This window comes from Gambusia affinis, linkage group LG09 (assembly GCF_019740435.1).
Source record: "Gambusia affinis linkage group LG09, SWU_Gaff_1.0, whole genome shotgun sequence".
Taxonomy (NCBI): domain Eukaryota; kingdom Metazoa; phylum Chordata; class Actinopteri; order Cyprinodontiformes; family Poeciliidae; genus Gambusia; species Gambusia affinis.
Window position 1 is genome coordinate 11275217 of NC_057876.1, and position 576716 is coordinate 11851932.

Consider the following 576716-nt stretch of genomic DNA (forward strand, 5'->3'; position numbering starts at 1 on the left):
CCTCCAGCAGCCCAGTGTGGACACTGTAATGACATTCTGATTATCAGTCTGTAAATGAGAAATGAAATGAGTGTGTGATGCCATGCCAGGGGAAGAATGGAAAGCCTTTTAAATAAAAAAAAAGAAAACGAAGGCGACGGTGGGGGGAGGGGTGGGGAGGAATGGCAGAGGGAGGACAGAGGGATGAGTGCAGCACGCCGGTGATCATTGACAAGATGATAAAAAAAAGGGGGGGGGGGAAACATTTTTTAACACACAAAATGTATGAAATTACACTTTTGAATTTAATTGCTCTCCATTCAAAGCTTTAGCGGTGCCAAGAGAACCTTTATGTTTTCAAACAATCATTCTGGGAGAAAGAAGCCGTGTCGTAATTTAAAGCACGCTCAGACACTTGGAGGAGCTTAAATAGCAGATATCCTATTCTAAGGCTGGCTTAGTGGGCCGAAGCTTAGAAATTCTCATCTTCACAGCTTACAATGTCGACATCGGACTATGGCGTGGAAACTCTTGAAAAATTACTCTTAATCAACAATCGCATGTAGCTGAAAAGAAACTCGAACACAGAAGGTCAAAGTTATGTAAATTTCTAAGGAAGAAATATTAAAGCTTGCTCTACATAAACTATGAATACAATTAAAGGTATTGGGGAAATCAATATTGATTAAAGACAAGTGAAAGAAAGAAACGTTTGAGATGATGACTATGCAACTCGCTTTCTAATAACTTCTGGGATGTCTCTCCTAAAGGCTGGGTTCATGTTGTTGGGAAAGAGGTAGTGCAATTTTAATTATAGTTTGTTGGGTCCCACAGTGGAGATTTTTAAAAAAAAAACCAGTTGCTTCAGGTCAGTGTAAAGTTTCCAAAGTTAGCGATAATTTATAGGGTCATGGCATCTGCTGGTGTCAATGAGGTCAGCAGTCTATTTGGAAACTTTAAGAGCCCCTAAAGCTTCCCTCTCCAGACAGGCTTAATGTCGATGTTGTGACTTAAAAAGATCCTCTATCTGCTCATACTTCAAAAATGACTGACTTGTGGTTTAATGGCCACATTATGACTTTAACCCAAATGCTACTTGTTTAGTTATTCAGATTACGGTATTCCTCTTTTCACCCCACTGCATGGCAGTCTTCCCATGAGAAAGACAATGAGTCACATTATCTAATTTCCGATGGAAAATCTAACATATTCTCAGCCAAACATGACTCAACCCTGTTATGGTAAATCGAGCCCAGAATGGCTTTCACAAAACAACCCATATTGGGTCGTTTTTTAGCTCAGCAGATTTCAGAGTGTTCTCGTTTTGGATTAACATCTTGTAAATGTGTCTGTGAGACTCTTGCTCAGCTGACCAGAAAGTTCTCCATCCATTCTGCTTTTTATGGCTCCATGAAACGCCTTTTGAGTACCAATTACCTAAAGTTGTTCTTGTCCACGTTTACCTGGCAATAAAATGCATCCGCAAGCCATTTTCTGCGTTCATTAGATCAGCAATCTAACTGGCCCACTAAACTACAGTCACTTCGTCCCAGAGAGTCTTACTCATTTCATCCTAATCAACAGAAATGCTCTACTGCCCCAGACTGCTGTTTAATAGGATATTAACATCCTGATCAATCACCTTAATTGATATTTTTTAGGCATTAATGCTCTCAAACTCTAACAGATGTAATTGTCAGATAGGGAGTGGGATCCCCATCGGCAGTAATTGGGCCATTATAGATGCAGGCATGACTGAGAGATTTAGAATGCCAATGACACTGAAGATGGATGGGGCCGGGGCCTCTGTGGGTGGATCCGTATATCACTCATGCTTGGGTACCAGAGGATTTCTCGTTGAAGAGATAACGCTTGATGCAATTTTAACAACTCTGCCTACGCGTGCACAAATACACCTGAGAGCAGATGTGTAATGCAACTTCTCTTGAGTGTTTCAGCATTTCGGCTCAAAACGCTCCCTGTTTGTTACCTGCAATTATGCCATATGGTGTCTTTGTGTTGGCCGCATCCTGAGTTTTGTGTCACGCTATTAGAGTCGGGAGCCAAGGAACGACTGCCGTGTCTTCATTTATCCTGGCTAACTTCTGCAGCTCCCAGGAAAACTGGTTTCACAAAAGCCTGCTGATGCTTGCACAATTGTCACAGCTCACTTAGTCGCCATACTTTCTTACTCCGGTGCGCAGTAGGAGGAGAGGGGCCAATTGTTTGCAAAATACCTTTCATTCTTTCACAGCCGAGTGAATTTGAACGGAGCCTGTGTGAATTATTGCCCTAAGTTTATAAAGAAACATTTCCTTAAGGACAAGCTGTATATGCTTTTTATTAGAGTCGAGAGCTGGGAGAGAACAGAGGAAGCAGGGCAGAAAAATCAGCTTATGTGACAATTTAATTCCATTTGTCTATTAATTCTACTTGTCTTCAGAAATAAAAGCTACTAATTGCAAACATATAGAGGTTTATGTCTTGTGATCTCTAGAAAACATTGTTGAGGATAAGGCACTTTAACTGTTTCAGTGCATTATATACCTAAATTAAGATAGTAAAAAAAAAAAAGCATTCAGAAACATTTTGTTAGCATAGCACATAGCTGTAAATTTGCACTGGTAATTTTTCTACAAATGTGCTTGATTATAACCATCCACTTATCTTCTAAACCCACTGATACTTACAGGGAGATCTCCAGTAATCACTGAGTGAGAGTCGAGGTACACGATGGTTGTCAATCCATCACAGGGTGACAGGCACAAGACAAACAACTATACACACACACTAAGATCTAAGTGCAATTTAAACTAATCATTTAGCCTAGCAGTCATGTTTTTTGGTCTATGGGAGACCTGTAGAGAACCCTTGCACACACAGGAAGAAAATAAAAATTATAAATATACCAGGCTGGGATTTGGGAAGGCATTGGCAACATTGCAAGTCAATGTCTTCCAAGGTAAGTTGACCATAGGGTCAACTTACCTTGGAAGACAGACGCTGGAATTGACTTAATGATTCAGTGAGTCAAAAACAGAACAAAACTCAAACAATTATTTGCTTTCTTTGGCTATATCACTTTCACATACAAGGCAACCATTTTGAATGCCGAAGCTGAAACATTCGACATTTCCAATCTAAACTATTGAGGACCTTCAAGAAAGTTTTTCAAACAAAAAAAGAAAAACAAACATGAAAACTAAAGGTTCTTAGTAAAATTAGAAAACCTACTGTAATTTTGCCACCTTTTTTATGTTTCTATAATGACACAAAACCTGAGAAAAATCTATGTCCCGTTTAAAATGCAAATGGGATCCACAATGCTACTTGGGAAACTATTTACTGTATTTACTGTGTTGGAACATGCAATAGAAAGTTTGAGAACCACAGCCCCAGATTTTTCAGAAAACGTTTGGACAATAGTTCTGCAAGATCATAATTAAACTCTTTGGTGCATAACAGAATTAATTTCAAAGTCTTTAAGTTGTCCTATAAATGCCTAAGTTGCCTTTCTCCTCCATACCTTGGCTTGGGATTTACTTCAGCCTCATCTTTCTTTGTAGGCCTTAAGGTAAGTTGACCTGCTGCTTTTAGTTGCTCTCCCTTCAGGCGGAAACCGACAGGAGACCAAGGTTTTCTGTAGTGGCTCCCAAAACTTTGGAATCTGTTGCGTTTGATTATTAGATACGCATCTTTGCTCCCTGTTTTTAAGTCTCTTTAAAAAATAAAAACGCATCTTTTTTTAATCGCATTTTGCCCAGTGTGTGTTGATATATTCTTTTTATTTTTTGTTTGCTTTTATGTGCGCGTTTTAAATGTGAGCAATTCTAATGCCGATTTATGTCTTGACTTTTATTCTTTGATTGTTCTTGTTTTCATAAAGAACTTTGGGCAAACCTCTGTTTTTAAACATGCACATGGCGTGTACAGGTCTAAATTCAAAATGCAGACAGTAGTCAGATGACGGTGGGTTTAAGGAGAAGATGACGAAGAACAGACCAAAGGAGAGCATGAGGTAGACAACAGCAGAAGCCAATGACTTTGCTTAAATACTGACTAATAATGGGCTCCAGCTGTGAGAGGAGACCAAACAAATAGACTGACTGGAGAGAGACTGGCAGAAACTGGAGAAAGGAAGAACAGAGGAACGAGGAAATGAAACTGAAACTAACACCAGAAATAAATAATAAACATGAACTAAACAAACTAAGAGCGGACAAAGAAGAATAAAACATGACGAGGTTGATCAGGTGAAAATAAGAATGACTGAGGAAAATAAACATGGACAAAGGAAAATAAATACAATTCAGGGAAATAACAGAAACAACGTAGGACATGACAAAATGTGCTTCATGAATAAATTGGATTTGGATTAGGACTTGAGCAAAAATACTAATTATGACATGAAGAAAGACTTCTGTTTATTATGGTGCCAGTGAATGATAATCTTCTCCCCTCAGGGCAACACATGGGTCTCGAAGCACGACAGATCCGAAAACAACACCAAGGCCAAAACCAGATGACTAAAATCAAAACTTAATATAAACCTGGTTTGTCCTAACCAGTCTTCAGACCTCAATCCTATGGAACATGGCAGTGGCCGAGCCACAGCCAAGAAACTCAAAATTAAACTTGTGTACACTAAATTTTGCCAGAATCCCTCCTTAAAAGTGAGCAAAACAAAACCACTGAAACATCTTATGGTTCTGTTTGCTCTCACAGGCACTAAATCTCGATTTAAATGAGACTGTACTCTCACTTCCACACTTTTGTCTTAGTTTCTCCTGAAACAGACAAGCCATTTTGATTTCATCAGTTGTAAGCTGTAACCCTTAGTTAATTTTTCCATTTTTTTTATACCTTCAACCCTGCCGCTGGTTTGCTTTATGGTCTGTTCTCTTGACAGCTTTTGACATGACATTTCCACCAAGCAGGAAAGTATCATTACACCAAGGTCACTTGTGGGAACCCATCACAGTCTCTCAGTGTTTCTGCTTTAAGGCGATTGCATATATTCAAGTAACAAAGGAGCAGAGAAAAGAAGACAGTGCTGAAAATTTCCATATCACTGCATTCAGGTCAGAGTGTCTGGTAGCTTGATAGGCAGATCAAACCGCTTCACTGCAGCAGAATCTTGCTATCTGTCATCGTGTTTCTAGAATCCACTTACTCTACTTAAACGAAAGCATAGTTAATCTCTCAATTTTTTTTTTCTATGAAAACAGTTTCAATTCCAGTTGTATTGCGATCATTTTAGTCTTTGAAAGCACAAGAGCGTTTGCTGCTGAGGGAGAGTAACCGCTGCTGCTGCCGACTGAGTTCTTAGAGCTCTGTTTTCAAGAAAAATTATTTAGTATCTTTTTTTTGTTAGATAGTCTTGCATTATTGCATTTTCCCTCGGCTAAGATGGGAAATCACAAAAATAAAAGTAAAATCTTTACAAAAAATTGTTTGTAACACCTACCGCTAGGCTGAAACATTGTAAATATCAGAATTCCCATGATAGAGCGCTCTAAATAACTAACAAATTGACAGAAAGGAAGCATTTCTCAATTCTTTTTAGTCAGAAAATGTGGTTCCTCCATATCTTATTTTTACAGTCACTCAGACGCAAAGGCTTCAGCAATGGGACGCCTGGAATCAAAATTAAACCACCTCGTAGTTATTTATAAGTGGCTGTTAAGAAAAAAAAAGTTTGTTGTGTGTATAATGTCAGTACCATTATAATCACAAGTACACTGGTTTAGAAATATCTCTAGTAATGCACTTTTGTACTGAGATGCGGCTCAACAAGAGATCAGGAGTTGATGTTCCCCTTTTCTTTTTGATTGATCACATCCACAAGATAGGTCAATCAAAAGCAGCCTGGATCAATAGCCTGAAAGGAGGCTGAGGATCAATACTGAGGATGTCTCACTCTGACCAGGTCATTCCCAATAAATATCGAAATCAGGGTTTAAGGTCCTTACTTTACCCAGCTGACCGAGAGGTTAAACTTTTAGCAACATTTTCTTTAATTTGGTGTATTTTATATATATATATATATATATATATATATATATATATATATATATATATATAAAAATTCCCTTCTCACCCACCGCGGGTGGTGATTCTTCTTCCTCTTAGCTCGGGTCCTCTACCAGAGGCCTGGGAGCTTGAGGGTTCTGCGCAGTATCTTGGCTGTGCCTAGGACTGCACATTTCTGGACTGAGATGTCTGATGTTGTTCCTGGGATCTGTTGTAGCCACTGTTCCAGTTTGGGGTGACTGCCCTGAGGGTCCCGATGACCACAGGCACCACTGTGGTCTTCACCTTCCAGGCCCTCTCCAGTTCCTCCCTTAGGCCCTGGTATTTCTCTAGTTTTTCATGCTCCTTTTTCCTGATGTTGCAGTCACTTGGTATTGCCACATCCACCACAACGGCTTTCCTCTGTTGTTTATCCACCACGACTATGTCTGGTTGGTTCGCCCTCACCATTTTGTCTGTCTGGATCTGGAAGTCCCACAGGATCTTAGCTCGGTCATTCTCCACTACCTTCGGGGGTGTTTCCCACTTTGATCTTGGGGGTTCTAGTCCATATTCTGCACAGATGTTTCTGTACACTATGCCTGCCACTTGGTTGTGTCGCTCCATGTATTCTTTCCCTGCCAGTATCTTGCACCCTGCTGTTATGTGTTGGACTGTCTCAGGGGCCTCCTTGCACAACCTACACCTTGGGTCTTGTCTGGTGTGGTAGATCTGGGCCTCAATTGCTCTGGTGTTTAGGGCCTGTTCCTGGGCGGCCATGATGAGGGCCTCTGTGCTGTCCTTCAGTCCAGCTTTTTCCAGCCATTGGTAGGACTTTCTGATGTCAGCCACTTGGTTATTTGCGGTGGTACATCCCATGCAGGGGCTTGTCCTCCCATGATGGTTCCTCCGCACCTCAGGTTCTGTTCCCCATTGTTTGAGACATTCACTGAGCACATTGTCTGTTGAGGCTTTGTCCCTGATGTATCTATGGATCTTGGATGTCTGCCTTGGATAGTGGTTCTCACACTCACTAGTCCTCTGCCTCCTTCTTTGCGGTTCGTGTATAGTCTCAGTGTGCTGGATTTGGGGTGGAACCCTCCATGCATTGTTAGTAGTTTCCGGTCTTAACATCTGTGGCCTGTATCTCCTCCTTTGGCCAGCTAATTATTCCTGCAGGGTACCTGATTACTGGTAGGGCATAGCTGTTTATTGCACGGATCTTGTTCTTGCCATTGAGCTGGCTTCTCAGGACTTGTCTTACTCGTTGGAGGTATTTGGTTGTGGCTCTTTTCTTGTGATCTCATCAAGGTTGCCATTTGCTTGTGATATTCCCAGGTATTTGTAACCTTCCTCTATGTCTGCTATTGTTCCTTCTGGGAGTGAGATCCTTCTGTGCGGATGACCTTCCTCTCTTTGTAACCATCCACCACACTTCTCTAGTCCGAATGACATCCCGATGTCCGTGCTGTATATCCTGGTGGTGTGGATCAGTGAGTCTATGTCTCGCTTCGCTCTTGGCGTACAGCTTGATGTCATCCATGTAGAGGAGGTGGCTGATGTTGGCTCCATTCTTGAGTCGGTATCCGAGCCAGTCTTGTTGATGATTTGGCTGAGGGGTTCAGGCCTATGCAGAACAGTAGCGGGACAGCGATCTCCTTGGTATATGCCACATTTGATGGATACTTGTGCAAGTGGCTTGCAGTTGGCTTCAAGGGTGGTCTTCCACATCCGCATTGAGTTTGCAATGAAGGCTCTCAAGGTCCTGTTGATGTTGTACATCTCTAAGCATTCGATGATCCAAGTGTGTGGCATTGAGTCATAGGCTTTCGTGTAATCAATCCAAGCCGTGCACAGGTTGGTGTGTCGGGTTTTGCAGTCTCTGGCAACTGTGTGGTCTACAAGGAGTTGGTGTTTGGCTCCTCTGCTATTTACCCCGATGCCCTTCTGTGTCGTGCTCATGTATTGATCCATGTGTTTGCTTATCTTAGCCGCTATGATGCCTGACATGAGCTTCCAGGTTGTGGAGAGACAGGTTATTGGTCGGTAGTTAGATGGGACCGGGCCCTTTGTTGGATCCTTCTGGATCAGGATTGTGCGCCCTTCAGTTAACCATTCAGGGTGGTTCCCGTTCTGTAGCAGCTGGTTCATTTGGTCTGCCAGTCGCTCATGTAGGGCAGTCAGTTTCTTTAGCCAGTAGGACATCTTGGGGACATCTTGGACATCTGCCACAGTGATGGTTACCGGATTTTGCTCAGGGAGTCTGCTGTGGTCATCTCGTAGAGAGATCAGCCACTTTGCATTGCTGTTGTGGGACGCCTCCCTTTCCCATATGCTTTTCCAGTATTGTTCTGTCTGTCTGTCTGTTCTGTTGTTCTCTCCAGCCTTGTTATTCCCCTGCCACTGAGAGTACACTTTAGCTGGTTGGGTGGAGAAGAGCCTGTTAATCCTTCTGGATTCCTTCTCCCTTGTGTATCTCTTTAGGCGGCTGGCCAAGGCTTGGAGCCTCTGTTTGGCAGTTTCGAGTGCTTCAGGTATGTGCATCTGGCTGTACTTCTTGGGTATTGGTCTTTTCATTGTTCCCTTATGGAGCTCTGATAGTTGATTTTACTCTCTAACCGTCTTTTCCATGGTGGGTATTTGTTATTGTCATTGTTATAGCCAAGCAGCTCAAGGATCAATGATGCTGCGTTGTAAATCAGCTCGTTGGTTTCTGTTATGGTATTGGTAGGGATTGTTCTCACTGCTGCATTCACATTCTCAATGAGACTTTCTGATGGTATTTCACTCAGCCGTTGTAATTGGCGCCGAGGAGGTCTGTCTGTCATTCCTGCCATGATTCTATTTCTCAGGTCCGTTGCAGCCTCGTTCAGCTCTGTTTCCGTCATTGTGGCTGCATACTCCCTCTCTGGGCGGGGGCTTGTAGTTAAGCCCCGCCCTCTCTGACATCCAGGTTCCTCCTCTTCGCCGTAGCGTTTGTGTTGTACTTCGTCAATCTCAAGCTGTGATAGCAGTTGCCGTTTGCGGATGTTGGAACACTGAGCTACTAGCTGTTTAGCACTTAGTGTGGACTGGGGATGTCGAAGTAACCATTCCTCCCTCAGTCTTTGCATATAGCCCCTCCGATCGGGGCTACTTGAGTAGTAGCATTCCAACAGATCCAAGTTTTCACCTCTTGCCCATTTCCGCTTCGTTGTCCGCCTCGTTGTTCCAGTAGCCCATTTATCGTCAAGGTGCTCTGGTTCCCCAGCACCTGACGCAGACCTTGTTTGGCCGGGCGACGTCTGAGCCGGCATGTTTCCTTGCTTCTTTGTGTCTCTCATGTTATGAGGTAGGCTGTAGCTTGAAGGATCTTGCCTAAGGACCCAGACAGGATAGCGCCCTTTTTCCGGTTTCGACCTGGATTCGTACCCGGGTCGACCGGGTGAAAAACCGCTGACTTATCTATTGAGCTATCCTGCCAGCATATTGAGCTATCCTGCCAGCATATATATATATATATATATATATATATATATATATATATATATATATATATATATATATATATATATATATATATATATTTATATATATATATATATATATATATAAAACAGAAAGTGGAGCATTGTGGCAAAAGCTGCAATGCTCCACTTGTGAAAGTAATTCAACTGGATAAATGCATCATGTGTGGTCTTGTCTCATGAGGTATATCTATTTATAGTGGTGGATACAGATCAGACACGTCTTCAACGTTTACTACCAAATAAAGTTTTTGAGTGTAATGCATGGAATCCAATAAAAATCTAACCATTTTAAAAATTTTGCCGTGGCTTAACCAGTTGTTAATCAAGCCTGGAAAGTCATGTTGCCACGACAACAATTTGTTGGTATGAGCGTATTCTTGGAATAGGATGAGCTACAGTATTTATCACTGTGATCACATTTGAAAAGGCTCAAAAGGTCCCTAAATAAATTTCAAATCTTTAGATTTTACTTTACGGATCCATTGCGAGAACTTGCATTGCATTTTTTTATTTTATTTTTTGCTAGAGGCATAAATTACCCAAACGTTAATTTTTGCCTTTGCAAGGTATCATAGAATGAACGTCGGACGTGCAATCATGGGCACATTTATCATCACGACACTAACATAGTGAAAATCAAATAAAAACAAAACAGCGAATAAAAAAGGAGAAGGACTCTGCATGCAAAGTATGACGGTGAAAAATAATTTGATCGACTATTAAGGAATGAATTCCCTTGATTGTGTTGCAAGACAGGCAAACACTCTTTTATTCTGTGTCATGGAAAAAGCCATAATGAAGATAAAGCTGGCACTAATTGCCAGCTGATTGCATGAAGAATGTTTCAGATTTCACCCACTTGGGGTTAAAAGAAGGGAAGATTTGGCACCTTTCTAAAGTATCCATGGTGTTTAAACTTTTTTTATATTTTGTCGCATTACCAACTTGAACTTCAAGGAATTTATTTTGATTTCATGTGATAGACTAGTACAGCGTGCGTCTATGCCTTGCAAGCAACAAGAGGAAGTCGACAGAAGGTTTTCCAAATTTTTTATATAAAAATGTGGAAAATGTGCTGTTCATCCTCCAGTCAGTTACAATCAGCTTTCCTGTCTGTGATGAAAAATAGTATCCGCACAGCATGATGCTCTCACTGTGATGGTGAGGGCATCTTGCTCTCCCCCCAAATGTTGGTCACTAATTTAAAGTTTAGACTAATGTGATCAAATTATTTTGACTCCAGAAGCCTTATTCAAACATCTTAGGAAAGATTTCCTTTGAAGCTACTTGTTCAAACCTCTGAGGACATAGAAGTGACTAAGCTCCTAGTCAGTTTGTGCCAAACTCCACAATTACAAGAAACTTTTTTTCTTTTTTTTGCTGTAGTTAAGAAGAGTGTCCTACATTCAGTCCTCTTAGATAATCTCCAGTCTCCGGTTGAAAGGTGATTTGTGATGGGTCTAGAGACAACAGTCCCAATCAAAGTGGGATAAAATGACATGACTCAGGATGTTTCTTACTCGACGATTAAGGGTCTCTACAAAAGAGAGAATGCCAACAGTGCGTCTGGTCTCTGAAATATTTTCAGTGTCAAGCAGAAAGGAAAACTTTAGACTAAGCCCGCATGCCTTTGTCAGCACTGAAAACTTTGGGAGAATACAACTAAGATAAAAGCGTTTATCTGACTTAGGGCATTCTTCTGAAGACATTCAGATCTCTGTCTGACTTCGCACATTTGTCTCCGGCATTGAGGCACATCAGCAGTTCATCTTGATAATAGAAAGGGCTATGTGAGCGGATTTAGTGAAATAACCTTTTGCGAATACAATCTGAAGTGCGGTGTGAAGGTGAGGTTGTAAATGAAAAGGAGAAGGAGTGATCATATCGTCTAACATTTTATGAGCGAAAGAGTTGCATTCGTGGCATTGACCTTTGCCTTGTGAAATGTGTTGATTGACCTTTGCGGGCAATGGGTTGCGAAAGTATTCTTACTCCTTGAAAGCTTTTACATCTTGTCATGTTACAACCACAAATTTTACTATATTGTGAGAAGTGGGGTATGCATTTATATAACATGTGTTTTAATTCAAAACTGTAACACAACATTACGCTGCAGTTATAGTTGCATATACTTTGGGTTATGTCCCTACCAACTGTATACAACCAAAGGTATATTTGCTAAACACCTCACTGGATGGAGCTGGATGGAGAGTGTGTTTAAAGAGACATTTCACCCTCCTGCTAAAATAAAAATAAATAAATTCATTAATGTTTATTTATTTTAATAAGTAAATTAATACAAATAACTGTTTCTTCAAATGAGAACTTAATCGTCAATAACTTCCTAATATCTTAGTAAGCTACTATTCAATTGGTCAAACCAAAAGAGAACAACTGAACGGCTGAAGCTTTCATGGAAAATTTTGCAAGTTGATTGTTGGAATTTGGATATTTCTGTTTTCTTGTTGCTCCCCCCAAAAATGGAAATGTAAAATAATTCAAATTCACCCCACAAATGAACATAATTTGAGTAGCATTAACATGAATCTTTTGTCAAACTCTTGTTGAACATTTGGAACATTTCCTTGGGAGAAATGTTCAGGTTGTTTGCAGGTTTTGGACTTTGATTGCTGATCTTCTAATTCTGTTATTATTTCTTTTTTAAAACAAAAAAGAAAAATTGGCAAGTTTGGGTTGAATTGTGCTAGTAAACATCAAGGAGTCCAATGTTTGTCCTGGTTGTTATTTCTAAATAAAATATTTCCTAATTTCTTAAAATTATGCCCCATTAAATTGTTTGACTTATTTCAATAAATCTCTCCATTATTTACTGCATGTTTTTTTTTATTATTATTATTATTATTTGTTTTGTTTTTTTTAACACTGTATGGTTATAATTTTTATTATGCCCACAGCTGTTATGGGGTTTATGTTTAAAATCTTGCATACTTGAAATGTTTTCAAGTTAAATGAAAAAAAAATAAATCTTATAACTATATCAACTGATATGTGTTATAACCCAAAATCAAAATAAAATATAGCAAACCTTCTTGCAATGAGACAAAATGTAGAAAAGTTGATTTGCAAATAACAATCAAAAAAGGTTTATCAAATCTCAAGATGGCAAGGTGTTCTTACACACGCCGAGGCACAGTAGCATGTATGAGCTTAAAGAAAACATGAAGAAGTTGTACTTCAAGTGAATTATCAGTGCATCCAAGAACACTATTTTTCATGTGAATAGGACAGTGAAGTGGTTAGATGGGCCATCCGAATGGAAAGAAACTGTGAGTGGGATTCTAAGAGGCCAAATGGAACCCTCTTCAGCCAATTAGAGTCCTGGAGGGTGCAGCGCAGTTAATCCCCATGGTAACACACATGAAGAGCAGTGTGCTCTGTATGCTCTCCTGCTTTATTTCTATCCCAATCTTTTCATGGGGAAATGTACTTCATTGTCTCCAGCTCCTTTTTCAAAAATGGTGTTCCACAAAAAAATCTAAAATAAAAAAAAATAAAAAAATAGCACATGCTCACTCGTGAATGAAGATGCTTTCAAGGGTGGACGTATGAGTGGGGAACAGCGCTACTCGAAAACAACCGGAAATAACATTTTAAGATGAAACAACAGAGAGATTCACCGGTGCAGCACAGACATTATTTACCTCTTTACTAGCTTAACATGTTTTCACCAAGTTGTAAAATGTGTCTTGTCTGTGGAGTGGAAGAAAGCAACGATTCAGAAATGCATTAGCACATGCATTAAAATGAGTCGGCTCCATTAGCATGACTGTTCCAACGTCCTACTACACAAGACATGGCATGAAAACAAAACAAAAACCCCAAAACATGAACATTTTACAATGTTTTATATGTATTTGCATAGTAATATGTGGGACAGGTGATCCAAAAAAGTGGAACGTCACTGCATTCATATTGTTTGACTAGATTTTAAAACCACAATTAAAACCGGGCATTAGTAATACAATTCCTAGTAATAAGAATGAACTTTCATAAAATGTCTTTACTATTTTACTTGCTTTTGTAAAAGATTAACTTCTTAGTGTTTTCTCCTCATAAGAACTGAGTAGGGGTAAGAGCAGACTCCAAACTAAAGATTAAAAAATTTGTTCAGTGAGTTACAGAGTCTCAATAACACCAAATTAGCCTTTTTTCTTTATTTTCTTTATTTTTTTTATTATTTTTTTAATGACCCACAGATTTTATAGAAATCTGCTTTAATGCCCTGTTTTCTTCCTTCCAGGGTTTAGCTTCCACAGCATCTTCTCCTACTCTACAGGCTGTAAACTTTACAGCCGTTGATCCCATCCAAGATGTGCATGGAGGACCCAGAAGGAAAGAGTCACTATTACGTTTCACTTCCTTCTTTTATAGGCTCTCTCAAATACCAAGTCAGCGACCTCCTTTTTCTTCATTTTTCTGACTCTTCTGCATTTATTAGGTTGACCTTTGCATTGTTCCTCCTCTTCAGGCCCAGACAACCAAAGTCTCGAACGCGGTGACATATGCTTGTGTCGGCACATGAGGCTGACGTCATTCGCAGAAAGCATGACAACAAAGACATTTTTTTAGTGTGTTAAAAGAGAAAATGGAAAGAGACATTGTCAAATGTGACCTTCTGCACAGTAATAGAATAGTTAAAACGAGGTATAACCTTCACACTAAACAACTAAACAGGAGATTTTAACTTAACATTGCATCACCAAGTCAAAGTTGGTCGTAACAAAACCTAATATAACACCAGTGACAAGGGTTTTTTATTATTATTATTATTATTATTGTTTTTAGGGTTTGCATCCCGGGTTTCTCATAAAATAGCTCATTTATATTTAGAAAAACATTCAGAGGCAATGTTGTGACAAAGAGGGTTTCATAAATCATTCATTGTAAACAATACCCCACACTTTGCTGACATGGCACAGCTCATGTCAGCGAGGGAATGAAGAGCTTTGTTATGGAAAGGATTCTCGTAAGGTGTCCTACGAGACACAATGTAAACTTTCTTTCAACTCTTGTCTCTTGTTGAAATCTTGTAACTCATACCCAAGCAGAAGCATCCTCCTCTCAGGCTTGAACAAGTGAAAATGTGATGTAGATTCGAAGTAAATTATGCATAAAGGCACATGTAAAAAACATTGAACATTGTGAGGAAGTTTATTTGTTTTGTGTTTTTTTTTGTCAATCATTTCGGAATGGAAAACTCACATATTGTATAGATTTATTATACACAGAGTGAACAATTTCAAGGCTTTTTATTTTTCTAAAATTTTGATGATTATGAAAACCCAAAATTTTGTTTATTATTCTAAAACGTAAGTTTATGTCTAGACACTCAAAAGTCGGCTGGGCCTCCTTTGGCTTTAATGTGTATCAATATGGTTTTTTTGTTTTTTCAGTTGTAAAGCTGGTCTGGCATATTATAAAAAAAAAAGCTACTCAAATAAAAGGTTAAATGAACAATTAGCTGTAAACACCGCACACCAATTACAGAGTCCCTAAGCATTTTGTGGTTTCCACTAGAGTTGTGTTTTCATCTTAACATACCATATACTGTCCCCTGGCAAATTGCAATGTAAACCCGTATTTCCACCAACCATGTAATGGGAATAAACCTGACGTGTATGTAATGCCGAGGGACATTTCGCAGGTTTGCTTTGGAAGAACGAAACAGTCAGACTCGTTCAGAATGATGGCTTTATTAACCTACCAGCTCCTATTTTCCAACCTTTGGGCTGCAAATGATTCTATTATCAAGGCCAGTTAAGGTGAATGCATATTTCAAAAATCTACAAGGGATTAAAAACTGTGGTAAATGTCATATCCATCACGTCCTAATAGCATAGCAACTCCATTTTTGCTTCTGCGTGGCACAGTGGGATAGCAGATGTTAAAACCCTTATCAAAATAATGACAAGCTTTCCCCTATAATAGTGTCCGTGTGTACACCTGTGTTCATGCTTGTCCATGTGCACACGTGTACTAATCAGTGCTGATAAATGGCAACACTGTGGTACAAAAGGCAATTACACCCACTGCTTCCCCATAGCTGAATTTAACGCCGGCGAATGTGGACTTTTAGGATAGCCTTGGGCGATGTGGCCATTGGAGCAGGAGACAGAAATTGTGTGAGACAGATGGAAAACAGGACAGAAAAGAGACAGGTGTGTGACTGGAAATGTTGTATTTGAAACCCAGAAGGAGCTGGGGGGAAGGCCATTGGCTCTTGAAGACTTTTCACCTTTCATCCAAAAGGGCATCGCTGTTCTAACAGACACGGGGGTAATTTCAGATTTATAGCATGTGATGGGGAGATTTACTGACCCCAGTCGTCATCCGTCGGAATGGACAGCGTGCACACTGTTTTGGGAGACACTTTTCAAAGGGGCGAATGTTTGCAAAGCCACCCGGGGAGAAATGTAACGAGTCCATTGTGAGGGAATAAGAAAGATCCAAGGCCTTCTCCTCTGGTTAATGTTGGTTTTTCACGGCCCCCTCAAACTGTCCGTCTTCTCTGTCCAGGGTGTGTACACTGTTCTCTGACTGGCCTTTATCTTTCGGATGTAGGTGGACAGCTGAGTCTTGAATAAATCGGGAAGAGTGCCGAAGAGCTATAATAGACGCAAAGCAATCTCGTGGAGTAGGATGGTGTTGAAAGTGCCAAGACTGAAAGGCGAGAGCGGACCTTGATTTAAAATGAAAACATCTATAACGTTCAGGTCGCAGGAGTGAAAGGAAGATGTGCCTTATGCGGTTAGAGTGCCTGCGTTTGCCCTCTTTCTTAAAAGCAACGGGTGAGCTTTTTTTTCATTCATCAGTTCACTTTGTGCTCCTCAGGTGTGTGGACCACGTTGACCATAAAGTAGCGCGCTAAAATTACACCAAACAAATGCAGTCGCTTTCCAAGATTTGGGTGCGCGAGAACACGACGACGGGAGGACTGGAGGTGTGCCATTCATATGTCAGATCAAAGCTTCTTCAGAGGCGGGCACCGGATGAAAAGATTGCGGCCTTGATCTTGGATCCAGACGAGGATCCACATATGCACGCTGCAGATAAGGGAAGAAACTCTGCAACATCGAGGCTTTAATAGATGGGCTGAAAAAGTAATTATTTTAAAAAAAAATGCAACAGATAATGTGGAAGCTTACAGTTTTGACAATACAAACAATCGATGATATGCCTGATTAAACTGGTCCATCTCAAAGTATAAATTCAAAAATGTGTGTTAGAAGCTCACACAGGTTGCAAACTAAGGAAGGATTTTGTTCGTGAAACTTATTTACTTAGTTTGTTTATTAAACTCTCCAACGCGAAGCACCATGTCGTGTTCCACAGCTGCGGTTTTCCAAAAGCAACAATCGGATATTGAATAGTTTACACGGTTTATTATAATTAGAGATATAGTTTGCAAAGGATATGCATACTTTATGTGAAAAGGACATTAATTGAGACAGACATTTTTGTAAAGCCAGAATTTTTAAGAAGGCTACATTTAAAAAAATAAATAAATTCTGATTTGCTTGACGCAAACAACCATAGTCTTTGTGAATTAAGACACTTTCTCTGATTTTTGTTTAAGTAAGTACACATAAGTATGAACATATTTTTCCTCTGAATGTGTACATATTGCCCTTTAAATATATATATTGCAAATTGCATCAACACAGGGAGATGTCGGGTTGCTCATTAGAGCGATTTTAGAAGCAGATTGCATTCACCTCACACTCTTGCCACACTCAAATGTACTGGGGTTTTAATGTGCTGCAATAAACATGGCTGTCAACCTTACTGTCTTGCTTCTTTTTATACTTTATTGATAAGTAATAAATACTGTTGAGTTCTTCCTTTGTAATTCGACATGTTAAAGCTGACGGTATTGTCACCTATTATGATTTGGGGAGCTTTGTCCTCCCATCTGGATAGATACACATTTACACATTTTCTGTTTTATATATATATATATATATATATATATATATATATATCCCTGCTGGAGAAAAAAATCACAAGCATATTCAACGCTGCATATAAAGTACTAAATGCAGCAGCTACTTTGCAGCTGCATAGTATTTAATCCCTGACATATTTCCCAATTATATGACAGAACCCCCCGCCACCCCGCCACCCCCCAAAAAAAGGAAAGGATAAAAAAGGATAAAACTGACACGTAATAATCTAGAACATCCAAAACAGATATCCACTCCTCCTTCAGTGTCGAAACGGATCCCATGAGACAGACAAATGCCGCACCAGTTGCTCCTCGGAGATAATGAGCCACTGAGTGCTGAGTGAGATGTTTGCGGGGCCAGAGGGCTGGGATTGGACTTGCTTCACTGGCTCTGTATGGAGAGGGCCCGGGCTCGGCTCTAAATTAGTGCGCCCTCTGGATCAATGTGGGCTGTAATTAGCTGCTATTGATCCCAGACAGATCAGCCACTACAGTAGGCCACAGCCAAGCAACCCTCGACGTCCATCAAGCTCCTTCCCCACGGCGCAGCAGTGTAGCCTGAGATCACTCCGAGAGCAAACAAATAATATCAGCCAGCGCACTCGGCTCCTGGTAAGTGCACTAAACATGCGCTTCCACATTTCAGGATTCACTTACATATTCCATTAGCACACAATGCAGTCTTTTGTTTTGTTTTTTTCTTTAGTTTTATTTTTTTTAATGTGCTGTTTTATCTCGCAATCCATTGAAACGTATAGATCCGACACAGGGCTCTGAAAAACAAAAATGGGGAAAAAAAATTGTGCCAAATCACTTGTTCTGAAGGATCCTTCGTGTATCCGCTGTCATCAGCTGCCACAACCACGGACAACAACCGAGAGATGATTTTAATGCAATCTGGCATTTGGAAAAAGAGAGATTCAATCGTCTCCAAAATTATGACAATCAGGACTTTTGTAAATATCTCATCAAAGCGAAGGAAGCGATTTTGCTCTTTTCACTATGCTAATCATCCTGGCACTCATTAGAAATTTGATAGGTGTTTTTTTTTTTTTTTCTCTCCATTCGCTGGGTGGCGTGACGTGATTGTCAACAACAAGCCTCCATGTTCAACGGCAACTCTGTCTCTTCAGATTAGCCATTTCACTCATCTTAGAAATTGTAACAGACATCCTCCCCCCAATCCCTCATTTCCATCTTGACAAAACTTGTAATCACAATAAAACATATAGTTGAGCATTAGCATAGGCCTGCCTGACGGAGATATGAGTCTGAATTATTAAAGCCCATTAAACAAATGCTATTCAAGCAAAGGCGGAAGATCAAAATTACACTCTTCACATTGTGATTTCTCCTCAAGAGCAGCCGTCTGAAGGCCGTATCCTTTCGCACCTAATGGACTCAAAATTTCTCCTGCTGTAGGTTAGAATTAATCACACTTGGGCGGTTTTCCCAGAGCGTGATTTCAGGGAGCAGCGGTAGCAGGCATTAAAGATTCAAACTTCTCGGTTTTGTTGGAGAGAGTTTATGAACAACATCTTCGGTTTTGCAGAGACACGCCGTCTCGCAGAGCATATAATTAACAATGTTGACCTTTTCTTCGCAACATTATCTTTATTCAGAAATGCTACCCAGGAAAGATGATCCTTCCTGGTAGGTGGTGGAAGGGAGGGGGAGAGCAAAGTCAGGCCCCAGAAGAAAATCAGTGGGAGGGAAATAATGACTGTGAATGTTCTCAATTATCCAGGTCATAAGATATGTAAGAAGGTAACGTTAAAACAGTCTGTCCAATAGGTTTCATCAGCTCTCGTTTGCAATAATTGCACCATTCCGGTGTGATGTTTTATTTAAAAGCAATCTCGGGGTTTGACCAACTTCAGTGTTGACCAGGTATAATTGCCTTTGCCTCTGTCCAGTCCTGGCCTCAAACTTATTGAACTACTAGAATATCCAATTCTGCTCACTCCAAGTGTCCTTTTTTGCTGCGGTCTGGCTTGGTTAGATTCAATATTGTGGCGATGTTTGCAATTCCAGGCCCAAATGAATCTCCCAGCACAAGCCGATGTCTGAAAAGATGTTTCCAGAGATTGAAGGGAACCCAGGTGGAGGAGTAGTGCAGCAAAGTGAGTGGGAGCAATTTGCACTCTGCCAGTTAAACCAAACCTTTTCTAAAATAAAAAAAAAATAAAATAAAAAAGAAAGAAAAAGGATATTTAAATCAGCAAAGAAAAGGAGGCGATAAAAGTAATTTTCTCAAACAAAAACATACTAGAGATGTCTAGACAAGCAAAGCTGTTAGGTGAGGATCGGTTTTCCTTTTTGATGTATTATTTTCTGTTATCAGTCTCGTAGTTAAGCTGATTTTAAAAGTCTTACTTGTTCGAAAGTATATAGGCAAATGATACATAGTAATTTTACTTGGATATGCAAGATAGTCCAAGCTACTGAGCTCAATGCACAAAATAGCTGCCATGCATGTATAGCATAATGAAAGCTGTATGTATAAATCTTTTGCTATTTCACATCTCTTGTATGCACTGTACCGCCAGTATGTTTCATTTATATGTTTTGTCTCTGCTCCATATTGGCATATTTTGCCCAGCAGAGCCATCATAGACAGATCTTGACCCTTCCTGTTTTTCTCTCTCGATGTATTTTTCATTTTTAGTAAGCATTCGTTTTATTTGGATGATCTAATTATTTAATTCTATGTGTATTAACGATTTACAAATCACATAATACCGTCGAGGGTGCATTTTTGAGATTGAGAGCAATAGCAACGATTATAATATGCATGCTTATTTAAATATTTTTCTCTTAAATTAATAATAATTCTTGCAACAAATTCCCAAACTATCCCGCTGCAACAACAGAACTACATTCAAGCCGTCTACGATGACACCAAGTGGGTTACCTACTGCATTTGATATTTAACCTGCTGATAGACGTTTACCAGACCTTCAATGCAGGAATTCGGCCGGCAGCATGACACACTTCCATCCATCCATCCATCCATTTTCTGTTCACCCTTTGTCCCTAATGGGGTAGGAGGGTTGCTGGTGTCTTTCTCCAGCTACATTCCGGGCGAGAGGCGGGATTCACCCTGGACAGGTCGCCAGTCTGTTGCAGGGGCGCATGACACACTTATAATCATCTAATTTGAAAGCATCATATGTTCCCTGTGGCTCCATATGAACTGATCCCCGGTTTTCCCACTGCATTTTACGAAATAGTGCGCCACATAACGTGTAATTACACAATATCATAATAAAGCATCGCAGCGTACAGCACTGTAAGGTTAACAGACGCAAAACCTAAAACAGAGGCCGGTGAGCAGATACTTCACGGGCTTTCTTCAGCGACGGCAGGAGGAAACGGGCCATAGCTCTGATTGTGACAGCAGCCTTGGGATGACACAGCTGTCACTGCGGCTATAGAAATGGCTGCGCTCCGCTTGCTATGATTATAACTGTGACACATTTGTTTCAACTGTTTTAACACTATACGTGCAGTGGCAGTTTATGCCCGGGAATGGTTTTGCTGACTGAGTTTTAATGTCAGTAATCTCCTATAGAGCGCATGATAACACATCTGTAGTGGAAACACCGCAGGTTTAAATTGTAGCAGTGGTAGCTGCACAGAGTGAGAGGTGTGACACTATAATCTAGGCATAGCCTGTCAGAAATAAACAGGCTGTGGTAGAGGTCCTTTAAGTTATCTACAAATGTTACAAATATAAACAGGGGGAGAGATTAAACTCTTGAGCAGAAGCAGTACAGAGTTATCTATACGTTTACCAACAAAACCAGAAATATTACCGGCCTATGGAGTCACAGTTTGAAAAATAAAGTGCTGGACATTTTAGTTTTTTTTTATAGGTTTTTGTAAAATACATGTTTTTTTAAAGGTTTATTTAATTCCATAAAGGACAGACATAGAATACAAAACAAATATTCTTTTATATAAATTAGTGGGAAGATGAAGCACCCAGAGAGATGGTAAAAGCTTGTTTTATAGGAGAACAAAAGTAGACTGTCACAAGGTAATGCAAAATTTATTTGGAGGGACCTTTCTCTCACTCCAGAGAAACCTCACTTGTAGGTTTCTCTGGAGTGAAAGAGACAACTTTTTTTTTGTTTTTGTGTGTCAGTAAAATTACTTTTTGAAGCCAAGAAATTATTTGTGATTCCAACATTTTCTACAGTTTCTCCGCTGGATGAATCGTAAGAACTGTAGTGTATGTTTAGACACCCGCAGACACATTTTTAAAATTAGAACACAATTATGGCTGCAAACATTTTGGGGTGTGCCTCTATCAACACTTCACATCTAGAGAAAATTCTCCATTCATCTTTACAAAATATGTCTAACTTAGTCACCTTGGATGGAAAGGTGCCACCTACCCTCAATAGCATTTAGTCCTACCTTTGACTGGGTCATTCTGGTAAATGAATATCCTTTAAACTGCTTCATTGTACCTCTGGTTTCTCTGATGATTGGTTTGTATTTAGCTCCCTACATCTTTCCATCAGTGCTGACAAGCTTCCTGTTCCCTAATAATGAAATAGACTTTTACTGCCTAGTGCTAACACTGCCATGTTTTAACAAGAGGATAGTGTGTGTCCATGGTGATGTGCAATGTTAGTTTATTGATGCAGACAGTGTTTTAGATTTAGGCCAAAGTCTTATTTAAATTTAAGTTTAAGTTTAAGTCTTAAAATTATTTTCTAGTCTTGACTAGAAAATAATTTTCTCAATATGACTTGAGAAGGACTGAAAACAGAAATCTTGTCTTTTTACAAAAATGGTTTCGTTCTTGCAACTGTTCCATAAAAATCACATTTGTAGAGTGCTAGACTTATAGTTGTTTAAAAAAAAAAAAAATCCAGTCTTTCCAGTTTCAGATAATAGATACAAAAATTCTCTGTCAGACGTTTTATAACTTGCCCTGTTGTAAACCTCCCTGCAGCTTTACCTGGGTCCTGCATTTCTTGGTCTTTAATATGCTGCTTGTCCTTCAATGTTATCCAACAAACTTTCAAGGCCTTCACAGAACTGCTGTATTCATCCTGAGATCAAATGACACACATGTAAACTGCTTGTTACGTGACCTCTGAGGGCATTCGGCTGCACAGGATTGTGTTTAGTGGCATCATAGCTAAGGGAGTTAAACACAAATGCACACCATACTGAATTTCTGATTAATTAATTCATTAATTGTCTTGGTCTTTTGCAACAAGTCCCCCCCAAAAATACACTAAGGTTTGTGATCGGAATGTCACAAAGTGTGAAAACATTCAAGAGCTACAGATACTTTTGCAAAACACTATATAAGGAATTTGCTCCTTTCCTATTTGGATTTAAAAAAAAAAACATATTACTGTCATTCAAATAGCTCTGCCTGGATGACTGTGTTGAGCGTATTTGAGATTCTGACTGTGTTGCATCCTGCAGTGTCCGCTTGAGTCAGTGCTCAGACTCAGAGATGTGTCAGTGGCTCCGATGCGGCTTGTCAGGCAAGCTGCAGCTTCCGGCCAGCCTGGTCCAGCCAGCCACAACTCTCCCCGCACTCCTGGGACCGTCCACAGACAGCCATCACCATCCTGGTCTCTCTCTGTCTCTCATCCTCTCATCACCCATCTCCTTGTCCCTCAATCCATACCACTGGAGTGTGAACATCAGGATTAGGTAAATGACAGGAGGAATCCAAAGTTGACTAGGCAAGTATCCTTTGGGTCTGTCTTCAATTTTGATATGTGGACTTTAGGAAGACAGCCCCCCTCCCAACATCCCCCTATCCTTCTCCATCATTCTATTCTAGTCCTTCATTCTGAAGAAGAAGTTTGTTAGTGCTTAGAATTTGCATTAGTTGAATCAATTTCAATCAATTTCACCGTCAACTGCATCAGCAAACTAAAGGTTTTTCTTGCAGCATGAGGCCAATCAGGGCGATTCCCCACATGGAGAGACCAGGAAATGGAAACAGGCTAGATTGACTCGTCTCAAAATGTCATTACCACCTAAGGACAGACTGTAAAAACGAAGAGAAACTTCAGTGCATTACCTTGATTCTCTGGCATATACAATGTGCTTCCAAAAGACAAAAAGAGGTCGCTTCCCTTCAAATTTAGAACATTTTATTTTCTCCAGGTGCCAATCACTGAAACCTGAAAGATGAAGCTGAAAACTGTTTAGGCTTTTTTCCATTAACGTTCAACATTGGCTACTTATAGTTTCAATTATAAAAATATACAATGTGGAAAAACTTAGGCTCTACCATTATTATTTTTTATGAAGTAATAGTCACATATTCATATCTAATTTCTTTTTTTAACAAAAACTACCTTATTTTACTGATTATAAAAGATCTTAATAGTAAAATGTGGCTAATGTTACTCCCTTTGGCTGAAACAACTTTGCAGCTTTCTCCACTTTCAGCAGTTAGACATTTCATTTGTGCCTTGCAGACAAAGCCTACATTGTCAAAAAAGGATAAAGATCCAGGCTTTGACCCAGGATTTTCTATTTCATAATTGCCAGCCAGTCTTTGGTAAATTCCTAGTTATAATGATATTAGAGTAAAAGGACTCAGGATCTGCTGCAGCAACTCACCTTCGTTCTGGAGCAGATCATCTCTAAACCATTAACTTTTAGCTGTGTCCTAAATTCAGTTTAAGACGCATGTGTCTAAAGATCAGCTTTCCAATAGTCCTGCTCTCTATCTACATTGAGTTAGGTAAATTCCACTTTTGCCTTTATGCGTTTAAAAGAGAGCAAAGGTTTTGTTCTGACACACATCTCCCAGCAAATCTAAACATTTGCATTCCTCTTCTCACTTATACCTGCAGCTACTCTCATCAGCAGTAGGAAGAGCTTGCTGGTGGTCCTGTTGTGACATTTGAGGGTTTTTGAAAACTTTTCTTATCTTTTTGTGGTTTTCGTTGTTCTCAATGATATTGCTGCATTCTACTGTCACATTATGCTCTGCAAATCTCCCTGCTATTTTCCTTTTAGTTGCACCTTTAGTGTTTTAAAGCCATTTTTAAGAGGATTGTGTTTATCTGGAAAATCTTTGCAGATTTCTGAAGCAGTCTTCAAATTCACAAAGGTTTGTGTTCTCCCCATATTCCAATCTACTGAACTCTTTCTGCTAATTTTGTGCAGGACACAAAATTATGCAGGCAACTTGTTTAGATGGCTCAGTGGCAGCACTGAGCCATCCAATTCCCATTTCAAATATATTAAAATGTAATTTTCACATGTCATAATCACATTTGAGAAATCTTGTGTTGTAATTACAGACCCTTCAAATGATGAATCCGGTGAAAACCTTATCAGAAATTTAGACTCATCAAAACGATTTTTTTTTCTTCTTCTGTCTAGTCAAAACGTGAATGCACATATTTTAAATTGTCAAAATGTAATTGTGTCTAGTCAAAATGCAACACCGATTTCATGTTAAAACGGCTTGCCATACCGTCTCTGGAAACACCTGGTGGAACGTGCGCGTGCTAATTGCTGCTTCAGCTAGTCCGGTGGAGTTGAGTGGGGAAGGCGCGAGGGCGCTCTGAGAGGCGGGAGCGACTCCATATAGATAGAGGAACCATTTCTGAGAATATACGGCGCTTTGCACGAGCTGTTGTTTAGACAACTCTGAATGGTTGCCATGGGATATTGAAGAATTTCTCAAACATGCATGAAAGAATCATAGCAACACTCCAGGTATGTTTTTGATGAGGGAATGACGAAGCTAACAAGAAAAAAAAGAGGCAATTTTACACAATGCCTCCGGTTATTCTTGTATTTAAAATAAATAAATAAATAAATATTTAGCGTATATTTAGCATAAAACTGATATTGTATATCGACATGCCCAGATATAGTAAGAGAAGCCACACTTTTTTAGAGAGCTTCCTGATTTCTTGATGGCTGTGTTTGTAAAAATAAGTAAATGAAAATGTCTCTAAATTATCATATTATGTCATTTCAAATGTAGTTCTTACTTTATTTACTGCATTAAATGACTCCTGTTGACAGTCATATTTGTCATATGTAGAAGTCTCACTTAGATGAATCCCAGGTATTCTTTAAAATTACATTTAATTTTGCATCATCAACCTTTTATTTATTTATTTTTTTCACAGTTTAAGGTTACAATGAGAAAGAGGGAGAAAGACAAAAGGGTTACAAAAATCTACACAAAAAAGTAATTATTCCAATGCAAAACATTCTTGCAAACAGTAACTGAAATGATTGCAGTCATGGCAGTTCTATTAAAAAACAAACTACTTTTCTGTTGTTTTCTGTATTTTGTTTCAAGAATATAGCAATTGAATCTTCCTCACTATGCAATTTAGACTGACTGAGATACCAATAATGTAAAGTAAGACAGATCTGTGTTTATCTTTTTTTTTTTATTTTATGAATCATCACAATAGGCAACACTGTGAAACACCTAACATTGTGCTGCATCCGCCCTCTACTGAGTCTAAGCGTTTCATTCGTGAAGCATGTAGGAAGTGCTGATGTACTGGTGAAAACACGTTCAGAAGGTGTGAACAATTTGCACTGGCAATCCAGAAGTGACCTCTGCCACAAACACTTCTGTCATAACGGTGACAGGGAGAGGAAAAAAACTGTTTCCTCACAACCTGTTGCACAGTTTAAAGGAAGGAACATTGAGGAAGTCTCATTCTTACCTGGGAGTATTTGGGATATTTTTTTTTACACTAATTAGTAGTAGGTCTGTTGATTTCCTGGATTTAATATGGATGTCTAGATGGTGTGTAGATTGTTCACATGCACCCACTAAATAGCAGTCAAACTCCAATTTGACACCTGTAAGGGCCACTGTCCGGATGTGCACATTTTTAAGGTAAAAATGTTTCATTCATTGCAGAATAAGAAACGAGGGCGTTTTATATTCCTGGACCTGAAATGTGGGTCATTGCGTTCTGTGTATTAGCCGGGTAACCAGATCTGAATCAAGGAGAACAACTATGGGATTTGTCTGGATGGAGTATTTGAGCATGAATGTGCAGCTGATAAATCTCCTGACTGCATGTGATGCAATAATGATGACATTTCAATAGAATATTTCCTTGTGGAGTTTCAAAGCAAAGAGCAGTGCCTCCGGAGCAAAAGAAAGGCCTCATCCGTCAACTACGTTGGTGGTACCGTTAAACCACATGGCGACATGCATGTGGAGTATATTGTTACAAGATGGTGTCATTGAATAGTGACTAAGTTATTGTGGCATGTGGATTTAAAAAAAATCTTAATTCAAAGCCTTTTCATTTCAGCTCCTGGATCCAACTGTACTTGGCTTCATCCGTCTTCACATCAACTCTGACCAGCTGCTGTGTTGAAGATACAGCATTCTCACAGTGTAAGGCTGCCGTTGACTGTGGATGCGGTGGACCAAAAGAAAGCAACATGGTGAGTTCAATGAATCTGACAGCTAGACAAAAATAAAAAGAAAGCCTAAACCCAGCCCTCATAGATCAAGACAAATGCTGGCGCCACCAGTTTTAATCTTAGAGGTTAATATGTTCAGGGTGTTGTGCGATATTAGTTTTCTGCCACATGTTAACGTTTTGAGGTTGGCCAAAGACTCGGAAATTGTCTACAGCTGCAATATTAAACTTAATCTAAATCGCCGTCTAGAGTTCTCGATTAACCAGATATAAATATATGACGTGTTTTCAATGCAGCACTTTAGCGCGAGTGTGCAGCTGTCATATTTGCTGACGTTATGCGGTGCAACAGTGCTGAAATCTCAACGGAATATTTTGTTCATCTTGAGAAATAAAGAGTTGTGGCTCAAGAGAAAAGAGAGTAATAAGTTGATACTTCTGATAATGCACATGATGATATTCATATGAATGCATATGATTTTTTTTTTTGTGAATACCTCCCCCATCCCCAAAAAAAAAAAACAAAAAAAAAACTATCTCGTATGTTAAACATCTGTCTCTTTATCACAAGATGGCATCACTACTGATGTGTAATGTAATTAAGATCTAAAGAATACTCTGGCAATTACCTGTCTAATGGGCCGTTTATCAGCTCTCGTTCTCCAAGCTGTCTGTTTTCTTTTTTTTTTGCTGGCTGGCTCATCGAGAGGCAAGCAGATGTATATGAAATTGCTCCCAGTGTACAACAGAGAAAAGATCACTCAGTGAGACAGTTCCTGATGGCTGTGGGTCCCTTCACCGTCCCCGTCGCTTGGACTTTCTATCAAAGTTGGAAGAAGGGAAAGATCAGACATTTCTGAAGTAGAAATTGATTAGTTTGCGGAGCAAAAAAAAAAAAAGGCCAGGCCACTGCCTATTTCTGTCACTCTGACATCAATGGTAAATCGAGGGCACCCTAAGCAGCAGGAGCATTGCATGGAACATGAAACAATCCATATTCAGTTATGCAGTGGTGTGGGCGGTAGGTTACCTTTTTCCATCACCGGTGACACCTGAAAGACACCCCGCAGTGTTGCACTGACAACACTTATGAACCCGCTTGCCTCCCTGTGTGGCAAAGTCAGGGTTGAGCGACATCATGTCTTGTTGTCTTTTTGCTCCAGTGGGTGGTGTGGACTGATTGTGCCACAGCGGGGCGTATCTATATATGCGCAATGTGCATTTGTGTGTGAAGATGGGGAGGTTCGCCACATTGAACTGTAGAGCCGTGGAGTTTGAGGGAAACAAAGTTTGACAGTGATATTAGAAACAGCAAAGGACTGGAGGAGTAAAGCGTTTATGCTGCCTCCTGTTGATTTGGTCTTCTGTATGCACTGGAATCTCCAGTAGGTGCTTAGCGTCTCTGAAATAATGCCTGTTTAAAGGGTAAACAGGCATTATAGAGTAACAGTTCTGTCAACAGATTTTCACATTTTGTCTGACAATGAAATAATGGTCAGGTTTTATTAGTCTGAAGATTTATTTTGTTTGTTTTCATCCAAAGCCAGTAACTGTTTTTCTTCTTCTTTTTTTCAGAAACGTACTTACACACAGTCATTAAATTTGTCCAAACCACACAAGGGCTTTCAAAGGAAGAATGATTCGGATTCTGTTCTTGATGGAAATCGGCTAAAAAAAAAATAATGACTAAACGAAAAGATAGAAAACATTGTACCCAAAGAAAATGGGAAACTGGATTCTTTTTTATAATAAGGAAAACATGAGAGACTCATTTTATGTTTTGCATCTATGATGGGTTTTCTATTTTATTAAAATGTTGCATATCTAGTTTGCTAAAACCCAAATTTTCCCATCAAATTGGCCATCAAATTAAGTTTTCAAGTGACCTTAATTTGAACTTTAAGTTCAAATTGAGTTTTCTTTTCCCTTCACTGTAATGCAATGCTTGTTTTTTGGCATAACACAAAATATCCCAGTGAGATAAACTAAAGTTTATCTTGTTCAAGGACTAGGAGTACTTTTGGGGCGGCCTGTAGTTGACTCTAGCCTTTAAGCTGTAGTCTTGAGTCAAAAAACTAAATCCAGCTTATGCTAGACAGGAATTTTTATTCACAGAGTTCCCTAGTGTGCCGTACAAACTCTGCAGCAAATCCACAAGAAGTGCAGCACTGATGCATATCACAAACAGAAAAGTGATTTCCTAATGGAGACAGTAAAGTTGTGGAATGATTATATTTTAACTTGAAAAGCACCAAAAAGGGAACAATTGAAAGTGTCATCCACAAATAATAGTGAAACAAGAACAGAAAAGCAGACTGGTCGATGCTAAAAAGAGCAGCTTGAAATTGTTTTTTTCCCCCCACTCTTGGCTTAACTTGTATCTTTTTGCTGGAAATCCCGCAATATTGTTGCTGTAGCAAACAGAACATCTGTTTTATATTTCACTTGAGGGGAGATTATGGCCCAAAATCACTTAAACCTCCAGGAAATTATGTTTGTACATGAAGTGGATCTGTTTCTCACCGTCTACACAGAGCAAGAGAGATTCTTTCATAACTAATAATTGTATTGCTCTAAATAAAAGGACCATTGGTGAGATTTAATAACAACCGGTGTTCGAAGTAGGCCTTTAATTCACAGCCCTCATTACCTCAGAAGGGGAAAGAAAACATGAACACATTTCCACTTTAAACGCATTTTGACACGTTTGGTTAGGTAACTTTTTGAATAAAACATAGCTTTATGTCAAAGATAATTTAAGTGAAAAGCTAATGTTTATTCAAATGGTTACACAACCATAAGAATGAGTCTATATTTTACAGTGATAAATAATGCATCATTTAAAAATTGCATCAGAGATGCAGCTACAAAGCTTTTGACGGAAACCTGCCGCAGATGCAGCTTACAGATCCTCAGTGGGACTTTTTATTTTCTTTTTCTTTCTTTTTTGCATGTTTTTTTCATGTGTTGAATTACTGACCAAGCAGATCAAAGGTTTAAAATGTTTCACCTAACAGCTTCTGGTTGTGAACAATTACATTTTTAGGTCACACCTTAAACAGAAGATTACTCTAATCAGTCCTGTCTACGCGTAGGAGAAGTTGTTTAATAATTTATAGTCTGTCAACAATTACTGAATTAAAAAGTTAAACAAGTCCTCCCATCACACTGTCGAGATCATCATGTTAACAGGGTAAAGGACGTTATTTGTTCTCATTCATTAGCGCTTTATGAATTGCTAATATACAACAAATGTAAAAAAAATAATAAAATGCAGAAGACAGCTGCCATCGAACACACATAAACACCTAAACATCAGAGATGATTTCTGTTTTGACTAACATAACATAACAACATAATCTAACACGGTGGATATGAAACTTTTTATGTAAAGTAACACTATTTAAAAAAAATACTGAGTTGTCCAAGTTTGATATCCAACATCTAAAACACAACAAAAAGAAACATTTATATCCTCTGGCACTGTTGGATAAAGGATGCAGTTTGATTATGCTCTCAATTTCTTTTGTTGCTGATTGTTTTATTTTTATTTTTTTAAGCTGCATAGAGCTGCAACAGTTTTTTGAATTAATTTTAAAGATTTATCTAATTAAATTTTTTGACAAAATATATAAACTATTATTTAGCAGGGGAACCGCTGCAGTAAATACATCGCACAAATGTTATTAGCTCCTATTGCTAACAGTGATTAGCTTGGTCACTGAGTACAATCATATTTAGTCAGTTACAATATGTGTACCTATGAGGCTTGTTTGTCAGAAAATAACTATTAAGCAATTTATTAAACATAATTTCCATAAAACCCACAATTCTGTGTTAAAATTGCTGGTTTTATCTATCTGGTGTAATTTTCTAATCTTAAATATCTTGTTTCCAGCCAGAGGAAAATCAGCTTTTTATTTTACCTCAATGTCTTCCTGGCACAAGTAGATATATTCCAGGTTAATTGAGCAACACTTTTTTTTTTTTTTTCCTGAAGTACGACTGCCAGATGCAATGTGATGATCTGAAGGACCTTTTAATGTGTTTAGCTACTTTAAGATTTGATACTTAAATTTTGATTGAGCTAAAAAGATAGTTTCTTCATCAAGATGCAAATCCTCCTAGTGGTTCAGAGAGAGGGCTCCTACTGTTTTCCATCAGAGCCCGGCCTTTCGACTACAACTCAGCTGAAAGTCCCTCGGCTCTCTCTGCCTCATCATGGCGATGATGATGCTCATTATAGTAAACCTCCGCCCTCATGTCCTGCTGGGCGAATGTAAGTGATCAGCTGTAGTTTTCAACTTTAGCTGCCAAGTCAGCATTTAGATTTTATTGCTAACTTCCACCTGTTCATATGCGCGCGCACACACACGCACGCACACGCACACACACACACGCACCAGGCTCGTCTCCACAACTACTCTTATGAGCCGGGTCTTAACTTTTTAAGTAAGGCCCAGGATGGAACAGCCGCTTTGGAAAAATTACCAGTCAACAGCTGCTTGAACACCAATTGTGCAATTGTGGTGCCACATATGTGTAAATAACAATTTTTGTGTTCTTTTTCTTTTGACTCATTCTTAAGGAGATAAAACGGTTTCATAATTCACAAACGCACAGAATGAGGTTGACAGAGCTAGCCAAAACACGTGCACTGGCGTTCACAGTGTCTGCACAAGCGTGCAAGAACCATAGAGTCATTAAGTCGTCAGCAGAATATTTTTCAGATGAATTGGAGGTGAGACTGCGAGCCAACATCAGCGTCTGACCTCACAAATGTGCTTCTGGAAGAATGGTCAAAACGTCTATGAACACAACTTGTGGAAAACAATCCCAAAAGGGTTGAAGCTTTTATTGCTGCAAAGGGTGGACTTATGTTATATGAAACCTTCTGGATTAAGATGTCACTCAATTTTAACTTTCTGAGGCAGGAAAGGGGAATATTTTTGGCAATATAGTGCATATGTGCGATTGTAGGATTGTGATTGGTGGAGCAATGTTGCATTGCCTTAACCTTAACCTTAATTATGATTAACCTTATGATTGTTAAGGTTATGGTTAACCTTGTTAACCATAACATTGTTGAGGTTCACAAGTGTTTCTGAGGCAGCTGTACATTTGCTTCAGTGGGTGTGTGTGCGTGCGCGTGCGTGCGTGTGTGTGTGTGTGTGTGTGTAGGCTAGAGCCCAGAAAACCCCACTTTGTTCGTATAGATTCATCAGTGGGTGGTGGTTCATTAATTCAATTGCCCTCTGTGGTGCATCATATTAGTGGTTGTCAGATTATAGCTCTTAATTGATTGATTCATTTTTATTAGTCGTGTAATGAAATTACCTATTGACAAGCCATACAGACGGGTTCTGATCAATACATACTGGTAGTGGGTAGGATTTCAGCAAACAGCTGGCTTTTTTTTGGCTGCAGCCAACCCCCACCCCCCTTGTTTTCAAATTAGGCTGTAGACATACACAAAGTAATTCGAGAAGATAATTTTTCACAGCAATAATAATGTGTTCATCAAGAAACGCATCGTTATTTGTCCAGTAACAAATAACAAATTTTACTTGTTAAAAAGTCTGATTGTCATCTATTGAACAAGTTGTCTGTAGAACGTATGCTAATTTATTTTGTCACAATTTTGGGTGATCAATAAAACACCGGTTGATGTACATAAATTAGACAGTGGTATATCACTCCATAAACTTTTTTTCTAAATAACATTGAACATGTTTATTATTTTAGAATTTTACATTTTCAATAAGCTGCATTCATTCTGCTTCTGGTCCACAATTAAAGCTAACACTTCATTAAAACACCTTCAGATTTTATTTCTGCTTTCAGTCTTTTTTGTGTTAACACCTGCCATCAGTTGTTGTGCATCTGATGAACCAGAAGTCAAACACAGCTGTTGATTTTCTTGACTATCCTTATTTACACCTCTAACTGGAGCTATAGTTTGAAGAGGGGTTACGAAGAATCAAACTGATCTAATTTCACAAGCCTATTACAACATATAGACAATATATTTGGAAAATAGCACGGTAAACACAGTCATCGTTAAATGTGGGACAACAAGGATGTTACAAAAAATTGCACATTTCTCCAGAAATATAAAAAAAAAAGCAAGAGTTGTCAGGGAGGGTGTCGAGAGAAACTGCAACGTACAGCCTTTGGTTCTAATGTGGCCACAGTTTCTTATTTCCAGCACAACTTCAGACTAAAGATTGGAATTGTTCAGATAAAACATCCTGGGCTGACTAAAATTTCCCCCAAACCTAAAAGCCAAAAGGAGACCATGCCTACAAGGAAAGATGCTGATGAGGGTTACACGTTAGGTTACTTTCTTAAGGTGGAATTGAAGTTTTATTTTGTCAGGGTAGATTAAATTATGGGCTGTTCCAAATGCAAGCCGGTCCTGACCAAAAACCTTCAGGTCTATGTCCAACGCTAAAGTGGAGAGACCTTTAATTTTTTTAACAACAATATAATCACTCTGAGGAAAAGCCGGCATTTCTAATTGGGCGTGTCATATTTCAGAACTCAGTTTGCAGAATGTAGAATTTTGACCTTTTTAATTATAAAGAAATCCTACTTTATGCAGCATTTCATCAGGAGTGTCTCCTCCGAATTGTGCTAGAAATGATTTTGACATCCTACCGAGTGATATACCCATCAGTTGTATGTATTAAATATCACTACAAAATACAGATTTATTACTAATCAATTTTTTTCCCCATATTTGGAAAGTAAAATGTCACCTACCTCAGGGTAGGCATCTCATATAGACTAAACATCATATTTTCATTTCCCACCTTTAAAGTCAGAGGATGCAGTTTTATTCCATGACCATCTAACCTCCATGCTGTTTTCCTAATTAAGACCAGCATGTAGCTGCTTGCACAAACACTTGTGCATGTTGTATTTTAAGCAGCCTCTATGCTAATTCAAGTAGAATCTCCCCTCTTGTCGCTCTCTGGTTTATTTCTGCACTGTCTTACTTTGCTGCGGGCGTCTGCTAATAGGAACCTTGCCCGAGGCTCTTCACCTCACACACAGAATATCACCGGGGCATGATATGCACAACAAAACTGACCTTTTCCATTAGCTTTGCTCTCCTCTTTACAAGAACGCGCAAGAAGAATAGTGGTGGATATTTCTTGTATCTTGTCATGATGAAAACAAATTGGTTAATAATAATAAGGAATGGGGTGATGCTGTGTTCTCTCCTGTAGGCCATGAACAGGACATTATCAGCACCAGCATGCAAGTTTTTTTTATTTTTTATTTATTTTCGTATATCCTGCAGTCTGACCTGGTTGGAAAAGACACAACGTATGAGCACTGCTTGAGAAAGCATTTGGCTTTCTAGTATATGTTGCAGGGGATTGCTTGTGTCAGTTCCTCAGCAGTGTCGTGTAGTTTGGGTTTAAAATGGTGACAGCACATGAGGGGAAACAGCCCAGCAAGAAACATTGGCTATGAGGACCTTGTTTAATGTGCTTGACACTTTCCGTGCGGGGGAACTTGCTTTTCTCTTTGTGGCAAAACTGATCTCCACCGCCCATTGCTCAGTGTTCCTTCTCGTTCAGGCTCCACTCCATCAGCTGGCATTTGTGAGCAGTTCCCCCTCTGCCCACACACCTCTGTTTTTCTTCTCAACTTGAACCCTTTACACTTCTCTGCTAGTGTTTTGTGTCCTTATTTTAATGTTTCAAAATTTTTTCTTTGTATTTTAAATGCTATTTAATGAGTTTATTAATTTATTCTGTGTATTGACTTTATGAAAGTGTCAAACAAAAGTATTAATACCATATTTCCATTTTGTGGGGGAAATGTTAGGTCTGCAACTAAGCTACCAACATGTGTTGGTAGCTTAGTTGCTTATTTTTATTTTTATTTATTTATTTATTTTTTTATTTTAATTTATTTGACCTTTATTTATACAAATAGTCTCATTAAGAGCCAAGTTGAAATTACAATAGAAAAAAAAAATACAAACGGTAACAAAATTCAACTCATAAAATACGAGATAAAAACAAGAGCAAGCTTCATATGAAGAGTTCTGTTCTTGTCTAAAAATAAATAAATAATTGTGCCAAATGAATCAAAGTGGAAAACCCTTTGATTCTGTGTCAATGTATCACTGTGAAAAGTGGTGGTGGTATCTGTCCAACATGGGCAGGGAAACTGTTCAAAGTTAGAGATGCTACTAAATACTTGAAACTGCAGTGGACCAAACTTGAAACTAATTGAGAATCTTAATCGACAGACATTCTCCATCCAATCTTTGGATTGCTATTTTGCAAAGAATTGAAAGTAATTCAGTCAGAAAAGCTGATAGAACCATTCACATCTGTAACTATAGGAGAAGGTGATACTGCTCAGAATATAAGTGCATGCCACAACCTAGAGATTATTTTTGAAGATTTTGAAAACCATGTATCATTTCCATTCCACTTCCTAATCATATAACATTAAAATAAGACAAATTATTATCTCTAGTTGTAATATGACAAGCCTGAGAGTTATGAATACTTTTGCAATGCGATATTTAAAAAAAAAAACATGCAACACATACTTTATGCTGAGAAAAAATGCAACGATTCAATATATATTTGCCCCACAGGAAGTGAGTTAAAGCTGGAAGTTGATGTTGGAGTAATCTACCCGCATGGTTACAGAATACATAAGCGTGTAGTTTGTCATGGGAATAACTGGCCTGTTTATGCGTTTGCTGGTATGCATATAGACTGGATTTGCACACGATTGGCTGTACAGTCCACCTTACACACCGACAGCCAGTGTCTAGAGGAAAGAGAAGAGAAGTTTGATAGCAGACTTGGAGCTGAAAGCAAGTGCATCCAGCATCATTTATTTTTCAGTGTTTTTTTTATTCATCCCTGTTTAGCATTGCATCACTCCTGTTTGTTTCCATGTCCTCCAGAATGAGAGAGAGAGACACGACTACCTTGGAGCCCGGAGCCATGATGCGGAGCTTTGCATGCCTGCTTACATCTCTCACTATCCCCTCAACCAGCCATGGCAGCTGTGTCTGTAAAGAAAAGGCCATGTGAGCCTGCATTCTGAGATCTAAAGACTTTTAGCTATGTCAAAGCCTAGACCTAATTGTTTCAGTCAGGCTTCTGAGAAGATCACCTACTTTGGGATTTTTTTTGTTTTTTTTTTGAGAGAGAGTTCATTATTTTATTTCGTTGAGTGTACTCAAATCACATTGTTCCAAATGAAAGCAGCGTGAGGATCCATGCCATTTTGCTATTCGAAACCAATTTCTTCAAGTGTTGGACAAGGAAGTACATTTCACAAAAGGCATTTTATCCATCTAACAAGTAATCTGAGAAATACTTGAATCACTCTTTTTTTTTTTTACTTTCTTTTTTTTACAGCAAAGCACATAAAAGCAGGAGTGCACTCTTGCTTTTATGTCTTCAGCCATGCCCTCTTATCAACAGCTTAATTTCAAAGGGGGGAAGCAATTAAAATTGTAATAACTCATTTTATTAAAAGGTGATTGAATCTCGTTAATACTTGTGCTTCGTTTAGATTGTACACCTCCTCCTTACATGTAACTCACAATGCACAGTGGAGCATTTGACGGTTGTGTGGGAAATCTTTGAAACCACATTACTCGCGATATTGTTTTTTAAACGAGATGTTTGCATACAAATCTTATCACTCTAATATTGACTCAGATTTAACCTTTCTGGTTTTAGATCCGTTAGAATGACTAAAGTTTTCTTCTATGCTTGAACAGTCTATATTCACCTGATCATACACATGATTGTAATAAACTGATAGCTGAAGCAGATTTTGGGAACACGATTGATGAGTTTCATCTTTGCCTCATCTGAACATTGAATGTTCATCTGGAACTCTTTTAGTTTGTTCTTACAGAAATCTGCAGATTAGAATATTACTATTTAACTAGAAAATTTCTGAAGAAATTTAAACGGGGCGGACCCGGCGTTCCGACGCTGAAAGTTAGAGTCGACGCCATAGAAACCTGCAGCGCGATCGACGACATAAGGAGAATCACGAGAACGTAAATATCGCTGGAACTCTTAATTCATTGTCATTCTTTTTTTCTTTTCTTTTTAATACACAAGGTGCAGAATTTCAGAACACTGTCAAAGGTCACCATGGACAATCCTATGATGTCACAAGACATGTTGTGATGTCACTACAGAACTTCGCTTGAAGTTCAGTCGATTAGTTCTCTTGGTAGTCAGAAAGCAGAAGGTCAAGTGGAGACAGCTTCTAGAGATATCATTTGCAGCATATTTTCAAAACGTTTTTTGAGAGAAATGGAGACTCAGATGAAGGAATTCTTCGAAGAAGAGGCTCAATGCCAGGAAGATGGACGGAAGAACAGTCAAAATCAGGATGCCGGTAATTCTTCTGAGGAGGAAGTTAACAGACTAAAGACTCTCTTGGATGCAGAAAGAGCCAAATTCATTGAGGAACACCAGAGAGCAAATGATTTGGAAGAGGAACTGCAAAGAGTAAAACTGAAGCTAGAAAAATGCGAGTTTAATGGAAACGACGTTGACTTAGGTAGTGAGGCAAACAAAGGAACGAATGAACTTCTTATGGAAAATAAAGCCCTCCAAGAAGTTCTTGCCAAGCTTGAAACCGACATTATTAATCTAGCAGAACAGGTGGAAACGTTACAGGAACAGCTGGAGATAGAAAAATCTGCCAACGCTCAAACAAAGACAAACAACAGTTTTTTTAAGATCCTGAAAGGTGAAAATCCAGCTCAGACTACAGAAATAAAGAAGGCCATGACACTGCTGAAGAAGACGTCTGCAGAGAAGGAGAGGCATCTGAAAGAAGAACTGAAAAAGATGACAGATTCTTACCAAGACTTACAATCCAACTATGATACTTCTGTTAAAACCCTTGGACAACAAGTGCAGTCATTACAGATGAAGCTTAGAGACAATGAAGAAGCTCATGCTGAAGTTTTGAAAATGAACCAGATGCTTTATTCAGATTTAGAATCAGAAAATGAGGCTCTTCGTGGACAATTGTCATCTCTGCAAATCGCCACCACAGAGAAAGAGACGCGTCTCCAGAGAGAACTGGACCAAATGAAAGAGGAAAACCTGGAAATGACCAAAAAATTTGAGACAGATGTTTTAACCCTTAAAAATCGGGTATGTTCACTGGAGCGGGAGCTGAAGGATGACAAAGAAGCTCATGATGAGATGGCGAAAATTAACAAACTGCTTTATGCAGAGTTACAGGCAGAGAATGAAACGCTTCATCAAAAATTGGCTTCAACGCAAGATGCTTCCAAAGAGGCGGAGAGATGCATCCAGAAAGAGCTGGACCAAGTCAAAGATGCAACTCTAGAAATGGTCCGAAAATATGAAATTGATATTTTAGCCCTTAGGGAGGAAATACAATCAATGGAGCAAGAACATAGAGACGAGAGATATCGTCATGCGGAGGTTGAGATACGGAACGGGAAGAGAGCAAAATTCCTCCACGCTGAGAAGAACCTGCTGCAAAAGGAACTGGACGAATTGAAATGAAAGCTCTTCTTAAACGAGGTAAAGCATAAAGAAGAACTGGATGCATCGACTGCTGAGATTGAACGGCAACTTGCACGCAATCATCAGATCTCAGAGGAGCTAAAACAGAAGGATCAGGAGATTGCAGAAGCAAAGGCTCCCCTCCCAGTGAAGAAGTCCTTAATGAAAAAGTTTCGCCATGCTCTGGGTTTGAGAAAACCAGAAAAATGGAAGAGAAAGAAGGCATCTGAAGAAAACGTCTAACACTTGTTCATGTTACAGGTAAAAACCATCAGGCTTCTCACAATAATGGATGGATGAAGATTTGGAATCATTACAAATTACCAAGTGCGACCTACTTCCGAGGTTAGAATCAATTGACTTAATTTCAAGATAGACCACAACACAAAGATATAAGCTTAAAGATTTAGAAAAGAAGGCATGATGCACAGTGGCGCAGTTGGTAGAACTTTGGCCTTGCAGAAAGAAGTTTCTGAGTTCAATTCCAGGCCTTTTTTCTGCATGGAGTTTGCATGTTCTCCCTGTGCAGGTGTGGGTTCTCTCCGGGTACTCCGGCTTCCCCCCACAGTCCAAAAACATGAGTGTCAGGTTAATTGGTTTCTCTAAATTGTCTTTAGGTCTCTGTTCGTGTGGATATGATTTTTTGTCTCTGTGATGAACTGGCGACCTGTCCAGGGTATACACAGCCTCTCGCCCATTGACCACTGGAGATGGGCACCAGCACAGATCTCAATGGGATAAGTGTGTAGGAAAATGGATGGATGGGACGAAGGGATGAAATTGGATAAATCCATATAATTAGTGGTGTGGTCTGGATTTGACCCTCCTCCTGAACTTAAGTTAACATATTGACTTCAATTCACCAGCACAGACCACAACACAAAGATATAAGTTTAAATATTTAGAAAAGAAGGCATGATGCTCAGTGGCGCAGTTGGTAGAACTGTTGCCTTGCAGAAAGAAGGTTCTGGGTTCAATTCCAGGCCTTTTTTCTGCATGGAGTTTGCATGTTCTCCCTGTGCAGGTGTGGGTTCTCTCCGGGTACTCCGGCTTCCCCCCACAGTCCAAAAACATGAGTGTCAGGTTAATTGGTTTCTTTAAATTCTCCTTAGGTCGGTGTGTGAGTGTGTGTGCATGATTGTTTGTCATGTTAGAAGGGGATGAAAGGATGAAGGGATGGAAGGATGAAGGGACGATTTAAACCCTAGTGGTGTTCTGGACTTCTGTGCTCGTCATTAATTATCCGTGACATCATGTTCAATCATAAGGGTTGAACATGATGTCATATTTGCTCTTGACAACAGGACCCCAGGCTGCAGTTGGATGACTGACTTTTTTGTGGTCTCATCTGATCCGTGGCTGCAGGTCTTGGACAATCGGAGCATTGCCAAACAGACATTATGCCAACACCCTTAACAGACCACATAGCAATTGTATTAACTTTAAATTGACCACAAAAACAAAAAAAGAGAGGTGAATATAATTTCATAGCTAAACTTCCTCTTCCTCCATTTTGCAGAGTGCTTGATGGTGTTTTTCAAAAAACAACATGATTTTGCGGTTGGAAGCCATATAATTGATAGTATAACACTTGTCTTACTACTCAGATTTAATATCAGGAAATAGTTTTATTCTCTTTCTTGACTTCCATGAGCGATATTGTCATGCAAAGGTTGGGATACGTCCCGGTAAGAGAGCCAAATTCCTCCAGAATGAGAAGAACCTGCCACAGAAGAAACTGGAGGAAGTGAAACATAAGTTCTTTTTAAAAGAGGTAAAATTGAATAGAAAGTAGAACATTTCTTAAGAAATTTAAACAGGGCCTGCCAAAGTCCCCGTTGGTCTGGACCCGGCGTTCCAACGCTGAAAGTTAGTGTCAACGCCATAGAAAGCTACAGCATTTTGGCTTACGTTAGCCAAAATGCTAACGTAAGCCAAAATGCTGTCAGTATAATTCCCTCTACGTTTCTCTGTTTGAGCCCGCCAGTTTGACTAAAAAAAGCATTGCAAATAACTCTTTTCCGTTCGGGAACCGTAATACATATTTGAAAACCGTTTGAAGCGTATGAGAGGGCTATTTGTCATCTCCGATAGTCCCGCGATTCATATCTCTAACTCACTCACAGTATTAACAGCGATGATATAAAAAAGGTGTGTGCCAAGGTCTGAAATTTTTCAGAAATACATGGAAGTGAATCAGTGAGATCTGTCTGCTACCCTGGCGCATGACTTTGCTCTGAAGCACCTGGAGAGAAAACCGTAAGCCCTAGATAATTTTTGAAAACATTTGACCGGAGCAGGCATGCGTATCAATGTTATGATACGCATAACCCCCCACAGTGACTGACTTGCTTTGCATTGCTATGGGCAGGCCCCAATAACTATATTATTAACTATATTATCAGATAATAATATGCTATTAACTGATAATTTATCAGTTAATGGTCATAATAGCAATTAATATTAATACCAGACAAAAACTATTCAAATGGAGGATTAAAAGTATAAACTTCCTTTGCAACCCTTCTAACAAGTAAACCTTTAAGTAGAACTATATATTTCGTGTTTGCTTTCATTTTTGACTGATCATCAAATGTTTGTCATGTCTGAGTTTATCCCTCATTTCATGGCTGTCTCTTCCTGTATCATCAGCTGAACAGTCCAAAATTGGCATTAAATCTTAGTAAAATGTAGTTTGAACCAACACAGTGTAAAGTATTTATTTTCATCCACAATATACTGGGATATTTTTAATTTTAGATTTAGCTATAAATTTATAGAAACTAGATAAGATCATTTTGGTATTTTAGCTACTGATCATGACTTGGCTACTATATTGTCACTGTAAATGCTTTACTTTTAGAACCTTTTACCTAGAAAACTCTCCTCAGTACTTATAAGTACAACAGACCTTTTGCTTTGGGTGTCCTGAATTTAAGAATGACCCCAGACACTTACCCCAGAGTACCCACTTATCTTGTGTCTTAGCCCCTTAGTTTTTCTGCCTCAGGCTGTGTAACCACCCCCCGCTTTGTCCCAGATCCCTCTTAGCAGGATGCTTCATTCCTTCCAACTGGAGGGTCCATTAGCAGATGTTCCAGTTACCAGAAATATATTGTCCATACAGTATATTGCAACACTTACAATTATTTTGTGACATGGCAACATAAAGGCAGTGTGAAACCAAAACGTACCCCTAGCTTTCTTTTCTCTTTTATTTTTTCTACCAAATGAAATCTAAAAAGTAAAAAGCAAAAAAAAATACCTGTCTTCTGACTCCTGTCCTGACTCCATCAACCGACTTTCAAAAGACCAGGGTTACACCGAATTATACTCTGGGTTTGTTTTATTTTTAAAAACTTCAATTCGCAGCTTTTAGCCACTCTTTGACTGTTTGACAGTTCTTAACTACTAATCCAGGTAGACCACCCTCAAAACAATGTGTTTCCTACACCCAAGTAGCAATGAAACAGAGCGGCGCTGTTTATGTTTTTATACTGAAATATCTGTCTGCTTTTCGTTCACCGCTTCAGGGCACAGAAACGCTGCTTAAAGAAATAAAGAAATGCCCCTGTGTCTCAATGCAACAAATAGATTTACAGTTAACTTGCAAAAATCATCCTGTAATGGCTTCCCTCCTCCTTTGTTTTTTATGCATTCTGGTTTATGCACAGACCTTGACACTAAATGGAATAAATAGCAATAGTAAATAGTTGAGCCCACCACATTTGCACACATTTTCAGTCAGCTAAGAGGCATTGCAGCCTTCAGAGACGCATTACTGTGTGTGCCACTTCTTGTTCATGAACTCACACAAATAAATGCATTGAAAACTGGCCTGGAGGCAAAAGCGTTCACCCAAACCCTAGCGTAAGTGGGGAGAAAAAAAAAAAAAAGGTTTAAAGTCTTCCTCCATTCATGTGTCCTTTTCCTGCAGTCTCTGTATTTGGCATCTGTTGAACGCCTCTCTTGATCTTGTTTCTATCGATTTACGATCTAAGGTGAAAGCGTCAGGAGTTTAAAGTTGCAAGAGTACAAAAGCGGTCCAGACACACACGCCACACACAAGACATTAAACTTTCAGAGTCAAAGCGATAAACATGCTTTTGTAGTAAGAATGTCACACCGGGTTCAGCCTCTGGTTTGCAAGTGAGCACGCGCACACTCACGCCCACGCGGTTTTCTGCAGTCACTTTCAAAGATTCCTCTGCCTTATTGTGGGAACTTTGTCCAGGTCCTGACCAGCTGATGTAGCTCAGGAGCTGTCTGTGGTGCTGAAATCAGTGCCACAAACAGGGGAATAAATTGAAGTATTGTCCTTTGCTAAGTGCTATTAGAAACTTCTTAAATCTTCTTTTTAAGTTCCTTTGCAGTCATATTACAGGGCTGCTATAAATACCACCCAGTTGAGCCAGGGCCAGAGTTTGCGAGGTACAGTCTGAGTCATAGTGCTGGTGGCAGAGCCGGTATTTAATGTGATTTATCCAACTTCTCCGCATTTGGCAATATGGGACACAGTTCAAACGAAGAGCTCAGACAGAATATATCGAGACGGCTGTATGTGTGCGTGTATGTGTGGAAAATTGTGCAGGCCCACTGATGAAGTTTGTGGATTGCACAGGGGTGTGTGTATCTCTGTGCGCACATATGCACAGACTCTTACACTATGTTGGGCATAACGCGGGATTCAAAGGGAGCCTTTGAAGTATTTTGATGTTCCCTGGCTGCTCTCTTGCCAGTTTCCTAAATAGGTCAGAGACTCTGCACTCTGCCTTCTGCGCTGTGCTAGCTGCGCGGCAGCCTGCTAGAAAGAGTCAGAGAGGGCAAGGAAAAATGATATATTTAACTCCATCTGAAATGAACTAACAGGCAAACTGCCCTGCTCACTTTTGCTTCACGGCATTTCAGTTTCGTGGCAGTGTTTTTTTTTTTTTTTTGTTTACACGGTGCTCAGCAGGTGTTCCTTCACACCCTGCAGGCTGTGTACATTTCTTTGGAGGTAGAACGAGGAATGATGGACACGAAAATTGATGGGTAGAAGGCGAAAGTGAACTAAAATCTCCGACTGTGATAGCGAGAGAGAGTCAAAATGATACATGCAGCGTCTATCAAAAGACTTCATAAACCCTTTCCACATGTTGTCAATTTAGGACCTTAAACTAGAATGTATTTCTTGCAGATTTTATTTACCAGGCATTCTCAAAGTAGCACATTAGCATGAAGTGGAATCAAAATCCATGCATTCGTTCACCTTTACATTATACCAGCACAGTATGGGTGGCATCATGATGTAATGAATATATTACTGTTCACAGGAAAGGCAATTAGCACTGATACAAATAAGAATAGCGCAATAATACAAGGCAATTCTAGAAGTGGAAAACCTCATGGAGGCTCCAAAATACTAGGATGCAGTTCACCTTCCAGTAGGACAAAGTCTAAAACTGCCCCCAAAGCTGTTTCAGAAAGGCCCAGTAAAAATCCAGACCAATATGCAAATGAAAATCAACACTATGGCTTTGAATTGCTTTTTAAACATGCCAATTGTTCAGAATAACTAAGCTTGAGATCCTTTAAAGATTGGAGAAAAACACAGATGTCCTGGCAATGAACTTGCAATGAAAGATATTTCTACAAAGTACTGTCTCATGGTTCCCTTTACAAATTCTAATCTGAAAATACTTTTCAGATTTGTATTTGTAAAACAAATGAAAACTTAACAATGTCATTCACCTTCAAATTATGCACTACTTATTCTGGTTTCAAATAATACCCCAATAAAACACCAAAGTCCAAGTTGTATATTTAGTTTTGCAACACAGTATAGATAAAGAGACAAATAGTTCAACACAGGATGTGCCAGTATGAGGCAAGGCACAGATTTATTATGTACACGTCTGTTAATTTGGAATATTTAAAAACCTACAGTATTTTCTCTCATTGAGACCCATTTCACATTGTCTGTTTCTAGAGTATATGTGAACATATGTATACTCATGACTGTGTGTGGTGCTTCAGTCTGAGTTTGTAGGAGTTTTTTTTCCAGCCCCCAATGGTTTGGGGTTGAATTTCATCACAGCACAGAATAACAAATCTGCAGCAGTCTCGGAAAGGCTTGCAGGGCAGCAAAACGATACCAACCTGGACTAAACTTAGAATAACAGAGACGTCCTTTGTCCTACTTTTGTCTTTGTCTCTTTGCATATCTACACCATTTAAGAAGGTTTGCCTACTCAAGGGGCGATACTTTGGGCAAACTTAAAAGTGTGTTTTAAATGAGAAGATGTGTTCTCAAATCTGAATTGTGCTGCCATTGAACACACACACACAGGCACAAATTCATGCAAGCAAGACTCGTATTCACCATTCCCATGGACCCTGTTAGCACCTCCATTCATTCTCTTTGCCAAAGCAAGAATAAATCAGAGTAAGTCAAGCACTTGTTTTAGTTGCCAAAGGTGGCATGTCCAAAACCGCCGGGGGAGGAGGGGTTGCGGTGTGATTTATTGTCGAGTGGCACAAAGCGAGAGAGTTCTTCCGTGGGAACAGGACACATTGCTCTCTGTGGAATGTGATTTGTTTTCTGCTTGACTGGACCAAGCTAGCAAATGTGGCAAAAACCATCCTGTCCTCCCTTTAGCTCGAGCAAACACCCACTTTTTTCTTTCTCGGCTGAAATACCGAGGGGAGAAACCAGAGGGAATCAGAGTGTGTAGGCTGGTGTTTGAGGACGGAAACAAATCCCCCCATCTCTATATATCCCCCTTTGCTTCACCCTGCTCAATGGGGGCCAGCAGTCCTAAAAGAGTGTCTCCAGCTCATCTCTGATCTCCCTGCTCCTTCAGTAGTGTACGCAGCAGGATGCCTGGACTCAACCAGAAGCCCTCAGTCTCCCTCTGGGGCTTCGCAAACTCCTTCATGTCCTCGCCATGGAAAAAGGTTTCCTTACATCGTCACAGATATTTTGCCAATTTTCCAACACCCACGGCCCCCAAACAGATGCACAGGTGGGCCACTGCTATCACTCTCTCAGTCACTCAGCATAAACAGATCAGTGCTCTTATAACGAATGTGTCACGACTGTATTCCCAAAGACTTCCAGCATCATTACAAAGACCCCCATACCCTAATCCAATTCCACCCCCCCACACATACACTCATCCTCTCTTTGTGACAGATGCACTTTTTTAGGCTCTCTTTTTTTCATGTAGCAAGTTTCTGCAGAATAGGCACAAGATTAAATGGGACCAGCTGAAAACCAGACAGATGCCCTATCACATTTGAAGCATTGCCACCTGCTGTGTTTTGAGAAATGAGTGTCTTTATTTGAAGCATGAACGTCGGGTCTGCTGCTCTCAACTGTTTGTCTTAGTTGACTTCCCATTGGGGATTGTAATGTCTGTGTCAGTGGGCACACTAATAGAGATGTGTGAGGTTAGCGCTATTGTATACATCAATGCCGGGGATCTGTGTTTCACTATTATAGGCCTGTCGCTTTCCGTCGGGGATTATACAGGTTTTAAATGGGGAGGAAGGCTTTACACAAAGCCATATTGAGGGGCTTTAATCTACACAAACACTTTCATATGAGGTATTATAAGAGACTATCATCCTGCAGATGTCACTTTTAGTGGAACAGTGTGTGAGGATGGTGGTGGAGGGCCTGCACTTTAACAAATAAAAGATTAAAGGGTACTACACCTAATGTCAGGGCATGTCTGATCAAGGATGGAGGCGGCATTTTAAAAATATAACCTATCTACATATATTTTATGCAACATTGTCTTGCACAAATATTCATACTAGTATTACATAATGTTGTCACAGCAAAACCCTAAAATTCAATGCATTTGAGGGGCTTTACGTGATAGACCAACACAAAGTGGTGCATATTTTTGATGTGGAAGGAAAATAATACATCATAAATAAATATCTGGAAAGTGTGGTTTCTCTCATTCTCGCTGAGTCAAATTATTTATTTATTTATTTTAGATTCACTTTTCCTGCAATTACAAATGCAAGTCTTTTTGGGGTATGTGTCTGTCAGCTTTGCTCATCTAAAGGCTGTAATATTTGTCCATTAATCCCTGGTAAGCAGCTCAGGCTCAGTCCAGCTGGATGGAGGGCGTCAGTACGCAATTCTAACAAACAAATATGCTTTGATCTAAAACGTTCCAATTTACCTCAAAATGGCTGTTTTGTATAATTGTGATATTTTCTTTCTTCTAGGATTGTAATTATTTATCTCAGATCATCTTCCTGTCTACTCCGATCAGTTTCTCTGTCCCTAAAAACAGAGATCGTTCCCCCCAGTATGAAGCTTTTGCTCCTGTTTCACTTTGGGGTTGCTGTGTTCAGAGTGTGCAGTTAGTTAGAAAACGAATTAAACATGCACAGCTTTTTGTATGTCAAACTAAATATTCAGCTTTGTTCTTATTGGACCAGACCACTTTCTAGCACATGTTTGTACTTGGTTTGTGGGTAAATGGGACTTATTTTAGCTTTTGTTTATCAACAGCTTTCTTTTCTATGAAGGCTAAACATGCCTCATAGTAGTTTTAACAGCTGACCTACGACCAGATTCTTCCACTTGAATTGTGGATATTTGCATCTCCACCTGAGTTTCTGTGTCAGAAAGGAGGTTAAATGCATTATGCAGGTCATACCTTTTTATTGTGGAAAAAATAAATAAATAAAACCATGTGAATTATTATTTTTTGGATCCAGTCACTTTGTGCCGATCTGTCACCTAAAATCCCCCAAAATGCGATTGCATTTTGACAAAACAACAAAAGTTCAAAACATATAAATATTTTTATACAGCACTGTGGCAGTGAAATCTCCAGCTGGATCTGACATGGCGTTTTGATGTTGTTTATGTGTCTTGAATTGCAGGCCCAATTCAACTCGGCTAGGAAATTCTTTCAGTCTTGCTCAAAGTAGATGTTTTTAAAATAATCCATAATCTGCTGGAGTCCTCGTCAGATTCGCGCAGCAAGCTTTTAAAAATAGATTCATTAATGAATCTGCTTACGAGCAGTGGTGTACGCCTTGGCACTGTTGCCTCACACCAAGAAAGTCCAAGATTTGAATCCCAGCCAGGATCCTTCTGCTTGGAGTTTGTATGTTTTGTTTCTTCATCTCTAAATGTCCTTCAGAGTCCACCCTACAGTGCCAAATCATGCATGCTCTACAAGAAAAGGCCCCGACAGAAATTAAAACCTGGGTCATAGTTTTTGCAGAGCAACTATGTATCTAGCTAAAGGTTGATTGTGTACATTAACAGCTTTTTGTGTCAGACGTAAGCATTGTGAAGATAGGCAAGCAGACTAGTATGCATCCAACTCCTCACCCACTGACTGTTTCTGATTTTAACCGAGCCCCACTGCACCATTCCCACTCCCCAGTCCTCCCTTTGACTGGGGAGTGGGAAAAGGCATAGATTGGTGGAAAATGCTTAAAGAGAGTAGATCTTAACAGAGTAGACAAGACACAGACAACTACTCTGTTATATCATAAAAATCTTCAAATAAAAATGAACAGATACCAATAAAAAGCGTACAAATTAGCTGTGAGTTGTATGGCTGACCAAATAACTGATCATACTCCATCATGTCACTGTGACCAAGATCAGATCATGTTCAAGATGTGCAACTTGGTCATTTCGGTCATTAAGAAGGCAAAAAAGATAAACAGAGGAATAAATGCAGACTCAGTCACTTTGACTAGAAATTTTGAGAGGCAGACATCAGAACGAGACGATTGTTGCTGGACCTTATGGCGATAGACGTTAGCTCTGAAATGAGGCGCAGAAAATGTTCAATGATGTTATAAAATCTTTCTTTTTTTTTTTTTCTCCACGACAGAAGTATGCAGAAAATTTTGCCTAAAACATAGTCCTAATATATTTTTGTAATAAGGTGTCAACCTTTCAGAACATCTGAGTCAAAATGAATGAATAGCAGAATTTTATGCCAATATTTGGACTTTAATTTTCACATTTAAAAAAAATGTCGCTTCCTTTATCCAACAAAGTCATTCATGTCGGCCTAAGTTTTATAAAAAATAAAGAAAAACCTCACTAACATATAACTCTGATTCAGTTCATTTTATTTGATGCTTCTTAACAACAAATATACAGTATCTGTAGAGTGGCTTGCTGAACGTTTGCTGCAGAAAAAACTAGTTTGATTCAAAAACCGAAGCAAATAACGTGAACAATATTGACATCTCAAGAAATTGGCCAGAAGGTTGTAGCTTAAATATAAATGGATCTTTCAAATGGAAAATGAATGTAACCATGCAGCTAAAGCAGGTACAAAAGCGGCTTACGAACAACAAAATCAATGGCTTGAGCAGCGATCACAAGTCCATCATTTCACCAAAACCTGTGAGCGAAGCTAAAAGGTTGTGTGTGTGAGTAAGATGGCCTACAAACATGTCTCAGTTTGTAGACCAGGGGGCCTCAGGAGGAGGATGTAAATATCTGTCAGCTCTACATACTGTACGGTTTCATTTAATCACAGCTCTGGTACAATTTAGCCAAATTGTACACATAGTGTTGGATAAAGAGTTATTGCAGGAAGCCCAGTGAAGCTAGCTGTCATGTATGTTCTTTGTCTTATGTTCAGGTGTGTACATGTTTGTATGTATTTAGAGCCATAATCCAGAATGTTTTGTTTTTAGTTTAAATATTTGTTTCTGTACTTTCAAAGATAAAAATTCTCCCTTTTTCGCTGTCAGACTTGTTTCTCCTCCTAAATCATTGCCTGTGACTTCAGCTCCAAATACAGCACCTGGCTATTTTACATAAACTCTTCTTAGTAAAGACCAACTCAGTTTAAAGAGTCTAATCTCTACCTCTTTGCTGCTACATGTCTGTGTTTTTACTTCTTTGTCTACTCTTTTTTTTTTTTTTCTCTCTCTCTCCCCTGAGAAACATTGACCAAACTTAAAAGCCCTCTGAGTTGGGTAACAGACTGAGGGAGAGAAAAACACACCAAACACTGCAGTCTTCATTTACATTTTCATTTAATTTTCCTTGGCCGGTAGCGCTGTGTACAGAATCAATCTTTCTAACTCCATTTCCAATATATTACCAGGAGAAAGCAGGAAGAGAGGGGAGGTATTGATTGACTGAGTGTTCATTGTGTCTTCACACAAAGTGCACACTTCATAAGAACGGCAATGAAATTGCTGTTTGTTTCCTCTGCCTGTGTCTTTATTTTAAGTGAAAGATTAATAATGACGGCGTGATATGGCTTAGGTGTGACAGTCAATACGAATCTATGTCTTTGTCTGGGCAACGCATCTTGTTTTGTTGTGACTTACCTTGCGCCGTTACAAAATAAATGCTGCTGTTGAATTGCAGACAAGTCAAATAACGATTTAGACTTTTATAATTACATGTTTCCACTCAAGTGCATCATCTGTTTATTGGACTCTTAACTGCTTTGTTGCAAACAGGAGAGGATAAGCACTTCACTTTTTTTTTTTTTTTTTGCACGTCAACCTTTTGATGCAAAGAAGATTTGAAGTCAACATGGCACTGCTCTTTAATTGGCCGCGCTCTGACCTAAACAGAGATTACCCAGTCATAGCTTGGCAACTGTAACTAGGCACCAAAGGTCTGTACAGCTTTGGTATTGGCTGGTTGAGGAAATTGTGGGCAAAAGACTCTGCCTGTGTTTTCAGCTTTTGGGATGACTCATTTCCCTGGCATCTTGACATGTTACAGCAGTTTCTCATTGGAGGAAGCCAAACAGTTAATTAATGTTCTGGGATAATTAACAATTTAATAATCATTACCATTGCCTATACGGCAACTGTTGTCGTTCGTTTAAAAGAAGTGCCAATGTGCTGCTTCTACTCAGACTGCAACGTTTCAGTAACTGCCCAAAATGTAGGTTTGTCTTTTAATTTGCACTTCACCATTTTTTTATGCCCTATATGTCAGCATGACTACACACCACTGTCATACTATTATATTAGGCACAGTCAAATGCGATGGATTCTATTTATTGGTTTGGGGAAGTCTAATGAAATCTCCTCCCCCACAAACGTCAGTAGGCGTAGAGAAAATGTCAGCCCTGAGATGTAAACTGAGTGTAATGAGGTGACAGCTCTGTCTAATCTCAGCCAACTTGGTGTGAGAATAATTTTCTGTGTCGGAAAATGTTTTGAATATATCAGCCCTTTTAGTTCTCATATAAAAAAAAAAAAGAAACACAAGATATAGACATGCTAAAGTTATTCAGTTGTTCTTCATCCTGCTCACCAAAATCACATAGAATTGTTAAATATTCTCATTTTTTGTTTTATGATAACAAGAGTTGGTTAAAAGTTAAATGCACAATTTTACCAAATCTATTACATGTGAAAGACGATATAAATCCATACCTGGTCTAAACCTCTTCATCTAAATAAAGTCCCTTTCAAATAAACATAAATTATCATTACCATGACCACAGACAAATAGGTAAAAACAGTACAAATGAAAAAAAAAAAAAAGCCTTTTACAAGTTTATCAAAATGTACAATTTGTCTGACGTCTGAGAAAATGTAAGTGTGTAGATTACTTTAATTTAAACTAATTATGTCATACGTCTGTAATACCACACTTCCATGATGTTGGTGCCTAAGTTTAAGGGGGAAGTTTAAGTAAACTCTTTTCATTCCGGTGGGCTAATCTGCAACTTAAATAAGCCCTCTATAAACCTTTATAGTTCGTTCTGAGATTCCAGTGATTTTTCAGTGAGGAGCATATATTCCTGATAGAGGTGTATATTAGGCAGCCAGCTGTCTGTTGGTATAGCTTTGTGATTGATAGGAGGAGACATGCACCATTTACTAGCCAAACTGGAACCAGAGGGAATCTCCATCTTCTCTTTCAAAGCGGTCAAGAGATGCCTCGCAAAGAAAATTGGCCTATTTCCATGGGGTTACAATCTGGTAAATTCAGCGCTAGGAACAAAGAAATACAAACAAGCAAATGGTGTTTTATTCTGCACACAATGCACCCCGCATGCACGCTTGGACAGTAAACGAGAATGGGTTCAGACATCAAGGTACATAAATTGGAATCTACATGCACTTTACTTACCAATATATTTTTTCTCTGCCAAGCAGATTCAGTCATAAAAAGTATTCATATTTGCCTGACCGACACTTAAAGTAAAATAAATGTCGGTCCAAGGGATTCTGTAGGGTTTACAAACAAGCAAAGACTCTTAATAACTTTGCAAGGTATATTTTGGGTATTCTGGAGTCTATTTTTCATAAGTTATTGGATAAAGGCAACATTTTACCTGTACTACTCGGATGTAAAGAAGAAAAACTAACTTGTGGAAGCGGGACACCTAAATTTTAATATGAAATGACTTTTGCTTTGTGATTTTGACTAGGTGGTCATAATATTCTACATTTTGCAAGGAGTACCTTCCGCTACAAATACATTTGTTATTTTCTGTTTTCAAGATATGTTTAAAAAAAATCTTTACACCAAGGTTTGCCCACAGTTTTGAACATCTTTAAAATTTCCACAGCCTATGGATGACAAATATGTTGTATATGTTGCACAAATGATGCAAAGTGCCACTTCATACCAAAATTATATATTGTCATGCTTCTTTATGCAGGTGCTCTACCAGCACTAATGAAGGTTCATCCCAAGTCTCGCAGATGAACTTTTCTTAAAGATCAAGTTAATATTATATTTTGTTTGGTTGAAGCAGGGCTGAAATGGACACGCCCGTTAGAAAAAGGCGTAATTGATGCTTATTAAAAATAGAAATACTTATAGAGTGGCAGCCAATGAAATGGAGAGATCCAGCACTGAACAGATGTAGTTTAGGTCTACAATTAAAATACATCATGTTATCATGCTACTTTTAATTAAGTTCTTAAGAATTGCAGTTTGGTGTTCAGCCTTGTTGTCCTTGCCAGTCCGATGGGACACAGGTGCCAAAGAGGGATTTTGCCTCCTCTCTGCTAATTTGATTTCTGTTGAAATGGAAATTAATTGAGATCATGTGAATAAGTTGTTGCCTTCATTTACCTCATTATATATGTATATTTTTCTACACCGGCCTATGAATAATCCCTCTGTCACTTTCTTGGATTAAATAAATGGATGTTTTCTCCTAGGAATCCATTATCCTGCATCCTGTTACAATTTATTTGTAGTTGTTGAAGACAGTGTTTCATTGCATTCGGTTTATTAATTTCATTGCCACATTGACTTTATTGCAACTGTCAATTATAGCCGTATGAAATAGAAGAGGTGCCAGAACTGTTTTTTTCACTCAGTTGCAGTGGCTATTTGAAATTAGTGTAAAGAAATTCAGACTTATGTTCTTAAGAAACAAAGATAAGAGGAAATTGTTCACACTGAGAGCTAAACTAATTTATTTTTTAGCAGAAATATATTTTTTTTTTTTCTTGCGTAGACATTTATTTCTGACAGAAATTGCCAAGTCGAAACAATGTTTCCCCACATTTATAAGAGGCAGAAACACTATCATACCTGAAACTCGGTTCATTAGATGTGGCTGGTTGCGGCCCTAATAATTTTTAGGCTTTAGGTATTAATAACCTTTTTTCACTTTTTATTTTCTACAATACACCCACAAACTTACTCTATTTTATTTGGATTTATACAATTGGGTTGAGTGACCAAAACAAAATACTGCATAATTGTAACTTTTGAAAACTACGCACTCAAAGTGCCAACATTCAAATGACCGTAACAGTAATAATAATAAAAAAAAAATTATCTTTTTTTTTTTTTTGCCGGGAGGAAAGACTCGAGGGTAAAGAACACATTTGTAAGACACTGTAGAGTATGACTAATCACCCTACAGCAACAGATTTTATCCTTGCTCATGGTGAATTGGCTCTTATTAAAGACTTCAGCAGAAGGAGCTGAATGCCTTAGATATCAGTGTGTCATGTCATAAAGCGTTTCTGTCCACTGTGCATACATTCAGCACTGGCTCTTCAGTTTTCAAGTGGGGCCTTGCTGATGGCTTTGCCCCTTAACATCTGGACAACGGCTGCAAAGCATCTTGGGAGAAAACCAGAGTGTGCAGTAAGGTTAAGTCCCACACTTTTTGCTGGCTTGAAAATGCACACACGCACACGCACACACACCCACTCACAAAATGGATCGCTCTCATCGATGGCACCTCACAGGCGGGTTGCTCAAAAGGTTATTTCAATTATGCACTGTTAACAGTGCTCAGTGTGCTTATTTTACAACTTAATGGAATAGATGTTTGCTCTGTTCAGAAGCTGGATGTTCTGGGGCTTTATTTTCATACTTGCGGTTGCACGAGATCTCACATGTACAGACTGGTTCCGAGTCTGAACCACACAAATTAACTGCTAGACTTATGGAGCTCTGAGTTGAACTAGCTCATTAAATACTGTAAAGACAATTGCTCTGTGGGCCTTTGTGAGAATTAGATGTTTAAATTACACTTTCATAAAGCCCTGTTTACATCAGGTGCCTCCCAGTTTGCTAAAGTACCACCTAGGTTCTCGTCTGCATTCGCATCCTTCAGCCATGCATTAATCAGCTCAGAAATGTTTAGAGACATTTTTTCCCAACAATACGGACAATGTTGGCAGCATATGCTGCTGAAGTTACTGCTGTTGTTTAGAAATCTCACCTCAGCAGAGTGAGAACGGTGTTTTACCCAGCTTGTTATAGTATTCGCCAGGAAATGCTAAGACAGCGAGCAAAAAAAAAAAAAGTGTCAAAATGAATTATACATTTCTTTTTTTCCAAGACTCACATATCATATCTGAATACATTATCACAGTCAGACTATGATTCAGTGTATATTTTTGTGCTTGTACGGATTTAGAAGCCACACAATATCTGTGCCAGGGAGGCACCTGTGGATAACCGCTATCTTTTTCCAAACACAATAACAAGAAATAGCAGCGGCTGAACTCTGATCTGGGGGAAAGTTAAGGAGTATCAAAAGCAATATCTCACAGATGGCCACGGCTTCCGCTCACATCTGTTTCTCGACCGCTGTCGCCTGCACAGCCACTTTATTGTAGCACTCAAAGACCACATCTTCTTGGGCAAACATTAGCCCTTCTCATTGAGACGAAGAGATCCTTTTTGTATGCCTAATACAGTGTCTTCTACTTTATTGGCAGACGACCGCAGTGGCTCACAATAATATTGGTGACAACAGCTGTATTGTTGACTTTTAATGATTCTTACTCAAAAGCCGCCCATTATGCAGCCTGTCATCTGATTAAGTACATGTTTGTCCAATAAACACATCATTTGCCACCTATAGAGCCAGTATGTCACAGCTTGCCACCACCACCCCCCGCCCCTCTCTGTGTCTTTTACCACTTTGCTTCCCCGGAGTGAATCTGAAAAGATTAATTGAAAGAAAAGCGAGTATAGCATCCGTAGGCAGTGTTACGGTTATTATTATAATTAGCAATCGTGGCATGGCCCACTGTTTCTGTGGCCTGTTAGCTCATGGGCTAAAGCCTCTAATGAGACGGCTGTCGCCTGGTGTCGGCTTTGCTGTGAAAGAGCAGCGGAGACAAAGCAGAATTTGCTCATCATATCTTAGTGGGTCTGTTTGCGTATCATTTATGTGCCTATGCAAATTGCCGTATAATGCATAAAGCAGAAAAGGGCCCCCCATGACAGCCTTCTCATGCGGTCAGGAATAAACAAGTGGGAAACCAAGGACCAAGAATTTTCTGACTCTTTCAATTAAAGCGGCAGCTGCGTTTTCTTTACTCATCCTACAATATTCTACCCACACAGTACACCTCTGCAGAATGGTCATAAATTACAGTGACACTTATAAAAACACACAGTCTGATTTATTTTACCAAGAAGACGTAATTACTGCCGGAGCAAACGTGACAAATGGATCCCGTAAGTGAGGATAATTGTGTGGATGATCACATAGTTACATACAATCTATAAAAGCACTAACACAAGTGAGCTTTAACTAGAAGCAAGAAAACATATTGCCAAGACAAAGCAAAGATCTAGTTAGTGCGTGCATCCAAATGTGTTTTCTACATCACACGTTTTCTTGCAGCTCGTCAACCTGATCAGATATTCTCTGTTGTTTGCAAGTTCACAGCTATTATAGCTTTTTTATTTTATCTGTTCACACCTAGAGTAGAAAAGTCTTGTTTTGTGGGACAACATTTTTAGCCATTTCTGTATTTTCCTAATGTAAACCGAAGACCTTGATATTCCTTGGCAACACGTTTGCAGTATCTGCTGCTTTTCACGGGATGCGGTCTGATAACATACATTTTTTTCTTTTGCTTTCGATTGTTTTTACTGTCGTTAATTAAGTGTCAAATGATTACCTAATTACCAAAACATTATAGTGTTATCTTAAAATTACTTCCAAGGCTTAAAAAAAAAAAAAAGGTTACTAATTTTCAGAGTGTAATAATTAGGGTTGGCTACGAAACCTTAACCCAATGACTTGAAGTAAGTGCAAAGTTTGTTTAGTCCTTGCTTATTCTGTAAATAATCTGTCACAGAATTGATTAAAAAATGGCCAATGACCAAAAAGCAAATTGAACTGCCTGAAAATCTGTGCAACTGTTTGGTCTTTTCTCTGGCCAATCTTCACTTTCTATGCCTTCAAAAGCTACTGGATGAGGGTTTGTGATTAGAATTATCAATACTTCAGTTACTTAAATAATTTTAAGTTAGATACACCACAACATCAGGGACATGGTTTTCAAGCAGTAGATTAACTGTTTTGACATTTGTATTGAAGGATGTTGGGTTCAACAAGTACGTGTGGCTCAGTTTAGACTCATTGGCGTGGTGCTGGTCAAAAGCTAGTTAAATGTACATACTTGTTGCTGTTAATGATTAATTTTTTAATCTAGAAGATGGGACATTTGCAGGATAAGTTGGTGTTGTTGTTTCCTGCAGGTCAGCTGAGCCAAAAAATGGCTAAATGGTTAAAATATCATCTTTTCCCAAATGTGCTGAGGTAATATTCATACAATTTGACTTGTCTGGTATAACAAACAAAAAACAAAGCACAGTTTTACATTTTTCAGTGTCTTTGCTCTACTGACACTCCCATTAGCCTAAAGATACTTAAAAAATGTGTGGGTATATTTTCAGAGTGTATATAATATACTTTCTAAATACAAATGTGTTATCAATTGAACATTATCAAACAAGGAAATTATCTTTTTTTGGTAAACTGGGTATAGCACAGCTGTAGGAAGTGTGAAGGAGGAATAGCTGGTGCATAATTGGGTGTACTGAAGGAAGCCAGCCAAGCAGAAACAAACTGCAGTTTTAAATTATATTTAAAAGAAAAGTGACTTGATGAGGTTCATAAAAAAAAAGAATCTGGCAAATGCAATTATAATAGTGTTTATACGTCCCTACTTACCACTGTAAAGCTGGGTTCGTAAATGGCATATGCATTTCTTTATTCACAAAGAGACTTGCTTTTAAATCATTTTTATCGTACATATGGCAAATTCCTCTTGCTGTATAATATCACATTTTTATCACTGGAATAAACATTGAAAAAGAATTGCTACTTTTTCATCTTTAAGTGGGTAATTTCAAAGCTGCTACACAAAGGCACAAATTGCACCAGTGACAAAGGCTGACATGGCAGCTGCTCTGCTAAAGTATTCATTTCACAAAACTTTAGCTGGTGTATTTATCCTCATTGCTACTCATTTAGACTAATTCTTATTTTAGTTTGCAGAACAAAAACATTAACAAGGTTTCGTTTCAGGAACGGGCACGTTTTTCTACAAATAAAAGAAAACATTTCACAGACCGAAGGTACGTTAATGCACGTAGGGCTGGAACTTGGTGCTTTAATTTGAATCAGAGATTTAGTAAGTTGCTTGATTAGTGGTTCTTTTCTTTTGTTGTGCAGCACAATTACTGTGAAACTGCACAGACTGTAATGATACTGCCGATATTTAAAGATAAACTCCTGTTTTAACTTTTAATTTTTTCTTGAGCAAAAAAATAGGTAGATATTATACTTCTTTTGTAAAAATGCTGAGATGGTTGTCCAATCTTTGACGTCTCACCCCAAATGCATTATACATGATAACAGTGGTGAAGTTTGTGGTGGCAGTTCAGCTGCTTCAGAACCTCATTCTGTAAAAAGTTCTATCTCACCGTTCTTGCTTTCTTACTTTGTTTACTGCTAACCTCGTGTGTAGGCCGTCTGATGGTCGGAGTTATGTATTCACAGTTAGGCCTAGCTTTGCCAATTTGCATAGTAATTACCTACATTTATATTGGCTATATGTTCTACATATTTACATAAACTATGTCTTCTTGATTTTGTTTATGCTTGATAAGAAACACCTACATATGTATATTTTTTAGATTTAGGCAGCACCAAACAGAAGGATCACACTTGATGCTAACTTTACCATTACTAACAACAATCGTCATCATTGTGGTACTGTCCATCACAAATAAAATATATTATTTATTTATCACTTTGTCGGTGAGTCTTTTTCATAAAAATCCTGAGTGCTGCCTCTCAGACTGTTATAGCAAAGAGTCGCTTTTCAACACAACAGGGCATCTCAAAATCTATTTTCTTTCTTACTTCAAAAAAGACCATCACAAATACTAAAGAGAGCCACACTTAAAGCACACACGTTGTGCTTATTTTCTTCTTTTCTTTTTTTCCCGATCTGTGCTTCCGTCACTCTGTGACCTTTAGCATTTTGAGCAATGTCGTTTGTGTCCGATGTGAACATCTGCAGCCAGCAGACTGTCCAACAAGCAAAGATTGCATTAACAAGTTCAGAACACTGAATTAATTGTCCCACAATTATTGCGCCGAAAACAGTCCTTCACAATATGAATATTCCTCACATATTATATCGCAGCGACGACATATTTGTGATATATTGTGCAGCCCTGCTATTCAGTCATCTTCTTCCTGCCCTTTACCAGTTCATTAACATCTCCTTTATTCTTCACTACTTTGCTCACATTAAGTATTTGTCATCAGAAAGCAAAACGAGTGTGTAACTTTGACTCAAAAGTGGTTCATTAGAGCTCAGTTTGTAATTGCTTTCGCTTTTAAAGCCCAGCGAGATTGGTGTTTCTTCTAATTAAAATCCTACTTTCAGTTGAGAAAAAATTTTGGTCGAAAAAGATTAATCTCTAATGCAAATCAAGGACATCTGAGCTGTCATATGAGATACTGTTTTGGCTACTTGCCCATGCAATGTTCAAGTGACCGGATGCAGTAAGCTGCATCTTCATTCTTTGGCCCATTTCTGTCAGAGCTGCAAACTCACCCGCACCCAGAAACGACAAAATCGCCAAAATGCTATTTATTTCATGAAATAACTGATTGATCCAACTTGTGGACAAAAACACAGATTCTCCTAATTTTTCTACAAAGGTATAAAGAGAGAGTCTGCCTTTGCTTGACAAAATGATGCCAAGATGCCTACATTGGTGGAGAGATTTATAAGTCACATAACCAAAACCAAGCACATGAGAATGTCTTTTTCTCTCTCTCTCTGAAAGCTGTTACCACGCAGAAGTCTGAAGTCTTTCTTTTTTTTAGCCATCAGCTGGGAAATTGCTGAGTAAAAATAAGTGGGTGTGTGTTTCTGCGCTCTCACACACACTCACTGAAGTAGAGAAGGAGACTCAATTAAAAACCAGCTGTGCCCTATTCCTCTGTTAGCCCTCCAGCGTCCCTCCCCCTCTTCCTTTCTCTCATGTCTTCGCCTCCCCCCGACCCCCATCCTGTCCTCCTCTGCTACCCCCTGCCTCAAACCCCCTGCTGCTCTGTAAGCCGCCAGTAAGCTGCTAGACTCCCGCTGATCTAATGCTTCCCTCCAAAACACACACATTCACACACGTACCGAGGTGCAGACACGGACGCAGTGAGTCGCACGGGCATAAAACGCGTACCCTTCCCCTCAAATGTTCTTTAAGTGCTCATTTAACCCTCCTCCCCCCTCCTCACACTTGTTAATTGATGTAATTTCTGTCGACTTTTGTGCCAGCTCAAGCCAACCTCCCTCGTTTTCCTCTGCCACTCTCTTCTCTTCTCCCTGATCTACCTGTTACCCCCCAACATGCAACAGCGGCACAGCGCTGGGTGAGGGATTTCAGGGGTGGAAATATCAATTCTGGGCTTTTTAATGAGGAGCCAAACAAGCTGATGGACTTGGAAAAATACAACGGGAAAGAATGAGCAGATGCTTGCTAATATGGTTTCAAATCACTTCTCTTTTTGTTTTTTTTGAGCAATAAAGGTTAGCACAGAGACTATTCGCCCAAAGATATTGTCCCCATAAACACTTGAATAGTACATTTGGTTTTTTGCTCATTTTTGTAGACTGGAACCCTACTGTGCATTAGGTTTTCTTTTAATATATATATATATATTTTTTACTATTTTGAATAGCTGTAATTTATGTTTTGTGCCATTGCCATGCTGAGAAAGACACAGTTAATGTAGCTTAATAAGGGTGTATCCAGAGGGCACCAGGAGTGCTTAGCCAGCTAATCAGTGGTAATTCTATAAGTCCAGGTCCTTTAATTAGCTAATTTACATTTTCAGAATTAATCAAATTGATTATGTAATTAACAGTACAATGCATCTTCTTCTCGGTTCCAGAAAAGGCGCGCATGCACAATAACAAACACTGGCTGCTCCGAGAGTTTCCCATGGAGACGGGAACCGTGACTGGTAGTGAGTAGTTCATGTGTGCAAGAGAAGATATTGCACAAGGTTAAACACGTCTTCTTTGAGTTCCTGCAGTCTGTGATATTAAGAGATAGCACCGTGGTTCAAAGAACCCTTAGCTGGGGCTTTAAGCAATATGCTTTGATAGGTTAGAACGACTCACGCTAATATTGGCTCATAATGGAGAAAGGTCAGCTCACACATCTTCATGTAAAAAAAAAATAATAATTTTTACAACTTTCCCCAGGAATATGTTTTCCTCATAAGTGCTCTTGAGAGGAGATTAATCCAAGGATCAAATTTGATGATTCATTGATTATTACAACAACAACAACAAAAAATGGGGAGTGACAGCTGGGATGAAACTAGGTCAGGCTTTTCTTTTTTCTCTGCATAATTTACCCAAATTAGCAATTCTGCTTGTCAACAGGAGTTTGATGAATAGCTTACCTGCAAGACCAGCACAGAGAAAGAAAAGCATAGATGTGCACTCTTTCGATTTATAGGTCAGTTTTAATCTGCAGTAAAAAGCAGACCATCTTTGGATTTTGAGAGTACGCTGCAAGAGAACTGGTGCATCCAAGCTCCTCAAAGAAAAGTAAAAAATATCAAGTCTGCACAGATTTATTCCCATCTGCTCCACTGTTTACAGATGTTGTACAGAGTTTTCCATTAACCCAATGCTCAAACCATACACATTTGCAAGCTAAAGGAACACAACATGTGGTTCAAGCACCAGCTGTACTGTGGTGTAGTAGTTAACATCGACCAGGGTGAGTTTGTGAGGAGTTTCATCAGTAGGGAGCAGAGAGTTGATTTTTGGTTCTCCAGTAATGCAAATGAGACCGACTGAACAAGAAAAAGCAGGTGTGTGTGTGTGTGTGTAGTTTTTTTTCTTTTCTTTTTTTTTAAAGAGAATAAGATGTGGTCTTTTGCCACACCATGGAAATCAGATTTGGATCTCAGACTTCAGATGTTTTTCCTACTTAATGCGCATGTGTTTTGCTGAGAACTGCAGTGATAAACAATTGTGATAAATCTTTTACTCATTATCCCTCTGGCAGGCGCTACCCACCATCAGACTGCTGGGAATAACTCACCTCATAAATTTTTGGCTTGATATTAAAACACACAAATTAACCAAGTCGGCTTTTCGCATCTCAACTCTGTCACCGCGTAGATATATATCCAATAATGTCTGTCTTTGGTTATTTTTGTTTATATAAAGCATTTTTATATATCACAGAATTGTCAGCGAGAACTTTTATTTTTGTCAGCTAAAATAACACTTCAAACAGGAAAAAAAAAAACAATAAATCTCCAGGTATCACTGACATCACGATGTTGTTTGTTAAGTAACGTTCTCCACAAAATCTCTAAGGCTTTTACGAAAACTGTATTTAATAGTGAATGCTAAAGGCATTTGACTGTGCTGGATTTTCTTTACTAATTCTGAAGTTAAGTGAGGTAATCACAAACACAACACCACAGGAGCCACGTATCATTTTCCTTTCTCGTGACATTTTGACGTCGATCTGTCACATAAAGTTCACGTTGTGGTCCGGCGAAATGTGACGAGGTTAAATGTGCATTAATATTTTCACAACTCCCGCAGAATCCGTCTTCGGCGAATCTAAGCTATCCATTTCAGGCCAATGATCAGGTGCCTCTCCGTTTTGCCTTATTATTGATTCTCTTCTCGATAATATGGCTTGTAGCCCAGAGGACACTTTGGTGAAACTGCACATCCCTCGACAACCTACATGATCACGATGAAGGATGAGCACCAGGAGCCCAAGTCGGTAGTGCCTCTTTTTCTTCTGTCGCTTAGGAACTTTAGAGCAGTTCAGCAACGCCTCCCCTGATCTGCATTTTTCATCTCATCCTGCACCTGCGTTGCCCTCTGGAGATCCCATGATTTCCTTCCTTCTCTCCTTTCACCCTGCTCTCAGGATTTAGCCGTGCCATCTGCAGGTCTTTCAGATTATACTTAAATATTACAACCCAATATCCTTTTTTTCTTTTGGTCTCAATCAATGAATCAGCGGCGTGCGGCGTGATGGATTGCCAAAGAGAGGGAGAAAATAAAAGAGTAAAAATAAATAAATAAATAAAGCCAAATGGTGTGTGGGGGGGGGACTTTAAGTCCCCTGCCAATCCCCAGTTATGCATAAAAATGCTTCTGAAATGAAATCTTTATCAAAAGAGCCACAAGGTTCTCCTTACAAGGTGTTTTCAAATAACCAGGCGTTATTATCATACCTCCACTGGGAAATATGCATTTACAGCTTGGAGAGTGTGAGGCAATGGGGTAACTGCTAACAATGTTTCCCCTAGTTATTGTGCATAATTGCATGCCTCCGTTATTGCACCTTTCTATTGCTGCTAATACAGAGAAAGCCCATTAGGCACTGTGCTAATGTGAGCAGTAGCCTGCAGTGCAGTGGGTGCACTGTTTAAAAAGCGACCACCGTAATGGGAGGTAAGCCATATAAGGAGGGCAATAACACCCAAAGCAGGCATGTTCAAGCTCTATTAAAGTAAGATTAAACTTTTCTATTAGGCAATGCCAAGGCAGCTGCAGCATCTTACAACAAATGTGAAAGATTGGAACTTATTTGAAGTGCCCAAGGCTGGACGTTAGCAGCGGCTCAATGGACCAGTGGAAAGGTCCCTGAGGATTTTCCAGATCCTGAAATTCTTTGCTTTGCTTTTTTTGTTTTGTTTTTAAAGTAAAATTTATTATTTCTTATAAAACCTTTATAATTGCAATTTACAAAAAAAAAAGAAATAAATAAATTAAAGTTATTTTTTTGTATTTTTCGCTCAAATCTTGGGATCTGTGCCACTGCCAGATTTGGGCTGTAATTTTTATATATATAGATATATTTATATATATATATCTATATATAATTGTATTATGAAGACCGAACGCAAATTAAAGAGGCTCTCTAAAAGTCAGAATTTTAAAAAAGACTATTTGATTCTCATCATCTTTGTCTTCAGAATCCAACATGGCTGCTTTGTATGAAACATATAGCCAAAGCAAAAATAAATAGATACATTTAAAAAAAACAACACATCTCTTTTTGCACACAGACACTAACACAAGCAATGTGTCAGTGCCCACCTGATTATTGTCATTTTTGTTATGCATCTGGTCATACTCAAGAATAAAATTTGGCATTTATATAAGAAATAAACTTATAGTTTAATTGTTTTTTTAAGAAATGAACAAACAACTTGTTATGAGTTGGAATTTTCCGTGTTGTTTGTAACCAGCCAGATTTCGCCCTTCCAGAACTCGCTCTACTCTGTTCTGTTGCTGGGAAGACAAATGGAGTCTTATTAGCTCTGTAATTGATATGATCTTTGCAGAAATATTTCGTCTGCTACAGGGACCCTCAACCAGGACTCACAATTTCATTGTAAAATTGGCAAACTTTACTGAGGACAAAGGTCTCAAACTCGAGTCCTAGAGCACCAATGTCCTGCAGCTTTCAGATGTGTCCCTGATTGTACACACCTGATGTAAATGGGAAAACTCCCTCCTCACCAAGCGGCCAAGTTCCCCAGAGCGCTGCTAACGAGCTAGCTATTTGAGTCAGATGTTTTGAAGTGGAGATGCTTCCTAAAGTTGCGGGAACCTGAATTTGAGATGGGGAATGTGATTAGATTACCTTTATTAATATTATGTTTAATGAAAGGTTTGAATACATGGCTGAAACAAGACTTGGAACAAAAGAGACTTTGAGCCAAAAAAAAAAAAAAAAAGCTAATGTTTGTAAAGAACACATCAAATGGTTCCAGAGTCGCATATATGAGCTATGGCTCTCTGCAGCTCCTCCGGAGACTCTTTACAGTTTCTACTATCAATACTTTTTTCTTTCTTTTTTTTTTGGAGGCTCTTATAGTTTTCCTGTCCTGGTTGATGTACAAATAGATTCATTCGTATGGTATTCTAACCGTAAGCATAATTTGGGTTAGATGTTATAAACGAATCCCGTTTAAAGTAAATGAAACACATTTTTTTTCGCTATTGGCCCTTTTTTACATCAGCATTTCCCCTGACGCCAATTACACCAGAGCCACTACTCCAGTCTGCCAATTCAGACCTACATTCCAGATTTTGTATGATTAAACAAACCCCATTTTTGTTGTCGTCAAAACGTTTCTTTTAGGCAATCTGCTTGAAGCAAAGATCGGTGTGATTTATCCAACTCTTTATTTTTTTATGTTGCTGGTGCTTAGCAGTAAAGGTTGATTTTCTCTCATTTTTCTTGCAAATAATTAATGTCCACAGTCCTTCTAAGTGCCAAGAGAGGCAGCTCAAGTACTTTGGGATCTACTGCAATTTGTACAAGGAAAAAAAAAACAACCAAAAACAACGTGTGGGTTTAGCACCAAAACTGAGTTTGGAGACAACTTCCTGTATGTGTGATTGATGTTAATGTATGACAAAACTGTAAAACATTTAATGAACAGTCAAGTAGATGCTTTTATCATGTCATCGTATCCTATTTGTACAGCAAGCCGATTCATTGGAAGCGACCTCTGAAAGATTGATTGCAGCACAATTTGAGACTCTTTAGGTGTTTAATCACTGTTGATCCCCTTCGTGCCATGTTGCAGGGATGCAGCTGCAGCCAGACAGCCTACAGTGGATTACTCGGCCGTTAATGACCACTGACTTGTCTCGGCCGTGAACGCGCGCTCCGCGAGCCCCGGTCAATGCTCTCCGCGCTGCATGCGAATCCATGGTCGCTCCCTGCCATCCGCTGCGCGCAGAAATCCCCCCCCCCCCCCCCCCCCCCGCACACCGCCGCCGATCAGTCGTCTTGCAGAGCATGCAAGTCTGCACCCCCACCGCTGTATACTCCACTCAAGAAAAGAGCCGACGGAAAGACGTGTCTCTTTTATTACTATTAAATATTATTCATCTGATTTCATTGCGCGCAGCTGTTTTTCCCCCCTCTCTCTTTTGGCTACATCGGGCACTGTCTCCGACACGGAATGGATTGCTCCGTCTGATTCCAGCAATCCGGTGACATGTTGAACCGGAGGCTTCCAGCCTGCCACCTCCGTCAGTTCCCAGACAGCGCAAAGAAAAGTATTCAGTGAAGAAGTGCGTGCGGCAAGCGCCCGGCGGCACAAATCGAGGAATCGAAGGAGGGGTTTGGGAGGTAGGAAAAGAAAAGTTGGAAGTTGAAGAAAAGGAAGATTATGCGGTGAGTGCCGCACATTGCCGCGAACAGGTACGTCACTTTTTTTTTAAAACTATATTTCTATGGAAACGATGCTTACGCACCGCTTGTTTGTATGCCGCTCTGTGGTCTCACATGAGTGCAGCGGGGGGCGTTATCTGAGACGCAGCGCAGAGCCGTGACATTGAGGTGCCTTTCATCGGAAGAGCAGCTGTGGTCCTCCTGCGGGTATCCGCTGCGCTCGCAAGCGGACGCAGAGGATTTCCTCGGCCGGCGTCTGCGGCGGAATAATGTGTCAAAAGTGGCAAGAGAGTGGCGCAGCAGAGTTTTCGTTTGCGTCTGTTTTGGAGCATCCGCGCAACATTTCATCACACGGAATATGTGAGGAGGCGCATGATGAGTAATTTCAGAGCGCAGCATTCTCTAAAAGGGTCAAGGTGTTCCGTGAGGCATGCCTTGCGTCCGACGGTCTACTATTGCATCGCGTGCATCCTTCAGTCGTTCAATCCCTGTCCAGCTAAATGTGCTCAAAAAGAATGTTTTGTTTAATAATTTATCGTGTGTATCATAGGTTTGAATCGGCAGATTGCAGTGGTGGTTCTTGTGTAATTGGCGCCCTGGGCAATACTCCCTCCCCCCCATAGCCCACCCAATACAAAACTAAACACATGAGGGAGCTTCTTCAACAGCAAATATAAAAACATCATGAAACATTAGGAGATAAAACATATCGATGTGCTATTTTCTAAACTAGATAATTAGATATTTATTTTAGATAAATAACTTGAGCCAAGCAATACTCCTAAGGATATATTTTGAGGGATTTTTTTACTTGCTTGTTCTGTGGGTTTTCAGTCAAGAACTGAAATATGTATGCTGCTGATGAAAGTTTTGACATCAAAATGCTTACTAAAAGTAATAATAATAGAAAAAAAACTGGTGTTGAGGCTAATAATCCTCTTAAAAGTCAAAGTTTATGCTTTACTTTAGCATTTTCATTCCCGTCATTAGCTTCTTGAAAGATGTTTATGAGTAAAAGGGAGATCAATGTGAATTTATATATTTTTTTATTCTGCTTTAGCTGATATGGACACAGAAGAACAGGTGCAGAGCAGAACCTGGATGTCATACACCTCAACGCCTGTGTGTTGGATCTCTGGGCAGAAATTGCTTGGATAACTCATCCAACATCGGCGTGAACGCGGGATCCGCTGCGCATTCTTGACTCGTCCTTCTCGCCCTCACAAAGCCGTCGTTCACCTCTTTGCAATATGTTGCATGCGTCATTTAGTTTTTCTTTGCCCTGCCTGGTACTCACTGGGAAACGTTATAGAGTTATTATGTAGAGTTAAATCACACATGAAGGCTGTGCAGATGCGCCTGTTTTGCTCTGCTTTTGATTTATTTCCTCCAGTGCGTGATCTAAGTTTTCTCTCTCTCTCTCTCTCTCTTTCTCTCTCTCTTTCTGGTGACACTGAGAAGCAGAAAGCCACAGCCCAGCTGGCATCCCCCTCTCCTCTACCCTTTCTTTCCCCATAAGCTGCAGTAGAAAATAACACTGCGGGACGCCGTTAAATCTGGGATGAATATTCATTGATCATATGTATGTGCATCTTCCTTCTTCCAGGATTTATTGCCACACGCAAGCATAAAGTTTTAGGAATCACAAGGGAGGAAAAGGGAGAAAAAAAATAAAAAAACGGAACAACTTTTGCCGGGATGCATGGTGTCAGAGGCTGAGGCCCACACACCAGCTGTAGACGCTAGAGCCTGGCAGCCATTGGCACCTTGTGACACGCAGACACAGATGCCACGAAGATCTTGATGATGAGACGCCCAACTGAAATTCACACTTCAATCTTGCTGGAACACTCTTTCCTCTCTCTCTCTCTTTCTTTCTCTCTGCGGCCCCTTTATCTCTTCCTCCACCTTGAGCTCTCTTCAAGCCAGTCTGCGCTTGTGTGATCTCTAACTCCCTTTGATGGCACCCCCTCCCACCCCCTTTCTTTCCATACCTTCATGTTGAACTTTTGAAAGAGCTATAGGAATCAAAATGGAAGTGAAAAGCTCTTAAGATTTGCATGCGGTCACTGCTGGGAGATTTTTAAACACACGCACATGGATATAAATGTTGCTCTCTAGCCATATGTCCTGTCCAAACCTGGCCGCGTCCCGCCTTGTGTTTTATTTTTATTTTTTTCCCCCCTAATCAGCAAGGTGTGCTAATCGTGGCGGGCGGTGTGCTGTGTGTGCATATGTAGTCTTAAGTGCTAATAGGAGCTCACACTAGAGAGCAGCAGGCCGTGTCAACCGCAATCTCCAGACAAGCCCTCAGGGTGTCCTATTTGGCACTCGCACAGGGACGCAGACACACTCACACACATATATGCGCTAATGGGGCCGCTATGTTTAGACTTGACTTAAAAACCCCGAGCGCTACGGGTTCATGTCTGAGCTGGACATTCACAGTTGATAAACAGGATTACCTTAAACGCTGCAGATCTTGTATGTCCTCAGAAGTGTGTTTGTTCTAAAGATGTTCCTGTCAGGTTTTTTTTTCTTTGCTGTCTTCTTAAGCAATTTCTGATTTTCGGTTTTCATTCATGCCTGAGCCAGAAAGTTTGACCAGTTTTTTTGTTTGTTTGTTTTTTTTTAAAGATTATATCGTATAGAAAAGAGAAAGTGCCACAGATCAGATCGTTGATTGAGGCAGTTTTGGATTCTACAAGAAATGAAGGAATTACAAGATTTATGCTTGCACTTATAAGAGAGGTGGTTGAAACATATATTAAGCCAAAAACGGTGGGGGATTTTATTTTTAATGTCTTTTGATGATTAGAATAATTCTCATTTTTCACGCCATTTGCCCTGCCAATTACTGATCAGAGCGGCTGTTGCCAAAACCAGCTGATTCCGACCACTGGCCGATTGATTGGTGCGTCTCAGCTTTGCTTATTCACACATGAGTATTATTAGGCAGTGAATAGCTTTTAGTTTCAGTGTTTTGTCTTTGTCTCTCTTCCTCTATGTGGGTTACATATTTATACATGCATTTTGCTGCAACACCTGTGAGGCCTGGAAAGAGGTGCATCAATCTTCATTAGGCTGAAATGAGGTTGGCCTTGCTGAATAAATGACTAGCATCCAGAAGCGCGTGTGTGTTTGCGCGCGTGTGCTCTGAGCTCTGTGGTCCACTCCGACCTGGCTGACAGATGACTGCAGTGATTTCCAGGGTTCAGCAGATTAGGGGATTAAAGACTGACGGCTTCACACAATAACACAAATGGCGCGCATGGGCATCAGCAAGCGTACACACGTCCACACCGGTTAAACAAAGCGCACGCTCTCGCATCCAGGTCTGCCGGGGCTGCGGTCATTGATATCCGGCGTGACCCCTGTGATGTCTGTTGTCCCAAGGTGTGCGTGTGTATAATCACGGATGGAAAACAGCATTATATAAAACCTCAAGGGTCCAATTTCACTAATGCCACTTTCACAATACAGCCATGACCTGCATTGGTGCTGAGAGTCCAGTTAATACATTTTGTCCTTCCCCATCAATTCAAAATCCACTTAGTGTTTGAAAATGAACTAACATCGTGGGTTGAATGTTTTTGTTTTTTTTCTTGTTTTCTATGCAGCTTTGTTGATGGAGTGCAGTCAAAAGTCCTTCTTAAATACAAATTCAACCCCACTCTGATTTTTTAAAAATTTTATTTTACTTTATTTTTCTTAATTCTGCCAACTGGAACTGTGTTGCTCTAAGTTAATGGATGTTTTAACAAAAAACCTACTTAATTGCCGCTGAGGTGTAATTATTCAAGTGCAGAAAAGTGCCCTACATTTGAAGGCTTTGTGGGTTTTTATGTTTTGACAGGTTTGCTGCTTTTTTGTGCGTGTGTGTGGAAAAAATAAACTTGCTGCATGGTGCTAACATTCGTTTTCATTTCACTTTACCTGGGCATTCCTGCAGGGTGTGAAACACAAAAAACGCTGTTGCTACTGGTGGTGCAACCATAGCAGCATAACTGAGTTTTACAATGCTTTAAAGCCATCCAATTTTATCTTGGCAGCAGAATTTTTAGACAGTTTTCCTTTTCTTTTTTTTTTTTCCGTGGAGATGTTATATAGATAAAAGAAAGTAAGACTTTCCAGGAGAGCTGCACACCTGCGACTCAGAGAATTTCTTCTGTCTGCCAAGTTTAAAATCTAAATATGACTGGATTATTTTTTATTTTTTTATTTATTTTAATTTACCATTGCCGACAAACTTGTTGGCATCCCTGTAAAGATACGTTGAAAATAATAAAAAAATAATTCCATCTGTTGTAGCAGCAGCATGGAAATTTCAGGCTTCTCTTATGCTACCTCCTGCTGAGAGCAACCCTGCAGGTTTTCTGTTCAAATCGGGTTTTGGGACTGAGATGGGCCAGGCTGGATTTAGGATGTGAGCCCCTGAGCTAGAGAGCGACCGTTTGGGAACGCTAGCCAAAGAGTTTCTCTTACACATAAAATCGACTATACAGCGATAGTTAAGAATACAATAAAAAGTTTGTCCCAAATTTGTCATTTAACATAAAAAGTTCTCCCTAAAACGTCCGTCATACAAGAAAATTAATCGACACATCTTGGTAACCGTGCGAGACTTGCATGTGGTGATGTAAGTCATACAAATGCACCAAAAGCAAACTACTGGGTATGCTTCAACATTTAATAAATTTTGCTGCTGTTACGTTTGATGTGATTTGTGGAGAGAGTTAGGTTAAGAAGAGCCTTGACCTCATTTTTAAATATTTGACTGATCAGTTATCTGCCAAATATACAATTAAAACACCTAGGTGATACGTTAGAGTGCTGCTACTTCATATCACCAAGGATACAACTAATGTTTTTTTTTCATTATTATTGAGCATAATTTCCTTTAAACACATTAATTATTTATGTATTTTTTAATGTGAATTTTATTTTGTGTGCCTGCTATTTTGAACATCATATTAAAGCTGCAGCTTGAACAAAAATGTTTCAAAATTTTACAAAGTAACATTTTTTTCAATGCATAAATTCAGAAGAAAAAAAAAACTTAAGCCCTCTACCTCCTGAAAAAACCTGGAGCCCCCGTTCCTATGCTGCTTTGCCCACATCATCACAGTTTCTCTGTGAAGACTTGTTAAACCCCAAGCTTTTAGGCAGTTGCACAAATGCGGGCTTTAGAAATTGGTGCTGCTATGTTTAGTGGCATTGTAAACATAAGTCATGGGTTGATTTTGTTAAAAAATGAATATTTCTAATCATGCAATTTGTTCTCCAGTAGATTGAATTGACTCAAACTACCATTTTTAATAAGAGGTTATGTCTGTTTTAAGGCTTTCACTTGGAGCCAAACATTTCTCTACACATCCAGCACACTGCAGGCGCTCAGTAGATTAGCATTTCATCATTTCAAGCAAAAGGTTAGATAGTGAAACATGTAGAAAAAAAAACTCATTTTCACTGCTAATTAACAAAGAACACTGACCTTTTAAAAACAAATAAAAAGGGAAAGAGTTGAGCGAAAGCGAAAGCGTCTAATACTGTTTATACAGCTGCTATTATTGTCAGGATACGATGTTAAATAAAAAGTATTAAACTGAGCGGCACAGCTCTATTAAAGGCCGCTCAGTCTGCCCACCACCTACACAGCTTTTCACAAGCTCAGGGTTTTCTTGAGCCAGATATACAATCAAACCAGTGTCATAAATCCACATCCAGATATAAAAAAAAAGAAGAAGAGAGAAAATCCTGCAGTAATATTGCTTCAGGGTAGTAAAATGATATACAGTCTGAACTCCTTGAGAGCAGATTTTGGATAGCATGACACGCAACAGTGTCAAGAAAAGGTTTTTATTGGGATGGCCTGTATGCAGATCAGGTAACCACTTGTGCCTCGGTGTATCACTCCCTCAACCCCCTTTCATTTCCGTGTCCCATCTGTCTACTTCTCTGTTTTATCCCAGACTCCCTCTGTGTCAGATTTCAACGTTTCAATCATAATTTTTCTCCTTTAAGACGGCTTTCCGGGGCATTTTCAGGAATAGCATCCTGTGGGGATTAAGACACCTAAAATTACAAGAACCTATTGATCAGAGGGCAAATAATTTATATCATAGACATTGGTTCATTGTTACGCAGGATCCCATTCGATTAAAACGGCACAATAATCCTTGTGAAAGTTAAGTTTGTCGTGTAGTTCTGTCGTTTGTGGTCAGCGTCTGAGTCCATCCAGCAAAAGTATTTTTAAGCTGTTATCATGGATCCTAAAGGTGAAGGCGAGGCCTTTCGAGCCTCAACTTTATATTAATGAGACTGTTGTTTAAGCAAGTAATATAAAAGTTTGTTTCAATAACAAACATTTGTTCCAAAGCGCATCGCCAAAAAAAAAAAACCTTAACTCAAAAGAACATGAAACAGTTAAATGTCAATCATCAAAAGCCAAGTCTTTAGCTGAGTTGGTTTGAAGCGTACAAAATAAGCAGTTCCTAAGGTTGTGTTGATCAGCCAGTAAGTGTATCAGGTTACCTAACAACACTGTTTGGAAAAGCATTAAGAAGCTTCCAGCTCTTTTAAACTGTGTGATAAAATGATAGCACTGGGACAACATGTCAGCAGGCTGACTGTTAGCAGCTGGTGATAAAGATGCCACCTGCTTCAAAGCTAGCTATACAGTCAAACTCTCATTTATTTTAATAAATAGAAGGGCAGAATTAATACGTTTTCTTTAAGGATATATGGGGAGCTTTAGGAAATCTATAGAGTTAGATGAGCAATACCACAATATATGGCCTGAAATATTTTAAGCTAATGATTTGTTGCCGCATGTACAGCTGAGCCCTCAACAGCTCATAGTCCTGCCAGATTTTGAATATGAAGCCATTTTCATTCAGAGATGCTATTGATTTTGGGGGAAAAAAAAACCAAAACAATTATCTGCTTTCATGGAGATTTAAAATATATATGTATAGTTATACATGTGTCAATAATTAGTATGAAAAAAATTGATTAGCATTACAAGAATACGATTAATTGTATCTGTAAGTGTATTTCCTCTGGTATTTTTGAACATCCGCCCACTGAAATAAGCTCAAAGTCTTCGAGGTTGGACGGCCTCCATTTGCTCACTTCACAAGTCAGGGATTGGGTTGGGCCACTGTAACACATGTTCGTCAAATCAAAAGATGTATTTAAATCTAAATCTGTCAGGGCGGTGAGTACTCTGGGGCTTCATTGTAATTACCTAAAAAAAAAAAAGCATTAAATGACTTTTTATGTAAAAATGATGATCACTTTAAATTAAAAATGTAACAAAACATATGGTTACATATTTTCCTTTTTATTGCTTGAAACAGTGTTGCTCAGAAAGCCTTCCAGGACACATAGTGGTAGGAAGGAAACTAGACACAATAACCAACGTTGGATCTGATGCTCAGAGAAGAACGATTTCACATTTTCCTGCATTGTTCTAAATAAGTCACTTCCTGGTATTTTCCTAAACAGTTTCTGAAGTCTGAAAGCAACAAATTGTCTCCAGTCTGTCCTCCTTCCCTCCTCCCACACACACGTACACACACGCACACACGCCCACACACACAGACATGTTTGCGCATCTATCTTTGCGGGGACTTTCCACTGACTTCCATTCATTTCTACAGCCTAAACCTTACCCTTACCCTTAGGGTTATCCTAACCCTAACCTTAACCCTATCCCAAAACTCAATTCACACCTTAGTCCTAAATCTGACCCCTGACCCAAAAACAGTGTTTCCCCTTGAGTGGACCAGGCTTCAGTCCCCACAACGTCGTATATGTCAGCAAAATTGTCCCCACAAGGTATTAGAAACAAACGCGCACACACACACATACACACACACACACGCACACACACACACACACTCTTTTGTGACCTTTCATGGCTGTATATTTTTCTTTGAAGGGGGGCTTTTGTTACTCAAACAGCCACTGTGGTTTAACGTTCGGATATGAGTGTGTATTAGCTTTGCTTTAGAGAAAGTGACGCTCGTAGAGCGCACCCTTCATCTTGGATTACTATACCCATGGATCCTGTGGGTATTTGTGTTGGAAGTGATGGTAGAGCAGGATGATATTTACTTCTTCTGTCTGACAGCTGACCGACTGGTTTTAACTCAGCCTCCTCATGGGCTCATGGCGCTTTGAAATGAGCTTCTTGACAAAACCTAAGCTGAGAAAAGGGGAGTTTTTAATTCATATGCCTTTTATAAGTAGAAAATATGCTTCTGAATAGAGGGTTAGAACCTCTCTGTAGGCCATATGTTAAAATTCAGTAAATACTATTGTGATGTTCAAAGTTTAAATCCTGTCTAATTTTCTTAAATATCTTTAAAGGAGACAGACTTTCTTGTAATCATTTAAAGTCCTCTCAAGCTATTAGTATCCCCTTTCTGCTAAGTTCTTTCAAAGGTCTTATTGCTTCTTTGTGCTAATTCTCTGTCAAGTACTTGTATCTGGCCATTACATCATGTAAAATAATTACAAAAGTGAACAATTGAAGGACAAAAGAAGTGTCACACTTCAAAGAAACTACAGGAGATTGCATTATCCAAGAGTTTTATGTGCAGAAAACACAAACATTTCAGCCAAAAAGGTGATATGGGATATGAGTTAGCTCCTGGCCATTGCCTTCCTGCACAAATCTACTAGTTTCAAATCTCTCTTCACAGCTCAGTTTGTCCTTTCTCCCATTGAAGTGGATTCCTACAGTTTCACCAGGGCCAATGAGCAAACAGGAGAGGTTGTCGTCTGTGGCGTTGTATTTTGTTAATGCATTGAGACAATTTTACTTCAGCGCAGTTATTCATCTATCAGCTAATTTTATTATTTTGAAAATAGTTGCATCAAAAAAATGACTGGAGTTGGCCTATTGTGATCAGATTTGACTGATGAATGTTTAGCAAGAAACTACAAAGTTTGATCTTTTTCCCGTCAGTGATAAATGTGTTACCAAGTAGCTCTAACCAGAACCTTCCATGTTGTAGACGCTCTTTTTTAAAAAAGATTTAAAAAAATAAACTGAATGTCTTGAACAGGTCAAAAGATGCCTTGACCTGTTTTATCTAGACTTTGAGAGAGCAAGTAGATGACAGGAAGGCTGAACCAAACATAGCCAAGTTTCAAATGACCAGATTTGGGATGACAGTGACTGGACTTGCTTTTTAATGTCCAATGCTTGCAGTGCTAAAAATGTTAATTGCCTATATAAGATGTAAATATTAAACCGTATTGTACGGGTCTTGCATATGCATTACACTCTGATATAAATGACACAGCAGGGTAGCTGCAAGGGGAAAAAATGGGTAGATCAAAGCTTTATAGATCATAAATTCATGAGCTCTGTTTTTGCCACAGTTGAAGCGTCACTCTTCCTGTCAGTACGACGAGGGAAGCAACGTCTCTTTTTTTAAAGACATTCTTTTGCATCCCTTTCTCGAGGGAGGCAATGAGACGTGTGGGCATTTTCTCATCTACAGTCAAGAGGAAGATGCGGCTTGTTGAGGCTTCCTGGTCGTTGGACAGATTTTTAGAACCAAGTCCTGAACCGTTAGCTCTTCAGCAACAGACGTGGGGTCAGAACAGCTGCTAATGACAATCAAGCATCCTTTGTAGCAGTTACGTTTGTTTGTTGTTACGGGTGCTCTCAGGCTTTTTTCCGTAAACATTTGCCGCAAAACTGAATCGTGGCGGATGCATAGGCATCCAGACTTTGGTATATTCACACACACAGAGAGACTTCTCTTTGCTGGTGTGGAACTACTGTGACGTTCACCATTTACAGTATTCATCTAACTTTTATTTGTGGTACCGTTTGATTCCATGCATTTCCTAACCAACAGAATAACTCAAACTCGTAGTGGCAGCCGATGTAATCAGCATATAGAAAGTGGCTTCTCTTCCTCAGTGGCTTATCTGCTCTCTCTTTCCCTTTCTGCCTCTCTTTCTAAGTAGACATGTCTAGTTACAGCCTAAAATGGCCTTGTGAAAGAGGACGCGAGTTAAGATGGCATCCCCAGAGACTTTTCAGTGGAGTAATTTAATAAACTGTGATATTTTCCCACTCCACCAGGGAAAGGGAATAGGTTCAGAAAGTAATGAAACTCAGCTGTTGAATTTTTAATATTAAAGAATCAATTTCCTGTTCTTGAACATAACCAAGTAAAGGTTCCCCCTCCTCTCTCTCTCCCTCTTATGTCTCCTTTGTTACATGCACAGTGTAGCATTGATGTCCAATGAGCCTCCTGTTCTTTTGCAGAGGAAGGATGTAAAGGTCTAATGCAAACGTTTGTTCACATGCCTGTTTTGGCTGAAGTCCAGACTGAAGCGTTTGAGGAGCAGCTGTAAACCTAGATTTCCCAAACAACTGTTCCTGCCAAGAGGCTGTGAGTTAGATAGTACTACCTAGCAAGAGCGGGCATATGTTACTGTTAATAATAAAGTCCTTCAATAAAAAACCGTGGGATTTCTACCGAACGCGGTGCAATTAGGGAAAGGCAATGTTTTACTTCTTAGTACTGTGCAAAGAAGAACCAGAATTTAGGTCAGTGTCTCTGTGTGGCTTAAATAAAACATGCAATGCTTTGCAAAAGTATGAAAAACTTGAAAGAGTAACAAAGAGTCCAGTTGAACTGTGAAGCGGAAGATTAATAATGATTTTTTTTTAAATCTTATTTATTTATTTTTTATAAAGAAAAACCTGGAAAAGTATGACATGTTTTCCATATTCAACTCCAGTGACGTCCGGAGATGAACAATAGCCCACCTACCTCTTGACCCGGCAACTATAAGCAGGAATGGACGATGACTGGAAGGATCTTTTCTTGTGTAAACGTCGGACAGAGAACCAAGCACTTTTTTTTTTCCTGTTGCACTTTCCTAATATCAAAATATTTACAAGCGAATATGAACTGAAATGAAAGCAGTGGAAACTAGATATTTATTGTTTTATTTATTTATTTTTATCTCAATAGTTTTTTAAATTGCTTTTGCAGTAATTGCTTCTTTTATCCTGAGCGGCCTTTCAGTCTGTGTCAGTCCACAACTTTTTTTTTTTCTTCACTGCTGTCATCGCCAGCATCCTCACAAAGCCTTTACATTTTATTCTGGGGTCAGTGGGCACATTTTGCACTTAGACAACTTTAGACATCTCTCTTTCCTGAAAGATATGACTTGGCATTCTGTGCTGTTAATACTTGCCTGCAATTGTCTTGAACATACACGCATTCAGGCGTCTGGAAATTTTACCTAAAATTGAACAAAGTTTGTGGAAGTCCAGAATTCTCTTCTCAATATCTTGATTGATTTCTTTAGATTTTTTAAAAAAAATTTTTTTGCCATGTTATAGAGGGAAGCAGTGTGTTGGAGGTTTTACCCTGAAATGCATCCACATGTGTTCCTTCATTTAGCTCATTAATTATTAATTGTTATTCACAGGGATTTTGCAGGGCATTAAAAGGCTTTAAAAAATTATTGTTAAATTTAAGGCCATGAATGGCATTAAAAAGCATTAAATCTGATTCTCAGTGACATTCAAAAATTGTTGTTAGTTTTCAAAAGAAAATATGATGAGTTCAGCTTTTCTGAATTGTTCAGCCAGACTCCCTCACTGGGGAATTGATAAATTATTGCCAGGAATGTAAATTTGCATAATACACTGAATCATTTTTGGTAGAGCACGTTGGCGGGAAACCGCAAAAACACGAGCAGCACAGAAAATGGGTAAATGCAAATTTCAGCCAAAGTGAAAGGGAGATGAGTTATTTAGGGAATGGCTGCAGCCTGTTGATGGCAAAGTGGTTATAAAGAAAATGAAGCTTCTGACAAGGGGGGTCAACACTCGGAGATCACACATGCAGTCTGACGACCGCAAATGGGCTGTAACAAGGAAAAACAGCCGAGTCTGTCCAGTTGCTTTTCCGTATCCAAGGGAGCGTCTTTAAATACAACTGAGACGCCATGAGCAGCGCCGCTGCAGCCACAATCATGTCCATCGGATCCATCAATGAGCAAATCAGGCGATCTTCGCTCTTCTTATGCACAGAATGAGATGTATAGCCCGAGCGCTGGCTTCAACTGTAATTTTAGATAAACGAAATGAAGTCACCATGCAACACAGAGATTTTAAAATAATCTATATGGCTTTTTAGGACCTTATATTTGAATGTATATATAACCTATTCATAAAAGCAGTTTCTGAAGAACAACATAGCTGGCATTTATTTCATATCATAACACAGATGTTTGTGTGTGTTTCCAGCTTAGATTAGACTATCTTTGTCCTCAAGTTTTTGATCTGTACCTTAGATGTAAAGAATGTTTTTACTTAATGCCTGAGAACGTCCTGCATGTCTGTTTGGGTTTTAACCATCCTTCATTTAGAAGGATCTTCAGGTTCTTCATCATTTAGAGCTCTAATACTAATTAAATAGCTGAAGTTCACACAAAAAAAGTATATCCAAAGTGCAGATAATTTGAAGATATAATTTAGCCAGTGACCTTGTCTCTTAAATGAAATTGGCTGCGACTGTTAGAGCCAATCCAATCAAACATGAAGTAGTCATTGAAATGAAGCATTGCTTTGGTTGGTAGGAGTTGGCATCTGGAAGCATCAAACTTTAGAAACTGTTGATTCTGTTGAAAGCTAAAGTCATCTGTTTTTGTCCAAGTACCTTTTTTTTGCTAAACTAAATCAGAGATCATTATTTTTGAAACATTTTTAATTAGTTTTTTTTTTTTTTCTTTTACCCTTCAGTCAGTTTTTACAACATTTTTATCCGGAGAGGAAACTAACGTGATAATTTCCTTCCGTTTGTGCTGTTTGTCAAGGCTGTTTGTTTGCTGCAGATCCTCAATGACACTCCTTTTACCCCGACGCTCACCCCAACCCCCGTCCCCTCACATACACACACACGCGCGCACACACACCCCTCCCTCTCTCCGTGTGGCAGAGAGAAGAGAGAGAGAGACAGAGAGGGAGAGGTCAGGTGATGATTTATGACCGAGATGCAGCATTCCAGCACGGGATGATTAATCTCTTCTGGGAACACTTCACGAGTACAAGTTTAACCTACCTCGGCCTTGCACACGCGTCCACGCTCACACGGCGCCGGGCGCGCAGCGACGCAAACACACAAAGGTGTGAGCGCGCGGGCAATCTGCATGCAGGACGTAAATACAGGGGCAGAGTGCATGTAAGTGCTTTTGTATGCCATCCATGTGCATCTGTAACCCTGTATCCCATTCCTGACATCCCTCTCTTAGTGTTTGCCTCTTTCATTCTGTGTCTGCCCCTTTTTACCTCATTCCCCACCACCCTCCTCACTTAAACCCCCTCCTCATTGGCTTCGGTGGTGCAGTGTCTCACATTTACTCCTCTTTCGGCTTGTCCATTCATCACAAACAGACACAGATGCTCCCACTCGCATAGAGAGAGACGGAGCAGAAAAGAGAGAGAGAGGAAGGGGGATACAGAGATTGAGAGAACCTCTGTGAAAGGCCATTTGGCTCTGGTATCAGTGAGCATAAGGCTATAGGATTAGTGCTGCTAGGTGCTAAAAGCTTCAATGTCTTAATAAGCACGGAGGAAGGAAGGGACAGGCCCTATCTGTATACTACAGCTGGGTTTGTGCACAGACGTGTGCACATGCAGGTGCTCTGCAAAAGGTACAAAATGCTTCTTTTGTCAGTCCCGGGCCAGCGCCGCGAGATGATGTAGAGTCCAAATACCACAAGCTGCATTTGAAGCTGTGTTACTTGAAAACACTTCAACAAATTGTTCCATAGTTAAACGCATCGAAGCACAGAGGGTGGCTGAACACGTCTTTGTTAAATGAATTCATTTATTGTGATAGGGAGCATTCACAGCCGCCTGTAATTTGGGGTCCTGTTTTCTCTCCTCCTGCATTTACACAGAATTCAGCGTAATGAATCGGGGTTCGGCACCGTTCTTCATAAAATGGCTCAGTCAGTTCGGATGTCCGTGAACGTTGATTTTCAAGAAGTCTCGCCACAATTCAATTGGAATTAAATCTGGACTTTGACTAGGCCATTCTATCACATGAAGATATTCATTAAAAACAATTTCATTGTGGCACTGGGTGTAAGTTTAGGGTTGTTCACCCACTGGTTGTGGGTTCTCTGTCACAGTCTTTAGTGCTTTGCAGTCTCTGACCTGTATTTAGCTCCACCCACCAACTTTTACCTCCTTCCTACAGAAAGGTGCAGCCATTTTATTTATAGTTTCTCCGGTCATTTCAATGTGATTGATAACGGGGAATTAAGACTACTAACGTTCTATTTAAAGTGACAGGGTGAGGGTAGTTACTAAACGTGTAACTCTATGATTCAGTCATCTTAATATTAAAGGCTTACAGTAAAAGCAACCACATCACTGGAATGTGTGACGAGCCAATTGAAAAAAAAAAACATACACACAAAAACGCTAATTTTACTGTCATGGAATATTATCCACCAGCTGTTTTGATTTTATGAGCATAAATTATGAAGAACTGCTGTGATTTGTCATTATCACAGCCGAAAGCATTTAGCTCAAGTTTTTAGCCGCCTTGACAAGACCAGTTGTTACAGATGGCAAAACTGATTTCCCTTTTTTTTTTTTTTCTGATTACAGGCCGTAACATGATTGTGTATCACCTTACATCAACTGGACCATTGCATTAAAATCACTTGCCTAAACAAAATGGGTACAATGTTGTTGCCACCAAAGCACCATGGATAATTTAGTGCATGCTCTGGTGCAGTCAGTTTGTAAATTTACTGTGTAAGATGATTGGATTCCTCTTTTTAAGTGTGGTAAAGGTCAAACTAAAACCCATATGGACATCATGACAATAATTTCCTCCATGTGTTACAGTCTGACCAACAATGCATTCATTGGCTATTTGTTCTCATGCTTAAGCAGGATTTTATTTAAGCCAGATAAGCAAACTTTGTCACACTTTGTCTATTTTTACAGCTTTAACATTGTCAAAAAGTTCAAGAATGACCTCCTGTTTTATCAGTTAAATTCCTAACAATGAAAACATTTTTGAATAATATAATTACTACAAAGTTTAGCTAATGTTCTTGAGTCAAAAAAAAGAATTATGAGCAAAAACAAGAACTTTATCTCCTGTAAAGTTCAGTAGAATCCGTCATGAAACTGCAAGCTACTCAACCAGATTGTGATCATATTATTTGTTGCTTCTATAAATAAAACTATTGAACAGCAGAATCTTTTCTGCTTTATTTTTCAAAGCCTTTCCCTAAGATGGCTGGGAAAATTTATGCTTTCACACTTAGAGACGAGCTTTTCCTCGCCATTAATTGTCTTATTTATTAAGACAACTACTGCAGTTTTTGCCAAAAATGAAAAAAACAAAGCGAATACATTTCAAAGTGGTATGCCGTGCAGAATTATGTCTGCCCAAACATTGTTTGACATGCTCGGCTACTTGTAGAAATCCCTCCCTTCAGAACTTCGCCCTTTATCCTGCTCAGTTGTTCACAAAAGCAGAGTCGATTATCTAATGCAAACATTTGCGAGAGCAGAAGAGTTCCCCTTTAGAGGGATGAATGATGGCGATGTCATTTATTGTGAAGTCCCATCCGATTACCCATCTCAGGTGAATCTCCACGTCTGCAACGCAACAGTTCAGCTGAGCAATGGTTCAATGCTCTGTGTGCATTTCTGATCTGTAACACCGACCTTAAGCCAACACATGCATGGAGAGATGACCTGTCTGCACTGTTTATGCATGACGGCCTCCATACTCACATGTGAACCATTATGAAACATGTTGATGTAAGGATAATATTGTGCTTCTGCTTGAATGAGCCCTCTGAGATGTGTTTTTGTGCAGATTTATTTTTAGTTGTGTGAGATGTGTGTACGTGCGTGTGTGTGAGAAATGCACGTGCCATGATTTCTATCTAAAGCGTTCCCCTCTGTCCTGCTCTGAACTGTTGCAAAGTCTTGATTTTTCATCTGTATTATATCGTAAAAATGATATCAGCTTGCATGTTGAGCATAAAGATGTTTATTAGAATTCATGTTTTCTTATTATTTCTCTCATTTGTTACTGTATGAAAAGACAGGAAATTCAGGTCCTAAATGATCAGCTTTACTATCAGCCATTTATGGGTAGCGCTTTTCATATACAGCGCCCTATATATATATATTCTATTATTTATTATCCACTTTTTTTGCTTTGTCATGTTCTGGAAGCAAAATAGAAAAAAATAACAGGCGGTAAGAGAAACATGTAAATGTGTTGCTATTGTTGAATATTGTGATGACGATATTGATTATGACTCAGCGGCTGGTTTCTGATGCATTTCTATTTTCTTTCTCCACCAGTTTCCCACCCCTCTTATTTGAGCTTTCGCGTCACGATCACAGAAGGTTTATATTTATTATAGGCACCAAGGGCAATGAAACTCTTACAGGATTCCATCAGATTTTGCTACTAAGATTTTCTCTGCTTTTGCAACGTTGCAAATATTGATGTAACGATAAGGACTGCAATTTCATATATTGTGCATCTCTATAATAATTTTTACCATGAAACTTGAGAGAATAGTCAGGAGACGATGTCTTTGTGGAGATAACTAAAACTTTACTGCAAAAATCTCAAGGAATGTTATGTTGTGAAAACGTTGAATGTTTTTTATCATTAATTTCAGAAAGTGAAAGTTGTGTAATGCGTAGATTTATTGAAACAGTGAAATATGTCAAACCTTTTTTTTTCTTGTAGTTTTCATAACTATGACTTACAAGCAACAAAAACCCAATTTTCAGTGTCTCAGAAAATTTTTATATTGCGGAAAAAGTTTGTAAACCCGTGGCATCAGCTGATCAACTGGAAACACCTGAGAGACTAACCTAAATGGTATTTCAGTCTGGGTCACATTCGTGGGGATGACTCCTGACTCGACAGGAAGACAATCGAGAAACCTTCCACAAGTAGGAGAAACTACATTTAACAAAAGGTCATTGCTAAATGAGCTAGTTGTCCACTGAGGCTGTATCCAAGTATATTCAAGGAAAGTTGAGTGGAAGTACAAAGTGTGGGTAGTGAAAGGTCCATCATTAACGAGGATAGCCACAAACTTGAGCAACGTTCAACAAAATTCATTCAAGGTGTTGGGAAAGCTTCACTCAGCCAACGATCGAGTGTATAGAAATGAACATACTTCAAAATTTCTTTCTTAAAAATATTCCTTCTTTTTAAAATCGTGCTAAATTTGGTGCATTTATTTTGTGTTAATCCACAATTTCAAGAAATAAAGGCTTGAAATATTTCACTCTGGATTTGGTAACAAAAATACTTAGCTTTTTCATGATATTTTCCTTTTTAATATTATTAAGTCAGACCTGTGATGGCTGTACAACATTATCTTTCTAAACAAAAATCGTCACCAAGTTACACAAGCACTGATGTTTGTGTCCCAGCTTGTGGTCTACGGTACATTTTTAAATCTGTTTGAAATTTTTGATCATGCGTAGGTTTATGTCAGGCTGCTGAAAAGAAGTTGCACGAATAATGACTAACAAACGAAAGCCTTAAGAAAATCCTGTCAACTTGACAACTGTTGATGTTTTGTTTAATGCAACATAGTGGCATTGACAAACAATGCACTAGCTACTTTTAGCATTTTGATGTCGGATTGTTTGAGTTATTCTGTCTGGAGAGTTTCCATTTCCTCTGCTTAATTAACCCGTCCACACAGTCTTGCTTGGGCTTCAGGAAAATGCTGACCGATTCTGTTTGGATTTAAGTCGACTAAGCTGAACAAGAATTGAATTTGCAAGCCCATCCGCACAGTTTACAAGATGAAATAAAGTGATCCGCTGCAGTACCTGTTGCAAACCCTCAGCCACCAGTTAAGGCAGGCTGCAGTTTAGCTGATTGTGCAGGTCGGTGAAATCTGGGTTTCCCCTGTATAAAGATACAAGTAATAGTAAGTGACTAATTAGGCAATCTGTCGCGGCATTTGAAATAATTGTGCGGCTAACTCATTACTGTGCTAATTTATGTTATTTGTTTAGAAAGGCAGTGATGCTATGTCCAGATTATGTGCTTAATAAACAATTAATTACCCTGCTGCTTCCTGCAAAAGCAGGAGTTTAATGCATTTTTGTTGTTTTTCTAGTGCAGGACCTTGAAAAACGAACTGCCTTTCTCACCTCTTGGCCTTCAGCTTTTATTAGACATTTAAACTCTTACTGATGACGGGACAAATATGTCCACATAGCAGAATATATTTCCCGCAATCAATAAATTCCTGCTAAAAAAAATAAGATTTAGCTTCTAATGTTATCAGCAGCTGAATGCTTGAGGGTTTAGAAAATTAAATACATCATTGGCTGAGTGAGATTAAAGCTGGGACATGTTGTCAAACCAAAGTTGATCTTGTCAAAACAGCCTGCATGAGAAGCAGACAGTACTCTGACTCTTCCCCTTAAAATGCTGACAGCTCCGTGATTAGACACTAAATTGGAAATGTGTCTGGAGAAAAGAAAAAGAAAAAACAAACAAACAAACAAAAAAAAACAGAACTCACTTCAAATATTTGCTGTGAGGACAGTGTCGGATATGTGAGAGCGAGCTTCAACCCAATTTTGACCAAAAGGAAAAGAAACGGCTTTGAGCTCCTACTCAGAACGCGTCTTTGAGCAAACATGCGCATACTGGGCTATTTTCATGGATTTAGCAGCATGGATTTTCGTGGATTTGGGCTGTGGAGGCGCACCGACGTAATCACTTAAACTCCCTCATGTTTAATATGACTGCTTGCATTTTATTCTTCCTTAACACGGATTCTTTTTATACCCCCCCAAAAAAGGAGCTCAGTCAACTGAGTTGAAAACAGGATATGAATGAAGTAATGAAATTAAAGATTATGAACCGTGAAGAGCGAAACATGAAATTTACAGAGAAAACAAGATGTCGTTTTCTTTCTCAGATAATCTCGTAGTGTGTAACTGCAAAGTGAAAGAAAAGGTTTTCAGTTTGAAAAGAAATCTGAAAAGTGTGGTGTATTTTTTTTACTCAGCCACCCTGGCTCAATCACATGTACATACTTGGATCTAAACCATTCTTTTGCAGCTGTAATTGTTCATTCGATGTTGATTCTCTGCTGGAAAGTGATTTTCTGCCCAAGAGCCAAATCTTGTGCGGCCTCTAAGTTTTCTTTGTCTATGGCGTTCCCCTGCTCAAAGACCGCAAAGACGTCCATTTTCGTGTCTTGCACCCCAGTCATCTCTGCAGTCATTTGTGAGATGTCCACGGTTTTGTGGCCGCGTGCGCACCGGCTGAAACAATAACACAGAGGGCCAAAGGACAGTGCCAACCACAAAGCAGATTTCTAAAATGAGAGGTCAGATCAGGAGCAGGAAGTAATAAAAGTGTTTCCACTGCAGCCTTGCGAAACGCACTAATTTTTGTTATGGCCGACAAATTTTCATCAAAAAGCGTTTCTTTTTGGTTTGTTTTTATTAATTTAATTTTTTTTTCAAAAATTGCATGTTTCCATTAAGCACATTTATTTTTATAATTCCAATTTGCTTAATTATACAGTCAATGAAAATGCAACTAATAGCTTGGCTTAAAAAATTACTGACAATAGATGTGCTGTGCTTACAGTATGGACAATTTATCTCCAAAAGAACAAAACAGTTAATCTTCTTCATCGTGGATAGTGTGTATAGCAGCCCATTATGAGTCCCTGCATTGAAACTGTGTTTCTCTGAGTGGTATGTAAATCATGTATTATGCTCTAATTTTTTTATATCTTTTGTAGAATCCCTAATTGCACTTTCTGAACCATTTGAAAGGAGGTTTCTTGCAATTTATTTTAACGTATTTGACCAAGCTAATCAACCTATTTTTTCTGTCGGTTTTAGTTTCCTTATTATTTATTGCACGCTGGCTGTTTTACTCTTGATTTTACAGACTGAAAAATTTAAAGCTGTGCTGTTTTAAGATATTTGACCAAGCTATTAACGCTATTAGTAACGCTAAGTGTACCATACTGGTGTAGGATTATCAAATTAATGTGTAAATTCAGTGCAGTTATGTCTGAAATAAAAAAAAAAATAATAATAAAAAAAAAAATAAATAATAATAATAATAAACAACTTTTAAGTCAAGTCAGCCATTTTTCTTTATCGGATCGGTATTGGCCGATATTAAACCTCAGATATTTACTATTGAAAGTGAAAAAAGTCACAGTTATGCACTGCTTTGTTTCAGTCTGTTTGGTAAAACACATCGATGAATGCGGTTGTCATTTAAAGATGTTTAAAAAAATCTAATGCTTTTGAAGGCTTTTGAAGGGAAGTGTCATATTTATACCTATGTAAGAGTCGTACAAGTTCTGCGCTCCCGTCAGTCAAATGACTCACAAACCGATATCAGCTCTTCCACTCGCACTGGCAGTGTTTTATTCCCCGCCAAACACAAATCTCTGTCTGGGATTTGTAAGGCACAGCTTTGAAAACAATCCCTGCTATATAGCTGTGCATTTGCACTCTTATGAACAACATTACATTTCTCTCCGGAGTTTTTATTATTGCACCGGCTTCTGCACTGCTGCTGTCTAAGCCAAGAATTTCATATTACTGGCTCAGCAGGGTTAAAATATTGCCCTTGATTACTTTGAGTCATGTTTGCCTAGAAAAGGGGGGGGAAATGACCTATTTTTGTCATATCTCCTCTTTTTTCTTAATCCTCCTTAATTCTCATCTCAAATGCAGACAAAAAAAACCCTCCAGACTTTAACCAAAACTTAACAATGGCCTTTAAAATGAAAGGGATTGACTAATTTCACTTCATTCATATATTGTTTTTTGTTTTTTGTTTTTTTTTATTTCCGTAGCGGCGAGGATTACAACGAGCTTTTTAAACTGTTAGATTCCTGCTGCTTTTTAATATCTTCTGTGATCTATTTGTGTCCTAAGCTGCTAATAGCTGAAGGGAATCGGCACAGCGGGGGTGGTGCTCGGATAATGGATTGGTTCTTTTATGTTTCTACCCCCCAAAAGATAGAGGTTGAATTGGGAATTTTTTTTTTTTTTCTTTATCCCCCTCCTGTATTTATCACTTGTCTAACCTCTGTTTTTACCCAACATTAAGCGCATCTTTGGTGTATTAGTGGCAAAGGAAATTCAGCCTGGCATCAGCGCTGTTTAGAGGAGGAATGTGCTTGTTCTTGTTTTTGCCTGAGCAAAGTGAGATTACGGTAAACCAGTTTGGGATTTGAGAAGAAAGTTTGTTGGGAAACTGAATGAGCTTAACTTTGGAAGCTCTGACCCTCGGGGGGTGGAGGGATACTTTGAAAGTAATAAAAACTAATTCTGTATTTTTATTTTTTTTCGCTGCCATTTAAGTCGTATATGATAATAACATGCACTGAGCCAGTCTTGCAGCTCCAGTGAAACGTTCACATTTGGCATTATTGGCAAATTAATGGCAAATTTCAAGGGAAAATCTGTAATTCCATTATTTTTCTCTGAATGGAAAAATCACAGAACAAGCAACTTTAAATGAAAGACTTGCGGTGTTTTCTTTCAGCCCACTTATGGTCAAAATTATACATCCATATATGCTGTAGCCAAGATAAGCCTGAATATTTGAGAATATTAGTTAAGAGAATATTTAAGTTCAATTAATTTAGTTGCATCAAAGAGACTTCTTAATTTGCAAATCTGGGTGTTTTGGGAAGGCCATTCCAAAACCATCCATCTATCGTCCATCACTAGGCCTTTTTCCTGTAGTTACTGTGCAAGAAGTAAGGTTCACCACGGACAGAGACACACACAGGACAATGAACCATGCACTCACGCTAACACTTAAATATTTATATGTAATTTTTTTCAAACTCTCAGATTGGCTCATAATAAATTCGATCTTATAATTTTTAAATGTAGACACACTGCAGCAAGTATGTGATCCAGCTGCGTATTATATACCCAGACATTCTGAACTAAAAACAAACGTGTGAATCCACTTTTTGCTTTTGAGGTACATTGAAGTTGCATGAAAATTTGACCCTTCAGAGTACATGACAGAAGTAAAACGTAAATATCTGAAGGTTGAGCTCATCTGTCTGTGCACCTTTCAGTTTGCTGACTATTATTACATGCCTGTTTCGTCTTCCTTTTTCTCCTCGAGGCAAGAGTTTCACTCGATGCATTCAGTCGCTCGCTGGATCTGGAACTATTTTCAAAATCTCTTCCTGACAATGAGACGTTATCGGGGACAATCAGCGCGCTAATTCTGCATTAATTAGTGATAAACTCTAAAAAGCACAAACAAGTTAATGGATGCTTCTTCGGGGTGGGGATGGGGTTTAAATTGTATTCTTTCATTAGGTTCCGCACGGCTGGAGATGGAAAGAAGTAACTGACAGGAAACGACTTTGGCGCGTTCTCAGCGTCCTCGATCGTCTCCGGGGACCAAACAACTCTCTGTGGCAAATGCTAAAAGCTGTAATGTTGGGCGATGTTGCATAAATGTTTCAGAACCACGGTGCTTGTTACACGGGCTAGACCGAGCCTCGGCGGGCCAATTTGAGCTGCCTTATAATGGCATCTCTAATGCTCCAGTCCACATGAAAATAAACAAGTCTGTAAGGCAGAATATTAAGTGCACTCTATTACTGCTCTTTTTCTCAAAGAAATTGATATTTGTTTTTATGACATTCAGTCTATAAAGCTTGGCAATTGCTATTTTACTACTGCTACAATGCAGTGAACTGTTTTTTGGGAGTTGTTTTTTTTTACTTTCGCATCAGTGCCGTGGATGGAATGCTTAAAGTGATATGATTGGCTACACCTGGTGTGACTGTGAGATGGATCTCCGAAGCGTGCGAGTGTTTGTGTCCGTGAGAGATGGGGTGTGTGTGTGTGTGTGATCTTTGCTTCAGCTGTGAAGTATGGCTGATTCCATGATCCAGCAGGTTAAGGAGGGCTTTGGCTCTGTGGTGCTGACCCATTTGGACCGTGCGCCAGGGTTTCAGCCCTCATCCCCGCAGTAAAGCGCATGGAGCTAATCTCTGCTCCTTTTCTGCTCTGTTCAGACCTCTAGCGTTACAGCTGCGACAAAATTTTAATGGTCGATGACCCGACATACCTCTGGCGATTTTTATTTATTTATTCTTTTTCGACTCTGAATACTTGTGTATAATCTGGCACCAGATGTGGCTTTTTACCCTGGCGACAGCAACACGAAACCCAAACATGCATAGATATGATGAAAACAGCTGAGTTGTTTTCCCATTTTTTTATTTGGCTTACTCTGCCTTCGAGCTGATCCTTTCCAATCTTTAGCTCTTGATGAAACGTCATATTTACCCTGATTGTATCCCTTAAACACACACACACACACGCACACACGCACACACACACACCAACTAAAAGAGGATCAGAGCTTAGATCCACTCACATTACAACACTCTCTGTGTCTCCATGTTTCCTTCTCCCTTCCTCTCTTGTCTACCTGCAGACACAATGCCGTCGCTTAGCTGCACTTGGACAAGGACATGCAACACACACGCAAAACACACGCCTACACACACTGCTGCGGGGATGGATAACATTTGAGAGGCAGGATAATGTCAGCTGACCAAGGCCTCAGTGGCTCCCAGTCATCCATGGCTGCCAGCTTCACTAACATCAGCTCTGCTGCGCAGTAATGGGACAAAGGCGGCCTCCTTTTTCCTGTAGCTTTTAATAGGGCAGCTCTCTTTGCACAAGCAATTCAGACACTGACACGGGAAGACAAGGAGCTGCGCAGCACGCATCAACGGATCCTTGTGCGGTCTCGATGCTTAAAGGGAGAAATCAGGACGCGGCTTCGCATTACGTGGACAGAGTGTCGTGCGTTAAGGAAATCTGGTCCAGCAGGGAATATTGTGACAATTTTTCTTCATTAAGTCAATACTTTGTGATGAATAGTGTCTGAGGGCTGGACCAGCTGCCACTGGGCATAAAACACCCGGGTCGTGCCACTAAAATGTCAGCGGTTGAGATTGGATTGTGGGCAAGGCAAGCAGGAAATGGAATATATGGAACAAAAGACACGGGGACATTTAGTTCGCTTTGTCAGCTTTGATTCCTGGACTCTCTCTAATGAGTCGTGTGAGTGAAATGCCAATGCTAAATCTTTGCAACGCCGTGCAATACTGTTTAATGCGGCGCCTAAAGCATTAAAACCCCTTTGAATAGCGAGTTGTATTACGGCACACACACTAAGGCTTTTAAAGCTCAATCAGCTGGTGAGATTGTAAACCTCGACTTTCAAGTCTTGACTTTGACTGGGCCGGGGGGTTTTTTCTGCAGAGTTTTCTAACGTAAATATTCTTTGATTTAGCGTCATTATGTTGGTGGAAGATGAACATTCATGCCTCTTTTGCAACCTCTAACTGGTGTTCATGCTGATGTTGCCACCACTGTTGCATAGTAGCGATGTGCATTGTCACACACTTTGCATGCAGCATAAAAAGTTGAATTTAGGTCTTATTTTACTGTGCTCCATGTAGGCATTTTTTTTATCATATAGGTCTGCTTTAAAGTTCCCCACAACTTTATTCTTGCTGTGTTACTTGATCTTGATGATGCAATTTCATCACTTTTTGTCCTTTAACAAACTTTTGATGATTTTTGCAGAACAGCTGCATTAATAATGAGATTGATCAATTGGTTGCACTGGATTATATTTTGGGCTAACAGAGTAAGGGAGGGTTAGATACAAACCCACCATTCTTAAAATGATAAGTTAAAAATGATCAATTTCCTTCTATAATTAAGCTCTGGTTCGTGTTGCTTCGTGACCTAAAATCCCAGTAAAATACATCAAAGTTTCTGGTTGCTACCTGATATAATTTGAAAAAGTTGAAGCTGCATTATTACCAAGGCACTGTAACTATGCCTCATGACTGCTGCGAAATTCTTTGTTTCCACACCAAGAGAGGATTGCGTTTTCCGGCAATGAAACGTACCGATGACATACGAATGTCTCTTTTCTCATTTCTTCTCCGTCTTTAATCTCCATTCATTTAGCATGCTTGTTATCCTCCTCCTCTGCGCCATGCTCTTCTTTTTTTTTTTTCCCTCCCAGTGTCTCAGCCTAAATACGGAAATTATGCACCTCACTGTTTTATCCTTCTCCTACCCTCCAGGTACTGCAGCTGTCACGGCAAACATCTCTCCTTTAACATCACAACGCTGTCATCCCACTCGCACGCGTACACACAACTTCACTCTTACAAGAGCCTCGCTTTCTCTGGACCAGGAATAAATCTATCACCAGCGTTAGACTGAGGTTGAGCCAATGTTTGAGAGTTGTAATGAGAAAAAAAGAGAAGGGGGGGAGGAGGGAACTGTTATGGCCACATGTATTAATTCACAAGTAATCCGAAATAAAGCAGAAAAAAAAATAAAAATAAGGAGAGACGCACTGCTTTCTCTTGGCTGTTATTTAACTCCCAGTCATCCTCCCACACAGCAGGGCAGCCAGACTCTTGACACCATTCCATTTAGCCCACACTCCTGCCAGAGGATCCAACTAATAACTCACATAGCCATAGCGCAAAACAATTACTTTCAAGAAGAAACAGAGGAATTGGGGGAAATGAGGGGAAGCGTAACCTTGACAGAGGATAATGCTTTTTACATCAGCCAAAAAAACCCCTGTGCTGAGAGTGATGCGGCCAATAAAGAGAAAAAGAAAGAAGAAAAAAACACACACACACATCAGAGTTTGTTAATGAGTCTCTCAGCTGAACTTAGGTTGCATTACGGCACACATTCATCACTATTCAAGGCCTTTCTCCTCTGCTCTCTGCAGACTGGTTAAAAAAAAGGTGATGAAAAAGTCTGAGAAAGAAATGAAAGGAGAGGGGAAAGAAAAAAAACCCTTCCTTGTATTGAATGTTTCTTCGAATGGGGAGTGAATTACCTGAAGCCACTGGGGACATTTAAAAAGCACGCACAGATCTTCATATGTTATCTACCAAACACATGATTTTTGCATTCACTAGCGGATTTCAAATGTAACATAACACCGGGTATATGTTAGCCTTCAGCAAAGAGCAGAGCACCTCTCTGATCTATGCCTATTTAACTCGTATCAGGGATGTTTCGGTAATGAATAGCAAGAGAACAAATTAGACTTTAAATACAGATCCATCTTCTTTTTTTTTGGTGTGTTTTGAAATTTTCAGGAACATGTCGATCATATTAAGTGCACGTTCCTCTTGGATCTGAATTAAATTGCCCATAATCTTCGTTAGACAGCGTAAAAACATACAGCAGTCTGTAGCATTACGCTTGATCATTAACATGCTTGTAAGTGGAAACCGTAAGTGAAGCCATATGCATCACATTAAATAAAGAGCTACTTCAAAGGAAGTGCTGTTTTTTTTTCTTTCAAATTCAGATATTTGTTATTAAAAGTGCAAGGATTTACCTTTTTTTAAAAAAATGTAACAGATTCAGTATTACAAAACTCGGCTGTGAAATGTAGGAAGTATTTTTCTGAAGCTTGAGATTGAAGGATTGTGTTGTGAGTATGTTTAAAAAGTGAGGGAAAAGGGAATAAGTTATGGAGGTGAGCTTAGAGATGTGCTGTTCAGGTTTTTTACTGATTAATTTCAGGCACTTTTTATATATTGTTATTCAAGTGTTTGTTTCCGCAAAGTCGTTCAGGATGCTTGCAAAAGTAGAGACCCATTCCTTACACAAACTGCATTTGCATCAACTGGCCTGATGGGACATTTACTACGTCACATCATAAGATAGAAGATGTCCTGCATTTAATCGGATCTGAATCTAAATCTGTGGTTGTAGTGTTGCAAAATAAATCAGACCAATTACACTTTATCTTGGACCAAGACGGATTCTAGATGCTCTTGGACTAGCCTTGTGCTGTCATTTGTTTTGAATTGCTGCGTTAAAAATGATTTGAACTGAATTGGAAATTTGGTCTTCCGACCGTAAAAGAAGAAAATGTGATTCAGGGTGCAGGGATGTAATCATTTTGCTGAAGAGTTTGTCATTTAGGATCCAACTGAAGAAATTACAATAAATGGCCTTTTGTTTTTTACATCAAGCCTTTTTCTCCGTTAGCAGATGTTTGCTAAACTCGCAACAACAAAGCACAAGGTCTCCGTTTTCATACATTCAGAGAAGCGGAGAAAAAACCTTCAGATCTTACACTCTCAGGTCAGAGTAAGAGTCAGACCCAAGCAATAGAAAACTGACTCCCGATTCACTTGTTCTGCGATAAAATAATCGGTGGACTGCTAGCCATGGACAGAAACTGTAAATACAATTAGGATTTCTCTGTAAAACTGATCCCTGTCCAGTGATCCGTTTGGATTTGTCATCATGACTCGTTGTTCACCTGTCGCTTATTTGGTTTGTTGAATTAAAAATGACTTCAATTTTCTTAACCTGCTATATTAAGCCAGTTGCTTTTTTCTTCTCTCTGTGGCAACACTGCATGATAATAGGAACATATACATTTATGTACAAATAATATGAATACTGAGGTTTCCAGTAAGTTTCTGCTGTAGTCGTGCTGCGTGGTGTAGATGTACCTTGAGACATTTGCTGCATGCTTGCTTCTCTCTCTGTCCATTTCCTGTCTGGTGTCAAAAGGTGATGTTAGTGGACTTATTCTGTTGCTAGATGAGACTATTTTAGTTGGTAAATGATTAGAAAAGTTTAAGTTGTTGCAAAGCAGAGAGATCATTGTATGATCTCAATGATACATTCTGAATTTTGACATTTCTGTACAAGAGCTTCGGTTTTGTCTTTCCTTTTGTTCCCCACCTAATTATTTTTGGAAAAAAGTCTATTTATGATGGTTGCCCGAGTGTAGAATGATCTTTACTTGGTAAAGATCTTTCAGATTTCACTTTGAGTGCAAAGTGACACTGAAAGTATAAATAAGTCAATTGCCTTTGGCACAAGATTACAAAATTCTTCTATTTTTCTTGCGTAAAGAAGTTGTGATGTAATTGAAAATGCAATTTTACAACGAACACAAAATAGTTGTGATGTTTTTTCCCCTCCCCTTGAATAGAACACATTTCAGCAAGAAATGTTTTAATTGAGCAGAACAATGAGCAGAATTTAAAGTCCCAGTATTAAAAATATGCAATGCCACTCTTTAAAGAAACCTTATGTAACTATGTAAACTATAACACTCAGACAAACCTCAATGTTCTACTATGTAATCATTTGGATATCTAATTATATAATAGTGCTTTTAAGAGATAAAAGCTTTTTTATCGGTCAGATTTTGGTTATCTGCATGTGGACGAGAGTCAAACTTCACGCTCTGTGTTTGAGAGAGCAGTTACTATTACACAGATCTGCAGCTCGGCAAAATCTCAGCTATTAATTCAAAACCAAGACAAAATGAATACATAATTGACATTTTAGTCTGCCTTCATCATTTCATCTTAGTGATGACCAAAATCACTGTGGTTAGCCGTATTAAAAGCAGTGTGTGTGTGTGTGTGTGTGTCTCCTCTGGATATTGTAGAGTTTCACTGAGATTCTCTATTCCGGTGGGTCCCAAAAGGATAAAACGCGTTCAGCCTCCTGTTATCTGCTCACGTCCAACTCCTTCTGGGAGCCTGACTGAACAGCTGATATGTCCCCAAAGGAAATATGTTTTTTTTTTTTCTTTTCTTCTTTCCAGCGGCTGCTTACAACTTTTGTGCTTCATCTGATTTCATTTTGTATTAACAAATTAGTGAAAATAGAGGATTTCGATGAGTCTTCTCTTCAACAATAACGTGTTGGTGTCAGTGTGACCTGGTAGCTCTTTTGTATGATGTCTTCACTCATCGAAAAAAAGAGGATTTTTTTTTTTTTGACATTTCAAAACAGATGATCGATGGAAACGGCCGTTGTCCAGGGTAGAGTTGATTTCCCCGTGCATCTCCGTTTTTTTAAAACAATAATGTGATCTTATGAGGTTCCTAAATGCCATGTCGGTTGCCTCGAAGTCTCAGCTTGGACTCGACATTCGTGCCAATCAGCTGAGACGCCGGATGCGAACACCTGAGCTACACTTTTGCTTTCGTGAGCGACGCAAATTCACAGTGCATGCATGATGTAATGTACGTGTCGCGTGCGAGCGAGCGTCTTCAGGGGTGCGGGGGGCTGACTGGAGAAAACGCATTAGAGAAAATGTGATTTGAGAGGATATCAGGGAATTCCTCCAACAGGATGCTCCTATAAATCATCTCTTTAATCAGCCAGAAACTCACTCGTAGAGCCTAGATGACAAATGCATACACGCACAACATCATAATGCAAAACAGAGAGATGGGGGGAAAAAAAAAAACAAAAAAAAACACCCCGCTGTAGGCTGATGGAGCATGACAGCATCACATACTGGGATAAACGAGAAGCAAGCCAAAGATAAAGGTGGACTGACTGGAGAGAAAGGAAAAAAAAAGAAGAGAACTGCATAGGAGACATATAAAGATATGGTTGACACAGGCTGGCAGAGTCAGTGCTGAGCCAAGCAGTGCCAGGCTGGTAATTGGATCGAGTCTTTGGGGAGGAGGACAGACACAAGGGAGAGGGGAGGACAGGGGGGGCGGGAGCTAAAATCTCTTGTCTCCTGAGCCCATCAGCTAAAAATGGCTACAGACCATATTACACACTCATTTGGTTAATAAAATCCAAAACCGGGCCCCAAACGAGACGCAAAACCTAATCATAAACTAAGCTAGGTTTTCTTTTATTATTATTATTATTATTATTATTATTATTACTTTTAAACATATACAATTTTTGCTGGAAGACATTTTAGTCCATTACACATAGAAATTAAACATCTATGTGCTGTGGCGGAATCTATATTAATAGCATCACTCCCACTGATGTTCAGCCTGAATGGCAGAGGGAGATGACAGGAGATGGAGTTGTCTCACAGTTGTATTACAGTAATACCTCTGTTTAATGGATGTCTGCTTTTGGAATAAGGCCGCACTCGGTCCGATTGAGATTTTGTTGCGTTGAAGGGGGCGACATTCGCCCACCCCCCAGCCCCTCACAAATCCTCTTCTAGATGAGATTGGGGTTCAGAATGAAGGGAATGAACGGACTCTAAGAAAGACGGAATGATGCTCACAAATCCAGTGGAGGATTTTTGCCTGCTCTGTATGTCTGCGTGTGTGCGCATGTGTGCGTGTGTGTGTGTGTGTTGGCGGTTGTGGTGGTGGGGTGGCTGAATCCCACATATGAGCCTTGTTAATCCCCCAGACACGCCTGATGTTGTGTACGTGTCACACACACCTACAGAGAGGAAAAGCTAATGTTTCTCAGACACTGCTCTTTGGAGGACCATGCTGTTTGTTCTCTCTTGCCTGCCCCTCTAGCTCTATTACTCACCATCTATATTTATTTTTTTATTTATTTTTATTTTTTTCAAAGACTCACACACTAGTTTCCAGACACATCATTCCCTGCCCTATTTTCCGGATGCAGATGGGCATAAAGAAAATCAGACGGAGGATGAAAGAAGACAGACGAAAGAGGGCGAAACAGCTGGTCGTGTTAGAGGTCAGCCCACCAGTGGTTATGCTCTAAATTGCACAGATACTATTGAGTGGATAGAAACACTAGAAAGTGAAATAAGGAAGTTGTAGGAGGGGGTGGAATAACTGCTCAGCCCTTTGGCTTTCTAATGTTTTGTCATGTTAAAACCACAAACTTCAATGTGCTTTTTGTTGGCATGTTATGTGATGGACCTTCTCAACAGCATCTCGTTTCAAGTGTCATTATGAAATATGATGAAATGTAACTCAGCCCCATTTATTTTGACACCCCTAAATAGCTTGTTTGGTAGCTACTTTGAGGCCTCTGATGTGTTAGACAGAAAATGCCTGATAAAGAAACAGGCCTGGGATAAAATCTGACGCAGAAGTTTGCCGTAACACCTCACCTGACAAGAGATTCAGAGAAGCTACTATTTGTGTTCTCCGCAAATTTGGACTTTTCAAGAGAGTGACAAGTAAAAGCCAACTTTAGAGAGAAGGGGATTCTTTCGGATGAAAACAACATGAAACATAACAAGAAAAGAAAGCTGAGTGATGGAAGGTTATTAGTGCAGAACACTCTGGAAAAAACCCTTCCCTCTGTGAAACATGAAGAGGGGATCATACTGTAGTAATGCTTTTTCTTCAGCAGGAACAGAGAAGCTGACCAGAGTTCTTGGCAATCCTGGAATAAAACTATAGAAATAAAATTAAAGCTGCAACAGAATGATTTAGATCATCTCATATTTGTGTTTGATTGCTACAGTCAATTTCCAGCCTCAAATTCAAGTGAGAGTCTCTGGCACAACTTGAAAATTCCTGTTTGCGGATGCTCTGTATCCACTCCAGGCTTGAACTTCTTTGCTATTTTTACTATTTTAATTCTTTCTACAAAATAACGAGAGAACAGAAGTCTTCAGTCTGACGTATTGGTCTCAACTAGACCTTTTTGAGAAGGATAATTTTGTTTGCAGACACTTGGTAATTCACTTTATTTGACGTTCCTGTTGTTTTTTTTTATTTTGGATACTTAAAATATCTTCCATAACCAGTGTTAAATGCTCACCAGTATTTACAGTTTATTGATCTTTGAGAATGTGTCCTTGCATTATGATTATCTCATTACAATTACACGACTTGAAAATGGTCACCAAGCAACAAAATTATTGTTTATCTCAATAACTTCTGAGACCATTTATCATCCACTAAAAATAGTTATCTTGACAGGGATACGTGCATGCAACAGTTAAGATTTTCATTTCATATAAATTTGTAAACCATATTTAATTTCTCTTATAGTTCACAGTTATGTACTACTTTGTAATAGTCCTTCGCATGAGTCACCAAGCATAATGTCTTGCTGGGCCATTAGGGATTTGGAAACGGATGCGGAGAAGACGGGAGCCCTGGACAAAGACGGGAGCCCTGGACAAAATTACGCCGCTGCAAAACATACAACTTCATCAGATACTCTGCTGCAAGCAGACTGATGATGTTGTCGGCTTCTCCAAAGGCCTGCGGGAGAGGGTCAGGGTTAGGTCGCCCGCGTGTAAACGGCAGATGTCAAAAGCCGCCTGCGTGCGCCACCACCCCGGGCTCCAGTGAGCTGCACAGTCAAAGGGACTCGTCACGTCCCCGCCGCCCATCTGCTGCTGCCTTGGCCCCGTAAGCTTAACGCCTGTAGAGACATTGGCAGTGACAGCTACCTTGCGCCTCAAGGATTCAGGTGAGATTAAAACAAGTACAGCCTCCATTAGGGCGTACACAGCAATTGGCAGCGCGAAGACGAGCAGGTCCGGGCACGCTCGAGCTCATTAGTTGTGCGGACTTTGTACCGGCAGGGTCTTAATTGTTTTTCTCTTTAACTGAGCAACTTCATCAATAATCATTAAAAGGTGCTCAAGCAGGTGGGGTGCTTCTTTCCTTTGTCACACGCAGCACAAAAACACAGATTCAGGCGTCTATACGTGAACTTGGAGAGGAAATGCCTGTGTCATCATTTTCTCTTAGGTTTATTAAAGTCAAGTGTCGTGATAATTATTCTGTTTGATCATTTTAGAAGCACTGGGCTTAATGTGTTAAATAAGACCGAATCTGTCCTCGTTAGCTGTACTTAAAGAAATTTAATCGATTACTGAAAGCTTGAAAGAAAAAGATTAGCTGGATATAATGAAGTCTTCTTTTTTTAAAAAACAGAACTATCTCTGAATTATATTTTAGTTGAGATATTGATTTAGTCGAACCATGTTTTCTTTTCTATTGGCGCGTGCTTTGGATTGCCTGTGCAGTACAGATGTGTCTCTCTTTGCATGAGCCAGTCTCGAACTTCCTGTTGCTGACATTTCAGCTGCGCGTTTAAGAGCTTGCTGAGTTCTGAAAAAAAGGTTGTCATAGCAAAGTCTCAGGCACCATCTCTTCCTCTCCTTTAGTCAGTCAAAGCCAGCCCCGCTTCGCTTCTCCCCGCTGCATCTTTTCCTGCTCTGTAACTTCCCGTCAGTCACGGAGTTAATTCGTTTACGTTCATGTACGTGCAGGGAAATAAAGACATTCTGCCTTTATTTCCCTGCCTGTCTTAATTGGTCTCTCTCGCCTCTTTGTTATTCATAACATATTATTATTATATGCATCCACTCTGCTCTTTTTATCACCCAGTAATACATGCTCACCTGACCTGCATGATAAACAAGCGTTGCTGCCTTACGGGTCTTCATCAGTGTGGCATTTACCTTCCTAGCTGCCTTTAATTAGAGCCCATTTCCGAGTTTGTAATTCTATGTGGAGTTTATTGACAGGATTGCAGTTCAGTAAAACACTTACTTTAAGAGTTATCAAATTTTTGAGGGCCAGAATTGGACCAATAGTGCTAATAATTGATGCCTTTATGTTAAAACAAATGCATTATTTACAAAAACTATTATTTGCCACGGATTATTGCTACAGCATTTCAGCACAAATAAACAAATCACTGGCTGTGGAGGAGCAAAGTGTTGGTCATTTCACCATCACGGGTCAGATTTTTTTTTTCTTCCACTTTTGGTCTTATCCCGAAAATCTTCTGCCAAACGAAATGGACAGTTGTGTCTTGTTTATGTGACCCATTGAGATAAAGGGGTTTATTATTTTCCAAAAGAGCTGCAACCATCTAAGTACAAAGTTTACACAATTAATAGATAAATTGCAGAGAAACGTTAATAAACACATGCACATATTTAGCCTTTACTCCAGGGTTTCCACCGGGCTTTCAAATTAATTCAGGGATAATACATTTTGAAGATGCAATTCAAATTGAAAATTGCTCCTGGTATCATGCGCCAGTACTAAAAGCTCTCTTTCCCAGTTCAGTTGTTATTCTTTATTGACCAAACATTATGATTTTCTTGTTTTTATATCAATAGTAAATTTTTTTTTATTGTTTTATTGCTTTATTTTGATTTTTGCTGAGAGTGGTTTACACATAAAAACATAGCAGTGGGACAGGCAGCAAACATGTAGGGATGTCCAATTTATGTTAGTGTAATGCAAACATGAACAAGTGGGGAAACTTTGGTCAGAAATAAACATTTGTAGCCTGCAACATGAAAGGAAAAAAATTCATTTCTGAAGAAAATTCCTAATAAGAGCTTCATCTTTTTGTAAGATGGTGACATGTTACATGATTTCTCATCAATCAAAGATTTTAAAGACACCAGCTCCATTTGTTGAACTTTTCTCATTAAAACTTTCCCAGACAGTTGTAACCTTGCTTTTTCAAAAATAAATGTGAAAAATATATAATATAATTTTCACATTAAAATTAAGTTGTAAGTGAAAGAGCCCTCTTTCAAAGGCAGGTAGGGTACACTCAAAAGTCAGCATGAGTGTGAAGCAGTGAATTGCAGTGCTACCAGAACAGAAGTGAAAGCTAAGTGTAGAATATTCTGTCCCAGGTTATGTAGAAATAAAAGAAAATAACCGGCTTACAACACAACCTTGTAGACCTCCTGTGGAATTTTAATAAATCCGTTGTGAAGTTATGAAGTTGTATTGTCAGAGTTGTGCCAGCTAAATTGAATGCATCAAAAGCTTAGGGAAATTCAAACACTATCACTTGAAACCTTAATAGATATATAAATAAATAGATAAATAAGTTGAATTGCATTGTTTCACTAGATGGAAAAAAAATAAGTTTGTTCACAGATATAAAGTGGAAGTAGACTGGAATAAAACCACTATATTTTTTACATGTGGTTTAGTGTATGATAGTTGTAGTTGTGTGCTACTCAGAAGGTTTGCAAGCAAGTGACGTTTTGTAATAATTCAGGAGATTATCACATTGTCATTAACATGGATGTATGGAAAAGGTATGCGTCACCTCAAGGACTTATGGGTAATGTGGATGATTATCATAACTGTCAGTTTGTGTTTATTCAGAAATCTTCCCCATTTTGTTGAGGTGTTCACTCGAAATTTTCAAGAACAGATTCAGCTTTTTCTGCTGCTATGTTCATGCACGCTTTGAAAATTGTAAAACCGTGAGAGAGAAAGGCGTCGAATAATAAATTATTGGTGCCATTGAAGTGTTTTAATTGTAAAGCTGGCAAAATAGTAGAAGGATTTATCCTAAAATATATAACAAAAGTTTAGTTAAAGTGGAAAAGAGTCTGAGAATAAAGTTTGTCACATTGAATGTAGTGTGAATAATATGTAAAGGCTGATTATGGGCAAAATAAGTCATCTGACATTAAGTGGGGACATAATCATGGTAGATATTTTGTAAGAATGTGCACTGCTTAATAAATAAGATTTTTCAACAACAAAAACTGGTTGAAATTAATTTTTATATATATATTAGCCAAATATGTTGGTGTTTTATAAGAAACTAACATTTACTAGAAGTCCCATGCGAATATGTCCCACATTTTATCAAAACGGCATATTTACTTGTTGATGTGAGATTAACTTTTATGCAACATATTCAGACCTTCATTCAGCATATTCAAACTCAAAGTTATGACAATATACATATTTCCACAGTGTGCATGCCGCTCCGTTTTGCCTGTTTCTAATTTTTCACCCTTGGTTGTATTTTGTCCCGCTGTTCCTAAGGTGACCTACCTTTTGTTTCCGTTTGCATTTCTCTCCTCCTAGCTCTGTCATCTGTTGCTGATAGCTGCAACATATTAGAGGAAGGCAGCCCTGGGGCTGCCTATTTGTATGGGTCATGTGTTCTCACAGCCTGCAGAGCTGACAAAAAAAAAAAAAAAAAAAAAAAGAAGCTTTACAGGAAAACACACTGTGTGTTTGCCTCTGCACTTACGCACAAATCACTCTCGTTCATTTACTTTTCCTGTCCTGAGGAGATGTCGCTGCGCTTGGGGAAAGTTTTCCTGCCCTCCCCCGGTGCGGCCTGAGTGAATATGTCTGTGTGTGTGTATTTGTGTACTAAAGCCAACAAGTGAGCATGTTAAGAATAGCTGAGGGGTATGAAAATGCTTTTAGTCCCCGTTGGCATGCATGAGTTCTAAATAGACACGGGAGGTAAGCGATTTCAGTCACTAAACTGATTGAGGGCTGCAGTTGTGAACAAAGAAGCGCATGTCTGCCGGCACGTATGGATCACGACAAATAAGAACCGGTGAAAACTAAGCCTGATTTATTGTCGATCATTTTGCAACATTTTATTGATTGACATTTTATTGAATTGAAGAACATGGAGTTACTTTGACATTGAAGCATCTTTATTAACAGTGGGGAAATGCAGGCATGAGAAAAAAATGGACGCTGTATATGTAATACAACAAGAAACAAAAGTTCAAAACCTGCCTTAAACTATAAGTAAAGTCAACTTTCAGGAGTTGAACAGTGGATATGCGTGAGACTAAAAATAATCTGGATGATTTACAATTATTAGAGTTAAACATTGGAGAACTAATATGGGGTATCCAGGGATGACGATGTGAAACAAAGAAAAACGAAATGTCAACTGTTTTTGCAGTGAATATATTTTATTAGAATTTATGTTAAAAGACCAACAAAACATGGCATATAATGGACTGAAATGAGTCAAGCACCATGAGCTGCAAGACAAGAAGAGAAAATGGAACCGTATTCAATGAGAATCTCCATATCTGCCGTGCAGTTTTGTTTTTGCTCTCGTTTGGTTATGCACAGTTAAATGCTCTCTACCACTTATATGTAATACTTTATAGACACAAAAGTTCAAAACCTGCCTTAAACTATAAGTAAAGTCAACTTTCAGGAGTTGAACAAATGCTTACAAGCTTAAAAATAATCTGGATGATTTACAATTATTAGAGTTAAACATTGGAGAACTAACATCGAACTAGCATCGTCTTGTCTTTTGCTGCATCCGTCAACAGTGACTTAACACAAATGTCACTATGACATGTCTCATTGTGGTAATGGTGTGTTCAGGTGTTTCAGGTCTTCCGAAACATTCAGTTTTGGCTCATCTTACCAAAACATCATCTAGCATGTGTCGACTGTGGCTCCTACATCAGTTTTTGCAAATAAAGACCTTCTTGAAGGTTTTATTTGACATTTCTTACAAATCCTCCCAAAAGTACTTGCCTGCGCAGCTCGCGACTAGTTGTACTGTTGAATGGTTTCCCCACATGTCATGTGGTTCTTTGTAGCTCCTCCAGAGTGACCGAGGGCTAATTTCATTTTGGATAATTAATTGAAAAGCGCCAAATGAGACACTGACAACATGCTGTTCTGCTGATTGTTAGTAACACAAATAAAATGCCACTGCAAACTTTCAGGATTTTGAAGGAGTTCAAATCAAATTTTCAATAGTGAAGCAATCCACGATGTAGATGTGGCGACTGTGAGGCAGCACATGATAAAGACTGTAGCAAAAGGGGGGAAAAAAATAGTAATTTTTGCTGATCAAAGCAGAGTGCAAAAACAACACTCGGTGGGAAAAGTTGCCCCTGTGAAGCTTTCTGAGAGGTCATGGGGAGTTGTGTAGGCTTTAAAGTCCCTGAAACACAACATCACACAAAAACACAAGGCATGTTGGTATATTTACTTCCAGTGGAAACTTCTATGCACATTCACACAAGACATCAAATACGTAGCATATAAGCAAACCCCTGCAGCTATATTAACATAAGACTCGCATAAACTACATTGCAGCTTCTCTGTGGAGTGAGAAATTAACATTTAATTTGGTATGAAATCAGCTTTTAACATCAATCAATAGGCAAATAGTGCATCAGTGGTGCAGGGGCTACACCTGTGTTTATTTCATAACCTATTGAGATTAATTGAGCGGAATGAAGCACAAAGGCAAAGTGGCCTGAAACACAAAAAACAGAGAAGAGAGCCCTTATTGGTGTGTTTCTTATGAGCTGGTCTTAATTAGCATAATGAGAAAAAACTAATAAAATTGAAAAAGTACATTGTGCTTGTTGCCATGGAATTGAAAGTAGGTTAAATGGACAGAAGTCAACGTTTTTGTGATCACCGATATTTCAAGTATAATAAAAAAAAAAAAAGAAAAGAAAGGTTAAGAAAACTCAATCTGAGACATGTCATTGTCGGTGAATCAAACTTGCAAGAATGAAATCTAAGAACAACAGTAACAACAAAAGTCATGGTCAGGACTCCAAAAAAAACAAAAGTACAAGATGAGGAATGTAGCTTTAGAAAGCATTGCTGTTGAGTTTACGGCACACAACATACAGGAACAAATAAAAAAAGACAAGACAGCCTCTTACATCACACACAAAACACACAAAAACGAGGGCTTTAATAAAAGCAAACTGTTTGTTGCAAAGAACATTCGCACCACAAAGAGTGTCCTTGGAAGAATGAGGCACATATCGTTTTTTCTTTTTTCTTTTTAAGTGTTTTTGTTGTTTTAGAACTCTTCAAGAGCACGGATAATTGAGACGCACAAAGAATGAAAGCTATCTTATTTCTTCTTTCCAGTGGTTTCCAAACTGGGGGTTCAGCATGGGTGCAAAATCCATTGGGTTTGTCCTTCCCTTCAGATGAGAGATGGATGAAGATTTCAGAAGTAGACACAGTTCTTCATTACATACCAAAAAGTTTTTGTGGGCCTAAATGTCACATAGATTTTTCGGCTTTTAGTGATGTATTTGCACCTCTCTTTTTCCAGCCTTGTTCACAGGCCGCTCTACATAAGCCTCCACCCCAAACTCCCGATGTTTTCAGGAAGCAGCCGCAAAAGCAGGCAGAGACCCACACGCTGCTGTGGCCACTCATTTGCATGACAAAGTCCTTGTTAATTATTTAAGGAGACTTATTTGATCAATACAGGAGAGCTGTATCCGACTGCAGGGACAATCTGATCCACTGGATTCTATAGGTCTTCATTATTCATGAGAAACGCAGTGAGAGAGAGAGAGGGAGGAAAAAGAGGGAGCAGAGTGATGGAGAGCAACGCTACATGGGTAGCGGTAGCCGGGTCTTGTTTCATGTGTATTAAAAGTTTTCCTTTTTGGTGGCGATTAATATTTTAGAGGATTTGAAACTTAGATGTGGAACCTTGCTGCGGAGGTGAGAGCAGGCAGGGAAGGGTTGGTTGCCGACGCTGCTCGTGCGACTGTTCTGTGGTTTGTCTCGACGGGGCTGCCGTTGTTAAAGAACAGACATGCGTTTGTCGTCGTCGTTTGGTAAAAGACTTCAGTGACGTATTCAGAAGTATGTTTTGAGTGTTGTCCCTTTCATTGGAATGCATGGGACGACGCTTTCAGGAACTGTTGTGTGTGTGTGTGTGTGTGTGTGTGTGTGTGTGTGTGTTTTTCTTGCAGGTTATGGATTAGTCATGGGTATATGTCAGCGCACAGGCACAGCCAGGGGGCGCTTATCTAAAAATAGTGATAATCCCAAAGGAGCGGTAGCGTGTGAGTGAGTTCAGATGTCCCTACTCTGTCCCCTGTAGCAAATGTCCTGGAAGGCTTGGAGGTTGGAGGGATTTTGGACGAAGGCTCAGAATTTTTCCTGTACAAACTTACAGGCACACGGATGCAGCATTTGTACACCTCTGGTGCTATCCAGTGAGAGGAAAAATCTGAATAGTAATACCCACATATATATATATATACATACAAAAATTAGAGGTGATATAGAAACATATATTTATATATATTCGCAAGAGCAAATTACTGAAGTAAACATCGTCCTACGACAAAAACTCATAATTGTTCCCTGGTTGAAAATCCATCAACTTTTATTGACTTCTTGGCAGCAACACGCAGCTCATTTAGTTCTTGCTTCATCAGGGAAAATTTTTTATGCGGCCCTGATGCGGCTCAGCCTTTTGCAGGGAAGACGAGAGTTGGGTTTCTGCACAGTGATAAGTTAAGCAAGGAGTGACCGGTTATCTAGGACAGATACAAGTGAAACTGAGAAGTAGCATTGAGAGTAATTGTACACAACTATTTATTTTCCTATCAAAACCTATTCAGCGTTTTTTTTTTTCTTTCTAACCAGAAAATCTTGTTTCAGTGAGCACCCTTTTTTTCTTTTTTTTTGCTCTTGTTAGAAGAAGAAACAAAGAGCACTTTGCCAGAAACATTTTAGCAGGTCATAACTAGGGAAAGGTCCTTTGAGGGGTAATTTTTCTTCTACAACAGCACATAGCGGCGAGGTGTGAGGCATTATGGGACTGTGGAGGGTGCTGAGGGAGTGGCAGGGTGGGAATGAAAACACAGAGCTATCTTTGGAGAGACCTCTTAAGCTCACCTTTATGACATCGGTGGGGATATTGTCCATTCTGTGTGTGTGCGTGTGGGGGTGTGTGTGTGTCTAAGGGTGTGTGTGCGTGCGTGCGTGCGCGTGTGTGTGTGTGTGTGTGAGCGTGCACAATCATGGGTGTGTACATGCATGCACATCTGACCAAACATTCATAATTGGGACCTGTAGCTCGTTAGACTTTGAGCCGGTGCTGTCGTCATGCCAACCAACCACTCTCCTTTTGTGTCTTTTCTTATTTTGTGTAGGGATGGCAACTGCATGGAGATGCCTCACATACAAAAAAGCAAAATCCTCCCGTCATTAGACCTCAGTGTGCAGCCTTGCATTCGGAGGCCGAGCTGTTTGCATCCTTTTCTACGTCCTGTTGTCCAGAACCTCGCTACCCGTCTAGACTTAGATTACCGACCGCGGGTTAATGTGTCAGCGCCATGTGGTGTGTCTCGCCTAATCGCATGTGTGCGCGGATGTTTGTGTTGTTTTTCGTTAAATGTGTGTGCCGCACGGTCCAAGTATGTCACTGTGCTAGTCTCATTAAGAGCTTACTGTCTTTCTTCGACACCTCTTGGAACACCTGATTGGACTGAGACCAATCAGTGGCGCTGATCCTCACCAATCACAGCACCTGGTGTGTTGACATCGGGGAGTAGAAATCACAGCAGATTAGTTGCCAAGAGAGGACAGAGAAGTAAAAGAGGGAGAATGAGATGATGGGAAGAGAAAAAGGGAAAAACGACACATGACCATAGTTGTCTTTTTCTTTTTGTCACGTTACAACCACAAATGTCACATTTCTTTGCAGGGCGGGATTTTCACGTGGACAAAACTAATAAGTGTGTGTGGAACACAGAGCTAATAGTTACCCTGTCAACAGGTTTTATATCATTTGAGCCATGAGGCTGTGCAGCTTCTCCAAGGTTAGGTGTTCTTTTCCTCATGACGCTCAACTCAAAAAGCCATGCTCTAGTGTTTCTAGTGGATTTTTATCTGATAAATGCTCACAGACCACTGAAGTGGACACCACTGACCCATACAATACACTATCAACTACTGGCCATCCACTGTAAGTGCAAAGAAAAATCCAATATGGCAGAAGAAAAAAACAACTCAAGAATATCCAGTCAACTTCTTCCACTTAATTCTTGCAGGTAAAAAAATTTAAAAAATATTTTGACATCAAGTAACCTCTGAAGACTAATGCTACTGATGTATTTTTCAAATAATAACTTTGTATTTGGAGAAAAATACAATAGATCACACAGAAAAAAAAATTCTATATTTTCTTTTTTTTTTACAAAATTTGTTTTACCAACTTTTTTATGCCTTAAAGAAATAGAAAAAAATGGCTAAAGATCCTGACATAAAAGATCACAATTCATACATGAGAAGTTTTAATTTTCCTATTAAATGTACTCTATTTATTTTATACCATTTCCCAACAAAGTATCACCCGTCTCTCAATTAGATGAAGACATCCGCACTCCCAATAATAATATATGATAGAGTCAAATTCCTTTTATATTGGCAATTACCAAAAGCTGTTAGTCTATTCCAATCTAAAGAAGTCCAGCTGCATTGAGTCACTCAACTTTCCTCCGTTGTTCATCGTAAAGAAGCACGTGGTGAAGGAAGTAACCTCCAGCAGGAGCCAGACCAATGTGGTCGCCTTTTCTTTATGAAAATAATTGAAAACATTTTCTCATTCTCCCCCTGCACTTCACAGCTCTGCCACTACATTGTGTGGGTCTGTCGCATCCTAATGAGGCACTTTGAACCCTGTGTTCGCAACATCACAAACCTTTAAACATTTAACAATTACGAATACTTCCGCAATGCACCACCACTGTATATTTGAAACTAATTAGTCATGTAGCAAACGAGGAAGCAAAAAGGCCTGCATGATTAGACTTCCTCGGTCACACTCACTTTGGTCAAACCAACTGTTGCGCTGCTCTTTGATAATCTTTCTAGTTTATCTCTGTCTGTCTCCATTTCTCGCTCTAATTGTCTGCCCTGCTAATTAAAGTCAGACCACCATATATTTATCTAAAAGGAGCTGCTGTACATCTAAGAGTTTGTATAATTACATTCTGGTTCTTTAAGTCTGTTCTGCTTATGAATTCAATTGGATTAAGATAGTTTTGATCATACCTGTTTGTCGTTCCTAATGAAAGGATTATACCTTTAGCTGAAACACCTGCGCATTTATATGGTTTTAGCAAATAAGTCTTTGGTTTGAATTTGAATGTCAACCTTAATCTTTCGCTTAGGAAGACAGGAATACAATTGACTTTCCGCGAAACTAACGCTCTCTTTTTAGAAGAGTCTGAGCCACCTAGTGCAATGCACAGTTTAACTGGAAGCCACTTCAGCAAAATTCGTCCGATGGACAGATTTTCAGTCGGCCGCGGTGACCAATCGTCCACCCCAATCAACGTCTGATCTCATCTTGAATTTCATCACGTTTCCCCCAGCTGAAGCGCTGCGTTTTGGAGTGCGGCTCAATCAGCCTCATTAATGGATGAGTGGGCAGAATTGTGAATGTTGCCTTGCGTGGCCCGGCCTCTCTCGTGCTCGCCTAATTGTTAACCACGCCGTTTACATCAAAACCATTGGCCGGTCCGATGCCGTTAACCTCTTGTTTCTGTTGCCCCCGGCAACCAGTGAGAGTTTTTCTCTCTCTCTCTCTCTCCCTCTCCCCCTTTGCCGCCGCCGCCGCGCAGTCGAACAGAGACACAGACTCTGCGAATAAAAGACGGAGAGGAGATATTGTGGATTCTGATCATTCAGGAAGAAGAAAAGAACACATGCTGGGTCCTGACAGATGTAAATGTCAGCTGTATTGTTTGATTTGAATGGCTATGAGTGGAGAATACCTATGCCTGTGATTCGATGTTTTTTGAAAATGTTTTTTTGTGTATGTGCCTAACAGAGGCTGCGGGGGCTGAGGCACACAAGCGGGAGCTCTAACAGACATGAACAGCCCGAAGGAAACTCTCATCCTCGACTGCACATTGGCTTTTTTTCACTCTAAACTGTGTGTCAGCTTCCTCTGTGTCTTTTTTTCCCTCTTTCTCTCTCTCTCTCTCTTTCTCTTTCTCTTACCTGCACTCGTTTGCTCGTTTCTGCTTGTTCAAAAGCTTTTTGGGAAGGTGAAGTAAAGGAGCGGAGGCACTTCACGCAACTCATCACCGAGCTCGCTGCTACTGCTCAAAGAGTTCTGGCCCCCCGCTGGGAAAGATGAGAGGCTTGATTACAGTCAAATTAGCAAATGAGCAGGTTAATTACAGAGGCAAATTCCTGTGTAAGGACTGTCAATTTTCTAAGAGAAGCTCCTGCTTGAAGAGCCTAAAGTAAAGGGAAGGGGGGGTGTAAGGTAGAAGAGCTGAAAAGGCAGAGGACAGATTTTCTTCTTTATTTTTTTTTCCTCCATTCTTTTTCAAGAAAACTCCCCAGTTTCTACCTGTCTTAACTCTGAAGTTTGCCGTTTGAGGTTAAGGGGAAATGGTTGCATCAATGAGCTATTATTTATTTTATTCTCTTTTAGAGGACACTTTTCCCCTGCATTTTCTTTTCTTCGCCTCACTCCGGAGACTGCATAAAACCCCTCACTCTGGCTTTCTACCCGCTCTCCCACTGGCTTTCATCCTTCACTTCACAGGAATCTTTCTTTTTTTTTTTTTCTTTTTAAAGGCTCCAGAAATTTTTTTTTATTTGCTACTTCCACGTAGAAGACAAGGAACGTCTGAGACGTCACCTGAAGTTTGCAAGGACATTCCATTACCCAAAGATAAAATGTCTAATGAGCTTAATGAGAGGGAAAAAGGCAAAAAGCAATTAAGGAGATAAGGTGGATTTTCTCCTTTCTCTCCCCAATTGGCTGACCTTGCTTACCAAGGTGATACTTGTGATATGTTTGTTCATGTAACAAAATCCTAAACATGATTAGAAACTTCTCTTAAAGCTTCCATCTAGACTTTTGTTTGCCAAATCAATCGATTTTAGCTACAGTTTGTCAGGTTTTCCATTTGAAAACTGAGTTTTTCCCATTTCCATTTAGGGACAGGCGAGAGCATTTAAGGCAATTGATCATACAAGTTGCAAATAAACATAATCGTAGCGGCAAGGTAGTTTTGACTGTAATCGCTTCTGCTGTTGAACCCACAACACCATCCCAAGTTGCTTGTTTCGGTCATCAGCGTCAACAAGCAACTTCCATCTGAAACGTCACTAATCGTGAATCAGAATCCATGTCAAAATTTGCTACTCATTGCATGTCTTCCATGTTTACTAAAACCAGCTGCATTCTTGGCAATCGACCCAAATACACACAAAGCAGACGTTTGGGGGGCGGGGTGGTGTTTTCCTGCCAAATTTTTTGAATACATTGTGTTTTGTGAAATTCAGCTGTGAAAATCTGTTCTTCAGTATCCAGTTTGTGCTTTTGCAAACAACACGTATATTGTTGCTACAGACAGATGCAGAGAGTAACACTGAATATACCGCTTTGTTTTAACATTTTATTGGGTGAACATCCATCTATCCATCGTCTGTCTACACCTACCTCAGCCTGGACGCAGAGGTGAGTGGAAATGTTGTCCTCATGTTGACCTTTGAAGCAGGAAACGTGACAAATGTGAGAATGTGACTGAGTTTGACACAAGCCAAGTTGCGATGACACGATATATGGATGAGAGCATCTTGGAGAGAGAACCCTCATGTGGCAGGTTCTCTCTCTGAAGTGGTCAACGTTAATTAGAAATTCTTCAATAAAAGAAAAGAGTTAAACCAGTGACAAAGTAATGGGAATTCAAGGTTTGTTGCTGCTTATGGTGAGTGAACGTAGGTGCAAAAAGCTGTAGAACAGTTTAAATCTTGGTGGTAGGTACGGCTCCACACCCCCAGGAGTGTAGGAGAGTCCATGTCTGGACAGGTCAGGACTATTTCGAGCAGTAAAACTGGGACCAACACAGTAAAAGGGAGGTGGTCATAATTCTACGCCAGATCTGGGTGCATGTTTTTGTGAAAAAAAACAAAAAAAAAACATCACTGGATAGTGCCTTTGCTGCTCCGCCTCACTTTGACCAACGGTCAGCGGGTGTTTTATGACTGCAGATAGTGTTTTCCTGCATCTGTGATGAATTTACTGGGCAGATGTGTGCAAAGTCTGGAGCAAATGGAGTGAGAAGCTGAGCAGCTGGCAGAGGACAAGAAGGAGGCTAGTGAAGAAGATTTCACACACAACGCACGCCCACGCCCATGCACCCGAGCAGTGATGGATCTAGGCGACGGCGGCGGCGCGCGGGAGAAGTGACGTGACTCACACCAGTTCACTTCCAGATGTCATTTGTGTGTCACATTGAGGACTAGCTGCTGCAGCACAGCTAACTTCATTTCTCCTGCCTTGTCACCTCCGTGTCATCGTCTGTCATCAGTTCAGTAAATTAGAGTTTCATTGCTGCAAGTGTTTCCTGGGAATTTGTCTTGGATGTTGTCATATCTCTTAATGGACCTGAAGTTGTGAAAGTTGGCAGTTGGCTTTTCATAGATTTATGAGTGTCGCTGCAGCCAGCGGGAAACGCATCAGAGAACTGCTGCGACTTGGAGAGGGCAGTTTAGTAAGAGCAAAGAGATGGTATCTATATTTTATCTGTCAATGATATTCTACAGGGGGCGAAAAGAAGGGTGTTTTTTTGTTTCTGTGCATGACTTTTCAGAAGTATATCAGCGGCAGTTTTCACTTCTTCATCATCGCATAAGCACGATAACCTTTCCCCTCTTCGCTTTGTTCTTTATTTTCCAATTTTCCTGCAGCCACAGTTCTCCCTTCCTCTCCCTTTTCCTCTTCCAAATGAGGAGACTCTATTGGATTCTCAGTCCATTCCAAATGAATTGAGCCGCGGCGCTCGTGTCAAAACGAGCTCAGTCGATTGCCCAAATGTAACTATGCACAGTTATTGCGACTGCAGTGCAAGCCATTTGCGGGAAGCCCTAAACATTATAAACAAATAAAGCTGCCGTATTGCCTCCAGGCCTTTTGGTTAGGAATGCACTGCAGTGTCTGGTGAATGAGCAGCCAGCGTGAAATCCAATATAGGCTTTTGTGCGGGGGAGGCGGGAGAACACTCCAGTCCAATCTTCATCAATAAGGCACTGTACAAGGCCGGTGTGGCTATTGCCACCAGAATCCGACCGCTGTTGTTTTACCCACTCCATGCCACGTCTCGTACAAAAAACACCAACACTAACTGAAGAAGAAAAGCATTCCGGATTAAGAAAAAAAACAACAAAGAAAACAAACAACAAGAAGAGGAAAAAACAACCCTGACTCTTCCACATACCTCTGCTGGCTAATCAGACTAATCAGAGTGAGAAATTCAGGTGGTCTCAGAAATGTCTTCTGATCTCATGTGGCTCTAATAAATGTCCCTACATGCCGCTGATTTTGAATATCCGTGCAGTCTTGCAGAGTTGGGCTTTACAGCAGAGCTTCAACCTTGTTTTTAGAGGCAGCCCCACAGAGCTTTTCCCATAAACACTGGATTCTAAAGTGCTGATGCAGGCGTGGGATAAAAAGGGCAAGTTCTCCCACTGATTTTGCTTATCATACGGCCTAATGCCACGGTTCACAAGCTGTGGTATTAGCACCGCTTGTGGTACTTGGGCTGCCTTTGGTGCTGCTTGCAAGGAATCTTTATCAGATGCTCAAAAGGCAGGTGCAACGAAATTAACTGAGATATTCTATAAACAAGAGCAAACAGGGAAAAAAATTATGACACTTCGCTTTACTTAAAAAAATAAAAAAAAAACATGAAAGAGACGTTTGACTTCAGAAAAGTCAAGAATAACCTGAAGGAAGGAAGAGTGAACTTAAGTCGAGCAGTAGTGGCTCCTGAACCTCTCCAGCTACTTTACTAGATATTCCTGTTCAATTGCTTTTTTCAATACAATGCTGCAACTCAAGACATGTAGACATCTAGACATGGTGAAGATGACGTGCAGAAGTTTAAACTGAGCATTAGAATATATAGAAAATGGGAGTTAAGTGACTTTGAATGTCGCATGTTGTGTTATATGTCAGAAACCACTGATCTACTGGGAACGTTATGCAATATCAACTGAGATGTTTTGCTGACATCAGAGGGCAGTGGGCCGACTGGTGGCTTTTCATAGATGTTAGAAAGGGAACAGTCGCTCAAACAGCCGCTCGCTGCTGCCAAGTATTGCAGAACACCATCTCTGAATCCACAAAAAATGAACCCTGTGAAGAAGATGGGCTCCTACAGTGCAAGACTAGACCGGGTGTCAAGCCTGTTAACTAAGAAAGGGAAACGTGTGTTATGGTTTGCACATTATCACCAGACTGAATGATACTTGGTCTCAATCCGATGTTTGTAAGGTGGCCTTATAAAAGTGGTCGGTAAGTGAATGCCATGTTTCCTTCGCTACTGAAAGTCACAAATTTTTGAGTCAATTTCATGACCAACTCTAGTACGGCGCTGTTGAAAGGCAGTAAAAAACAGTAGGACTTAGTTGATGTTCATGGATTTGTATGTATTTGTTTGCAGTGTGTGCTTTCATATATTCCAGTAATTGTCTAACGAAATGAGGCATTTCCATAGTATTTGTGAAAAATTTAATGAAATATAAAATTGTTGGAAGTGCAAATATGGTTTCCTTTTTTTATTGGACTGCAGCCATTTTGAATACTATTGTTCAGTTTAAGAAACATTTGACTTTTTCTTAAATCAGACCTTAAGAGAGATTTTTGTTAATCTAATCAATTTAAAATGTTTAACATCTACAATTCTGATGTAAACCAACAGAGAAAAACTTTTGTTTTTCATTGTTTTTTTTAACAAAACGTTTAAAATAGTTTTGTAACGTCATAGTACTTGGAAAGCTTACTTACTGAGGTGGCACTTGAACCGGTGGTTGCCTTTTTTCCCTCTCAATGGTTGCTGAAGTTGTTATTAAAGACTTAAATTAGTGTAATGTGTAGGTTACTATGTTAGACAAAAAAATAAAAAATAAATTACCTTGATCATTATAGATGGGACTGTGTGAGACATTGAAGAGGCTGTGTTCCCTCCTATTCCGACCTCTTTTTGCTCTGTCCTAATGGTTTAGTGTTGTTCTGCTGTAGAAAGAGGATAAATCACCAGGGGTCTAGTTGCTGCAAGACATGCACACCCAGAGGACTCTTTTCTCCTCTCTGATTTGCTGGAAAAACTCCCAGCGGTTGCCATGGTAACCCCTTTATCACCAACAGTTATAGGGACATTGACCCAGAGCAAGGGCCAGGGCTGAGTGTGATGACCTCACACCATTTGTTGCAGGGTGCCTTTCACCGGCTGCGCCTCTGTTTCTGGGGAGATGTGCTCCAAGAGACCGCACACACAGACTTGATAACACACACAAGCGCTCACGCCGACACATGCATCCTCTTTTTGTGTGTGTGTGTGTGTTTATTTGGCCCCGAGCACCCTGCTGGGACTTTTTATTTCCTCATTTTTAAAAGCAGCAGCATACATATTAAGGTTCAAGCACAAGAGATCAGAGAGAAAGTACACAGGAAAGCATAAAATTCTTCTTATGCGCAACTTTGAAGGAAGGATCCTGGCCATAACCAACCATTCGTTTCTGTTTCAGCTTCCCTGGATGACACTTTTGTTTTTGTTTTTTTGTTTTTTTGCAGCCACAGCCCCCCAGCGGTTTCCGCCAATCCTACGTGACCTCTCCAGCAGCCGCACATTAATTACCACGGCCTCTCCCTGGCTCGTCACCGTAAACGGCATCCATCTTGACAAGTCATTTATTCTTATTTTCAATCGTGCAGACTTATTCGCCATAATAGAAGAGAAACAAATTTTCCAATTGAATGTGATAGCTCATTTGTTTCTGTCATGCCAACGTGGGGTGCATTTCATGAATTAAGATTTTAAAGGATCAGGAGTTGGGCGGTTGCATAAGACTTTGCGCCACACGTCCACAGTTATGGATGTCTTTATAGTGCCGTGAAAAAGTATTCATACCCCTTAGGTTTTCAACTTTTTCTCAGAAGATTTTATCAGGATTTTGTGCGACAGTCTGACCATCCATAGTGGCACAATCGATATACAGTTTTCAAGTTTATACTCATAAATAATATCCAACCAATTGCCTTCAGAGGTTCCCTAATTAGTATTAGGCTGCTACTGTGTGTCATTTAATCTTAGTATAAATATATAACCTTTTTTCCTGAAGGCTTTGTCAGAGAGCACCAGGCATTTCAGGGGATGCAATATTTTAGGAGATTAAAGCATGCTTAGTTAGAGAGGGTACATGCGACTCTACCAGGGCACGTCTATAATGAGGGGCTGATGAAAGAGACCATTAATCAGAAAGCAGCCAAGAAGCCAATGGTAACGCTGGAGAAACTGCTGAGGTACACAACTCAGGTGACAAAGTTTATTGACAAGACATCTATTAGTTGTGTGCCAGTCTGTCTCTTCAAATAGAAGCGACAAGAAGCAAGCTACTGTTGAAGATGCCATCCAGGAGACACAATAACCATGTGCAATATGATAATGAGGTCGGATAAAACCAAAGTTGAGTTGTTTGACCTAAATGCTAATCATCACCCTGAATCCTGGGAATTTACTTTCTAGCAGGACAATGAGCCTAAACATACAGCCGGAGCTGGTTTAGGTAAGCCTGTTGAGGTCTTAGACTGGCCCAGTCAAAGTGCGAACCTAAATCAATGTAGGATCTACGGCAGGACTTAAAGAAAGGTACTGCTCAGTCATTCTCTGTTTAATCCAACAGAAGTTAAACTGTTTTGTAAAAGAAGAATTTGCAGCTGTTTCAGTCTTGCAACGTTCATTGCTGTGATATTTTCCTTTCCTTCCCTTTTTATGTCCGTCTTCGGGATAAATTCCCAGTTCGTTACTATAAAACATTTGGGTTTGTATATAGAAAACCATCAGAAAATACAACTTTCTGGGGTATTTCTTATTTTTAAGTCCTCTTTTTTGCTACAAATGTTTTCTCATTGATTCTAGATAAATATTATTTGTTGTACTTTCTGTATTTTTTTTATTTTTTTATTTGACAGATTTTACGTTTTACCATATAATAATAATAATAATAATAGTGATAATTCCACTTATTGTGATTCAGATTTAGTGCGACTCCAGCTGTTGGATTAATCGCAGACATTTGTCTGTTTTTCTCTGCTGGGCAGCCATTGTGGATACGCCTGTTTTATGAACTATCTTCACGAGACAGCTCTGACTTTTTTTTTTTTTTTTTTTTTTTTTTTGTCCTGCTCTAATGCAAAGTGGCCTTTGCAAATGCCTAGTAGTCTCCGCCTCTTACCCCTCATTTCACTTCTTCTGTGTGCCTTTCCAGCCACATCCTCTCTAATGAAGCTAAATCTAGCATGTTAAATGGGACCAGTCAGCTATGTCATTGGTGCTGAAGCAGGCCAAAGCTGTCTTCTATTGGCCCCCAAGGGCACAAACACTCCAAGACGATGAGTTGGTACACATTAGAAGTATTCACCGTACACAAGCGCTGGTAATGCAGAGCCACGCGGGCACGAGCTTACTGGTAGGCCCAAGAGACAGTGGCGTGACGCACGCGCCCGTGTGTATGTAGGCTGGCGAGAGCGGATCAAGTAACAGAGTCAAAATGGGCATGTGAAAGTGAGTGTTGCTGTAGCTCCAGCTGAGAACGATGCCGTACCAAAGATCGAGAGCTGAAAGACGAGCTTGGTGGGAGACCAGCCTGTCGATTGCAGCGCTCCCAGCTTTAAAGTTCTCAGCTTCAGGATTTTTGTATAGAATCCTAATGGCTTTGGAGTGTGAGTGTGTGCAGCAACACAAGTGGAAAAGCACCATAACGTTGGACCTTACATGACAATCCGAAAGGCTCACACACACACACACACCCGCCCGCGCGCACACACACCTGCATACACAGCATGTCAAATCTCATACTGAAGTCCAATATATTCCTGACAAACCCATTAAAGGTGCTTCATACAATAGCCTCTCACAGAATACCGAGAGAGGGGAAGTGAGAAAAGAGCGCACGGAGAGGGAAACTGGGGAAGAAGAGCTGCGTGTTTAAGTGTTAGGAAGCTAAAGCAAATTCTGTTGATGGGATGGCATACCAAAGCACACAGCCATTAAAGCAATTAGCTCATTATGCGGTTTAAATTTCAACAAAGCACAAAATATGGTGTAAAGTATCATCAGAAAAATGGCCTACACAGAGACCCCCATCCTTCATGTTGCATGTGTGACAAGCGGTTTTTAATGGTGAGTAGCGTATAATCGTAGAACTCTGCAATTCTTTCTGTGAGTGACATATTGGTGCTGACTCACCAGCTTCTGCTGCCACAGGAACCTTCATCAACACTGCAACCCTCTTTACTCACGGTGCCAGACTTATAGTAATCGCAGGATGATCACTGTAATTCAACTTTTTTTTTTTTTCTTTCCTGACATTCAATAATTGCTGATGTTGAGTTCAGCGCAAGTACTTTACAGGAGCCCAAGAATCTGGTTTTGATGCACTACCTGGTGTAAGTTAAAAGATGGGCCAGAGTGTCGACCTGTAACGTATGGCACTGAGGAAAGTGTTATGTTATGTGGTGTTGTGTTATTATTTTAAGAAGGAATTTAATTTTATGGTTAAGTTTCATTGTATCTCCATTTTAATTTTTGCTTCATTCACTGACTGATTAATATGAATAGTTCATGTAACAACCAAAAGAAATCATGAATGAAAAGGAGCAGAAAAAAGCACAAACTGCCCCTATTAAAATCAGAAGTCATATTTGGTGAACTCTGGTTAAAACATACCCTTAAATATAACAATTTTACATTCATCTTGTCCCACAATTGTTGCCCAAGACACTCAAATTGATCAACTAAATCAACAATCGACTCGTTCGCTTTTTGTAGGCTATCAGAGTTGATTAGCAGACCAGGTTGAAGGCTGATAATCTGGTTTTCCTCTGTCATCACCCCCCCGTTTGACATTTCAGCCTGAGGAAATGAATCTTCTCTGGCATTTATTCACCGCTCCAGGGTTGCACAGCCCTATAGCTGCTGTCATTTACACTTTTTAAAAATGTGTCTCACCGCTACACTTTTCTGTTTACTTAAACAATCACCGACTTTCCTCTAAAGAGACGGGATGACAGGAAAAAAAAGAAAACAAAAAAAAGCTACTGTGAGCTTCAAGATTTCACCTCTGTGTGGAGTTCTGGCGTGCGCGCGTGCACACGCACACAACGGCGATGCGAGTTGTACAGTAAAAGCCAGTCATTGCCTCCAGTGTGTCACCTCTGTCATAGTGTTAATTAGACACTGTCACCGTCTGTCCCCAGTGACATTTATTGCACATTTGAATATTTTACCCAGACAGATGGTAAGAATGTCAAGGCGTGACACTGAGTTATTAAGCCCTAGCCCTCTCCGTCTGCGACACAATGCAGGGCTTGTCAGCTCTCGATTGTTTTAATAACTCACTGACAGAACCGCAGCAAAGTTTGCCCTGACTCCTCGTGCTGCACAAGTTTCTGGGGCTTAGGTGAACGCCCTGGCACATGCATCCGCGCGGACAGACCTTTGCAGCGTTTGTGACGTTACGCAGAATGAAGATGAGGAGGAATTCCCCCAATGAATAAAAGAACAGGCAGCGTTGGCTGTGTGACCCCCTCCTCTGATAATATCCATCTTCGAGCCACCGGGCATTTCTCGAATTTCGCACGACCGTCCTTTGCAATAATTCTTTTGTCGGATGTGGAGCCTAGCCTGTACGAGTGCCCACAACTGTGACTTCATCAATCCCTTTGGTTTAAGATAATCTAGAGCATGTTTTCTATTTACTTTACTTGAGATAGGAGTTTAATGCTAAACATCTGTGTATAGTTGTATCTGTGTCAAAAGAAAGAAAAAAGTATTTTAGGATGTCAAAAAACCCTGAAACTACAATCCCAATACATTGCACTTGATTGTCCAATAAATGAGGTGCTGCTGCTTGTGCAGGTGTTTTATACTCCCTTGGAGATGCGTTCGAGTGTCTAGAAGACTGGATTCTTTTTTGACTGTTTTCAGATGTTTTTCCTCTCATTTCAAAATGGACAGAACGTGGAAGTTTGCATTTGCAGAATCCCTTTAAAAGTTGTTTCAAGTAGGCCTATCTGTGGGGTGTGTAGGGGTTTTATATAAATCTTAAACTGTAGTCGCTGTCACAAAATAACCTGTTTGAGTTGCATGGCAGAAAATCGAGGCTTTTAATTTCTCAACAGGATGTTCTCTCTCACTTGCATTGGCCACTGAGTGAGGCCTCAGTTGACATCACCGCAGTGTGAGAGTATAATCGCTTGTCGTCTGCTGACATAATAACTCTGTTTCATACAGTGCAGTGGAAATACTCACAAGCAGCCAGGATAAATGAAGGTTTTAGAATAACAAGTGATGGGGATTCTTTGTCTCATAACTAAAACTGTCCTAAAAAAAAAAAAAAAAAAATAGTTTACCAATATGGAGAAATTATGACATTCTGATGGCTTAACAGCTTTCAGCTTCAAAAATACATTTGTAATGATAACATTACAATCAGTACAATGAGATAATGTGGAAGAATAAGGCCAAACAGCCGAATCTTATTTTTAAAAACGTCTCAATGTGCTCTATGCGTTTTGATGAAGTTCTCATTAAAGGCAACTTTACAAAAACTGCTGCAGAAATCCAAGCCTATATGTAATTACATGGGCGGGCAAGAATAAAAATAAGAAAAAAAGTAGCTTAAAATCTTACCATTTTCCCCCTTATTGATTCAAATGGCACACAGGTAATCAACAATTACAAAAAGCTCGAAATCCTCCGATTGCATAATATCTTATTGAAGGGTAGCTTGACAAGCTCTCCGATATAAAATATATGTTAAATAAATATTCCCCCTTCTTGAAAAAGAACCTAACACATGTAGGAGGTTGAATTAATATAAAAATGTACCTGTAAGGTTCTCCACAGGGTCACATGCCAGGTGAGAGTCGAGAGAATATCAACATAATTAGAGCAAATACACTGTTGCTAGAAATAAAATGAGAGTATCACACACATTTATATTATAACTAAAGTTAAAACACGCTTGCTACTTTGGTATTGAATATTCTCCAATGAGCCTTAACAAAAATTTATTTATTTATTTATTTATCATTCATTTATTTTTTTTCTGTCACTGAGATTTATCCTTTTCTAGTAGTTTGAACCATACATAAAAAATTTTGCTTTCCGTTGTTTTCCTGCCATGGTGTAAGTTTCAGGGTGGCAGATGGCTCAAAAACATTTTTTATTTTTTGTTTTTTACTTCAGCTGAAACTGCTGCGCTCTACACAATCACACAGAGAATTGGACAAAAAATAACGTTATAATGGGGGACTGTAAAACACAGCCAAGACTGTCACAGTCAGCGGAAAATTAACAAGTGCTTATGAATTATAGAATTACAGAGAAGGATTTCCGTCTCTCTCTCTCTTTTTTTTCTTTTTTGTTTTTTACAGCATGCTGAAGCTCTAAAATGCAGATGATGACGAGGCTTTGATCTTGACTAAATGGAGATTTATCTCCGCTGATTACATTTTTAAAAGGATTTTTGGCCGTTTTGGACCTAGCAGGTGTTTTTTCTTGGCTTCGTGGCATGCTGGATGTGCTAGCCAGCAGCAACTCGTTCTTTAAAAAAAAAAAAAAAAAAGCCTAAAATATGTTCAGATTTGCATCAAAAGACAGAATCCACTTGAGGACGAGTAATATAACTTGGAAAGATAACCATTTACACATATCTGATTTAGAAACTACAAGAGTGAGACAGAAGGGGGCATTAACATTTACTAATGGACCTGCTGTGTGTACATCACACTGACACTGCTTCAGGGGTTTAACGGTCTAATCCATTTGTCCTTAAATTGGAATTTTGGCATTCCAGGTTGGAAAAAAAAAAATCCACCAGCAGCTGGACCTCCAGCTTAAAAAGTTTGTAATTTCATGCTAGCACCTCTGTGAAGATCAATAATGGCTTCCATGTCAGTGACGTCTGGATTAATAGATGTCTCAGTCACACTTTGGATTAATACGCATAGCTCTAGCATAACGTCATAATCAGGCAGATGTGGAGTTAAAATGTATAAATTGTTGAGGGAAACTTTGCTCTTAGCTTGTTTGGCTTGTGACTGTTGGCCTGTTTTTCAAAGTCATTTCAGATCTCATGTAAAGAACCTCTTTTCTGATTTATATGTCGAGGTTTGATTTCTGGCTGAAAAATGGATGGTCATGGTTAGCATGGAATACTGTATAATCTTTGAACACCAGATTGTTTGATTTTAAAATCCATAAGCTGTTTAAAAGCTAAATGTTTACCTCACTGAAAGGATGTTCTTGGGTGCTTAGCATCTAAACTGTCAGAAGACAGACCGAGTCAGCACAACGTTTGCAACCTCGCACCCGGCTGGTATTCTGTCTTGCTCCATATTTAGTGTCTGACGGAGAAAAACAAAAAGTAATTCTAAACTTTTCTCATCACAAGCCAAACCATCGTGTGAAAGTAGCCAGAAAATAAACTGAGCTCCTGTCTCGACATTATTACATGCTACATTTGCAAAATGGAGCCAGTGTTACTAAAGATTAGAGTAAAATGGGGATTAAGAACTGAGTGAACTCAATTTCATTGTGTTTTCTGTACATTATTGCTTCGACGTATTGCGTGAAAAAAACAAAATGGAAGTGTAACAGAAACTGTGCCAGGAACTGTGCCGAGTCGATGGCGAGCGGTTTCTTGTAAACCTGTCGCCAACTTTGACATCAGACTGAAATGGGCTTTTATGGGTTTTGGGAAAAGCCTGAGCTAAGGTGTAAATTTGGAAAAATATTTAGCTGCTCCGCGCTGCTTGTGTGTAGGTCCTTTAATATAGATAAGTACTCGACAAATATTGATTTGTTGGCACTTTATTCTGTGTAAAAACTGTAACAGCCAGTTGCCCCTTAGGTGGACCTCTGGCATTTCTCGCTGGTGAGTAAAATAATTCCACACCTCAGCTGCTTTTTGCAACAGGCCGACTTCATAATGGAAGCCTGTTTGTTTAGTTATTCCAACTATATCCTCCCTGCTGCAGCCGTGTCCCATTCCCACAGCTCATTCTCATCTTGTCCGTCATTTCTCCCATGAGTTTTTGAGCTATGTGTAATTACCCAGTTTGTTTGCACTTTGGCTCTAACTGCCTGTCTTGTTACAGCCAGCTTGTGTTAACAGTAAGTTGGCATGTGTGTGTGTGTGGGGGGGGTGCATGCATGTGCCAATCAGTCTTTAGCAAATGTGGGTATGAGAGAGAGAGAGAGGATGGCAGAAGTAACGCAACAGTGCAAGTGTGTTTCCTCGAACATGTGTGCGTCACCCTGAGCGCTCTCTGGCAGACGCAGGGAGACAGAGAGAGGGACCTTGTCGTCTCTAATCCCTTTGTTTTGAGTCAGATTAGAGCTCTGCGAGGCGTTTGCGAGGCCTGCAGAATGTGGATTTAAGGATTAGTCTAATAAACAGAGGCTCTGTGGCACTCCGCAGCCCAGTCTGGAGATTACACAGGCACCGAGAGCAAGGAGGAGAAAGGGATGGATTTCTCCCATCTCCACAACCTCCCATTCTTGCCTTCATTCATTTCCATCTCGGCAAATGAGGGGATGAGATGGGAGGCATAAGGGGGAGGGAAATGAAGGTGGATAAGATCCGCGCGGCAGCTTTCATCCCCTCGGCTCCCTGCAGAGACCGTAACCATGAGTCATATAAGCAAACCTTGGGATGCCTGACTCGTAACCTGCACTCTTGGTTGACCTCAGCGGTGCTTCATAACTACCGCATTCAGACTTGAGGATCTCGGGGGAGGTGGCCTCATTCACGTACAATACTCAGCACATCCAAGACAGATGCATAAAGGATATAGTTAATGTAGTGTCTTGCAAAAGTTTTGGAACCCTTCTGACCTTTTCATATTTTGAAATGTTACAAGCATTAATGTAATGCATTTTATGTGTCGAAACGACAGAATGTGATAATTGTACTGTATTTTATTTTTATGTATTTTCTTCATGCAAATGCATTTCTGAAAGGTGTGACATCCAGTTGCATTCAGCTCTCCCAATAAACCTAAACTGAAAAATTTTTTAATTCAGATTAAATTTATTCTTTCTTTCAACAATTTTTTTCTTCATTTTTTTTCTGTTAAAGGAGATACTTTCTTGTGTTTTCCCTTGTTTGTACAGTCATTGCGCGTAGAGAGACACGTGACGGTAGGTTGGTAGTTGGGCCAGGCCGCTTACATTTTCAGATGATAGACTGGACAGTGCTCTTTGACTGACAATATTCAAATTTCAAAGCTTTGAATATTGTTTTATACTTGAACCTTTCAAGAACCAGCTGCCTTCAGTCGGATATTATAGCAGAGATTATAGTAGAGCAGGTAGCCCTTACTTACTTATTAGGTTGGTTTTGGATTTTCTTTAGGGACATCCCAATATAAGGGACTGAATACATACAGACTAAACTTCAGAATGATGCGCTACTTTTGCTATTACAAACTCTGGGAAAATCCAGGCCTAACATTAATAGTCTTCCAAAATGCTACAATTAGAAAAAGAAAAAAGAACGATGGGAGCACGAAAAAAATCATGTCCCATTGACTTTTCAGTTGTGAATTGGAAATAAGCCATTGTTCCTCCATTCTTTGGAAGTGTAACAACTCTCGGGGACGCAAAACTTATTAGTACTGGTTCCATTACATAGCGTTGCATCTTGTTTTATATTTAGAGTGACCTTATTGCAGTGCCAGTGCAGATGAAAGAAACCCTAATTTGTAAAAGGGAAAAAAAAAAAAAAAAAGTGTCCACACAGTTATTATGTACTCACTTGCTAACAAGAAGCTAAAAATAGGATGGGAAGTTTGGCATGGTTTTCTGCACATTATGGCACTCTTTGACATTTAAACCCAGACTGCATGAAATAATTGCACTCTGCCAAAGCAGGAATTATGAGAACAAATCGACAGCTCTTGATGTGTTAGAGAGTAGCATGAAGTGATAGATTACACGTCTTTATGAGTTCATTTTTATTTATTTATTTATTTCATCTATAAGGTATTTGGTTAGATGTGTGGAAAAGAGACAGATGAAGTGTTTCCTGCCCTTTGCTCTCCTCGGGCTTTGGCTCACAGAAGCTCTTGGGTCCAGAATGGAACTCGGTTTCCAGCTGAATTCAAGCCATTCACACTTTTCCCTTTTGCCTTGCCTTGCGTGTGTAAAGATTCATGTATGCACTTTCAGAGGTGCCTGAGATCGCGTGATGTACGACTCTTGTGGAAAAAGGAACACTTTTATTCAGAGTCAAGTGAAGGAAAAAAAAACAAAAAACCTCACATGGGGCGGGGTGGACCGTGTGCTATGCAGGAAATAACTGGGTTCAGAGAGCAGTTCTACATTTAGCTAGAAATAGGACAAATTTATTCTCTTTAAACAAGCCAGTACGTAAATATCTTTACAGAATTGCTTTTTCTATGCATCTAATACTATACCGTTTTCAAAGAGATCTACCTGGAATCCACACACAACCCTTGCTTTCGAGTATAAATGACACTTTTGGTAACTAAAATTAAACTATTCCTTCTAGATTTTACATTAGGGGTAAGGATTTATATGTTAAGAGGGGAAGTAAAGTGAAGTGGATGCTGCCTTTGTTTGCAAATCTAAATTTGTAACTGGATTCCAGCTTGAACCGTTTGACAAATATTTTAATCTCGACTATATTTGTACTCTCAGTTGGATGGGTTTTTTTTTCTTTTCATTTTTTCCTCAAGTCAAGATGCGCACCACTGTTTTGATGATCTGTAATTGAGCACAAGTCTGATTCAAGGATTTGTGTTTGTTTTTTTTTTCCCTCTATTCTCATGCGACCTCTCCATGCACAGCTCTCTCTGTCTACTCTTTTGTTTCTCCCAGTCATTCAGACTCTTCCAGGCTTTGTCTTTATGAACAAACTGTGTAAACAATTTAATTTGAGCGACTGTGTGCGCACGCCCACACACACACACACACACACACACACACACCACGCGCTCGCACACGTAGCAGCAAAAAATTGAAGCCAAATACTTCAGAGCTCCAATTTTGTCATTTCTGATAACAGGGCCTGGTTTTTCAAAAGGCCACTTTTTTATTTTCTGCTATACAAATACAAATTTCATTCATATTATAATAGAAGACACATGGATGAGTATAAAAAAAAAGGTTTTCAAATGAACAATTTCATCTCTTGTTGACAGAGTTTTGGAAGAATGGGTGAATTTTCTGATGGAAAGGCACCACGCTGCGTTTTAGCAGGCTTGCAGCCTGTAGTCTTTTTAGCTGGTTGCTGTTTTTTGCTGTTGTTACAATTAAATTAAATGAGCTAGGTAAGGGCTTTAAGGGCTACATTACAGTCTCTTGTGTTTGAACCTTCAGATTGCCTGAGACAATTTTAAAATTCTCATCTAGTTCACAGAGAAGTCACTTAAAACACTTCAAACAAGGAGACAAGTTAAAATTGTCCAAATAATGGATTAACTTCATGCATGCTGTTAAGGAAAAAAAGGACAAATTGTTATGCATCTTTCTTGTGCGACAATGTAATACAAAGATACAAGCCAGAAAGTAAATATCTTTACAAAATAGCTTTTTCTATGCATCTAATACTACAACTTTTACTAATTGATCAGTTATGTTAATACAAATTTGGCCAATGAACAATGCAGCTTTGAATGCCAGATATGACACATTGTAAAATGTGCATAAAGCTTCATAAATATGGTACACCTGACTGGAGGATACTATTCATAATCTCATGCTGTGATATGCAAAAACTCTGTCTGTGCTGATGAAGATTTCCTTTTTAAGCTGGATGTTTGAAGTGACTAATATGTTTGCAGATTTGATCTTTTTTCTTATTAATTCAGCTTAGGATTTACGACCACATGGGGCCAATATTGCGTATGTGAACTTGAAATCCATCCCAAGGTTTTCAGACAATCTTTAAGTATGAAAAAGAAGAAAGCTGAGATCCTGAGGCTATAAACCCCTTCACAGTGTGCTCCCTGCAACCAGAGAAACATTCACTATATGTCACATCAGCACATCATAAACAACACACATACTTCGTAGACATTGAAGGACTTTATGTTTCACACATTTCTTTTAAATCGTGTATGATTAGCCCCACTAAGACTCATTTTTAGATACACCAACAAACATGGTGGGTTAAAAAACTGTGATAGAGGTATAGCCTGTGTTGGATCTGTATGTTCCTACACAGACAGACCACTTTTACTTGTCTTTCTTACCACTTTGTAGTGTTACCTTTTTAAATGTCTGTTTTTATTTTTATGAAAAGCCTGAGACTGTTTGTACTTCAACCATCAGTTAGACTCGAATACACAAAAGTTGTCAAGACGCCACAAACAAATAAAAATCTGTCCAGAAATGTCCTTCATTTATTTATTTTTAAGTCATAACAGAGTTGCTTCGTCTTCTTGTTCATAGTCTATGAAAATTCATGGTAGGTGGTTCTGTACTACCGTATGTTGAGAGTGACTAAATGCTGTTTGAGCATCTTCCAAGTTGGCTGCAATTGGGAGTCATCTGGACAGGAAGTGTCCCACAGTGTGACGGCCCCTAAGCTTCATCGATGCCCATGCTCCCATGTCTTCTTCATGCTTATGTATTTGACAAAAATAAACTAAAATAAAATGAGAACAATGGCTGGGTGTGAGATCTTTCACAGTTAATTGTATTTGGGTATAATGCCAATGTACATGTAACCATTACAAATGCAGTGCAATAATATGCAGAGCCAGGCCCGATTGATTAAGATCAGCATCCTCCCCAGAGCTGGGTGCCTCTGCAGTGTCTTCAGGAAGATTGGAGGCATGATGCAATAAAACACAAAGTACCTGAGGCAATGTTGAGCCATAAATGCACCAATGCACGTATTTGAGATGCTCCTTTCCTTGTGTGAAGCCTTCCTTTGACATTATTTTAGTGAGCATGAAATATGCAGTTGAATTTTTCTCTCCCCTCCACCCCCTGATTTTTAATGCAATCTAATTTATATCAAATAGTTATTAATTAAATGGTGTACATATATTTAAACCACAGAAAAACATACATCTACTGTATGCGTCTTATAAAACCTTCAAGAATCAGTTTTATGAAATCCTGTCTTCTTTTATTTCACAGTCCAGCTCGAGTTGAAAGGGAAAAAAACCCATCTTGTTTGAAGCGCCATAATCCTGTTATGTCATTAACTTCCTATTAACCGAATACGAGTTGTAGTTACAGTGAACCGACACCATGTTTTCAACACATATCGTTTATTTGAAGAGAAAGAAAAAGGTCATTATCTTTTCCAAACCTCACCTGTGTAATTTTGAAAATGAATTCTCTGTTCTCACCTTCACCGTACAATTACATTTCTCACTCTGCCTGGGTTTCACGTCACTTTATGGTCTCTTTTCTCCTTCGTGCAACTCTTTTCTCTGCTGTCAAGGAAACTACCTGTGAGCTCAGCTTAATGTTTGTGCGCTGTTTCAGTGGCAGATCTGCTTGTCCATCTGTCAGCCGTTACTGTCCGGATCATTAGATGAGTATGCGTGTAGCCAACAGGTAGCATGGCAACAAAGTATGCTGTGTAATTTGTGCAAATGAGAGCGAGTGATACGTGATAAACGCCCAGTGTGATGATCAGGAGAGATATCATCAGCATTATGGGCAATGGAAGCTGGCCGTGGGCTCCGGTGGACCTTCAGACGAACGAGAGCATGAGTCGAGTCAGGCATCAAAAATGGTTGAGAAAAGGTTATTAGAATCCTGTTTCACCCAGGATCAAGACTTGAAAATGTAAAATAAAACCTTGACGAAGGTAAGAAAAACGTGACACTGGAAAGAATGGAGAAAAAAACAGTAAAACATGCACAACAAGCAGCATTGCATGATTGTCAAACATTGGTACCGCTAAGTCGTGATCGTGGGTTTTAAAAGTGTGTGTGTTCATCACTACCCGCTGAGTCTTGAACAATCTTATCAAAGGTGCATCTTTAACGTATTTCATTTGGCTCTGTTTGTTTCGTTCTTCATAATGTGTGTAAAACTTTCTAAACCGAACAACGAAGAAAAATACACGTATTTACATGTATTTACCACCACGTATGCATTATTAACAGAGTGAAAATAATCAACTTTAGGCGTCGGTCTTCTCTTTATAAAGTCACAACTGGTCAGGGAGTAAAACGAACAATAAAGACGAGCGCCGTTACACTTCTGGTGATTTTGTACTGACCATTTTTGACAACCAATTATTGTGATCTCTTAAGTTTTCGTCTTGTTTTCCAATCATGCTGAGGAGCAAATCTACAATTAAATGGATTACCTGGATGTTTATGTGTACAGTATATGTGCTTTAGGGTAAATCCTGAAATGTAATCCTGTGCTTTTTCTTTGCTGCTTGTTTTAGAAAAGTTTATTTTTGAGGGTTTCTTTGCTACTGTTTCATGGAAGTGCCAGTTTTTGCTTTGGTTTGTGCTTCCTGCACACAAGGCTCCAGGTTCCTTGTTATCACACCAGTCCGGCTTTGTGTCAGTCCTTTACAGTCCTCTATATAAATAGTACTATGTTTCATTTTTCCCATGTCAGAGCAGTCAGTTTCACCATTATCCACCTGCCTTGGGAGCCTTACTTGCATTAGGGTCCTTCCTATCAATCCCTCACAGCTACAACAAACAAAGGCTTTCTAGAAGAGTCTTCTGCCTTAAAACAGCAGCAATGCTAGTAACTGGGTTGTTTTGCTGCTGCTTTAGTGGAAAAAACAATAAATCAATTAATATTTATGGAATAGTCATTGCGAAAACAACATTAAAATGAAATATGTTTGCATTGTAAAGGATATACAATATCTAGCCTATTTTACAGTCCCTTTGGGGGAATTAGCTTTGGACTAAAGTGCTGTCACTTTAGCCGCCCACACAGAAGATCAATAAAAAGAAAATAGAAATAGACAATAATCCACCAGCAACCAGGCTCATATTCAAATCAGTCAGAGTAGCACGCACCAGGCTGTAGCCATATTATAAATGTTTTAATAAGTATTGTTGATGTTGCGGTTGAAAGAAAAATTAGTGTGCTATTTAGGATGATTTTTTTGCTTAAATTTTTTTTATTATTGAATAAATTGCTTCATCAAACCACATTACTTGGCTTGCCAGCTTACACTACTCTCCACTTTTTAATAAGTTTATGTATTCAAAGAAATTTGGTAAGTTTCTTTCTCATGTTTAGCTGCAGTATATCTGACAAAACCAGGGTAAACTGTCACAGCTAGCTAACACAAGTTGACGTGTTTGTCATGCTCTCGTTCGGGCCAGGTTAAGCAATTGCTGGTCTTTTGGAAATATCTAAAATCAATTTCGCCTCAGAATAGTGTTGGGACCTGGTCATTCCCCATAGGCTCCGGAAACCAATTCAGTGATTTTCAGTGTAATCAGGACAAACAGGATTCCCAGAGGGAATATAGTATAGCTTCAGCTCTTGTAAAATATGGCTGGTGGTATAAATGTTTCAACAGTTTCCCTGTTGTTAATAAATAACAAGTCATTTATTATCAGTTTATACATTTAAAAATATGCAAAGAAACGAACCTGAGCAGCAGCTTTCCAATACTTTTGATTCCCAGTGAAGCAGAGGATTCGCCTAAGTAATTCTGACTTTTTGGACAGCGCAGGAGACCAACCTCTTTGCTGTCCAAATAGAACATTAACTTCCTTGTTTACATGCTGCATTTATAGTTGGAGCCATATGTAAGCCATCTTGTTGTCCAAGTGGGAGAACTCAATGGTATTGTTTCTTTAGGTCAACGTTAATAGGAGGAACACACATCAGGAGCGGCCCTTTCTCCACAACAAACCCACTTCTACCACCATCTTCTACTCATCATTGAAGTCCATCCTTATTTCCATAAAACCAAAAAAAACTCCAATGTGGTTTTGGATTCTATAAATAATTAGTGTTCCTGGAGAAGGAGATGCTGCTGAGGGCATCTGTATGCGTGTGTGTATGCGCGCGACTGCGTGGGTGTGCAGCCCGTTCTCATTGTCCTCCGCTATCAAGTATTACACCGAGGTTGCCACTGTGCCTCTACTATTGATGGGTCTGGAAAAAATTAAAATGCTGTCATAAATCAGTTATAACACTATTGAGAATAATTGTCATTTTGTAGTCCAATCAATCCAATTGCCATCAAGCTGAGTAATGCAACCAGTCGATTTCTTGCACTTTTGGGAAACGAGCTCAGCCTGCGAGCTTAATTTACTGTTAAATATTAGCTCATATTGTTTCACCAAAGTTTAAACCAATACTTTAAGACAACCAAAGCAAATTATTCCCTCAACAACTGCTGACTGTTGCGGCGGCTCTTCTATGTGCACTCGTCCATTGTTTGGATATTAGAAAAGTGTCTCCACATTTCCTGAGCCCGTATCCCACTCTATTTCCTCGTCCTCCATACAAGGTACAAACACATTAAGGCTGAACTCCTAATAGCCTGTGTGATGGATGCCCGAGAATAATGAGCTCTTTATGAGACTTAATACCTACTGTTAATCAATGGACATAGCAGGGCACTTTTCAATACTACCTTCCAAGCATTTTAGAATGAGCCCTCATAGAATAGATTGACTCACATTCTAAAACCTTGCTTTTTTTTCTTCTTCTTGTCGCCGCTCTTGTTCTTCTTCTATTGGAGCGTGCAATTAGCAACGTAACATATTCAAAATCAGCTGATGACTGCTCTTCAGAAATGCCCTCACCCGCTCTGACATCGCTGAGTGCTGTCCAGACTGAGAAGCTTTGAGAGATTGAAAACACAACGCTCGGCTCTAATGCAGTGGGTGGACCAGACTTTCCTCAGCCTCAAGTAATAGAACCGTGAATGACCTATTTATTGCCATGAATATCAAATCCCGGCAGCCGCTGGAAGTGTTCCTGTCAATTTCAGCTGGTTCTCTCGCTGTTGTTCTTTGAACTTCAGCTCCCGCGCGTATTGCACTGCTCAAGGCTTCTCGACAAAGTATCATGGTTTATTAGCATCATGTTCATTTATAGCCTGCATTCATAAATAATATGGTTTTAGAAATTAAATGGTTGCTGGCGTTGCTAGAACGAACAGATCAAACTGTAAATGCTGCGGTAATTGCAAAAGCAGGCATGTCTTTGCAAGTCGGGAGGTAGGCCGCGGCGAGTTCAGGTGACACCATTTTCTGTGCAGATCTTTAAATACACGTCACTGTGTGTTTGTTGTGAGCTGTTTGTGTGAGTGCGTGCATTTGGGTGTGTTTGATTATCCCTTACAGGCTCTAAGGGAGCCAGATCCATTCTCACTCTGATAATGAGGGAGAGACTTCCAATGCCCTTAAGTCATTTCTCCTCCCCTTCCGTCCTGCGTGTTGCATCCGGCAGCATTTCTCTTTCTTTGGCCTTTACCTTCTTCTGATGCAGATTATCTGTCTGCGTTGCCGTTACACTGCCTGCTATTTTTCAGCTGCTTTCGTGGAAATTCGTGCATGGCTTCCTTCGGTTCAGGCTGACTGGACCGTGTTTGAGTCACTCACTGGTTTTATGGAATAGATTTGTATGCCAGATGACTATTTTTCATCAGCTCGGTCGATGGCTGAGGATCTCTGTGGACCACAGGGCTGGCAGCTCTGTTTCTCCCCACAATAGCCTTACTTATCCTGCGTCAATACTCCAATGTGTTGTATATTTGCCCGGTTGCTCAAATGTCCATTCGTAGTGCTCCCTCTTACCTAACTCTCCCTGTGGGTTCCACTGGGAGTGGAAGGCGAGAGTGAGTCACGTTGGAACCTCTGTTAATTTTACTCTAACTTTTCACTCCTCTGCTCTTCCCACTTCCCCCTCCTCCTTTGTTTTTTCAGGTGACCGAAATATCAGTGGACATTGTGGAGGGGGGGGCACTTTAGGAGGCCTCTCCACCCCCTCCCTGACTGTGACGCTTCCCTCCTTTGCTGCAACGTTTACCCCAGAGGATCGCCGTACTTAACCCAACATCAGCATGGATCTAAAAGACCGGAGGAACCGCTCGCTCACCAGGAGTCGTTGCTCCAAAGACTCCCAGTACAACACCTCCTCACTCGATGCAGACGAGCGCCGCGTGCCCACCCAGAAGTCGTACAGCTCCAGCGAGACGCTGAAGGCCTTCGATCATGAGCAGAGGCTCCACTATGGTGGCTGCGTGACCGATTTGGTACACCACGAGTCTGATGAGTATTCCAGGCAAGGTGGGTCTGCGGAGCAAATAATCCTTCTGAAAAGCATAATTGCCCAGTCAGATAAGAAGCTTAAACCTAACTGTGCTAGACTGAAGGTATTACATGGTAAAAGAGCTTGTTTTCTGCTATTTAAAAGCCAGTTCGATATGCATTGCTGAAAACTTAATTGGGACTCTGTTTATTCTAATGAAATGTCTATAAGTTTGCCATCTCCAGCAACTTTCACAGCCTATTAAGTACTGCCCATACGCTTTGTGAATCCGGGATACAATATGGTGCCAATGTGTAATATACATTATGTTTACACATTGAAAACATCTACAAAATATGATGCTTTTTTTGTAAAGCAAGAGAGAACATTTGTAAATATTACCCAGTGCACTCAGATTTGAAGTTTCTGCTTCTTACCTTGGCATGTAGATAGGTGTAAGTAAAATAATATTCTACCTGTGTCTTAATGTAAACAGTGAAGAACATTTTGTTAAACTCAAAGTTCCTTTTAAGTCAGATGCTTTCAATCTGTGTATATCGGGATGCAGGGCTGAAAGTCTTTGCAGTATTACCGCAAAGACTAAGAAAGGCAAGGTTTCCGATGCTATTTTTTTTTCTTCTTACTTTTCGTACTTTCTGGATGTATGACATCTGAGCATTATCAAGAGGTCAAATAATTATGGTTGCCACATCAAGTATTTGGCATACCTAGCTGAAGGAAGCTCCTGCATATCTTGGTTCATTGCTGCAATGTTTGGGTAGCACTCCCTTAAATTTTGCCCCAGTGCTACCTGTGGATGCGTGTGATGTCCATGGCATCTCTGAGTTGCAATATTGGCACCAGAGAGTCTTTCTGCATCTCCAAAAGATCTCTGGTAGCCAGGCTGGCAATCAGTTTACGTGCGCCACATTACCAGATTTGTATAAATGCTGGAGCATAATTTACATAGAGCAATGCAGTTGCTATGGAAACAAAGTAGATGTGCCTCAGCGTGACAGGGGTATAAATGATGGAAAATTCATGCTAAACTAACCTAGCGGTGCTCTGATTGGTGACACATTTGAAGCAACACTAAAAAGTTCATTACAAAAAAATGTCCAAAAGAGTAAAAGAGAGGCTTTCAAGCAAAACATATGAGCATAAGCACAAAGAAGTTTGCTAAATAGAAAGCAAACTAATGGATTGAAGCAGCTTCCATTAAAAAATTTAATTTCTTATACCGTCAATGCTGGAATATATATTTTTTACTCCAGCGTGTGTAGATAACAAGTTGTAGTAATTTTGTTCTGTGAAATATTTAGTGCATCTTGACTCACACAATAAGGTGGTTGAACCTCTATTTTCTTTTAAGTCAGCACATCTTAGCTGGCCGCAAAAACAATCAGATTTCCTACTGCATTTTAGCACGAGGCCTAAAGCAGATATTTAGCACTAGCAAAGCTGTCATAATGAACTTTTGTATCCCCCGGTGAGCAAGTTAGCCGATAGGCCAACAGGTCATCTCTGAAGGGTTGGGTCGGCTCCGTTAGCCACGTCTTTAGACTGTCCCCGTGTGTTTCTCTGTGTAGGTGCGTTCTTGTGTGTACTCTGTAAAGGAGGGGGGACATGAAACAGAAACTATCGATCCTTGGCTGGTGAAAAGAGTCAGACTCAATGGGATTGATCCCTGCTAAGCTCTGTTTTCTCTGCATGGAAACAGACTGGAGAGGAAGCCAGCTCACAGCAACACAACAATGTGGAGCATAGTAGAAAAACAGTGAAACACAGCTCACAAATAATAAGAATAATAATATTAATTAAAAAAAATGTCAATTTTCCTTATGGACTACTGTTGTTGTAGCCTGAAAGGACAAAACTTACCAGTGATGTCTCACTTGGTGTGGCTGCAAGGAATTAGGAGAAATGGATCAATCTCGTGGTAGTTCAGGGAACAAAATACCGCAAAGGGAGAAATGTGCTGCGGAGAACAGAATACGACACGAGGACATACTTCTATAGAGGCAAAGGTAAGAGCAGAAAATTGAGGATTGATTGGCAGAGTCCATGATAGACTGAAAGTCAGTGGTGTGTGCCGCTCGGACACACTCCAGCGCTGCACTGAGCTGACCTCACACCGGGCGATAGCTGGTCGATACCTCAGTACTCTCAGCCTATCGGCTCCATCGAAAGCCCAGAGCCACAGATGCATCGTGGGAAGTGTGGCCACAGGAGACCAACAGTGTTGCAGCACCATATGGACTGTGACACTATGGGAGGAGGAGTAGTGCTGGAAGGACAGAGAAAGAGAAGGAGTTGGAGTGTGAAAGAGTGATAGGAGAGAAGCAGCAGACAAGAGTTTTCTTGTTATTTCAAGATATTTTTGCAACCAGAACATGAGAAAGTGAGGGAGTTATGCAGACACGGCCTTCTTGTTCCTACTACTGCAGCTTGAAGCTTCTAGGTAAAGTGGTAAAAAGGAAAATAATATTCCTAGCTTCTTGGTAGAAACGACCCCCAACTGTTCATCTTGAGGATAATTTTTCTTTTTGTTCATTTAAAAGCTAAGCGATATCCCTCAGGTGACTTTTAGTGGCTAAACTAGTGGGCAATATTACGTTTTCATGGCTGACGGGAGCTGAACTAACAAATGACATTAAGTTTTAATTCAATTAGAATTTCCTTGCAGTTGGGTGTTTCTGAACTTTTTGGGAAGTTAAGCCCTTTTTATTTTTCACGCTGATAGTAGACCACTCCACTTCACAGTATTTCTTTGTCTCTTGTTACATCTGCTGTAAAATAGGGCATCCACGTATTTTCTTCTACCTTTATTTCACCAGGAAAATCCCATTTGAGATTAAAAACGTCTTTTGCAAGAAAAGAGTGATAACAGAAAATTGTTTTTAAGCTATACAGTCTCAAACAGAAGGCACTTCAATGTCTCCACGCCGTCACATGAAATGTTTACTAGCCAAATTTGGCTTTTCTTCCCAACTTCTTTTTGTACCTACAGCTGGTTATTAGAATGACTGAACTGTTCATGGACTCGTTTTCTGCTGTTTGCCTTTGCATTTCAAACAAATGTCCGAAACAAATCAAGCATCTGTGTCTGTAAGTTCAATCAAAACAGATCCTCATCTGGAGTTTGTCCTTGGAGAGTCCTTTTTGAGAGATTTGGGACCGTAGTTATGCTTATTTTGCTATACAATCTTTCTTTGTGTTTTTGGTGTAGTAATTTTTGAAAGCTGTTCTAATATAAAATGTTACATTTTGAATGAGAAAAACAAACGTGGCGCCTAATCTTTATTTCCCTTCAAAGAGTAGCGGTTTATAATTGGTCTACGGCAACACACTCAAATCATCTTCTGCATATGTGATTAATTGCCAGATTGAACATAAATCACTTAACAGCTGTGTCCAGCAATGGAGAAAAAGCTCATTAATTAAAAATACCAAAAAATCATGTTCCCCTCCCCGTCCTCCCTCCCCTTCAAGCAACATCGTCATACATTTTTCCTGATTGCAGCTTAAGTTTACGTTTTTCAGAAGAGTGAACTGCAAAAAAAAAATAATTTAAAAATAACAGACTTAATGAGGAGATTTTAAACCTCTTCAAAACTTCATCAACCTTGTAAATTGCAAATCTGGGCAATCAAAAGGATGGTTGTCGTGTAAAACGAGGTTTTGTGATGTTTCTAAGTACAGCTGATGTACAAAATGAAACCGGTCAAAAAAAAAAAAAAAAAGAGAAGACGTAACAGATGATCCATTGACGCATTTATTATCTAAAACCAGTGAGTGCTGTTTAGGTGAGAACCTGGACAGATCAGCTGTCAGTCACATGTATAACATGTAACACCTACCTACTCGTGAATTTGAAAATTAACCTGTGCTACAGGAAAATGTGATTAAAACGTGGGTAAAACTCTCGCATAAAGATGTTTATATTTCAGTGAAGTTTAAAAGTGGGGCTCAGAAACACTTAAAAAAAAATTTGAACAGAATTTTCGAGAACAAATAAGAGACATGGTCCACCTAGAAAAAAAGCAATATGACTGATTTCTAAAGTTGTCCAGTGTTGTTATTGCAAAAGCTAATAATCTGAGCTTTACGTTTTTATTTGATTTCTGTTGACTTTAAGAATATTTTCCCCTCATTTCTCTCACTTTTCTATTATAATAATAACAAACTTCATATATAATACTCTGCCAAATGCGGCATCCAAGATGTTATTTACAAATCCAATGTTACACGTATCACTCTGCTCTCGATCCAGGAAACTCAAAATCCACAAACTAAGCATTAATATTCATTAAAAAAAATGTACATAGGTACATTTCCTAGGTAACACATTTTTATGAGTTCCAAATCCTTCACACATGTTGTGACAGAAACGCTCGTGACTTGTGTTATGTAGACGAGATGCATTTTGTCAAGGTTGGCGGTCTTGTTGAAAAATGCACGTAGCGATCTTGAGGGAATGTTTCTCTTTGACTCTACAGTGGTGACAAATGTAGATCAACACAACTCTACAAGATCGAACTGCTAAATGGTCATATTTTACAAACTCCTGCATTACACCAGCAGCAGCTGCTGAAATGAGAAAACTGGTTTTAAACATTTATGTGGGTGCCTAACTGCCTGTATGACATTACCGCGTGTGCAGTGGTTAAAATCCCAATCCAGCATAAGCTCCCACATTAAGCTTCAGCTCTAAATGTTCACATTTCGAAACGAGGCCTTTTTCCGTCGTTGTGTACATGTTTAAAAAAACGTGGCGTCATCTCAGAGATCCCAGTGAAACAAAGTTCAGCGGTGTTTCCCGACGAACCAGCCGGCGTCCTTCTCCTCCTCTTTTTATCGTATCTCAACTCCACCGTTTCCCCATTACCATCTTATTACCTGCTCTGCTTGGATAAGCACAGCCAAATAACACATTCTTCCCTCAAACATAACACGCAGCCGCCTGGAAAGCTCATTAGAGGCACTCACAATTTAACACCACAAAACAAAAATTATCTGAGCCATCAGTGAGGCCAATAAGGCATGGGGGCTCATTCTCAGAACACCCAAGCACATTTTTATTGGACTTTGCTTTAAAATGGAGATGAGTCTTCTATACTTGACATGTTTTCAGTCAGAGTTATCAGTTATTTGTAAGGCAATCTGGTAAAAAATTTTAAAAAATCCATAAAAAAACAATTTGAAAAGCAGTCCCTCTACTGTGTATACTTCCCTTCTCTATCTGTTGTCTTTGACCTGTTTATACATCTGATTCTTTAGCCACATTTCGGTCCCCAGCGCGCTGCGTGATTCCCATTTAGCTCATTTTTGGGGTGTGCCATGCTTCTGAGTCCATCCCCACGCAGCAGGCTCTATGACAGCCGCCGCAGTCCCTGGTAGCTTTGGCCTTTCCTTTCAGAAGGACCCAAATGAGATCCTCTTCATTCTCCTCTGCTGTTCCCCCCATGCTTCCCCAGGGGTCGAAACCACACAGAGAACTCCACCAGCAAGTTGCCCGTCTCCCTGCCTGGACGACTCTCAGCATCATCTACCGCCCTTCACTCCCTTTCGCGCTCTTCGTTTTTCTCACTTTCTTTTATGCCCTTTTCTGCTCTTCTGTCACACATTTCACGTCTCTGCTTCCTCTGTCAACATTTTCCCATCTATTTTTCTCAATCTTGCTCTTCCTGTATTGTTGCTTTGGTGTTCATATCACATATTTCTTGTTCTGAGGGCTCTCTGTGGACCTGGCAACAAGCGCAAGGGGTGAGAGATTCAGTGCCTCGCAAATGTATTTGCGCCCCTTGAAGTTTTCTCTTGTTACAACAGCAGACTTTCAAATATTTTAAAAACTATTAATGTGCGACACAAACACAAATTACTGAATATTTGTGAGGCGTTTTGGGGTTTTTTTCTTTACTAATCTGAATCTGTGATGTGCTTTTGCATCCAGCCCATTTTATTGGGATTCCCCTAAATAAAATATGCATGTACGTGAATGATGTCTAAGCAATGACATAAATCAAGAAAGTCACAATTTTATTCTGTTTTACATTGACTCCAATCCGAGAGAAAATAATGATGGTTTGCTTCGCCCAATCCAAATGCTCATTATCTACCAGAGTAAATTTTTTTGTTTACACTGAGCTAAAGGGCAATTGACTGTGAGTGGAGGAAGCTTAATTAACGGAAAAAAAATAAATCTATTTCTTGGATCTTTTCCATTCATGACAAATATGTGCAAACGTATGTAATGTTACTAACAGCCGTATCTTTCCACAATGTGTCTTCCTCCTAAGGAAGAGTTAGCCACGTAAAATTGGGAAAAAGATAGAAAAAATAAAACTCACCAATCAAAAACCACTTTAATGGATAGTTCTACATTTTTGTAATAAGGTTGTATTCAAATGGTTATGGGGAGTTTATGTCTTCTGTAGTGGGTAACGTCACTTGGTAGTAAACTCACACTAGTGAACAGCAGAGTTCGGCTGTCGAAATACAATGCCAGACGCAATACAATCATACCAGTTTGTGCAAATGTTACTTTAAAATCTCTTAAGCCATCATTAGATTTGTAGTTGGTTACATTGAAGTTGGTGACTAGATATGAAGGTAGGATGTGATTCGACACACTGATCGGACTTTGTAAGACGTTAACTTTCAATTTTCTGGTCCCCGACTGAAGTAGGACAAAAAAGGCAGTAAAATAAATAAATAAATAAATAAATAAATAAATAAATAAAACAATAAACACCTATTATATTTTGACTTTCTACTCTGATTTTATTTTTTATAAATATGTTAGTCTGTCTAAATGATTTGTTCTCATTGTTTTTTCCCCAAGACAATCGTATCCTTTTTCATTTTCCTGTGTAAATGATTATTTCATGTTTGCATTGATAAGTTATTTCTAATTGAGAGCTAGTTAAAGCTTCCCAAGTTTGGGCTTAAATGAGCCGCTTTGACATCGCTGCAGGTTTAGGAAAGAATACCTTTATTTTGGTGTTGGACTCTCTTAAACTAGCCATTGTAGTCGGGCTCTGAGATGAGCTGATTTATATTTATACTAGATGAAATCATAAAGAGTTATGTACTGGTTAGGAAAAGAGGCAGACCCACAGCACATGGTCCAGAGCTGGGAATCGAACCGGCGACAACTGCATTGAATACTGCAGCCTCTGTATATAGTGTGCCTGGCATACACTGAGAAAGTAGAAGAAACGCCTGAGCAGGACGCTTATATTTCGCACGACAAAAACGTGCCATTTCAGCTCCTTCCTCCACAATCATGAAACCAGGACATTTTGGGAACTCATTAAAAAACGCCTTTAAAAAATCCCAGCGGTTCACAGAAATACTTTGAATCCATCTGTTAATTAAGATCGATCCTTTTCTTCCAGACCTCCAATAGATCCAACAAAAGTTAAAACAGTCTTTTTTTTTTTACTTTGCTTTAATGCTGACACTTTTTACTTACACTTTCTGGCATTAGGGATTGCAGGCAGCGAACTGTTTCAGGTGTTATTTCTGTCGTCTCGTCCTTCCCTCAAACACATCCCGAGGTGTGCAATTTTACAGAGTCTCTGGTACTTTTTGTTTCAAGACACCTTAATCATTTTTCCATTTGCTGTGTGTCATGTCTGGCTTTTCTTCAAGCTCGTTTTTTTTTGTTTTTGTTTTGTACAGCTGCTCAAATATAATCCACGTTTGCCGTTTCAAACTGTCAGTGTTTGTGAACGCATCATCCTGATGAGTGTTTTTTTAAGCAGCGCTGCAATCTGGAGTTGGAAACACTGTTTAAAACTAGATCTGATTACAGTACCCAGCAATATTAAAAGAGGCTGAGGATAGTGATGCAAGTCTTAATGGTTCACAACCTGATGAGTGATATTAAAAGCAAATACCAGTTAAAGAAGTGACAATAACATATTTTTTCAGGTGCTAAAGTGATTATTTTGTTAATGTTCAAAATTTTGGATTGTGTCATGCAAATTAAAATCAAAACTGACATTTTAAGCAAGACACCTGCAATATTTCATAAATTTGTTTCTCAAAAAAAATAAATAAATAAATAAACAAAATCATCTGTTGCTATGCAAAAACTAGCATATCACGTAGGACTGTGACATGCACCCTTGTTCCTAATGGGGTCAGCAGGGATGCTGGTTCCAATCTCCAGCTATGTTCCGGGTGAGAGGCGGGGTCACCCTGGACAGGTCGCCAGTCTGTTGCAGGGCAGCACAGAGACATACAGGACACACAACCATTCACACACACACTCACACCTAGGGAGAATTTAGAGAAACCAATTAACCTGACAGTCATGTTTTTGGACTGTGGGAGGAAGCCAGAGAACCCGGAGAGAACCCACCATGCACAGGGAGAACATGCAAACTCCATGCAGAAAGACTCCTGGCCGGGAATCGAACCCAGGACTTTCTTACTGCAAGGCAACAGCTCTACCAACTGCACCACTGTGCAATCAGATAACAAAATTTGAAATTATTTTTCTTGAGGTATCATTTTTGTCGATTTCCACTCTGCAAGTATTTTCTTTTCTTATCTTCTTATTTTTTTTCCCCTTGTGCCGCAGCTGATTTAGGCTTCCATCAGTTTTGAAGGCTGAAGACATGTGCCTGGTTGCTTTGAAAAGTCTGCACTAGTAAAGAATGGCAGAAAGAACCCAGGATAAACAGTGAAACTTTCCCCCCCGCTGTATGAATTGACAGATGATCGGTACGAAAGGTCTTGCGGCAGTCAGCACTTTTTTTTTTAATCTACGAAAAGTTGAGCTTCAAACAGACAAAAATGCAAAGGTGTGATGGGGCAAAGGGGCAAAAGGACCAGCCTGCGGGGACAGCAGCAGCATTTAGCAAACAAAAATGATTGAGTCAGTTCATTTGTGCGTGGAAATGTTTGATAAACCCACGGTTCAAAAACTCATATGCAGTTTGCAAGTCGGTATTGTTGGAACCAAATTAGCAACACAGCAAATTTCAGTAGCTACCAGAGAAAGTTGTTTGAATTGATTTAATATTTGTACAAGATCTTTTATTCGCTTAAAGCACTTATAATTCTTTTATCTGTGGTCTTGTAGATATGTTGCGATGTACTTTTAATTATTTCCTGAGATTCTTGGAGTACATGATGTTATTTTTATTTATTCAAATAGTATCCTGTGTGTGACTGCCATTTTAAGGGAAACTTCGACAAGAAAGTGGCAAAGGAAATGTTATGTTCAAGGAAATTCAGTTTTCCAAACTCCTTATGCATAATCGAGCGACTTAAATTTAACGTTCTGTTGGTCAGCAGGAGTCCAAAACCGGCAGGAGGCAGGCAAGATTATTTCCAAGTGGATATTTAGACTGAACGAACCCAGGAATTATTTTCAGTACCCACAGGGAGAGAGAGTGATTACCGGCTGAAGGAACAATTGAAGCTGATGATATGAGGTTGTGGCAGCTGACAGATGAGGAAAGGTTAGAAATGACGGAACGAATACCCGGGAAAACAGGAAAAAACAAACGGAGCATGAAAGGATTCAGTAACATACTCAATGAAAAGAGTAACTCAATAGAGACACTTGGATAACAACAGCAAAACACAGAAGCGGTCAGAATACAAAGACATAACAAATGACCAGCAAGCTTAAAGTACAAAGGATCATGACAGAGCACTAGCTTAGAGCAGGATCCAGATTAAAATAAGTAATACATTTTTTTTTTTTTTTTAAACCTCTCCCAGTAATGAGGTGAATTGGTGGCTTGGCTTGAACCTGGCCCTTGGGCCACAGAACTAGATGACGAGTTTGAAGGAGCATATGTTCATTTGAAGCGCAACAAGAAGCTGCATGACAGCAGACGGTAATAAGAGGGGACCGGCACACCGGATTGTGAAAAGACAAAAGCCCAAAATGACTGGAAGAATAGATCATGTGATTAGTGTCCTTCTTTGCCCGTATTCATGCACACATGCTCTTTTGTGTCCGTGCATTCCGCGGAGTTACCGTCAACCTGGTCTGCCGATGATCAAAGAAAGAACAAAGCAGCTGCACGCTATTAAATATAAATGGCGTTGAGATTAAATAAAGTCCCTCCCAACCGATCCCTCTTTATCTTTGTCCTCTCCCTGGCATTCTGTGCCTCTGCCAGCTGCTGACACTCAAAAGCATCCTGTTGCAGCAGAAGTAGCTCAGCCGAGTTGCCGGAGAATATCCTGGTACGATGCGCTTCCGTTCTGCCGACCTTCAGCACACCGCCGTCACATCCGAACGTCCCGTTTTATGCCAAAATCTGGTTCCGTAAGTTCATACAGAAGATATTCTAGAAAGCGTTGTCTGCTTTAAACGGTTTGTTTTTGGATTCCAATCAAGTCGTGGCAATCTTGTTTGAATAATCACCCCAACCCTTTCCCTGCAATAACACATTTGTCTTCAGAAGTGGTGGTTGTGAGAGGGGGTTGTGATTTAACTCCACATTATTTATGCCCGCCAGAAACACCTAGGACCAAATATGTCGAACTACCGTATGTGTTTGCCAGTGTGAATAAAAAGATCAAGCGAATGTTAGTATTTTGACCGCAGATGCCTGCAAATGGAGGAGAACACCGGTTAAAAAAATAAGACCTATGAGAGCCATCGACCGAGGAGATCCATTTTAAAGGTGGCAGCTTTTTAGCGCTCTCCACTCTGCAAACAAATAGTAGGCAAAAAAACAAACAAGCAAAAAAAAAAAAAAAACAAGAAAATTAATTGTCAGACTCCAGGGAGACGCATGCTGACATCTGCAATTTTCTCCGAATAAAAATCATTTTTCAAACCACTTTCTGTGAGTTTTGTGAGAGTTGAGTTAATCTATGTTTACTATGTAATGACCCTCTTTGACTCTGCCTTGGCAGCTTTTGATAAATGAGGCAGATTTTAAATGTCACAGTTATCAAGTGTTTTTCTCTCTCTCTCTCTCTCTCTCTCTCTCTCTCTCTCTCTCTCTCACCTCCTCTCAGTGGAGTCCCTCTCATTCTAGGCTGTAATTAAACAGGTTCCCAAGCTGCAGCATTTTAATACGTGTGTGTGTGTGTGGGTGTGCGTGTGTGTGTCAGTGCAAATAGCAGTGATCACAGATGTTTGTCACTTTACCTTTGGAAGTCTAAGTCTCTTCATTCATTCACTCATTTTATGACCAAAGACAGCCTTCAGAGCGAGTATTGAAGTTTTGATTATTATGTTTTATTATCGTTATTAGTTGGCCACAGTCCTGACCACCTCTATGAGTGTATGTCACGATTCTGGAGATGACGATCCGATCTCAGATCCAAGAAGAACACTTCGGTCTTCTTCCAGACTCTACAACTCTGCATGGGGTCTTTAGAAAGGAAAAAGAAATATAAGCAACTGCCAAATGCACACATACCAAGGTTGTTTTGACTTCAGTGGATTTTCGATTTCAGTGCTTCCTTTTGCGTATGTTGTGAACTTCCTGGACCCCCTGTAAGCTTGAAGGTTTGCAGGTGGGTGTGAAGAGGTCACGATGAAGATTAGCGCCTGTTAGGGTGCTTGAGCTTAACAGGGGATGAATCACAACCTTGAATGAAAATGAATTTCATTGTGGTGCGCTCACACCAAATGAGTTTTGAGCGTCAGGCACGTCCGGGATACACTCAAAGACTGTCGAGGGCCGTTGCGGCGCGTTTTGTGACCGTTTTTTGGCGTTTTGACACTTCGATCACGTTCAGCGTATCCTTTACTCCGCAAAGAGTTCAAACGTAAACCAGAAGTTGCTGACGCTCAAAACGCGTCTGGTGTGAACGCACCATTGCTCCCCATTGACGAGGTTGAGAGCAGATAGCATATGTAATAGTTGAGGTGATGTACCAGTCTGTTATGGTAAAGAGGTAGCCAGAAGAAAAAGGACAAAGCTTTCTACACTTTTACCAGTTAGTCTACATTTAAATCCTGAAGAATAATCATGAGCTGTGGTCAGTGACTGAAAGAAGAAGCAACTCAGAACGACCTCATTTGACCTATAGCTGAGAGCTTCACTCTCCAAGAAAAGAGTCACTGCTCATCCACATAGAAATGAGTAAGTAGAGCTGGATTGGCCTCCTACTAAACATGTCCTCTGCACACCTTCTAAGACGAGGGTTTCAGACGTGTCTGACAGAGAGAAGACCTTGGGGCAGAGTTGGGGCTCAGTGGGGAGATTACATCTTACAGCTGTGCTGAAAGAAAAAAACAAAAAAACTTTGCAATACTCCCTTATCCAAGGCCCCAACCCACTGATAAGCTGAGGGAGGTTGCTAAGGAGAGGGAGATATAGGAATGTCATGTCATTCAAAATGTTTGCATTTGTGACCCGGTCTGAGATAAGCTGGTAAACATGGGTTACCGGATAGAAAGATCCACCTTCTGTTTCTTTTTTTTTTTTTCATTGGCCTGTTTTCACCAGAACATTAGAAAGTTGAGTGTAATGAACACAATTAACATCTAAAGGCGGGTAAACTGCATGTAGTGTTTCTTTTTAGGAGTTCCTCTAAATCTTTAAAGCAAACGACATCAAATATACAAAACAATCTATTGATGCAGATGGGAAAACTCAATTGTTAATAACTGAGATGATGCCCAGTCGGTACATCTATACCGTACTGTTCAGGGATGAAAGGGGATTCACTGCCTGGAGCTTCGTTTCTCCGGTGACAACTCCTCCAGAGTGCACGGTGTTATGTCATGTCCTGTCATGTCCTGTCTTGTTCAAGCCACACCAATGGCCTCTGGGCAGGAGTGGAACTTGTCCAGGATTGCAAGACATTTGTCACAACTGTTTTAGCATCCTGAGTAGGAGGTGCAAGAGCTGCCCGTGGCAGCGCAAGGAACCCAAAGTGTGGAAATCGCATGCTGGGTGCGAGAAGTGTTTGACCATAGTACTCCTGTTTTGGACGTCATTTTGCTAGGTCATTACTGGCCTGCTAATGAGTGTGTTGATATCATGCCACATGCTATGGGATATGTACTGTGTTTCTGCGAATACTACAAGACGAGTGAGAGTTACTCAGTCCAGACATAAAAGAAGCATGTAAAGGCTGAACTTTACAGCCTTGTAGAGCAAAAACGTCTGAGTTGTTCACTATTGCTCAAATTTTGCCTCTCTGTTGGCTCCTTTTCACTCTGCAGTTTGCAATTTAGTGCATCCTAATGTTTTGTTACCTGACCTTAGTTATAATTTCCAGGCCTCTGTGTGAAACTTAATGCCTTGCCTTCACACTAAATTCCCTTTTTCAAACACAATAAACGCAAAGTTCAACTTTTGCTGTTAGATTCAGTCAAAAAATAAATTATAAAGAAATGAAAGTGCTGCTTTCTAATTAATTTAGCAAATTATGTTCTGTTCACTTGTGTACTTTTTCAGAAAACAAAAATCCATTAGATCAACAAACAATTATGCAACACTACATCTTTGCAAGCTTTATGGTCTTGTAAAACATTGCCACACAGGGTTTTCATCTATGTATGAATTTGCTCACATGTCCCGTCTCCCTACCACAAAAAGGCATGTTGCTGTTGTAATTGCTCGGATGATTCTGCTTTAACAGTGGGTCGCCATCAATCTGTGGCAAGTTACATTCAGCAGCCTCCGTATGGCCACTTGTGTGTAGCAACAAGTTTGCAGATTGGTTAAGAAATCACTGACAATACAGCTTTTTTTTCTAATAAATATCCAGAATGTTTGAACGTGCAGATTTGCTCTTCTGTGAGACGTGCTCCAAGTAGTTTGCAGGTTTGAAGAACCGCCTTCTGATTCTCCAAACTCAGATTGCTCTGGCAGCTGTCCCCTGCAGTTAAGTTGTGCACTGCTCATAAACACTCTGCACAACACTACTTCAAGACAGGAACTATCTCTTCAACCTTGACCTTTACGTAACTTCTACTGAACGCAAGATTAGAATGTTACTCTTTTTTTTCCACTTTTTATCTTGAAGCTTTCATAAAATCCAACGTATTGTCTTCTGCTTTTCACAGCCCTCTGCGGTTGGGATTCTGTCTACGTTTGTTCACCTTTCTGAATATCTCCCTGAAAAAGAAAGAGAAAGGCGCTTTCCACTAAGAAGGCGTTTGTTCATCTTTCCTTTGCTGTCTTATGTGCCCTCTTTTTGTCATCAGCTTGAATCACTCTATTTCACTCCTTCCTTTTTCTTTTTGTCCTTATCACCAAAAGGAAAAGTACATCTTTATCCTTACCTGACGGTGTAGCACAGCGGCAGACTGTCTAAACTGAGCTGTAAAACATTTGTCATTGCTTTCATGTGCAATAAAGTCAAAATCTAGATCTTCTGAGATGTGTGAATTCGGCAGCTGGCAGCAATTGTTCCTGAACAGTAGCTTCGTCGTGTTTGATTTGTTTACGCCGTGTCTAATTGCATCCGTCGTAAATAATGTTGATGAAGAGAAAATGATCTTTGCTGTATTCTGGTGTGATTCAGAATTCTAACCACAATATTACTATAATAAAATGTAATATATCATAATATGTAGCTTGTACCTTTCTAATGAAGGAAATGTTTTTATGTTTAAAGGTTTGAGAGGAAAAAGAGAAAGATCTACTGTCAGAATCGGATAGAATTTTATATCTGACAAGATATACATTTTATCCCATCTAAAATAAACATTGTGGTGGATTGTGAGATGGGCACTCGCACACTTAGGAGTTATATATATCATCTGCTCCGATCATTATTCAGTTTATACCAAATTGTGGTAACAACAAGCTATTATAGCCAACAGCAGTGCTGTAACCCTAGTGTCGCAGCACTGCTGCCAGTCTTCCTCTATGTCCTCTACAGAATCATGTTGTTGTTATTTGGCCTCAATACTCACCTATTTCACGTCTAGTTGTTCCATCTATAATGTGTAACCTACTTTTGCAATAATATAGCCTATAAAATTTTAGGTGTTTGAGTAAACTTTGTTTTAAAAGTCCTTATTATCTTTTATTAAGGCACATTAAGAATTTAAAACTTACTCTTAATATCAGTCCAACCTGTATATACTGTAGGACGGCTTCTCTTATTTTGAAGATGTTTTTTATTTCAATAGTCTACATTGATCTCCTTTTTCAGCTTTTTACGCCTACCAGAACCGCATAAGACTAACACTCTTAGTTTAAAGAGCAGTGGAGGTTTCTGTGGGCGATATGGGCAACCGCACAGGGTGGCATCTAGTCGGGGGCGGAGTACAACAAGATCCTTTCTAAGTATCTGCATTATGCATAAATAATTAGCATAAAATTGTCCTCGTAAAACAAAAAAAAGGGTTCATATTAGAAAAATTTTTGACTCAAGACATCTAAAACAAGCAACAAGATTTTAATTCGAATTAATTTAAATCTTTTTTTTTTTTTTTTTTTTTGCAGTACATATAACGATGTGCCACATGTTTCAAATCCAAACTTTTGCCACTTTACCAAATCGGCCGTGAGGTTCGGTTTTAAATTAAGAGCCAATAACTACACTGTGCTTATCATATTGAAATCTGATGCTGCTTTTAAACACATAAGTTAATGAGGCTAGATGTGACCAACTGAATCTTCCTCAATATTATAACACTGCTCCCACAGGCGCATGTGATGCCCACTAAGCAGGAAATGTGTAACTTTTCTCACGCTAATGCTCTCATCTCAGTAGAACAGGGTAAACAAACCCTGATTCTCCAGCACTCAAGTCTTACATTGTTACAGTCCCTGGCAAATCAAAGCCTTGTTTTTCAATTAACCCAATTTTTTTAACAGCAAATGGGGGAAGCTCTTATTTTACCAACTAAGCATTGCTACTATTTAATTTTCTCTGATTGGACTCTCTTGTTTAAGATTTTTAATTTTCTTGATATCTTCTTCGGCAAATATTAGTATTCACACCTTTATTCAAAATTTCTTTAATGTGTTTTAGTAGTTTTAACAGACTCCATAGATTTTTTTTTCTTTTTTTTCCTATTTTGTTTGCCCGATGCAGATCAATAATTTGACCTTTCTGAAACAGAGGAGCATGTTTTCCCCGACCAAAGAACGTGTATTCTAACAAGGAATAAAAAGCTACCTATTGCTTTACTTTTGAGTTAAACAACATCTTGGCATCTGAAACATAATAATCACTGCTGTTCTTTTCCAATGGGAGGCTCTTGTCTATTTGCTTAGTTAAATATAGGTTGTGACCTTTCTCTGGGCCAGCAGTGTAAACATGCATTCTTTTGGATGTTGTGTGATAAAATTAAATTCATGTAATGTTGCCTGATTATATCACAGCAAGACTTTGCAATGGTCAAAATTTACATAAGGGTGTTGAGGTTGTTCTTAAGAAGAAAGGATGTGGCATAAGGTTACATCAGTTTTTTATGCTGTTATGTCTTTGATAGGTTCGTAAAAACATTTAACGTGAATAATATCTACGAAACAGTTGGCCTTCCTAGGCTACCAGTTGCTGTTGTTTTCTCCTTAAGCATAGTGAATTTTTTTAAATCTTTTTTTAAAAAAATGGGAAGTTACTCATTCATTCATTCATTACAAGTGTAAATTTCAACATATTCTTCTGGGATTTTAGGTGACAGACCAACAAGGCAGTCCCTATTTGTAAAGAGGAAGAATAAGAAAAGGTTTTCAAAATATTTTCCTAACAAAAATTTGAAAAACATGCCTTAAACATATATTCAGCCACCTTAGCTGTTGCACTCATAACTAAAATTCATTGCAAAGTCACCTAATTAGAGCAGGGAACAGGTCAGACTGAATGTGGTGCAGCAGCCATATTCCATGTTATAGTTGAGCCAAAAACTATTCAGAGACAAGGCAAATGTAGGAATAAAAAACCTTTAGTCAATTCCTTTTATCACTCAACTTACAATTCTTGATGCAACGAAACTTAATGATCAGCAAACATCACACTTATAACTCCCTTTTTATAATACAGTTGCTAAACTATTGAACTGCTGCAAAATACTACTACAAAAAAAAAAAAAAAAAAAAAAAAAAACGTTCTGCCACACTCTAGAAAGGTCCAACACATTAAGGCTCTGATAGGTTGTCGTCGACCATGATTGACAGGCATTGTTGCTTTTCGACAGCCAATCACAGTCCAGCGAACTTGTGGTGTTTTCCACATGTCCGCTCCGAAGAGTCTCTTTCAGACTCAAGTCAGAACGTCAAAGTGCTACAGTTTGTCTGTGTCAGAATGTTAGTGATATTAAAAGATTAAGGTACTCCAAATCTAAATTTGCAGCACCACGTGAGAATTAATTGCTACTTTTCCTTTGTCTTGTCACAAAAGACCCACGAGTTCAGACAGTTCAAGGGGCGTGAATACTTTAAACACTTAAACGAAAAGAAGTTAATTTTTAAAACTTTGGTTGCTCCCCAAATTGCCGGCACTGTTTTTTCTGATTCCTGGTTGCTTCCTTTCTCTCATGTGAGTGAAAACACTTCTTCATTTATTCTCCCTATTATGGAAAGGAATATATATGTCTATTTTCATAACTTTCCTGGCACCTAAAAGACAACACAAATGAAAAGTTCCTGTATATTGGGAATACTAAAGTGCAGTGCAGATTAATTTTGAATTGGAAGCAAATGAAAATGGAAAATATTAAGGAAAAAAAAAAAGACGCATTTTGACAGCTATTACGAATGAATTTCAGCATTGCCTTTTGCTGGGACGGAGAAAATAAGGCTTTTACTGTTATTAGCGGTAATTTTTGTTATTTCAGGGCTTTGCTGGAAAACCCACTGTGCACAGTAGCATTTGCTTCCTGATTGTGATGCATGCTCCACCAAGGTGCAAATCAGTTCACTAGCTTCGGCACTTAAGTTCAAATCAGAACTTGTTCTGAGCAAGCACTCCCATGAATGCTCAAAATGACATGTCCGAGGGTGGCCTTGACTATGAGCTACTGGATCTGGAAAAAGCAACATAATTGCAGGCAATGAAATCCACAAATTCTGCTCGCTTTACATCCTCTACAGAATTACTCAGTGGGGTGAGACAAAGTCAACCAGCAAAATGCAGAGTCCTGCTGCCTATACTTTTCCTGTCAAACTGCTAACAAGCACAAATGATTTTTTAATGATAGGCCCCTCTATCCCTCAAAGCTGTCTACTCGCGAGCGGTTGTACTCGTACACACATGCCACAACGTTGCGCACGTTCACTCCCACACATGTACATAATGAATTTTTATCCAGGGAAGGACATTTGGTTTAATGGCTATCAGCCATGGCTATACCCACACATGCTGCTGCATAGGTGTACGGTTCCAACAAGATGCTTCTTTCTTTTTTTTTCTCCCCTCCGTCGCGTCGCTTATTTCTCTGAGATAAGCATGGGGATGCATGAATACTCCAAATGATGATGCGTCTCAGGTGCAGAAGACAGAAACATTAGTACTGGGGAGATAAGCAAAAAAAAAAATAATAATGTGTCTGTATGCATGTCCTCCAGAGGTAAATAAACAGAAATACAAGACTCATTCTAGTGTCTCCTCCACGTACAGAAACATTAAAGATTGAGATCTCTGCATATTAAACATTTCTTCAAAGTTCTCTGGAACATGAGCTATTTTTCTGAGGGGCTATCAGATTACAAACACTTGTACAATGACTTACAATGTAGCTTAAACATTGCTGTTGCTTATTCCTTTTCATTATGATGAAGGAAAGCAGAATGTTTATATTATATAATGCAAAGAAGAGTCATATTTTTTCAGCAGAAACTATGCTGTTATTGCAAAGGTTTTTTCTGAACTGTTTTTTCTGAGGGTTCTGTGTTTGTGTTACTGTGCAACAATGACAAATGAAACTATTTTCTGTTTTTATTGTTCTATATATTTTATCCCAAAGTTTCGAAGCTTATTTGCCCCGATCATAACCGAGTGTTTAGAAAAACCTGGGAAAGTATTAGCCCTCTTATGGATCTCTTCTGTTTTTATCATTTTATAACATGTGAATGCTGCTGACCATTTATAAAAATTTTATTCAAAGAACACCTGTTTAAAAATGTGCCTTTTAAAGGATTTCTTTTATTAAGTAAAATGGAGATTTTCTTTTCTTTAACAGTTTTGATTAAACCTTTAAGTCCTAAACGGAGTGCTGGCGATAAAGCCAAACGTGCAGTACTGTAACTCCGCTACTTGGAAAATTCCAACAGTTTCTGAAAAGGGGAGACTTTGCGCTTTCCAGCCGATATCGGGATTTTACTGTAATTTCAGCCCCACTGTAGCAGGAAGTGAAATAAATCTGAGGGGCATTCTTTTAATAGATGGTAAAAACAACTTGCTAGACATTAAAAGTTTGAGTTGTTGTAAGCAAAAATATAATTTAAATTTAGGACATAATTAAACAACAATTAGCCTTTCCGAAGCCACAGTGCCTTTTTGATTCAAGCCACACCCATGCTTCTGTTGTTCCCGGGATTCTTTGGCCGCTGTCCAGAAAATGGTCGCCAAATACAGGCTTATACATAGCAGCCCCAGATGTGCTGCTGAGTGGCTCTCTCTCTTTGAGTGTTTGTCTTTTTCATTCCGCAATTGTCTTCTGTCTAGCAATAATAAGTCAGCTATGACATATCCCCATGTTACCATTCTTAGAGTTGCTACGATACGCTAATTCGTGCTAGCTAATTGTTAGAAATATACTGCTGCCGTTTTAGCATCCACTTGCTACTAAACTAACAAAAAATAATAATAATTTCTTGTGTGGGAAAATTTGGGTTTGCTAACAAGAATGGAGAATACCAAGGGTGTGCTGTATTCTCCCTGGAGACTTTACACAAGAATTTGATTGATACATATTTTTGAACCAGCCTCGAAACCGCTACAGGCATATCATTTTCACAAGAAAGACTGAATCACGCAAGTCGCATAGTAAACCAAAGACACCTGTTGATTACTTTATTCATTTATACACAAGTCTTAAGAGTTTTTAAAAAAGTAGTAGTAGTATTACCCGTGGCTCCACAGAGCACCTTTAGTGCCTAATTGCTTGAAGAGCCCTCACAACTGGCCACCATTTTTAAAAAATAATCGCAAGCAAATTAGGAACTCTGCTAACAGCAGAACCGACTCTTTGCAATCAGGCACAAGCTGAACTCCTGCTGTTTTCAAACTAACACGGCTTTTCTTTACTATAAATTGTACCTCACCTGCAAACCAAGAGTGTATTCTTAGCACAATCAAGGCTACCTATTTTAATTCGCACCAAATCATTTGTCGAGGCTGGCTGTTCCCTTCGTTCTGCTCTGTTTTTCTTTTATTTGCTTTGTTAGTTTGTATTCAAGTTGGAATTCCTCATGGTTAAGTTGCACAGATGACAATAGACATCTAACGTAACATAACAAAGCTGTTAAATAACGTTTCTGCTGGAGTTGCACGTCTTTTTCACGACACTGTTTTTGTCTTTCATTATTGTGATTAGTCTGTCCTCGTGCACAAATACAGATGCATATTTTGGATATTTACAAAAAAATTCATCCTACCACACATTATGTCATGTAGTATGTAAATATCTTTAATCTTGTTTTATATATATGTATATATTATCCTAACTTTGCCATTTTGGGACAGTTTTCTGTTTCATTCCAAGCTACAACCCACTTCCTGCTTCTATTACTCAGCGCTGAACATTTTCATACTTTTATTTTATTTCATAAAACCTTTTCTCAATTTAAATTGAATGATTGTACTAATTACTATCCTGGCACATCTCTGTTCTCATTTCAGCGCACATTGATAATTAGTCCTTGACTCAATAAATTTCTGTCAGATTGCTATTTTTTTTTGTTTTCCAGTGTTTAAACTAATATTCCTTGACGTTACCACATTTCTTTTTAAATTGGTTCTGTTTTGTACATTTCTCTTTTTTTCTTTTCAATGTGGCAGATATCTGGCGAGATGTTTTAGATAGATTTTTGGCACTAATGGCTTTTATTGAACATTAGAGAGACAGGAAAAAGGGTGGATGGAGAAAGGGACGACATGCAGCAAATGGACCAAGATCGGGAATTGAACCCAGGACGACTGAGTCGTGGACTTCAGCCTCGGCACACATCTATCTCCAGATGGATTTCCAAAATATTTTTAAGTCTGCTACCTTAAATCTGCCCGCCGTCCTAATTGTTTCTCAAAGATTAAGAAATATTTAGGGAGGTTCTAGCAGAACAAATGGGAAAGATATTCCTTTATCTTAGAGAATCAGCAATTACTAAATTAAAAAAATTGACACTAATTATGATAACTTACCTTCTGTGAAAGGTCAGACTTTTTTTTATCTTTTCCGCCGACGTACTTGCACATATGACCTGAGGATTTTAATTTACTCATCAGGGGTGTGTTCAAGTTAATCATTATTAAGCACTTTGACTCCTATTAGATTGTGAGATAGCCTGACATTTTATTGAGAAGGTGACGAGGGAAACCGATGTATCAAGACTAAACTAAAACAAACTAAGCCTCTATAAGTGGGCGGGGCCTTGCACATCTAAACTGTCTGGACACTGTGAATCTTTTGTGGCCATGCAGCAGATGTTTCTTGACTTCGCAATTTGACACCTTGAAATTGCTGTTTGTCTCTTTAAGAACCTGCTATTCTGTTTTGATTACATCATCACAACAATCCTCCTCCATTATGCTGTTTTAAGGAGCGTTGGACTGAGATGTAGTCCCAGTGTCATTTTCGTCTCGAGGTAGATTTCCTCTCATGTGGTGTCCCGTCTCCTTCACCATGCAGAGGTCCAGCCTTTTGAAACTTGGCGGTAAAAAAGCTGTGATAAAAGCTTCAAGGCTTATGTTACGGAAATAACAGCAATTCTAGCACAATGTAGATGCAATGTGTTGCTTAAATGGCAACTAAAGAGCTCCCAGCGTTCAAAAGACACACATTTAGGCACATGTGTGACTTTAGCCGTCATGATCTGATTAGAATGCAAAGCCATACTTTCCTCTCTCCACATCTGTCATAATATCGTGTAACAAACATGCAATTGGTTTTCTATTTGTAGGATGACTAAGACAGATTTTTGTGCCTACTCCAAACCCCTCACACAAATCCATCTTTCTTTGAGTACATGCGATGTTGGGCTACATCCACTGCAGACGCTGATGAGGAGGGATGGGATTTTACATGCACAATCACTAAGATGTTAATTCTACAGAGTAAATTCCTGTGGGATGTAATGTTAGAATCATGTGGCAAACTGTACCAGCATACGCAAACAGTATGAAAATGTCTTCATGGGACAAGTTAACATTTGTCTGAACTGTCTGTGGTTGTGGTTTAGTCGTAGATGGGACCGTCTTTATAAAACCAAGGGGAACACCAATCAAAGGACTGGTGTCGGTTGTTCTGATTTCAAGTTTGTGTAAAGTTTTAACCTGCTTATAGAATAGGAATATTCTATTGTCTCAAAATAAACATAATTATCATTTTGTTTTTACGTGGAGGTCAGGATGTCTGTTTATCTTCATGTGAGCAGTTGAGTAGTTTTCTAGTTGATTAGGTTACATGTTGATTAGGCTACGTTTACAACCTCTGTTCTTTTTACCTCTGCCCCTTTGACTGTTTTTATATTATTTTTCTTTGACAATAAAACAGGAGCTCGTAAAGGAAATCAGAACTCTTTGTAAGCAGCTTGGAGAAGCTGTTTCGAGACTTCTCCTTTAAAAGCTTTTTCATAAAATGCATTATTTTCGTGTCTGTAGTTCTTGATTATTTGCATGTATACTTAATAAACATTTTACATGGGCAACCAGCCTGGTTAGCTTAGCTTAGTCACTGTGAGGATGTGACTGTCATCATACAGTTAAGACAAGCGTCTAACATTTCAACGTTCTGCATTTTCCATTATGGAAAGAAGTTGATTGTTCAAAAGGATAAAACAGAGCAGCTTTGATGCAACAGGCATTCCTTGTATCTTGTGAAGTTAACAAATCACCCTGAAGGGCACACATATGGATGCCTTGTGGTACCTCAAAAAATAATTTCAAAGCAATCCAAAGGCCCAGAAAGTACAACATGGTAAAGAAAAGAAACGTCTGCTGCGGAGGCTACCTGTTACAGCAGAGAACCTCGCTGAACAATCTTTGTAGAAAATCAGAATTTCCTTGTATTAAAGCTTCTTACAGCTATTCCTTTGACTTCCTTTTTTAAACACCTTACTGACAGTGAAATGCTAACTTCAAGTCCTATTACCTTCGGAACGACTTCCACACTAAAGAGTGTTGGCGTCAGCATAACCCCAGTCTGCCTAGGTTTGACACATTCACTGAAAGGGAGAAAAAGAAAAAAAACTTTTTTTTCCTTTCAGACCATCTAATAATCTCTCCATTCCAGTCAACAAATGCTTCCTAGCTGTGAAGGTGGGATGGTTTGGTTGAAGATACGTTGTCAACTGATTTTAAACAACCCATGTTTTCTACTCTCTCAGGCATCCTGGAGTTCTCCCCTGTTCTTCTTCGATATCTTATGTCAGGTATGGGCTGTAGTTAGACACCGTAGTGTAGTCTCCTTATGTAGTGTAAAGAAGTCTCCTTTTGTTATCACTGGTGATAAGTGGGAGGAACAGACAACAAAGAAGCAGAGAAAAAGAGAATATTGTAATATTCCCTCACGTCTTGCGATGCTCGGACGCCTTTGCACTGTAGCTATTTGGAAGCTTGGCAAGCTGCGCCGCATTAACTGTTTCCACCTGTGGAGCTATTCAATCGTCTCGGCTCTCTAGTCTAGTCCATCTGTTTGCCTGAGTAGAAGTAAAGGGCCTTTCACCAGTTCCCTGGTAAGTTTCATTTTCAGCGCAACGCGGGAGTTTCAGTATAAAGAGGAAGCAATGAGGATCCAGGAGACGATATTCATCCCTCTGATGCGTCTCGTTCGGTGATTGCGTCCGTACGCCTGACGAGTCGCAGTCAAACCGAGCCGCACAGCTGTGCTGATCCCCGGTGCTCGGAATCGCACGGTGCACCTCCACGATGGCAACCTCTCTTCATTCGCCTCTTCCTTTGCTTTCCCTCACAAACTGCTAATGAAGTCAATCACAACTGCTTTTCCCCTGGTCCTTTTACCCCGACAGCTGATGGCGTGCGATTGCATCCACAATACTCTTTTAATTAGTATGGAGAATAAATTGGTTGAGCATGCCTTTTTTCTTAATTGCTTTTTCCTCAGCTTGGATTTAATTGGGCTCCAGTGCTGTTTATTGATCTACTTTGATGTGCTTTAATTTGGATAATTTTATATATTTATTTTGGATGTGACAAGCCAGTTTGTCTTGAGGGGGAGAGCGATGGGCTCCAGGGGACTCGCGCTGCAGCCAGTCCCCTGGAGCCGCAGCGAGGACTGTGAGCCCCGGGGTCCTTTGCTTGTGATGGCAACTAGGTGGGGAGATGATCAAACCCAGAAGGCAACTAAAGCTGCTCCACTACAGTCCAAGAGGACTCAAGTGAGCAGCTCTTTGATCTCGCATCAACAGCTCATAAAAGCCAGTGTGGATCAGGAAAGCGAGGGAAGCAGGTTTTCAAAGCCAGCCCTAACAGGCCTGCAGGCCAGTACACATTTCTTCCAGCAGCTAGCTTGAATTTTGTGCCTGATTCATGCTGCGTCATCTCTCCCCCTCCTGCCTGCCACAACAAAGCCCAATTTTCATCCTCCGCCTCCGTAGTTTCATAATTAGTGTGCTTCTCTGCGTGTGATTGTGGGGTTTGTTTTGTAGATCTGGCCTGCGTGCGTTCCCTTTTCACGAATACTTGCTTGTGCAGTAGTTGTTTTTTTTTTTTTTACGACATTTACCTTGTGTCATTCTTTGCATTAAAGTCTCTTTTATTTTATTTTCTTCTTCACACCATTTTCTCCTCTCACTCGCAGGGGGTAACTTCACCCTCGCTGAGTTGGGAGTTTGTGAGCAGACTCCCCCGCCGCATCCCGCTGCCGTTCCCTACTGTCCTGACCTGGGCCTCCTCCAGAGGGGTTACTCCCTCAGCGCCGGCTCAGACGCAGACTCGGACCCAGAGGGGCCTCTGTCTCCAGAGCGAGCCATTCAGCTGTGGGCCGGGCGCGCAGGTGTGAAATCTCGCCGCAGCTCGGGCGTGTCCAGCCGTGAGAACTCGGCCCTCACCCTCACTGACTCCGAGAATGACAACAAGTCTGATGACGAGTCAGGTAGGAAAAAAGTAAATAAACAAACAAAACAGAAAAAAGTAGAAGCTGAAGCATTGTTGAGATGTTATATGTGAAAGAAAAGAAGCAGACTGTGTCAAATGAAGGAGTTTTTGTTGAGAGGACAACAGAAAACCATTAAATTGATTGTTTTAATCTGTTCATGATTACTTGGAATACCCCAAGAAAGACATCTTTTATTTATATATATATATATATATATATATATATATATATATATATATATATATATATATATATATATTTTGTTTTTGGTTCAATAGCACTCACTCAGAATACTCAAAGAGCACCATTTCTTAAATCTCCTCTTCTCTGACTTCCCAACATAAATGTTTCACTCTTTTCGGATATTGAAATAATGGAGCATAACAGACCTCGATGTCTTTTGGTGATTTCACAAAAGGTTTGCACTGCCTTGCAAAAGTGTTCATCTTCATAGTCGTTTTTCATATTTTCTCGTGTCACAACCACAAATCTCTATGTATTTAGTTGGTATTTTATGCAACACAAGATAAAGCAGAATTGTGAAGGTAAAGAACAAGAAAATTGGTTTTCAAAATGATTTCTATCATACATCAGATCATAATTTGGTTTGGTGTGGACACCTTCATCTAAAACGATACATCATAGCCCTGTTTATGTTTCATCCATCGTTCCGATGCAAATTGAACCTCCATTCCATTCTCAAGCCTCATGCTGCACATCCATCATGGACCTTTTGCTCCTACGTTTGTTTTTTCTTTGGAGCTTTGGTGGAATATCTGGTAGGATTGCAGTTGTGCAAAACTCCATTTTGAGATGGATTGAACAGTATCTTTAGCTCTGCTTTTAAATTTCCCTCAACTTTACACCAAGAACAGCACTTCCTGGTGGTGCTCCTCTGCTCTGCTGGGGACCCAGACTCAAGCGCCACTATTGCCACTGTTGTTTGAATCCACATCCTATTCCGGACGTGTCTGATCTGTCCTTTTGTATTCCTGTCACCGTCTGTTCACAAATGTTCGCTCGCAGATCTGCTGTATAAATGAAGAGACTGAATTGTCCGTAGGTGGACACTGTTTCACTATTTCATGTGATTGCACGAGGTATTATCGAGAAATATCAGCGCATTCCAAACTTTTCATGTTTCTGTCTCTAAATAGAAATCCATTTTATAAACATACACTTTATGTCGGCCGCATTTAATCTCAGTAATAATACGGAACAGTTCAGGGCATATATTTATATATATATACACACACACACGTGGCAAGGCATTGTACATCAATAGTCATGTTTTACCGGCTGACATAGTGCTGAAAGTTTAGTTTTTCTCTTAACATGGATATGAGTTACAGCAGATGTAGCCTGAAAGTGTGAGGTATCCAGGGAAATCTCCTTCCTCTGGCAACTTTGTTTATTGCCGGCTTCCCACTTCCTCGTTAATCCCGACGCAGTCGTAAACCTGTGCACCAGCTCCGCCGACGTGTCAGTGGAGGTTAATGAAAAGTGGATGAAAGGAAGAGCAACAGTCTAATTAATTGACTTCTCGGCTGGCGCCGGCATCAGCTTTGGATCAACCGCCGTTGGACGGCTGATCTCAGAAACAACTTCTGTTGACTGATCAAACTACTCAACACCTATTAAACACGTCAAGAAACACCTTCCGAGAGACGCGCTTCTCATCCAACCAACCGATAATTGCTTTGTGGTTAATTACCAGACTAATCTCGTTGCTGCAGATATCAGCTGCAGACGCCGCGCCGCATTTCTTTGTCTCAGGGCCACGAGAACGCCACTCTGTCGGCGACATTTGCAGACCTTGTAAAATTAGCAGCTTAATCCAGCTCCGCATTGTGATAATCGCTCGCCTGCAGTATGGTGTCACAGCGTGGAGATCAAAAGTGTTCTTTTCATCTTCTGGTTTCCATAAATAAACTTTGTCAAATGCGGTTATTTATGGAGAACTCGTACTCCTGCCAAAGCCAGACCTTTTTATTTGTCGGTTGGATGCATCTATACTGATGACTCAGTCATCAGTATAGATGTTGGGAGCTTTCTGTGAGGCGTTTGCTTGTTTAACTGGGAATGGACTCATTTCCCCCAAAAAAACCTAACTGACGCGTCGGAGTGCGGCGTTCCTGGCTGTCTTGCGTCCTTCTGTGTTGGCTCTGTGACGTATTGACAAAGTTTTCAGGGTCTACTCTTCTTATTTACTGGAAAGATAAAACTCCCCACAACCATCCAGTCACTCCCGTCCATCAATCTAATCAGGATTACCATCATATTGGTTATAGGCCAAGTATTTGTATGAAGGTTGTACAATTTTCTCAAAACAGCAAACATTTTCTGCCAGACCATTCATGTGGCTTAAAGTCAATTCAAGCCTAAAGAAAGTGGCTGGAGTTTTCTCTGGCTTGGGGCCCTTGCATGTTGCTGCACAATGCTGGTCAGGTGAGGGGAAAACCAGAACAAACACTTGCCAGAAACAGTCATCTGTGAGGTTGACAATAATTCTAATCACTTAAACCTAAGGCAGCCATTTTGTTTAAAAAATATAGTAGAGCAACTCATCTCTTAATAATTATTCTGTTTTAAAACTGCAACTCCAAGAGAGACACAGAAGCACCTCTGTGTGTCTCTCCATCCTGTTTCTCCACACTATTCGTTAGATAGCTGAAAAACAGACTCCGACACCACAACCTCACCAGATTTGTGGATCAGATGCTGTCAGATTTTTCTACCCGAGCCGCTTTTCTCTGCAGCTCCTCCCGAGTTACCATGGAGCTCTGTGCTGCTTCTCTTCTTGCCCGGCCTGTCAGTTGGGGTGAATAATTTACAGCTTGTCCGTTTTGCCGCACTCTTTTCATTTTCAGATGAGAGATTTGTCATCGCTTCATAAAATGGTCAAACTTGGAGTATTTTTGGTTTTTCAGCTAAATTAGCTTTAATCTTCTCCAATGGTGTCATGATGCTGTTTGTTCAGTAAATATAACAAAAAAAAAAAAACTACAGTTCCAGTGAGGCAACTAATATCAGCTCTTTAACTCAATTTATCTGTAGAGCAGAACCTGCTAAAGACATATATTACATTCATATTACATTTTAATATTAAAATCTTGGTTTCACTGTATTAAAATTATAATAAATGTTACTCTACATGTTTTCTACAGCAAATAGTAGCAATATTATTATTATAAATAAAAGCATTTCGATCATATTTTACACTTTAGATTGAAAGTTTAATCTAAAATAATGGTTTTACCCAAGGTTTTCATCCCCTGACATTCTCATACGGGCCATGCTTAGTGAGCACAAATGTGGGATAGATGGACAATTATGAGAGCATGTGTCAAAACCAATGAAACGCATCTCTGGACTTCAAAGGTTTCTATAGAACTTTTAAGAGAAACCAACAACTCACATGCTAAAGCTCATTTCAAGGCTTCAAAGACGACACATTTACATCAGACCCCTCCGTTCGCGTGTCTGGCAGCATGAGGAGATCAGAGGAAGGTGCAACAGCTTGATAAAAAAAAAAAGAAAAAAAGAAAAAGAAGAGCCCGCGTGTTCTGTCTGATCAACTTAATTCATAAACAGTTGTCTCTCGGAATAAGGAAATCTCATATTTTCGCCCTTGAATCTTCCTCTGAATAAAATCTCTGAAAAAAAAAAAACAAGGATGCCACACACAGAGGAAGGTTTCTCTCCCGTCCGAGGGATGATCATTTAACTTAGATAGAGGCGGAGCGTGTGACCGGAGCGCGCGTTGTGGTCCCGAGTGTTTGTGTGTCAAAAACAACAAAAAAAAAGTAAAAAATCGTACAGAGCTTGTCACTCTCCGCCTGCCTGTCTGTCTTTTGTCTGTCTTGAGAAGGGAAACGGTGTGTGAGCCCCGAACTCTTCACATGTGAGGGAGTGCGAAACAGGTGCAACTCGAGCCCCGATGTCAAAATATCAACACAATGATCTGAGGGTCTAATAATAGCAGCAGACAGAGGAACACATCATAAGCGCATGGTGGCAAATCAAAAAGACGATGACGGGCCTAAACACCGAACGTCATGTTGCACCTCTCTCATCTCGTGGCGTCTGCAGCAATCTTCAGAAGTCTCACCTTCCCGTGCTTCTCCTCCTCCCTGCCATCTCACCCTTCTTTCATCTGCCTTCTTCGTAATTTCAAGCTTCCTCTTCTTTCTTGTCTTCGTTCACGCTGCGCCTCTCACAATCTCTTGTTAATGCTCTTGTCATTGAGGACTGACAGGTGTTAGTTTAAGAGTATGGGGCTCCCCTTAAGGGCACAAGCATACATGTGGATGAACACACACCTGTGCCGAGTTCACGACCGAAACGTAAAAAAAAAACAAAAACAAAAAAAACACAGCGCCCTAATTAGAAGCGTGTTCGCTAAGAAGTGTGGGCTGGCTGGAGAAAATGTTTGTGCCAACATTTCCTCTGACTCATTCATTATTTATTTATTTATTTTATTTTTTTGATTGGATGCTAAAACCGTTTAGGTCACGATGCTAACAAATGAAGAGCAGATCAGAAGGAGAAATATCATTCAAGTTTCCCAAACACGTTTGCTATTTTTAGCTGTTTGAAAGACATAAAAAGCCTGGGAAACAAACAGAACACAACCTGGGTCAATAACAGATTTAAAAAGTGTGATCCCTGCAATACATGGCCGGCATCTTTGCTAGTCTCAACACATTTAGCACCACATAAACACCTTTTTTAACTTGGAAGTCACATTATTGATGTAGAGCGCCGTCAACAGAGACGAATGTATATCTTTCTGTGGGTTTTTGAATTCAGCTGAGCGTGTGTTGCGTGCTTTCATCAGTGACTAAGCCCGGGGTTTTTTTTGTTCAGAGTGCTACTGAAAAGTATTCAGTGATGAAGCATTTTGCAAGAACATCATGTGGTGGATCCACACAGAGCACTGGATAATTGTGAGTTTGAATGGTAATTTTAGACAACTTTCAATAAAAAACAGCATTAAAGTATTTTTAGATGTCTATAAGTCATTTAAAATGTGCGCCTTTCACACTCTCTGCAACCAATTGTCTTCAGAAGATACTTAATTCAGAGGAAAAATAGTCCAGAATTAAAACCAATAATGGATTTAACGATGGGCTTCCCCTTTCTCACTATACTTAGGATAGAATACAGTAAATCTTTGTCTTCAATAGATACAATTTGGAGTGATTTCACGACACGTGCAACTTACAGACTTATAAACAAGCCAACAAAAGAAAAACTAATATTTTTCAAAAAAAGACCCACAGTTTCAAAATACACTTAACCGTAGACAATTATTTAGACAGACTCAACAAGTCGTGGTTTATCTGCATACAGCTGAAACATTCGCTGTGATAATCCAACGTATGTAAAATACAATCCATACATAATTAATTAAAACTAATTCAAATTAAAGTGTCATAAGAGGAACATAAAAATCCTACCAGTTCACACCAGCTGGCCATGAAAGACAACAAACAAATCAACGTCTTGAATGAAACTAATTGCTTTTGGTACAAAGGACTGTTTTTTTTTCTTTCTGTTTGATGGTAGCAGTTAAAAAGTTGTGACAACTAGTGATGCCTCTGATCAGCAAGAATACGTTTCACCTTGTTAAGAGGTTTCTGATTAGAAATGTGTGCTGAGTTTTCCATACGGACGGCCAGCACTTTGCTGGCAACAGTCTCCACTTTTCCTCAACATTTTCTTTGGTTTTACGTATCTAGATTGGGCAAATGTCAAATTCCAGCAACAGTGTGTCAAAATTCCCAAAACAGAGTGATATCCATCATGTGTACTTTCATAACTAACCATCAATATGTGTGAGTACCTCAATGAAAAGAGAAGTTCAGGCACTTGGATAACTCTAAGGTCTACATCAGCCCAGAGTAAAGGAGGAAAGACATCTGGAGTAATCTTAGATAAGTGATTGTATTAGCTCACCAGTCTGTTAAAGATTATGGGAGGATGTCCTGACAAGATGGAGTCCATTATTTTCCAATCGAGAGAGATTATTTACAAGTGGAACATGTTATAAACGGTTAACAGCGTTCTCAGGAGTGGATGCTCCAACAAGGTTAACCCCAATGTCAGGCTGGTGTGCAACGCTCAGAGAAATTGTAAAACTCCTAAGAGCTTCGTCTCGGAGTCTACAAGCTTTAGTTAGTATATTAAATACTTAAGTGTATAGAGGAACAAATAAAAACAAAGAAAAAGACAGAACAAGCATGGTTTGTCTGAAAGGATTGAAAAAAAGGAAGCTGCTTGTCTGCAGTGAGGGGAAATGGCAGCACGGCTTAAGTTGCATCTGAACAAACAACACAAATAAAAACAGTAATTTGGACAGATGAGACCAGAGCAGGACAGCTTGGATGTGATGCAAACTATCATACTGAGCAAAATAAAACCCCAAAAACAAACAAACAATCAATCGAATTAAGCATACAAAGTACAGCACACACAGAGTACATGGTTTGTAATTCTTTATGACTTTGATTGGTGCAGATGCAGAACCAATCCACCTATCAATAACCCTGCTCCATTTTTTCCCCTCATTCATGAGCAAAACCATGAGAAACTTAAACCGCGCCATAGTTTCATATTTATTAGCTGCAGTTTAGCCCCCAGCTTATCTCAATTTCATATTTGTTTTAAAAACTCATTGTGCAACCTTGGGCTTTATTACTGTACATCAGTTTATTTATCTCGCCAGGTCATTTAACAGTTTTATTTTTTATTTTTATGAAGGTTGAATTAAATGTTAAACGACTACAAGAGGACTGTTGATAAATATAAAAAAAATATCGAAGTAGTGATGCAGACTTGAGGATAAAAACTACATGTTTAGATTCCTATCCTGAAGCGATGCACGATTAGAGGTAACTTAGCCACCATTGATTTGACAGAAGATGTTTTTTTTTTTTTTTTTTCAATCATTAGTGTTGAAATTTGACTTAGAGTGATGGAAAAACATCTGAGGCTTCAAGCCCACTTTGCCCTCAATGGTTCAAAACCTTACCTGGACTTGGACCACTACGACCCTGGATGAAACAAAATACCCTCAAGCAAAACTTTGGAGTCATAACCAAAATTTACAAAATGGGAAAAGGGACAAAATGAACATCGCCCATTTGGAGCACACAAGAAATCTAGAACAGAATGACCTGTGGATGGAAATAATTTAAACTTGTTCCAATGGCCAAGTCCAACTTTGAGCTTGATTCAGTATGAATAAAAAACACGTGTCTCGTTGAGAGTCTCGCATTACTGATTGCATAAGAACTTCAAAAGCTTCAACGTTGTTGTGAAAGAAAACTGGTCCAAAAATTCTTCCAAATTAATGAAAGTCATTGGTCAAATGGTTCCAACTACACTCGACTCTGTTATGTGCACAATGTGCTCACACATCTACTCCTGGTCCTAGGTTTTATTGAAGTAATAATGACAGTGAAATGTGTTTGCTGACTGGGAGTGAAATTCAGGTTGTTTTCAGCTGATGATTTTCCTTTCTGTGCATAAAACTTCCTACTTAAAAGTCTTTGCTTTTTATATTTCACACTTTATATTCTACATGTCTCTATATGCTTCATTTGTGCAATTATATTGCTGTAATTTAAGCACATTTCATACCAGTCAGTCAGAATGAGCAGAAACACTGAGTAAATTTACTTTTTCACTCCCTTTATTCTCTTAAAATGCAAATCCGAACATAGCAAAACCCCAGTATTTGTGTTCAGGGTCCATTCATTATACTTTCCCTTTTTCTTTTCCCAAGCACAATATTTTCAACCTCAGCCCTAGTTCGGTAATGAGCTGCTTTGCATCAATAATTTAAAAACTACAATCTATAAATATTTGATTGTGGAGCATTTGTTATTTTTATTGAATAATCTCCCTGTGAGAACGGTCACAGATATCATCACGCGCAACAAGTTTCGAAGGATGCAAAACATGCAGAAATCATGTCAGTTAATATGAACATGTACTTCACTGAGGCATATATTCTGCAGGTTTATATACATTACATCAGTCTCCGAACTTCAACTTCTTGATTATATTTCTCTTTCTTGTTATTTTCATTTTCTTCTTTTTTCACTCACTGCTAAATTCCAATTATGGGGTAGTATGTTAAGGCCATCAAATTAGTTTTGAAAGTGCGGCGCAGGGATTTCAGAGTTTCCTTACATCCGGCTTTATTGTTGAATATTGAACAAAATCTTTTACAGCCCCTTCCAGACACTATTAAAATAAAGAGTCTTGAGCGTTGACTTGGCAGCGGCAAGCACGCAATATCCTCACACACGCACACGAGCTCGCTGAGGCCTACAAATACGGGCCACGGAGAGCGGCATCGGGTGATTTCATTTTGGCACGGAGGAAGAAGAGATTTACCGTCACAACTGTGTGCTGCCTCGTAAAATGCCCGTCTGGAAACACAGGCAGGAATATTGGAGGGCTTGTAAATTTCCCACAGCCAGAGCCCGGTGGCCACTTCCAATCTGTGCTGACCTGGAGGGAGAATGATTAGTCCACGCATGGATGAAGTGAGATCAAGTTTTAATGCTGATACGTATATATTTTTTTAAACCCAAAGTCAAGGCCTCGATCAACATAGCTATATTGAATATACCAATATTTACATGTGTTTGGGAGGCATCCGTATGCCTCAGCGTTTTTCTGCTAATTAAACAGCCGCCTGTTGAGGGAAACGGAACGAATTCGACTCAACTTCAGTGTTGTGTTTTGCTCCGCACAGACTCGCTGCGTCGCTAAGACCCAGCCTAATTACACATGCATGCTGATTAGGTGCTTTCAGACCATTTCCCTCTCGTATTTCCTTCACTTGGCTCAATCTCTCCATCTGGTCGGCCTGATAATAAATCACGAGGTAGTATGTGACGTTACGTGGCAGGATGCATTAATCTTATAATTAGAGAATGAAAAGGTGGCGCTAAATTTAGTGTGGCCTTTCGGGCTTTCTCCTGCCCCCCTATCTGGGCATGCTCAATTGTGCCCGTTTTCCCGCCCTCACACGATGCCCGCTTCACAATCCAAGTTTTTAGTTGGTTTTTTTTTGGTGCCTTTCCTTTAAGATTTTTGTGGTGTTGAAGTTAATGTCAAAGAAAGGAGGGGGATGTGGGAAAAAAAAGAGAAGTTTCTTAATTTCCATACAGCTGCAGTGAGATATTTCTTCGGCTGTCATTTTTCTTTTTTCCTTTTTTGAAGTTGGCACTGTAATTACGCTTTATAAAAGCAGAGTTCAGCAAAGCAAATCCTCTGATTAACTAATCAAATCTGCTGCCACAGGTGGCAAAGTCCCTGTGCCCGCGCTGTCCTATTTCTTCTTTAGCATATCACAAAAGAAGCAAGTACAAATTAAAACTCGTTCAGTTTGTCTGACAGGTTTTTTTTTGTTGCCCCCCAAAAATGAGACACAGAATCAATTGTTGTGTGATCAAGGAGGTTAAGATGGTACTTAATTATGACTTTGTTAAGAATTTGAACACAACATGCTGTGTTCCCTGGTATACTCGGTTGTGGACATGAACACCTCATGTTTGACCTTTCACCTACAAGAACTGATTTTCTCCTACTCTTCCCAAAATGCCTTTGCCAGATCATAGGTCTAGTCCAAGTAACATAGGTTATTTCCTAAGTCTTTAAAATATGAGTGGATAACCTGGTCAGTTGTATTGCTTGAATCTTTTATTATCTCAGTATGTTATCTATTTTTTTTCTATTAACGGTTTCACTTTCCAGAATTTTCAATAACAATTCATGAATATTTGTAAATTTAAATTTAAATATTTCAATATTAAACAGTTTTTATTCAGTGGAATCATTACATGTCTCAAAAAAAGAAAAACATTTAAAAAAAACGCCTTGGTGGTAGAGATAGAATTATGATGAGAGTGTTGACATTTTTTGGTTTCGGAGTCAAAAAAATGTGTTAAAAAAAACAACCTCCCTTTATTATTTTTACTGACTGACTGTGACATGCCACTCCTCTCAAGTTACGCCAAATACAAGCAAACGTTACTTCTAAGATCTCGGGATCTCAGAAACAAAAGAATCTAAGATCATTTGCTTGTGCAAACTTTTAGTGCAAATTTACATTAAAAGTGTCTTTGAATGTTTACAACCACAGTTGTAAACATTCATAAAGAGTCTTTCGGGTTCACAACAGGCGTTATGTCATGTTTATGACGGTGTAATGTCAGTGTTATGCACACCCCCTCAAGTAAAGTGTTACCAATTTTATAATGTTTCTTTGCTCAATTGTGAGAAATCTCACTGGCAATGTAAACACAAGCTAGAAAATCTGAATGGAATAAAAATCTAACAGCAAAATTGTATCCTAAAATTTTGTGTAATTTTTTTTTTTTGCATAGATAGCAAATAATTGTTATTTGAACTATTTTTTTTTCTTTATATTTGATAAAGATTACTCTTTTTAAAAAGATAATGAAACTGACCGATTGATTTTTTTAAAAATCTTAATCATTTTTGCCTCAACTTAATAAGGCTACGTACTGTACAATTTGTAAGTGGTAAATGACTTTGTTTTCTTTTAGACTTTTACCGGTTAGATCTGAGCTGCAGCACCTCACAGCAGCAGTAACTAAGGTCAGGCTTCTCCTGTCCATCAAAACACAAGCAACACTTACGGAGCCGAGCTGGTGTGGCCTTCCAAGACCGCTGCCGTCCCCCCGGGGCGGCCGTGAGCATGCGCGCGAGGCGGAAGCCGAGAGTGAGAGCTCGTGCGTGTGTGCCAGAAAGGGGTTGGGGGCATTAGCCTCTGATTGAGTTTTCAGAGAGCAACGTGGGGTGCAAAAGGCTCCACAATGGTCTAACAGAATTAGTAGCTTGTGATGAATGGTGTGTGAGAGCAGCACTGACAGCTCGCTTTCACAAATACACACCAGCGAGGAGGCGTGCATGAATGTGTGTGTGCGCGGTCCGAACACCTTCAACTCTTCGCCCACCGGTTCAAGGACTTTTCGTCCACTAAGAGCTGCTGGAACGAGGAAAGAGAAGTGACAAAACGCGCGCAGTGGGAATCTCTACGTGTCCGTGTCTCTGATTGATGTCAAGAGTCTGAAACATGTCCGGCGCTCGGGGATCGATAGCGGCTGGCCTATTCGACATGCTAAAACGCGCCGCTTGTACACGCTCTCGCATTTTACGCAAACAAAAGACGAGGCTGGAGAGACCGCGTTGTCCCTCTTTAGCGTCTCCGGCTGAGTAAAAGCAACATCAAATAGAGCCTGATGTCGAAACACAAAGTCTGATAATGCACGCCGGACACGAAACAACAGACACTCTCGGGCGGACGCACGCGCTGAGTCTCGGATGCATAAGAGCAGCATTTAACAAAAGCCTTGGGATATTGATCACTGTAGATGGATGCTAACTCACATTAAAGGATGGGAGCCAGGGGTGATGGGGAGCAGAAAAGAAAAAGAAAACTTAAATGATTAACAAATGGAGAGGGGAAAGATTATTGATGGGAACGTGATGGTCCAGTCGGAGTGATGGCATTATCATCAGCGAAGAGAGAGGCCAGAATGGGGTAAAAAAAATAATAATAAAAAATTCCCCATTGCATTTGGCTTGTAACTTGTTGACACCTATGCATCTGCCTTAATGGAAAATTTAGTGAGCTCTAATGGCTTCTCATACCATCCTTAGTCCTGCTGGAGAGGGTGAGGATGAAAGAGCTCTCAGAGAAAATTGCGAATTTGCCAGTCAGTGATCAAAATTTTTTCTCTTCCATGAAAGCTGGGTACATTATTAGGAGCAAAAGAGTAGACAATGGAAGGATTGGACTTCATTTGATTTCTTCAAACCTACATGTATTCTTTTTTTGGTTTGTTTTGTTTGTTTGTTTTCCGTGTCTGATTTTTCTTTTATTTCACTTTTGCTTTGGTTGCCTAAGCCAGGCTTTTTCTTTGTTTTTGTTTTCTATCCTTTTTCTTATTTTTTTTTCTTTTTTTCTGCCATCTCTTCTCTCTCAGTTTACCTTGATGATGAAGAGAATGAGGATCCATTTGGAGACTATGTGATCAGTAAGTTGCATCTGACTGTAGATTCCCCTTTTGATTCCTCAAACCTTTTTTCATCTGTATCTGTATGGGATTGTACTTTGTGTTGTGTGTCCCTTTCATGTACTTCCCTGTGAGTATTTCTCTATCTTGTCTGTTCCTGTCAGTAAAAGTAGAAAAACTTTCTGCAACCCTTGTAAAGGTTAGTGACTAGGCGCCTGCTGACTGTTTTTAAAACTCCAAAACCATTTTGGACATTGTCAGCTTTCCGTTAATCTGAGGTCTCAGTGTGTTATGACTGACATACCTTTATGACAGTCCGTTTTGATCAGCCCCAAAGTTTATATAAAAAAAATATATACATTTCCTCATATGGGTATGAATGTCGTTAGGTTTTGACCTTCAAGTACACATTGGAGGCATAACTTCCTTAGAGATATTTATTTAAATGTCGACAACAAATTCTTGATAAAAAGAAAACTGCTTTTTTTTTTCTACCCTGATAAAATAAGAACAGTTCACACACATTATTAAAAGCCAAAAATGTATTCATTGTTATTATGTGTGAGTGTAAAAAGTTTTCCAATGAGACATCTTTGCTTCTCTTAAAATACCGTTTAACTGTGTAGAAATGACGATTGCCGAACGCGCACAGAGCCTCTTTATGTCTCTCTAACAGGCGTGTGTTGAAATGTCAGAAACATTAACAGAAAAGTGACCTTTGTACTAATGACTATCTTTAACAGATTGATTCAGACATTATCTCGTGTGTGATTGCACAAGGCGCAATTGTTGTGATGTGCTCGCAAAAAAATCCCAAGCCAACGAGTTTTCTGGTTGCTGTTTGTCTCGGTGTCTGCTGGGGAACGGTAAAACAAAATGTTTCCTGTGCGTTAGTCCGTGTGTTTCATCGGGTTCCTGGCAGGAAAAGCTTCATTTCATGTTCACATGCCTCTGCTACATTTACAAGCTCCTTTCATTATGATCTCCTGTTCATTAGTACACGTCCACCTGGTTAATCTCTTTGCGCTTGATGAGAGAAAATTTCCCAGAGGGTACTTCTGTGGTTATTCCCCTCCCCGTCCCCCTTTTTTTTCCCCCCATTGGAAAGTCGGCTTTATTTACTCGAAATCGTTTGTCTCTGGAAGCCTGGATTTGTGTTGATGTTTGGATGTGAAGTTTTTCTCTAGGCTTTTATCAGCAGGACATTGTACAAGTAAGTGAGAGCAGAAGAGAAGTGACATGAAACTTGAAAGACACACACACAAAAAACAACAACATTCCGATGTACTTTTGCATTAAAGGCTGCATTAAAGGCTTGAGGTGGCTGGTTTCAATTTCTTGTTTACATTTTAATGCAAATTGTTTAGGTCATGACCTTACGGTGAATGCAAGAATCTGTGCATTGATGAAGGTATTAGCAAAGAGATGAGGCACGGTTGGGCAGAGATAGCCCACGCAGAGAGATTTAATTTACTTTCTTGAAGCACATTGACCATAAAACAAATTGTGAGTTTATGTAAGCATAGAGATACAAGAACAGCAATGCACTGTAGTTTGTCTCAAATATGCACACACATATGGATGATGGCAAAGAAAAACATTATTAAGTGCAAGGAATGCCTATTCTATGTACAATCGTATGGTGACAAGGAATGTGCTTGCTGTAGAAAGAAAATCCTTGATTTGGCACCTATGGGTTTAAATAGGTATAAAAGGACATTTTCTGACACTGACATTTACTGATATTAATTTGCCTTATAACATTGCATCTGTGGAACCAAAAAAAAGAAAAACATTCAGGTATCTACCATGAGCAAATAACATACAGACAGACAGATAACTTAATAAGTAGGTCTTACAGTACAGAACTTTAAAAGACACCATCTATATCATTTTGTAACAGGACGAGATGCAATAAACACCTTGTTAGAGGATCAAAAGTTGTGCAAAACCACATTAGTTTGCTTGCGTAATGTCGAACAATTAGTCTTTTTTCATCCCGAATCCACTGACACAAGTCCTCTCTTCTTTTCTAAAACTAAGCAGAACATACAGTCCTGTCAACGGCCAACCGCACAAATCGAAAACTCATTTCTCTGTAACCCCAGTGCAATTATTAAAGTAGTATTTCACTTTGGTGTATTTGAATTTTTCAGGTTTTCAGCAACAAGCCGTTTCTAAAGATGAAGGACGGCATATGCCATCACAAACACAGCGACGACAATAAGTATTACACGTCAATTATTTATGGAACATAAAATGGTTTCTAATTCCCAAAATGTTACACAATAAGCATGCCAGGACGAGTTAAAGCCAAATGATCTCAAAGACCTTCGCAGCCCTATGCGTTGTTGCCAAACGTACTAGTAGCAGTCGTTACAGATGTGTCACTGAACGTCTGAATGGTCCAGTGAGCATGGCTGCAGGAGCAGTTGCTCCATTTGCTCCATCATTCAGGCACCAATGGTTGAGGCTGTAATTGAGAGGCGGAAAGTACGTAATTTCTACATGAACTGACCATGATCATGTTCTGCTTACAAGATTTTCCTCCAATAGTCAAGGATCACTCCTAGAGTGCCAAAGATAGACAACGAATTCGCAAATTAAATGTGTCCTCTACGCCCACTCACCTGCAGAAGGAAAGCGTGTTGAATCCTGTTTAAAATTTGCGAAACCTTTGGTAAAGTCAGTAAAGTGTGTCCATGTGAGACCAAAGTTGAGTTTTTTTAATTCTATAGCATACGCCATTTTAGGAGAATCAGTAAAGTAAATCGTAATTAAAAAAATTTTTAAAAAAGCATGAAAGTGTCTGGCTTATTTCCACCTGTGGTCAAGAAGACAGTAAAATAACAATGGAGTAATTTAGACACACATACTTGATCAGAATCACCTGCAGATGGAACAAATTTTGTGGGGAAAAAATGATCTCAAAGCAAACGGCCAAAAAATCTTGACTAGTTCCAGAGAAGGAAGACAAAGTCAGTCACCTGACTTGGAACAGAACCAGAAATCTCTGAAAGAACTGAATTTCAGGATGAGTCCCCAAAATCCTTCAAAGCCAGAGAAAGAATAACATATTCATGGAAGATTAGACCTGATGAATTGTGCAAGTTGTTTCCACACAAAGGTAAATTTCTCAGGCTATTATCACTGGGAAAAACACAGAAACATTCCTACAACTAATTATTAAATACATTTCGGTAAGCACTTTCAGCACTTATCCTTAAGGTCAACCCACTTTATCATAAGATTTAGCTTGTGACCTGGAATGACTCTCATGTCAATAGCCTGATTTAGAAATGCCTCCACAAAAGGTCCTTAATTATTTTCCCCCAATGTTGGACAACAGATCACATTAGCTTAATGGATAACTTTCCAAACGATTCTATTTCTTTAAACGCTTTCTCATTCTTAAGTTCACATAAATGTACTGTTCTTTTTTTCTTTTTAGTCCCTGCAACCACCTCACCTCCTTAGCGACTGTGCCAAGCGCCAGCTCTGCCCGCTCCAGTCTGTTGACAGGGTTCACAGCAAACTTTATTTCCCTATCGACTCACGCAGTGCGAGAGCTCATAAGAGCTGAAGCACACCTTCGCAAAAAGCTCCAAACGTTCTGCTGTTCCGGCCATGACGGCACGGTTCCTGGTGCCTGCAGAACAGATTGGTGACCCCCCAGCACCGTCATCCAGTCTGACATGAGAGACAGACGGCCTGACAGCTGAGTGAAACTTTTTTTGCAGAACGAGAGAAGAGACTTGGAGCTGTAACAAGATGTCCTGGCAAAACTTTAACTATCGTTTCAATTCTGGCTTGGGATTGGTATTAGTGTGAGTTATGCCGCCACTAATCTGCCTGATTCAAGACATTTAAATAATAGTAACATTTAAACATTGATCGATGAACTAGACTACCTTTTTTTTTCTATTTTTCTTTTAAAAAAAAGAACAGACTTAGTTGAGTAACATTTGTTTTGCTTTGACTTTTATAAGTACAATTTATGTTTTAAAAATTGACTGATTTCTAAGAAGAGAAAAAAAAGAATGTTTGCTGATGATCTGGGATAATAATGCAAACATGTTTGATTCTCTTTTGGAAAGACTTGCTGAAAACGATGATGGTGACAGATTTCTATACACTTTCAGTGAGCAGAGGATACCTCAAGAAAAGACTTTTCTCCTTTATATGACTTAATAAAATTGTATCGAATGTCATAAAATTTAACAAGGAGTGTTTTAGCTGCTTTCCGTTAAAGCTTCTCCCCACAGCAGCTGTTTTGAGCAGGTCACATGACACAGACTTGCTTTGCTTTGATTAGCAAAACAATATGCACAGCTGACTCAATATACAACAACTGAATTAAGCATACAATATTCCACAGGCCATGTTTTTCTTTTTACTTTGGTCCTGCAAACTGCTGCTGCTTTTAAAATAGTTTTTTAAGGCTCCTACATTTATGTCAGACTGGGACTTTTGTGAGGTTTTTCAGCAGTTTTTCAGACGTTCTGTAGTTTGTTGGAAATCTTTTATCTTTATGACCCATTTTCAGCTCCATTCTGTCATGACGGCATATCGTTACTGCACTGCTGACAAGCAGCTAAACGATGAAGTTAGTAGTTATGCTGCTAGGGCTTGGTGTTAGACAACAGAGAGTAAATAGAGTTTACTCCTTTATGTGCTTTTTATCAAATTCGGAAGTGTCCTTCTAGTCTGTGTTTAGTTTTAAAGACCCATTTCTGCTCAAATTTGAACTTTCTACTGCCTGAAGCTTGAGATGCTGCTTTAGTACTGTGCACCATTTCATGCAGCAGTAAAACATTTACATGCAACACGATGCATTTATACTTCCCATTTTAGATGTGTGTTTATCGAAACACCAACCACAATAATCTGTTTATTATTATTTTTTTATGGTGCTGTTTTCTTAACAAAGAATGACTTTTTTCATTTTTGTAGTGGCCTTTCAGCCCATGTTGGTACCGGACTGGTTTCACTGTCGATGATGATACGCTCTCTTCACAGCTTCAGCTAGCATCTTCAAACGGTCTTTTGCTTTTGTTCTGGCATTGACATGCACTTTCCACACCAAGACTCATTCATCTCTTGGCATCAGAGCAGATGACCGTCGCTCCTTCAGAACGTCCGGCGCCGAGGGATTAAGGAGAATAGTGGAAAATTCTCTATCCGGTAACCTGGCTGATTTTTTTTTTTTTAAGAGTCTTCATAAAGTCTCTCAACAAAGCGATGTCTTTGAGGTCCATCTAATTTGCTACATTTTTGTGTACTGCAAAAGCATAATGTCAACATCTGGAATATTAATCTTGCATGAGAACTCCATAGCTCTCCTAAAAAAAGAAATATTGATATTGTGGTAACTAATAGAAATAATTTCAGTAATCCAAATTTACCTAAAACTTGAAAGGTTTAGTCTGATTTGATGTTGGTCAGTGAGAAAAAAAAAAAGATATGTCTTTTTATACAGTGTATTTAAATATCTGATTTTAAGTGTAAGTGTGGAGTTTTATAGTTTTTTTTAGCTCTGCATGAGTCACAGGTTTTTGATGTGCCAGATTATTTGTAGTAGAAAGATACAGACGACAGTGAGAACATAAAGTAGGTAAAGTGTTTTCCCTGACAGAAAAGCACAGTTCGATGGCGGCAACATTCTGGAGAGTGCTGACAGATCATAAACTACTTTTTATTGTTCGGATGTGAGCAGACGTGGTGTCCTGATGAAAAAAAAAAAAAAAGAAAAACCTTGTGGGACAAGCAGTAAAAAACATGAACTGTGGAGTAAATTTTTTTATAAGAAAAAGAAATCAGACTGAATAGTAGAAAAAAAAAAGGATGCTGTGGGGGAGCAGATATCATTCAAACTACTTTTTTTTTTCCATCATTTTTTTTCCACAATGAGTAGTTCCAGCTGCTGTGACTTTATTGTTCTGACGTGCATTTTAAAAACAAATAAAAAATAGAAACGAGACTCGACATCACCAGAAACAGGATGAAGTCAACAGCGTAGCAAACAAGCCGCCGTTTATTCGTCTTTTACATATTTTAAAAATAGAACCCAACCAGCCGGTGTTCGGCTGAAGACCTGCACCGTTATTTGAGGAAAAACTATAAAAAATAAAAAAATCCCCACATTCTCTTGTTCAACACGAAGCAGCTGCACTTGGCGCTCGGCGCTTCCTCCTCCAGCTGAGTGATTATGACAGGCTGATTGGTGTTTTGTGTTCTTGGGGATGAGAAGATCAATGTGGGGCTGATAGCGAGGGCTGGGCCGGGAGCGCGGAGAAAGGATAACAGAGAATGAGGATGAGGCCTTGTCACTTCAGAGTAGGAAACGGAGATCAGCAGATCTTCGGGGCGGGGCGGCTATACGGGTAACGGCGGATGATAGAAAACAATTAAGAGTGCTTAATGTTGGGAAGACTCTTGTAGATTGCGCTAAATGCACAGGAAAAAAGATGGATAAAAAAAATAAATCAAAAAATCAAAATGGCTGCTAAGACCTAAGAAGACTTTTGATTTATCTGAACAGTAAAGAAGACGGCTTGAGGGATTAACATTCTGTGACTGTCTGCAAACGGCGGGATAATCTCTGATGTCCTGCAGTGCAGTGCACTGTGGGACGCGCACAACTGCTGCGGGGGCTGAAGCCCGCCGCCAGGACTGTCACCGCGTGTTTGTGAGCGCGTGACACTCCGTCTAGGTGTGGCAGGTGGGATGAGAGAGGCTGATTCCAGCCCAGCCTACCTCCACTCCTCCACCGTGCACTTCTCCAAACAGCGTGATGAATGTGCCCCCACGGGTAGCATGACGCAGACACTGCACTGTCATTTTTTTCTTGGCAGGATAGCCATAGCTTGTTTATCACCCACCCATAAGGTTTCACCCATGACTTTGAGGAAGACGTGCGATCCAGCACAAGCCTGCGTTTTTTTTTTTTTGTTTTGTTTTTTTTTTGGGAGGGGGGGTTGTCCTCGTGTGCGCGGTGAGGGGAAATCAGCGGAGAGCTCCTTACAGCGTTCTAATCCATATTGATTTGCGCTTCATGCTGTCTCACCGAGTGGAGCGCAGCACCGCGGGGCACGGCGCAGCATGGCGAGGCATGCCACGGCGTTGCCTCGCCTGTCTCTGCCGGCCAGCGTTTGTTTATGTGTGAACCAGACAGAAAGGCTGGGAGAAGACTACCTGGCAGATACAGATAGTCTCATAGCAATGTGTGACATTTCGGTGAGGGACACAGGCAGGTTTCTATATGCAGCGTTCGCCACACACACAAACACACTCCCAAGATACACCTTTGGAGGCACTCTTGTTATTCTCTCGTCGTCGATGGCCGTTTTCGCATTCAGGGAAGCTCGGGGCCTTGTGTGGTACTGAGAGTGGGGGCTAGAGGGAAACTTGGCTAATTAGCTCTAGCTGGGCAATTATCGTCTCCCAATGCAAGCAGGGTTACATTTGTGGGGGAAAAAAAAAAAAAACGTGGAAAAATCCCATCATCCCCCCACCACCAGGGCTCTGAGAAAAAACATCCCCATGAACCTTTTCGCATTTTGGCGCAATTAATTTTATCAGGATTGTAATAGATAGGCAATCAGTAGTGCGCCGTTGTGAAGTTGATGAATGCAAATCGTGACAAGTGCGACGTGCGTCTGCATTCTGCCCCCCTCAGTCAACATTCTTGAGAACCACATTTTGCCGCATTTAGAGTTTCAAATGTTTGTCTCCTCCAGCTCTGCATGTCTAGACACTGAAATCTTTGCCTACAACACTTTGCAAACCAGCTCAAGCTCCACAGGATAGGAGGGAAAGTGTTTGCAAACATTTATTTTTTTTAGGTTTGTGAAATGGATTTAAGTCTGGACTTTGACTGGGTCATTTTTTTTATGGTTTTGATGTAAGCCGTTTGATTTCACTGGATGGGCTTGGAATATTTTCACAGTGTGGTCAGAATATAGACCAAGCGCTTCAATGACGGCTTTCTTCTTGCCACTTTTCCGTCATAACTAAACTTTAGTGTTCTTGTCTATCAGTTGTCATGCCAACGGATTCTCGGCAGGTTCAGTGGACTGTAGCTACGGGTTTCTTGGCCATGGACGTTTTTCAATTATGAACTGACAAGCTTTGTGTCATAATTTTACAATCTTACCCTAACTGATACACATCCATACATCCACCACTTTATCCCTGACATGTCTGTTGTGTCTCTTGGTCTTCAGAAGACTCTTTGTTCTTGAACGTTTCCCAATAAAGAAACTCTTCTGATTGATTCACAGATGATCTGTGTTTATGCCGAGAATCAATTACATTTCATTCTTTTGAAAAGCCCACATCCCTTTAATTTCACTTCACAGCTATGTGCTGCTTTATGTTCGTCTGTCACAAAATGTTCAGCTAAGAAAATGGTAACATTTGTGGTTGTAATGTGATGAAACGCGACAAAACGTCCTTGATACAGAAAAGGAAACCCACAAACAAGTTACTGGGAATGGTCTTCATTATAGACAGAACTACTCGATGCAGGATTATGCAGTCTAAAACTGTCAACTTGTTGTTTCTTTGCAGTCACACACACACAAGCCTAATCACGCTGCTCTGCCAGGATCCCAGGCAAAGCGGCAGACCTCGATTAAAAAAACACCATTCAACAGAACAAAGAGGCGACTCTGATGTCGATATTTCTGTTAAAACCATTTCTTCTCCACTCAATACTCGCTTTAATAGGTTGGCTTTGTTTTGCACCGAGTCAAACGGGAGGAAAGAGATGAGATGAATAAATCCATATTAGAGTCTCTAACCTCCGATTGTGCAAATACTCTTTGTTTTGCCACTTAACACTCGGTGCTGTGCTAATCATCAGGCACACGTCTAACTTATTGCTTCCTTCGCCCGAGCCGAACACGGAGACAGACTGGCTTCTCAGCTGGTCCTAAATCTCCCTGTCAGAACATTCTTTATGACTAAGCTGAGAATCAGTTGTACAGGCAGCCGAGCGAAAGCCCTGGATACAGAAGAAAGGGATGATTTCAATCCATAAGCTGGTTTGGTTCTGCCTCTTTCAAAATGTCTTGATTTTATTTGCTAACAGGCATGTTCACTCGTACTGTATTCCTTTCAATGTTTGTTAAGCTAAAAGCCTAGTCCGCTCCATGCAGACGTGGATCGGCTCTTCTTGTGTGAAATCAATAGTGCATCTCGGTCACCTTTACATGCAATCGATGGGTCACCACCGCCAACCAGCACCCAGCTTTTGTGCTTAGTAGCCCCTATGAAAGTCATAACTATCTATTTTAGGGGTAGAAGTTACCCAGTGACTCAAATCAATAAAAATGTACATACAGTATATATAAATAAAATACACAAGTTCCACATTGGGCCATGAGGTTATTCTCATGGTCATTTAGCTTCTATTTATACACAGTGCCCTTCAAAACTATTGGCATCCCTGGTAAGATATTTTTAAAAGACCTCAAATACATGGTTACTGTGAGCCCGAGATGTCACTCTGTAATGGCTTCTCAAAAAGTAGGTTTATTCCTCACTATGCTCCTCCTATATGGATAGGAAGATAGATATCTGCACAGATCAAGCATGGTTTATCACAGATGTTTTAAGCTTTTTATTATTGCTTTAACTTTACATATTCCACATCTTATCTTTTTTTTTCTTTTCCATTTTTTTCTCTGAAGAGTTTTTGTGGCGCTAGTGGCTCGTATTTTTTGTGACAATAGGCAGACAGGAAAGAGGGCGAGGAGAGGGGGGAGGACATGCGGCAAAGGTCGCCTGGGCCAGGAGTCGAACCTGCGACGGCCGCGTCGAGGACTAAGGCCTCCAAACGTGGGGCGTGAGAACACCCTGCGCCACCACAGCACACCCCCACATCTTATCTTTTGTTGTATTTTTTCCCCCTAAAGCCATATTCTGACTTACGGAAATCAACAAACACCTGCCTTTTACTTGAATGTCTTGTTTGGCTAAGAGAAAAGACTCTCTTTGCTGTGTCATTTTGTTGTCCCTGTAAAAACAGGAAGTCAGGGATTAGTATTTCAAAAGGCAACAATACAAGTTAAGTAAAGACGAAATGACACTGATACTGCATTTACTGCACAGCGGTGTGTGGTGTCTTCTGTCAGCCTCCTCTCGGTGTTGGTGTGGTGATGTTGCAGGAAAAAGACTCTACATGCTACAATCTTTGGTTGAGCAGCAAAGGTTTATCAGAGTACGGCAGCCTCAGTCAGCATGACCGAATCGCAAGGAAATCTTGACCCAGTCATAGTGAAATCCCCCTTCTTTTACATTTCATTTTAGTGCCAGTTAAAAATTAAAAATAAAATTCTGTTTATGCAGAATTTATTTATTTTGCGTTGATAAATGGTATGACGTTGAAGAACTCTTTTTTTTTTTTTTTGTCAGGTTGAGATTGTGCTTCTGCAATGAAATCCAAAATTCCTCCAAAGCTTTGTCAGGCTGTCAACAAGTGCTAAAGATGCTGCAGGTTTCTTTACACTAAAACACACGGCCTGTGTTTCTGTGTAAAAAAATAAAAAATAAATAAAAAATGTAAATGGAGCGCAATCCCATTAGTGGAAACAATAAGAGAAATCCACCTAAAATGAAGCCATCAACCAGGAAAGACACCAAAGCAGCTTTAAAAAGACAAACTGTGTCCATTTCAGCAACGTTGTATGGGATTGTCACACTGCTCTAAAGTCCTGCTGTTGGTTGAAAACAAAATGCTATAGGATGAATCCTGTCTGAACAAATCCTCTCCAAATCTGTCATTTTTCTCACTCTGGCTCTCCTCGGTGCCCACAGACTGTAACACATGAAACACTTAAGCAGCAGCTCTGAAATCCGCTGGCATGATGGTAAATGAACACCGAACAGAATAAGCAACAACAAGATCTTTTAACATCTCAAGCTAAAGTGTTACAGTAATGACATCGGTCAGTAGGGGTGAAACGAGATCCTTCGACATGAGATCTAGCAATAATAACGCAACATAATATTTCTTGTTTAAATGAAGTCTGTTTCACATGTCAGTATCTAGTTGCTCTCAGCCTGAATTTGTCTTTTGAAGTCAACTTTGTGATCAGCATTATGAGCGTAGCACATTGTATCAGTAGTGGCTGTCAAAAGTGTTGCCACCGCGGTTAAAGTGCCAGCCTTACCTAAATTGAAAACCTTTTCCTCTGTTAATGTGACACATATTCCTTCCGTTAGAACTGAAAAGTGACAAATGCATTGTTACAAAAAAAGGAGTGAAGAAAAGACAAGGTGCAATGCCCTGACTGAAAGTGTGGACACCCTTAAACTGATGTATGCGAAGCGTCTTGTCATTAAATTTCAGTGTTGAGTCTTCTCAAGTTCACACTTGTGATCAGTTACGTTGATCCTGATTAACCGGAATTGAAGATCTGCTGTTCTAAAAGGACGCTCCTGACTTTTCTACCTTTCCTTCATTTAGCAATTGCACAGTTTCCAGAGAGACTACAAAGGATAAAAATATTTTTTTTTTTAAAATCTCATTGTGCGAAGTTGTTAGGAGAATACAGGGTGAAAAAATGCACAGCACTACTTACCTGGTATGGCACAGTGACTGGACTGACTTGTAATTGTGGCTGAATGTATAAAGTACTTATCTGGACATATTGATAATTAAAAGTGCCTCACATTACAGACATGTTCACCTAAGCCAGTTCCCAACAAGTGGAGAAAATCTACCACAACAATGACGTTTCTCCTAAACTGATGAAAAGACGAGACAGAAAGAACTAAAGGAGGCTGCCAAGATGACAGCTGTAAGAGTAAAGACAAATTCCCAACAAGTGGCTGCGCTCGACCTGATCACAATGTCTCCACGTTTCTGTACCATGAAATAGAGTCGCAAACCAGAATCCCTTTCTTCTAAAGAACAACGACAAATATTATGAAGATGAAACCAGTGTTGGGTTTTTGGGCCACAATTCCAAAAAATACATTTAAAACAAAACCACGCCGAGTGTCACAGGAAGAGATCCAACATTGTGGTGACAGCATAGATGACGTTTGAGACTCTTGTCTTATCTTGCTGTGTTTACAGAGTTGACTTGTAAAACCTTATTGTCAGGATAAGTACCGTATTTTATGAAAAAAAAAAAAGGAAAGAAACAGTGACAGATGAGATGCAAATACTTTGTAAGCTCTGTGAAAACAACCACTAGCTGCTAAGAACCTAAAGTTAGACTTGTGTGATCATTAAGAAGCCATTTGAACAGCGTTTGATCATCTTCTGTTCAAAATCTAAAACAATTTAATTAAATATCATCTAGATAGTTCAATGCTGAACAGAAACCTTTATGGGTGGAGACTTATGAAACCTTTCTTCTACTTCTGAAAGCACATAAACGACCATTTCAGTTTCAATTAAGGGCCACAAACATGAAGTATAAAAAAAACTACTCTAACCATAGCTAAATTAATCCACACTGACGACATGTCCCTTAAGTTTATTTCAGAAAAATAGGGATTCTTGTCTTGCTCTTACAAACCCAACATTGTGTAGAATCTGGCTCTCGTTTCATGAGGCAGGTTTCACATTACACTCCTAAATTGTGTAATTGTGTCAAGTTTGTTCATGTTGACATATTTCTGTTTTGAGCACAAGTAGTCATCAAGTTTTTTTTTATTTTTTTTTATTTTCAAGTCAACACTGCAGTGATGTACTGAATTGCAATTATCCAACCAGATGAGTTTTAGTATGTATCGGCCACCTCTGGGCTTAATTAATGCTTCCCAGCCCTCTGAACCTTTCAAAAAGAAGAATTGACTAATTGCCGATTGGTAGACCGCTGTTGCCTGTTTATTTCAATCCGTAGACAGGAAGAGATATGACACTGCAAATAATGAGCTTTAAAGACAAGAAAAGCAAAGGAGCTCCGGCAGCAGGATTTATTTTCCGTTTGATGCAGTTTTTAGTCTGCACCGTCTTTTGTGTCTCGTAAATCTCTCCGTCTTGATTTGACTTGTTTTTGTTTTTGGTTGTTTTGTTTTTTTTAGACCGAATCTGTTTTTGTCTTTCTTCGTATTCGCAAGCCTTTGAGCATTTGAAATTTTCCGTTGAATGCGAGCCACCTGAAGTGCTGGGATCACTCCGACGGCAGCACTGCTCTCTCTGTTGCCACAGAACAGTTAAACCCCCACCCTCCTCTACCTCTTCTCTCAAACTCAACTTTTTTTCTTCTTTCTTACCATATTCTATTCTGTTTTTTCCTCAAAAATAGCTCACTCCCCATTGGTCTTCGACTGTTCGTTCTCGCGGTGTGCACAGTTGCATGACTTCTTGTGAGCTGTGAGGAGGCAGAAAAGCTATATCTGGCTCTATCAGAGTGGAAATGTCAGGAAGTGTACGAAAGGAAGATCTGTCTGTCATTGCTCAGTGGATTCACCTGATCTCTCGGCCTTTTTGCTTTGCCAATATCCAAGTACTGTTGTTTCTTTTTTATTTTTTGGTTTGTGCATTTGTCTTACTTCTTCAATCTTTGGTTTTGCTTGTTTGGTTGCTTGTGTCTAAATTTAAGAAGAAGAGCATGTCTACGTGCGAATTACAGACAAGTGTTTCACATAGATCTCATTCTGCCTCTCTCCTTCAGTTCTCTTTCAGCGCTTTTTCAGATCTAAGCACATTCGCCGAATCCTTTCTTGCCATCTGACTAGAAGTCATCATGAAAGTGTGCTTTGACCTTCTTAGGCCAAATATAGAACGGAGCTTTTTCCATTTGCTTCCTTTTTTATTTTTTTATTTTTTCAGACTCAGGGATCCAGCACATTTTTTTTATTTTTTTTTTACTAATTATCCTTCAGGGTCACATTTTAAAACATCACAGACAACTTAAAGTTATCATATAAGATAGAAAAATAAGTTCAATAGTGGTGAGGTTTAAAATACGGTGCAAAGAAAACATATCTGTGACAGACTTACAATCAGATGGATTCATGGGTGGTTTGGCGAAGAATTGATTTACAGATTGGAAGGACGGACGGACGGACAATTGGACTCGTGGATGAATGAATACATGTACCAATGTACCATGAATGACTTTGAATCAACACAAATATAAACTGTGCTCTGCGAAAAGCATGACAACGCTTGGATTTTTTTATTCCTCAACTATTTCAGATTAGACGATGTGACAGGAAATGCCTTCTTGTGTTTCTTTACACTGTTTTGCCTTTTAGACTTTTCCAGAAACACCAATACTTCATTGAAACCCTGGGGTTTGTGTTTGTGTACTCTAATTTAAAAAAAGAAGAAGTTTGAATTAAGCATGTTTGTGAGCCACCCTGATGTAACCACAGCTGGAATCCTCTAGAGCACGCAATAGTTTCCATAATCTGTGTGCACATTATTACTGTCATGCATACATTTTTGCTTAGATCCACACAGCATCACACGCACACACACACACACACACACCACAAACACACATCAGTTAGCAATTAGCCCTAAGTATACTTGACACTGTATGTTAAGGACCCATCCAAAGACTGCTGGTGTGGGATGAGAGGTATGAAAAGTGAGAGATTACTCACCCTTCCCAATACGCCCACACGCACACACACATATCCACACTCACCTCCTTCCCTCAAATCTCGCCTTGTCCCTGTCTTGTGATTCAAAACAAAAATCCCTCTCTGCCTTCTTAGGCCCACACGTTCTCGCTGCGACACAGTGAGGTGCACATTATGGGTCTAAGTAGCTCTGTAGCAATGTAGCAATAGCCAAGTCCCTGCCTAATCAGGCCACTTACACACACGGAAACACACATGCACACTCTTTGCGGAGGCCATGTGTTGGGACGGTGATAGAGGGTTGGCAGTTGGCAGACAGACAGCAGACGCTGTTCTTCGACATCAAACGTCTCAGAGCAGAATCTCACTTTCATGCCTACTCACTCCCCCTGTGTCGCACACACACACACACACACACAATACCGCGCAGACTCGCAAACACGCCAACACGCGTTTTCTTCTGATCTTGCTGCCAAAACTCAAAGAGTTGAGAGGACTGATGCACGAGCACGCACACACCGACGCGCAGCCAAACATTCTTGAATTATATTTCGTCAGTCGCTTTTGAAACTGCTTCATGAGATGTAAGTACAAGTTATATGTCGGGCTGGAAAAAAAAAAGAATACTAATATGTCATGTCGCCACTGAATCGTCATAATCCGATGGTATCTGGGGCGAAAAAGTGACTGAAAGAAGTCCAAACAAATGCACAAGCATAAAGTGACTGTATTCTCCCGCACTTGTGGCTTTATTGACATTTTAGGAACAAATATGCATCGAAAAGGCTCCCATGCCTGGCACAGACGCTTTATTGACTTCGTAACATACGGAAAAAGTGAGATGAAATAAAAATTTTACAATGGAAAACTTTTTTTAGACAACCTTTATGACAAAAAAACTTGCTGAATTCAAAACTTTTACAATATAGATACAGTCTTCGAAATTCACAAACATAAATAAATCCGATTTTCAGTTACCTTAACATAGCATACATATTGGGAAAGTTCTGATCTCCATATTTTAAGTAAATTCGGGTCTTCAGTTTTTGTAACCGCATCATCAGTCTTAGCTTCTTCTGATTTTTCCTTAAGAATTACAATGTTAAAACAGCAATACGATGCTGTTATATAGTCCTGTTCTCATCAAAACGGCAGCCAGATTAGCAGTTAGTGTAGTTAATAAAAATAACTTCAGTAAAACCCCAGCTTTTGCTTCTTCTCTACTGAATTTCTGAGTTTTTCAAAGGCCGCAAGCATTTCAAATCCAACATGTTCCATGATAAGCAAAGATTTGAAGTTATGATATTACAATAAAAATCCTGTGAAAATGACATTAAAAAACAGCAAATGTAGTCATTTCATTTTTGTGATCAGTCCTGGGGATTTTCAGTCATCCCAGTTTATTCATAGTGATTATAACAGGCTCACTCTTTCCAGGCCATCAGGAAACGTTTTGACAAACCCTGTTATTAAAAGTTTGTATTTCAATAAACCATTATATTGTTTCCTAAACTTAACCCAACTGGTTTTGTGTTGAAACAAAAATTATAGTAAACTGATTACTGAAGGTACACACAGTTTGCGGAAACTTAATGGAAACTGGAAGAAAAACAGCAAAACAAAAAACTTTATCCATCATCTTTTGTTGAAAATTTCTCAAAAGATTTTCTGGTCAGAGAAAAAGACATTTTGTTTCCTTAGCTTATAATAAAAAACACTATGTTGAGCCCAAAACTTTAAAAACACAATCACCTCTGACAAATCTGGTAGTTTAACCAGAACTACCAGAGCAAAATGTTCTCATCAAAATGGTGAACCGTCTGTACTTGTTTAGCGCTTTATACTGCGATCAGTCATTCACACATTTGCACACACATTCTCATACTGACGGTGGTAAGCACCATTGTAGCCACAGTTGCTATGAAGCGGAGTGCAGCGTCTATACCTATACCATGGGAGTCTATACCATCACCACCCATGAAATATCTTGACAAAGGACACAACGGTAAAGTGCCTGAGACCGAAAGGGCGAACCGGAAATTCACCAGACATAAGAGGAACCTCTACTCCTGTGAGCCACTGCTGTCCGAAATCCAAGTAAAACAAAATTTCGGTGCCAAAGACCGAGAGATTGCTTCAATAAATGAACAGGAGAACAGAAACTAGAGTGGAAATGCGCGTCTTGATTGAACTTTTGCTTAGCTCCACTTAATAATGTAATAGTCTGTCTCACTCCTGACGGATGGATGGCTACAGACAGTGATATAGTGGTCTAAACAGCGAAGATGGAGAGATGCGGCACAGACATGACTGATAAGATGAAAAATGATTCATCGACTCATCTTGGCCCAGCGAGAGCCGCAAATAGAGCCAAGGGTGGCGGGCGAAGGAGAAGAAGCTGGCTCGCTTTGCCGATGGGAAGTTTGGAGGAGGATTTGAGAAGCAGGTCGGTGTCGGAGAACGTGAAGGAACCTGTGGACATTTCATTTTCTGTTTTATTTACATCGTCTGCTTCATTCCATGTGAGCAAGCTTTTGTCACCTGTGCTCACAGACCCTCTCGCACGCCTCGACAAAATGTGTGCTCGAAACCAACTCCTGATTCTCTCTCAGCACACAAGTTGCCTTAACCTTGACGGGAGCCTGTATAAACATGCAGCGCGGATTCGGAACGCCGCTGCACTCTGCTCCTGTGACGCGCGTGCGTCTTGGTGTCAAGGAAGCGGCCTCTGTTTGTCCCGCGCTGCTTATGCACCCATGCTAAGGCGCGTGTATCCGTAAGCAGCCTCTCCTCTAGAGAAAGTTGGTCGGGCTCTCTGCCCTTCAAAGTCATTTGGAATTCATCTGCGAGCCTGACCCTGACAGCTGTTTGTTTTTCCTCTCCGGAGAGAGGAAGTGGAATGGATGGATGGCAAGAGGGGTGTGGTTAATGAATGAGAAAGTGACAGATATTGAGGAGGACAGAAGCAGAATGGGAGTGAGACTTGGGTGAAATCTGAAAGGGGAGGGAAAGGCAGTCGAGGACTGTTTCTGCCGGTTGCCCCTCTGCGAGGTCCCAGCACCGTTTCTTTGGTTTGTCGAGCGTTTGAAACGCACAGAACAATAAAAGGGATGCTCCGAAAGGCTTCCATTAGTATCCCTCACAGACTACTAGTTTAGAAAGTGTTGAATCTCTTGAGCGGAGTGAATACAAAGCAGGGCAAAGCAGTCGAGATGAAAGGACAGAGGGGTCTCCGAGCAGTCCCTCCGGGTAAATATAGATTTTTCATAAAAAGAAAGCCATTGTATTGCATTAGTGTGTCTTGTGGGATGTGGATGGAAAAAAAAAATAAAATAAAATAAAGCCTCTTCAGCTGACTCTGATAAAGTGGAAACCAAGTGGGATGTAGAAATTTGTGCTTTTGTCTGAGCTGGGTGTAGGTGGATGACTACACAGGCGGAGAACAGGAAGGAGGAAGGAAGGGATGTAGGGAGAACGACGTCTTGGAAGCTGTTAGAGGTGGAGAATAAAGAGGACCGAGCCATAGGTGAAACGAGGAAGAGGAAGAGGAGACTCTCGATTTGATACATAGGCAGAGAGGACCGGTGTCAAGGGAGACATGCTCTCCTATTTTTATACTTCTCCTTCTGGGAGCCCCTATTCGCTCGATCTATCCATCATAATGACGGAAACCCCCAAACTCACTTGTTTCTCCTTTTTTCCTTCCCCCTCTGCCTCTTTTACGCCTCTCTGCGTCCCTCCATTTTCCCCCCCTTCTGTTTCTCCGCTCTACCGAGAAATTTCAAGGCCTTCGCTCAAACTCTGTGCATTGAGGGCTTTCAGGGAGAAAGTGCTTATTGACTAGCAATAACTATTTTGAGTATGCAAAGCATCCACCTGATAATGAGTTCCCACTCAGAATATAGTGCTTTCCTTTTGAGGCCAAATGATCTTCTCACAATTTTTCTGCGGTCTTTCATACGCTGTCACTAGGAATTCATTTGCCCATTGCTTGTGTGTATTGATCTGTGTGTCTCAGCCAGTGTAATCTCTCCCATCTGCCCAGCAAGGAGCCAGCTCACATAATTTTCACTTATGTTATTCAATAGGGTTGAGCAATATAAAAAAAATTTTAATGCCATTTTAATTCCTACAAAATATTAGGATGCAGGGTGTTACCGTTTTTATAGGCAGGATAGTGATGTTGTAGAACAACACCATATAATTTAGATTGGTTGTAAGGTAGTAGTTAGGATTTTTTGAAATGGTGCTGTGTTAAATTATTATAGATTAGGTGTTTATTTTGTATAAATTCATATAGTCGCCTGAAAGCTTAAGCTAGCAGTTCGTGCAAGAGTGGCCAAGTAGAATTGTACTAAAAGAGCCCCAAACTAACTATTTAAAACTATTGTCATGTTTTTATTAGCTGTCTTTTTAACAGTAAGTGAATGTTGAAGCTGGTGCTCTACCAGTGACTTTCCTATAATTAATTACATTACATTAATTATTCTGGCTAATAAGAAAGTGTGTTCAAGCATTGGTCATTATGGCTGTGTGAGTGTTTACACTGTACACACACTGCAACCTAACCCAAGGCCAGTGTAATCTCTCCCTGTCAAATCAAAGCTCCACAAAAATATTAGCATCGAATATTAGCATGTTTTGGCTTTTCCATTCAAAACCAAATGTTCGGGGTTTTTGAATGATGCAGTCTTTGCGATGCCATTTTTGGACTGCCGCCCAGTGTAATTTGACGCCGTTTTCGTCCATTCGCACAGATTGAGAAAATGCTTTAATTGAGTTCCCATTTTGAAAATTTAGTTGCAAGTGTTTTAAGACATAAAGTCCGCACGAGGGCTTTGTGTTTGCACTCCGCTCTTGTGCTTATCAATCTTTTTCTTAAGCTCCGTTGTGTTTTGTTGCAGTTTCACAAAAGTCCTCACAGAGGGACCATCATCTTAATCATCATCTTTGGACAGGAAGCAGAAAATTACAAACACACGAAGAGGCTGTAATTTGGGCATGATAAAGCTCTCACCATCTCCTTTTGTGTGGTTTGTTCTCTCGGTTTTGTTTACTCAGGTTTTTGTTCACCTCCCCACACATGGTGTGTTTGCCACGCCAAGAGGATGTGGGTCTTAATGTCGACCTGCTTTGTCTTTCTGTTTACTTTCTCTCCATCCTTCAAACGCCCCCCGATCGTTTTCATCATCCACATTTGTGCAGCTTACGCCCGCTTGCTTTAGAAAATACATTATCTCATCAGTGTATTGATACCCCATGTGCACAGTCATATTGTGTCATGTCACATCAAACTTTAATCTATTTTATCAGGATTTCATTTGATAGACCAGTGTAAAGTAGTGCACGATGGAAGGAAACTGAAACTTGGTTTTCAAAATGTTTTACAAAATGAAATGTTCCATTTATACACAGCTAACTTACTGGACATCAGTCAATCTTTTCATTTTCTAAAACACTGAAGGTTTTTTGCTCCACCTTAAGCTGCATTTACTGTTGCAAATAATTGAAGTACAACTTTTCCAGCTTTGCATGTCACAAGATTTCTTGCCCATTCATCTTTGCAAAACAATTTCAACCTTGGTGAAATTGGCAGAGGGGTTTCTGTGAACCTCCTTTTTTTTATTATTATTATGACTCATTTTAACACATGAAATCTTTAGGGAATTTGCCCCACTGGAAAGTAGACCTGTGCCACAGCCTCCAGCAGCATCGCCCACAGCATGACGTTGCCACCGCAATGGCTTACCATCAGACCGTCGCAGTCAGGCTGATGTGTGGTCTTAGCTTTCCACCACAAAACGTTTTGCTCCTGTCAAGATGTTTGCTGTGCCCGCTGCATGGTCTGCAAGAAAGGTCTTCTAGCGGTTCTCTTTCAACCATATCTGTCTTCCAATACAGTCTCATTCTCCTACCCAAACTCTTGATCTTTGCACGTTATCCTGAATTACCAGCTGCTTCACTAAATAATCTTTTCATTTTTATGTTTTTGGATGATCTGTTGGATAGTGCTCCATGAGTTGCAACAAATTTGTAATGTTCTCCTATAACATAAATATACTTTGAACTGTTTCACAACTTAATCCCCAACCTGTCTGCTGTGTTCCTTCATCTTTAAAATGGTGGACAGACTGGTGAACACATTTCAGGTCCATGTTTTCCAGAAAAAGAAAAAAGAAAAATGTGCGTATTAATTTGTGAAGACAGATGATGAATAGGTAGAGGAATGCATCCACATATATCACATAAATATTTTTCATTTTTCATCATTTTTTTCAATCTGTAATAATAATAATAATAATAATAATAATAATAATAATAATAATAATAATAATATCTGTACCCACTCCCTCAGTATATTTCAGGAAGACTATTGTGTTTTGCATCAGAATGAAGTGCCATCCAGAGTCCATGATGAAAATATTCTACCAACATCGAAGCCAGAAGCATGTCTTTTATCAGCGGCTTTTGCGAGCAGCAAATTAAAGCCAGTGTCTTGTGATAATATTTACAGCTGCAAAATGAAAAAGTTGTGTCACACATGACAGTGTGACTGTCAGATTGCATTAAGGCGCTTTGTGTTGGGAGCCTGTCAGCAGCTGACTCTCTGGTTTTGGCAGCTCCACCGGCTTGCCAATCACAATGGAGGCGGAGAAAAAAAAGGCGTGGTTAATAAACCCTGATAGTAATTTTCGTCTGACATGTTTAATTCAATAAAAAGTTTAAAGAAAGGACAAGAAAAGTGACTGTTGTTCTTATTGTTTGGATTGGATATAGACAACTTTCTAAGAAATGTCTGTAGTTTCATTGAAAGTGTGCTAAAATACAACCACAGTCAAAAATAAAATTCACTTCGCCACGTTAACAAAACGGAAAAATTAAGACCTTCCAGATGTCACGTTTTGTGGTTGAGCACACAAATTTTTTCACTGGCATGTCAACGCGACGACGACCTCCATTTTTTTTGAGCAGTTGTTAACGGTGCGGGACGGATGCTCTTGACTCATGTCTGGGCACAGTAGCGAAGGAAGCTGGGAAGGCTCTCATCAAAGAGACGGTGTTTGATGTCGAACTGTGCGCACCTGGGTTAGGCATGGATTAACCCGTCACCGCTCTCTTTCACAAGCTACAACCAAAGAGAGGAAAAATGCAGAGAACGACAAATCGCAACGTTACCAGCAGCTACAAACAATTCATCTGTATTAAACCACATTATAAAATGACGCTGGGATGACTGTATTTTATTGGGATTTTATATGATTGTAGTGGAAAAATTACAATAAGGTCACACCTGCTAGTTGTATTGCTATATGTCTATTCTAAGTTTCTGTATATTCCCACCAAGTTAAAACTATTTTGGTTACATGTACAAGGTTGGACGTTGTTTTTCACAGTTGCATGGGAACCAGTCTGTTTCCCGTGCTTAGGATCCCTTATCACTTTGTATAAAACTCATTTGCTGTCTCTGCCTGGCAGAAGCTTTTCATCCAGACCTGCTTCATTACTGATTGTCCTACAAGCTCTCTGTATTGTGTACAATATATGAATAAACCTGATTGAGTGATTTTACCTGAACAGTTGGAAGTAGATTTTTTCCACACCAATGATTGATAATATTTTTCCTCTCAGTGACTGTGATCTGGCTAATTAAAGGTGAAACCAGTTTAAAAAATGTGAAAATGTGGCACGCATATGAAATCCACCTGTTGTTGGACATTTGATACAAACCTCATAAGCGACTCAGGGAAAATATGAAAATGACAACCATGTTCAGGAAACACCAGAAATAACTTTAGAACCTTACATGTAAAACAAAATATGTATCAAAAAGTGAACACGGTGCACCACTTAATTTTTACCCCCCCTCCACACACACACACACACACACACGCACACACACACAATGAAATAAATATGGAGAAGGCAGCATCAGTGGCTAAATTCAGGCCAACCCTAGAAAAAATTCTTTTAGATGGGAGAATAGTGTGTAAATTTACCTTCCATCCAGATCAAATAATGTTCAGGTGTTAGAATGTCCTAGTCAAAGTCCAGACTTAAGTCCAATAGAGAGATTGTGGCAAGACTTAAAAGCTGATGCAAACATAATCCATCTGATCTGGCTGTGCTTGAGCTGCTTTTCCAAGAATAATGGCGAAAATATTTGTTCTGCAAAGTATTGAATGAACATAAAAAAATTATGTTTGATCTCTTCATATGAAAAACCTGTTTATTAGTAAACTTGCAAAACCATTTATGTTTTTCCTTCCACTTCAGAATCACAATTTGTTTTTGTTTTCTTTTTTTTCATTTAAAATGTCGTCCAAGACTGAAAGTAGGAAAAAGCTGGAGGGACATGAATGCTTTTGGTGAACACTTTATACAAATTAAAAAATGTGCAGGCCGTGGCAATGATGGAACTGGTAGCTAATTTTTTTTTTAAATTTTGGCAAATTTAATTTCTCACAAACCCCCCCGCCCAAAAAAAACCCAATGTTGTAAGGAAACATTTTGGTTCTATTTACAGAAAAGCAGCCCCATTTTAAAACCATATGGGCATTTGTGTGTAATCTCCTCGCTAACCTCTGCTCTAGGCAAACTTTCCCGTGGAGAAGGAACCCGTGGCGGCGGGGTGGCTCGCCACACTTCTTGCACTGGGTGATAACCTTTTCTCACTTCCCCTTTTATTCCAGCAAATCCCTTCTTTTGGCATCTCATGAAACACAGCCCGTCCATGTGTGTCTGCGAGTGAAACAGTCAAATGAGCTCGGAGATAAAAGCCATTTCATGTAGTTGTGCTTGGACCTGAGTCAGTGTGTCTGTGGTTGCGGGATTTAAATTTGAGGGTGTGGCGGAGACAAAAACGGGGAAAGCACCCCCGCCGCCCGCTTGCTTCCCCCACTCAGCCACCCCCAAAATCCAGTGACAATCCTCTCTTTGGCTTTTTAAATCAGGTTTCTACAAACACCCTCCACTGCTCCGATCGCCCATGCGTCCCCTCAGCACAGCAGATTTCAGTGATTTTCAGTGGTGTACAGAATTGCTATTATTCCCACTATCAGCTGCTTGGAACATTCAGCTGCTGTATGCCAGTCTGATATGCACTTCTAACAGGGTTTTTAACATGACCATTCCCCCGTTTTTAGGATCTCGATAGCATTGTTTTTGCAGTTCGGAAACCAATGATCTCGTCTCCATGCTGTTGTCACATCAGCTATCATATAACGCATGAGCGTCCAGCTTTTGTTTTCCGTTGTAGTTAAATTCAACAGCGTGGAAAGCAACCAAAGTCTCTTTTGCAAAGGAAAACATCTGCTAAATGGTCACATCTCACTCTCAGAACCAAAGCCGAACTAGGCTTTACCTGGTGTTTTGCTTCTGCAATAAGTGCAGGCGTGAGCATGTGTGTGTGTGTGTGTTTGGTGGTGCAAAAAAACCCTGGATAACCTCCTCGGTGCTTCCCAATGTCCTGTCTCTGAAGAGCAATGACCATTAAGCAGCTGTTCACTTCTAAAGCCACAGAAAGAAAAAACAAATGGTGAGAGCTGCTAGAATGCAAATGAGCGCCCTGTATGTGCCAAAACTCCTCCAGAGGGACAGACCGTTAGGTCAGACACACACTGCACCTCGTGCAGCGCCGCTACATGCACCGGCACATGCATCTATATCCCAACGAAAATGCACTTAGGTGAGAGTCCCTATTATGTAGTACAAATATTCTCTTGAGTATCTGATCATGTGGCTGTAACTACATTTCTCTTGGAACTGAAAAGAGGAGCCTTTAAAGGCCAAGAACATCTGATTAAGTAAAACACCATGTGCTGTTTTTTTTTTTTTTCTGTTGTTTTCAAACTGTTGTTGCCACAGCCATTTCCTGTGTGTACCTTTTAGCAGTTCGGAAACCAATGATTTCCTCTCCATGCTGTTGTCACATCAGCTATCATATAACGCATGAGCGTCCAGCTTTAGTTTTCCGTTGTAGTTAAATTCAACTGTGTTGAGGTGTGAACTTGGCCGGCGCAGGATTCTGATACAATGAGTAAAATTACTTGTGTTGTAATGGAAGATGCGCTGATCTCCAGTTTTATTAATACTGAAATATTCTTTTCGCATTTCTTCTAGAAGGTTTCCTGATATCTGCTAAGACATCACTCATTGATATGATGAGCAGAAGCAAGAGGGCAGCCGCTGCAAAAATAGTGCCTTGCTAATATTATAGAACAAAAGACAAACTGGCTTTTGACCTGACTTTTTAAAAAGACTGCCGGCAATCAAGGTAGAATTTTGCCAAGTCTAAATAAAGACATCAGATTATTACAATTATTGTTTCTTATCTCGTATGGACATAGTGAGAGAACACAGCAGTGTGTTAGCAATGCCAGATGAATGTGTCAGGTGAAGCTAGATCAAGGTAAAAGGTGAAAGATGTTAACGAATTGAAATGATTATGTGTTACATATACAGCACTTATGATTATTATGTATCCTTTCTGAAAAATATCCGAAGTCTTTTTGGCTCATCCAGTTAATGGGAAAAATTAGATAAAATAAAAATACAGCAAAAACATTTGATCTAAGATAGTAACTGCATTAGTGACTCTGTGGAGAACAGATATACTAACTTTCATAGCCTCTTAAATAAAGATATTAGAAAAGGAGTGATATGTGGTGTTTCTCTAGTTTCCAGAGCAGCAAACCATAAACTTTATCCTATTCACCCCCTAAACAAGAAGAAAAGTTCAGATCATCTGACAACGGCATACGGTTAGGGGAGGGAGAGCCACTCGATGCAACTTTGTGCTCCTCACAACCAGAGACAACCCCCTGCAAATTTGCTGGCATCTCGTTAAAAGGAATTTAAACCACAAGACTGGAATGACACTGAATTTTAGTGGTTTTGAAACCATGACTACTTGGAAAAACATGGTAAACATCTCATGCTGTGAAACCATAGAAGAAAGTAAATGGCCTTAAGATATCTAAAGTGTTTTCAAGGAGCGTTTTTCCCTTTGCTTTGATTTTCAAGGATGGTTTCAGCCCTTTCTCCTCCACGCATATACATACATACTGTGCGTGGAGGAAGTAGATGGTATATATATAATGAAACCACTGACCCGTGTCCTAGTTTTATTTAAAATTCTTTACTCTATGGATGTAGAGTAAAGAATTTATTTTTCTTTTTTCATTCATGCTAGGTATTTTTTTTTTATGTGTATTGCTACATGTGCACACACTCTTTGTGCTCCCTGCCTAATAAGAGCTTAACCTTATTAATCACATTAGTGTGCAGAGGGTGGCGCTGGCAACACTCTCATGCTTCCACATTCGCACACACTCGAACACGCACACACGGGGAGAGGCATGTCAATCTGTCATTTGTTAATAGCTCATTAGCACAAGGTGATTAATTACTCTGGCAGGGTTGTGGGGATGACAAGGAATAAGGGGTGGGGGGCCTGTTTTTCAGAAGGTCCACGAAGACTTTACCCTGAAGAAAACAGGAAGAGTCTGGATGGGAAGGATTGGTGTAAAAATGGTAACCTCCTCTCACTTCCCCGTAGGAAGGTTTCACCACTATCGATTTCCTGAGGAATATGCTAGAAAAAAGCCTCGTCCAATGCATGAGCGTGCGTATGTATGCGCGTAACTCGCCTTCTCCTGGAGGTGTTTTGCTGGCCTGTGTTTTTTTTTTTGTTTTTTTTTTTCCCCCGTGCCTCATGGGGATCAGCTGTAAAGGTTAACTAGTCTTTTCTTAAGCTTTCAGCCTCATGACAAATGACCATGTTCAAGCCATGGGGCACCTTACAGCGCACCTCCCTCTCTCACCTGCGATCCCTCTGTGTTTCTCTTCAGGAGGCAGGTAGAAGAGAGGAAAAAAAAAACAAAAAAAGCAAAAAAACAACAACAGAAAGTAGATGGATGGGCGGCGGAGGGGTTGGGGTGGGTGCGATATAGGATAAGAGTGAGAGACGCCGCACAGAGCTGTGGAAGGAAGTTGCGAGCTGAAGACGAGACGGCAAAAGAATTGGCGGGATCTTGGAAATAACCGGCTTGGATTGCATACACTGACAGCTGCTTTGAGTTTTCAAACCCATATTTTCCCCGGAGCACACACGGAGAAGAGAAGAGAAGAATGTAAATCTGCATAAATTGCCTACACAGAGATTTGACTTGATGTCGGGCCGTTACGTGATGCTTGCTCATCTTACCTGTGACCTTTCCATAAGCTCCCTTTCACTGTTCCTTTAACTCATTCTTCAGCTTCCCTTGACATGTTTTCCGCTCAGCCCCATGTCCTCCACGCTCAATTACTGCAGCATGGATGGACTCTGGTGAATCGCGCAGAGTGTGAGGTTCAATGTTGCCCTTATATACACCCAATATATATGCTTATATAGATGTGCCAGGCATAATGACGCTGAATGGCATTGATAAATAACCAGCACCTTTGCATTGCCATGTACTGTACGTGTTTGTACACGCGTAAATGTGTGCGTGAGCGTGCGCATGATGGAGTATTACAGGGTGTTGTCAAGAAAGCAATTTGTTCCCGTCTCGGATGGGTCTTTTATCATGACGAATCGACGCGAACCTCATCTAGAAATCCACCGTCGACACACCGCCCGATTCTACCTGGGCCGCGCCCGCAACATTTATTATGCCAAAGTCCCAGTCCCAGACCACCCTTCCCTTTTTTCTGCCCCTTTCCTGCTGTAAAAAAAAAAAGAAATCCAATCTGTGCAGCTTTGGGTACCACGTGGAGAAAGCCGGCCCCTGTTGCGCGCTGCTCCTGATCGCCATGTGCAAAACGCCCGGACGTGGGTGCGAGCGGCCCCGGGCAAACAAGCGCACTGGGGGTGGCTGTGGTGTGTTGCGCAGGAGTAATTGTGTGACACGACGAGGATGATAGATTGTGTCTGAGTGTCACACGAAGAAACTGAAAATGAGGCTGTCAGTGGCCCTTTAAAAAAGTGGCTCAGGCGTTGTCCTTTCGCTCTCTTTTCATTTTGACAGGAACAGAAACGTAAAGCATTTCTAGAGATCGTTACTGTCTTCCAAGCCGTGAAAGTAATATTAATGTGATCTTTTTCAGTGTTTTTTTTTTAAAAAAAAAAAAGCTTTCTTACTTTTTTAAATCAGGCTGTTCTCTCCAGAAATACCTGTTCTCGTGTTACATTAGAAGATTTTGGTGGCTAACTTTCGTCATTTTCCATATAGATAATCATCTTTTCCTTAGAAACAACTCTCCAATGCAAAAGTAATTGCTTAAGCGATTAAAAAAAACTGTGTTTGCTTCAAATGCAGTGGTATTTTTTGATATAAAAGTTTTTTTATGACGGCAGGAGTTGGCTTTGATCTTGCTACCAGTCAGACTGGCTGTAACCTTACGGCTCCGCGACCAACTAGTCTAGATCCAAATCCAATTTATTTATAAAGCATGTTAAAAAAAAACAAAACAAAAAAAACAGCAATTTGCCCAAAGTGCTGTAGAAAAATAAAACAAGTCAAAGAATAAAAGTCAAGACATTAAAAAAAAGATCACATTCAAAAAACACACATAAAATCAAACAAAGAGAATAAAAAGACCTTATCAACTCACACAGGACCAAATGTTATTAATGAAAGAGGCGGGATAAGCCTTGGACAGTTGGCCGGTCCATTAGAGACAACCTCACGTACTCGGACTTAATGATTACAAGTACTACTGCATGCATTTTGAAGGACGGGATGCATTGCACCAAACAACAAAGCCTGTAAAAGGTGTTACATCAGACTGTGTGTGTAGGAAAGTTATTTATAAAAGCACATTTAAAATATAAATATGATGTCTTTTGGTTCCAAATGTATTTAGAGATAAAATCCAAACTGAACAAAAATGACTAAATGACTGAATAAAAGAAATCTTCAGCTGCTTTTTAAGGAATCAGCACTATCTATCACCACGGACGCTACTGGTCACCGGTGTGTGATGTTAATATTTTTGCTTAAATCGCATTAATGTGTTCAGGTGCTTGTTGAGAGAAGAAGACTGACAGAAAGAAAGTAAAAGATTTAGGTTTTTTTTTCTATTGTAAACTTTATTATATTTTAACCAGCATCATCCACTTCTTCATGTGGAATAACAATAAGAAATTCTCCTACTGAGACGCTTCAGTTCCATGTAGAGCTGGATTACCTCTAAATAAACACATGATGAATGATCGCCCATTATCTGAGCACCTAAGTAAATTCAACACACAGAATGTTGATGAATGTCTTCATTTATACGGCACATGAAAGCATTAATATGGCATGACGAGCTGGATGACCTCAGATTTTTTTGGTTATTTGTATGTGACAAGACGTGTGCCCTCTGCTGGGCGTTGGGAGGACCTTCACTCACCTGGTAACCCCTCCTGCAGACGGCATGGTGTATCCAGTGAGGACTTCTATCTCGCAAGCTTTGTTTGCGACACGCAAAGATTCTCAAAAAGGAAAATAAATAAATAAATAAAATAGAGGGAGAGAGAGAGAGAAATTGTATTTTATTTCTTCGTTTTGCATAAGTGATGTTCACAGAGATAGAGAATGTTTTGCCATGTTCTTTCAGGCTGTCGTTATGTACTGCGCGGATGTGAGAGCATGTCCATGTGAGAGCTGACATATTACTGGCTTCATCGCCGCAGTGTCCTCTGCCCCTCCTAACTCTCTTCCTGCCTCCAGCTTTTGCATCCTTGCTTCGTCGCCTCGCCTCTCCTCCCTTCAACCTTAACCTTGCCTCTTTCCTCCCCCCGCGTTGCCTTTTCTCTCATCCCATCATCTCCCCTTTCTACCTGCTTCTCTTCTCTTCTTTATTTTGTTGTTGTCGGTTTTTTTTTCTTTCTGCCTCTTTGCTTTGTCACATTTCCACGGTCCTGTCACTGTTTCACTCTTGCGAGCTCTGTCGTACGTTCCCGCCCTCGTTGCCACCTCCTCCTCTTTCTTCCTTCGCCTTCTCTCGCTGTCTCACCTCCCCTAGCCCCATTTCTCCTCTCTTCCCCGCTTCGTTCGCCGGCTCCCGCCGTCATCCCTTCCTCTCCATCTCGGCGGTGTGACGCTGCAGGGAGGGAGAGGGAAAGAGAGAGAGAGGGAAGAGAGAGCGAGAGCGGGTGTGTATGTGTGCGTTGAGTCTGCTCTCAGTCTCAGCTGTGGGCAGATGGAGGATGGAGCTGCATCTCTCCTCGTCTTGCGCTCTGCCTGCCACCGGCTGAAAGGCGCTCTCGGTGTTTTCTCCTCCGGCCGTTCCCTTGTGCCTGAGCTGACCCCGATTTGTGACACATCAAGCGACAAAAAGGAGTTTGGGCCGGAGAGCGAAAGGTGACGGGAAAACCTGCAGTCTCCCGGAAAAGGATCAGCGGGCATTACGCTCATCTTCGCCACCCCCTTTTTTTCTTTTCCTTTTCTTTTTTTTCCTTTCATCTTCCCTCTTCCCTTGCGTGTTTTGGTGCGAGGCGTGCATCTCTGCAGTGCAACAGCTGACACGTGTGCGGCAGGAGAGCGGGGTCTCTCCTCTGGCACTCGGCTGGCGGATTGCGACCGAGTGAAAAACAGACAGGAGCGGGAGAGGGAGAAGGAGGTCGAAGACGAACAGGAGCAAGGGAGAGAGACAAAGAGCACTCTGTCGCACGGGAGAAAACAAGGCAAAAAAGATTGAGAATCACGAAAAGAGGACTCTCACGGGGGAAGAAAGGAGTGGAGTTTTGTGGAGGAGAGGAGATAAGGGTAGAGGGTTCATGACAATGAGCGACAAGTACGGAGCGATGCATCACGCCAGCAACGCGGGGAGAACCAAAACCCTCTCACATGAGACAGGTGAGTCCCTTCAGACTATTCCTTATCGCCCCCAGCGATCAGATCCCGATGCCTCCTACATCCTGTCCATGCAGCCGACTGAAGACCAACAACTTCACCAAAGCCAATCCCTTCCTCTGCGGTGGGCTGACACTTTCTTTTCCCCCTTCAACTTATACATTTTTCATTTGAGTGCCTTGCTGTAATGTAGGTTACATTCGCATATGGTGACTCGTGTAAGTGTGTGTGTGTGTGAAGGAGAGAGAATGCGTGTGTGTGTGTGTGCGCGTGTGTAGGTTGGGGATCAAACGGCATACATCTGAATCGAACGCAGCTTTGATGTGCCCTTGAAGTTATGATTGGAATCTGTGAATGCCAGCGCAAGCTGTTCACACCGAGTCTCTCTCTCTCTATTTTTTTTTTCCTTTGCCCTGCTCATTGATTTCAAATCGGCCACGGGGGCACGAGTGTGTTGCAGTTGCGTCTCCACTGGCCACGTTCCGATTGACGGGTTGTGATGACTCGACGGGCGGGCTTGATGGGGGAAATGGATGGGACCCGCACGTCTCCTCCGCTCCGCGTCGATTCGTCATTTAATCACGTGCGTGCGCTTCAATATTTACAAGGTAATTTCTGCGTATTTGACTTTCTGATTCGGGGCTGATTATTTGATTAAGTTTCCAGATTAGAAGTCGATTTCATTTAAAATTCAATGGGATCCGATGCGTTGGTGACTCCGTGTGCGAGGGCGCCGCTTTATCTGGGAACAGCAGGGCTCATATTTAGCGTGATTGTGTTGTTTTACAGAGCAGCCTGACCTCCGAGAAAAAAAGGTTATGCGTGTCTACAACATATCTCTCTCTCTCTCTGCGTGTGTGTACGTGTGTTTGATTGCTTTGTGGGTGTGAAGGGGGATTGCTAGCACTCGACAAGCTAATCAAACAGTTCCCACAGACAATCACAATGTGGCACACACCCCTCTCTCAGCTTTTGACACATCTGCCTGCAGTCTTAACAAACATCATGAATTTACAAAGCCACACAAGTAAAGGGTGTGTGTTTTTTTTCTCTCCTTAAAAACAAAAAGAGACATTGTTTCAGGAAAGAAAAAGGCGGCAAATTGACAAGCTCACATGCATACAAAGGCAACCGACCAACTCACAAACACTCTTACACACGCACGTGCACGCACGTCTATTACAGGGATCTGGGCCCAGCGGTGGATAAATGCGCCTTTTCTGATTGCCACCACAGACAAGGACGTGATTGGCATGGCAGACTGGGGAATTAGCTATGGTTTCCATGGCTACTAATTAGGAGGGTACTAACTGGTGGGCTTATGATGACAGATGACAGATCTGCAGTTTGCTTCCTGCCTTACAGATTGGGTGGTCCCACCAGCTAGCCGGACCCCCCGCCATCCAAGACAGGCAGGCTCTCTCCGCAGGCCGCCTCGCACGTGCTCAGCTATCATCAAATATGCAGGAAGGGGAAATATTCTGGCGGTTTTTAAAGTCTTTCATGGAGCAATGATGTCTGAAGATGAGAATTCACTTCAAGTTGTACTTTCACTTGATCAGACAACAGAAGGTCAATATTTCTTTTATAACTCACGTTAAACGCAGAACCTGCAGTGCTGGAGACCAACAGCCGACGCATGTACCCATTCACAAGGTTCACCTTTTTTGCAACACACACACACACACACACGCAGTCCCTCGTTGTGCCGCCATGGGGTACACAAGAGAGAAATAGGTGTGATTGAGTCCATCTGTGACGGAGAAAGAGAGAGGCAAGGAGCGCTCCATCTGTGGACACCTGCCCTTCCTCCAGGCTACCGTCCCAGTTTTCCTCAAAAAAACTGCCAACAGGATCTGTGGAAGCGCAGGTGCGAGCGTGTCTGGATGTTTGTTCATAAATCCGAGCGCGGTCTGTCGGTTTATGAATGGCATTGTCGGGGAGTTTATCCCATTCGAGGCACATTCACAGAAGATCTAAAGACTCAGAGTAAGTTTATATGAAACAGGTTTTCATAATTTTTCCCCATTTGCTTTTCGTGCCGGGTCGGATCCAACTACTGACAAGGAAAGAATTAGCAACACAGATTGCAACTGACAGCATTCGGGGATTCATTATAAGAACCTGCAGCTCAATAGGAAACTCCACCAATGTAAAGACTGGAGCTTAAACAATGTCTTCACATCAATGAACACTGTAAGGGCAAAAAAAAAAAAGCTCCTGAAAATTAAACTGTGATTTTATAAAAATGACACAAGCCTAATCTCCTGTGACCCATTAAAAGTTTGACTGGTGTGTCTGGCAGAAAGTATGTGAACGTAGGTAATTATTAAACAGAACAAAGTTTATAGACAATTCTTTACAAGGGGGGAAAGTTAAAAAGTTTGAAAGTAGAATTGGTGCAAGCAGGAAAAAAAAAGAAGTGAGCTTTATATCCTGACAGGTGAAAGGTTAAGAAAATAGGATGCAGTAGATAGAAAAATCCCACCAAAAAGGAGATATGACACACAAAGAAGGTCATGTCAAGCCAAGTTTATTTGTGCAGCACATTTCAGCAACAAGGCCGTTCGAAGTACTTCACATCATAGAAACATCAAACAGTCACCAGTTGCGAAAAACAAAGCGAAACATGATCATTGGTGTTAATTCTGACTCTTACTCAAAGTACAATACTCAGGACAGCCACTCCTGAAATTCTCAATCCTTATGAATAAATTTTACACAAAGATATCTGATTTTTCAGCTTAATCAATCACTTGAGATGTCATTTGGGATTTTTGCTACAAATATGTTCACCACTACATTAACAAAACTCTCGTATATCAGTAGGCTGTACATCCCGGGTTAGTCATTGCGTACATTGCATAAGAAAGCAAATGTCCCCTCAACTCTTTCAATAATACCGAGCTTCTTTTTCTATTAAAGCTAAAACTTGGAGCATTAAGTGTTGCTCCCTGCACCGCTGATGGATGAGACGAGCAGTTCAGTTACAGCACAAATGCTTGACACCTTAAGCCAGAAGGAAAAAAAAAAAGTGCTAACAGGCAGAGGAAGGGTAAGCCACTCAGCTGTCCATCCTGCATCTCTCCCTTTCACTCACTCAGACACCAGCTCCACCTAATGGCCTCTGCAGGAACTGAGGCGCACAAAAGACAAGATTCACAGTCTGACATGCACACATGAGCCTTGATTAAAATGGCTGGAGCGAGGTTGTTTTTCGAGGCAGTTAGGGAACAGCTGAGATAATGGTCAGTATTTTTTTTCCTCCCTCCTCCTCGGTCCATGCAGGGAGCGTGGCGCAGGTGGAGGAGAGTATGCCAAAGAAAAAAAAGGTGGAAGAAAAGGAGTTGGAAAAGGCTCTGAGGGAGGGGGAAAGAGTAAAAATAGCAATGCGATTGAAGAAGACGTGCATGTCACGGCTAAACAAATAGCCATGTGCGGGAACAGATGGTAATAAAGTTCTCTGTTAGAAGACTAGTGGCTTGTATGTGCACTCACACACACGTGCACGCACGCAGACCCATGTGTGCAAAGCTTGATTATGCAGAGTAGTGGGCCTTGAGTCATTAAGACTTTGCCTCAGTGAAGCTGACTCAAAAGTGAGCAATGACAGTCATCAAGACACACCGGTCACTAGCAGCCATCTTTCTTTCCCCCCCACTTCTCTGACTTTGCACCCTCCATCTGTCTCCGCTCGGTTCTTGTTCCCGCCCAGAACTTTCTGTGACGACTGTGACGTCTAAATGTCCACGAGTCGATCAGTCAGAGATGAGCGTGCGCCATCGGGGCAGTGATCCGCATGTGAAATACCGAAAAGCAGATTTTTATTTTATTTTTCTGTTTCTGTTGATTGACCTCATTTAAAGTGTGATGCAACACAAATACAACAGTCTACATTTTAAACTATCCTGTATTGATATTTTTGTAATATAAATCAAAAATATTTGTGGCTGAATTAAAGGCTATTTCTTTTTTTTTTTTTTATCACTTAAATATAAAAAAAAACCTTAATGAAAGCTCAGCTTTAGTGAAAGTGCGTCTAGCCATCTTGAACTCAAATCTCCACAATGACGAAAGAACAGCATCAGACTGAATACAGCAAGGATCTCAGATAGATACATATCTGAGCTAATATATCAGCCTATGATGCATAGAAAGGCAAGGACTCCTGGTTCCAGTGGAGGGATGATCAGCCAACAGCATGTTTAATGTTTAGTTTCAAAAACTCTGATTTGAACCATAAGTTGGGATGATTCCTTCACATTCCGTTAGATTCAAAGCCATCGTCTCCATCAAAGAAACCCACAACACGTTGTTTTTTTTTTTTTGGGCGGGGGGGTTTATATATATTGTACTCCATACAAAAACAAATCAGAAAATGTCAAAATGGGAATCAGCACGGCGGACCTTAAAGGAACTCCGTATCGGCCAAGAAGATCCTGATTGGCACATGTTGAATCTTCTTCTCCATCGTCTTTCACCGTTTCCCACCTCTTTAGGGAAATTACTTTTCCCCCTCACATTTTACTTTTCCCCATTCTGCCTTCCCCAAGTCCAAAGAAATGTGTGCGCGAGAGGCGGCGATGTGTGAGGGTGATGCGTCCTCAGTCACGGTGAAAGCATTTGTTTTTCTTCCACTGGGGTGGACAGATTACGTATTTCACTGAGTTTTCTTCACATTGGCTTCTACCCTCCCTCCCATCCTCCTTCCCTTCACCATTCGTTTTGTCCTCCCCACTCAAGGTCAGTGGGAAGATTGCTTTCAGCCCCCTGTGTCCTCCCCCAGCGCGCCACGTTTTATTGTGCGAGCGACCGTCAGCGGCGTGCAATTTGTTTGTGCATGTTTGAAAAAGCTGGTTGTCGGGAGTGGAGGGGGTTGTGTTTTGTAGAGTTCAATCTATCCGGTTTTCTCATCAGGTAAGCACTTGTGTGTTTGCGCGTGTGACTTGCTAATGGAAAAGCAGTCAGCTGGCTCAATCAGCCTGCAAGTAATTCTTGAAGAAAAGTAAAACGGAAAAGGAAAGGGGAAATTGTTGAGATAAAAAAAATAAAACATGTGTTATTAAAATGCTAGTATTTTTCTTCTTCCTCTTCTTACCCATTGAATATTCTTTAAAAGCAAAAGATTTTTCCTCCCACGGTCTGTAGATACATTGTCCCTATTTAAATATTTAATGCACTTATTGATTTCTAGAATGAGCATGCATGTGTGACTGTTTTTTTTTTTTGTTTGTTTAGTTTTTTTTGTTGTTGTTGTTTTTTGCACAGAGGTATTAATTTTCACCATGGTGATTTGGGTGAGTAAAGGGCTGGCAAGCTAACCGGTGTTCTCAGCGTGCATTTTGAGTGTTTGTGTGTCTGATCGGCGAGCTGGCTGCTTTTATGCTTCACTACCCTGGCTGCTCATCCATGTACACCATCTGCATGTGGCGGCGCCATGTGTGTCACCTACACCACAACACATCCCACTCCCCTTGTACTGTATCTCTAACAATCCCTCCATCAGCACCTGACGCCGTCTCTGCGTCCCCGTCTTCTCTCTCTCTCTCGTCTGTGGTTCGTCTGCTTTCATTTCAAAAAGCCAATTTATTTAAAAAGAAAAGAGAGAGAGAGGAAGAAAGAAAGAAAAGAAAGCTGACATCGCTGCTAATTTAAGTCCTTTCACTTGTTTGGCGCCGCATATTAATACTGAAGAGTAATATCTCCTAAAAGTTATTCATCATGCTTGTTCACCTTTTAATTTTTTTTTTTCCCTTTAAGCACAAAACCATCATATCCTCAATCAGCGCAGCTTTGTAGCATGCGGCGTCGTGTCATTTGTTAGCTACGCAACGCCGGCGCTCTAAGTGATCGATCCACGCCACAGCTAACTGCGAGACAGATGAAAGTGTCACGAGTACAGTCGGGCTGAAGTGACAAATTGATCCGCGCGTTTCTGCTGGAAAGGAGTTTTAGTTGTGGAGACGCAATCGTTCATCTGCACAGCCTCATTATGGCTTCTGGAGCGGCAGCAGCCACCGTGACTCATTGACTCATCACGCTGCTGTTTTGTAAACTCCAAACCCGGCTAACCGTCCCCCGTTTTCATCCCTCATCTCATCGTAGCATTTCCCGCTCCTCTTCGGATGTCTCAGCCTTCGCCGGCACCTCCCCTTCGTCTTTAATATCCTTCTCCCCAAAGCGACGGCTCAAGCTTCGTGAACTCTCTTACCTCTTCTTTTTGTTCTCTCCAGCACATCTTTTTCCCTTCCCTTCTCCTGCAGACTCCTCTCCAAACGCCTGTGTTAACCTTAAAAAAGGGGGGGAAGAGACAGTTTTTTCCTCGTAGCCCTGCCGGCAACAGGGCTCCCTCCCCTCGCTGTCACGTCGTGACGCAATCCGAATTTAAGGGATTGGCTGAGGACAGCGGTTCATGTACACAGCGGTTTCAAAGAGTAGTTACTCCGTCAAAGACTTGTCAGGTGGTTTGCTTGGCTGTCTCTGCAAATAAATAAATAAATAAAATAAAATAGGTCAATTGCGGGATTATTTTATGAGCGTGCAGAAGGAGTTCATTGGTGGGAAGGCTTACCGGAACTGAAACTTTTCATAGTTGTGTTGTCTTCCAGTAGCCAGGAGGTGTGGAGGTTTTCAAACAAGTTGTACTTTCAAAATGGCTTCAGTACTTTTTCCGTGTGGTTTAAAGTCCCTCTGTTTAGATGCCAAAGAAACTGAAGGAGTGACATGAGTTTTCTTCAGCTCTATGAAGCAGAAAGCGCCCTCCTCCCCAACTTGTTGCTGGGCAACTCCAGTAGAGAGCTACTCTACGTCTCTGTTGTTTGGTTGAAAGAGCTCTGGGTATGTTCAAGTTTTTGATCCATTTCTGTATATTACGATCAGTAAATGTTGCAAATGATACTATTGTTGCATATGTGTTTTTTGTTGACTATTGCTACTGATTACCGGCCAAGTCCAAGTTGAAGTATAACTACATTACATGCAGTGGGGGTCAGTTGTTTGAAGCGTAAGTTGTTGTTTTTTTATGTATATTGTATGTCCTATTTAAATTGGTTGTTTCTGACACTGAAGGCCATGATGCATTTTGAACATTGTCGGATCGTTGTTTCTCTGTACTGAATTAAAGGTGCTCTTTTTTTTTTCAGATAAGTTCTGAATGTTTCCGATTCTTTTGAATTTTAAATGAACCAAATTCCCCTCCATCGGCTGATTGTTGATTGGAAAGGTCAACAGTCAGAGCCAATCAGATCCACCGATCAGATGTTTTCTAGTTGATAATAATTAGGATAGGACTGTTTGATCTGAATTTTCTACAAATATGTTGTTTTCCAAAGAAAACACAGAAAATTAAAACAACATAATATTCTGCGGGTTTACTAACAGAGGTAGCGGTTCATATTTTGAATCCAACAAAATATAAAGAAATAATACTCTACATGTATGCAACAAAGTCTACCTACTTAACATTGATCAAATGTGTGTGATGCTTTCAAAGACCAACAACTACGTGACTTGTGTGATTTTTGTTTTTGAGAAAATTGGGAAAAGAAGTGGCAAATTCAAAATTTGAATTGATTGAGAGTTTTAGTTCCTACAACCCCTGCAATAATCAATGTTCAAAGCAGGAGGAATGATTTTTGCTTTGAATGAAGTAGGAATAAAACTAGATACAGTTTGACCTTTTTGCTCTAAATTTCTAGGCAAATACTGTGAAACTGGTATTTTCTGCCAAGTTCCATCCAACGTCTAGTCGCCACACACCAAAAATAAATGTTTTTCAGCTCGATCCCTTAATAGTGAAAGGATAAAACCCTGAGCACATTTCCCAATACGCACATGCTTTTCCCCTCCATGGTTCTGCTGTCACATTTATTTTTTTAAAAATTACAATCAATCATGTGCACCTTAAATCACACAAAGAACTTGGAGCTTGTCCTCTTGCAGAGATTAATTTGCGCCAGAGTCAGTTTTATTACTTTCAAATTACTTTGATGAACACACTAAAACTGCTCATCCGAAAAAGATACATTAGCAGTCCATCAATTTTGTGAGCTGGATGACACATTCAAGTAAAATGTTTTGTCACTTCTTCCTCAATTAAGCCGAGGTAATGTTCTCGCTTCCACGAGGAGTCAATTAAAACCAAAAGAAACGCTGCGGCTTCCCAGAGTCGCAGCGTAGGCCTATTTACAGCTCAGGAGGGAATTTACTCATTTAGGTTCTACAGTTTTGTTTTGTTTTTTTATCTTTGGTCTGAAAACTCTCTAGACTTTGTAAAGACTTGGAGCACCGGGGCTCAGTTAAAGGTGACAGCTTTCTGCGTGTCTTTCCAAAACACTCCCGACAGCCACGTTCTCCGGCCTCTTCTTCCAGACCGAAGGTGCGCTTTGGGGAATCAAAGAGTCCCACGACCTTTCCTTGGGCACAATGATCGAGTGAAACTGCATCTGTGTGTGCGTGTGTATGTGTGTTACTAATGACCGGTGCTTAAGGGGGGAGATGAGGGGAGATGGGCCATGCAGCAGGGCTGAGGGGGCAGCGAAATGATCCCATCGATCATCCTCGATCACCCAAATAATGTCACACAGCTCATTTGTCTTGGTGCGCACGAGTGTGTGTGATATTTACACACTTTTTTTTTTTTTTTTTTTTTTTTTTTTTTTTTTTTTTTTAAGGCTCAGCTCTTGGCTGTCAAACCTTTCCCCAGCATGGGCTCATGCTTTTCGGGATTTGCTGCATCAGAGAGATCGCACGCACGCGTGCGGGGCCAAATGCCAGCTATCGCGCGGTTCCATTAGGATTGCCAAGGCTGACCGTAGATTGCTATTGATTTGCTATGGCTTCTGTTCAGTGGCTCTTCAGCTGGAGATGCACGATGATGCACAAGTGTCGAGGATGCCACATTTTTCAGGGTGGAGTTGGGTTTCATTGGTGTTTTTTTTTTTTTTTTTTTTTTTTTTTTCCTTTTTCCAGCGGTGTAAGTAAAAATATAAAATCCAGATCTTTCTAATGAAACGTTCTGTGCTGCGATGTTCAGAAAAGACGAGCCTGTGAGCAGAGCGTTGATGGCTGAGCTCTGGCTCCTAAACAAATCAATGCCAAGTGGCTGGACCCCGGAGCCACTTCTTAATGACAACCACCGCTCAGAGATCGCCGCGCACTCGCTCTGTCTCCACTTTGCCACTCTCTCGTCTGTTTACTTCTCGCCCAACGAACCGCTTTTATTGCGTACACTGCTTTTATTGTCTGCCACGCTCATTCCTCGCACCTTCTGCTCTCTGTGTACCAGCTGCGCGCGGGCACACACGCCACAGACAAGGTTTTTGAACGTCTTTGCTTTGTTTTCTCTGGTTATTCTTTATTTATTCGTTTGCAGTTAGGCCTGTTTTAGACTTTCCCGTGGCTGAAGCCATCCCTTCCCCATCTGTGAGCAATAGAGCAGGAGAAACACTAACCGTGTGACTTCATTACGAGCAAATATAATCAGACGTTAAAAAGACCCGCGGTGTGTAGTATTATTTTACAATAGCTCGATATGAGCCAGCTGCACATCCAGATGTGAGCAAGTCTTTCGATAGATTGGACTTGCGTGTCCGTGCATGTCATTGCAAGTGTGTGTGTGTTTGCATATATGTATGTAATGCACGATTATCCAGAAGATAGATGGATGGGTGGGTGCGAAATTTTTTACACGTTTTGTACCCTCACCAACCAAACTTTAAAAAACAAATCAAACATTGCCATTTGAGATTTTGTTTTAAAACCCATCATGATTATTTAATAGACAAACATATATTTACCGGATGTTTACACTTCAGACTTCCTGTAATTTATTCCAGAAGTGAAGATAACTCCGCTATGATCCAAAAGGAGCAAAAAACAACCCAGCTCAAGATGATCTAAGTGTTCTCCGGTGATGCGTCTGAGGATGGAGACTTTTAATCATTTATTAACAGGGTGCAGTATGTTTTTTTTTTTTCCTCCCAGCTACGAGTCTCCGTATGAGTCGGGATGCGAGAACGGCAAAGGAGACGTGGCAGAAAGCGGAGGATAATAGTTCCACGCTTCCCAGGAGAAGCACAAAATATCAAATTTTCTAAACCAGTAATCGGAGGGTATCATCCCCTCCACCTTGCGCCTTCGGTGTCGGCAGATCTGCCTTTGCTCTTTTATTTGTCGGAGCTCTTAACGTTGTTAACTGCACAAATCACTGCTACTGAACATAACGCCACGTATTCAAACATAATGAGGCTTGAGTCATTGCCATCTCACTGTTCAAAGTGGTTTTTATTTAGTGCGGCGAACTGCTTCAAGGTCCCCACTGCTTTTGCTCATCAACAATTGCCAAGCGTTAAATAAAACATGAGACATCAGAGCAATGCGAGCAGAGGAGTCCGTGCTTTCTCAGTTTAGAGCCCGCACGAGGTGGTGGAGGCAACCCCGAACATGTGCAAAACACACACACAATATCCAGGGGTAAAGGAGGGGGTGGGGGGGGGGGGGGTAAAAGGTCTGGATCTGGAGCTTTTCATAATTGTTTTGGTCTTATCTGGGTTTTAATACGTCTCTCACCACAGGGAGGCCTCCAGCGTTCCACCGTAGACGTGAAGGTCTTTGTTTAATTACGCCTGTCTGTGAATGTGTGATTCTGCGGTGTGTGGCCCGTTTCAATTTACCAGCCTTCTCCTTTGATGGCATTCTTCTTAAATTCGAGCACATGTAATTCAAATGACTCAAACGCACCAGACGAGGGGATGAAAGCGAGATGAACGCACGGATATAGGGGAGCGTCTGTGCAGGCGGACGCAGCGCGAACTCCCGCTACAGAGATGCACACACCCTTTGCAGTGCTTCTCCAGTCTGTTTGAAGTAGAGTCTCGCGGGAGGCTATAGGGACTGTGACAGTGTTCCACCCACTCAAACACACAGTGGCTTGATTTGGGGGCGATGGGAATTGCAGATGGATAAGAAAGGCAGAGGAGACAGTAGGAGAAATGTCCCTCAAATGCTCTCCGTTTTCGTCTCATCCCTATCTCCGGGTCCGGCTCTGTTCTCTCTGCAGACATGGCCTGAATGAGCGCGGTTTGGTGAACAGGTTGTTTACTGCCACGTGTTTGGTTTTTTTCTTTCCCAGGCGCCGTCTTCGTGGCCCTGGTGTGCTCATATCTCCCTCAGTCATTGACTGGGTGAGATTGAAACTGTGCACCAGGGATACAGCGAGAATATTACCCAGCTGGCAACAGAAACGAGGTTCGGTGGAGCTTTTATATTTCTTGCCGTGTCAATTAGAGTCACTTACTAAAAGAAGATGACTTCCCGAACCCCCCTCCAAAAAAACCTACACTCGCTGACAAAATCTGTCCCTGGAGAATACAAATAAAAGCAGATCTTTACATATGCTTGTAAAAGAAATAAAAACCCATTTTCCCCCCCTCGCTGTTTGGATTCAAATCAAACTAAACATTTCCTGTTTTTAGTCGTTTCGGTAAGCTCCAATTATCTCGAGTTGTTCAATAACGACAGAGAATTTTTAACCGTCTTTAAAATTTAAAACCATTTTCTGTAATATGTGGTAGAATCACCTTGTAAATTATATGACTTGTGTAAAAATGTTTTGGGAATTCTAGCAATTCAAAACTACCTGCTGAAATTTTTGGCCCATTCTTTCCGACAGAGTCTGGTTTGTAGGCCGTCTTGCTCATACACATTTTCAGCTCTGACTACAGAATTTCAACGTGATCGACATCTAGGCTTTGCGGCGGCCACACCAAAACGTTGATTTTGTTTCCCTTAAGCCACGTTGCTGCTAACCTCTGGACATCATGCCGATTATCATCCTCTACGTGGATGCACAATTTGTGTCCGAGTTTTCCACAAAACATTTTTCCTCGTGATGTTATAATCGATTATTGTTACTCTTTCGAGTAGTGGCTTCTTGCTCACTGATTGTTGATTCAGTTCATGTACCTGCAGGATCTAAGTCCTTAGCTTTGATTTTAAAGTTGATTTCCACATTTCAGATCAAACACTGTACATAAGTATGATGGCTGGACATTCGCATGGAGTTTATTCTTGCTTGTTATTGTTTGAATAGCTGAACGTGGCACATTCAGGCATCTGAAAGTTGTGCCAAACTTTTGGAGGCTTACAATTCTAATATATTGCCTGAATTTTTATTTATTTATTTTTTTATTCTCTGGTTTGTTTTTATTGAAAAATCTACAAGAAACCATTGCGTTTGAGAGTTGCCTCCAGTCTGTTTAGTCAAATGTTGCGAAATAACCTCAAAAGCTATAAAAGTTATGACTTCATCATCTAGGCTTGCTCATTAAGCTTAAACGAAATCGTGTTCATAGTAATCTTAGTTTGTGCTGCCCTCTTAATTCCAGCAAGCTAAAATATGTTAGCTTGGACACATTTTAGCTCGTTGTTAGCTTGGAAACATTCTGTCTTTCAGTATACTGGTGTTAGGAAAATATATTATATTTTAACTGACCTAAAACAGTCAAATTTAGTCTTACCTGGTTTCTGCTATATCTTAGAACTATTATACCACGTGTTGTATTAAGAGCATTTCCAGAGTTTATCGCAGCCCTGCCATACAAAGTTTCTTCTCCTATAGGGGCTCAGTGTTTCACTCAGTAGCAGATTAACGCCTCAACCTTTTTAGAGCAAAGCTGTGCCAACTCAGCATGGAGCCAACTGGTCAGAAAGAAAGCCAGACACGGAAACAGCAGGTTGAATCTGGTCAATTTGCAAAAGTAAGGAACATGTCGCATCGGTGCGTTGATATGAGCGTCGGCACCGGGCCAGACACACAGTGTGTTACATGACACCACAAGTGACACGACATTTCTTTACAGATACAGAACGAGAGAGAACAGGGCATCACAATAACCTGCGGGTCTTCAGAAACCGCGGAGTTGATGGATACCGGCGAGAAATGCGATTCTGCCCAGTCGAATGTGACTGAACATGTACGGGTTGGGAGATAACGCAGCGATGCAACGCTGTGTGATGGGAGAACAAAATGGCCACGCCGCTGAAAATCAGTGCAGCTGCAGTTTGAGGATAGAATCACCCGCTCTTCACTTCATTTTGGAGTGCCTTGCAAAATCATTCATTCATTTTGGACATTTCCTAACATTATAAAACATAAGTAAATAAAATACTGGGATTTTACGTGGCAGACCAACCCTAATTTTTACATAAGTGTTTATACATAAACAAATTAAAATTGTGGCAATCATTTGTTCAGCTGTTTTTTTTCCGGCTACACCTAAATAAGTTGCTGTGCAACCGATTGTCTTCAGAAGTCACAGCCAGGTTTATAAATCCAGGTTTTCTGTGAAGGCATCGGGTGTTTGTTCAGGAAAATGAATGACCTTTCAGGGTTAAAAATGTGGAGATGTTTTTTCCAGGATTTAGACGATAAAGCAAAATCTCAAGCTTTCAGTATCTCACAGTGCATCTCACAGTTAGCCAAAAAATTGACAGTGATACAACTTCAAAGTTAAACACAGCCAAGATGGTGATAGTACCTCTGGAGGAGATGCAGAGATCTCCAGCTCTGGTTGGTCTTTTCAAGAAGAAATAAAGAATTATTTTTGACATTAAGTTTGGGTGAAATAATTCAGTCTGAAAGTGAAAAGATGCAAATTGTGTTTATTTGGAGAGATAATCGCAACAAAAGGTGATTAGACAAGGGATTGACTCAGGACGACTGACAGTTGTGTGAACGGTGCTATTGTTCTGTTCAATTAAATCCTCAGAAAAGGTACAAACATTTTGCTTTTTAGTCCTATTTTAGAGCCTGTGGTCTCAACTTTAGCTAAATATACATGGCAAATAAAAACTGAAGTGCAGAATAAGTGGAATGGGAAGTCGAAACGTGGCACAAGATTGATGGCTGAATGAAAATTCTGAGGTGGGTTCGTTTTTTAGGGTTTTTTTGCCTTAAAAAGCTGCTCTTATTTAAGGTTTTCCATCACCAGCAAGCAGACATGTTTTCTTAGAGTAGTAGATCCATGCACACATGCGTAAAAACAATACAAACACACATAACAATCCCACTTTAAGAAACTGCTGTGATGCTGGCAATTTGCAGATCCACTATTTTGTTGCTTGTTCTCCTGTTTTTTTTGTTTTTTGTTTTTTTTGGTTGTTCGTCTCACAATCTCCCTGCACCCTGTAATTTTTTTGGAGCGTGTTCTTTGCCCGCACAGGCACAAGGAAAACACGCTTCATCCCACAACACCATGTATTTCTCCGTCCTCCCTCTTTTCTTACTCATTCCTTCAGACCTCCCTGCGGTGTACCCTGGTGCAGCAACCAACCAAAACGGCTAATGGAGAAGGAATGTACCTACGCTCAGCCAGAGATGGAGAGACGGAGACAGAGCAGGGAAAAGATGAGGGATGCAGACTCACGGGCAAAAAAATAAAAAAAAAAGGGAGAAGAAGAGAAGAGGCAGAGACATGTAAAAGCAAGAAGATAAAAGCAGAAAGGCAAAAACCAAAAAGCTCTCAGCCACGTTGCCAAAGTAACGCCATGTTCGATGCGTTTCCACGGCTTCCACACCAGGTGGTAAAGAACAAGATTTTGTGTGTTACTTTTTACTGAACATTCACCTTTTTTTTATGCATGTGTGTGGATGTGTTTAGCTGCTGAATGATTCATGGCCCATGTCAAGGATGGATTTGGGAATTTCCCACAGTGAAATGAGGCAGACATTCAAGGATGTATTTTTTATTTATTTATTTGTTTAGCATACTTCTATATTTTATTTTCTGAATGTGTGTATATATAAATAAAAGCGCGCAGCAGTCCGCCAAACCTGATTTTAAAGCTCTGACGTGGAGGATGATAAATATGTTGCTTAATTGTGACACCTGGTGATGTTTTAATGTGCGTCTCAGTCAAATTGAGACAAGCTCTATTTTCTGTTTTTGTCCAAAAAACAACAAAATTCAGCTAAAAACCAAATGCCGGTTCAGATACTGCGAACATCGCCTTAAACAATTTTATAGCTGCAAACTTTAACATCTTTCCGTGACAATTTCGTGTGATAGAGCAACAGAAATTGCACATTTGCTAGGACAAAAAAAATAAGGTACAAGGTTATGGAGCAATTAGTTTGGAGTAAAATATGCATTTGTATTCAACTCTCTAATAGTCCCTTGAACTTGGCCATTCTACCACATATACATACTTTGATCGAGAGAATCCCTTTCCATCCCCATCTTATGATAGTGCCACCACCATGCTTCACTATGAAGAGTGTGTGTTCAGACATTACCTCCACGCGCAGAGTGTGTTGATTGTTAGCCAAAGTCTTTGTCGAAAAAAATGCCTTGTTAGTTTTTTTGTTTTCTTTTTGTCTTCAAGAGATTTTCATTCTTAATATTGCCTTCACAGAGCAACTATATATGCACTGAGATGAAGTTATACACAGGTGGATTAATTTGTGAACCAAATAATCCACCAGTGAAATCTGATTTTATTTTAAGTTATCAGACTGAAGGAAGCTGAACACAAATGTACACAACATTGTTCCGATTTTTATTGTTAACTTTGAAATGATTTGTCTAACACTTCACTACTAATGCGCAACTTTGCATTATTCTACAACATAAAATAACAAACAAAGCAATAAATAAAGTTTGCAGCTGAAGTATGATAAAAAGTAAAAAAAAAAAAAAAACATTGATGAGAGAATAAAATAGACTTTACAGGGCTCTGTGTGTCATTGACAGGGATTAGTTTGTATGCACTGAGGATGTAACCAATAAACCCGCTGTGGGTACCTCATAAAAATTATTTATAAAGTTTTACTGAGTCCATTTCTCAGCTGAGTGTCTCAGGTCTGCGGCCCACGCACATGCACACACTCGAATATCCTTCTAATAGCACGGGGGCCGCAAACTGCAGCTTTGTTAGTGCATTCGACTGATAAATGCGATGAGATTGTCAAACATGTTTGCTAACCTTATGAATTTTGTACTCGTGACTGAGAGCAGGAGGCCGCTGTCTGAGCTTCATACGTGGTTTTACAGGCACACAGTGGTTTTATTGATTCATCCTGTTTCCTGTCAAGTCCAAAAAATATGGCCAGATTTAATTTATACTAATGAATGGATCTGAGTTGATAGTTATTTTATTAGAAAGTTAAATCCTAAGTGCATCTTAAAAGTTTCACTTTGATTTATGTGTTTTTCTTTTTCTTTTTTTTTCTCTAGACCTTCTTCCTTCTGTCCTTGATTTTGTTTCCATCACTCCAATGCCCTTCACCTCCATCCTCTCACTCTCCCTCCAGTTCTGGAGGCTACTTTTTTTTTTTCATCTCCACTTAGCTTTTAGTGCTCTTCCATGCCCCCCTCCGGGGGGAATCCACCTCTTTCCAGACACTGCCTTATTTTAGCAACACAAGCTGGTCCTTGGAGAGAACTGCCAGTGCTGTCTGCCCCTATGTGTGGGTGCGTGTGCAGGAGTGTGTGAGTTTGGACTTGCATATATGTGCACAATTTCTGATGTATCAAGACTGACAGGTCAAGCGGTTTCGTCGGTGAGTTTCTTTCTTTCTTTTCCCCCCTAGTTTCCCTTCGTTTTTGCCGTTATGAGCGAAGCGACAGGTGAATTATTAATGAGAGAGGGAATTTTTGTTCTACTTCGGATCTCCCAATGCTGCAAGAAACGTCTCTGAAGGAAGGCAAGCATGAAACAGCAAGCATACACACTTTGTCTTCCCCACAATTTCCGCAGCCATCAAGGAATTGGTGTGTTTAGGGACATGCAAATCTTCATGGACACAGATCCCTTTTTTTCATTCAAATATCTTTATTTTCTCTCCCTCCTCACAAAAAAAAAAAACACATCAGCCATGGCGTATTCGTTTATTCTCCCTCACCCCAAGTCGAGTCCCCCGGATTCTCCAGGTACAGCTGCGTTCTGTCAGCTGTGCAGCGGTGCAACGAAAATGAGCGGGAAAGACGGCACGTCATCAGAAGCATCACTGCGGGCCAAAATGTCTTATTATGTCAGATTTGCAAATTCCCCCACACCATTGTTGAAGGGGGAAAAAGAAGTGACCTACATAACTACAAACCAGAAAGAAAAAAGAAAAAAAAACACGAATGGCCCCATTCTCTTCTCCTCCACTCCACTCTCAATCTCTCCATCTCTGCCTTTCCCTTTCTCTCTCACTTCGTCACCCCTTGTTTATCTCCACCCTTTCCCAACAGAGGCTTGGCGCGTTATCGGCCCTCATTCAAATGAAAGGAATGGTGCGTTTTCCGGTTTTCGCTCAAAAAATGTTGCACATCCCAGCATGGTTGCGTTTTTTTTTTTTTTCCTTTCCTCAAATACCCAGCGATGCTAAAATGGTAGAATCGACATTGGTGGGGGTGGCTAGGTGATCCAACCAACCTGCTACTAGGTAAACACCATCTGTTCGCGCAAAATCCAACCCCCTTCTGACGTTGTGACGGGAATAGAGCGATCCGATTGCACCTCTTCTCGCACACCTCGGCGGTGCCAGCTTTACGAGGTGCGTGCTGTTTGTGTCTCAGCCCGTGATGATAATAGATAGTAGCAGAGTTGATGTTCTTTTACATGTTACAAGGAAAAACGTGCATTTCATGCCACATCCGACCTGCCGAGAGATATCATATGATTCCCACTTCGCTTTAGGAACGATCAGCGGCGGCGTTAAAGATGTTTCTTTTTACGTTTGGAACGACTGCATAAGCTGGAAAGGATGCAGTCAAGTATAGTCAGCATTTTTTCAGTGCTGAAAGTCTTGCTCTCTCTCGCCACTTCTCAGCTTATGTTGTGAAAAACGTGTTTCGATTAATTTTATTTTGCTTGTTTGTTGAAGTTTGTCGCACGACTGAGAACTGCACAAATTCAGCTTAATTCACTCGGGAATGATTACAAGTTCTTCTGACTGTTCCTCAAAATCACTGTGTCTGAAAACATGGACCAAATAAGGGAGAATGGATCCAGCTCTGCTCAGTCTTGGTGTTTCTTGTATGTTTGGCCAAATGCACCGTCAACATTTCCAGCCCGTCTCTTTCTCCGTCTCCCACTCTCACCTCCTCTCCCTCAGCCTGCAGTAAAATTGAGTCAAATCAATCAATTCAGGTTTCTTGGGCAGACCAGTGGTGTGGTAAGAAATTGACCTTTCATTTAAATGTGTGTGTGTATGTGTGTGTGTGTTTGGGACGGAGTGTTTGTAGACAAAAACAGAGGGGAGCAGTTAGAGCTACGCTACGCTCTGCCTCAGAGCCAATTGAACCACCCATTGTGGTGTTGCCCCTAACTATCTACTGATGATCAAAAACACACAGACACACACACACACATTTTCTCCATCAGCAACAGCAGATTTGACAAGTGCACAGTCTGTGGACACGGCATTAAAGATGGGCAATGTCTATTTTTAGCATTTATGCTAAGCAGCTTGCTGTTGCGGTTTCTTTTCCCCGTTTTTGCCCGGCTGGGTATTGAGTGTATTGAGTGAGTGAGTTAGCCCGGGTTAAGTGGCTGTGCTTAGGGGCACACCAGTGCTGCTGCGAACGCCGGCTGCTCCCGTACAGCCTTGGAACGAGCCCTGCGAAACTAGATGAAGGGCTCATGACAACACACACACGCACACACAATAAAACACTCTGACTGAAGGGCGGTAAGCACCGAAACAATTGTGAATGGACAGTATGGGCAGGGAGATGTTTGATTTTATGTCATCCCTTTTTTGTTTTTGCTGTTTCTTTTTATCGTCCTTTCGCTCCTGTTTTTTTTTTTCTTCCACACGTCCTTACAGTTCAGAAAAAAAAATTGTTGCCCCCTCAAAATTCTTGGGTTTTTTTTTGGGCCATACATGCACTTAAAAAGAACCTCTTTGATGACACTGAATAAGGTGAATAAATCCAAAAAACAAACACCTCACGTTGAATTTATCAGTCTGGAAAAAAAACCTGTTGATGGTAGTGTGATCGTCTGGAGTGTCAGATGTTGGACTACTTGCCTTAATTGATATACCCATGATCTCTGCTCTCTGTCAGATAATATTCGAGGACAATATCCAGCCATCAGTTTCTGACCGTAAGCTTAAGTACACTTGGGTTATTCAAGGACGCAAAAATCCAAAGTACAGCAGAAAGTCCAAAGGAAAGAAAAAACTGAATTCCCAGTCAAAGTCCAATGTTGGGTTCTGTGGCATGACCAAACAAGGTGAACATTTTCCACATCGGGCGACGTTTATATTTTTTTGTTTTCTCTTAAATTTAATTTTTGTTGTGATGATCTCAAACAATAACCTTTTTAGAAATCCGCATGTGAACAAATACTATCGCATTGCACTGCATAATCTAGTAGATGTCAAATTCCTCTCTCTAACACACACACACACACACACAAACAAACTACTTTCCCCACATTTCAGCAGATTTGTAATGACTATTAGGAGAGTTGGGCATAAAAGGACACTGATAAATAACATGGACTGAGGCAGGTTTCAGTGGAGCATCACTGTGCGCCTGGTGATTCCTGGCATTGAAATGCGCTTCAGGCTAGGTCTCATAAACAAAGGGCCAAAAGGCCTTGCTCCAGGTGCTGTAACCTGCGGGCACTGTTCTTAAAAAAACAAAACAAATCCAACGGCGTACGCTTTCACTTCTTCACTGAAGATTTTCCTTCAAACACAGCGCAGCCCTCATGATATCAAGTTAATGCGGCGGATCCTCGGCTCCTGGATCCCGGCGCTCTCCGGAGGGTTCTCGCGTGGAGATTTCTTGGCCGACATCCGGCCCTTTTCCTCCTCCGCCATTGTCTGTCTGTCCTCATCCCGCTCCTCTGCACTAAAACAGCTCATAATTATTGTCTCAGCATCATTCATGTATAATTTATCAGCCGTTTAAAAGCCGAGCTGCATGCATTTAAATCTACTGGGAGCTTCGGTCTTTCTAAATCTCTTCCCTTTCCCCTCTCCCCCGCCCTCCCATCTTCATAATTTCTCCCCTCTGTCGTACTATCTTCCATGTGCAGGAGCCCTCCGTCATCTCTTTTGACTTGATGTTACTCTTTTGTTCTGCGCTGTTGTGCAAGCTGCATCCTCCTGCCTCTCTCGTTTTGTTTTTGAGCCCATCCGGTTTGCCTTTTTCTTTTTCTTGTTGTTTTTGGTACCCCCCCCCCCCTCTTAATTTTCAACTTTGGAGAATAAACAGAGAAGATCACGCAGACGTTCCTCTTGTTCTCTCTCTGTTCAGATTTCTGCACACCCTTCACTCTTTCGCTTTCCTTCTGCGCCCCCGACCCCCCTTTCCCTACCAAAATAGGAAGGAGAGGTGCAGAGTAATTGGATTCCCACTAATAGCGAGGGTAATGTTGACAGTACATAAATCCTGCTGCTGAAATAGTGCCTCGTTTATCTTCTGATTTTGCCTCATTGTTTTTGGACGCCCGTTTCCCGCCCTCTTCTTCCTCCTTCTCCACCGCCTGTACCTTCTTTTTTATATTATTATTTTTGCTTTCGCCTCCTCTCCATCTCTCCCCAATCTCACCTTCCCCTCATGTCTCCAGGGGTCTCATCAGGTAGCCTTGATTGTATAGATGGGACAATGCGTCTCCGGCAGTAATTGGCCAACACCGGTTTGCTGGCCTCCACGCAGACACTGAGGGAGAAACAGAGCGAGGAAAAACTGTGGATAAAAGTAACACATGCACATTACTTCAGAAATGTGTCGCCACGCAAGGCTTATACGAGGGCTCGACTAAACCCGGATTTTGGGGAAAATAAAAAGGACTTTGCCACCTTATGTGTTTTGGGGTTTTTTTCTGTCTGAAACTTCCGACAGAGTCACGTCTCTTGCTTCCTGTTCCTGTGAAGCAAACATTGACTAAATAGCAGGTGCAAATCAGCTCAGCAGTAATCGGTAAGTAAGTCTGAGCTACAATTGCGGGTTGCAACAGATTTTTTTTAATTTTAAAAAAAGGCAATAATCTGTGCAGCAGAAGGTGACATATTGCCTTCCCCCTCCTTTACAAATCAGGGTCAAGCCCCAAGAATGTCTGATCCTATTCAATAATTAACTTAATCATCTTGATAGTGACTTCGAGGGCTGAAACACTTACAGCTTCCATGCTGCTCATTGTTCTATAAATATGTATTTTCTACAGTGACATAACACTCTGACATCATCTGTTTTCTTTAGCCCTTAAAAAGCTCTTAGTGCTGCAAAGACGATTATTTTCACAGACTAAGTGGTGGCCCACAATGCTCTAAAGAAAGGCTACTGGTTAATTATTTGCACTTAAGTTGAACGGTAAAGTGCTGGAAGTTTTTTCCAAGGCCAATATCTTTTATTTCATATTTGGTATTAGATAATAAAGGAAAACATTGTGCACTTCTCTCTGTGACACGAGTAATCTTATAATTAAATTATTGTATTATAACTTAACTGTAAGGGGAAATAGCAAAGAGCAAAGGAATCTGCTTTTCTTCAGAGAACGTCCAAAAATAAGTGAAGGCTTAAAGAGTTGCTTGAGGGAAAACCGTAAAAAAGTTCCAGTTTGCCAAAACCCATGTAGGGAGACACAGCACATACTGCGAAGTAAGCGCCGTGTTCAGGTAAGATCACAAATGGTTGTTTTTACACGTGTAGTGAAAAAGTAACGCTGAACATCAAGTCAGCACAAAGCGACAATCCTGGAAAAACATCAGAGGACTGAAAGTACTTGAGTCTCAGGTGGCTTTACTGTCTCCTGTTTGAAAGTCAACCCTGACTTCAACAGAAAATCTTGTCTAAACTCTGTACCTTCTGATTTCCAAACCCCATTTTCTCCTTGCTTCCAAATCTAATTAAACAAAAACAATCCTGTCTGTTGTGGCCGACAAACCCCAAAATGGTGATGACCAATGGTTAACCAGGTGACATCATGGTGGCTGTGCCCGTCTGATATTTACAGCTGTGTCGTCAGCCCTTTCAATTTAAATATGAGTCAGTTTGAAGCTAAAGAAGGTCGAATTACGCACTGCAAGCCAAAACTTTGAAGAAATGGATGTGTAAACAGACCCAGACATTGTTTGGGTAGACAAATTAGTGTTTTAGAAAGAAAAAGCTCCCCCGTCAATTGATTGTGAATTAAGAGAGCATGTACGGCAATAAATGTAGGAGAAATGAAGATGTGTTAGGGCAGACGCTAATGTTTGTGTCATTCATTCTCTCTCCCGCTCTCTCCGTCCTTTCTAAATATCAAACAAGCTCATCAATTATTGAGCAAGTGTCAAGCATTTGAAATAAATTGTCCCTTCTAGTAGTTTAATCGAACCCCATCGCGCCCTCCAACATCCTCCCCTTTCATGTGCTTTCCTGGTCAATGTCATTGACACGGGTGTCCAGGTCGGGTCGGCTAATCAATCACCTGTGTGGCATCTGGTTCGTTTAGTCTGCCCACGGGCTTCCTGTCCATTTCTGGTCCTCTGGTGGTTGTCAAGGCAGGTCATGGAGGAAAGACTTCATTACAGGGAGGTTATTTTGTGCTACAGTCACAAACTTTTCACTGGAATCGCTATCTAATAAATATAAAAAGTATGGTACAAATCACCACACATGGGCATCTGCCTAATTTGACTGCTGTAAACGAAGAGTAATTAAAGAGGCAGCATGGTAGTTCTGGAGGAGCTGCAGAGTTTCACAGTTCAGCTGGGATCATCTCTTGATAATCATTAATCAGTTATTATCCTTGGCCTCTACAAATAAGGTAATAAATTCCTAAGAATACACCCAGAGCTAAAACGAGCAAGAATGAAATGTTTGAAATCAAAACCTATTCATGTCTTAGAAATGTCCACTCCTAAATCAGATGGGTAGATTCGCAACTATAATGAGCAACAAGAGGCTTTCTGCTCATGCTAATTCAAGTAATTTATTTTGCATGCGACCTCTGTCTATTTTCATTTGTTCTGTGAGAGGTGTTTCTGACAGAAGAAATAAAAGCAACCAATCAATTAAGAGCATGTGGCAAGGCTTGCTTTGACTCCGTGGTGACTGGGTACAACTCCATGCCCCAAGTGGGATTTTCAATTTGTAATTTGGAATGGATACCTTTGTGAGGCACATTACAGGTTAGCGCTGAAAGTTAAACTCTATCAAAAAGATCAAGTCGTCCTCTTTGATTGTGCACTCCCTGTAGACCCACTCCCAGCTCTCACATGTGACAAATCGGAAGAAGAAAGACGACAGAAGGCACAGGACACGGCAGCACAATAGGGATCCCACTGTCTGTGCATTAAAGCACTTCCACATTCAAGTGTCTCCAGGCTGGTATTGTTTGTCTCTTCTCTGAGAGGTGTGCAGTTGCTCTTAACACACCCACAGCCATTTAATTGGGCTGTCAGTCAGGAGGAAGCCCACTTCCTAAACTGTCTAACACTTTCACATAATAACACTCGGCAACCATCAGGCGCTTACCTTAACCGCACATCATAATCACTTAATGCTGCGATTTTGTCTGTCGCCATGTCCAAAGCCTTTGCTTAGAGGCTAAGGATGTGTTGGCAAGTGGGTAAATCGAAGGTAAGTGGCGGAAAGGAGCTTGTTTTGCCTCGTGTATCTTTTGTTCCAAAAAAACTCCACCTACATCTCTCTCCAAGTGATTCGTAGTTGGCATTTCTTATCTGCCACTCCTCCTGCCATATGCAATTCAAGAGCAGACCCACACATCCATGTCTTTTCTTTTCCTTTAGCCCCTTCTTTATGTTGAGTCAGCATACTTCCTTACCCGCTGCTCCTTTCACATCTACAAACTAATCGCCACCTTGCCTTCTTGCCACCGTCGTCACATTCCTCACATAATCACAGGGACTTTTACCTTCCAAGCCATCCCCGTTCCCCTCTGAAATGTTCTTGTCCATTTCATCTTTCTTGCCATCTTTCCATTCATGGCCCTCTTCTGTCCCTTTCCTCAGTCAACCCACCTGTGTTGTGACAGAGATGCACCGTTCCACAAAGACTGCAGGTCTGTCATCGCTAATCTGTTCACCAGCTCATTTTAAGTACATCAAAGAAAGAGCTGGAAAAGACAAACACAGGACTGAATGTGTCACTGCTTCTTTTTTATTTTTTATTTCTCTGCGTTTATTTCTCTCACAAAACATCTCACAGGGCCATTGTCGGAGAGAAAGGAATTGTTGATTTGCAGGCTTGATTCTCTTGACATTATAATTGGGATAATGTGAAAAGAAATAAACAAACTCTAATGCTATTGTTTGCTTTCTGAGAAGTGTTATCTACCCTTCTTTTTTTATTTTTCCAAGGCAACCAAATAACAATTATTGTCAGAAGGCGCTGTAAACAAATTTAAAGCTATGAATTGCTCTCAATGAACGCTTTCATGGTGCTTATTCAATTTCAACATTGTCTGGAGAAAATCGAGGATGTCGTCAGCGTAGTATCGTACCCAGCTGTGACCATTTCCGCCGTCCTTACTACCTTCTGCTTTCTTTGACGGCCAGAGTGCAGTTTATATGTGTGTTAACGTAGTGTCTGGATTTGAAAGCATTAGGACATGAGTTGGGTGCTCAATGAGGTTGTAATGGTACGAATTTGTCTTCACAGGCCGTTCTTTTGAAAGGAGACACAATTTCCCCTCGCTGAGACGAGTTTGATTTGGTCTCCTCCCTCGTGCCGCAGAGTAAACAGACACAGCGCGCCTTCGGTTCCGATGTCCCATGGGACACAATCTGTGAGGAAAGGCGAGGAGTTTCAGTTTGATTTCAAGGAAATATGTCCGTAACCCAGCGTCTGCCTGTTCATTCTCCTTCTCCGTCGTTTTCCGAAAGAACAACTGGTGCAAGGATGAGTTTGAGCTCATGTGGGGGGAAAAATAACAAAGGAAAAATGTGCATACATTATAGAGAGCCAAAGGAAATAATATATTGGCAAACAAAGGAAGGAAGAGGAGAAAAGTGCAAAGACACATTTGGTTGCATGGGGGCCGAGGGGGTTTATGCACCATTCCATTTTTGGGATGTTAAATTCAGAGATTTATATAAACAGAATGAAGGAAAACAAGCACAGATAGTGCTGGCCGTATAGGAGTCAATCTGTTCCCCATTCTATTGTTGGTTAAAAAAAAAAAATAGAAATCCCTTACAATAAGAGGGCTCGGCTTTAGGCTCTGCCATCCTCTATGCTGCTGAAGCTTTCTGCTATGGATGTAACAGTTAATCCACCACCACAAGTGCTATCAAGCCCCTTCTGCTGCTTTGACTGGGGCTTTTTCATACATTCATGCACGCTCTGGGTTCCATTTCCCATTTCTGGTCTCTGTAGAGAGATATCCTTTCCTTGTGTGTGTGTGTGTGTGTGTGGGTGTGCGTGTGTGTGTGTGTGTGTCCATGTAAAGTTATTTAAAGGCATCAAAACTAAAACACAACAACGTACAAGGGATGGGCTAGTACAAAATGACAACCCTATGTGAAAAATACAATTATCATGAAACACAAAGGGATAACACGGCCTAACGGATTTTAGTTAAAACTGATTTTTTTTTTTTTTGTTACAGCTGCCCAAACCTGTAACAAACTATGACGACACTGGTATAGAAAGCTACGACTACATGACTAATTAGTTGAGATACCTGTTTAGGTAGGCCGTTTGGATCTTCTTACTGAAGAAAAAGATTTCCTGAATCTCAAAAGTTGTGATGACAGTTCCAGTTTGATCACACAAACAGGCTTTTGAGCTTGGAGACACTCACCTTCATATCCAGAGCAGAGCTCATAGCCTTCTCAACGTCATACACAAATCGTTACACAACTTGTCTACTTTGATACCAGTGGCTACCCTGATTTGAAAACATTGACAACGCAATTTAAAAAAAAAAAAAAAAAAAAGCCCTGGTAAATGTAAGCATCTAGCTTCTTATTGTATGGCTGAAATGTCGAGACAAGATGCATGAAAAAAATAAAATAAAAAGACTTTTTTTAAAGTGTTATCTCACTAGGAATAATAGGGGAAGAAATTTATGTTTTGTGGACCAAAAATACATTTAGGAGCGCTCTCTTTTACCTAGCTAACTGCTCTCAGTTTGCGCCAACAATTCGCCAAACAGCTGGAGAAAACGCTGGTCTCTCAATAAAAGGACATTAAACTACACGAATGCCATGATGTAATATGTAAAAGTCGGCATACCTTGAATCTGGTAATGACCCATGCTGATACTTAAGACAAAAGAAAAAAATCATTCAAAGCCCCTGCATTTTTCACTCAACAGAAACTTTTCAGAGAAGCATTTGAGTAAATGGATCATCAGTAAATGAGGCGCTGCCTGTTAAATGAAGAATCGAATAATGTGCAGTTAACGATAAACAGAACCTCATCATCAGCCTGGTCTAATGATAGCCTAATTGAATTTTTTCATGGGAAAGAATTAGAACGATCATTTTGACAGTGGCAGCCACAGGCTATGATGGAGCTCTGAACTGAACTGTTGATAAAAATAGAGAACCACTTGGATCTGTCATTTCTCTGGACTTTTTTTGGTAGACACAAAACATCTTTCTTTTTCTTTGGTTTATATTGCTTCACTCAAACCGCAACGCCAACACTTCGGTATGGAGTGTTTTTATTTTAGTTCTTTTTTTTCAATATATTTATTTTCCCCTCCACTAAAGAGTTGATTAAATTGTTACACCCTCTAACAAATTTTAAACCAGACACAGATTAAATTTCCACTGCGGAGAACGTATATGAAGCTTTTTAAATGAATTTCATTTTGCCATCCTACTGCACTCATCATCGCCACTGCGCGCTCGCCTTGCCACCGAGGACGCCTCCAGATGTGGCCCGAGTCGAGCCAAGGCGACGTCTTTCCCGGGGCAAAACGTGCCACATGGGGTGGGGGCTTTTAGACCAGATAGATGGAAGCTGGGGGGGCCTCGAGGCAAAGAGCAGCCCTGTGACATTGAGGGGCACAAGTGGCCGCAGAGCTGACAAGATGAGAAGTGATATGCCCTCGCCATCGCTGTCAGTCATGCCACCTCATTAGAGATGGAGGAAGAGGGGAAGAGGGTGGTATGTTCAGATGGGGACGGAGAGAGAGAAAGGGGGCAGGGAGCACTTGTGTTAGCAAGAAACCTATTTCTTATGAGTACTACAATCGGAAGTGTCATGGAATCTCATTCAAAGATTGTTAAATACGCATATCCTCCATGCTTGATTCCGTAGCGTGGTGATGAAGTGTTGCAGCAGAGGAAGCCAGCTGGAAGAAGAGTTTTATGTGGAAGAGATAATGTGAAGGCATGAATATTAACCCCTTGCTAAACACCCGAGCTTAGCCCGTCTGTGAAATCCCACTGTGCACAATGCTAATACATGCTGTATTCGCAAGGGAGACGACGGGGGCTTGTTGCGCTGTCAGATGGGAAGAGTGCATTAAGAAGCTCTCTCATGTATTCATGCACCCATAATAGGATATATAAGACGAAAATCCCAACAGTCATTTCAGACGGAACAATGCTGCTCGATCCGGCAACGCGTCCGAATTACACACCCCGACTCTCACTCGCGCGCGCATAGACACAACATCCTTTGCCTCAGAAGCTAAATAGTTGATTGATGGTCTAAGCTGTGAAGAAATGCTCTCCTTTATGTCTCTAAAGGTTTGTAATTGCTGCAGTGAAAGGATGCTCACTCGCCTGGAATATTGATCCTAATGGGATTACTATCCTGCACCAAAGAGAGGGTGATGGAGGGAAGGAGATGGAGGGAAAATGGGAAACAGATGAGGAGAGGTCTGGACAGAAGGGAGGCTGAATGGATGGACAGAGGGAAAAGTCTAGTTTGTCCTTGCCATTTCTCATCGATCCTCTCGCTTTCCACCGCAGTCGTTCATTAACGGCTTCCGTACGGGAACGGCGAAGCTTCTCTCTGGAAACAAGAGATGGGAGAAGTACTGGGAAGAGGTGACTTGCAGAGTATGAGTGGGGGGGATAGAGATGATTCTCATGGGAGAGATCATGAAGGGGCTCTCCCCCCAGCTCCTTCAGGGAGGGTTGTTGTTGTTGTGAATGGCTCCAGTATGGAGGCAGCTATTATCCCCGGCAACTGCAACAAAACAAGCGGCGGAGGCTGGTCAGAACAGACTGGTGGGGGGAGATAAGTTGGAAAATTGTTTTCAAAAGAACGGACTGAGACTTACATCCGCGATGGGCTCGAGATGTAATGCAAACACAAACCGAAATAGAATATAACCATATGCTTCTCCGTCAAGCATATTGCAGTTCTGGGAAAAGTACAGCTCAGTGCCTCTTTTGATTATTTCCATCAGAGCACTGACATCCTCCCGCTGTCCCCATCTCTCTGAATTAATCAGCGCGGCGGGCCATCGGCTTGTCCGTCATTCTGTCCGTCTGTCCCCCCCTGCCCGTTTGACAGCTCAAACCGCAGATGGGAGGGTACGGCCAGCAGTGTGTGGGACCAGACTGTCCTCGGCGGCTAATTGAAATGTCATGATGAGACAGAGTCCTGGAACATGGATGCATGTGTGATTTATTCAGTAGAGTGGCGGCGAGCGATGCCTTGCAAAAGTATTCACACCCTTTGAACAAGTGTGTGTGTGTAGTTCAAACCAAGTAGAAAAAGGAGAAGTGTGTAAGTGACGTGTCGAGCAAGTAGAGTCAGAAATAACATAGGGGCCTGTGGACACCTTGGTTTAGCTGCAGAAAACCAATGGGAACATTTGTTGAGACACAAAAATGTTGACGTTATTGAAAAGAGGTAAACGGAGCCAATTGTTAGGAAAAAAAAAAACGATGTTTCTTTTCAGTTTGCCACAAGCCTTGTGCAAAAGATTTAAGATGGAATGACAACTCCCAGAAGGACAATGACACTAAACGTACAATCAGAGGTACAACAGAATGGCTAAGATCAATTGATCAATCGAGATTGGTTAAGTCAGTGGTGCCCAAAGTGGGTCCTCGAGGGCCGGCATCCTGCATATTTTAGTTCTCTCCCTGGTGGTGGTAACAACCTTTTCAGCAGGTCAATGTTCTTCTTAGGCCTTCTGATGAGCCATCATTGGATCCAGGTGCGTTAAACCAGGGAGAGAAGTAAAACATGCAGGATGCCGGCCCTCGACATCGACACCACTGGGTTAAGTCAAAGACCAACAGCAGAATCTTAGTCAAGACTCAAACATCTATGTTCATAGATGCTTCCCATTGAATTTTGCTCAGAATTATTTGCTATTATGCAAAGAAGAACGGGCAACATCTTTAGATGCGCAAAGTCAGAGAGAAGCACGGTATTTAATAGATATGCTGTGGGCAGTTCTGCATTGATTGGTGAGGAGGTGAATCTAAATGTTTGCCTCCCTTTTCAGACTTCTTTCCGTAAAACGGCGTTCTTCCATTTCGCAATTACGTGTGTCATTTGTGTTGATCTGTCACACTTAAATACCCCCTACAGCCCTAAAGTTTGTAACATAAAATGTGGGAAAGGTCAAAGGATGTGAATGCTCGGTATATATACGCGCGTGTGTGTCTTTTTCAATCTGGCCATCATGCCGATGATCTGACTCTGTTCTCTCCATGCTGCTGTGTTTGGTCTCTTAGCTGCTCTCACACGAAAGTCACCTTTATGAATAATTATCAGAAAGCCATTATGTCCGTTCAGAGCCTCTTGATGTCCCTCTGCGGGAGTGTTTCTTTTCAAAGAGGAATATCTGCGTGTTCGTGTGTGTTTGGCTTACTTTGAAAGTTTTGTTTTTTTTCTCTCCCATCTCCCCTAGTGGGAGAGATTTCAGGGAGAAATGACTTTGCTTACAGTTTGAAAGAAAAGAAAGAGGTAAGGATTATCCAGACGAAGTCGTGGTGCTTTACAGGGGGGAGGGATGGTGGAACAACAGCAGGGCTCTGCAACAAACTGCAGCTAGGACAACAATAATCAAGCGCAAAACCGACTAAAGGAACAGAGAACATCGCCTAACCTCAGCCGGTGAAATCGTGGTGGAAACATGCTCTTGCTAGCAGAGACATCTTTCCACCGGCCCTGGGGGCGGAGGGTGATTGTAGAAATGAGTTTTCAATACCTTCAAAGGCTTCTAATGCAGCCAGCAATTTCATTTTGACAGACTTTCAAAGGTACTTTTTTTTTCATATTTATATATATGAAATATTTTTTTATTTTTTTGCAGCACAAAGGAAACTGAGAGCGTGTGTGTCCGTCTGGTTGCACGCATGTGGACTCAGTAGTGATCAGACTCCCACAGTGCTGTCTCAGGCTTTAAGAACTGCAGGAGACTCGTGGAGGACAAAAAGCAGCATGAAAGGAGAAAGAAAAGAGGGAGGAAGGAGAGAAGGGGCAGTGTAGGGTTCACTTTCCAGCTGTGTGTTTGCATTACTTTGTGAAACTACACTTTTTTGACAAGGAGGTCTTTGCCGCCTGATTATCGGGGGGGTTGCAGGCCTGAATCCCGCTGCTCAGAAATAGCTACTCATCATGCCAAGAGCGCAGGTGTTGAATGCAAATGACTACACGTCGGGGGTGAAGTTTTAAATACATGTATAGAGAAAACAGAAAAGAGAAAGGCTGACGTTTGCCAGCTTTGAGTTTGAGGTAATCAGCACCGACTCCTACCAGTTCACGTTCCGGCGCCGGGTATTTCGTGCCATGCCACTCTGTCCCACACGACTTGAAGATTTTGTCACAATTTTGCTCGGAATTACTCCGGCGCCGTGTTTCTCATCTCCTCGTGTTATCCTAGATCGACTCCACGATTTTGAGATCAGGGCCCTGTTGGGTCCACACCATCTGTTGCAGAACTCTTGTTGCCAAACTTAGTTTATTATGACTGTCGCCGTCGTCGTCGTGTCGCAGAAGGAATATCACACGCTTCCCTGATGGCGCTGCACTACAGACCGGGATCTTAACATCCAAAGTGACTTTTTGGTGCGCACTTCAAAAGCAAAAAAACAGATGCACGCTACACGAGGCTTCACCTCTAGCTTTGCTTCAGGTGTCTGATAATGACGGTGGCCTGGATGTTAGGCTGATGGCTCGGCAATGATTGCTTTTGACTTAAGTTGCCATGGGGACGTCTAGGGGGACTACCAAGGCCATATAGTCTCATTTTGCTTTGCAACACTGGTTTTGACCCCATATGTGGGTAATTACTGCAGGCATTAACTGATTCATTCAAATGAGGCGGTCGGAGTTCAAAACGATGCCGCAAGACTGTCTGAACATCTTACTTTTTTATTATTTTAAATGGATCTATGATTATATTGAAAATGCAAAGACATCCCTCATGCACAACATTCTGTTGTGTGGTGCCCTTGCAGCTTTTACGTTTTGTTTATAGCCTGACTCAAAGAGGTGCCTAATTGTGAAGCGGAAGCAACATGATGTGTTTTTAATTTTATTTTTTTTGTCCGCAAAAAAACCACAGTGTGCATTTGTATGCAGCCCTCTGAGCTAAATCTTTGTACAACCACATTTTGATGCAGTTAGAGCTTTGCAAAACCGTCATTATTGTGATTTACGACAATGTAAATATGCTTGATCTAGCACAAAAGCTACATTTGATTCTTTGTCTTGAGACAGGGTTGAGATCTGGACTTTCATTAACCCCGTCTCTAACACATGTATGCCGCCATCAAAACCATTATCCTGTAACTCTAGCTGTCTGGTTGGCTCCATTGTACTACTGTAAGGTCCAACCTTTGTCTCAGATCAGTGTTGTTAGCTTTTTTTATTCTCAGATTGCCTTGTATTTAGCTTCCATCTGTTTTCCCATCAGCTTTGCCCTGCTTTCTGCCTGCCTTAAAAGCAACATGTTGCTGCCACCTCTGCGTTTCACCTTGAGCTCTGATCAGATCTCCTTTTTCCACATGTTTGCTGTGTCCCTTTTATGACTTGTGGCAAACTGGAAAACAAAAAGAAACAGGGACTCCTCATGGCTTTCTTGCGACAATGGTTTTCTTCTTGGCACCCTTCCATATCAAGACATTTAAAATTTCTTATTCCACTGCCAGATTATTTCACTTACAACTAGTACTTTTTCATAAATATTAAGGATTTACTGACTTAAAGTAAGTTCCTATATTCTGCTGAAAAAGTGGTTATAAGTTAGTTTTGTCTTATTATAAATGTACTAAGGTATTTGCACTTGCTGTGATCCCCAGTGCTTTATATGGCTGATATACAAGATATATAGAGAGATATTTTATATTATTATTTTGCCGCTTGTTGGGTAGATGGGTTCAAGATCAGTTGAGCTACAGAGCACAAGGGCCTGAAAGGGTTAAAAGCTTTGTTCAGGGGCCCGACAGTGACTGCTCAGTAGCACTCAAACCCTTGACCCGTCTGACCGGTGACCAAAAGCTTTTAGAGATTAACAACCAGGTTCACATTTATTTTATAGTTTTATTTTTTTGCAGGAACAAATCTTTATTTAACAGAATCCAGCAGAATCATTATTCACCTCCGAAATTTTCTTTTTCTTTTTTGCAGCTTTGTGATGTTTTTTTTTTATTCTTTTGATGTTTGAGCAAACAATAAAACTTTGGCATACTTCCTCCCCCGTTGGAAAAAGAAGAAAGAGAGAGAGAGAGAGAGAAAAAAAAAAGAAGATTGATGTTTCTTTCAACTTGTTGCTCAGATCTTGAAAAGCACTTGGACGTGTAGATTGGCAACAAAAACACAATGGTAAGCCATTTCTTAGAAGGCCTCACACAGTTGGACACACTTCTTGTCTCTCTAAGCATCTGACAAAAAAAAAACCCCCAAAAAAACGAGACAATTCGACTGCACCTCCAAGGCGACATTAAATCACGTTCAAATGCCCTCATTCTCATGTGCATGCTTCTGTTCCTACCCGCCTATAAACTAAGCGACGAAAAAGTTCAGGTAAACTTTTTTTCCACGTGCTTGCAGCCAACTGCATTCCCACCGTCTCATTCGAAGAACTGGCTATTTTTCTTAGCGCTAGTTTTCCACCGGGACTCCTCCTGCGTGGCTGCAAGTGGAAGGTGGGCACCCAAAGACACAGATTATCTGTGAGTGATGATATCCGGGATGCAGAGTAGATTATTCCTGATTTATGGGGTCTGAGGAGCGGCCCAATTTTTAACTCGCTGATTATGGCTGCAGGGCTCCGCAGGTTGTTCTCGCATGTGTTTATGTACGTGTGAGCGGGCATATTTTCCAGGACACGGTACCATGAGACTGATGTTCCTTGTATGTAATAAAGAAGGGATATAATGAGATGCCCAACTTTCCCTCTTTGAATGATATTTTGCATTAAAAATGTAAATTAAAAAGCCCCCACCGTCGTTCACCACATCCTGAGCCCCCTCTTCCTCATCGCCATGTCCAAAACAATTTTCTGCATGGCTCCCTGGCGGTTGTGGGCTAGAGAGTATGTTGCATGTTCATGTCTATGCGAACGTGTACGTGTGTGTGTCCATCCTCGTCTGGGGCCTAACTGATTATGATTGCATTTCCATCGGATTTTTTTTTTTTTTTTTTGCTCTGCAAAAGGAGAGCAGAAACCCAGACGGAGAAATGGGATCAGATGGAGAAACTCATCTTCCCCTTTCCCAGACACATTCCCTTCCAGATAGCGTGGTCATCACTGTGGCGCGCGTGCGCACGCACGCTTGTGCGGTGCACGGCGTCCTCAACTACTCAGGGTATTACCGGTGCTAATGAGGTGTGAGAGTGGGACAGAGATGAAGCAAGTGGAAAGGAGGTGGATCAGAGGAACAGATCGAGAGAGAGAGAAAGAGAGAGGGGAAGAGGGCGAACCATCAATCTCATTGCAGGAAAATCAATAGGAAAAGGTAGAGCTGGAGAGGAAGACGGCGAGCGGAAATTTGGTGGAGAACAGAGTGAAATTTGGTAAAAGATGGAGAATTGAGAAAAGCAAATAGAAGAGTTAAAAGAAAGAGTTAGCTAATCTGAGGACTAACATTTCCAAAACCGCCAGTGTGTGTGAGAGAGAGTGTGTGTGTGCAACATTTATGTACAGTGTCTCTGTTCACATGTGTATTAAGTACATTTCTTATAGATAAAGCATATTGTGACTCAGTCATAATGGTTTTTAAGACAACATTTCACTCAGTAGAATGGTAGTGTTGTACGAATTAGCATGTGAAGGGGGGGAGGCTACTAAAGCTGCAGATTCCCCTTTTATTAGCTAAATAAAGGTTATAGCAACTTAATTCAAAAGAAAATTTACTAAAAACAATTAACAGTAGCTGCAAAGAACTTATTTTTTCTCAAAACTGAGAATGCTGACAAAATATTAGTGCTAGCAATGACAGGAATCAACACTTCCTGCTTCTGTTAGCTTCCTGAAATAATAAATATGGCAATTTAAAACTCCCACTAACGTCTGGTTTAAAACTAAGCCAAGAACTTATGAGATTGTACGGTTGTTGATTCGTTTTGCTATTTGTAAAAGGGTGCAACACTTTTACACAAGTGTTGTGAGTGTTCAGTAGTTTTCATTATCAATGTGTCTGAGTTGTTAGCTACATTTTGGTGATTCATATCCACAAAGAGAAAAATGAGTAAGAGCATATGAGTAACAGTGTTTCAATGAAATTAAGGGAATTTCATGGTGCAGCGAATGATTTTACAAAACGGTCATGCAATGAATTGAGAAGCTGACCAAATTTAAGCCCTGATGTCTAACTGAATGGTAACTGGTGGCTTTGGTGAGAAACTCAGCAATTTAATTGTTTTCCAAGCAGTGAACAGCAGAGCTGGATTCAAGTCTCTGTCAAAGTCGATCACGCAAAGTAATGGCCACACATTTATGCCAGCTCTACCATTCCATCTATAATGTCCATGCAGCCTTTGGCACCACTAATGTCACCGTCTACAGACTTGTGATTAAGAATCTGAGACACCTGCTACAGAAAGCGCCTGAATATTATGGCATGCTTAATGCCTACCCATTGTTTGGCTGATGCCATGTGGAGCTTTTCTTTTCTTTTTCCAACTTTGTCCAGACCTCCTGGACAGTGGATGAGAGACCTTAAGCAGCAAAATATTGGGAAAGGTTTACCTGGTGGCTGGTGCACCAGGCACGGTTCCATGGGTTGGACGACTGCTTCTCTTCCCATGTGAAGCACTTTCTGTTTGGTGATTTCATTAAATTGAAGTTGTGAATTGGGTCTGACTAAGTTTGGAGTCACTTGAGTCTGCGCCTTTTATAAACCGACTCTTTGATGTGGAAGTTGTTTCTCCAGCAAAAAGCCTCAAAGTTAGTGACGTTAGGTATCAGGGAAGTGTTTAAAAATGAAGTTAAAGGAATTACAAAATGTTACTGTTTTTATCAGTGTTTTCTATGGAGCCATGCAGGCTCTTGGTTTACGTTACTACAGCAGAAAAGGAGACCTTGGAAGGCATTGGTCATGTTTGCTGTTTTGGTTGCTGTTTTGGATGTGACCAGCCCGGGTGACTTACTGAAAGAGCAAACATGCACCTGGAATGGACTGCAGACGATAATAGGAAGGCTGAATTTATTCCAGAAAAGTTTATTTGTTTGATGTTCTTGGACTTTTAAACTCTGTAAGTCATAAAACATGTAGGCTCTGGAAACGTTGGCAGTGTTTTTGTGAATCTCAGAATTAAAGTAAGCATAATTATTCCCCTGGGAATTCACACAGAGACCACGGTTCAGAGTGAGCAATCTTAACTCTGCTATAATTACTAATTAAATAAAAGATACAAAGTGTAAATTTTTTTATCATTTTGTCTTTAATTTTTAAATCAGCACACGAAAGCCTTACAAAAAACCAGAGTTCAGTAATTGGCCACGAAACTCTGATTGGTGGATCACTAAAGATGTATTGCTGCGTGCCTAACTGCGTATATTTGTGCATTAAAAGGTGTTTACGTAGATTTAGCCCTCGTCAGGGAGTCTGAACAAGTGGGATTCTTGTTCTGACACAATTAACAAGTCTTTAATGACTTGTCTACAAATCAATTTCTATTCTCCATACGCATTTGAAAGATATATATGTTTGTTCCTTACCCCAAGTCATTTTCCCTCTTGACAACAATTTTCTTACACGTCTGTTAAGGGAAAAAACTGCTTCAGAAGTTTTAGTACACTTTGTGCAGCTCTCGTTGCACATCTCCACTCTTCTTTCATTCCCTCTCCTCTCTTCTCCCCCCTCCCCGTCATCCGTGTTGCTTTCCCTTGCCTCCTTTTTCTTCGTACGTTTCCTCCTCTCCATCTGGGGGTTCTGCTAACTTCTTTTTTTGCCTTTGTCCTCCCCGCACCTCATTTGTGTAATCACTCTCTTCTATTTGTTCGCTCCCCTCCTCCTTCCTGTTCCCGCTCCCGGTTTCTCTTCCCTTTTTTCTTTTTTTTTGTCTGTCATAGCTGGATGCGGGCGCAGTCATTTGCCGCTCGAGTCTATAGCTGGGAGCTCTCTCGTGGAGATAGATGCCTGCCTATGAAAGACATTTGTTTCCTTTACTGTCACTGTGCAATAATCAGCCTCGCTAACGTAATCAACATATTGCCCTCGCAGTAAATACAGCTGAGCAAGTGGGTCTTGTGTGCTTTTGGTGTGGGCATGTGAGCGTAATGTGTGCGAGTATAGTGTGAGTGAATTGGTTTTTGTGGAGGGATATGTCTCTCTTTTTCTTTTTTTTTCCCCTTTCCCTTGCCGCCCCCCTCCAGCATCTTTGTGTGTACCTGTAGAAGTGGCGGCGGTGTCTTTTTTTTTTTTTTTGCGCGCGCGCCTTCTTTTTTGGCAGCACAAACGCGGGGCTCTTATGCATGTGTACGCCATGTGACGGAGAGAGATGATTCTTGGTGAAAAAGCAGTTTGTTAGCGAATTAGAGTTAATTAGCCAACTTTCAGTTCCCAATGCTGTAATTGGGCCCATTTCTCTCTGTTTCCTCCAGCTGGCGTCTCTCATCCACTGCGGAGAAAGGAGGGGAGAGAAAGAGTTGGAAAGAAGCGGGATGTGTCAGAGGAGTTGGAGGGAAAGAGACGGGGGGGCGGCCGGGAGGTGGGTGGGGGGGCTGCCTTACATGTCTGTAGGGGTCTGTGCAGTGCGAGCGAACCTACCCCCTGGGGTAAAGGAAACACTTGCGCTGGGATGAAGACAGTAAGATGTATTAACTGATGATAATGATGATAGGGAAGCTGATGGGAATGAAAATGGAAGAAAATAAAAAGAAGAAGTGTGAGATGAGGGTGGAGAGGAAGTGCGAGGGGGTTGGGGGTGGGGTGATGGTGGGGAAAGATGGTGACAGAGATATTGAAGGATGAGAGGGGAGGCAATAAAATCATAAAGCCATGACAAACTGATCCAGAAGAATGCACAGTGGAGCAGCGGTTTGGGGGCCTGGTATGGACCAGCTGCGCTCTAGTCCAGTTATAACCCGTTTTCAATGGAGATGCTTTAGAAACGGTGCCTAATTATGTATCAGTTCTTTGCATTTTGACAAGAAGCTCCCTCTTGGACTGTAAAATTACTTCCAGAGCTGCAACAATCCTTCGCTTCCTCCTGAGAATGAAGCAGCAGAGTGTAGCTACATTTGTGTCCACCATTAAAAAGTGGAAGAGGAAAAAAAAAAAGTTGGTCTTGTCTAACTAATCCAGCAAAAATAATAAAAAAAAAATCAACAACAAATAAAAGCAGTAGTACAAGCAGTTTAAACTGCATGCATAAGCAGCATTTGCAGCTGCACTTACAAACACTCAGTGTTTAATACCGTGAGCTTGCAGAGTAAATCCTGTCATAAACTCCCATTCGTAATTGTGCTGCAAAAGGCGTTTACACATGCTGACTGCTTCTGTGAGGCAATATGGGACAAAACACCGTAAATTGTGAAAAGAGAGAAACTTTGTAATCTCTGTCAGAGGTTCACAATGAACCAGTGAGAGACTCCGGGTTTAAAAGACCCAGTCTTCCCAAGCAATTCCTAAATTGCCTAAAATATCAAATTTAGTCCACATTAGATATATAAAAATAAATGTCATTTATTAATTGGGATTGTATTTTAAACTAGCGCGTGATTGTGAGGTGGAAGAAAAAGAACGTATTGGTTTCAGTCATTTTCGTAAATAAAGCACTAAAAAGTGTAGGGTGCTTTGAAATTACGATTGTTGAGGCAAATTACTTTTTCTAATCCGAATTCAGCTGGAACGTATATCTGCAAAGCTTTTGGCATTACGTAAAGAACAGCTTTGCATCTTTAGAGATGGGCAGCATTTTCAAATTAGATGGCGAAAATGCTGAACATACATCCCAAGGTCTTGCCAAAGATTCTCACTTGGATTCAACTTTGCACTCACACTGGGCCATTTCAAGACGTGAACATGCTTCGGTCTAAACCGTGCGGTTGTAGGCCTGGCTGGTGGCGTTTTTATAACCTCCCTTCAAGATCCTTCCGTATTTACTATATGTCACAGTGGAGCCAGTGTGCGTGGGGAAACTACGTAGAAAGGAAACTACGAAAGCTTCTGAGAAATATAAATATATATGGATTTTTCTGTATTATGTTCCATCTACCTTCACTTCAGTATTGTTCGGCTTCCTCAACGTACAGTGTCAAGATTACCACCGGGATGTTTGGGACGATGCAGTATGCTCAAGGTCATGTGAGTGTGTTGGATGTAGTGTAGTCCAACTTATACTTGTAAAAACTCTTATCAAATATTGCAAAATTGGGCTGACGTGCATTTCACTAATTACCCCTATTCACTAATCAGGCGACGTCTGGAAGCAAAGGCAAATTTTGTTGCTCAGCTTCAAAGAATAAATCATCTGGACTGGCACTGGAGCGCAGCACAAGTGTGTTTTATAAGTATAATGGAATTCCTTTCCCTTTTTTCTTTCCAGTCCATCCCTTTCTCTCAGCATAAGGCCTAATAAACCCAGATATGCCAAGAGGAAAATATTTAAAGAAAACAGCGCTGGAGGCTCCGGTTGAGGAGTAACGCCTCGTGTGAAAAATGTTGAGGAATGGCGGAATGGGGAAGAGGCGAGGGAGTAAGTGAAGTGAAGGAGCGATGAAAGATGAGAACACAGCCTCTCTTGGTAATGCGCCGTGATGATCAGTAGAGTCTAATGAAGGTGCAGATGTCCCGCAGGAGTCTTGCGCACTCTTGACGGCCACTGGGAATGGCAATTAATCCGCTATGTTCTGAAGGAGGATGCACGTGCACGCACACATTGGCTGACACACACATTCAGAGACAACATTTACATAAAATGTACCCCAGGCTCTCTTGCCATAGCCTATATTCATACACGGAGCAAAACTATGGTGCGTTCAGCCATATTACACTTACCATTAGACTGTACAGTATAATGTAAATGGCTTGCAGAGAGCAGCATTATGCCCACTTATTCTGTACCAGCATCAGATGGAATGGCTCGCTGTTCAAATGATTGCCTTCATTGTGCGTGAAACCTCCCAGAACTCTCCAAAACATGGACTTTTTTTCTTTTTCTTCCAATTCACACCGCAGAGGAGCTGGGCTGACCTATATTTTGCATAGAAGCTCTGTGTCTGTGTGTGTCTTTGGCAGTGGATCCCTTTGTACTGCCCATGCGGTTATTATCCGATTGGTACTTTTATCCCAGCTGGTTACCTGGCTTAAGAAAACGGGAGATGGATTTGAAGTGGGGAGGGGGAAACGAGCCTCAGGTGTACGAAGGGCCTGCACTGCGGATTAACGGTCGTCGCGTGTGTACGCTGCGGAACAACTGCCTTAAGAGCCGGCCTCTGAGGGGTATGTAAAGATGAAAGGATAAACTGCTGAGACAGGAGAGTGGAGCAAAATGGACAGAGTGCGAGATGGAAAAAAAAAAAGCAGATACGGCCACATTTGTGTGTCTTTACGCAGGCAAGTGTGCATGAATGAGTTCGAAAATGCGGTGTGTGAGTGTGCTTGCGTGCGTGCGTTTGTGCTCAGCAAACGTTACAAGCCAAATACAGTTGGTTTGCCCTCTTCTGAGATAAAAGCGTGCGCCTCTGTACCACTGGGACCGCAGTGTGATGGCACTACTCGACTAAAGCTGACAAATGTGGTTACTGAAAAGACGCACTGTGCTGTGGTAGTGGCAAAGGAGGGACCAGCAACCTGAAGTGATGGGCGGATGACGTCAGATCAGATCTGGCCCCGACTTTTTGCACCACGTGGCCCTGAAAATAGGACCTCTTCTCCTCTGCTCTATTCTCTTGTAGTTAAATATAAATGCATACAAAGTTTATTTCTTTCTTTTTTTTTTTTTTTTTTATTCCTGCACATCCCCTTCCTTACGTGTCAAAATTGCCTCAACCTTTGCGTGCGTGAACTGAGATTGTTCCGTCTTTGTCCTCATCCTGGGTTCTTCCTCTGTCCTGCTTCTCCTTAATCCATGCTGGAAATTATCATTTATTTTGTCTGCGCCGCACAAAAGGCAGATGAAAATACCACTCCGCCTGCACCTGCATTCGCTCGGTGCACAAAAAAACCCATTAAAAAAAAAGTTGTGAGTCAAGGTTGTGGATTTTGATGAGTTTCTTTTCTCCCTTTTGAGATCCCGGCTTTATGATTTCTTAAAAGAAAGAAGACCGACTTCAAAAGCATCTTCGCATTTCAAGGACAACCTGTGCCTTACAAAGGACGGAATAAACCATTTTGTAACATACACACGCGTGTTATGCAAACAGAAATTCACACGGCGACGATGCAGAAGCAGACGGTAGAAGGGAAGAGGTGGCATCAGTTGTAGTTAAGGGATTGGGGGGCGGTGGGGTCTTAGTTACCTCTAGGTTAATGATCCTCATTAATATTCGCTAATATACCTCAGGTCATGCAGTAATTAAAAATCTCATTCAACGCTTCCATCTTACATTGACTGACTTGGCTTCGTCCTACAAAGATTGCCACTCATTATTTGACTCCTGGATCGGCAGCTCCTGGCGAAGGCTTTGAGATCAGGCCGAGCATTTGACTGGGCCGCGCGCCGCCAGCCATGCCTTGTGTGGGGCTTTTACCTGCGCTTGGTTTGGCACAACTGTTTATGAGCTGAAAAGGTTTTGCAGGTTCCTCCCCCGGAGAGTTGCATCACGTTTGCGAGAGAGTGTTTGTGCAAAATGGGACCGCAAACAAGCACTCCAAGATACACACTCGTGCATACACCTGGAAGCACAACTGCATGTTGAGTCCATTAGCACGGGGGAGTTCCATATTCCTCAGAGTCAGCTGATGTCAGCTGATGCAAGCTGTGTTAATTGTAAGACTGCAAGACAGTTGCATATCCCCTGCAGAAAACAATAGATAGATAGATAGATAGATAGATAGATAGATAGATAGATAGATAGATAGATAGATAGATAGTCCCTTTTAATGAGCTCACATTTATGTGTGTTTTAAAAATCACACACAAACGTAAAGGATGTTACATTTCGGGGAAGTCAGTTTGGAGCATCTTCTTTGACTTTCCATCATTCATAACCACCTGACCATCTTCGACACTCAATGCCGTTTTTTCCAAGTGGTTTCCTAAGCAAGCACATTAGTCAGACGGTTAAATCCCAATGCAAACTCCGCCACCCTTAGCATTTAGCTTAATGTGTCAAAATGTTGGTGTATTAGTCTTTCTATAGATTAGAGCATATTCAAATATTCTTTACATTTATTTGTCATATACATAGATCAACATTATGTCACAGATTACCCATAACATTTGTATGTTTGTCTTCTTTTTTGTTTCACTATTTTGTTGCACTGTCGTGCAGTCGGTAGCAATGTTACCTTGCAGCAAGAGAGCAGTGATGAAGGCTCCGGGTTCAAATCCTGGCCAGGGTACTTTCTTTGTATATTCTCCCTGTACATGAGTGAGTTCTCTCGGGGTACTCTGCATTCTTCCCACAGTTAAAAAACGTGACTGCTAAGTTAATCAGTCTCTCTAACTGTCCTGAGGTGTGAGTGTGTGCCTCACAATCACACCCTCAGTCACAAGTGGCCAGTGGATGGACGTTTCTACTGCCAGAACTTGTGCTGCTTTGTCTGTATGGCAGAATCAGTATGTAAAAATGACCCAGTGAAAATTAGTAAACATCTCACACTAACCAATTATTTCTAGAGTTTAGAAATGTGGTAAACTTTTCATAAAGTAATTTGAAGATTACCTTCAAATTAGCATTTTTCAAAACTTGAACCTTTTTTAAAAAAAATTATTTTAATGTCTTTTGTTTTGATTTCCTGTAGAGCAGCCTTGGGCATAAATAGTGGTATATTATTAAACCTGCCTTCATTTGCCTTGCCTTACTTCGTGATCTACCTTTGACATGTTTACCGTCGACAAACTAACCACAATGCTCTATCAACACAGTTTCAGCACACATTTACTTATTAATGCCTCAAATTGTATGGCTCTCTCTGCTGCAGCGAGACAACCTGCTTTGGCCACGCTTGAGCATGAAAGTTTTAGCATGTTTTTGTTGGTGTGCTTGGTCAGCTCAGGCTGCATCCACGGTACGGTACCGAATAGATGCTGTACACGTCTACAGGGCCGCTTCTCTTTTCTCTCTCCTTCCTTGCGTCTTGGAGACATCCACACTTGCTCGGATGATTCCAAACTGCACCATCGCAATGAGCCTATGATAGCCCATACAGCGCGAGACACCAGGCGCTAACATGCAGAAGGATGAGCCGAGGTGCAAAGAAAAAAAATAAAGGCGGAAGTTTTTGCCTGGAGCGAGCCGACTCGATCTCACTCTTGTTTGGAGTCGCACGGCGCTCGACAGAAAGCTAGTTACGGAGAACATAATGTGGCTCACTGTGTCGTTCTCCAGCTCTCAATCCCTATTTCATGCTTTTACTATAAATAGAGACTGCAGAACATCAAAGGGAGGAGAGGATTTCTCTCGCAGCAACAGGCCACGGTGCAGTCATTATCCATTGGCTCGAAATGCATCATCTCCCTTTTGGCTGATCCCATCGCGGAGGATAGCGGGGGCTGCTGCTCCGCCGTCAAGAGGAGATAGTGCTGACTCACCCGCACGCGACACACATTTGATTTACATCACGCCACAATTAATAATCGGTGAACTCGCGTCGATGCATATCAAACAGTCGCAGGGCATTTAACGACACAACTCTGCAAACCAAAAGATCCACACATCAGACAAATGTTCTTTAAATTGCTTGCATTCTTCCTCCCGTGGATCTCTTGCCCTCCGTTTCTATTTTCTTCGTTTTTTCAGCTTTTCTTCAGTTTTCGCTCACGTCTTGTGCCGAACCATATTGCCGTAACAACTGCAGCAATTGGCAAGTGGCTCAGAGGCGCCCTGCTATGTTCAATAGGTATTTATGTGGATAGTCATGCTTGTGTGTGAACATGAAGGCACAGGTATCTATAAAGCCTACTGTTACAGTTTAGGCGTGTGATTTCTGGAAGCCCTCAAGTTTATCATCCTTTTTATGAGCAATTCCACATGCATTTGATTCTTGATGACTGTGTTTTCTCATGTTGGATGATTGTTTTGTTTTCGCTGGTCTTTGTCTTTTCTGCTTTCTTCTGAATTGTGGTCCTTGTATCTGTATATTCTACCCACCAGTGAATTGCTGTTGTAGAGTATAATCAGGCAGTAAATTTAGGGTGTCTGTAATTGCAGTAAACATCTGATTTGCGCTTCAGTGACTAACTCTTAAGAGTTTATCCCTGGACTTGTCTGGAGCAGCTCCATGAGCTTTTTTGTTCTTCAGTAATTCTGGCCTCAAACGTCATTAGAAGTCTCTTCCAGCTTCATCTTAATCTCTGATTTAACTTTAATCATACCAGGGTTTAAACAGACTTCCCTTAAGATAGTTCAACACTTTCATTTTGTGTATTTTTTTTAATACCGAATGGTGCTAAATCTCTTCTAGAATATGCCCACTTCGTTTTTTATATAATTATTATTATTATTATTATTATTATTATTATTATTATTATTATTATTATCAGGCGTTTTCTTCATCACATCTCTTAACAATCTGCATATTGAGTTATGGAAAAACTCCATATATTCCATCCTCTCTCAGATTTGTAAATCAAAATTGCAAATGCTAATTTTCAATCTGGTATCTTAAAATCTTAATTATTTATCAAGCCATGTCAAAAGTTGCAGAAAGGTTTCTGTTTTGTTGTGTTCGTGTCATCATTCATTCCTATTTTTTTTCTTTTGTGTGTGTGCGTGTGCGTGTCTGTGTGTGTATCAACTTTCACCCTTACTGCAAGTTAAAGTTTCAACCATCTGACCCAAACAGAAATTGGTTCCAAACTTTTGGAGCCACAAAGAAACCGACTCAATTTAGCAGCTCCCCTCAGTTTAAGTCGTATCCTGGAGAAAAAGTTATGGTCAGACAAGAAAAACCTTGGTCTTTCTGCCCTGGTCAAAAGAAGAATGTGGGTATCTGTGTGTACATTGGATCAGTTTGTTTTGTAAAGTTACATACATGAGGTAGCCTTTATTGTGATTTGCTGCTATGTGAATAAACTGAATTGAATGTGTGGAGGAGCCAAGATGAAGGGGTTTCAAACCAACAGACAGACTACCGATTGCCAAACATGGTGGTGGCGGCATCATGCTGTGGGGCTGTTTTTCTGCTAGGGACAGTGGGAAAATGACAAAGGAAGAATGCCTTTTTTACTCTATCTAAAATCAACAACTATTCACTTACAGCACAATTGAATGTTCATCTGGATGATGGCCCCAAGCTTGCATTAGATCAGTTTTTTTTCTGATTGGATAAAAGCAGTATAAATAACATTAAGCTGCTGAAATGGCCTTCCAAAAGCCCTGTTGAAAATGTGTGAAATGTGCTTCAAAGTTGGATCGGTGCCTAGAAACCCCCACCAATTGAATTTATTTTGCTAATTCACTAGGAAAGGAAGAGTGGTGTTATTTTTGTGCTTTGTTATATGCATCTACAATGAATCTTTTGGCCCACTAAGAGACTTCCTCTCTGTGTTGGAACTGTGGCAGGCTAGTTAAGAGTACTGTGGTAAAAAAAAAAAAGCTGATGTGCACAGCAATTTTTTATTTTTTTAACACATGCACATGAACACAGAGACCTTTACACACCAGCGTTTCCCCTCTTTCTGTCCCAGCGCCTTCAGCCATTAGACAGCTGTTCAGAGGTAATGGAAGCTTGAGAGGATAGGTGCCTCTCCATCTGCACCTTGGGTTTGAGGTCTGTTCGGCTTTATGTGTTCTCCCGTGCGCCGTGCGATGTATGCGTCCGCGCGCCATTAGGCGAGTGTGTGTGCTCCGAAAGGCCCGTGCGCGTATTTTGTGTTTACGGGAGAGGAGGCTATTTTCGTTTGATTGTTTTCAATGAGGGTCCAACGTGTAGAATCCATAACAATACCATCAATCCTCAGCGGCAGCAACAACATGGATGTAATTTATATGGTAATGCAGCCACCGCGGTTGCCCCGAGTCACACAGTGGGCATCTCCGACAGTGGACAGCACGAGTGTGCTGTGGCATCCCAATGCTGTAACCAGCTGCAAAAAAAAAGAAACACACACACACACACCTTTACATACAACAGGGAGGCATGTTTCAATTAGCACACGCATATAGATCATGGACTGCATTTGTCCGCCGGGGTGTAAAGGTTGCGTGTACTGCTTTGTGTCAGGTCAGGTTTGTCCTCTTTATTCCTCTTATCGAAAAAAAGACAGACTCTTGAGTGAGGAACCAGGAGACAAACACGAAGACCATCCTGGAATAACACAAAAAGGAAAAAGAGAAAAAAAATAAACTCCCATTACACATTATTCACCTTGATAAATGTACACATAAAATCTCATCTTAGTCTGTGTGGATACGTTTTTGTGTGGGTAAAAAGATTTTGCAGGCTCTGTAGAATGACCGCTAATGTGGGCAATTGAAAGTTGGGAAATAAGAGACACGAGAATGAAAAGGGGAGCAGCAGTTCAAGTCAAATTTCAAACGTTTTTTTTGTAATAAAGCTGCTAACGAACAAACTGAGATATGTACGTTGAAGAGTTTGAGTGACGATGGGTCAGCCTCATCACGTCTCCACTGAGCAGAACTTGACAGGGTCCCGTTATTGAGGACACGCGACGTGACTCATCCCACCCCGATCTAAATGAACGGTCGGAGACTAATTCACAGCAACAGGCCTTTAAAAGGCCAGAAGCGTTGGATAATATGGTAATTAAAGAGTTGCTTCTTTCCCCAGATACTTGTCTGAGTCATTTCACGTCACTGCTAATGCTTATGCTCTTTTTTTTATTTTCTTCTTCTTCTTTTTTAAAACAACATAGTGTTGTGATTTTATTTGCTTCTCTGCCACACGGTAAGCAGGTTTATTCCTGCTGGCTCACTTTTCTAAAGAAGAAGATTTATTTAATTTTTTTTATGTTCAAAGTTGAAAGTGCCTCTACAGGAAGTTCTTCTTAGTTCCACGAAGATCAACACAAACTGTTAATTAATTCCAAAGCAAAAATAACTAACTAAGAAAATCAGTAGAAAAAAAAAAAACCATGTAACCATGGCAACCATAGTTTTCAGCATGTCCTCTGATAAAACGTCACACTACCTCCCAAGAATTTGTAGCAACCTTTGCTTTTATTTTCAAGCATTTCAGTCATGTTTTAATCTTCAGAGTGAATTCCACGACGCTGTGCTGGCTGTGGTCTTTACCTAGCAGGAAACATGTCTGGTTTCATGCCTCCGATGTTGTTAACGCAACATCTAAATTTTCTGTTCGTCATTTCTGAGATCCGAAAACAACGTTCCGACTGACCGTATCAGACACGCATCCGAACGACTTGCTCACAGCCTTCGCCGTTGTGGCTTTGGCGACAGACCATATTAAGCTACAGAAAGCTTGCAGGTAAAAATGAAGAAATGAAGAACTGCTTGAAGGGAAATCTTAAAGAATTCATGGCCAAGATGACAAGAGTGTCAGACGTCGCAGGCAGAGGCGACGAGCCTTTTATTGCTTCAAAAGATGACCTTGGCATGGATCTCAATTGTACCCCTTCCCGAGGGCGGTGTAATTAATCCCCTTTTAATTTAAATTACAAGTCTGGCTCAACAATTACGAGGGCAACGTTATCAAGATAAGATAATTATAGCTTTGCAGCACAGTGATGCTCGTGGTTTTTTGTTTAGTGATGTTTCTCTGATGCCTTTTCCTAGTTTTGCACTTCCAGCTTATAGCTAAACTTTTACCTTTCTGTTAAGAGCAAAATGACGAAGCTGAGCTTTAAGAACTAAAGCATGTTGTTTATTTACCAGTAAACATGCGCCACAATCGAGCTTCTCATCTTTCCTGTTGTAAAAAGAGGCAAGTCTCGAAAGCTTTGTTTTTTTAATTTAGTGTCAAGTCCCTGTTTCTTAAGTGTACGGCAGTTAACTGAGAAAATAAAGAGAAAATAAAGATTGCTAAAGTGAACCGCTGACAGCTGAAATTGATGGTTGTGCCTAATTTCAAAACTGACCAAGATATCTCTACACTTTAATTTCTTAGCTGTACTTGTGTGCGCTGATCAGATTTACAAACCTTAGTTGCTTCCGAGTGAAAATCGCTCAGTAACTCGAATAGAAAGCTGCTCTTAGAACGCTCAAAGTCAGAGAGGCAAATGATGTAATGCAGAACAGAGAGCAGTGAGAAGCTGCAAATGTGGATAACACCTTTTTTTAAACTTATTCAAAGGAAGGCATCTTGAGCATCAGCTCAAGGCAGCCAGTGTGCATGGAGGATCTGCCTGTATGGGAAGTTGGGGCCCCTCTGGTTGCGCAGCAATGAATTGATGCAGGCGAGATGAAAGAGAGGAACTAAGCACAAGCAAGAGGAGAGCTCCAGGCGAGAAGAGGATCCCAGACGCTCTGTTACACATCAAAGAAAGAAGAACCGGCGATACAATCGAGTCTTTGGGCTTCCAGTTCAACTTTATTAATTAAAATGCGTCTGCTGAATCATACACCCGGCCATCCTTTCCCTTCTTTGCTAATCGCGCCTCTCATTTACCGCCTCCGAGCTGATTACGGAGGAAAAGGCAAAAAGCGAGGGACGAACGAACGTGAGCAAACGAGCACCGGAGGAGGAGGAGGAGGCGGCGCGCGTTTGTCGTTTGCACATACAGACACTGCAACAGGTGTGCAAGATTCACCGTTACATCTAAATAAAAAAGAAATGGAAGAGACAGAGGGAAGAGGCTTGCGGGAAAAAAAGAGGGGGAGAGTGACTGGACTGTATAGATAAACAGAGAATAGGGCTCATTGTGTCAGCAGCTGTCTAAATAGCCCTCAGAATACCACGCAGCACTAACACACACACACACACACACATGCGTACATATATAGTTAGACTCGCACACACTGACTGACAGCTCCCCCTCAGTCCAACATCTGTGATGACAGCAGCCATGGTAATGAGCCTCTCCATGTGCCAGTGTGGGTATGTGTCTTCTCCCTTTCGATGCACTGCTCATTCAATCATTTCACATCAGCCTTATCATGCTGAGCCCCCCACCTCCCACCACCACCCCGTCCCACCTCCACCCCCTCCTGATTTCGACCAAATTATCTTTGGAAGGCATACTAGATGCACAAGTTGCAGCTAACGCAAGAGCAGTGGCGAGAAGAGCCTCGTGGTGGATGTGGTTTTTGTCATCCAGGTGTGCTGCATTTTAAAGAGAGGTGTGGAAGAAGAAGAAAGAGGGACAGAGCATGGGGTGGGTGGGGGAGAGATGAAGAGATGATGAATGACTCTCGTTAGAGGGGTAATTTGTTTCTCCTTGTCTGACTGGGCTCCAGCTGTCGCTCCATCCCTCGCTCTACTCCACTCTCCTCTCTTCGGCTTAGCGCTCTTCACCTCAGCCAGATGGGCCGGACGGATGGACAGATTGAGCCAGGAGGGAAGGACAGGTTTGGGAAGACGACAAAACGAGAAGGGAACGAGGATCAGGAAAGCACTTGAACGAAGCAACAGGCAAACCCGACTCTTCCCCGACAGAAGCTAGGGCTTGCTCCCCAAACTAAGGATGATAATGTTTTACCGTCGAATCAACAAGGGGATTCTCATGCTTTTAGCGCGGTGCTAGAAACTCTGATTTCCCCGCCCCATGACACACTTGTTTCTTTCTTCTGCTTTTTTTCGCACCAATCAACACTTGCGAGAGAACGGCGGGTTCTGAGCGCGAGAGACAACGGGCAACGGAGTGGAGGCCCGAGAGCTTGTATACAGATGGCCGGGGAGGCGGTTGAAGGATGGCGGTGAACAAATTGTCAAGAGAACCCAGTGAGCTCATTGCCAAGTCTTTGTTCTAATAACACAAAGCAATTTTCACTGACCTTTCTAGAAATGTAGCGGGCAGAAATGACTGCGTTAAGGATGCCCCACAGCATAATTGCTAAGGAGATTAAAGTTCCCTTAATTGCTTTTGGCCAACTAGTGCAATTTTTCCTTTTTTGTAATTAAAGTGATTTAAAATATTAATAACTACAGTCGCATACACATAGCCTCGCCGCGCACGGGCTCCAGACTCACAAAGTTGTGATAAAGCCGAGCAACAGCAGTAAAACAGTCTTAAACAGAGGCATTTTTCATCGCCTGCTGTCACCAATAGCCCCATTATGGGCCGCGTGAAATATGCAAATAGCTAAAAATCTTTTCCCAACGTCATTTGAGGACTGAGTGATCAACTTTTTCTCCATGCTTGTCCATAGCTCATTCAGTTTTTTTCTCTCCCCTCCCTCCTGCTTTCTCCTTGGTCAGCTCCGTCTTATTGCTTCCTCTAATGCTTTTCCTTCTAATTGCCAGAAGTTTTGGGACACCTGTCCAAATCGCTGAATTAACGGGTTCCAGTGATGCATCCGCGTAAGAGCTAGGACCTAAGATTTCAGATTATGTTTATAAAAGCGGATAAAGACTGGGTCGCTGTCAGGAGCTCAATTCGATAGGCTCATTAGGATGGTATTGTGGGGGGTTCTAGATATTAAACAAAGGTGAGGAAAGTGACAACAGAAGCAACTCTGCGACAAAGTGGAGTTCATTCTAAGGTGTGCAGCTCGCACAAATCAACAACTTTCTGCAGAGGGAATAGCTACAGATCTTTAAACGTCTTGAATCTTTGAGATAAGCTGAGGAACACCAGACACACTCTATATCACAGGAAACGCAGTGCAAAGTGTTCCAGTGGTGTTATGCATGCAACTATTGTGCACTAAAGACACCGAGACGAGTTCTCTGGGATTACAAACCGAGTTTAGGTGCAGGACCTTACCTGACTGCATTGTGCTAAGTTTTGGTGGATGAAGGATTAAGTCGAGAGTTTGTATTTGCCCCGTAGTTCCAGCAAAGAAGCATACCATGTTTTTTAATTTAAGCTCTTGCATCAGTATAAACAGTTTGGACATGGCCTATCCATTTCTGACTTGAATTTGCACAAGAAAAATTAGACAAAGCAAAGGCCACAAAGATAGATGAGCAAGTTTGGTGTAGGGTGACTTTGACTGCCTGGAGCTCAACCTGCCTGAACCTTTGGGATTAATTAGAAAGGGGACTGGAAGCCACACCCTCTCCTCCAACGTCAGCGTCTGACCTCACCTATGCGCCTGGGAGAGTGGACAAATATTCCCATGAACACTCTGTAAAACCTGGTGGACAGCAATGCCACAAGGTTAAATCTGCATCACCTGCGAAGTGGGCAAGGACAAACACATTAAAGTACATGCGACAAACTCAAGGCCCGTCGGCCAAATGCGGCCCACCGTGGCTTTTTATGTGGCCCTCTAGATTTTAGACTGAACACTAAGCGTGCTTAAATATTATTACAATTTTCATCTGCTTACTGCCAAATTATATAAATCAGTCCCTCCAGTTTCTTAAGAATTATCACGGAAATTCAGACAAAATCAACAAATTCCCACACTTTGTTTGCGCTAATAATTGGGAGTTTATTGCAGATTTTTCTCAAAAATTGTCAAAAACCTTCTTGCTTGTACTAAACAGCTGCCTCGGCTTTTTACCTGACGTCAGATTATAGTCCGTGATCTGTACAGCGAGTAATAAAAAGACTCATTTATTGTCGTAAATAAACGCAAATATCACAAATATTTCCAAATTAGTACCACAAATATGAAATCCTGGAGGGACTGAAAAGATATTCAGTAATATTATTCGATTCTCAGAATTCATGGGTATTTTAACAGGTTATCGAACAGGCTTTATCAATGCATTTAGCACTACAGGCCCCTTAAGAGAATTCTTGATTTTGATTTGACCCAAAATGAAAAGGCATTAAAGCATATATGTTAAGGAATTGCATGCCATTTAAATTCATGTGTAAAGATCTGCCTATATATTTGGCAACATAGTGTATCTTCCAGACTGGCATCTTTTTTTCTTTTTTGCCTCCTCGCAGTTTTTTTTCTTCTTCGTCTTCAGTATTTCTATATCTCTGTGTTTCTCTATTCCCTTAGATACTCCTGTGACCTTAACGTCTTCACACCTCCTCATCCGTCTCCCACCGTCCCGAGCTTTTCCGTCTCCTTTTTGCTCCTGTCAGCTTGCAGTGTTTGCTTTGCCACTGTTTATCCATTTTTCTCTGTTTGCTCTGATGAGATTGACCGAATACACACACACACGCACGCACACAATGCATGTGCACAGACGCAGACAAACACCAAGACACACACGCACATACCTAAACAGAAGACAAGGCGGGCGTCTCTCTGGGGTGCAGTTAGCGTGGGGCTGCGGATCGATCCTGGCTCTGGTTTCCACGATGCAAAGCTCCAAGGTTCCTCTCCAAAAGTTCTTCACAGAAGGAAGGAGGACACAGAGACCCGCGCGTGTAGATATGTCAGAGATTTATGTGTTTCATTTTGACGTGGGACAATCGAGGAAAGGTAGCCAACAAATACGTCCCAATGCTTTGGTTCTCAAATGATGTCTGCATTGATTGCCCCTCCCTCCCTTCCTCGACCAGGTAGTTTTTCCCTGATGCGAGCAATATCGCACAGTCATCTGGAGAGGTCCGCCATCTATCACGGCTCTTTGCAGATTTTTGACTTGTGTCATTTCTGTCAATACGCAGCAATGGCACGGTGAAGGCCGTCAAATTGAAATCGCTCCAGTTCCGTATCCTGGGAAAGTATCAATAACGCAAGAAGAGGCGCTTCAGAAATAGAAGTTTCACTCAAGTTTTGGAACCTTTTCGAATTCGCTCATTGATTCTCTGACTGATTTTGTCTGACTGGAAAAAAAAAAAAAAAGAAAAGTGAAGGGTTGTCCGGGTGAGGTTATCCACTTACAAGTGGAAGAATAAACAATTGTGGAAAACTTATTGGGACTTTAAAGGAAAAACAAGGTGATTTGAATGCATCGGCAGCCCCTCAAGCTATAATTTCGACTGCAAAATCAGCAGAAGACAGAAGTTAGTCTTTGGTCGACTACCTAATTAGTAGCTCTAATAACCTGAGTCCTTCAGTGGATTCGCTGGACTCAGTGGCCTCATTCTTACCGTATTGTTGATTGATTGAGCTGCAAATATGGCGGCCATAATTACTCTATATTTTGAGCTGTCTCTAAATAGAATTTATTAGATTTGTCTTTGTCCTTGATTCCAAACCTTTGGAGAGTAGGGTGAATTGTCTCCATCCGTCTCTCTGGTGGATGGGACAACCTGATTGTGTCCACGCATCCCACGGCTCCAACTATTTAAAGACTCCACTGTTCTTTCCTTTGTCTTAGCCACATGTAGAGGACGACCGAACAGTAGATGAAGATTCTCGCTAGCAAATTCTTTCTCACCACTTGCGAAGAAATGAGACTGTGTGAAATTTGACAGGGGAGATAGCTCATGTTTGTGCTAACAAGGGAAAATGTAAAAGAAAGCATGCTTAGTGGAGGTTTTTCGGTTTGTTTGTTTTTCCATTTGGTCATTGTGCCTTACTGGTGGCAGGTAAAATAAAAGAATGTTATTTGTCCTCAAGCAAGTTTTCCATTGCTTGCTCATGTGTCCAGTGAATGGGGAGTGGATGTCCCCTGGTGTTTGCTGTGAAGATTAATGGAGCTACCAGGAGTCCTGCTTTGTGAATTTTTGAATATTTGAATAACATCTCAAATTGAGATGGAAATATAAAGCTTCACAAAAGATATTGACAAGTATTTGGGCCATGTTTACGGTACATGAATCCAGTGACCGTGCATAATTGCAGCGGTAATTACGGTCAGTCAGATCGCGCCCACAGAGGGGTTGAGCGCACGCTTGGTCATTGACGTTTGCTGGGCCGAAATAGGTCGTTTGTGGGAGAAATCTGTTCACCAAACAAGAATATTTCTGCAAACAGGAAATCAAACACAGAGAGAAACGGAAAACAACATCGGGACATTAGCTTATCGTGGTAAATCACACGTCGCGCAGGATGTTTGGTAAAAAGGTTTTGTGTGCCAGAAAGAGCGCCTGCTCAGGGTGACCTCCAAGTAGTAAGAAGCGCCTGGTAAGAAGAAAGAAACATAATCCTAAAAGTGTAATGAAAATACCAATGCACTGACTTTGCATTGCATCAGAAAAGAGAAGAATCAAAGACGGCTAATGCGTTTTATAACTACACTATTTCAAATCAGGCTTGTCAGGTTTTTGAATTTGTATAGAGCCTGCTTGACCTTCCTGTTATTAAGGTCTGGAAAAAGAAAATTTGCTTCACTGAATGACTTGGTGTCGTAAAAGCTGCATTGTAATTCTTGATGCTAAATTAGATTTTTCTACTGTAGATCGAGCGGGTTCAATAGAAAATGTTCTAATTGTTTGAAACAGGAATTCTCTCATAAATTTCTTTCACTTCTCATTTGATATTCATCTTTTGGTCTTTTGTTTTTTTTGGGGGGCGGGTTTTGTTTTTTTTGGGGGTTTTTTTTAGATTAAATGCTCCTTTAAAGGATTTCGCTTCTTACCCTTCAAAATGTCCGCATCTCATTTTGCCTCTTTGACCCCTGACCCTCGTATCACTCAGTCAGTCATCTGGTTTGTCTAACATCTTCCTCTCTTCCTGTCCCCTCCACCCTCCAGGTCGCCCACTCCCTCCAACCTCCTCCTCCACCCTGCTCCCACCGTCCCTCCCGTCCTCCTCATCTGCCCCTCATCACCCCTCCCCCGGTCCGTCCCCACCCATCAGGGAATGCCAGGTTCCCCTGCTGGAGAAAAACTCCACCCACTCCCACCTGGAGCCCCACCGAGATGACTCCTACCTGCTCCGGGCTCAGTCCGCCTCCACGGGTAAGCGAGTGCTCCAATCCACCACATTTCTCTTTATCTGTCCATATGTTTTGTGTTTGCATTCATAGCCAATCCTAATCCTCTGTCCTTACGTTGTACCTCTGTTCTGCAAAAAATAAAACATAAAAAATACCATGCTAATCCTTGCTTTAATAGCTTAACTGCTTTTATTTGCATTCGGCTAATGGGAACATATGTTTGAAATGCTGGATATCAAAAAGAATGCCGTTTGCATTATTGAGAAAATAAATGCGTTGAAGTATGTTTTATTCAAATATCGGTAGACTTCAGTCAAGACGTTTTTAGAACAATCTTTCAGCAACACAAGCACCGGAGAAGACAATGACGTCACAGATGAGCCGTTTTACAATGTAGGTCCAGGCAAAAGCAGAAGAACACTTTAGTTAGGAAGATGAAGAGGAAGAGAAGATGACATTTGTATTAGAGCTCCTAAAAACCATGGCAAGTTCTTGACCCACACAAACTAGGGTTTGACTTAAATGAGAATGTGTGAAGTTCAGTTCAACACCAGGGTGTAAAACTGAGGAGTTGTGATGTCGCTTGAAACTATGCTGTTTATCGTGTTCATCTGACCAATTTTAAGTTCAGTCGGTGAACATTTTTCAAGTTCTCACGTTTCACATTAGGACTCCTCCCACAAAGTTTCCAGAAAGTGCCTGTGGAGCATCAGACCAAATCCAGCTCTGGGTTGATTCAACACAACAACCAAATTGGTTTGGATGACAAATGTTTTGCACTAATGTTGCCAACATAGTGGGCTGCATAAAAATAACCCATGAAATGAATAGCTGTACATGTTATATGTGGATTATTTTTTTTATTCTGAGTTGAATTTGGCCATCTAGCTAATCTTATTAAAGTTTTAAGTTGGAGAACATTCTTCATGCTCAGTGTATCGCTGTAAATTTGTATTTATTGTATTTGCAAAGCAAGGAAATGCAGCACGGGTGGATGAATCAGATGGAGACTTTTTTTATGTTTAAATCAATTTTATTGACACTAAAAACTTCTTTATCATGTAAACTGTAAGGTACAACACAAAGTAGTTGTCCTGTAAGAACCACACTTTGTGTTTTTTAAATTTCATAGTAAATGAGGCCTCGTCTATATCTACATAGAGACTGGCAACACTTGCCAGTGGCACAAAAAGATACAGTACAATGTACTGTAAAAGATGTTTGGACACCAAACGTACGTAACCAAGGAGTACGTTGAATGAAATGTGTTGTTTTTGGGGGTTTTTAAGGTTTTATTGGCTGTAGTGGTCTTTATTTGATAGTGAATTGACAGGAAAGTGGGTAATGAGAGGAGGGGGAAGAGATGCCGGGATTCGAACCTGCGACAGCCGTGTCGAGGACTAAGGCCTCCATTTGCTTAACCCCTGTGCCACCACAGCACCCCCAAAATGCATTAACTGAAAACAGTATTTAGATTTGGAAAATATATATATATACGTATATATATATATTGAAAGAAAATATCCTGAATATTTGCTGATATTTGCCTTGGCCTTTTGCATGTCTCTTATGACAACTCTAAACAAAAACTAGTTGACTTTTAAAGGTATTGCCTTTTTAAAATGTCGCCCTGCCACCTTTTAAAACCATCACCTGAGAAAATAATGATGCAAGGTAAGGCAACCCTCTCGCTCCGCTGCATTATACAGACGCCAGTGAGCTGCTGTGCTTGTTCTTATTTTGCATATGACATTAATAATCCATCAGAAAGCGAAAGGTAAGGGGATGATGAATTCTAAGTGCCGGGAGGAGGATCAGCGCTGCAGAGACAAACTAGTTACTTTCCCTGGCTCAGAGAGTTTCACTTCGTCACCAGACTAGCTCTTGTTGGTTGTTCCAGGCGTATCAGCGCCTTGCCACGGTTTTCCTGCCTGAGACGCTCAAACGCACGGGCGAAACATCCGCAGCGACGACTTCGTTCGTCATTACGAGCGTTTATCCTAAACAAATTGTGGGGCCAACTTTCGGGCTCTCCGCCGCCCCTTTCCCGCTCCTCGCCATCGTTTCTCCGTCCCTCTGTGCATCTGCACTTGTAATCAGCAGATATATTTAGCCGAGGCCTGATGGGAGGGAGTGGGGTGGGCAGAGAAGTCCTAATGTGATTTTTGGTGGAATACAATCTATTGTTAATGGCGTTAGGCTCTCCTTTGATCCAGTATAAATCTTCATTAGGGAAGGCCCGGGTCCCAGGTTCAAGAGCAACGTGATTAGGAGGCTTTTAAAATGACGTTACATCAGCCTTCTAATTGGTTTACTGTTTGCTGGGGCAACATCAATCATTAGCCCAGTAACCGCACAGCAAATAAATTCACTCTGCCACTGACACCCTAATGGCAGACACTGGCAAAGTGGGAGAGTGAGGCTCGCAGGCCTCAGTCTCTCTTCCTCTCGCTCCTGTTCGCATACACCCACACTTTGTGTTCTGGGGCGCTTCTTTCAGCGTGTACGCGGAGCCGGCGAGCGAAAGAAGAAGAAGAAGAAAAAAAATTTATAGAGAAGCACGAAAAGGAGCCACAAAGAGGCAAATGGGAGCAGAGATAGAGAAAGTCAAACTTTGACTTTTGAAGCTGTTTAATGAGACATCTCGCATGGAGGAGAGGAGAGAAGAAAAAAAGCAACAGAAGGAGAGCGAGACGAGACGCATCCGAAGCACGGCGGCAAAAAAAAAAGAAAAAAAAAACAGGCGGAGAAAGTGACTGAAAAGGAGATGCATAGGAAGTCAAAGATGTGGAGAAGAAATGGAAAGGAAAAAAAAAAAGAGTGTAAACTGATGAGAGCTTAGAGAGTGAAGGAGCAATATTTAGTTGGAGGGAGAGCAACATTAAGATGAAATTGTAAATTGCCGTATTTCCCAGACAGGACCGCTGCGGATCTAATGGGTGTGGAGAAAGTTCTTGGCTTTGGGCATCCATTAAAATCGACCTAAATGAGTTTAGAGTGGCGGTCTGGCACTACATAAGCACACCCTGGGCATGTCAGCAGAGGCGGTGATGGGGGGGGTGAAGCGAAGAGGAAAAACACACACCTAGAAAACGGCGTCTGCACGTGCTGTGAAAGCGCACGCCTGCCCGTTTATGTATGTGGGTGTGTGTGTTTGTGTTTGCCGTCACCCCACGGGGAGAGGGAATGCTGGGCAGGAAATGAGCCTTATCAAGCCAGGCAGAAACTGACCACAGTGAGATAATCCTCAGGAAGGCGCATGCTGTTTGCACGTGTGTGGTCCACTAAAGTAGTCCGCCATTACCTAAGCTAACAGGTGGACAGGCCCGACTTGTGTTTCCAGCGAAGCGTGACAGAGCGAACGGCAACAGAAGGTCGTAGTCGTTGTCGTCAGTGGCGGGGAACTGGTCCGTGGGTGTTTTACGTGGGAATACTGTCTGGCTCGGAGCACCTGTCTGGGAACGGCTCCCTCCTCGGAACGCCTGCGTAGGTGGTGGGGTGGTGGGAGGGCCAAGCGGAGCGTAGCATTTCGCTCCTGGAAAGAGCTAGCGTTAGCACAGTCTCTGGCCATTCATTATGCATGGGGAACATGTGGCTATTTTTAACTCTGTTGCCTCTTCTGAAGTGGCTAGCTATCTGGCTTGCCAGGGAAGCCACCTCAAGTCGCTGCAGAAGCGATGAATGTTTAATGGCTTTGTTGAAACAAATCTGCAGAAACAAAGAAAAACAAAGACACATTCGTCTGCTTCTTCTGCATAATGGTGTTCTTATGTAAGGGTGACATTTGCATAACGGTGGGATGTGTGGAAATGCTGCATGCATGCATGCGTGTGTGTATGTGTGTGGGGGGGGGAATGCACGCATGCAATTTTTGTGTGTGTGTGTGTGTGCGTGTGCTCATGGAGTGTTTGTTTTTGGCTGAATTTGATGACTCTTCTCTAGCGGATTATTGCCTCCTAATTAGACAGAGATGACTAGCCAAGGCAGAGGCGGTTGTGTATGAATACTGGTGTTTGGGTGCGTGTGTGTGTGTGTGTGTGTGTGCATGTATAAATTTATGTCTTTGGCTCCATCTTTCCTTTCATGCCTGTATGTTAATATGAGCTCATTCGTCTGTTTAGGATAAAGCCAAAAAAAGAAAAATCCATGTGAGAAATAAATCCCCTTTTGTCAGCACGTACGAGTTTCTGAGTTTTCACCTCAAGCTCTCCTTCCCTGCTCATCCTCTGAGCTCTGAGAAGAATGACAAATGAGGAGCGTGTGACATTCTCTGACAGAGGACACAGGAAGCAGCGGCACATGGGAATATACCACCTTTAAACACAGGCTGCATAGCAAAAAAGCAGGGAGGGAAGGTGCATGGCGGAAACAATGAAGGCTGCAGTTTTGTTTTTGTTTTTTGTCTTTCTCCTGAAGAACTCCTGAAGTTGGGATGGAGGGAAGAGCAGTTGCTTTATATCTGCTGAATGGGTGTTTTTGTGCACACACACACACAGACACGCACACACATATACGCACGCGCACGCATCCATGCTCTGTGACTTCTCTCTGTTAACCACAGAAAATGTCAATAAACAGTTTGCTCATCCAGGGCTGCAAAACAAACTGCCTCGGTTGCTTCCCGCTGCCAGCTGGCCACACACTTGCATGCAGACACAGACGCACACTGTGAGATTAATATGGTGTGGTGAGCCCTCCCCCTTCGCCTCGCACTGAAAGTGTGTGTGCGTGGGCAAGCGGGGGTTTTCACGGGGAGGCAGGTTAGCAGACAGGCTAATGCTCCTCCGCCGGGCGAGGCGAGGCGCTTCGTCGAATTGGCGAGAATAATGGACTTCCAGGGATTAGCCTGAGCCAAACGCACCGGCTCACTTGCTATATAGTCTCCACTCTCCTCCTCTTCTTCTTCCTCCCCAGTCGCTGGGGAGACCTTGGACCGAATAAAGTGGGTCAGGCTTCAGCGGCGGCTCTTCGCCTGCGCCCCCATGCCCAAACCAACAAAAGGTGACAACAAAAACAGAGAATCGTTTTCTTCTTCTTCCTTTTTCACGACCAGAGTTTGCTTTGCACAAGAGAAGAAAGAGAGATAAACCAGGAATGAAATAAAATGTGATCTGCTTGGCTGCTCGCTAATTGCTCAATTTCCTTGTTGCACACTTGGTCTTTTATCAAACCGGGTTCCACGGTGTTCCCATTAGCCCGCCCGCGGCTTGAACTGCACCAGTCAGTCAGCTCGTCCGACAGAGTCCTGGTTCTGTTCTCGCTGCGTTCTGCAGCCAAAACGAGCTGCGGTTTTATTCAGTGGCCTGTCAGCGAGCGCTGTATGAAACCATCTGCCTTTACAACTTCAATACTTTGTGATTCCTCTGGCGAGATCAAAGGTTTTATTTGTTATTTTTTTGACGTACATTTTTTTCCTGCTGAAATAATATTTCATACACATTTCAGAGCACTCAAAAAAAAAGTTGTTTAGCTCCCACTAAACAACAAATAAGATATTTGATCTATTTTTGAAGTTCTTCAACGGTAAGAATAAAAATTGCATCGATCAAATATAGGCCTGTCACAATATGATAAATTAAAACTATCGACGTCATTTTAATTATCGGCTTTAGCGTCTCTTTCAGCCTTTTCCTCTTTCTGTTGATGACACTAAATGAAAAAAGGCTCACCTCTGCTGCTCTCCACTGACCCTCCCTTCCTCATATTCTTATTGTAATGCCCAGTTCACACTACACCATCCTAGAGTTGTCGGCTGATTATCGGCCCATTTTCAAAACCTGAGACCATACATTAGCCAACAGAAATCCTAGGTATAACGGTTTGATCGTTTTTGATCGTGCCATGTGGTGTCCAACAATGGACACAAAATAATGGCTGCAAGTCCAGTTAACTCATTTTAAAACCAGGCATTAATCAATGCTTTACTACAATCTACCTGCAATGCATGTGGCTCTAGTGTCAGGGTAAAATCCTGACTGAATGAAAATCATTAGAACCTATTTATGTCACGTTAACGAAGAACAGCTGAAAAGTTACCGGGTTCATCAACTGCGTAGCGATTTCGCTCCAACTCCTCCCCTCGTCATTTCTATATTCTTTGCACGAAATGTTTTATAAACATTAATGTTGTTTCCACATATCATCTCCAATGTCTGCTGGACTTCGGGTTGCGCCTGTCAGCTGTTTGGGATTCCCCTCTGCAATTTCCCCTCAGAAAGCACTAAGGAGAATCCGCGCTTTCTGATTGGCTACCTGTCACATTCAACAGGCTGCGTTAACGATCCCAGTCAGGGAAAACCCCTGATTTAGATCTGAGCGGCCACAACGATCTACCGTAACACACCACACAGTACAGGATGATCGGTTACGAAATCACAAGCAACAATCTTAGAACGATCTAAGTTCTAAGATTGTCTTAAAGGGAAAATGTAGGTGTGAACTAACGTTTAGTGTGAACTATTGCATCAGGTAGTCGATGTGCCCATCTTCTTTATTTAAATCTAATGATAACTGAAGGGCAATACAGACTTCATAATCTCCACTCTTTTGGCTGAATGCAGTATTTATTTACACTTTGGCTTTATGTTGTTTAGTTTTTATTCAAGTACATTTTTGTTAATGGAGACTGAGAATCCATTTTATTTTTATTTTTGGTTGTTTTGTTTGTTTTATCAGTTCCAGTGCTTAATGTTCTTTTGAAAATAAAGTGTTTCTATCTTTGGCAGGAAATCATAGGCATTATTACATCATTTCCATTAAATCAGTGTAAAAAGGTCTTCAAACAATATTATCATTTATCATAATAATTTTTGAGACAATTAATCGCTCAGCAAAATTTGTTATCGTGACAGGCCTAATCAAATATCAAATTTTTAAAAGAAAGAAAAGATGAAATTATTTATCTGTGAAGCAGTGTTCTGTTATGAAGTAAATAACAGTAGGACTTCCTTTCTTCATTCATTATTTAGCCTCTGCAGGATTTTTGATGCATGCATAATTGAACTTGGGGTTTTTTTTGTGTGTGTGTCAGCAAGTTCCATTTTTCTATTACAGAATGTGATAGATTAAAGTTTCTCCAGTCCGAAATACTAAAGCAGTGCAGTTCCCCCCACTTTAGCGACTACCACAGTCGGCCTAAGACTACCTGTCACATTCAACAGGTAGTCTTGAAGCACCCACACTGGCAGCTAAGCTAACAGGTCAGGAAGGAGAGTATTAATCAGCTGATCCATGGTAACCTTGGAGGAGCTGCAGAGACCCGGAGCTCAGATGGGACAATCGGGAATGTTACAGAGGTTTGCATTCGATCAAAGGATGTTCGTATGTTTGAACGGGTCAAACCTAAATTCAGTTAAAAATCCATGGCAAGACTTTTTAAAAAAATACATTCCTACATGTGCACAAATGGTAAAAGGGGGAAAAAACACAGGAATTACAGTTGTGATTGTAGAAAATTGTGTTTTTACTGTTAACTAAAGGTACAAATGCATAACTACTTTTCAAATATTTAAACATTTTCATTTTTCTTTCACTTAAAAAACTAAACTCTTCTGTATTTGTATGTAAACTCTCAAGGAAACCCATTCAGGTTTGTGGTCAAAATGTGCCAAAATGTTCATGAGTAAACAGCAGTAAATTACTTTTTCACATTTAATATGGAAACATGTTTAAAATGTTAGACGTGAAAGTCGGAAAACCAAAAATGAAAAGTCATTCCACTTTTAAAAGAAAATTTGAATTGTGGCAGTGAGTGGATGAGGGTCTTTGCGTGTGACGGTCTGCTGATTCCACGCCTGCAGGTGTGTGAGTGTGTGCGAGGTTTTTCCAGGCAGCTTTTTTTTGTTGTTGTTGCTGTTGTTGCGTGCATTGTTACTAAACAAATGTATTTATGGAAATGGGATGTAGCAGGAGCCGCTGCACTTCGCATTTATTGAGGCGTTGTGCTCGAGCTGAAGTCAAGTCAGATTTATTTTTAAAAGGCTTCAAACAAACTAGGTTCATCCCAAAATGGCTTCAGATCTCAACAGAGGACACAAACAAAATGCAAATAAAATCGAGATGAAAGGAAGGGAAACAATTCCCCCGTGAAGAAACGACGAGTTTACGGGGAGGAGGAGCGGAAGGAGGGCACAACAAGGTGTAAAAATTTACAGCATCTGTCAGTTGGCTCTGTCTCCGCATCCGTGATGCAGGAGACGGGGCTTCTTCTCGCAGGTGTCTCCGGCTGCAGGTATGTTCACATGACGGGACGCGTGTGCACGCATGGGCGTGGATCGCTTTCTCCCACGGGAACCTTTGCATGTTCAGACAGATGTTTTGGGACTCTCTTGCTGAGCAGAGGTCAGTTCCCCGTCTCTCTCTCTCTCTCTCGCGCTCTCTCTCTTTCGTCTTCCATTCGTCTTCCCCTCTTCTCTCCTTTCACCCGCATCTGTTCTTCACTGGCCGTGTTTGGTGTCACCTGAGTCCCAGTGGTGCCGCGGAGGAATCAGGTCATGTTGTAAACTGGTTTCCAGTGCAGCTGCAGTTCCGGTGGGAGCTCGCTGCCCCCACCTCGCCTCCCCATCTACTCTAAATACTCTTAAAGGGGAAAAATGAGGAAGAGGCTCATTAGAACGTGAAGAACTGCAATGCCTACCAGCGTTTTCCGTATGTTGTCGCAAACTTTGATGCACTTAATATTGAGATTTTCTGTGACAGGACAAGACAATTGTACAAACCTGACCCGCACTGGACTCAGTCAGAGTAAATGTGTGCTGAGGATGCTTGGCTGAGGCTGTCAGAGTGTCTCTACTTGCAGCGAAACTAGTCCTGCAAGAGCTTGAACTGAAAAGCCGCTCAAAAAGGAAGAAGCCGTTACGCCAACACTGGATTGCAGTTTGCAAATTAATTTTGAATGCATATTCTCTGGTTTAATGAGACTAAAAATTAAAGTGTTTAACCATAGTGGCTGCAGACCACCATCTGAAAAACATGGAGACGGCCGCGTCATGTACGGTACTGGTGGGTTATGTAAAATAGATGGTATCAAGGAACAAATCTGAAGGCGTCAGCAAGGAAATTTAATCTTGGGTGCAGGTGGGTCTTCAAAATGGATGATGACCCTTATAGTGATTTCAAATTGGGCACAACGTGACTGAATGTATTCGAGTGACCAATCTTAGTCCAACATAGAGTTTATGGGAAGAGGTGAAAAGGCATGTGCAAATCAGGAGTAATGATTTGTAGACTCATTATTCTACAATGAGCCTACATTGTAATGACTACAGCGAGTCATTATACTCTCAAAGTATAATGAGAAGCTTGTGGAAGGACACGCAAACCAACAGGTCACCCAGTGTGAAAGATAAATCAGTAACACTTCATTTGAAGGTGTGTGCATAACACTGGGATGAGACTGTCCTAAACATGACATAACACCTGTTACGAGTCTCCATGAATGTCTACGATTGTTGTCAAGAAGAGTCGTTTGGTAAATAATGGTGCTTTTAATACAAAGTTGATACTTTTAATTGGCTTTCAATGCAAGTTTTAAAGAAACTTTGCATTGAAAGTGTCATTACTTACTATATAATGCAAAAGTTGCATCAGAAGTTTTGATGAACGTCCGATGCAACTTTTAGAGCACCTTTGCATTAAAAGTGTCATTATTGACGGAACGACACTTCATGACAACAGTCGTAAACATTTATGAAGAGTCATTCATGTTCATGACATGTATGCTATGTTATGTTTATGGCAGCCTCATGTCAGTGTTATGCACGCCCCTTCAAATAAAGTGTTACAGATACGTTTGCTAAATATTAATAAAAGGGGTGCAAAGTTCTGTTTTATTGCTCTCAATTTTTAGCAAATAGAAACAAATTTTGTTTTCCAAACTAGTCTAAAACAGGAAAGTTTTATTTTTGATGTTATATCAGACGTGAGGTGGGTAGAGTAGCCAAACATTTTACTCGGAACAGCACTACTTTAACACATTTTAACTCGAGTAAAAGCATAAAGTAGCTGCCCAAGAAAATACTCAAGCAGGAGTTAAACATATTTGGTAAAAAGTCTACTGGAGTACAGAGTACCTGGTGAAAACATCAATCATTCAACATTTAAAGGCTACATCGCCAGATGAAACAAATTTTTTTATTTTAATAACTCATACTAAAAACACAATTACAAAATGACAAAAGAAAAAAAAAACCCATTCTAAATCAATTTATTTCAAAAATAAAACTTTAACAAAAACTGCAGGTGTCTCTGGTGAATTTTTGGTTAAAATATGTAACCAGAATTGATTATTCAAGTAAAAGTAGCAATACTCCATAATGAAATTGAGTAAAAGTAATAGGTGCATTTTTTTTTCCTAAACGTTTCTCAATAAACACTACTCAACTCTGTATTAGTGAAAAATAAATGTGCTTTGCTTTATAACTGAGCTTAAGGCATTGTATTGTGTTAATCTAGCTAAAAAAACAACAACCCCTCAACATTTAAACAAAACGTTGCGTGAAAAAAATGTGAAAAATTTAAAAGAGGTCTGGATACTTTTCTCAAGCTCCATTTAAATCTCGAGTTTATTTCCTCAGAGGTACTGAACACTCATGGGGGTTTGCAATGCGCCACCCTTTCTGCCTCTTTGAAAGCCTCGCGAAATCCAAGCAGAAGGGCGTTCGGGAGAATGCAACACATCCGCACATCTCTCTTCCTCTCGCACAGCGTTGCTTTTCATGTCTAATTCCAGAGGAGATGAGAAATGGAGGAGGGCAAGTGTGATCTCGCAGGTTGACGAAGCAGCCGCTTCGGATGCCTCCGCCGCACATGTATGTCTGCATATGCGCGCCTACTCGGATCTGTGATCAGTACAAGAGAGGCAATGTGCAAACAAACAGTCATTATGATGAATTCCACGTTTAGAAGTGCAAGAAGATGATGAAAGTGCAACATGTAGAGTTGCTGAAAGACAAAGAAAACTGTGTTGCAGAGCCAGGATTGAACGCCAGCTGCAACATCAATAACTCTGTGTGTTTTTTCCAATAATGTAACATTTCTGTTCAGACAGCAGTGAAGTAAAAGCATGGACACTTTGTTATGACACCTTTTTCTTTCTTTCCCCCCACCCCTTCGCTCAGGCGGTGCCGTGACAGAGTATGTTTCGCAGGCTCATTTCTAAGTCTGTCTGTTTGCTGTCAACAAGTTTGTGCAAACAGTAGCGGGTCGCACTTCCTCAAGCGTGGTAGGAAAGTCGAGCCTGAGCAGAGGAAGAAAAATCTTTGGGAATTTGCTGCAAATTTTCATGAGGTGAACATCCAGAAGGAGACTTTTGATTTGTTTGATTTGTTTTCCATTTCAGTTTGGAAATGTGTGGAGAAAGTTTGGAATTAGACATTTTGTCTGCTTACATTCCTAGATGAATGTGGATGAAGAGAACTGATTTTTCTATATTTAAAAATTATATATATATATTCAGGTTTTATTTTCTATGTAGTTCTATTTTGAAGTTCTCTGTTAGTTCTACATCCATCCATCAATCCATCGTTTGATGGAACCTCTGACCTTCCATCCTTCTGTCCATCTATCCATCCATACATCCATCCGTCCATCTATCTATCAGTCTGTCCATCCATCTATCATCCATCCATCTATCATCCATCCATCCATCCATCCATCCTCCTAATATTCCCTTCCCTTCTGTAAAGTCAGTAGTTTCCCATGTTACACATCTACAGACTAACGGCCGAGAAAATCTAAAGAAATGTTGCGTTTATACTTTAAGAAACGACCCAGAGTGAAGATTTCTGGCGGCACACATCAGGGCTTCCATATCAGGCGCGTAGGCACCCTGTGCTGGAGATGCTCTCTTTAGGTGCCTTTTTTAATGGCGTACATTTTGAGCTAATTCAGGCCAGCTGTGCTCTGAGTCCGAGCGCATAAACAAAACGCTCGCTAAAGCCTGTGAAGTGAGGCAATTGTGTCGGGCCGCCTCTTATACTGTATAGTATGTGGTTTATTGATTTTCCTGAGCAAACCACGCACACAATGAAGATGGGCACAAACCTCCCCGAGCCCCCGCCCCGCCCCGCTGCTGCTTTAGCGAGAGGGAAAAGGGAGAAAGGTGGTGTGTGAATGGGTGTTCTTGTCTGAGTCATGCCGGTTTGTTTTTCAGCTCCCTCACTCAACAGTCCATTAGCTCATTGTTGGAGGGGGCTGCTATTGGATTCAAGCTGACATGTTCCCTCAAGTCTGAGAGCAAGAGATGAGGGCGCATGCAGCGCTGAGTGCTCTAATATTGTTCACACACACTCACGCGCACGCGTCCGCTAAGACGTGACAAAGAAACGCCGGGCAGGAAAAGAGGGGATAAAGGAAAAGTTGATGGGGGTGAAAAAAAGAATGGAGTATCGAAACTGTGAAAGGAAATAGGAGGAGACGAAGTTCTCACGTGTCTTTGTTGCTACAATAGTGTGTCGGCATGAGTTAGCGATTGTTTTGACAATATGACACCTTGTCTGAATGATTGTTGAAAAATATTCCATAATTGGGTGTTAATTTGCCCGAGAGCTTTATATTTCACCTACATGAATGAACGGCTATTGTAGAATAACAGGTCAGCTGTAATTTTGCACGTGTCCAGTTTGGAGAATACAATCTCTCTGGATTTCATTCAGAATGCTGGTAACATTTTTTTATTTTTTTCTGTCTTCCAGGGGCCGCCAACCACCACAGTCAGTCCACCCTGCAGCCTCCACTGCCGCCTCCACACAACCACCACAACCTGTCCCACCAGTCTGCAAACAGCCTGAACAGAAACACCCTGAGGGGGGGACGGAACCCCATTCATGCCCCGGCTCCGGGCACCGGAGATGGACCCACCACCCCAGAGTCGGTCCAGCTACAGGACAGCTGGGTGCTCAACAGCAACGTCCCGTTGGAAACCAGGTCGGAAGATCAATGTGTATTATTTTATTCTTCTGGTGGGTGGGTTTTGCAGCCAACAGGGCAACTTTTGCTAAAAACAGAAAGTTTATCAGGGGAATCAACACTGTCTGGCTGTTGATCAGATGAATTTCAGCTTATCTTTTTTACTTAAATGCCAACTGATCATCAGAAACTCAAAAATCTGATCATTTACTAGTCAGTGAAAGCACCGTTTTGTCTATTTATTTTAGCCTAAATTATCTTTTGGCAATAGAAAGAGGGTGATTTTATTTGCCAAAAAAAAATTACATAAGCCAATTATTTTAGGAGAGTGACAAAATGTACCACTGCTACCCCACACTGACATCAACACTCTTCAGTGTGGATGCTGCCACTGAGTGAAAAAAAAAAAGTTTGTCATTTTAGCAACTGTTAGCCTAGAGGAGCTGTTTACAAATGAAACCACAGGAAATGCAGAAATGTAAAAACTTTTTCTACAAGTTTAGAGATGCCTACGGTTCACTGAGGCCGTGAAAGAACGAGAGAGGGTGAGACTTAAAGTAGACAACGTAAAGGCTGATTTTACTGCATCTGCTTTGTCACACACACGCTGTGGTTCCTCCTCTGCTTCTCATGGAAATAATTAAAGACCACTGACACCGGGAAGACAAGAAAAAAAATTTTTTTTTAAATCTATTTTTATATATTTTTGTAGTTTGCAAAGGGAAATCAGAATCAGAAGAGTTACAAAACTGGTTGTCTAAAAGCACTCCCCAACTCCCCCCCCAACAAAAAGTGATTGGTGCATCTTTATTAATATATAAGGGTGAAATGAGAATTGAATTGGTTGAGCTGCCCTTTGACAAACAGTTTTAATGAGGACTACATTTTAGGTTCTCAGTAGGAAAAAAAGGAATTAAATTAAGAAGTGTAAGAATACAGCAGCTGACCGTCACCCAGTAATGGAGGTTGGAGTTGACACCTTCTACCAATCAGACAAAAATGTGTTTTTTCTTTTCACATTCTTTGGAATGAGTCTGGAACACATTTCCTCATCATTAGTTCAAGATCTGAACTACTTAGACTCATCAAATCTAAACTGAATAAATCTACTATTTATGAGGACCACTTTAGAAATTAAGCAAACATTAAAAACAGCAATATACAGACAAAACTGGACAGAAATATTCTGACATTAAAGAGTCTTCAAAGCACAGGTTGTGATCTATTGGTCCACTCCCTTTCTTTGTAAAAAGAGGGAAATTTTACTTTACTCAAAATGTAGCTAAAACTAATCTGGATTTTTCAGCTGGGTGTGTGGCTCCACCCCTGGTATTAAGTTGTGACAAATTGAAGGTTAAAGACATTTTAGCTCATCAAGTACATTCTGCTTCATTATTCTTCATCCAAACTTAACAAAATGCTGCCAAAGAACACTTAAAACCTCTATATGGTTCTAGCAGACACTGCTGAGGGTTAAAGCTAAGAGCTACTGTAACTCTAATTGGCAACAAGACAGCCTCATAGCAACACTGTCTCCTCCAAACCCTTCTGAACTAGCTCTCTAAGTACAAGCTAACTTTTTTTTTTTTGCCTTAAAATGAGTTTGCAGTTTGCACCACGCAAACGGGTTTATTGAACAGGTGAATTTGTATTCCGCAACGTCTTGGAGAAAGCGTTTAAAATCCAGCAGAGCCCTTGCGATGAAAAAATTGAAAGGTGTGACGCAATTAAGATGAAAGCTCTTCTTTGAACTTTCCAGTCAATAATAATTTCTAACTATGCAAAGGAGGGAGCTGCAGACTCCGCGTTCAGCTGCGGTACAAATCCATACCATTTAAAACACATCAGACAACGCCAGGCTGCAAAGTTATCACAAAACTGAGAGCAAAGTTATAAAGAACGAGGTTCCAAGCTTTGGAAAGGATGGACTGCGGTAATATGGCAGTTCCTGACAACAGTGCTGCTCTCAAGGGAACTTATGTGTATTGTCTGCAATTAAACAACAAAACGATGTGCAGAGGTACTTAGCGAAACAAAATTAAGTGTAGTCAATTCAGAAACCATTTAGTACCTGTGTTCATTTATCCCAGTATGTTTTTAAAGTAACCAGCCGAGCAAGGAAAGAACTAACCAGCAAAGACACTCAAAGTAACTCTGTAGGAGCTGCAGAGATCCACAGCTCAGGCGGGAGAAATTGTGGACATGGCAACTTTAAATTGTGCACTCAGCAAATTTGAATGAGGTAGAGGATTAACAACTAACTATGTGGCCCTCTGGAGGGCCACAAAAATATCATTTCAAGATAACAGTTGTGTGCTTAGATATGATTTCATCAGTCAAATCAAACAAATTACAATGTGAAAATATTTTAAAATTACTTAAATTTAAGAAATATGCAGTGAAAGCTATAATGCTTTAACAGTTTGTTAGTTTCATCAAAATCTTCTGCCACAGTCGGCTCTCTGGGGATACATCGAAGTGAAAATGAGTCTGACACTCATGGTTTATCGTATGCAATTATTTTGAAAATAAGCATTTTTTTGTCATAGCATGACAAAATGCTGTGGATAACCGTGGATAAGTAAACGGGTGTGAGAACTATCACAAGTGGCTGCAGCGCCGATGATGTGAACTCGGGGGGGGTCAGGAGGGAAACCAGGAGGCCTGCCTCTCCTTTCTCACTCCTCACAGGGAAATTTCTAAATGATTATTTACACAATTTTGTTCACAGAGGAACCTCTCGCACGCAACCCTCCGGATCACAAAAGGAAATGACTCCTGAGTGTGTCGCTCGGAAGCACTCTCTACCCCGTCACAAAGCCTGACACAAAAAAGCTACGCATATCAAAGCTATTATGCATGCTACCTGGAGTGAGCTGGCAGGAAATACAAACCATTTTCACACACGCTACACGTGCGCCTTTGCCAGCGTACAAAGAACACTTACTGGGCAAACAGAGCATTCATGCGGGGTATTACTATTCATGAGGCACGCAGTTCGAGGGACGCTGCCTTCCTCCCTGCTAGCATGCTCGCCGCCCGTCTCTTAGCGTTTTTAACTCTGCAAGCTGCGTGGCTGTGTTTCTCCTGCTGGGCACTGGAGCTTCCAGCTCTGATGGGTCCAGATAAGCTCCCCCGAGTGCTGGCCCCGTGCAGTATTTATGAGGCCGGGCCATGTTTAATTCAGCCACACTGATATCTGGCCAAAGCTCAGCCAGTGCTGAAGCAGTGTGTTTGTTATGCTTGATCGGCAAGAGGCACGGTGTCGAACAAGAACACCTTTTAGAAAAGAAAAAAAAAAAAAAGATTCTCACAGTTGCTTATCAGGACCCGCGTTGCCGTGGGGACGGGCAAATCATTCGGAGACTTTTTCCGTCTTTCTTTCTTTTTTTCTTTTTACTTATTTTATTTAACTGGGTATGTTCAGAAAGCAATAAAATATGATACAATAGAATATCATACATCATAGAAAAAAAATAAAGTGCCACCATATTCATACTGATTAAATGTATTATCATCCACATATAAACAGTTTCTGAAAACAGCTGCATTAATCAGACGCTGTGGCTTTAACTGAGATGTGAACGTACTGATCAAGTCGTTCCAATCACTTGGTGCCGCAAAATGAAACGAGGATTGGCCTCAGGATGTGCAAACTCTTAGGTCCGTCAGAGTGATGAATTTATAAGAACATAAATTGGGAGCATCGTTGGAAATACAGATGAGTGGCCAAAGATATGGAGGGGTTTTGCCATTGGTAGTTTTATAGATTAATTTGTAGCAATTTATTAATCTGCGTGAATGGAGTGATGGCAGGGTTTTACAAGTGAGTATAGATGACAATGGTGCGCATTAAAACGGATAGCAGCAACAAAAACGGATTACAGAGTGATTGATGACATCTTGCTAATGGGAGTAGAGTTTTAGACAGATTTGTAAATCGCCATGCGGGAGAGTGTGTGGTGATCTTGCGAGGAGTTTCAGTTTTATTTGTCATTTCTGCTGTCAGGAATAGTTCATTGGTCTCTGCTGAAACAAAACTGATGTATGAATTACTTTTTTTTTTTTTTTTGTCTTACCGAGGGTGTACATGATTGCCACTTCACAGTGGGCCGCGTTCTCTCAGAGGCAGTGTTTGTCCATGCTCAGGTGGCGGGGTTGGGCTTGGCTCAGAGCCTGCCGCTGTGAATGGAGCCCAGAGCTCCACCCTCCGGCCCGGATTGAGCCCCCGCCGCTCGGTGGTCCTGGCTGCGATGGAGGATGAGAAGGGAATGTCTGGAGCTGCTGGAGCCTGTGACTGGGTCGGAGCCAGCAACGCAGAGCCAAAAAGTCACAGCAACCCTGCGCTGGCAGTAGGCGTCCTCCATCTCATTATAACCGGCAGCCACAGGAAATGATGAGCAACCTGCTCGCGTGAGGGAGCCACTGCCACGTGATTGAGTGCGTTTGTGTTTACTGTGTGATTGCATCCAAGCATGTGTGCTCCCGGCGATTGTGACTGGCCCCCCTGTCGTGATCATATGTAAATCCTGGCATTTGATGTCCACTCGTTATGGTGAAAGCACGCGTGCGTGCGTGTGTGTGTGTATGTCCATGCGGCCTGACCCAATACTTTGACAGCCCTGAGAGGATGAAGATTGATCACCTAGGAGCACTCTAGGGCTCGGATGACTGGCAGAGTCGGAGAGAGATAGAAATTGACGATCGGGGGAGCGGGAAGATAGCAGAGAAATATAAGTCGGCGGAGAAGTGGGGGTGAAAGAAAGGGTTTACGGTAGAGGAGGGAGAGATAAAGAGGGGGAGAGAGGCAAAGGAATTGAGAGAAGTGGTGATTGAAGGAGATTGTTTTGGGGAGTGTGTGTGAGAGAAGATAGAAAGGCCGAGGAGGGAGATTGGGACCCGAGGAACATGGATACATTTACCAGTGTGAGATAAATGACTATAGATGGCTCCCGCTATCGCGGGTGTGCGTGCGTGTGTGTTTGTAAGGCAGAGAGAGGAAAAAGAGGAGAGGAGGGCATTTTTCTATGTGAGGGCGAGTGCACATGTGTATACATGTGTTGCAGCATTTTGTGAGAAAGCACCTGATTTCCAATTGGTCCCTTGGAGCCTTTTTGCCTCGCTGATGCCAGGTTCAATCTCTCTCTGTGATCTCAGGACGTTCCCCAGCACCCCCTACCCCCCTGCCCACTCCACTGTGGGCCACAAGTCTAAGGGAGAAATAAGCTCCCCGAGAAGGCTGCAGCATCTCAATTTATCTGGAGAGAACGGCGGAGGATGGGGTTAGGGAGGCTGGGTTACTTTCAAATGCATTACTGAGGCGACAGGGAGAAGATCCAACCTGTGGGAAAGGATCGAGAAAAGATTTATTCTCAGCTGTGCAGCCGCTCCCGTAATCTGCAACCATTACTCCTTAACATTATGCAACGCTTATTAACAATATGACCTTGCATTCTCTTAACGTTTGCTTTAAAATTAGTATTCGGCTTTTCTTCTCTGCTTCTCTGATAATGTTTTCCTCCAACTGCATTCTCTTTTAAAGTTGTTTTTCTTTTTCTAGCTTAATGACAAAAGCGAATCTGTTTATGCTCGAGACCATAACCAGTGCAGCAGCAGTACGAAATTGCATCTACACCGAAAAACACTTGTTTATATTTATCATGGACATATTTTCAAAAGTGAAAGCAAATTGCCACCATTTTACATGAGCTCTTAAATAACCAAACTGACCAGACTAACTAACATTTTGAAGTCTATTCTCTGAGCTGGGACTGGGATGATGTGCTCTATCTTTCTGGTTTTAGTGAGAACTCAAACAGGTTGACCAGTGAAGAGCTGCAGTAATCAGTGCGACTAAAGATAAACGTATGGATGTTCAGAGATTTTAAAAACCCCCAGTGCAATAGCCCTTTAGCTAAGCTCCGAGCAGACACTGTTCAGCACTGAAAGTGACAAACGGTTGTCTCAGCTTATACATCATTTAAATCTGCTCTGCCTTGGTTTGGGCAATTAAAGCACGTTTTACAACAGAGCCACATTCATTCAGACGTTTGAGCCACAGTTATTCATTGCTTTTGTATAACTGAGAGTTACCTCCACATCTTTGAGAGAAAACAAAGGGCATTTCGATGTTAGGAAGCAGTAACCACAGCATTGTTCCTTGCTCTCTTGTCCAACAGCTGGTCAGCTTCTGAGAAAGATGCGTTTCTTTTCCCAGACAGTTGCTGTTTCGATCCCCAGCTTTTCCAGTCCACATGCCGAGGGTCGCGATACCGACACCGGGCGAGACGTTGTCCGCATTGCAAAAGCAGCAGAGAAACAGATGTGAAATTTATCCAAATGTTGGCCATACATAACTGTAGATTTACATTCCATGAGTGAGAGTCTGATGTTAACAGCAGATTAATCACCAAAGGTCAGTGATTTAATCATCTGTCGAGGATGAGCAGTTTCATGACACATTCTGGATTTAGTCATGCATTTAATCATCATGTGTCACGCATTAATTAACCGCTTTTTAGTTTATGGCACAGGGGTAGGCATGCCTTGTTTTGTTTTTTTTCTTCTTTTAAAGCAAGCAACTTATGCTGATCTGGAGCCAATAAACTACAAGTTATGCAACAAAGTTTCAAGAACGATAGGGCCTTCTAATCTATTCTTAATACTCTGGGCATTGGCCAGTTGTTGGGTTTATGGAGTGAGTTATTGGAAACCTGATCTTCAAAGATCAAATGAAATTGATAGTTGCTTTTCAAAGTTTTTGTATAGATTTTTTTTTTATGCATCCATGATCTCCTTTTCCAAAATTGGGATGCAGAGGTAACAGGTCCAGTAGGGAAACAGAAATCTTCCTCGTCGCCCCTCTCTAATGTATTCTGTCCAGCCCCTGCAGTGACCTGAAGGGATTTATACTCCCTCCAGCGTGTATTTGGTCCACTCTGCGGTCTTCCTCCAGTGGGACTTGCCTGGCAAACCTTTGAAGGACCCAGGAGGCATCCCAAACAGAACCAAATGTACTGTTTTGTTTTGTTTTTTTCTTTAAGCAGAGATGCAGCAGAGTTCGTGTCTCTGAATCCAGCTGACCTGCAAAAAGGACATTTCAGCTGCTGATCTGCAAGATGCCTTTCTTTGCGTTATGATCCATGTCTTATGACCACTGGGGGAGTGCATAGATTGATGAGTAAAACGAGAGCTTAGCTCTTTAGCTCAGCTGTTTTAAACCAGAACAGTACCCGCATTCTTGCAGAAGAGGCCTCGGGTTATCTATTCATCTCCTGACCGATCGTTTGTGAACGTGACATCAAGATAATTAAAATTCTCCACAGTAGAACTGCATGGTGGGATTTGCCTTTTTCCGGTTGGGCTTTTAGGGCCCCGGAGGAGTTGACTCTGGTCCCACTCGCTTCACAATCGGCTCCGATCTGCTCAAGTGCATGCTGAAGTTCATGCCCTGAAGATGCAAGCATTACTACATCATCCGCAAAAAGCAAAATAAATAAATAAATAAAATGACATAAGACCCTGTGATTGCCAAACCCAACGCCCTCCTCTCCACTACCAAAGACCCGGACTTCATCCGAAGTTCCAAAATCGGCTCACGTTTTGCATAGACCAAAATGACGCCGTTTTTTTTCGCCACCCGAATGAATTAGCTCTGTTCAAAGTGTCTTCTGATTGGTCAGACGTTTTTTTGCCGTGCGCTCAGACAGAAATGTCAATATTTCTCACTAATCCGCTGCCTCTCTCCGGTTTTTGTATCTAGACGAGACATGAATACTTTTTGAGCAACTCAACTGACGAAACTGAGGAATTATTTGTACAAACCTTCACTAAATAGCTGCTATATTAATAAGACTTGCAGATGGTCAGTAACTCCTGGATGGAAATTGTAGCATTGACTGTTGAATGAAGTATGTCGGTGCTGACGGGTATGTCGGGTCCATGACGGGCAGCACTTTTTGCCTTTTGTCGTCAGTAGAATCATCTGAATAAACATCCCTCAGACAGTTTTCAGCTGCCGCTTGTTTTTTTTCCCCTTCGTATCTTTTGTTGTTTTTCTCTCTCTTTTTGTTTTTTGTTTTTTTGTAATTACAGAAGGTAACAGTTGTCAGCGTTTTCCTCCATCATATTCCCCTCCTAGAGAGCTTTGTGTTTAATTCTCAGATCCGAGTGTTTTCCTGGGCACTCCCTTAACAAGTCGACCTCCCTTAATTGTTCTCTACATCTGACATGTGTTGATGCGTCTCAGACTGCCATCCTCGTATTAGTCAGAGCTGAGAAAATGAACCGTGTTTCTGAGGCTGTGTAAAAGCGCGTGTGTTTGTTCGCTCAGGGGGGAATGCCAGCTTTGACTTCCCGCTAATTACCCAGCATGCTCTCTGTTCTGTGGTTAATTGTCCAGGTCCTCGTTTTGTCTCGATGGGACGTAGCGTTGGAGGGGTGAGAAAAACCACATCCTGTCTTCTTCTTCTCTGCCCGTCTTCCAGAGCGTAGCCTTCTATCTCCATATTCCTTCCTTTATGTCACTTGTTCAGCGGGGATGCAAATTAAACCTTCCTGGACAATCCGGCGGAAGAAGACTCGCACAAATTTGTGCCGCTCGCGCGTGGGTGCTTACCTCTAAATCTCAGCGAAAATGTTTGTCAGTGTGTGATTTGGGTTTTTTGTTTGTTCGGAGTATTTGTGTGTCGAAAAGAGTTAGAAGCGATGACAGCGAGGGGAGCCGTAGCTGGGAGGTAAGGGTGGCGGGGCTTCTGTCAGCTTTCTCTAATTATGTGTGGCATTTCCATACTGGACCACTGTCGAAAAAATTAAATAAATAAATAAACAGATGCACAAAACACACACACACACACGCACACAAGCATAAATACACAACCCAGCCTTTGCCTAATGATACAGAGCTGTGATTGTTGGCTGCCTGCTATGATAGCACCCCTCCATTGCCGTCCGCAACATAAATCAATGTCAATTACCTCCCCAGAGCACATTAGACACTTTCCATTCCTGCTCATAATTAGTGCGGACCGTAGACATATTCCCATCCCACACAGGCTCGCCGAGCGCCGTCTGCACACAAACAACAAAGCCATGGACTGAAACGATTTCGCTGGGCGAGTTCAAATGCATACCGGCACATCAAAAAATCGCATGCATTGTGTCGCGCAGAATGCGAGCGGCTCACCGGCTCGCTCGCCTCACATTAGGAGGATTGTAATTAATTAGCGCCGGCCTTGCCATCACAGAGTGCTTCAATGGCTGTGAAAATGAGTTCAAGCAGACACAAGCTGCTTGACCTTGGGGAAAGTGGGCGCGCGGTTTGTTGTGCGCACACCCCGCGCGTATGTGCATCCTTGCGTTTGGCAGCATATATGAATTTTGCATGCATAATAAGAAAAAAGGGGTGGGGGATGAGGGGTGGGATATTTTTAGACAATAACATTGTATTTCCTTTACATGCCATCTCCCCGTGCTCCCCATGCCTCCGTCTGTCGGGTGTGTTTTTGTTCCTCCTTTCTCCCCTTTTCTCTCATGCAACACACCTGACAGGTAACGGGGACAGGAACGGGGAAGCAGGGGAATCCGGGGGGACCGCAATCCAACAATCAGTGGTATAAAATGCAGAAAGAGTGGGAGAAGGAGGACCAGCACCAACGGACTGAATAATTGATAGAGAGAGTGGAGCAGTGCTCCCAAAACAAATCTTCGTGCTCGGAGCCCATTACCTGTTTTTAGCGGAAAAAAAAAAAAGACACACACGTTCTGTTTTGTTAACAGCAGTGATTAAAGGCATCAAAATGATAGGGGGGGGAGTGGAGCGGCTCAAAGCACAGATAAGCTCTGTTTTCCTGCTTCTCAAAGGACGGCCAATAGTCTGAACGCTAGTGACAGTGGGCTGCATTAGAAAAAGGACAGCCCTGACACACATTCAGGCAGACATGAGTCACAAGTCCTGGACTGGAGGCGGAGAAGAGTGACAAATCCAGTTGATGGAGAGGAAAAAGAGACTCTGAGCCCTCATAACTCACTCTAGTTATGAGATTCTCTTTACCAAGAGTGAGCCAAGAAGTTTAGGATTTAGTTCTCTTGTTTGGAAATTCCCACAGAGCAAGTAAAGAAAGGTAGGGCTGTGAGAAAAAGAAACAATCTTTCTCTTTTTTTGCCACTTAAAATAGAAATAGTGACACGTACAATAGCAGCAGAGGCCCAATCAAGGTATTTTTACTTTATTAACTCCATAATCTGAAACCAAAATTCAACTCCCAAATATTGATTTCTGAACTCTTGCCAAGTTAAAACATTAGTATTGTTGTTTGTAAAAGAATGTGAACTTGTTTCCTTTGCTTTACTCAAGGTCTGAAAGCGCTGCGTCGTTTTTATCATTCTGACCATTTTTCATTTTCTGCAAATAAATACTAATTTTTTGCTTAGAATTTCGGCTGTTGTCAGTAGTTTATAGAGTAAAAGAACAAAGTTAATTTTACTCAAACACATACTTATAGAGAGTAAGGTGAGAAATCTGATCATTTTGAAGTGGTCTCTCCATTGTTTTTCCCAGAGCTGTATATGTATATCTTGGGTTTTATCATCTGCACCCTCATTGAGCGTAGCTGCTTTATTTAAAAAAAGATGGGTTTTATATCATGTGCTTGGAAAAAGAAATATCTACAGTTTATGGAATGTATTTTTTCTGATCCGATCAATTTTGGTTGCCTCTAAAAATCTAAATGCTTTTCATCTTTTCCACTGATGCTTACAATGAAAGAGACCCGACTGGCTCCCATCCTTTCTCAGTGAAGTACTACCGAATCTTGACCATGAATGTGTAATTTTTATGAATGCAGATTCAGATTCAGATTTATTATTTAAAGAAAACAAAACAAAAAGACACGACCAAATAAAACACTATTTTTACAAACCGAAAATTTACCACAAAAGGAATAGACTGAAACTAAGACTTGTCCTTTCCTACTCATAGACTCAGCAATTTACAAAAATGAAAGACATCTTTTGCCACGTACACACATAAACACACATGCCATGGAATATTTGGATTTCCCACAGGATGAATAAATGCATCAAGTCATAATTTTATTGAAGATTATAGCTTTTTGTGTCAAGACGAGTATGTATATATATATATATATATATATATATATATATATATATATATATATATGTATTATTTTTTTTAGAAGCTAAAAAGGGCACCGAATATAAATATGTTTACCCTTGGAGGCATGTGAAAATTTTAGGTGCGCCCAATAAGGGAGATAATGCTGGTACTCTGCAGTAAACCAAAAATGACTCATTAGCTCTGACAATATTGTTCTTTGGCTTTCAAGGCAAGGAAACTCGACGCAGTGTTTTCCCTTTCGCAGCCCTTGTCCCCAAGGTCAGGGGGTTTGATGAAAAACGCATATTCTCACTTCCACACACGATCCCAAGGGAGACAAGCAAGACAAGACAACTTCCTCAAACACTGTGAGGCAAAGTCCCTTCTTACTCCGTCTCTGAGGCAGGGAGGTGACCTTTCCTCCTGTGATATGTCACACTCACCTGAGGGCTCCGTTCTGTCGTACCACCTGAGGTCTGTGTGTGTGTGTGGGGTGGGGATGGATGTGGGAGGGAGCCCACGGCCTCTCCACATGTGCGCTGCGGGGACGCGCGGCAAAAGATGACGCAAAAAAGGTTTCACCCGTGGTTTTGTCCTCCTTCCTTTTCACTGTCTCTATACAAGATTTCAAATGTGGAATACCTCTAAAAGTCACCGCTGCTTTTCTTTAAAAGGATAAATAAAAAATAAAAAAACATTTACAAAACAGAGCAATAAGGTGATTAATTACAACACACTAAGGAAAAATAAGGATAGTGGTAGGAGTTTCAATGTGTGAGCATACGCACAAACAGTGAAGGTGGAGGATAGTAGATAATGTCGAGTGAAAGGATGGGGGCTCAGATCCCTCTCTGAGGTTCTTTCTGAACTCTGACCCCTACCTGGACCACGAGGAAGAGAAGAAAGTGCTGCAGTCCTGATCCTGTCCAGCCATTAAGGACAGAGACGGGACACATCATAAGTGAGGGTGAAGAGGAGAAAAACGAGGGCAAAAGAAACAAGGTTGTATCAAGTGGAGGTCAAAGCGAGGGCTTCAGTAGAGACGAGGATTTCCTCACAAATACGCTTGTCGGATTGAAAAAAACTGAATGGAAACTCACATGTGAGTCTATTTCCGCTTGTTAAATGTGTCGCTGTCTTTCCCCTTGACGTCTCCGCAGGCACTTCTTGTTCAAGACGTCATCAGGGACCACCCCGCTCTTCAGCAGCTCCTCCCCCGGATACCCGCTGACGTCGGGGACGGTGTACTCTCCGCCGCCTCGCCTGCTGCCCAGGAACACCTTCTCTCGCTCAGCCTTCAAGCTGAAGAAGCCGTCCAAATACTGCAGCTGGAAATGCGCGGCAGTTACGGCGATCGCAGCCGCCGCCCTGCTGGCCATCTTACTGTCCTACTTCATTGGTGAGCGGCAACTTCGACACTCAACCTGTAAGATTAAATTTTTACTGCGTTGTTGTAGCAGAAAATCTTGAGTTTTTACAAAATTGGCGTGTTTACAGTACACAAATTTAGTTCCATAATTCCAATTTCCACAATTTTATGATGGGTGAGAGAGATGGCAGCCCATCTTAGAACAGTCCGTCTAGATCTTCTGGCACTGTGGGTCTTTATCGCCCTGAAAGACCCAATAATCTCCCGTTTTCAGTTTTTTGACTGATTCCACCCGATAATAATGTGGAATGTTATTGTTTAATAAAAAGTCCATTATGCCATTCACTTTAACAAGGTTCTCTGAGCCTTTAAAGAAAGAGACTTTCCCACAGCATCACAGGTCCTTTACCATACTTCACAGTGGCAACAACATGTTGTTTGTCATGACAAAATATGTCATATGTATTTACTAAAAAGATAAGTTTTTGTCCCGTCTGACCACAGCTACTGTTCCAGTTAAACTCTCAGCAGAGTTCAGCGAAACTTACGCATTCATGTTTGTGAATGTAGGACCAAAAAATCAAATAAATAAAAATTGTTTTCTGGCAAACCTCCCAAACAACCAGGTGGTGCGCGGATAACACAAAGCAGTTGTTATAAGGATTAGGTTACCCTAGTATAGCACTTTTTTTCTTTCTTTTTTTTTTTTTTGCGGTTCGCTGACAGTTGCAAATTTTTTCACCTCCCTCTCCATTCTGCTCACTCTGCGTGGTGGCAAGATAAACATGGGTCCACTTCCAGCTTTGTTTGTCACAGTTCCAGCTTTTCAAAACTTTTGAACTCTTTGCTCCGACTGCAGATCTGAGCAAGTTTAAACGCGGAGCGACTTTCCTCGTGCCGTTCGGAACGTCTTGCGTTAACTGGAGGGCATGTTTTCTTGTCTTACCCATTTTGAAAAACAGCTAGCAGACACTCAAGTTTGAGTCATGTGATATTTCTTCATTTATTATTTATTTTCTTTTAAACAAATATTTCTTAGCATGTTGATTTTTTTTTTCCTCTGGATAAACTACTAACTGGTCAACAGCCAAAAAACTGTTTGTGGTTTTTTTCAACTATTTTAGGGTCATTTTGATGAGCTGAATCCAAAATTCCCATTGGTTTCGCTCAATTAAGTCAACTTTCTGAGCTATGGATGCAACATGAGCATCACAATGTGTCATTTGTTCTCAAATCTGGATCGGTTCCCTGAGAATCTGGGATCGATGAGTGAAGAGCAGCAGGAGGAGAAACTCCATCAGGACAGAAAAGAGACAGAGACGTAATGTTCAATTTACATGTACTTATCCTTATCACTCAATTTACAGACATCCAAGTTTGTAACATTTAATTAAGACACGTTAAAGAACAATTTTTTTTCCCTCCTAAAACCTTTTTTGAATGAGAAATATTAATGGAAATGTCACAAAAATTGGATTTTTCCAAATCGAATTAGAATAAAAGCCTCACTTGATTGAGGAAAAATGCATTTTTAGGGTTAAGTGGTGCAAAATAGTCCTAATTCAGTTGAAAAAACTTCCAAAAAATATTCTTTTGTAACCCAGTGTAAACTTAAAGAAAAAATTTGTTTAATAAAAAAAAAAAGTGTGAGATTGCGCTGCGGCAATAAAACAATAATTAGAAAAAGAAACAACTTTATTTTAAGGCTTTTTACACACCAGTTGTACCAGTAGCCGGACGGTGCTGAATACAAACGACCAGCATGCTGGAAAAGTGAAAGAGTCCAGCCTCTGTCACACATGAACACCTCTTTTATTTCGAGTTCTTCAGTCCAGCTTGTGTTGTGCTAACCTACAATCCTTCAGCTTTTGCTTTTAATTTTTTTTTTTCCCCTCCCACGCCGGAATAAGAGAAGAAGAAGAAAAAAAAAAGTGTCAAGTTAACGGCCCGCTTCAAACACCAAGCAGAGTCTGGGGCGTGTGAGCTTTTGTTGCTTTAGCTTTGTTGTGCCGCTCTGTCAAAACCGGCCTCAACAGATGCCTCGGCCTCCGCTCAGTCCTGGTAAACAGCCACTGAGACAAACACACACACACACACACGCGCACGCACGCACACCGCAGAAATAACCAAGACTGTTTGTCTGAGCAGGTATCAGTCTAAGTGGGGATCCTAACAGACCCAGCAGGAACCTGGATGTTTTTCACTGATCTGAAGCCAGCGTGCGATACTTGAAGGAATGGCAGACACTCAGAGCGCATCAGGAAGAAAATCTGATGCCTGTCTACCGCTGGATCTGCAGGAAGACAGAGAGAGAGAAAGAAAAGTATTGCTCAGTGTGTGTGTGTGTATGTGGGAGTATGTGTGGGCATGGAGTTATTTATTTTTTTGACCTCCTTCACCGGCCGAGAGAATGCAGACCTGTGCTGTTTATCCGTCAGTGTGAGAGACAGAGGGAGGGGGGGCAAAAAAAAGGAGGATTTGAAAATACGAGGACATTTATATGTGTGTCTATTTTAGAGTGCATGTGTGTGTGCGTGAGTAGGTGTGTGTGAAAGGAGGCAGATGTGCCACCAAGCCCCTGATTGGACTCTTACCCCAGAGACCAAAGTCAACAGATGGGTGGATCATAGGAATCAGAGGCATCAGCAGAAAGAGAGAACCCCTCACTGACTCCACATTAATTATTAATATAATTTTACGTTATTTATAGACAAACCTATAGCGTACCTTTTTTTACTTTAAAATCTGCCCATCATAATGTAGCGCATAGCAAAGCTATTCATATCCCTGCACATTTTCACATCTTGTCATGTTGCGACCACCGAATACAATATATTTCGTTGCTGATTTATGCGACGCGTGGTGCTGAAGTAGCCACAGTTGTATTCAAGCCTGAGCTTTGACTAGGTCACACACTCTTTTGTTGGCAATTTTAAAAATAATAAAGAAATGTCCAGTCCAAGACTCGATCGACCGCTTCAAAACTAAAAATAGGCTTTTCCAAGACGGGATTATTTTGCCCACTGCCAGTCTATAACATCTGGTCGCAAATCCAGAATGCTAATCCCAAATTAGCTGCCTTATAGTCCTTGACTGTTTTACAAAAAATCTCTGCAGAGGGAGAAGTCATGCACGACAGGTCTTGCAAAACATTTCTCATTTATTTTCATGAATTATGTACATATAGAGGGACACCCAGTCCCACCCTTCCCTAAATGGGGGAGGGGTGTACAGTTTAGTGGCTAATCACAAATTGTTGTGTCTTTGGAGATTTGGCGCATAGGAGAGTCACTTTCTATTGATTTTCTAGCATCAAAGAGTTTGAGTTGACGTCATGTGGACTGGAAGATAATGGGTGTCTGCAGCATTACCATTTGGCTGTGGGGTGCGAAGCGGGTTGAGGTGTGTGAATACAACAAAGCAACGTTCTCTAATACTCCAGACCTCCCCCACCCCCGCAAATAGAAAACTCATTACAGTTAGTTAAAGAAACGTGACAAAATGTGGAAAAGTTTCAGAATAATGAATACTGCAAGTTTGCACACACGCACACCCACACACATATATGCAGAGTTGCGAACAAACTTGTCCACTTTTACGAGTGTTTGTGTGGCCCCTCGGAGTGCCCTTGAGAGCGGTGTGCCTCCTCCAAGGCAGATCAAGGCCCCTGGCCTGGGGCACGCACACACACACACGCACACACACACACACCCATCCCCTCCTGATCTCTGCCCGGTCACACTGCACTGGACAGACACGTACAGAGCCACACAACCGCCGCAGGGATGTTGAAGGAAACCCACAGATACCTAAGGCCAGAGGAATATTTCACTTCTCTGGAAGCGTACAGTACATTTGCTAATAATGACGAATGGTTTGTTTCATCAAAACATGTAACTGTAATTATTAAACGTAGAGTTAATTAGAGAAATAATATGTAGAGTGTCTGCTTTAAAGACTAATTGCAGCCTTTATTTAATTTAAAAATCCTTTTTCTTTCCCAACATTGCATAAGGGTTTGTGTGCATGCCAGAGAAACCCTTTTAACAGCAGGGCCTGTCTGTCTTTATAATTAGTAGTATTACCTTGTCAGCCAAGCCAAGAGATTACTTTATTATTAGGTGTATTTATAGCACAAACAAGATGGCTAACAGACTATCTAAATACACTACACTGTTGCATTTTTAATAGAATCGAGCAAGTCCGATAGTTTCTGTGCATTCTTGTTCGTGTTATCTCCTGGAGATCTGTGCTGTACCAACACGCCTAATTGTCCACCTGGATACAACTCAGTAGGTAGAACAAGGCTGAAGCAAGAAGGTTTTGTTTTATTTATATTTATTTATTTTTTTACTTTTGCTCTATTGCTAACTGTAAGGTCCCCGTTCAACTGTAGGGAAATGTTTTGCTCGGGTGTTTTGTCTGTGCCGAACAGAGCGGTAGCGGTGCTGCCAAGCCTGAAACCCTTGTGTTTACCTTGCTTTCTGTAGCGTTAATCGTGCAGCGAGTTCACTTCTCCTAACGCGGAGAGGGGGGGACGGAACGGGATTCTTTTTTATATATATATATATATTTTCTCTTTGTGCCTCGTTTGTGTACGATGCACGTGTGTGTATGCCCAGGCCCAGGCGATCGCTGCTGGGATTTACGCAGAGCACCCAGAGCCATGCAGCGTGAAGAGGACCCCTCTGAGGCATCCGCCCAGGAGCCCGCTCATAAATTACATCAGGACACATGTGCCTGAGCAGCACTTTTCTGTTTTGTGTGCGTGAAAGTGCGCACGATGCTCGTCAGTCCTTCTCCTCTTTAATTCGACGTAAACTGTGTGTGGGCGTGCGCGCACGTTTCACATCACACTCACAGTCTGGGTTTCTTTCCCTCCTTATTTTTCAAATCCACACCTTTTAAAAGTAATCGTACACTCTTTAACTTTATTTTTTTACTTCAATGCGTTTCCTTAGGATTATTCGTGATACGCCAACCAAATAGTGTTTTTTTATGGGGGGGTTTTTGCAGATAAATATCAGAGTGCTGTGTGTTTCTGTTCATCTCTCCTCCTTTCTCTGATACTTCAAAATAAAATCCAGTCCAACCCATTACGTTCAGTAATCACAAACCTATCAAAACATGGGAATCCATCGAAGCTCAGAGGCAGGGACGAGATTAATGTAACACAAACGAGGAATGAAGTGATTTGGGCAAAATAAACTTTTTAATCTACTGCAAATTGATTCTTAAGGGGAGGTGGGGATTCATGATTTTGGTTAGTTTAGTTCATTTTGCACAAATTAAATGCAGATCAAAGATATTAATGAGAAATAATAACAATGCGAGAAGAGGTCAAATCCCAATGGGCCTATATAAAGCTTCCACCTAAATAGTACAGAAAAAAATATATAATACGATTGTTTATCAGGCGATCATAAATTTATGAGATACAATCAAATAGAAAGAGAAAAGACACAACTACAAAGTACTAATGGGGATTTTAATGGAATATGTAACAGTGGAAGAAGTGACCATCACAATTCTTTAAGTGCAGCTTTGCTTCTATCGAGGTCGAGGTCAAACCACTGACTTCAACCCAATCTTAAGCACGGTGGTAGCCACATCATGCTGTGGGGGTTCCTTTCAGCCCCCTGCACAAACCCGGATGGAACGCTCTAAACACAGGCCGACACGTAGAAAACGGAATCAGTTCTTTTAGATTTGCTTCACAGTTATGCTCTACTGTAAATAATCTGACCAAGAAGCTTCCCCAGACGCGCCGAGGGATTTTTCTGAAAGGCGTGCTTCAAGTGTGCAGTCGACAACACCTCTTTGAGGCACAGCCCTGCTGCTTCAGATGGAGCCGTGGGATTGAGATAAACATACACACATAAGAGAGAGAAAGAAAGAATTGAGTCTGTTCGTTTCATCACTACAGCATTACAGAGAACTCCAGAGGACCTGCAGACGTACTTCTTCTTTTTTTCCTCGCTTCAAACTCCAGTGGAGTGTGGCCCTTCCTCTTTTACGTGTGAAGGAATGACTGAACGGATAGAGGGAGGAGGATAAACGAGAGCGCTTGTTCCTCATTCCCTCGGCGTCTTGTTTGCTCGCTCCGCGTGGAGGACCCCTGCCAAAAGGAGAGGTGGTTGCTAGGATACAGGTGAACGGTTGGCATATAGGCGAGGAGACGGGTCCATCATTGTGAATGGCAACCCGGAGAATGTAAAGGAGGGAGAGAGAGGTAGAGGGGGATGAGACGCACACTGGAGGTCAGAGGTGAGCGTAAACACGGATAGGAAATGGAGGACAGATCGCCCCGAGAGCCAGACGGGGAGAGGGTCGCGGGCTGATCCGCAGCTGTCTGCTCCCTGAGCCGTGAGGTCGCGAGATTGCTCAAGTGTTAGGGAGGTGTTGTTTGCACTGCAGAGGGAAGAGGAAGAGGGTGGTGATGATGATGATGATGATGATGATGATGATAAGAAGGAGGACGCCTAGGTGAGTGACAGGACAGGCCAGGGTGTGGAGAGGAGAAACCGGGGGAGAGGCAGACGGAGGAGAGACGAAGGAGAACGCGGCCTCCCGAGGGCTTCTGTCACCTGGAATAACTGTGGTACTAATGTCTCCTAATTGATCACAGCCAGCAGAGAACAGAGGGACGGCGACGACGGCGAGATGAAAGGACGGAGGGAGACTGCAGAGGACGGAGGGGTGGGGGTGGGGAGAAGCAGTTACGTCAAAACAAGTTGGGAAGGATAAAAAAAAAACAAAATAAAGGGGGGAGAAAGAATTGGAGTCTTGGAAGACGGAGAGTGTAAGCAGGAAAAAAAGGTGTGATAGATGACAGGCTTGTCAGGCTAGTTGTGTCCGGGTGGACTGTTTTCACATTCACATACATATGCACACAATCCCCCACACACACACACGTACAGGTGCGCCCTTGACTTCTATGAGTAAACTCCTGCTAGCGGGCGCCGGTGTCACCTTTTGCGGGAGTGCTTCAAATGAATGTGCGCGCGAGTGTGTGACTGGTGAATTTGTCCGGCTCCGTGGCGTACCCCCAACATGGCACCGTCGCCGCTGATGAATGAGAGGACCCCGCGCGCGCATTCACCCCACGTATTTACTTATTTATTTATTTTTAAGGCTTCTCTCTCTCTCTCTCTCTCTCTCTCTCTTTCTTCCTCCCGCCTCCTCCGTGTGTTGATTAAACAGAGCCACACGCGCACAAACACTGTCATCGAGTGTGACCTTCACGCCTTGAAGCCGACCACTTCCCATCCATCACCGCCGTCTTGGCTGCTCCAGACTGATCACAATCGCTTACTTGCCCCGCCGCTCCTCCCGGCGAGAAGTGCCTCACTCGGGCGAGTTCCCATCACCGTTTCCTTCCCGTAATAACATGCTAATGGCTTTATCGTTCACAGCTGTGCAGTTAGCAAAGTAAATACATAATAATCAAATTCATATCCGCAACTCAGAGGTCTCACACGCGCGTGCTGGGTTAAGCAGAGCAACTCAGTCAAGTGTAAGAAACAGAGGCGGGGAAAAAAAAAAGACTAAAGATGAACATTTCTATCCAAAATAATACATATATTACTAACTAGGAGAAAAAACTCTTCATTGTATTATGTATCAGTATTAATGTCACAGTTATCATAGGTAGAGCCATAAATAAAACCTTGACTCCTCTGGATAGTTGAATTGAAATATAGGCAGCATTTGTGCCATCAGCATAGTATACGGTTGGCAATGAGACAGTAACAACCTGATCATAATTTCGTAATCATTTTAAGTAATTAGCTAAATTATATGTCATGTCCCAGTAGTAACAGTTTTTAATAAACTGTAAACAATGGAGGTACTTCTTTGATTGTAAAGAAAACTGATATTTAAGTAACGTTTTGCGACTAAATAACTGCATAAAATGGCCGAGAAGCAACAACTTTCTGTTGGATATCAAAAACAGATTAATGGTTTGTTGGTAAAGTTATAGCAAGTCAACAGTGGCAGCAAGGATTTTAACAGCAGTTGTTAATTTGGGACAAGTGCCTGAGTTTGGTTCATATTATGCAATTACTAGTGTTACTGTTTACAGTAACTGCTCACAATAAGCCATTTATCAACACCAAAATTGTAGTGTTTGAATAATGTGATGCCATTGCTACATTATATTATTACCCTTAAACAGCTTTTTTATAATGAACTTTTAGTAGTGGAGTAGTCCACATACAGTCTTCACCAGTTTTATCAGTCACATAATTCAATTTGTAAAAGGATTTTAAGCTGATATCGCCAAATAATTGAATTTCTCTTACTGCGGTAGTACCCTATTGTTGCATCTTATTAGAAGTCCAACTAAATAATATTTTCTTTCAAACAATTTTTGTATTACATTTGTCAACTCTTTAACATTTTTTTTTTCTCCGTGAAGCAATCCTCTGTAGTTGATGATGTTATCTTCCCTCTTTTTATTTGTGTAAAGAAACAGCAAGCATTAAGGCAAAAGTGCAACCACTTTGTTAAACGCAAACTTTTTATAACCTTTTACTTGAATTATTATTATCCTCTCAAGGTTTCAGCCAAAAAGAAAAAATCTCCGGAATATGTGTCCGCTAGCGGAGCTCTGTCGAGTCCGTGGCTCCTCTCCAAAGCCGGCTCCTTGACCCCTCCGTCCTCTCTCACGTCGCATGCGGCTTCCCTTCTGCTGATCCAAGGTGGAACAGTGAGAGGTCAGGATGTGTCGCTCATGCCAGCGTAGGTGTCCGTGTACATGTGCATCTTTGGCGTGTGCGGGCCACGTGTTTTGCTTCTTCTTTTTTTTTTTTTTTGGAGGTGAAGGCACTACTGGGGCATATGGCGGGACGCGGGGATTGGGGCATACGGATCTGGACGTGGAGCGTGTGTCGGCAGCAGCGGGGCCTGTCGCGCTGATAAAGGTTAGGATCGTACGGCACGCTGCCAGTCCAGGAAAAAGGGGCAGGGCACGGCGCAAGGTGCTACACCATCTGCACCGCGAGGGATAAATGGGTCATCTGCTCCGGTCAGGGGATACAACGTAGGGTGCACAGTTGTTTTGGGTTCTGGCATTCATCTCTTGGCTTTTACTTTTTTAGATAAGTTTACAGTTTTTTAAATTTTCCTTTGCTTTTGCAGTTCTTAAACCAGCGTGCCTCAGCTTGCTTCATTCATTTATTTCCTAATTCATTTTTTTTCATTTTCTACAGGTCTTATCTGGGCCCGATCGTTAGTCCAATTAGGCCCCCACGGCGCTCGACTTGTTCTGTGTTTTAAACAGAAGACGAATGAAGATGTGTTTTTTTTTTCTTCCCCGCTTGCTTGTTCTCCGTCCCTTCCCTCGGTTTCTTTTCAGCTCCTCCGTCTCCTGGCCTTCCGAGACGCACTCTGTCTTTTCATCCTCACTCATTCTCTGCCGCTTTCTGATGTGTGATAAGATAGCATAGTTCCTCATATCCTGTTTCTAATACAGATCGATGAGAGGGAGAGGACTGGAGGTGGGCTGGGATGAGGTGAGGCAGAGCGGCTTGATGTGGGGAGGGAGGAGGGTCACGGAGCAGGTATGTGAAAAGGAAATGAGGATTCAGAAAGGAGGACATCACTCAGATGCACATCTCTTTTCATTTAACCAATCACCCACGGGCACACACACACACACACACGCATGGACGCATGTGGCTACAGCCGTGGTGGTGGGTCCTGTCAATATTGCAGCGCCGGTAAAGAAGCCATTTTTCAGCTGTGATTTACTAAGTTGCTTTCTTCTCGTTTTGTGCAGGTAAGAGCTGCCAGCGACTCGCATAACCTTTTGTGTTGCAGTCAATTACAGTTCAGTTGCATCAGCTGGGTGAGGAGGTCCCATCGGGCCTCGCAGCTTTGCGCGCTTGTTGTTAATACCGTGCAATTTGCAGCATGCATACGCTGATGCACACACACACTCACACACACACACGTATACGCTGGCAGACAGTTTGTCTCTCGGAGTCGATGTGACCCCCCCCAAGGGCAGCAGGCAGCCGTCAGCCGCCCCCGTCCTTTTGTCTGAGACTCTAACTGATCTCAGTAAGAGGAGCGTCTTCAGAGCTCAGTCGACAGTGAGGGCTGCCTTATTTATAGGTTACATGAGTGGATTTCATGAGGTAAATTTTACGTAATATCCCAAAAGGCCTGACTGTTGAGAACCTGGCCCACCACGTTTTCTTTTTATTTTTTTATTTTTTTTCTCCCTTCGTTTCTCTGATATCGGCAGCAGGAGCCGCTGCTATTGGAAAGAAATTGATTTCTGCATGTCAGGTCTGGATAAGTACAGAAAGATGTTAATATTTACAAAGATCATTCCCAATTGCATCGTCTAAGGATTAGATTCATCGATACATCGATCTATCTGTCAGTCTATCCAATCATCCGTCCATCCATCCAATCATTAATCCATCCAATCATCCATCAATCCATCTGTCAATCAATGCATTAATCATCCATCCAATCATCTAATCATTCATTAATCCGTCCATTCATCCCCCGTTCCATTCATCAATATGTCTATCCTTTCTTAGCCCTGCATCTGTTCATCCATCCATTTTGTCAGTCGGTCTCTCCAGGTGAGTTCTTTTAGTTTATGTGTGTGTGTGTGCGCGTGTGTGTGTGCGTGTGTGTGTGTGTGGTTTAGGTTGCAAACAGACTGAACCAGCCAAGAATAGAGAGCCCCTAAGAGATAGAAAGGAAGGGGTGGAGCACTGGACCAATTAGAAGCCAGGCTGAGAGTGGGAGGGGCCGGTCTGTGCTACAATTACCGTCCTAATTGAGGTCAGAGTTGTTAATTTACTGGTGAATTAAAACAGTTAATATGCATTTATCTGGATGGCCAGGGGAGAATGGAAACATGCTCTTCGTGTGTGCGTGCGGGTCTGCGTGCGTAATTGTGCATTTTGTGTAATTTTACATGCGATGCAAGAGATTACATATAAATACATGCAAGAAGCCGCGCTGTATCTTTGGCGCAATTAGCAGCATCACAAGTAGTTCAGTTGGATCAGCCGTGTAAAGGGGCGGCAGCAGAAGCAAGGCGAGAGACAAGAGAAGAGTTTGAGCATTTCCACGTTTTCCAGAGAACAGAATGATGATGATGATGATGATACAATATTTTCCAGTGCACAAAATCACCTCTTTCTGTCACTGGCTCTCGTTTACTCCCCCCTCACTCGAGCAGAAATCAGTTTACACCCTTTAACTTTGAAACATACAAATATTGCTGGGACATGCGCAGGCGAGCTGGATTTGTGTCATCCTCTGATCTGTTACAGCACATGTGTCAAACTCAAGGCCCGTGGGCCACATGTGGCCCGCCATAACTTTTTATGTGGCCCTCTGCATTCTTGACTAAACATTAACTTAGTCTTAAATATGATGTTAGAAATCAAATCAATGTAGTTTTTATCTGTGGCCTGCCAAATTATATCAATTAGTCCCTTCAGTTTCTTGAGAAATATTGTCGAAAATCAACAAATCCCCTGCACTTTTTAATGCTAATACATAATTGGGAGTTTAGTGCAGATATTTCTCAAAAATTTTCAAAAACTGTTGAATTAAACAGCTGCCTCAGCCTTAATTGATGTCAGATTGTAGTCCATGATCTACACAGCGAGTAATAAACAGTTGCTTTTACCGTAATAAACAAGCGCAGATATCGCAAATATTTCCAAGTTAGGACTACAAGCACTGATTTTTATTGCAAATAGAATCACAAAATTCTGGAGGGACTAAAGAGATGTTCAATAATATTTAATTTTAAGGATTCATTGATATTGTAAATGTTGGTGAACGGGTTTCATCGATACATTCTGGCACAACCGGCCCTTTAAGAGCGTTGGGGATCTTGATTTGGCCCAAAACAAAAAAGAGTTTGACACCCCTGTGTTACAGGATGAAAAAGCCGGTAATTCCCATCTTGGTCTTTCCCCTCTGCACCTTCATCTCTTTGCCGCATCATCTCTAGTTTTTTTCCTAGAATTCTCAACCACTAACCTCTCAGCCAGCGCACGATCCGCCACCTCCTTCCTCCCTCATCCGCACCATCATCTGTCTTCTCTCTTTTTTCTTTTTTTTTGTCACAGGTCCCTGTGTGCCATAGCAGTTTTTTTTTCAATTTCTGCCTTTTGCAGATGATACAGGCCAAGCACTTTGCCTCGCTGAATTATAAATCGGAAAAACAGAAAAAAATAAAAATTTTAAAACTCTCTGTGAAGAAGCTGATCTATTTTTAATCCAACACGCTTGCTTGTTATACCTGCTGCTCAGTGATCTGCCCCCGTATGCCTGTGTGTACACGTGTGTTGTTTTTTTTTAGTTTAGTTTTTTTTTTTTTGTGCTATGTCCTCATCTGTTGAGCTGAATACATGAAGAAGGCAGAGCTTGAAAAGAGAAACTTATGAATCCCCTGTTCTCCCCGTGCCTGTCAGTGGATTTGAACTGAGATGGGCTTTACTGGCACTGCACTTAATAAAGGCTTGCAATGCAGCTGGAAAACAGTAATTATGGCAATTACAACCAGCAAGAAAAATGCTTAAAATTACGTCGGCACAAAGCTAAGTACATGAGTTTCTGCAGGGGTTTTTAATTAAAAAAAAAAAAAATCTTAAATTACGCTCAGACGTCGTCAGACGTGTCGCTGTAGCCATGGAGGAGGAGGAGGATGATGGCGAAGATGATAACAAGTGTCTGGTCTCTCCTTGTCTTTCTTACATCTTGCTGCAAAGAAACCTGTTGACGGAGTGTTGCCTTTGGAGGTTTTGTCACGGAGGAGTAAGTGTGCCATCTGTTGGTCAACCTTCTTCTGCTGCTGTTGCTGCTTTCCCAAAGCAAACAACAAGGAATTACGTGGCTTCCAAAGCTTGATGGGATTCATGGGGGATTTTACGTGATAAACAGAAAGTGGTGGATAATGTTGAAGTCCAAGGAAAACCACAAATGGCTTTTGACGGGGGGTTTTTTGTTTGTTTTTTTCACAAACAAAAAGCTTAAAAGTGTGGCATGGAGAGACAATACTTTGTGGAACCACCGTTGTCTCAAGCAGCTTCGCAAAACTTGAGACTGAAACTTTGACCTTTTCTTTCCTGCATTGATGCTCAAGGTCTGCCAGAGTTTTATTGGCCGGGTCTTTAAAAGTCATTTTTCAAGTTTCTCGACTAGATGTGAACTTTGACTAGACCATCCGAGCACTTGCTGTGGCTTTGGGTGTATATCTGTAGAGCTGTGTAAACAAGGAACCTTGTCTCAGTGCTATAGGATTTTATATAGGATTCTCTATCTCCATCCATATATTCCCATCAATACCCTCCACAACGCATGATGCTGCCATCACCGTGTTTAATGGTGAGGATGAACTCTGAAGGGTTGATGTGCAGTTTTTGTTTCTCTGCATGTAGATCAATTCTGGTCTCATCTGCCCAGATCACCTTCCTGAACATGCTGGCATTGCCTCTTTTATGGCCTGTGGCAAACTACTAATGTAGCTTTTAGATTTTTATTTATTTATTTATTTTTTTTAAAGGACGCTCTTCTTGGCACGCTTCCATAAAGACCGGACAAAAGATTTTCCTGTCGAGATTCTCTAACGCGAGTCGTGCATCTCTGCATCTCTGATTAATCGTCCCTTTGACCGACTCGTCAGTTCATGTGGACGGCCGTGTCAGTTCTCTGTTAGACGTTTGAAGCTTGGCATTTGTGTTTATTTTCTCCACGCTTTCATCCCTGACTGTTTCCAAATTGTCCCGGAGGTATGAATGTCTGCTAGGCTCTGGAAGAGGACTAAAAAAAAAAAGATATCAGTTTGTTTTTTAGAAAATACATGTGTATTTGTAGTGTCGCCGAGACATAAACCAGATGAACACACACACACACACACACACGCACACAATGAGCTAACCGCAGTGCTGTCTGCCTGTTGTGTTCTTGGAGGTGACCTAGAATGAGAACGGCGTCACAATAGATTCACAATTGCTTACTGTCTCCGACTGATTCAATAGGCAATCTTTCTATCGACGGCTCCCTGTGATACCATCTGTGGTGTGTGTGGGCGTGGGTGTGCTAGTGTGGGCGTGTGTAGGTGTGTGTTATCTATAAGGAAGGACAGGGCAAAGATAAGAAGAAAAGGGGGGGGGATACAAAGAAAAAAGATGGAAAGGAAAGAAGGCGGGTGCGATTTAAAAGGAGAGGTCAAAGTTCGGATATGAGAGAACAGAGACAGGGGGCGCCCTCTCTGTTTCTTGTTTTCTATCCAAACCCACCCCTCCACTCGCAACCCCTCCAATCTCCCGACACGCCATAAAAAAAATAAATAAATAAAAAAAAAGAGCTGACAGTGTAGGCCGGGAAGCAGCCAAGGTGTCAGCGCTTTCCTTTGACCGGGAAGCAGGGGAGGGGAGAGAAGTGGAGAGAGGGCGACGAAACACACAAAATAGGAGGAAACAAAAAAACACTGAACCGAGAGAGAGAGAGAAAGAGAGAGGAGAGGAGAGAAGAAAGAAAGGAGTTTTTCCCCCCGAATCCGCATCCCCACCTCCTGAAACTTTTACGCTCCTCCCGGTGTGTGCAAACCTTCGGCAAGTGCAGATAGGATTTTGACGAGACGGAAATTGATTCCCGGGCTCCACATGCAGGTGCTGTGAATCTGCTCCCATCCTGAGAAGAGGCGCAGTATCGCACTCTATCGCCGCCATGCATTCCCGTCTCTGCATGCCCTCCGAGCCCACTTCACGGGACTCACAGAGCTGGAGGTGCCTTTTAATGTTAAGTCACTTTCAAACAACGCATCTCAATCAACTGAGCTTTGGAGATCAAAACAGTCATTCCTAAAAGACAAGAAACATACCTCTCACTGAGGACATTATTGAACTAGTAAGGCGACAGAATGCTTGGCTTTTTTTTTTTTTTCCCCTCACTCATCTTGCATTTGTGGTGGGAGGAGACGTTTTGCAGGGTTTGGGGGTGGCGGGGAGCGATGAGGGAAGAGACATGGGGAGAGTAAAGAGCTGACAAAGTGAAGAGCGAACCCACTCGAGGAGCCTCGTGCCACCAGCACACACAATAACACAACAGAGGACAAAGGGAGAGAGGAGAATGTAGAGGAGAGCCATGGAGTGTTCCCTTCAGAGAGGAATCTGTCACTCGCTCTCTGCGAGACGGTGCAAAAGGGTTCCAAAATAAAAAAAAAGAAATAAAAAAAGAGAAAAATGCAACAGACGCTGAAGGACGCTCAGGGAGAGAGAGTGAGGAAGAGAGAGAGAGAGAAATCGACAGAAAGGAGACGTTTGAGATTCCTTAATTGCGTGATCTCTACAGACCCGCCGTGTTTCATTAACTGTGTGTGTATGTGCGTGGGCGTGTGTGTGTGTGTGTGTGTGTGTGTGTGCGCTGCTTAACGTGTTGCACCGTCACATACAGGTGCGTCTCCATAAGTCGGAAAAATGTATTTATTTTAGTCTTTCTAGTGGAAAAGCGGAACTCGTTTGTAAAGCGATAAAACTTCAGGGGTTTGTTTTGTTAATTTTGATATTTATGGCTCGCAGAAAAAAAATCCCGGAATATAGCTTCTCATAAAATTGCAATATTACATAAGACCAATAAAAAAGGAAAATAATGCTGTGTTGGGTTACGTTACGATACGTTATGCCCAAAGAAGCTGGCTCTTTATGTAGAGCTGCATCCAAGAATGGATAGTTAAGTGGAAGGAAAAAATGTGCACAACTAACAGAGACAGCTGGAGCTAGGAAGTAAAGCCGATTGACGTGTTTGAAGTAGTTTCATCAGGTGCAGCTGGAGATGGGGCAGAACTGGACTCGGACTGTCTACCTGACCCAGTGGCCGTGTTTTAAAGTCCACTTACTGGATAAATGTCATCATCAAATGTCAGACAGAATCCAAGGTGCTCAAGGAACGGCGTGAACTTTAAACATTTAGCCGTAATTTGAGAGTCCAAAGTCCAGGACATCTACTGTCAAGCATTATGGACATACTGATTTCATTTATCCCAAGTATTGAATTGATACTGTGCAGTACATGGAAATACTTCTCACTTGTCTTACATTTCTGTTATCAAAATCCTTTTCTTTTTTTGTTTAAGTCATTCTTATGTATTATTCTAATTTTCCAGAAAGCTGATTTGTGGGTTTCCATTAGCTGTAAGCCACAGTCGTCGAAATTCATAGCGGCAAAAGCTCGAAACGCATCAGAGCCTGAGTGAAATAAGTCGATGTAATATCTGAGTCTCCCCACCTTTTCGAGTTGGATTCCTGAAATAAATGTACCTTTTGATGGTATCCCCAAGTCACGGGAGCTTCACTCTTAAAAGAAAGTTGTTCTGCTGATGAGCTTTGTCGTTTGTTGCCAGTCCTCCTCCAGCCCTCTTCTCTGGCCTCGCTGACATGTTTCTCTGCTTCTCCTCCCCTCCGTGTTTCTGTGTGCAGCGATCAACTTGCTGGGTCTGACGTGGCAGCTGAAGCCCTCTGACGGCCCTCTGTTAAACAACGGACTGGGAGCCGGTCTGCCTGTCAACAGTGACGTGGCCACACTGCCCTCTGGAGGCAGAGGTATGAACTGTCAGCTGCACACCCGACACCAACGAGAGGCGATGTTGCAGGGGGATGGGGGAAAGGATCGGGATCGTTCTTTTCCCCCTTAGAAATTTGTTGTTGTTGTTGTTGTTGTCGTTGCAATATTTTCAGTGTGCTACATTCATTACTAAACATGTGCACTGCTTTCTTGTGAGGAGCTCAAATCAGTCCTCTCCGTAGCAGTCCTCTTCAAGAATCATAGTTCGACCCACTTTATAAAAAAAACATAAATCCATCTTCTGCATGAATAAACTGGCTCGAGCCTGTATTTGGCCACATTTTCACTACAGTTACAAATGAGAGAAATATAGATGGAGAGTTGGGGGGAGTGAGGAGGGGGATGGTACCTCTAAAAGCCATATTTGCTCGGTAACACACAATTCGATAGATTTTTATTTTTTTTCCCCCTTCTTCTTCTTCCACTCAAACACACCCGCATCTGAAATATTGATGCGGCCGGTGACGCAGCACTGGATGCGCCGTCCTGTTTGAAACACAGCGAGTTTGTGTCGAGCCCAGTTTATCTTTTCACTCGGCGGCGAGGTAAAAACTACCCTCTCTCTTTAAAGCAGGGCTGCTCAATACGTCGATCGCGGGAAGGTTTTGAGTCGATCTCGGCAGTAGGTGACAAACTGAACGCAGCCAGGACGATGAGACCAGAACTTCCTCTTCTGACAGGCTTATCAAAAATATTCACTAAGATCCTAAATGTTTGTAGCTTCATTAAAGAATGGTAATTTAAAAAATAAAAAATAATCAACAAAATGTGTTAAAATTAATATTCTCAGTTTTTCAACAAGGTGTTGCATAATTCAGTACGTTTCCATTCCATTAAAAAAAAGGCGACTCAAAGACCGACTAGCTAATTTAAACTCCTGCTCAGCTAGTAAATCAACCATCGCTGTTTTCAGGGAAGCTGGTTTATCGAGAAATAAATATCAAGCCTGGAAACTTGATATGTAATGGACTGAATGTTGTTTTTAACGTAATCTTTGCTCGTCTTGTCGGGCGCAGGCGGTTGCCACGGCAATAGGTGTGCTTAAACTACAAAGAGAGAGAGTAAAAAGTTAGGAGTGATTTTGAGTTGATCACCTGTTCGGGTTATTTTACCTTTGTTTACCTTTGCTGTGGCACATTACAGCCGCCGTAGTTTCTAAACGTTGGACTAATTACCTCGTTCGTTTGTGACTATGTGTCATTCACAACAAACATCAAATACAACAAATATGTTTCATAACATTTTAACAAACAAATGGCTTCTACCGCGATAATTATGTCAAATTAAATTAATTATATCCCAGATTCAGAAGATTTGCCTTTAACTTTACAAAGCTCTTTGGTTCCTCCTCTCAGTCTGCAGCTTCTCATATTGAAGTTATCAAACCGCATTTCAGATCTACCATAACTGACTGACACTTGCTGGCCTCAGGTTTGCAACCAGTTTGTGACTGAGAAACCAGTAACCTCCTCCCAGTGTCAGAATGTCATTGAGGAAAAAACTGCATTAGGTTTTCTATCACTTTATTATTTCTGCTATAACTGATGTAAAATCGCATATAAAATAAGTCAATAGAATTTGATTTACAATTTTTTAATGTCTTCGTGCCATGAGGTAGAGCTCAGCCGGTTGGTGAGAGAAAAAGTAGATCTTGGTCTCAAAAGGTTTGGGCACCCCTGCTTTAAAGGGCCCCATGCGGCTCCCTATCTGTTCTCCTCTCTGCTCGATGTGGCTCTGAAACACGTGCGCGCGTTTAGATGTGTTCAGGGGGGCTTCTGGCTCTGTGTCTGTACAGTCGGCATTAATGAGCGGACTGTCGCGCTCCGTTCCCCTGCCATCTAGGCCAGATGCTGCTGCTGCTGCTGCTGTTGCTGTTTTATACTCGCTGCTATATTTATTTCTTCACACGCGCACACTTGCTCTCACACGCCGCCTTTTTCTGGCTGCACTCTGACACTCCTCCGTTAGATGGCTGACCTGATTGCAAGATGCCATGTGTGTTTTTCTGTGTTTTTCCGGCGCGCTCTGAAGTCTTGGCGCCGAGGTTACCGTCAGCCCTCTATCATGTCAGCCCAGATGGCGAAGTCAACGGTCCTGCAGGCTTTGAGGGAAAAAAGTTGCATGTTGAGCCCAGATGCAAAAGATTGCTTGGGGAGAGCTGAGAATCCAGAGATCAAAATCGCTGCTGATCCCGCATAAAGCATACAGAAAACCTACAGTGTGATGGAAAAAGTATTTTTGCCCTCTTACAGATTTCTTCTAACTAGAGTAAATAAAAAAAAAAAATGTTTTCAATTGATGAGTTGTAATAAAAGGCTTTGAGTCTTTAATCTCACAGGATTGTGGGCCTTTGAACCCGACCATGACGCCATCTTGTCTTTGTTGTCCTTGAATTATGAACACTGACCCTGAGGCAAGTGAGACATTCTGCACTATAGATCTTGTTCTTGGTTCTTTGGTGAAGTTGTTGATGCGCTCTTTGATAGTTCGACTGCTCCTGGGAAGGTTCACCATATTTCCTCCATTTTGTGGATAATGGCTGTCAGTGTAGCTTTCTGGAGTCAGTCAGCCTTACAGATGAAATTGTAAGTCCTCCCAGACAGACTTCGTTTCTCGTCTTTTCTTCAATTTCTTTAAATCGGAGCAGGATGTGCTGCTGTTTGAGATTATGTACCCTACTTTATGTTGTCAATAAGGTTCTATTGAGGTATATTTCTTTCTTATTAAACACGCCTGGGTTTAGCTAGTAAACCTGAGCCAAAGTATGTGGTTGATCACTGTTAATCCATGATTTAGAGCAGTCCTGAAGGCACACCGTCCTACAAGTTATGGAGGTTTCCTCTGCTTTAATGTTCCTGATTCAACTGATTGCAGTTCAACAAACCCCTGTTAATCTGTCATCAATAGAAACTGGCTGGACTGAAGCAAGGAAATACCTAAGACATGCAGGGCAGTGAGCCTGGAGGACCAGGGTTGGGAAACACTGATTTAGAGGATTTGCTTTTGATGGCTCGAAATGTTCTTTGTAATAATTTAAATACTTCAAATTATCTTTCAGAAATTTTAAAATTGGTCTCATCCAAAACACTTCAGTGTGTAACACGCAGCACTGCAATTTTAAAAAGCTAAAAAAGAAAAAAGAAAAATCAGATATCAGCATAAAATAGTTTTATTTCATTATTTTAGGTACAAAATAGTGGTAGGTACGGATACTGAGAGACTTCTGCTGCTTCAAACAACTTCAGGGTTATCCGGTTGTTTTGCTTAGGGAGGTTTCTGCCATTCATCCTTCAAAAGGCTTATGAAGCTTCTCTCATATGCGCTGCTCTTTTAAAGGGCTTTCCATACATTCTTGACAATATTGAGGTCTTGCGACGCAGAGGGACAGTTACCAATCATTCTGCCTGCGACCTGTTGAGCGAGACTGTTGAGGATTTCAAGTGTGCTTTTGAGCAATATCCTTTCTTGTTGGTGTTTTCATAGCAGGGAAGTTTTCAGTCGTAACACAGCAATAGAGGACAAAAGTCACAGGAGTTAAAAAAAAAGAAGAATAAGGTTCCCTTTCATAAGCAAACTAGCACTAGCCATTGTGGCACATCTAGCTGCGGCAGGATGTTAGAAAAGTAGCAGATAATATTTGATTTAATGCTGCATATGAAAGTCTTGAGCAAAGACCAACAAACAATTTGCAAAACTTTCAGTCTCTCGATGTAAAAAGCTGAACAACCTCGAAACGCTTCACTTTTTGTTTTTAGTGAAGAAATAATAATTAAAAAAAAAAGAATTGTCATGACAGATGAAACAACCCTGTGTCTTTTTGGGGTTTTTTGTGCTCTCTCCCGTCCAGGTTCGTGGGCAGGCAGAAACAGCAGCATAGACACCGGGAACATCGAGGTGGGCAGGCGGGTGACCCAGGATGTTCCCCCAGGAGTGTTTTGGAGATCCCTCCTCTATCTCAGCCAGCCGCAGTTCCTCAAGTTCAACATCTCCCTCGGGAAGGACGCCCTCTTCGGGGTTTACATTCGCAAGGGCCTGCCCCCTTCACACGCGCAGGTATCGAGCTCATCCTGAGCACCTTTCAGGGAACGCAACCGCTCCTTTACTCGTTACGGAAACTTCACAGTGGGTCTCCTTAGGGTATTGAGCTTGGAAATAAATGTTCATTAAAAAAACATTTTTGTTGCATTTGCCGTTTAAAACATTAGCTATGAACTCCGAAAGCTAAATAATTGAGAGAAAAGATTTGCGCTTAATTAGGTTTCACAGTAATGTAACTTCAACTGTCTCTTGTTAATTAGTGGCTGCTCCTTTCTAAATAGATTTTATAGAATAGGGATAATTTCCCTCGGTTAACTGCTTGATTGCCTGACATAGCTTAAGTTTGAATCCATTGTGCTGAAGTAAGAACAGTTTTCCAGAGAGAACAAGGCCCCGCATCGGACGGAGTTATCTCCTTTCTTCTAACGCGACCGAAACACCTTGTACGTAGTTTAGACTTACATTTTAACAGCATGTAACACGTTTTTATCATGCCCACCAAGCAGCTGGCCTGTTAAACTGTAACGAATGAAACGAGCAGGTGGCTCAGCGCTTTTTTTATTTTTTTTGATGAATCGGTTGACCAAACAGAGCAGATTGGGATTTGGGAGAAGATGTCCTTAAATAACTTGGATTAAAACACACACAAAAGAGGTGGGGAAATCAAAACACAGTCAGTGTATGTTGAATGTTTTTAAACATAAAAAGTTATTGTAATGAATAGTTAAGAGTCTTAAGTTTCTTCAGTTAGTATAAATCCAGATTAGTTGATTCAGACAGCTACAGTTTAAGGCTGCTCTAAATGACTAAAGAGGAGTTTGCTGTTCTAAATAAATACCGGTGGATTGACGCCATAGCAGTAAATGCAAATGCTAATACATAACGCTTTAAGCTGTCTTTATTTTTGCAAATCGATTGTCACTGGAGGCAGGGCCTCTCCAATTATCTTCCTACGTTAAACACAAATTGAGAGAGGGGAACATATAAAGCGCATCCTGTCAGAGAAACTGATAGGTACGTACGGCGATGCAAAAATCAATCAATTAGTCTCCAGTTAGAGCACTTTTATATCTAACAGCTTCGCTGACGGAAAATCCTTTTCATGTTCCGCTTTCAGGACGCGTTTCTCGCAGGAAGATCATTAGTGGCACATCGCCTCCAACTTCCACTCCCAATATAAATAATCCTTGGTTTTTATGTAAATCGCAGCTTAAAAAAATGTGACAAAAGGTCTCAAAATAGCACTTAATCAAACGGTTTTGACACTGGAATTGCTTGAGGATAATTGAAGTCCGCTTTGGTGTTAGTCCCTCTAAGCCCTTAAGCGTTTGTCTTCAGCCTCTGAGAGCGTCTAATTTGGATTCAGGCAAACGAAGACACCAAAAAAACAGTTATCTACTAAAGATGAGTTAATTACTGCTTATAACCTTTCGTCAAATCACAAACAAACAACAAAAAAAACGCTCGTAAAACAGATTTTGCTTGAACTGAACGTAATCGTTTGTCAACAAAAACCTCTTCGCAGTATGACTACATGGAGCGCCTCGACGGGAAGGAGAAGTGGAGCGTGGTGGAGTCCCCGCGGGAGAGGAGGAGCATCCAGACCGTGGTCCTGAACGAGGCGGTGTTTGTCCAGTACCTGGACGCCGGCGCCTGGCACCTGGCCTTCTACAACGACGGCCGGGAGAGAGAGTCGGTCTCCTTCAGCACAAACGTCATGGGTGAGACAAAGAGAGAAACAGAGAGAGAGAGAGAGAAACAGAGAGAGAGTCAACGTCTCGGGGTAGTGGGAGGGCGGTGGGGAAATGTCGCAATGTAGCGCAGCTGTTTGGGAGTTGAAACGTGACTAACAGTCACAATTTAGGAGATAGCTTTAATACCAGTGACACTGCAATGCCTCAATGACTTCACACATTTCGAGTGTGTAAAAACACTCACCAGCAGCAGCATGTTGCAAAATGCTGCCAAAGCTATAGACCTGCAGTGGCATTACTACGTAGGATGGACCACTTAGTGAGTTGGAGAGATTTTTCTTTCCTTTTTTTTTGCCAACATATGCATTCAAAAAAAAATAAAGACACCCACAGGTGTTCAGATATAAGATATTAATCACCTCGTTCGCTATTAGGCTCGCTTGTGGCGAGCTGTATCGTCCGATCAGCCAGTGCGACGTGAAAAGAGAATATGAAACTGTGCAAAGTGAACAAATTTGTTTTTCAGAGCTTCCAAAATGATTTCATATGTGCAGGGAGCCATGAGTGTGAGAACAAGGGGGGCGGATAGACTGAAAGAATCCTTCACTGTCAATATAAAAGAGAGAGAGAGGGAGAGAGGGAGCACTCTCTGCTGCAGGAGTGTAGTGGAAAGATGAAGAGATGGAGAGGTGGCAGGGATGGAATTAGAGCAAGTAGTAAGAAAGGGAGGTGGGGGGGAAGACATAATGGCAGAGGGAGAAACCTGAATGCAGAGAAGTGGATTGAAGGAGAGGAGGGAGGAGGGGCTTTGGAGTGGCGTGAAGGAGAGGGTGGCATTAGAGTAAGAGGAAGACAAGGGGTTCACATTTAGGGGGGAAAAAGGCTTGGGACACAGAGGAGGGGAAGCGTGAAAGGGCTGAGTACTTGTATTTGTTGGAGGAGTGCGAACTGGAAAAAATGGAGAGGAAGAAGAGACGGATGAAAGTCCAAAACACGCTCTTTGTGATTACCATCGACTCTGCGACTTCCCTCCAAAACGGTTCTCCTCCCGTAAGTGGGTTAAGAGGCACTAAAAGGCGGTGGAGAGCAGCTGGAGTCGTGTGTGATGCACCGCGGCTTCCGAGTCCGGCCGACTCTGCCCGTCAGTGCCAAGCGGCCAAACCTGGACGAAGCATTAATTAACCAAATCCAGACAGGAGTCAGGCATGCACGCAGTAAGAAAGGCCAAGCCGGAATGGTGAGAAAGCAAGCCACTTTTTTTTGTACCTCTTGTTGCAAGTTGGAAAAAAAGAAATTGCACGTAGGAAGCATTTTCACCACAAGAACTTCCCCTGGGAAGGACACCAAAGTGACGCTCCAATGCGTTCATCTCCAAGTGAGGAAGTAGAGTCCTTACAAATTCATATAATAAGATGCAGAAATTAACCAAATTTATGTCGGTGGACAGTAGCCAGGGACGAGCAGTTAAGTGACGAGAAATGATTTTTGCCTCCTCCAAGTCGGTTCCAAACACTTTCCGAAAAAGAATCTTTTGGGAGAAACTTCTTAGCATCCTCGATTAGATGAGCGAATCAAGACTCGTCTGACCTTCGAACCCGTCTGGGTTGGTCTTCTCACAATCAAAGGGAAGTTCGAGAGTCGTGAGAGTAGTTTCTGGTAAAACTTGGCTGGATTTTATATTTTTTTTATTTTATTTTTTTCTGACGCAGCCTGTGGAGCCGAGGAGCAGGGTTCGTGGAGGTCGTCTTTAGAAAATGATTCGAAGTGTATTCTCGCCACACAATCCCACGAGAAACAGAGAGTGGGGGGGGGGAAGGCAACGCGGGGAATCCTGGAGGAGTGTGTTTGCGTTTGATGTCTGTGCAACATGGTGACTCGGAGCGCCTTCAGTTTCGTAAAGAATGGCCGGTGCCAATGATTTAATGAAATGCTTTGATGCTTGGCATCGAACTCTCTGAACCCTCCCCTCTTTCTCTCTGTCTCACTTCGTCTTCCCTCACAGATTCGGTGCAAGAGTGCCCGCGCAATTGCCATGGCAACGGAGAGTGCAACTCTGGCGTGTGCCACTGCTTCCCCGGATTCCACGGCATGGACTGCTCCAAAGGTATTAGTTGTGTACAAATCCCGTCAGGGAAGATCTTGTCATTTCCGCCGCCTAATTAGATGTGAAGACACATCCTCGGTCTCCGTGTGAGTGCCGAAAGAGGATTAAGAGCAGCAACATGGCGCATGGCCTTAGGTGAAGCTCAGACAAGATGACTGATGATGAATGGCAGCTCCCCGAGCTAACGACTCCCCGGCTCTGCGCTCACCTGGGATAGACAGCTCTGATGAATAGTTTAGTTACCTCTACTTGTAATTACTCTTTATGTCATTGGCGCTCTCCGCCCCCTTTAACCACTCTATTCGCTCTCCTTCGTGCTTGAGTGTGGATTTGCCCCGCAAACCAACAACATCAGAAAGGCTTGCTAATTGTCTCTTTCTTTCCTCGTATGCATGATTTAATCTTTCCTCCTCCTCCTTCTTCCTCCCTTTCGTCCTCCTCCCTTTCCTCCTCCTCCTTCTTCATTTTCTCTTCTTCTCCTCCAGCTGCTTGCCCGGTGCTCTGCAGCGGCAACGGCCAATACGACAAGGGTTCCTGTGTGTGTTACAGTGGCTGGAAGGGACCCGAGTGCGACATCCCCGTCACGCAATGCATAGACCCTCTTTGCAGCGGCCACGGCACCTGCACCGATGGAAACTGCGTGTGCTCCATCGGCTACAAGGGGCCGAACTGTGCAGAGGGTGAGGGTGGGCACTTTGCCTTCTAATGTGCATAATCTGTTTGAACGTTTGAAAGGAACTTGGGTATTTCAAAGGTTTTGTATGTCTCGTAGCAGTATGTCACAAATAATAGGTCCCTAAGAAAACTGATAGAGGCTGTGTCCAGATTTAGGGTCTGCATCCCTCGAAGGCTTCATTTGAAGACTGATTACACGACAGCGATGTTAAGAACAAATTCGAAGGTCCCACCAAAACGCGGCCCAACAATTTATCCTTCTTTTACCACCCAGTTGAAGGAAGGATCTGGTGCATCTTTGGACAAAGTGTCTGCGCATCCCTAAAAGTGTTGTGAAGTCATGTAAAAAAAAAATTAAGGCCGTCAAAGGTCTTAGATTCTTTTCTTTGAAATTTAAATTAATCTCAAATACGACAGTCACGGGTCTTAAATTTTGTGGTGGCATGACTATTTAGCCGCATGCTTTATGCAGTTTTTAATTTTTTTTTGCTTGGGGAAATTTTTCTCAGGCAAAAGTTTGAGTCACTTGCAAGATTGTTGAGGTTACTGGTAACAAGCCTAATATGCCCTTTCTAGGTAGCTAGCAATTTCTTTTGCGTCTATCGAAGATGTGGTCAGTACAAATTTAACACCAGTTGATTGGATGACATTAGTCTTTGCCATTGGTTCACTTCTGTTGCCAAACATATGAGGCTATTAGCATTCTGTGCAAAACCCTTAACATGGGGGTCCAGGTTGCTTCGCAAACTAGGTGATTTTCTGCTGGTAATTTCCTGATGAAGTTCTTAAATTTCATCCGTAATGGTCTTAAAAATTCTTAAGTTTGAGTTATTAAAACCTATTTGAAGACTTTCCTATCCCAAGATTCATTGCTAGCAGAACTGGAGTTCAGATTTAAATACAAGTGTATTCAAATCTGCAAAAATTAAGAGCTTCAGAAGTTGTGTCGTTAGGCTTTTGTCATCTGCAAAGACATGTTTTTTAGTATAACGTTGTGAAAACTTAATGTAATTATTGCAATTATTTATTTAATTAAAAAGTCTTCAAGAAGTAATAAATAAAAAATTCAGCAACTTTTTACCAGTACAGTTGCTAGGTGACAGGAAATATAAAGAGGACAATTAATCAGCAGGCCAGATCATCCACTTTCAAAGCCGCTCTAAAAAGGACCCGTCCTACATCGACCTTCAAGGGACCCAATGCATTGGTCGGGTTTGCGTTGATGACATCATAATCATTGAGCCAATCTGGTGTTATTAGCAAAGCATTACCAAATAACACGTTTTTGACAGACTCTGAAGCAGCAACGTTGCAAATTTACGTCTGAGCAACAATCTACAGTACAGACCAAAAGTTTGGACACATAGTTGTGTCCAAACTCTGTACTGTACAACAACACAAAAAACGAGAGCAACTGATCACAACGTGATATCTGCATCTAAAGTGAACAGAAAAGCCTTCCTGCTAACTTCCAAGTTCAACCAGTGAGCCCTTCTAGCTAAAGATAGTCTGCAAATTACAGCGTAATCTTGTGCTGAGCAAGTGTTCGTTCCCGCTATACGTAAAGATGAAGTATGACACTGCAGCTGAACACATCAGAGGTTTTATTAAGAGCTGAATTCGCTTCTATTGATCCTTGTTAAGATGGATCTGCGTGGCACATTCTCCATCATCGGAGGCAAAGGAGAGGGATGAGAAAGGTGAGTCGGGGCGGCGAAAGGTGAATATCTCAGAAGTGAGAGAAAAAAGTGAGTTTTTGAGGTTGAAGATGAAGAGAAGTGGAAACAAGGGGGGGGGGGGGGGGTCAAATGACAAAAGGAGTCAAAAGAAACCTTAGAGGGACCGAGAACAAGGTCAGCGATTTCGCTGCTTCTTCTTCATCCAGCCAGCTTCCCCTCTCCCCCTCTCATATCTGATATTCATCATGGGAGAGTCCCTCAAACAATTTACCTGAAGTGCCGGCGACATGAAAATCGATAAGTGTGATCCGCCGTTTCTGCCGGGCAAACAGAAATGGAGAGGCCGGAGGTTATGTGCGGGCGTGTGCTTTTATTAATTTGTGTACAAAGAGGAAAAAAAAATACTGTGCAGCCGGGTCAGCTGTGCCCGAGGTGAGAGAGAGAGAGAAAGACAGTGAGGGGTGGGTGGGTGTCACACACAACAAGACAAGGAGGGGAGAGAAATAGAAAAAGAAAAAGTGTGACCGGGACAGAGCAATGACAGCCGGCCCGGAGAGGGGTGGGTGGGCGCTGTGCCGAGAGGAGGTAATTTGTCAAATTGGTTTTCGCTCACTGCTCAAACTCACAGCTGCCCGTCAACCTGGCAGACTGACAGTGTCACATTTTCCCCCGTGTACTGCCACAGACACACACACACACCCACACACGCACACACATACAGTCAGAAATGCATCCCCTCTGTCTGAATAATGTCAGGGGTTTTTTTTTCCTCACAGAATAAGATTTTCCCTCCGATGCTCCCATTATACTTTTAGCTGTTCTTTACTGTGCGCCTTAATTGCTTTATTAAAACATCTGCTGATGTTTTCCTTCATTTTTATAATCCTCTTCTGTGCCTAACCAATTAAATTCTCGCCTTGTTCAAGCCTTTTCTTTGATAACTCATTTTACTATCTGCCCTGGTGTGCGATTTCGCAGCTTGTCTCAGTTTCCCTTCATCTGTTTGTTCCCTCTTTTTCTTTTTTTTTTACCCTTTTTCAACGCCGTCGTATCTTTTTGGCGTTTTAATGCAGTGGATTGCCTGGACCCGACGTGTTCCAACAACGGCATCTGCGTGAACGGAGAGTGCCACTGCAAGCCGGGGTGGGGAGGGCTCCACTGCGAACTGCCCAGGGCCCAGTGCCCGGACCAGTGCCACGGCCACGGCGCCTTCATCCCAGACACCGGCTTGTGCAGCTGCGACCCCAACTGGATGGGGCCCGACTGCTCCATGGGTGAGTAGGATCCGCCGCATCAGCGCCGAACGGCTGAAAGAGACGAGCGCTCTGAGTGAAGACTGAGGGGTCAGGGTTTTTAGGAAACCGCCTACTCAGTCCCGACGTCTCGATTCTTTTTTTTTTTTTTCCCACTCCCAGGGTACTTGACTATTAGTTAGTCATTTTATACCATGCTGTTCTGGTTTTCAAATTGGGCTTGGACGCAGTCCACCGAAATTAAAACATGCTGCGAAATAGAAATCAGCAACTGTTACAACGATCAAGCCAAGTTGGAGCATGTTGGAACACAATGTGGGAAGTTTTTTTTTTTCCTTCACTGACAGTAACAGTATGGAGACGGGGGATGTTTGTGTTATTAATATGGTGCAGTTCCAAATCTTAAAGTAGGGAAGCAAATTAACTCGTGCAAAACTTTTAAATCACTACTTAAAAGTGGGGGAAGTGAAGATTTTAGACTTGGACTTATCCAGTGCAGTAAGTGTTTGCTTTGTGAATTGAGATTCATCTGTGCCCCGCCTCTATTTTCTCGTCTGAACACCCAAAGTAAGATGCAACCAATTGTTTCCAGGACTTTTTAAATTACTACACAGAGTCCACCTGTAGGTAAATGCGTCACAGTAAACATGTTCTGACTGTGAAACATGGTGGTGGCAGCGTCATGCTGTGGGGGATGTTTTTCTTCACCAGCTGTAAAAGAATTGAGACTGAAGTAGACTGTTCAACCTCCAGCAATACATTGACCCAAATCACACAACTAGAGCTGCAGTGGAACTGATTAGATTTAATATATACTTGTGTTAGAATGACTGAGTCAAAGTCCAGACTTGAATCCCATTACTTTATTACGTATATAGTAAAATCAATGTTATGTTATAATATTATTCATCATAGAAAAATGACATGCCTCACAAAGCACCCGTCCTATGTGAATCCTTCACTCAGCTCCTCCAGACTAGCAGCAGCGATTAGCAAACACCTGGTGGAACTGAGCTGAGCTCATTACACGAGTTACTTCTCAGTCCATCGTGCCTAAGAATGTTGCTATGGGCTTAACGGAGTTACGCCGCTGTGATGACGTGCTGAAGGCCGGAGTGTCGGAAAGAGCAGGCGCTTCTTAAAGAGACAGAGGCCATATTTCAAGATGTCAAATTGCAATGTCCAGCCTGTATAAAGTCTGGTTCGACATATACAGCGTTATTATAGCACAGTTACTTGATCGTGGTATGCAATGGCACTATGAGCCTTCAAAGTAGATAACAGTGGGCTAACTACAAATGCATGCCACACTTTTCAGATTCATATATGTAAAATTTATCATTATTTTCTGCTGGTTTGTCACACTGTACCTTTTTTTGTTGTTTGTTTTTGGAAAGCAGCCACATTTCTCTCTCAATAAAGCCAGCCGTAAAAGCTTCCACTGAAACAGATGCCGCTGCCTGCTCCTCGGCGGCAGCGTGAGAACGCCGCTCGCTTCTCACAAACAGAGCTCCCCGACGTTCGTGGCGAGCGGAATTGCTTCACTTTAACACAGACAACAGCGTCTGCCACCGCGGGACTCCTCCGCAGACGTGTATCAAAACGTCTGCTCACCGGGGGGTCCCGAGCACACAGACGGAATCGTCACATCTCACCGCACGCACCGCCGCTGCCTGCGAGAGAGGCTTGGAACATAAAACGTTGTCTTAAAGATTAAAGGTGCAGGATGGGAGATTGAATCAGCAGCTAACTTGGCTTATTTTTGACTGTTTTTGAAATTATTTTAGGGTTCTTTTTTTTTACCCCCATTGAGAAACAGAAGAAAGGAGAAATTAATTTGGGTTCAGTGACCGCTGTCTCAAAGGGCGTCAATTCCAGCTCTGTTTTTGGTTAGTCGAAAAGACTCATGAACAAAATTAAAAATTAAAACAAAAAAAGAAAAAGCATCGTAATGCACAAAATGCAACCTGAAGAGTTGTGCGCCTGTGACCCAAATTTGTCTCATCCGCTTCCAGAGGTTTGCTCAGTCGACTGCGGGACCCACGGCGTGTGTATGGGCGGGGCGTGTCGCTGCGAGGAAGGCTGGACCGGGGCCGGCTGCGACCAGCGTGTCTGCAACCCGCTGTGCATCAAACACGGGACCTGCAAGGACGGCAAGTGCCAGTGCCACCAGGGCTGGAACGGAGAGCACTGCACCATCGGTAGGTGTTTCCTGTACCTCCTCACCCCTAGAGTGTGTGTGTGTGCGTTTCTGTATTGTTTTTTGTTGGGGGTTTTTTTGTGTGTGTGTGTCAACACCGTGGGTGAACACAGAAAACATCCAGACAGACTGAAGTGGCAGCTTTCTTATTATTATTATTATTTTTTTTTTCCTTCCATTTTGTTAGAATGATTTGGAAATGAGAGGTGGAGGCACAAGCAAAAGCTACAGGGAATTCAAGGAGAGGGCTGATGTAGACAGGGGCGGGTGAGACGAAGCGGAGAGGAATAAACTTCTGAGGAGTGAGGGTGGGAGGATTACAAAAGAGTAGGGTTTTGTTGTTTATAGTCTGCCTCTCAACTGCACACCCAGGAGTTTTAGTTCTTCTATGGCCTTTGAAACACCAAAGTTGTGTTATGAAAGGCAAAACTCTGCAACATACTGTGATCAAAAAATAACTCTCAGATTCTCAGCGCGGGTACGTGTGTGTGCAGAGTCATCGTAGGGTGTGCGTGCGTGCATGTGAGTGTGTGGTGGTTTTTTTTGTCAGTCAATCACTGTCTCATATTGACATCAATGTCACTTTGGATGGATGACTGCCAGATCCCTTTGATTCCTTCACAGTACTCCGAGACACAAAGTCTCCTTTCCCCTGTCACCAGAGGCGCTGTGATTGCAGCCCGCCAAACAAACACCAAAACACACACCTACATACACGCACGCATGCCCCAGCACATACATATGCACGGGGGAATGGCGGTTTATGATCTCCCCGTTTCCATCCCACCCCCCTATCAGAAAGTAGGGCAGCTTTGACTGCAGCATCAGCCTGAGATGAAAGAGTTGTCAGGCCTCAGCTTGAGCGCAAAAAGCACACTTCACCAGCACCAGACATCCTTAGTATTAGCTTATCGTAGCCTGCCTGTTCTGTATTTCAGCTCTGCATGATGTTGCTTGCATTTATTTTAAAATTAAAAGCAAAAACAAACAAACAAAAAAAAAGAAAGACAACATACTCTCCCTCCCGACATTTACCTTCTGCATGTTTTCTCCCACTGCAGACCATGGGAGCATGGTTGACAAAGCAGGTACCGTATCTGACTCTGGTGTTTCTGTTTCTTAGCCTGTGGTGGTAGAAGCTAGCTGCTGCATTGGCCTGGCTTGGCTCCGTAGACTCTGTGGTGCTTATCTGTCCGTGGTAGACCAGAGGTGCCTGCCTCAATGACGACTCCCCTCCGTGCGGTGCACTACCCCTCTCCCACCCCTCTTTTGTTTTCTCGCAGTGCACTGCAGCAGGGTCCAGGGTCATTGAGCCCTTCGTGTGTTGTGGGGTGACCGTAGAGCCCTGGTGTGGTGGATCCGAAAGTGCCGAGGGGGCCTGTGCCGTGGGTGTGTGGTTGTGCATGCGTGTGTGGGGCGTGGTCCCTCCCCCCCGGTACGGGTGCATCTCATTACGTTGGGGTGTCTTTAAAAAGCCAATTCATTTCAGTAATTCAATTCAAAACGTGAACCTTAGATGTTGTATGGATTCATTATACGCAGGGCGATATAGTTTTAGTGTTCATTTCATTACAACTTGATAGTTATGGCTTATAGCTAATAAACCCCCCTCCCCCCAAAAAAAATACAGCTTCTGTGGAAATGATATGAGATGAATAATAAAGACTTTGTGGAAATGTTGTTTTATGGCCTCAACAATCATTGGGAAGACTGCTGACCTACACAGGGACGAAGCCAAAGGTGATTGCTAAGTAAGCCAGCTGTTCACATGGTGCTCAATCCAAAGGGAAGCTAAATGGAAAGAAAAGGTTTGAACATGCAATAGGGATAATTAAAGCCCATTGGGAGATTCAAACATCTGGACCGAAGTTGTAGCAATCGAATCAGTCAATATATCAAGTTTAACTGTATAGCGTACATCAACAGTATAGCATTTCAAAGTGCTTTACATTGCAAAAACCCATCATAAACATGACATATTACATATATCTTATCAAATTATGATCTATACACAAGTGTCATCATTAAAATCATCAGTACACGTGAAATATGTTGGTTAATGTTCCATTTAACTCTAAACAGTTTTTAGTCTTAATTTAAGTTTTCTGGAAGTTTGTTCCAGATTTAATGTGCCTAGAAGCTGAATGCTGCTTCTGCTTCTGATTCAAAAGCACATGCAGAAGCATCTAGAACATTTAGTGCCACTGAAGCATTCCTTGTGTCAAGCCACGTCTGAACCAGAAGTTCAGAAACGTCTTACCGGGGGCTAAAGAGTAAAAGGGATTGAACTGTTGCTCAGTGATCCAAAGTTCTCTTCTCAGATAAAAGCAAAATTTGCATTTCATTTGGAAAATCAAGGCCCTACAATCAATGAGCATTAAGGCGATCAGCTCTAAACAAGCTCAGGCCTTGAGCTTGTCTGCATTGTTGGATCTGCTGTCTGAACATATTGGTGTTGTTGACATGTGGGGTGAAAACACAGTGATCAAACCAGGTACTGGTACTTTTGGCAGAGCGGGAAGGTGTGAAGTCCTGCTCTCAGTAAAGCTTGTCAGTCGTGGGAAGCATGAAGTACTCTGAAAGACTCTGGCAGGTGGCTGCACTGACTTGTGTTGGTCCTTCTACTATTGGACCAATCAACACCAGCAGATAACTCGGCTCCTCAAATCATTACTGACAGTGGGGACGTCGCATTGGACCTTGAGCAGCTCAAATTCAGTGCTTCCCCACTCTGCAACGTTTAATTCCATCTGAAAAGATTACTTTAGACCACTGAGCAACAGTTAAGTTCTGTTCTTTCCTTTGCTAAGCTATGACAAGTCTTATGTTGTCTCTACTTTGGGATTGACTTAACACAAGGAACTGAACATTTATGGCAAAAGTCCTTGTTACTTTTGTGTATGGTGACTCTTGAAGCACAGTCTATACCCGATTAATCTAAACCAAACTTTTAAAAGGGCACATTCTTTCCTTCCACAAAACTTTCCCATAATGAGCTAGGCTACAGCACTGTGAGAATCAATTATTTGGGGCAACTATTAAGTCAGCCATAATCCCTGTGATTTTGTAGGCCAAAAAGTTTTCTTTAAAGGTCGTAGGTAATTTTTTAAAATGAATATTCTTAGCTATGAGCCATAATTATCAAAATAAGCTGAAATACACAGTGGGAATGTAAAGTATGAATGAGGTTTGCATTCTGAATTAAATTAGTGATGTAAATAAACTCTTCAATGATACTCAAACGTATTGAGACGCACTTGTGTGTCCAGTGTGAAACCCTGAACAAACCAAGCACCAAACACTCAGCTATTCCAGCCATGTATCGCGTAAACACAAGTGCTTCACACATAAGGAGAGAACGATCAAAGTCGTGGCGAACTTTTGAGGTAATTGGTAAATTTCATAGGCCACTGATGCAAGGCGTTAACGTGGTGTCAAAAAAAAAAAAACTATAGAGCTGTTAAGTGTGTGTGTCTGCGTGTTTACATTTTGAGTATTTGTGGCAGCGGCCACGGTGGAGCGGCTAATAAATTCATCCCACTTGCATGTGTGTTGGCTCGCATCGTTGGCGTTAATTCCAGCCCTTCGATTTGTTTCATCAAGCCAGGTCGAAGAAAGAGAAAATCTACAGGTTACGTAGTCCATCAGATCTCACACAGGAATACTCAGAGCAACGGCGTAAGGTCGAGAAATCAAGGCAAACAGAGAAGACTGCGAGTCCAGAGTGACTTTTCTCACACTCTCTCGGCGAGAATGCTTATTAGATAGCCCCGCAGCTGAACCTCCGTCAGGTTGCGCGGAGCGGCACAGATTGCCTGACAGCACAGGTCCCTGGAGCAACGTTGAGAGTGTCCTCTCAACCCTCTGCACTTAATGGAACAGCTCTCATTGTTTTATGAAGAGCCAGCTCAGAGAAAAAGGTAAATTGCCGGGTTAAAGATGGAGCAGGACACGGAACGACGGAGGGGGGAAAAAAACAAAAACCAAAGGGACATTCCTGAAGTTCTTAGGGTAGCTTATTAAGGACAGGAGAAGTAGATGAGCGGAGGTTTGTTCTAGAAGTTATCCAGCCCGTCTATAGGATGCGACGGTGGATTTATAGCAGTAACCTTTTACTTGGTGACCTTTAGAGCAGACGGCGTTGGGCGCAGAGGGACGGGGAAGGAGGAGGGGGTACCGCAACTTTTTACTACAACATCTCGACTTAGTTTCTTTCTTCTCCTTCACTCTTTTCTCTGCTAGCCTTTCTCTTCCTCAATCACCCCCTTCATTCTCACACAATATCTATCCAGTTATATCCCCGTCATCCAGTCCCACAGATACTGCATACAAAACAAGGGTGTGTGTGTGTGTGTGTGGGTGTGTGGGCGTGTGTGTGCTGACCCATAACCCAAGGCAATTTCTTCTCCTTTTTAAGGGGATTTCATCAGAGTCCAACTACATTACTGAGGAGGGTGGGCTTAATAGTTTCTGAAATCCCACTTTATTCTTCTTAGTATGGGGGGAGTATTGACTGGGTCCTGACATTAAAGAGAGAGGAGCCTTATGCGAGGCCTGCCCAGGCAAGCCAATCAATGCCCGCTATGGATTGTCCTGTCCGGGTGCTTCATAAGTATTTGGCTGCTTTAAATGGCAACTCCATTTAACAGGCAATCACTGCTAACTGCCTTTGTTCCCTGAGCTCAATACTCGGGGACAATCTATTCCAGCCTGACTGTTAATGCGCCATCATGAGCGGTCCCCTGATGCCGAGAATGCTAATAATTAAAGATAAAACCTTTGATTTGATTCCTCTTGTTGAGCTGAAAACCCGGCTGGTGCCGCTCCGCTTCCGCCCCTCCGGGCCTTCCCACCCCACAAAACAAGATGGCGGTGATCGTCGAAGCCCCTTTTTTCTCGACTTTCCCCCGCCCACTCGCCTCCGCCGTCGGCCGCCCCGGCCGGTTTGAGACGTGATAAAACGCCAATCGGGGTGAACTGCCTGTTAATTTAGCCGCCGCCTTGGTTTAGATTGCGCCATTTGTATTCATAATGCATGGCTTTATTGATGCAGCGATTTGTCGGAGGGCAAAATCCTGCAGCGCAACTTGAGTGAAAATATGTTCATTAATCTACTGAGCAGGACTCGGTAAAAAGCATTTCATATTCATAATCTCTCACTGGGTTATTTTGTCCGTCCTCGCTCGGTGGCGGGCGCGATGCCGCAGAGTGAGAAATGCCGGTTCATATCTCCCAGGTGCGTGTGTGAGTTGAGTGCTTTTTTGTGCATGTGCGTATTGTTTTATCAGTCAACCTTGTCCGTGCACTTCATCTCCCGTGGGTAGACTTTGGAGTGCCGCGTCCCGTTCCTTCATTTATTGGTGAGGAAATCACTGTGACAAGTTTGTTTAGGGCTCTGTTATTTTTTTAAAGGGAGGGGGGAAAAAAACAAAAAAACTTTGACATTGTGTCACATCAGTCCTTGAAAAATTCTAATGAGGTAAATGCGCAGTGGTAAAAATGTTTGATTTAGACAGGCCAAGCAAGTATTGAAAGCTTTCTTTTATTAAAAAATTTAAAATAAACATTTCTTTCTGTCACTGTCTTGGCCTGCAGTCAAATTATTAAACCAAACTTAATCACTTCCTGTTGGGCTTTCAAAGCCCAGAGTATTTATTTCACGTCATTTAGCAGGCACTCTACGGACATAGCCATGTGAAATTAATACATGACTAATCTTGACTGACTAAATTAACATTTGGGGACGTGCTTTAGCTGATATGCTGCCACAAGTTTGATGGAAACATTGATGCAATCTCATATCTGTCTGCATCAAGCTGCAGCCAGCAGTTAGGCTGCTTAGATTAGCATATAGACTAAAAACAGGGAGAAAGAGACTTGCCAAAGCCATAAAAGTGCTCAAGGTGAAGAACAGCAAGTTGGTTTTAAAAGGATTGCTTGGTTGTTGAAGTCCCGCTTTTGCAGACTGCCTTTTAGGCATTATTTTAACTCTGGTAGACAAGTCCTAAGTAATCTTAGGGATTATTAGTAGTATTATTATTTTGATATCAAGCAAACAAATATGAGATAGAAAATGTTGATTTAAAAGAGGAAAGTCAAACTCCTTTTCATTTTGGGATATATCAACATCGTAAAGGTTCACAAAGGGCCGGTTGTGTCAGAACGAACTGATAAAAACCCCTTAAAGTGTCAAAATAGTCATGTTAAGATATCAAAATATTAGATTTTGTGATTATTAAATGTTAAATTACATGAAAGTATCAAAGCGAATCGATAAGTACTTCTTAAAATTAAATAATGTTTAACATCTTCTCAGACTTCATGTTTTTTTTTATTATTTCTTAAAAATCAAATCACTGATTTGTGGAGCTAATTTAGAAACAATTTGCAATAAACTCAATTATGCATTAGCTCAACAAAGTGCGGGGATCAGTTGATGTGCGTGAATTTATGTGAACTCAAAAAATTGACTGATGTAACTTGGCAATATAAAGATGATTTTTAGAATTTCTCTTTGGCATCAATACACTGTTTTTCAATTTGAATTTTGAAAAGCTTCTTTGATCTGATAAAATAACATCTACACACACAACTGTTACCTTAAAGGTTTTATTTATGCGTCTCTCTGGAGTTTAGAGGGCCACATGAAATGCGATGGCAGGCCGGACATTGAGTTTGACATTTGATTTAAAATAATTCAACCTCATTGATCTGTTGAGTCAAAGATCTATTAAGTATTTTTGAAAATATAGTTTGGATTTTGCTTTACAGTAATTGTGACTGAGCAAATCCCATTGGCTCTCCATCTTGTAACGGCTGCGGTAAATCAAAGGCAGCATTGTTCTCGATTCTGCTTGCTGACTATTTAAAACTACTCAACACAACCCCGCCCGATATAACACTAACAAGACCGATTACATACAGGACACTGAGTGAACATCTTGTGATATTTTCTTAGGAGTTACTGCAGAGGGTAAAACAAACGGTCCCCAATGTACCATTGATTAAATCCACAAAGCGTTCCCAGCTACACTTCTGATTTGTGTTTTAATAACTTTCTAATACGTTACATCCTGAGTGGTGCTTCACCTGATTTCAGCTTTTATGCTTAACCAAGTTGAGCAGGAACTAAAAAGAAAAAGACAAAAAAAGAGGAAGAACAAGCCCATGCTTTTGGTATCATTTCTTCTTCTAATAAAGTGTCTTGTGATGAAATATAATTTCCATATTTGTCCTCTATTAAAACCAGAGCATAGCAGATAGTGTGACTATGAGGAAGATATTACTGTCCTCTGTAATTGCCTTCTTTATTTGCCTCAAAGTCACTGTTGAGTTTGGAGAGCTCTCGCCTTGCTGGTTCCAGACTTGCTTGGCTCTCGGGCCTCTGATTCTGCAGGGCGGAGGGTGTAGAGGGGATTCTTTTGCATAAGCTTAAGGAAAGGTTTATTAGTTCATAGACTACATATACACACACACACGCACACGTGCACGCCAATGCTCAGACACACACACACGCACACACACACACACCGTCAAACATAATCTCATTCTCTCATGAGAAAAGCATTACTCTCAGGCCATCAGAATCCCATTACCCACACTGAATCATAAATAGTGGGAGAAGGAGAGTGATGATCGGGTGGGGTGCCATCCAGTAAGCGAATAAAGTCATCTATCCACCTCGGTCCGCACACGGATGGACATTAGCAGCCGTTCCTTTCGGTTTAGAGCCGCAACGAAAGACCAAAGTTTAAAAAAGAAAAAAAAAACCTGACCTGCTGACTTAAACGGATTCCTAACCAGCCGGCATCTCGACGGTTGTTCATCCGTGTGTCGTTAATTATGAAACAAGTATCCCTCTGTTGTCTCTCTTTCTCTCTCCGTTCTTCTACCTCTCAACCCCTCGTTCCTCCTGTCGTCTTCACCCAGACGGCTGTCCCAACTTGTGTAACGGGAACGGCCAGTGCACCATGGGTCAGCAGAGCTGGCACTGCGAGTGCCAGACAGGCTGGAGGGGCCCCGGATGCAGCGTCGCCATGGAAACCTCCTGCGCTGACAACAAGGACAACGAAGGAGGTAAATTAAAGAGCGGCGGAAGGAAATTTTGCCGCAAAGTGGTTCGTAAGAGCCCCTACAAGAAGAAAAAAAAAAAGATACTGAAAAAAAGAATGGATGATAGAAAAAAATAAATACATTAGAAAAAAAATTGGGTCAAAGATAAAGATCTCAGGAGAGGCGTTGTCTCCAGGGACAGCAAAAGTAAACTTTCTTCTTTTTTTTTCTTATCAGAGAGACCCGTGTCAGTTTACAAGAATATTTGACGAAGGATTCATGAAAGCTTAATGCTCTTTTCCGTCCTCACGGCTCCCTCTGCCCCTCCTTCAGATGGACTGACGGACTGCATGGATCCAGACTGCTGCATCCAGAGTCCCTGTCAGAACAGCCCGCTGTGTCGGGGCTCCCGGGACCCCCTGCTGGTCATCCAGCAGAGCCCCACGTCCCAGCCACGAGTCAGATCTTTCTATGACCGCGTCAAGATGCTGGTGGGACGGGACAGCACCCACATCATCCCCGGAGAAAACCCGTTCAACTCCAGGTACGGCAGGGAACCCAAGCGAAATGTGTCTAGCCCCAATAACAGGCAGAAAGGCAATATTTTTCGCTGCATCCTAATGCTAATAAAAATAGGGGATTTGAACCAAAAGAAAGTGATTTGCTTAAAACCAAGTATGTAAAAAGTAGACCTGTCACAATAGCAAATTTAGCCGATCGATAAATTGTATCGTTAAATTTTATCGTTTATTGCGCTAAACGATATAATTGTTGTTTTGAGACCATTTTCAAGCAATACCATATTAACAGCATATTCTCAAAGATCAATAAACCTTAGATTCTGTTGAACGTTTAACACTGGAAAAAACAAAACACATTTGGAATATCCTAAATAAATAAACACAGAAATAAACAAAATAACAAAGTAAAGCAAATCAAGAAATCTCTGAAAACCAAATTGTCCTTCCATACATAGTTTTTTTGAAAATGAATATCTGAAAAGTATGTTATTATTAAACCAGGTGCAACAAATCGCAACTGAAGTCACCAAAAGTGGACTATTAATTATCCACTTTTTTTTTTTCTCCTGATATGTAAAACTCCTAATAAAACCCATTAGAGCTTGTGGGTCGTTTGCACAAGACGCTGCATATCCGCCCACAGCTATGGCCAACGTCACGTTATTTAGACTTTTCTTCCTTCTTTATTATCAGCATTAATTATTTGGATGAAAAGACTTTTCATCAGCGAGATCAAGGCTACAACAGTGACACTCTTAAAAGGCCAGACATGAAAGTGAATAGCTATGCCACATGGAAACGACATTCTCCGCTCAGTCGTTCGGATACCAAACAGAAACCTCTCGCTGATCTCGCTGATGAGTGGAGTAGAAGCGCTGTCCGTGGTCCTGATTCTTATCCGCGGATTAAAACAGGGGAAATAACCCATCAAAGTAAAAAATTAATAAATAAGTAAAAATGCTTAGAGGTTATTCTGCGTGCACACACATATTAATTCGCAGCGTCACGGTTTATTTCTGTGATTGACGGGAGGAGAGGGAGCTCTGATTGTGTATAATTAACCAGTAGAGGAAGGACCAGAGCAGCAAGTGATGGAGTAAATAGAATGATTGAAGGATAGCCGTGCTAATCCAATCAGATTAATGGGAGTGTAAGGATGGGGGGGCACGGGGATGGTTCCCTCCTCACTCTGTCCCTTTCTTGTTCCCCGTCCAGCTTGGCGTCCCTCATCCGGGGTCAGGTGCTGACCACAGACGGAACCCCTCTGGTGGGGGTCAACGTGTCTTTTGTCAACTATCCACACTACGGATACACGCTGACGCGGCAGGACGGAATGTATGTACGACAGCAGCGCCGTTCAAATCTGGAATCTACCTCACCTTGTCAGTGTGACCAGATTAGATTAGATTAGATTGGATTAGACTAGATTATACTGGATTAGAATACTGATCTCATGAGGGGACTAGGATACTTAAGACTCAGGTAGTAAGAAAACAGTCTCTATTGGGAAAACATAGCAAATATCTGATCGATAGATTATGAGAAAATAAATGCATAGCAAAAATAAATAAATCTTAATTGTTTTCAGTTCAGCTTCTTGTATGAATATCTTATTACACTTGAAATTAGACCAAATTAATTTATAGGTAGATGTTCTGAATGGTATATGAGCTTGTTTTAAGTCAGTAATTCCTTAATAGTGATGAAAAAGAACTACTTCTATTTGCAGATAATTTCACTAATAAGATGTTTTTCCCATACTATAAGTGAAAACATCTGCTATTGGAACTAATCATTTTTCGTCTATTCTAAGGAATTACTGACTTAAAACAAGCTCCTATATCTTGCTGAACATCTTCTAAGTTAGTTTTCTCTTATTTCAAACATACAAAGATATTTCCACTAAAAACTCTTGGGAAGGTTTTCCCTTTTTTGCATTGTAGGTAACAATTATATGTACTTCAATAAGAAATCTGGGCTTTTATCACATAAATTCATTATGAGCTCATTTAGGCGAGGCAAATTTATCTGTGCAGCACATTTCGTGCAGTAAACTGCTCAGAGTGCTTTAGAGAAAAGTCCTCTTGTCTCACGTGTCTCTCTCTTCCCTCTGCAGGAACTCTTGTTTTTTGGACGTTGTGCTCTGGTCATACTTCTGTGTCCGTCTTTGCACCGTTGTTTTGTGTCCGTGTCCCGTTCTCCTCTCCCTTCCAGTCTTTCCTTCCAGACGCAGCCGACGGCGTGCTAACATCTTGCTAACATCTTGCCACAGCTTGTGTTTCAGCAGCAGCAGGAGCAGCAGCAGTGATTAGTTTCATGGACTTGTTACTTGAAAGACCATGCGCTCTAACCTCTCTGTCCGGCCTCGTTTCTGTCTATGCACCGGTTTTCTTTTAGCAGTTCCAGACTCTTGAAAGCTCTCGATATTTCCCAGAAGAAATGTGTACGACCTCTATTATTTTTTCCCCTAATACCTGTCGTCCTGCTTTTTTTTTTTATAGCTTTGACAAAATGCTTGTTTCACTCTATATTGTCTTCTAACTTCACATTTTTAACTTTTTAGACTAAATCCATCTCTGGGTCTCTACTTTGTTTTCTCTCTTCTTAGTCCAAGCTGACTTTGTTGCCATTCAAAACAACACTAGGTCTCCATTTCAGGTCTGTTTGTTGTTGATTTTCTCAAACTATATTGAAAGAAGAAGAAGAAAATCCCCGATTCTGTTTTTGAGCTCAGATGACTGTTCACCACAACCACAGCACTCCCCATGTGTGCCTCATTCCCATCCTGTTTTCACGAACCTCTCCAGGTTTGACCTGATAGCTAACGGCGGCGCCTCTCTGACCCTGCGGTTCGAGCGTGCGCCCTTCCTGAGCCAGGAGCGCACCGTGTGGCTGCCCTGGAGCCAGTTTTATGCAATGGACACGGTGGTGCTTAAGACAGAGGAGAACACGATCCCAGGCTGCGATCTGAGCGGCTTCGTCAGGCCTGACCCTGTTGTGATTGCATCCCCTCTCTCCTCCTTCTTCAGCTCCAAGCCAGGGGAGAAACCCATCATACCGGAGACACAGGTGCAGTACCACTGACCTCTGGCTGCCGGCTAATCTCCCTCCTGGTCCCCTCGCGCTCCTCCTGCTCTCCTCTATATGCTTGTCTCTTGTAGCTCCTACCTCCCTGCCACCCACTTCCATCGTCTCTCTCCCCGCTCTCTCCCCTCCTCTCCCCAGCCTCCATCCCCTTCATTTCTTCCCTTCTTTCCAGTTTCTTTATTTCATCCCTCGCTTTGTCCTTCAGCCATCACTGGAAGCGCGACCCCCATTACTCTCCCTCCGTCTAATCCTTTTAATCCCCCCCTCTTTCCTGTGGTTTCTCCCTTTTGTTTCCGCAGGTGCTGCATGAGCAGATCGAGGTGCCCGGCACGGGCCTCAAGCTGTGCTACCTAAGCTCCCGCACGCAGGGCTACCGCTCCCTCCTCAAGGTCACCATGACCCCGGCCGTAGTGCCGATGGGCCTGCTGAAGGTGCACCTGATGGTGGCCGTGGAGGGCCACCTCTTCCAGAAGTGGTTCCATGCCTCCCCGAACTTGGCCTACACCTACATCTGGGACAAGACGGACGCGTACGGGCAAAGGGTCTACGGTCTGGCCGAAGCCGTCGGTGAGTGGCACAGGCGGCTTTCTCTCTCTCTCTCTCTTCCCCTCTCTATCTCCCGGCACTCGTTGAATACATTAAATGGTTTAACATGAAGGGGGCCACCGGCGTTGACGGAAGGAGAGGAGCTAATTAGGAAGCCTGAAGGAGAGATAGTACAGCAAGTAAAGCCAGCCTAAAGTACAGCGGCATGGCCACAGTAGAAAGGCCTCTTTTTTTTTTTTCCTTTCTTTTTTTCACCTCTTCCATACGTCCATTTCTTCCATTGAAGCTGCTTTTAGTTCAGTCAGCCAGCCGTAACTGTGGTGAAGGGTTATTAGCCATCAGGGCGAGTTAGCCGCTAACTACTGGAGCAGCAAGCAGGAGTCCAGGGGAGCCTCGCCGCTATTACTTTCTGCTGTCACAGTCACTCACAGGCGCCGTCAGCCAAACACGACTGTCAAGACGCAGGAGCCGCGGACATCCGGGGGCTTCGCTGTGGACTGTAGTGGCATGGCGGGCGTGCTGTTTGGGAAATTGGATTCAGTCAAAAAAAGGGAAAGAAAATAAAAAAGAGAGAGAGAAAAAAATCTTTTTCTGCTCTTTCTGTGGAAGATGAGGTCGGGTTTTCTTTCTTTTAAACTGTGAAGATGCAGTCCTGCAGCGGTTACTTTGTAACTTTTTGCCATTTTACAACCACGCGCTTCAATGTATATGACCAGGCTTGACGCAGCAGACCACCGCAAAGTAGTGGCTAAATACAGAGAATACACCTTATATTGCTTTTACTGTTTTTAATAAAAATATGAGCATGTGTTGTGTATTTCTATTCAGCCTCTTTGTTCTTAAGACCCTCAATAAAATTTAGTGCAACTAGTGTTCAATCATGAGTCATTTAAACAGCTGACTGGAGTTTGGTCCAGTCTTTCTGTTATTATTATCCTCACTCTTTATGCACTCCTTTCTGTAGATACTTGGTAGAAGAATGCTTCGAGGTTTAAGGCTGAAAGGTGACATAATGTGGAAAGAAGTTCAAGTGGTGTGAAGAGTTTCTGCAAGGCACCGCGCATCAGCATTGTTTGTGGCGAACCTGAAAATGTGCTGGAAATAGTACTCCGACTGTGACTCAAGAGGGAGTTGATGTGTTAACAGACTTTTCCGTTTAACAAGCAGGAACACGCACACACCACATGCACACTCGTACCAAAACACCTTTATGAGCAATCTGAATGTATCTGCCTGATCTCAACTTATTTCCCATATGTATGCTGCTTATATTCAAATGAGTTCTGGGCAGGGTTTTGGACGTAGTGCTTCTATAAATCGAAGACTTCACCGCAACGACAAACCCTGGCCTTGAGGTTTTCCAAGCCTGCAGGGCAATATTTCCCAATTAACAAGGTTTTATCAACATGACAGGGTGTTAGCTAGGTGAGAGAACAGGTTTGGGTGCGGGCGCTAACTAGCCTATTGGTGTGTGCGTGTGTGAGAGTATCGCACGTTTCACCTTTTAAATGAACTCGGAATAGTTTGCTCGAATGAAGTTGGTGGATAATATTTCCTGCTTCCTTCACAGTGTTGGTCTTTTTGCTCTTTTTTTAATCTCATAATTACATACCTCTTTGTGTGTGTGTGTGTGTATGTGTGTGTTTCGCACGCAGTGTCGGTGGGCTACGAGTACGAGTCGTGTGCGAGCCTCATCCTCTGGGAGAAGAGGACCACCATCCTGCAGGGCTACGAACTGGACCCCACCAATTTGGGCGGCTGGTCGCTGGACAAGCACCACATACTCAACACCCGCAGCGGTACGTGGAAGCGCACGCGCCTCGGCTTGACCCTCGACTTCAGGCTTTGCAGACGATGCTTCTCTCCTTTTTGGTCTTTCGGTTATATTGAGCCGCTTCCCGCCGCGTTGCGGGTTTTCATCACTGTTTGTCTTCTTATCTGGGATGGGGGTTGCTTCGCGTGGTTCACATTCGATTTCACGATGCCTCTTTTATTTTCAGGGAGGGTTTTTACAGGAAGTGCTTGCATTTGTCTCACCCAGTCAAACTCCTACCAAGCTAATGTTGGAGGGACAGCCAATCAGGAGCGTCGTTTTCATGCACGAGGGAATTAGTTTATTAATAAAGTGCCTATTCGCAGCGTTTGTTTTAATATAATATACAAGATTTAAAAAAAAAGAAAAACGGATGTCATTTGTAAGCCTGTCACAATAAGCAATTAATCAACTAATCGCATGATGAATTAAAAGAAACTCAATCATTTTTATGTACGTGATTTATTGTTTTTCTCTTGTCTGGATGACAAAAGTCTTCTGTCTGGTGGTTTGGTCTCAACATGTTTTGTTTATAGAGGTTTCATAATTCATTTTATTCTTTGCTTCCGTTGTTTTGTTTATATATTTTGGATACTTGACGTGTTGTCCAGTTAAATTTTAAAGTTTGCTGATCTCTGAGAATGCGAACATGGTCTCAAGATATTATCGTTCATCGCAATAACTCCTGCCACAATTTATTGTTCTGCAAAAATTTGTTATTGTGACAAGCCTAATCACATGCAAGAATATTTAATAGAATCGGTCCGAAGCAATCCAACCATATTCATTTTCAGGTTTTTTAAATCAACCTGAACAAATTTATGGTAAAGATATGTACAATTTCTTGATATAAATTAAAGGTTTTTATTGCAGAAAAATCATCTCTTGCTAAAAAAAAAAACGGTAAGAAAAATCCATCAGGCTGTTAATAAAAAACAATTTTTTATTTATTCTTTTTTAACTGAGGGTAGATTTACTGGCATGCTGGCAGCCCGATGCTTTTGATTTAAAACAACAACTGCTCTGCTAAAAACAATTCACAGGGTTGGAGTGTACAGAGGAAGGAATCTTTAAGTAGATCATCCAAATCTCCACAGACTGTTCTGTTCAGCTCACATGCAGCAGCTTCCTGCAGAATTTAGGTCTGGGACTGAGATGGCCATGAAAGGAGGTGGATTTCGTGTTGATTTTTTTTTTATATGTTTGGGATCCGTATCGCACTCAAATGTCAATAGTGACTGATTTTTAGTTCTCTGTTAGAATACAGCAGATATTAATTTAAAATACCATGGGATTCCAGGGCCCATAATGAAATGTTCTCTAAAATGGCCTGTTTGCAGACCACAGCATCACAGACCCTCCACTGTACTTAACGGTCACTAAGATTTACTTTTCCATATATTTATCATGTTTTACTCCAGTTAAGTGAAGTGTTTCTTGTTAAAAAAGAGTTTGATAAAAGACTCTGTGGAGTCTGGAAGACATCATAGATCTCCTCTACCGGTCGCCATGGTGAACCGGTGACTCTCAGACGCCACTGTACGCCGCCGTTCTCTAACAGTAAGCGTTGAAGATTTGTTTACCTCCTTCGGCGTCCTGCTCTCTGCGTGTGACAAGATAAATATGGGTCCTCATCCAGCCTACTTGGCATTGGCTAAAAGAAATGAGCCTCTGTGTCATGACTTATTTATGCCCCAGGGAAACAGAAAGTGACGGATTAGTAATTAGGAGTTCCTGGAAACTTTTTAAGTAGATTGCTTGGGCGGAAGTAATTGTACCACTAGGGATTTTAGCAGAAACTGTTTTTATTCCATAACATTGGATCCCCTCTGCACCTCATCTTCCACCACACCAAATGAACGTATTCAAATTAAAAGTGGGATTTATTTATTGCGCTTTTATTTCTTTCAGGCATCCTGCACAAAGGCAGCGGCGAGAACGTGTTCGTGACAGAGCAACCTCCAGTCATCACAAGCATCATGGGAAACGGACGCAGGCGCAGCATCTCGTGCCCGAGCTGCAACGGCCTTGCGGACGGCAACAAGCTGCTGGCACCGGTCGCCTTGGCGATGGGCATCGACGGCAGCCTGTACGTCGGCGACCTCAACTTTGTGCGTCGGGTCTACCCGTCGATGAACACGACAGGAATCCTGGAGTTGAGGTAAAAATCCGACGCCCGCAGAGGAGAAGTGTGAGGAAAAAAAAAAAAACACGACCCTGTTACATGGAAGAAAGGAAGCGGAAGGAGAAGAGGGCTTAGCACCTAATATGTGTTGTTTAGCATGATGGCTAAGAAGGCGAGAACTAGCGGCTAGGAAGTCGTGAGCTTCATTATGAACCCTGCTTGATGCCATTCCTCCAGAGTGCTGTTGCATGTTTGCAGTCTCGTCGTTCGCACCACCTTCGGCTTTGGAAACTCTCGGCAGATTGTGTGAAGTAATATACGTTCTCTTGTGTTTTTCTGCCTTCTATTCTTTCTTAAAGGAACAAAGACTTCAGGCACAGGTGAGATACGTCTGTCAAGAAATTAAAACTTCTAGGTTACACTGAGGAATGCATGCAACGTCTCGTAAATATGTCTGCACCCCTTGAAATTTTCCACATTTTTGTCAGACCAGAACTACGAACCTGTGTGTGTTTTACATTTGCTTCATGTGATGCATCAACAAAAACTAGCTGTGAGGAAAAATTTTACTTGCTTTTCAGTTTGTTTTAGTCTTGTTTTGAGTTTTACTCTTAACATCCCTAACTAAAATTGAGGTCAATCAATTGTCTTTAACGTGTATTATAAACCAGAGGTTTGTTAGGAGCACAGCAGACATAGAAGGATTAAAAACGTCAAAGCAATAACCGAAGCTTTGAGCATCTCACAATGGATTAACAAGAAAAAGAGTACGACACAACTACAAACCTACCAAGACAATGAATGTTATGAGTGCTGCAAAAAATAACTGCGGTACCTTTGGAGGAGCTTCAGGGATACACAGCTTAGGTGAAAAAAGGGCCTTCTTGGAAAAAGAGCAAAGAAGGCAGCCATTGTTGGGGCAAAAACAAAGCTCAAGTAAGTCATTAAGGGACAAAGCTCTGTTCAGACAATAGCAGCTTTCTATCCGACGCTCAAATTGTATGCTGGGAAATTATCCAAACGCATCAGCTGGAGAAAACACTGTAACAAAGAGAGGTCAAAGTTGACAGGGAGACAGATGGAGCTAAGCACTGGGCAATCCTGAAAGGAAACTTGAAGACTTGAGAATGAAGTGGAGTTTCCTAAACCCAGTCAAAGTCCAGAGATCAATTCAAAAGAATCGAAAACGTATGTGCTCACAAATGCTTGTCGTAAAACTACTTTTCTAATGAATATTGGGCAGGAATAATCATTCTAGATGTGGTCAGAGATGTACCGTAAAAGACTTGTAGGGAACGGTGGTTCTACAAAGGCTTACAGCAGGTAGAACATTGCAAAGGTTTTGGGTGAAACCATTTGAAAAACGCTTTTAGTTTTTCCTTCACCTCCTATTACACTTTACATTTGACTGTGATTTAAAATCCCAAGAAAATACATAAACCGTTGCTTTGAAAGTTGCATTAAAAGTCCATTAAAAGTGCCAACTTTGCATTAAAAGTGTCATTATTTACTGAATGACACAGTCATAAACGTTCATGAAGACTTCTTCATGTTTATGACAGATGTTATGTCAGTCTTATGCACACCCCATTTGAATAAAGTGTTATCACATTTTCCTTTCGTGAAGTGGGCAAAGTGCTGAAAAGTTCAAGGGGTCATGAACGGACAGCTGAAAACGTTCAGCTAAAAGCTGTCCTGTTATATTATATTTCCTCTCCCTTCAGCAATAATCCAACCCATAAGTACTTCCTGGCGGTGGATCCGGTATCTGGGGCGCTGTTCATCTCGGACACCAACTCCAGGCGGATTTACAGGGTTCGCTCGCTGACGGGTGGCCGGCTGCTGTCGGACAACGCCGAGGTGGTGGCGGGGACAGGGGAGCAGTGCTTACCCTTCGACGAGCGCTGCGGTGACGGTGGAAAAGCCACTGAAGCTACGCTAATGAGCCCCAAAGGTAGATGAACATCTTCATTTCATATTTGCTTCAATAATTCGATTCCTTCATATGAATCACGTTTTTGTTTTTTTTAAAAACACCCCACAAATGACTTGGCTTTGGGAAACATTGCTTCATGCAGTGATCTGTAGTTCAGTTCAGAAGAAATGACATCCTCCTATATTTTCACATGAAAGCACCGCCTTGTGACTCGAGGAAAGCAGGACAGAGACTGAAGCGGTTTATAAACCAGGTTAATGTTAAACTTATAATGGAATTATTTTTGTGGATCAGTGGATCTCGGCACTCGGTGACACCAAACTGTCAAACGTGTCACGCTGTAACATTTCTCATCAGCGACACGAGAGTGTGTAAAGTGGGGCTGCAGGATGCTTCCACTCTACAGTATGTGTATGTTTGAGTGGGACAGCAGTCGGTCTCTTTTACCTGTCATAAACCAGACATCAACTTCATTTTTGTTCGGCAAAACTTTTTTCCGTTTTAAGCAGTTCCTACATGTTTTTCGTTCACAAATTCCAGACTTTTGTAGATCTAGAGATTTGAAGATTGATATGATTTTAACATGGGACCTGCAATATTCTTAAAAAGAAAGAATGGCAAGGACAGTATTAAGGAAGAGGAACGGGTGTTGGTTGCAGGAAACTAAAGAATAAGACATGACACAAGTAAGGAAATAAAAGACAGATTCAAAACAGAGGGAGGCAGCACACAGAGAAATGGGAGGTATAACAGAAAGAAGGTTGTAAGACACAAGAATGAAAGGACAAAAAGAAGTAAGGAAACACAAATATGACTAAAGCAATAAGGGCACAAGAAACAACAGCGAGAAAAAGTGAATGACGATGATATAAGAAAGTTAGGACAGGAAGGAGAGCAAGAGGAAAAAAGGAAGGAAATATGCAATAAAGAATAGTAGGTAGTATTAATATAGAAAGCTAAAAAGAAAGAAAATACAAAGAAGGAAGGTGATAAAAAGGGCAGAAATTGAAAAGCATATAATCTACAAAAAAAGTCTTAATTCTAATATTTTTGCATTTTCCTTATTTCTTTTTACGTATTTATCCAGAAATCCTTAAAATCAAAATCCATCGTTTTCCAGACTGTGCAGGAGCTCTTGTTTGTATTTCGCTCAATACTTAACGGTCCATGCTTTACTGCCACTCACCAGTTTATTTTGGTGTACAACTCATGTGCTGTTCCCCATGTCACACAAGCAAGGTGCTCAGGAAACAGCAAAAGAAATAAATAAATTAAAATCTAGAGGTAGGAACAGATGGCGAGGTCACTAAAAAAAAAAACGCACCAACTGAAAAAGCAGGTCGGGTAAAAGTGCACTAAAAACCGCTTTCCACTCCAGATGACCCCGCTCACAACCCGCAGTTGCCCTCTAAGAGGGGGCCTGGGCTCATCTCTGCATCCTGATGACTCATCCTCGAAAACGAACACTTCTCGACAGTTCAGCGCCCGTTCCATCGCTAACCCCTCTTCCCAACCCCCACCCCTCCATTCCTCCTCATCCGCTGAAGCAGCGAGCGATCCAGCTGCCAGGGCTGCCATCCGTTTCTCAGCTGCCACACCGAGTGGAGTTTAATTGACTTAAAATGTCTTCCGGGGTTGAGTTATGAGTCGTCACTCACGGGTGTTCATCTCTGCGCTCGACAGGCATCGCTGTGGATAAAAATGGCCTGATGTATTTCGTGGACGCCACCATGATCCGCAAGGTGGACCAGAATGGCATCATCTCCACTCTGCTTGGCGCCAACGATCTAACTGCCGTCCGGCCGCTGAGCTGTGACACCAGCATGGACGTCAGCCAGGTGAGGAGAGAGTGAAGGAGATTGATGGCCGTGATAGGCGATGATGTAGCGTCCCCGGAGTGCTGAGCTGTGAGGCTCTGTGGACGCGAGCCAACCCCGGGGGGTCAGCGGGAGACTGATATAGGGAGGGATTAAGGAGTCCATGGATCAATGAATGGATGAGAAGAGAGAGAACCCGTCTTTTCACTTGGAAAAATTAAGAAGCTTTGCTAAATCTTGGCTTTAGTTACCGTCTCATGCATATATACACTCTGTTTCTTCCTAACAGGTCCGTCTGGAGTGGCCCACGGACTTGGCAGTGAACCCCATGGACAACTCTCTCTACGTCCTGGAAAACAATGTCATCTTACGCATCACTGAGAACCACCAGGTCTGTGCTAACATGGCCATAGAAGCCCCTAAGGATCAACACTCACCACAGTGTCCTGACAAGATTTTGTTCCAATTAGGCTTTCCCGGGCCAATTTAGAAGTAAAGGTTCCAAGTTTTGCAGGATTGTCAAAATAACCTCTTTATTAGTTCCAAGAACTTTCAACCTTCCTCGATGTACAATGCTTTGTAGTAACACTCAAAGCTCTTGAACTGTTTGACATTACAGCCATTTTAGAATCCGAGACAAAGAAGTGTATGACAAAAAGGATTAACGGATTATAATTTTTTTAAAGAAAGAGTGGCATGTATTATTTACTGCTGTAACTCTTTTACTCCTAAACAAAATTCAGTGCAGTTAGTATAGTAGATATTTTAATAGAATCCACCTGCATTAAATTCAATCTTAGTCCAAACCAGTTGTACTTCACAGAGATCAATGCATGACTCAGAGAAAAGGGTAAGAAGCCCATGATAAGTCTGGAATAGTTTCAGAGAACCACGACTCTGTTAGGACAATCTGTCAAAAGGACAACTATTGGTCATGCACTTAATAAATGCATTGCACACATCTAATAGTGTGTAAAAAGTCCCTACTCAAAGAAAGTCCTAAACTTTACCACAAGCCTTTTAAGGGACAAACACAGATCTCATCTGTGGTCAGATGAGATCAAAACAAAACCTTTTCCAGAACAAACATTACGGTGGGGAGACTTTTCTTTACCATTTAATTGGAAGATAGAAATTGACTATACACTGGGAGGCAAAGGCTCACTTCCCAGTAGGACAACAACACAAAGCACACAGCCAGAGTTACAATGGCTTGGTTTAGATCAAAGCATATTCATGTGTTGGCACTTCCCAGGGGCAAAATACAGACCCAAATCTAATCAAGAATCTGTGACAAGAAGTGTAAATTGATGTTCACCGACACTCTTCATCTAAAAGCGACTAAGCTTGAGCGATGTCAGAGTGAAGTTTTTAAATGAGCAATGGTAGAGATGGTTCAGACCTACAGTATGTCGAAATACATGAAATGCAGCCCATACTTAGATATTTTGGGGTGGGGGAGTTTATTTGTAAAAATGTTTGAAAACGACATTTCCTTTCTACCACATAAAGTCCCAACAATGGTTCTGATCGTGATGTGGTAAAATGACACATAGATGAAGGAATATGAATACTTTTGATTTTCACTATAACCCCATAACTGAGTCTTCTTTCTGATGTTGTTTCCCGTAGGTGAGCATTATTGCCGGCCGGCCCATGCACTGCCAAGTGCCAGGCATTGACTACAGCCTCAGTAAGCTGGCCATACACGCAGCCCTGGAGAGCGCCACAGCCATCGCCCTGTCCCACACCGGCACTCTCTACATCGCTGAGACAGACGAGAAGAAGATTAATCGAGTCAGACAGGTATGCCCTGGAGAAACCTTGAGCTCTGTTGTTTGTCTTTCCTGCTGGTTTAGAATAAATTTGCTTCTTTCAAGATATTTTTGGCTGCTAAACCTGGCAGCTCCTCTGGTTCAAGCTGAGATTTCCAGATTACAGTAGTCCTACTTCACTTTACCTCAAACTGAACTTTGCTTTTGGCAGAACGTTCCGTTTGATCACGCAGCTCTCTTCTGTTCGCTGTTCGGATTCAGGTGAACACCAACGGAGAGATCTCTCTCCTGGCCGGCGCCGCCTCCGACTGCGACTGCAAGAACGACGTCAACTGCAACTGCTTCTACGGTGACGACGGCTACGCCCCCGACGCGGGTTTGAACTCCCCGACGTCCCTCGCCGTCTCCCCCGACGGCACCCTCTTCATCGCCGACCTCAACAACATACGCATCAGGGCGGTGCGGGCGAACCGGCCAGGCCCGGCCCTTTCGAGCGTGGGGTTCGCTGGGTCAGCACAGTACGAGGTGGCGTCACCGAGGGAACAGGAGCTGTACGTCTTCGACGGCGAGGGGCTTCACATCCAGACGGTCAGCCTCGTGACCGGGGAGCCCCTTTATAACTTCACCTACGGCTCGGACGGCGAGCTGGTCATGCTGGTGGACAACTGCAACAACACCGTCAAGGTCAGGAGAGACGGCCAAGGACAGGGAGGAGGAGCCGGCCTGCTCAGGCTGGTCCTGCTGCCTGAGAATCAGGTGGTGACCCTCGGATTGGACCCGACCGGGGGGCTGCGCAGCGTGTCCGCCATGGGCCAGGAGGTGGCTTTGATGGGCTACAGCGGGAACACGGGCCTGCTGGCCACCAAGGCTGATGAGACCGGATGGACAACATTCTATCAGTAAGTCTCAGCAGGCCATCTAAAGTAAATGTGCATGCCCTGCTCTACTCTGTGTTCAGTTTTCCTTTGAAATTTCACATGTTATCCTGCTGCCCCCTAGTGTTTGCTTTGAAAACTACATCTAAAACCTGTAGTGTACCAACACTTCCTTCAGCAGTACATTTATTTGCCAACACCTTTAAATCATATCCTTTTCCCCCCAGGTACGACAGCGAGGGCCGCCTGACCAACGTGACGTACCCGACGGGCATGGTGACGAGTCTCCACCGCGAGATCGAGCGCTCCATCAACATAGACATCGAGAGCTCGAGCCGAGACGACGACGTCACCGTCATCACCAACCTGTCCTCGGTCGAAGCCTCGTACACAGTGGTGCAAGGTGCGCCGATAAAACGCAGCAGCAGAAATTCCCTTTTTCTGTCTTCAGATTAATTTTTTTCAAGCCTTACAAAGTCCAATCAGAAGACTTTAATTAAGTAACGACGAGTCACACAGAGTTGTTCTTTCTGAGTCACAGCCTTCCCGCTGTGATGGTAAATATGCTGGCCTCCCATTTTAATTTTCTGTCATTTATGTGCGCGCTCTGGGAGATTATTTTCCTCCCCTCCGCTCCGTCTTTCTCCTCTCAGTCCCTCTTATGGTGGAAAAATAAAAAATTACCAATATATAAGTTGTTAATCCCATCTGGGTCATCCAGCTTTTGAATGTCATCCCAGCAAAATTCATTAACTCACGTTGAGTGAATCCTCCTCATCCCTCAAGCTGTCTCACTGTCTCTCTCTCTCTCTCCACACGCGCACTCAGCCGGTCCCCATGATCCCTGAGCTTATTTGGTGTGTTTAGAAAAGAGGAGGAAGAAGAATAATTGTGCTCTTCCTCTTGACCGGCGCGAGCCGCGGTGATGCTGCTAGCGCGGATGCCGAGCCGGATCGGTTGAAGATGCAGTCAGCAGCCCTCCACCTGCATTTCGGCGGCCGGCGGAGTGTTGTTCGCCGCGCTTTTAAGCCATCTAGGGTTTCCTCCACACCGTGTGGGTTTTCAGCTCAGCTCTCCGCTGACATCCTCACTTAACCGTCTCCCCTCGCTTCCCGCTCTTCCTCACGCTCTTCATTAACTCCTGCGCAGTGAATTCTCCCTGGCCCCTCAGGCTCTCATTTCACCCCCTCTCTGTCTTTCCCTCAACCTCGCCACCGTTTTATTACGAGGTTGTTCAGACAGAGCGAGCAGGAAAAATTTATCTAAAGGCTGGTGCTGCCAAGTCAGTGGGAAAAAAACCCCAAAACGCTTCAGTTGTCTGTTTGAGGCATTGTTAAAGTGCGCCTGGAGCTTTATTACAAATTGGCCTTATGGATTACTGTCATTTATGGCAGAGTGTCAAATAAAAAAAAAAAAAACTGAGCTTCTCACCTTTCTGTAAATTGAATAAAGAAAGATCCAAACTCTGCATCTCCGGGAGAAATCAGCTGAAAACAATTTTATCTCCATCATTGTCATCATGACGTCTGTTTCCAAACATCAGAGGGGAAAATTTGCCTCAGCATTGGGGACGGGCTTATCTCATTCCTTTCTTGTGAGAAAGACAATAAATTGTAAAGATGAAGAGATTGTATAGGGACATCAGTTCAGCATGAAGGCTTTCATTCAAATTATTTTTCACTTTGAAGGTACATAATCATGGAAACCCATCTGTTTTATGGACTGGATCGTGTTATTTCTGACATGAGCCTTAACTGAAAATCTTGCATCAGATACCAGCAGACGCAAAGGGCCTTTTTCTGTGCGATCATTTCTAATTGGTTGCTTTGGCACTCAAAAACAAGTCCTCTTGCTTAATGTGAACCAACTTAAGCTAACCTAAAAGCAGCCATTGATAATGGCTGCTTTTATCAAAAAGATTTAAACTTTCTGAACTGCTGGGTTAAAAAAAAATGAAAATTTTGATTATTTGGCTCAGGTATGGAACGATACATTCCTGGTTTGTTTCATACGCCAGCTTATGGGTTTGAGCCAGTATAGTAGGTCAGGTGCTGCACCCGAAAATACGAAGATGTGACCAATGTAACGTTATAAAAAACTTTTAAAAAGCAGCATTTGGTGAAGGTTGTGAGAGGAGTGTGTATCCTGGACAAATAATCAAAGTATAACAGAGACAGAATAACCAGACACTCTTAGACTTACAGGTGGAAAGCATGCATGGCTTTGTAAGGTGGGAGGAAAGACCCCAGTGTGTTAATCCCAGCCAGGATTCTAATCTAGGACAATCTTGCTCCTTCATGATTCAGTTCAAACAACTGTTCAGAACTGAATCATTTTTATTTCTAGTTTTATCCTACATTTAAAGTATCATTTTAAAATAAAATGACCATGTAACCATTTGAATTTGAGCCAAATTCATACTTGGTGTATAAGAGTATTTTGCATATTGACTTTACAATTTTTATTGTCATTGCTAATCAGAGCTAGCACTAGCTTGATCTAAGCACCAAATTTAAATTAATACAGACAATATATATATAATGTTAAAAAAACAGTTGTATGAAAGGATAAAGTGGGAATCTATACAAAGCTTCTTTACCTGTTTATATTGATGTTATGGTCAATTGTTTGGTAAAAGTGTAAATGTTAATATAGCTAGCAGTAGCTTGTGATAACTACTTGGCACGTAAAAATCTGTTAACTTTACTCAACAAAATAGTTATTTTTAGTGTGAATTGGAATAATTAACACAACCAACTGACATTAACATTAGTACATAGTACAATTTTATGATTTTTTTTCATAAAATGTTATCATGTAGTCCAAACTGTCCGGTTATAAAAAGATGTGAGGATCCTTTTTATCTCTTTGACCAACGGATTTGTTAGCACAATCCAACTTCTGTCTCAACAGAATTTACCCAATACTTGGGTTCTGTAAACAACCATACATTTCTTTGTGTGAAAACAGACTAAACGTCTGTGGTTTAAGAAATAAATAAATAATTAAGCAATAAACACCATTTTCACATTTACAAGTTCCTGTAATGTTTAATTTATAAATCCTTTAACCTTAGCAAATCTGATTTTTCTTCTAATCTAATCGAGTTGTATTTTCTAACTGTAAATATTGGTCGTTTTTTCTCATTCCATTTCAGACCACGTTTAACCGCAATCGATATTGGCTGTTTGGCATGCTAGATGTGTTTGCTGCGAGTTCCAAGAACCCCTGATTGCAGAATGTAGTCCTTGCTCCTGAACTCTGTTTTGTTGATCTCTCCCTACAGACCAGGTGAGGAACAGCTATCAGCTGTGCAACAACGGCACCCTGAGGGTGATGTACGCCAACGGAATGGGCATCAGCTTCCATACTGAGCCCCACATCCTGGCAGGTTCCGTCAGCCCCACTATCGGCCGGAGGAACATCACCCTGCCCACCGACAACGGCCTCAACTCCATTGAGTGGCGTCTGCGCAAAGAGCAGACCAAGGGCCGGATCACCGTGTTTGGGAGGAAGCTGAGGGTAATTGATAATTTTGTAAAGAGAATGATTGATTGATTTAAACACTCAGTGCCAAGGTATTCATAACTCTTAAACTTTTAGATTTTTTTATTTGATTTTTTTTGTCACGCTACAATAACTAATTACGATGTAATTTCGGGTGTTTTTGTGAAATAGCGAAGTGGTATAAAACTTTTGTACAACCCTTTGCTTGTTTTTGAACCTCAAAGATCTCTGCTGGAGTGAATTGATTGCTTTTCTTTTAGGCTCATGGACGCAATCTTCTCTCCATCGACTTCGACCGCAACACCCGCACTGAGAAGATTTATGACGATCACCGCAAGTTCACGCTGCGCATCATGTACGACACTCAGGGCCGCCCGGCCATGTGGCTGCCAAGCAGCAGCTTGGCAGTCGTCAACGTTTCCTATTCGCCCACTGGACAGCTTGTGGGTCTGCAGAGGGGTAGCATGAGTGAGAAGACCGAGTTTGACTCCCAGGGTCGCATTCTGTCCCGATCGTTTGTGGACGGGAAGATCTGGAGCTACAGCTACCTTGATAAAGTAAGAACATCTATCTTTAAAAGAGTCACGCAGGAGTTAGGTTTTGCCAAGAAAGGCAGTAGCGACAGTAATTTGAATTGGGGAATTGAATGAAATAATACATCATTTTTATGGTCACCAAGGTGCAAATTACCCCTGGTGCTATTTCACAGGAGGCAAGTCATCCATTGATAATGCTATTATATTAATCTGTATTTCAACGCTCTGCTCTGTTCCTCCAGTCCATGGTGCTGCTGCTCCAGAGCCAAAGACAGTACGTCTTTGAGTTTGACGCCTCAGGTCGGGTCACAGCTGTCACCATGCCCAGCGTCGCGCGTCACACCATGTTCACGCACGTGTCTGTCGGCTACATCCGCAACACCTACAACCCCCCAGAGAGCAACGCCTCCATCATCCACGACTTCAGCGAGGACGGCCGGCCGCAGGCCACGCACTACATGGGCACCGGCCGCCGCGTCCTCTACAAGTACGGCAAGCTGGCCAAGCTGTCGGAGATTGTGTACGACAGCACCGTTGTCACGTTCGGTTACGACGAGACGGCCGGGGTCCTCAAGATGGTCAACCTGCAGAGCGGCGGCTTCTCTTGCACCATCCGCTATCGCAAGATGGGCCCCCTTATCGACAAGCAGATCTACCGCTTCAGCGAGGAGGGCATGGTGAATGCAAGGTTCGACTACACTTACCATGACAACAGCTTCCGCATTGCCAGCATGAAGCCTGTCATCAGCGAGACCCCACTGCCTGTTGACCTCTACCGATACGATGAGATCTCTGGAAAGGTGCGCACTCATCACCAGCTTGGCATCTTTGTCTCTCTTTAGGCACCGAATGTGTTTTTTGTCCTTCTTCCCTAACTATTTCCCTCTTTCCCACAGGTGGAGCACTTTGGGAAATTCGGGGTCATCTATTATGACATTAATCAAATCATCACCACAGCCGTAATGACGCTGAGTAAGCATTTTGACACCCACGGTCGCATCAAGGAGGTTCAGTACGAGATCTTCCGTTCACTCATGTACTGGATGACGGTGCAGTATGACAGCATGGGCCGGGTTGTGAAGAGAGAGCTAAAGATTGGGCCCTACGCCAACACCACTCAGTACCGCTATGACTATGATGGAGATGGACAGCTCAGCGGTGTCAAGGTGAATTTCTGTTTGCACATATTGAGTTTCCCTCCCCCGCGCCTCGCCTTATGTTTCTAGGGAAAATTACGCCTGCAACGTTACTAAAAGCTTTTGAATAATTCACCGTTTTGCACAGGTGAATGACTGGTCCACCTGGCGCTACAGCTACGACCTGAACGGCAACCTCCACCTGCTGAATCCGGGCAACAGTGCCCGGATCCTTCCCCTCCGCTACGACCTCAGGGACCGCATCACCCGCCTGGGAGACGTCCAGTACCGCCTGGACGAGGACGGTTTCCTCAGCCAGCGCGGCTCAGACGTTTTCGACTACAATTCCAAAGGCCAGCTCCTGAGGGCCTACAACAGAGGTCCAGGAGGCTGGAGTGTGGTGTACCACTACGACGGGCTTGGCCGTAGGGTGTCCACGCGGAACAGCCTGGGACAGCACCTCCAGTTCTTCTACGCTGACCTGAACCATCCCACCAGGGTGACGCATATCTTCAACCACTCCAGCTCTGACATCTCATCGCTCTACTATGACCTGCAGGTATGTTTGAAATGTTGGTATGTGTCTTTGTATTTCAGTACAGCACCGTGTGCAACAATTGGCACGCGTTGTAAAGATGTGCAAAAGTCTTTAGGATGAGTGTCTGTCGGTGCATAAGCATCATCTTTGGAGGTGACAAAAATCCCAAGTGCCAAAGTCATTTGCCAGCCTAATCAACCCTACAGATAACGGCAACAAAAACATTTTTTAGTTTGTAGTTTTTTTTAGTCTTATAGGTTGATCAAAGGTGTTGGGAGGTGTTCAACTTGCTGTTTCCCTGGGTTATAAATGTGACAGAGGCTCATTTCTCTTTGCCAGTCTTTAAAATATGAAAGACTACAAAACATTGGCTTTCAAGTAAAGCCAATAAATGTTCAGCTTCATGAATAAAGCAACGTCTTCCAGAAAACATTGTTTTGCTTAAAATTGCCTAAAGCAAAAGTTAAAAAGTTTAGAACAACTGTCACCTTAAGAGTTCTTCGAGTTCTTCACTACACTAAAGAGTGGCCTCTTAAGGTCGCCATAACAACCACTAGATCCTTCCTTGTATGTCGGGGAAACGCCTTTTCTGTCATTCAGTGACAAACGTAAAGGTCTGCAATGACCAAACTAGTGCTTGGACTTGCTTGCTGATTTAGCTTTTCAGCAACAAAATCCACTGTCTTGAACAAATGATGAATTTTTGAAAACACCTCATTCCCGCAGTTAAGCATAGTGGAGGAGCTATGATGCTGTGGGCCTTTTTCTCTTCTAAGTGCTCTGATATCCTGAGAGTACCTGACATGATGAAGTCTTTAAAATACCAGATTTTTTTTTAACTAAAATCTAGAAAACAGAGATTGAGTCATTGGGTCAAATTACCAAATTAACAGGAAAAATGGTTCACCAGACTTATAACTGCTGTGTGCAAGCTATATATTTTTTAAGCATGAGATTTATTTTCCAATTAAATGGATTTACTTAAATGAAGGGTTAAAATACACATAAGCATGAAATCATTTTGAGGCTTTTTGCACGTCTTTACCAGAGGTTCCAGGATGCTAAGTATCAGGGAATTCTGATAATGGCTCTCTGGGATACACTGATAAAACAGATGTAGCCCAATCGGTTTTATTTCATTTCATTTCATTTTATCTTTGGAGGAGCAATGTGACTTAAAGATGCAATCATCTCTTCATTAGGGCCACTTGTTTGCAATGGAGGTGAGCAGTGGAGAGGAATATTACATTGCATCCGACAACACAGGAACCCCACTGGCAGTTTTCAGCAGCAACGGGCAGATGATCAAACAGGTACAACTCAACATTGTTTAATCAGTTTTTTTTATTTATTCATCCTTATACTGTATTTCCATCTCAAAGTAACGTTTCTCCTGTTCACTTCACCCAGGTGCAGTACACAGCCTACGGTGAGGTGTACCTCGACTCTAACCCAGAGTTCCAGCTGGTGGTTGGTTTCCACGGCGGTCTGTACGACCCACTGACCAAGCTGGTTCACTTCACCCAACGAGACTACGACGTGTTGGCCGGACGCTGGACCTCGCCCGACTACAGCATGTGGCCCAAGATAGGAAAAGACCTCTCCCCGTTTAATCTGTACATGTTCAAGAACAACAACCCCCTCAGCGACATGCTGGATGTCAAAAACTACGTCACAGGTAGAGAATGCTGTTGGGTGTTGATTGTCATGGCGTTCCTTTTCTGGGACAACGAGGCATTTTTCTTCGTCACGTAGCGTTCAGACGTTTAAATTCATCTTGGAATATTTAACTCTGGGAGGCTTAATTTCAGTTCACTGAACATAAACTGAACTTTACTTCAGCTTTGATAACGTCAGTAATCTGCAGGAATAAACAGCGGCTTCTGTGCGACACTCTGACTTTTTTTTTTTTTTATTATAAAACTGATGATTCCTTTCCTGTCATGTTTTACTGTGTCATTTAGCAGAGTGTGTTTTGTGTCTTGTCTGCTGCTGTAGATGTGAAGAGCTGGTTGGTGATGTTTGGCTTTCAGCTCAGCAACATAATCCCAGGATTCCCTCGACACTCGCTCTACTTTGTGGAGCCGCCGTATGAGCTGCAGGCCACCCAGCACTGTGAGAATGGACAGGTAAAGTCAACCATCCAAAAACTAAATGGATATATATTTTTACAGTAACTGTAAAATACCCTTTTTTTTTTTTTTTTTTTTTTTACCAAATTTTGAATTAAAAAAAATAGTTTCATAAAACACTACTCACATATTGTCTGAGTGCAACCACAGAAATTACTGCTTTATTCCAGATTTTATGTTGTAAATTAATGCAAAATAATGAAGTGGAATCTAAAGGATATGTGATTGTACAAAAATCTTAAAAGTGCACTGTGCACTTATACTCAGCACCTCTTGGACTGGATTTGTTTCGGAATATCAAAGCAAATACCAAAAATCCTTTCCATACATTTGGTGTTTGTAGAAAATAAAAAATTATTATTTCCTTCGCAACTTTGCACTACATTTAGTTGAATCTAATGCATTTCATTTTGTGGTGTTGGGCATCACAAAGTGATGTAAAGTCCATTTGTCTAGAAGTTGCTCTGAGTTGTGATGTTAGGTTCCAGTAACCTTTTTCATTTCTTGGTCATTTAGCTCATCACTGGTGTGCAGCAGGCGGCAGAGCGCCACAACCAGGCCTTCATGGCCCTCGAGGGCCGTCTTCTCAACAAAGAGCGCCGCAGACGTAAAGACAAGCCCGGCCACTGGTTCGGCACCAGCACCCCCATTATCGGCCGCGGAGTGATGCTTGCGCTGAAGGAAGGCCGCGTTGTGGCCGGCGTGTCGCCGCTGGCCAGCGACGACAGCCGCAAAATAGCTCTGGTGCTCAACGGCGCCCAGTACCTGGAGGGCACTCACTACACTCAGGACGGGAAGGACTGCCACTACTTTGTGAAAGTGGGATCTGCCGACAGCGACCTTTTGGCCCTGGGGCTCACGAACGGGCGGAAGTCTCTGGAGAGCGGCATCAACGTGACGGTGAGCGGCCGGTCGAGGAGAGGCGTGACCGTGGAGTTCGCCGTCCCGTCGCTAGTGCTGAGCATTCGCTACGGCCTCTCTGTGGACGTGGTGGACGAAGAGAAGGTAAGACTGCTGGAGCTGGCCCGACAGAGGGCCCTGGCGGGGGCCTGGGCCAAGGAGCAGCAGCGCACGAGGGACGGGAAAGGCGGCAGTCGCCTCTGGACCGAAGGGGAGAGGCAGCAGCTTCTAACGACGGGTCGGGTCCAAGGCTATGACGGCTACTACGTGCTGCCGGTGGAGCAGTACCCAGAACTGGCCGACAGCAGCAACAACGTCCAGTTTCTCAGACAGAACGAGATGGGCAGGAGGTAACAGCCCACCTGAACCCCGCTGACTCTTCCCTTCTCTCCCGACACCTCCGAATTTTGTCCCTTTTTTTTCTACCCAGCCTCCTTAACCTTACTCCTTTGAAAACCTACGGAGAACTAACCAACAAACGGGGTTACTCACGGAACGCTGCAGGGACTTTTAAAAAGAATGAAAAACATATTATTAATTTTACTGCCACAGGCAAAAAAAAAAAAAAAACACAACAAAAACAAATGTTTAGTCAATTTTTTTGTTTTTTGGAAAAAAACAAAACAAAAAAACTTTGATCAACTGACAAAAAAAAAAAAATAATAAAAGAAGCACTGAAGAACTCTGATAACTGTTGCTTACCCAATAAGAAGATTCCCCTTTTTAAAAAAGATAGTGATATTTTCGCCCATATTTATTGGGTCACATCGAGAGCAGCCACGATAACGCAGGGAGAAGGGAAGGGCGGGGTCGCGCTGCGGCAGCCTCCGCGAACGGCGGCTTGTCTCGTCTCCAATAAAGAAACTGAAGGCGAAGGGACCAAAGCGGAGACCGAGCCTCCTCAGAGCGCAGCCATCACCCGACATGCATCACAAAACAGCGACGCCAACGCGAGCCGTCTCCCTGTCTCAGGCCTCCCATTGTCCGTCCACCACCAGTCCAGTTCCGCCGCCGATCAACCAAGCAACAGGACAACGGCATCCATGAACATCCAAGCTGATGATGAGCTGAAGCATAAACTCAAAAAGAAAGGAAGAGAGAAAAAAAAAAACAACCCAACAAAAAGTAAAAGAAAAAAAAAAGACGACAGCTATATCTGTGGAAAGTGGCATAGCACCACGTTGTTTATTTTGCAACCGGGGGTGGGTGGGGAGCGGATTCACACACACCCTCCCCATCCCCCATACATATGTGTCAGACTACACTTAAAAACTTCAGGATGTTGCGTATACCGTAGATGCCGTAGTTTTGTACGTTTCAGTCGCGGTAGAATTGTGAGATTTTCACCAAGGCACTTCTGTACAGCTCGATCAAACACACACACACAAACACACACAAACACACACACCACTCACCAAGTCCGACAGACATGCTGAGTTACTATTTATTTGGTTTGTTTCTTTTTTTATTTATTTATTCTTAGTACTAAATGACAATCATGAATGAGTCACCAGTTCTTATCGAGACGAACATCGATGGACGAGCTTCTTTTGTTTTGTAAGATATGTAATAAATGTTTTGTTTGTTTGTTTTTTGTTGTTTTTTTTGTTTTTTTTTGGTTTTTGTATTTGTTTTCGGTTTGCTGACAGGGAAACAATAGTCAACTGGCAAAAAGAGTAATTTATGTAATGAGGTGTTTTAAAAAGCAGTTTATACTTTAAATAAAGTCTTTAAAACTGTGAAATCTGTTTTTTCGAAGTATATTTCGATGTACAGTGTATAGACTTACCTTTATGCAGCACAGTAGAATATTGTTCAGAATATCAAGTTTTATATTTCTAAGAGGAAGTGGCTTGTAATGTGCGAAACCTTTAGCTGCTCTTACTACTCTAGAGTTTTGTGGCACTCTGATACTCCATTATCTACGATATCGGTCCAAAGTTTGTTTTTCTTATTCTTTTTATTTACTGTTTGTTTGTTTGTTGTTTGGAAGCAGATTCTTTCTGTCCTAGATCCCAACAGCAGTAGCAGTAATGGATCCCTCTCACTGTGAGGAGACTCGTGCTGGATGTCATAATGTACCAAATCAGTATTATCAGAGGATGAATCTTATACATTCACTGAAACGAGACTCTTCTGAGAACCTTATCAATAAAACATAATTGTTTACTTCAACTGAGCTTTCATCTCATCTCTTGTGTCTGAGGACGGAGCATCATCATCATTCAGGCACCAGCGGTCCACTCTCATTAGTTGCTTTTCAAAAGCAATCTTTCAAACGCCGGTGATGCGCTCGAAAGCCAGGGTTTCCTGTCTTTGTGAATTATGCATCATAGTCAATGAAACGATAGTTTTGATTCAGTTTTCCTTAAAGGGAGACAGTATTATGTGTTTTCCTTGCATATTGTGCCATTTTATACCACAATTAAGTATCTATTACCTTCAGTTATAAAATGCTATATATCAAATATCACTTAAAAGATGTTTGATTTTATAATCAAATTGGGCCTCTGTCTCTTTAAGAAGGTCCTGCTCTTTTTGAAACTCCGCCTCCAGGAAGTCATCACAACGTTTTTTACCAGCGTTTCCCTGTGAAGTACCATAGCTCCTATAACGAGCTGAGCTAATGGCTAAGATGTTAGCCATTAGCTGCTGGCTAATTCCTGCAAGCAGCTAATGGCTGCTGGCGTCACAGAGGCGGAAGCTCGGAAACTGCACCTCCGAGGATGAGCTGAATGGTTGCCACGGGAGATTAAAAATTTCTGATACATTCATGAGAGAATCAATGCAACACTCCAGGTAAGTTTTTGATGACGGAATAACACTATAATGTGATATAAAGCTCAAAAAACATAATTCTGCCCCTTTAAAACAAGGAGGACGTGTTCTAGCAAACAGTAGCCCCCCAACTACTGTTCTCAGGAACTATGGCTGGAACAACACACATTTGGTGCATAAGTGGAAAGAAAACAATGTACTGGTTTCAATATTGTATATGTCAATTATAGAGCCTCCTTTTGCTGTAGCGACTTGTCTTTCAGGATATGTCTCCAACAAATGTGTGTTGCAACTTAAATTTGAACCCATTTCTACATTTTTGTACAGTAGTTCAAACTCAGTCAGATTGGAGGGAGAGTTGGTGAAAATCAACTTAGAGCCTTGCTACAGATATAAAATTGTGCTTATGTGTGGTCTTTGACTGGGCCATTCAGGTTGGGATTTGAACACAGGACCTTCTTGCTGCAATGCCACACTGCTACCAACAGAGGTGGGTAGAGTACAAAAGATTTATACTCAAGTAAGAGTAGCTTTACTTAAACCGTTACTCATGTAAAAGTTAGAGGTTGCTAAAAAGTCCAAGAAATGACTTAAGTATGAGTTTTAAAAAATACCAAAGTAATGAGTAACTGATCATAACCTCTAATGTAAAATTTTAAAATTATGGATTAGGTGCAAATTCTAATATCTTAGAGACAAAAAAAAATTACAAATTGATAAAATTATAAGGTAAATTTAGGAAGAAACACTTCTAAAACAAAACGCATGAAATAAATGCTTCTAATGGGTGGCGTATATATACTAAAACAAGGAGAAATGCTTCTAGTTACAACATATACTGTTTACTGTATCTTCACTTGTTCTCCAACAGTTTCAGCAGAAAGAAAATAACATTCATACAGTTAAGCTGGCGTACAGACAAGAAGTCTCACTTAAACATAAACCGTAAAGTTTAGTCTAGCAAGAGAAGCAATGCTTCATATTATTGCTATATTTGCGCACACATAAAAGTACATTTTTTTCCCCCAAAAAGTTACTTAACTAAATATATCTAGGGACTACCCAGTCTGCTTTGTTCTAAACTTTTCCAATATAATTCTGTGGATGTTTAAAGTCAGCACACAACAGTCTCTTGCACTCTGTACCTTTTTGTCAGGATGGTCCCTTAATTCCATCTTCCCATTAACTTTGACCAGCTTCCCTGTCCTTGCTAAAGAATCACCACAGCATGATGATGAGTTTTACATTCTGTTAATCTATTGTGTCAATATTCAGTTACCCAGAAACGTGACAGAAACACACACACACACACACACCTTTTATTACAGCAAAACTGGTTCTGAATAAGCTACAGGGACTTTTGTAAGATAAGATACTTAGTGTTGTACGTAACCTTTTAAAAAGATATATTTTAAGAAAAAAAAATTCGGTGTAATTTTCATCCTAAAAATAAAAAAAGGGGCAACTGAATCAAACGGTTGTAGCTGCAGGCCAGATTTGCTGCATTAATGAATTGTGGTCAGGGGACAAACAAAATCAAAGTGCTGCAAAAGGGCATTGAGCTAAACCTAAAGAAAATGAGTTATGACTGGTCAACTCTACACAGGAACGGTTCACCCGACTAAAGATGAACCTTCTTCTATGGCAATTTAAGTTATCAGTCCAAACCCGAACCCTCAAATTAAAGATTTGATTTTTCTAGATACCTATGCGTCTGCAGTAAAATTATTTATTCTTAATGCTTTTGACTTTTTTTTTTTTTAACCAGATATATGAAGCGTGACCAGGAAGTGCACGCCGAAAAATAAGCTCAACATTTCCAGGTTTCTACAGCTAGTATTGATCTCTAGTTTCTGCCCAGCTTGCTTCTTCCACACTCCACTTACATCCATACATATTGCTGCAATCCACCCAATAATTGGAAACGACAAAGTCTTTAATTATAGCAATAAATTACTTTAATGAAAGACAAAAAAAAGGCATCCACAGACTAATAGGGTTTCCTCTGTTGAGCAAGTGCAGTTGTTTTTTTTTTAACAATATTTCCAGATATATTTCCAAGGTCCAAATGACAAATAGAATAAGTTTTCATAATAATAAAAGCACATTACATTGCAGCCATTAAAAAGTTAACAGTCATCCAACGAAAGATTACCTTTGTGTTTAAAAATGCATTTTACTTATTTTCACAAAAGAAAAAAAAAAAAAAAAAAAGTGAGAATGTGAAAATAAAACTGATACATTTCAAGCTTCTAAACATCAACCCTCCCGTGGCTCGTTAGTAGCCAGGGTCTGGGTGAAATTTGGGAACAGAGCCCCATGATGGGAGAGTAGTCCTGTTTGCTAATGTAGCTGAGGAGTGGTGACGAAGGGGTCAGGGTTCAACAGGCAGGCAGGCAGGATTTCTTTCTTGCAGAGGTAATCACTGTAAAGTGCCAAAGAGCATCACACTAGATAAGCATGAGATCCGTTCATACTGAAGGAACAAGCATGTACAATGTGCATCTTTCTCAATGTGTGTGTGTGTGTGACGATTGTGTGTAAGTACGCAGTTTAAAAAGGGAAAAAAAAAAAAAGAACCTCAGATTCATGTTGGTGTTAAGAAGCTCCGTTACAGACGAGGCAACTTGTGGACAGGTCGACCAGAGCCAAGGACTTCACATTAAGCGGAAAGACTTCCCTATGAGACTGGAGCTTTTGTTTATTGAGAAATAGGAGAGACGATGAGGTGAGAGGGTAGAGGTGAGACGGAGCCAGGTTTTAAGGCAGAAGAAGAAGAAAGGGGAAAGGTTGATGAGGTTTTCGGCTTAAGGGAGATTAATAAGGCTGAGCAAATGAAGGAGGACATTATGTCAACATGTCCCAGAGACAGCAGCAGCACAGCGCCGTCCAGCAGGCCGTCAGGCAGGTGTCCCCTGTGTCGTCCCTTCTTCTGTCCTCCACCACATACACTGGGAGGGAAAGATACGCGGAAGATTAGAGACGAGTAGGAAGGGCAAAGGAAATCGAGAATGCAATTGGTGATTTATTTTTATTCCCCCATTCCTCCCAAAAGAATAGCAGAAAACCAGAGATATGTCCAAGAATTACTCTGTCAGGACTCTGGCAGAGAGTTCAAGGGTAACCAGGGCCGATATGATTTCCTCTAATTACATTCCTCAAAGGAGGCACATCTCCATGGCAATACCATAGCAGCTGAGATCCACAATCCAGCAGGAGCAGAGTACTCTTTGTACCTCTGGCCGCATATAATGAGTTTGCAGCATAAAACAGTAAAACTGTCCTTCACTCCACATGTACAGCAGAGGCTTTCCGTCTCATCTAGTCAACAATTTTTAATCAGAAACATTAGAGGAGACTATTAGACATGTATGAAGTTAACAGATGTTCACAACAGGGAACTAGAAAAAAATCCAACACAAGTGCTGAATAAATTCATCTCCCCTTCCTTGTTTGTGTGATTAATAATTTATGTAGAGCCAAACAGTCATCCAGCCTTTAACAGCCTGACCCACCTCAGGTCAGACCGTAAACGGAAAGCGGCTCCGATAACGACGCAACGACCTGATTATTGTCGGGCCAATATTTAACAACTCTTGTCTTGATCTAAATGTCTCACAGCGAGAAGCCTGATCAACCAGAGAATGCTTATCTTGACTTAACTGCATATGCAGTTACACCCCCACTACCTTTTATAAAACGTCTCGATGTTAATTATCCTCTCTGTTCTCTTTGGGATATTTTACGTTGAACTTTATGTTTCACATATTGTTCGAACACTGGGGAACTACCGATGAATTAACTTACCTTGATTCCAAACTCAAGCATGACTACACACGGAGGATCCTCAACGACCTGAACTCTGTGATCAGTTTAAACGTTTTGGTGGAGCTGAAACAGTTATTTAACAGACAATCCATAAACTGTGTAATTAAATGTACCTTTGAGATTTTTAGTTTTCTGTTTTGCATTTATATAAACTGAGGAGTATTGGAGCTCCAAACAGCTAAATGAAACAATTTGTTTCATTGTTTAACAATGCTTTACCCTTCTGCGACAGATTAAATTTAATGAAGTGAGACTACAGGAATAAATAGAGTTCAACGTTAAGCTGAAGGTTAATAATAAGCTCCTGAAATGCCATTCCCAAAGCTCTGACATCAAACCTATTAAAATTCAGCGGACTCAGTCTAAAAGCCAGGTGTAAGCAAATAAACACACCAGCTGAGATAAACCTAAAACTGTCTGCCATGGAAAGTGATCCATGTCCAGTCAGAATGATGCCAGAAGCTGATGGCTACAAAAAAAATAAAAATAAATAAATAAATAATCACACAATCAAGGTGAGTTTGACCTGAATGACAATAGAGGGGATTTATGATTTATGTACCGTATTTTCCAGACTATAAGCCGCACGTTTTAAATTTCCAGATTGGCTGGTCATACGACAGGTGTGACTTACTTGTCTTTTAACTTTTCATGACAAAATCTTTTTTAACTTATGCAACTTGTAGTCCGGAAAATATGGTCTATATTTGGGCCTGTTTGAATCCCAAGTTTTTAGAGAAAATCCACCAACAAACTGATTCTTACGGAGTTTTTAAACGCAGACAGTAAAGATATAATAAAAAAAAAAACATTTAGTCTGAAATGTTGACCTGATTTTTATGCTTAGATACAGAAGTTAATCTATTTTATGGGCTTTATCATCTAATACGTACTTGTTTCAGATAGGGGTGCACCCTAGTTTTCTAATTTTACTTTTGACCCACCAATTTCAATTTTGACCAATGGCCAATTTTTTTTAGGCACTGTGATAGAGTCGCTAAGTTGGCAACAGTGGGGTGATAACTGTTAACTTATTAATTTATCAATTATTTTCAGACCTTGGTGGAAGTAGATGAGATTGGTTCCACATCAGCAGGCTGATAATTGGTAGCCCCTAGTTTCAAAGTTATGAGTTTGAAAACACAACATACTACAAAGAGCTGTAACAAGCTGAAACATCCTAGTTCTAATTGTTTGTGTTCTTGATCACAATCGCAACGTTTCAATCTAGGATTGTTTGTCAAAATTTACGATCTGAAAAATAAAAATAAAAAGTCACTGACGAGGCTTAAATACATCTAACACTTAGGCTGTTAGAAGAAAATGGAAAAAAAATGTGCCTTCTCCAGCTGTATGTCATCATGAGTCATATAGTCATTTGACATAGGAACTCTGTAAAAGGCTCCCGTCTCTCTGCGTGCATAAAAACTAGAAAAGGTGACCTAGGTGGCGTTGTTGTCGTTCTGCCATTAATACGTCTCTGCAGCAGCAACAGGTGCAGTCGCAGGGCCATATTGGTGAGCATATGTAAAATGAGACATGGCACGTGCAACGCTCCATTCGAACTAATAACGCTGTTGTGACTCGGAGGGCTCCGCAGCACCAGCGCTCATTAATGTGGTGCTGCGCAGCCTGTTCTGTGGATAACTAAAGGGAAACAGCGGCAGCCTAATGAAAATGTCCCATTTGCCCAAGAAAGTGCAACAAATGTGTAAAAAGGGCCAAACATGCCCTTTAATCACACTAGAGACAAAAAGCTAATGTTCCTGGCTGAAACGTACTGCAGGAATGCGATTTAAGTAAAATCATGCAGGAAAAATGAAAGGCTGGTAATATTTAATAGCCTCCAATATTAATATGATTTATACATTTTGTCTGTGTCCACTTTACTTTCTCTAAAACAGTCATCTCAGCGATCACAGAGCCTTTAACATGCTACTCCACTCAGCACCATGCTTCCTATATCATCAACGGTATCAAATATCTTCTGTTGACTATTACAATACATCCTATATACACTATAGAGGTTTTTGCACACCACTCACCTGTGTTTTTTGGGGCTTCCCCATACATGGGTCCAGGAGGGGGTCCACCCTGCCAGGCATACTGTGGCTGGCCTGGATATCCCTGGAATGGGGGCTGTCCTGGGCCAGGATAGGGACCTTCAGGACCCATTGGTCCAGCGGGGTAGTTGGGGTAGGCTGGGTTGGGCTGGTCCATGTTTACTGGGTATCCCTGTGGAGGATAACCGTGGGGCGGGTAGCCCTGAGGAGGTGGGCCCTGGCCTGGGTAGCCTGGAGCAGAAGGGCCACTGCCTGGGTACGGAGGCGGCTGCTCGAAATTCATCTCTGGGCTGGAGAGTCACTTTTTAAAAATAAGACAAATGAACTTTTTAGACCACATCTAGTGCACATTGCAACCACAAGATTTGGTGTCTCTTCGGGATTCTATGTTATAGGTTCACACATGCTCATCCGTAATTGTAAATTTGAAGGAAACTGATACAAGACTCTCATCATGTTTTACAAGTAAATGTTTGAATGGTGATGCTGTTACTGCTGCCCTAGTATCCAACAAATTTGTTGAAAGAAGAAAACCACTAGAAGACCAGTTCAACGTTTACGGGACAAGTAACACACCATCGACATTAAGAAACAGTAGTGGCAGCAACATGCTGACTCAACGCTTTTCTCTGTCCACATTATGGAAGTTAGTTAGAGTTGGAAACTGCAGAAAACAAGGTCTGGCTTAATGTGGGGTCACATAATAAACAGGCTTTTTATTTAATAAAATACATAAATAAACATTTATGTAACCTTTCAAGTAAAATAACCACGTTTGTTTACTAATACAAGAACAACACAATACAACGATATAAAACAGTGACATGTACACGTGTCACCAGAAAATGCTGAGTAATTACGCTCATATTAGAATAAACTTTAGCTCATGGACAGCAGAAATCTACTAATCTAATGTTTCTGATCTCTGACGTCCATTTCTTTAAGTGCTAAACCAGACGATGTTGTGAGAAATAAACTGCAAAGGAAACTGTACTGGCTTCAGGAAACCCAGAGCACTATCCGATCGGTTAAACACCCCATGCAAAAAGTCAGAAACACCTGAATGGATTGGACTTGTTTTTTTAATATGGCAGGTTTGAAACTGAAATAAACAAACTCAGCATACAAACAGGAATGCAATAATTCTCCCTCAATATGAAACCTGTACATATCCTACTACATCATTATAAAATAAATATCCAATCCACTTTACATTCAATCTGCTATCCAGTTATGAATTTAGTTAGTACTTAAAGGAATACTTCTTAATCTGACCACAACATCTTGCTGTCTCAGTCTCTTGTAACATACTATGCTATCTCTGCAACACACTGGCTGAACAGTTATTTCCTAGTATTCTTAAAGGGCCAGCACACCCATTTAAACTAATGACAGAGCCTGAACAGAAACAGCATGTTGCCTATGCTAGGTGCAATACAGGCAAAACATATTTTGGGGTGTGAATAACAGCAATCCTGAACTGTCTGTAAAAACCCTGTCCTTGTTACCTCGCTGGTTTTTTCCTCCACCAGACATTTTTTGTTTTTTTTTTTCTCGGCAGATTCTAATTTCTCCTCACCCGAGAATACCCTGAATCACTGTCCCTGCTGCTGGCCTCTGCTCTGATGTGGATATTGTAACCAAAAAAAGTAACTTCTTTTTCCACATAGTTCTACACATGAAGGAAACAGGACTGTGTTTATTCCTGGCAGTAAATTACCAACAGGGGATGTGACATCGATAAGAAAATTAGTAAGCTTGTTACGAAGATTAGCATGACACAACGGCATGGACTAACTAATAATCATTTAGCTAACATTATTTGAATCCAACAGCATAACTTAATACAATTCAAAAAGATTATTGATCTGAAGGACAAATTAAATGTTGCAACACGGTAATAATTAATTAGAGTGATTGTAGATGTTGAGAGATGGGAAGGGAAGATCTCCTGTAGCAGTCTGTATTACAGCCAATTTGAAGAAGCCTCTCAATAAAGATTCTGTCCCCTGAAGAGGAAGCTAAAGGTTGTCTATAATTTTCCTAATTTTATGTAAAATCCTTCTTTGCATCACCTCCCCTCGCTGGGCCACAGATGTAAAACAGACGTTAGCATGTGAATGCTCACGTTGCATTTAAAGACGGCTCAGACATAACACACAACAGATTAAACTGTTGTAGTGGATGCGTCCTCGGTGTAATCTGTCTCGGCAGGACCAGGATACCTGAATGGGCGGGACTGGCCCCCCCAGTGGCATGTGGATTGGTGCAGAATCTGCATAAGACTGGGGTTCACATTCCAGCAGCACAATGACCCTAAACGCACAACAAAGAGCATTCTGGTGCTAGGTTAAAAGAGCTCAGTCAAAGTCAAGACCCAAATCCAATTACAAATCTGTGGTAAGACTTAACATGTTATTGTACCCACCCAGGAAATATCCAGCCAATCAGACTGTGATTGAGCCATTTGGCAAAGAAGAATGGGCCAACAATTCAGTCTCTACCTGCTCAGAATTGGTTTTCTTCCACTTCACAAGTAAACACAACTTAGTGTTGGTTTGTGTTTAGGAACATTCTTTTGATAATTAGTGAAACACTGAGTCAATCAGAGAAATGCTCATTTGTCTTTGGATATTTATTTTGAAAAATCAGATCAGGCTAGAGAGAGAGAGAGAGAGAGAGAGAGAAAAAAGAGAAAGAAGAGGGAAGAATAAGTGAAACGTACAATTCTTCTTTCACGTACACGGTGCCTGGTACCCATCTCTCCCTTGCAGGGAGTTTCTCTTCGTTTCTCCCACTCTGGTTAATTGGTACTTCTACCCCTAAATCAAACTCAGTTCAAAAGAGTTTTGGTTTTGATGAGGTCCAGAGATCTCCTCTGAGACTTCTGTTATCGGTTCCATAGGAAAAACACTTGCTCAGAAACCTTCATTATCAGTTCAATCTTCCCAGTAAATACGCCAAAGTTTTATTTTCCTAGACACCTGTCACATCAAATCCATTCTTATGCAAGACTTGAGAGACATGATTCCACCAAGACCTACATTCTGCTGTAAACAATGGGAGTAAAGCAAACACGAGTATCAGCTGTCTCCGTTGCCCTTTCTTCCTGTAGGACTGTTAGGAAACCTCCAGAGACACTTTAGGTAATGAATTCTCCTGAGCCCAGATAAGACATCTTACCATTCTCAGGAAGGGACAAAAATGATGAAACCGTTTCACAGTGCAAGAAAAGTACACATTGTGATCACCGACTACCTTTTCTCTGACCAGTTTCCTCCTGCACAGAATGAAAACTCAGCCACATGCAGCAGACGAAATCCCTGCAGATTGTTTTCATGACTGCAGAAGGCGTCTCACAGCTCAGTGGTCAATCACAATTCCACCAGAGATGAGTACCATTAGCTTACGCTTCACAAAGACTTCAGCATAGAAAATGAGGCTGCTGAAATGAACCATAGAGAACAGGAGAGACAGAATGTGACCGGCCTTCACCGGTTGCACTTTCACACCTCATTTTCCCTCTCCGTTCACACGCAAATGTGAGAAGCCCAACTAGATCACACATTTCGCATTACGAGGGCTGTGTGAAACGTTGTGCAAATGAGGGAGAAAACTCATAAACACGATTCCAGGCAAAGGTTTTTAATGTTTAAGCTTTACTTGGTGAGTTCAATAAACACCTGAAGCTTTTTCGTTCCACATGAATGAAAAACCTTTGTTCGAGTGGAACGAAGGTTGAAGGTAAGTGGATTTTTATAGGTAACCGCTAAGGGCTTGTGATGAAATAGATCCGAGGCCCATCACAAGCCACCATGATGTCTGTCGCCACATTTACGTACAACAATAATAACAATGGAAGAAATGGGGGTAGATGGAAATCTGAATCTCTGCCTCTCCTCCTGGGATTTCTTCGTCACTTTGTATGTACACTGTAAACACCTCCTGGTTATCTTACCCACCTACTTTCTGTGTCAGGAGTTACATAAATAAAGATACTGAAAGAAAGAAAACCCTTGTGTGTGTGTGTGTGTGTGTGTGTGTGTGTGTGCGTGTGCGTGTGTGTGTGTGTGTGTGTGCATTTGTTTTCTGCTTTGGAAAAATTAACATTGCTAATATTTAGCTCAAAGTACAATTTCTAATTACTTCTTACGTATTATCAATTTCTAATTACTTCTTACGTATTATCAGCAACTAGTTTTATTGTGGCTGTTGGGAAATATCCCAAGATGATTGGTACAATATATGCTTATCTCTTAAACACGGTTCGTCTGTGAGACATGAACTGATGTAATGGAAAACAGGCTGGAAAACAGGGTGGCGCTTTATAATCAATGTTTGAAGTAGGTATGGTGTTTATAAGAGGTAAAAGACATAAAAACAAACATTTTCAAAATGATTAAACGTCTCTTATTGCCTCTAAAAATATTTGAATAATCACTGTTACACTACTCTTTGTGTGAGTATAATGTACAAGGTTTTACAGAATACTCAAAACTGGTGTTAGCATTTTATATTAAAAATAAACACATCTTAACGCTCCTGACATTACTAAAGCAGCAGCCCATGTGTGTATTCCCAAGAAAAAAAGAGATTTCCTAAACTCAATCATTCCCAAATCACACAGACAAAAGCTTTCAGTCATTTAAGTTGAAAACTCAAATAGCACTCTTTTTATATGAAACTATTCTACGATACATTGAGCCTTTTTATTATTATGTGCTGAAAATGTTGCTGTCTTCTACCAGCGTCCCAGCTCACGTCTCTACTGCCGCGGCACACATTACAGAAGACTATATAAGCATACATATTATAGCATAAATAAGGTTTTTCATAGATACGTGAATCAATTTCTTTTCAGCTTCATAAAAAAGCTAAACTAAAAGTCAACTCCATACTGTCTTACTCCATACTAGTGTTCCTTGATCCTAATAACAAGCACAAGTCTAGTTTTAACATTTCAGCACCAAACTATTGCTGGAAAAACCTCAAATTGTATACAAAGAGATTCTCTGATTATTTTTCACACCAGGGTGACAGTATTACACAAAACCAGGACCCAAGACCTGGGCCATACTGATTTATAAACCTTTACCTGTATATTCCTGCTTTCGCTATGCCAAAGCAGGAATGTACAACAACAAAAGAAAAAAACAAAAAAACACTGGTCCTCTTCTGGTGTTAGATTACAGAATAAACACATCATTCAAAAGAAAGCCCTAATATCTGACACCAATGAGGGAGGATCTGTGCCGACTCTAAAGTTTGTCTTTTGGCCCACTGTTTAGTGTCCTACATAAAAATGGTTCAAGTCAAGATGTCAAATGTTGCAAATGGACTAGAAATTAACTGAATTTATTTTATTGAGCCCGTTTAAGTGCAGACCAAGAGCACTAGAGATGACGTCTTTAATTTGTGACTATTTTTAATAATTATTTGTATGACGTTTTAATTGTGTAACTATTTGCAATTGATTTATGACCTTTGCTGCCTTTTGGCCAATACTTTCTTAAGAAAGATTATGGAGTTTTTAATCTCAGTGGGACTTTCCTGGTTACACAAAGGTCAAACAAAATAAATAAATAAATTTAATTAAATTTTCTTTTTTAATTCATTCAGTACTGTTGACTAAAACAAAGTACAGCTTTATGTTTGCATATCTAATCTACATGACTGGTCTCGTCTTCATTTGCATGGGTGTCACCTGTTGTATGTTTTTCTATTCTGAACAGCAGATGTCTTGGGTTAGCTCGAACCATGTTTTCACAACAGGATCTTGGTGATAAGATCACAAAAAGACACATACACACAGGGAGGAAAGTTCATCTGGGGGATCTATGAAGCCTTCTGGAATAGGCCCAGTCATCTCCAGTTAAATATAGCCAATACTGTCATCACTGAAACTGATAAACCCAGGTCCACCGTACCACAGGTAAAAGTTAAGGCAGTTTCCTTTTACTACAAAGCCAGAGCTTTCCATAAAATATAGCAACTATTGTAACTTAGCAGCCCATGTTTTCTTTTCCCAGTCTCCAGGGACATGAAGGCACAAGGTAAGCTGTAATTCAAGACACCCCTTTGGAGCTCATTAGGAGGTATCACCACAGATATTTTTCACACAAGTGGGTGAGCACATTTCACCATTTGCTTACTCACTATAGGTAAACAACTAATAAAACATTTAAGATAAACGAAACCAAGATATATAATATTGTTCTGTTTAGCTGCTTAGCAACACTAATTTGACTGAAAATCGTTTATATAATATCTCCATGTTAGCTGTACTTGTATTTATAGCTAATAATCATATTTAAGCCCCGTATGAAATATCAAACTAGCCTGTCAATATTAGACATGCGTAACACGGCACATCCAGGCCATAACCCTGCCCAGAGGTTCAAATTGAAAAGGCTCCTAAACACATAAATATTGCAGTTAACGGAAACAATGAACCGCTTACCTTGAAACAAAACGGCTCCGATATTTCTGTGAACGCAGTGATGTTAGCTTAGCGGCAAACTCACTCTCCGGTGCTGTTTTCTTTACTATTTTTACCGCAATGAGCAACCCCCTTCAGAAGCCCAGTGCGTACAGTCTAGTGATGGGCTATCTGAAGCCAGGCTTCGAGGCTTGTACCGAGTAATGAGGGGGCGTGTCAATGAAGCCCCGCTTCGAGGCTTGTGTCGTCTTGCTGAAAACCACGTGACTGGCAATAAACGAGGCCTCGCATTGCATGGGTCACGTGACTGCTTCATTTTGCGTGTCTGTTTTCAAAATAAAAGCGTGATGAGTCGCTGCTTGATCGCATGAGTGGAGCATTTGTCTTCATAAGTGGCCGAAATAAAAGGAACCTTTTATAGTTCATGTGTATTAATGATTTTGATGATGACACTCATCAAAGTGTAATGTTTGTTACCAGTTTTCTCAATGGTTGATTGTGGCATATTTTATGACTTTATATTTATGTGTTTTTATTATGTAAACCATTTTGACACTGCATTGTTGCTGAAATGTGCTACACAAATAAACTTGATTGAAAAGGAGCCAGCAAGAAGAAAAAAATCTGACATCTGGGAATACTTGAGATGATTCACTCACAAGATTCTTAAATAACAATAATTAAACCCTTCACCTCTAAAATTTTCACCTTCTTGAAATTTCCACTATTTCTTTGTTCTGTAAAAATATATCAGTCTTGCACAGCAGAAACAGACTTAAAGCTGTTGGATGAGTAAAATTCTGGCTTATGAGTAAAAATATAAGGGATCAGATCAGAGAGCCAATAGAAAGTTTTTCAGGAGGCAAATCAAAACTCGAAGAAAACTGTCTGCCCCAACAAGCACTGCACTCCAAGTACACCAAAACAAATGTCTACTGTTAAATCAGTCAATGACAGAAGAAAACAGCCATTAGGATTGGCAACAAATAATTTTAATAACTAAAAACGATTAGTTAAATAGGATTTAATTGACTCTCCTGTTACTAAACGTGAGTTTGACAAAAACTTTGTGACAATATTGCATTTACTAATTGTTTTTAAATATGTCTGTCTGAGTGACAAGGCTGTCACAGCTTCACCAGCAGATGTCACTAGTGAGAAATGAATGAAGCATCGAGTAATGAACTTTTGGGCAAAGCAATGGGGCGGAAGCTTCATTGCTTCATGAGGCTTCATTTGCCCATCACTAGTACAGTCGTAGCTGGACGTGACGTCATTTAGAAGGGCGTGCCTAACAATAGTAGAAAAAAAAGCTCTGAGAGAAAAAGCACATGATTGGCGGTTGACACGGCAATTGGTCACAGCGTCCAATCAAAAACGAGGACAATGACTAAAGGAACGTCAGGAAGAAGAAACTGTGACTCCTGATCTTTTGACTTGATGAAAGATTAAACAGACCCACATCCACAACATCCTGTGGATGACGAGGCAAACACCAGGGGAGGAAAAAGCTGAGATGAGTGACTAATTTGTGTAAATCAGTAAAAGCTCACTTTCTTGCTTTTGCCTCTGTAGATTTTAATATAAGGGTAATAGAAATTTGGCATCATTCCTTCATTAGTATTTTTGACACAAATTGCATACACAGCTGTAAAATAAAATCCCCTGGCAGATTATTTTACTTATAATCTGCCAGGGGATCTTTCCAACTTCATGTATGGACAAAATCTGTCAGTGGAGCTACTACTTTAGTTAATATTGTCATTTGTGTAATTATGGTTATTTTAGTCAGGTAATCTATGACATGTTCTGACAATCGGATAATCAAATAAAATATTAATACAGTAAAATAGTGGTAATTGAAGTATTCATATCAGATGTCAATATCAGCCTAAATTTTCATGGCTCAATTATTAAGTCAACCTGGACAGGAAAATACACAAAACTTGAAATGATATTCAACAAAATAATAAAGCAGGAGGTCACCAATACATTGAAGAGCATGCATACTCCTGTTTTTCGTTTATGTATTTATCTTCAGTCAATCTAATAGATGAACTCCCATTTTGCATAGTCTAGAACAGGGGCCACCAACACTTTCCATCCTGGGAACCATGAAACAATTTTCGCTGACTGGGTGAATTTGTGGATTTCTGAAATGTATGATTTTATGCCTTCTTTTACCAATCTTTATTTGTTGTATTCATGTTAATGTGAATTTAAAGACATAACATTGAACTTTGTACAAAAAACGTGTAATTAATCTGAATTCTCACTATCACCTTGCAGTGTCTCAGTGACTCCATTAGAGGTCGCAATCGCTCCTTTGAAGACCTCTGATTTAGACCGTTTACACGTAGCGGAACAGTTCTTAGCTTTTAATTCTTTACTCATTACCCTCAAATTAAAGATTAGATTTTTCTACATATTCTCAGTGTGAGACAAGCACGTCTACGATAAAAAGATTCATTTGTTTTTAATGACTGTGTACTCCTGTATTGCTGGCTGCATGACACATTTTTACCAGATGAAGTTTGGCCAGGAACTGCTGAATGAAAGTTCAACAAATCGAGGTTTCTAAAGCTAGTACTGATCTATAGTCTCTGCCCAGCATGCTTCTTGCACACTCCACTTAAATTTATGCATAATACTGCAATCCAACTTTTACTGCCATTATTTTAATTGACATGTTTTATTTTGTATTATTTATATTTTTTGTTATTACGACTCTTATTTTGAAAGGTTAAAGTAGTAGTGGAATTCAGCACGTTGCTAGGGAACCAGAGAAAGAAGACGCTATATGAAAGCATAGCTTTCACAAGTGGCTGTAAGTGTAAAGGGTCATTTAAGTTTAAGAATTTATTTAATTATTTCATTTCTACCTCGAAAGGAAGGGTCAGCCAGCGAGGTATGTTTATATGTATTTATGTAATTTTTATGTCGTTATTGTCGTTATTGACACCGTCTCACTTAAATTTATGTTGTATTTTAGTTCGACGGTGGTGTTATGTCAGTGGGACAAAGTGAGATTGACATTAAAGCTGACTTCACAACAGCAGTTCAACGAACTTCTTATTGCCGTCAAAAAGAAGAAGAGGTGAAAGTGACACCAACGAATAATTAGAAATGACAATGTAAATAATTATAGCAAAAATATTCTCGTCCAAAACAAAAAAGGCATCCACTGATAAATGGTGTTTCTTCTGTTCTGCAAGTACAGCATACAGCTTATATATATATATATAGCACAGAGCAAGGGGGAGGGAAGAGCAGCACCACATGAGATTGTGATTGACAGCACTAAAACTCTCCTGCCACTGACTGGTTGTTTCTAGCACTTTGAGAGGGCAGAGGAAATAGATTTTTCACAGATTATTTGTCATACCATACTCTTACAACATAATGACAGTTTTAACAAATATGTAAAAAATATATATATATATATATAGCCTACTATAAAAGTTACATACTTCAGCTGTAATTTCACTTAGGAGAAGACGGGTCAGGAGGGACTTGGGTTAGAGCTGTTGCTGACCGACTCATCTGTTGTTAAGTGGTAAAATGTACAGGGACATGTTAAATATATGAATATCTTGGTAATTTTTTTCCTTTATTCATTAGATGCTAATGAAATGGAGGCAAACAGTAGTCTATAGCTAAGTTAACTATGCTAAATGGTTGATAATCTCACAGTCTACCCACCTCTCTTGGAGAAAAAGTGGGTTGTAAATTGACACTCTTGTCTTTTTCTCTCTCTCATTCTCTATTTTTTATTTATTTATTTATTTTTTGAAAACCTGACTTTATTATTTTTCTTAGCAGCACAGCCACTTTTCGCCCCTATACGGCGCTCCTGTTCAGGAGTATTTTGGACCCAGTACATATTAAACATCACAATCTCAGAGAGTCATCTTCGGTTCAATTAATTTTAATTAGTTTGTATCAGAGTAATGTCTACTAGGGAGAGAAAAAAATACTATTTTCCAAATCGCAGGACGTTACAGCTGAGTTGCTTGAGTAACGTGCACTACCGTTTCTTTGCCAGCAGAGGTCAGCCTTGTCCAAGTGAGCTTTCCATTGAATTTCGAACAAAAAGCAGCCGTTTCTAATATAAGGTTGTGGAACATGGAAATAATTAAACATAAAGTAAGATATTATGATATCAACAGAGAGACCTAGAATGTGTCTACATAAATTTGGGCACCTGATTCTCCAGTGTCTCTGCTACGGTTTCTATGTTTTGCTTGGAAAGAAGCAGACTGTTTACATGTCATTCTTATTTTTTGCTATGACAGCAGAGTTATAGCCCATGGGCCTCAGTGCTGAGCTGAAATTTGTTGTCAGTGTGTGTGTGTGTGTGTGTGTGTGGGTGTGCGTGTGTGTGTTTACAGACACTGAAAATTAGTCTTTTCGATAATGTTTTCAATGCCATACACTTTTATTAAATATGAGGTTATGTTGTGACACTTTGAGATGATTAGTTCTCTATATATTTGGTCACCAGTATTCTAAGGGATTCGGAACCACAGTCCACATGTAGCTAAAATCCATGAATCCATGAGACCTCTAATAAAAACATGTAACTACCTATTTTAGTAGTTCAAAGACCAAATATTCCTGAAAATGCATTACAGTGTTTCTTGATTGCTTTCATGCAGCTATCAGCTCAAACACACAGGCGTAAGCAACAGCACTCATAGTCAAAATGACACATTTCGTTTGCAAAACACTATTGGTGCAAAAACATTAAAAATATGGAGAAAAAAAAAGCAAATATTGCCCTCAAACAACACAACTTGCAACCACGTGTATAAAATGTGCCCATCAGTTATTACACAATGGACAACAAAAGACACCACTCAGTGTACCATTGCTTGTCATTGTAGCCTATTAGATTGCTTTCATGCCAGTCCCATAGACTGTGCCAAATTTTCCGTCTCGCAAAATATTGGGTCCAGAATGAGAAATAATTTTCAGTTGTTTCAGTTGTTTTGCCCTGCTCAAAGGAACTGGGATCCACTAGGTTGTCACCATCACTGTCATAAACTTTGTGATTGTAAACTGAGGCACACCAGCAATGTAACACTGAATGGTTCCACAGAAAACCTTCCTCTTCAAACTTAAGATTCTGGAGCGGCGTAGTCAAAGTCCAGATAAAATCTAATTACAATGTCATGGCATAAACTTAAATAAGAGGTCCCTACACACACACAAAAAAAAAACCCCAACAGGGTGATAGAATTAAAATAATTATAAGAATGGGTCAAATTTATTCTACACAGATGTAAAATAGTCATTTCCTGTGCCTTGTGAAAAGTGCAAACACAGAAACAAAGTCAAAACCTAAGCACCCAACATTATGACATACACATGTTATCTTTGATATTTAAATTTGCTTGAGAGGAATGTATCAGGGACTGCAACTGATTAATTTATTAGCAGTGATATATCAGTTCCATGATGCTGAGTCAACTTGGGTCAGTACATTTATTTCTTATACTTTATACTGCCCATAAATTATTATACAGAGAAACCTGTGATAGAGTTACAGAATATCTGCAAAATGTGTATGCAGGTAAATTTGTTGTTTTAAATCGTGTTGAGGAAGACACAAATAATGTCAAGTTAAAGAAACAAACTGGTAAAATCACAAATCATGTTTTTGTGTTCTTTAAACCCTGTGGGTGTAGAAATCCATTCACACCTGTTGTTGAAACACTCCTTCTTGGAAACTGTCTATCCAGTGATGTGATGTTCAAATATTTCCTTTGTTCAGCCTGATGAAACCTCTTAGCAGAAGTTTCTGTCACATTGTTTCCATTGAGCCATGGCTTCTCAGAAGCATTTTTCATACATAAAATTTTGATTTATGTATGAATCTAAACATACTCTTTTACAAAAAGAGTGAAGAGTAAATCAGTAGCATATCTTAGTATGTAAAAGAAATGTGCCAGATATGTGAACTGATTATGCTGATTAAATGTTTTTATACTGAAGTTGATAGTAAAATGAGGAAATTCTGAGTCAGTTTTTACATATGTATTATCCATAAATTTATATAGATGAAGATCTTTAAATAGAGCTATAAAATACATGTCCACTGTGCAGGTAATTTATGCAAAGTTTGCATTTAGCTATTTTATAGGTTTGTTAAAATTACACAAATAGTCACTGAATGAATGAACGAGTCAGGTCAATGACTGACTACGGATGTAATAAACTCTGTCATACCCTCATGTTTAAACACTGTTTCTCCGAAATCCCCTGTGCTATTGAATCTCTTCTTCCTGGTGATGAACCTTGTTAGCACAGGTTTCGGTAACTGTTTACACTGCTTATATGATTGTCTGCAGTCAGAGGCTTCTTCAGATTTGATGTAATACAGTATTAATCAAAGGCATCTCTAGACAATCTTTAGCGTTGATTTAAAGGAACTGAGTGTTTTGGCTGTTTTGCTGTTTTCAGGAAGTGTGTTTAGTTTTGGTTCTGGAGATGAAGTGTAGACTTGAACAAGAAGACCTGGGCATAGATTTCCTTCTTTCAATTGATTTGATTTTATACAGAAAAAGTCAAACGATTAGAGATGACAAAATACAGATATGTAATAGTCCTTTTAAGAACTTTTTTCAAGATACCAGTAGTTCTTAAAAACTAGGGTTAGACTGAGAAGCATATTTTGTATCACAAAAAAAAAAAAAAAAAAGTTTTTTGCAACATGTATTTGGTCCCCAGACCTGGATATCCAATTTTACTAGATTTGAGTTTAGAGAAATTTATCAAAAATGCCAATTATGAGCTTAATCTGAATATTGATCTTGGCACTCTGAATGTGGCACACAGAGGCAGCCTGTGGAAAGAGGTGACAGGTTTTTGTAAGTAGTGCTCTGTGGCAGCGATCTGATGATGAAAGTCTAAATTGTGTGTGTCCAGGATGTGTGGGGTCACCAGAGATTTTTGTTTTCCTGACCCTAAAGCTGTTTCAGTCCTGGATGGATGAGATGTCAGTCCTGAAGATCCTCTCTTCAGATCTAATTGTCTGTTGCAGTTCTGGACCTGTTCTGTTTTGTTGATGAGCCAAACCACAACACACAGTGATGTAGAAGTTGACCAGAGGTCACAGGAAGTCCATTCTTCCTGCTGTGTTAGCACTCAGTGACATGATGCCAGTCAGCAGGAAACCCAGCGGTCTGGACTTCTTACTTGCGTTTAACATCGGCATCGAGATCCAGGGCCGCCTGATGAGGTTCTCCAACGAGGCCCTCAATATTCCTAAAAGGTCTGTTCCTCAGAGTCGGATTGCATTCACACTGGAACTTCCAGATTATTTGTAGCTGAAATACATATGTATTTTTGTTAATGGTTTGAATCATATGCTTTTTTTATGTCTTTGCAGAGGATATCTCCTTTTGAAGTTAAGACTGTATATGTTGAAAAAATTGTTTTGGAAGGTTTTACTAGGTAGTTGTGCAAAGTGAACCTAACAAAGGCCTCACAGACTTCAAATGTGTGAGGCCTTTCATAGCTTCATAGTGTTTTTCCCTCTCCTCAGCACAGAAACTAAGAGATGTTTTGCTTACTTTTGTGCTTGGGTTTGTCTCTGAACTGTGGTACCTTTGACTCTCTTTGGCTAACTGGAGCTTTTTCTGTTGACACTGCTCCTTCCTGAAACAGGTAAAGCTCATCCCAGGTTCAGTCAGGACAGAAATGTGGTTTTCATCAGCAAAAATTATGATGATGCACAGAGTTTCAATACTTTCAGCTTGGGTACTGAAAAACACTGAACAAGCAGAGAAAACAACTCTTCATATTTAGCTTGGAGGTTTTTTTGGGGATAATTAGATAGGGTGACCATATTTTCATTTGGGAAAACCAGGACATCTTTGAGCGGGGGGGGGGGGGGGTGACACCACGACCACGACACGTTGGAGAAGCCACAAGCTTCTCTTTGGATTGATCAATCATCTGTCTCGATGACGTGAAGTACTGGATGGCTTCGAATCTTTTACACTTGAACAAGCAAAAAACAGAAGTGATGATCTCTGGTGGCACATTTGACACCTCGAACACAGATTGTGGTTCTCTGGCACAGTATGCCGGGCCGATCATCGCAAATCTGGGAGATAAGATGGATGCAGATCTTGAAACTTTTAATTACATCATTTTTTTTTTTTTTTCATTTGACATAGTTAGCCAAAATACAGCCAATTATATCAAGGCAGCTTTGTGAAACTGTTACATTACGGCTGGATTACTGTAACTTGCTCTATTTTGGGATTAGTGACGTGTTCATCAGGAGCCTGCACATTGTGAAGAAAGAACGAGCACATTACCCTCATGACTTTACTTCACTAGTTGATTGTTTCACAATAAGTTTTAAAGTTATTTTATTCACTTTTGTACCTCTTCAAGATGCCTAATGTGAGTTCTATAAAAATATGTTGTTTGTTAAATCCGTCTCTATGTCATGACGGTATAATATGAGACTCTGCTGCAGAAAGAAGACAGTATTGCTTCATTTTTGTTTCTTGTGCTCCTCCTGAGGCTCTTAAGTCCAGGCTGGTTTTTGTTTGTTTCAGTTAGTTGAAACAAACAAAAACTGGAAGTTTAAGTGTTTTGTTAATAAATTCTGATATTTTAGAAATAGTTTATTTGTGTGTTTATTCTGTATGTGTGCGCATAGCTTGCTGTTTGAGAATGTCAGTCCAGAACTTAATCCGTCATCAATTGTTATTTCAGACAAAACGTCACCAGTAAGATATTCAGAAACCCGTAACTTACTGAAACTCAGAGCCTTTTGGCTATTAATTCCTGATAATTAGGCGTTACTTGGTCATTATGATCACAAAAACTAACTTTGTTAATATGTACCTTTGACACCCATTAATAATTATTCATAGCCAAACTAAACCTAATGTTGCATTTAAGTCAATTACAATTATGCTGAGAATTGTGCAAGCGTTTCTCGGAAAGGATCTTGCATTGGCTTTTTCATCAAATGTGTTTGGAAGAACGTCACGAAGTCAGAGAGGAAGGGATGAGTAATTGGTTTTGAAAAGGGCTGTTAATGTTTGCTTTGTTGCTGTAAAGTTTCTGCAATTGTTTCCCGATAGCAGGAAAAAAATTGCAAATGTAAAACAATGAGCTAAAGAATCAAGGTGAACAGTACGAGGTCAGGGGGACGTTTTCTTTCAACTATTTTCTCCGTACGTTCCTGGTTCTGACAGAAAAAGATGTCATAGCTTTTCCTTTTGACCAAGCATTTATGGTCAATAGTATTTCCTTGTGAAAATACCAGCAATTTTTTCTTTGGTTTGTTTCTTGACTTACTTTTTTGTACCATGGTAGTCACTGGTTGCCTTTTGAATTTAGTTTTTCATATTAAAGCCATTTATTTTTTTAATTTCTTGTTCTATGTCAAGAACCTTATTGTCAGGTTCTTGACAATAAGAACCTGACAATAATGCATGTAGAAGGATGATAAATGTCATTATAGAATGTCAAGGATTATAAATGTCATTACAGAGGTAATTGATCCATTTTGTTTTTGTCATTGAAACAGTGAAATGTCACCAGATTTCCAGCAGTCACCAGACCACACAGTCTTTTAATCACTTCTGCTTTCTGCTACAATGTTTGTTTCTCACAGAAAAAAAATGATCTATTCTCTGTCCAGCATCTCACTGAGTTTCTCTTTGACATCCAGAAATTGATGGCTCTGATTTTTATTTTTATTTTTACGACAGCAAGGCTAACATGATGTTATGTAGAACCAATTTAGCATATTAGTTATTTGTACCTGACTGTGTGTGATTAAAAACACTGGAATAAACTGGAAACTGGATATCAGCCTTCGACTTCTCATGTGAAACACTTTTGCTGGGCAAACATACATGTATTGTATTAAACAGGTGTGCACAATAAAGATGGGTCTACAGTTTTTCTGGCTTCCGTGTGTGATTTTATTTTAGTTTATCACTCACAATTTATTTAGTATTTGAACAAATCAAACAGGCAAAATAAACTAAAATGTTTACAATTTATTGTTCATCATTTATTTGTTGAGAGAAGTGATCCATCATCATTAATCTGTAAATGCCAGAAACCCCCCCCCCCTGATGTTTTACAGATATTTTGTTTGACACATGCAAAAAGGAAAATATCCAGCCTTTATCATTTAAGCACATATAAATAATCAAAACCTGTCTTAATTAGAAAGTGGTCCTGAATGTGTGACAAACTACAGCCAAATATGAAAAAACATTAAATTAGATGTCAGAAACTGTAGGTCGTTCACAATGCAAAACAATTTCAGTGTTTTGCATTGTGAAACACTGAAATTGTTTTCATTTGGAGGGCTGAACTGTCAGCCCCCAAAATGCTTTCATATTGTCAGACAACGGTTTTATGTAGACGCTGATTTCCTCACGGCAGTCTTAAAGTAGGGAAAAATAAGTAAATTATTAAAAAGTCAGATCTAATTCCCACTTATTAAGTGTTTAAAAACTGAATTATAAAAAAAATACATAAACTTGATATTAAAATTTGCATATAGAAGGATGATAAATGTCATTATAGAACAGAGGTAATTGATCCATTTTGTTTTTGTCATTGAAACAGTGAAATGTCATCAGATTTCCAGCAGTCACCAGACCACACAGTCTTTTAATCACTTCTGCTTTCATTTTGTGAAGGCTCTTACCTCAGGGTTTCATAATGATGCATTTTTATACTGGTGGGGTTCGTTTGTCACTAATTGTTTTTTCACGCTACATGAAAATAAATGCTAGTCTGATATGAGGGTGTGGTGAGGGAAGCGATGAAGAAGTCGAAGTTGGGTCTAGCAGGCTTTAACAGCTTTAACATCTATCGTTTCAGATTTCAACAGAAACTGTATAAATCACAAAGTGTTCTCTATTGATAGAATGTAAACAGTTAGAAATAACATAACACAAAAGGCATGTAGGTCAAAGAACTATGGAAGTAAATATGTGCCATCAGAATTACATATTTACTTCCATAAAGAACACACTCAAATGCCCTATATCGTCATATTCCAGAGAAAACACTCGATACCTGTAAAGTACAAGACAATGACAACATTCGGGTGTGGCTTTTTAGAAACATTTCTTTGACCTACATGCCTTTTGTGTTATGTTATATAGAAGTTGAAGGCTGATATCCAGTTTCCAGTTTATTCCAGTGTTTTTCCTCACACACAGTCAGGTACAAATAACTAATATGCTGAATTGGTTCTACATAACATCATGTTAGCCTTGCTATCGTAAAAATTTAAAATAAAATCAGAGCCATCAATTTCCGGATGTCAAAGAGAAACTAAACTACTGAGATGCTGGACAGAGAATAGATCATTTTTTTCTGTGAGAAACAAACATTGTAGTTGAAATAAACATAAAGCTCTTGACATAGAACAAGAAATTAAAAAAATAAATGGCTTTAATATGAAAAACTAAATTCAAAAGGCAACCAGTGACTACCATGGTACAAAAAAGTAAGTCAAGAAACAAACCAAAAAAAAAAATTGCTGGTATTTTCACAAGGAAATACTATTGACCATAAATGCTTGGTCAAAAGGAAAAGCTATGACATCTATTTCTGTCAGAACCAGGAACCTACGGAGAAAATAGTTGAAAGAAAAAGTCCCCTTGACCTCGTATTGTTTTATGAATTTTAAAACGATGTCACACTGGTAGGAGTTTCCAAAGCTGTAGCGTATATAATGACTGACAGACAAGAGCCAGACAGAATCCAGACTTACTGGGAGACTGAGCAGACAACAGGTAAGGAGAGACACTTTCTGCTGTAGTTAAAGTTTAGACTTTGCAGAATAATATTCTAACTAAACAAAACGACAAATACTGCCCCATTTGACCATGTTCCATCATTATTTGTAAATCAGCAGTATTTTGTTCAGGTTTTTTTTTCAGCAATTAGACAACAGAAAGATTTTAGGAGTTTTATGTCTCTGCAGTCTCAGAGTTGTTTTTAGTGCACACGGAAATAGAGTTTATTATATTTACAAGTCCAATTAACTCAATTCAAGCATGTAATGAGTTATAAACTCAGCACAAGTGCTGCGGTGAGCTTATTTTGAAGTGTATGTTCTTAAACAACCAAACCCAGGTCAATTTGAAGGCACACCTTTAATGGCGTTTACTAAACTTCGACTCTTTTCAACTTTTAAACTTCACCTTCAGTCTACATCTCACCAACCTTGGAAGCAGAAAGCCAGAGATATCAGCAGGGAAACCCAAAGATGAATACATCTCCAGCTGAACTACAGGAGCGCTACAACGAGGAGGGCTTCCTCTCACCGCTGCCCGTGCTGGACGAGACAGAGCTGAGGGAGGCCAGGGAGGCTTTCGCTAAGCTGGAGGAGGAATTTGGTATGTGACATACAGAGGGAGGGGAAGTTAGAGGAAAAATTCAGAGATTGAGCAATATATAGAGAACTGAACTAAAATCTAGTAGATGGGATGCGAAGGGAGGTAAAATAATCGGATTGTGCAAGAAGTATGCAGCTCAAAGAAATTGGAGTTTCATTTGCCTATTTTGTTTAGTTGTGCCACTGCTTCACTGGTTTATTTCTATAGAAGCACAGCAGTGCTTTTCTCAGTAAACGTAGCTGTAATGGGATGCGCAGATATGACTTTTGCAACAGGTGCCAAGTAACTCACGCATACAAAGAAACCAAAATAATAAGTTCATATACTAAATATTGAAAAAATTGTAATACCATAGAGAACATAACATTTATTTATTATTTAGTAGAAAAGCCATTACTAGCAATGGTGATTTCAAGACATCTCCTGCATGGAGAAAATAAATGTACATTCCAAACATGCGACTTCAACCAGTTCTTCACACACCACTCTTTAAATCTCGGAGGTTTAGGGGGCTGTTTCTCCTGTAAGACTCATATTATTTCTGTGACATGTCAGAGTTTACTTGACTGCTTGAAAATCACTCCTCTTTTCATCTGAAGAATGATTCATCCATCGAACCAGATGATCTTAGAAAAAAGGAGCTAACCATTTTGGAACAGCCTTCTATTCTGTTATTTCAGATGTGTTGTTGAACCAAAAATGTAATAAAACTGATCATAGGAAGATGTGTATGTTTCCTTAGTGGTACAAAAGACAAAATTATGATTTTTACTGGAAAATTACATAGTAAGGAAATTTATTAATATCAAGATAAAAACACCTGCATGCTACATTCATCAAATATGATGTGCGAGTGATTAAATGAAACAAATGTTTCAATAAACATTGAAACATTGATCTATCCATATACAAATATGAAATAACTAATCCTTGAGCACACCCAGTTCAGACACGATCTGTTCTCCTCTGTTAGTTTAATCGCATGTTGTTTTTTCATTCACATTACATTTTCTTATATAATAAATACTTTCTGTGTAGATTTAATAAACTTAACTTTGCACACCAGAAATAATTTTAATGTTCTTCTTCCCTGATGAAAGAAACTCTTTGTAATGATAAAATACTTCTCTGAGAAAACTGCTGATATGTTACTTTGTTTCAGCAGATGAATCCGATTTTCTCTTTTTTTTTCTGACCTTGTATTTTCATGTATCAACAGGTACAGAGTACACACAGTACAGCCTCCACAATGTTCATCTTCAGTACCCCTGGGTGATGAACTTGACCAAACATCCCCGCATCCTGCAAGTGATCCAAGCCATCCTGGGACCCGACGTCATTCTGCTGGACTCTCGATTTATCTGTAAATACCCGACAGTCAAACCAACCAAACTCCAGGAGAGCAAAACAGATCAAAGCAAACCTGATGGAGACGATGAGCTTCCTTATGTGGCCTGGCACCAGGATATGAGGTGAATATAACTCACCATAGGAAAATAAAGTGTTTAAAGTGATTTGTTTTTTGTGTTGCATGATTAAGAGTGTGGTGTTCACAGGTACTGGGGTATTGCTGGTGGACCTGTTCTGTCTGTGTGGCTTGCTCTTGATGATTCACAAAAAGACAACGGAGTCCTTCAGGTCATCCCAGGTAAGTTCAATTTGTTAGTTATTTGCATTTTTTTAAGTTATCACTGGCAGTCCAGGCCAGCTATATGCTCCACGTATTTGACGTCAGTCACTTATAGGAAGTCACTGCTCTGGCATGTTGCTCCATCGCCAAGCAACCCGCCCTGGAAACCTACTGTCAGTCAACCAGGAGATCCCAGAGGAGCTGGTGCGGGTGGACGAAGCTGTACTTTGTCCTCTGAAAGCCGGACAGATGTCGGTAGGTTTATTTTTGCTTTTTGCGATAAAACTTTGCAGCTATAAAATGCTCTAAAAACAAGTTTATCTCAATCAAATGTATCTTTTTTTTTCCAGATTCATGATGGACTTCTTGTCCATGCAAGTGATGCCAACACTTCCCAAAGGAGGCGCTGTGGCTTTGTGATCCGTTATGTTCCCACCTATGCCTACCCCACTGAGGTGAGAGACAATCAAATTTTCTTAGCCAGTGGTTCTTTTAGAGAACTTACCTTTCATTTCTAGTAACTTTGTTTGTTCCCCTCTGTTTTAATTTTAGGATCCTGATCGTCCCAGGAAATTTCATGCAACAGAGTTGGTTTGTGGGGTGGACCAGTTCCACCATTTCTCCAACAAAAGCACATGAAGGATAAGTGAAGACTTCACAACAACTGCTTTAACATCTCATTTAATAAATCCAATGTCTTAGTTTTTTATATGGAATTATGTATGTGGACTATAATACATCACTGACATCATTGTCTTGTTAACTTATTATTTCAACCTGCTAATGCATGTTTAAAAATGATTAAAAGAAGAAAAATAAAATGTTGAAAATCTCATTTTCTTTTCTTAAATCACATTTTTGTTCCTTCACATGTGCATGTGGTTTAAAATTCAGTAAATTTACGGAACTCTAGCCTTGAAGACAAAGGCAGTTGAAAAAATACATAATTGAGTACAAACGTCCAGGTAGCTTCAAAATTAAACCAACAGCACAGAGAATGGCCAGACAGAAGAAGAATCATCTACACTTCTGCATGTTGCTATTGTGATATATTATATTATTTACATGTTAAAATAATCTGATCATGGTATCAAGTTTCTACACATAGAAATACAATTTAATTTACATGCTCCACTTTCACAGAACAGTACTTTATTAGAGATATTTTAGTAGCATATATAGGCTTTAAAATTCAGAAATGCTTTGGAACACACTCGACACACTGTAAGAATATTTTGAATAGTATAATAATATTTTTTGTCCCCACAGATTGAAAAGAGAAGGCGCTCTAGAGTCACCTCATGTCTAACTGTGCATGTCCCAGTTAGACATGCACAGTTAGCTGTGCATGTTTGGTGTGTACTTTCACCACCACTCTGTTAAAGTATCCATAGTAAAATTAAGAAATGTTTACAACAATGCAGATTTTCAAAGATTTTTCATGCTACAACAACTTGGGAAAGTGCGTTTGTTGACTCAATTCTTGGTCAATTTGACCATATGCTTTGAATAGTTATTGTGGTTGAGCCTCAAGTCTTTTTTGTGTTTTTTTTTTTTTTTTTTTTTTGAGAATGGCTTATTTTAGTGGTTATGTTTTTCATATTCATCTCTTATTTCATGACTGTCCCACTAGACATATAGATATTCTAATGGTTGTTTGGAAGCCTGATTAATCTAAAAGAGCACTCTACAACTTTTTACTTTCCTCACGTTGCATGTGGTGGCAACATCAATGTGTCCAGTCTTGTGTAATATTTCCAGCTTTTTTAAAGTTTTCATTTGGTGCTAATCCAATGACTGCAAGTCTAGGTGGAAGATTTCTACCTGACTGGAACAGGAAGTCATGAATTATTGATTTAAAGATCCTAGACACTGAGATGATGCAATGTAAAGACATGTTTCCACAACTATTAATTTATAGGGGTCTCAATAGGTCTGGCACCAATGATTTTGCAAAAATAAAAAATAAATGAAATAATAAAAACTTTAATATTAACTGCATCTTCTTTAAACACAAGTCATTAACTTTAAGAAAAACTAGTGGAAGGATTAACAAACCTCTAAGCTTTTTTCAGTGACACTCAAACATCTATTAACAAAGCTATCTAGCTAATCTATTTTCTATTTTCATGTATGCAAAACTAAAAATGATCATAAAAGTCTAAATTATCTGAATAATCACTCAGATAATTGCAGAGCAATGAGAGGTCGGCGTCTCATACAAAATTTGTTGTGTCACTGTGTGTATGAAAAAAAAATATGCCCAAAGTTGTAAGTTCCAGAAAACACTTTATTTAGAATTTCACTCAGATATTTGTTTACTTAGAGTTTCTGATTAAATATTGCAGATACCTCTCGTGATTTGCTGGTGAAAATAAATAGAACTGATTACATATGACAATCTTCTTAGGCAAGTTTCAGGGTTTCTTGAACCATGACGCCGATTCCATCAAACACTTTGTGAAAGGGAGCGTTGCACATAAAGGCAGAGGTGGTGACCAGCTTGTTCTTGACATCAACGTGAGCTTCATCCACGTCTTTGTTCACGTGTTTGCAGCCCATGTCCTTCAGAGCTCCAGCCGTCTGAGCAAACGGCCACCTGAAGATGAAAACCAAGTGAATGATCACACAAAATCCATTGAACTAACATAATGTGAACAGAGATTTACACACTTTTCACACTCTTTGTCCTGCCCCACGGTGAGCTCACAGCCGGGCAGCAGCTTTGCAGCCAGGACAGGGGAAATGCAACACATGGCCAGAGGCTTTCCTGCTTTGTGGAAATCCTTGATGATCTTCTCCAGTTGTGGCTGGACGGTGCAGCTCTTGTTCTTTAAAGCCCAGTCGCTCAGGTTCTTAGCCACACCAAACCCTCCTGATAGAGAACGTAGGGGTTTGTTCAGAAACCATCATTAAAACGTTAAACAGAGGAACTTCACACAGCTTCATCTGAGTTTATAGAAGATCATCTCACCCGGAATGATGGCAGCATCAAACGCTGAGACATCCAGCTTGGCCAGATCAGTCACGTCGCCCCTAGCGATACGAGCGCTTTCCTGCAGGATGTTCCTCTTCTCCTCAGTAGGTTTCCCATCACAGTGATTTACAACGTGCATCTGATCTCCGTCTGGGGCAAACATCTTCACCTGAGATCAAACGACCAATATGGTAACTAAAAAAACATTAACCCTGCTGGTTTTCTATCAACACAATGTTTCTGACAGATAAAGGCACTTCTTTGTCCTTACTTTTGCTCCAGCGCGACTCAGATGGACCAGGACGGCCGAGGCCTCGTGGATCTCTGTGCCGTCATAGACTCCGCAGCCAGACAGAATAACTGCAACACGCTTCACCATGATTGCTAGGAAATGCACAAAGACATGTTTGTCTAGTCAAAAGGAGTCTCCTTAAGGTGCCAAGTTGGTTCTTAATCATTTATGGTGAGGTTTGAATTTCTGTTTCCTCATTGGAAGTACAGTCAGACTGGTGGTAGCCACTTGGCACCTGTTGCATGTTCACATAAAACATTTACAGAGGCAGGTGAGAAACAAGTCTCACTAGTGCAGCAAAACCTGGCAGTAATAAATGTGTTTTTTGTCCAAATTAATATTTCTTAGCTATATTAATTAAACACTTATTTCAGTGTTGCAGTAATGCTCTGAGGAGAACAAAAATGTGATATATTTTCTCTAATGTTACTGTATATGTTGAGAAGGCATTTTCCTGTCTTTATTCAAGGTTAAGGACTTCAAAAATAGAACATTTTTAACTTGGCTTAGAGTCCGGCTCTAAAGGTATGAGGCATGATTCAGATTCACGGACTAGAAGTCCTATTTTATGTGGCGAGTGCAAGTGAGGACGAGTCTGATGAGTCTACTTTGTGAGATGGTATGAGGATGGTCATCTGGGAATTTCTGGTGATAGATTTCAGCAAGAACAACTACCCACCCTCTCCAATGTTCATCAATGTTACAAGTAATTAGGAGTATAATTGAAGAATCAGCTATACTGGTCAACCAAGGTGGAGGCCATGTACAAGAAGGATCTGAGTGGGCCGACTCAGGTTATTTGATGTATGTTACAATCTGCCTGCACACCATTTTTTGCTGTAGCATTGTTGTCTGCAGGAAACTACGAAAAAACAAAAACATAAACAAAAAAAGCATACAATGTATCATCTTAGGAGCAGGTTTAGTGACAGACTTGCTTCATCCAAAATGCAGAGGAGAACCATACAGGATGCCCTTCCTGCGTTTAGGTTTTGTAACCCATTCACCATCTGGGGAAGTTACTTTTAATTACTGTACTCTTATGCAATTCTTCCGGCCAGCCATCACATCATCAGCCTCACAGTGCCTAGAAAAATACCCAATCAAATCAAAGGAACACATAACTCTGTCTCTTTATAATCTAATATAAACTCCAACAGATCATGAAAGAGCGAACAATAAAATACAAGCAAGTCATAGGTGAAGGAGGTTGGATTTAAAATAGAAATACATTTCTACTGCTCCTTTATGGTACATGTCAGTAGAGGGAGTTAGAATTATGTTGCATTTTCAAATACTAACCTGAACAAGCAGGCAGCATTCAGTCAATAGAAACGGGACTTATTGGACTTAGAAAAGCAACATTCCTGTAATCGGTTTGTTGATAAATGTCTAGAAACACTAAATTGTTTTTTATCTGATCACTGATTAGACTAAATAAGTACTTTTAGCTCAAATATTAACTCTCTGACAGTTTATGGGATATTTTTAAGCTACTATACTGGGAAGCCACAGAGTTAGACATTAATCGTTTTTAATTCAGTATGCTGTTTTTTCTAAAAAAAAAAAAACCTAATTGGCTTAAGCCTGTAATCTGTTGCGGTTACTTTTTAACATACATTGAAAGCAAACGGATGAAGAGAATAAATTACTCACCTATTTTAGTTTTTATAGTATGTCTCCTGTTGAACACGGCGTGCAGCGCAGCTCCTCAGTGTTGATTTGAAGGTTGAGCTCCGAGCGAGCGCTTTTATAATCCCGTCCTGCTCGCTGGATTTCCCCGACCAACCAATACGCTGCTCAAGACGCTGACGTCACCGGCATCAAGTTACCAAAATCAGTTTAATAGTTAATCCTGAACCTTAAAATGCTGAATCACTGACTTTTATGAAGTCCCAGTTGTGGTGATGCTATTAAAAGACATTAATCTCATCCATCTGGACGCACGGGTTTAGTAATATGGAAGAGGAAATGAATCAAGAGTCACAAAATTATAAAACTTCTAATTTTAGGAGTGTATTCTGCCATTCAAGAGGAAATCAACAAAAGATTTCATAACATAATTATTATTATTATTATTATTATTATTAATATTATTATTATTATTATTATTATTATTATTATTATTATTATTATTATTATTATTATTATTATTATTATTATTATTATTATTATTATTATTATTATTATTATTATTATTATTAGTAGTAGTAGTAGTAGTAGTAGTAGTAGTAGTAGTAGTAGTAGGCCTATAGTAAAACATTTTTCAGTCGTTTTATTTGACGGGAGAACGGGCTACCTGACACAGGAGAACAGCCTTTTGTCCTCTTGTCATCCCATCACTTTTAGTGGGGCTGTGGTTTTTCCCAGGTAGGCGCGGCTCTCTACCATTTACCGTCCCCGGGAGTGTTACGTAACTCGGATGTATAAAAGTCCTCACATCGTCAGAGCAGCATTACTGCTGCTATGGCTCAGTTCAACTCAGTTTATGTGTCCGTCGGCATCCTGGGTATTTTAGGAGGTAAGCCTTCAAGTTTATTTCACGTCCGTTCTCCATGTTAGTACTATACGCAGTTTTTTTCTCTCTCTATCTCTTTTTGTATTTTAATTATTATTTTTTTTTTTTTAGATATTTTAGGTATTTTATATTTACGCCCAGCAAACCTCCATTCGGAAGTTGGTATCTCATAGCTCTCCATGCAAAATGAATTTCCAGTTTCTCCCTTTTCATTTATTTTAATTTTACTCTCCTTCGGGATTAAATCCCTTTTCAATTCCTTGACGAGAGCTTTTAATGAAAATAAGACGATCAGAATGAATGGTGTTTTAACGGTTCAAAAGTTTATATTCATTATGTAAAAACTTATAATACTGATAATATTATTTCTATTAAAAAAAAATGGGATTTTGATATTTTTCGTTGTTTTCAATGGAACTTCTTTTTAGTATTTTCATGACCCAGGAGGAGGGAAAATAGAAAACGCTTTGACTGGGTGATATCCGGGATGTTCTTTCTTACTTTATATTTTGGCGTGAGATGTCTCACTTCTACGGAAGAGGATTAGGGACACCGGAAAAAAAAAAAAAAATTCAGACTTTAAAGTCAGAATTTTATTTTATTTTATTCCGGTGGCCCTAATCCTCTTCCGTACACTTCTCAAATTATCTTTGAGATAATTACTTATTGAAAAGTTACTTAAAAGTTCAATAAGTTGCTTATTGAATAGTTACACACATAATTGTATAATTTAAATGCAAAAGTGACATTGCATTGCGATTAAAAATAGATTTTTAATATCTCAATAACTCTAAGGAGTTGTTTTAAAATTTCATATGACAAGAAAGCATATCTCATAAATCCATCCATTGTCTACCTGCTTATTGCAGGTTCGCGGGTGGGGGGCTGGTGCACAGCAGTCGTTGGACGAGAGAAAATGTTCCCAGTCCGTCGCAGCATTGTCAGTCCACCAGAAAAAAACAAATTAAATCATAAAAGTGACTTTATTATTTTACTTATAGTAAAAGTGTGTTCAAATGTCACTTCAACTTTATGATAAAATGTTCTACTGGTGCTTGGTTTGTGGACAACAATACTTTTGCTGGCCAAGTCTCTGTCGTCTTTATTCTTCTGTCTTCTTTATTCCAGGAAAAAACAACGTTTTTACTTTTTCTTTTAATCAGGACTATTGCTTTGATTAAATTAGTTCCAAATAATAGTTGTGGATCTCATTTTCAGGCTCTCTCCTGCTGCTGGTGAACAGCTATGCCAGCACTCCTGAGAAAGACTTCATCCCCCACACTGCACTGGGGAGTTTACTCCTCATCACTGCTGCCCTGATAGCTTACACAGGTTTGTTTTCAGTATATTTCACCTCACAGATTTGAATTTTCTGCCTTTTCCAGCCTCCTGACCCTGTCCTGTATCTTTCTAGGTGTCTGCCACAGTCTGTCCCACTCCCGACTGTTTTCCACTCTGTGTCTGACCGTCTCTGCGCTGTGGTGTGGGTCGGGTCTGGTCTACATCCTGACAGGACAGAGAGTGTTGCCACTCACAGAGCTAAAATCCTCTCTGATTCCTGGCCTGGCAGCATTTACCTTAGCCCTGTTCATCATTGGCACCGCAGCCCTCTTTGTGAAGAAACCAGTTCTCCTGGTCATAGCTATCAGCATTTCCTTAGCCTGTGCCCATCAAATCGCTGGTCTGTCAGATTCAGACTTCGGTCAGTCTGCCACAGCTGCAAACTACCTCCTTGTTTGTCTTGTGTGTGCCTATTTTGGCTTTGGGCGTTTGCTGTACACCATCACACAGGGCAAAGTGAAACCACCAGGAACAATCATGAAACAGAAATCTGAACTGAAAACAGAGCAGAACCAGAGCTGCAGTGCTGTAATTAGTGTAGGTTTGGTGATGAACTTGCTATCTGCCTCTGTATTAGCCTGTCCCCTGGTAGGCGTGGTCCCCCAACTCTCTGTTGGACATGTCCCCTGGCTCTGGACAGCTGGAGTCTTCCAGCTTGGCATGTGTGTCCTCCTTTACCGAGCAATGGACACACTCGCTGCGACTTTCTATGGTTTTACATCTTTGCTAAAATTTGCTGAGGGTTACAGCGCTTTGTTATCTTTGTACTCCATTCAGCCGGTCTCCCCGGTTCCCTTCCCTGTTGTCTTTGCTGTTCTTTTCTCCGTCCTCGCGCTGTTCAGCTGTCAGAAGAGCTTGTTGGATGGCCTCTACCAGTTATTCTTTGTAGCCTATTGTATTTCCATCGCAGCCCAACCTCAAAGCTTCTTCCAAGGTGGCACTCAGGGTGTACAAGGAGCTATCTTTGTAGCTTCTGCTGGAGTGCTTTTTGTTACAACGTTCAACATGGTCTCCAGTACCAAAATTCCTACTGGGCAGGGACACTTCAAAGCTTTAGTAACTAGAATTTGCAGTCTTACTCTCAGGGCTCTGGATAAAGACCTGCATACACCTCACCTTGGTTACTCCAAATATGCAGATGCAGAAGTGCTGGGTCACGCCTGCAATGTACTGGCAGCTTTTGCAATCACAGCCACAATTGGGGACAGGAATCCTCTGACTGTGCTGGTTTTGCCCTGGGCAGTGATGGCTGGTGGAGTGTTGCAGCTCCTGTGTGGTTCAGTGGCGTTTGCTCGGGGTAAAACTCTGGAGAGCACTGCCTTTATTCTCTACGGGTTGATGTGGACGGTGTGGGGGTTGACACGATTTGGTGGTCTTTACAGTGAGACCAGAGGCTTCAATGTCGCTGTTGGGATTATTGGTTTCATGATGTTTAATTTCCTGTTAACAATTGCAGCATTATTTCTTAATGTTGCCTGGTTTGTTTATGCATTCACCTTCCAGCTCATCCTCATCAGCTTCCTGCTAGATGCAATTGGTGCACTGCCCTATGGTTATGATATTGGCGTCACAATCATCTTTGGTCTTGTCAGTTTTTACTGTTTCTTGGCGCACATTTTCAACAGCACCTTCCAGTCTCCTCAGATCCCCTTAGGAAGACCTTTAGTCAATCTGGGTGGGGCTGGAGGAGGGGAAAGGGTCTGTCCGCATGTACCAGCTCGCAAAGCAGCATCAGTTCAACAAATTGCAGGTGAGAAGATGTCGATAGTTTTTAGTGTGCTCTGTTTACATGTAAGACCTGATATCCATATTTTTCTTCTGCTCTGTATTTCTATGATGTAGAAATCATGAAAAATGGAGGCATATGTGGAATGCCAACTGACACTGTCTATGTGCTGGTGGCTGCCTGCAACAGACCAGATGCAGTTATCAAAGCTTACAAGTAGGCTTCATAGTTGTAAAACTTTGTCTGAGCACCTTTCTTTGTTGTTTTGTCACTGATGATCATTTTTGTTTGGCTTCAGAGTTAAGAAGCAGGCTGAGGACCGACCCATGTCCATGTGGATCTCTTCTGTCAAGCAGCTGGAGCCTGTTAGACACCTGCTGAGTCCCCTGCTCCTGGACTTCATGGAGGCTGCATGGCCCTCCTCTATCAGCATGGTCATCCCCAGAGGTGAGTGATTTCTTATTTTCAGGGAAAACTGTGTGAAAACTGAGTTCATGATGTGCTCATCTAATGGGTTTGATTGGCTGACTTTGATAGGACCATGGTTGGACATATTTGGTTTGGGAGATGCTGCCAAACACATCGGAACTCCACAAAGCATTGCCATCAGGAGCCCAGACTGTTCCGTAGCTACACATCTGATTAGTTTGGTAATTTCCATTTTACGGTGATTAAAAATAATGTTACATACTCCTTATTGATTGACCATGTTCTATTTCTAAAAGGTGGGCCCAATTGCAGTAACCTCAGCCAACCCAACAGGCGAGGCAGATACAACTCACCATAACCAGGTTTATGCCAAACTGGGAAAAAAGGTAATAGCAATGATTTAGTGTTAAGAAGAATTTCAGTTGTTTTAAAAAATAAATAAATAAATAAAACATTGTTTGTGTTTATCTAATAAATATTGGATTTTTTTGTTAAGGTTGAAGGAGTGTTGTGTGATGGACCCTCCCCAGAGAATATTGCATCTACTGTGGTTGACTGCACCAAGATTGAAACTGGACACATTGGTTTCTTCAGAGTGGGCCTCATTCCAAAATCAAAGGTAATAAATATACCATTGCCCCTGTTCTCTTTATGTAGATGAAACTGTTTCATTTTAGTATGTTTACTAATGCTGATGTCTTTCATTTTCCTCTAACCCTAAGGTTCTCCAAATATTTGAAGAGGTTCGAAATCGGCACAGACAAGGGCATACCAATCCAGGATTTGAATACGATGTATCCCTTTAAGACATGCAAAGAGATCAAAGTCTAACAGACACAACAGTGTCAAAAAGGACCAGGAAACTTAAAAGCATAGTTATACAACCACAGAGTCAAGAAGTCAGGAAATGCCTCATAATAGCCCCTTTTAGTGCTGCTTATAATGGTGGCTAGTGATCAAGAGTCTGATAAACAGAAATAGCTGCTAAATTACCTAAAGAAATGTTGTATAGTGTCTAATGATGTATAATAATAACAGGCAACATAAGTAATTTATTTTTTTTGTACTAAATGTAAGTTTTGATGCTTTTTATGACATTTTTGTCTCTCTTTAGGTGTGGTGATGTATAGATAAAATGTCTGTGTTATATATATATATATATATATATATATATATATATATATATATATATATATATATATATATATATATATATATATATATATATATATATATATATATATATATATATAATTCAGGTTTTATTGCTTCAAAGTTTACATATCATGTGTTTTATTCAGTTGTTGTAAACATTGTCCAAACATTTTTGTATGCTGTGAAATATGCCTGATTGGATTCATAGTTGCTAAAATAACTCCAAAGAAATTAAGCAAAAAAAGAAAAAAACACTGGTGCTCCCCAATAAGCACAGTAATAACACTGTAAATGCATGTAATAACACTTTTTATGTATGAGTGAGTGATCATTTAATGTTTCAGTAAATGATCATGTAATGTTTGAGTGATCATTTACTGTAACTCATTTTTAATAATTCATTTTGTACCATATTTCCATAAAAAGAAACGTTTAAAAGCCAATAATGAGCAGTTGGTATATCTAAACTATGCCTATTAAACTAGATATACCAACTACATTGTCTATATTTGTATAAATGTAGACAAAATATCACATTCTTCATGATTATAGCCAGCTTCAGATTATCAGGTGCTTGAGGACATAAATTATATCTGTTGTCTAATTTCCATCACCATAAAATATTACATAAGAAAAGAGAGAAAGAGATAAAATATTTGTAACAAGCAAAAAGTTTTATTCCTGTAAAATTTAGTTCCAACCCTTAGACAAACCCCCCCCCCACCCCCCCCCAAAAAAAACCCCAGCTGCAATGTCATGTAATATGAAAAGGCTGTATTATATATCAGGGGCAGACTGGGTATAAGTTTCTGACAGACAGCACACGTGTGCATGTGTGTGTCTGTGTGTGTATCCTGTGGCCAGAATTATTTAAGAATCTAACTGTAAAACTAATAACTGAGTTTTCGGCTCTTCTGGCTGTCTTTTGTCTGGCCCGGGTCTTTGTCTCCCATATTCTACGCAATAATTCCCAGTTGTCCTTGAATAGAATATGGAAGAATAATTCCACAATTCCATATTCTGTGGAATTATTGTCCTTCCATGTTTTATGGAAGAACAATAATTCTTCTTTATTCTATGCATAATAATAATATGCGAGACCCATAACAACAAGAACATTTTGAAGTTAGAAAAATAAAACAATGCTAATCTCGCAATGAGCAACATCATCCATGTTTGATGGAGAGAGCAGGCCTAGGACCACCAAACAGAAAGTTGTTGCTACATTTTTCTGGCGGGCTCTCATTTTTATCTCTCAATATTTTAGCAGCAACTTTTGGTTTTGTAGTTTGCTTTTGCAAATAATAATGTTCCCTACTATTTGTAAATGAGCAAGTAATAATGTTGGTTATAGTGTCAGTGATTGACAGGTAATGTTCCAAGAAGGAATGAGATGACAACAAAGCTGGCCCAATGCAAAGCTAAACTTATTAGCTGCTTAAGACCCCCAGAACTATAAATGCTTGAGTTTTAGCCCATACCATGGATCTAGAATTTTAACATTAATTCATTGATAATGGCAATGCTATTAAATCTGATTTAATAGTTTCCGCATAGTTAAATGAAAATATTTAAATTTAAAATTTAATTGGCAAGTTTACTTTGTAAAGGTGAAAAGAGTCATCTTCATAGTTTGATTGTTGTGTTACCATAATTACAGTCTGATGCTATCAGTAATGTTTGCATTTGATCTCAGTTTTATAAATACATGTCAGTAAATGATAACCAGCTACCAGTCATTGCCTTTTAGCTCAGCCAATTAAACCTGGTTCCCTCTCCAAGTCTTCACTAAATCTATATAGAAACCCTGATAGTGGTGGTGATGTTCTTTACAAGAAGATGGGCCCTAAATCACATTCTGCCCAAGGCTCGAACACGACAGCTCGTCCCGATGGTACCAGCCCATTAACTCACCGACCCACCTGGGAATTCCCTGGTAGAAGTCCAATCCAGTGATATACAGATAAAGATTGGATGAAGACAATCTGAGCAGTTTTCAAATGATGATCTCATTCAACCTTTTTACCAATAACTGATAATGGGACTTTAACATCACAATTGGTGAGTTCAGGTCACTGTTTCTTATTGTTAAATCTTAAACTCTGACCAAAACTGTGCAAATGAGGTCTCTGTTCTGGGATGTTTCCTGGTTGAATTGTCATTGTGCTTTAGGAATAAATGTGGTTGACCCCTCTGGAAGGCTTATCACTGCTGCATATATTGTAAAATGGAGCTCAGCTTTCCAAAAACAAAATTTTAATCACAGTTAATTTATGATTTAGCAAGGAGGGGAATTACTTTATTTTCAGTGCCAGGTCAATTTGGATACCTTACAGAATAAAATTCGCATTTAAAAATTACTTTTGTGTTTACTTGGGTCATTTTTATCCAAAGTCAATTTTGTTCAATAATCTGAGACACATGAATGCCACAAAAACAAAAGAAATCTGTAAGATGGGAAAGAGTTCTTCACAACCCTGTATTTATATCTCACATTCAGTTCATCTCAGTATTATGTGCATATTGCCAATTCACAACGAATATCATTTCAAGGCACTCGCCAAGAAATTAATTTCAATCCAATCATACATATATTCCAATTCACCCTAGTTATGAAACACTGCATGAAGATCAGATGATTTTTCAAATTAGTTTAACAAACTTTTTCTGTCCAAGGAATCCCAGCAGATTGCACTGAGTCAGTGCAACCCATTCTCACTCCCTACTCGTCATATGTTGACTCTTCCATAAACACCTCAGAGCCGTCTCGTTATGAGCCAAATTGGCCTGATCCTCTCACATGTGGGGTGTCAATTAAGTGAGTTTATTTTTTGTGGAGCATTCTTTAATTCTTGGACGAGCTAAGAAAACATTACGCTTGTTGGGTTATCTGTCAGAAAAGAATAATGTGTTGAAGTAATTGTTGTGTTACAAAGTTTTAATCAGTAGGTATTTATGTATTTTTCCACTGAAGCCACATCAGCTCTTGCATTCTGCTTTGCCGTGTTGCCTTTCTGGTAGGTGGCTTCAGTTGAAGTAACGCTGTTAAAAACTCAATGTTCTCTTTATTCTGCTATTAACTTTTTGTTTTCATTAACAAGTAGTCAGTATGAGGGATTACTGTAAAGTCACTGACCAACACATTCTCACTCCCGACTCGTCATATATTGACAATTTGGGACGATTTGGGACTCAGCGTCACATGTTGGCATGACGCCTTGGGAACCTTCCCATATCCATATTGACGCGTCGGGAAACCACTTTGTGTCAATAATTGACGTGAAGGGTTCTCTCATTGAATGCTGTACCGCTCTCTAAGCGTCCAAAACCGACGATCTGGTCAGGATTAGGGTAAAGGTTATAGTTTGGCTTAGGGTTGACCCCCTCTCTTCAATTATTGACGGGAAGGAGGTACCCGACGCATCAACATGTGACGCTGAGGCAACCTGCAAAAGCGTCAATATATGACGAGTAGGGAGTGAGAATGGGTTGGTTTGCACGACACACAATTAAGCGAAACTCAGTTGTGACATGAAATAGATAAAATACTATAAAATATCACAAATGTATGGTACTGTCTGGCCAGGTTGTTTTAGGATTGTTGAACCCATCCAATCAGTTTTGGTTGAAAACTAAAACTAAGATAGTAATTCTAGCTTGTTTTAGAATTACTTATCTTAAAACAAGATAAGTAATTCTCATCTTCTTTTTGATAAGAATTACTTCACACAGCTGGAATACTTCATCACTTGAGAAACCTACGGATTATTCCTAATAGATGACAGGTAAGTAGGAATAATTCATCCTAATAGATGAATGAGTTTAGACAGGGAAGAGGAGGCACCTTTTAATCTTTAAAGAATCAAATGGAAACACAGTGGGGGTTTTTTCAGCTGCAGTAAAATTTCACAGAGTTCAAGCTTTAGGTGGCATTAATCAAACTGAAACCTAAACTTTTACTCAGGCAACACCTTAAAAACATGTTTCATGACTTTGTAAATATCTGTTTGAAAGACACTCCCTGAGTCTTAAAGTTTCATTTTTAGCGGAGCAGTCCCACCTAACATATAAGTGATTAATTAGACTGAAAAATTAGGCACCTTTACGGTCAGCTGTGGTGTTTACTTTCAGAAAATGTTCCTCTTCCGCCCAGGGCTGTGAAAACACTGACTGTGTATGTTAGACTGAAGGATTAGCTTTGTAAACAGACCCAAGTAGTTCCTTATTACGTATAGAAAAGAAGGATGAAGATATCCACACCCAATGAAATAAGTTCTGGAGAATCTGAGATCAACGGGTTTATTTGTTCGTGTTCCACTTTTTTTGTTGTTTAAAGGTTTTATTGGCTCTACTGGCCTTTATTTGATAGTTAATTTAATTTCTTTCAGGAAGTCAGTCAAAAATATACTTGAGAAAAGTTTTCATTCAATCATTAGTCGACTAAACAGATTGAACATAAAGAGCAAATAAATTAATATGAAAAACATGTTTTCTCAGCAACAAGTTACTGAAACCATTCCAGCTTTATTTAGAAAGCTCTTCACATTACAAGGATAAAAGATCCGTAGAGAATAAATGGAAAGATTAAAAGTATGAATGCTTCAAACAAGGAAATTCCACTGAATGCATTTGGCCATGTAGGCAGATGAGGAAAAGGTTAAACAGTTCTATAACTATGGATGTTATTATTATTACTATTAGTTGTTTTTTTTAGTTATTTTGATCTTTATCTGTTTTAGTCAAAAGCAGGATTTCAAAATGTAGATTTTTAATATCCAACCTATTGTGAATTTTTAACAGTGGGATGTTGGGGGATTTTCAACTTCAGTATATTTAGGCGTCTTGTTTTAATTTGATTCATTACAACCTCCTACACATCTCTATACTAAAATAGATAACTGTTTTGATTCCTTATTTCCCTTATTTCTGCTGTGTAATACACACACAATACACACCCACATATACCATATCATTATGGGGGAATTTTTCTGCCATAATCCAAAAGCACACATTTTCAGCCTGAAAACAGGAATTGAAGTCTTTTGTTCTCAAAACTTGCTATACTTTTGCTTATTTTTTCATTTTGAAAGCAGGACTTCATGTCTTTCATCTCAAAACTTGTAATGATTGCACTCAAAGCTTCTCCTCGCGCTCACACTTAGTCTCTGCTCGGTCTCTCTGCTCGCTTACGAAACATGGAACTGCCTTTTGGCACAGTCGCCTACTGTTTTTGCTCCCACTTATACAAGTTTTTTGGTAGGATAGGTTTGTTTGCAGGTCACTTATAGATTTCATCTTCTATTTTTGCTCCATTTCTTATCCAAAAATCTTTTTCATTTTTAGGACTTAATTGTTGCATGTCTTTTAGGATCTTTTGTCATAAGTTTGATTTTTCTTCCAGATCTTTATTTCTCCCTCCGCTGCCTTTTTTTGCCATCTTGTCAGCGAAGGCATTCCCTAGAGACACTTTATCTTTCCCTGTGGTGTGTGCGGCACATTTACAGATTGCTAGTTGTTTTGGTAGCTGCACAGCTTGTAGTAAATCTTTTAATAGTTCTGCATGAGTTACTGGTTTTCCCGTAGAAGTTATCATACCCCTGTTTTTCCAGTACTGTGCAAACGTGTGGACTGTTGCAAATGCGTATTGACTATCGGTGTAAATCGTCACTTCTTTATCTTTCATTAGTTTGCAAGCAGTGGTTAGCGCTATCAATTCTGCAGCCTGAGCTGAGTAGTGTGAGGGACATTTTTCAGCTTTTAACAGTTTTTTGTCAGTCACCACTGCATACCCGGTTTGAGTTTTTCCTTGTTCAAGCGCAGCACTTGACACGAGGGCCTGCTTTATTTCAAAGTGCTTTTTCTGCTTCCTCCGTCCATTCTAAAGAGGAGGACATTTTCAGATCTTTTTCATACATTAGTTTGTTTAAAGGAGCCACAATTTCTGCATAATTAGACACCCAGATTTGACAATAGTTAGTTAACCCCTGAAAAGACATCATCTGTTTTTTTGTTTGTGGTTTAGGTGCTTGAAGAATTGTTGTTTTTCTATCCTCCATTATGGTCCGCCCTTCTGCACTCAAATTATGACCCAAATATTTTACTTGTTCTGTACACAGTTGGAGTTTATTTTTATTGACCTTATGACCTTCCTCAGCTAGATGTTTTAGAAGTGCTAAAGTGTCTTGTTTACAGAGTTCCATGTTTGGAGATGCTAATAAAACATCATCTACATGCAACAAGACTTGGCTCCCTCCTGGGGGTTGAAAAGTTGACATGCTTGCACTCATCACTTGAGAATAGATTGTAAGGCTCTCACAATAGCCCTGGGGCAGTCTGGTGTACAGTATGTGTACCTGTTCCCTTCAAAAGTAAACGCAAACCAAAATTGACTCTCTTTATCTACTGGTACTGAGAAAAAAGCATTACTGATGGCTACGACCGTGAATACTTTTGCATCTGATCTAAGAGAGTTCAACAACGTGTGTGGATCAGGTACACAAGGTGCCCTCTGAATGACTGCATTGTTTACTGCTTGTAAATCTTGAACCATGCGCCATCCAACAGAAGGTGGTTGTTTTTTAACAGGAAAAATAGGAGTGTTACATGGAGAATTTTCACACTGCACTATGACTCCTGCCTCAATAAGGTCTTTAATTACTGGTTTTATACCCTCCTGTGCATCTTTTTTTAAAGGGCATTGCTTGACTTTTGGTCTAAACTCTGTTTTGGGTCTAATTTGCACCGGCAAGGCTCCCTTTACAAGACCCACATCCGTGGGTCCCTTTGACCATAACTTATCAGGAACATTCTTTAAGAGAACTTCCTCTTCTTCTGTAAGTAGCATTTGTCAGTGTTGCTTGGGGTGCAAATGTTGCCCCTTTTGCACTCATGCTGTCCAGAACAATGCTTTTCTAGTTAACCCAGTGGAAGCACTAGTTTCTATGTTTGAGGAAGTAGCCACCCAATCGCTAGCTGCTTCTCCTTCCTCAACAAGACTACCTAATTGGTTTCACTGTTCATTTTTGTTTTGTTTAAACAGAGACATTAGACAGAACAGAGACGTTCTGTCTAAAGATTTGAATTAATCAGGGAGAGCGACAGCTGCAATGGCGGTGTGTTTTGTGTCTGAGTGCAGATAGGTCACTCTGATCTTAGCTGGAGTGACCTTGTTGAGTTTGACTTCATAGTTCTTTTCAGGCCCAGGCACATTCTTGAACCAAAGAGTTTCGTGTCCCCAGGAATATTTTCTCTACCTGTTGTTCTGCATTCACCTGTGTCGCAAAGGAAAACTACAGGTTTTCCATTTATGAAAAGAGTTATTTCCTGTCTTAAACTGTCCATAGATAATAAATCCTGAAGATTTAATTGGACCTCTTCACTCCCCAAACTTTCTGATCCTAGTCATGCTGACTGATTTGTGTTTTTTGTTTTTTGGGGGGCAATGTCTGGCTATGTGTCCCTCTTTCCCACAACACCAGCAGCCTGAGTCGTTCTGCCTGTAGTTTCCTCTTCCCATTCTCCCTTTCTGTCCTCTGCGGTTCTGACCTCCGCTCCTGAAGCCTCCTCTTCCTCTTTTTTATTGATAAAATATTTGCTCCTCATCTTGGAAAAAAGCTCCTGAAACCCTTTTCTTTTCTTTTGAGATCTTTTCTGTGTGTATAGCGTGGTTAAAATATTCATCTAAGGTCCCAGTCCCCAATCCTATGTAATGTTTAGCTACCCATGTTCTTATCGCATCGTTTCTATAGAACATCAAATTTTTTGATTTCTTTTCCCCTTCTTCTCTTTTTAGTGCTAAGGGTTAGGGTTAAACAGAGAACGCAGGCAAGGAATACAACAACATCCACACAAGGTTAAAATTGCAGCAAAGACTGCAATTGATACCAAGGCAGAGGACACAAGGTTTCTGTACTTGCCTAAAGCATCCATCCATGCGTCCCAAATGGAAGCATCCACTCCGGAGAGTTCCTTCATTTTGCCATTCAGGGTACGGAGCACTGCAATGGCTATCGTCAAGCTCCCATCAGCAGCTGTGTTGTTTGGCAGAAAGGTGCAGCACCTTTCTCCAAAGATCATGCACACCCCTCCTTTCTCAGCCAGCAGCATGTCAAGAGCGATGCGGTTCTGAAAAGCCATCAGTGAGGTAGCAGCCAGCTGTTCATGGACTGCCTTGAAACCCTTCTGTGTCCTGTTGCCCAGCCTTTGTACGTTGTAATGGATGTAATTAATTCTGTCTGTTCTTGTTTATTGTGCACCACCAACACATTGTAGATTCAAAACCAGCCGCAACCTGGTCGACTAGTTTATATTCATCAGGTACACCACGAGGGACACCGATGGCATTGATGTATGTAGGATCAGTATGGGTATTTTTCCATCTCAGTTCACTTTTCTGTAAGTGATGCCACTGTTGAGGTAAAACACTAGACAAAGTGAGAATTAGGTCTTCAGCAGATATAGGATAGACAGATGCAGGTAATAACAGAGAAACTAATGCACAGAACGCTGTTACCTTTCGAGGTAATCTATCAAAAAGTCTGTCATAACCGCACCACCACCAAACATGTGCACGAGAAATAGGGTTAAAATAATTGTTTACAGTGATTACAGTAGTACACATAGTTTCAGACAGATTTCCCAATATTTTCCCAGTCCCTGTTGTATTTACACATGTGAAGTTAGCTGGAGCTATCTTCTTAGAAAAAAAGGTTTCTTTTCATCTGCTGCAGTAAGGGGAAATATTGAATCATAAATCACACAGGTGCTATTCGGATTAGTTTTAGTCATTACCTCTAATAAACATTGTTTTGTGATAGTTGCTGGAGTCACACGAAGTAGAGGCCTTGGTTCCATACAGACTACACAATCTTTTTTAGTCATTTTTGCAGCTTGTTCTACCATTAACAACCAGTTATTATCTTGTTCGTTTTTCTTTGAGGAACCATCAACAAAAAGTATTTCACCTCGGTCTAATGGTAGATCTTTTAAATCATTTCTACTCTTTGCGGTTCGTTCTGCCATTTCCTGACAATCATGCTTTGTACCATCATCTGGAAGAGGTAACAAAGTTGCTGGATTTAAGACTGTGCATCTTTCAATAGTCAGATGAGGTTGAGATAAGAGTGTGGACATACATAAAAGATGCCTAGCAGGTGATAAGAAAGTCATATTTGTCTGCAATAATAGTGCTGAAACTGCATGTGGTACTTTTAATGTTAACGGATGAAACAGTACAATAGGAGCACTAACTTCTACTGCCATAGAGGCAGCAATCACAGCTCTCACACAGTGAGGCAAGGTGCACGCCACACTATTGAGCTTGGAAGAGAAATATGCTATCGGTCTTATTTTATCACCATGTGTTTGAACTAGTACCAAGGTCATAAACTGACCTTTGCAATCCACCATCTGGACAAAAGGTTTTGTATAGTCCAGTAAAGCAAGCGCAGCACTTGACACGAGGGCCTGCTTTATTTCACAAAGTGCTTTTTCTGCTTCCTCCGTCCATTCCAAAGGAGGACATTTTCAGATCTTTTTCATACATTAGTTTGTTTAAAGGAGCCACAATTTCTGCATAATTAGGCACCCAGATTTGACAATAGTTAGTTAACCCCTGAAAAGACATCATCTGTTTTTTTGTTTGTGGTTTAGGTGCTTGAAGAATTGTTGTTTTTCTATCCTCCATTATGGTCCGCCCTCCTGCACTCAAATTATGACCCAAATATTTTACTTGTTCTTTACACAGTTGGAGTTTATTTTTATTGACCTTATGACCTTCCTCAGCTAGATGTTTTAGAAGTGCTAAAGTGTCTTGTTTACAGATTTCCATGTTTGGAGATGCTAATAAAACATCATCTACATGCAACAAGACTTGGCTCCCTCCTGGGGGTTGAAAAGTTGACATGCTTGCACTCATCACTTGAGAATAGATTGTAGGGCTCTCACAATAGCCCTGGGGCAGTCTGGTGTACAGTATGTGTACCTGTTCCCTTCAAAAGTAAACGCAAACCAAAATTGACTCTCTTTATCTACTGGTACTGAGAAAAAAGCATTACTGATGGCTACGACCGTGAATACTTTTGCATCTGATCTAAGAGAGTTCAACAACGTGTGTGGATCAGGTACACAAGGTGCCCTCTGAATGACTGCATTGTTTACTGCTTGTAAATCTTGAACCATGCGTCATCCAACAGAAGGTGGTTGTTTTTTAACAGGAAAAATAGGAATGCTACATGGAGAATTTTCACACTGCACTATGACTCCTGCCTCAATAAGGTCTTTAATTACTGGTTTTATACCCTCCTGTGCATCTTTTTTTTAAAGGGCATTGCTTGACTTTTGGTCTAAACTCTGTTTTGGGTCTAATTTGCACCGGCAAGGCTCCCTTTACAAGACCCACATCCGTGGGTCCCTTTGACCATAACTTATCAGGAACATTCTTTAAGAGAACTTCCTCTTCTTCTGTAAGTAGCATTTGTCAGTGTTGCTTGGGGTGCAAATGTTGCCCCTTTTGCACCCATGCTGTCCAGAACAATGGTTTTCTAGTTAACCCAGTGGAAGCACTAGTTTCTATGTTTGAGGAAGTAGCCACCCAATCGCTAGCTGCTTCTCCTTCCTCAACAAGACTACCTAATTGGTTCCACTGTTCATTTTTGTTTTGTTTAAACAGAGACGTGCGGGGAGGTCCACGTTCTGTCTAAAGATTTGAATTAATCAGGGAGAGCGACAGCTGCAATGGCGGTGTGTTTTGTGTCTGAGTGCAGATAGGTCACTCTGATCTTAGCTGGAGTGACCTTGTTGAGTTTGACTTCATAGTTCTTATCAGGCCCAGGCACATTCTTGAACCAAAGAGTTTCGTGTCCCCAGGAATATTTTCTCTAATTGTTGTTCTGCATTCACCCGTGTCGCAAAGGAAAACTACAGGTTTTCCATTTATGAAAAGAGTTATTTTCTGGTCTTACACTGTCCATAGATAATAAATCCTGAAGATTTAATTGGACCTCTTCACTCCCTAAACTTTCTGATTCTAGTCATGCTGACTGATCTATGTATTTTTCTGGGCAATGTCTGGCTATGTGTCCTTCTTTCCCACAACACCAACATCCTGAGTTGTTTTGTCTGTAGTTCCCTCTTCCCATTCTCCCTTTCTGTCCTCTGAGGTTCTGACCTCTACCCCTAAAGCTTCCTCTTCCTCTCCTTTCTTGATAAAATATTTGCTCCTCATCTTGGAAAAAGGCTTCTGAAACCTTTTTCTTTTCTTTTGAGACCTTTTCTGCGTGTATAGTGTGGTTAATGTCTTCATCTAAGGTCCCAGTCCCCAATCCTATGTAATGTTTAACTACCCATGTTCTTATCGCATCGTTTCTATAGAACATCAAATTTTTTGATTTCTTTTCCACTTCTTCTCTTTTTAGTGCTAATTCTAACCAAAATTTGACATCATCATACCCTTCTTTGCGCATTTTCTTTGGGTTTGACTTTGTTTTTTGTTTTATTTTATCCTGCAGTACAGTTAGTTTTTGTGAGTTTAGACAGCCGTCAAAGTTATAGTTTGTTATCCATTTATCTAAGTGTTTTATTCTATGCGGATCCTGATTTTCGACATATTTCCAGTCATTTGTTTTTAAACTGTCTGTTGGCTTATTTTTGCTTATACCTTTCCCCATTTTTTTTAAATGAAATTTACTCCAGTTTGTTGACGCGTAAGGAGTCCTAAAAACTGGAGATCTTTTCAGTAGGCCAGCAATTAAAAATACCTATCGTGGTAACTTCCACTTTTACTCTTTCGAGTGGGAAGTTTCTCTGCATCCAAAACAGGTTTACTGGTTACAATCCTACTGTTTTATATGAGATAAAATACCAAGTGGTATTTATACCTCCAATCACAATCACAGTCACGTTTTGTTGCAGAATTTAAGTGCCTGTTCCCGCCGGACTGCGCCACCCTTTTTCAATTACAAATTTATTGATGGAAACTAATTTAATGTTATGTTTTATTTGTTAATTCTATGTTGAATTGTGTTTTACAAATAAAATTTGGTTGACTGAGTAATTTTCTTTCTCTGAAATGTATTATCCAAATAAAATTTGATTGATTAATTTTATTTCTTATTATTTATTACCTAATTGATTAATTTTTTGTCTACAACAGGACCGCACCAGGCTCCGTTCACTTTTTTCCCACAGAATTTTGCGCAAGGACTCTCTTTTTACCTGTTAGAGTCTAGAATTTACAGGGTTTTCTATTAGCGCAATGACCCCCAGTCATTCGCCACCCTTTTTAACCAAGAATCCACTCACCCTCCGTCTTTCCCTCGGAGTCTTCAACCTTCAGATCCCAGCAGGCAGGCCGAGCACCAGCCCTTGAAAAGGTTCTGATAAGTTTCCACTAGGAAACTTGCCGTGCGCACGTTCTTTACTGGGGTCCACCACACCTGCTGGAATCCTTCTGGTATATTGACCTCCGGCTCTCGAAGGACCAAGTTAATGTCAGTTTCAAACACCTATTAAAGACAAAATTAATTAAACACAAGAAAGACAAGAGAGATGGATTCTGAATACTCGCGAGGAGAACAGACAGAGATGTGCTTTCAGTTACAATCTCCTACTGCTCTGAAATCACATATGCCTGCTCCTCTCTTTTATTGCATTTAGGATCCCTATCACATTGGGCGCTGCAACTCTCAAAGGGCGGGGAAAACAAATCATCACATAGTTGCAGCACTAATGACAATCACTATCTAGACATATGTTATCTACACACTAGATTCTTCGGTTCTAGGCACGGCGTCGAGCAGAACAGGTTGTATGTCTTCACGGTGACGGCTTTGTTGCTATCCAACAGGTCAAGGAGAGCAGAGTTTACGGCCCGGCCGCAAACTCTGCTGGAAGCGGTTGTCACTGCTTTCTCTCAGTAAGGCCTCAGGAAGGAATCAAAGTTATTCAACACACAGAGACATTCTTTATTCTAAGATTAAAATGAAGTAAAACCATATAAGTAAAAACATTATAAAGGAATAACTATAAGGCTACATGAACAACAAATAATTGATGATACCAATAATACTATTTACCCAACACCTACCAACTTCTCAGCCAACAGGATGAAAGTGTGTGAGTACGAGGTGAAGTATTGAGTACAAGCATCTTCTGAATATAATAAAGCCCGTCTATCGAGCTGTTTCTGTGAAGCTGGGTTTAGAGGAGGTAGTGAAAAGTTTGACATTATAACATCACAGTCTTCCATGAGGTATGTGTGAGACCATCTTTCATTAACCAATCAGACAATCATGTTTATTCTCTAGCTCTTCTACCTTTCTTTTATCTTCTGTTTAACCATTGATCTTTTGAACATAAAAATCAAATGCTCAAGGAAATCAAGAATATTTATGTGGCGTCATCTAACCTCCTCAAATGAGAGGCAACCCAGTTCTTGTGAACAAAGCTAAAAATGGACGAGGAGGAACTAGTGTGTCAGATACTTGAGATTTTAATGCAATATTTAAAGAAAAATAAAAAACTGCTGTGATTTAAAGGGACTTATTTGTCTGTTTGGGAGTAAAAGGTGCCTTAGGAAAAAGATAGAAATGAGACTTCTTTTTATATTGTAGTATAAAAAGAAGTTTGTTTTTTTTGCTATGTCATACTTGCTGAATAATTGCTGAATAATTTCAATGCTTTAAAACACGCTTACAAAATCTTAAGCATTTGATAAACACATGCAATGGTGATCCAAATAATAACAAGGAGATTGATCTTAAAAGAAACAGCGTGTTAAAATAATAACATTTTGATCTAATAATGAGTTTTTGATCTAATATAAAAATAGTATGATTTCAAGACTTTGAAACTAAAATCAAAGCAGTGATCATGTATTCTCATCAGTCCTCACATCTAATTTGAGACATTATGAATATATTACATTCCTGCATGACACCTTTTAATGTTTGAGACATCTTTTGGGATGTGATCTAATGATTCACATATCTTTTTTTGCTTTGTTTTGTTTGTTGGGGGTTTTTTTTAGACCTTGCCAAAACACTATTCAAGGAACGAAATAGGATGTCATGAGCCACCCACACTGGAAGTTTGGGTTCATTCAATGAGAAAAGTGACATATGATATGTGTCACTGGATAGTGACAATTTAACACACAAAGGACCTACTCCACAAGTATCCCAAATAAGGAGCAGGAAGTTGTGCGAGAGGAAAAAATACATGAGGAGTGAGTGGGAGTGTTGCATGTGAACTACAAAGATTTACCACACAAGTGATGACGTGCAGCAGTGACGCACGTTTAAACGATGACTTTACATTTGCCATGTAATTTAAATATGCAACGCTGTATAACATAACAGTAAGGATATTTCAGGATTAATCCAAATAAACCCCTGGTTGTTTTGGTTTAATTGCATAAATACTTTCAGCAGTCTGACAACACTGATCTGTTTCATTTGTGGAACATGCCATGAAATCTGTGTCACCTTTTCTGGGCAATACAGACATGCTTCTGCAGAGCCTCAAGATATAAAAATGTGCTGCCATAAAGTGACAGTGCACTGGACGTTTTTGGTTATGCAAAATATATTCCGCCTGCTATTTTCCTCTTTTTGCTACACAATCCTATTTGTGTGTTGTTTGGAAGTGTCTGATTATAACACTGTGGGGTGGGGGCTCAGGGGACAAACAAAAGACAGGGACAAAATCTACCAACCAGAGGCTGAGTTGTGAAACAGTCTGGGGTCATGCACAGGAGGGTCTCAAACAATGAAAATCCAGTAACCAGAAGGCAGGAGGCAGGGTCAGAAACAGGCAGGGTTCAGTGGCAGGACTTCCAACAGCAGAAGGATTAGGCAAAGATGTGTGGTCAAAAAAACCAGGCAGGATCAGAAAACCAGAAAACTCTTTGGAACGAGACAAGGGTTGAAAACTGAGATGGTGGCAACAGACGATCTCACACTGAGCTGGTGACGAGCAGCTGTTTAAATAGGGAGCAGCACAGAGCAGGTGAGGGTAATGAGTAATCAGCACAGTCAAGGTAGAGCTGAAGGGCTGGAATCATGACAAAATGTAAAGAAAGTGTTCCCAACATACTGGTGATAATCTTCACCATTCAAAATATTTTGTTCATTAGAATATTTCCAATATCTGCTTGTACAGCCTGGATGCCAGTCAGTCACAAAATTAACAACTCACGCTCGTATTCAGGGGCAGTTCGAAGTCACCACTGAAACTGGCGTTCACATTTTTGGTTCATTACCAAACATGACCAGATTCTCAGAGAACCTGGTCATCTTTGGTAAAATGCAAACATTCAAATTCCTGGTGTGGATATAATTATATATATTGTTTCCCCTATTTTACTGTTGTGCTTCACACAGACTAACCCTGGGAATGTCACAAGTTGATATTACTTGATTAAGTAGTCATGACATCAGCCCTGATAACCAAAATGCCATGCTACAGTGACATGCCACTCATGCTTTGCAAATGGGAGTTTAGAAATAGTTTAACCTTAATAATAGTGACAGTGGTTCATTCCTTCGGTTTCTACAATATGTCTGTGTTTTTTGTCACTGGAAATAATTTCTAACAACCAAAGTGGTGTTCTTTGGAAGCAGGGCAAATGTTTAACAGAGACTGAAATGAGAGTAAATGCATGTAGCAATATGTACAAGCCAAGAACACTCTTGTCACTCATATAATAAGAGTGGAATGACTGAAGAAAAAAGGGCTTTGTGATTTCTTTTTATGTGTGTTCCACAACATTTCCACCATTTTTCTTTATTCATTTATTTTTGACATATGTCCAAAATATCCTCATCTTCAAATATTCAAGATCAGTCATGACACAACTATGTTACTGCAGCAGTTAAATACTTTATTTGCACAGAGTAATGTAATGCAACCATGCACAATGGATCTTATTACATACGTACATTTGTTCTTTATAGCCCAAAAAGCCACCATGTGCACAGATGGACTATTTTAACAACATGAATAAATATTTACAAAATATTTTAAAAATCTATTTTGATATTATTGCAAACAATAATAAAAATAATAAATGCAGTTTCAGAATAACATGACAGAGAAGCATTATTTTCAATAAGTTAGGATATCTTAGGGGAAATTCTTCAAGTCAAAATGAACATTACATTTTTAGACTCAAGAGTCACTTGAGTTTCAACACCTGCAATGGCAGCTACACTTACAGTATATCTTATATAAACAAAGCTGTGGTATGAAATATTTGCTCTGGTGCTGACCAACACATGCAGCTACGAAGAAGTCCTCTGGAAGGAGATGCTCACAACATGGTGTTTTTCAGCCTCTCGTAGATCTGATGAACTTTAATCGCAGGGACACAGCCTTCTCTTACAATGGTGATGATGCCTAAATGAAAAGTGAGAGAAACATCCGTTGGAGTGTGCTGGGTAAAACTAACATGAGAGTGGGAGAGACGTTGATTGTTTACACTCACCTTCATCAATTCTCAGACAGTTGACCACAGTTGAAGCAACAACTTCATTGGAGTCCCCGTCACAGAGGACCCCTTGTATCTTGTGCCCCAGTCGACTGCGATTCAAAGAAAGCAGAAAAATTAAAAATATTGCACCTGTTTAGAAAGCGATGGTTTTAGCACCAAGATGTGTGACCAGCATTTATTAAAGTTCTTTCTGAAGTATCTTACTTGATGACCATACTGTGGTGGGTGCTGTCTGGTTCTCCACTGGGATTGGCAGATGTAATAGCGAGGGGTCCAGTCATGTCACACAAGTGGCACGTCACCGTGTGGTCAGGAACACGGATCATGATGCTGTCCCTGGTGCCAACGCGGTCGTAAGCTGCTCCAACTCCTGCAGAAGAGAAGTTTATTTTATTTACCTGAGATCAAACTGTCATTAAAACCAGGCAAATATCAGCCCACAAGCATTAACAAAACATCTTCACAATGTTTACCTAGTTTGAATAGCCAGTCTCCTTTGCTGACGATGCAGCTGATGCCTCCTGGATAAACGTTCCTCATGAACTCCCACAGCAGAGGGCTGAATGGAGGCTTGGCTGCCACCAGCTGCTCTACACTAGAAATGCAAATGCATATAGGCTTCTCTGCTGGCCGGTCCTGGAAGAAAGCAATATTCAACATTGTGTTGATGAATTTTCCGTAAATTAAACACAGTGGAAATTAAATGTCACATTGCGCTTGAAAGGTATTTGTGTCTTACCTTAATGTTGTAGATTTTCTCTATAGCCTGGGGATTCTTGCAGGAGGCCGCCAGAGCGTACACAGTGTCTGTGGGAATACCACACACGCCTCCTTCTTCCAGAAGCTGAGCAATTTTTAAGAGGCCGCTTGTGAGGCGAGAGCTACCCACCGGACAGGGAAGCTCCTCAGGTATTTCTGACTTCATTTTTTCCTAAAATCACAGATAATACAGGAAATGTTCAAACTAATTCATGTGCAGTTGAAAATTCTTAGTGGATCAAACACTTTGTCATTAGGGTAATTACCGTAAAGAGAGGAGGGCCCATTGGCAACACTCTTTGTGAGAACATGAAGTTTATCAGTGATGCCAAAGTGCCATATAAGCATATGAGAGACACCAATGCAAGCATGGCAACTGTGGGAAACAATAATGTCAAAGGTGCATAAATTGAGGTGAAAAGATCCATCTAGATTTCAGTAACTATTGCTTGTTATCATATGTGGCTCATGATAACTTACTTTCTAGTTCATATGGCAGCTTGTTCAGGGTGGAGAGAAGGAAGCAAACAAGAACCACCTCCATCAATGTTGTCAGGAACAGAAGAACCAGGTTTCTATAAGCAGCTGGGCCAGTTAACAGAAGATTATCAGGATAATCAAAACAAACAGATAGGAATATTGACAACAAAAAACGCATTGATAACACTTACCAATTAGCATAAGGAAAGCGTTGATGACAAGGAAGGCAATGGCTCCTGCAGTAAAACCATAATCTGCCTCGGTGGAGAACTGAAGCTGGTTACCTGAATAAAAGGGTTTTGAGATTAGACTCCCATCTAAGTTGCAACAGATATTGTCATTATGTTCATCTATTAACATTATCATACCTGCGAATCTAAACCATGTCCATGTTGCCCAGACAACAACATAGATGGAAGAGATGACTGACCCGAAGCGGCCGCCTCCTGTGACTTGCAACCTGCTGACGTAGGCCTGGATGATAGCTCCAGAGACCAGGACCCAGGGGATGGTCAGATGCAGGAGAGAAGGATTCATACTCATCCTTCTTGAATGAAGAGCTGACAAAGCTGCAACCCCATTTGAAAGATAGAACAGAGCATCTGAAGTCTGATCGCCTGGGGGAAGCACATCCTGATCTCCCTGTTTAGACCTTCTACATCTCAAAGCCCTAATCAGCTGCTCAGAAAACACTGGTTGTGGTCCTACAGGTATGAGACACTTTTCTGCAATGGTGTTGATGAGACGGGTGAAGGTGCCATAGATTGAGACTGCAGTGAAGAGAGAACAAGCTACTCCAAAGAAGATGTAGTAACCCTGCAGGGGGATCTGAGGGACTGTGGAGATTGTGATCAGGACAAAGAACAAGTTATGGATCAATTCCAGGACGTCCATGTTCAGGCTCCCTACACAGAGCACCAAGGCTGCCACTACAAAGAACCAGTCTCCTACCATTGCATCCCTTCCAGAGACAACTTTACTGTCCTCCACTATTAAAACAGACACAACAAACTCCTCCCAAGCTTTGATCAGCCAATATGTGGCGTGCAACCCAAACTTTGTGGTGTGGTAGCAATCTTGACGCAGGTGAGCGTAGTAGCTGGACAACAACTGGGCAACTGAGATGATTGATACCCAGGCAACACCTAGACCGAATGATTTCATGTACCCAAAGCTGTAGAAAGCAAAGACGAATGGAGCAATGGAGTCGCAGAAGAAACCCAAAGCCATTGGCTCTGCATATTTTGTGTTCTTCTTCTTCTCCTGGCCTCCACTCTGAGTTTTTCCTGAGTTGGGGGTCCCTAGTAAGAGAACATTAAAGAGTGGGGTACCAAAACCCTTCAGGGCTAGACGTTGAGTCAGGCCTTTGATGAGAAGAGCCGCTGAACCATAGATAGCAAAGATCAAAATGAGCAACTCCAGAACTCCAGAGACAATCAGAGCCCAGGAATATGCAGCTAAAGCTACTGCTTCAAAGATCAAGGTGGCTGTGATGGCTCCAAATACAAAAGGCATGATGTAGTTGACCGTGGCAGAGCAAAACGCAAGAAGAAAGGACAGGATGATGTAGGGGACCAAACCAGCAATTGCTGACTCCTTCATGGACAAACATAAATAGCACTGTGTGGAGTTATTAGGAGACACGTTACTCATGTTGATGGATGAATTGCTCATCATCGGATCTATTATTAATGTCATATTTGGGTTTTCAGGCAGGGCACCATAGTAGATTCTAGTTGCACCATAACTAGCCCAAAGAGCAGAATAGCCAATGAAGGCGGTGCCGCTCAGATGGTCGTATTTACGGAAGGAGAGCAGCCCAGCCACCAGCTGGCATACACCGCCAATCAGGATGAGATGTACACCTGGAAAACAAGTTGCAAATTGTGGATAGAGAACATTTTTGTTTTGGAAATAATTTAATTATTTACATCCAGTTTTACCTGCGAGAATGTTTTCTACTCCAACTGGAGCGTTGCCATTGTGAGCTGTGTTGAAGTTCTGTAGAAGTACAAGGAATGCACTGATCCCATTTGACAACATGCCTAAGACTCCTGGTTCCCCATAGAAACTGGCAGGAAACCCATCAGATGCAGCCATTTTATGTCCTTTATCTACAGTCAAATAAAACCTAAAAAACAACACATACCAGACAATAAATATCCTAAAACTAACATCTTCCAGAGCACAAAAAGCATCAAATGAAATCAAAATATTTCACTATTTAGAGCACAGAATAGTTTTACACATTCTGTTATGTCCTCTAGGAATCCTCTCTAAATAAAAGAGTCTATTGTCCTGGAGCCTTTCCTGTCTTACCTGTATGATCACAGATCTGAGACCTGCTTGTCCTGCCCAGTTCTGAGTGGGCAGAGCCATTGTCCAAGAGTGACAAATGACAAAAACTATTTACTCCAAACTAAAACATTACTTTCAAACATATTTACCCCTACAACTGTGAATGCTTTCATTTTCTTCTTGTAGCAAGTTAAAAACTGCTGTGAAAAACAAAATATTCCTATCCTATCCCTGTCAAAAGTAGGCTTTAAGTATTTTTCTTTCATTTTGCCAACAAGTTTTGTCTTACTTTAAGTAGTATAACCATTTTATAATAAAACCCGAGTCCTGAATTCACTTAGAGAGAAATTTGAAAAGACTTGAAGAAAGATAATTATAATCTAAATAAAAACCTACTTTTAAAAAAAATTATGCTCTTATGTGTTGCTTTATTATATTTTGAAAGGATATTTCCTAAAAAAAAAAACTAAGTTCTTGGTTGAATAAAAATAATTTAAAATTTAAATCTGCCAGTGGTATTAATAATTTTCTTCAGGGTACATGCTGTGACAAAGGTTTAGCTCTTTTTATTATCAAAACAAGTAAGTGAAGTCTTACCTGGTGATGTGTCTCAGGCAGATGAGGTGTTGATCTGTTCTGCTGAGTGGACGTTTGTTCTAAATAAGACTCAGAAATTTGTAGGAGGAGTTCATGAAAATTCCCCAACTCAACCATGCAGTCTTCAGGCTGAGAAGGGTGACATCACCGTTTGCACCTTGCACAAAGTTTGGACTCTTGCTTCCTCCTTCCAGTTTATCATACCTTCTGAGACATAGGGGACAATGACTACCGTGGAAACTCTGTATTTTGATTCGACGGATGCTTGTCATAGATACACCTGCCCTGCCCTGCCCATTTTTTTTTTTGTGGTCATTGTGTGTCTTGGACTATATAAGGGAGGCAGGTTTACCTACCACCAAAAAAGCATCAGCATCCTTTGGAAGAAAGCTGCTGGAAGAAAAACGAAAGGAAAATCTCTGACAGAAGCAAATTGAAGTCATGTTCTCAGTGCTACAGGTAAGCATTAAACTGTTTCTACATTTGTGAAGTAGGATTAAACTTTTTTACCTTCTAGTTAAGATCATGAATCTACTAAATGACTAAACTTTTCTCATGTTTAGCCATGATATTATTTTAAGTCTTTTTAGTGAGAGTAAATGGTAAAAAAAAAGGATATTTTAAGGAGTTGTTGTTAAGCCACACCTGTTACATCTCTGAGACAGCAGCTCTTTGAGAAGGAAAAGGTCTTGATTGTTGTTAATTACAGTTACAACCTCATTGAAGTCCACTTTGAGACACATAGGGTCAAAGAAAAGAACAGGAGTGGTCTTGGTTTCTTGTTTAAGACTTTAAATGTCAGAAACAAAAAAAGACAAAAATAGACTATTCTTAAGGTGCCTGAGGTGTTACTAAGCAAATGTTTTGTCTTTCACCTGCAGAAAACCATCCGGCCAGCTCAGGCTGCCAGAGAAGTGCATCAATCTGCAGTGAAGAGTAAGATTTCTGCTTATTTTCTCATTTTCTGTTGAAAAAAAAATTTAAAAATAAGCTGACTGCTGTTCCACCACATTTATGAGCTCACACAAACCAACATTTGTTTTTCCTCCTCTTCGCTGCAGTCCTGAAGCATCCAGCTCTGGAGGACACAGTCACAGCCAGTTTTGGGCAGTTCATCAGTGAAATCAAGCCCCAGCACTTGTCCCCTGTCGTCCTCCAGCGCAGTAAAAGGATGGTGCTGGACAGCATTGGGGTCGGCCTCATTGGAAGCACAACAGATGTCTTTGATCTGGCCCTGCAGCACTGCCAGGTAAATCAAAGTCTCCATTAACAATGTGCAAATCAGTGATGCTGTAGAAATGCTGAATCAGGGGCGATTCAGTGTGGGGACAAATGACCAAAGGAGTAAAAGATCTCTGGTTATTAAAAATGTTTTGGTCAAGAATAGATCATTTACTAAAGTCTTTTCATTTCAGCACATGTATGCACCTGATTTCATCAGCTCTGTGTACGGCCGCAGCAACGTCCGGCTTTCCCCAACCCTGGCTGCTTTCGTCAACGGAGTGGCGGTGAGTAAGTTTAGTCGCTGGTACAGGAACTGCTTTTGACTCAGCTGTTCCTGCAGTCTGGCTCCTCAAACAACACAGTTGGTTTACAAAAATAAAAACAAGCCACCTGGCTCTAAATATTTCCATGAGTACATCTGCTACCAGAGAAGCAACCTGAACATCAAGCTTGTTTCTACAGGAAGTAGTTTAAGTAATTTTACCTTTTAAATACATCAAGTCCAGACAAAGACGCACTTTACTAAGACTGTAAACAGGTGATCTGAGTCAACTGAGCTACAAACTACTTTCAGATATACTCTGATTATTCAGCATCTAATGAATAAAGTCTTTTTGCTTCCAGACTCACTCCATGGACTTTGACGACACCTGGCATCCAGCAACGCACCCATCAGGGGCCGTCCTTCCTGCTGTGTTAGCGCTCAGTGACATGATGCCAGCCAGCAGGAAACCCAGCGGTCTGGACTTCTTACTCGCGTTTAACGTGGGCATCGAGATCCAGGGCCGCCTGATGAGGTTCTCCAATGAGGCCCACAATATTCCTAAAAGGTCTGTTCCTCAGACTTGCAGTAAAGTCACATCCAGATAAAACTTACTCAGCACAGGCCTCCTTGAATGTAGCTTATTCTATGCTCAGAACGAAACGTAATGATCTTAATCTCACGAACAACGTGGGCTCTGAAGCATTTGCACAGTAAGCCAAGTCTAGGAAAAATACCGTGTGATTTCCACACTCATACGACTTCACACCCTATACTTGTTTTCTTCATAAAATACCAAAAAGTCAAATAAACAAAACACCTTGTCCATTAGCTAGAGGTCTGATTGTTCTGTTAATATGTTTTTAACACATGTAATCTAAAAATATTCATTTAGCCGCAAGAATGTTTATTTACAAAAGGGTCTCCGTGTGTCCTTTGTCAGGTTTCATCCTCCCACTGTGGTCGGTCCCATGGGAAGTGCAGCAGCCTGTGCTCGCCTCCTGTCTCTGGATTCCTCTCAGTGCAGTCATGCCTTGGCAATAGCTGCTTCCTTGGCTGGAGCTCCCATGGCTAACGCTGCCACTCAGTCTAAACCCCTCCACATTGGCAATGCCTCACGCCTTGGGCTAGAAGCTGCCCTTCTGGCATCCAGAGGCCTAGAGGCCAGTCCTCTGGTGTTGGATGTTGTTGCAGGAGTGGCAGGCTTTAGTGCTTTTTATGAAGATTACAGGCCACAGCCGTTAGTTTCACCCCATGATGGCCATGCATTCCTGTTAGAGGAGCAGGACATGGGCTTCAAGCGCTTCCCCGCCCATCTGGGGATGCACTGGGTGGCAGATGCTGCAGCTTCTGTCCATAAGCTTCTAGTGGGAGTTGGTCCTGGAAAGGTCTCTCCAGATCAAGTCCAGGACATCTTGCTCAGAGTGCCCCTCTCTAAATACATCAACAGGCCTTTTCCTGAGTCAGAGCACGAGGCTCGCCACTCCTTCCAGTTTAACGCCTGCAGCGCTCTCCTGGATGGTGAGGTGACTGTCCAGTCCTTCACCCCAGGCGCCATCAGCCGCCCCGAGCTCCACGCTCTGTTGAGCCGCGTTCGGCTGGAGCATCCCCACGACAACCCCGCAAACTTCAACCTGATGTACGGGGAGGTCCAGGTGACGCTTGTGGGAGGAGACATTCTGAAGGGACGCTGTGAAACCTTCTACGGCCACTGGCGCAACCCGCTGACCAACGAGAGCCTGAGGAAGAAGTTCAGGAACAACGCAGAGGTGGTGCTTCCATCAGCGAAGGTTGAGCAGCTGATTGAGGCGGTGGACGAGCTGGACAGACTTGACGACTGCCAGGACTTACTCTCACAGCTGCAATGAAGATTTGCAAATCCACACTACAAAATAATCGAGTCTGACTAAAAAAAAATATGCTGAACTTTATATTTACACTAAAAATATTTTATGATCCTTTACCAAAGAAGAAGAACATTAAAATGCTTGCTGGTGTGTAAGGTTGAGTTTCTTGAATCTATACAGGGAAAATATTTAGTCTAGAAAGAAAATCTATAATGTGAATGGAAAAAAGAAAGCAATTAAATCATCAGAGGAGAATAGACTGTGTCTGAAGAGGATGTGTTTACTTAGTGTTATATAGTGCAACTATTTAATATTTATGTATATTGTATGGCTAAATCAGTTGTTTATTGATTTACTTGGTTAAGGCAATGCCTCACATATTGTACTTGGCGAATGTAGCATATTTGTTTGTGTTTTAATTCTAATAAACACGTTGAATTCCTAACTTGCTGTTTAGGTGTGTAATTTTCCAGTGAAAAATTAACTTAATCTTCTTTCCATGCATGTATTTTCCTGCGATCACTTTGTTACACCTTTCGTTCATCAGTTCATCAATAATAAGAGTAGAAGGCTGCTTCAAAAATGTTTAGCCACTTGACAAATCATCTGATTAAAATGATCAGATCAATGGATGGATGGATGGAGACAATAAGAGGAGTGTGAAGATCTTCATCTTCTTCTCACACTTCTCCATGCAGAATTTAACAGCTGTGCATCGACTTTGTCACTAGAAGCTGTGTAATGAGAAGCCAAAGAGCGGCATGGGATCTTGTCATATAACATAGTTTTCATCAAAGTGAAATATTTCTCTGCGAAACACTGAACCATTTTTCTCTCAGCACAACATGGTTGAGTGAACTAAACCTAAGTTATTGTACAAGAAATTACCTAGAATTTTGAAATAGATTTTTGGTAATATGACATTAAAACATTGCACCACCCAGAAAAATAACAACAATTTTATTGAAGGTATAACAATTTCCCTTTGTATGATAAGTTCCTAAAATGCTTCTTCTGTGTGAGGCTTCTGAGTCTGAAATAATATTGAAAGTAATGACAGGCAGACCAGTCAACATTCAGAACCAAAACATGTGTCCAGTAAAGGCAACATTTTAGATTTTTTTAGACATGTCATTTTTGAACAGCATCGTCTTGATTCACCCTCTTTCAGTTTAATCCCAAAGAGGAGATTGCCCATGCAAACATCTAACAGCCTTGTCATTTTCTGAGTAAACAGCATTGAGCTGAGGCTAATGATGCTTCTTCTAGCAAGAAGAGCTGACTGGACCCAGAACAGAAACCCATACTAAACTGGACTAAACTGGAAGTAATCAGCTTAATTTGTTTGTCAACTTATGCATTAATTTAACTCTATTATTTCACCTAAGGGTAAGGAAGGAATTTTCCATAAAGATATATTACCTAAAAAGGATGTTCCTCTATGACTTTCAGCTACTAAATTAAGTCTGCAAAAGAAAAATGACAAGTGATGACTCAATGACTTTATTTTAGTCTCTGGACTAAAATAAAGTCATTGAGTCAAAAGACCATGACTAAATAAATAAGCTTTGATTTTGTGTGTCCTCTAAAACCTTTAAAAACATAAAAGATATTTTCCCCAAAAAATATTACAAATGGATTTATGTGACCCAAAATATATTACTGATGTCTGTTCTCTATGAGATAAAGTGCTGTGGGAAAAGTATGTCCTTACAGTTTTCTTTCTTCACTGCCCTTTTGGCATATATAAACACATGTTAATGTCAGCCTTACATAAGCTTAGTAAATACAAAAAAAGCTTCCCTGTTGAAGTCAAGGACCGGGGATTTTTCCTTTGACATTTGTAATTGCACCACCTTGATCTGACAAGCAGGTTAATTACTTATTGTAAATCATTAAAAAAGTTAGTGTTCTATCACCAGGCCACCTGAAGAATTGACCGACTTGTTCACATGTGTACAATTTGAATGCCTAAAAATAGCTTCAAGTGCGTTTCTGAGAAATCAAGGAACTTCCCAATTCCTGTCTGCGATAAACTCAAGTTAATGGGTTTTGTAGTTACTGCGTCTCTGTCATTCACCTGCCAAGTTTAGCCTTGCAAAGGCCGCTATTGAACAAACATACGTAAGTCTCTCCATGGTTTTCTGGAAAAAAAAAAAAAAAAAGTGTGAATGAAAACAAGGAAGGAAGAAATTATTAACCTTTGGGTATTACGGATTAAAGGAAAAAACTCTAATGTGAGCAAAACATTTAGCTACTTCTTATATTCATTATTTATTAAATCATTGAGATAAACCTTAAGTGTTGCTAATGATACACTTCTTTGAAAATTATACAATTGAAACTATCATTCACTTCATGTTAAGTTTTTTCTGTAGAAGATATTTACACAGTAAAGTTGTCTCAAAACAGAAACAGAAGATTTCTGTTCCGTTGAGCTTATAGAGGAAGAAAAGAGAGCGCAAAAATAGTGACATTAAAAACAGTACAATCCATACAAATTAAGACTTAAAGGGCACGTCCATAACTCTTGAACAATTTCTAAAATGACAGAAGCAACCACAGATCAGAGACACCTGTTTCCAGAACCAGAAATACCTGCAAAAACTTACAGGGGGATAGGAAAGAAGAGAAACATCATAATACTCTAAATGCATGTGAATGAAGAGCTGACTGTGTTCTGACATTTAAATGTGGGTCTATGACAATTAACTGTGGGAGAAATCAGAGTCAGCAGTACCATGTATCTGCAAAAGCGATAAAATGTGTAAAATAACAAAAACGTGGACAAAGACAAATGAAACGTAGTCTAGAAGTGGAATGGCCACTGTGTTTCTATTCTGCTCAACAATACGTGCTAAAAGTGAGGTTGTGTTGATTAGAAAATGGAACAAAGTTTTTCTTTATTTTTCCAGATCATTTAATTGAGGAAAATGAAATACAGTCTGATCTCTAACCTCTAACATGGTTTCTTCCAAGATTTCCTTGTTTAGCCCCATTCAATTGCATCGTTATACAAAGTGATCAAGTTTAGTTCATTACAACAATTAGAAAATTACCCAATGATTCATTTTACCAATTGAAAGAAGAAATCATCTTCTTCTAACAGGAAGAAACCTCCGGCCGAGTCAGGCTGGGTGTGAGTGATCAAGTGACGACTGCAGAGGGTATGGAGGAAAATGAGCACACACACAATAACACAGAAACACTAGTCAAGAAGTCCAGGAGGTCAGGCTGTGGACTGGGGGATATTAACACAAAGCTGCTTATCAGTAGCTGTGCCCATGTTCTCAAATGTTGTGTTTTAACATGAGGATGCATTTATGTTTGATGAAAACAAAACCCAGTAAGAAATATATTCTGTGTTCTAATGTAACAGAACCTGGAGCCATTTTTGGTGGGACTAAAGGAAAGGAGAGATATTGGTTATCTGATAGATAGATAGATTTATACAAAGATTACATACAAAGAGAAAACAAAGACAATAAAAGAATAAAAAGTACAAAAAAATAAACAATACAAACACATGATAGTAATGCGCCGCACTTGAATTGTTCGTGTTGGGGGCTTTTTGTTGTGTTTTTTTTTTTCACCCACATGCAATTTGTGGAAAATGAATTGAAAAAAGTGAAATTATATACCACAAACGTGGGCAGCTAAATCTGAGACGTAGACGGAGCTTTCAACAAAGGCTGAAAAAGTGGCTTTTGTTTGTTGGAGATGGAGTTTCTGAGTGGGTTTATCATTAACAGCTTTCACCTGGCATATCTTTGCACCCCTTTAGATATAGGTTCTTTAATACATAAAGCATATGTGGCACATTTATGATATTAACACAGAATAGCTGTAAAAGGACCAGCTTGGATAACAAACCTGTGCAGGTCAATAAGTATCATTTCACACTACTGAATAAACAGGGAAACGTTTACACTTTGATACAGTTAATGTAAGACAAGATCTCCCACACAGTCAGAACTATGAATGTCCATTCATAGTTCTGACTGTATGGGCAGAACACTGTAATGTGCGTTTTCACATTACAGTGCCTGATTAGGTTGCTTTTGTCAGGTCTATTATTGAAACGTGACTCAATACTAACCACAAAATTGTCAAAGAAGAAAGGAGATTCAGTCTACACAGAGCTCTTAAATAATAATGAGGGTGATGTTTCCTTTATATTTCGTGCTGCAACACCCAAGAAAAGTCATAAATAAGAATAAGGGAAATGAACTCACCCTTACAGTCAGCTTGAGCTACTCATTAAGACATCAAATGACAAAAAGGAACAGATTTTAAAAATACGACTATTGATGGATCACCAATGTTTTTAATACACAATGAATCTGCACAATTTACACTCAGATTTCCTGAGGGGTTTTCTTTTCTTTTTTTTTTGATGCCACATTTAAACATCTAAGAACTGCAATCATCTCACAGCGTCTGAGTCAGATTTAAGTCCAGGTTTTGACTAGGACTCTGAAATATTCATTTTTGTTGAAGAAAATCCTGTAAAAGTGAACTTTGTGTTGTGCTTTTGATAAATGTTCTGCTGCTTAACCTGAGTATGCTTGACAAACTGATGGCTTTTCTGGTAGAGACCAGAATCTGCAGGTCCTGCAGGTCCTGAAGCAGAAAAGCAGGAAATTATATACCACAAACGTGAGCAGCTAAATCTGAGACGTAGACGTAGCTTTCAACAAAGGCTGAAAAAGTGGCTTTTGTTTGTTGGAGATGGAGTTTCTGAGTGGGTTTATCATTAAGAGGTTTCACCTGGCATATCTTAGATATAGGTTCTTTAATACATAAAGCATATGTGGCACATTCATGACCATCATTCTGCCACCACCTTGTTTGATTAGCAGGTTGTTTTTTTCTGAAATGCTGTGTTAGTTTCAAGACAAATGGAACATTGCCCACATCTTACTACAAGTTCTACTTTTGTCTCCTCAGACCACAGAATATGTTCCCTAAAGTTTTTGATCCCACAAAGACGTTTTCATCAAGAAATTTACGACCTAATAGATGAGTCTTCAATGTGCTCTTAGTGTAATTTTGCTAAGGAGGTTCACTATTCTTGCATGTTTTTTTAACATTTGGGTCTAATGTCTTTCTGCAAGTGCCAACATCTTTGTAGTAGGTTTCTAACCGCTTCCAGACTTTGCTTTTCATTTGCCATTGAATATTTTTACTTTAGAGCACAGTGTGTTGCTTTTTGAGATCTTTCAGCCTAATTCACTTTGAGACAAGTTATATTAACTAAAACCAAGGAACTTATAAAACACTTCCAGAATCCCACAGGGAAATCAGCTACTTGTCTTTGAAAGAAAACTAGCTACAAAATGACTAATGGTGAGAAATTGTAGAAAAAGAAAAAAGATTTAATTGGTCAAATAAATGTACAAATTGCTGGACTGGTGCTGTTGATCTAAGGATCAGTGTGTTGACTAAGCGGTCTGTTGACTGCACATGGCTTCACTTTAATGGATAGTTAGATCACAAGGAAGTATTTTATTGACTCAGTAAAAGCTTTTGTAACTAAGAAGGTTCTTAATGTTTACCTTCAACAGAATCTGGAGACGGGAAAGTGGAGATCTGTTTTTTAGGCCTAGAAGGAATTAACAGTTTCTTCTGTGACACTGATTAAAGATTCTTTAATACAGATTTTGAGAGCCATTAAACATTCTATATATATATATATATATATATATATATATAAAAAAAAAATAAATTCCCTTCTCACCCACCGCGGGTGGTGATTCTTCTTCCTCTTAGCTCGGGTCCTCTACCAGAGGCCTGGGAGCTTGAGGGTTCTGCGCAGTATCTTGGCTGTGCCTAGGACTGCACATTTCTGGACTGAGATGTCTGATGTTGTTCCTGGGATCTGTTGTAGCCACTGTTCCAGTTTGGGGGTGACTGCCCCGAGGGTCCCGATGACCACAGGCACCACTGTGGTCTTCACCTTCCAGGCCCTCTCCAGTTCCTCCCTTAGGCCCTGGTATTTCTCTAGTTTCTCATGCTCCTTTTTCCTGATGTTGCAGTCACTTGGTATTGCCACATCCACCACAACGGCTTTCCTCTGTTGTTTATCCACCACGACTATGTCTGGTTGGTTCGCCCTCACCATTTTGTCTGTCTGGATCTGGAAGTCCCACAGGATCTTAGCTCGGTCATTCTCCACTACCTTCGGGGGTGTTTCCCACTTTGATCTTGGGGGTTCCAGTCCATATTCTGCACAGATGTTTCTGTACACTATGCCTGCCACTTGGTTGTGTCGTTCCATGTATTCTTTCCCTGCCAGTATCTTGCACCCTGCTGTTATGTGTTGGACTGTCTCAGGGGCCTCCTTGCACAACCTACACCTTGGGTCTTGTCTGGTGTGGTAGATCTGGGCCTCAATTGCTCTGGTGTTTAGGGCCTGTTCCTGGGCGGCCATGATGAGGGCCTCTGTGCTGTCCTTCAGTCCAGCTTTTTCCAGCCATTGGTAGGATTTTCTGATGTCAGCCACTTCGGTTGTTGCGGTGGTACATCCCATGCAGGGCTTGTCCTCCCATGATGGTTCCTCCGGCACCTCAGCTTCTGTTCCCCATTGTTTGAGACATTCACTGAGCACATTGTCTGTTGAGGCTTTGTCCCTGATGTATCTATGGATCTTGGATGTCTCGTCTTGGATAGTGGTTCTCACACTCACTAGTCCTCTGCCTCCTTCTTTGCGGTTCGTGTAGAGTCTCAGGGTGCTGGATTTGGGGTGGAACCCTCCATGCATTGTTAGTAGTTTCCGGGTCTTAACATCTGTGGCCTGTATCTCCTCCTTTGGCCAGCTAATTATTCCTGCAGGGTATCGGATTACTGGTAGGGCATAGCTGTTTATTGCACGGATCTTGTTCTTGCCATTGAGCTGGCTTCTCAGGACTTGTCTTATTCGTTGAAGGTATTTGGTTGTGGCTCTTTTTCTTGTGATCTCATCAAGGTTGCCATTTGCTTGTGATATTCCCAGGTATTTGTAACCTTCCTCTATGTCTGCTATTGTTCCTTCTGGGAGTGAGATCCCTTCTGTGCGGATGACCTTCCCTCTCTTTGTAACCATCCGACCACACTTCTCTAGTCCGAATGACATCCCAATGTCCGTGCTGTATATCCTGGTGGTGTGGATCAGTGAGTCGATGTCTCGCTCGCTCTTGGCGTACAGCTTGATGTCATCCATGTAGAGGAGGTGGCTGATGTTGGCTCCATTCTTGAGTCGGTATCCGTAGCCAGTCTTGTTGATGATTTGGCTGAGGGGGTTCAGGCCTATGCAGAACAGTAGCGGGGACAGCGCATCTCCTTGGTATATGCCACATTTGATGGATACTTGTGCAAGTGGCTTGCAGTTGGCTTCAAGGGTGGTCTTCCACATCCGCATTGAGTTTGCAATGAAGGCTCTCAAGGTCCTGTTGATGTTGTACATCTCTAAGCATTCGATGATCCAAGTGTGTGGCATTGAGTCATAGGCTTTCTTGTAATCAATCCAAGCCGTGCACAGGTTGGTGTGTCGGGTTTTGCAGTCTCTGGCAACTGTGTGGTCTACAAGGAGTTGGTGTTTGGCTCCTCTGCTATTTACCCCGATGCCCTTCTGTGTCGTGCTCATGTATTGATCCATGTGTTTGCTTATCTTAGCCGCTATGATGCCTGACATGAGCTTCCAGGTTGTGGAGAGACAGGTTATTGGTCGGTAGTTAGATGGGACCGGGCCCTTTGTTGGATCCTTCTGGATCAGGATTGTGCGCCCTTCAGTTAACCATTCAGGGTGGTTCCCATTCTGTAGCAGCTGGTTCATTTGGTCTGCCAGTCGCTCATGTAGGGCAGTCAGTTTCTTTAGCCAGTAGGCATGGATCTTGTCTGGCCCTGGTGCTGTCCAGTTTTTCATACCTGAGACTTCTTGGACATCTGCCACAGTGATGGTTACCGGATTTTGCTCGGGGAGTTTGCTGTGGTCATCTCGTAGAGAGATCAGCCACTTTGCATTGCTGTTGTGGGACGCCTCCCTTTCCCATATGCTTTTCCAGTATTGTTCTGTCTCCAGCTTTGGTGGGTCTCCAGCCTTGTTATTCCCCTGCCACTGAGAGTACACTTTAGCTGGTTGGGTGGAGAAGAGCCTGTTAATCCTTCTGGATTCCTTCTCCCTTGTGTATCTCTTTAGGCGGCTGGCCAAGGCTTGGAGCCTCTGTTTGGCAGTTTCGAGTGCTTCAGGTATGGGTATCTGGCTGTACTTCTCGGGTATTGGTCTTTTTATTGTTCCCTTATGGAGCTCTGATAGTTGGCTCACTTCCCTCCTTGTTGCCTTGATTTTACTCTCTAACCGTCTTTTCCATGGTGGGTATTTGTTATTGTCATTGTTATTCTTATAGCCAAGCAGCTCAAGGATCACTGATGCTGCGTTGTAAATCAGCTCGTTGGTTTCTGTTATGGTATTGGTAGGGATTGTTCTCACTGCTGCATTCACATTCTCAATGAGACTTTCTGATGGTATTTCACTCAGCCGTTGTAATTGGCGCCGAGGAGGTCTGTCTGTCATTCCTGCCATGATTCTATTTCTCAGGTCCGTTGCAGCCTCGTTCAGCTCTGTTTCCGTCATTGTGGCTGCATACTCCCTCTCTGGGCGGGGGCTTGTAGTTAAGCCCCGCCCTCTCTGACATCCAGGTTCCTCCTTTTCGCCGTAGCGTTTGTGTTGTACTTCGTCAATCTCAAGCTGTGATAGCAGCTGCCGTTTGCGGATGTTGGAACACTGAGCTACTAGCTGTTTAGCACTTAGTGTGGACTGGGGATGTCGAAGTAACCATTCCTCCCTCAGTCTTTGCATATAGCCCCTCCGATCGGGGCTACTTGAGTAGTAGCATTCCAACAGATCCAAGTTTTCATCTCTTGCCCATTTCCGCTTCGTTGTCCGCCTCGTTGTTCCAGTAGCCCATTTATCATCAAGGTGCTCTGGTTCCCCAGCACCTGACGCAGACCTTGTTTGGCCGGGCGATATATATATATATATATATATATATATATATATATATATATATATATATATATATATATATATATATATATATATATATATATATATATATATAAAGTTGTCTTCATTTTGTGTCTGAAGCCAGAAAACTGGGAGCAACATTATGTGAGTGGGGAGAACAGTAGGTTATATAAGTAAGTATCACATTTTAGTCACTCAGCTTTACTTTATTCAGTTTTTTAACTTTAAATGTCAAAGCTAAAAGCAATCAGAACATTTTAAGCAACATGTTTAATTTAACATAGACTTGCTCAACAACATTTGAGTGGGAAAGTATTTGGTTTTACGCTGTATTTAGATGTATTTATTGTTTGTGTTTGATTAAAAAAAGTTTGGTGGTGGTAATATTTTCAGATGACGGTAACAAGAAGATGGTAAAAAATAAAAATAAAAATAAAAATAAAAAAATAAACAGATCTGTAACTTTTGGTTATTCACAGAACATTCAAATTCAGCAACAGTGAAATGTCTAATGTTGTAGCATTAGACACGAATCCTAAATGTTTGTTGATGTGTTTGAATTTGCATAACTTGATCAGATTCACAAAATTTGTAAATAATAATAGTAATAATAATAATAATGAAATCTTAACTGTTAATACTATTATAAACAAGAAAACAGTCAAACAATTGGCAATGGTATTTTAATAAATTTCTCCAGAAACCGTTAAACGAGTACGAGATGCAGAGGAAACTATAACACAAAGGGAAATGTGTGATAAAGAAACCTTTATCTCTTGAATTACCAAGTAAAACGAAGAGTCTAGTCTCAAGAAAATATCTGATAAGGAAATAGCGGCACAGGAAAATGCCACAATAAATCCCTCCTTTAGAAAACAGAGCAACTCTTTTAGATACCAACTCTGAAACAGAAAACAAAGACAGACCAAACGTCATCCTGTTGGGCATGAGGGTTGAGACCTTACACACATTTAAAGTTGGATTTTCCTTCAGTGTCATCAGAATGGAATAATGCTGAGCTAAGATTTCACCAATACAATAAAACAGTTTCAGTGAACCTCTGCTATTTCCCATTACAGCAAAACCAAGACGCATTAAACACAACAAAAGTTTCTTTAACACAGTCAAGACAATACAGCAGTGACTTAGCATCACCCGGATGCTCTGACACACAGAACGAGGTTTTATGTCTCACTACCTGCACAGGTTTCCCTTATTACAGGAAATAGGTTTCCCTTTTTGAGAGACAGAAACCTGAGCCCAAGTATTTCTACACAAGAAAATTATCTTTTGGGATCGGAGTGGGTGGAATAAGTAACAGGATCAGCAGGGACTCGATTCTGACAGGTGAACAAAATACAAACAAGACGACAGGCTCTGAGTGGGTGAAAACTCCTAGAAAACAATGAGGGATGTTTCATTATTTTCTTTTCTTGCAGCATCTTGAAAAAAAGTTCTGAATAAGGGAAAACAAACCTATCCTTATCTGAATAATGCTTTTGGGTTACTACTAGTGGTTTTGTATGTAATAATAAAACATTTAATGAGAATGTGAGACTCAATCTACCTTTGTAAAGACTGACATTGTAGTATCTAGTTTTACTTTGTGAAGTTCAAGAGAAAACCAACCTTAGGATGTCTATAGATGGAAAACAATAAAATAACAAAGTTCAAACAGACTTAAGGTAATTAGTCTTATCCACAGATCAGCATAAAGATAAATACAAGGATGCATTTTAAACAACTTTTCTGTTGACTTTTCCTTTAACGTTGTTTTATAACAAGGAAGTCCATCTTCTGATGAAAAGAAAAAACCCCATACAACCTGACGCCACCATTATCTTGCTAAACAATAACCAGGAGAGACATGAATGACTTAATTTCTTCCATGACTAAATGACATGTTGTCAAAGAGAAGCAGATATTAAGCTATAGCTGTGGCACCACTGGAGTTTCCACAAAACAACAATAGATCTTTGTTTTCTTTTTATTGTCTGTCTAAAGCCTGAAAACTGAGCACAACACACACCATGTCACTCACAAGTTACACAGTGGGTCAGATCAAGGAAGTATCATGTTTTATTGATGGGACATATTGCTGTAAAAATATAGCGTCACCTTAAAGAGATTTGTTTTTAAGAAAATATACGTTAAGATACCTGATGTTAGGAAATATTGCCATAAATTGGTAAGAGAACAAACAAATTCACTCAAGGCATGGGAGGAATGTAAGTGTATTGATCAGTGTGTAGACATTTAAATATCAGCATTTCAATCATTTTATGAGGAGATTTCCTTCAAAGCTGTGTTTTTTTCTGAGTGGAGATTAAAACCTGCATTCTAGTGGATGGTTTACAGATCCTGCTGTAAACAATATTTCTATTAAGAATGTTTATGACATTTTTTTATCCTCTCCAGGGGAGAAAAAAAATGGAGAGGGGGGAAGACATGCGGTAAATATCATACATTTCTAATATTGCTGAAATTTACCTTGGATTTTCTCTTTTCTTAATGACATGCCAAAACAGTTAGGAGTCTGGCTGGTTCCTCTTTAACTTCAGCCACCATAACCTGCTTAAGAGAGATTAAATCAACCAGGCTCTGCTAAATAAGCATTAAACTTTGATCCAGACTCTACATTACATCTCACATGCAGGAGCCAAAAACACCTCAGGATATGAAAAGAAGCTGAGAGCTGAATGAGAATCCAAGCCTGCCCTCTAGTGGATGATTTCCCTGCTTCGAGTCTACAGTACTGAACATACCTCGAGAAAACGTGTAATAAAAATCTAACAATAATAAACTATAGGGAGACATTTTGTAGTAAATATTAACATTTTAAAGGTTAGTTTTTTTCAGCTGACTAAAGTAAAACAACTGAAAACATCAAGACACATTTCACTCAAATATCTGAGTGGCGTAACCTTCAGGGTCGACTGACATTTCTGGCATTTATAGGTTTCTCACATTAAAGTGATGGTTTGGTTAATGAAATGCAGAACAGAGAACATACGACTTAAGCTTTCCAGTCAAGCACTTCTGATGTTTTACTGGCATTACAGAAATATAGCATCATTTCACTGAGTGCTAATGGAGGAGGATCGGCTCCTGATGGATGAGTTGCTGGATGCCAGGGTTCATCAAAGTCCAAGGAGTGAGACTGAAAGCAAAGACTTTATTCCTTGGATGCTGATAAATCAGAAAGCAGTTTGTAGCCAAGTTGACTCAGATCACCGGTTTACAGTCTCAATAAAGTGCGTCTTTGTCTGGTGTGTTAAAAACGAAAAGGAAAATTACTTAAATTATTTCCTGGAGAAACAAGCTTGATGTTCAGGTCGCTTCTCTGGTAGCAGATGTACTCATGGAAATATTTAGAGCCAGGTGGCTTGTTTTTATTTTTGTAAACCAGCTGTGTTGTTTGAGGAGCCAGACTGCAGGAACAGCTGAGTCAAAAGCAGTTCCTGTACCAGCGACTAAACTTACTCACCGCCACTCCGTTGACGAAAGCAGCCAGGGTTGGGGAAAGCCGGACGTTGCTGCGGCCGTACACAGAGCTGATGAAATCAGGTGCATACATGTGCTGAAATGAAAAGACTTTAGTAAATGATCTATTCTTGACCAAAACATTTTTAATAACCAGAGATCTTTTACTCCTTTGGTCATTTGTCCCCACACTGAATCGCCCCTGATTCAGCATTTCTACAGCATCACTAATTTGCACATTGACAATGGAGACTTTGATTTACCTGGCAGTGCTGCAGGGCCAGATCAAAGACATCTGTTGTGCTTCCAATGAGGCCGACCCCAATGCTGTCCAGCACCATCCTTTTACTGCGCTGGAGGACAACAGGGGACAAGTGCTGGGGCTTGATTTCACTGATGAACTGCCCAAAACTGGCTGTGACTGTGTCCTCCAGAGCTGTGTGTCGAGCGTGGCTCACAGGTTGAGAGAAGCCTAGACCACTGAAGATCTTCTACGCCAAGCTTGTAGGGCTCACATGATTAATCGTGACAAATTGATTATTGAAATAATCGTCAACTAATTTAGTAATCGATTAATCGTTAACTGGAGCATAGAGATGCAAAAAAAGGCCATTTGCTGACAAAAAAAAAAACCCCAACCCATTTAGAGCAGTAATTAAGCCACAACTGCACAAAAACTTTACACATAAAATGAGAAACAGTTTCAGCATCACCAGGTTCAAATTTACTAAAGAAATGCTGTGTTATCGCATTTTACACAATAACGTTTTTATTTTCTTATTTAAAAAAGGAATTGCTTGCTAATATTCATCTTTTAATCTTTGTCTAATGGGATATAAAAACGAGTGGTTAAATGAAGAATTGGTAGGTTGAGCTGCCATTTTTTCAGATTTTCAGATAAAATAATCAATTACTAAAATAATCGTTGGTTGCTTTGTACACTGCTGCACACTCACATGGTGACAGGAAAGAGCCATAAACTGTTCCCACAAAGTTGCGGATCAATTATCATTGTGCTCCCTTGAGCTTTCATGTGCTCAGAAATGCATGTTTTTATGTCAAATGAAAAGTTTCCAGAAGTTTCAAAAGCTACACTTAATATCCGATCAAATGCAAGGATAAGGGAGATATAATCTCATCATATTTGTTTAGCGTCTTTTTGGTCAGCACAGTTTCTCACCATGGAATTCTTTCTTATGTTTTAATCAAAAACCCTTTTTCACGACTCGTAGGTGTTTCAGTAAATAAGTAGGCTGCCTGTCTGATGTGCCATTACACCAGGAGCTTTTTGTAACTCCATCTGCCCAGTAGCTATTTTCCCAATTTGTTCAGACTGTTGTGATACAGAGAAAGCCAGAATGTTTATCTGAAATGAATGACTCCAGTGGGTTTATTTTTCACTCCTCACAAACAGAGAAGGTACGGTTTCTGCTTAACTGTAACAGGGACTCGACGACTCCTGGAAACAGAAAGAGGACGTAAAGACAGGGACGACGAGACAAGATGGCCTCATGATGACGGTTTGGTCAAATTTCTCACTCATTTCTTATATTACAAACATTTAAAAAAAAAAAAAAGGAAAAAAAAAAAAGGTTGAACTATGTAAACAGTGTGAAAAGACAGAACAAATCAAGAGAGCACCAAACACAAATAAAATAAAAGTCTGGACAGGAATATAAAGAGACTGAGTGAGACAACAGTTCAGCCTTAGCACCAGGACACATCCCCGCTGCCAGTCTGGAGATGAGAAGGCAATGCTGTACCACAGTGAAGGCAGTGCTGCGTTCAAGTAGGTACAAATATGGAACTCCTTCTGTCCTGTCAGCGTGTGGAGGGAGCTCCTGCTCAGCGTTACAGAGGGAGTCACTTCTCATCGTCCTCCAGCCTCCCCCATTCCTCCACCTCCTCATCATCAGCATCGTCATCCACGTAGCCGCCCCACGTCCCGCACACATCCCCTCCTTCTTCGTCATCCTCCTCCTCCTCCTCGTCTTCTAGTGCGTCACTCCCATAAGGCGGCTCCTCCTCTTCCTCCTCCTCCTCCACAACCTCCATTTCCTCTGTCTCATTGTCCTCTTCGTCATCTTCGTCCTCCTCCTCCTCGTCCTCCTCCGTGTCTAACCCGTACACATCACCGTCTTCCACCTCTCCGTCCTCTCCTTCGCGGGCGGCGCCGGTTGTCAGTTCAGTTATGTCAGTGAGGTAGGAGGTGCTGGAGGGGACGAAGCTGGAAGTGGCGGTCTTTGTGTTGATGTAGAGGCGAGGAGGAGGCTCTCGGCCGGATAGAGCATCCTGGGAGGGAGTGGAGGAGAGGGAAGCAGCAGAAGAAGACGAAGGAGGAGTTGCTCCTGTGGCGGCTGGAAGCGAGTCAGGAGGGACGGGCACGGCCATGTTCCCGGGCCTCATGGAGGCCATGTTGGGCATGTACTCCCGTACCTCCCCGGGTTCCAGTGGCTCGGGTCCGCACGGGTCGTGGTCGCTGCAGGACAGCTTTCCGTCCAGCTTGGAGATGAAGAGCTTGCCTTCACGGTGCTCTTTGCAGTATGAGTTGGGGCACATCACGCAGAACGAAGCTGCCTCCTTACCGCAAACGTCACACTGATGCCATGGACACTCCCATCGCCCTGGAGACAAGATCATTCAATACTTCAGCCATGCTGAAATGTGGAAAAATACTGAAACTATTAGCGTTTTAAATATTTAAATTTACTAAAAATGTTTTACTTTTCTACATTTTATTATGCTACAACCACAAACTTCAGCGTTTTGTTTTGGGATTTTATGACACAGCGTAGTGTAGAATTATGAAATAGAGAGAAAATTCTACATGGCTTTCCAAAAATGTTGAATTCCTTTTATGAATTGATTTGAGTGTTGAGCCTGCATTGATTTACAAGACACAACACATCAAATTACTCTAGAAGGATGTCAAGATGGCCACCAAACAAGCTTCCCAAACATTATAAAACATGAACGCAAATTAAATTCCAAAACAAAAAATTTATTACAGTGGATGCCAGGTGTCAGGTGTCTTTGTTGCCAAACTACAAAGACAATAAATGTTGCTATAACAACAGTCTCTTCATTAAATAGCCAACTCAACATATGTGCTTCAGACAGCAAAAACAAATCAGGGTTTTTCTGTTGCCTCTTCACTAACAGATTATTTCTTAAATCATAATACACAGATCAGTGAAATATAAAACGAAACTCATCTTCAACCACATTAAGTTTACAAAACTTTAACTTTTATCTTCTGGCAGCCCTTTGAATCTTCCAACTTCAGTTAGCACCTTTTCTTAAGCTTTGTCTTCTTCTCACGTTTACCTTTACAAACATTTCAGTTTGAAACACATCGTTACTTTGAGTCTGAATTTTAGTTTGAAATGGTTATCATTTGTAGATCTACTAACCTGCAGGCCGCTTTGCCAAGTTGAGGCAGTCAGCGTGATAGACTTTGGGACATCCCGGCTTTTTACAGGACACTATCTGGCCTCCGTCGCCGCAGCTGAAGCATTCGTCTTCCCTCTCCTTCGTTACTTGTTGCTTGGTCTTCTTCTTCATGCTGCCCTTCCTTTTCCCTTCCTTCACTTTCATTTTCTCAGCTGATGGCTGGTTCTAAGTAAAGATGGAGGATTGGGGGGGTTTGCAAAGCAGGAACCAAGTGAAGGTTAATCAGTGGCGAGTGTTATTTTTGACTGATATTGTGATCAGAGGCACCACGGATTGAATACACAGTTTTACCTTTGGTCGAACCCCCAGGAAACCGCTACAGTTGGGAGCTCCACATTTACAAGCAGTCTTCCCGTTGCCACGACACTCCAGGTTGTAGTTGAAGGTCAGCTCAACCCCTAAAGCGAAAATCATACTGACGCTTTAATTGTCGAAAACAATTTCTACACATAAAGAGCAAAAATCACATATCAAAGTCAGAAAACTTAGAAATCTTCTAAGAATGGAACATGAATAAGTCACACCGGTGCTTCAACTTGCCTAACTTTAAGATCTCTGCTTCAGCACAGCTAAATAAAATATCCAGGCCAGTAGCAGATCTCTGTAGAACCTGACGAGTTAATTTATACATTTGATTCAGATGCGAACACATAAGGACAATGGCCATGGAAGACTGGAGTTTGGTAACTCTGATTCTAGAGAAAAAGGGCATGTAATTTAAGAAAATGCCATTTTCAAAACATTTTAATAGTGCAGCGAAAGCCTCTGTCTAAAAACGTGTAGAACATTGAGATTTTCAGCTGCTTCCTTTCACCTATGGAGAATAAATTACATCAAATTGTCTTTATTTTAGTTCGCAGGACTAACTTTTTTGTCGCAATTGTTCATTTTACAGGCAGGCTGAGTTCAACATGGAGCACTATTAAAATCCATGGCTAGGGTGCCAATCTGTTGGGTCCACAAGCTAAAACTTTCAGAGAAACATTTCTTATGACGTCCTCCACTTAACTGAACAAAATCATCATATAAATCTTTAGCATTAAATAAATGTAATTATTTGGAGCCACAATTGAAAGGTTGTAAAAACTATTAACTTTAAGAATGCTTAAAAAAAAAAAAAATCCATTCGATCAGTGAAACCTTTTGGGATGTCCTGCAGAGCGAACAGCCCGACCCTGGTGTCCCCGTTCACAGTCCACTTCTGAGTCTCACAGTTTGGTTGGCAGCTATGGTTCATGAAGCGTGCCTGGTTCCCTTTGGGTCCAGCATCAATGACCCGATCCTAAATGAACAAAAATAACAAGTTTAGTCCCCTGATCTGTTTCAGGGTGTTTGATCATTTATCCCGTCTCCATGCTCCATTTACAGCTATTCGCTCCAGAATCACCTTGTCCAGGGTCAGCATGTAGAAGTTACAGATGTCGTTCTCCTGAGCGTGTCTGATTCTGGCGCGACATTCTTCCTCGTCGATCACCTCCCCAACATATTCACTCACAAAAGCACCCTTGGGGTAAAAATCAAAGAACAAAAATGAGACATAAGTCAAATGTGTCAACATCTCTCAAAATGTTTCAGCGTGTATTTTCCCCAATTTACCTTCTTGATATCAGAAACTGCGCGTAAACCCCATCCACAGGACAGCGTCCTGAAAATCTCCACAGTGGTGTACTGTCGCTTTGTAAAAGTCTGGTTCTGACATCGCTCCCCGGCTGCACACACTTGCGGGTGGCACTCATACATCAGCATGCGGTTTATGCACTCCGAATCCATGCTGCATGGGTTTTCATCGTACGCCTTGCAGTTGCAGCGGGGGATTTCAGACAGGTCGGCAGTGATTATCTGCACCTTCCCAATGGGTCGGTTCACCTAGGAAACAAAGTACCATTCCCCAGGTTTTCAGTTTATCGCAGTCACCTGGTTTTAGGTCCAGTTGGGCCAGATCAGCGTACCTTGATGTGCTTGTACGGAGGTGGTTTCTTGTCGTTCTTTCTGTCCTCCTGAAGCTGCTTCATTTCTCTCTCAGTCTGTAGCTCTTTGAAACGCTCCGCGGCCTCAGACAAGGCTTTAAGGACACAAATACAATCTCAGCTCATGTCATTTATGTGCAGAATTAAAACACTAGCGAAAACACACACCTTTCTTGTACACTGCGTCAGAACCTTTCCCCATCTTTTCGATGTTGTGAGTGTCACCCTCCATGTAGGGGAAGACTCTGGCTTGGTACGTCCACACAAAATCTTTGGAGCCAAAGAATTGCACCGGGAACTCTCCAACTTCATGTTTCATCCTCAAGATGTTGTTTGGGACGTCTTTGGTCAGACACACCTCGGCGGGCCACCACCTGAAGCGTCAGGCCAGGTTTCAGATAGGGTCCCTTTCCTGTTGCATTGAGCTGTTGTGTGGTGAAGAAATGTTTCGCCCTTACCTGTATCGCCCCCATTTGACCCAAAGGATGTCCTTCATGCGAGGCTTCTTTCCGGCTTTGCAGTCGTTGCAGAACCAGCTACCCTGAGGCATCTCTATATTCAAACATTCCCGATGGAAAGCAGCAGGACAGGATTCACAGCACAGCAGACTGCCCCCTGTACAGTCAGGAAAATACAAGTCCTTCAGTATAAACAGGAGATGTTGTCCAAGTCCTGTGGATGCAACATCAACCATCTGCCCCCGTATTTAACAGCTGTTTGTTCTGATATGCTAAAGTATATATATATGCCCAATTATATATACTTTATCTTTAGTTGATTTAGATGAAACTTTGCAAACTTACAAAACAACAAAGCATTACACTATCCAGAGCGGAAAACTGTCAAAACTTCTGCTTGTTGATGATCTGTTAATTCTGGTTGTGATGCCTGTTCCGGTCGACTTATTCTTACAAAACAAAACAGACTATGATACATAATCACACCACAGTAACTGCAATTGACATCCTGCTGGGAAAATAGCTTTTTTCTTATAAGAGACTGTAAGTATAAAATAGAAAATCACTTTAAATCATCACTTATCAAACTAGTTCTAAAATATTTCCCTAGCCAGTAAGATTTGTTGAGTGATCAGTATGAAATCCCCTAAAAAGTACAGCTACTAAATCAGCTCCTTGCTCCCTTAAATGCTACAGAAACAACAAGGGTTTATTTTCCATTTGACTTCATTGGTATCTGAAAGTGAGAAAATTGTTGGCCTTTTGCAGACTTGAGGTGAGATTTAGTTTAAATTTAGGACCTGGTTACACATGAAACCCTACAACTGAGTTTATAGTTTCTGTTCACCATGACTGAAAGCTAAAAGGGAGACCCGAGCCCAGACTGACCTTCGGAGCAGACGAAGCACCAGCTAACGTTTATGTGTTCGTGGTTCTTGCAGCCTTTGCGAGGAGCGAAGTGGTTGGGACACAGGAAGCTGTTGTTGGACAACACCAGGCTGCCTGCTGCCATGCAGTTGTCATTGGGGTGATAAGCTACGGGACAGCGGACACATCGAGCCAGCCGACCTGAGAAGCAAAACACACAGAACAGCTTCATCCACGCGCAGAAACTTCCCCAAGTTCAAGCTGACACTATTGTATGGGATTAAATACTTTAGATGAATTTATTATTTCACAGAAACATTAAATTGCCGGGACACTGAGAAACATAATAGCACCAAATACTGAGTAAGCAACTGAAAAAGAACCATAAACAGTTAGACACAGAAAATTATTTTTTTTTTTTTACAAATTATAATTATTTAAAAATGCTGAAAACACTGTAGGACTCTATTTATGCACTTATTTTTTCGCCAAAGGGTTTTAAATTTGGAAGAAGAAAGAAAAAAATACTAGAACTTCCTCAAGGTGATTATTGGTAAGTAAGAAAAGTCATCAAACACTTTAGGACTTTGTTTAAAAATCGGCAAAATTTTATAACTATGCATTTAAAACCTTGAAGATTATGCAATCTCTAACCTTATTCCAATGATAATTATTGAATTTAACTCAACCTTTTTTTAAAGTGCCGATTCACAACACATGACATGATAATTTATCAAATGTGATGTTGCTGCCAAAACTAAGAGCTTCTGTCTTATCGGAGTGAAGGCAGCCAGCCAACCATGTGCTTCAGTGTTCACCATGCTAAAAATGTTGCAACTCTTATAAAAGCTCCTCTACAGATGCGGTTTGATTGAAATGATGGGGGGGGGGGTCTACCTTTGGTGCTGCAGGCGTTGAGAGGGTTGGTGATGTGGCATGACAGGCAGACATGCAGAGGGCAGCGGAAGCCCTTGTTATGCGGCAGGGTGGGCGAATACGCCATGATGCAGTCCGAGTGGTAAAACTTCCCACAAAGGGGGATGATACAGCGCTTCACTCCATTATCAGACTTCTTACACACAAAGCAGTTATGAACACCTGAAACAAAAGGAAGTCGATGAGAATCTGAAGACTTGTAGCGTTTCAGGACAAACCGCTCACGGTCGGTCGCAGGATTTTAGGTCCTTTGTGAGTCACAAAGCGAGACCCACCGGTTTTACATTCCTGACAGAGGAATTTTCCTTTGGGGGCCGCAGACAGGCTGATGCACTGCAGGTGAAAGGCGCCAAAACACGGACCGTCGCACACCAAAAGGTCTCCCGTCTTCTCACACACCTGCAAAAAGACACACGCAGCAAGAGGCACACTGACAATAAACCTGAAACTAACACAGAAGGTGAAAATAATCACGTCGCAGTCAGTGTGAAGGTCTTTTCACCTGGCAGACGCTCTCCTTCAAGGATGCAGCTCCCATTTTTCCTTTAACATCACCCGGGGACGACAGACTGTCATTCAAACCCACCGGCATAACCTAAAGGAGATGAATATCATCTAATGTTACTAAAGCAGCCAGAACAGAGAGAAACTTAAACATTTTGCTTGGAGAAAACACAGCAGGGGCACCTCAGGTTTAGGAGTTAGTGTTCCAGTGTGTTCCTCCTGTTTCTCCTCGGCGATGCAGGGCTCCGTCTCAGCTTCCTGCTTCGGGGTCTTACACCGCTCAGGGCTGGGCGACCTGCTCTCTGGACGCCTGGCGGCTTCAGCAGGGGCGGATGATGCGCAGGGGGCAGATTTCTCTTTCGTCATGGATGCAGCCTATCCCACAAAACAAGGATTAGAATCACAAAACAGAACTTCAGCATGTCATAGTAAATGTTTGGTGATTTCATGAATACCTGTGTTTTCTTGACCAACACTTTTACGTCTGGCGAAATGCCGAGCTGCCGCTTAGATTCCTAGAACAAAATATAAATATTCAGGGTCCTGGAGTACAGAGCCGTACTCATTACAATTCTGTGAAGATACAGTAAATCAGGAAAGATTTTATGATTAAAAAAACACCATATAATTGTGCTAAAATTTTAAATGGAAAAAATAAAAAGACACACAAGTATCAAAAGGTTTTTTAAAAATTGACTTAAACAATTTTTTGCATTTGTATTCAACTTCCACGATTCACTCATTTGTAGAACCATCTTTCCCTAATTACAGCCCAAAATTATTCATACCCCTAGCAAATAATTTTTCTTCAAATGAGAGCTTTTGTCTGATTGGAAACAAATCCTAAATCCCTGAAAAGATACTAAAACACTTTAAACGGAGGATCAAATCTGGAAAAAAAAAGACATAATAAAAACTGCTAATCAAAATGTATAACCTTCTCAATGACCTAAAAACAATATATCGGCATTAAAACAATCAAACCCTTCTTGTGTTTCCACTGATATTTTGACCATCGTTTGCAATGAGCTCCAAGCCTACTAAGGGCTCCTTGCCATCACCCTAATCTTTAGCTTTCTCCACTTCACGCCTAAATCTGCCAGTGATGAGAGTAATTTTAAGCATACCTGTAAAAAATTTCATCAACATACCTTTTTCTTTGAGGAGCCTGCCGACACTTCTTCTATGGTACACTCCATCGCCTTGTGTGAGAGCTTTCTGGGCCTCTTTCTTTCTTGAAGAGATGTTCCCGAGTCTGACATTAAAAACAATTGACGTAAGTCTCAAGTATTCACATGCAGAAATTGACATTCAAAGACAGACGACATGGCAAATGCAGTTACAATAATGGGCTTTTGAGCTGTAAAAACATGAGACCAGCATATAAATAATTTCAGAATTTTTTCTAACTATCGTATCTGATGAAAAAGGACAGCTGAAGGTTTTGGGTATAAACTGACTTACATTTATAACTGCTCATGATCTCATTCGTTAAGTCTAGGTCCATCAGAAAAAAAAAGTAGTTCCAGATCATAACGCTGCCACCACCATGTTTCCCTATTGGTATGGTGTTCTTTTGGTGATGTGCAGTCTCATTTTAGTGCCAAACTTCACCTTTGGAATCGCATCTCATTCGACCACAACATGCTCTCTAAAAGATTTTAGCAATAATAACTTTGATTCTTAACTGTTTACTTTTCCCTCTAGATTGAAAGGTCAATTGAAAAAAGCAGGGGTGGGGACAATAAAATGGCCCCGTTGTTGTGGAGTTGAGCTCAAAAAGCAATAGTGATAATATGGGAAGGCTCATCTCTATCACCATTCTACTAATCACCTGATATCCAGTTCAAATGGGGACGCCACAAACAGATCTTATAAAAAGATAAGAAAACGAGAGGCGAAAACCTGATGAGAACAGACGGAGAGTAAGACTCACCACACTCGAAAGACAGACACGTCTCCTCTGCTGCGTCTGTGTCAAAGCAGGGTGGTGCTGTGACAGGAGATAAAGGTGGTGCTGGAGGAGAAAACTCTTCCTGAGACGGACTCGGATCCATCTTTACCCGAGCCTCTCCTGGCTCCGCTAAAGGCGACGTTGAGGTAGCCATGGCTTCTGTAGCACTGAGATCATGGAGTACCGTAATCCCTGAAGTCTCCTACACACAGAAACATAAGGCGCAATGCACAAGTTCACAGTTATCGGTATTCACACCTTTGGCACATTTAGTCACATTACAACAGCAAACTTGCTGTGATTTTATGTGACAGACCAAAACAAAGTGGTCCCGAATTCTGAAACGAAGGCTCACAGATAAGGAGCCTTGATTTAAAAATATGAATTAAGCCCCTAATTAGTCTGAGCGGACCTAAATAAAATGAAGTGCAAAACCCAGAGTGGCTACAAAAAAAATACACTACTATCATTTTAGCTTTCATTTGTTGAAAAAAAGAAAGTTAAAAACCATGCAATCTTTTCATTCTACTTCACAATTACCTGCGTCTCTCATTATGATCACTGACGTTTGTGATCATAATGGGACAAATTGTGAAAAACGTCTATATATTTGTACAAGTCTTATACAGTTTTATAATTATTCTTGTGGTTTTGGGCTTTTCTTTGATAGCTGTAGCTAATTATTTATTGAAAAATCCCCAATCTTTTGTTTCCTTTTTTAAATCCATACTGTAGGAAACCACAACCCCAAAAAACATCCCTCACCATTTTGGAACAATCTGCCGTGTGTTTCTTTGACCTCTTTTTTGTGGAAAATATTTGTTCATACTCCTCGGTGGACTCCAAGAGCCTCTTGGTTGGTTTCCGGAGGCGTTTGTTCTCAGATTGGCCTGTGTGCAAAAAACAAAACACTTTGATATTTCAAGAAGTACTAAAACCTATAAAGCACTCTGCTCGAGTCTTACCGGCTGTGCTGCTTGCATCTGAAGAGCGCGAGTCATTCTCTGTGTGCGCCTCGAGATCTGGAGATACTCTCATTGTCGGAGAAGCCTTCATCTCGGCAGGTGCCTCGGTCTCAGCGGACCTCTCACTCCCGGCTGCCTCGGTCTCGGCAGCTTCCTCAACCAGCTGCCAGCGCTTCTTTGGAGCCACGGCTATTTCTGAGGACTTCTCCAGGTAGCTGGCGGAGGACTCGGGGCCAAATGAGTCTGCTACAGGCTCCGTCAAGCCAGACTGGACGCTGATGAAGTCTCTCTCCGGTACGTCCAAACGCAGGTCAGGCGTTGTGAGCTTCAGTTTAGATGGAAGCCTTTGTTTTCTGCGCTGCTTCTCCGAACTCCCGACCTCGGCGTGAGGAGGAAAGCCTTCACAGTGATAGGTGTCGGCTGAGGCGCCCGCTTTAGTGCAGAGCTTGGTTTTCACCGGCGTGCTTTGGCTCAGCATGGGTTTCTCCGTCTGCCCGTTTTCTAATTTGATCTGAAGAGGTAGACCTTCGCAGGAGCCTCTCAGCGGACCACCTTCTGCTGCGGTGGGGATCACCAGGGGTTCCTCCTTTATTAAGGTAGCCGACGGCGGCAACACCAGCGGTTTGCCCTCTTTTTCTCGAGTGTCATGCATGTCCTTCAACAGCATCAGAATAGTACTAAATTTGTAATTGGAGTCAGGTCGAAAGACGCTCAGCTCAGAGTCACTGCTGTCCTCCATGGCTAGTGATTTGAACCTTAATTCTTTACTGTCATGAAAGGTGTCCATTGGAGACAGAGACAGAGAGGAGGAGGTAGATAGATCTGATGGACTGTTTTCTGCCTTGATTCTAACCGGCTGCTGCGCAGGTCGAGTTATCCCCTCGCACTTTGACCTGACCACCGAGCCGTTGTGAACTGGTTTCTTATTCAGCTTCCGTGCGCGACGTTTCGGAGAGCTGTGGTTAACAAAGGAGCATGTTTTGCTGGGGTATTTCCGATTCGGAGACAGTTCCGCATTGATGGGAGCATCAGTAGGAGTTTTGCCGAAGCAGTCTTCAGGAGGAGCTTCTGGTGGGATTCGGCTTGTGGCTGGTTCATCTTTGTGATTGGCCTCTTCTGCTGCTTTCAGAGCCTTTGTTATCAGGCGGCTGCTGGCAGAAAGAGTCCCAGAGTGCTTTTCCCTTGAACCATGGGACAATTTGCCTGGCCTCTGCTCAGGATCTTTAGAAGTTGCTTTGTTTTGAAATACACAGGACGAATCAGACGGATCTGAACAAACGTTTAGTTTTTTAGATGTCTTTTTCACTTTTACTGAAGCATGCGCTTTTCTGTCCGTGGTATCAGTGTCATATATTGGAGAAAGAGCTGTGCGTTTAGGTCGATTCAACATCGGAACTGAGTCTAAATCAGCATAAGGCGAGTCCTTCGGCTCCTCTTTCAGTGCACGTGTTGTTGCATGAAGCTGGCCGGCCTTGTTGGCAGTTTCCTTTCCACCAACAATATGGCCAAATATGTCCGACAAGCATTTCTTTTTCTTTCTCATAGCTTTGCTCTTATTGCCGTGTGCTGTGGAGTTTTTGAAGAGATGGTGCCCATTTCCGTTGGTCGTCGGACCAGGCGAGTTGGGTCGATTTGGGACAATGGAGACGGAGGGGGCCTCCAGCGGCTCTTCAGATGGAGGGAGGCTGGTCAGATGTTCCTCTCCATTGACGGGTAGTGAAAGTGTACTCTCACTGTTCCTCTGTCGACCAGGGAGCAGGTACTCGGCTTCGGACACACTCACTTTCCACGCAGTCAGCAAACTTTTTGGAATCTGCCCAGATCAGAATTTATGCGTAGATAAATTTACACAATAAGAGAATAAAAAGTATTGTCATGGAGAAAAAGAGACACAGTTCTTTGAATTCTAAAGTTTCACATAACAGGAGTCAGGAAAGATTTCATTAGAGGGAGGAGGTTTAACAGCTTTTAATATTATTTAAATTTAGTGTATATGTACTAAAACATAGAGCAGATTGCACATTTGTATTTATTAAACAAATGTGAATGAAAACTGGAAAAGCACTGTCTGAGAAACTCCAGCTTAAAAACAGATTTAAAAGGGAAAGTAGCAGCCAGGTTTTGATAGTTAAATGAACTTGATTTACTCATCAACCACAAGTCTACAAATTTGCTCACCTGGCGCATACAGGTGTAGGTTACACAAAGCCAAGACGAAAACACCTCAGCAATGACATGAAAGAATCAACTGTTGTTGGCAATCAATCCTGGAAGAGTTATTAGGTCTAGTCCAAGCAAGTCAAGCAAGTAGTGGAAAATTTCAGACAGTTTCCAGTCTTTTCAGAAGAGGATATTCCATCAATTTCAGACAAAAGATGGCGCAGAGAAATTGCATCTCAAGCTTTATTCAGGCATGAGAATGATAAATGTTAAAGTTAATAAAAGTAAACTTCATAAAAGACTGAACAAGTGTGGCTTGCTTGGAATGGTTGCCAGGAGAATGTATGGCGATGTCAGCAACGCGTTACTGACCACTTTTTTCAGTAACGAGTAATCTAACGTAATCTTACTCTTAATCTTACTTATCGAAATCCCTTTGCGTTACTACCTTCTTTTGTAATTTCATTCTATTCGTGACCACCGTTTCTGTAGTTGTGTAAAATATATAGTGTTAAGAAACTAAGAAAAATACTTGACACTTGCAGTGTACAGACATATTGCTCAAACGCAGCGTGCGCCTGCTGCTCCCTCCATCTCTCTCTCACTCACTCAAACAGACACAATGGCGGATCGTGAAATAAGTCAACAGAGAAAGTCATTTTGAAGGCAGAAGAAATTCTGAGCAAAAAACCAAACAGACTAAAAGAGAAAACTGTAAAAATGCCTCTGCTCCTAAACAAAAACATGTGAATGGGAAAGTTTCAAAGCTGGATGCCTCTGTTGCTGTTTCATTCACATCTCCAGGATTTTCAAATGAACATGTTGTGGTAATTAGGATGCCAGCTTTCATTTCATAGTGCTTATTAATTAAACAAGGATTTATTTCAGTAGGGCTTTTACTTTTCTCATATGTTGTATGATTAAAATAGCTTGGCTATAAAAAACAAGACTCCTACCTCAATGTAGTTTGGAATTTAAAATAAATAAATTAGAGTGATGCCTGGTGTTCTTTATGAAGCAAAGATTAGAGTTAATGCACTTTTTCTACATTTACCAGACAGGTTAGGTGTTTTTGCACAAACATCTGTTCAGTATCGGTTCAGTATCGCCGATACCAGCTTGAATTTAACTAAGCATTGGATCGGAAAGAAAATCGATGGTATCAAAAATCACTAGTGAGAGGAGGGAGGAGTCGCTGCTGCTGAAACCAGTGCAACAATTTGGGCCACTACTGTTAAGTAGCTGGTCTGAAAGTGTTATTTTCTTATCTTTTTGGAAGTCTTATAACACACAGTGGTTGAAACACTGCACATCACTTAATTATGTATTTCATAATCATACTGTAATTATGTATTTTTTCAGTAGGTGCAAACAAACTGGTCAGAGTTGATGGTAGATGGATGAAGCTAGAAACAGGGGAAACCTGGATAAGAACCTATTGGAGATTGCAAAAGACTAGAGAGTGGGTTCAACTACCAGCAGGACAACAAACCTGAACAAGAACAATGTTGCAATAGTCAGATCAAAGCATATTCAGGTGTTAGAAGGACCCAAAGGTCCAGCTTAATTGAGATTCTGAGGTGAGATTTGAAAAAAAAGAAAAAAAAAAAGACTTTCACAGATGCTCTCTTTTTGATTGGACTAAAATTGATCGAATCGCAGAAAACAGTCAGTAATTTCTGTCTCTAGATGTGCGAAGCTGGTAGAGGTCGATCACAGAAGACTTGCAGCTGTAGCTGCTGCGAAATATGATTCTAGAAGATACTGACTCAGATGGACTGAACACGAATGCATGGCGCACTTTTTAAATTTTGCTTTGTAGAGAATATTTGAAACCATGAATCCTTCTCCTTCCACTTCACAGCCACGAGTTACTACGCTGCTCACTTAATAGTCAAATCATAGACGTTGGAATTTGTGGCTGCAACCTAACAAATGTGAAAAAGAGCTATTAACACTTTTGAAAAGCTGCCATACGTTCTCACGTTCCCTTTCTGTCCTGGTCGACAGGCTCTAAAGTCTGTGTTTCTCCCCACGTGGGTCTGTAGCAGAGACAGATTTAGTCACTGTGGGCCTTTCACACTATTCCACGTTGGCTTCAGATGTGTTCAATGCATCATTACTCTGTGGAATCTGCTGTGGGTTTGTGCACACAGCAGCTTAAAAATGTTAACACTTCTACAACCATGTAAAGATCAATTATTTTTTTAGACGTCCTGATAGGTAAAATTCTAGAATTCAAAGATGCTGTACTTTCTTTTGACCGTGACTGTAAATGTACTTATTCACCGTATACTTGTAGTCCTTCTCCTTCTGCTTTCCCCTCCGTCTAAGAACAGGCAGCTCGTCGAACTGATGTCCCCCTTCAAATGGTAGAATGACGCTCCCTGGGACCCAGGTGCGTTCAGTGACCTCGCCGACCGTCTCCAGGAAATACATCCGACAAGGACGATTACTTGGTACTGAAAAAGAGAGAGAGAGAAATGAACAGCTGTGTTAGACACAGACATTAATTTGATTTAGTGCCAATTAGCCAGTGAGATCAAATGTTTCATAGAGATGGCTGAAGCTGCATATCATTAAATCTTAATATCAAATTTTACTTTTGTGAAAAAAGTGAAATTTCTTCATTATATTGATTACTACCAACAGCGTTAAATTTGTGGAGTTCCTTTTAATTTTTAGAATAAGGACTTGCAGCTAATGAAAACTCCTTATTCAGTTTCTCAAAAAATACATATATAATACTACACCAGTAAAGGATATATACTTTTATTGCAGAAATATGATCATGTGTGGCCAACACAATCACAGGGAAGACTGTTTTTCAAAAGAGATACACTCATTCCCTCCACAAGGACGGTAAGCCTCAAAAGGTTAATTCTGTATACAAACATATTAATAGAAAGTTAACTAGAAGGATAAATGTGGTAAAAGGGAGTCCGAACACAACTACAACCAATTTTGCTTAAACTGAGTAAACTTTGTGATGCTCTTCAGACTTAATCTTCAGATCCTCTGCTATATTATTGTATAAGAATTGACGGCTACTAACTACTACTATGTCGTTACATTTTATTTTACCAGCATATCTGTCCACAGAACAGATATAAAAATGCAAAAGGTAATCAAAGCTTCATCAGAACTCACCTTTCATTTTTGTGTGGACCCCTAGGTTTGGGTCACAGAGGACCTGGCAGGGCCACCAAGGTCGTCTGTTGAATTTTGCCCACACCAGGTCTCCTTCTAAGTACTTCACAACAGGGAGAAGTTTTTTCTTTGGGCTGTTGGACTAAATCAGCACAAGGACAGCAATTTAATGTGAGAAAAAGGCTAAAATGACAGGTCACCTTATTTCAAATGGAATCAAAACCGTGACAGAACGCTATAGGAAAGCACGGGCAGCTACTCTTTCAGTGTTAAGATTTCATCAAGCTACGTTTCATCTAAAAGTGTATATTTCAACATACATGTTTACCAATTTGAAAAAAAAAAAAAAATCCAGTTTCTTTCTGGTCAAAAACAACTTTTGCTTTTCTTTGAAGACCTAGATTCTAATTTTGAGCCATTAAGATTTTCTAGACACTACAAAAGAGAAAGTAAGATGGCTTCTGACTCAAACAGAAAACAAAGAAATAGTAAGATTATTCTCATTTTTACATTAAAGCATGTTCCACTAAACTTTATCTGAGTTTTACTACGTTAAAAATGGTTTTGCTTTATTTAAGGAACAGGGTGAATACGTCATATCTTCATATTTATTCTGTATTTATTATCTAATCAGAGCAGATTCTTATCTTTGACTGACTGATTGGCGCATCACTATAAGATATATTTCAAGTGCTACTTTTAACAGAATCTTCCCCTCGTAAATTAGATTTCTCCACTCCAATACATAGCCAAGAAAAACAAATGTTCATTTGGTTGCACAAACAATGCAAAACAAATTCCCCACGTGTGTCCAACTCACATTAGAGTTGGTGCCAGCTGGTGAGACAAACCCAGGGTCAACAGGAGAGGCGAGTTCGACTTCGCTGTCCGACTCCTCGCCCACATTCCACCCGTCTCTCATAGTGATTTCTGGCAGTGCACTGGGACTTAGTGTGGGGTTAAGTTCAGAAATAGTTTTGGACATCAGATTAAAGACTGTGGGTTTGTATGCTCTTCTCTCTACCACTGAGTTGCATGTGCTTTTGCTCCCAGCGACATTTCTATCCTGGGTCGTGTTTGAGGGGATCTGAAAAGGTTTGAGGTCCTGAACGCCACCGTGCCCCTCCTCCTCTTCCTTGATGTCACTGCTGTCAAACAGCATGGACCCAAAATGCAAGCCGCGATGCTCCCAAAAGGCAATGGGAGCATCGGGGATGCGCTCGAAGCTGTCTGGACTGCGAGGGGAGAAGCCGTTCCTGCTCCCATTCTGCAGACTTTCAAAGGGGTCCATGTCGTCTGTGCCAGGGGACGAAGGTAGCTGGATGGGCGGTGGCTCAAACCCCTCATCTTCATCAGTGATCGAACTTGCACAGTGCAAGTTGCTCCTGGGGTGAAAGTCTTTGCTGTTGAGTGAGGTGTTCATGCGCTGTGGTCTCCTCTGAGGGCTGTAACCTGCATGCAGAGTCTCGAATGGCTCCATGTTGTCAGTGCCAGGAGATGGAGGCAGTTGGACTGCTGGTGGCTGAAACTCATCATCGTCATCATCAGTGATTGGACTTGCACAGCGTAAGCTGCTCCTGTCCTGGGGGTCAGCATTCAGGCGCTGTGGTCTCCTCTGTGGACTGTAGCAGCGAAAACGCTCCAGCTGATTGTATCCCAGGAAAGCAGGCTGTGACAGCTGGCCCGGTCCACGAGTCACAGTGCCACATTGGTTCCTGTAAGAAGTGCTCAGAGGGCCGTTTCGGCCCCTCAGATCTGGCTGGCTGGGGCCAAACACTGATTCGACCCTAGGACCCGGTCTGTATGACTGATTCATGTTGTCATCCTTATATCCTGTTGAACAGAAACAGACACTGTTAGATAAGGGAGCTGTGACGTTTAATACTACCACAACAAACATAAATCCGAGCAAAACAACAGCCTATCCAGTCTGCAAAAGAAACTTATGAAGCGAAGACTGTGCGCACACACACCATGATAGCATGGCCTCCATTGTAAAAGGCCAGCTCAAGACAAAACCCTAAACACGTCCACCGGTGAGCTCCGTCCACACGTTTCTGTTTGCGAGTTATGAGAAAAATAGCGCCGCTTTGTCTGCTAATTGTGGGTCATGGCGATCACCGAGACTGTAGTGAAGGTGGTGACACTGAGCCATCACAGAAAAAAAAACACACAAGAGCGGCTCACACAAACAAGCTACGAGCGATCATAGGAAGCTACTATTAACTCACACATTGTCAACACGTGGAAATAAGGGCGAAAAACCCACCATTTGGAGGTCGATCACCGTCAAACCAACAGCGGATCTTTGTTGGAGTGACACAAAGCGACTGCTTTCCTCGGCTTTGCCTGCACAATCCCAGCTGCAGCAGCTCTGATAGTAGTAGTAGGCCCAGGCACAGCTCTCATTCTCGGCACTTCATCGCCTCATCAGCAGCAGCGGCGACGGCAGCAGCGACGGCCCTCCTCTCAGAAACTGTCAGCTTTACAGTGAAGAACAAGATTAAATCTGCTGTTACACCTTGAGAGCCACAACCGGTGTCTCCCTCTGCCACAGCAGATTATTTACTACATGTTTTATCTTCGTGCTAGTCGAAGTGCCCCCGGTTATGTTAAAACAAGCCCAGGCTGACTGTGTTGGTGAGCAGCAGCCAATCGGCTACCCAGCTACCCAACCCCCCGTCTCCGCAGAGGGCCGTGACACTCGCTCACTACCGCACACACTCATGTAAATACGGGCGAAAGCGCGAGCGCGCGCGTTAGGACATCCAGGTGAAGTTACTAAAACTATAAAAGAGCAGTAATAACAAACTCTAAGGAGTTCACAGAAGAATGAGGTGCGTCGGCGTTTTTGAAAGCAGACTCTGGGTGTGTTGTTTTGTGACCGAGCAGATCGGCTTCCATGCCACTTTCAGAACCGCACACACGGCCTCCCCGGTCAGACCTCACTCTGTGCGCCATGTTGTCTTCCCGCACAGAGGACTGGCAGGAGGAAGCAGGCCGCCAGGCAGGCGCAAAGGAAAATAAAAGATAAAGACAACAGGCGAGAGCCGCTGCGCCGTGAAAAGTTGTTGTTTTCTGTTTGCTTTTAAACAGCGATTTATCTCTTGACGAGATCACACAAGCATGTTCTGTTACGCAGACTGAAATTATTCAGATTCAAAAGCGCAAGTATATGTAAAGAGCGCACAGTAGGCTCGAGTCCTCTTTAAGGATCACACAAAGAGCCCGTGATCGCTTCGAACAGCTTATCCGCAATTTTTTATATCTTACCCTATTTAAAAGTCCGAAATGTTTCTGTAAATATCCGGTAGATTACAGGGGGTAATATCTATCAATTTAAACACGATTTACATAACAACATGGCCCAGTTTTATTATGAACCAGCTCCTCCTTTATACATCCCTGTTAAAGGCACTCTAATTTTATCATAAAGACATCCGTGATTTAACTTGACTAACTAAATATGAGGATTTATTACAAAGAAATAGCTATTGTCAGAAAGGCGAAAGCCCCCTAGTGGCTACATATGAGCATTTAATATTTTGTAATGGGTGGTTAGAAGGGGCTTTATGTCCTTGGAGTTGCAGACCAAAATAAATAAAAGCCATACTAGAATTTTATGAGTTGAAGTATATTGCAGTAGCAGGACTTTAAATTTAGGTCAGAAAATAAATCTTCATTTCCTTAAGGATTAAAAAAACAACTGTGTATGAGGTTGTTTCAATAGCATAGTAAACCTAACTTGCATGTTTTTGGGCTGTAGAAGGAAACTGAAGTACATGGAGAGAAAGGCTATACATGCACATGGACACCCTGCAAAGCTGCAAGGTAACAGAGCTAACTACTGATGAGTACTATGAGTGGTCGAAATTCTAATAAATAGGTTCAAAAAAGGCACAGAAAATTAGCAAAGGGGTGAACTGAGCTGGAGCCACATTCTTGAAAAGATTTTTATTGTGGTTTCACATACAGCACATTAGGATTTATTATATAATCCACAATGCATATTTTTGATTTTCAATAGTGACAAGTATAACTACGTAAAAATGGAAGTGGTTATGATAAGTTCAATAACAAATAGGAAAGACATCTATATTTACAAAGTGCAGAAAGAATAAACACTGTGCTCAAAAAGGAGAAGGTTATAACAGTAGAAGCTAATCAAAAAATTCAAACACAAATTGTTTGAAGAGATGCACCGATCAATTTGCCACAGATGGTCATTTTCTTTCCTGTTGTAGAACCAAAACTAATAAATCCCACCATTTTCAGGCTCTAAATGTATTAAAGAACTGTAAGTATCCACTATTTAGCCTCAATAGAAATCACAAAAATTTAGGGACAAATGCTTTGACGGTGACAATCTGTTTATAAAATAACCCAGAGCCATTTTTGTCCCCATAAATGTGTCTTCAGCAAGAAAATCTGAATCAGTCAAAACTGAAACTGGTAGGTCAAACCCATCTGCTTAGCTTTGGTGCTGGGTTATAAAACAAAATAAAACACATACTGTACAAGTAGACTAGTTTGAAAACATTTTCTGTCAAGGAAGTGAGCTGGTTGATCTGTTTCAGAAAGTAAAACTAGAACAAAAATACATAAAAAAAAATGTTGTGGAGCCAGGGCCGGCTCAAGGATTCATGAGGCCTGAAGCAGAGTTTCATTTGGGGGCCCACCTTCAATTCATCATAATGTCCATGCTTGGACAGTTTTACCTTCTGCCTCCAACTAGTTTCTATTTCAGTCGACTAGTGAACGAACATTAAGTTATTTGACTATAACATAATGCAGTTTCAAAAGTTCCTTTATATTATTAAATAAATAGTAATGCAGACAGAGTGCTCATTTAAAAAAAAAAAACTTTAATTGATCTCTATATACTTTTTTCATTTAACATGGTCACCATGTTATGAAAATTTAATTTGGGTTTCTAAGAAGATTCAATTTTGACTTATACCTTGAGCTGGCCCAGACAGAGGGAACAAACAACTCTGACATAAAGTTTGAATTGCTACTTATGACTTTTTTTTTTGCTTTTTCTGATGATTGTTTTTTTTTTTTTTTGCATGCATTAATTACTGCATTGATAATTACACTTTGATTCACTTATTAGATGTGAGTGAAAGGTGATAGTTTCTTTATTTTTAAAAAAAAAAGGTTTTCTGACGCATGCTCATGCAACAAATCAACAGAGACGTCTGCTGAGCTATTCGCCGGGTTCATCCACTTTGCTGCTGGCATCACAGAGATCTCTACTTTCCATGATGGCGTACGGAAAAGGTGGAACATCGCTGCCAGGGAAGTCCAGTTTCTTGGGAATGCTGCAGTTGCTCAAGTCAAGTGTTTTTGCAGCATCACAGCCAAACTCCAGCTTTTTGAGACGAGCTAGACTCTTGATGCTGCCGGGCGGCCTGCCTGGGCTGACTTTATATCCCGCTGCCTTGGTGGTCCCCAGGGGTCTCCCTGGGCTGGTTTTGAATCCGGCCGCTCTGGTCGTCCCAAGTGGGCGTCCAGTACTTGTGCGGTACCCAGCCAACTTTGTAGTCCCCGAAGGCCTCCCTCTCCGCCCTGATTTAACTGTACCTTTCTTTTTCTTGGGGCCATCAGGCGCCAGGGCCTCGCCGGCTCCGATTCTCACCGCCTGTGGTTGGAAGTCACCTTGGGTCTCCTGCAGCTGGCATGTCATGGCTTTGTGTATTCCCTGTGGCAAAGGGGTAAGACTGGCGAGGGACAGCTGCAAACCAGGGTTTGTTGGAGAGCCATAAAACTTGTTGGAGTGGGTGCTGCATAAATCAAAGTGGCTGGCTGGGTGGCAGTCCTCTGCCAGCCCACCAATACAGAAGTCACTGGTGCTGCTGCTCAATCGGTGCATCATTTTTCTGTCGGGGTGAAGAGAAGTGGAAATAAGGAGGAGAACATGTGGCAAGTACAAACTTAACCATCCTACTTTGATGAAGCACACAGGCCTTCTTTTCAGGTTGCAACACAAAACATTAAGGTATGAAAAACAAAAAGCAAAGCCAGAGTTTCTAAAACTATAACTTGTTCCAAATCAGATAATCTTTACAATCAAAGCTTAGCCACTAGTAACACATAAACGGATCAGCTCGTACCTCATTTATTGTTGGGTGTTGTGTTGGAACGGGTTCATTCTGTCTCGTAAAGGTTTGTCCCCTCTGGAAGCAGCAGCATCATCTTTGTGCGGGCGCTGCGCACGCTACGCCCCCGGTGCTCCGACCAGAGCTCCGTCCGGAAACAACCCCGCTCTTTGCAGTTTATTTATGGCCTGGTTAATCCTTGCTGAGGAGGGTTAGATGGGACCGGCAGCCATTTTTGACCCGAAAAAAAAATTAATAAAACAGCATTAACCGAGCACGCATGCGCAAAGGCGGGTCTACAAGACGTAGAGGGGATCAGAGTGACGTATGAGGCTCAGATCAAATATAACTAAGACCTTTCTAACTGTTGCAGAGCAACTAGCTCACTATTAGGTATTCTGAAGCTTTTGTCTAAATATTGATATTAACCATTTTCATATTTCATCATATTAACAAAACGTTAGGTGTATTTTATTGCAAATTTAAACAGTTTCCAACATGTTTATATTAAGAAATCTTAAAATATACATATTTAAATGAATAAATTGGTGTTCTGCTGTTAACTAGATTTGAACATCCAAAGACATAAATTTTGGGCTATGCTTCTTTCAAACTAGTTCAAGTTTATGACAAGCATCTGTGAACAAAAAGTTTAGTTTATATTTATACCAATAGCTCTGGTTTCTTGTTTGGCGCTGGAAGGTGAAGAGTAATTTAGTCTTTTGAAAACTCTAATCGACCATATTTCAAGATTATCCTAAATTTAGCTCAATCCATCTTTCGTTTTAGTCTGATCAGCTTTTCTATTGTCCAGCAACCCCACTGCATGTTGTTGCCATCACCACGTTTTACAATGGGGACGATGTGTTCAGGACCCTTGCATAACCACGACCGTTTTCCTCCTTGATATTACATCACACAAAAAAAATTGTGCAATGCACAACTAATAGTTGTTTGCATTCATATTCTCACTAAAGAGTGCTCCTCCAGAGTTACAAAGGCCCCTAGTTTGCCTCTGACAGTTTAGATAGGCCAGTCTTTGGGCTTAAAAATGCCAGATTAAAACTTCGGAGAAACTGTTTTATTCCTCATCTGTGATTTAAACATCACTTTACCCCTGACTTGTTCACAGAAAAGTTGGATGTATATCTAGATTTTTATTACACATGGATGTATCTAGTGATCTATTACATTTGTGTTTCAGACTAAAGAGACATTGATTAAATATCCCAGACAATTTTCAGATTTCCATTAGCAAACTCTCATATTCAAGGATTGTTTTGTATTTTTCTGTCACATAAAACAAGAATACATTAATTAACAAATCAATACATTAATTTGTTTGTGAAAATTTCAAGTCCGAGCTGAGGTGAATACTTTCACAAGGTACTGTCCATCCATGTAGGGCAAAGACAAAAGTCATTTTTTTGTAGTTTTTATTAACATCTATAAGAATTTAAGCACAGACACTGGATTTAAGGATTAACCGCAGTGCTAGGACAAATAGCAATATTTATGTTTGGGTTTTCAAAATTAAGTCCACAGGACTTAAGTCTCCCTGATGAGCTGGGTCAGTTTCTGGATCTTTGTCTTAGTGGACATGTCCACATATTTGTCTCCAATGCTGACAATCATGCCTCCCAGGATCGAAGGATCCGACTGTAAATAGAAAAGGAGTTAAAAATGACAGACAACTCAAAAATATTGATGCAATATTGATATGTTTTTCTACCCCGGCTAATTCCTTTAATGTATGCTTAACAAAAAAATACTGTACCTTGGTTTCCAGGTTGATAGTTTCCCCCTTCTGAAGAAAGCCATTGAGGGCCACTTTCAGTTCAGCAAGACTAGATTTATCCAAAGGCTGAAACAAAAATGAGTTACGGTACCATTTAGCAAAGACCACATGTACAACACTAACAGTACCAATGATTAATAAAGTCACTAGGTCTCTGTAGAAACAACACGTTTCCTACCTGAGCAGTGGTGACGGAGCAGATGACCTCTCCACGGTGTGCACTCATCATTTTCCCAAACGCAGAGATAACATCACCAGTTAGAGTGAGTCGACCATTATCAGCCAAGACATCTACAAGAAATAAACAAAACATGCAAGATCAAAGTTTACTTAAATAAAAAATGCACACAATTCATACAATATTATATGTAGTTTAAGCTTATTGTGTTTTATAATTATGTCTGTATTTTAGTTCAAGAGCTGGTTATACTTTCCTTATATTAATGACAGACAAGGTTGAGTTATAATGCAGAGGAAAATATGTTGCGGAGACTAACAAAAGAAATCCATCATGTATTCCACTAACATGTTTCAACACACAAGGCAAAAATACAGGCCAGGCAATAATAAGTACCAACAGAAATAACTGGTGTCACTATCTGGGTCCGAAATGAACAAATACATCTTCTGATTAACTACAGTGGAGGTTTAAATGATTTTCATGAGCATATTGAATGAGTTATGACGTCTTTTCATCTTCTCTGATCAATTAGTAAAAACGGTAAGGTCAAGGAACTCAAGACAAAAGATAAAAAATAAATATATATATATTCAACCGTTAACTAAAACACTGCATATACTGGTAAACAAAATCTTTTTGAGCATGCAGAGATCTATTTAGTCTGCATGCTCTAGACTAGGTTCTTCACATTTTCCTCTCTTTCGATCTCCAACAGAGTAGAGACAGGGTCTTCAAATATATGTCCTGTGGGACTGTGTTCTGCAACTTTTAAATGCATCCCTGGTCCAACGCACCTGAATCTCCTCAGTTTGCAGTCAAGTTCACTACAGTCCTGCTAATGACCTGACCAGGACCCCAGCTGTCGAGGCCTGGATTTGAAGAGCCTTTCTGGTGAATACACCAGATGTGCACCATTAGTACATAATAATGTACTAATGGTGCACATCTGTTTTTCATATTACTGTTTAGTCTAACTAAACTCAAGTGTTGCATAAAAAAAGTTGCTCCCATTCAATGTCAATGACGACGTAAACGGTAATTATAATTGACAATATTTTTTGTTCGCACGCATTTTTTAAAATTCAATTTAAATTTATTAAACTTTTTAAAATAGGGTACAACTGTTATTCTCCAAGTTGCCATGAGAAAGTGTGTATTTATGAATATAAAATTATAGACGTTTTTTTAAAGAAAAACAATCCGCAGCCCTAATCTGAGCCTTAAGTCAGCGTAGCATCTAGCCTTTCACATCTAATTTACCCTCTTGTAGCTCAGTTAAAAGTTTTAATGATCACCGTGGTCTAATGAGCAAACTTAAACTAATGCAGTGACAACATGGTGGTTGAAATAAGAGCTCTGCACTCACTGATGAGGTTGACCGTGATTGGGGAAACATTGGTTTTTGCAAGGGCATCGTGGAAAGCCTTCTGCTTGATGCTGCGCTTGACAAGAGGATTCATTACAATACCAGAGATCTTGGGGTCCTTGATCAGGTCCTAAGAAAACAAGGCAGATAAAAGAATAATGTTGAATTAAAGTAAGTTATATTGGATTGTTAACATTGATAAACAGGCATTACTTTACTTTTATTTTTAGGAAGTAAGTTCACACTAAACCATTGGTATTAGTCAAAATCTTTGTAATTTGGCCCAATTTAAAACAAAAAAAGATGAAAAACTTGATCAGATTTTAAGAAGAAATTGTTAAGGAGTAGTGCTAAAATTACTCACTGCTGCTTACTTAGAAAAAAAAGAGACATACAGAACCCTCCTCTGGTTTTGAATAAATTAAGGTTACAGTAATAAATTAAGATGAACTCACCAGCAGATGCATCATTTACAAGAGCTGTGATTTTAAGAATCATGCTTTATAAGGATTCTTAAAATAATTATAAAGCAGAAACACAGGGTGAACTCGGCTCACTTTGATGTAATTTTTTGTTTATGGGCAAGAAATTATAAAAAAATATAGGGTTTCCAGTGGGAACAGTGAATTTAAATCAGAATATTTTAGGTGGTGAACTAATAATATAATTTAAATATCATTTATCTATTTGAACTGAGCTTAGAACTAATTCTTGCAAAGAATGAACTGAACACTGCAGAACTTACTGAAACCTTCCCCAGCTCCTGCTCCACTTGGTCCAGTTTGTTCTGCTTACTGGCCGCAGAGAACAGAGCTGTGGCATAGCGGCCCTCCACTCCATAGACTTGGATGGGAGGCTAGAAATAAAGATATAGTATACAATAAACAATTCCAATGTGCAGCTGTCCGTCGATAATAAAAATGATGGCAATTTTGCTAATGATCGATCGGCGTAAGTCTAATTCATTTACCTTAATCAGTTTAGCTGATGGTCTAATAACAGACGTGCTGAACCGGCGAGCCTGGTTGGAAAAAATAAACACTGAGCCGTCATCAAAATGAAATGACCACAGAGGAAGCTAAATCTGATTTTGAAGCCTTCTACGCCGTTTACGTTACAAACAGTTAGCTGCAAAGCTAACACATTAGCAGTCATTCAAGTGCACTAACTTGTAAATATTTTGTGAGTATTTAGCGACCCCCTCTACCAACCAAAAAATATATAATGTACTGGGCATACAGTTACGTTTGGTTAATGTCGCTTGGGATTCAGATAAAATCCTGCAGATGACGAAAAAAGTGTAAATGTCTTACCTGCTGTCCTAGCATGTGTGCTGCCATTTTCTCCTACAGCTGTCCAGTGTAGAACGAGCGACTGCGCATGTGTAACTGAGAAGGAGCCGTCTTCTTCTTGTTTTGTTTTATGGCGGCTGGCAGACCAACTGTCATGGTGGATTACCGCCACCAACTGAACTGGAATGTGGACAAGCGATAAACAGGAAGAAAAACTAATGCTGAAACCAACTAAATAATTCAACTTCATATTAATAAACTAAATAATCTTTATTAAGTTTGTATTAAAAAAATAACTTAATCAGACCTTTCGTCACTCTTCGAAAGGTCTAATTAAGTAACTTTACTGATATCACGACCAGAAATTTTATCAATTGTAAATTTAATATTCATTTTTGGAACTGCTTCTTTCTGATTTATAAGCTATAATTTTATTTTTAAAATATATACTGAATCGTTTCAATGTTTCAAGGTATGTTTCAATGGGAAATAGTTTCTGACAGATTGAGATGCTCAAAGTCGAGCAAGTTCTAAAACATATTTTGGAAATGACCATAACCCTAACGCACTGCCCAAACATTATTATTATTATTATTATTATTATTATTATTATTATTATTATTATTATTATTATTATTATTATTATTATTATTATTATTATTATTATAGGTTTAATTAAGGACAGTGTTTAAACAAATATTCAAAATGCTTTAAAATTAAAGCAAATATTATTCAAACTTGATACTGTCTGATATAAGGAAACCATGAAATAATTTATTGCTGCATATTGTCACTGGTGAAAAGGATATTGGTTAGAACAATATTAAATTTTTCTTCTCCATACTTTTCATGCATCAAGGACAGTGAAACTCCAACCAAATACTCAAGGATCCAATAAGGAAGGAATACTTGTGTTTTTCAGTTTTAAGGATGTTACTGGATATTTTTTTAAAGTAGCCTATATGGATCAGAGTGAAAGCTCTACATCTCTGTCAAACTGCAGATGCAGGTGGCTCTAACATTAAAAAAGTAAGACCAGTCTGGCAATGTGACATTGGCTAAAAAAGGTATATATCACAATCCAACCTAAAGAAAGTCCAGAAAGTAATTGAAATATTTCAGTGTATAAGCTACTATAGTAATTTCTAAGGTTTTGGGATTCCACTGAACTACAATGAGAGCCAACATTTACTAATGGAGAGAACAAGGAACAGTGGGAAACCTTTCCACGAGTGTCTAACCTACTGAATTGACACCAAGAGCACATCAACGACTCATCCAGGTGGCTACAAGTAAACCTAGGACAAGATCTAAAGGCACTGTGCCTCACAGGCCTCAGTTAAGGACAAGGTTCATGCCTCAACAATAAGACAGAAACTGGGCAAAAATGACATTCTTAGGAAAGCTCCAATTTCACTACTGAAAAAGAACACAGAGAATCATCCCACAAAGGCCCCTTCTTCCACCCGCCCACCCCCGAAAGAAAGAAAGAAAAAAACAACATCTAAATGACCCCCAAGTTACAGGAGCGCCGAAAGAAAATCTTTACAAACAATTTACAGAAAAATATAAATACCGTCCAATGTTTTAACTTCACAATATTTGACCGTTTTCCCCTCCCCGGCGTTTAAATGGTGCGGACCCACATGTACGGAGTGACTTGTAATGTCTGTTGATATTTACATAAAGTAGTGTTAATTTTTGTAATCCAAACAGAGAATATAGTTCAGTGTGTAATTTAATATAGCTATTCATACCTTTAACATTTTTAAAATTATTATTAAACTAAGACACTGCTTTGATCCACGCTGGGCGCGGTGACATCATTAAAAAATAATACGCGTTGATCTGCAGTGTCGCTTTCCGATCAAGGTAAGCAAAGGTGAGCTTCTTGGTTATTTTTTGTGATAACGAACAGCACTGTTAGTGCACGTAAACATCATAACATCTGTATTAACCAGCTGCAGGAACAGGGGAACCACTCCCATCCCAGCCCTCCTCCATCACCACCACCACCTGCTGGGAGACGCAGAGCAGTCACAACATACCTACCGGGTTTCCTGCGGGCTTAAAGCTGGTCGGCTTGCAGGCTGACAAGCATGGATGACAAATCGTTCACCAAGGAGGTGGATGGCTGGATCGAACAGCTGAATGAGTGCAAACAGCTAACGGAGAACCAGGTTAAACTCCTGTGTGAGAAGGTAAACACTGCTAATGTTTATTGGCTGATTTAATGGCTAGCAGACAGCTAGCTGGCACGTCTTCTGAATATCCGACTTGGAAGGGGATATTTTCCGCAACAACAGAAGCCATTTGACTGAAGCCTCCATATTCGAGAGATGCTATTCGAATATGGAGAAATGCGTTCAATTTGTTTTGCATACTGGTACCTTCACAAAACGCTCTGGCAGACTCAGGAATAACCTGCTGCGCGATCTGAAAGATGACAACAGCTATTGGTTTCTCCATATCTTGTTCATAATATCTATAATTCCACCATTGGTGAATTTTGATGTGGGCCATAGACAATTGCCCAGGGCAGCATTAGATGGGGAAGCACGAGCACAAAATAATAATAAAAAAACCAATATCAGTTGCACCTTGAACAAGTTTTCTATTGCTTTTATACACATGCAGTGGGGAGGTGGTATTGCTTGGTGTTTTGGGAAGCTAGGTAAATTCTTTTTGCCAGGCTGTAATGCATTTTATTATGCTCCAGATTCTTAGATAATTTCCTACATTTTAAGTGTCTGGAAGGCAGCAGCTGGAGGGGTTTGTCCAAGGTGGAAGTTGAGAATCTTCCTAAACAGGAGACCTATCACCTGGATAATTATAATTCTAATAATGTCACTAAGAATATAAAATAATTACCAGTATAGTTTTGTTGGAGTTTTCACATAAACGTCTTTGATTTAAAGAATGTTGCACTTGTTCACTGCAACTTAAAACAAAATTAAAATCATTGATGGCTCTCCTTTAGCTTCATTCCTGTCCATTTTTCTTTCTCCATCAAAATATTTCTAAACTGCCAATTTTCTCTTTCTCTTTCATCTCATGTCTCAAGTAAGGTTACAACTCCTTTGTTCTTTGTCACTACCTGGTTTCCACATGTAAAGTATATCACTGGTTTCTGTGGAGGTACCGGTATGATCTTGAGTTTCTCTCGGCTCTTTGTTCCAGGCCAAAGAAATTCTTACAAAGGAGTCCAATGTACAGGAGGTGAGATGTCCAGTGACCGTCTGTGGAGATGTCCACGGGCAGTTTCATGACCTCATGGAGCTGTTCAAGATTGGAGGGAAGTCTCCAGACACCAACTACCTCTTCATGGGAGACTATGTTGACAGAGGCTACTACTCTGTGGAGACAGTAACACTGCTGGTTTCTTTAAAGGTTAAACTTCTAACATTAATGTACTGTATATTTAAAGCCTAGTTGCTATAAAAAAAAAAATTATTATTATTTTTTTCTTCAATTGTGAGCCTTTGTGTTTAATATTTTAATGTTATTGGAGAAACTGTTTCTGAACACTGGGAATATGAGTCTGCAAATTAATCTTGTCATAAAAAAATGTCTATGAACCTTTTGAAAGTGCATTATTTTCTGTTTGAATAGGTGCGATTTCCTGAAAGAATCACAATTCTCAGAGGAAACCATGAGAGTAGACAGATCACACAAGTGTATGGTTTCTATGACGAGTGCCTGAGGAAGTATGGAAATGCTAATGTCTGGAAGTACTTCACAGACCTTTTTGACTATCTGCCCCTCACCGCACTAGTGGATAACCAGGTAAGGCTGTGAACATGGGGTACTGTAGAGGAGAGTACTTAGAGTTATGTAAAAACCAAAAATAAAGACTCATATATTTACTGTCTTGTCTTTAAGATTTTCTGCCTTCATGGAGGATTGTCCCCCTCTATAGACACACTGGAGCACATCAGAGCGCTGGATCGGTTACAGGAGGTTCCTCATGAGGTACACTCACCCCATAGCAATTTAAACCATCGGCTGGCATAACGTAATTTCTATATCAGCCGTATTTGTAAAGACAAATGGCAGGAACTAAACAAATTCAGGTGTGCATGTAGCATTGGCACTTGGCCAGCGGATGTGTTGATACGGCCGTCTCTGCTGATCCAGAATTATCCTAGACTTTGTTTTGGAGTACGCATTGGACACATATTACCTCTGAGTTATCTCAGAGGAAAAGTTTACCAACCACTAGTCTATCTTCCTTAGCTATTTCAGTTCTCAGACTTAAATCCCAAAGAAATCCTGAGGAGTTGAAGGAGAAGAACCAAAAGAGAGAAAGAACCCAGCATTCTGGTCCATCAAAAGCTTTAAAATCCACTTCCAATTGCTAATAGTCATTGTCTTGCAAACTAAAATGGATCAATTACATTGTCAGCATCTCATCAACGTCTACAAAGATTTCATAAAAGAACAATTAATTTGATTCAAATGTATTCAAGTAGTGAAACATCCAAAAAGAGGCTGGGCACTGTCCCCAGATGTCCAACATTGGACACCATTGCTCTGGGGAGAGTATGTAGAGAGGAGTAGTGTTTTGTATGTTCAAAACTAATGTTAAAGAGTAGAGAGTGATGTATATGTATGTATAAAGTCAGGGATGTTCCACCAACACTGACACTTTGCTCTATATCTTAGGGTCCTATGTGTGACCTGTTATGGTCTGACCCAGATGACCGTGGTGGCTGGGGAATCTCACCTCGTGGTGCCGGCTATACATTTGGCCAGGATATATCTGAGACTTTCAACCATGCAAACGGCTTGACTTTAGTTTCAAGAGCCCACCAGCTGGTGATGGAGGTACTGTGACTTTCACTGCTCACTGAATAATAAGAAACTGGTTCTTTAAACATAAAGACCTTGAGATTCTCTTCATGCAACACGTGCATTAATCTGAAATTCAACCCCAACTGGTTAAGCAGGCCTTTGCATTCGGTTTATTGGGAAACATAAATATGTTTGAATAGTTCTTAGCTCCTAGTCATGTTCCAGATGCTTACAGATAGTCATGCCCATGTCTAAACAACCATGGAAACAGGATTGCATCTTAAACACCATTTATGGCCTCCACAGTTAGTGACACTTAGCTTATCTCTTGATCCAGGGCTTTAATTGGTGCCACGACCGCAACGTAGTGACAATTTTCAGCGCACCAAATTACTGTTATCGTTGTGGGAACCAGGCAGCAATCATGGAGCTCGATGATACCCTGAAATACTCCTTGTAAGTGCAGTTTCTCTTCTAAATCCAAATATTCTAGTGGAACTCTGCTGTTTTGTAAATGCAAAATACATTTATAAATAATGATTACGCCGGATGTTTCCTTTAGCCTCCAGTTTGACCCTGCACCTCGCAGAGGAGAGCCCCATGTGACGAGGCGCACACCAGACTACTTCCTGTAAACAACATGATGAGAGGTTGCACAGAGGCTGAAGAAAAGGAGACTGGTGGTGCACAGGCTTTGTGCCATGATACTGACTTTCACACACAACTTCTTCTTGATTTTTACCTGTCTGTGCATGAATTAAGTGCTTGGAATGATTGCCACTCCTTACTGTACTGTTACATTACCTGCTGGTATGTCAGGAAATAAAAAATATTACTGATGACGAGTTAGACTGTTTGACCAAAAAGGTCTTTAAACTGCATCCTGTGTTTGGCATGACCTCATATCCAAGAAAGCAGTGAAAACATTATAGGTATTATTTTGTAGCCAAAGTACAACAGCGTATTCTGGAAGTAGAATAATAAGGCTAAAAGCCAGGATTGTGTATGATCTATTAACACTTTTGTATTTGCTTTCTTTTTTTTCTTTTTGCTGCATTGCATTGGAAAGATGTTCTTTTTGTACTGTTTCAAGTAGTTCTGCTTCTGTTACCACAATGTATTTATTTAAACCTGCGTTACTGCTGCAGATGATCTTACTTGTGTAGTATAACTTAAATGTTTTTCAGCCAGAACTATCTAAAATAAAGAGTTTGGCATTCCCTCTCTCCCTCAACAGTTATGGTGCATTCGCTTTCTGTACGGTCAGATTTTTCAAGTTCACAGTTGGGGAAACTCAACAACAGAGGTCTCAGTATCAAGTAAAGCTGCTGGACATACAGTAAAAAAACGTAATAAAAATTGCACATGTAATTATTTATGAACACTTCAAACATTTTTTTTTTCATTAGAGAAAACAGACAGACAACTTTATGATACCCAAAAGTGAACATGTTCTTTTAATGTTCGAACACATGAAATGGAGATAAATGAATCATTGTTTTGTATTCCTAATTAGCAGACCACTTACTACAACTTGGAGCAAATTTCACTGGCTTTTCAACCTGCAATTGGAACCTGTAAAACTTTGTAATGTTGATATTTTATGCTTGTTAAAGAAACATTTTAACATTTGAATTACTCTGCTATTTACTTGATGTGGACTGATAAGTATACCTAAATATTTCAGAATTGTAGAGTACATAGATTTTTCTTGAGGGTAATAAATGCATTCAGACATCACTATCCCTCCTCTACCCAAACTCTTATTCTTGTAACACTATTTTTTAGACAGAAAAATTGCAATGTTGGGTTCCTTCCCTTCCTGTCCAATTGAATGTATTCAACTGAGACATACTTATCCTAATATACATTTACAAAATATCCCAAAACAATTTTTACGACTGTTTATTTGCAATCAAACATATGCTAAATGAGAAAATATTTACATTTGTAAGTGGATCTGCTGTTTCTACTCGTTGTTCTCGACTTATGCCCAGATAAATCTCGGTCGAAATTAGAGCCACCACCTCAGAGTCACCACTAGATGGAGACAGAGTTCTTACTGTATTCCGCCGATAACCATGAGATCATAGGGGTGATAGCCAGAATTTAAGACAAACTAGTTGATTTTATTGATTTTAAAAACATATTTTGTCTATCTTTTGTACTTTTCATAAAATCACATGAATCTTTTTATTGTCATTACTTTTATTGTTTCCATTATATGTTTTAATTGAACTATTATTTATGTTTTGAACTAAAATGGCTTTTATTTTAGGATTGATCACCTTAGCATTGGTGCTTGCATATTTCTGCAATTTCCTCGCACAACTATGCGTAGATTTTATAAAGTTTTAACGCATTAATGATTTACTGCCTTGAAAATAAATTTTGCAGCACAGCTACAGATTTAGCGAAAGTTGATGTCTACAAAATAAAAAGCTTGGTATCAAAACCTAAGTGAACTGAGGCATTCTTGGTCACATAATATTTTCTCTAAATATCGCATTTCATTTAAAAGAAGGGGACGTTCATGCCCTTTCTTCAAAACGCCTGTTTTTGGAGCATATATAAGTGTGTTTTCCAGTGTGGACGGAGGCAGGACTTTTATTTTCCCGTGGAGTGTTTCCGGGCTGTGGGGAACTGTGGGGGTTGTTTGCTGTACTGACGCTGCTGCATATAAAATTAGCTGGCTGCAGCCAGTTAGGGCCACCCTCTCTCTCACACACACACATACACACACAGACTCCTGGAGCCCACAGTGCAGTAAGTAACCTGTGCATTTATCTGATTTGGATCCGGAGAGAGGAACCCCGCTTCCTCCGATCGGAGGGGACTCAAATCAGACGTCGTGGCTCCTCAAAAAGCCTGCTGATACTAGTTGAATCTGGAGCGTCTCACAGCTGGATAATAGCTGGCCTCTGACAGATGTGGTTCCTTATTATTCTGCTATAAACGAGGAAGCTCTGGGTCTGATTGATTAGAAGGGGCTTTGTGCTAATTGTTCTTCCAGATGTTCTTTCAGCTCCAGCTGCAGTCCAGATCTGACTGGTCTATGTCTGGTTGGTTAAGACGCTGAAGTTGGCGTCCGATTCGAAGCGTTCTATACACTTTGACTAAAAGGGCAATTCTGTTAATTTAACCTCTCTGGTCTAAATGTAATCCGCTCTAGTTCTAAATCTGAATTATTTAGAATGGTCAAATTTAACCTGAATTCGTTAGTATTTTGGTTTATTAACGTTGTTGGTCTTAAATATTCTATAAAATATTTGTTATTTTTGGAATCTTAATTCAATTTGTGAAAACTAAATAAGGAGCAGTTTCGTGCTTTTTTTGGTCTTCACGGGTTTTTATGGAGTTTATCTTGTACCATACAAGTTACAAAATACAGAGATCAAAACTATGCAGAGTTTGTAAAATAGTTTCTGATTTCAGAAATCATTATTTGATTTATGAAAACTCCAAAAGAGAAATGTTACAGCTTTTTGTGCCTATAAAAGTTTATCTCAGATAAAGTCTAGCTTGAAAGGTACGCCACCTGGACATACTTCCTCTGCACTAATGACAAATTCTATAAACTAGTTTGTGAAACCTTCATTAAAATTGCAACAAGTCAAAGAAGTGCGATTTTACTTTGTTGTTACTTAATCACGTTTTGAGGCATGCCATTTTAAAAGTACTACATTGGATCAAACCTTTTACAGAATTACTTTTGTAGTGATTGCAGATTCAGTAGCATGTAGTTTAGTGTTTGTAAAACCTTTCAATTTGAGAAAATGACTTATTTATCTAAAGATCATGTCACGATTGATCCAGTTTGACAGAATCTTACCAGGTCAAATCCAGACAAAGTTATTTTACTGATGACAGATTCAGTAAAACAACATTTGCAGTTTTAGTTTTTTCAGACACATTTTGGTTTCACATCTTGTATTGAGTCCAGCTCACAAAATACTACTTTTCAGAGTTGTTCTAGATTGTTGGATTCTATTAAATGCTTTTGAAAACCTTTACCTTAAACTCCTTTAGACAATTGTGAGTTAATATGGTGGTCCTGAGCCCACTTTGCAAAGTTTGAAAAGAACTCTACCTCAGATCAGAAAATGACAAAAATTGTTTTACACATTACAGATTCTATATAGCAGTTCTTGATAATAAAAAAGACTTGCAAAAACAATAAGAGGTTTTCATAAAATATAAAATGGGTTTTATAGACCCATACAATTCAAGTTTAAATCAATCAATCAATCAATCAAGTGTATTTATATAACACTTAAGCAACAGTGCAGTTCAAAGTGCTTTAAATCAGAAAAACAAAACCACATCATAAACACACAAAAGAGTCACCAATATGTAATATTTCTAACTATAAGGAGTTTTATGCAGTCTGGACAAGTTATATGTAACGGAATAGCCCTTTAATGAAGATCAGAATCCGATACGTCAAATCAGATGCCAACTTCAGCATCGTTGGGCAATGAGTGTATCCAGCGTGTTTACCTTCGATCACTGACAGAAAGCTGCAGCATATAAACAGTAGGAAGTCACTCTTGTACTATCCCTGTGATGCTGCTTGTGTTCATTATGTGATTAATGTATCTCGAGTTGCTGTGAATTTCAGGTTAATGTGTAGCCACGAAGGCTCCCTGTGATTGGCTGAGAGTGAGGGCAGAAGCAGTTCAGGGTCTGCAGATTAAAGACCGACAGTGAACAAAGTTCAGTCCTCTCATGTCACATTAATCTGTCTCTCTCAGCATCAGATTAATGCTATCGATATATTAATCAATACATCAAGTGAAGTGTTCTGCAACCGCTGCCCAGAACAGTTATTTAATGTTCTAAACCTTTAATTCAATGTAAAGAGTCGGCATTCCTTCTACACAACGCAGCATGGAACACAGAAGCAACTGTATGAAACAGTTAAATACTTAAATACTTGCAGCTGATTGTCATGATGCTGGATTCCTCCCCTCTTTCATCAAGTGTGGTCCAAATGATGCAACACCTCACGGGGTTTCATGCTGGTGCACAGAAGAAAAAACAACAACACACTAATACCCAGAAATGGTAGGGAAATATATCAAATCATTAGAACTTTGCTATTTTAAGACTGGCACTACAAATCACTGAGAAACCTAACAAATATAAAACTAAAAACTGCTGACACTGCACTAACGGTAGTGATGAAATGCCTTAATACACTCTGTCATTCACAACTTGTACCACCAGCTTTAGCAGCAGGAACTTTAAGTAGCTTTAGAACATTATGTCCATTTAATGAGATCTTCATGTTGTTTTATCTGAAACTCTCTTAAGGTCCCACCAATCAACACTGGGCTTTGACTTGGTCATTGTAACACTTTGTTCCGTTGCTTTGCAGCCATTCTAATGTAGATTTGTTGTAGTGTTTTTTTGTTCGTTGTCTTCTTCTGCTGTTGGTGCTATTTAGCTACACCTTACATTTAATTTGGGCAAACTTTCCCTTTCAAAAATAATTAGAACCTAATTTAATTCAAGTACAAGTAAGGACAATTCAAGTATCAACAACAGTTTGAGAATCATGATGTGTTCCCTGCCTTTTACCCGACATGGTGGTGTGCATTATGCCTGGTCATTTGCACTTTAGCCTCCTCTGTGCTAAGAAAATTGTTTCAGTGGTTCTCTAGTTCACTCATGAGCAACTCTGGAAAGCTAAGCCTTTTAACATATGCCATATGAAACAAAATATGCTTGTTTAGTATTTATCCAGCTGATGGCTAAACATTTAACTTTAACATTTAACATCAGAACCACATTTCCTAGAGGACTAAATGGTTTCACTTTGGGGTGAATTTGTATTCTACCTGGAAGGTCAGAAGCTCTTTTGGAGTTTTCTACTTGAAATGAACCTTTCTTTCTGTAAAATAAAAAACTTCAAATAGCCTGTAAAGAGACCGATAACCCTCCTCTGATTGATGAGATGCAATAATTTCCCGAAATCGTTGCTCATATGTTTCTCCCTGAATGTATAAACAGATATATGTTCAGAGCAGCAAAAGGACAACCTCCCGCTTTTATAGATCCATATTACTCAGATGGGTCGACATCTGCCTGCTTATTTTGGCTTTAAGTCCCTTGGAAGCAGGAAAGATGAATTGTGTTTTTCTGCAACTCTTTCTGCCTAGTTGGCTGCCAAATCTACAGCAAAACTCAACCAAATAACTTCTATGGTGTTTTGAACTGCTCCTTTTCTTACTTCCTGTAGCAACTAGCTGTGTTGCAATGCTAATACCAGCTTGTTTGCAGTGCAGTAACATCATCAGAATTACTCAGTATCTCTGCTTACGAAGAGTTTGAAAGTTTTTCCTCTTCGCTTTGGCCCCAGTCGCCACGCTGATGATTATAACGACCTTCACTCGGAATAATGAGTGTCCTGCTTTGCACATCTATAATAATACTCTTCTCTGTTTGACTTTGCAGTCTTATTTGCTGTCATATTGCGAAAGAACTTTTCTTATATAAAATGCAAAGTTACGTGACTAAAAGCACGCTTTCTTCACTCAGCAGGGTCTGATTTGCTGATGTAAATCCTCCAGTCCCTTTAAGACTTTCTGCAAACTCCTGTTGAGTTACAGTTTGAGATTTACCCTTTTGCTGCACTCATGCCTAACAATCCTTGTGCCAAGTCTGGCCATTGCCATGGCAACATTATGCTGAACTGAAAGGAGCATTGTATCTCTCTAGTATTACTTCTCTGACTTCTTTCCCCCAAATAGAAGTCCTTTGTACTGGAGGGACGCCCGGCACTCACTAACACCTTTCATCTTTTTACCATTTCTCTCTGTAGATAAATATGGCAGCCGAGCTATCAGCCTCCATAAACATCAAGGAGCCCCGGTGGGACCAGAGCACATTTGTTGGTCGAGCCAAACATTTCTTCACCGTCACAGACCCGAGGAACATCCTCCTGACCAACGAACAACTCTCACATGCACATTCGATCATCACCGACTACAGGTAAAGCAGTTCCGCAGGAACAGGGAGGGACTCTGGGAAGAGGTCTGCTCACACGTTCTCGATCTCGCAGGAAAGGCATCGTCTCGCCGGGTCTGACGGAAGACGAACTGTGGAGGGCCAAATATGTTTTCGACTCGGCCTTTCATCCCGACACCGAGGAGAAGATGATTCTGATCGGCCGCATGTCGGCTCAGGTTCCCATGAACATGACGATCACTGGGTGCATGATGACGTTTTATAAGTAAGATCTGCACACGCCTCATGACTTGGTGAACAACATTGTTAGGACGTTTTCTGATGTGTTGCTTATTCAGTGCCTTGCAGAGCTATTCATACCACTTTATCTTTATTTTTCCACATTTTGCTACATTACAAAACATTAGTGAACTAACAGCATCATAAAGGCCGAGGAATACAGCAGAGAGATCAGAGATAAATAGAGAAGTTATAAAACACCTAGGAAAGGACGGTTCTGAATGCTTTCTAGATATGAGAAGATTATGACAACACTTAAAATCTAAAATCTAATCACTGATTAGAAAACCAGGCAGTAGACCAGTGGTCCACCGACTAAAGGAGCAGCATGGATCCACAACTCGGGTAGGATAATCAAGAGAAACATCCTCTATGCACTCTACAAATCTGGCTTTCATGGAAGAGTGGCATGAAGACAGCAATTCTTGAAAGGGGGACAGAAACAGTGGTTTCGGAGTTTGCCACTAGCCAGGGTGGAGGTTGACCTTCAGACCTCAGATCAACGTAACGACCCTCAACGTACATCCAGGGATACAATCACATGCCTTAGATCAAAGCATACTTATTGTTTCAGTCGGACTGAAAATGAGGTATTTTCAAATCAAATGAAAAAAAGGTTTTTTAAGCTGATAGAAACATACCCCAAAACACTTGCAAGTGTAAATAATAATAAGGATAGTTCATATCCAAAAGTATTAACTCAGAGTGGCTAGATAAAAAGATCCTGCAATTTTCTAGTTCTAATTGATAAAATTCTAAAACTTTATAACTCTGTGGTTTTTGTTCTACTGATTCATCACATAAAGTCCTGATACTGTACGCTGAAATTTGTGACTATAATATGTATAGAGATTAAAAATGAATACTTTGCAAGGCACTATAAATCACCTTAAGGATCATATGATAAAACTTTGAATCCTGTTTTGCAACAAGGACATCAGTGAGTGCTGATTTTATTTTGTACTTAAACACAGACGACTTGTGTTCTTCTCACAGGACAACTCCTGCTGTGCTGTTCTGGCAGTGGATCAATCAGTCCTTCAATGCAATAGTGAACTACACCAACAGGAGCGGCGACGCTCCGATCACAGTCAGGTAGGAGACAGCAGCTGCAGCTCGGACTCAGCCACGTACGGATTAACCCTTTAATTTAAGCGCTCCTGTGCCGACCGCTGTGGTTTAATGCGACTTTTCTGTTTGCAGTCAGCTTGGCACAGCTTATGTCTCTGCTACCACAGGGGCAGTCGCCACCGCTCTAGGACTAAATGCACTAACAAAGGTACCACTTCATCTAACCCCGTAACGCATCCCATTATAATGGCGGCTCTTGTGTGGACTCTTTGTTGGACATGCTGCTGTTTGATGGGGAAAGCTTCAAGTCCAGCCTCAGAGACGAAGCAGTCAGATGAATCTGTCTCCTGTTTTTTTTTGCTCTCCTGCAGCACGTGTCTCCGCTGATTGGACGGTTCGTTCCGTTTGCTGCTGTAGCGGCTGCTAACTGTATCAACATCCCGCTGATGAGACAAAGGTAAACGGGAATATGCTCACTTAGCCTTGTTGTTGCAGAACAGCATCACTTCCAAGCGCCTGGTTGGGATGTATTCAATAAAGAAGGAGTATGTGTCCTGAGCAGGCTTTTGAAAATTTAAAGTAGCTTTTGAAAGTAACAGTGTCTCAGCACGTATAACATAAGCTCAGACTTCTGAGGTAAGATGTTTTTATTGGTCTGATGTAACTTTCTAATCTTACATGTCATGTTTTTATGAGCTGGAAGCTGAAAATCACTACAAATAACAGAAATTACTGCTTGGAAGCCTCAGTCTGGTGGTATTCATCTGTATAGAGTGTTCAACTTAGTGAATTAAATTAATGAATTTTCAGTAATACTCCAATTTACTGAATATGACTACAGACAGACCCAGATACTACTAACGGAGACAGCGATTTCAAACAAAATGTAAAATTTTGTGGTCACCAGATTAAAATAATTTTACTGCCTTCTTTGCCATCCTCCTCACTGTGCATGTTTGGTCAGATTTATTTCTGACCACACAGATATGAAATCAGTGTCTAGAAACTCTAATCAACTTGAGAATCATTTTCTATCACAACATTTCATGAAAGGTGCTGCATGAACGAAGCCTGATTGGTTGATTTGTTTTCAGAGAACTTCAACATGGGATTCCCATAACAGACGAAAATGACAACAGATTAGGGGAGTCAACAAAAGCTGCTCAGCAGGCTATCTCTCAAGTCGTGGTCTCCAGGATCCTCATGGCTTCTCCAGGCATGGGTACGAATCTCTCCGTTTTGGTCAGGTTTTATATTAACAATTTGAGTTGCGCGCTCTGCGAAGTCATGCTTCATCGGTCTCTTTCCAGCCATCCCTCCATTTTTAATGAATCACCTGGAAAAGAAGGCTTTCCTGAAGGTAAGCATGAGCTGCACTCTTCGAGACAAGAAGCGGCGCTCCCATGAAGCTGAACAGTCGGTTGAAGCCGGCCCCCTTTCAGCCTCGACCCGACAGAGGAGTGAAAAGGGCTGAGACCGCTCTTGTATGGGAGTTCCCCCGCTGCCTTTGTGTGCCTCGGTCATTTTTCTGCCTTGTCTTTTCAGAGGTTTCCATGGATGAGTGCACCCATTCAAGTCAGCCTGGTGGGATTCTGGTGAGTGGTCAGAGAGGGCCCATCTGATAAGCTCTCATGAGAGTCCTCTCAAATATCAGCCTAATTTCTCGCAGCAGAGACATTTGATCGCCATAATCCCAGGATTGAAGCCGTAAACTGAGACCTTCAGGTCACAGCGAAGGAGTTTAGATAAAATGCTTTGTTTCCTCCTTTGAAAAAATGATTCACCTGCACATCTCTACAGAGGTTCAAGTTAAAACTACGGCCAGCATTTTTTCCGATGCAATGATGGTCATTAGCAGCGCTCACTGCAGTATAACAAACCATTAAAAAAAGAAAGCACGCCCCATTTTAAGTATAAGGGTTAAAGTATAAGACATAGAAACACACAACAAAACTGGAAAACCTGTATATCAATAACTAAGTACACAATTGAGCTTTCATCTAAGCATCAGCTGTGAGACAGAAGACCTCACGTTGGACTCCACAAAACAAACGCGAATCATCACACCTCTACCACCGTGCTTGACAGTGAGCATGAACGTGTTTTTGATCCATAACCAGGATTGTTATGGTCAAACATATTTACCATAACAAAAATAGAGGACATTGTTCCAGAAGTCTTGTGGTTCCCCCCAGATGCAGCTTTGCAATCGTAAGTTGTGTCACCATGTTGAAACTATGAAAGAAGAAACTAAGGAGAATGTGCGCAGATGCCCACTCCTGGTGACACTTGCACCTGTTTTCCCTCTTGAGAGAATATTTTCTCACAGTAGAATTATGGCAACTACTTTTCCTCATAAATCCCATGGAAGCATTAAGGGCGTACTTACTTTTTGACACGTTTTTCATTTTTGGCTTCATTTTTAGTAGAATCAGTTGAACGTTTTGGACCAAACCATCACTATAAGTCCTGATATGTAAATCTTTTAAACTGTAAGAGGGTGTACTTTCTTTTTATCAGGACTGCAAGCGCAAATCTTTGTGCCCTATATTCTACACTTGTGTAACAGCTCACTCTGATAGCACAACCACATTTATTGTCTTTGTTGTTTCTTGTTCAGCCTGGTGTTTGCCACTCCTTTGTGCTGCGCATTGTTCCCTCAGAAGAGGTGAGTGAGTTTATAACTCAACAAAACACGGCTCCGGCAAAACTCCAGCTGAGCTTGAGCCACGTTAACTCTTCCCTCCCCGTCCGATCCAGCTCCATGTCCGTCAGCCGCTTGGAGCCGGAGCTGCAGGAGAAAATCCGGGCCAGCCACCCAGGAGTGGAGCGGGTCTACTTCAACAAAGGGCTATGAGGGCGCATCCAAACACTGCCATAGGTCAGCTGCAGACTCGGCCCTCACCGCTCTGACTACTCTCCTCATTCAGTGTGCCAAAGTTAGGTTTTCTTATCTTATTTCCAACATTCACATCCAGATCTTAGGTCTCCCTGTCACAGGCAGTCTCTGTTTAAAAAAAAATAAAATAAAAATCAGGGGCAAATATTTGCTGATATCAATGTGATTTTGTTTTGTTTTGTTTTGTTGTTGTTGTTGTTGTTTTTGTTGTTGCAAAAAGATTCTTGCACAGGGCTTGATGAAATGATTTAAAGGGGCAGTGTTATGCCATTTCAAAGAATAATCAAGCAACTGTCACCTTAAGTTGTTATAGAAATGCTGTTTATATCCAACATGACTGTGTCTCTTCAAGAAGCTCCTGCTCTTGCTCCGCCTTCAGGAAGTCATTACAACATTTCTCCATTAAGCCTTTAACAACATTTCTTACCAGAATTGCACTGAAGCAGTAGGTCTTATGTTGAGCTTAGCAGATGCACAGTTCCACCAGCTGTTTTCTAATTGCTGCTGCTGCTGCTAGTCTGAAGGGATGAGTGTGGGAGTCGTGGAGAAGGGGTGCTCTGTAATGCGGGAGCTCGGCTTGCAGACTGCAGCTGTAGACGTTTTGTGGAAAAGACATCACTCTGTGTTTTGTACTGCTGTTTGGGAGATTAAAGGATTTCTCAAACATGCATGAAAGAATCAAGGCAACACTCAAAAGTATGTTGTTGAGAAGAGAATGACACTAGAACATCTCGACTTTACTCCGTACTGCCCCTTTAATGTTCCTCCCAGCGGGTTTGTTGTGACCTGTGTGAAGTTGTTTTAAAGTGAACATTTCTTCTGTGCAGTGTTTAGTTTGGTGACTCGTTGCTCGTTTGATCCCATGAAACACAGTATTTCAGGTTGGCAGACAGTTTTTAACCCACTTACATTGTAACTGGTTCAAAACACGCATGGTTTTTCTCTTTGTTTTTGCCAAATTGGTACTGATGCTTTTTAAAAATCTATCTACAATTGCAACTTCTTGACCGGAGTTCCTTTAGGAAAGCGATTACGTTAAAACGAGCCTCTCGACATCTAATCGTGTATCTTAAGCTGATTCTCAAGGGATTTGCCCTGTAAACATTTGATGTAGCGATGGTTGCTGCCAATGATGGGCCAAACATGGTGCTATTTGCTGTCATAATAATAAATGTTTATTATAGTATTTATTCTGCTTGCCAGAACAAAAACACTGCTCATGATTAAATCCTGAGGAAGATCTTTTGGTTCTACTCAGCCACATCCTAACATTTATTGAGAGCTGCATAATTTCTCTTGAACTTTTGCAAATCTGGGGACGTTTAACCACACGAAATAATCGCAGGGAGGAGCAGATGGTTACATAAACGTTTCTTCTCACAAACTTGTGTGTGTTTCATTCTAAGTAGCACATAATTGAGAAGTGGAAGAAAAGAAAAGATGCATGCTTTTTAAAATTCTTTCGCAAATAAAAATCTGAGAAGCTCAGGCTCACTCAGATTAGGTCGAGACATTTCTAAGCATCAATTTTCAAGTTTTGCCATCCATTGTCAGTTGGCTACAGGTCTGGACTTTGACTGGACCATTCTGACGCATGAATGGGCTTTGATCCAAATCGCTTCTTTGTCGCTCTGGCTGAATGTTTAGGGCCCAGTCACACATCTTCCAGGCTTTTTCTAGACTTGTAGCTCTGTCCACCTTCCCATCAATTTGCAGCAGATTCCCTGTCACAGCTGAAGAAAGGTTTTTACCCACTGCATGATGCTGCCACCACTATGCTTCACCTTTGAGAGAAGTGCTAGTTTCCAGTCTCACTTAGTGTTATTGAAGAAGCAACAGAGAACTTCTTATATCTTTCTTCTTACCTCTTTTTTCCTTAAAGGCCGGATTAGTGAAGTGAACTAGCAACAGTTGCCTTGACGACAGTTGTGGATCTGGAGCTCCTCCAAAAACTGGCCTATTAAATTTCTTCTGTGATTTATGCTGTCCCTGCTCGATCTGTTAGTTTAGCTGGACAATCAGATCTTACTCGTTTTGAAGCTGTGCCACGTTATTTTCATTTTCAGATGGTGGCTTGGACAGTGTTTTAGGAGATGTTTTCTAACTTAAAGTTTATTTCAACATCTCCAAAACGTGGCTTGTCTGCTGTGATTTTGTTCTTTCTGATGCTGTTGGTAAACATTGGGACTGCATTTTGTTATTAAGTGACTCCATCAGATTTTATTCAAGGGAATTGGAATAAAGAGGGCTAAATACAAACACATAGCTCTCTTTTTTTGGTGGTTTTTGTTAATTAAAAATGTTCAAGGCCGTGCATCGTTTTCCTTCCACTTCACCTTTATGTTCTACTTAGTGCTGCTCTATCAGAATATCAATAAACAACATTGAAGCTGATTGAAAACTAGTGTGACTTTTCGCACATGCATTTGGGAGTTTATACCTTCTGCTTTCAGGTATAGAACTGGAGAAAAGAGAAAAGGATTAATGAAATCTGAGATCTCTTTTGACTTTGTGGGCATTTTAACTCGTCATTTTATCCTGCTGAGTCTGAGGAATGTGAAAACTCTGCAGCAGCAGTCTCCTGCTCAGTGTTTTGTCTTTTGTCCAGACTAAGATAAAACTCCAACTCTACAGTTACTTGAGCTCGTAGTATATCTGAGTTCAAACCTCAATCAGTTTTTCTCTGGTCTTGTAACTTATTTTTTCTCCTGTATTCAGATGACAGCTGTGTTTGGGCTCTGTCAGGTGTTTGACCTCTTCTTTTTTTTTTCTTTCTTCCTAAAAAAATACTATTGTCATCAGTGAGCTATTCTTACACAATATCCATCGTTAATCATTATTAAAATCAGGGATAAGAGACAAATTAAAGATTAACTTGTCGCCAGAAAACTTACATGCAATAGTTATCCAAACAAATCCAACTTTTGGGCTTTAAAATAAACCTTTTACTATATTTCTGAGGACCAGGCATGCAGTGAGATTGTGCTCCATTTACCACAGATGTTTTCATTCCTAAATGACCATCGATTCAGTCCTTGTGCAGCCCTTCCCCTTCATGGTGGTTTAATGTTTTCTGTGATCTCCTCAGTTGTGGTGTGAGTAACTTCACTTTAGACTGTGGGTGTTTTTAGGAGCTGTACCTGGCTGATTTTGAAGTGAAGGTTATTCTTGTCTTCAAGGTAGCTGAATGTAGTCCCAGGCGTTAAAAGATGTGTTGGTTTAGAAAAGCACAAACAAGCAACAAAGTGCAGCACATTTTTAAAACTTGTTCATCTTTGATTAGTGAATGACAAAGTAAAAAAAAATAAAAAAATAAAAAATAAAAAATTCTCCTTTATTTGAAATGGATTAAAGCTGCATTTCATCCCAACACCTTTTAAGTGTTGGGAGTTTATCTCTTAAATTTCAGCCAAAATAAGCATCACAACCAAAGTGATACAAATGGACACGAGGGTAAAAAGTCATTTATTGTTTCATGTGACAAAAACTGTGATTGTTCTGCAGTAACATGGGGTGATGTGATGTTAACAGTATCTGGGTGAAATAAAGGTAATTTAATCTGTCTTGTGTCGTTTGTTCATTTTAAGCACATGGCTCCAACTTTTGGTCGCAGGCACAGGATCATAGCAAAAATGCAGGAATATTCTGGAAAAAGTGGATTTATTTCAGTAATTCTTTAAAAAAAATAAATAAAATAAAAAAAATCCCACCTTACACTCACAGTGAAACGTATAGTTTATTTCTGTTTCTTGTAATGATTATTTCTTGCAGCTACTGAAAACTAAATTTATTTCCTGAAAGATGTATCTTTCATAAAACCAGTTAGGAGGTTATGTTTTAATTACAGAAATGTTACATTACATTACATGTGTTGTCCTGGACTGTCAAGGGGAAAACTGCTGATGTCCAGCTGGCAAGATTAAAAACCATGAAAGGTGGATAGTAAAGAAGCTGGTTGGTCAAGCAGTAATTCCTGCTTAATAAGGGAAATCAGTGGATGGGAAAATAAAATTAGGTTTATACACATCCAGTACATTTACTCTTTCAAACAAACTTTCAAACTTTTATTAGTCTTAAGTAATATTTTACAATATTGGAAAAACTCGATTTTACCTTGTTTTTGTCCAAATTAAGTGAAATTAATGTCTTACTGTGCACAATGAATCCATACAACATAAATTTAAACTATTATTTTGAATTAATTTCATAGCTTAACTTTTCTATGATTATTGTACTAAGAGACACAACAGGGCTGCGTTACAAAAGCGTTTTATTCAAAGGCACACTGTTTGGAAGAATCACAGAGGATAATGGGCAGACTGCAAATAAACCTCAAACTTTATGAACATTTTCACAAAAAGATTGCACAAATACAACAGACTGGCATAAATGGACCCACAAATAAATTCAAGAATGGTCTGCAGAAGAAAACACCATTAATGGATGAACCTGGTGGATCTTTAGCTTAGTGAGGAAGAAAGCAATACAAAATAAAGTATATCTGAGCAACGTTCTACAGATTTTATCAGATAACTGCAAATAAAATACCGCAAAAACAAACTGACAGTTTTATGGTCTGCGAAATGAGAGCCTTCTAATCTCATTTGATCGTACAAAGTGGTTCAGTAAAACAAGCTACTTAATGAATTTACCAGCACCTGTTTGGTCGACTCGATTGGAAACCACTGATGATGCAGAACGAACGTTGATTCGTTCATCAAGAGCACTAACATGAATCCATCATAGAAGCAAAGTGACAGATTGGTATTACTGTACATTAGTCCGTAGAAAACAGTAACACTGTATTTTATGAGTTGTAACCAGAAGCAGGAAGTGAACACATTTAGTGTTTGGCCTTTGTGAGACCAGGCATGTCTGCAGCAGGCAACTGAAGCAAAACAAGCACAAAGTGACTCGTGTAACAACTTCTGCTCAGTCATAAACGAGTATAAACACATTCACTTTCACATTGACAAAAAGGTGCAAAATCCCAGATCCTTCAGCGCATGCCGACTATGAACATGTAACCTTTGCTCACACATCGTGGACCTAAAGTCCAAGAAAACGGGTGAAGGTTGCTATCTTTGGAATGTGTTGGACTTTGCAAAGGTAGCGTTTCAGCTGGCACTTGGGTAACGTTTACAGCTCACTCCACTACAATCAACTTTCTGCTTGTTTCAAGGCTGCTTTAGTTAGAGTTATCATTACACATGTGATTATCAAAAATCAAACTTGGCATTTGGATTCAACAACTTCATTTGATTCTTCATATAAGAGGATACAATGACAAAAAGTAGATAAATAATAATATAAATAGAAGAATAATCATACAACAGAGTTCAAATTTTCCTCGTCTGTAGTGTCCACTCAACAACAAGGGGCACCAAAGTTTAAATGTCTTTGGGTCGATCTTGAAGATTGTAAAGGCAAAGGAAGATAATCTTTCTGGCCCATATTCTCTTAGCCGGTCTGTCTAAGAGAATATGGGATCAGCTGGTTGAGCTAAGAAGAACAAAATGTCTTATGAGCTAACTTCAAGTATGGATGAACCGGTTTTTGATCTCAGCGCAGTTCAGCCTTTAATAACTGCAGTTTTTGTCTAAGCAGGCCGCCTGGGATGCACGCGCTCAGCAGATCTCCTCGCACAGCGGCCCCCCCACCAGCAGCGAGTGTTTATCGGGCTCGCTCAGCACCAAGCTGTTGAGCGAGTGCTTGTCGGAGCGCAGCGAGTTGATGGAGGCCCGGCTGTAGTTCACGATGCGGTCCAGCAGGCTGAGTTTGGGGGAGGGACGGCGCAGCTCGCCCATGCCGATGTGAACGCTGACGTCAGACAGGCTGCCCTGCGGCCTGCTGCCGCCGAGTTTGGCTTCCAGCTTCTCGGCGGTGGGCTTCGTGTAACTGAGCGACGACACGCAAAGAGAGCAGTGAGGGACGAAAGAAAGAACAGCAAAGAAAAAACAAACTAACTGGAGAACACAAGCCAAAAATATCTCGTTACCATTTAAGCAGAAGGGAGGACAAAACCACAGACACAGAAGACAGCGCCATGGCAGCAGAACCCATCCACGGCTGCAGCACCAGACCAATGGGTAGGAACACACCTGGAGGAAAAACAGCACCGAGTCTCAGAACCGACAGGCTTGAAAATTCTTTAAGTGACATGCGTCATGATAGAAAAATAAACAAACCGGGGTTCCTGCTTTATTTTCAGATCAAAAATTATGCAATTTTCATGTCAAAATTCCAAACTTTTCCATAAAAGTTGGAGAAAGATTTCTTTTTCACAAGGAAATGGTTCTTAAACCATTTTTAGGGGCGGACAGACAGTTCCAATAGGAAATGTATGAATCTTGAAATTCAAAACACCTTTCCATTATTTTTCACACTTTGTCCGACCTGGAAAATCCCACAGTTTTCCGAACAGGAATCCAGATAAACCTTTCGGATATTTTCACAGAGCCTACCAGCAGCGATAGGAATGCCGACCAGGTTGTAGATCAGAGCAAAGATGAAGTTGATCCTGATCCTCTTGACCGTCTTCTTGGAGAGGTCGATACTGCCGACAACGTCCAGCAGGTCATTCTGCACGCAGAGAGTTGATGTGATGTTTAAAACTGAAAGTGCCAACAATAAATGTTCACTCTTTACAAAAAGTTGAAAAACCCTTGTGATAATAGAAAAAAGCTTCACTTGGGTTTTATCAATCACTGCTCAAAATGTTAAGATGTTCTTGAATTTAAGAACATTTAAAAGCATTTCATAACTTGACCATTTCTAATTTTTACCCTGATCAACACCACATCTGCTGCCTCAATGGCAACATCTGTCCCGGTTCCTATGGCGATGCCGACGTCAGCCATTGCCAGAGCGGGCGAGTCGTTAACCCCGTCGCCCACCATAGCAACTCTCTTTCCGGCCTGCTGCAGCTGCTCCACTTTGGCCACCTTGTGGGAGGGCAGCACCTCGGCAAACACTTTCTTGATGCCCACCTTTTGGGAAATAGTAAAAAAAATAAATAAATAAAATAAAAAGGTGCAATCAGGTGTGGCTCCCAAAAGTGTTCATACCCGTTAAATTTTTTTCAAATTTTGTCATAATACAGCAACAACAAACTAAATGGAAACCAACAAAGACACGGTCATCCATCTAAACAGAAAGAGCAAGTAAGGAGAGCATCAATCAGAGCAGCAGACAAGAGGCCCAGGATAATTCCTGAGGAGCTGCAGAGATCCACAGCTGACAGGATAACTACGAAGAAGAAGAGTGGTAGTTTGTCTCCTTTCAACCTGACTCAGGTTGAGCTAGACTCCAAAGAAAAAGCCATAACGTTTCAGGATCCAGATGTGGAAGGCCGACAGGGAGACTTGCAAGTCTAGTTGCATTCCATATTCCTTTCCTTCCATTTCATAATTACGTTTCAAGTACTTTAAAGTTTTTGGTGATAATGTGAGAAAATGGAGAAACGTTCAAGAGATACGAATGTTTTCCTGCTCTTCTTCCTTCCTTACCTGGGCGGCGATAGCGCGCGCAGTCTTACTGTTGTCTCCGGTCATCAGCACCACCTCCAGACCCATGTTTGTCAGCGTGCGGACGGCCAGCTCAGCCTCGGGTTTCACAGTGTCGGCTATGGCCACCATTGCACACAGCTCGTCTACAAACAAAAATACATTTTTACAAGTTACTGTTGTTTCTTTGTTTGCTTGTTTTTAAAGAGAGTGTATTTTTAGCTGAACAATCACTCACTGTCCACAGCAACCAGCACAGCGGTGCGTCCTCTGCGCTCATGCTCTATCATGGCTTCATCGACGTCTTGTCTGACCTGAAGGCAGTTTCTTCTCATCCATTCCCTGTTGCCGATCAGGACAACATAGACGGCTGTCTGAGCCAAACCTACAGGAAATATTGTTCAAATTCTGTTCAACTCGGCCTTAAAAAAGTGTATCATTACAATTTGGCTTCTCCACGTACTTAGAGGCTGTGGATCCATAGTGAGCGGGTGGGAGCTGGCCGGCGTCCGAGTGTCACTGATCTGGACGAGGATGCTGCTGCGCTGGTTGTTGTCTTCGCTGTCGCTGTCCGCCTGCTTTAGCAGAGACTCCGTGTTGCTGACCTGACATCGGATGCCGCAGCCCGGCACGGCCTGAAAGTCGGTGCAGGTGCCGAGAGATTCGGTACCGAGCTCCTTCGCGCCCCAAAACAGGAAGACGCAAACAGTTGGTGTTTTATAACTATTTCAGCAAAGGGAAGCGTGGGCTGATGGATTACATCTGAGAGAGAAAACCAACCTGCTTGCAGTATTTGGTAATAGCAGCTCCCAGTGGGTGTTCACTGTTGTTTTCTGCTGTGCCCACAATGGCCAGCAGGCGGGAGCGAGGCATCCTGTTCCCTTCCACAACCATCTTGACCTGGACGACCTTCGGAGCGCCATAAGTGATCGTCCCGGTCTTGTCGAATACGACAGACTGGACCTGAAATAACCAGGTGGGTAAAAAGTAAGACAGAGACATTTAGATGACTTTACAATAAATCTTTTGATAACTTTTATTCAGACTAAAACGTTTGTAAACAAAAAAAATGGATGAATGGAAAGTCAAATATTTGAACAACTTCTCTGTCCTTTTTATCTCTTTTTCTATACTTATACAGTCATCAAAAGTATTTCAAAGAAATTTGAGACTTTTCCTCACTGAAGGAAATCTGTAAATAGATTAATGTCAGAGAATAATTACAAACGCACCTTATGAGCCATCTCTAGGGGCTCTCCTCCCTTTATCAGGATGCCATTTTGGGCTCCAACCCCGGTTCCCACCATGACAGCTGTCGGGGTTGCCAGGCCAAGTGAACAGGGGCAGGCGATGCACAGCACTGTTATGGAGGCCTGGAAGGCAAACCGTATCACTGCCTCGGTCCTGGAAATGCTTCGATCATAACCCTGCAGTGGAAAGAAGGGACAAGTACTTGGTTAAAAAAATACAAATATTACAGATAGGGGGAAGGCTCTTCTCTACATTTAATTATGAAAACAAAAATTAAACATTTTCCTGCCATAACGAGGAAGCTGCCACTCTAAGGTGAACAAACAATAAACTTACAGGAAAGAAATGCTCCACCAGAGAAAAATCCAAAAATCCAATGATGATCCAGGCAATCAGTGTGAGCACCGATATTACAACAATGAAGGGAACAAAATAGCCACTGATCTTATCTGCATACTGCTGGATGGGAGCCTACAAAACAACATTAAAATAATTAATAGGATTACAGGAGGTTTTTCCTAAATATTGTAGATTTAGCACAGATTTGAACTCACCTTTGAAGTCTGTGCCTCCTCCACCAGTTTAACTATCTGAGACAGGGTGGTGTCCATCCCGACATGAGTAGCACTGACCAGCAGAGAGCCGTTCTGGTTTATGGAGCCGGCGATCACTGAGCTCCCAGGCTTTTTTGTCACCGGCATGGCCTCACCTGCAATCACATTGCAACTACTGGTCAGAAATACAACACAAGTTAAGAATATGTTTCTGTTTTCTAACGTTTATTTATTTTTTACTTTTTATAACCACAAACGTTAACACATTCTGTGGAGATTTAATATTGCAGAACAACACAAAGTAGTGCACTATATAGTAACTCGGAATAAAAATTTTCAAAATTTTATGCAGACAAAAGTTTGAAAAAAGTATCCTGTGGATTTCACTGCATGTCCCTTTGGGATATGTTTTTAGCAGCTTTATCTAGAACCTAAAGGCTTACTTATTCTTCTTTTAAAAATAGCTCAATCTCATTCAGATAAAGGAGAGAGCATCACTCATCGGGATTCTTGGTTGGATTCTGGACAAGACTTTGACTAGACCAGACATTCTACGATCAAACTGTTGTAGGTGTGTAAGGTTGTTATTCTGTTTTCAGTTTTTGAAGTGGACTCTGCATGTTTCAGATGTTTCTCTGGTTTAAAACAGTGGAATCAAATGTTCTTCTGCAGATCTTCCTCCATCTGCCACGTTTCACCGTTCAGGGTGATGTGAAGCGTTAAGTGTCCAGCCATGCACAGAGCTAAAAGTTGCTTCCACATGTTTGTGCAAATTGCAAGTTCTGTTGGAACAATTTACCTTTCCAAATTAGATCTGCCCACAGCCTGGATCGTTTTAAATCGCTTCTCAAAACCCATTTTTATTCTTTGGCATTTATTTGAAGTAGTGTTTCGATACTCTGTTTTTATCAATTTGTGTTATTTTCGCTATTGTACAGCACTTTGGTGCAGTTTTACACCTGTTTTTAAAGTGCTACGTAAATAATTTTGACATTGACAAAACTGGAAGAGGGACTTTCTATGGCCACTCTTTCAACATACAAAGTGTTCTACTGAAATGTTATGTAATAATGGGAACCTCCAGATGATTGCTTTTAACGGCACTCAGGAATTATGAAGCCCTTTCTTAACTCCAAACAGACACAAATGCAACCAACCTGTGATAAGAGACTCGTCTGCCATCGAATGTCCGTCAATGACTCTCCCATCAACCGGAAACTTCCCTCCAGGGACGACTTTGACCACGTCACCTCTCTGCACCAGCTCAACATCCACTTGTTCCTCACTGAAACAAAAATCAAACAATCTGACCGTTATTCAAGTTATTATATTCATCTGATCAAAAATCTGCATTGCTTTTTTCTGTTCCAGTGTTTACATATGATTGTAATCTGTAAACATCCAAAGATGTAAACAAACAGATGAAGAAAACGAGAACCTGAGAATACAGTTATCACTGCTGAGGTTCACCACGGTGGCTTCTGTAGCTTGTAACGACATCAGCTTGGACAAAGCCTCAGAGGTTTTGCTCTGGAAGGGACGCACAAAAAAAAAAAAGTTTACTTGCCTGTAAAAAAAAAAAGCTAAAGAATTTAAAAGGTTTTTCTCCAAATTCAAACAAACAATTAACAATCACAAGGGAACTAGACCTTCGCAATCTGTTCCAGCCAGCGTCCCAGCGAGATGAAGACAAAGAGCATGGGAGGCGTGTCGAAGAATGTGATGGGGTTGACTTTTGCTTTCTCCACCATGGCAACGATTAGGATGACCAGAGAGTAGCTGAACGCGATGGTGGTGGCCAGAACGATGAGCACGTCCATGTTGGCAGACTTGTGCTTCACTGCTTTGTAGGCTTGGATGTAGAAGTAACGACCTCCAATAAACTGACCGTTAACAAAAAGACAAAAACAGAGAATGCTCACTGCCCTACATTTAATCTGACAGATTAAGCAGCTGGATATCGAAAGTCGGTGTTACTCACCTGTACAGGTAAACAGAACAGAAAGGAGAGGAGGTTCATGATGGAGAGGCCGGGGAGCAGCTGCTTCTCCAAGAACATGGTGGAGTGGTAATGGTTGCGGTCCTCCATCGTAGCGTTGTGATGGTGCGTCGCGTTCATCTTGTGGTCCATATAAATCATGTAGATCATCATGCCCATCACAGGCACGCAGAAAACCAAGCTCACCAGGAAGGACTTCCTCCACCTGAACGAGTGAACACATCCTAGTTTGAACTCGTAGGAATTTTACTTTATGAACAAATTTTACTAAAGGGATAAAAAAAAAAGAAGTGTAGCTATAAAACTGAAACCACTAAAGAAAAGGAAAGGGGTGTTTACTGCCGTATCTCTTTGCTGTGGTCCAGGTGGCTGGCTGTACGGTCCCTCTTCACTAAAGATGCCTCAAATCCCATATTCTGCAAACAAACTATTGTTTACTATTGATAATGTTGAGCGAGACTTAGATAAAACAAACGGAGTCATCGTTTCACAGTCATTATGCTTTGATAGTATAATCTGAACATCCAAGAACAATGGAAATATTTTCTACATCTATACCTCAATCCGCTTGATAATGTCTCGTGGTCCAATCACTTCTGCGTCATACTTCACATGTGCTTTGTTGGTCGCCAAGGCAACGGAGGCATACATAATCCCCTTTTCTTTGACGAGGGTTGATTCGATTTTATGAACACAGGAGGCACACGTCATCCCCCTGACCTGGTGGACGGTGGGAGAAGCAAACAGAGACGAGCGCATGAGCGTCGCATCGCAGGCTGGAAATGTTGCATAAAACCCAAACATGGAAACAAAAAGCCGACGCTTGTGACCGACTCACCACCAGCTCGAGGTTTCCGTCGGATCCTTCGTAGTTCTCCATCACAGAGGCGGTGAAGCCCAGCTCCTTCACACACTCCGCTATCGTCAGCGGATCTGTGACCTCAGGGTTGTAACGGACCTCTGCTTTACTCGCCATGAGAGCCACCAGAACGGAGTAGATCCCTGAAAGACATTTGAGATTTCCTCCATAGCATTCATCACCAGACGGTTCACGCCGACGAATCCCGTTGTCGTTTTACGCACCAGCTTCGTTTTTGAGGTTGCGCTCGATGTTCGACACGCACGAGGCGCATGTCATTCCTCCGATCTGGATGTAGCATTTGGAGGGCATGTCTCCAGTGGATCCCAGCTGGGTTTCGTTGTGGAGCTCGCTGTCTATGTTCTTCTTCTGGACACGTGGAGACCTTGGTAATATGGGATCTGATGCAGGCAGCAGAGAATTGGTCTCTGTTGTTGAGATAAAGAGCTTACAGATTACTTCCAAGAATAAATAACAAACGTCACAAAAATCACCACACTGTGCAAACAAAACCACTCCTTTTTATACACTGTGCTTCAATGTAGTCAGACATTCTTGCAATGCTTTTCACAGCGTCTTCAGCAGTAGTTCTTCAGGCCTTTTGAAACTCTTTTAGTGTTTTTCTACAGGAGATGAACGGTATATAAAAGTAAAGTCTTTTAAGAACGGGACGACCTTCAGACACACAAAAGGAAGGAAAGATGCAGCATCTTTCAATTGAAGTAGCTGGTTACAAAAAGCCCAAAACACTCCAACTAGATCCAGGTTAGGTTGTCAGTCATGTACAAGACCAACACTGTCAGTGAAATGTCAGCAAATTATACAACTTTAAAAAAAAACAAACAAAAAAAAAAAACATGATATATTATTTATGAGCCGGTCTAGAGGAATTTTCACCATGATCTCTCAGGTTTTCACAGAATGATCAGAAAAAGAGAAAATATCTATTCAGCAACCGTTATGAGGATGAATGCGGTGTTGATAATACATCAATGGTCAGAAGGTTCAAGGTGAATGAAAAGCAGCAGCAGAAAATAAGTCAAGAAGAAGAAGAAAAAGCCACCTGGATATAATACATGCCCCACACTCTTACCAGGTAAAAATGCGTCAAAGCCCATGTCTTCTATGGCCTCCTTCAGCTCCTCTGGCGTGGTGAGAAGAGGGTCATACTCAAAGACTCCCTGATGGTCAGTCAGAGACACCTGAGCCGACCTCACCCCCTTCCTCTGGGAGATCATTCCTTCGATAGACTGCACGCAGGAGTTGCAGGTCATGCCTTCAATGTGGATGTGAACAGCAGACACCAGCGGCTGGGTGAGACACGGCTGTGAAGCAGCAGGTCTGGGCTGTAGTGCTGAGATGGGGAGCGCTGGTGATGTGGATACGGGACTGAGAGTGTGGGAGAAGTCCAGGGGTTCGGTCGTAAAGTTTCCAGGAGGAAGAGTTTGGATGGCCTGCTGCAGCTGAGTCACTGTGACCTTCAGAGGGTCGTAGCAGATGGAGGCCTGCTCCTTCTCCAGAGAGACCTCCACGGAGGAAACACCAGGCAGCGCGGAGACGCTGTCCTGAATGTTGACCACACAAGAGCGGCAGTGCATGCCCTTCACCCTGAGCCTAGCGCACGCCGTGTCGATGAAGATCTCCGTCTCGTCGGATCTCTCGGGCGGAGAGGAAGAAGCCGTCGCTTTTTGAGAATCAATGAAACGCTCGATGTCTCTGTTGGAGAGCTGCAGGGGGCGGGGCTTGGATTTGACGGAGGCTTTGAAGCCAGCCACACCAATCTGTTCGATGATGGTCTGGATGGTGGTGAGGTAAGGCAGGTAGACGACCGTAGCTTCCTGAGAGTCCAGAACAACTGCAGGGAGGAAAGGAGTGAGTTAATATGAAGAGTAAAACACAAGATGAGCAAAGATACAGATGTGTAGATAAAGGAAATATATACATAAGGCCTGCACAATATTAGTAAAACTGACTGCAATATCATTCTTGATTATTGCAATGATTAATTATATTTTATCCAAATTTTCTCCGACATGGCCATATCCCAACACTTCCAATGAATTTAAACACCTTAGCCACTAAAATCTGAAGGATATCAGGTGTGGGCATCCTTCCAAATTAATGCATACTCAAATAAAATAACCTTCTAAATGATGCATTCAAGCAATACACACTCTGATGATACAATAATGACTGTAAATCAATATATTTTTGAAGCTGAAATCTAAATATTTAAAGACTTACTTTACCAAAGGCTATTTCTTAAAAACTGGTTAGCTTAAATCATTTTTGAAGTCTTTCATGGAGTTTAATTCTTGCCTTAAAACAAAAAAAACAAAAAACAAGCAGGAACACAAAAAGTGTCTGGCTTTATCAGCAAGAACCAATAGCCATTTTTTTTTAGAATAGCTATTTTTAATAACTATATTCAAGTAAAATATCAAGACTTATTGTTTTTCTTAATAGTTGCCTAAATTTTCCCTCTAACTGATAAAGTAAAATTTCTACAGGATTTCAGATGTTATATTTTCATATTTTGTCCACCAGGGGGCAGTGCAATACAACAAGATGTAACATGTTTTCAGTGTTTCTGTATATGAATATTTTTGTTCATATCAGCTTAATAAGAAATATTAATATGAAGAGCCTCAAAATGCCTAAATGTAATTTATCTTGTGAAGTATTTTAAATACTAGTTTAAACTTTTTCTGACCATTTCACAGCTAAAACATTATGCCAATATTATTATTTTTATTTTTATTTTATTTTTGTTTTACACTGGTTTAGTCTTGCTTTATCATCTACCCTTAAGGATTGTTTTATTTTATTTTTGTCAGTTTTGTGAGTTATTTAGCAAGAAATGGGACTGCATCCCATTTTATTGTGCTTGTACAACGACAGCAGATAATCTATTCTGGAAAGAACAACTAGAAACACTTAAAAAGAATTTGAAAGAATTAAATTGAACAATCTGTTATAAAACATAACTTTCTGCCACAGATGAAATAAACTAAAGTTTTTGTCCCACTGTGTTGAATGTGTTTCATGCTTCTACAATAGCACATAAATCTGTCTGCAAACATACCGTCACCGTAACCACAGAGACATGTCAGTAAATATAATCCCATCTGTTTACATTTCCTTCCCTGCAACACTTGTGAGAGGATTTCATGAGTCATTCTCAAATCCATAAAGACAATCTCTCAGGTCCATAACGCCCTGGCCCTGTGAGACGTGCAGCGCAGCACCTCAGTTAGCGAAGTCATACGTGACTGCAGGTCTCGGAGCCTGTCGAGAACTTCACCTTTGATCTTTTTAATCCCTTTCAGTTTTCCAATCTTCCCTTCAATGGTGGTGGTGCAGGAGTGGCAGGTCATTCCTTCAATGCCGAGCTTCAGAACCGCAGCTTCACCGGCCGCGGTGTCCAGCCGGGACACGCTCAGGCCTTTCTGCACTGGGCTGCCAGGAGTTTGTTTCTCCTGAGGTGAGACACCTTCCACCAGCTCTCTGAGCAGCTGGATGGAGGTCAGGGAAGGAACATAAGTGACGGTCAGGCCCATGCTGGGTGCGCTCTCCTGGACATCAAGCACCCCTTGAATCTGTGACAGCTTCTCCAAAGCCTCCTGCTGGGCTGCAGGTGTCAGTTCTGACATGGGGATCAGCTGAGTGTCTGTAAACACCGGAGTGACAGTGCTGCTCTCTGGTACGCTGGACTCGAAGCCCATGTCCTCGACGGCCTCTGACAGGGACTCAGGGCTCTGTTGACTGGAGTCAAAAATAACCGTGGCACTCTTCTTCTCTAAAGACACCTGGAAAAAAACCCAAAACAAACAACATATGTTAAAGAAGGATGATGTTGTGGAGAATTATTGTTCCGATTAAGGGTGCACTGATTCACTTTTTTTTCCCCTTCCGATACAGATATCTGAGGTTTGGTATCGGCTCTACAGCAGTACGGCATACTTAATACAACAATAGCTTCACAAGCTTGGTCAAACATGTAAAAACAACACAACATAGTTTGTTTTTTTTCAGTCAGTACAATTAGTATAACAGTCATTGTGTAATAAACAATAAAAATACTGGATAACACTTTGTTTGAAAGGGTGTGCATAAGAGTAGCACGACACTGCCATAAACAGAACACCTGTCATGAACATGAAGAAGTCTTCATAAATGTTTACGACTGTTGCCATAAAGTGTCAGTCGGTAACTTACGACACTTTTAATGCAAAGTTGCACTAAAAGTTGAATTAAAAGTCCATTAAAAGTGTTAACCATTCCATTATAAGTGTCATTATTTACCAAATGACACTTCGTGGCAACAGTCGCAAACAGTCATGAAAACTCCTTCATGTTCCTGACGGGTGTTGTGTCGTGTCAGTCTTATGCACACCACTTCAAATAAAGTGTTATCAGAAAGGTAAACAGGTTGAATAAACTAAATAACTGGTTCTTTCAAATAGTTCAGAGGGTGCGATTAGCAATTCTAAATATAATGTAAAATAAATAAAATAATAGCAGGACATCACTCAGTGCACAAAGAACAGACGTGGACTAAATAGATCTGCTCTTATGGATGGACCACATTGTTGCGATACCTGATCTGAAACCTTTTTAAAATATCAGGGCCGATTAATTTATTAATATTGGATCGGTGCATTTCAGATATCAATGTTTTCCCACACAGGCAGAGATGTAATTCTAATTCTAGCTGCGATTGGTTTATTTTACAATAAAATATTAAGATTAACGCCTTAATACTCTTGGGTTTTAGTGGTTTTGACTTGACTTTGTTCACCTATTTTCATAAACAGAGGAAACACTGTTGAGGCTTCAAAAGACTGGAGATGGGGTGGGGGGGTGGAGGTTCCTCTTCATGCAGCGCAGCAGCCCCACACCCCACACCACAACTGCAAACAAGTGACTTACAGCATATTCATGAGCTAGAATAGCTCAAACAAGGTCTAGTTCTAGATACGATACAAAAAGATGCAGCAGGATTTGAACATTGCTGTACAGACACACTCTCCATCCAATTTGACTGAGTTGGAGCAATTTATCAATGAAGAAAGAATTAGGTCTACAAAGCTGGAGGCAAGAAACACCATAAGTCATCCAACCACTGTTACACTAAGATTTCACACAACCTGATGGCCACAGATGTTTCCGTGATTTCATTTATCAATTAAGTCTTTTTTTTATTATTATTATTTTACCAATTGGTATATACTGCACTGTGTTATAATTAGTTCCGATATGACATGTAAATAAATGAATATGAATGTTTAGTTACATACATTTCCGTCTATAAACTGGATTACTTTGTCTTGTAAAGTGCGTTTTGATTGTGAATTGGCGCTGTATAAATAAACTGAACAGAACGGTTTTGCAATGGTTTTACCAGGGAATAATTGCAGTCTCTAGATTTCCGGAGCAGTAGGAAAACATTCCCAAAAAAAAATCTGCAACTGCAACTGCGGTGGCAACTTCTTCAACAATGATTTGACTCACAGGGGGCTCAACAGAGATGTCTGCCACACTTTTAAGATTTCCGCTTACAAAACAGTATGAAAACCACAATTCCTTCCACTTAATTATGTAGTCACCACTTTGTGTTGGGATACGACATAAAATACCAATTAAAGCATCTAGACCTTTGCGTTTCCGACACAGGAAACAGTGGCTCTGTATACGCTTATTAAAGCAACTTACACTGAAGTTAGTTCAATGATCGTTTACATAATATTGTTATATGGCCATATTAAGTCACTGCAGCTCTAATTTAATGGCATTTTACAGCCTTTGTTCATGGCCTTTGGTAGGCGTTTGGCATGTTCAGTCAGCATGATGACCCTGAGGTTGAACTTCTTAAGCAAGAAGGAAACATGTGATGTTCAGAAGGCGTCACCTGATTCAACCATAAGTTTAAAAAAAAAAAAGGAAGCAGTTTCTAGCTGCTTTAGTAGTAACTTTTTCTTAAAATTAGAGAACAAAGAAAAATACACATTGTTCTTCCAAGAGAAAAATGAAAAACAATTCACTTTGCTAAGATCACTTATAAACAGATAATCCCAGCACTATATTCTGTTACCCACAATAATTTCCTGTGGGGGCAGAGGATATATCGACCTGATGTCGCAGACCTGCAAAGGGCAGGGAATTATTGGGAACACAGTATTACATTATCTCCTCATTCAGCCTTGGCCTGAGGGGTAAACATACAATAAACGAAACAGCAGACCACCACTACTTCAATTAAGCTGTCTAACATGGCTGCACTGATAGAAATCAGGCAAGCTGCTCCCTAAGAAACAGAACTGTACCAAACAATCCAGTTCTACCAGGAAGATAATAAAACCCATATAAATTTATATCTAAGCTAACAAGAGGATTCTCTGCTCAAGAGCTAAATAGTTAAAACATTACAACACCATCGGATCTTGTTTTTGCAGTGGAAATAAAAGTAGAAGTCTTCAAATTTAAAGGTCAGTGAGTCAAGATAGAGCATAAAATGGAGAACAACAGAAAGTATAAAATCAGCCATTACCTTTATATGTATCACTCCATGTAGAGACCCAATCCGCTGCTCTATGGACTGAACACAAGAGCCACAGGTCATTCCCTCAACTCTGAGGGAAACTGAACACAGGTTTATCTTTTGTGTCATGACTGCTTTGCCTAAAACCACAGAGGGAGAGAAAAGATTTAAATGTCAAAACAACAATACACCAAACAAAAAAAACAAAAAAAAAAAGTAGAGCAGAGGACATAGTTTTTCTCAAGTTGAGAGATAAAACCAGGGCATTGCAACACTATGAGGGTCTTGTTTGAGTTCTATTAAAACATCAATAAGAATAAGCCCCTGCATATAAAAAGTATATGCCGTAAACCTCCATAAAAAAACATAAACCAATCTGGATCCTGATGATGTTTGCTGAACGTTACCAATTGTTCATTGTTAGTGAATTATATAGTTTCAATTTAATTTCTGTTGTATATTTTATTTGTTATTATGCAACTTTAACAAACATTACAATCTTATCCATTCTATTATTTTGTACTTGCCATTATTTCAGATTTCAATACCAACATTTTGAATCTTTTACACTATTTTAAGGTATTTGTTGTTTCTTCTGGAACAACACACTGTGTTCAATTTTATTTTATTAGTGTTCTATCTAATCCGTAAATTGATTTGTCTGAAAATATAAATTCAGAAAGAAACATATAAAGAATCTGCTTTTCCGATCTTTTAATTGCAAATTATCTCTATAAAAGCAAACATTGTTCTCTCTAAAGGTCCAAGCTTCCTGTTAGATCACCAGTCTCTTTATTGATAGTTTATCTAAAATATTGTGTTAACATGCGTTTGTAACTGTTTTTTCTACATTAGAGAGCTACTGAGACTCCATAAAAGCCAATCATGTGGACAGTAGGTTTTATTAGTCTTAACTAAAGTGTAATCTATAGAACCACTTCTAAGACCTGAGACACAAAACTGGACAGACTTGGATTTTCACTTCAAACAACAAGAACAAACAAATCAAATATGAGCTGCGTTGATGTTTTGCTTTCGTCAACAGGTCGCTTCTAAAATAAGAATTCATGCTCTTTTCTAGATCCAGCGTATAAGCCTAATTTATCTCAATTTAAAATAATATTAAACATGCCTAGTTAAGCTCAGCAGGAGCTGCATTTACAACAATAGTTACTAAACCGATTATTTGTCGCTTCGTTTCACCAGCAGGAACACAACACAAAATATATTAAGACAACTTGAGCATCTATGTATAGACAAATAAGCCGCTAACATAAGCGATTTTATAAAAATGATGTACTCTTACCTTCAGTAGAAAAAAAAGAAATGTTAGCTACAGGCTACACAGTGTTGACTGTCAGGCTGAGAAGCTAAGCTAACAAGCTAACAGCCTCTTCCCAGCTTTGGTTACAGTGAACCAAGTAGACTCGTCTGGACATGTTGTCGGAAGTGAGGAACTACTGATACTGATACACGGAGAGTTTCCTTTTCCTTGGTTTCATAAAAACTCTTCAGTTTTTGGTTCCTTCAACTCAAGCAGACGTGACTGGGCTTCACTGCGTCATCACCGAGGGGCGGAGCTCCGAAGCAGACGTTCAGGCGTTACGGGTTAATTTTGCCCTCAGTTTGTTCTCAAGGCTGCTATTCGTAGAGGCATTATCAGAAACCCAAATAATTTGGGGTATAACAAAGCTAGACAAAGAATAATCTGATATTCTACATCGAATTTTACGTTATTTTATATTGAAAGAATTATAATATGTGCTATGCTAGGTATTAACAAAATGACTGTTTCAACAATACCTTTGTTATAACTTCTATATCAGCAGATAGAATAAAACAGCAGCTATAATAACACATTAATGTAAAAAAATTAAAGAGCTGGGTAGATTCCAGTTTAACCTGTACCTCTCGATCTCCCAACAACCTCAGCAAAACTGAGCAAACACTGTGATGAAAATGACCATCCTGGTGAATGTGCATGCACAATATCAATGCAAAACTGGTCCTGCTTGCACATACAGTTGAAACAGGATGCTTATATACATAGTAAAAAGACACAAATTTTCTATCTCACTTTGCCAAAGTCCAGGATAAGGAATAAAAACTACTTTTTATTAGGTTTTTCAAATTCAAACATTGACACACATTTCCCTGGCATTTGGTGGAATTTCCTTTCACAGAATGGCTTTGTTCAGTTGCTTTTGTTATCCTAACACAAGATCATCACATCAAATTTGGCCCAGTCTTCCCAACAGAACTGGTTTTTGGCTCTGGCCAGAAATTACCAATGGGGCTGAGATTAGGTTTTTATGGCAGCCACACCAATGCACTGACTTCATGGCTCCTCCAACATTATACATCTGCTGAAATCTTTTTGATTGAACACTTTGATCACCATGATCTTCCAGGTCTGCTTTTGGGTCCAGTAATTACACCAAATGTCACAACTGAAGTACATTTGTGAGAAAAAGTATTATACTGAAGTTTTCAATCTTCATTTGTTGATTTTATATATCCCTGGAAAACAAATTACATACTGAACAGTCAAACCTAACATTGGTTTGCTCATTGAACATAATAATAATAAAAGAAATGCTCAGAAAAAGTAGGACATCCTTCCATACCCTTCTTCTAACTTTAGTAAGATGCTTCTCGTAGTTACCAATCTCTGACATCGACCTAAGGAAAGCTCTCTTAACAGATTTCAGCAGTGAGATGTTTGAGGGCTTTTCCCCCCACATTTTTTAGTGCCTAAAAAAGTATTCGACCTTTGGATGTTTTATCCTTTTTTTATTGCTTTGACAAATCAATCATGGTCAACAATATTTGATTTTAAGACTAAAATAATTACAAGAAATTCTTTAATGTTAAAGTGAAAAATGATTTCCACAAAATAATGACAAATAAAAAACACAAAATAAGTCATTGCATAGACCAGATCTTTGCTTCCCCTCAAGTCCTTCTGGAAAACTTTGGTGCTCTGTGAGCAAAAGTTGGCCAAGATTCACCCCTGGGAAATCCTGAAGGTGTCAGAATAGCCACAGATGTCATTCTTGCGCACAATCTGATACCTGTTTACAAGATCACACAAGTGTCCACACTCTGACACACTGACCCACTTTCTCATCCTGCGTTCACACAGTTTAGGGATCTACGTGCACTCATTCAAACAGAGCGACCGTGCAGACTGATACGAACTAATCAACCAAACAAGGGACTGGGCTGACTGTCTTCTGTGAAAACAAACCCAAACTTGTTCATTTCCCACAGATGCAGATTTGATATTCAGCTCCTGTGCACACAGCAGCGCAGAGATGCGGGTCCATGTTTTCCTGCACTCACGTGTACCCGCCGCTCCGCGTCAAGCTGTCGCTGAAGAGAGGAGAGCTCATTAAAGGAGCAGCTCCTGCTGTCCCATATCATCATCATCATCGTCACCATCAGCAGCAGCAGCCAGGTTTCCCCTAGTCACTGTCGGTCAGGGCTCCAGGTGAACGGCGCCTTCTCAACCTCCAGAGCCCCAAACTAAGACGGAAACCATGCTTTTAATGACTCAATGTAAGTAATGGCGCTTTTTAGTGTTATTTTTTTATTAGCTACAATTGAAAAAAAAAAAAAAGTTTCATTGTTTCTGCTCTGATAAAATGTGTGTTTGGTTAAAAGAGCTTGCAAATTTGGCCCGTATAGAAAATGGAGTTTGTAAAGTCATAGTGAAGAAAAGAAACACAATGAATACATGATTATTTTATATGCGGAGAATAAGCTTGTAGTTCATGAATAGTGTAGCACGTAGAGAATGAGATTATGTTTACAAGTTGCCTTTTGGGGAGAGTTATGCAGGAAATGTAGGAACACACATAAACTTACAAACATGCAAGAATCGTGTTTTTCTTCAATTAGTCAACTTTTCTTTAGTTGTTTGGATCAGAAGCCCCCCAGAGAAATGATCTCTTTCATAATGTTTGTACAAGATCACTATTCAGTGGTAAACAGAAATAACATTTTGTAACAAGATTTTCTGTGAAAGATCATAAAGTAGAAAACAATTGTAAAATGGAAAGGAAGAAAAATAAAATTAAAACTTTTATTTTAAAAAAGGAAAAATGTGGTTTATTTGAATGCCTTTCATTGAATTCATAATTTGCAGAACAATGTTTACATGTTTAACTTATCTATTATTCATTTTCATTTCCAAATTATGCCCTTGACTGTTTTGGTCTATGACATGAAATTCACACAAATTGATAGAAATTTTAATTTGTGATATTACAAAATATAGAAAGATCATTTTTAGGCCACTATATATTTTTGCTTTTTCTGGCTCTACATTTATATATACTAGAAATTAAACATAGACAGAGAGGCTGGGATGAGAAGCCATGAAAAACCGTAACTGGGAGTGGAAACATGTCTCACCATTGTCTGAACATTTACTACACAAAGTAGTAAATGTTTAACCCGTTCCAATCCTTCTATCTCACAGAAACCTCAGTAGTGTCAAAATGAAACGTGGAAGGTCTGCTCTCAACTCCAAATGCCCCATCTTCCCCTACCATGAGAAACCAGGAAAAAGACACAAGCCCAGCTTTGCGCTGTCTCCACCCACGGACTGGGGCAACCTGCCCTACCACATTGTTCTGCAGATCTTCCAGCACTTGTCCCTGGTGGACCGGGCTCGAGCCTCATCCGTGTGCCGGTGCTGGAACGACGTGTTTCACATGCCCGACCTGTGGCGACGGTTCGAGTTTGAGCTCAATCAGCCAGCCACGTCTTACTTGCGCTCCACTCACCCCGACCTCATTCAGCAGATCATCAAGAAGCACGCCCAACACCTGCAGTATGTTAGCTTCAAAGTAAGAGCCTTCCACCCCCTTCCTGCCCACAATGATCCCAGATCAGCTGCTTTAAAAACATTATGTGCCTTTTCTAATCCAAATCAAATGCGCTGCCACATTGATTTGGCTTTTTTTTTTTTTTTTTTTGCTTTACAGATATATATTTTTTATAGGCCTATTTTTATTGTTTTTAATAAGTTATGAATTCCTGTTTCTGTTTGAATCAGGTGGACAGTAGCAGAGAGTCTGCAGAGGCAGCCTGCGACATTCTCTCTCAGTTGGTGAACTGCACCATCAAAACCTTAGGGTTGATTTCCACAGCGCGGTCCAGCTTCATGGATGTGTCTCAGGTAAGTCCTCTGCCCATCTTGCTCTTTTTATGCAACAGTCTTGGTAAAAGGGTTCCTGCAAGGAAAAGGTTCTGTTCTAACTACTAGCTTGTCCTCCGCAGGCCCACTTTGTCTCTGCTCTGACAGTCGTGTTTGTGAACTCCAAGTCCCTGTCATCCATCAAGATCGATGACACCCCGGTGGATGATCCATCTCTGAAGGTGTTGGTGGCCAACAACAGTGACACCCTGAAGCTTCTGAAGATGAGCAGCTGTCCTCATGTCTCCCCAGCAGGTTGATTATACGACTGAAGTAATGATGTAGTCCACAGTGCCCTTTGCCCCATTTTGTCACCTTGAAAACGCAAATATCAATTAGTTTTAATGAGATGTAATGTGATAGACCCACTTAAGGTGAGGCATAATTGTGAACTTGAAGGAATGTAGTAAATATTTCCAAAGTTTTTACAAGTAAAAATCTAAGAAATAGGGCATGGATTTGTATTAATCCATTGGGAGTCAATATTTTATATAAAAAATAAACATTTTACTTTTCCTGTCTAGAGACTGAACACTAGCTTGAACTAAATTGAACAGGGAACGTCTATTAAGATCAGTTTTTGTGTAAACAGCCTTGCAGCCAAAGGTAAAGGGTGGACAGTCCATCCATGAATTATTGACGTTGAGATGTCTTTTCTCTCTTCAGGTATTTTGTGTGTGGCAGATCAGTGCCACGGCCTCCGGGAACTGGCGCTAAACTACCATCTCCTTAGTGATGAGCTCCTGCTTGCTTTGTCCTCTGAAAAGCACGTCCACTTGGAGCATCTCCGCATCGACGTGGTAAGCGAAAACCCTGGCCAGACTCACTTTCACACCATCAAGAGAAGCAGCTGGGAGGCCCTGCTCCGTCACTCCCCCAAGGTCAACATTGTCATGTACTTTTTCCTCTACGAAGAGGAGTTTGATCCCTTCTTCTGCGAGGAGACCCCGGTCACCCACCTGTACTTTGGCCGGGCGGTGAGTAAAGAGATGCTGGGCCGCATCGGGCTGAACTGCCCCCGGCTGGTGGAGCTGGTGGTGTGTGCCAACGGCCTCAATCCACTGGACGAGGAGCTGATCCGCATCGCAAAGCGCTGTAAAAGCCTGACAGCCATCGGGCTGGGCGAGTGCGAGGTGACCTGCAGCGGCTTTGTGGAGTTTGTGAAGATGTGCGGGGGCAGACTGACGCAGCTGTCGATCATGGAGGACGTGTTGATTCCAGATAACAGCTACAACATGGAGCAGCTCCACAGTGAGGTGTCGAAGCACCTGGGCCGCCTGTGGTTCCCTGATATGATGCCCACCTGGTAAAGTTATAGTAAATGGACAACAGCCAGTGACAGACAGTATAACCGATCTGGACATCGAATAAGGAACCTTTTAGGCCTTATTCAAACAAAAATTGGTTTTCCAAAGCTACGATGCTATTTTACTTTTTGAAAAGTTACTTTAAAACACCAAATAATTTCTGGAAATATTGTCATTCTTTATCTATTTCAGTTTTATTTAAGCAGAGACCTAAACAGAGGAATGCAACATAAAAAAAGTAATGTTACAAAAGCTCTGGTTCTGTCTATTACCCATGTAGCCAAAGGTTAATTTACAGACCCTGCTCTGATTAGGCATTATAAGCCAAACTTTAATAACTAATATCACCAAGAAATCTGTAAAATACTCACAACATGTTAAATGTGGTTGTTTTGTGACTGGCTCTTATTTCTTGGCTTATCCTGAATCAAAACTCATGCTACCTGAGTTTTTACTTGAGGGAGAAATACCGGGGGAATGTGATATCAAGTATCAGTGATCAGCAAATAGGCATTTGGGTTATATTGTGACAGACTCAAACAAACAGGTGTAATGCCTGAATGGAGAAATTTGCTTTAAAGAACCATAATCTTCTTTCTGTCCTGTCTTGTTAAACTTAGTCAGTTCCTTTTACCTCCTTTTCCTTAGCTTCATAAACCAGCTTTTATTGAGCAAGAGTGAATTTCACTCAGAAGCTGGTGTTTTCTTTTGGAATAAAACATTTTTTCTGTCTTGGAGCAAAACAGATTTGTGCTTCCAGTATTAAATTTTTCCATGCATGCATCACTTCTTAGTTACTTTTGACACAAGTTGGCTAAATTAGGAAACAGATTCATATATGTTAAGAAATGTTCTTTGCCTTTGTGCTGATTGTTGTGTTTTTATTTTGGAAGTATGTGATCACATATGAAACATTTGATTAAATGATTGAGCTTTTACACTAAAAACTTCTAAAATAAAATTTTTACCATGTTGCACGCCCTCTATTTATGTAATTATAGGGGAGCAGGGGTCTCATGGTGATCTTAAACGTGAGCAGACCTCATTCAGTTTGATTGTACGTATTTATATTTCAGTCCAACCATATTGCTGAGGGAACAATGCTGTTGCAATTTATTGAGTGTAATTGTCTCTGAGTATCAAAGGGAGTACCGGGATTGCAGGTTTTTCCAGAAAAACAAGTAGAGCAGACTCACTCTACCTGTAGTCGGATATGACATCATCATGCCCTTTATGGTGTTAATAAGCAGGTAGCTCAAGTCTTCTATGAAACTGGTAATTATGTTTCTTATTGTTGTTCGTCTTAGAAACGCAGTTTCACAGCTCTCGTGTGGTGAATCCAAATCTAAGCAGTCTGAATCCCTGCTTTCCTATGTCCCGTGTGACCTTCTCACAGCCCTTCATTTTCGACGCTAGAGGGCAGCAGGGATCTAACTGCGGGCGGCAGCGTGTTATATAAACTGAGCCGCTGCTGTATAATGAAGTATGCCCATGATAACTCAGCCCTTTTTACAAGTGGATGTGCTTGTGCACACTCCATTTCCATAAAAAGCTCCAGGACTTGCAGCATAGAAACCAATTTTCCACCTGATTCATTTTCATTTGGATTTTGCTTGTTTTAATGAAGATGCTCCATCAGCATACGCAGAAATGTTCACAGTCGCTTTATTTGTTTGGCCTGAAATAGGTGAGAAGATAATATTGGAGACATTAGAGAAAGGTGCCTCTTTTTAAGGGTGGGTGGCCACTAACTGGGTTAGCACCGCCTCCTGAAAACCCACCGGGATTGTAACAGGCTTATGTATTGCTTTGTTATGATGAGAAGAGGAAGACAGGTCTGTGCATGCTTTAATTAAGCAGTTTATTGCAAAATTAACTACAGTCAGAGAGTCACACATGTGCCAGTTAAGATATTTACAGTTTCCTGAATAAATTATCATCGCAGCGTTTCTCGAACTCCCATCCAGTGGCCTCCGTTTCTCACGTGTGCACAGCCCTCTGACGGCTCTCCGTGATGACGTTCAGGCTCAGATCATCCCCCATGAAATCAGAGTCAGGGAGAAAGTCGGGGAAGATGTCCACAGGGGTCTCCAGGGTAGGAGAGGGTGGGTCAGGCAGCTCATAGCGTTTGGCCGGTGCTCCACCCCTGAAGCCCCTCCACTCCTTGATCCACTGGTCCCTCGTAGCAGGGTCCATCCGGTCCAGCTGCCTGCCTTGCAGGAGTGGGGAGGGGGCGACAGAGTTCTTCAGCACATGAAACGTGTACCTGAGGGAAAGAGCGCGGTGATGAGAAAGTAGGCCAGTGAAAAACATATAGGCTTTTGATGTAAATCAGAGCGCTCTCGCTAAAAAAATCGGCACTTTCAGAGGAAGCAGGGAGAGGAAGACGATTGAAGCAGCAGCTGATCCTCACCGTTAATATTAACATGATGCGTTTACAAATCTGCAAATGTAGTTGCAGTAAAAGGAGAAGGATCGTTATCATGGTTATTGAGCTGAATAAGTCTAAAAGAAATGCAGAATAATAAAATAGGTATGATTTGATTCACATGTTGAAAACATACTGATATAGGCCTACAGGTTGCAGCTATGCAAATGCTCCAAGTTTTATATCCGTGAGGCAAAAAGAAAGGAAACTTGGAAAAAAACGATGAAGCTTTCATAGCATTTACTACAATTTATCAATCTCCAGCTACTTTGTAACTGATTCTAAATTTAAGATGACAAATTCTGACATTTTTACTGTGTAATTGTTCATCTCTGTAGCATATTCTTTGAGGATTCATTTTTTTATTCAGTAAGAATTTTTTATTACATTTCGAAGCAAAAATAGAAAATAAGAAAAAGAAAATACAATGTTTATATACATTTTTAATTCCTTTTTTCCATATTTGTATACATTATCAGTCAATTTCTATTGTCATTTTATTTAAGGATGAAAGACAGAGTTGAAACATAATAAATAAATAAAAAAAAAGCTTTATCAGTATATAAATAAGTGTATTATTTTCAGCAGAAAGTGTTGTAAAAATAAATTGGTGCAATAAATCACAGAATGGCAGACGCAGAGAGGAGGACTGTACCTGGGCAGCAGAGCCACCACGGTGCAAAGGGTGACGATGAGGTAGAACATGGGGTCGGCCATCTGGCCCTGGAGGATCCAGTAAGGATTGGACGGCGGATTACAGGTAACACAGACGGCGGTGTAGGCCAGCACCACAATGAAGTACAGCGCCACACTGCCCAGCATGATAACCCAATGGACCAATGTCTACCACACAATCAAAAGCAAAACAAATACACATACTGACATTAGCTTTTTCTGGTTAGTGCAATTTTTATGTAAATAACTTCAGATGGTTATTGAGTTAAAAGAGGTTTTATGAAATGGTTCAGATCAACCAGAAGGGAAGACATTTCCATGGTTGGGGGCTGTAATGAAGATCAGCACTGAGGCGTTACATAAAACTCAGTTACACACAACTATAGGAAGGAGGTTTTCTGACATATTTTGACAGAGCTGTGTGTTAAAGTGAAAATAAGCATCACAATAAGATATAATGAGATGTTTGGTAGCAGAACTAGAAGTTTTACAAAATCTTTCTCTGGTTTGATGAGACACAACTGCCAGCGGTGCTAGTAAGCACTTAATACCTTCAACATTCACTGTGTTTTAAATGTGTGACAGCCTTTCAACAATCACAGTCCAAATACTGACTTACGCTGACATTCCTACTAGTTTTTCTGATTGAAGACTTCTGTAATTTCGACAAAACACACCATAATGATCAACATTAAGAAAGCAGAGTTAAAAATAGTTATGTGCTGAAATGGACACCGTAGTTGGAAATAACATTTAAAAAAAAAATGAAAAATTTTCCAACTTTTTGAAGCAATCACTCATCAAGGTTTAAAGAGCTGCTTTTCTAACTTCCTGAAGAAGCCAGTTGTGCTGCAGTACCAATTCTAGCTGGCAAGTAACCAGGAAGACATCATTACCAATCAGCCAGTTCTTTATTGCTGTTTGAATAAAATAATTGTAGATATAAATGTCAAATTTAAATTCAATCTAAATTTAAAAAAACCAACAATCTAATTACAGCAAACAATATGAACAAACCTAAATCTGTTCAAAATTTAATAGTATTGGTTTGATGTCAGGTACATCAAACATATGGTAGCAGGTTTTTATTGAAGTTTAGGAGAATATTCACTTTGGTCCTTTTTAGTTAAAACATCGACTGATTGGTCCAATGGAGCGACATATAAATATCAGTTCAGCACTCACCCATGATTTGATTTCGATGGCAAGATGCAGCAGGATAGTAAATAAAGCAGCTGTGTTGAGTGGCATTCCAAAGGTGAAAATATCAATGTCGGAATCCTGGTAAGCCTAAAGGGAGAATAAAACATGTTGTCAAATGTTTGGCAGAATGACTAACAGATGAATTACTGTGACTTATAATGACAGACTTATAGATGTGTTTCCTACCAAATATGGAATGAAGAAGCAGACCAGACTTTGATAGAAGGCATCCAATATGGAAATCCAGAAAGTGAGAAAGTTGTATTCCTAAATTAAAACATGACACATATTTGCATAAAGTAGTAAAATCAATAATTAAAAGTCATATTTACTAAAATTGTTACTTTGAATTTATTTCCTTCACTCACCCCTTTTCCCTGACCGGTCCGGTACAGTTCAGGAACCCCTTGCAGCACCTCCACTGAAGCATCTTTCTCAAAGATGCCAAACATGATGGGTGGAGTAGAGGTGAAGAACAGGTTGAAGAAGATCAGCAGCCAGTAGTCGATCATTGTTGTGGCAGTGAATCCACAGAAGAACTGATACCAGAACAGCAAGTTCACATAGGCCTGAGGAGCGCGTTAAAAGGCACCATTATTATTATTTTTTTATAACAGAATACACAGATTATTCAGACAGCAGAGCACTCTGATTCAGATACAACACTCACCACATTCTTATAGAAGAAATAAATGATCATGTTGGCCAGTCGAGTGTAGCACCAGTGTCCATGGACGAGAAGAAGCTTTTTCAGGTGCTTGAAGCGTGATATGGCAAAGTCGCTAGCATTGACTGCCTGAAAAGACCAATACACACATCACACTGTGATTTAGTCTGGGCGTAGGACGGATGTAAACGTCTTTATTGATAGTGAAGTCAGTTCCCACCTGCATGCCCTCCTGACCGGATATCCCAATGCCAACGTCAGCTGCTTGGATCATGTTGACATCATTTGCACCGTCACCTGGGAAAAAAGTTTGAAGCATTATTACCTGTGTGGTCACTTTTTACGTTTTTTTGTCAATTTTTTTTCTTTTATTTACCCTAAGGGTGGTCATTTCGCACCGCTTAGTAAACACGGATCACTCAAGATTAGGTGTTTTATGAGAACATTTAATAAATTAGTGTATCAGGTTAACTCTGCTGGTCTACCCGGTTGTGTCTGGTTCCACACACATACTTTTGTAAATCCAGAGAGAAAAGTCAACTATAATTGGTTCATTTTGCAAGCAACATCATTTAAAAAAATGAAGTATAATTGATGTGTAGCTTCTTAAAATTCAACATGATTAAGAAGCGTATAAAAGGTAGAGATAGCTGCCGTAGTAGAAGATTATTTCCTTTTCTCTTAGTTATGAGAAAATTTAATCAGTGGCACATGTACTCCACAACATTTGTAAGTCAAGTTTTCCTTTAAAATATTTATCAACCAGTTTTGGAAATAGAAGTGGTTTAGCTAGATTTGACATCGGACCAGTTGAAGACAAACCACTAAATGATTCAGCATAATTCTGAAACTAGATGAGTAAAAACAAACACAATATAAATTCTACTTTAACTTACCCACGGCCAGTGTCATGACTTTGAGCTTGTCCCTGACCAGTCTCACCACTGCGCTCTTTTGCAGGGGTGTTACTCTGCAGCAGAGAACCGAGCGGCAGTGTTTCGTCAGTTCCATGAACCGCTCCTGCAGGTCAGGCGACATAGCCATATCTAGCGTGTTTCCATCAATCACCAGAGAAATGTTCTGCGTGGTGCCAACGTTGCGAGGGTCGTCTCCGTACCTCCTCACCTCCTCCAGAGTGCAGTCCAGGATGGACGTGCACGTAACCTGGAAAAAACAGAAGCTGCTAGTGACTTGAAATTTAGCTAAAGATGAGATGCATTTAATTTTTTTTTTTTTTTTTACAATAAAACAAGGATATGTTTGGCTAAGGGACCAAGTGATGCTTTACAAAAATGCCCAGAAAATAAATAGAGATGACACAGTAGAAATCCGCTCTTTAACAGGACACAGATTACTGTATGTGCTGAGTCAGGCTCTGGTCCCATTAGATTCATCATTATTGTGTGTGAATAGCTCCAGACGTAGCCAAAAGAAGGTTGTCATGATGACTACTCCACGTTTTCGTTTTTTCTAAACACAGATTATAGTTCTCAGTGAAGTTCATTAGTGTTGGTGGGAAGGTGGATGTGGGAGGTCATCTCTCCAGTGGTCACTGAGTTATGGTTGTAAGAAAAAAAATGTTCATTAAAGTGTATTTCCTGAGAGGGTTGAATATTAGACTGGTAATTAGATATGAAAGCATTAGTTACGATGTTGGGGGTATCTCACCCCATTCGTCATCAGTTGCCAGTGTCTCTGAGGGACACGCCGCAGCCCCACTTATTTCAGACAGATCCACGTGTATCCCTTAGAGCTGCCAAGTAATTTTTTATCCATCCAGGGCCAGAAGGAGAAGACATGGTCAAGTCATTATGAAAGGCTTGTTCCTGTGCAACCACATTTTAATGACCTGAGTGAGGTAGGCCCCCACACCGTACACCTTATCATGCTCAGGTGGAAAGTAAGGGTTTTGATTTTAGTTTAAATGTAGAAGGGGTCAAATGAATAGAGACGTTTAAGTCGGAGGCAGGAAACGTCTTGAATTAGCACTTCGGAAAATCCTTATGTGAAACTTCTAAAACATTATTACAAACAAGATATATGAGAATATGAATGCATACAAAAGTGTTACAAGTTGTGAAATATTTTTAGCTTTGGATGACTGAAACTATGAATAAAAAAAAAAATGTGTTGGTCAAATATTTTATTGTACAGCTGGAATTCATCTTTACATTTATGACTTCATTCTTTATGACATTATGTGAGCATAAGATATAATGTGAAACATGACTCACTTTTTTGACAGCCACCATTAAATGTGATAAAAATAATCAGCAGGTTTCACACTTTGTTTTACTTTTGACCATTTATACGCTAACATAGAGTTAGCCTTGCGGAAATTAACGTTGAAATATTCTTGTCACAAATCTGGAAAGCTTCTTAATACAAAATGGGATCTAATTCTACCTGGCATGAGAAATACTTGTTGAGAGGTTTCGTCTGTGCATGATTAAATTTGTTGGGCATAATTGGGAAAAGTCCACACCTAATTAAGGTCCTAAAGTCAATTTTCTATGCATTAATGTGGGAGGCGAGAGGCAGCCGAGGCTGGAGTCCCACTCTCACTGAACACAGAAACTGCACTCAACAGTAACGCAATACAAACAGCAGGAAGTGACATCGTAGAGTTTTTCTTTAGCACAAATGCTAAACCTGAAATGCAAATTCAAAAACTTGTTCTGTTTGGTATTTATTGATTATTGTATGTTAATTAAGTGAAAAAATACCCCCACATGAACTGAGTGAGTTTTGAAGTAAAATAAAAAAATATGAACAGAGCTCCCTTTTATCAATATACGACAAACACTTTCAATAAAAACCAACATGATTGTATTAAGACTAGAAACACATCATACCAGACCAATAAGTCTGGGTTTTCTTGATATGAGCAATTGTGACTCTGCACTCAGGGAGCTCCTCTGTCAGGGGATGGAAAACAATCATCAAAGTTACCTGTCAGTCACGTCTGACTATTTCATCACTTACATGTATATTCAGGCAGTAGAGGGATATGCACCCTCTGTGTTGCAAACAGTGTGAGAAATATAAGAAAATATCACCATATTACTGATTTACATGTTTGAGCTTTTATTCACAACCTAAAATACACAAACAAATAAAATCTCCTACAGTTCTACAGCGAATGCAGATTTGGGCAAAAAGAAAACAAGATTGCAATATAAACTTTTGTTTATTAATTAACAGGGTTGGACCAAGAAACCATCTTGTAACCAAATTATAGGATTTTCTATTTGAACGACCAGCTGAAAACTCTTTTTCAGGGAATAAACGATGAGTAAAACAACACTTTTCAGTGTGGAAACTGGTCCTGAGGAAAGACGCAAAGATAGCGGATTTCAGCATCTGTGCACGAGACTAAGAAGTTTTTACGAGGAACATGTCAGCTGTTTATTCTGACTTTTTTGACAGAGAGCTAGACTTTCACTTGTTCAGATCTATCTATCTATCTATCTATCTATCTATCTATCTATCTATCTATCTATCTATCTATCTATCTATCTATCTATCTATCTATCTATCTATCTATCTATCTATCTATCTATCTATCTATCTATCTATCTATCTATCTATCTATCTATCTATCTATCTATCTATCTATCTATCTATCTATCTATCTATCTATCTATCTATCTATCTATCTATCTATCTATCTATCTATCTATCTATCTATCTATCTATCTATCTATCTATCTATCTATCTATGATTCAATTGTCATCAACTGGCCGTGTTAAGTATTTTTATACCTTTACTATAAAGTTATGATATTTTTTTAAAATAAATAACGGTGCCATGCTGAAACAAGCAACATTCAGTGAAGCAGGCTGCTGCCTCCTCACCTTATTTTTGCAGCTCATGTTAATCACCAGGTCTTCCTCCTCCAGTAGCCTGCAGGCATAGCCGATGTTGACAGCCGTCTCTGGCTTGTCACCTGTCAGCACCCACACATGGATCCCTGCCTCCCGCAGAGCCAGAATGCTGTCTGGGACGTTCTCCTGCAGACGGTCCTCAATGCCAGTCGCCCCTGTAGGAGGACAAATATCCCGAGACAGGCATCATTCACACAATGATCTCATCATGAGGATGTGCCTCTCTAGTGCTGGGAATGGTGGGGTTGGTGGGTGTTACCTAGTAGGGTGAGGTTTGTCTCCAGCTGCACGGCGGTTCTCATGATGAGCTCCTCTCTGCACTCCATAGCAGCCTGCGCCCTTTTTCTCTCACCTAACCAGCTTTGATACGTGCTCTCACTCACAACCTGTCACAGATGAAGAGAAATTATGAAAACAAGTTCCTGTACTGTATGATAAATGAAGCCGGTGTGAATTGCTAAGGATTTCATACTTTTTTTGCAATGCAGAGTGTGCGGAGGCCGTCCTTTGCATAGCAGTCAAGGTGGTATTGAGTGTCAGCTGCTATGCTTTTCTCAATACCACTGAAGTTTTCTAGAAGCAGAAGCAGAAATGTTTACACACAATAAGCTCGATTTATTAAGCATGAACGAAATGCATCTAGAAATGTTACTTGTCTGGCCAGCATGTACCTGCATAAGGTGTTCCAAGTAGCTCCATAATGGAGTAGTCTGCACCTTTAGTGTACAGCACATAGTCTTTGGTGACTGGGTGTCTCACCAAAACAGACATCCTCTTTCTGTTGGAGTCAAAGGTCAAGGTGTCCAGCACCTCAAACACCAGGTCCTCCCCAGATGGGAGCCTCACAGTCACACTGTCAGGGGTCCGTGCCAGCAGGATGAAGCCATATGCTCTGGCTGCGTACACCAAGGCGGCCTCATCGGGGCTCTCCGCCTCATAGCACAGTTCCTCTGCCTCTACTATAGTGCTGCCATTTTGAGACGGAGGATGGAGAGAACAAGTCCGGAGTCTGTTTGTGTCTGCTTCGTTCTCCGTTTTTGCAGAGTCTATGACCGGATCTTCTGAGCGAGTACGGTTCCTCTTGTTGCGCTGGAAGAAAGCCCCGGCTTTTTTCACCAAATTTGAAAAGGTTTCCAAAGGGTCAATCGTCTGGCTGGAGTGTGGAGACGTGCACTCCTGAATCAATGTAACAGTATAGCAAAAAGTTATAACGCTGTCGTAAAAGACATATTTTATTATGAGCCAAACAAACGAACCACATTTATAAAAAATATATATTTCCAATTTAGGAATTTGCCTTTCTAATGTACTTTGACATTTGTATTTTATTGCTGACACCAAGTAACAAATATGATTTTCAAAACTGTTTCCAAATAAAAGAAAACAATAAAATGCATGTTATGCATTTGTATCCAATCTCTGACAGTCACATCTGTAAATCATTTGGCGTCCCCTCCACCAGAATTCACATTGAATTTTTACCCAATCTTATCTTGTAAATAGCTCACGCTGAAGAATGGTTGAAAAATGTCTGTGAACATTTCAGGGTTTGCCAGAAACCTGAAGTTTGTTCTCATCTGACCAGATCAACTCCCTCCTCATCTTTTCTCTCTCTCCTGTGGCTTGTGGTAAAGTGGAAATAGGTCTTATATGGCTTTTCTCCTAGAATGGCTTTCTCTTTACCACTCTTCTATAAGAGGCATATTTGTGGAGTGCACCTCTAGTGCTTGTCATGTTAGCAGATTATTTGACCTGAGTAATGGATTTCCTCCACAGCTATAATGCATTAAGCAGTGCTCAGAGATATATTCAAATGTTCAGATGTAATTTTATAACTAGCTCTGCCTTGAACCTCTCTACAGCATTATTCCTGCTGTGTTACTTGATCTCCATGATACTGTTTGTTCACTAATGTTCTCTAATTAACCCCTGATATCTTTATTGCTTGCTATATTTGTACCAAGATTACATTATACAACAGTGGACTTTATTATTATTTTGTTGACTTTGGAGGGAGATTAACTTCACTGGATATAATTTAGGGATATCAGCGTTAAGTGAACTGCATGTAAATGCACAGCACACTGCCATTGTAAAAAAAAAACACAAACAAATTAAACCAGATGTAGGCCTACTATATTTTCTGTGCATAAATATTCCTTTTTTTGATCCATCAGATAAATAATCAACAAAATACATTGAAGTTTGTCATTGTAATATGACACAAAGTGGAAAGGTTTAAGAGCTATTACAGTTTTTCTCAGTAACTTTGGTGCATTTCTGGAACCATCCTTGACATTTGCAAATACTAAGTGAATGAAGAATCCCTCACTTTCTTAAAATCCTTCGTTCGTCTCTGAAAGGTAAATGTTTGTGTCAATGAACATGTCAGGTCCAAAAGAATTTCAAGTCTTCATTTCATTGTTTACGGATAAGACAAACTCTTTAGTCGTCTTGTTAATATAACAGTGTCAGTTTATGGATGTTCTGCTGTAAATTAATGTTAAAACTCTGAATTGTAATTTGTATTTGTGGGATATTTCGTAATGGCAAAACTCAGATTTACACCTTTACTGTTAGTACTAGAAATTGTTGATAGATCGTGTCTCTGTGAAGGAGAAGACAGCAACACAGAGATCCAAGAAAAATGAAAAACAAAAGTAGAAATGGGAACATAGGGCAGTATGTATGTCGATGTGCTTGACATAATAGGACAATATTTTGAATCTTATGACGAACTTATGCTTAACCGTTGTGGTGGTCGAGACAATTCAACAGAGGTGTGTATAATACATTTAAATCAACGTGACAAAAGCAATTGAAATTGCAGTAAAAAGCAGGGTGCTGTACATAATCACTTGCTTCACAGAAATGTGAAGCAGCTTTTTTGATGTGCAGAAGTGACAGAATTACCTGTGTAAGTAGTTTTAAGAATTAAAATTTTATTCTGAGAAATTAACCAAAGTGACTGAGAAAACTGTAATGCTTTTGCAAAAGTGTGTTACTTCTGCTTTCTGTATGACACAGAAAGACGGCACAGTAAAATTGGCAGTTTTCAGTTCTTTTCTTGAAATTGCAGGACACTGATTGTTAAAAACAGAAACAACTTCATGGTTTTTCGAGTTAGTTGCAGTAAACTCACCCCCTGTCTGTGAGCATTTTCCAATGAAACAACAACAGTGTTGCAAATGGCAAGAGCCAGGAAGAAGTCCAGGTGAGGATCAAAATTTCTGTTGCCGTCTCTGCGGCCGCCGCTGCTCTCTGCTCTGCTAATCTGCTGAAGCAGCTTCTGGTCTGGAATCACCTCAGTTTCCTGGAGGAGCAAAAGTTAATCAGCTTGTTAATTAAATACTGCCTGGATGTTGATAAACCATGTCTCAGTTACATTAAGTTCTCCCAAAGCTGACGTAATAGACTCAGAAAGTTTTTCTCATTGAAACTTTCCACTCAGTTGTGTTTGACCAAGGATAAGGCAGGCTTAAAAGGCTGAGAAGGCTGAGAAGAGGAAAGCAGCATTATTATATTTTTATTCATAGAGGGATTCTACTCCGCTGGAGACGCAGCATGAGGAGGAGTAAAAATGGGATCCATGCTGTGTTTTTCTGTCTCTGTATCTCCTCCCCTTTGCTCTGTAGACAAAAATAGATACAGAGAAACTATACTGTACGTCTAAACAGCAATGACTAATCTATCGTGCACATTTACAGTTGATGTAAAATTGGTAGTCTGTGCCAAATGGTACTCAGTGTGACCATATGTCCTGTCAAAAACACAGGGGCAAAGCTGAGCAATCGCTGACACCGAGAAGCTTGACCATCTGCGACAGAGACAGGGACCACGAGGCCTTTGACTCAGGGATGAGTCAGATTTGGGTAAACAGATTGACACTATGAGGTTTTCGTTGGGCAGATTTATATGCTGTAAAAGTCTGATATATATTCTTGCTGATTAAAAAGTTGTGAATTTTAAATCCGAAAAATGCGCAAACGAGGTTGAAAAGTTGATGAGGTGTTATAGTCCAACGTGACGTAATGTCATGTCTTTGTGATCCCCAGTCACACGTCCTATTATTTCAGAATGAGCATGTGGTCTTCATACCAGTGGACTGCTGAACGCCGCATCGCTCTGTGCATTCGCTGCCACCTTGCTTTTGCGCCTCCTGCCATGAAGTTGTGTGTCTGCCGGGCTGATGCCCTCAGCTTCCAAGGACCACCTGGTTCGTGGGAGTTGTTGATGCTGGTTGAAGATAACCTCCTCCTCAGACTCAGGCTCATCAATGACATCAAGGCGGATGGCTGGAAGGCATCAGAGATTTTGTCAAATTAGCCTTGAGCTGCGTTTAGTCATGGTAGAGACATAAAATGTATATGCATACACACATATATAGTTCTGTGCCTTCCTCTCCACACCTTTCTAACTCAGCTCCTTCAGACTAGCGGCAGCAGCGATGAGCGAACACCTGATAGAACTGCACATCTGCTGAGCTTATTATACAAACTACTTCTCACTCCAATACTCTTAAGAATGATTGTAAATGGCATAATGGAGGAGTATTTTTTTGGTGACGTGGGGAATGTCAGAAACAGCAAGAGCATCTTAAAGAGACAGAGGCCAAATTCAAGGTGAAATTACAAAGTTTATTTTATAACCCTCTGACAGTCATGAAGACACCCATTGGATAACATGTAAGCATTTTGAGCATAACAGTTAAGAGGTTAAGTTATATTTGATGTAAACAACATTTTATAACAACTGAAGGTAACATAGCTACTGAATTGTGCTATAAAATGGTAATATCTACCTGGAAAATAACATTTTGATGTGGTTTGCAAAATACTTTACTGAAATTTTCCTTCATCATGCGACCATGTAGAACTCTCATAAACTTTAAAATGATCTTCCAGAAGAATTGTCCATAAATAAGCTGAGAAAGGAGCATCATCTTGTTTCCTTACATATCTCCTTACCGTTTTCTTTGTGCGGATACTCAGTTCCCATGACGGAGCATCGCCGGAACACCATCTTGTTCTCAGTGAGGGTGCCCGTCTTGTCTGAGAAGATGTATTCGATCTGTCCGAGGTCCTCCGTGATGTTCAGAGCCCTACACTGGACCCGACTGTCCGTCTCCTCATCGTACAGATCGATGTCATTAGTAATGAAGAAGATCTGACCCACTTTTACCAATTCAACAGACACGTAGAGAGAAATGGGAATCAGGATCTAGGAGGAACGATGAGTCCAGCGGAGGTGGTGGAAAATAATGCAGACAGGACAAAGGGAGAAAAAAAAAACAAAGAGGACAAGAACTAAAGAGTTAGCTTAATGAGTTTAAACTGAGTTGGAACAAAGTGTTTGAGTGATGTCTGTCTGACACCTGAAGAAGGATGATCATCGTGAAGAACATGTAGAAACTCTCAAGACTGGGAACATCCAGGTGACCGCTGCTGTCAGGAACCAGGAAAGAGGGCACACCTGGCAGTGACTCCAACCACAGGTAGTGACCTGTATGGGTAAAAGCAGCTCAAATTACAGACAGGAAACATGGATTCCTCATCACATCCCTCCTGCTTCCTCTCTCTTTGTGAAGGATGAGTTTAGGCATATGATCAAATTGAGCATGGTTTAAATCAAGAACCTAATGTCACACAGCAACTTTGCATTTAAGTGATGTGATTTATTACCAAGGGCTCCGATGAGGCACATGGTGAAGAGGAGAAGGAGGCAGAAGAAGACGTCTACATTTAGCTTCCGCTCCAGTTTGCTACGCTTGTATCTCGACCCACTGCTGTTGAGCATGGACTTGGTTTCATGGCCTTGAAAATTTCAGAAGAAGGCCATTATTCAAACACTGATGAAAATCCTCATCATATCTTCAGACTGATATTAGTACAGAGGTAAAAATACGCAAGCTTTTTAGATAAAAAAATAAATAAGGAAGCAATTTTCCTAAAACGAAAACACTGCATTAACATCTTTCATAAAATATATTATCATGATAATTTGTGCCTTTCTGTTTAGAATTTGAATCAAAAATATTTACATAATTTTGTATTTGTTTTGGCAATTTAGGCTTCGTCCTTGTATTAGCAACAAGCATCAAACTTACATCAGCACATTTAGCAAAGCTTCACAAACTGATTAAACAAACTGAATCTCAGCAAAGTCAAGGTACAAACCAAACATGCATCATTTGCCCTGTTGAAAAGTTGAAGGCTAAAGCAATCAGCAAGTTGTGAAATTACCTGCATACACCACAAAGCCAACAGCGTGATTCGTGTTTCTCACTGTGCAGCCTCGCAGCAGCAAACTCTCAATGTTGGCGCCCACCTTGTCTTTATCAGGTTTCTCTCTGCAGCGAGGGAAAGTGACAATCGCTTTTACTGTCAGACCTTGTTAGATATTCATTATTGCTGACGTATTCCCCATTAGAGCTCTCCTGCTTTATGTCTGTAAATGAACAGCCAGAGCTGACCGCCTGTAGGAGCTGTGGTGCCCGGGAAAATCGATTATGGTCTATTACAGCCCCAATGATGTGTCAGCTATTATTGAGAAGTCCAGTGAGTGGGTGGGAATTAGTTGTCAGGCTTCTTGGTAAGGTTCTGAAGAATGGCTTCTTTTTAAAATCTACGCCAAATGTGCATTTTTATACTCACACGAAACACTTGAAATGATTCAGATTGTTGTTGGGCCTTTCACACACCACAACCGAATTGAAGCTCTCCGGTTCAAATCCGAGATTCTGGAGAATAAAACACAATGCAATCCCATTTCTGTAGGAATATATACCTTTTATTTTCAGCTTCACCTAAACTTGAACAACAACACAATTATATCTGAATCCTTCTGCCTGCAATCCAAATATAAGCTCTAATGTATGTGGACTGACAGGCATGTTTTTTGACTTTTATTTCCCTCTTTGACATTTAGCAAGAGAAGCAGGGACTGTGAGTAATGTCAGAACGAGTCAGCAATATTTCTCACCGCTGCCCGAAGTCCAGAAACAACTGTCCTCTGCTTCAGGTTGGTTTCCCCATCCAGGTTGGCCGTCTCTATGTGGCAAACGCCATTCGGCTCGGATGAATAGAGGAGGAGCATGTCTGCTGGGACGATCTCATTGGAAACTACCCGCACAAAATCTCCCACTCGCACATCCTTCCAGCGTCTCTCCACATATTGCTCGTCCCTCCTGTAGTCAGAGAAGTCACAGTCACATTTCATAAATTAGAATATAGATTCTGATAACTCTCGTTTGTCAAATTAAAAGTGCCTTTTGAAAAAAATCACCTTCAGACAAAAATTTGGGCATTAAGCCCACATTTTGGCGTCTAAAAATTGGACTAATGTAATATTCCTCATGTTTTCAATAACTTTAAATGAAAAATCATCAGAATTTATGGAAGTAAAGGCTGCTATTTAGTTAATCTATCTAATGTGTTTCAGTTAGTAACAAATTTCCTGAAATTAATGGACTTTTCAAGAATATACAAATTTATTGAATGAATCTGTCACCATCAAACCTCAGATTGGCTTTTACGTACCGTGCCTCACAAGACGTCATCAAAGTTTATTGAAATTTTATGGGAAAGCCCGACATAGAAAGTGCATTACCCAAAGATCTTAACTTCATTTTCGTTTCTATTCAGCTTGAGAAAGTTAAGGCTCTTCCACACGCTGATTTGTGCATCTGCTCAGTGTTTAAATGGGTTCATACTCACCTGGTGGCATTGTTATTACCTGCACAGTGATGGTGACTAATCATATCAGGCTACTTCTTAAAGGATGATTTAGCAAAATCATGTAGATATTAAATAATTGTAAGAAAGTTCATTGGTACTTCTTGTATAGTCAGAAACATGAAGGACTGTATAGTTGGCTCAAATTATTTCCTAACCTGATTTCCTTGAAAATATAAAAAAAAAAAATTGAGCAATGACACGAAGCAACATCAACCTCTATGTAAAGAGGAAATGATCATTTTGGATCATCCAATAAATCTGCTGTGTTTTCGAAGGAGAGAACAGAAAGAAAAGACGTTTTGTGAATGAACTGTTCTGAACTTTGTGAACTGAGACAGTTTCAAGATTTCAAGGAGTGTTTTGCATGATGGTTAAAAACCAGCATGTCAAGCTGAGCAGCGGTTACAGGATGTTAAAAGTATGCTGCCCTGCATGTAGAGCCTGATGGGTTAGTTACTACTCAACACCACGCCTCACTCCCAACAAAGCCAGGAGGGGAGCCGGCTGTATTTTTAGGATGTTGCATTCATCACCTTGCATACGTTACCGTACTTTCAAAAATGTCTTTTGTGCGTCAGACAGTCAGAGTTTATATATGCATTACATGTGCCCCCACTTTGTTTTTAGTGCTTTGCAAATGTCTGAAGTTCTTTCTGATGCGCTTTTCATGTTTTTTATTCAGAGAAGATTTTTTTTTTCATCAACACTCTCAACTTCATCCTATGATGCAGACAGGCCAAAAAGCTACTAAACTCAAGAGTTCAGGAAACTGAGCAAAGGTCAAATATTAAATGGGATCTGATAGCAGGAGAACATCAACAGAAGCCAACACAATTATTTCTTTACCTTTTTCCTCATTATGTCAGCACACACACAAAACCCACTGTCACTATATTTTGGATGAAGGATGCCAACAGGCAAAGTGGATGTTTTCACTTACTCCAGCCATAAAAATCCAACATGGCTGCCATATCTTCCACACAGTGTTGGTTGTGGTGATAAATGATTTGTATCACATAAAATCTTTTCACAATCTCTTTCACAGATTCTTTGGTGTTTAAATAAATTAAATTAGTGCTGAGGTCATATTTCAAACACCATGCAAATTCTGCATGGCAGGAATACATAGATCTGTTGGGTGGACTTTTGTTATATTTGATGCCACTGTTTCTAAAACGTACAAACAGCGATTAGGACATTGTAATGAATGGGAAATAAATAATTTGTAATAATTTAGAGAATAACGAATCACATTTCATATGAATAACTCAGCGTTTTGGGACATTGTGCTTGTCTGCTTACTTAAGAAACAAACACATCAAGGCTGCTTTATGATCTGAATGCAAAGTCTGAAGCCTTTGCCTGAGGTTAAATTAGCTTAACTCCGCACAGACGGCAGACAAGACAACATCTGGGTGAGTCAGCAGATGACATGGGATGATTTTGTGTAAGGGAAAAAAAAAACATTTTAAGAAATGTTTCTCTGCAAAGTGAGTTAGTATATCAAAACAGTGAAAGTTTCAGAATGAACTTTAACTTGAGAAATTATTTTAAAACTAAAGGAACTTATGTATCTGTTTTTTGGGGGCGGGGGAAGAAAAAAAATATTTTAACAAAGTTGAGTGAAATCTTGTATAACATATAATAGATGCTACTTTCAGTCTATGCGAAAATGTACTCTTTCAAACAACATTGAATACAACAAAATGCTTGGATATAGAGGACATTTGATGGTTATAAATGTCCTCTATATGCAGGCAGTCAAGTGCTAGCACAAAAACAATATATTGGTTTTATGCTATAGCATTTAGCAGCACTATTAAGAGCTGCCGTGCCTAAGCACCACTTGGCTGACAAGTGTTTCAGATGGGAAAAAAATAGTATTTGATGGCCCACAGGATAAGACATTTCATGCTTCACCTAAAACTATTCAAACAACAATGAGAAAAAAAAGACTTGATGGGAAACAGATGGGAATTAGGGCCAAGTTTCTCTCGTCTGACTGCATTCTACGTGCGGATCAAAGATGACTAGGCTAAACGAATGACTTCTAATGTAGTTTCTACTTGTTATACATGAAAAGATGTAAAAAATCTCGAGTTGCTTCAGGAAACATTTATATATACACCGCCTTACAATCCAACAATGAAAGTTTAGGAGTTCCAGTAAACTCAAAGGAACCTAGTGGACCTGACCAAGCTAATTATTTGATTGCACAAGTGTCAGAAACTCAGCAGAGTTGACACTGAGTCAACTCTACATGGAATCGGCAGTCTTTTCTGCATGAACTGGGTAAAATCTGCAATGTTTTCTCTTGTCTAAAGCTTTCAAAGCAATTTGTTAGCTTTCTGTGCCCAGCATAAAAAGCAAGAGAATGTAGTTTTGGTTCATTTTGATCTTTGTTGTATACATTTTTCTTGATAATAAAACTTTTTTAATGTAAGAAAGACTTTTAATTTCACCCCAGATGGAGACACATTCGTAAGGAAAATGTATGTGTGGTAATTTTAGATTAGATTAGATTAGATTAGATTAGATTAGATTAGATTAGATTAGATTAGATTAGATTAGATTAGATTAGATTAGATTTTAGAGCCAGTGAGAATCCTGTAGCCACACTTTTTAGGATTATACTTTATCCTCCGTGATGTGATTGTTTATTGGAGACTATCTCCAGAAATTTGGCGTGGATTTCCCCTCCCAAAACATCTTAGGAGGGCTGTTCACTCATGACCAACACAATCATACTGACTTGACACAAATGCTAGTACAACAGCGAGATGTCAACAACATTGTGTGACCAGGCGCAGTAAAAGATTTATTGCCAGGAAGCAATGTTGCAAGAAAAAAAATCAACTGAAACATATTTCCAGGCTTAGTTTATAATTCTTCAGTGGATCAACCCCTCCTCTCTTCTTGTGCTCTCCAGTTCACAGCATAGAATAGGGTGTGAGAAAGTCTGTCATCCTTTGTAAATTTTTTCTTTTCACCAGTCATTCAAAAATAGAAAACAGCTAACCTTACTGTCTCTGCTTACGTAACACTCAGATGAGGATTTCATCAAACATGCTCGCTGTGATGGTGCGAAACGTTGTATAATCTCCCACGGATTCTCTATTTTTAAGTCGAATATTCCCAAAGGTGTGCTGGGACACAGAGGCGATGAAATACACAGATGCAGACATACAGAGAACCAGAAACAGATGTGCATAATGTGGCTTACACCTGCCACATCATGCACGAGCATTCAGCACACAAGAAGCCCCTGAACGTACCTGCTATAGATAAAACATGGCGTGTTGTTGACCTTCCTGTCCGACTGGTACCTCCTAAAGTCCTCCCAGCCATCCTTCAGGGCCGTCAGCAACATGATGACACAGATGGGGATCAGGGCCACCTCAGGCTGGAACGCGTTCACCACGGGGATGAAGTTCAGGATGGCTATGCCCACAAAGTAGAGGTTCGCCAAACGGTGAAACTGCTCGTAAAGGTTCATGGGCAGGAATAGCAGCAGCGAGTACTTTGTGGTTTTGATGGCGTTAGAAAGGAAGAAGCGATTAGGTTGCTTCGACTTCTCCAGTCCCTCGTACGTCAGATTGGACACCAAGCTGCGGAGTTCCCTCTCCCGTGCCCTCTGACCTTCCAGGGCATCCCTCACCAGGGCCAGAGGGCTTCGCCACGTCATGATTGGATGTTGCTTTTGTTTCCTTTCCTCACCAAAGTTCCATTTCCGCAGATGTTGAAGGGCTTCACTTCAGAGGCCTTATCTCTCTCTGTGGTTCTCTGTCAATGAGTGAGGCCTGAGTCGAAACAAGTGACAACATACCTTTCCTAGGACCGCCCCTTTGCAGTGACAGGTGTGTTTGCATTCCTTACTCTGGAGCTATTAAAGGAGAGAGGCAAGATAATTGAACTGAGAAAAAGAAATGCGTGCTGAAGAGACTCAGCTGATTTTCACCAAAATTCTTTACATTGTAGGAAGTTGAGTCAGTACTTCAGCTATGTGTTTTCTTCAGCATAATAGTGACTATTAAAATGGAAAACAAAAACAAAACAAAACAAAAAAAACATGAAACTTTAAAGAATTAAAATTGATGCTTTGACAGGAAAAATCCACCTGATTGAGGAGAATTTCCCCAAAATGATCTGGTAGGTCAGGACAGATCAGGAAACTTGAACTGCTGGACATCAGGAGATTTGAATTGTCAAGTTTAACAGTGAGCAAACACCTCAAGGATTGCATAAAGATCTCCATACATCAGCTACATACAGTGGAAAACATGGGTTTCACAATGCATTGCAAAACTATTCACATTTTGCTAGGGTACAATCACAAACCATGACATATCTTATGGAGATTCTAGGAAAACTAATAAACACAGCAAACAGATCAGAGACCCAGTTTATAGTTGGGTTCAATCCAATTGAGAATTTGCTGTAAAATCCTCTTTATTCTTAAATCTAACTGAGTTTAAATTATCTTAGAAAAGTGAGGAAAAATTGTAGTTTCTAGCTGGTAGAGACAAACCCTAAAAGGCCCACAGCTCTCATTTCAGTGCAGGGTGATTCTAGAAAGCATCACCTTTCAGGTGTAGTTAACAAAAATACACATCACTCTTTCCAGATCTTGGGTGTAAAGGAAAAATCTTGAAAGACATTAATTCAGCTTCACAAATTTGCACAACTTTATGTTGGTTTGTGTCATGAAATCAGTGAATTCTTTGAAACTCCTGCATTTCAGTGTGAACGCTAACCGGTCTAATTTGTTCTTAGAGAACCTTAAAGTCATTTAAATGGAGAACAATGTGAGCATGAGCACATTGTTTAAACTGAATGAAAAACTGGACTAACTACAACATTTATTGCATTTGTTAGGGACTCTGAAGGGCACCAACAAGGCTGCTTCTTGCGCAGATGGCATGCATGTAGGAAGCTTTCCATTTCCTCATGTTGACGCAAGTTGTCTTTTCCAAACCTGCCTGCCAAGTCTCTCTGATAAATGCCTGATTTATTCCAGACCACTTGTTTGTTGCTAAAATCTCAATAAACCTGCGGTGAAGAAGTCAAATCCAGATTGAAGCAAGCAGATACGGATGGACTTGTAGGGTCTCAAAATGTGGAAATCCTGAGCACAAACCAGAACATGATCTCGTATTTATCATAAAAGACACATCATATTTTCCTGTCAGTGAGCACATGACACAACAGGCTCCCTCCCTCTCAGCCAGCCTAACGTGTTTTTCCATCACATATGTGCGTGGCCGGGGAGTGGCGTGACGCGACTGTGTCAGACTCACCCACTCAGCCATCCCAGTCAGCGCTGGCCGGCTTCGGCTTAGTGGGCTAGCCAACTTGACAGAGCTCAGCTGCGACTCCACACACAGGCGCACACACGCAGTCACACACGTGGCTCCACAGACCAGAGGTCTGTGCATGGCTAATTACGCCAGTGACATGGAAAGACTACAAAGCAGGAAGCATCTGCCTCCCCTCCTATTCTCATGTGAACACTAAAGCCCTTTTTGAAAAGAGGAAAAAGGAAAGAAAAGGCCAATTTAGTACAAACCATCTGTCTGCTGAGGTCATACATCTGTTATGTGGCTGTGCAGAGCGTTTTCGGAAAATGTTTTACAGGTGCATGAAGGAACAAGGTTACGCATCTTGATACATCAGTTTGCTTCCAAAGGTCTGTTGCACTTAGTCTACTTATTCCCAGAGGCGTCCTGCACACATACAGCCAACATGAGCAACTCTCCATCACAATCTTCTGCATATTTAGCTTCATTTTCTTGCACATAACTCTTCTCAAAACTATCATGACTCTCAATAAATCTTCAGCTGTTACTTCTGTGTAGCCTGTTCTTTTGGGGGTTTTTGTAAAAGGCTCTTCTTTTGAATCTCATTGTGTTCTTTTCTTTTTGAAATCAAACAGCAGCCGCACATTATTTCCTGCTAGGACAAAATCTCTTTTTAAATATTAAATATTCTGTGTTTTGCACCATCAAATATTCACCAGCCTCCATTTATGTGTTCAGACTTTGGCGTAGAGAGCACACTCCTCGGATGGATGCGTTTTCTTTCTTTCCTGTGCTTTATTTTCCTCCTCTCTTCTCTATTTTTTTTTTTCTGTCGTAGGCACTGTGGTCCCTCGCAGCCAGAGGGCCTCAGTTGAGTCCAAAGTGTGCCTCCACAGCCACGGCTCTCTGCGTTGATGTCCCCTGAGGCCAGGCGTTGAGCTCGGGCCTGCTCAGACCCCAGCCTGCGCCGGACCACCACTGCAGCCTCTCGCTCCAGCTCCTCCGCCCCTCCATCCATTATGCAGCCAGTAGCACCCAGCTGCAGAGCTTTTCTCCTCTGCTCGTCCCCACCCTTGCCTACTCCGTCCCCGTGTCGGGTTCAGTTGTTCGCTCGCTCATTCAGACGCTCAGTCAGCCACAGGCCCGCCAGCAATCGGCCTCACATTCACACAGGAAGGACATAAAACCACCACCAGCGGCGCTCCTCTGTTGAAGTGATAGACTTAACTGAGTTTTAATTCAATTTAGATACATCTTCGTAATTGCCGACAGTTATTACACAAGATATTTACAGTCATTATGAAATATTACAATTAGAATTTACAGAAACTTTGTACAAAATATGCCTGACTTCAATGCCTGGATAGTAAGGGGGAGGGATCCTGGTTATGTTGTTTCAAGAGCGTGAGACATTGACCCAAAAGTCAGTGGTGTCTGGAAGTGCTTTAGTTTCAGCAAGTAGATGCTTTCAGAGTCCATTAAAAAGAAAAGAGAAAAAAAAAAACAAGAGACAGAGAGAGAAAGAGAGAAAAGTCCCAAAAGTATAGTCAGCAAAGTTGTGAATTGTGTTTTATTTCTTCTTAAGCTGAGATTTTTTTTTTCCTTTCTTTTTCTTTTTGACTAAATGGAACATTTGAGCTGTAATTCAACTGCAGAAAACAACAACAAAGACCCATTTAAATAGAATAAATTCATAATATTTACACAATAAAGTGAGTATTGATTTATAAAAATGAATAATCTTTTTCATTAAATATGTTATCTACAGTATTTTTTAATAATTATTTTCTTTTTCTGGAAACAGAAACCTAATCACAATGAAATGCATCTTACTCCTATCATTCAGTTCCTACTCGTAACGATGGTTGTGGATTGCCATATTTATGTAGCGATGAAGCTCGCTCCATTGGGAAAGTACTTCACGCCAGCTCGCGTTAAATTAAAGCCATTCTCTGCACGATGGAGGAAAAAATAAAATAAATCACTCAGTTAAACGTATTTGGAAAGGAAAATTAATCTTCAGAGATAAATGGAAGGGAATCTGTCAGCACAGATAAAGTAAAAGAAACCTCAGCAAAAGCATCAACTTCCCCAGATCTGCTCTTTCTTTGATCATTCAAGCTCCAGAGGTAAGACCGCCCCCTGCTGTTCACCTGTTGCAATTCAGGTGGCCTGTGCTAAGTTAACTGCAAGAAACCTTCAACTAGTACAAATAAAATACTGTCATTCCTCATCATAGTTGAGATGAAAGCAAAACCAAAAATAAGCATGCTTTATTTTTTTTTTTAAAAAGGATGTTTCTGATATACAGTAAATATAGGAAAATAGACTATCAAGGATGACCTCCTTTTAAATCATTTATAAAGCTTTTCCTGGATGCAGACAGCTCGGCTACGAAGTAAATAGATACTAAACAAAAGAAATCCTTAAAGTATATGCAAACACAAGCATAAATATTTTGATCCACAGAGAGATAGTAAGCTACGAATGACAAATATTAGTGATATATTGAAATTCTGGAACAGGCACCTTTTCTGTCTCTCTTTTTGTTTTTTTTTCACTCTTCTTTTATTCGAGTGCTCGTCAGTCACTTGAAGATGTTTCCCAAATCCTAAAAGAGTCACTGCTGACTGAAGTGGGTGCTGCTGCAAAAAAGTCTCTGTGTTCTCCTCACGTCGTCTGAAACAAACCAGCTCTAAAAAAGTCAGCACACGGTTTTCATCTCGCATTCTCTCTCTCTCACGCAAATTATTCATCTTTCTTGATTTTTTCACGCTAATTCGTCTTCGTCAGTCGTCTGGCGGGAAGCCGGCCTCCTGGCTCTCCGGGGTTTAATGGACGTAGTAGAGCCAGTAGACCACGTTGAAGAAGGAGAAGACGGTGGGGAAGATCATCCTGGACCACTTATCGATAGAGTTCACGTCGGACAAGTCTGGGATGTTCACCTTGAGCTGCGAGGCCCGTCTCCGTAGGCGGGACTTCTTCTGGGCGTGGCGCTCCAAGGCACTGTGGCCATAGTTTTGCCGGGCCATGGCCGCCCTGCGGTACTGCAGCGTGGAGCTGTCGTAGGCCAGCATGGTGTTGCGGGGATCCGTGGGAGCTCCCAGGCCCCGGGACAGATCCCCGGCACCGCCCATCTCATTCTTCATCTCCATGGCGCTGAACAGGATGTTGTCATCGGGGGTCATCTGTGTGAAGGTGCACAAATAACAGATGAAGCCATGAGAAGTTACTGACAGAGCGAGAGGGTGTTATTAAACTTTGGAGCCTTGCGAAAGTATTTACACCCCTTGAACTTTTCCACATTTTGTGACAAACGAGAAAGCATTTATAGGGATTTTAGGTCATAGACCAACACAAACTAGCACATAATTGGAGAGTAGAAGGAACAGGAAGGATGAATTTGAATATTTCTTACAAATAAATATATAGAAAGAGTGCATTCAGATCACATAATACACAGCTGGAACAAAAGGTTTTCTGTTAAAACAGGAACATGGAAAACTGCAGCATAAGTTATTAGGACACTGTCTGCAGAGGTGTTTGGAAAAAATCAATCAGGTTGTCTTAGGTCCAAAATGCTGCTGCCACAGTCCTGACCAACACGATAAAATGGATCACATTACACCTGTCTTTAAATCATCACAATGGCTGTTTGCAAAAATATAGACTTTAAAAATTTTATTGGTCTATAAAGCACTGAAGAGTCTTTGTCCTAAAGTGTGTAGACCTCTCAGGTCATCAGAAACCTGTTAAGTTTGTGTTCCTAGAACCAGAACTGAACATGGGGAGTCTGCCTGAAACCTGAGATACACAAAAACTGATTTAAAACAGGAATGAAACAAGAATGCTTGCTGCAGCTTACCCATGAAAGCCAAAGACTGCTTTAACATTTTATCTTCTTATTTGGTTAAATTGTAATTTTGACATTTCTTAGTCTCATGTGATCTCTCTTTTAGTTATAGTTCTGCCTGAAACTGAGGAGCAAAACACTCAAAATGATCCTAAATACAAAATCCTCCAGGTGAATCGTGGTAACACCAGAATCATGCTGACACTTTCTTCAGCAAACAGGAAAGCTGGACATGCTAGACTGATGGATCTAAATACTGGGGAAACCTGGAAAAAAAAAGTCTGTAAAACGCTGCTAAAGACTTTACTTCCTGGCATAAAAACTGGTCTTAAAGGGGATGTATCATGGTCCCTCTTAAAGAAGTTGGAGTAAGTCTATGGGCTATACAAAACATGCTTACATTTTTTGCACAAAATTAAAACTAATTTCTGTCTCAGTTCTACCTATGATTAGCTCATTTCAGAATGAGCTAATTTTAGGGCTCTGTCACTTTAAATCCAAATAAACTGCTGCTGGCCACACCACCCAGCTCAACATTTACACTCTATACATCTTTGAGTCTGAGTCAGACCCAGAAACAGAAGAAGTAGCACCTCCTGCACAATCATGAAGAGTGCAGCAAGTAGTTTCTGGTAAGTCAACAAAACACGTCTTTTCCAGAAGCCGCTGTGTAGCACAAACAGGGCGCTACAATGGAAAGCGTGTCTGGGGTTGTTACGAAAAGGGGTAGTGCCCACTGAGTGTGACTGGGCACACTAATAATCGGGAGGTTTTTGAAAAGCCTCGTTTTCTAGACACTAAAATAAAAAAAAATAAAAAAATTAACTTATAACCAGGAAACAGCTATTAGCAGTTGGGCTTCTTTTAGAAGTGGTAGAGACCCACATGGAAGTACAAAAATGTGCAAAAAGCTAAATTTGCATAATAGGTTCCCTTTAAACATACAGCTTGGGGCACAAAGGTTATTCATTTACAAGAAAGTTCTAGCAAAACTCAAAACTTTTTGCTCAAAACTCCAGTTTGGATGCACGTCTAGTCTTGAAACTTGAAACCGAGTTTTGAGTTATTTTGTAAAAAACTGGGAAAGATTTTACTTATCATTTTATTTTCTCTGCAAAAATACTGAAAACAATAAACCATTTTACATCAGCATTACAAATCATGTTCTGCCTTGTGTTGATCTATCACACACACACTGATCCACGTTCCCCCAGAAATGCATTAATGTTTGCAGTTGTTGCAAAGTATGTGGCAAAGTTCAAGGGAAATGAACACTTTTCAAAGCACTAACCGTTTTAAACTAAAGTTAAGAAATGCTGCAGTGAACTTTAAGCAATTTAGCGTGTCAAAATACTGATGAGGTGCTAAAAATGGGTGATGCAAATGAGCCGAAAACTGCTACTTACAGCCAAGAAAAAAAAAGATAAATTCTCTTATCATTTGTCAAACCATAAATGATAATACAAGCAGAAGGCTACAAAGTGATAACATTCTTGAAGAAGCAGTTTGTAAATTGATTCTCATGGAGAAACCTTTGTTGTCATCTCAGAATTTCAACCAGAATATGGTTAAAATTCTGCTGATTCACAAGACAAACTCAACAAAAAGTAAAAAGAAGAAAGAAAAAAAAGAAGAGAAAAGCAAAGATATACAAAAGAAAAGTGACAGGAGAAGGTTGAGAGAAATAGTAAGGACTTTGCAAGGATGGAGGAAGCTACAGGTTCAGGGCAGGTCGGGAGAGGCGTTGTGGGAGGTGAAATCGGGTCAACATTTCTTCATCCATAGCCTGACTTCTGAGGAAAAGCATCCTCCCTATAATCCAATCCTGTCCTTGATGTGTTTTGCTGTTTCAGGGTAACTCACTTTGAAGCGGTGCTACTCATCAAACTGCAAATGTGTTTCTAGTATCTGCTCAGTCTTCTTCACAATTTCTTCACTTGGGTCCAAGTAATGAATGTATTATTTTTCTTCACAGATTTTTTTTTTCTTTTTTTGGGGGGGATTTTAATGAAATTGTCTTTGTCATTTTCCATCAGCTAGAGTTCAGATTAAATCAGTTCCTGCAGAAATGAAGCTGCTGAGCCATGTTTGTCAGGAAAATGCATGAAGAGCAAACCGAAAGAGGGAAAAAAACACAATGGTGGGAGTGATGGTCAAGGTTGCCTTAAAACTCTACAAAAACAAAATCAAAGAAATAAACAAAAGACTACAGTATTTTCCTCTGATCTGAACTGATTCAGATTGATGACATTGTTAAGTTTTGACTTTCAAAACCTCCAGTACCTTATTTCTTTGATCGCCTAGTCCTAAAGCGGCATCGTCCACAAAGATGGGATCCCACATCGAGTCATATGCGTCAATTTCCCTCTGTTTCATTCTGGCATACAGAGCATCATCTCTTTGAACTACATTTCCCACCAGCCACTGCAAGCATACAAAATCAGCACTGTTACTTGAGGTAAATCGGAGCTTGCCACACTCAGAAGGAAAGTATGTTTCTCTTTTTTTTTTCTTTTTTTATTTAAAATTTAAAATGCTGTTGTTCTTAATGGTGCTGAGCAATATTTAAAGAGAAAGCTCTGGCGCTGCAGCCAGGGATTTTTCAGGCGCCTCGTCCTTTGGGAAACACAAAAACGTGGAGATAAAGTATTTAAAAAGCAGTCACTGCTCCTGTATTCGCTCTTTCAGATCCAACTCTGTGTAAGAACGTTAAAGCAGCAAGCAACAGAGGGCTGAAGTATAAGTAAATAGTGCTGGTAAAGGACATGAAACATTGATTACAGCATCACATCGGCCTTAAGAGAAGAACAAGAAGAAGAAGAAAGAGTCCTTTGCTCACACAAAAACAAACATACATATCAAAAGACAGCACAAAAACAAAAACATTTTAAAAACGACTCCCTTCGCACAAACCTTATTGGGGTCGGGCCTCAGCTTCTCGTTGTTGGCCGTGGCCGCTTTCTCAGCCGCCTTCTTCTGTCTCTGGGGACCCTGGCCGAAGAAGATGTAGTTGACGAAAGCGTACTCCAGTAGAGCCAGGAAGACGAACACAAAGCAGCCCATCAGGTACATGTCGATGGCCTTCACGTAGGGGATCTTGGGGAGCGTCTCCCGCAGGTGAGTGTTGATGGTTGTCATGGTCAGCACCGTAGTGATTCCTGCAGGTCAGTGGAGTCACACTTAAAGAAAGTCTTTAGACGAGTCTTTTTCCGCCTCATCCCCACAACAATACATTGCATTGGGTTTTATAAAAAAAAAAAAAAAAACTGAAGAAGGGGTATAGAAATGTCCACAGGATGAGTTGGTGAATTTCTTATTAGTTTCTAATAGTATCGGCCATGGACTGCTTCAAATGCTCCATTAACACAAGCATTCAGATGTAATCATCTTGCTTGCAGCCTCAAATGACCATATTTGGGCAACTGGGCACAACATGAAAGAGATCATCAAAAGCTAAGTGGACAAATATCTATTAAATATTCATATTCTGTGGCGTTGAAGAGCACATTTGGGAAGTTTCTGTGATAGCTTCACATCTTCTGCCTCAAGCAGAGGAGTTCAAGAATTGGTTTCATGTTAAATAGAGCTGGAAAGATGGAGGAGGAGATAGAATTTGTAGATAGATGGAACGGGGCTTCTAGAGATGCAGACATACCTCCAGTACGCCTGGATACAGTGCATCCGGAAAGTATTCACAGCATCGCTAAAATTTTCCACATTTTATTATGTTACAGCCTTATTCTAAATACTATTAAATTAATATCTTTCCTCAAAACGTCTACACACCAATAACTCCTTACTAACTACAGGTGAGGGTTCGAACATAGACAGAGACGTGAATGGAAAGCTTCGCCGCAATAGATCAGAGCAGAACTCACATTAGTGCAGACTAAGTCAGAATTCATCTTTACATTTTGTCCCTAATTAATAAACAACAAGATGGGAACTGGTCAAAGAAGCTGCATGTAACATTGAAAGAGGTGTAGGAATGTTTGATAAGAACTGGTCTGTTTTAACAAATGAATATGAGCAATGTCAATATGTCTGCACTAAACACAGCTTTGGTCTTATAGACTCTGACTAGAACTTTAGGCTACAATTCCAAAAAGTACATTGGACACAAAAATAGCACAAAAATCACAAACAAACCAAAAAAATGATACCTACAGAGAAACATGGTGGTGGCAGCATTATGCCCTGGGATCACTTTTCTTCAGATTGAACTAAATCGTTTGTCATGATGGATGAAATCATAAACAATTCTAAACACCAGGCAGTTTTGACCTGAATCCTTCTTCTAAAGTGCTGCAGATGGAGAGAGATTTCTAGTTTACTGCATCACGATGATGCCAAATAAAAAAAAAATAATCATAACTTCATCTGAAGACAGCAGTTTTGGAATGCAAGAGTCCAGATCTAACTCAAACAATCTGAAGACAATAGATGACAGACTCCTACCAAAGACGGAATCTTGAAATAAAATTAAAAGTTTCTTCAGCAAAAAATTGTGTGTGCACACTTCTGCACCCAGGTCATTGCAGCTTTTCTCTTCTCCTCTTTGCCCTTCTGGCTAAATGAGTTTGTTTCAAGATAAATTGTACCAGAGAGATTTCCTGAAATCATGCTCTCATATTCTTATGTTACAAATTGTAGCCATTATTGTACCAGAGTCCTTAAATTGTTGCTTTGCTTCCCTGCAATCAGTAAGATCAGGTGCCAGTCTGGAACGGACAGGAACATTTGAGCATCCATGTCTGTCTTGTACGTTATAAATTATTTAACTGCGATGAAGAGACAAGACTCGCTAAATTAGACCCCGTAAGGTTTACAGCCTCCATCTGAATCCCCTGAGACCGAGAGCACGTGTGCTTCATCAGATAATTTCAGGTGATATTCATGCGTTCATACATACTCTGAGCATACCACATCAAAAGAAACCCACTGCTGCTGCAAACATCTGTGTTTAGTCACAGCACAATACACCTGCTTTTATGACACACACACACACACACCCCCACACACACACATTGTGTTTGATACATTAGTCATCTGCCTGCACAATTTGCATTTGGTCAGATTCACACGCATTATAAATAACCCAGCAGCCTGCAGCGGCGCTGTAGCGCGGAGCCCGGGCTTTCATTGGCTGAGCTCGCTCTCTGCACAATCTCAGGGTGCTGAGTGCATGTGGGCACATCTTTAAATTGCCTTCCCAGCAGTGCTGCGTTAGCCTGCTTGTGTCGGCTTGACTTTGGTGTGAAAACATCCAGGTGCATTTTTGGGTGACTGCTTTCACTTGCATCCTTCGTTCGGATTTTTCTGAATGTAATCTGGAGGATGAGCAGGTATTTTTGGGCGCTGAGGGGCTTCGACAGACAGACGAGCAGAGAGAAAGACAGCGAGCTTCAAGGTCAGGCTGCAGAGCTTCTCGCGGTGCATGAGTCATGTACGTAGTCATCTCTGAACAACAGACATTTAGCCAGACAGCCTATTACACACTGCTATCATTCACATACTTTGAGACAATTTACAAATAAAACAAACAAACAAAAAAAGGAAAGCGAATGCCTGAAATAAAGGATTTCCCTTATTAAGGACACAACAATGTCTAAATTCAACATGTTGAAACATAATAGGATAAATGGATCCTTTCATGCACAGTTATCATTTGGCTTTGGGTCACTGCTGTGCAGAGGCAAGACAGTCCTACCCAGGGCCACTCTGGCAGCAGATGCATCATAGTTGATCCAGAAGGAGACCCAGGAGAGGATGGTAATCAGGATGGAAGGCATGTATGTCTGCAGGATGAAGTAACCGATGTTCCTCTTCAGTTTGAAGCTGAGAGACAGGCGGGGGTAAGAACCTGAAAGAGGCACAGGGAGAGAAACAGAATCTCCTTCATGGTGCCAACTTTGTCCTTCCAACATTGTGACCGCCTTACACAAATATCTCCATGCAAAATTATGTTTTTATTCCCACACGGTAATCCTGGGGAAAATATGTAAAACAAAAAACCTCTGAAAAATAATCTACATTTTTTTGCAGTCACATATGATTACAGCCTGGTTAGATTAGAATCATTGGTTTCCTCACAACAACTCCTAAAAAATGAATCCGACTAAAGGATCTTTCTGGTGACACTTTTATTATTTTTTTTATGTTAACCACAGGGTCTGGAATCGAATGGTGCCGCGGGAGAGTACCCTCAACCCCAAATCATTCAAAATGCCAAACATTTTTCATATCTGAAGCAGCATAAATGCATTGTAATCCCAAACAAAACACACAAAATAGTTTTCTTATTCTCTGAGAAATATTATTTTAATATTGCACCCTCTTTCTGATGCCATCCCGGGGACAGGCCCAGGATGGCTCGGACAAGAGATTGTTGCTCCGACTGGAGCAGCAAATGCTCCAGGTGGGTGTGACATAAAACAAATAATCAGTGTGTGGAAAAGCACCCCATGTTGGATGGTGGAGGATCTGTGATGCTAAGAGCCTTTTTCCCTGAGCTCTGGAAAATACTATGAGATTTTTGATAAATTTCTGGTGGCCTTTGCCAGGAAAATAAAAATGGGTCATCATTGGGTCTTTGAGTTGGATAGTAATCTGTAAAGCATGGCCAGATTCCACACATATAAAATCTTTCCCATCTTCCATTGGCATATAATTTCCCAAACTTAAATCCCTTAGAAAATGTGTTGGTGAGCTCAAGAGAGCATAAAATAGACCTAAAGACTTTGGCTACTGCAAAAAGGAAAGGTCAAAGGTCTCACTCTCTGTGCTCCATTAGAGTTGTAATGTTGTTAAAGAGGATTGTATAAAGTACTAACAACAGCTGAACGAACAATTAGCCTGGTTGATTTCATTAATAAAAACTAATTCCCAAAAATGCATTGCATAAGAATATCAGCGTCAAATTACGCAGAAAATACATATTTATAAAATATTGATTTTGTTAAGGCTTTTTAACACATCTTCATCAGGTGTGCCAAATATTGTGGGTAGCACTGAATTTTTCTGCTCAAAATTAGCACAAATCTGAAAGCATAAAAATAAGTATCTGTTCTCAGTGACTTGCCTGTCGAGAAGACGACGTTCTTGGAGATGAGCTTGTAGTCAACAATGGAGAACTGCGGCAGCTCTATCCTGTCGACCCCAGACACGGCGCCGTCCCCACCTCGCCAGTAAAACTCAATGTCATCTGTGGTGTATCCGTCTGTGGACGAGAGAGGCAGAAGAATTATCACCTTCAATTAAGGAGCTATAGCTCAAAATGTTATGAGTCAGGAACAGTAAATGTTTCGGTCGTGGTTTTGTTTCTGTTGAGCCATCTTCAACAGTTTTCAAAAATCCCCCCATCTGGACTTTCACTGTATATTGTAAAGGCATGCACAGTAAATTTAAGTATAAAACGTCTGAATTTAAAGAAAATAAGAAAAAAAAAAATCAAGGGGATCGCTGCGTCACAGGTTGTCCAACATAAACAACGTCAAAGAAATCTCCACACTCCCGAGTTCCACTTTTGTCTTCCACGTGCTTAAAATACAGAGGGTGACCTATTCACATGTAATGAATAATTAAACTCTGATTTTTAAAATTAACTCAAATTTCTTTGTCGCCTCATTTGTAGAATGCACGCACGCAACATTTACTTGCACGCACGCAACATTGGCCGTTAATTTTATTATTTATACCTGTCCTTTACCAGCAAGAATGTGTCGAAGTGCGGGGAAATAAAAGGGCGTCTGTCCCTCATGTTAGTCTGATTTTCTGTCACACTGCTTGCCAACGCAACGAGGCACAAATATACAGTTTCTGTTATTCAAAGGGAGCTAAATTATTCTTCCAAACAGCTGGGTCCTGTAGCTCGTGGCCAGTATTACTCAAACAGGAGTAAATTATGCATCTGTTGAGGTTTACAGCTGCAGAGCGCATTTGGCGCTCTGGTGAGTATTTCACAGCAGCCGGGCAGCATATGTGGGATCCAATCAAAATAAACCTCGGTGTGTGTGTGTGAATGTGTTCAGAGTAATACAGGAATGCATTAACCAGTGCAACAATGTGGCTAACTGATGTGTGTTGCTTTCAGATGTCAGAGGAGCTTTTCTTGGCAAACTTGTTGGCTTTGGATATTTTCATTTGCATAAATGTGCTTATCAATGTTATCGCTTTATCTAACAGAGGCGAGGACATTAACTGCACAAAACAAGGAGCTAATCTTTTCCCCTGCCTCATGCAAGTTTGTATGACTCCCACTCAGAGTCCAATGCAGCTGTTTATGTGTCAGGAGGACCAGTTTGTGTTAGTGGGACAAAGTGTCTTTCGAAATTTCAATGCGTTATATTGGAACTTTATGAGCAAAAGATTCGACATGGTCTTCAGAATTTTGACAAATAAAAACATGAATGCGGTGTCCAGGTCTCGACCATTTTGCTTGTGTCTCCACCAGTTTTACAAATCTAAAGCCTGTTTTGTCCAGTCAGACCAGCATCAGTTTTGGAAACCAACTTTCCTCTCAGAAGAATGAAAAATTTTTAGCATCAGATTTCAGCATCAAGGCAGTTCAAAGGGCTTTACATGGCAAAAAACAACACATTGAACATATAACGCACATTACAGTGGCAAAAATAGAGAGCTAATAAAATGTTGTAATCCAAGATTATTACTGAAAAGCTGAAAAACAAAATACATTTTACCAGTAAACCTCATCTGCTTTGAGGTCTGAAAAATTTTAGTTGCAGATATAAAAAAATGTTTAATGTGTGAGCAAAGAGGTGAATGCAGTAGTCAGAGTTTATCTACATTAAGTAATAAAGTGAAGGAGATGAATTGCAGCTTGAGCTCATCATGTTAGACCAAATGGCCTGAACTGCAGCAGTGAGCTGCTGGCGAATTGAAGGATCTCTAGCTTTTCTTTAGGAATGTCTGTTAAAAATGCATCAAGTTTATCAAGGGAAGTTAGAGTTCTCTGGGCTCATTAGTCTGAATAAAATAGCATGCTCTGGCATGAAGAGATTCCAGCGTTAAAACCGTTGCCAGTTAATCCATATGAGAGCAGATCCTGCCTGGTGATCAAAACTAGAGCTGCGAGTGTTCGTGTGCACGCATACGAGCGTGTGTTTTGTAAGGCTGCCGGGGAGAGGAGGAGAGGGGGGAAAAAAACAGCATATGAGTGATGAGGAGAGAGATAAAAAGGCTGTGAGGAGGAAAATTGAGAACGGGATGAGTCTTTGCAAAGAAAAGAGATGGGAAACGGAAAAGAGGGAACGATGAGAGCGATGGTGAACATAATGGGAGAGGAGCGGAGAGGGGCGGTTCTGACCCGTGCCGTTTTTTGTGCCGCCTGGCACTGTTGGCAACAGTGTGATCAAACCCGGAAAGACTGAGCCCCATGGACCACATCCCAGCACCATAATCCTTCTCTCCGGGGACCCAGATAAAACACGCAGAGGACCTCGTCTTTCTCTCTCATGCTCTTCCCCACACTCCCTCCACTCGAGAGCGCTGGATCACATACAATTACAAACTCCATGTGAAATGAGCTCTTTGTGCTGTACAAACACGGAGAGGCAGTTTGGGGAGAAAGCTGCACATAACATCGACTGTCAGCACATCCCTGAAACACTGGACCTAATCAGGCTCCTCTGCGCCTTGGGAAGCCACTGCAGCTGAAGATGAATTAATTAGGCTGGATGTTATCAGTCACTGAGCCATTAGTGATGTTCTTCTTCTTGATGCATATCTCTGGCTATCTCATCAGCCTTCCTCAGCATTTAAAGTAGCGTTTTATCAACATGCCATTCTACCTTGGTGCTGCGGGGAGGCTGCTGGTGTCTGTGTGTGTGCGTGTGTGTGTGTGTGTGTGTGGGTGTGTGGGGTCTGTTTAATTCTCCGTCTGCATGTGGGTGTGAGAGCTGGTTGTCAGGGAGAGCAGTACTTACAGCTTTCTATCTCCAGAGTGCAGTTTTGCTCATCCAGAGGGTAGCGGCGCAGGTCCATCATGCAGGCAGCGGTCGTAGTGATGCTATGGACAATGAGGGAAGACAACAATATGAGATTCATCAAAGACCTGATCCAGATTTCACTTTCACCGCCACAAAGCGAAGACATCTGCATCCCCCACGTGAGGCTGTGCAACGCAGGAGACAGTTCTCAGGGTTCAGAGGGAAATGTCATTAATTGTGCGACACGGATCACTCTTTTATATACAACATATTACTAGGTGGAACAAAAACGACACATCTGAGAGAACTGTTTCTTTAAAGATTTCTTTCATAGTATTGAATGCATTTGTTTACTTTGATTTTATTTTTTTCATTACTGTTTATTGGACTAACAGAATTTTACTGAGGAACACACAATCACATGTAAGCATATATGCACATTATAAATAATTTCTACGGATTTTTAATTTACTCAAATTTACTAATAATTATGGTTTCCAATCTCTTCCTATTGATTTTGTGTTATATTTGTACATATCAACCTGTATGCAGACAACTGCCAGGTTTATCCATGAGTGATGACAAGAGATCAGAAGCTGGTTGGCACAAACATTCTGGCATTAGCATTTGCCAGAACTGCATGTATTGATCTTCCCTTACTTTTTTAAAAGAAAAACAACAACGTGAAATTGAGTGGTAAACGTGGCTCCTTGTTTAAACTTGATGGTCAAATGAACTCTGGTCTATTCCTGCTTTCTCCAGTGTTTTCTCAATAATAAAGCCTGTTCTTTCAGAAAGCATGCAGACCACTGCTGCAAAGTGCCGCTGCTCTGTTTCTAACTGGTGCAAATAAACAGTTCCCTCCTTTATTTAGGATTTTTAGTCGCTTAATACTCTTGGTTTTTGTTTGAAAAACTACACCCTCATATGCAGAAGCCACCTTAAATTAGATCCTGGTTCACATATGATGTCTGTCGGCTCACAACATGATAAATGTCTCTAATTCAACCATACAAAGGACATTGAAATACAGTGAATTTGTTGTCATTTTTCAAGAAACCCGTTTGAGATTGTTATTATTTGTCCACTATGGAGATATTTACTCATAAACGAATGGACATGGTCAGTAGCAATACGCAGGCAGACTGCGGCATTTCAACAACGCTCAACCTGCACATTCTTCTCTAACCTTAGATATCACTAATGCATTTTTGTCCAGAACTGCCACTCACTGGATACTTTTTCTTTTTCAAACCATTCTCTGTAAACATGAGAGACGGTGGAGCGTGAAAGTCCCAGTAGATCAGCAGATTCCTTCACATACAGACCAGCCTGACTAGCAGCAACAACCATGCACTGTTCAAAGTCACTGAGATCCCCGTTTTTCTCTATTCTGATGCTCGGTTTGAACTTCAGGAAGCCGTCTTCACAAAATCTAGATACCAAAATGCACTGAGTTTCTGCCATACGACTGACTGGTTTACTGTGTGTGTTAACAAACAATTGAAGAGGTACTTCCAATTATGTGACTGACAAATGTATAGCATCATGTTCTCAAAAGTGAGCAGACTGAATACTTTTGATTTTTTTTAATCTCCTTTACATATAAGTTAAAAGTTAAATACTGTAGTAAAAAAAAATCCCTGTCATTCATAAACTTACTGTTCTTTACGTTCAGCGTCTCCTTTTTGTTTCAGATAAAGATTTTGCCACTGCAATGATTTATTAAAGGGTTGGTGGTACTTAACAAACATTACAAAATCCCTTGTATTTGTATCAGCAGTGCAAATTTCTCTACATTTTTACTTGTCTTGCTAACTGTGCCTGCTTCTGCAGAAAACAGTTGCTGTAGTGCTATTTGTGCATGGCGTGTAGAAACAGCAGTGTGAACAAGCTTACCAGACCATGAGACAATACAGGCTGTTTTAGCACAGGTGCTCAGCCTTTTGTGACAAAAAAACCTTATGTACTGAACATTTATTATTCAGTGGAGTGAAAGGCAGAGTCAACTGTGCCTGACTGGATAACTCACATCAGGAATTATCTTCCCAAAGTTACATCTGCACTGCCACATTTAAGGGCCTTTGTTTTGGTGGTTTGTTCTCATCTAAATCACCTATGAAAGAAATCTAACAAAGGCTTTTTCATTAGCCAGGATAATAGTAATATGTGAAGACATAAGGCAGGGGGAATGTGTTAGCAGATGGTTTTAATTGTTAGCTTGTCTGTTAGCTGCAGGATTTAAAAAAATATCTAAAACCCACCTTTATTTATTGAATGAATTTTAGTTTCGAAATGGGGCTTTTTGTTCTGTTGGTAAATAAAATTAGAAGTCTTATTACGCAGACTTTTGAATAATTTTAAGCCCTTTATCTCCATGTAAAACTCTTTTCTCCTTTGTGACTAATTTTCTTTTCTTTCATAAATCAGACTTCCTTATTTTTACTTTTAAATAATTTATAGTCTAGCTTGGAAAGTGTTTTTTTTTCCACTTGAAAACTGTTTTCCGAGAACTGAAGATTTTTTTGAGAAACTGAACGTCATAGCTGCATGGTTTTTCAAAACCCTTAGCCACAATAATTCAGTCCTCAGTATTGAAATTCTTCCCAGAGGATCAGTCACAGATTGCACATGATAATAATCTTGTTTTAGAGACTCTATGTATTTTGTCAACTCTGGAAAAAAGAAAACAACGTGGTCAAGCATTATCTCACAAAAGGCTGACTGAAAAAGTATTCAGAAATTACTGGGAAGACATTAGTAAAACTGGTTGACTGGAAATTTCTTGTGTAGTCCATCAGCAGAGTTTATCTTTCACAATTTACTAAAAGGTAAGATTCTCCTTTTGTTCTATTCTCCTAGGGTTGCTCTTGTTTAAGTAAGTACTCCATAAAATATGCATATAGTTCTAAAAGAGGCAACCATATGGGCTTTACTACACCTCATAAAAAATAAAAACAAAGCGAGGTTCACCCTGTGGTCATGCAGCTCCAAACTTAATAGCCGCCACATCCGACAGGTTTGCTCGGAGCGACGGACTTCCTGTAACACATGACAAGATGGCCAGAGCTGGGATGGGCTGGCATCTGGCTGTGCCAAGCCCCGGAGGATGTCTGAGAGACCGGACACACAGTTTAACTACAGGAACTAAATATAGCACAGCCCACCAAGACTCGTAAGTCAAACCAACACACTTGAACAGAAAACGTCACCCTCAAACAGATGGATATGAAACATGATAGCATCGCTCGACCAGCAGTAATACTTCCAGCCTGGAGGAACGGTTTTCACTCCATGCTGATGAATTGAACTGAGCATCCTAAAAACAGGTTTGCTATCTCTTCTCCATTGGGTCATTGCATCATGTACGGCAGCCAAAATGGCGGACTGGGAAAATGGACCAGGCAAGTGAATATTTTCAACAAAAAAAAAAAGTGCACAATTTAAAATTTATTTACTTCCTGTGTTTTTTTAAGATTTAGATTTTTAGGGTTGAGAATCGAATGTCTAACAGCTGAGTTGAAGTCTACAGTCTTTATATACAGTGAACCTGCTTTCCCACTGGCGCCCAGCAGGGAATTCATGCTTTATATATTATCAAACGTAAAACTATTGTCTGAACTAAAATCTATTTTATAAAGTAATGTTATAAATATTACTTGATTTTGACATATATCCCTTTTCAGTGGAGACACAAACCAGTCCAGAAAAGAATCATTCATGCAGTTGAATATAATTTATGCAAATTACAAAAGATAAGAAAAAGGGAAGTAAAAGCCTATTTAATATAGGAAAGATGAATAAAATATTCTGTGATGTTAACAGTTATTTTTCTTCAACAAAACTATGATGTTGATCAGTGAATGACTCCCGATTACCTGCAGCTGGTTTACTATCTGACTATCTGAGCTGTGAACTCAGTAAGATGTCTATTATGGACAGTTCTTGAAAACACAATTTTATTTATCTGTAACATCTTATTTTCACTAACAAGCTTATCTTTCAGACTAAAAAAAAATCACTAATGGTATTGCTAGTATTGCATGTGTCACGCTGATTGTTTTAAGCTGCACTGAGCAAAGCCCAAGAGGAGTTCAGTCCTCAGGCTTTGTGTGGAGATGCATGCAGTAAACAAGCTTACACTGTGCTCCGGTCAAAGTACACGTTTTTCCCCACTAAGTCCAACCATACTATTATTGTTTCTGTCTCTATAATAGATTTACGGAGTTAGCATCATCACAGACAATAGCTCTGCAGCGTCGCATATTGTAGACAACAAATTCTCATCTTGTTATTTTGAGAACTCAAAGTCTTGTTACTCTGAAGCCACATTAAGTCTTTTGCACCATGACAATCACAGTAAAAGACTGCAGTGGCTGATGCAGATTCTAGTCTGCCTTTGTGATAAAGCATGGGTTATGTTTTGTCCATAAACAGTTATTGTAAGAAGGTTGTCCTAAAAGAACAAAAACAACAACAACAATGGTCTAGAAAGTGGCTCCAATAATTGTACACATTCTGCTTTAAATCCTAAGTTGTCTTGGAGTAAAAATATAAGTCTATGGTAAATAGCTTCAAAACGTTTCCACTTATGTCTATTCAAATTCAACTCAAAACATTAATATATATTGGAATATTATTGTTAAAACTTCAATGATCTGGTTGCACAAGTATGGCCAATTTTAAACTGATACTTTTTTAAAGGGCCTTTTTATTCCTCTTCAGCTTCCCCATTCAGATCAGGTGAATATCCTTCTTCAGGTGGACAAACAGATTTCCTATCAGATTTAGTTCTGGACTGCGGAACAAAGCGTACTAAAACCTTCCAAGTGAAGTCTTTCTTTCGCCGATTTGGATGTGCAGCATGGCTGGACTTAGTTTCACTGTAAATAAAAGCCTCCCTTGTGGTTTGGAGCTCTGGTCAAAATTTATAGTTTGGTTCCTTCAGAACTTTGCACTTTTTCCCATAGGATTTTGGTAAATTGTAGCCCAGCACAAATGCCATCCCTGGAAGGAAAACGCTCCTATCCTAAACCTTATGAAGAATACACAGGATTCTTTTCACAGTGAAGCCATCCTGAACACTTTTGTTCTTGTGTTGTAATAGAGCAAATATGGGAGCCAAGTGATAAGAACTGGGCGTTCATTAATTTATATATAGACCATTCTAAAGCATTGCAACCTCTCTGCAAACTGTGGCTTTAGCAAAGGGATGCAAGTGAGCAGAGACTTTAGTAGGTCAGATTGACTTTATTTTAGGTTAATCAGATTCATTGTTCCTGGTGTTAGGTGTGTACCCAATTGGGCGATGCACTCAATTGAAAAACAAAGTTTCAGTGTAGGAGTGTGCACACTTGCACACTTGTACAGTCAAGTTATTACGGCTATCTTACAATGTAAATTGTAAAGCTGCAAAGGGGCCAGCCTTGTGAGTTTGGTTTTATTCTCTGAGAAGTCGAGACTCCCAGTCTTTCTCTCATATTCTTAGGCTCTCTGTCGTTCCTCCTTTTTTTCTTTTCTCTGCACTCTTACATAAGAGCCAGTTAGCAGGGCTATGTGGTGCACTGGGGGATTAACACAGGACTCTCTTTTTTTGTCCTAGTTTACCCCTTTTTATGGGCTCAAACCTACCGTGGTGCAACCCAAGTACATATTGATCACTCACCATCACCACCACTACTAAAATCTTCACAGTGAAAACACCGGGGAGAAACAGAAATGAGGCCAAAGTGGCAGGGGTAAAAATAACGTCCTATTTATAGCCCACCTACATCATCAGCGCTGGTCTCGAAGTCTTTCCGTCTGAGGTTACTTCTGCCTCTAATGGCTGCACTAGCGCGTCCAAACACATGCTAACCGGTAATGAAAGACTGATAATGAGCAAGGAGGAGAAGCAGGAGAGGGTTTCTCTGCAGGATTCCCTTCCTGCCTTTGCCTCTCCTCCTCCTCCTCCTGTTTGTCATCTCCACTGCAGCAAAAGAAAAAAAAAAAAAGAGTCTACGATGATCATGAAGCGCAGGTTCATTTGCTCTTCGTCAACATCAGGGCCGGTGCCTCTCCATCTCATCCCGACCTGCCGGCGGAGAGGAGAGGCCGTGTTCTCGTGGATCACGCAGTTCGAACACGCTACATTTGCTCCGCGTCGGAGCTCATAGGACACAGAGTTCTAAAAATGGCTGTTTTGTTTTTCTTTGTGCATGTCCTCTAACGGTTCAGTCCAAGCTCCTTTTCTCAACGTGGATGTGTGTGTGTGTGTGTGCGTGTGTGTGTGTGTGTGCGTGTGTGTGCGTGTGTGTGTGTGTGTGTGGGCGTGCGAGTGGGTGTGCGTGTGTGTGTGGACCCCGCCTAAGGCAGCCTGTGCACCTATATTCTAAATGACCTTGTTTACGGACACAACACAACCACCACAAATTCCCAGACAGAATCTCATTTCGAGGGAGCGAAATTTGCAGGGTGCAAACCTGTGCAGTCTTAACTTAACTGACCTTTTGCAACCAGGGAAGTGGAATAAAATTGTATGTGTAGAGAGGTTGAATTGGGACAAAAATGCTTCCTCCATTTTGGGTCAGGAGCTCATGCTGAAGCTGAAGCAATCCATGCTGGGTTATGTTTCCCTTCTGGGGTTTTTTTTTTGCCAGATTTGGAAGTAAAAGTGTTAAAAAATATATATATATTTTTTTGTTCTATGACATTCTAGTAGCTAAATTAAAATGCATATATATATGAACCTGACAACAGAGAATAAGAAAAAAGTGAGCTCTATTCCCATTGTATGGGATCTATCAGCTGCAAACCTGCAAGAACACGTCCTCTCACAAAAAGAGCAATATTATTCACAAGAGGAAAGGGCAGGGAAGAAGGAGAATCCTAATAAATTTCTCCATCTTGAATGTAGTCTGACCTTCATGTCTCTGTCTTTCTCTTCAGCCCTCCTCTCTCTCTCTCTCTCTTTCCACTCATCCCTCTTGTCTGTGTAAATCTGAAGGTTTGTGCATGTGAATTTCTTTCCTCTCCCTTCAGGCATTAAATAAAAATGCTAAGAGGAGGTTGTGTTTTTCGTTGTTACGCATGCATGTGTGTGTGAGTGTTTCTTCTCGCAGCCTGGGCGGTATCTGTGTTATTGGCTTAGCCTTTTCAGGGTCTGGGTAATTAGATCAGAATGCCTCTCCCTGAGACTCGAACCGAGCTCGAAAGTGACAGTTGGGAGCGCGGTTGTAATTTTCTGCTCCTCCCGGTAATTGAAGACTGGGATTTGGCAGGATCGGGATGCACTATATTTCCAGAGAATATGAAGTAAACAACACCTTCGCCCTCCCTCCTCCACAAGATCCCCAAAAATAACGCTCGCCCACTCGCAAACACCCACCCGCAGACATGCGTAGATCCTGCACACACACACGCATGCACACACACACACGCATGCACACATCCAATATCCAATGCCTGTGGCTAACTAACAACCGACTAATCTACTCGTGTTCCCCAGGTGGAGTGTAACAATTAGTTCAGTTGGTTCAGCACAAATCCACACTCACCTTTGAGGGCAATAACAATACTTTTGACTCTTATTATGCAGGGGCTTAGCGAGCATTCTCAGCATGACATCTTTACCAGAGATTTACAAATTAGGGAGAATGGATTTTACACCAGCTGTAATGTATACCTTTGAATAACATTGCATCTCTATGAGGGTTTTTATTGGGGTTTAATTAGTTATGCACAAAGTGCTTGTATAACACTCCAGAGAGGGAAGATGAGGAACAATTGCTGTGTTCACTCATTACCTGATTTATTAAAGGTCTACTAGATGCCATCTAACAGCTAAATGTTCTGCAAAGAACACCTGCTTTAGTGTAAGTCTTTTACTAGAATACAATGTTGCATTTCCATAAGTTTTATGAACTTAATAAAGGAAATATAATTCTCATCACTGCAACAGGGGCACCTACACAGTCATCATTTTGAATGCTGACTACGTATCATACAAAATGCATGATTTCCCTTGATAACGTTGAACAGTTGCCAAGCTGCACCCAGAGTAACCAGAATGAGATCACAATGACATTATGGAGGTTTCTTTAACACAAGTCGCTCTCTTTAAATGTAAAATCAAGACTTTGCTATAAAACAAATTAAAGTGACATTTGAATCACAGATAAAACATGTTACAGTTTTCCCGTTTGTTTTGGTATTTAATCACATGAAATCCATCCGTAATTAAACAATTTCCACATCTTGACTGTCAAAGAGAAAATATGCTTTCTGTGCACCTTTTTAAAAGCTATGCAGCTTTGAGAAAAGTGAATTTTAAATTCTAATAGCTAATTGCATTTTTTTTTTTTGTACAACTGTTGAACGGAAATGCACATAAATGTAGTAGCTTCACAATCAAGCTTTCTTTGAAATCTGTTTGTCAAACTGAGACTAGATTAAGAAGGCAGATCACAGACTCTGATGTGTAAAATAATTTAAAAACTGCATGTTCTTTCGCTAACTTCACAACTTCATAGGCGGTTGCTCAGGGCATCTATAGAGTAGTGGGCGTACAAACAATATATTTTAAAAGCATTGCATTTATTATTTGCAACCTAAGTAGTTTCATATTGCGTTTAATGCTTGAGCAGACACCCCCAATCGCTGCTTAGAACAGATAGATCAGTCTGTCTTTTTTTTTTTTGTCTGTCGTACTAAACTCAAGTTGAGTGAGGTGCAAGTTATGAGCATTATTTTTATGCACAACCAGAAAATTTTAAGAGTAGTAGGGCCTCTCCAAACCCTACTAAGCCATAGTAGGGTTTGGAGAGGCTGTTACTGTTGGGTGGCCGGTCTGCCCAGGTTTGTGTTGTGGAGTTCAGAGCGTGCCGGCTGACTCGCTGTCTGGACTTGCAGTCATCAAATAAAACCTGGACCAAAACCACAGACCAAATAATGAAGGATAGCACTGACAAGGGTTCCAAATCAAATGTAGCGAATATATCTCCCTGCTGCACAGATGCCTTCTTGTTTCACAAAGCATTTGCGATTCAGGTAGGCTGTGCCGCATTTTGACAGACGTGCAGAACTACGTGCTAGGGTTACATAACTAAGAGAAACTGTTATAAATTGCATGTTTCAATTGCTAAAACAAATCTAGCAATGAAAGATCTGCTGCAGTGCAGATACTTAAATTTTTTAAGCAGTCTTCTGCACAAGAGGAGCATCAGAGTCTAAAAGAGAATGAGTGAAGAGTGCTATCTCAAATTAACAACAATAACTTCTAAGACACATACTCGAATGAAGCTAGTGACAGATCAGAGAAGACGGCAGCACACTGATGGATGGGTTGTGTTTGGCTGTGCAGGCATTTGCTACATATAAACACTGAGTGTTTGTATTGAAATGCTACATTATTGATTATAAGTGATCAATTATGAATTACAGCCTCCTCAGAGGCATTAGAGTCCAGCACCAATAAAGAGATATTGTGTAGATGGGCTGAACCACTGTTCATGATCACACTCAGTGCTGCTGTTTGCACTGGCTGTATTTATTACTGATCACAAGTTATCAATTATTGAAACTGATGAGCATCAGCGATATGAAAGTCTGCAAAGTAAAGAAGCAAATTGCAGCTTGACTCTTGCTTTACTTGACGAATATGGATAAGTTATAACAGAGTCGCCACTGCAGCTGGATTCCTCAGGCACAAATGCAGGTCTCACTGGTCCTCAGCTGTGACTCTAGGACCTTCTGTTCTGCATCGTTTACGTCTTTCCCTGTTTACACACATCTAATTTAAACAAATAGGCCACTGATTCAATTTATACTGAATCAATTTAAGAGTCAGCATAAATTGAAGCAAAACTGAGGTGAACATTTTGTCATTTAACGTAGGTCGGTTCAAGCAATACTTAATGTACTTAAGACCACTGTAAAAGTTTTGGTGACACTTTATTTGATGGGGTGTGCATAAGACTGACATAACATAACAACTGTCATGAACATGAAGGAGCCTTTATGAACATCTATGACTGTTGTCATGAAGTGTCATTGGGTAAATAATGACACTTAATGCAAAATTGCTCTGCAAGTTGCATTAAAGGTCCATTAAAAATGCCAACTTTGGATTATTTTCTAAATAATGATACTGTAATAAAATGTTGGTACTTTTAATGGACTTTCAATGCAACCTGCAGAGCAACTTTGCATTAAGTATCATCAAATACCAGATGATACGTCATGACAATAGTCATAGACATTCATAAAGACTCCTTCATGTTAATAATGACAGATGTTATGTCATGTTTATGACAGTGTCATGTCAGTCTTATGTTCACCCGGTCAAATAAAGTGTTACCAAAGTTTCAAACAGCATTATGTTCAATTTTACAAATATGACACAAGAAAAAATTCAACTATTGAGGCTTTTCTAATGTACACTTTATGCACACTAAGTTAAATGTGAACCACTTTCTGAGCAGTTGGACACAGACAGGAAAGAAAATTATATTATAATCAATGGAAAGATAATAAAAAAATTTAAAAACTAAATAAATCACACTACTATTTTTTTAACTGAACAAAAACAGGATTAAATAATCATATATTACAGAAGTGTTTAAAATTGTGCACGATTTGGCCCCTACACCTTTAAATATTATCAACGTAAAAAATAAAAATTTATCAAGGAGAGCAGGCAGCAGGGGAGGCAGGCTGAGAGAGCAGACTTGGAAAAATGAATTAAGGAACATGGCATCCCATAGATAGCTTACTGTATTTAAAAAACAGCCTTTTTTTAAATAACAACCTTGTTGGATAACAAGACCTCTGACTTTCCCAGTTAGAAAGCTATTGAAAGAAAATTTTCTTATTTTTGACGGATTTCTAAATACAAAGATTTCAATCTTCCCTTGACCTTTTCTCTCATCCACACAGTCAACAACTCCATAAACACTGTTTACTTAAGCAAAATTATTTGCTCTGTGATACACTTAGCAAAATAAATGATGTTAAATGCCCTGCAATTACTGTATATAGTACCTTTTCAAGTCAGAGCACTCCAAAGCGCTTTACACTACATTCAGTCATTCAGCCACACTTTCACTCACTGATAGTGTTAAGCTACACTGTAGCCACAGCAGCCATGGGGCAGTCTGACAGAAATGAGGAGGCCACGCACCGATGCCACCGAGTAGGCCTGTCGCATAAACGATAAATCAATTAATCGTTCGATAAATTAAAACTATTGACTAATTTTAATTATCGACTTTATCATCTCTTCCGGCCTTTTTCTCTTTCTGTTGATGACACTAAATGAAAAAAGGCTCAACTCTGTTGCTCTCCACTGACCCTCCCTTCCTCATATCCTTATTGTAATGTCCAGTTCACACTACACGATCTTAGAGTTGTCAGCTGATTGTCGGCCCATTTTCAAAACCCGAGAGACCAAACATTAGCCGACAGAAATCCTAGGTATAACAGTTCGATCGGGTTCGATCGTGCCGTGTGGTGTCCAACAATGGGCACAAAATAATGGCCACAAGTCGATTAACTAATTTTAAAACCAGGCATTGATCAATGCTTTAATACAATTTACCTGCAATGCATGTGGCTCTAGTGTCAGCGTAAAATCCTGACTGAATGAAAATCATTATAACCTATTTATGTCACGTTAACGAAGAACAGCTGAAAAGTTACCGCGTTCATCAACTGCGTAGCGATTTCGCTCCAACTCCTCCTCTTGTCATTTCTATATTCTTTGCACAAAATGTTTTATAAACATTAATTTTGTTTCCACATATTATCTCCAACGTCTGCTGGACTTCGGGTCGCGCCTGTCAGTTGTTTGGGATTCCCCTCTGTAATTTCCCCTCAGAAAGCGCGGAGAAGAATCCACGCTTTCTGATTGGCTACCTGTCACATTCAACAGGCTGCGTTAACTGTACCAGTCAGGGAAAATCACCTGATTTAGATCGGCCTCGGTGACCTACTATAACACACCACACACTACAGGTTGATCGGTTACGAAATCACAAGTGACAATCTTAGAACAATCAAAGTTCTAAGATTGTCTTAAGGGGAAAATGTAGGTGTGAACTAACTTGTAGTGTGAACTATTGCATCAGGTAGTTGATGTGCCCATCTTCTTTATTTAAATCTAATGATTACTGAAGGGCAATATAGTATACAGACTTCATAATCTGCACTCTTTTGGTTGAATGCAGTATTTATTTACACTTTGGTGTTTTTATTCAAGTACATTTTTGTTAATGGATAATGAGAATCCATTTTATTTTTGTTTTTGGTGGTTTTGTTTATTTTATCAGTTCCAGTGTTAAGTGTTCTTTTGAAAATAAAGTGTATATCTCTTTGGCAGGAAATCGCATGAATTATTATGTCATTTCCATTAAATCAGTGTAAAAAGGTCTCCAAACAATATTATCGTATATCGCAATAATTTTTGAGACAATTAATCAAAATTTGTCATCGTGACAGGCCTACCACCGACCCTTCTGACCACCACCATTATTATTGGTGAAAAATTAAATTAGGAGAAATTTCATTTTAAAAATTAAAATAAAACAGGTGCAGCTGACTCACCGGAGCCCGTAAAGCACCGTCCCATCGGGGTGGAGACGGATCATCCTGTTCTTGACCGTAACACCGTGAACAAAGGACTTCTTGTCATTGAGGAAGTAGGTGTCAGGGACCCAGAGCTGGTCAGCCACCCGGTTGTCCAGTGTGAGGTTGTAGGCGATCTCTGAGTATGAGAGGCGCTTGTCCCGCCACGCTTGTTGGAAGTACATGGTCAAAGTGTAGTCCTGATGAACACAAGAGGGAAGGCAGGAGTTAGAGAAATCAGAGAAAGTCTAGAAATGCACACATAATACTTACTGGTGATTATACATGCATTATTAAATCATTTATTGTCATATGCTACCACTACCATATATCACAATGATGTTAGCATAATGCTAAGGGTCTATCACACTGTCAGTGCTAATGGTGAATCACAAGCAGTGGAAGAGATCTTGAAACCCGAAGGACTACCAAAATGTTTTCTACTCTCATTCAAAACAGCAGTTAAAAGTATCTTATATTTGGTTAAAAGTTATCTGTGGACTATGTTTGAAAGTCGGATTTGTGCCTGGAAATCAGCCAGTAAAAGGCTCTTGATTTTCAGTTCCTGCCCAGAGGTGAACTTGATGAACAGGCTGACAGCTCTCAAAGGTTCAGCATATTAGTTTTTGCTTAAATGAATGAACCCAATTTCTGTTGTCCACAAAGACAATGCTCCTGCTAAACACATAACTGCCGCTGGGTCCCCCTGCTGTCTTTTTACATAACCCATGTAAAACCAGACAGCAGACACCAAACCATAGGCCAGCCATTGTCTTCCTATGCAATTCCACTCAATTCACATCTCTCTTCTGTCTGAGATTTCTCCCAGTGAGCGCAATTTCTCTAGCTGCGTTTCAACCAGGCCAGTCGGGCGAACTGAAGGAAAAGTTTTCTGTGCTGCTTTAGTCTGCCTGTAGCTTTAGCAATTACAACAGAGAAAATGAACGAAGCTCCATGTTGGCCACGCTGCCAACTTTTCAGCAATTTAACTCAGAGCGAGAGGAATGACATTTTACAACGGGCAAAAATGTTGTGGTCTTACTCCTCATGTGGTTGTCTACAGCTCACCTAATTTCTGGGAAGCTTCACCGAGCTGTTTTGCAGAGGTATTGGCCAAACATTTGCAGCTGCGTAAAATCAGATTCAATCGTTTAATGTTTCCACAGAGTTCTCGCCTCCAGCAAGCAATCATTTCTCAATAGCTGAGGGTCCAGACCTTCTGCACGAAGCAATGCGTAGAACAAGGGAGTGTTCTTTACCAGGCTACCCAAGCTGCTGAGATCCAGGGAGAGTTTCCCAAACTCAACCTTAGTGACGGACAAGCAGCTTTCATATCGTGCAGCTCGTTTTCACACGTGCTCTGAGGTGTGTTATTAAACTATACCTCCTCCTCTCCTCAGTCTTTAAAACAGACTCACACCCACACAGTCACAGTAAAACAAAGCACTGCAGTCGGATCTGTTTGGTTACAGTGTGTTGCAGTGCAATCACCGAGTGGAAAAACACATAAAAAAATACAGTCCGTGAAACAAGGCCCTTTGAGCTTTAACTCCATCATCATTACTTATCACTATGTTTCCAGGGATTTTATGTCTGTCTGAAATGCACTAGCGTGACTCTGCAAGGCAATTGCCATTTTCACTCTTAAACTCTCATCTTTGATTGCATGCAGCATGCACAGTCGAAACACTGCGTATAAAGGCCATCTAAAAATACACAAGTTGCTGCCATGTCGATTTTTTTGTACAGGGATGAAAAGTCAAGCAAGGATGGATGCATCTTTTTTTTTGAGAGTTACCACTGAGCCATCCTCTCACAGTGGCTCCCTCTCTGTCTCATTATCGGTCCGCTGATTGGATATCTCTATCACCTTTGGGATCGTTAGCTGTTGGCCATACTCTTGATGTATCATCCACTGAGACAGCATCTCCTGCAGTACAAACTCGCCGTTAGCGTCATCTGTTCCATTTTGATGAAATACAGTAAAACTCACTGACAAAATTGCCACAAAGTACGCGGTGTTATGGTTTGGACTATACAGTAGATTGTTGCACATTGCTCATCAGTGACTGTTTTAGGAGTTTCTCAGATTTTGCTTTGCAAAATTATTCATAACTCCTGAACTTTTTCAAAGTTTGTCGCATTACAACCAGAAACCCCAGTGTATTTTATGGGAATGCTGTGACAGAGCAGCACAAAGTAAGGAGCAAGTAAAGGATACATGTTTTCTAGTTTCAGCAGCTATTTTTCTATATCCCTTCATGGCATATGACAAATAGAACTTATTCTGGCTTTCGTTCATCAGACGTTTCCTTCTTGCCCCTTTTTCATAAAGTCCAGATTTATAGACTCCATGATTAGCACATGTGGCTTTCTGCAGTTCCTCCAGAGTTATCAAAAGCCTGTAAAATGTTTCTCTGATTTATGTTCTCTGTGGCTATGTCTTCATCTCTTTTCAGCTGCACAATACATTTTCCATGTTCAGATAGTGGATTAAACAGTGCTCTATGAGTTTTAGTTTTATAACTTTCCTCTGGTTTTAACCTCTCTGGATCTTCCACACCCTGATCTGTCTGATGTGTTCTTTGGTCTTTATGATGCTGATTGTTCACTAATGTTCTTCAACAAACCTCTGACGCCTTCACTGAACATCTGGATTCAGACTGAGATTAAATTAAACACAGTTGAACTTTGTTTACTATTTATTACAGATTAGAAGTTTTGGAATATACAAACTGCCAATGGTACGTCACATAAATATCGAAATTAAAGGGTTGAACATGAATTTATGGCACTACATTTTGGTAAGTGATGTATATGAAGAATATTTTATGTCTGCATGAACAGATCTACGTTTGCAAAATCCAAAACCGATTTGGGATGCTGGGTTTTTGTGAAAACAAGTGTTAAGACATGACTGAATGGTTGCCATGGGAGATTCAAGGATTTCCTCAAACAAGCATGAAAGAAACAAAGCTACACTCCAGGTATGTTTTTTGATAAGGGAAATAACATTAAAAAATGATAAAGCTGAAAAAAGTTGATTTTACATCACACACCCATTTAAACTATAGTGAGAATCTCTTCAAGGCTCATTTCAACCACTGAGCAGATCACTGTGGACAGACGTCTGTTTACCAGCCAATTTGGCATATATTGAAATAAAACATTTATAGGGAAATAAAAGGCCTTTGGTGCAAACATAAAAACAATTCATTGTAATAAAACTGCAGGTTGTAATTTTTGCAGAGGAAATATTTACATACCAGTATGATTGATACTGATTGATTTTAGCTCTCTCAAAAGGTTTCTTTTTTTATCAATTTAATCACACATATTAAATAGCTCCACACGTATTTGGGTCACACATGCAATTAGAAATCTAATTTAGCTTCAGTGTTTGTGAACAAAGTGTTGACTTTACAGCATGCAGAAAGACAGATTTAGCCAGATGTATTTGGTATTCAGGAAGAACAAGTTTGTCTGTAAACAAGGGTCCACTGATACTCCTAACATGTGCATGCACATAGACATTAAAATATTAATAATGAGGCCTTGTGGCCATAGAGACCCAAGAATTTGTAATTTTTCATATGTTTGAATAAAGCAAACGTATGAAAAATGAAAAAAAGAACTGAAACACAACTTCCTTCAGGCCTTCAAAATAAAAGTCTTTATGGAGCAGATTCATCTAATTAGAATAGCCCTCAGCATTGTTTCTGCTTGTTAAACACAGCAGTCTTGATGCTGGGTGGTTTTGTGTTTGTGCTGCCGACTCATCCACTCCTAAAACATTTGTTCATTTTTATAGACAGAATTAGAAGGAACTTTGTTGCTGGTTGTCAAATAAGCTAAAAACAACATGTTGGATGCATAACTAAGGATGCACAACAGACAGAGAGCAGAATATTATATTTACGTCTTTAGCATGAAGCAGTTGTAGGTTGCTTTACCAACAATAAACATAGTTTTTATGTCTGAATTCCTAATATGGTGTGTTTCTGTGTTATTTTTTTGTCCAGTATATCTCTCAGTGTTTCCCTGTAATTGACTGGAAAGTCATCCAGGATGTATGCTGCCACTCCCCCATTGACTGCTTGAGATAGGCACCGGCTCCCCATTTAAACCTTCCTTGTTAGGTTTTATCGGGTAGCATAGAGGATGGAAAATGTAGTAAACACATCAGACTGCAGATTTTTCTTCTGTATCACAGAGAAAGTAATGCCTCTCTTCAAAGATTTGCAAATATAAAAGTTAATGAACTTTTTAACTTCTACTTTAGACTTTATTCTCTCTTTTACCACAAAACAAATAAACTGCAAATTGGAAGACATTCTGTGTTTGTTGGTGTGTTAACTTATGACAGTAAGTGAACTGAAATGAGGAAATGAGTAGAAAATTGCAAAAAAAAAAAAAAAAACTACTACCGCTAATAAAAGCAACAAATAAAAAAAGTCTTTGTACATTAACTTCACTTGCGTTTTTATGATAGAATACTTCCAATACATTTTTTTAAAAGTATAAAAAGATTCTTTATTTTACTTTCAGTCTGCATGGGAAATGACAAAAATGTGCAATAAATACGCACATAAATGAAAGTGTTAGGTGCACCAGTGCATCAAGTGCAAAGGTTTATGGATCATACATTTCCCTGTTTTAACTTGCTCAAATTATGAGAGAAACTTTCCAGTATAGCTGCAACATATTGATGCTAGTAATTTTACTGGGTGGATGAACTAAGATAATGTCATCAGGTTAATACATTAAGCTTGACAGGACTTGTTTGTAAACTGACTAGTTCTGCAGCCGGCCAGTATATTCCTGCCAGCCTTGGGTTCAAATTTCTGCTTTGTCAGAAGAGGCCTGATGCTTTGAAGGGAGCAGTTTCAGTTCACAAAAATCAAATTCTGTCAGTAGCAGGAGACCGACTAGCCTCAGCGCTGATTCTCTTACTTGCTTTTACTGAGGGACCCTGACAGTGAGCTACTGTGAGTAGTCATGGATATATGTCTACTTCTCACACACAAATGCTCCTTTAAGATGTCAAAGAAAATTGAATAAAAAAAAATCATAAAGTCAGTTCCTGTGTGATCCAGGTTTTCACAGAAGAAAATAACAAATCATTTCCATGTCTCAGAAGCAGATTATTATATTTTTTATCTTTATAATTTGCTTGTAAAACTGACTAATTACCTCAGAGTTTGGTAATTATTTGTTCTTGTCCTTAGTAATTGTTAACTAACTGGTTGACTTTTGCTTTAGTCTAATTCACAGCAGGCTCAGTAGGCCAGGTGCTATTAATACTTTTAGTGAGCTTTGATCAACTGTGCAGTGACTACAGCACAGGGAGTCAGAGAGATCAGCTTTTTATTTCTGTGTTAATTCTCTTTAAGGGTACAAATTTGTACAGAGAACATAGAGTAAACACTGCCCTCTGTCTGTAGGATAAACTGGCAACATATTTAACCATTTCACAGCTGGTGTTTTTATTTATTTATTTTATTTTTTGTTCAAGAATCCTTGCAGTCTCCATTACCCTCAAGACTCCTACTATAGTTTCTTTGCAAAGGCAATGATGATGGTATTGCACTCTTACCAGTAATGGGTTTTCCCCTGCTCATTTCCTGCCCATTATATCACTACTACTATAGGTATCATGTCTAAAAGAGGATGGAGAATTTCCCTGAGAGGTTCCTGCACATCTACTATCCATTTGTGCGCCACTGAAGAGAAGGAAACACCCTCAGTACTTTCTTTATCTTGTGCACTTTCAACTGTGCCATCAGTGCACAATATTTTTGGCTCAGTGCACAACTCAACAAATCAGACGACATCATTCACACAAAATTCAAAATCTGTTGGTTTTCATCATGTTGATTTAGTGGAGTCTTAAAATAGTCAGGCTCCGTTATATATAATGCATAGTGCAAGGCATTTTTGATGGAATGAGACATATTCAGGCTGGAGGGTTTTTTTTTTTGTTTTTATTATCTTGCAGTTTTGCACCAGTATAGAAGCAGCCTTAGAAACATAAAATTAGGGTTGCAAAATTTCAAGTTTTAAAGGTACCACCTTTAAAACTGACATGGATTCAGGAGGAGTTATCAAACAATTATACAAAAAAATAAGGATTGGGCTTCAGCTGGAAAGTATAATATAAAATATAATATAGACATAAACAAATTATTATTAAAGGATTCCAGTCACATGCACTCAAAGCATGTTGCATACTTTATTGAACAGGCTAGAATAGGTCTATGGACTATAGAAAACATGTCCTATATTTTTTTTTGCACAGAATCAGTCTTTTAGTCACATTTTAGTCTGCTGAGGTCTGAATATTTTGAGCTCCTTTCAGGATGATTTGTTATTGAGCTGCCAGCCACAACCTCAAACTCAACGTTTACACTCGCATGTGAAAATGGCTGCAAACAGATGAGCAATTACACAACCATACAACACATCTTTGAAAAGCAGAAATAGAGCCTCCTGCGCAACCAACAAGAATGCAGCAAGTGGTTTCTGGACGGTATGTTAACAACAAAACACTTGTCTTTTCAGCAGCCATTGTACTGTGAATACAGCGGTAAAATCAGCAGATCAAACATCTTGGAACTCGGAAGGGAAAAAACATAGAACTAAAAAAATCGTATCTTCTCTTAATTAAATAATTACAGAATAAAGTATCAAGTCATGAGGATATTACGGGACTGTATAAAAGTCCAAAAAGTGCCAAACTGGTTTGTCACATGTTGATTCTGTGGGTGAAGAGGAAACTTCCATTAAGGTCACACAGATGTGATTTTTGAGCTGTGAGAAAGTTCTTATGGAGAACCTCAACATTAAAAAAAGAAAGTCATGACTGCACTGAGGATGAAAGTAAAAATTCATACAAGGTCAAGCTAATGTAAAAAACATCAGGGTCGGGTGCTCAGTGACAGTGAGTCATTGCTCAAGTGTTTCTGGGCTTAAAAATCCCCCATTAAGAGCCTGACAGAGTGACAAGGAGTTCATTTATGTTTCCCAGTGAGATCTGTCAGAACAGGGTTGGCGAAAATTCTCTATTACAGCTACATCGGCTGTCAGGAGCAACATGGGATGAACAAAATAGGGTTTGTAAGAAGACATCAGGAAATTTTGACTCTAGGCATCAATGTTGCATGTGAATCTGTAACGGAAAACAATTAAAAACATCCATAAGCAGTGGTGTGGCATTTTTTCTAACTTGAGTGAACAGATTGGCTGTAAATGGTACAAGTAGTGGCAAACATCCCAGACGTCCTTTAGGATCCTGTGTTAGGTCAGTTTTACATTTGTAAAACTTCTAACAGGAACAATAGCCATAAAACGTTCACATTTTGAACTTTTATTATCTCATTACTGAATATTGTGTTTGCAAAGAAAGGTAAGCAAAGAGAGCAACATTTCTTCTGCTGACTTTAGTGAAACTTGGTGAAAAGTTACTGAACAAGCAAAGGGAGAGCCCATTAAATTTGTGCAGATGTCTCCATTTTTTTTTTTTTTTTTTTTTTTTTTTTACACATTGATGTTTGGTCATTAAGTGAAAAATGCTATGCCAGAAATAATTTTAATAAAGCAGAGAAAAAACTGAAAGTGGAATAAAAAAAATGAGTCATGGGTGCTCTCTGCAGCTTCTCAAACATCCATCACACTCATGTTGAGCTCTCCAGGAGCACCAAAGAGAAATGTGGTGATCATGATTAATGACTGTGTTTACATGCACTTCAACTATCCTAGTTAGAACTGTTTTTGTTTTCATTCATTTTGCGTATTTCCACTACAAACTGCAGGACTCAGCATCTTACGCTGCATCAGCAGCTCCTGTTACTGCACCCACACTAATTTTGAGAAGGCTGGATCTGCTACCTGGAGTTCTCCAAATTAAGAGAGGAAACTTTAGCAAACAATTTATTCAGGTATGGAAACTTTCTCTGCTGGAAAATATATTTAAACGAACATAAAATGTTTTAACCTGGAATGTTAATGAGTAGGTTACTAACATCAATATAAACAGAATAACTTGCTTAAAATCTTAAATCCTTCTAAGACTCAGAGCAGGATTCAGGGTTTAGATAGGAATCCTAGACTTGAGTTTACTACTTTTTACTACCTATTTTTACTACCTCTACAATATTTTTACTACCAACACAAAATCGAGAAGAAGTCTCTTTTAGAGGAGAGGTTAATTCTAGGGTGAACCGATTTATCGGCCAGTTGATTTATCAGCACTGATTTCCTCAATTTTGGGAGATCGGTGATCGGCCGATATTTACATATGAAGCCAATCTTGTCCCCCAATCTTATCCATCTGAACAAAGGTTTGAAAATCAGCCACTGTCCTCTCCTGCTCTGCTGTGAGAGAGGTTTGACTGACAGTCTGGCCCGCCAAGTCATGTCTGCACGGTTGCAGTTAATAGCCACCCACTGTTGCCAAAAGCAATTTTGGCAACGGCAAGAGTGGGTTTCATTTTCGGCAGGTCAGGGTTTCAAAAGATTGGTAATCGGCGATCGGCCAGAAAACTGCGATTGGTGCACCATGAGTGAATTCACAGCTCTGACCCATGTAAAATGACGGCCCAGATAAGACAAAACTTTATCCCACTTACTGGGGGATAAAGGTGCAACTGTGACTTTGTCTTGACAAACATCTCACATGTAAATATCCCAAAAGCATTTCCAAAAGACTTAGGATATTTGTTTTTTTGCTTTTTTTTAAGAATATGAATAAAATGCTATGACATACAAATTTCACAAGCCAATGTTTTATTCTCAATAAAGCCATAATATCAGTTTGCTACTAACTGTCAACAAAAGTTTTAAAAATAAATGCTATGCGTTGATGTGCAGCGGAATTTGGTGTTTCCGTTAAGTTAAACAAAGGCAACCCACACACCAACTCTGACAGATCACCAGTAGAGCAGATGTTTAAATTAGCTAATAAGGTTTAACCACCGCTGTGTTCAAACGATCACTTATTAATAACCGCAGAATAAACATCAGGTCTGAAAACTTTAACGGACTGAATGTTCTGTTTTTGAGTGTGAATCGTTTGCGTGTTTGATGGCGTGGAGTTCAGATAGGTAAAGTGGCTCTGCGTGGCTGACACACAGAGCGAGAAAATAGTGATTTTGAGTTGTCCTTTAACGGGTTTTCAGCTTGCGCACAGCACAGAATTAACAAAATCTACATCTCCGGGTTTCATTTTGATAACGGGATCGTTCTACCGCGGCAGCGCGGCTACTTATAGCAAGTAAAAGAATCGGCTTTTCTCATCCAGCACATTCGCGAAATTTCCGCTTGCAAACAATAACATGTATGGTATCAGCTGATGAATACTGTACAGGTAAAAGTTTAATTGCTTTTCCAAAAACTGCAGTAGAATTTTAATTTTTGCTCATGTCCACTCTGCCATCTGTTTGTGCTGTAGTTGGCGATGTTATTTAACTTAAGGTGGATGCACCGCTAGATTTGGTTTGATCACAGTCAAGAAGTATTTATATATTTTTTTCTGCACACTTTACAAAGCGCTTCTCTGTCACCTGGTCATTGAGCCAAAGTCGTGAAAACGTATATTTTCTCCCGGTGAGGCGCAAAAATGACTCGCTAGTCAACACCTTAGGCGCTTATAACCCTACGCATGCGCACATCAGACAGCGGAACCAATCGAGTCTATCAACGTCATCTCAGATACTGGGAGTAGATATAATTTTTAATGCAGATTTTATAGTTAATCGAACTTAAAACAAAAACTCAGCATTAATGTAAAATTCTAAATATATTGAAGAGGTCATGAATTAAAAAAAAAAAAAATGACTACCAAGTCAAATTCTATTTGTTACCTTTTATTGGCCTTAATTTGATTTAATTTAATTTACTACCTTTTATTACCGCACTGAAATCCTGAGGATTATATTATACACAGTGCATAAACTGTATTTTTTTAGGTATTTCATTTTAAGTTGTTTATTTTAACTACTTTATTGTAAATGTTAGAGAGGGCTTAGCCCTACTAGCCCACCTATACCAGCCGTCCCTGTATGGCATTATACCATAACCCAGGGAGGGATATTAGGTGGGGAGGCCAAGGCAGTTTTGGCACCATACGCTATTGACACTGGACATTTTTTAACCAAGATTTCTCTCACAACTGTAGTGTATATACACAACTGTACGTTAAGGCTTATTTCCTAAGCCTTAACGTCAGTACTCCACTGTGTTTATTTAACAAATATCCAGTGAAGGACCAGGGATGCATAAAAAAGCTGAAGGATTAACAGCTGTTCTTATGTTCTTATTATATTACAAACCATATAAATCTTCTACTGTGCAGGTTCACTCAGCATAACTAATAATGCTGTTCCAGACAGCCTGTGTTCTTGTTTTAAGCTTTTTGGGAAAACTCCACAGAGCAAACAGAGGAGAACAGAGTCAGAGCTGCAACAGAGGAACAGGACACTAATCTTCCTTATGTCTTTAAATTATTAAAAAGAATCATGCATGCACTGTAAAGTTTGCAGGAAATGATTTCAATTCATATCAGTTTGCATAGCATTTTCACACATAAGTTGCACGTAAACTGTTGACCAATGGTATGAAAGCAAAATGACATTGTAATGAAGAAAGTTTAAATTTAAGGGAAAGAAATAGATTAAAATATTATGTTAAATAAATTAAGCTGAAGTAAAAATTAGAGAGAGGGTTAAAAAGGCCATAAGAAAACAAGCAGGGTGGCTTGGAAAATAAAATCTCTGCTTCCAGCTGCTACTATGGAAATTCCTGGAATAACAAGTCAACCTGCATCTTTTTTTTTGTTTGTTTTTTAAACCTGCATCTTGAAAGCAGAGTGTTCTTGTGAGGTGGAAAGCATTACGGAAGTTGAGGTCACTGAGATCTATACAAGTGATAAGAGGGATTTTGTACTGAATTATTGAATGCATTAACCAATGAATGTGACTTCCTTTACCGGTCCCAGTAAGAACTCATGCTGCAGCATTTTTTATCAGCTGGAAGACTGCAGGGGAAGTAGCAGGACATCCAGGTAAGACTGCAATGCATTATTTAGGACTGCAGGATACTAATGCATGCAAGAGTTTTACAGGATGTATCAGGGAATTTATTAGGTGGTTATTTGTTGTGATACCCCTACATAAAATCCAGTGCAACCAGCTGCCTTCAAACGTTGTCTAAATAGTAATAGTAGATCATAGCTGTATGCAATTCCATTTTACACAAAAATGCAGAAACCCTGGGAGTTTGTTAAAGAACTTTTGAGATCAACAAACAGCATCATAAAGACCGAGGAACTCAGCAGACAAGTCAGAGAGAAAGTTGTGGAGAAGTTTGGTGTAGGTTATTAACACAACATCGACAAGCTTTAAACATTTAAAAGAACACCATTCAACCCAGACATAGCAAATTTGTTAAAGTAATACACAGTGTGGCGAAAACACTGACACCCTGAAAACAGCAATCCCGCTGTGAAACATGGTGATGGCAGAAGATGGAGGATGGAGCTAACAACAAGGAAATAATGGAAGGACTCCCTTAAGAAGCTGCAAAAGACTTAAAACTGGAGTGGAGATTCACCATCGAGCACAGGGGTCTCAAACTCCAGTCCTCGAGGGGCGCAGTCCTGCAACTTTTAGATGTGCCTCTGCTGCACCACACCTGAATAGAATAATTAAGGCACTGGGGAACTGGTCTACACAAGGTGGAGGTAATTAAGCCATTTCATTCCAGCGTTTTTTGTACCTGTGGCAAATCTAAAAACTGCAGGACTGCGACCCTCGAGGACTGGAGTTTAAGACCCCTGACTAGCAGAACAACAACCCTATCCAGACAAGTCGAGCTACAATGGAACTGATTAGCTCAAACTTATGTCTTTAAATGGCCTGTATAGACTGATGAGAGCCTTCAGGAAGACTTGAAATTGATAATCACAGATGCTCTCTATCATATCTGACCAAACGTGAGCATTTTCAGAAAAAAAGATGCTTTCTGGATGTTTTACTTCACAGCTGTGCACTGTTTCATGTTGGTGTATCAGATTAGTTTAAAATAACAAACCTTTATGTCATTGGTTGTTATGTGTCAAAAGGTGAAAAGGTAAAGAAAGGCATGAATACTTTTGCTAGATACTGCATGTATGTAATCTAAATCAAGATCAAAGTTTGCAATTTTATATTAGAAAAAAATTCTTAACAGAAACAATTCTGCTTAAAAAGCAGCAAAACAAAATGCTAATAAAACCATAAGTGCTGTTACAAAAAACAAAAACAAAGCATTCTTAACCTGGATTAGCATCATTTAAAACCTGAAAAACAAGGCTTTGTTTGCTTTTCCTTGACTTTCCCGGATGAAAAGGAGAGAAAGGGGAAGGGAAAAAAAAAGCCAGCGCTGTCATGGCAACACCGAGTAAAAATAACACAAGCTTATTTTCCACAAGCTGAAAATAAAATGGAACAGGATCCGTTTGGACAAACGAGATAAAAATGGTTGCTAATTCAGAGATGCCGCATCCCTCACACGGTCGCACCGTAGCGTGGAGGCCCCTGTTGCCGCTCCCTCCGGTCATCGGCGGCTGTTATCCTGCGGCCGGACCCTCTTACTCATGGAGAGAAACCAGCAGTTGTCAGGATAATGATCTTAATGCAACAACGCCCCACTAATTCCTCTGTCCCAGAAGCCACCACAGCTGGTTTGTTTAAATCTTATAATTCACTAGCAGCTAATTAACATTCAGAGAATGGTATTATGGAACAGACAGCTCCTCTTAACAACCACCAACCTCAGGTATTTTACATGTAATTAACGAGCGGGAGGAAGTAGAGGCGAGGACTGAAAACACTCATTTAGCTTCCCACTTATTCCTGCCTCGCAGTGCACACTGCAGCCACACTCCATGTACGGATTGCATGCAGAAGGCATTATTATGTAGCACTGATGCATTGCTGAGAAAACAGACTCGACTTGTATTTAATCAGCTGCACCGGCTGTGTGCAGAAACACTTTTTAATGCACCGTAACCGGGGTCTGCTTCCTGGGTGCCTGATTTCGGCGAAAACAAACAGCATTATGCAAATGAAACCTCAGCTGAGCGGAGATGAGCGACGGAGCGAGATGCCAGCACTGATCAGAAAGACAGGGATCAGCAGTGGAGAGAGGGTCTCGGCCGCGATGTTATCTGTTTCATGTTTTCCACTAACCCCGGTGAGTCAGCAGAGCCCGTTCACCCAGAATGTGTGGTCACACCTCGGACTCGGAGGACACTTCCCTCTCAGAATAGCACATTTGTAATGTCACGCAGGCGAAGCTGCGATCACGGTGTTGACTGGGCTGCATGCTTTTATTGCCCGACAACATGGCTGACCTTTCAGCCTCAGCAGGCCAGCGTGCTGGGTCACACAATAAAGCACCCAAAAAAAAAAAAAAAAAAGGCTTGTTACATGAGCCTGACAAAAGAAGGAGAGGCAACAAAAATCCTCAGCTGCAGCGACGGTGGCGCCCTTCATGTTAACAGAGAATACAGATGTCAAGCTTCAACCAAAACGGAGAGTTCATTCCTCACCAAAGGCTGTTTTGTCTTTAATTAGAGCAGCGAGCAGCTGTCGACAACAAAGTCCTGCTAACTTCACCATGGCAGACCGACACGCACAGATTTCAGATCCACTATTATTTTTTCCACTTCATTCAGTCCTCCATCTTCCTTCATATTCACATGGTTAGAGTTGCATGTTTCAACCTGACACGATCAAAACCGATCTGCTTTTCAACTTAGGATTTCCGCACTCAACTTACTTAGTCTAATGAATCATGTTCCTAAAGGAGGAGATTGTTTTTCTCTTTGCTACTGTTTGTATTCACATTGGTAATAATTTCTTTAGTGATTCTTTCGTACAAAGCAGACATATTATTTTAATGAAATGCAGAGTAATTCACCCATTATGGCAACAAAAACAAACATTTAGAGTTTTATCACAGCAAAAGCAGAAGTCTTGATTTTGGGATGGGGTGAGGCTACAGTATCTGACTCTCACTATCATCTTATGTTGGCACATTTAGCAGTCTTCAAGTGATCATCAGTAAACAACATTTGGTTCAAATCTTCTAGGATTAGAAGTAGAAAAAGAGTTGGTTTTCACCTAAATTACTGCTCATATCTGACTGGTGATCGCAACAACAAACATCTGCAAATTTTTTTTTTGTCTGTAGAAAATAGCTCTATGTTAGATCTCCAGCATGACGCTTTGTACTCCTACTTGGTAGCATTTTGTCATTTTCTAGTTTTATTTTGGATGTCATATCTCACTTTATTTTTCATTACAGTTAAATATTTTCATAAATTATGCCGGTAATCATTTTACCTTTTGCTCATAGATATTATTTACTAGAGTCATTTAGCTACATTTCCTGGGTTGAATATAGAGCCCTCAGAGGCATGAATTAGAATTAAATGTCAAATTGTATAAGCCTCCAAAATGATCAAATCTGCAACAGCATAAAATGACAGAGACTTAATAACCATCATTTACATTACATTTACATTGTCTGTTGTTTACGTGGTCCCAACCAGATCCATTTGAATTCAGATGTTTTTAAATAAACTATAAAAACTGTAAGTCTTTGTTTTTCAGAAAATCACCAAAATAATATATGTTTGCAAATTGCCAGGAGAATGCTTAGAAACTCATCAGTCTACAGATATCCAACAAATTTGGTCGCATTTTCTTTAAGCTGCAGAACTGGAGGCAAAACATTTTGGGGATTTTTCTACAAGCTTCTCCGAAAAGTTGCAGAAACTTTGGCCTGTTCCTCCTGACAAAACTGGTAGGACTGAGTCAGCTTTGTAGGCAACATTGCTCACATCCTCTTACAACTCCATCTGTTAGAGTTGCCTTTGATTAATAATAAGTGGAACATAGATTAATCCTAGTCTGAATTGCCACTTTTCATTATTTCTCTGTATTTTTTCTCTGCAGTGTAATATTTTTTGGTCGTGTAATATATTGTGTTATGTTTTTATCATTTGAAGCACTTTAAACTGTGTTGTCGCTAAAATGCGCTTTACAAATAAAATGGTCTGGACAATTCGTACACATTTTCTGATCAGAGCGTTTTTGACCTTCGACTTTCTTGTCCTAATGCCACATTGTGACTAATTTGGGTTCATTCTTTTGAAGGATTTGGGTCGAAGCTGCACACATCAGAATCCTTGTTGATGTCTTGGATTGTTAATTTAATATTTTGTCACTATGCTTCTTTTTGTGAAGTGCACCAGTCCTTTCCACCGCAAAACACCCACTGAAAATGATGCTGCCACCCCATGATGTACCCCATGAACTTGACGTTTTTTTCTCTCTAACTACTAAGACATTAGGACACGTGTCTATCTGTATTTACTTTTCAATTTGTCTAAAACCTTTTTTTCTATTAGCAAGCACCCCAACCCTGGCAGTGAGAAGTACAAACTCCAGATTACACCTAGACCTAAAATCCTGCCACTACATAGAATGCAACAGAGAAAGGGTCTGTTTTTATCTGTCTGTATGAAGAATAGTAGTACAATTCTTCCCCATCCCCCACTTGTTGCCGCACTGCTAGTTAGCTCGCTAAATAAAAATGCTTTTCTGCTTTTCTCTCATCTCAGTACAACACGTGCCTTCTCCAGATGTTGCATATTAAGACAGAAACAACAGCAACATTTCCCACTGTTGTGCCGATAATCAAGGTGCAATCACAGTCACCTTCATCTCTATTAAAACCTTCCTCTTCTCTGTCTTTGCCTGTTTCAGTCTCTCCTCTCCCGCTTGTTTTCCCATCAGCACTTTAATCTTAAAAGCAGCTGGCCGTGATGAGGAGGATCAAAGCAGCGCCACACCGAGCACAGGTCACCGGCTGCGTCCTCGTGATCACGGTGATATTATTGATTTCTCCGGGATCAATCTCGTCAACTGCTTACCCTTTATTCCAGCTGAAAGGAGCTAGACATGAAGAGCAGAAGAAGAGGGGGAAGAGATTCCAACCTGTTATGCAATTTACAGGGATTTTTCACAAGGTAACAACATGTGGAGCAGGAGTCCACAAGGAGCTAGAGGTTTGTGGTTACAGTGTTTTATCTTTCACTTTCTGTCTAAATCTGTCAAAGTGGATCTGGCAGGAAGAGCTTTTCTGAGAAATGAGAGGGATGGATTACATGGCTGTTGAGCTCAGCGTAACAGCCAGGGATCCAGTCAGGAGAGCGGGAGAGACGGTTGGAGACGGGAGAAGAAGATTTCAACTCTCCATGGACGCCCCCTCTTCTCCCACCAAGTCACTTCCATTCTGGCAGCCTCCTCCACTAATAATAAATCACTTCCATTGAAGGAGACGCTCTGATTATTCCGTACTCACCTAAATAAATAAGCCGCCATGTTTTCTTGCTAAAAGCGATAAATGGCTGACAGGCACTCCATTTTGAAAGCTTGGAAAATTAAACTTTTTTTTTTTGTGCTTTTCTATGTGTTCAGGCTGTGACTGTTTCCTCTGAATTATTCAAAAATAATGACATCGCCATGGTTTTTTTTTAAAGATGTAAAACATATTGAATCTTGTCACACAGCCTGGAACAATTTTTATCAAAGTTTGAAGCATCAGCTGACATAGTGCCATCTATTGGCAGAGTTACAAACTACAATTAAATAAAGACATGGACTTTTCCCTTTGATTCCTATCATCTAACCAATAGGAAGTGTATTCCAGGCTTTTAAAATGCCAATTGACCAAGAGTGCCTTCGCAATTTCTGGGCCTCTACATGAAAAGTATCACAGTCCATTTAGCTGTATGAGATATTAGATTTAATAATTGAAAATAAAAATTTAAAATGACCATTGTGAAGAGTTGACATGATGCAAAATCCAAAGAAAACAAAAAGATAAATAGGTTAATCTTTGAGCCCAAGTGCCAATACATATAAAATAAATTTCTGAAGTTTGGAATAATTGAGTATAATTCTGACAGCAATGTGACAGCAACGGATGATGTAAAACATAATGTGTCAAAAAGCATCATTTTGGCTCATGTCAAGATTTTTAATGTTATAAAATGGCTGATTGTGGTAGAATGCATTGATAAAACCTATTGAAAAACAATTAAAATATTAATAAATAGCTTTCTCTGCACTTGATAAGTACTTTTTAATGGCATGTAACATTGGACATCTTTTCACATTGATGTAATTTGGCAGCTTACAAATGAAAACTACCTTCATCTTATTGATAAACCATTATTCATTCATACAACTGTTATCTTCAGTGTTCTATTCATGTGTCTAGAAGGCCACAGAAAAAAGATATGATGGGCCAGATTTGGCCCCAGAGCCTTGAGTTTGACACATGTAGATAAGAGGAGATAAAAGTCAGATATTTCTATTATTTTAGGTTTATGTTAAGATTGCTGAGTATAAATATTTTTCAAATGTGAAATAAACTGAATCATTAACAAATATGTATGAAGCATACATTTAAATTATCTAATGTTAAAAAAATGGGGAAAAAAATTGTTTTTAAAAAAATGCATATCTCAAGGGTTGAATAACTTTAATGCTTGACTGTGAAAGACTATCAAAGAGTGCTATACTACTGCAGAAGGGTGGATTAAATGTATTCTGGCCCAAGTAAAGTTGAAGTTGTTGAAGCAGATTAAATATAATCAACATAAGAATCTTTATTTACGTAATGCAAGCATTAGTGGACCAGTCTGACTATGACACCGATCAATAGATGGTGCTCTTGCATTCATAGGATGCTGAATTTTTTTCTCCTGGTCTGAAAGACGCCAGACAGTGATTGCCAGTGAACAGCACACATTAGCTGTGGTCCTCATTTTAGACGTCACTAACAAATCAGTTTATATTTCTTTATTGCTTTTAACATGTAGGATAAAGCCACTCAAGGAAAATCACCTTGATATTTAGCTAAAATTGGACCGAATTAACTGATTAAGAACAATTTTGCTGGTTCATTTCTAACAGCTTGTTCTGTCAACGTATTTTGTTTTTACTCAGGCAGGGCTGGGAATGGTTGTCACATTGCTCGATACTGAGCTGTGGATTTTTCTTGACATTACACGTTACACCTAAGAGTGTCCATTTTACAGTGGCCACAAGAAAATTAGCTTAATGTTGTCAAATTAGGAATCTGTTCACTGTGGCTTTTGTGGCTTTAATTTAAAATAAAGTCCATTATTGAAGTCTTGTGAATTATAAGTATTCCTCTGATTTAATCATACATTTCACAGTAACTGATAAAATTAATCTCAAAATTAAAATATTTTTAAAATGCAAGTCGAATAAATGGTACCCTATTGATAACTAGCTTCACTTTCGCATAAACACTGCGAGGCTACAACAACCAACTCTTTCATCAAATAACAAAACATGAGTGTTGAATAAAACATTACTCATTCCTGACCCAACCACTTAAAAAAAAAGGTAAAATATTGTCCCAACTCCACAACAAAAAAAAAAAAAGCAGCTTCAAAATTTAAAATGAACAGAGCCTCTTTTCAATCTGAAACAGATTGAAATGAGGCATATAGACCAAAAAACTATATTTTCTCAAATTTATGAAGCCTACAGCTTCGAACCCATTTCTGCCAAACTCATTTAGGTAATGTCCACATCCTGAACTTCATCAAGATCATCTCCCAGAAATGCAGCCTCAGCATTCTAGGAATCATCTGCAGATGGAGGAATGCACCATGCATGTAGAAGGGGGGCTTATGCACCTGTAACCAGCAATGCAACATGTATGTGATTGATTAATACTATAGATGTGTTCCAGTGTGAAATCTTGTTTAGTCAATATATGCAAACAAAAAATCGTTTAAAACATATTTTGATCTGTTGCTGCCTGAATTTATTCACAGTAATAATAAAAAAATAATAATAATATTAACAGTTTGCAAAGATCCAAGGTTTGAGTCCCCATCCTGGGGCCTTTCTGAATGTAACCATCATGTTCCCTACAGGTACTCTGTCTTCCTCACATAATCTAAAAACATGACTGCTAGGTTAACTGGTCTTCCTAAATTTCCCTTCGTTGTGACTGAGTGTGATCATTTGTTCTGTGGGCCTCTGTGCTGCCCTGGCAGCTCTACTCCCGCCCAAAGTCCGCAGCACCATTGCCATCACAGTTTTGCGCCTGTTTATTTCATTGAAATTTTCCAACTTTTAAAATTGGAAGTTTTACAAACCCTAATTAAAATCTCAGGTTGTACAAACAGCAAAAAAAAAAAAAATAAAAATGGGGGCAGGGGGCAGGGGTAGATCTTCATAACAACTTGATAAATCTCAAACGGTGTTTTAAAGACACTGTTTGAAATATTTTAGACATGTGATCAAATGAAGCACAGACACTTTGAAATTGCTCTTTATAAGATTCACATCTGATATCAGTTACAGGATCTTTAGCTAAATATGAAACACAGCTATATAATTTTTTTGCACTTGCGGTCCTGCCTCCCGCAACTGTATGCCACCCTGGGCGTCAACCGGAACAAAGTGTCAGAGTGTCATTGTTGGCAAATTATTTTATTGCAAATAATATCTTTTGTTTTAACGAGGGAATAGCTAATAAATGACGTTTCAATAATGAACGATTCATGCAAGAGTGCAAAGTGACACAACCAACCAATGTCTATCCTACCCCTCTCGCGCACACACCCACGCACACGCCCACACGCACACACATCAAACACACAGCAAATACACACGGCTGCTCTTCGTGCGCTGTGCGTCCGAGTGCGCCAGTGAGTGTGTGTTTTGAATTCAAATGCAGCAGCACACCAGAGCAGCAAATGCGGAGTCTAGGAAGAGGGAAGGAGGTGATGTGTTTGAGGAAAATGGGAAAAATGTCCTCAACTTGGCTTCAACTAAGCCGTGATAAGTAGCCCACTTCAAAAAGGTGATAAAAAGGCGTTCCGTGCCAGATACAAAAAAAGAAAGAAAAAAAGAGAAGAAGAAAAGCAAAATAGCGGAATGATTGCTGAAAAATCCACCTACCATATTTACTTCAGATACCATATCTATGCTTGCAATGTCAATGTTCATCCCCACCGCCACAGGAGCACCTGCGGAGGAGAGAAGGCGTTAATACAGGACGAGATATGAATAATTCTGCCATCATGTAAATTTAACAGCTCCGTGACGCTGCAGGAGAGCTGTGCATCATCGGGCCGGGCAGCAGCAGTCACGTCTGACACCCACTTTAATTGAAATGCTGTTAATTTCATTTATTTAGCGGGGTAATCAAACATTGATGAGCGGGATCGATCACGTTAAAAAGCCTCTCATCAAAGCGGAATACGCTCATCATTTCTCTTCGCCTAATTGGCAAGGCCCATTTGACTGTGAAGGGATGATTAAAGCGGATTTTGCGATTCATTAAGCATGTATCGCACGTCGGGAGGGGCGCGAAAAGAAAAAAAAATAATTCGTTACCTCCAAAATCCGGCCTCAACCGAATGTCGTATCCTTTCATCAGCCTGTCCACTGTTTCCTTCACCAGAGGCATATTGCTCGGATCCTTAATATCCTTGACGCTGAGGAAGAGAAACGAAAAAAGGTGAAGAAGAAAAAAAAACCTCCAGCTGATAAATATCAAACAGGACATGCAAAACGACCCATGCAAAATCACACGTAAAAAACGAAGCCTAATCGGAATTTACCTTTGAGCCCAGATGAAGGTCAACAATAAGGAAAAAGTCAAAATCCCAAAGTGGTTTTCCCTGATCCTCCCCATCGCAACAGCTTTTCTGATGGCTTCTGGATGCGAATGAGGAGAGCGCTCATCCAACTTACTCCAGACGGTGCAGAGGAGCCAATGAGGGGCGCATGCGTGCAGCGTGTCCAAGATCAAAGAGTGGAGAGAGATGATGGTGGATGAGCCGTTTTCATTGCAGAGGAAAATATTAAAGGAACTACTGGATGTGCGTAATGAAGACGCGGGCATTAATGTTTAGAAAGAACAAGAAAGCACATATACTAGTGTTGTACTCTGCCTGTTTATTACAAAGGAGACGGTTTTGTCCACTGACAAGGTGAAGCATTTCAGGGATCAACTAGAATAAGTTTGTTCCTTCTGATTCATTTGACGAAATTTGTTAAAAAGGATATTTACAGACACCAGTTCCAACAATTATTTCATGTAACAACAAAAACAGAAAACGAATCCAACTAAGACTCACGAGGATCTCATCCAGTCAGTCGATGTTCTTACAAGAATAGAGCCACTAGGAAACCCCTTAGAACTAGTGGCTATAGTCCTGTCTGCACCAGTCTATATAATTCAACTTTTCATACCAGACACCTGAGATGGTTCAAATGCTAAATAAATAAATAAATAAATAAATAAATAAATAAATAAATAAATAAATAAATAAAATGTTCATCTTCTGAGTATCACGAGCAGAATGTCGCTTCCATAAGTGGCAGTATTTTAGTTTCCTGCTGAAATGACATTCTGTCCTCTATTTTTATGTCTGCTGGATTCCAACCAAAAACACTGTAATACATTTGTTCTGGCAGCTTGTGGTGATAACGGCGTGGTGTGAACCGTTTGTCTTTGAAAGTTGGGTTTTCAGGATTCCCAGTCAGAAAAACAACAGGAAGTCAGCATTCAAACTGGGAAAGTGGGAGTTTGTGAAGCAGCCTGGTATCTAAAATGGCTGTTTGCACATAAAATGTAATGAAGATGGCAGGTATAAAATGTTTCTAAGTCATTACAAGGAGTTTGGACAGTTTCTGAACATATTTGTCTTCTGTTTTTAACAAAAAGAATTAGAACAAATGCACTATTATCAGTTTGTACCACCAAGTGACCATAACAACTAGCTAATCTGACAGCTTTATGGCTTTACAGTAAATTGTTTCCAAATGGGTCAGACATCCCTCCCACCCACAAGTTCTGAGTTATGAGACAAATTAAGCATTAAAAAAAAATGAAAAGAAAATCATTTGCATGGCTAAAGCAGCACTGGGTAAACGATTCTCCCAAAAGAATTCCAGCTCGTGTTTTCTTGGACACACTCTGATCTCAATCTTCAACCTTTTCAGCTTACATTTGAAATTTAATGAAAAAGTACAACAAATTTGGTATTTTAAAATCAGGCCACTGATTTTAATAATCCCTGGAAATCCAGAGCAGACATATACAACACAAAAAGGGTTTAAGAAAATTTCCACTTTTTGATGTTCTTTTAAAATATTTCTACTTTTACCACCAACAAATGTTTGCACAAACAGAAAAGAGTTTTGAAAAAATATGAAGGTCTGTGCAATCTGGGACATAAAAGACTGTGTTCACTGTAGAACATCCAGTTCTGGTTGGATCAGCATCAGTACGAACCAACTACAGTGATATGATGTATAGAAAAATCTTATTACATCCTTTACACTCATGCTGCCCTCCATGAAATGCCACCCTGGGCAGTGTGCCATGCCCTCCATACCAAAATCCACCAATGTTACCAACTCTCTTCCGTTATTTTTAGTGAGACAATGCAGCACATCACAAAGTGTGAGGGGAGCGGCGAAGCTCCAGGGAGGAGAGGTGGGGTGGAAAACATGGTCCCACAATTCATTTTCCCAGATTTGAGTTCTTTTTTTTTTTTTTTTTTTGAAGCAGTGAGGGAGGGGGATGTAAGCCTCTTCTACACTGCCTTTGATCTTCTTGCAGAGACGGAGCTGTGCTTCTGTAGAGGGCAGGCCTCTGAAGGCATTGGTTCACTGTTGCATCACCACCAGTTACAGCCACCGCAGATTATATCATGCCAGCCTTTTTGATGCGTTCCTCGTTCTGTGTGCATCGTGCGTCCTGCTTGCGTGAGGAGCATCTGTCTTGGATTGAGGGGTTGCCGTGCATGGTGGGGTTGAAAGTGACTGGGGAGCCTTTGTTAAAGGGCATCTCATCAGGTGCAGATCAAACAGGCAAGTGGTCAGCGCTCACAGGTGGTGTAGTGAAGAGATGTGCAGCAGAAGGATAAATGAGTTTCTGATTCATTTCCTCTGTCAGATGAGAGCACAAGTGAGGGGAGGATGAGGTTATACAGAATGGATGGATAGATGGATGGATGGATGGATGGATGGATGGATGGATGGATGGATGGATGGATGGATGGATGGATGGATGGATGGATGGATGGATGATGGATGGATGGATGGATGGATGATGGATGGATGGATGGATGGATCCTGAAGGTCTCTCAAGCAGCATGTGTGCTTTCCCACCCTTAAAGTCTTCTCAGTTTTTCAGATCCATGGCCCTGCAAGACCAGAACAAGGCACATCAGAAATGTGAGCTCACGTTGTTCCACATGCAGAGAAGCTCTCTCTGCAGTGTGCTGCACAGCCAGCTCTGCTTCTGCACTCTTCATCCTCACACCCTTCAAAAGTAGCAGCGTAGAAACAGAGCATACCAGGGAATGGACGTGCCACAGCTGCTGCCAGGCTCTCCATGTTGTCTCTCTCTCACATTAAACAAACAAAACAGCCATAAATATTCTCTGACAGCAACATGAGAAGCATGATGAGCAGATCTGCACTCCTCTGCCTTACATAACAGATCTCTCCCCCACCACCCTGTCTCTTTTTCTCTCTCTCTCTCTTTTTCTTGCGGTCTTTTTTACACTCTAGCTCCCATTTTCCTTCTTGGCCATGGAGCTTTATGCTTCGGAAGTGGCTCCCTTATGAGCACAAAAAGTTGGTTCATTGAGTAATAAACTACTCTGGTTGAGAAACAGTGTTATTAAAAAGAGGGTTCGCCAGCCTGCAAATATGATGCATTGCTTCCTTCTTAAATTAGCTGCAAGCTCCATCCCCCTTAGATGATGAAAAAAAAACAACAATATAGCTCCAACCAGTGTTGGTGTTTCAGCGTTAGAAATAGGGTCAAATTAAATAACAAATTTAAGTCTTTGACTTAAAATCCCAAGCAGATTTTTACACTACTAAACCTAAGTCTTATAGTTATCAATACCAGAAACAAAATACAGCAAAGAAATTTAACTTGCTGAATTAAATTCACATATCCATTCCTTTTCACTTCCCAGTAATGTAATTTTTTGATGGTCTGTCATGCAAAATACATTTAAAAAGAACAAACAAACTGAAACTTGGGAATGTAATGTGACAAAATATAAGGGGTAACAACACGCTACAATGTTATGAAATGTGAGAGAAAGAATTGAGAATGTTAAAATATTAAAACTCATTTCCATAATCCACCTTGCCTCTTGTAAATAATCTTCTTGATCATAACTTCTTTGGCTAAATCAAATAAACACACAATTGAACTGTAAAAATCGAAATTATCCAAACAGTATCATAAAGAAAAGAGAATGACTCACATTGCAGAATCAATGGTTTCTTTGGTCAGATATATGTACCAATACCCTAAGTTGAAAAGGGCAAAGGTCAGGGGAAAGAGGATGCGGGCGTAGAGGTCAATCGGGCTTGTTCCGGCAAGCTGGGGGATTGAAGGAACAGCCGAACCCTGCTGGAGGAAAATGGGCACTGGGGTGATATCTCCAGCCTCGCTGCAGCTCACTGAGTGGTTTCTCCTCTTCAGGCCTCCTCGGTGGCTGCTGTCCGTCTGAGAGGAAGGAGACAGGAAGATTAAATTGGCGAAAAGTTACATTTTTGGATGGCAATAAGAGGAAAAAAAAGTAGAAAGAAAAGTGCACTCAACATGAGTTGAATTCTGCTAGTTAAATTCATGTATGTTAATAATATTCAAGCATCTCTACAGAGCGCAGCAGGTGGTTTTCTAGAAATTAATTGGCAGGTTTCGAAATAATACAGGGAGTATTTGGATTTGTACTCTGTTCTCACACTAAAGCTATTTTTAAGACATCCAACCATGAGCTTTACATGTGTGACAGATCCTAGGAGGAAGCTGTGGTGGCTTACTGTATTAGCATAAAACTTATAGCTCCACATGAGAGCACAAAACAGTTAATTTATGTTGTGAGGGATCCTTAATGGGGTCAATAAAGGAATTGGTGTGATTTGGAAATACACAAAAATATTTATTTGTGTTCTAATTTCTACTCTACGCCTTGTTTTTAACCTCTTGTGGAGTAAAAAAAAAAAAAAACTGCACATTTTCCACCTTTTGTTACTCTGCAGATGTATACCAAATATTTTAAATGAATTTACAGAAAGTTCAGTCTGTAATCTTACAAATTTATACTGTTTTTCTTTCTTGACAAACTTAAGGGTTTTTGACTATTAAATATATCTTGAGGATATGTAAAAAGCAACTTTAAAATTACTTATTAAGAAATAACGTATGGCTATCCAATCCAAATCATAAAACAAAAAAATATATACATCCAAGGTTTGAACCTCCAGTTAACTTAAATGTTGTGAATTAATAAACAACTTTAATCATTGACATCACATTGGCTTTCCCAACAACAAAATGTTGGTGTATGCTAACTTCTGAATTTAAAGAAATTAATCAATTTAAATCTACATAAAATTATTAGTAATCCCAAATCCAGTAATTATTAGTAAACATAAATAATGTTGGCCATTCTAAATTACTTAAAACAGGAAAAGATTGTATTTAGTATCGTACAGTAAGAAAAACAGTTTTCTCTCTTTTAATACACTGTATGTAAATAAATTGTGTATTTTTGAAGGATAAATGTTTCAATTAGAGACAGAAAAAGCTACAAGTTCCTGCCATCATTGTCTTCTGTGTTTTTGGATTCAGCTATAAGATATCTGTAGCTTTTAAGCCTCACTGAAAAATAAACAGTCATCCATCTTTTGATGTCATGAAATTCAACTACTAACAGATATTGTGTCGTCATCGTCGCTGCCAGTGGCCAGCACCTCCAGCCTGTCTTGTCTGGCTCTCTGCATCTTCAGGCGGTTTGCCTGCAAGGTGGCAAAGTAGTTCACTGCTGCAAACTCAACGAGGGCAGAGGCCACGAAGGCGAAACACACAGCAATGAACCAGTCCATGGCTGTAGCATAAGCCACTTTGGGCAAAGACTGCCGAGCACTGATGCTCAAGGTGGTCATGGTCAGGACCGTGGTGATGCCTAAAGGAGAGGCAGATATTTGTTAATCAAGCATGCATGAAACTTTATTGGCCACAGTGATTAGCAGACATTAATTGCATAATGATGCTGACAGGACGGGTGCATACCAGCGACTGTACGTGCTGGAACAGACTCCTTGTTGATCCAAAAGGAAACCTGCGACAGCACGACTACCATGATTAGGGGGATGTAGGTCTGTATGAGGTAGTAGCCGAGCTTTCTCTGGAGAAGGAAATGGACCACCTGCACAGAATAGTGACCTGGAAAATAAACGGCACATGTGAAGTTAGAAGTGCTCGATAAAGAGCGGAGTAGTACATGTTAAATGTTCATTCATACAGTATGGATGCAGACTGAAAGCACTCAACTCTGTTCTCTTGTAAAAATGTATCTTCTGAACCTTAAATGCTATTTAACAAAACTTGAAGACGCATTTGGTCTCTTATTCAAAGGTGTTGCATCTTGTATGAAGTGTGAAAGAAAAGAGTAATCTCCTCACTGATAGGACATGTTACCTGTGTTTAACCTCATTATCTCACTGGACAAGATCTGTCCAATCAGATCGTACTGCAGAAGACTTATTGACTCTTTGGGACACTCGACAGACCCTGCTAATCCTTTCCTCCAGGTGAAAATAATTTCACTGTTGGTGTACGCATCTGAAAGAAAAACATGTACATTCAATCAAGTGTAATGTCTAAAACTGTGGCAACTAAATGATGTTTGCTCTGTTGAGAACATCTGCTGTACTCACAGCTCCCAAACCTGAGAGGACAGGCGTGGCCATCCATGGGGAAATCCATGAGGTTCATTGGACACTCTGCACTGATTGTTAGTCTATAAGCGGAATACAAACACAGATTCAATTCCTATTGTTTTCTACTGAAATATGCTGCTTTTGTTGCAATCTATTTAATTCAACCTCAAGTACAGATATCTTGAAAACAAAACAACACCTCATGGTGTAGAGGACAGTCCCATTCTGCATTATACGGAAGAGCTTGTTGGGTGTGGTCATATTATGGGAAATGGACTTCTTTGAATTTCTAAAAAAAGCGTCTGGTGTCCAAATCTTGTCCACCATGCGGTTGTTAAGACGTAAGATTTCTATAGGGCCCTCAAACTTCAGCCGCTCATCGACCCACATCTGACGGAAGAACATGTCCATGGTGAATTCCTGAACAAAAACACATTAGTGGACAAAAAAATAGATATTTTCAATGATCCCTAAACCATGGCTTTATTCTATAATGTCCATATTTAACACCAGAGAGAGCTTTCAATATGCAGTGAAAGGTGAGGGGAGATAATGAGCGATGATGGATGCCACTCATCCCACATAATCATGAATCAATCCATTCGGCCATTCTCGCTGTCTGACATGTTGTCATATTGATTTCAAGGCCATCAATAATGGAGTTATGGGGCTAGTCAGACAAATTAAAGCTTATTAGATGGTCACATGGCAGATGGTCACTGAAGCTCCCTAACAGTCTGCACATATTCAGTACTGAGCAGACGTCTTGAGTCATCATTCATTTATTTAGATTTTGCTTCAGAGAAAACAACACTTCTTGTGATCTAATAAAGTTGTGTGGATGGGTATCTATCCAGACATTCTAAAGGTCTTTTTAAGGTTTGCTTGGGACTTTGACCATTTTATTTAAACCTGAACATTATTACAGGAATGCTTTTAACTGTGAAACTCATGTTGCGTGTACAAATTCCACACAAGTAAGAATCAATTGGACCTTTCTATCTTTGCAGCTTTAAGAAAATAGTACATACAAAGTCTAACTCACATAATCACTGTAGAGTTTTAATTAAACATAGTTATCTATTTTTGGGAAACATACTCTAACCACCTCCATCAGGAATAAATTCCTTAGACAAACTTTGAATTTGTTCAGAATTGCTGTAGCTACAGGAAATATCTTTGACTAATCAGCTTTGTATTATAAGTTGTACAAGAAAAATACAACATGTAATATTCAAAAAGAATATATTTGCAAGGCATATCTTACCATCTCAACATCTGAAACAGGCCCAAAACTGGTAACAAAGATGTCTGTTTTCACCTCTGTAATACCACCTACAGCAATGGCAGACAAACCATCTATTTATTATGCATAAAAGGCATAACACAGAAGCTGGGGTATATGTTATATTTTTCAGATTACAATAACAAGTTTTGTAATTACCTCCTGAACCGGGTCGAAGTCTGTTGTCATAACCATCCAAAAGTCTATCCAAAATGCGAGTGATGTTGTCTGAGTATACTTTTTCACCTCCTTGTGCTTTAGCTACACTGCATAGACATAGAGATAATTACACTTTAAGACTTAAATTTCCTTGTAACAATTTTAAATTCAATACTCACCTAATCAAGCAGATTAGAGCAGCCACAGATAAAGGGGCAGCAGCCATCTTCAGAAACCGTTATCAGTTTTTTTCTGAAATTTAACCAACAATAAAAAATGTGTAAGAGAAGTTTTCTTTTCTGTGCTGCTACAGCGTCCGCTTAAGAACAGTAGGCAGTGAGACGAGAACAGTAATCTAATTAACAGATTAGTAAATCCACTCCATTTTTAGACAAACTGCGGATTTTCTTTATAACTGCTGAGAGTAAATTACAGCATCATTTAAATAAGAAATAAACACCTCAATTCAAGTCTAACTAACAGCGTTCAAAGGTTATTGAGAGTGTTGCGTTAATGATGCGTCGGGAAACACAAACGTACTTGCAGTTCGTGCAGTCGGACAGCAGGTGGTACTGCAGGTAACACAAATAAATACACAAATACACTCAACCGGAAACAGATGGAGAGGAAGAAGTTGAAGTTTGTTGTGATTCCGGATAAAAAGACCCGTACTGGTGACCAGTATAACCAGTAAGCGTTGTGAAGCGGCAGTATGTCTGTCCACTTTGAGGAGAGGAGCGGGGTTGTACCATGTAAGACACCGTGGGGGTCCTGGTACCAGACCATGGAGGAGGTCTTCATCGAGGTCCATGTGCCTGCAGGGACTTCTGCTAAAGAGGTGAAGTGCCGCTTAGGAAGCAGAGACATCGAGCTGCAGGTCAGAGGGAAGGAAATATTCAAGGTAAGAAGCGAGGTATTTGTCTCAGAGAGTAATTATCTTCTTTAATTGTATTATACATACAAGTATAGAACCATCCTAATACACATTTGGGACTAAAGATACAGAAGTACAAAAAAATGAACCATAAATAAGTGTAAAAAATTGTAATAATACAAAAAGAAAACCATGTAACTAAAAAAAAAAATGTCAAAAAATAACCTTAAAATGAATAAAACCTTTAGGGCCATGCATTTCTAATTTAAGTTCAAGCAAAAATAAATCCTTAGACACATGCCAGTAAAGGGAGTAGAGTGATTAAACTGACCTCAGTGACTTCAAGTGCAGCAAAAATAAAAAATCTGAACGGTGTGGAAAAAGTAAAAAAAAAAAATTGAAACTGAAATTCATAGATTCTTTTCGTATAGAGTGAATTATTTCAAGTCTTTGATACTTTTAATTTTGATAATTATTGCCTACAGATGATGAAAATCCATTATACCCTCTCAGAAAATGAAAATATTGTGAAAAGGGTACAGCATACTAAAAGAAGGTTGAGTGGGAGGAGAAAGTGTGGTAGTGAAAGGTGGACCAGCAACAGCGATGCCCATAACCTTGAAAAGCTTGTCAAGTAAAATCCATTCAAGGATTTCTGGGAGTTTCACAAGAAGTGGAAATACTTTTAAGATGCCTAACATTTCTGTTTAAAACACTTTTTATTTATCTTTTTGTAATATTCTAATTTTCGGAAACACTGACTTTAAATTTGAATTATCTCTAAGTCATGGTTGTCAAAACTACAGCAATTTGTTTAAAAAAAAAATCATTTTATGTGCATTGTATCAATATGAGTTTGACTTTCAGAAATAAGTAAGGATAGACAAATAGTTTTCTATTTTTTTATTTTTGCTAGCCCTTTATCTACATGTCTTATATGATTCATATAAACAGTTTACACTTTTCTATGTATTCTTGTGGTAACTTTTTACAATGATCCGTTAGTTCTAATGTCATATTAGCTTTGATTGCTGCATGAAAACATAATGTATGTGTTTTTCTACCTCCCACCAGGGAAGGTTGTTTGACATGACCGTGTCTGACGAGGCCACGTGGACGCTGGGTGAGCTGCAAACGCCTTAAAATGTTCACCAACTCCAGCTGAAGTTAATGTTTAAAAACGTCTGTCCATCCAGATTTTTTTTTCATTTTTACTTTTTTGTTCTTTTCTTTTCAGAGGACAAATGTCTAATTCGGATTGTCCTGATGAAGACGAACAGAGAAGCAGGTAACTGCTGGACCTCGCTGCTGGAGGGCGAGTACTGTGCAAACGCCTGGGTCCAGGACCAGATGCAGAGGAAGCTCACGCTGGAGAGGTTCCAGAGAGAGGTCAGTTAGACCCAAAACGGCTGAGACACACACAGGGTGCTTCCAGGACAGTGTAAAGGGGAGACACATCTTTAAGTAAAGCTTTTTTTTTTTTTTTTAATGAATGAAAGAAAACACTTGAATCGTAACATAATACTAAAGATTAACTACACAGTTATTATACAAGATTATTGCAATGAATAATAGCGTCTTGCAAAGGTTTTTGTACTTTTTTTTTTTTTACCCTACTCCATCCTCAAGTCTCACCGAGATCTTAAGTGGTATCAGTGCATCCGTAAAAACTTTGATAATCCTCTAAAAGTTTCTTTCCAATTCATAGATTGTAACTTTCACCTGGTCTATCACAAGAAATCCAATAGAAATATGTTGGATTTTGTGGTTCTAAAGTGACAATATGTGGAATAAACACGGTGAAACAATTTTTAGATTTTTAGGTACAGATTACACACAATATTTTTTAAGACTGTATTTTTTTAAAAAAAGCATATAACTGGAAAAATTGTTGTCAGAAAGAACCTTAAAGTAAAGAAAGATTTTAGGATCATGCATTTCTTGTTTAAATTCAAGAAAAAAAAAAAAAAAAGTTGCCAAAAATAACCATGCTGTATATACATCCATGTTAACCACAATGCTTTAATAAAAAAAAGGCTAGATGGATGGAGATTTTCACCGGTTCAATGGGTTACAGCATTTTATATTGCAACCCATTGTAAATTTTTATTTACACCAGGTTTGCTTACTGAAAAAGCTAAGTTGTTGCCAACAATCGTATGATTCTGAGATATTTTTTAGGAAAGAGCAAAATCACTTTTACTTTTTAAACTTTAAGTCTTACATCAGCATTAAAACTCTATATACACACTATATAAACTGTTAATGGTTTAAAATGTATTCCTTTAGGCCATCAACTGTATGTGATTTGCTTTTTTTAATTTGTCTAGAATCCTGGATTTGACTTCAGCGGGGCAGAGATTTCTGGAAACTTTGCTGGCGGAGGTCCAGATTTTTCCAGCTTACAACAGTGACGGTCTCCTCTCTCCTGGCTTCCAGCAGTGGATGTACTTTTTATTTTTTTTCCTTTGAGAACAGGAAATTGGTTCCAGACAGACAGATTGACCATAATGTGGAAAAGTTTAGTCTCTTCACAGCAGTGTCTCCTTCTGGATTGCCTCAGTCACAAGGAACTTTTTGTAGACCTTGTTTGACAAGTTGTGCTGCTCATTATACAATTTAAAGAAATCAAGACTACTTGTAAAAACTGTATTGTTGCCTTTTAATAAGGAGAATGCACTCAAGTGTAGCTTTTCAATAAATTTTTATTGAAAGGTGCACAAACATCAGATCAGATTGTGTGTCTCTTTGACCGTTTTGAACTCCAGAACACGTTTTATTTCTCCTCACTAATAAGATGTACTACACTGGGAAATTGGTAAAGAAAATGCAAAACGAGTTCCGACCTACATTTCCACGGCAGTGCCCACATTTCTTCAACTAAAACCAATCGAGTGATACTGTGGAGGCTTTGTGTGACACAAGATTGCCGCCAGCTTCACTTTGCTGGTTAAAAACCAGACTTTCCGCGCCAAAAAAAAAAAACAAAAGTCATCACCTTGGGTAGGAGTGTGCATTCAGGACAGCTTAGCAACCTAGGGTGAGAGTTAAGGATTTTGGGCCCGATTTCTTGGTTCCATTTTTGCTGATCGCAAAATCCTTCTCCCTCCTCTTCCACATGGTGGACTGAGGACCTAGGTGGTTCAATACTTTTAGCTTAAAACCAGCAACCCATACCAAAAATCATTGAGGTATGGATTAAAACAAGAACATACTGTACACCTGTGCAGGTAACTCAACCAGGAAAGTATAACTTAAGAGGATGGGGGGTGGGGAGGGTGAATTGGCTGTTCTGACAAAGTAGTATTCCTTGTTATTGGGAAAGAAAAAAAAAAAGGTTTCCTAAAGGTTTCATATTTTCCTTAAAGAAATTCATTATCAATAATGAAGATCTGCAAGGAAAATTAAGTGGATGACCACACAGCAGGAATTTCTCCCTGCATGCAAGGCCGTCCATGCACCTGCTTTTCAACAGGCTGACTCAGGTATGGTGGGAAGATGAGTGATCTTGTAGTAGCTGTGCTTCAGCTGGCGCGCGGTTCTTCCCGAGATGTTCCAGCGGAGTCTCTGGCTGTTCGGCCTGGAGCATTTGGTATTGGCGTATTCAGCCAGGCATTTCCCGACCAGCTCTCTGACGCACACCAGGTCTCCGTCTCTCACCTACACACACCAGAAGTCAGTACACACGAGGACATACGGTATTACTGAGCAACACTGGATTTGTCGTTTCCAGTAGAACTCACATTCAGCAGGTGCTGCAGATTTTTCAGGGCCTCAGATATTTGGTTCACGTGTTCTTCCTGGGCCTCAAAGCACAGCAGAGCCAGAGCAAGAAGAGACGGCTGTGGAGAAAAATAAATTAATAAATGGAGATGTTTTCCCCCCTTTTTTTTTTTTTTACTCTACAAACAAGACACAAAGATATTACTACAGGAAGCTACTTGCCAACAATAGAACTTTCCTTTATAATGCTGTAAATAACTGAGACCAGGAAATGTGAACATCCGTTTTGAGCCTACCTTGATTTTGGAGAAGATGAAGGAGCAGTGACAGGCTTTGAGCTGCGCCTCCAGTGTCTCAATGCTCAGTATCTCCCTGCTGGGAAAGTAAATCAGCATTAAAACACATTAAAAATCCACATGCAAGAGCAAACTTTGTCAACTGAATGAGGGGATTAAACATAAATATGGCAATAAAACAAAGTGGTTGCCAAGAGTGAATCTGGGCTACCTAAATTATGTAAGCTGCCAAATGTGATTATTATGATACATAATTACCAGTGACAAGGTTTTACCAAAACAAGTTTACATAAATAGAATGTTTTAAAAGCTTCTTTCTGGTTCCCTTTGTTAGAGCTATAACACATGCAAACGTATGGTGAAAACTGTTTTAAATTTAGATCTATATGTTACAAACAGTTGCCATAAAAGTAGTTTTGAGTCCAACAGAAATTTAAAGCATTACAAGATTTTTACCCAGATTTATGCAAAGCATATGTTCAAATCCTTCAGATACATTTTACTAAACTCAGACCAATTGCTTTGATGCCATCTATACTTTTAAAACAGAAATAAAAAGCCATTTACAGTTTTGATGCGTTTAATGAAATGAAAAGAAAATCTGACTTTCAAGTATTTGAGTGAAAAAAGAAAAAGAAAAAAAGTCCAATTTCAATCACTGTCAAACTTAATGCTCTTTCATTACACAACAAGCTATTAAGGATAACACGACTATTTGTTCTAACCTCTCGGCGTCGAGCTGCTCCTGGATGTGGCCGTGAAACAGACGGAGGAAGTGCAGCGCCGTGGGGGCCTTCACTTTCCAGTAGAGCTTTTCCATGATGATCTTCTCCATCCTCATCATGTCAGACACCGTAAAGCGATTCTGACTAATGCGGATTAGATCGCTGGCCAGGGGCACGCTCTTCTCGTCTTCTGAGGACTTCACGGCTATGTAGAAGCAGCACAGGCCAACACACGACAGGTGCTTTGGCTGAATCTGAAGGTAACAAGCAGAGACCTCTTCAGTACAAAACTACTTAGTGGATTTAATGGGACTAATAATTAGAGATGCCTCAAGAAACTGTCTTGAGAGCAAATCTGACCATTTTTACCTTGATTGGTTCTTACTTTTTACCTTACGACAACAATACAAAATTCCAATAGGTGTATCTCTACTAGTAACATGACATGCCACCACAGTGTTGATGTATTCACAAACCTTCATTACGGAGAGGAATCGATCGAGCAAGCTGACCGCCAACGAGAACGTCTCTGTGCTGAAGCCAAAGAACCTGCAGAGATAAAGCAGGTCCTTCACCTCCAGCTCTCTCAGCCTGGTGGTCATCCTGAGGCCGTTGTCCTGGGCAGTCTCTATGAGCCTGATGCCAGTGATCTTGGGTTGATATCGGCCCTCCAGATCCATCAGGCCCTTTACTTTTACCGCAAAGGCCTGTGTTCCAGTTACTGTGTCAATCATCTAGACAGAAAAAAAAAGGAAAACAAAACTGAATGATGAAGACAAAAATTAACTCTGAATCCTGACACTAAACACACCCCAGGCAGGTTATGAAGCCCAGAGTTTCCGCAAAGTTTTTATTTTGAAATGGACCAAACAATTCCAGATACCTTTTTCTGTATCAAAAGGTAACAAATATAAATATAATATATAAAAATATCTAAACAATTCAGACAGATCTAACTTTTTCAAGAGAATTGATTAAAAATAACAGTAATTACAACAATTATCGTAAAAGGAAAAACTACCAAATAGCGTTAATAAATATAAATGAACCAAATTAGAGATTTGGTCTGACACTGGACACCTAAAGGGGGCCTGCTTCCATATTTGTAGGTAATCCAGTAGCAAGTCTCTCCCTGAACTACTTAACAAGACTAGAAAATAGGTGATATTACACGGATAAATATCTATGATGTGTGAAAATAGATTTTTCAATAAGGCTTTAGTTGAACCCACGTCCTTTTAAGTATCTAAAATTGCATTACCCACATAATTTTTACACGTTTTGAATATTTGGACAGGGATCGGGCCTTGTTGGGGCAGATCCTGCGTCATGTCAGGGCATGTCCCTGCCGCACACACCAACGGATATTGAATGCCGTTACAGGTCCAGTTTAAGGCAACACAGCTCAAAACACAAAATACAAGTCCAAACTTAAATATAAAGCACCAACAACATTACCGAGATGGATATTACGAACTTTAAAGCAGGGAAAATGGTGAACTAGAAATCAGACGGAACCGATTGTTGGCTACCACAGCTAAGCTAGCTACAAATCATGTTTGGTGGCGTTGTTTATTATTCGGACTTCTAAAATAAGAAAAAAGTTTAACGGTTTGTGACTAAAACTTAGCGAGTATAATTTCAATATTATACATAAAAAAGAAAATGTTAGTTTTCTTACCTTGAGTAAGTTGTTTTTAATATCTTGAACTAAAAGAAAAAAATCTTCACACGCTCTTAGAAAGCGAGTCTAAAAAGTTACAAAACGCAAAAAAGTGTAAGTATGAACTTTCAAGAAAGAAAGTTTTAAGCATAGGTAAATTTCTGCCTATGCACACCCCCTACCCTTGGCGTAAGGCGACGGGGAAAAGGATAGTTTAGATAAATAAGGAGGAATAAATCCACGCCATCTTCTTCTTCTTCTTCTTCTTTTCTATTATGGCGGATCACAAGCAACTTTAAGGTGCATACCGCCACCTACTGTACATGAGTGTGTAGCTGCATTACTTCACATCTATTAAATTCTATTTTTTAATTTTGTATTCTTAAGATAAATAAACAATGCTTTCCTTAATTTGTGAATATCTGTTATGTTTCCTTCATTTCCTAATATACCTTTTAGATTCCATTCATGCCCTATACTTCTAACTATTCTCTTTAATTCTTTCCTTTTGTGTTCATATGACTTACAGTTCATCAGTATGTGTTCTACATTTTCTTTCTCCACATCTCTCACATTTATCATTATTTTTCCTCCTATTAAATAAAGCATGTCATTTAAGTAGGTATGACCTATTCTTAATCTACTAATTATTATTTCTCTTCTGTTTCTTTCAATAATGCTTCGAATTTGAACTGACTTTTGTACTTCATATAATCTTCTTCCTTTCTTATCTTCATTCCATATTTTTTGCCATTCCTCCATTTCTTTACTTTTAATAAGTGATTTCCCTTCCCCTTTCCCAAAAGGAATTAACATTGCTATTTCTCCCTCTAAAGCCCTTTTAGCTAATTTATCTGCCTTTTCATTGCCTTTTACTCCTTCATGTGCTGGCACCCAACAAAACCAAACATCAATGCCACTATATAATCTAAATAAAATATGATGAATTTCTAATACCAGATCTTTTCTATTATTTTCTCCCTTGATACTTTCTACTACTGCTTTGGAATCTGTGCACACCACCACCCTGTCTGGTCGAATCTCCTCCACCCACTGTAAGCTTAATATAACTGCCACCATTTCTGCTGTAAAAACCGACAATTGATCTGATATTCTTTTAGAAATACATTTTTTAAACTCTGAATATATATTCCTACTCCCACATATCCTTTTAAATTCTTAGAACCATCTGTATAAATTTTAAGATAATTATTATATGTATTTCTTAAATAAATATCAGTTTTTATCCCTATTTCATTTAAATTCCAATCATTTTTCATTATGCTAATTTTCAAATCTACATTAACCTCTGGTATTAACCATGGAGGAATAACTAGTTGGATTAAATTGAGCTATTTCCTTGTCCTCCAATCCATACATTTTAATCCATTTCCTAACCATCCATCCAAATCCATTACTTTGGAACTTCACATATTCCCAACAATTTTGTAGAATAGTTGAATTCACATGATCATCTATATTACTTTTAATTTTCATCCAATATGCTAAAGCTAGTTTAATTCTCCTCATTTCCAGAGGAGTTTCCCCAGTTTCAATTAAAAGAGCATTAATAGGTGTTGTTTTTATTGCTCCTATACATATACGTAAAGCTCTACACTGTAATCTTTCTATTCTTTGTAATGATGTTTTAGCTGCTGCTCCATATATAATACTGCCATAATCTATTATTGCTCTCATGAGAGCCCTGTATATGCTTAATAATGACTGTCTATCTGCCCCCCAATTATTTCCAGCCACAGCCTTTAATAGATTAATAACTTTTTTACACTTGGTTTCTAATTTATCTATATGTGTTTTCCATGAGTAAGAACTGTCCAACCATAAACCTAGATATTTATATTCTGTTACTCTTTCTAAAGTCTGTCCATATAATGTTATTGTTTCTATATTAATATTTCTCTTCTTTGTGATAACCATATAACAAGACTTGCTTGCTGATAATTTAAAACCCCATTCATAAGACCATTTTTCTACTTTACTAATTGCTTTTTTAATATTTTCTACCACATGTTTAATATTTTTCCTTTCATCCATATGGCTCCATCATCTGCATATAGTGCAGATTTTATACATTTATCAGTATCAAAAATATCATTGATCATAATATTAAATAAAATTGGACTAATTACACTACCTTGAGGTATTCCATTTTCAACATTAAATTCATTTGAATAGTCATTCCCAATTGTTACTCTTATTTTTCTATCTAGCAGAAAATTTGCTATCCAATTATACATTCTCCCACCTATTCCCATCTGTTTCATTTTTATAAGTAATCCTTCTTTCCATAGTGAGTCATATGCTTTTTCTATATTAAAAAAAATACTATAATCATTATTTCCTTCATTTTTAAAGCTTTCACTGTCATTACTGACTCTAGTTAGAGCATCCATTGTTGATTTTCCTGTTCTGAATCCACATTGGTATCCATTAATTAGATTATTCTTCTCAAGGAAGTATCCTAATCTATTAACCATTATTTTCTCCATCCATTTACTTAAATGAGAAGTAAGAGCTATTGGTCTATAATTATTTGGACAGGTAGGATCTTTACCTGGTTTATTAAATGGTAAAATTATTGCCCTTTTCCAACTATTTGGTATCGATCCTTCTTTCCATATTTTATTAAATAATTTTAATATTAATTTCAGTGTTACTTCCGGTATCTGTCGAAACATAGCGTAGCATAATTGGTCCTCCCCTGGAGCTGAATATCCTGTCCCTTTCAATACTGTTTTTATTTCTTTCATGGTTATATTCATATCTAATGTTGACATAGATTTTTGACATTTTTCTAGTGAATTTTTATGATTTCCTAGTTTTTGAATCATCTGCCTTCTATGAGTATCTGTCAAGTGATCACCACTATGAACTGCCGCAAATGTCTCTCCTAATAACTCTGCCTTATCTTTATTTAGAACTAATACCTCCTGTCCTCTAACTAAGGATGGAATATTAACATTGTTCTTTTTCCCCATCATTTTTCTTAACATTGACCAAACATTCTGTAAATTTATTTCTGAACCTATTGATGAACAATAGTCTCTCCATGTTTTCTTTTTTGCATCCTTTATGGTTTTCCGAGCCTTTGCTCTTTTCCTTTTATAATCAATAAGGTTTTCTACTGTTAAATTTTTCTGTAATATTTTAAAAGCTTTATTACGTTCCTTAATTGTTTTACTACATTCATTATTCCACCAAGGAACTACTTTCTTCTGACCTTTCACTTTTATTTTTGGAATGCTATAATTTGCAGCATTTAAAATATGTTCTACTATTTGATTTGTACATTCTTCAATATTACCTTTTAATGTTACTATATGACTTGTTTCTTCACATTTTGTTTTAAATTTAAACCAATCAGCTTTATTAAAGCACCATCTTATTAATGTTAACTCTTCTTGTCTATTTATATTATCATTAATTATTGTACTCACTGGAAAGTGATCAAATCCACGCCATGCCCAGACATTCTGAGTTTTCATTGGCTGGTTACTAACGTCATTTGTTTTGATTGGACAGGTTACCAGTCACTCTAAACTAAGACCCGCCCCTTATTGGGTTCAATACCAATCACAGTTGAATGAAGCCTGACGGAAAGAACCGAGCTCTGTCTTGTACGTATTAGGCTAAAGACTAATATTTACAAGATTTATGTTAACTTTATCAATGAAGAAGCGACAAGGCATGTACAGTATGAATTGGTCTTTTTTGTATTTTAATTTATTAAGACTATCAAAGTTTCTGAAGTTCCTGCACATATGTAAACAAATTTTTTTAAAAGATTAAAAAGTATTCAGAAACACAAATTAAGGAGAATTTATTTCTGGTACCGCCTGAAAACATATTGTATAAAACATTTATAATGGGCCAACCTTAAAGGAACGATTTCATTTTTGTTTTATTCCCCATTTACCCGGAAATATAGGCTTCTGCGGTTTCCAGAACATTCTGGAAGGAGCCAGGAGAAACCAGATTTTGTTCTTTTCACTGCTCTTTTTAATCAGAAATCACAACTATTTGAAGAAGCGAATGCATTTCAAAAGAAAAAACTTTATTAAATCACACTTCTAATCTAGAAGTGATCAAGTCAACACAAATCTGGCATCAGGATTTATTGACATTAGGAGATTTTAAACCTGTATTTATTCAAATCCAGTCTTTTTATGTTATAACAGCATACTCAACATTTGTAGTTTAAAGTGTTACATATTACATATACATCTTTAAGAAATTATATAAGAATATAAACGTTTGAATAGTAAGACACCATTCATTGTTTTGAATATATATCAATATAGTTTCTGAACTACAGTTCATTTAAAGTGCTTCTAAATCATAACATGACTACAAACAAGAAGTCATTTGACAACATTAGCACATGAGGGTATTATATATTTCACAGTGAAATTTTTTAACATTCCATTTACAAGCAATACAAGGCAAGAACAGGATGATTACACATTAAATGTGTCTTGCAAAAATATTCAGTTTTCAATATGTTATGTTACAACCACAAACTTAAATGAGATTTTATGTGATAGATCAACACAAAATAGCACGATTCTAAAGTTTAAGGAAAATGATACATGGTTTCTGCATTTTATAAAAAATAAAAAGTGTTGCGGGTGTTTCTTTACTCTAGAATTTCTTAATAAAATTCACTGCTACCAGTTCCCTCAGAAGTCATGATTATCTGAAGAGTCCGACCCATGGCTAACACCATCTCACTGTATATGGTACTCCGATGCTTGATTTTTTTAGAGAACATTAGTTAATAACAAAGATCCTTTTGCAGACAAAGGATCACAGCAGACAGGATGTTCTATATCCAATCTGATTGCATTTGAACAGGTTTAAAATTTTGATTTTTAGATCTGCAAAGAAGCCATACCACATAAGACTCATGGCTGTGATAGCATCACAAAGCTACTTTAGAACATATTGACCTTAAAAGGGCTAAATACAGATGCACACCACACCACAGATATTTATTTGCAAAAGAAATAAAATTTGAAAACCATGTCTAATTTCCGTCCCACTGCACAACATGTACTACTTTGCATTGCTCTTTTATAATAGCATAATAAAAGATACAGATGTTAGTGGCTGTAACATAATACATTTTTGGAAAACTTCAAGAAGTATGAACACTTTTGCAAGGCACTACAGTGCAAAACACATTTTGGCGAAGCAGACGTCTTAGTACTTGCAGGAATCAAGTTCAGGAGCCATGCAGAGACAATGCCACAGCACGTTGCTTAAAAGTGTGCAGATAAAGTTGTAGATGACGTTGAAGACATCAGGTTTACTCACTTTGAAGTTTGCTTTAGTTCTATAAAATCTTTATTAAACATTTGAAAAAATAAAAACACTTGATTGTTAGTTTGATGTTCTCATGCGGTAGAATGTCTTCTAATTCAAGTTCCTTCCTGAGCTTAAGGAGCACGCAGAGGGGAGACTGAAGAAGCTACAAATGGAAAGACAAAAACATTATTTATTTTAAATTGGAAAACAACCTTCTTTCTGAGTTTTTAGTTACATATAAAAACAGTTCTTTATTATTATGTTCAGTGAAAACAAGAGTCAGAGAGGGAGCATAAAGTGGCTGTTTTTTACATGAGCATCATGAGTGAAGACAATGGATGATATGAAATGTTTTAGTCGTTAGAAAGACAATGAGATAATGATGATGAGAAAGAAGTTCAAGACAATCTATAATCCTCTGTTTCTGTTTCATTTTGATTATGGGCCTTGGTTTCCAAAACATGGCATTCTGCTCTTTATAACAATCCATAAAATTAAAATAAATGAAAAAAATAAAAATAAAAATGTTAACACTAAACAATTGCTCTAAATATTTTTAGAAAAGTGACAGAAGCAGGAATTAAGTCATCTTTCAAAGTTCTGCAGGTTTCTCACTGAGAAGAAGAGATTAATAACAGAGCTGGAGGTAAACACATAGTCATAGTAAGAATATTAAAAAATATGTTATACGTTATAAAAATCATCCATACATTTTGTATTAGAGTTAACATTAGGAACCAGTCAGTTACACTGAGCAACAAGAATACTACAATTTCTAGCACACATTTTATTATTATTATTATTATTATTATTATTATTATTATTATTATTATTATTATTATTATTATTATTATTATTATTATTATTATTATTGCAGATAGAAAAAAATTTGTTTTCCCTACACTGATGGTAGATGAATTTTGCTTGGATGTTCTCACCTTTATGTCAACTAAAAAGAAAAAAGAACAAAGAGGAAAAAATCCCAAAAGAAAAATGTTATGTTTAGCACTAATTAAAAATAAAAATCCATAACAGCATTAATCAAATTGAAGAGCAGCAATGCTTAGGCTTAAACGCTTCCAGATTTTCGGCTGAATTATTAATATACTTACCATATACAATGTTTTCCATAATCATTCATGTTTCATCTAAAAATATGGGAAAAGCTTTAAAATATCTCAACTGTCATTGCAGACATGTAACGTCAAACAGAAGTATTCTGGATTTTCTGTGTGTTTTTTTCAGGCTAACAGTTTGCTGTTGAAGTTCATCATCTTGAAAAAGTTTATAGTCATAACACCATAGTTGAGCAATAAGGCATAGTAGTTTTAAAAAACGTAAATTTATTAATTTCAAGAAAGTAATAAATAATTTTCATAAAACATTGATCTCGCTTTTGAAAAATCTGAATCTTGGACATTTTGTTTTCATTTCATTTCCACCCACTGCTTCTGTTTACAAACCTATTTTTATGGATTTTGTTGTTGTTGTTGTTGTTGTTTGGCTCATTCCAGTCTCTAGTATCTGCTGTTTGTGCATTAATAATTCACCCTGGCATCTAATGTTTTCACCTGAAAAAAATGATGCTAGCTAGCTCCATGTAAGATGTCTGGGTATCATCTGTGCTGCACATGGCATGAGCACTGCTGAGACAAGTCAAATGTAAACACAAGTGCCCTTCCCTGAGAGACAGTCTGGCAGGTTGGCCTGCAGAGACAGAAGCATCAGGCTGTGTCATGCAAGCTGTGACCCTTCCTACAGTGTCTCCATACCGTGTCAGTCTAAATATGTCCCTGGATCACTTTATGAGTCAAAATGGCCTCCAGGAGGATAGCATGGTAGCTTTATCCCCCTCATCCAATTAGGTCAGTGTTGACGAGCCTAGCCAGCATGCAATGAATGTATGCCTTGCGAAAATATTTTTTGTGAAATTCAGCAAACAGCTTAAGGAATTGTGTTAATGTCACAGTATGATGGCATCAAGTGACAATCTAAAAGTCATAACATACAGCGCTGTGCAAAAAAAATTATTTTCTATTGTAACTTGACTGCGACAGACTGGCAGCCTGTCCAGGGTGTACCCTGCCTCTCGCCCGAAGTGTTAGCTGGAGATAGACACCAGCACCCGACCAGGCACCGACCCCTCTCAGGGACAA

The 576716-nt window shown here is 40.4% G+C and overlaps 20 protein-coding genes across 30 annotated transcripts in view; 9 read left to right on the forward strand and 11 right to left on the reverse strand.

Annotated features, from left to right (window-relative positions):
- The first annotated feature begins 26741 nt into the window (after nucleotides 1-26741).
- On the forward strand, nucleotides 26742-345969 carry tenm2a (teneurin transmembrane protein 2a). 6 transcript variants are annotated; one of them, XM_044128023.1, is made up of 38 exons: nucleotides 26742-26904; nucleotides 131791-132153; nucleotides 155563-155607; nucleotides 156996-157289; nucleotides 253809-254015; nucleotides 266686-266917; nucleotides 279176-279414; nucleotides 295851-295973; nucleotides 299843-300048; nucleotides 301559-301754; nucleotides 303730-303831; nucleotides 304317-304511; nucleotides 307259-307459; nucleotides 309454-309639; nucleotides 310700-310726; nucleotides 317568-317714; nucleotides 318024-318234; nucleotides 319427-319546; nucleotides 321019-321280; nucleotides 321598-321865; nucleotides 323500-323643; nucleotides 325569-325818; nucleotides 326142-326162; nucleotides 327507-327736; nucleotides 329402-329556; nucleotides 329825-329926; nucleotides 331168-331341; nucleotides 331572-332209; nucleotides 332413-332588; nucleotides 335472-335707; nucleotides 335953-336249; nucleotides 336471-337028; nucleotides 337125-337394; nucleotides 337513-337923; nucleotides 339105-339215; nucleotides 339313-339580; nucleotides 339901-340031; nucleotides 340551-345969. In XM_044128023.1, the coding sequence occupies exons 2-38, from the start codon at nucleotides 131928-131930 to the stop codon at nucleotides 341286-341288; spliced, it is 8397 nt and encodes a 2798-aa protein (XP_043983958.1). In that variant the 5' UTR covers nucleotides 26742-26904; nucleotides 131791-131927; the 3' UTR covers nucleotides 341289-345969. The 6 variants fall into 6 exon arrangements, with proteins under 6 accessions (XP_043983958.1, XP_043983955.1, XP_043983957.1 ...); XM_044128020.1 differs by lacking the exon at nucleotides 26742-26904 and adding an exon at nucleotides 65005-65435 and having other exon boundaries at nucleotides 279176-279441; XM_044128022.1 differs by lacking the exon at nucleotides 26742-26904 and adding an exon at nucleotides 65751-65765 and having other exon boundaries at nucleotides 279176-279441.
- LOC122837583 (CAP-Gly domain-containing linker protein 1-like) lies at nucleotides 37156-39348 on the forward strand. The gene is made up of 2 exons (XM_044128027.1): nucleotides 37156-38704; nucleotides 39061-39348. The coding sequence occupies exon 1, from the start codon at nucleotides 37208-37210 to the stop codon at nucleotides 38441-38443; it is 1236 nt and encodes a 411-aa protein (XP_043983962.1). The 5' UTR covers nucleotides 37156-37207; the 3' UTR covers nucleotides 38444-38704; nucleotides 39061-39348.
- Nucleotides 345970-346393: 424 nt separating the features above from the next.
- LOC122837584 (cysteine-rich and transmembrane domain-containing protein 1-like) lies at nucleotides 346394-356258 on the reverse strand. The gene is made up of 3 exons (XM_044128028.1): nucleotides 356064-356258; nucleotides 349586-349904; nucleotides 346394-346663 (listed from the first exon to the last, which is right to left on the reverse strand). The coding sequence occupies exons 2-3, from the start codon at nucleotides 349884-349886 to the stop codon at nucleotides 346560-346562; spliced, it is 405 nt and encodes a 134-aa protein (XP_043983963.1). The 5' UTR covers nucleotides 349887-349904; nucleotides 356064-356258; the 3' UTR covers nucleotides 346394-346559.
- Nucleotides 356259-367735: 11477 nt separating this feature from the next.
- zgc:174917 (uncharacterized protein LOC565650 homolog) lies at nucleotides 367736-371987 on the forward strand. The gene is made up of 7 exons (XM_044128029.1): nucleotides 367736-367840; nucleotides 368258-368446; nucleotides 369666-369918; nucleotides 370003-370094; nucleotides 370192-370331; nucleotides 370427-370531; nucleotides 370629-371987. The coding sequence occupies exons 1-7, from the start codon at nucleotides 367780-367782 to the stop codon at nucleotides 370713-370715; spliced, it is 927 nt and encodes a 308-aa protein (XP_043983964.1). The 5' UTR covers nucleotides 367736-367779; the 3' UTR covers nucleotides 370716-371987.
- Nucleotides 371988-372348: 361 nt separating this feature from the next.
- Nucleotides 372349-375053, reverse strand: si:ch211-153b23.5 (uncharacterized protein LOC321177 homolog). The gene is made up of 5 exons (XM_044128031.1): nucleotides 375002-375053; nucleotides 373325-373437; nucleotides 373051-373222; nucleotides 372750-372951; nucleotides 372349-372675 (listed from the first exon to the last, which is right to left on the reverse strand). The coding sequence occupies exons 2-5, from the start codon at nucleotides 373430-373432 to the stop codon at nucleotides 372483-372485; spliced, it is 675 nt and encodes a 224-aa protein (XP_043983966.1). The 5' UTR covers nucleotides 373433-373437; nucleotides 375002-375053; the 3' UTR covers nucleotides 372349-372482.
- A 758-nt stretch (nucleotides 375054-375811) lies between these two features.
- Nucleotides 375812-380472, forward strand: si:ch211-153b23.4 (uncharacterized protein LOC335392 homolog). The gene is made up of 9 exons (XM_044128032.1): nucleotides 375812-375866; nucleotides 377082-377195; nucleotides 377278-378954; nucleotides 379047-379146; nucleotides 379229-379377; nucleotides 379468-379580; nucleotides 379656-379745; nucleotides 379856-379978; nucleotides 380082-380472. Exons 1-9 carry the CDS (start codon nucleotides 375812-375814, stop codon nucleotides 380163-380165), a joined length of 2505 nt encoding a protein of 834 aa, XP_043983967.1. The 3' UTR covers nucleotides 380166-380472.
- A 16069-nt stretch (nucleotides 380473-396541) lies between these two features.
- si:ch211-153b23.3 lies at nucleotides 396542-399955 on the reverse strand. Its single transcript, XM_044128033.1, has 9 exons — nucleotides 398611-399955; nucleotides 398434-398526; nucleotides 398243-398347; nucleotides 398029-398138; nucleotides 397743-397934; nucleotides 397477-397639; nucleotides 397208-397373; nucleotides 396998-397092; nucleotides 396542-396909 (listed from the first exon to the last, which is right to left on the reverse strand). The coding sequence occupies exons 1-9, from the start codon at nucleotides 399938-399940 to the stop codon at nucleotides 396824-396826; spliced, it is 2340 nt and encodes a 779-aa protein (XP_043983968.1). The 5' UTR covers nucleotides 399941-399955; the 3' UTR covers nucleotides 396542-396823.
- Nucleotides 399956-401514: 1559 nt separating this feature from the next.
- On the forward strand, nucleotides 401515-404715 carry irg1l (immunoresponsive gene 1, like). Its single transcript, XM_044128034.1, has 6 exons — nucleotides 401515-401596; nucleotides 402019-402073; nucleotides 402199-402386; nucleotides 402553-402645; nucleotides 402986-403191; nucleotides 403567-404715. Exons 1-6 carry the CDS (start codon nucleotides 401579-401581, stop codon nucleotides 404489-404491), a joined length of 1485 nt encoding a protein of 494 aa, XP_043983969.1. The 5' UTR covers nucleotides 401515-401578; the 3' UTR covers nucleotides 404492-404715.
- A 13601-nt stretch (nucleotides 404716-418316) lies between these two features.
- Nucleotides 418317-436309, reverse strand: nsd1a (nuclear receptor binding SET domain protein 1a). The gene is made up of 23 exons (XM_044128035.1): nucleotides 435641-436309; nucleotides 434192-435204; nucleotides 433372-433513; nucleotides 432511-432683; nucleotides 428062-429874; nucleotides 427862-427986; nucleotides 427079-427298; nucleotides 426294-426397; nucleotides 425598-425657; nucleotides 425326-425517; nucleotides 425141-425233; nucleotides 424914-425037; nucleotides 424600-424800; nucleotides 423724-423903; nucleotides 422836-422992; nucleotides 422546-422751; nucleotides 422360-422472; nucleotides 422007-422276; nucleotides 421798-421914; nucleotides 421551-421692; nucleotides 420702-420808; nucleotides 420371-420575; nucleotides 418317-419581 (listed from the first exon to the last, which is right to left on the reverse strand). Exons 2-23 carry the CDS (start codon nucleotides 435185-435187, stop codon nucleotides 418821-418823), a joined length of 6501 nt encoding a protein of 2166 aa, XP_043983970.1. The 5' UTR covers nucleotides 435188-435204; nucleotides 435641-436309; the 3' UTR covers nucleotides 418317-418820.
- A 1001-nt stretch (nucleotides 436310-437310) lies between these two features.
- On the reverse strand, nucleotides 437311-439739 carry si:ch1073-44g3.1 (uncharacterized protein LOC797133 homolog). Its single transcript, XM_044128036.1, has 2 exons — nucleotides 439488-439739; nucleotides 437311-439253 (listed from the first exon to the last, which is right to left on the reverse strand). Exons 1-2 carry the CDS (start codon nucleotides 439490-439492, stop codon nucleotides 438581-438583), a joined length of 678 nt encoding a protein of 225 aa, XP_043983971.1. The 5' UTR covers nucleotides 439493-439739; the 3' UTR covers nucleotides 437311-438580.
- A 1152-nt stretch (nucleotides 439740-440891) lies between these two features.
- On the reverse strand, nucleotides 440892-444239 carry atp5po (ATP synthase peripheral stalk subunit OSCP). Its single transcript, XM_044128037.1, has 7 exons — nucleotides 444131-444239; nucleotides 443788-443838; nucleotides 443563-443673; nucleotides 442818-442947; nucleotides 441449-441561; nucleotides 441250-441336; nucleotides 440892-441131 (listed from the first exon to the last, which is right to left on the reverse strand). Exons 1-7 carry the CDS (start codon nucleotides 444155-444157, stop codon nucleotides 441021-441023), a joined length of 630 nt encoding a protein of 209 aa, XP_043983972.1. The 5' UTR covers nucleotides 444158-444239; the 3' UTR covers nucleotides 440892-441020.
- Nucleotides 444240-445797: 1558 nt separating this feature from the next.
- Nucleotides 445798-450137, forward strand: LOC122837014 (serine/threonine-protein phosphatase 2A catalytic subunit beta isoform-like). Of its 2 annotated transcripts, none has more exons than XM_044127067.1 (8): nucleotides 445798-445981; nucleotides 446071-446310; nucleotides 447290-447499; nucleotides 447722-447895; nucleotides 447992-448081; nucleotides 448775-448936; nucleotides 449241-449359; nucleotides 449466-450137. In XM_044127067.1, exons 2-8 carry the CDS (start codon nucleotides 446209-446211, stop codon nucleotides 449536-449538), a joined length of 930 nt encoding a protein of 309 aa, XP_043983002.1. In that variant the 5' UTR covers nucleotides 445798-445981; nucleotides 446071-446208; the 3' UTR covers nucleotides 449539-450137. The 2 variants fall into 2 exon arrangements, with proteins under 2 accessions (XP_043983002.1, XP_043983001.1); XM_044127066.1 differs by having other exon boundaries at nucleotides 445913-445991.
- Nucleotides 450138-451516: 1379 nt separating this feature from the next.
- On the forward strand, nucleotides 451517-463687 carry sfxn1 (sideroflexin 1). Of its 2 annotated transcripts, none has more exons than XM_044127070.1 (11): nucleotides 451517-451669; nucleotides 455730-455899; nucleotides 455970-456140; nucleotides 457151-457249; nucleotides 457358-457433; nucleotides 457597-457682; nucleotides 458320-458447; nucleotides 458536-458585; nucleotides 458771-458820; nucleotides 459846-459893; nucleotides 459986-463687. In XM_044127070.1, the coding sequence occupies exons 2-11, from the start codon at nucleotides 455736-455738 to the stop codon at nucleotides 460080-460082; spliced, it is 969 nt and encodes a 322-aa protein (XP_043983005.1). In that variant the 5' UTR covers nucleotides 451517-451669; nucleotides 455730-455735; the 3' UTR covers nucleotides 460083-463687. The 2 variants fall into 2 exon arrangements, with proteins under 2 accessions (XP_043983005.1, XP_043983004.1); XM_044127069.1 differs by lacking the exon at nucleotides 451517-451669 and adding an exon at nucleotides 453859-453970.
- A 690-nt stretch (nucleotides 463688-464377) lies between these two features.
- atp7a (ATPase copper transporting alpha) lies at nucleotides 464378-480416 on the reverse strand. Its single transcript, XM_044127157.1, has 23 exons — nucleotides 480140-480416; nucleotides 478843-478973; nucleotides 475597-476101; nucleotides 473386-474147; nucleotides 472517-472720; nucleotides 472272-472435; nucleotides 471992-472153; nucleotides 471773-471849; nucleotides 471416-471638; nucleotides 471084-471317; nucleotides 470873-470964; nucleotides 470592-470719; nucleotides 469435-469589; nucleotides 469217-469351; nucleotides 468862-469056; nucleotides 468410-468592; nucleotides 468093-468306; nucleotides 467868-468014; nucleotides 467633-467775; nucleotides 466910-467113; nucleotides 466589-466706; nucleotides 466123-466225; nucleotides 464378-466022 (listed from the first exon to the last, which is right to left on the reverse strand). Exons 2-23 carry the CDS (start codon nucleotides 478960-478962, stop codon nucleotides 465752-465754), a joined length of 4539 nt encoding a protein of 1512 aa, XP_043983092.1. The 5' UTR covers nucleotides 478963-478973; nucleotides 480140-480416; the 3' UTR covers nucleotides 464378-465751.
- A 1904-nt stretch (nucleotides 480417-482320) lies between these two features.
- On the forward strand, nucleotides 482321-485841 carry fbxl3l (F-box and leucine-rich repeat protein 3, like). The gene is made up of 5 exons (XM_044126836.1): nucleotides 482321-482394; nucleotides 483320-483689; nucleotides 483899-484021; nucleotides 484123-484294; nucleotides 484706-485841. The coding sequence occupies exons 2-5, from the start codon at nucleotides 483339-483341 to the stop codon at nucleotides 485347-485349; spliced, it is 1290 nt and encodes a 429-aa protein (XP_043982771.1). The 5' UTR covers nucleotides 482321-482394; nucleotides 483320-483338; the 3' UTR covers nucleotides 485350-485841.
- A 1244-nt stretch (nucleotides 485842-487085) lies between these two features.
- On the reverse strand, nucleotides 487086-507105 carry atp10b (ATPase phospholipid transporting 10B). Its single transcript, XM_044127363.1, has 21 exons — nucleotides 505219-507105; nucleotides 501189-501393; nucleotides 500861-500946; nucleotides 500450-500556; nucleotides 499889-500020; nucleotides 499582-499709; nucleotides 499175-499427; nucleotides 498306-498502; nucleotides 497350-497520; nucleotides 494879-495383; nucleotides 494680-494780; nucleotides 494467-494593; nucleotides 494178-494362; nucleotides 491216-491483; nucleotides 490540-490616; nucleotides 490323-490448; nucleotides 490021-490221; nucleotides 489839-489919; nucleotides 489635-489739; nucleotides 488430-488617; nucleotides 487086-487612 (listed from the first exon to the last, which is right to left on the reverse strand). Exons 1-21 carry the CDS (start codon nucleotides 505626-505628, stop codon nucleotides 487327-487329), a joined length of 3939 nt encoding a protein of 1312 aa, XP_043983298.1. The 5' UTR covers nucleotides 505629-507105; the 3' UTR covers nucleotides 487086-487326.
- Nucleotides 507106-508449: 1344 nt separating this feature from the next.
- gabrb2a (gamma-aminobutyric acid type A receptor subunit beta2a) lies at nucleotides 508450-562421 on the reverse strand. Of its 3 annotated transcripts, XM_044127684.1 has the most exons (15): nucleotides 562131-562421; nucleotides 561952-562058; nucleotides 561775-561842; nucleotides 560707-560927; nucleotides 560505-560587; nucleotides 560266-560409; nucleotides 559907-560010; nucleotides 554139-554232; nucleotides 553701-553768; nucleotides 533620-533840; nucleotides 521038-521120; nucleotides 518175-518312; nucleotides 516804-516956; nucleotides 514007-514251; nucleotides 508450-510428 (listed from the first exon to the last, which is right to left on the reverse strand). In XM_044127684.1, exons 1-15 carry the CDS (start codon nucleotides 562175-562177, stop codon nucleotides 510072-510074), a joined length of 2133 nt encoding a protein of 710 aa, XP_043983619.1. In that variant the 5' UTR covers nucleotides 562178-562421; the 3' UTR covers nucleotides 508450-510071. The 3 variants fall into 3 exon arrangements, with proteins under 3 accessions (XP_043983619.1, XP_043983617.1, XP_043983618.1); XM_044127682.1 differs by lacking the exons at nucleotides 559907-560010; nucleotides 560266-560409; nucleotides 560505-560587; ... (2 more) ...; nucleotides 561952-562058; nucleotides 562131-562421 and adding exons at nucleotides 513377-513517; nucleotides 554366-554517 and having other exon boundaries at nucleotides 554139-554239; XM_044127683.1 differs by lacking the exons at nucleotides 559907-560010; nucleotides 560266-560409; nucleotides 560505-560587; ... (2 more) ...; nucleotides 561952-562058; nucleotides 562131-562421 and adding an exon at nucleotides 554366-554517 and having other exon boundaries at nucleotides 554139-554239.
- A 145-nt stretch (nucleotides 562422-562566) lies between these two features.
- On the forward strand, nucleotides 562567-565815 carry nudcd2 (NudC domain containing 2). The gene is made up of 4 exons (XM_044127686.1): nucleotides 562567-562852; nucleotides 563900-563948; nucleotides 564063-564214; nucleotides 565156-565815. The coding sequence occupies exons 1-4, from the start codon at nucleotides 562664-562666 to the stop codon at nucleotides 565237-565239; spliced, it is 474 nt and encodes a 157-aa protein (XP_043983621.1). The 5' UTR covers nucleotides 562567-562663; the 3' UTR covers nucleotides 565240-565815.
- ccng1 (cyclin G1) lies at nucleotides 565513-569512 on the reverse strand. The gene is made up of 6 exons (XM_044127685.1): nucleotides 569251-569512; nucleotides 568046-568303; nucleotides 567570-567823; nucleotides 566845-566923; nucleotides 566569-566667; nucleotides 565513-566485 (listed from the first exon to the last, which is right to left on the reverse strand). The coding sequence occupies exons 2-6, from the start codon at nucleotides 568301-568303 to the stop codon at nucleotides 566294-566296; spliced, it is 882 nt and encodes a 293-aa protein (XP_043983620.1). The 5' UTR covers nucleotides 569251-569512; the 3' UTR covers nucleotides 565513-566293.
- Nucleotides 569513-573286: 3774 nt separating this feature from the next.
- Nucleotides 573287-576716, reverse strand: part of LOC122837368 (septin-8-A-like) — a 9561-nt gene continuing 6131 nt past the window's right edge. The window contains exons 10-11 of one of the 2 annotated variants that reach the window (XM_044127689.1): nucleotides 575499-575509; nucleotides 573287-574723 (exon numbers count right to left, since the gene is read on the reverse strand). In XM_044127689.1, the coding sequence (XP_043983624.1) occupies nucleotides 575506-575509 (4 nt within the window). In that variant the 3' untranslated portion in view covers nucleotides 573287-574723; nucleotides 575499-575505. The remainder of the gene's footprint in view (nucleotides 574724-575498; nucleotides 575510-576716) is intronic. The other variant, XM_044127687.1, reaches the window with a different exon arrangement.

Excerpts from the sequence above, each read along its gene's own strand:
- si:ch211-153b23.3 (XM_044128033.1), bottom strand. The coding sequence starts at position 399,940 with ATGACATTAATAATAGATCCGATGATGAGCAATTCATCCATCAACATG. Across the intron at positions 398,348-398,433 it reads CGCTTTCCTTATGCTAATTG|CTGCTTATAGAAACCTGGTT; the intron begins GTAAGTGTTATC and ends TAACTGGCCCAG. Across the intron at positions 397,374-397,476 it reads AGACTGGCTATTCAAACTAG|GAGTTGGAGCAGCTTACGAC; the intron begins GTAAACATTGTG and ends TCTCTTCTGCAG.
- atp7a (XM_044127157.1), bottom strand. The coding sequence starts at position 478,962 with ATGACACAAAAGATAAACCTGTGTTCAGTTTCCCTCAGAGTTGAGGGA. Across the intron at positions 472,154-472,271 it reads ACGGAAACCTCGAGCTGGTG|GTCAGGGGGATGACGTGTGC; the intron begins GTGAGTCGGTCA and ends ACCGTCCACCAG. Across the intron at positions 469,057-469,216 it reads TGGTGGAGCATTTCTTTCCT|GGTTATGATCGAAGCATTTC; the intron begins GTAAGTTTATTG and ends TTTCCACTGCAG.
- irg1l (XM_044128034.1), top strand. Across the intron at positions 402,074-402,198 it reads GCATCAATCTGCAGTGAAGA|TCCTGAAGCATCCAGCTCTG; the intron begins GTAAGATTTCTG and ends TCTTCGCTGCAG. Across the intron at positions 402,646-402,985 it reads CTTTCGTCAACGGAGTGGCG|ACTCACTCCATGGACTTTGA; the intron begins GTGAGTAAGTTT and ends TTTTGCTTCCAG.
- fbxl3l (XM_044126836.1), top strand. The coding sequence starts at position 483,339 with ATGAAACGTGGAAGGTCTGCTCTCAACTCCAAATGCCCCATCTTCCCC. Across the intron at positions 484,022-484,122 it reads GCTTCATGGATGTGTCTCAG|GCCCACTTTGTCTCTGCTCT; the intron begins GTAAGTCCTCTG and ends TGTCCTCCGCAG. Across the intron at positions 484,295-484,705 it reads TCCTCATGTCTCCCCAGCAG|GTATTTTGTGTGTGGCAGAT; the intron begins GTTGATTATACG and ends TTCTCTCTTCAG.
- atp5po (XM_044128037.1), bottom strand. The coding sequence starts at position 444,157 with ATGGCAGCACACATGCTAGGACAGCAG. Across the intron at positions 443,674-443,787 it reads CATCAGCTAAACTGATTAAG|CCTCCCATCCAAGTCTATGG; the intron begins GTAAATGAATTA and ends CTTTATTTCTAG. Across the intron at positions 441,132-441,249 it reads CTATCAACCTGGAAACCAAG|TCGGATCCTTCGATCCTGGG; the intron begins GTACAGTATTTT and ends TTCTATTTACAG.
- LOC122837584 (XM_044128028.1), bottom strand. The coding sequence starts at position 349,886 with ATGAATTTCGAGCAGCCGCCTCCGTACCCAGGCAGTGGCCCTTCTGCT. Across the intron at positions 346,664-349,585 it reads GGAAGCCCCAAAAAACACAG|TGTATGTGGTGGAGGACAGA; the intron begins GTGAGTGGTGTG and ends TTTCCCTCCCAG.
- ccng1 (XM_044127685.1), bottom strand. The coding sequence starts at position 568,303 with ATGATTGACACAGTAACTGGAACACAGGCCTTTGCGGTAAAAGTAAAG. Across the intron at positions 567,824-568,045 it reads GATTCCTCTCCGTAATGAAG|ATTCAGCCAAAGCACCTGTC; the intron begins GTTTGTGAATAC and ends TGTTACCTTCAG. Across the intron at positions 566,486-566,568 it reads ATCTGCAGCACCTGCTGAAT|GTGAGAGACGGAGACCTGGT; the intron begins GTGAGTTCTACT and ends TGGTGTGTGTAG.
- si:ch211-153b23.4 (XM_044128032.1), top strand. The coding sequence starts at position 375,812 with ATGGCTCAGTTCAACTCAGTTTATGTGTCCGTCGGCATCCTGGGTATT. Across the intron at positions 375,867-377,081 it reads CATCCTGGGTATTTTAGGAG|GCTCTCTCCTGCTGCTGGTG; the intron begins GTAAGCCTTCAA and ends TCTCATTTTCAG. Across the intron at positions 377,196-377,277 it reads TGCCCTGATAGCTTACACAG|GTGTCTGCCACAGTCTGTCC; the intron begins GTTTGTTTTCAG and ends GTATCTTTCTAG.
- LOC122837014 (XM_044127067.1), top strand. The coding sequence starts at position 446,209 with ATGGATGACAAATCGTTCACCAAGGAGGTGGATGGCTGGATCGAACAG. Across the intron at positions 446,311-447,289 it reads TTAAACTCCTGTGTGAGAAG|GCCAAAGAAATTCTTACAAA; the intron begins GTAAACACTGCT and ends TCTTTGTTCCAG. Across the intron at positions 447,896-447,991 it reads CCGCACTAGTGGATAACCAG|ATTTTCTGCCTTCATGGAGG; the intron begins GTAAGGCTGTGA and ends CTTGTCTTTAAG.
- zgc:174917 (XM_044128029.1), top strand. The coding sequence starts at position 367,780 with ATGACTGACAGACAAGAGCCAGACAGAATCCAGACTTACTGGGAGACT. Across the intron at positions 370,095-370,191 it reads AGTCCTTCAGGTCATCCCAG|GAAGTCACTGCTCTGGCATG; the intron begins GTAAGTTCAATT and ends AGTCACTTATAG. Across the intron at positions 370,532-370,628 it reads CCTATGCCTACCCCACTGAG|GATCCTGATCGTCCCAGGAA; the intron begins GTGAGAGACAAT and ends TTTTAATTTTAG.
- tenm2a (XM_044128020.1), top strand. The coding sequence starts at position 131,928 with ATGGATCTAAAAGACCGGAGGAACCGCTCGCTCACCAGGAGTCGTTGC. Across the intron at positions 332,210-332,412 it reads GGATGGACAACATTCTATCA|GTACGACAGCGAGGGCCGCC; the intron begins GTAAGTCTCAGC and ends TTTTCCCCCCAG. Across the intron at positions 332,589-335,471 it reads CTCGTACACAGTGGTGCAAG|ACCAGGTGAGGAACAGCTAT; the intron begins GTGCGCCGATAA and ends CTCTCCCTACAG.
- nsd1a (XM_044128035.1), bottom strand. The coding sequence starts at position 435,187 with ATGAATCAGTCATACAGACCGGGTCCTAGGGTCGAATCAGTGTTTGGC. Across the intron at positions 423,904-424,599 it reads CAACGCCTGCAGCACCAAAG|GTCGGCTGGCTCGATGTGTC; the intron begins GTAGACCCCCCC and ends TTTGCTTCTCAG. Across the intron at positions 422,752-422,835 it reads GTCAAATGGGGGCGATACAG|GTGGTGGCCCGCCGAGGTGT; the intron begins GTAAGGGCGAAA and ends CTGACGCTTCAG.
- nudcd2 (XM_044127686.1), top strand. The coding sequence starts at position 562,664 with ATGTCTGTCCACTTTGAGGAGAGGAGCGGGGTTGTACCATGTAAGACA. Across the intron at positions 562,853-563,899 it reads GAGGGAAGGAAATATTCAAG|GGAAGGTTGTTTGACATGAC; the intron begins GTAAGAAGCGAG and ends ACCTCCCACCAG. Across the intron at positions 563,949-564,062 it reads CGAGGCCACGTGGACGCTGG|AGGACAAATGTCTAATTCGG; the intron begins GTGAGCTGCAAA and ends TTTTCTTTTCAG.
- gabrb2a (XM_044127684.1), bottom strand. The coding sequence starts at position 562,177 with ATGGCTGCTGCCCCTTTATCTGTGGCTGCTCTAATCTGCTTGATTAG. Across the intron at positions 516,957-518,174 it reads GAACGTCGTCTTCTCGACAG|GTTCTTACCCCCGCCTGTCT; the intron begins GCAAGTCACTGA and ends TGCCTCTTTCAG. Across the intron at positions 514,252-516,803 it reads TGCTGCCAGAGTGGCCCTGG|GAATCACTACGGTGCTGACC; the intron begins GTAGGACTGTCT and ends ACTGACCTGCAG.
- si:ch211-153b23.5 (XM_044128031.1), bottom strand. The coding sequence starts at position 373,432 with ATGGTGAAGCGTGTTGCAGTTATTCTGTCTGGCTGCGGAGTCTATGAC. Across the intron at positions 373,223-373,324 it reads TGAGTCGCGCTGGAGCAAAA|GTGAAGATGTTTGCCCCAGA; the intron begins GTAAGGACAAAG and ends GTTTGATCTCAG. Across the intron at positions 372,952-373,050 it reads TGATGCTGCCATCATTCCGG|GAGGGTTTGGTGTGGCTAAG; the intron begins GTGAGATGATCT and ends GTTCTCTATCAG.
- atp10b (XM_044127363.1), bottom strand. The coding sequence starts at position 505,628 with ATGACGTGGCGAAGCCCTCTGGCCCTGGTGAGGGATGCCCTGGAAGGT. Across the intron at positions 500,557-500,860 it reads AATCATTTCAAGTGTTTCGT|AGAGAAACCTGATAAAGACA; the intron begins GTGAGTATAAAA and ends CCCTCGCTGCAG. Across the intron at positions 490,617-491,215 it reads AGTCATGACACTGGCCGTGG|GTGACGGTGCAAATGATGTC; the intron begins GTAAGTTAAAGT and ends CTTTTTTCCCAG.
- sfxn1 (XM_044127069.1), top strand. Across the intron at positions 455,900-455,969 it reads TCGATCATCACCGACTACAG|GAAAGGCATCGTCTCGCCGG; the intron begins GTAAAGCAGTTC and ends TCGATCTCGCAG. Across the intron at positions 456,141-457,150 it reads TGCATGATGACGTTTTATAA|GACAACTCCTGCTGTGCTGT; the intron begins GTAAGATCTGCA and ends TTCTTCTCACAG.
- LOC122837583 (XM_044128027.1), top strand. The coding sequence starts at position 37,208 with ATGGAGACTCAGATGAAGGAATTCTTCGAAGAAGAGGCTCAATGCCAG.